This window comes from Equus caballus, chromosome 19 (genome assembly GCF_041296265.1).
Source record: "Equus caballus isolate H_3958 breed thoroughbred chromosome 19, TB-T2T, whole genome shotgun sequence".
Classification (NCBI taxonomy): domain Eukaryota; kingdom Metazoa; phylum Chordata; class Mammalia; order Perissodactyla; family Equidae; genus Equus; species Equus caballus.
This window is the reverse complement of record NC_091702.1, coordinates 49,545,238-50,121,953: the sequence shown is the minus strand read 5'-3', so window position 1 is coordinate 50,121,953 and position 576,716 is coordinate 49,545,238. Positions and strand designations below refer to the sequence as shown.

The following is a 576,716-nucleotide window of genomic DNA, read 5'->3' as shown; positions in this document are numbered from 1 at the left end:
AGGAGTCTAAGGAAAGATTTTTCCTTTTTTTTTTTTCTCTCCAAAGCCCCAGTACGTAGTTGTACATCCTAGTTATAAGTCCTTCTAGTTCTTCTATGCGGGACGCTGCCACAGCATGGCCTGTTGAGCAGCCCTAGGTCTGTGCCCAGGATCCAAATCAGCAAACCCCGGGCTGTTGAAGCTGAGTGTGTGGAAACTTAACCACCTGGCCACAGGGCTGGCCCTAGGAAAGATTTTTCTAATGGAAGAGAGAGCGAGAGTTGCAAATGGGGAGAGGGTAGCAATCTGCCTGCACTGTCTTCTGGCCCGGCTTTTCCTCTGAAAGGCTTCTTGCTGGAGGGGAAAAATAAATAAGCAGAAGCTGTAACATCTCTGTTTAAAAGAAGTATACCAGGCGTCGTTACCGATTTCCAATGCATAAGAGAAACCCAACAGAATAAACAGCAAAGTGGACCAGCCTCCATCTGGCCCAGAAGAGAAATGACAGAAGACTTGACCCAACAGTGCGGCAGGGCTTTTGAGAGCACATGGGACTCTGAGGGCAACTTCATGAACAATGCCAGGGGAACAGAGTCAGTGTACGGTGAGCAGCCTGGGGTCCTGCAGTTAAAATCCCAGATAGGTTGGCCTGGAGGAGAAACATTTGTGATCCTCAGAACACACAAGACCCTCCAGTGCTAGAAGCCATTTAGGGCCTGTCAGGGGTCATCCCAGCAAAAAGTAGGTTTCCAGGAGGACATCCTCTAAACCCTAACTTGCAGTGCATCTCTCTCTCTTTAAACAGCTTCAGAAAGGATTCCCCAACTTCCGTTAAACACTCATTAAAGTCTCCTGAAATCTATCAGAAAATTCTCCCTCTAACTAAAATTTCTCATGCTGCACCCCAAGCCCATTTACAAAGGGCCCTTTGGTTGCTCAAAAACAACTCTTTGCACTCTGCCTAATGCTAGAACTTTCTCCTTTCCCTAAAGGGTCTTCCATTTACCATTTATCTCTTATGCTTCCACATCCTTCAGTACAAAAGACAAAATGGTACCACTGGGTAAATATATTTTCCAGCTACAGGAATTGCAGGACCCAAAAGGCTCAGCGCGCCATCTGGAGTAGAAGTGGGAAGGGGGTGAGGTTAAGTGCTGTTATGAAAATCAAGTTTGAATCTGGAGTTGATGTTCCATTTTGGGTTAGCTAATTTAGGCTTATTTTAGTTTATTTGTTTAGCTGAGGCGTTTTAGAAAAATTAAAGACTGACTCACGATTACCTCAAGCAATGTTTTAACTGAGCAATCATAATTATAAACTCTAAAAATGACTCATTTGTGAATTTCCTGGAACTGCATTCTAAGAATTGTTTACTACGTAGAAGCATAGACTTTTAAGTTGGACTAGAGATTATTCTTTCATTCAGTGTCCTGCCATACGAAGGAATCTCTCTAACGACATCCACAGGAGACCAGAAACAGGTTGAACATGCTCAGGAATCAGGCAACCAATCCCATCCCAGGATAAATCTAATTGTTAAAAAAAACAAGTCTCTCTGATCTTGAGTTCAAACATGCTTCCTCAAAATTACTACCACTGGCTTTAGCTCACCCCAAATAATATTAGTACATATATACCCTCTGTATCCCGAGAGCTGGTCAATTTTTTTTTAAACAGCTGTCAAATCCCTCTTAAGATACTTCTTCAGGTGAAACATTCGTTATTGCTGCAATCATTTCTCATATTTCATGATTTCCAGACCCTTAACCATCTCCCAAACCATTTTCTGGACAGATATCTGGAACAAAACACAGAACTCCAAGACTATGGATATTAAATCTCAGCCAATGCAATCAAAACCGGCATCATTTGTGATGCCATCGATTTTCTATGCTTAGTCCCATTCTTTATTATCAGTATACATAAAGTCATCATAAAAAGTTACTTAGATATGAGAAAGTAATTTACGGAATAAAAAACAAGAATGACCAAGAATCGTACAAAAAGATGTGCAACCTCATCACTAAGCAGGAAAATGCAAATTAAAACAAAAATGAAATATTTCACACTGATCAGCTTGGCAAATTTTAAAAGTCTGATGATAGAAGTATTGGCAAGGATGTGCAGAAATGGGAACTCATACACTGCTAGTGGGAGTACAAACGGGTTTAACCATCTTGGAGAGAAATTTGGCAATATTTAGTAATGTTCAAGATGCACATACCTTACAACCCAGAATTTCCACTTCTACAGGGTTTATTACAGAAACTTGCACACAGGCTTACAAGAAGTTTTGTCCATGATGTAATCAGAACATTATTTGTAATAGCAAAAAAGGGGAGGTGGTGGAAGAAAATAAGTTCTCTGAATAGAAGAATAGTTAAGCGCATATAACTACGCAGGGGAATACTATATAGCATTTAAAATGAATAGAAAATGGACGAATCTTGAAAACACAATGTTGAATGAAAAAAGTAGAAGGATTTGTACATTATAATGTTATTTATATATTTTTAAAATACACCAAGCAATGTTAAGTGTTTCTTGTAGACAGTTATATGCATAATTGTCACCGACTAGTCACCCCAAGGAAATCAAGGGTGGGTTTGGATATTTTAACTGTTTTTCCAAATTGTTCATTTTCCTTTTGTTATGCTAAGGAAATGCAATCACCAACCTTCCTGAACCAGACCAAGCCTCACCATGAAAGTTACGCCTATGACCTTTGCTTTATTTTTAACACTAAGATCGCTCCAGGAGGAGCTTAGGCCTCATTACCATAACCTGCAGTGTATGTGGCAGCGTATTTTCCAACTGAGCCTGCGCAAGCGAATACCCACCTCTCCCATTTGAATATTCATTCCCCATCCAAAATAAATATTTCTGCTCCCTTTTGTTCAAGGACGCCATGACTCTGGAAATGATTCCTCATGGTCTCCTATTTGCAGGAAATACACTTTACTTTGTGAGACAACTGCTTCTGGTGGAGAGTCTGATTTAACTCGCCAGGAGGGAACTCACTTTGGTTTCAGTAACATAGTCAGAGTGTAAAAATATGGGTGGAAAAATACATCTGACTTCAGGTAATGTTTACCTCTGGAAAGAAGAAGGAAGCTGAACAAGATCAGAATGAAAAAGAAGGTCTTCAAATGTCTCTGTAACATTTTATATCCTTAAAAAAATACTAAAGTAAATATGGTAGAATATGAACATCGTTGAATGTGGATGGTACGAGGTTGTCTAATGTAGTCTATCTACTTTTCAGTATAACCGGTATATTGTTTCCAAATAATACATAAATTTGGAAACTACAAAAATGTATAGTCAATAAGTAAATAAATCTACAGTGTCATTACCCAAAAGATAATATTGTTGATATTTTGGGGTTTTTTCACTGAATTTTTTTACATTTTATTTTGAAACAATTTTAGGCTTTCAGAAGAGCTGCAAAAATAGCAGAAAGTGTTCATGTATGCCCTTTACCCAGCTTCCCCTAATGTTAACAACTTACATAATCTTCATGCAATTAATAGGGAAATTAACATTGGTACGATACCATCAATGAAGCTATAGAACTTATTTAAACTTTGCCAGTTTATTCTCTATTGCTCTTTGCCTATTCCAGGATACAATCCAGGATCCTACATTGCATTTAGTTGTGGTGTTTCCTTAGTCTCCTCCAATCTATGACAGTTCCTAATCTTTACTTGTCATCTTTCATGGCCTTAGCACTTTTAACCAGAATGCCTCTCAATTTGGGTTTGTCTAGTGTTTCCTAATGATTAGATTGAGATTATGCATTTTTGATAACACTGCCACAGAAGTGATGCTGTGTCCTTCTCAGTACATCAGGGGGACCCTGAGAGGTCTTGTTACCGGTGACGTTAATCTTGAACACTTAGTTAAGGTGGTTTCTGTTGAATTCCTGCACTGTAAAATTACTATTTTGCTCTTTGTAATTGATATATTGGGTGAGGTACTTTGAGACTCTGCTAATATCCTGTTTCCTCTCAAACTTTCACCCACTGATAGTAGCATCCATCAGTAGATTTTGCCTGCAACAATTATTACCGTGGTATTTGCCTCACGGTCATTTTCTCTCATCGTTCCTTCTATATTTGTTAATTGGAATTCTTCTGTAAGAAAGAGCTATCACTTCTCCCACACTTATTTACATATTCAATTACAGATACAGACGAGTATGACTCAATGATATTTATTTATTCTCTGGGTTATGATCCCATATTATCATTACTTATTCTGTTGGTCAAATTGTTCCAGCTTTGGCCATTGGGAGTTCCCTCAGGGCCCCTGTATCCTTTTGACATGCCCACCCATCACTTCTCAAACACTTCTGGTACCATAATGCTCATCTTGTATTTTCCCTGCCCCTGCACTGAAATCAAGCACTCATTTACCGAACCCTGGTTCCTTTTACTGAAAAATGGCATTTAGAAAACCAGGATCAAGGTTCTGGGAGTGCTCATGTCTTCAAAGTTTTGGGGGAGGCAGATTACTCTTAGACTCTCTCAGCAGACATAGCTTGGAAATATATGTGTGTAAAAGGACCTATGCATACATACACGCGTATGTTTATTTTTAGATCTGCTTTTATATATTTACACATATATGTAATATATATACTCATGTTTACGTATGTATAAATATACAGTCATGCACCGCATGGCAACATTTCAGTCAATAATGGACATAATATACAACAGTAGTCCATAAGACTAGTACCGTATGGCCTAGGTGTGTAGCAGGCTATACCATCTAGGTTTGTGTAAGTACACTCAATGATGTTCATACAAGGACAAAATCACCTAATGACATATTTCTCAGAATGTATCCACATCATTAAGCAATGCGTGACTGTGTGAATATATATACATATAAATTCATACTAAAACCTGCAATTCTAACACCACAATGTTTATTCTAGCCTTCCCCCTTTCCTTATTTCTAACTTCTTTCTCTACCACTAAGACACCTGGGTCTCATTATCTACAATATAGTCACTTATTTGTTTAGTGCTAGGACACGCATAAAATAGTTACAGAATTGCTGACACGTATCCCCGTGAGAAACAGATTTACTAACTAGAATACAGTAACTGTGCACAATTCTTTTTATATCTTATAGTATCTTTTTATCTATAGTCCTATAGTATCCAGTCAAAATACTATTTCCCAAAGTTACTTGGGTTAGTTATTTTCTTCCCATTCTAGTCACTGTGGTTGTTATCTGCTTGTAACATAGCTGGGTTCCTCAGTCACTGTATTTATTTTGGATTCCCCCCACACCCTGGTTGATTTAACTATTGGGCGGGTGGAGTGAAAATGTGAAACATTGCTATGGTGTGTCAAAGCTGCCTACTCAGGAGAGTGTTGCTTCCTCCTCATCCCTACGATCTCATTCCTATTAGCTCTTTCTTTTTGACCCATTTTCTACCTGGTCCCTGGAGGTAACCAATTTCTGGTTCATCCTTCATATATATATATATATATGTATATATTGCACAAATGCACAGATATCTGTATATCTTACATCTTCAGCTTCCTTATAAGAAGGGTAGTAAACTGGCTTGTTTTTGTTTTTGTCTTGTTTTGTTTTTACACCATGCTATGTGTACTTAACAGTGTGTTCTGGAAATAACCCCAAATCAGTTCATAGAGAATTTCTCTTTTCTTCCCTCCTTTGTTCTTTCCTCCCTCCCTGTCTCTTTCTTTCTGTCTTTCTTGTTTCACAGCTGTAGAGTACTCCATTGTGTGCATATTGTTGGAGTTCTGTGCATTTCTTCACAACTTTTGAGCAAGGCACTGACTGCCCTTTGTACAAGACTATCCTTTGAGGTATATATGCATGACCAACTGCCTTGGAAAATATAGGTAGCATCTCCCTCTGCACAAAGGGAAGGCAGGCTTACTGCATATTATAAAAGATCTGGGTTCCCTAATCTCAGCGTTCCTCTTCTGCACAGTCATTGCATGTGCAGGTGTTATCAGGCACTCTTTGCTCTGAGAGACTCAGGCAGCTGGTGCCAAAAAAAAAAAAAAAAGTATACCTTCACTACTATGTTTGCTCTAAGTAATAAACTGTGTGTCTTCTCTGACCCAAGAGCGTCATGTCTTCCAGATTCCATGCAACTGTAGCATGGCAGACTAACTTGTTACATGGCAGGCAGGCTAAAATCTCAAACCCTTCACAGTTCCTGACAGATGCGTCATAACTTACGTAATGACTATCCTATGTATGGGCATTTAGGTGCCATAGTTTCATGAATGCTAGCAGAAGGCACAAGATTCCCAGACCAGAGACAAAGGATTTTATTACTCAAGGCCCAGTAAGCAGCATGAGCTTCATGTTTGCATTGGTTCCGTCCACTCCCAAGGCCCGTGGGTGAGGTGTAAGGGCCCAGGTAGATCCTGCACACAGACTACATGTGTGTCACGTCTGAGAACCTGAGCACAAACCTAGGGAGCCTAGGAAGCACAAACCTTTTATATTGGGCTGCAAGTATTCCCATCAGCCAGTGTTTGAAAGTGCTTGTTTCCCCACAGTCTCACCAAAAGAATGTATTGTTATACTTTTTAAATTTTTACTAGTCTGATACATGGAGAAAGGTATCTCACTTTTGTTTTAATTTCTGTTTCTGAGTTTGAATGTTTTCATCTGATTGAGAGACATACATACATTTTTGTGTAAATTGTCTGTTCATGTCATTTTCCCATCTTTCTCCTGAGTTTTTGTTCCTTTGTCCCTCAAGTTTTCAAAGATCTTTACATATTAGGAATAGTAGCTTTGTGGTATAAGTTGTAGATATTCTTTCCTAGTTTTTCAGGGTTTTTTTGACTGTTTATAGTGTTTTTTTGCCGTGCAAAATTTTTTATGTCTCTGTAGTCAAATTTATTACTTTTTTACTTTCTCGCCTCTAGTTAGTTAGAAAGCTTTTTGTTATACTAAGATTAAAAAGGAATTTGCCATATATTCTTCTAGCACTTGTATTGTTTCAATTTTTGCATTTAGATCCCTAGGCCCTTTGGAGTTTATTCTTATGTACAGTGTGAGGTACAGGCCAAATTTTATCTTTTTCAAAATGGCTGCAAATAGTTCCAGCATCATTCATTTAAAAGTCCATCTTTCTCCCAGTGATGTGAGACGACATCTTTATCATATTCTAAATTTCCATATGTATGTGGGTCTAATTCTGTACTTTCTATTCATATACTGGCACCGTTAGTGCAGCTTTTAAACATGGTTGAGATCATAAGGTATAAACTATTTTGTATACCGATCTTTCGCTTGGTATTATAGCAGAATTATCCTGTAATATCTTTTAAAACACTTATTTAAAATCATTTTAAGAGATTTCTTGATGTTCTATGCTACAAATATAATTTAATTTACTTTAAAATCCTTCATTTTGAGGCATTTATATTACTTCAAATTTTCTGCCATTATAAATAGTACTGTAATGAAGAGACAATATTTGCTTTTTCACTAGACTTTTTGTGATAATTGTAGATTCATCTGCAGTTGTAAGGAATACAGAGCCAGTCCGTGTGCCTTTTACCCAGTTACCCCAGTTGCAATATCTTGCAGAGTTATAGTACAATATCACAACCAAGATGTTGACATTGATGCAGTCAAGAGATGAACATTTCCATCCCCACAAAGATCCCTCATGTTGTTCCTTTATGGCCACACACACTTCCCTCCTCCCTCCCTCCCCACACACAAGCTCCTTAATTCCTGGCAATTACTACTCTGTTCTCCATTTGTATAATTTTGTCACTTCAAGAATAAATGAATCACACAGCATGTAACATTTTGAGACTGGCTTTTCTCACAAAACATGATTTTCTGGAGATTCATCACAAGTGTTGGATGTATTCATAGTTTATTCCTTTTTATTGATAAGTAGTGTTCCATAGTATGGATGCGCCACAGTTTATTTAATCATTCATCACTGAAGTACATCTGGATTGTTTCCAATTTGGGGCTATTACAATACAGCTGCTATGAACATTGACGTACAGATTTTTTCGTGAACATACATTTTCATTTCCTTATCTTACATAAATGCCTAAAAGTACAATTGCTAGCTTGTATGGTAGCATCCTATTTTGTAAGAAACTGTCAAGTTGTTTTTCCAGAGTGGCTGTGCCGTTTCACATCCCACCAATAACGTACGAGCTATGTAGTTTCTTCACATCCTCACCAGCATTTGATGTTGTATTTGTTTTTCATTTTAGCCATTCTGATGCATGTGTGGTGGTGTTAATTGTGTTTTTAATTTGAATTTCCCTAACGACTTATGATGTTGATCATCTTTTCAGGTTTTCCTCACCAGCTGTAGATCCTCTTCTGTGGAATATCTGTTCATATTCTTTGCCTATTTTCAATTTGGATCATTTGATTTATTTTTTATGTTTTATTTTTTTAAGATTGGCTCCTGAGCTAACGTCTGTTATCAATCTTCTTTTCTTTTTCTTCTTCTTCTTCTTCTTCTCCCCAAAGTCCCCCAGTACCCAGTTATATATTCTAGATTTAGGTCCTTCTGGCTCTGCTATGTGGAATGCCGCCTCAGCGTGGCTTGATGAGTGGCGTCAGGTCTGCGCCCAGGATCCAAACTGGCAAAACTCTGGGCCCCCAGCGGAGTACGCAAACTTAACCACTTGGCCACGGGCTGGCCCCTAATCTGATTTTTTCAATGTCGAGACTTGAGAGTTCTTTATTTATTCTATGTAATAGTTCTTTGCTGAATATGTGATTTGTGAATGTTTTCTCCAAATCTCTACCTTGTGTTTCCAAATAGTTACTCCTCTGTTCCTATTTTTCTGAGATTTTTTGCCAATTTTTTTCTGCAACAATTGGTATGGTAAAATTATTTTCTTCTTTAGCTTTTGATATATTGAATTTCATTGACTATTTTTCAGTATTAAATCAGGCTTGCATTCTGGGAATAAACCCACTGTGATTATCCTTTTTATATATTGCTGAATTCAATTCGCTGATATTTTGCTGAAGATTTTTGCATCTATTCATGCAGGATATTGGTCAATAGTTGTTGGTTTTGTTTTTGTTTTGTATTTTATACTATCTTCTTCTGATTTTGGTGTCAGAGTAATATTAGCCTCATAAAATGAACTGAAAAGTGTTTCCTCCTGTTCTATTTTCTGGAAGAGAAGGTATACACAGTGTAGAATTGGTGTTATTTCACAATAGATGTAGATTATTCCAGCGAAACCATCTGGGCCTGGAGATTTCTCTTTTGAGAGTTTTTAAATTACAAATTCAATTTCCTTAATAGTTATAGGACTATTGAAATTACCTATTTCATGTTGAATGAGTTGTGGTAATTGGTGTTTTTCAAGGAACTGGTCCATTTCCTCTAAGCTGTCAAATTTATGTGTGCAGAGTTGTTCATAGCACTCCTTTCGTCCTTTTGATGTCTGCAGGGTCTGTAGTGACCTTCCCGATTTCTGCTCCTATTCCTGTTTCATTCCTGATATTGGTAATTTGTATCTTTTCTCTTTTTCATTTTTCGATCTTTCTAGAAGTTTGTCAATATCATTGATTTCTTTTAAATACCTAGCTTTTTGTTGCATTGATCTTCTCTACTGTTTTTCTGTTTTCAACATCATTGATTTCTGCTTTTACATTTATTTTCTTCCTTCTGCTTAATTTGGGCTTATTTTGTTCTTCTTTTTCTAGGTTCCTAACGTGGAAGCTTAGATTGCTGCTTTAAGACGTTTCTTCTTTTCTAACCTAAGCACTTAGTGGTATGAATTTCTCTCTGAACACTGCTCTAGCTGTGTCCCATAAACTTTGATGTAGTGTATTTTCATTGTCATGCAGTTCAGTGTATTTTTCTAATGGCCGTGAGACTTACTCTTAGACAAGTGGGTTATTTAGAAGTTTTTTGTTTCATTTCAAACTGTTTGGAGACATTTCAGTTATTTTTCTGCTATAGTCATGCCCCATAGAACAATGTTTTGTTCAACAGTGGACCAAATATATGACAGTGGTCCCATAAGATTATAATGGAGCTGAAAAGTTCCTATCACCTAGTGACATCGTAGCTATTGTAACATCATAGCACAATGCATTACTCGTGTGTTTGTGGTGATGCTGGTGTAAACAAACCTACTATGCTGCCAGCCGTATAAAAGTGCAGCACATGTGATTATGTACAGTACATAATACTTGATAATGATAATAAACAACTATGTTACTTGTTTATGTATTTACTATACTATACTTTTTATCATTATTTTAGAGTGTATTCTTTCTACTTACACACAAAAAGTTTACTGTACAACGGTATACTGTGTTACACCAGTGCACCCCCATACATTTTGTGTTTACCACATCACTTGATTGCATCATTTTCTCTTGTGCTTGATTTAATCTTGAGCTGTTTGGCTCATCATGGCCCCTAAGCATATAAAATCCACTTCTCATGTTGCCAGTAAGAGGCCACCTCAAGTGACTGACCTGGAAATGAAATTAAAAGTGATTAAGGACTATGAAGGTGGAAAATCAGCAAAGGTTATTGCTTGTTAGTCAGGCATGTCCCATTTTGCCATAGCTATGATCTGGAAGAACAAGAACAAAGTGGCAGAAGCTGTTAACAGATCTGCTTCATCGAAGACAATGAGCTTAACAAAAATTCGAGAAAGGCCTATATCAGACATGAAGAAACTTCCAATGACCTGGATTGAAGACCAGACACAGAGGCGTATCCCTCTCCCTCTCGGCACCATGACAGTCACGGCCAAAGCGAAAAGTTGCAATGTTTGTTTGCAATGTTGACAGAAAAGGTTGGACCCAACTACAATGTTGAATTTACTGCTAACTCTGCATGGTTTAAATGATTCAAGAATCGTTCTTCATCACATAATGTGAAAGTGAGTGGTGAGTCTGCCAGTGCTGATGTGAAGACAGCTAAAGGATTTTTGGAAACTCTAGATAAGCTGATTCTGGAAGAAAATTACTCGCCAGAGCAAATATTCAATATGGATGAAAACTCCCTATTCTGGAAATGGATGCCTGAAAGGACTTTCATCCATAAGAAGGCCAAGTCAACACCAGGTTTCAAGGCTTTTAAGGACATGATAACAGTCTTGCTTCGGGGCAATGTTGCAGGCAAAAATTGAAACCCTTTGTAATCTGGCACAGTGAGAACCCCAGGGCCTTCAGGCATATCAACAAGCACACACTGCCAGTGTAGTAATAAGAAGTCATGGATGACCCAGCTCCTCTTCCAAAATGCCCTTCTGAATTGCCATACCAGCAAAAGGGAGAAGTACTGTTTGGGGAACAACATACATTTCAAGATTTTGCTTATTGTCGGTAATGCTCCCAGACATATCCTTTTTGGTGATCTTCATCCCAATATCAAAGGGGTGTTTCTCCCTCCAAACACCACCTCTTGATCCAACCAATGGATCAAGGAGTTAGAGCAGCTTTTACAGCCTACTACCTGAAGAGGGCCTTTGCCCAGGCTATTCCTGCAATTGAGGAAGACACTGAGAAGACACTAATGCAATTCTAGAAGGATTACAACATCTATAACCGCATCAAGAATCTTGCTTGGTCTTGGAGTGATGACACCAAAGATTGTATGAATCGCATCTAGAAGAAGATGCTCAAGAAGTTCATCCATGACTTGAAAGGATTTTCCAAGGATGAGAATGCAAAAATCAACAAGGCTGTGACAGCAAACAACTTTAACCTGGGTGTGGATGAGGATGACATTGATGAGCTCCTAGGAGTGGTTCCTGAGGAAGTGGCTAATGAGGAGTTTTGGAACTGAAACAGGAATGCATAGCTGAAGAAGAGGCAAGAGAAAAGGAACCTGCAGAAGAAAAAGAACAACTCCTAAGAAAATTCACAGTGAAGGGTTTAGCAGAAGCTTGTGCAGACCTCAACAAGCTCCTTAAAAAGTCTGAAAAGATGGACCCTATCACTGAAAGGTTTTCATTAATAGACAAGAATGTTCATGGTGCATTATGGGCTTACAAGCAAATCTATGATGAAAAAAAGAAACAAAACAAGCAAACCACCATGGACATATTTCTGAAAAGAGTGACACCTTCCCAAGAAGAGCCTCAGGCAGGTCCTTCAGGAGCTATTCTAGAAGAAGGCATTGTTATCACAGAAGATGACAGCTCCACGCATGTTATTGCCCTTGAAGACCTTCCACTGGGACAAGATGTAGAGGTGGAAGACAGCAATACTGATGATCCTGACCCTGTGTAGGCCTAGGCTAATGTGTGTGTTTGTGTCTTAGTTTTTAACAAAAAAATTTAAACAGTATAAAAAATTAAAAGTTTTAAAAATAGAAAAAAATCTAAAGAATAAATCTTTTCTTTATATTCTTCTATAAATTAAGAAAAAAGCTAAAAAAGAACAAGAATATAAAGAAAGAAAATATTTTTGGACAGCTGTACAACGTGTTTGAGTTTTAAGCTAAGTGTTATCAGAAAAGAGTCAAAAAGCTAAAAAAAATAAAAACTTTATAAAGTGAAAAAGTTACAGTAAGCTGAAATTAATTTACTATTAAAGAAAGAAATTTTTTTATAAATTTAGTGCAGCCTAAGTGTGCAGTGTTGATAAAAAGTCTACAGTTGCGTACAGTAATGTCCTAGGCTTCACATTCACTCACCACTCACTCACTGACTCACCCAGAGCAACTTCCAGTCCTGCAAGCTCCATTCATGGTAAGTGCCCTATACTGGTGTACCATTTCTTATCTTTTATACCATATTTTTACTGTATCTTTTCTAAGTTTAGGTATCTTTAAATACACAAATACTCACCACTGTGTTACAACTGCCTGCAGTATTCAGTAGAGTAACATTCCGTGAAGGTTCATAGGCTAAAAGCAATAGGCTACAACATATAGTCTAGGTGTGTAGTAGGCTATGCCGTCTAGGTTTGTGTAAGTTCACTCTGTGATGTTCTTCCAGTGATGAAATCGCCTAACAACACATTTCTCAGAACATACCCCCCTCGTTAAGAGATGCATGACTGTGTTGATTTCTACTTTGATTCCACTGTGATCCCAGAACATACTCAGTTTGATCTTGGTTATTTAAAACATATTGAGGAGCTGGCCCCGTGGCCGAGTGGTTAAGTTCTCGCGCTCCGCTGCAGGCTGCCCAGTGTTTCATCGGTTCGAATTCTGGGCGCGGACATGGCACCACTCATCAAGCCACGCTGAGGCAGCGTCCCACATGCCACAACTAGAAGGACCCACAACTAAGAATGTACAACTATATACCGGGTGGCTTTGGGGAGAAAAAGGAAAAAAATAAAATCTTAAAAAAAAAAACCACACATATTGAAGCTTGTGTTATGGCCCAGGACGTGGTCTATCTTGATATGTTTCATGAACATTTGAAACGAATGTGTTTTCTACTGTTGTAGGATAAAATGCTTTAGCAATGTCAATTAGATCCTGCCAGTTAATGATATTGTTGAGTGTTCCAAATCTTTGCTGATTTTCTGTCTAGTTGTTCTATCAGTTGTTGAGAGAAGGGTGTGGAAGTCTCCAACTATAGTTGCAGATTTTTCTAGTTAGCCTTCATGATTGGAATTAGTCCCCTTATAAAAGAGACCCCAGAGAGCACGCTTGGCCCCCCCACCATGTGAAGTTACAGTGAGAAGACGGCCATCAATGGGAAAGAGAGCCCTCACCCAACACCAGATCTGCCATGCCATGATCCTGGACTTCCCAGCCTTCCGAATTTTGAGAAATAATGTTTGTTGTTTATAAGCCACCAAGTCTCCAGTATTTTGCTGCCACAGAACATGGAGGCAATGCGATTTCTGCGTACTTTGAGGGGTTGAAACAATAGCACCGACAAGGCCAAAGTGAATCATTCAGGGTCTAGTCAATGTCAACAGTGACAAGGTCCTGCGGAAAGTCCTCCCTGAAGACTGAGGAAACCCTTAGAACCTCACCACGGAGGATCCTGACATTCTGAGAGAATTTCATGCCCCTGGTGGGATCCAATGTAGGTCTACAGTGAAGACAATATTAAAACATGGAATCTTATAAATACAAGCAAAGGTAGCTTTAGGTTCATAGCTCTTCACTACCAAAAACATAAGATACTTGAGACCATGTCAGTCTGCTGCAAAGTATATTTTATACAGTAAAATTTAAGCTATTTGAAGCCTGCCCCATCAGATCTCTACTATGTGAACAGAGCAGTGAAATTTATCTGCTGCCTGCTAGACCACCAGGGTCAGGACCTAAGGTGCCTTTTAGATGACATAAGCCATGCATTGGAAAATAACAGATGTGCTCTGGAAAGAAAAAGAAGCTTAGAGTCCATAACCCTGTGATTTCCACAGGCCGACGATTCCTTGCTCTTGTCTCTCTCTTTCTGGGTTCTCCATGCCCACTTTACATTTATCAGTTAGCAACCCTCTATTCCTGCCTTCCTGCATTCCCCCAGATCATCCTTCCAGTCAAGCCTTCCCTGCTCTGTCGTAACAGTTCAAATCTCCTTCCCCACTGCCTTATCAGCCAAGATGACTCTGGTCTCAAGATGTGCTGACTTGGTCACTGGCTCCCTAAAAACTGGTATTTTTGAGCATCCAAATTTTCATATATGGGCCATGATGTATTATTACCCCTCAAAATAAACAACAGTTCAAACACATATGCTTGAGGAGAGGACTTATTTTATACAAACAGATGTGATAAGATAGAGAAATTAATGTGTGGGAATTCACAACTTTCCCCTTTGTCTACTTAGATTTTTCTGCCAGCCCCACTCTCTGTAAAGAAAGTGCCAAAGCTGCTTAAGAAGGTTATCATGAGAAATGCAATAAGGACAATAATTACAATTACGAGGGTAGTTGCATGCACAAACGATAAGAGGGAGGACTGAATAAACAAAGTGACATTATCAGGATAGGGTAGATGGAGATTTTGGAGTATTGAAGACTAAGAGGTTCCAAGTTTGGCAGATTTGAAAATAGGATAGATGGGCTGACCCAGGGCATGGTGGTTAAGTTCACATTCTCTGCTTCAGGAGCCCAGGTTCGCCGGCTCGGATCCGGGCATGGACCTACGCACTGCTTATCAAGCCATGCTGTGGCAGGCATCCCACATATAAAATAGAGGAAGACGGACACAGATTTTAGCTCAGGGCCAGTCTTCCTCAGCTAAAAAGAGGAGGGTTGTTGGTGGATGTTAGCTCAGAGCTAGTCTTCCAAAAAAAGAAAAGAGGAAAATAAGATAGAACAAAACATTTTAGTAGAAGTTGCCAAGAATCCTTAATGCTTAAGAAGGATATTGAATAAATATTGAAATCTACCTCTACATCTTGATTTTAAAAATGCAAAACTACTCTAAGACCAGAGCTACACTACCAGGATCACAACTTTATAAATACTGCATCTTCATTAAACCAACCATGTCTTCAGTGTTTGGGGGGTGGGGTTGGGGAGGAAGATGGTGAGACGGTATTTCTCTTAGGACAGAGCATTAGGGAGATCTACATGCCATCCCTACAAAATCATGAATTCCTTGAGATTAGAGAATCTGTCTTATTTTTTTTCTGGCTTTATTGAGATATAGTTGACATACAACAACGTGTAAGTCTAATGTGTACAACATGCTGATTTGATATACAAATGCAGAGAATCTGTTTTAGTGTTAACTACATTTTCAGCCTCTCATACAGTGTCTCAACGCCTGGCACACAGTGGGTGGTTCATGTCTGGTGAATGAATGACACATGAACTTACATGCTAGCTCCAAGCTAAATTTGCCTGAACGGTTTCAGAAAGTCGTATCAGTCCATTCTTTCTGGATGATAAAATCAACTCTACCAAGACAGAGGAAGAAGGGCACGGATGCTAGCTCAGGGCCAGTCTTCCTCAGTAAAAAGAGGAGGATTGGTGGCAGATGTTAGCTCAGGGCTAATCTTCCTCAAGAAAAAAAAAAGGTCAACTCTACCAAGACAGTTTTTCTGGGAGAAACCTGTAGCATGGGGGCTGGAAGGACTGCAATTCAACCATTGTCGTTCAGACTACACAAGGCATCTCCACATCCCTGATGCCCAGAGAAGGAAAGAAAGTGGATCCCCAGAAAGAAGCCAATTTCAAGATTTGAGAATAAAACAGGTTAAGACTTTTAAATAACAGGTTTATAATCATCCCAAGAAAACAGACTTCAGAATGGCCTAAGAAACTTTGCAGCGTCCAAAGATTAGACAGATGAAAGCCTGGCCCACAGGAGTGGAGCTGAATACAGTCAAAAGGCTTAAGGACAGAGACAGGGTGAACTTAGGCAGTTCATCTTCCCATAAATGTGATTTATTTTGATACACACCCAGGAGGAAAGTTTGTGTCTATTGCCTTATGATAATTCTCTAGTTCACTGCAGATATAATAATGAATAAGGTACCGTACTTCGCTAAGAGGAGTTACAGCATTATTTACACATAATTCAATATATTAAAAATCTGCAGGAAAATTGGTGCAAGGATAATTAAAGCCCATCATCCATTTAAAAGATCTTTATTTATACCTCCTCTTTCTAGGGTAAGGCTGGTTGTGCTGAACCATTATAGACAAACTGAGAGGGAGAGGTGGGGGGGGAGGGAAGGGAAGAGAGGATAGGAGAGGAGAAGGGCAGAACAGAGGGCATGGAAAGGGAGGAAGGAGGAGAGAAAGGATGAAGACACTCATTTCTGGCAACAACGTAAATTAAATTCTCTGAATAACTAATCTTGATAGAAGCAGCTAAAACACTGGATACAAAACATAGAAATTTATTTGTAAACACACTGGTAAAGTGGCACCAAAAGAATCCACAGAACCAAAAACCTGAAGTGAAATCAAGAATCCTGGAAAATAAGTAAGCACCAGAACTAGATTTTCCCTTGAAGGCTTCCCTTGGACCCCCAGGACCCTAAGGCTCAGCATCATCAGCTCCACAGTAGTGGGTGTGGGGAACGTGGGATAAAACCCCAAGGCCCCAAGAGCTGCCCCTCAGAGAGAGGGTGAACGAGAAATCAACCCTGCCACACAGAAGCGAGTAGCAGGGATTACCATGTCTCTCAAGTCTGGCCCTGGACAGAGGTGAAGAAACACTCCTGGATGATGTGTGACAACACGCTCGCCATCAAGAGGTTTTGGTCCATATTCACGTTATCTGAAAAACCTAACTCAGGGAATCTGATTTAAAGTAATCCCAGGTTGGTAGACACCCCAGGTGTCTGGGTGAACGAACTGCAATCCTCTCTGGAGGAATGCAATTTCAACCTGAGCTAAAAGAGTTTTTGCAGAAAAAGTTCCAAGACAAAGAAAAAGTTCACAGTTTAAAAAACACACACACACACAAAACACAAAAGGATAAAAAGGCTCCTTGACTGAAGACCAGCAGAAATAAGCAAGGGTCTGTCTACGAACACACCAACCAACACTTCATGTATCAGTCAGATACAGAACATAAATTACTTATATATATTAAGTTCTGAGAGAAACTTGAAAACATAAGCAGGAAAACAATCAATAAGACTTGAAAAATCCACAAAGTAAGGACAAATAGCAGATTAGAAACTTCCAAAGAGAGAATAATGTTATGACTCACGGTAAAAAAAGAGTTTCTTAAACAAGACAATAAAGGTATGAACCATAAAGAATAAAATAACAAAATCCATCCTCATAAAGCACGTCCTATATTGTCAGCACTTTATGCATATTATCTCACGGAATCCTCCCAATGAGCTGTTGAGACAGACACTATTGTTACACCATCTCACAGATGAGGAAACTGAGCACAAGGATATTAGGTAACTTGCCAAAGTCACATAGTAGCAAGCAGCAGTCCTGGAATCTGAGTCCACGAAGTCTGGCTCCAGAGTCTGTGCCCTTGTGTAAAGATACATAAACATGACTACATTAAAATTTTAAACTTTAATAGGCAGAGCACAGGATTTTTAGGGCAGTGAAACTACTCTGTATGATACAACAATGGTAGACACATGTAGTTATACATTTGTCCACACCCATAAAATGTACAGCACCAAGAGGGAAGTGTAATGTAAACGACAGACTTTGGGCAATTATGATGTGTCAGTGTAGGTTCATCAACTGTGACATATGCACCGTTCTGGTGCAGGATGGAGAGAGTGGGAGAGAGAGGCTGTGGTGGGGTGATAGGCGGTTGACAGTAACTCTCTGTACTTGCCACTCAATTTTGCTGTGAACCTAAAACTGCTCTTAAAAAAGTAAAATGAAAATATTTCATCACACATCATAAAGAAAACTAAAAGACAAACACAAACTGGGAGAAGATATTTCCAACATATTTAACCATCAATATATTGGCACCCCATGTCTACACTGAACTTCTCAAGCCAAAGCTGGCATTGAGCCATTTATGTTTTGCTAGTCATTTTCCAAATAATAGCCTAGCCACGTGGATTTTAGCACAAATTAACTTCCACAACTCCCCGCATTCAAGTTCAATTCCCCTCAGAATCCAAATTTACCTGCGATGGGGTTATTGTACATTCTGGCTATGACCAATACCCTTGGTCTTTGAAAACCCCTGTTCTCAAGTTTTCTTTAGAACTGATACACTGAAGAAATTTCTCAGAATCCTGGACAACTCTTTGGAGACACAAGGGACCCATAGCGATGTTTTAAAGATTGGACTCCAACTCAGCACTCACTAGCTCTGTGAACATGAGCAAGTTACTGAAACTCTCTGTGCCCCAACTTTCTTGCGTGTAAAATGAGACAGTTAGCAACCACTTGAAAGGAGAATCTCTGTCAGAATCGAGTCAGATGATGTAAGCAAAACAGCATATCCTGGGGGTTTCTCAAAAGGTTATACACATAGAGTTACCATGTGATTCAGCAATTCCATTGCTGGGTATATACCCAAGAGAATGAAAACACAGTCCCTACAAGACTTGTACACGAATGTTCATAGCAGTATTACACCTAACAGCCTCAAAGGAGAAAGAACCCAGATGTCCACCAAGTGACGAATGGGTAAACGAAATGTGCTTTATGTATACAATGGACATTCTCCTGCAGTAAAGGTGAACGGAGTAAATGAAGTATTTATTCATGCTACAACATGGATGAACCTTGAGAACACTATGCTCAGAGAAAAAAAGCCAAACACAAAAGGCTACATATCGTATGACTCCATTTATACGAAATGTTCAGAGTGAACAAATCCATGCAGACGGAAAACAGATGCATGGTTGCCAGGGACTCAGGGGAGGAAGAATGGAAAATGACTGCTAAAGCATACAGAGTTGATTTTGAGGTGATGAACTCTTCCAAAATTAGATATGAAGATGGGTGCACAATTCAGTGAATGTACTAAAATCCACTGAATTGTTGACCTTCAAAGTGTGACTTTTATGGTATGGAAATTATATTTCAATAAAGTGGGTTATTTTAAAAAGAATATACCCACAGTACTTGATACATGCTAAGTGCTCAGTAGCTATTATTATTTGGATTCTGTTTAGCAACCTGGATGTCTTCTAGCATCCTTAAATTGTTTTGACCAATTGAGAGATTTTTCAAATTAAAAAAAAGTGAAATCAGTTCCAAAAAGCTTTATGCAAGAAACAGCATATGAGGCCCAAGAGGAGGGCCCAACAAGCTCTGGGTGGGGAAATGAAGAGACAGGCGTGCTCTGCTCTGGGGAATTGGGGAGGACCCTGGGGTATGGTGAGCTCCAGAGCTATTGAGAACTCTAAGGACTGCCTTATGGGTACAAGCCGCAGGGGTCGGCCTCTGCAGGAATTATAACAGCAATAAATTAAAGTAGCATTCATTCTGCAGACAGGTGCCTGTCACACTCGATGCACCATCTCACTGAATCCTCACCACTCTCCTGTGAGTTTGGCTCTATTCTTATCCCCATTTTTCAGATGACGAAACTGAGGTAGAGCTACCGTCATCTCCAGAACCAATGGTCTTCACCGTTGTCATGCTGCCTCTCACACCATCTCTAGAATCAAGAAATTCTTCCCATATTTACTTAATAATCATCATAATAATAGACAACACATACAGTAGCACCCCCTTATCCACAGGGATACGTTCCAAGACCCCCAGTGGATGCCTGAAATCGTGGATAGTACTGAACCCTATATATACTGTTTCTTCCTATACGTACACACCTATGATAAAGTTTATAAATTAGGTACAGTAGGAGATTAACAACAATAATTAATAATAAAATCAAACAATTATAACAACATATTGTAATAAAAATTATGTGAATGTGGTCTCTCTCTCTCTCAGTTCAAACCTATTCCTGAATCTGTGTCCCCATCCCTCCCTTGCAGTGAATGGCTTGATGTCACTTGTTTCAGGGGACCCCTTGCTGAGGTCTTTGATGAGGCTCAATGCTTTCCGGAGCAACACACAGCCATCAGTCAGAAGACATCTTCTGTTCACATCTTCCACTCACAAATGTAATGCCTTTTCCATCATAACTAAGCACTTACCATGCACTGTGGCCGTAACTTTTGCAGTTTGAGGTACGACAGAGGACTAGCACAAATTTACTTCTCTTTCTTCACAATTTCACAGATAGAAGATTCATTTTTACCATAGATCTTGGCACCCTCAGCATACAATTTTTTTTCTTTCACTATTAAGTCAAGAATTTTCACCTTTTCACTTAAAGGAAGCACTTTGCTCTTTGGCATACCCAAATTGCCAGCGTCACTACTCCTGTGCTTTGGGGCCATTATTAAATAAAATAAAGTTTACTTGAACACAAGCACTGTGATACCATGACAGTCTATCTATAACCAAGAGGGCTACGAAGTGACTAACATATACAACGTGGATCAGCTGGACAAACGGATGGTTCACGGGGGCAGGGGGATTATGACACAGAGAGCTGGCTCTGGTGTGACATTTCATTATGCTGCTCAGAATGGCACCTAATTTAAAACTTATGAATTATTTCTGGAATTTTCCATTTAATATTTTCAGACCATGGTTGACCGCGGGTAACTGAAACCACAGAAAGTTAAATCTGGGAAAGGGAAAGCACGGATAATGAGGGGCTACTCTATAGGTTTACTATACTTGAGGCAGCGTTCTAGGTGTTTTACATATATTCATGCATTTAATTCTCACAACACTGAGATATAAAAACTATCATTGTCTCTATTTTCAGATGACACAAAGGAGGCACAGAGAAGTTAGATGATACACCCAAGGCCACACAGCAGGTAGGTGGCAGAGCTGTGATTTGAATCCATATAGTCCGGCTACTAGGGTCGCCTTCTTAATCACTCTGATGTATGGCTTCTCTAGCTGATGCATATAGTACTGGCGATGTACAAAAAACGTCTAAATTCTCAACACGCATTGTCCTAAATCTTCAGAACAACATTATGAAGCAGGTATTATTATGAAAAACGTATTATAAATAGAAGGAAATAAGTACAGAGTGTTAACTACCCTGTCCAAGTTCAATCAATGAACATGTTGCAAAGCCACGGCAATTTGATTTGTGTCAAGGCGACCTGGCCCAGGAGTCCAGGCTCTTAGCCGCTCCTCCATACCCACTCAGTAGTGAATGAAATTCCGGGAACTAGAGACAATGTTTATCATTATGCATTTAGAGATAAAGCTAAGACTGAAATACTCAGAAAAGTTTAAAGTGAAACAAAATAATATAAATAAGCAAAAAACAAAGTAACCTTTAACCGGTAAGGGTGTGGGATCATCAGACAACACCAGAGGATCCTGGAATGGGGTGGGGAGGGTATTTGATTCTCCCAACACCAGGCGTTGGTGAAATCCTGAGGTGTCCTCTGGATCCTCTGTAGAATACGGCCACTCTGCATTCAGTAAACTGGTCAGTCAAGTTCACTCAGAAATAGGCTAACCGTTCTCCCCTACTATGCAGTAGCCTCCCTTCCGCTGTGCCCCCAAAGTCAAATGATGCGAAATGTCTCCATCACCAGACGCAGAATCCAAGGCTGCCCAGCCTGCACCCCACACACTTGTACTGCTTTGAAAAGAGCCTACGAAACCCCCTCTCTGCTACTCCAGGACACCTCCCCAGCACAGGTGAGGGGCCTGAGGCCCACTTCCTTGCCTGGACACTCAGGAGCTGCTGTCGTTCCCCTTTTGTAGAGTTGGGGAAACAATCCACTTAGAGCCATTGCTCTGTTATCCAATAATCCAGCTCAAGACGAGCTGGGGCGCAGAGCTTCTGCCTCACCTCTCCTCGTTGCTGCCCATACTCGGGCTGTTTCTTCGCACCTCTGCTCCCAGAGCTGAACGCAATTGGAAGAAATACAGAAAAACACAGTATAGTGGGGTCCTTTTTAACACTGTAGTTACAAGTTTGGGGAGAAGGCTGACACTATTGATTACAGTTGTCTTTGTACTATCTGTGAATATCATCCAGGGCTCTGAAGAGCAGCCTTATTCCAACTTGCCAGTTCGCATCCATCTAAAATAAATTACCGATGGTACATTTGTCCACATGAGTTATCAGTTATACTCACGTGCATATATGTCCTAAAAATAAATATATAGTGTCAGAACCACACACATTCCCAGCAAGTGACAACAGATTTACACACCCAGATCAGCAACTTTGTGGAGAAGCCTTATCCTTCTCATCAATTCTTTTCTTGATGCCAGCAGAGATTCACAAGTAGCAGTCAGCAGCAGTACTATCAAAATGTATTTTTAAGCGCGTTGTGTTGTTTTGACAAACTAAACGGTTAATTAACATCCATCTAGCAAACAGATCTCTACTTACAGCTTGGAGTGAAAGAAACACACAGATCGCCATATCTGTTCCATAGTCACCATTACTGAGAAAGAATACTGCCTAATTAATTATAATTGATCACAAAGATTAGATTCATATTCCACTAGCGGGGCAGAAGAAGCCCAAACAGAGGAAATAAATCAGAAAACTATTCTCAGAATCCATAATGAACCAAGATGCTTTGGAGATAAACAGATTTGTTTTCATTGTAGTTTTTAAAAAATAATTTAAGAACATTTGGAGGCCTTTGGAGGGAGAATACAGAGTTGGGGAGGGGGAGAGCCAGACTCAGGCAAGCACTGACTCAAGTGAACACAGAAGTCCTCGTCTCCGACTCCATATAAAAGATCCATCAGGTTTTGTCAGGTCAGCAGTTAGGCACGGGGCATGTGTACGTCACGCTGCGGATGTGACCTTGACGGATACTTCCTGTTGATCATTGTCTCCTTGACCCAAAGACATGTCTTTGTAAGCTGGAAGACTCTCTCCCAGCTTTCTCTTCTCAGCTCTCAAAGTGAACATCTTCTTTTTCTTCCCAGCACCCATTTCCCCTCCCTCCGATTTATAGAGCTCCATCCTCCAGCCACAGACATATGTGAGTAAGACACTGGCCCACTCCTCAGCCCCACGGCAGTGTTTGAGCCAAGGAAAGGACTCGAGATCCACACTGGGCCCACCAAAGGCCTTCTGAAAGATTTTAAAAACCAGAGCTTGGAGAGAGAAACCCTGTCTTATACTCAACCCCCTTTCTTCTTTGGTTGTGAGGTTGTGAAGAATTAAATTCCGTGACTGATGCAGAGTGGAGACAAGGAGTGTGGCCCCAACTCCAGTCTGTAGGTCCTCAGCACTGCCCTGCTTCCTGAGCGTTCATTCAGTTTGTCTTTCCAGAGACCCATTTTTGCTTTAGCTAGTTCAAGCTGGGTTCTAAGATAGTCCCAACACTCTGCCCCCTAAGTTAGCTAAGTCCAGAAACTTCTCAGATAAAGCAGTGTCCACTATAGAAACAGTCTGATACAGGATTGCAGAAATTCTGGACCAGGTGAAAGCTTTTAACAAATTCTTGGCTTGGCTCCTGGAATGTCATCTCCTATACGGGCTACACTGAAGCTGCAGATCTTACGATCAGGATTGGGGGTGGAGAGAGCACGGGCGTTATAATGAAAAAGATCTGCCTATAAGTTGCGAGTCCCTGATCTTGACCAAGTGTCTAAACCTTTGTGAAGCATAGTTTCCCCATTCATAAAATTGGGATGAGAATCCCTCATTAGGGTTTCTGAGGATTAAATAAGATAATGCATGAAAAGTGAATAAATAACAGTGTCTGGAACATTATACATGGAATCCCAGCTTACGTGTGGTGCCACCGTTTGCCATTATTGCTGCTTTCCTCCTCTCTCTGAACAACTGACTACGATAACATAAACTGTCTTCCTTCCACAACAAGAGAACATGGCAAATGAGTAATTAGGAGCTAAAATCCTATCCTATCTATAAAATATTAAAATATGATTTCAGCTTAGAGCTTGTTGGACGTGACAGATGTACAAGAAATGTTCATGCATTTATTAATATAGTTGGTTGTATTAATAGTGACCTCACGAACTTAAAATAACTTGGGAAGGGCCCAGCTCAATTATGGGATACTTTACACTTTAATTAGTTTCAGACGTATTCAGTAACTGAAATAATTTTGAAAAGAATTGCCTGGGAGAATCTATGACATGATGCAGTGGCAAAAATGATTTATAATTGGTATATCAAAAGTTGGTACACAAAATATCAGGTTAATTCCTGTCATCTGTGATGGAACAGAAAGGGCCTTGACTTTGTGCCAGAAAAGTTGGCTTCTTCACATTTTTACCTATAAAATGGGAATTAAAACGCCTAAGACATGGGATTACTATGAAGCTTAGAATTCAACAAGTAAGAGTGAAGCTATAAACCCTATGAGGCAGGTTTATATACATCTGGCTTGTGGTAGTCTCCCGATGTCCAGCACAGCATCTTAGCAAGCTCTCAGTAAATACATAAATAGATTCATGAATGTGCAAGTACATAATACAGAGCTTATCACATCAATTATTGGGGTTTGGCATTTTAGAAGGGTGCTATGTGGCCTCTAGCTCTTGCTTGATCTTTTAAGTGTTCACACCAAACCTTTGGGGTCTTAGCTCACATTGGCTATCTTTATTGGGGTTCACCCATTGAAATGGGTTTATGGCAGCCTTATTTGTACCCCATGAGACTATCATTTTGGCCACATCTTTTTTTGGACCAGAGATGGTCATTTGACCCAAGAAGATTCAATCAGATTTTCCCAACTCAGAATTTGAAATAAGAATCAAGACAATCCAGCTCTATTCCCGTCAGTTGCTAGAAAAGTAACATGTCAATTGAGGAGCTTTGATGATTCATATTCCATCACATGGATCAGAGACTCAGGTCTCAGAGGGAAAAACAAACAGACTCTCAGAAAGAGACACATACTCCATTTCTAGTTCCAGGCCCTGGTTGAAATCTAACTGCTTCCCTACCCTTGGGATCCATGAGATGTTCCCCACACTCTTGTGAAAAACTGTCCGTTTGTGTTAGCTTGGAGGATAAGCCAAATAACTTTAATACAACAGGGAAGGCATAAGCAATCAGTAAGAAAAAATCTTACTGCAAAATAAATAAACAAATCAGAGGGAGTAAACAATCTTTGTCCCAGCTACATTTATTTTCTTGGGCTATGGATTTGGGCTGGAACTGAGCTTGGGTTAGTGAAAAAGAGTTAGACATGTGCTCATCATATGCATTTGAACAGCTCCAAACTTTTCTAGGACTAGCTGACCACAGTATAACACTTTCACTTATGTTGCCTGATTTTTTAAAGCATTTTATTTCATGGTACTACTTCTAACAGCTATTTTCGTTCCTTTTGTACAGAAGAGGGCACTGAGCCTCAGAGAAAAAAAGTGACTTATCCAAGATTTCATAGCCAGCTAGAAGAAATACAATACAACCCCAGCCTTTCTGCCTGTAAGTGCCATGCTCTTCCCATACCAAGCTCAAGGAAGGAGGGAAACCACATGGATATTCTGTACCTGAGGGCAGTAGATCTCAACCATTTCAGGATGGGGAAATGTTTTTGAAGTCAGAAGATTTTGAAGATCGGCACTTCAGAATATGCATACTTTTTATACACACTGACTGAAAAAAAAATCAATGAAAAAAATTGCAATAATGTCAAGAATGCTTTAAAATAAATTTTTATGTTATTAACCAACACAGCAAATTGAAAATGTTGTGTGTTTATGAAGGAAAGGTTAAAAAAGAGAGAGAGAAAGAATATATTTGCACAAGTACCCTATTTTTAATTTATTCTCAATATAGCGGTTGGTGCACTTAAGGATTCAGAATCCCTAGCATTAAACCAAGGTCTCCCAAGGGACCTTCGCCCTCAAGGAAGAAACCACTCCAGTGAGGAAAATGGTTTCTCATTTTAGACATTTCTGAGGAGGTTAATTTTAGACCCTTTAAAACTGGTTTCATTTAGTCAAAACTGTCTGGAGCTAGCTTCCCTTACCCATCTCATCCTCAGTAGGGAACTTCGATTCAGGACTTTCTAGGGAGGGGGACCTTGGGTTTAGGACAAAGAGTTTGGTCAGAAAAACAGAAGCCACTCAGGATATAATAAACAGGAACAGATTTCAAAAGTGAATTAGAGGCATACAAAATTTTCGTTAGTGCTGAAAGAGCAAAGGTCAAGGAGGCCACTGTGGCCTTTTGGAAAACCCAGAAGTGCGTGAATCACAGGGAAGTTGTCACCAGTGACGACAGCAGCACAATGTGGATGATCCCCAGGAGGACGCCCCCAGCACTGGCTAAACCCTGTGCCTGCCACTGTCGTGTTTATACGCAGGCCTACAACTGCAGCCAGAGAAGAATGGCTCCTCCTTCTCTTCCTCTTCTGAATTCATAGCAGTGTTTCTCACTGGCAGAATATAACCTGGAATTCTGCTGGGAAACGAAGCTGGGAAATGCAGTCCTCAGTCTTCTTTCCTGAGACTGTGTAAGGGGACAGGTTAATGCTGATTTGATAAGATAATCCAGTACAACATACCCCTTTTCTCAAGTCAAATCCATAAAATCCTTGACCCATATTTATCTTTTAACCAAACATTAGCAACAACTTCACGCGTCTACCTAATACGATGCACCTGCTTCTCATACAAATGTAGATGTGCTCATCCTCTCCTGCACAAGTGGGGACTCAAAGACTGTTCAGGAACTCTATCCATCTCTGGGTAGTGTTAATTCCTCTTTCAGTTTAGTCACAATCCTTTGATAGTGTAAACTAAAGATTAAATTATGAGGTTAACCACAACTAACATACCTTATATAAAACTCTATGGAAAAGAGAGAATACAAAGAAGAAATTGGTATATGATATGTATATATCAGTCACAAAGCCATGGTTAAAATTCCTTATTCTACCATCTAGTCCACGTTCCCTTTGTAATCAAACAGTCAGCATGTAAACCAGCCATACCCATTTATCTGCTGGGATGACCCAAATCTTCATTCCTGAAGGTGCCTATATTGGGTTTCTGTAGACTTCTGCTAACTTCTACCAGTGAATAGGGAATGGACACTAGTAAATTCCCTAGGCTCCAGACACTTGGCCTTATCTCCCTTATGTAATAGTAACCCTGATTCCCCTTCATAATCAGAATCAATCACCAACAATACAGTAAATCCCTTCTTTGTCTCTTGGTTCAGTAGGACAAGGAGTCCCTAAATGGTCAGATTGTTGTCTCAACTTCCAGTAAGAACTAATGTTGTATCCCCTGGTAAAAGGATACTCTATGTGGGAAGTAAGTCTTTTTAAACTAGCAGAGTCCAAAGTCAGGGAGCTAGGAAGCAAAAATTGGTTTTCGAGACCCATATATTATGGCAATGGGATAAACGGTACCATATATGTATTGTTAGTTTTGAGTATTTACTGTATCTTGCTTCTGAATGAATGAGGGACACAATCAGACCAGTGAGTCCCATCAATGCGACTCATTCCCTCACTTTCTTTTTATTTATTATTTTGGCTACAAAATAATATTCCTAGGTCAAAATAAAAATACTGTGTGTGATACCAAGACAGTGAATAATGCATTCAATAAGTCCACAGATGGTGGTGCTGGCAGAAACACTGTTGACAGGAAAGGCAGACCCATATCCATATTATGCATCTATTCCAGGGAGAGAAAAATTGCTGCCCCCTCAATGATGGAAGGAGTCCAATGTAATCAACTTGCCACCAAGTGGCTGGCTGGTCCTCCTGGGGAATGTTGCCATATTGGGAGCTCAGTTTTGGTCTCTGCTGTTGACATGTTGGCATGCTGGAGACTCAGCAATAGCAGCCAGATCAGCCTTGGTAAGGAGAAATCCATGTGGTTGAGCTCATGAATAACATCTATCCCCGTTAACATGGACACTTTACTGATGAGAAAGTTGTGGAGTAGCTGGGAAAAGAAGCTGACAGCCATCACAGAACAGGGCATCTAGTCCCTGTGATTAGTCTTCTCTGCAGTAGATGCCCTTTGGTGAGCAGTACCATGGGTAACAAATACCCTTAACTCTACGCCCATTCCAAAAGGTCCACCCACGTACCTCTTCCACAGAGTTCCCTGTCCTAAGCCTCTAATCTTGATCTTATGAAGTCCCTGATCATTCAGCCAAAGTTTTTACCACTGCCCAGTATAGATCTACACCTCTGGATATCTGTTAAAGTTCTTCCCACAGGAACGTTTTCCTTCCCTACTGTCTTCTAGGGCCGCCCCTGCAAAGCAGCAGCAATTCATTCCTGTCTGGTACCAGAATATCATGCAGAAGCATGTGTAAAGCAGAGGCCCCAGTTTTTTCCTTCTCTAGCCAAATGATCATAAACAGCTTCCAATGAGTCCATAGGTTCGAGATGAGGGGGAGGCAGCAATATGGAAGAAGTAGATCCCATGGAGCCCAAACCAGTTAAGCAACTTCCTTCTGCCCCCAGTACTTACTCAAATCCAGTCTCATATATACCATTTCCATTTGATTATGGTATGCTGCTGCACATGCCCAACTTCATGGCTTGGTTAATCAGTAACACTCAGGAGATGATGTGTGGTTCAGGTTGCATGGTCACATATGGTCCATTGGTCAGGGATTCAGTCTCTATCAGGCCTGGTGGCAAGCATGGAAATGTTTTCAACAGGATATGGCTTTACTTCATAACCATAAGGGTCTGCACTGTGGTTCTCTAATCAGAGCTTTCCTGGGATTCCAGACAACATTCCTACTACCTATCACAAATATTTCACTGGATCTGACTTCATAAGACTCCAGGCACAGAGCACCTTACACTACAGCCTGTATATGCTGCACAGCTATCTTTTGTTCTGGGCTCCACTCAAAACGGGTAGCCCATGGGTTATTTGGTAAATGGGTTAAAACATCACACTGAAACGTGGTGTTCAAAGAAGTCAACTGATGAAACACTTCTTTTTTAGTGATTAGGGATCCAAAATGCAGCAACTTATCTAGTTTAGAGGGGATAGCCTAACACCCCAGACCACTGAACTCCTATAAACTGCTCTAGAGTGACAAGCCCTGACATTTTATGGGGGATATTTCCACCCCCGTGCACATATGTGTTGATGAAGACATCTTGTATATTGCTACTCACCAGGGGCAATTGGTAGGATGTCAACAATGTAAAAGACCAGCATGATGGCCTGTGGGTTAGTGAGATGGTCACGGTTCCTGCAGACTCCATACAACAGAGAGTCTGAGAATTGGCAGATGTGAAGTAAAGGAAGGAAGGCATACTGCTGTCCCTGACAGGTGAAAGAAACAGCCTCTGGTGGTTTTTGTTAATCGCCATAGGGAAAAACAATCGACAGATCAATGGCTGCATCCAAGGTACTAGACACAAGGTCGATGTGAATACCAAAAAGGAGAATAGGGCCCAAGCCATAAACAGAATGGTTTAACATGGAGATAGCTGCTCTTGGAAAAAGACCATATCTAAAACAGTAGCCGAAACTGGAGTTACCACCTGATTAGGTTTAAAAGAATCCATTGTCCTTCTTCAAGGCTCAATTGTGTTCCATAGGGGATAAATATACATGTTAGATGGTGGTGACATGAGAGTCACATTTTTGCATCTTTCAGTGTTTTTATGGTAGCACTAAGTCCGCAACTTTCCAAGGGAACACAGCTTTTGGTTTACTATTTGTGTGGGAGAGACAGTTCTATGGGCTTCTCTTTGGTTCTTCCTATAGTAACTGCCCTAAGTCTACAATTAGAGAGCCTAAGCAGGGATTTTCTGGTAGCCAACTAGCCATTCAGGAGCTGGAGAAACTAACCACAGGGTGGGGCTGTGGATGGGCAGGACACACTGTGAAATTGATGAAAGTCAAAAATCCTGGTATCATCTGGCGTCATAAGTCCCTACTCTGACTGGCGGCCCACAGTAGTATAGTGGATCCCCAGAAGCAGCATCAAATCAGATTTCAAGTCTAGGAATTACCAAAAACTATGTTGCCGGTTTTTTTCACTTTCCAAGGACACAGAAGCCTTGGAAAATGGCTGCCTGAGTCTTTGGGGAAGGCTAGGAGGGCTCCTTACAATGCATAAACTTATGGCAGTGCTGTGGGGTTCTTCCTCAGAGGGAGACTTCCTCCCTTCCTTCAAGCATCTTCAGGTCTGTGAACTAGCGCCAGCCTGGAAATTATGTGAGAGGAATTTAATCACCATTTGCCATTTTTGTGACATAGACAGGCATTCTCTGTTCACTAGATGTAAGGTTTGTCAGTTATTCAGCTCAAATAAGACTCTAGTAGGCATCCCATCTACTTCAGTCCTGAGGATACCAGGATCAATCTATTCCCCTAAATCTCTGCATGCGAAATGGTTCTGATTCTTGCTCTGGCTCTGCTCTCACTACCATAACCACAAGTCTCTCGTCTTCGTAGTTAAGAATTACCATTTGTCCTCAGTCATTCTAGGATCCCAAATCTCCATTAATTTAAGGGAGCTCATTTCAATCACAGCATTTCCCAGCACCATTCTCAGCCCGTGGAGAACAACTGTTAAGAGCTTTTAAAAGATACTGGTGTTCCTCTCACTACTGCCTTGCTCCATGCCTCAGTAAAGAGAATGTTCTCTAGACGCTCCTAACAACAGTGAGTAAGGGGGTCATGTATGATAAACTTAACCCAACACTTCTGTCCTGCTAAACTTTAGATTCCTTCCTCTATATTTTACCCAGCAAAGTCTAGTGTCTCAACTTCACTTACCACAAGCCGCAATTGAGTCCACATTTATGTCCAAGAGTCAGAAATTGTTAGAGTCAGCTTCAGCTGTTTGAGATAAAACTCCAATCCATTTTGATAAATTCAGCCCAATCCAGTGCTACATTATTTCCTCTTTGGTATGAACTTTAAGAATCCATGGGTAAAATCTTCTTTTGGTGAATATGCTATCTCCTCCAAGTTTACATTGAGCCCTCTTATCCCTGGAGGCTGCTGAGAAGCAATGTTAATTGGGTCTGTAGGTAATGAGAGATGGCAGGGGTAAGCCTTAAGTTCAGTCAGCTTCTCCCAACTGCCTTAGCTCACTTTATTGCAGGGTCTTTGAGAGTGAGGAGATAAACCATCTGAGAGGTAGGAGGAGGGACTGCTTCTCCTGACAAGGGAGTTCAGGACGATTTGGGGTTCAACGTCCAAATATTCAACAGCATCCATGCAAGCGTCCCATTCTAATTTTAGGGATCCCAAGCCTTCATTCAGCTCCCCTATGCACTGAGAACCATCCGTCCCATAGTCCTACCATTAATTCTTTCCTTCATAACATTCTATTACAACAACTACTTTGTCTCCTAAAGCATTATACCAATAGACACAATTAGGGGCAAATATAAATGAAAATATAACTACTTTTTTACCATCACGCGCCATGGAATACTAACATTTCAATTTTCCCTGGTCATTTTGCATTTTAATTCTAACTAAATCAGATAATCAATCCCACATTCTATATTTGAGGTTCTGTCTCCCGGATCCTAAAGCTTTATCAAACAGGCTTTGGTCAGTGTGATGGCTAATTTTGTGTGTTAAATTGGAGGGTGTCTTGAATAAGATTAAAATTTAAATTGGCGAACTTTGAGTCAGCAGATTGCCCTCCATAACGTGGGAAGGCCTCATCCAATCAGTTGAAAGTCTGAATAAAACAAAAAGACCAGTGTCCCCAAGCAAGAGTCAATTCTCCAATAGATTACCTTCGACCTTTGTCTGTACCATCACCCCTCCTGGATCTTCACGTTGCCTGTCTTCAGAATGGAGCAGCACCAGTGGCTCTATTGGTCTCCAGCCCGCCAGTCCATACTGCAGATTTGGGATTCACCAGGCTCCACCATCACATGAGCTAATTCCTTATACTAAAACTCTTTCTCTCTTCCTCTCTCTATATAAACTCCTATTGGTTCTGTTTCCGTGGAGAACCCTGACTAATACAGTCAGGAAATCAGAAGCTACTCAGGCAGGAAGAGATTTAATATAGAAAATTAGAGGTTTACATAACTGTTGTAAAGGTTGGAGGATTCAAAGGTCAAGGAGGCTGGTGCTGGCTTTCAGAAAATCTAGAAGTGCAAGAACCATGGGGAAGTCCCTGCTGATGATCTCGGCTGCCTGCGGCACCATAAAGGTGGTTCTCAGAAGAATGCCCAGAAACCACTGACATGGCCCAGGGGCTGCCATCTGCTGAGGCCCATGCTCTGCCCACAACTGCCTCAGTAACGCATGACTTTTCTTTACCTTTGGCTTCGAATCTCAATCAAGCATCTCTCATTGGCTAAATCCAGCACAGAACCTGCTGCGAAGGGAATCTGGGAAACGTAGTTCCAAAGAATCATAATCATGGGATCTTGATGGGGAGGTGGACGTTGTTGCTGCTGTTCAGAAGCAGGCAGGGCTGTGGCTGAGCTGACAACAGAAACAGAGAGCCTGTGGTGTGCTTAGTGAAATTACAGGATCCCTGCAACTAAGCACAGCCCAGAACAGTTCCCAGAAAGTCATAGGAACGTAGAAAGTCAGAGCTAACAAGAGCTGAGCAGTCACGTGACCCGCTGCTCACTTGCAGATAAGGAACGAATGCCCAGAGAGGGGATGAAACTTTTCCAAGGTCACACTGTTAATTATTGGTGTAGTCAAGATTTGAACCCATTTAAGATTCTTTCCGCCTCTCAGTGGTTGCATTATGAGTTACTTTCTGAAACTTATGAAGGGCATAAGCTCTTCTCTCCCAAACACCACGCTCCTGGGATCACTATCCCTCATCCCAGCAAGCTGCATCCTACTCTCTCCACATAATACACCCTCCTACCCTGTGCACGTTGACAAACTGCACCCTAAAGACTAAAGCACCCGAGACGCTTTACTCTTAGTGGGGTTTATGAAAGATTCAGACACCCCAACAGATCTCCTTTTCCAGTTTTCCTTCCTTATTTCTTCTTTCTTCTACCCTTCACTTTATGACCTAGGTCGTTTGGTCACCAGAAAAGAACATTCTCTCTTCTAAGGTAAATCCTGCCTTCCATTTTCCTATACAAACAAATCACTGACTTGACAGCTGCCCTGGACTCTGCCCATAATATCGTCCCACACCAGGCTTTCCTTCTTCTTGGTCTACAACCACCCCAGTAAGCACCACAAGCCTTCCTCTGTCTTAAATCCTTTTTTTGTTCCCCTCACAAATCTGTTCCCATAGCTTCGCCATCCTGGCTTATTACCTCTGTCCAGATAAACATTAGCATAGCATATTATCACAGCTAAAACCCAATCATACTTCAATTTCTCTGGTTTTGGATTAGAATAACGTAATCCTTTTGGAGAGAAGAAATTTGGCAACATTTTGGTCCTTTGGTGATAAGAGTAGGATTGTGATTCTGCCAGGCCTACAGGAAGAACAAGACGGTTGTGTTAAATCCTCCTTTGCCAGGTACCTGTACCCACCAGCCCTTGGGAGGGTTCAAAGGCACCTAAGGGGCAGCAGGCAGATGGGAAACACAGTGCCGGCCAGGGCCTGATGCTTCAATGCAAGACCAGACCTCGAGGCCCAGCACCAGGGCCAAGCAAAGTCTCATACTTGGTCCCTGTATCCAAAGGCTAAGGCATTTTCTATCTTCTACCTGGATAGGGGGATGATACTGTCTCAACAGCATGTGTGCAGAGACCAAGAGAAATGGAAACGCCCCAGGAAAGGCTCAGACTCAATTTGGCAACCAGCTTCCTAGCAGGAGGTCATGGAAGACGGAACACAGTGCCTGGCTGAATCACTTAAACCCCGCCTACTGTCAAAAGCAGCTTAGATGTCTGGCCAGTCTGACTAGCTGCTCCTCTTTCTCAGGGCCAAGGGGGCGACACCAGGAAGAACTCTCACCTCTAGAGCACAGGTCAGGGGACAGGGTGAACTGGGCGTCCTGAGTTTGGTCTTTGCTAGATCCATCTCCCGTCTCTCTACTACATAACCACCATGTCTTCCCTTATGCCAGCCACCTGCCGGATTAAGGTGACTTGTCTGAACTCAGGATGAGTACAGAGTCCCTGCCAACACTTGTTCCTGACTCCTCTCCAGAACTTGTCCATTTCCCAATAGAACAAACACCAAAATAGATAAAATTTCACAACTTTCTAACTGACAGGAAGAAAAAAAGTCCCTGTTCAGCTTAAAATGGTTTTGCAGTAAGAGGCTCCAGAGAATTCTTGAAGAGATTGGCATTGGCCATGCGTAGGCCAGAATGTATGCTTTCCAATTATCTGACATCCTCTTCCAACACATCCAGGGCACTCTCTGCATCTCATTTGCATCAAATTCATTTTAGCACATTTTTGATTACTATTTTATTATTCCCTTTTCATTCCCAAACTTTCAATAACAGAGGTTTATTATCTTAAGTAATTCCTAGGCTTATAAGCAACCTTTAGTCCACTCTGTCCCCTCCAGCCCTACCCCCCTTCCTCCACTGCACACACATAAGTATTCCTCATTACCACTCCTATTACTGGTGTAAAGTATTTCATATAAAATCATCAAAACTTAGACAGAAGCTGTCAGTCATAGAAAGGTGATCCTTAAACTTGCTCAAAAAATATTCTTTTCTTTTCACACCCACCATTCGTGATATCAAGAGAATGAACTCTTTAATATAATCCTCAATAAAATAGTTTATGGTTTCCTGTATTGGTGGTGATCACCACCACAATAGTGAAACATGTCCTGACGGGTCAAAGGTAAAAACCAGAAAAAAATAAAAAGAGAAGGGGAGTAGAGAGAACTGGGTAGGGCAGGAGAGAAGAACATGGAACACAACCAAGCCAAAGAAGAACTGAGAGAGGCCATGTGATCCCTTCTCAGCATCCCCCAGGTTCATGTTCCAGAGTCAGCATGTTTATCTGCCTTCCAGTAGACTCACACACAGACAGAAAGTGGCAGGTAATATGTTCCTGGAGCTCACAGCATTCCCTATAGGAAAAGAGACCAAGTGACCCAGATGCAGTAAGGTGGACCCACGTCACCTGAATGGTCACAGCCATTCAAATTCTAGTTTCTGAGACCTCGCCAGGTATCCATGGCTTTGTGTTGTTCCCATCCCCAGCCCACATCTAGAATTTTGAAGTTTTTTAGTAACGTAACTCTCCCGTGCTCATTGACCTACATGGAATTTTCCACCATGTAGGGAGAACTCCCCACTGAGAGAGAATTACCGAGCTCAACACAGAGGTTAACAACCACAGGCCAAGGCTGATGGTTCCCGCTGCATCTTTCATGCTCAGACTCTAGAACGGAGACTAGAGGAGTGAGCAGATCTTAGGCTGTACCAGACAGGTGAAAAACAAGCTGCAAACTCTCCCCTGCTGGAGGAGGGGAGGCCTCTGGTCAAATCATAACAGCAGAGTTGATGCTGCTCTCAGGAGGAGGCTGGCCCCGCTAATCCCTCAGGAGAAAAGTGTCCATGTAGAAAGTCTCCAGCTTATTAGAGCTTCAGTTCTCTTATTAAATATTGAGCACATCAGATGGTTCTCTTTGGTGTGGAGGAGCAGAGTGCTTGTTCTTGGAGGAGGACGCTGTGTATCCTCCTGACAAGTCCAGTTGGCCATGCTAATTGCTGACAGATTTCTCACATACTGTTATTTCTTCATCTGTCCAGGAAGTACATGCTGCACCACAGGAGATGTGGGACGGAACTTTGTTGCTAGGAGTCTAAATGACAGTGGCAATTAATTATTCACACCATTAAAAGGAAGAAATTAATGAGCAGCCCAGCAATGGAACCTACTTCAGGAAGTGGAATAAGAGGAGGAAGAAACATAGAAATACATGGTCACTTAGTCCATCAATTGATCTTTAGGTGGGACCATGCTCTATGGCAGGACCAGAAAGAACATAGTCTCAGACCCTCATTCATAGATAGTGGAACTGAGAACTGGAAGGAGGAGGTAACTTGCCCAAGACACAAAGAAAGTGAGTGGCCCTGTGCTCTTACAACATGCTGTGTTCTAAGCATTTTATATCTATGTGCTCATTTAATCCTAACAATTCTGTAAAGAGGGTACCTTACAGTGAAGGCTGGCCGATTACCAGTTACTCCAATAGGGCCAGTAATGTCCTGCTCCTCTGGAAACTCACCTGAGAGAACCTTCCGTTACTTAAACTGCTACACATGTCTGCTTTTCCCTACACGCAGCTACCTAAACCAGCAGACGCCAGACTCAAAAGGAACCAATACAGATCAAGCCCACGCACATGGATTTTTAATATATCTATGAAGTATTGAAATTATGAGACAAGAGACAGAATCCAGTTAGATGAGAAACAAAGAGGGTAGCCTCCGTAATATGGTATAACATTCTAGATTTGTGTTTTTGTGGCCTCTGTTTCCTATTCTTGAATGTCTGCTGTGACCAAACTCAAAATAAATTTCCCTTTTCTTCAGCTCGCTCAAGTGAGTTACTGCTTCTTGCAATCAAAATTTCCCTGTCAAAACTAGCAGGCATATGCATATGTGTGTGCATGCATACATGCATGTCTGGGTGTGTGTGTTCATCCCACATACTGAACTAAAGCATGTCAGGTAAAAGAGGTTCTACTGAGCAGATAAGGAGAAGAAAAAAAGACTTGGCCTGATATAACTGAGGATGTGGAAGGAAAACATCTCTCCCATTTGGAGTCACAGGGTACCTTCTGATCCTGAAGCAATAACAACAATCATAAGCAATGTCAATTAATACTAAACTAACACCTGAGCTCTTTCTGGGTGCTTATTCTTAAGTATTTCATATGCATGTACTCATTTAATCCTAATAACTTGGTAACACATGTACTATTGCTGTTCCCATTTTAAATTGAAGAAACTAAGAGAGGCTGAGGGACTAGTTTGATGTCATCCAGTGAGTAAGTGGCAAAGTTAGGATTTGAACTCAGAGAGTATAGCTTTTTAGCCTCTGGTCTACGTGGTGATGGGCAATATAGTGCCTATGTTCTTCCTTCTCTTTAAGTGACCCTAAGGCCAACAAGGGGCTTTCAGAATTACGGAGGGAAAACCTGGTGGTATCAGCAAACAGGTCAGCCTCTCAGGCTACTAGGCAAGTGGAATGTTTAGACTAAAAATTTTGCAAATAAAATGATTGCTTCAATTGTCATCCTGTGTGATTTAAACCAACACCTCAGCAGTCAGGCAACGATGACTGCGTTTTGATCTTCACCTCAATGTTAAGACCTATAGATGAGCAATGTTCCATTTGACTTTATCAGCCACAAATGAGAAGCCACGCTCAGTCTTCATAGAGCCAACAAATATTGGTGGTTAGGGAGTTAGCAAACACTAGCAATATTTTGTATCACCAGTATGATCAAGTATTTAGTCTTATGAAATACAAGATTGAAAATAAAGCTTGGAATTTTTAAAGTCCATATACTGTTTTAATTGAGAAGAATTAAATTATGTTGTTTGTTTTCTAAGACAGGGACCCAGAATCAGCCTACAAACTCATCCTGCCATTCCAACCAATTCCCTACTCAGAACCAGCCCATAGCCATCTGTTTTACCTTCTCTTAACTCTTGAGCAGAAGAGAGTAACTCTTTCCCTTCTCACTGGCGTAAGGAGCCTGTCTGGATGAGAGAGGAGGGATGGCTGCAAAGAGCAGAGGATACAGAATACAAAACGAAAGAAGCACCACTGATCAGTTGTTGGAAAAAAAGCATCACAAGAGTCACAGGCAGAGCTGGATGGTCTCACAAAATATACACTGCCTACAGAGAAAAGATATTGTTTCAATGAAATCATCCCAGCCTGTCTTATGTCTGAAGACAGAAAAGAAAATATATACAATTTACCTGAGTTCAGGGTCTGAAGGAGCTGGCTCATGGGCTTGTTTCCTATGAAACCTGTTCAAAGGAATGACCTGATTCCCTGTTTATTAGGGATTGCCAAGCAGATAATTCAGTTTCAGCCCCCTGAATATCTAGCAATACTTTATAATCCAGGGGAGATGAAGGAGAGATGGCGTTAGGGAGCAGAGTAGAGGAAGGACCAAAAGCTTCTTTTTGTAAAACAATACACAACACATTGTCAGCATTTTCAACTTCAACAAGAAATACAAGAGAATAAAGAATTCGGAATCCTAGGGCCTACAAATCTCTTTCCTTTCCCTTCCTGTCCTTCATCCATTCCAAGGTGCTGTGAGAAACCAGGGCGCTTACTAAAGATTGTCCAGACCCTTAGAGTTTGCTTAGAGTCTACACTCATGAAAGCCTCTGGGCAGGGGAGAGAGAGAAGACAGAGCGTGCAGACAGATTCTGGAAAGGAGAACAAGTCAAAGTCAAGGAAGTTCAGCCATGTGACATAAACAAAGCATTGTCATTTACATAGCAAGGTTTTAGTGACTCCCAGGGACCTCATCTAAAAACACTTATTTAGCATGTCCAAAGTCCACTCATATCCCTCATTTTCCTCTAGGTTTACTCCCATCCATGGAACATATAGACATCTTACGTTTTCACAGTACTTTATGATTTACAAAACACTTGCCCATTCATTAGGTCTCTTGGTTCTCCAAGCAATCCTCCTGGTAGGCACCATGACAGATGGGAACTCTAAGTCTCACACAGACTGAGACTTTTGCCCAGATGTGATAGGAAGCTATCTGGCAATAATATCTGTCCATCCATTAACCCCCTCCCTTGTCTCCACTGTTTTGGCTGCCAGAATCTATCTAGCCCATTTTAAATAATTGAACACTACATTTCATCTGGGCAACTATTCCTCTTTTTCTCTCAATCCATGTGCTTCAAGCAAAGTGGACTCCATCCCAAGTGCTCTGACTCAGATCTGGCCTAGTGAGTATCATATGCCTTTGGGATGGGTGAACAACCCAACCAGGACTGACGAGATGGATTTGTATTTGGTTAGGTGTGCTGAAAGAAAGAGGTGATCTCTTTCCCACTAGACTTGAACCTCACAAGATAAAGGCCTGCTGCTTCTAACAGCTATCACATGGAACCTGATATTGGAATCAACTATGAAGGAGCAGAGAGCTGAGAGACGGAGGACAACCAGATCCAGAGGGCACTTTATGGGCCCCTGGATCAAAACACGTATGAAGAGTGACCCCTCATTTTTTCAGTTAAGTAAAACAACACATTTCTTAAGCTAGTTTGAATTGGATTTTCTCTCATTTGTCCTAACTGACACATTATCCAATATCTTAGATACGTCCCTCCCCAAAATATTCCTCAGGACAAAGAGGATGATCTTCCCAGAGAGAAGTTTAGGACATAAAAGGTCACAGCCAGAACTCTAACCCAAATATTCTACCACCAGGTATGGAGTTCTTTCTCTTGACATCATGGTGCTCACTGCTAGCCTTTGCTCATGCTATTTCCTTGGTCTGCAGAATCTCACTCTTCCTATCCTACCTAAATAAATTCACTCTTGCCCTACTGACTAACCTAAGCTCACGTTCTCTGAACTCCCATAGCTGACCCTGTACTTAATTGCATAGACATTTTTGTTCTTGCTCTTGTTTATAACTTTGGATACTTTATCTTTCTAAATAGACTCTAAGATATCAGAGGATGGAAACATATTCTTACACTATTTCTGTACTCCTCACAATGCCCTGAACAATATGTACATAGCACACATCATAAATACTCAATGTTTTTTACTGAATTGACAAAGGGAAGTACCAAGGCGATAGGGGATGACACAGCAGCCAGATGGCTAAATGATAAAGGAATGAAGAGATGATAAAGTTAATCCCTGGGGCGTACTTAATATTGGCTTTTTGATTCAATGTAAGCTTTAAGAATTTCTTCTAGAAAAGCAGTACATAGTTTAAAGGTGGCAATGTCTCCCATAGTGAGAACTGAGAAACCTATAGAATATAACAGAGTGCTAACCCCACAGTAGGCCTTCAATAAATTTTTATGAAATCTTATCAAGAATTGGGTCCCAATTCAAGTTATTACCCCATGGAATATTCCAAGAAAGCTTTCTCAAGGATAATAAGTAATCCAAAATATTTTTTCATGGCTTATTTTTTCATGTTTTATTCATGTGTTAACGAATAATAAAAATAGTAACAACTATTTTGTCAAATATCTACTATGTGCAAGACATTGCCAGACACGGAGAGATACTTTGCATATATCATATCCAATCCTTTAAAAAGCTGCAAAGTATGTATTATTACTCACTTTTTAAAAATAAAAAAAGAGAACCTTAAACAAGTTTAGTGGGAATTCTATTTGGAGAACCAGAAAACCAAATAAATCTCCCTGCCAAAAATCACATAGAAATATGGGCTAAAATAATACAAACATCTGTTAAAGAGCTGAGCCTATAACAAACCAAGAGACAATTCCAAGGACCAAAAACAAAGAGGGACCTGAATCCCCAGGAGCAGATGTCTGAGCTGCAGCCTCAGCAGTCTGGGAGTGGAGAGCATTCCTGGTTTCCATAACCCAAGTCCCTTGGACTTTATGCCGGGACAAAGCCAGGGGATAAAGTAAGGTACAGAGTTGGAATTAAGTCATATCACATAAAACCAGAAACCTCAATGGGCTGTAAATTCGGTGAAGGGGTGAACTAAGAAAACCTATCTACTAGCACAGGGAAATAACAGGAAAGGTTTTTTTTCCATGGCCTGGGCGCTGATAGAAATAAAGTTTACCCTAAGAACTTGTAACCAGGACAGTGTCTCTGTGAGTGTGTTGAGTGTCAATTTAACACTTTTAAGCTCTAGGAACCATAAAAATAGTCTCTGGCCTATTAATGCCCCTGGAGCACCTAGAAGAAAAATGAAACAAAACTTTCTAAAGGGACACGCCCTCAACTCAGGCCATCCAGGATTCAAATAGAAAGAGCATTGCCGAATTAAATTAGAATCCAAAATTATAAAACAAATAAAGCAAATCTCATCAGTAAACAAGAGTCAGCATATAAAACATATAGCATGGTTAGGCTCATAAGATCTTCAAATGATGGAACTATCAGGGAAACTGCAAAATTAATATTTTAAAAGGTTAGTTATAGGAAAAAATGAAAATTATAAGAAAGGAATAAGACATTATAAATGAATAACAAATGAGTTTGAAACTGAACAAAGTGGAACATTTATAAACAAAAATTTAGAGATTAAATGAAATAAAATAAAGACATAAAGTTTTTATTCCTGAAGCTTGAGGATGAGTTCCCAAGCATTCATTACATATTCTCTACATCTTTCGTGTGTCTAAACAAAATAGTCAATAAAAAAAGGAAAAAATTAAGTAAACTCAGTGAATGGGTTAAACGGATTAGATACACCTGAAGAAAGAACAATGAACGTGAAAGTATTTTTGAGAGAATTACCCAGAATTAAGTTTAGAGAACTAAAGAGATAACAAGTATAAGAATAGTGTTGAGGAGTAGGGATGACAGAATGAGAAGGCCCAACATATGTCTAATGCAATTTCCAGAAAGAGGAAACCGAGAAATGGTAAATGTATTAGCTGAAAAGACAACAGCAGAAGGTTTCCAAGTAGTGAAGAAAGACATAATTCGGGATGTACAACTATTTATGAGAATAAGTAAAAATAAATCTACACCTAGATACCCATGGTGATGTTCCACAATACCAAAGGGAAGATCTCCAAAGCATCCAGAGAGAAAACTCAGGTCACCTACAAACGAACAATAATATCTAATAATTAGACTAACAATGGATTTCTCAACACTAACAACAGAAACAAGAAGACAAAGTATCTTTTTTTTTTTTTAAAGATTTTATTTTTTCCTTTTTCTCCCCAAAGCCCCCGGTACATAGTTGTATATTCTTCGTTGTGGGTTCTTCTAGTTGTGGTATGTGGGATGCTGCCTCAGCGTGGTTTGATGAGCAGTGCCATGTCCGCGTCCAGGATTCGAACCAACGAAACACTGGGCCGCCTGCAGCGGAGTGCGTGAACTCAACCACTTGGCCACAGGGCCAGCCCCGAAGACAAAGTATCTTTGAAGAATTGAAAGAAAACAATGTTGAGCTTGAATTCTTTAGCAGTCTAGACCACCATCCATGAGTCAGTGAAATAAAGACCACTTCAGGCACATTAAGTCAGAGAGCTTTCCACTAACATACACTTGCTCAAAGAAGTAATACAGAATATGCTTTAGGAAGAATTCTTAACCCAAAAGAAATCACTGAAATGCACAGAAGAATGATGACCAAATAAAATTGTTAAAAATGTGGTTAATCTAGACAAGCATTAATTGCAAAACCAATAACATTGATAATTGCTGAGTATAAAACCAGACAAATCTTAAATATTGAAAAATAAAATGTAAAAAGAAAGAAGATAAATAGATTCTAAGATTCTTGTGTTATTCAGAAGAAGAATAGACTCTAAGTCAAACATACATGTTAAAATGTTAAGCGTGACCTTTAAAAAATGAAAGCAGAAGGGGGCTGGCCCCGTGGCCGAGTGGTTAAGTCCGCCCGCTCCACTGCAGGAGGCCCAGTGTTTCGTTGGTTCGAATCCTGGGCACAGACATGGCACCGCTCATCAAACCACGCTGAGGCAGCATCCACATGCCACAACTAGAAGGACCCACAACAAAGAATATACAACTATGTACCGGGGGGCTTTGGGGAGAAAAAGGAAAAAAATAAAATCCTAAAAAAAAAAAAAAAAAAATGAAAGCAGAAGCCATGAACTTCAAATAGTAGAAGAGGGAAAATGAATACAAATAGCAATCTATATAAGACAATTTAAAAAAAAGGAAAAAAACACAGAAAAAGCAGAGTCAAAAAAAGCACAAAATAAAATGACAGAAATAAAATCAATTATTTTATTAATTACAATAAATGCATGGTATACATGCTAGTTAAAAGACAGATCAAAATTAAAAATATCCAGTAATATGCTGTTTGTGTGAAGAAGTAATTCATAGAAAGCCAAACCAAAGACATATATTAACATATGAATAGATGCTCAACCTTAAAGTACTGAGGGAAACGAAAGTTAAATCAGTAACGGTGTCCCATTTCACAGCTAGCAGATTGGCAAAGCCTTATGATGATTACCAACTGTTGGGGAACAGAGGCAATTTTCTTACATGGTAGAAGTATCAATTGATACAATCACTTTGGAAAGATAACTGGCAAAGTCTAGTAAAGTTAGAAATATATGTACCTTCAATCTTGCAAAACTACTCCTAGCTAAATGTTACAAAGTATACATGGATTTATATTCAGAAACACCTATCACAGCCCAAATTTGCAAGAGTTAAAAACAATTACGAGCAGCAAATGTACATCATCAGGACCATCACCTTAAATTGCAAAAAAAAAGGTAAATGGGATACTGTGCAACTAGTGACATAAACAAATGAAGGAATGAATGAGAACTATGCGCATAAAGATAAATTTCAGAAACAATGTGAGCAACAAAGGCACATTGCAGCAAGACATTACAGTATGATATTCTTTATATGAAGCTTAAAAACCATATATTTTTATAGATTCATGGATATAAAGTATAAAAATTTGCAAAAAATGATAAATGCAAAGTCCAGGAAAGGAGGGAGGAAACAGGATCAGGGAGGGGTACACATTGTATTAAAAATGACCATGTTATTTATTTTTTATTATATGAAACAAAAATACGAAATGTTAAAATTAGACACAGTAGGTAGTATTTCCGTGGACTTCATTGTATCAGTCTTTGTATTTTTTTTTTTACAGCCGAAATAGCTCATAATTTAAAAAAATACATACAACATTAAACACACTCAATTTTTATTTTTAAAAAATTTTTTTCAAACTAACGTTTAAGCAGTGTGCCAGACCAGTGTTTCTCAAACTTTAATGGCATGTGAATCACCTGCAGGTCTTGTTAAAAGGCAGACTCTGATTGGCAGGTTTGGGGCAATGGCTAGGAATATGCATTTTATATAACCTCTCATGTGATGTTGACTGACTGGTCTATAGAATACATTTTGACAAGCAAGTTGGGAGATTATATTAGTCCCCAAAATATGTCGCTCATCTATGGGATGGATTATACTTTCCCCGCTCCATTGATGTCAGGCTTGGTCATGTATGTTGCTTTGGCCATGAAATGGGCAGAAGTGATGTGTGTTATTCCCTAAGAGAGCTTGAAGAGCCAGCATGTGACTTTCCATGATGTTTGCCTTCTGCAATAAAACTAGCAACGATCTAGATAGCTGTGTCTCAATCAGCCTGGGTTTGGGAATAAAGACACACAGAATAAACCCAAGCCCACTGCCTGGGGGAGGCAGCATGAGTGTGAAATAGAAAACCTTCATTGATGTAAACCACTGAGATGTGGGACTATTTGTTCCTGCAATATAGCCTAGTCTATTCAGATTAATGCAAGTTGTGTCATATGGTGTACGTGTATGGTACTGGGTTTAAAGAATCACCTTCCACCACTTATTCATTGCAGACTCTGGCCAAGATATTTAACTTTTCTGGACCTCAGCTACCTCATCCACAAAATGGAAATAAAATTTGCTTGCCTGAAGGTAGAAAACAATACAACAGCTCAGAAACAGTCTGCTTATGAATGAGCTAGGACTCAACAACCCCTTTCAAAAAGAAGAAAAGGAAGAGGACAGAGGGGAAGGGAGAAGAAAGATGAGCAGGAGGAGAAAGACAAGCTTAAATGACTTGTCCAAGGTCATTAACCTAGGCAGTTTCACTCCAAAATCTCGATTCTACTCTGCCAAGCTGATGAGGCCAAGCTAAATGGACCGATTTGTCAATTTGAATGGTTTTGTTCAGTTTGAAGAGCTGATCCTCGTCCTGACCCCTCTTCTGTTTATGAGTTGATTCATCCCCAACCTCCTTTCTTTCCACCCAGATTCACTCGCTCTTCACCCTTCCTAATCCCAGAAATCAGAAGTCAGTGCCATGGCTTTGGCAAGAGTCAGAATGAATAACACTACAAATTTTGACGGACAAAGGCAGATAGGACCCTCGGAGTCTTATAGTTTGTACCTGAAAATTTTCCCTGTCTTCACCAAGGAAATAATCTTACCATACCTTCAGCTTATTACTCAAAAATTAGTAATTATTTGTCAAGTGCTTTCTAAGAGCCCACAATTGTGCTTACAGCTGAATGATCTGGGAAGAGGAAGAAATTAGCCAGCAATGCAGATAATGTTGGATGGGAAAATACTGCACATGATGAAAAATTAGGAATGGAAAACAAAACCCTAAGGCTTTAAATAGACAAAGAAAAGGAGAGCTTGAACTTGAAAAAAAAAAAAAAAAAGAAACTGTATATAAACTAAGATATACTCATCTCAGGAAAAATTATTCCAAAGTACAAATATTCATTGGGAGTGAAAAACAGATAGCCTGAAAGGGACTAGGGAGTGATAGGTAAGAATAAATGTTGGCAATAAATATGAATAAGAGATGAAATCTCAATGTGCTACTCCAACAAAAGGGGCCATTTTTTTTTTATCACATAAGAAAAGAGACTGCATCCCAGAAAAAACAAATGATCATGTATCTTTAAAAAACTGATTAAACGGTACCAAGAATGTTGCACATTGCATTTGTAGCAGCTTGGGAACTATTAATAAATAAAAGAAGAACGTTGTTCTGAATAGGATGCTCTGAACGGCTAATGCGCATGCGCCTCAGAGTCAACTAACACTTATTCAGCGGACACGACGGGCCCAGCTGGGTCTTTGGTCCAAAGGTGTAGAGTTTCCAGTCTGGTTTGATTTCAATCCTGACTGGGATCAAAGGAAAGAATATGCATTAACTTTACTATTTTTACCTCCTGACAGGAGTGAAAAGCTTCCCAACAAGCACAAATTACATCCATGTTTTTCTAATTTATTTTTAATCTCAGGAGTTGGCTCACTCCAGCACACAAGCCACATCTGTAACAGCGGGCTTCATCTCCACTGCCTTTGTCAAGAGGGCTCAGAAATATAAACTGAGTGATTACAAGGAGAGCCCCTTTACTGTTAAATTCAACAGTATGGTGTGTTTGGAAGGCTGCCTAACAGCTCTTCCCCCGGTCTCTCTGCTGTTGTTAGAATTTGCTCTTTCAAATAGAAATGCTCCTCTGCCAAGGCCCTGCCTCTTCTCCCTGAATGCTATAGGGAAAGGTAAAAAGTTTCATTATGCCTCTAACCAATAGCACGGGGCCATTATAGTGGAAATTCTCCTCTCAGCCTCTACCCAAAGTGCAACATGGGATATTAGCCATTACTGTTCTCAATCTAAGACAATGAAGGGAGGTACCGTCAGAGCCTAATGGAGTCTCCATACAAATAAGGGGATAGTGGTACATCTGGGAATGAAAAGAGAGGAAAAAAAACTTGCACAGATACAAGATGGAGATGAAGTGGCTCTGTGCAGGAATGAGCGTGAAAGACAGCCTAGAAATCAGCATGGATCACAATTTGACCAAAAAATAGCCACATGGCACTAGAGTTTAAACAGCTCTAGAAACTAGGTCAGTTCTATGCTTAACAATAAATAGGAGTTAATATAGCTAATATTTGTTACACAGCAGGCATTGTACTAAGTGACTTGCAGACATTAATTCACGTAGTCTTTCTACCACAACCCGATTATGATCATTCCAATTTTAGAGAGGAGGAAAAGTGGCAGAGAGAGAGAAACACAGTAGTGGAGGGTGACAGGGCTAACACATTTGCAGAAGTGAGGTTTAGCTGCAGGCAGTCTGACGTGGAAGCATGGATGGACAATTGCATCCCGCTGCCCCAGGCACTTGAAAGCACAACGTGGGGGCCAAAAAGAAGAGCCACAAAGATGAAGGAAAGAAATTTTTGAAGCAAGAGGTATGAGGTTAATTTTAAGAAAGTCAGTTTATTTACGCTGGGAAAAAACAAATGAAGGAGTACTCCCTGGAGGAGGAAGGGAAGGAAGAAGGAATGAGATGCATTTTTATTCATCTGAAACCCTTGCATCCCAGCAATTTGCCGGAAACAGGCACAGGGGTTTTGACACAATTGCTTGGGCAGTTTTTTTTTTTTTTTTTTTTTAGGAAGATTAGCCCTGAGCTAACATCTGCTGCCAATCCTCCTCTTTTTGCTGAGGAAGACTGGCCCTGAGCTAACATCCGTACCCATCTTCCTCTACTTTATATGTGGGACGCCTACCACAGCATGCCATGCCAAGCGGTGCCATGTCCGCACCCAGAATCCGAACAGGCGAACCTGGGCAGCCAAAGTGGAACATGCGAACTTAACCGCTGCGCCACTGGGCCAGCCCTGGGCAGTTTAAATGAGTTGTTCCAATTGAAGGATTAACAGTTCAAGATAGGCTTGCACTTATTTGCATACGTTTAGTGATTGTGAAAAAAATAATAAATAAATCCATTTTTCCTACACGGTCTTATGATTTATAGGCAAAAGCATGTTTTTGGGAGAGCAGGGGGTGAGGGAATGTATGTTAGAAAAGTGAATAAAGTTAAGAACAAAAGGAGGGCTGGCCCGGTAGCACAGTGGTTAGGACTGTGCAGCAGTTAGCTCAGGGCTAATCTTCCTTAAAAAAAAAAAAGAAAAAAAGGGAATCCTGACTAGAAGCACATCTTGCTTTCACATGATTATCTTTTCTTTTTCCGAGTGTCTGTCCACTTCCCCAGCCTGGATCAGGACCTCAGTAGACATCGAAGACACCATGTGTATCAGGTGCTAAGTGAGGTGCTGGAGACACATGAATCCTCCCCATATGAGGCCACAGTCTCACAGTACAAAAAAGACAAATGTAGAAATAAGAGAAATAGAAGATAGAAATTAAAAATTCCAAAAAGCAGGAGAGGGAGAATCGGTTGCATTAATTTAGAGAGAAAGATTAAATCTGATTGGAGGGTTCTGAGGAGGTTTCAAGGGAAAGTGAGATTAGATTGGACCCTAGGTGGGATTTTGACAGAGAAAAGGCATTCTTGGGAAGAGGGCCAGCATGAGTGAAGGCATAGCAGTGGAAAAGGGGATGCATATTCGAGAAATACTGAGGGCCATAATTTGACCAGAACATAGGATGCTTATGTGGGAGAAGTGGCCAATATACTTGAAAAAGTAAGTGGAAACCATATTGTAGAAGATCTTAAAATTTTAACTTCATCCAATGTTGCCCCAGGATGGTGCTTTCAGATGTTATCTTGGTACCACACTCGGCAGCCAAGGGCCATTTCAGCTCCAAGCTTACCCAGGCCAGGGTCTGAAACCTCCTGGATCTGGAGCACTGGAACCCTACTCATCAGGAAAGATTAACAGACACCATTACCTCAGAGAAGAAGAGCTTTCCAAGTGTCTCCACTTCTGAAACTTACTGTAAAGAATTGAAATGATCCCAATGATAGTAGCCAGAGTCACGAGCTCAGAAAATTCCAGAACGGGAAGGCTCTTTGGAGGTCATCTGGCCCTACCTTCCTCATTGTATACAGGAAAAAAAAAAATATGTTAAGTCGCTTATCCCTAGTCAACCAAAGTGGCAACCGGAAGTAACATCTCCTGATTCTCAAGCCAATAGATGTCTGTTAGCAGTTAGAATGTATAAAGAGTTATCAATCTAAATTACAGATGCAATAAGACCACGCTGACTGCATCCTTTTTATCCACATCCTATAGCACTGTATTCTAGAACCCTGCATCATTCATTAATTGTTTCATTCAATCATCTTGGCTTCCCAAACAGACTGAAATTCTCGGAGGGCAGGCACTAGATCGTCTTCCTGCCTCCCCAGCTGCCTGGCATGGTGCTAGACGCAAGGTAGACTCCCAATAATTACCTGATGTGTTGGTCGATTACAAAGAACAGGAGAATTTTTGTACCCTTTGTGTTTAAATATATGATGTAGTATATCATCAGTGTTCTATTAGGAGGGGAAAATTATGAGCAGGATTTTTTTCTTTTCTTTAATGGCGGTAATTTAGATATATTAATGCTTTACTTTTAATGAAGTAAACGAGAACTAATATCCTCATCTACCGCCAGCAATTAGGGAAACCTGTGGTGATTCCTCTATCTGCAGATAAGAAAAACCGCTGTTGAATCGTTTCTCAGCAACAGCACCTCATCCTTGATTAATAGACGTTTCCTTTGCTGAATTAAGCAAGGAGTCTTCGCTGCCCCTTTCTACGTGTTCCCATTCTTTTCCTGTAGCGAAGCTGCAAGTGTAGAGGGAGTTCTTAATCTAGACTCTGGCACCTTGAACAAAGTGGAAGTCGTTTCCCCTTTAACACTCACAGAACAATGGCCTCTATGAGATTTCCCCAAAGTTGGAGAGAACTAAGGGAAAAATAGTTCAATTTTGTAAAACCCATCACATGAATTAGGTCACTGATGGGTAGTGGTCTAAACTTTTGCTACCACTTCTAAACCAATGTATGTTGAAAAGTCCTGTAGCTGAATACAGTGTTTTACAGAAATTTCGGAGCAAATGAATTATTAATAAATATTATCACTAATCATCATATTTACTACTATTATAATTGTATTCCATTTTTTTACAAATTTCTCAGGACACCTTCATGGTTAAGTATAGAAAAACAAACAAATGAACAAAAACATCCTAGTAGCTCCAGGATTTGAAAGTAGAATTTGCTGGGCTGTAAACCCAGTGAGTTATTTGTCATGCAGCTTAATTCTGTCATAAAATGCTAATCAGCCTTTCTGTCACTTTGCTCTTGCCCCATATCTTTTTACGAGAACATTAACATGGTTATTACAGAGCAGAGACTCTTATGGCTGCAAACATACTTACCATTTATGTATATTTTTGTCCAAAAAAAAATGTTGCCACGAAGAGCCCCAGACTCCTAGTTAACCATAATCCTAGTTTCTGGCATGGAGGGCTTGAGTCTGCCGTGCCATCTGGATTGTGGCATCAGGTAGCCTGGGCCGGGATCAGTTTCCTCTTGCTCAGACCATTGTGCAGAGGTCAAGCTATGAGGCCTTCCTCCCATCTTAGCTAGAGCAACTGAGGCTTCCTTTGTAGAGTTGATAAAAACACAGGTGGCTCCTTTTTTAACAATGGCAATACAAACCCTAGAAGAGAATTTCCCAAAGGCCTTCAGAGTTGGAATCTCTTCCCAGAAATCGAATCGCTGAGGAGCCCAGAAAGCCTCCTCCTAAACACGTGCAATTGACATTCCAAAGCCACTCATTAACGAAGGGCTGTAGGACTGAGTAATTCTTTCCAACACTGGGCCTTTACTAGGGCTGTCAGGCATCTTGTATCTCAGTAATGTGTCCTATGGCCCAGGAAGAAGCTATTATCCTGAAAAGACTTGTCTTATAACACAAATTATGGGCTTTGAACTTGGACGGTTCTGACTTGATCAGCTCCATCACTGACTCTGTCTGTAGCTCTTGTCAAATCGCTTGTCTTTTCTGAGCCTCTGAGTTTATTGTTGTTGCTTGTGAAGTTGTTGTAAAGATTAGAATAATGTCTGAAAACCACTTGGTATAGCATGGTGTTAACCATTATTGTTACCCTTATTACTACTCCTATTATTGACTTTCAAGTTTGGTGTTCAATTGCATTAACTGTATTCTAAGACAATTCCTGCTGTCCTTCGTCTAGATTTCCAAGCTGTCTTTGTTTATCTAAAACTTAATTCTCCTATTTTGTATGTTTTAATTTAGGCTGCCTCAGGTCCTCTTTGGAAGAAGAGTGGAAATTATAAGTAAATGTTTTCATTGTCTTCTCCAAAAAAGTAAAGCAAAGAGGGCCTCTCATATTCCTGATGCCTCAATTCTTGCTTTTTGACTTCACCCAGGGAGTGTCAGGGAAATCGGTCTTTTGAGTACTGTCCCCTCCTCCCCAGTTAGTCATGAGCCCAGAAATTGGCATATAAACTCTACTTTGCGTAACACCTAGACATCTGAAGCACTCATTCTCATGTTTATTTATTAAACATGGTAGCTCTGAACTTGGATGAAAATGGGCAAAATGAAGCAAGATTCATGAGTCATTCTTATGTTTAGTGAAATTATTCATATGACTGAAAATATTTTCACTTTCCATCTATGTATCTTTGGGACCATGCAGGTTTAACCTAAAGTATAATAATAATGATGATGGTAATAAACTGATACAGACAAGTCAAGAATTATCAGAATTGCCAAGCTGATCAGAGCAAGAGTTCACAACGGACAGGCCGGTCTCCTTTGTCATACTTCCTTTGCTGCCACTGGCCCCTCATGGGGACAGTTTAGGGGCATCCTAGTTGGGGAAGCCTAAAAGGAAGCTGGAGAAACACTGAGCTGCCCCTTGCAGGTGAGCACTCTGAGTGCTCCCTGTCTCTCCTGCTGGTGGCTAGGTGATGTCTAGGCAATCAGAAGTCGATTGTCATCAAGAAGAAAATTCCTGTCAAGAGTCACTTAAATTGTGTCACTCAGGAGGAAAAATCGATACCAACAATCTCACAGACATTGCTGATTTGAAGTGTCTCCCCATCCCCTCTCCACTCTTACTAAGTAGCTGTGTTACTGCCCTTAGATAGGTAGTAAAATAAAATGGAAAATGCAGTCCCACCACTGAGCCAGCAACACTCTCACCCCAAAGCCTGCTGGCTCATCACTCTCTCTAGTCAGAAAGAGCAGAAATGTTTCAGCATGTAAGTCTGAATGGATTTTATAATTTCTTTTTCTTATGTAAGTGAATTCTCTTCTATCCTCTATTCACTATCTCATTCTCCAAATGCAGACTGAGTTCCCCTTCTTTGCTCTGCTTTCTTTTCCTGAACAGTCATTAAGGGCTCACAAAACGTGATGCCTTGCCGATCGGAGCTGTGTTCTTTCCTGGTTCTGACCTGTGTTCAGCAGAGAGTGATTAGTATCAGTAATAATAATAGGACACAGATGCAGGCTGCTTAGCACGGACAGTCTGATAAATATCCAAGCAAGCAGATCTGATCTGGGCGAAGGAGCTGTTCTGTGTTGCTGCATATTCTGTTCTCATAAAGAACGACGTCCTTTGTAGGTCAACGTCTGCAGAATTTGCCGCCTCTAAGAATTACTCAACCTTTTCATGGGTATGGAAGAGAAGCTTGTTTTATTTGTTTGCTTTAACTTTTTGGTATGAGATCTACTGTTTATGGAATACTCTGAGAAAGCCCCAAATATGTAATATATTTAATACCTTCCTCCAGGAATGGCAGAAACATAACCTGGAATGGATGGTCATTCTGACCAACCCCGGTAGCTCTGAACTCAGATGAAAATGGGCAGAATAAAGCAGGATTCAATAAAGTAAAATAATAATACATTTCATGGTTGGTAAAGAAGCACTTGGAGTTTGGCTCAGTTCCTACCAAACTCACTGTCAATCTGCACAACAAACCAAATAAAACATATTTTTGTACAAATGTTCAAGGAAAAAATTCATTGGTGAAATTTTTAGAACAAATTTTAGCAAAGTCTCCAAAGAAATCTGAGGTCACTGGGTGCTCTGGCTGGTTACCTGACACCACCCTAGGGTGGAGGCGAGCAGAGTGCAAGGCACCCAAGAACCGATAGACACTGAAGTCATAGAGAACGAGACCCTGAATACCAAAAGACACCGAATCTAAACGCATTCTCTCTGCAAGGGAGTTCAGAAATTATCAAATCCAATCTCCCTCATTTTGCAGAAGAGGAAACTGGGGTTCCAATTGTTTGAGACTCTGACCTGAGAATACCCAAGTTAGTAGCTGAAATGCTCAGTAGCAGACCAGAACTCAGGCAGCGTGACCTCCAATCCAGGGCCTTCTCATCACGTTGCACTAACATCAAGTATCAGAGAAGCAGAAAAGGCTGGGAGAAGAGAATAGATGGCTCATGATGCCTCCAGAGATGCCACAATCAAATCCCTGTGATGCATTAGCAGCCAGTGTCTTCTTTCACAACAAGAAACAGGGCCAACTAGTGCATGCCTGTCCAGAAAGATGCTGCCAGGAGCCACAAGTCAAAACAAGGAAACACATTAAAGGACATCTTGACAAACCAACCCCAAAAAGTGAGCCTGCAGCATCACTCTTTGCAGGACTTTCTTCTTTCTTTTTTTCTTAAAGATCTATCTAGTTGTTGTTTTTTTTTAAATGATTTGGTGAGGAAGATTTGCCCTGAGCTAACATCTGTTGCCAATCTTCTCTCTTTTTTTTTCCTCCCAAAAGCCCCAGTACATAGTTGTATATCCTAGTTGTAAGTCCTTCTAGTTCTTCTGTGTGGGATGCCACCATAGCATAGCTTGAGGTGTGGTGCTAGGTCAGCACCCAGGATCTAAATGGGCAAACCCTGAGCCGCCAAAGCGCAGCGTGCGAACTTAACCACTGTGCCACGGGCTGGCCCCCTGTAGAAATTTCTTTTGCATTTAAAGGAATGCTGGCAAACAGTACTTTCTTTACCGCATATCTTTAATAGGTTAATTGATTGTTTATTTTAATGTGTTTGTTTATAATACAGTTCTTGAATTTATTAGTTCCATCCTTTTTATGTTTCTGACTTTATTAACTTTTGAATTTATTTCTTATTCCTTCTTTCTATTGCACTTATGAATTTTGAGCGATTTGGTTCTTTTTCTACTTTCACAGATGGCTAATTCATGTCTTTTTGTTCTTTCTTCTTTATTAATATGAATACTTAAGACCACACCCTTCTTTGGTGAGCTTAGATTTAGTTAGATCCCTCATATCTAATATGTAGTGTCTTCATGTCTTCAAAACTTTGTTTTCTAGTTTGGTAATTAATCTCTAGCGTTACTGTAAGATTCTGTGAATGTTGCCTACAGTCTTGGAAATTCTAGGAATCCTTCTTTCGGGTCTAACATAGTTCCACTTTTGCAGATGTTCCACAGCTCTGGGTAAGGAAGCATTTTCTCTGCTGCGGAGTACTGCTCACTATTGATTGGTGCAAACCCAACAGTTAAGTCTTCCTTGCTAATTATGTTTTCTAGGTCTTCTACATCTTTGCTTACTCATTTGTCTACTCAATTTGTCAATGGATTGAGAAAAAGTTATTAAAGTCTGCTTGTGCTAATGTGTTTCGGTCTATTTCTCCTTGATAGGTTTTGCTCTGTCTGTTTTGATGCTATGTTATTTAATTGAATGACTATTAAATCTTCATTAAGAATAGTGCCATCATGATTTTAACATGTCCTACAACACCAAGCAGAGGAGTTCAAGGTTGTTTCCATATAAATAAGAGAAAGCTAATAGTTGGACAATTAAGTGATGTAAAATGGAGAACTGAGCCTGACTTAGTGCTGGCTGTTTTGTAAAGCCATTCCCTAACTACCTGGCTGGTGACATTCCCTTCTACTGACACCTCAAAGCATTTGAACTGCACCTTTCTGGTGGCTCTTAAAATCCCCTGCCTTATGATAGTTTAAGAGCAAGTTTTAAAACTTATCATAAGGCTGGAAACTTCTTTATCTTTATAGTCCTTGTAGTACTTAGTATATACTTCATTGCTTTGAACCTAACAGATGTTTAATACAGAGATGATGAACTGAATTGACTTACCAAAATAACAGTTTCTGTAGCTTCTAAAACATGCTCCCTGACTACAGTGTTCTCCAGAGAAACAGAACCAATAGGAGATAGATATAGAGAGCGAGCTAGAGATATGGATAGATACTAGTATACAGTGTACCGTCCAAGAGGAGAGGTTTATTATAAGGAATTGGCTCACACAATTATGGAAGCTGAGAAGTCAGAAAGCTGGAGACCCAGGAGAGCTGACAGTATAGTTCCAGTCTGAATATGAATCTGAAGGCAGGAGAAGATCAATGTTCTAGCTCGAAGACAGTCAGGCAGAAAGAGCAAATTCTTCCTTACTCAGCCTTTTGTTCTATTCAGACCTTTAATGGATTGGATGAGGCCACACTGGGAAGGACAATATGCTTTATCCAGTCTACCAATTCAAATGTTAACCTCATGTAGAAACATCCTCACAGACACACCCAGAATAATGTTTAACCAAATATCAGGGCACCCGTGGCCCAGTCAAGTTGACATATAAAGTTAACCATCACACTCCCTAATGATACAGATGAAGACCTAGGTTGATATTTTGTCTATTATGATGCTAGATGCTGTGACTACTTCCCTAACATCCCTCTTTTCTTAATACTCTATTCTTAAACACAGGAGAGAAGGGAAACTCAACCACATAGGTCTAACATCACTTTTGACTTAAAATGCAAACGGTTTGGAGAATTTATTTATGTGGTATGTATACCACTATGGTAGAGTAGGGACCCTGGTTCTTTCTGGGCACATCAACAATCTGAGCTTTTGAAAATCATGATGAATTGACTGCTCCTTCTGGTGTTAGGTTCATAACAGTATTTTTCTTATATCTGGTCCTGATAGCTCTTGACTCCCTTCCTCTATTTTAGGGAAATGTGGTCTTTTAAAATATTTGAAAATATGTTTGTAGAACTTGGAGTAGTAAATTGAGTAAATGTCAGCCGTGGAACTCTACATTGAGGTCAAAGAACATGTGGAATGCTATTCTCCAGAAGAAGTGATGAAGGCACCACCATCCCTGCCCTCAAAGAGCTCATAATCTTGTGGGGACAGTCTCATGAATGGCTAACTAGAAAATATGATGGAACGAAACAAGTGCTAGCCTGGGGTACAAGGAATGTCTACAGAGGCTTCACAGAGGAACAACTCATTCTGCATGAGAAGAACAAAGAAGGACTTCAGATGGATGCGGTATTGGAGCGCTGAAAGGTGAGCGTAAGGGAAAAGACATTCTAGCTTGAGGGATGAATATGAGCAAAGGCCTCCAATGTGAGAGTGTAAGGCACATATCCGTTATCTCTGCAACACAGGACAAGGAGCTATTTGGTTTGATACAAAACTGGAAAGGCCATTTGGGGTGAGAGCAGGGAGGGTAGAGCCCAGTCCCTGAAGTGTCTGGAATATTTTCTGTAGGGAATGAAGAGATAATGAAAGGTTTTGGAATAGAGAATAACATGAAGTTGGCTATTCAGAGTCTCCTTATATGGTAGGAAGGAAACTCTAGGCCCTTGAAATTGTTTGGAGTGGATGAGAAAGGCAAGGGAAACAAGAGAGAAAGAAATTAAGAGTACCAATTAGATTGTGTATTAGTTTTCTATCAGTTTTCTATTTGCTGGAACAAAATACCACAACCTAACAGCTTATATTGACACATATTTATTATCTAACTTTCTACGGGTCAGGAGTCCAGGATCAGATGAGCCCTCTACTTAGGGTCTGACTACCCTGTAATCAAGGTGTTGGCAAGGATATGAGATCATCTGAGGCTTGATGAGTGAAGTATTTCCTTCCAAACTCACTCAGCTTGTTGGCAGAATTCAGTTTCTTGTGACTGTAGAATTGAAGGCTTCCATTTCTTGATGGCTATTGCCTGGAGGCCATTCTCAGCTCCTGAGGCTGCCCAGAGTTCTATGACACATGGGATTTTCCAACATGGCCACTTGTTTCCTCAAAGCCAGCAGAGGGGAGACAGTCTTCAATGTAATGTAATCTTATACATATCATCACCTTTGCTGTATTCTGTTTGTTGAACAAAGTCACAAGTCCTGCCCACAAACAAGGTGGATACTAAGAAGCAGGGATCATGGGGACCACCCTAAGAATCTGTCACCATATAATGCTACTGCAAGATTGTGTCCAAGAGATGATAAGACTTGAAATTGGGCAGAGGCAATGGAAATTAATGATGACTGACAGAAAACGGGACTAGATAGTCTATAGGCAGAGTCTGGGACACAAGTCTAAGACATATAGAAGTTGACAAACATGGACATGCTGAAGAGACGTGGGTCATTGGTTTATTGACCTTAAGAATCCCTGAGAAGCTTATTAAAGATGAAGATTCTCAGTAATCCTTCTAAATGTGATTCTGTGAAGACCAAGAAATCTGTATTTAAATAAGTATTCCCATTCCTACACTAGGAAATGCCAATGTGCTAGAAAGATGGGAAAAGAGAGAAGTTCATTTGAATTCAGCTCAGCAAATATTCGTTGAGCATGTGATGAGATACTGTGGAGTCAAAGATGGAAAGACAAACCTTCCTTGAATGAACCCATTGTCTAGTAGGAGAGACAGACAGATTGACAGAACATTAAAAGGAAGCACAGGGCAATGTGGTAGCCCCAGGAGGGTCAATGAGCTCAGTTTTACAGGGGAAGAAGCAATGGAAAGTCTACCCCCACGAAACAACCCCTAAAAGTAAGAATAGCTAATATAGACTGGGTCCTTAATATCTATCAGTTTAGAATAAACACCTCACTTCATCTTTATAATAATCCCCATTAGGTAGGTGCTATTATTTTCCCATTTTACAGATAAGTAAATGGAGACTTAAGGAAGCTAAGTAATTTGCAAAAGTCACTCAGCTAGTAAATGTGGAAACATGATAAATCTGAGCTCTGAACCCTTACACTATACAACCTAAAGAGAGTCTTGAAGCATCAGTAGAAACTTCCAAGGTAGATATGATAAAAGGGAGGGATGGAAGGAAAAACAGATACTGCAAGTGAGGTATACAGAAATTACTCTGTAAAACAATTTTTAAAAACAGTTTGAGTCTACTCAAAATGTATTTAACTTATTCCATCAGGAAAATTTATAGATTTTACATAAGAAACAATTTTGCCAGCTATAGTTAGAAACTCAAGGAATGCTAAAGGATCACTGGAGAGAGAGAGAAGGGAAAGACCTTTGATATGGATGCTCAGTCTAAACCAAGTAAAGTTTTGTTTTAACCACAGGGACATTGTTAGGGTGTGTTTCTCTTTAGTGGAAGAAGGACCAAGTAGATAAAATATTGGCCTTTAAAACAGCTAGAGGAAAGCCTTAGGTAAGAAATGCCTATTTTATTAACTCCAAAAGAATCCTTGACTACAGGAAGGACAAAGGACTCTCACTCTGGGAGTGAGGCCAGTGAGGCCACAATCCAATATAATAATCTTCTGGTTAAAACTTAAGCTAGAGAGAATATGCTGACCTATGTCTAATGTTTACAGTTTCTTCAAAACTTGCTCCAAATTATATTTTCAGGAAGTGGAGGAATAGGCAATCCATATCCATCCACATCTAGACAGTTTTTAAAATAGCATCATTGATATACAGAACAATGTCAAATGTCAAACGAATTATAAACTTTAATCATTCTCAGTCAGCTGGGCTGGGAATTCTTGGTGTCCAGGTCAGTGTTCCAAGACCTTGCATGACATGGTGGCAGCCACTAAAATGTCATGTGTAGCTTCTAGAAAAAAATTATTTGCTTTAGAGGCCAGCCCCATGGCCGAGTGGTTCACAGGTTCAGATCCCAGATGCAGACCCACTCCACTCATTGGCCATGCTGTGGAGGTATCCCACATACAACGTAGAGAAAGACTGGCGTGAATGTTAGCACAGGGCAAATATTCCTGAAGCAAAAAACAGAGGAAGATTGGCAATGGATGTTAGCTCAGGGCAAATCTTCCTCACCAAAAATAATAATAATAATAATTAGTTTTAGAACAGTATTTCTCAATAAATCTGTGGTTATGGGCAGTCTTTGGGTTTTTTTTATTTGTTTGTTTGTTTTTAGTGTTCAGTCCACTGCAAACCAGTATCTTGTCCTACTGCAAATGATCAATAGGTATCTTGCACTAAATGCGACTCCCCATGGACATAACGCAGCACCTGGAATGATTTAGCTCCTATTCAGTGAGATGAGGTCACTGATCATCTGCTTGGATTTCATGGCAACATCAAATTGCTATAAAATGTCTAAATACTCTTAATTTCTGCACTGATCTCATTAGAGACTGGAAAGAGTTCACGTACTGGCCCTGGTCTACGGATGTCACTTTGGAAAGCACTGTATAGAAGTGCCTTGATAGCCTGAATCACTTGCCGTGGCTGTGAATATGCCATGAGGTGAGACTAAGGAAGAAGAGGAGACCAATGAGTGGAGACAGAGCAAATCTCCTCTCTGGGCGGGGAAATGATGGCTGAATCAATACTTTCTGTCAGTGCAGCCAAGCAGAATGCCAGCTCCGTGAGAGGACAGCCCCTCTCCTAGGCCTCCCTTAAGCAAACACCAGCTCCAGCCTGCAGCAAACACACTCCAAGTGTCTGCAAACATAGGGTTCCAGGACCAAATCCACGAGGAGCTCCAACATATGTGAAATGATTTTAGGCTCACTGCCTTTTTCCCCAAGCTGGCCTGGCCTGCCCCCAAAAGGGAATCAGAAACCACTCAGCTGTACTGATGGGTTTGAAAGCACCTCAGGGAAACCCCTATTCTTCCCACAAAATCTCTCTAAGGGCTTCAGGAGAAAAATACATTCATTCAATCCTTCCGACAGTTTTTCTACATTTTATCGTTTCTGAAATTGGTGTGCATGTTATAACTGATGTGTATACTTAGTATGGCAGTGTTCCCCTTTTTTGCCCCCAACTGTGTTTAAATTGATATTTTACAGTTGATTGCATTTTAGAAATGGAGGAAATTAGGTATGTAATTCCCTTGTAAATCAAAAGCCTGTGATATTTTATTTTTCTTAGGCAACCTTGTTTTGGGGAAACATACAATAAGAAAATGGATGAGGGCACTGGTCAGCCCATTTGACAGATTTCAGTAATAGGAACAGAATAATAAAAACATATTTATTGGGGTCCTGCCATGTGCCAGGCATGTAAGAGTTTCACCTGTATTAACTCACGTAAACCTTATAATGACCTTCCGCAGTTGGTGCTCACCTTATAGATGAGGGAAATGAGGCACAGAGAGGTTCGGAAATGTTTCCCAAGATCATACAGCAAGGATGTGTTGGAGCCAGCCAAGGTTCAAACTGATGTTCATTGCTGACTGCCTGATAAAACCAGCTAATCAACCTGTCGGTAAAGCCAAGCTGAAGTTCATTACTTACTGTGGTAAGAAATTCCACTCCCTTGACAGTCAGTTCTTCTAGGAGGGATATTTATGAGGTTTGGGGGTCTGGTTGAAGGCAGGTATTTCAATGCAGGGGCCCGACCCAGATTGGGCCAAGTTCATGATATAGTAGTTTAGGAGTAGTTGACACAGCAAGGAAAGGGTTCCAAGAGAGTCTTAAGGAATAAATAGTGGCTTGATGAGTCTAGCAAAGTGATCTATTGTCCTGAAAGGGGATCATTTACTCTGATGAAGGATAGCTGAATCATCTTTTATTCACATAAATAGATTTGGGGGAAATTTCATAACAAAATAATAATTACTTACAACGTCATATTCCTGGGCACGAGTCTCCTGGAATGTCATTTTAATGCAGAGAGTGAGCTGTGTGGCTGCAGATGGTTTGTGTTCTCACTGGTGGTTGCCATCTGGATCGACTGAATTGTGTCTCCCCCAAAATCCACATGTTGAAGCCCTAACCCCAAGGTGACTGTATTTGGCTAGGGCCTTTAGGAGATAATTAAGGTTAAATGAGGTCATAAGAGTAGAGTCCCAATCAGATAGGATTGGTGGCCTTATAAGAAGAGGAAAAGAGAGACATCTCTCCTCTCTCCCTCTCTGACTCCATTTCTCTCCTGCTTCTTTTCTCCCTCCCTCCCTGCCTCCCGCCCTCCCCAGCTCTCTCCAGGTGCACAGAGGCCATGTGGTCGCACAGAGAGAAGGCAGCGATCTGCAAGCCAGGAAGAGAGATCCCACTCAACCATGCTAGCACCTTGATCTTTGACTTGAGCCCTCCAGAATTGTGAGAAAATAAATGTCTGTTGTTCAAGACATCCATGGTAGTTTGTTATGGTCACCCAAGCTAACTAATACCCCATCCATACTCATAAACATTCCTTTACGCGGGCTCTGCTTCCCTTAGTGAGTGGCTACAAGAATTCGATGAAATCATGCATGTGAACGTGCTTTGTAAGCTGTGGAGCACCGTACGAACGTTAGCTGATGACATTGTTAACAGCAGTAATCTCTACAGTTCCCGGTTTCTTGAAGCCTTAATACTTAGGCCAGAGCTTAATGACATGGTTGAGTAAAGCAACTGAGCCCAGCAGCTTCCTGAGACAAGACTCACCTTGAGTTAATCAGAAAGGAAGCTTGGCAAAGGGATCAAAGAACAACCTGGCACCAGGAAAATCCACAGTCTCTGTATTCCTGAGACAGTGAACACCCAGCTGTGAATTTATTGACTCTCCCTTAAGAAGTTCTAATGGAATAAATTTTGCCTTCTTGGTGCCTGCTAATTAGACAATTATTTAACTCTGTTTCTTTTTTTAATGACTCTCTGCTGTTGTTTGAAGACTTCTGTCTATTATTTGTAATAAAAACCTCTGTTGCATTTTTGCCTCATTATCCTTAACAAATAGTGCATTCCCCAGCCCCAGTCCCTGGTTCCCTGAGTTCTCCCTCCCCCAGCACCTCCCCAGTCTAGAGATCCCAGAGTTTCAAAGACCAGCTGTTATCATTTTGTTGACTGAGAGATTTTTAGAAACTTCTATCACAGGCACAAGGCTCCATGGGGGGCTGTTGAATTAAATATCAGCTCTTCAAACAGGAATTAGCTCCGAGAAAAAAGCAGCAGGAAGACAAGGGACAAATACAGGCAAGAGCATCAGTCCTCCCACTCGGTGATGGAGAAACTGGCCCCCTCTCCAGAACCCTGAGATTGGAATTCTGGGGCCGTGGCCACACTTGGCCATGACGAATCACATGTCTCTTTCTAGGGCTGGAGATCAAGCCCAGCCCAAGGTCACTCATTCTTTCATCAGAAGATGAGTATATTCAAAAGAAAGAATCCTTTTCACTGTCTCCTACAGTTACTCACCCTTACTGGAACATTCCAAAGGTTTTCTATTGAACTGTTATTTCTTCAGGGGGAGAAGTGGGAAAACAAGAAAGTAAAAGAATTATTTGCTCAGCCCCACTATGTGCCAGTATCTGCCTGCCATGGAGACACTACTTGCCTATCCTCGTGTTACAGTCGTGTATAGAGCATACTAGGATAGAGACTAGATCCTCTCTGCTCAAAGCACAGCCAGGGTTGGCTTCACGAGTGCGTGGCCTGTGCAGTCGCGTGGGACCCTTTGCTGGGGATGGCATGGTTTGGTGCTCTGCTGTCTTGAAATTCTTAATTTTATCTTTCAACTTGTATTTTGCAAATTAAATCCAATGGGACACGGAGCATGCACACAAGCAGAGGAGATGTCGGCAATGTGCACATTTACCAGTCCTTGATGCCCCTTCGCATATAGCAGTTGGGATGCCCGTAAGCACTGAATTCCGGTGGACCCATGATATGTGGGAGTCCCACAAGGCTCCAAGCAGAGTAAAGGAAGTATGTTAAGTCCACGACTGAGCTAGGGAGAGTGCTGGCAGGCCCACGAAACTGCACTTTCCTTTTGCACCAGAGTTCTCTTTAAACACAGAAAGAAGGAAATGGCATTCCAGGAAACACAAACTACCAAGGAACTCTTTCACATCTTTTCTTACTCACAGCATGTCCCTGTGTTAGCCAGCCACTTAGGCTGAAAATGATGACATGGAAGGAAAAGGAAAAATAGAAAAGAGGGCAACCCATAGTTTCTTTCCCTTCCAGTCCTTCTTTACTCATCAGTAACTGGAAGGAGAGAATGTCGTAGACTGTGAGTGTATCAAGAAGTGAAATAACAACAGTTGAGTTGGGTTTGTGCAGTCATACCACTATTCTGGTAAGAATAAAATACATGCGGATACAGGAGTAACAAGATACAAATTGCGTAATTTTGCTGAATCAATACATGAGTTAAACGCTCTGTTTTTATTTGCATTTAAAAATGACATTGCACAATTTAAAGATAAATGATCAATTTCATGCTAATAATTTAAAACTTTAGTTTTTCTTTACTTAACGCCCCATTAAATAACAAAACACACCATGACAAGCTGAAAATGAGACGCTGGAAGAAAAGACACAGCTTTATATTTCCGTGCCTTTAACAACGCTTGCTTCCTGCTTTTTGAACAAAGGGCCCCACGTTTTCATTTTGCGCTGGGCCCTGCAGTGCCCACCCTGCCTGCAGCATCAGTACGGCCAGGGAGCTTGTGAGAAATGCAGAATCCCAGGCCCCTCTTCAGATCTGCATTTGAACACGATCCCCAGGTGATTCACGTGCAGTCAGTCAAGTTTAAGAAGCCTCAGATTAGAGAAGCTGCTAAGGGATTCACAGGTGTCCCGTGGAGGAGGTGGGATCCGAACCCCAGCACCCTGACCGCAAAGTGAGGTGAAGACCCACTCCTCTCCACTGTGGGGCTGTGAAGTCAACGCATATCATCCCCAACTTACAGATGGAGAAACAGCTTAGAGAGGGCCATGGGCTGGCCCAAGGGAGTAAGTTGCCACCTAATAAGTGAAAAGACAGGAATTAGAAGCAAATCTGTCTCGTTCCAAATCTAAGCTGTTTTCACTTACACCAGCAGTTTTCAAATAAGAATGAGCATCAGAAATAACTGGAAGATTTTTTTAAATGCAGATTCCTTGGCCTCACCCCTGACACACCAAATCAAAATGTCTCGGTGGAGGCTTGAAAATCCGTATGTTTCAAAATAGCGGTTCTCAAGTGTGTCTGCACAACAGCACTACCTGGGGAGCTTTTTAAAAATCCCTCCGACCAGGACCAGGCCACAGCACAGGTCAATTAACTCAGCACCGCTGGGGCTGGGGCTCAGTCATCCAAATTTAAAAGCAGGTGAGAACTACCATGTTAAAATGCTCGCAGGAGATCCTGCTGTTCGCTCAGGTTTGGGAACCCTGCTTCACACTGAATGGGCGCCTGTTCACAAGGCTTCCCGCCGGGCTCCTGGGCACACAGGTTAGGAAGAAGCGACTAATGAGCAAACAAACAAAAATATGGGATTTCAGGAAACTAATTTTATTTCTAGAGCCAACCTAATCAACCAGCTCCGTATGTGAAAAAATTTGCAATTAGTCCTCAGAATCACTGGTGTGTGTTTTGTTAATAAAACTCGAAAACTTATCAAAGAATCATTAGCAGCCGAAGGCAAGAACTCTGCACTAAATATTTACGCCTGTTTCTAAATCAACATTTTTATCTTCAGGAACAATGGCATTCACTAGTGATTACTCTGGAACCCTTGTCAGGTGCCCATGCTAAGAGAGAGAGGCGCTGTCTGTAACAGTCAGGGAAGCCGGGGAGTCAGGGACGCAAGACCCCGCCCCCCCCCCACGTCTGCGGGAAGGAGGCTGTGGGGAGAAAGGGAGAGAATCAATGGTCTCTTAGGAGCTGTTGGCAGAGAATTTCAGGAGCTCAGGGTTAAAAGGTCCTCAGAGGTCAAAAATTAAAACTCTCTTTCAAAACCTGCCTACACATAGCATCTGGTCTGATGCAAGTTTCTCGGAGTTAATCTGGGGACCGCCACCTGTGTCTGAATCACCTGGGTGCTTGTTTCAACCGCAAGAACTTCTCATCTCAGCCCAAACCTCCCATATCAGTGTCACTTGGGGACGGTGCTTTTTAAAAACAAGTTTCCCAAGTGATTAGTATGCACATTAAAGTTTAAGAACAGCTATGATAGTTCCGTCAGATGGTTCTGTGCCAGAGTTAGTGGGAACGCCACCAATCTAGTGCCACCCTGGGGATGTTTTGGTGGTTAACTAGCTGCCTTTCCCCCATTGAACAACACATATCTTCACATCACCATCTTTCCTATCTACCCTAGAGTTAATTGGAGATTGTTCCACTCATGTTCTAGAATGTAGAAACCCAGCCATGAAAAGGACCTTACACATATGATCAAATGTGCCCAATACAGGGATCACATAAGTCAAGACTAGCTCCCCTTTCCTATGCTAACTAGATCCAATGGCCTATTTGTAAGGTTGCGCTGGCACACAATAGGTTCTTGGTATTGAACCAAAACCTGCTCCCCAAACCGCAGAACAGATGGTCCCACATCTGCCCTCAAGGGCTACGTACAACAAATCTTCCCTCTTCCACGGGACAGTCTTTAATCACCTACCAATATGCACCACATCCCTCTCAAACCTTTTGTTCTTCCAGCTAAACAATCCTATGTCCTTTAGCTTTTTCTTCTTATTAAATTCCCTTAAAATTATGTTTGTATGTGGTCTTACATAATATGTATTTTCAGTTCATGTAAATGGAACTGTGTAATATCTCACTCTGTTCCTTATTTTTTCAGCAAACACGAGGCTTTTAAGAGCTCTGCATGCTGCTGTGTGCACCTCTTAGTTTTTCTCCACACCTTCTCCCCACTTCTCTTGCACCCCAAGTCTTCCTGATATCCACTGTTTGACAGGCTCTCAGCTCTGGGACTGTAATTGGTTCGTGTCCCTGGGCAAGTCACTGAACCCCTCTGGACCTGTTTCCTCCTTCTCAAAATGTTTAGTTTACCACCAGCTCCTCAGTCAACTTCATGCTGGCTGATCTCTAAGGTTTATTTCAAATATCTGAGTCATGTACCCATGTACCCTTTCAACCGAGGCACCCAGACCCGAACATCATCTCCCCCATCATAAACACACAGGATACTGGAGATACATTCTAGGGGGTGTACGATCCTGGATCCTCACAATAGTTACCCATCAATAGGGCCTTTGGTTGTAATGACAATATCTCCTTTAAATCATTTACCACTGAAGGACATTTCCCTCCTTCTCAGGCTAAATAAAACTATGACATGCGAAATATTGTCTCCATGTGTTCCTTTTGCTTATAGAAATGCTTGTTGTGTTGTTAAAGGTAATCTTATTAAAAGAGACTCAAATATTCAAGATATACCTGAGAGATCAGCCAACACGAAGTTGCCTGAGCTGCTGGTGGTAAACTCTCAACATTTTCTGAAGGAGGAAACAGGTCCAGAGGGGTTCAGCGACTTGCCCCGGGACATGAGCCAATTACAGTCGCAGAGCTGAGTCAGAAGCCCCAGGTGTCCTTTCTCCGGGGCCAGCTTTTCCTCGCGTCCATGTGGGCCGTGCTCCCTGCAGCACAGCAGAGGGCTGTGATGCGGCTCCCACAGCTGCCTTCCCCTCCCCCGCCCTCCAGTTCTCTGAAAGCAGTGCACACAGAGCCAGTCTGTATCAGAGCTTCAGAGCTACAAAGCCTGCATTATTTAACACTGGCTTTAGCTATCTGGGATGGAGAATAAATAGCACTATAATAAAATCCATAAAATATACCAAATTGGATTTTTTTTCAGGGATGGCTCCAAGCACAAGTTGGTAATCAAAAGGTTTTCAGAAAGACTGGAAATAGTGTTTGCTGTGTTGAAATCTCCCTGAATCTTAAGAGCAACCCTGTTTCCCCATCACCCACTCACTGACTACTTTAGGCAGAGAGACATGTGTTAGCTACTGTAAGTCATGAGAAAGGAGGACGTTTTCAAAAGACCTAATAAAGATGCTTTCTCCCCAGGTCTTTACAAGCCATCCCCACCTTGGAGCGTGAAGGTCTCTAGCCCTTGTGTCTCCTAATATTCCCCCCAGGGCAGCAGCAGTCAAGGTGGTAGAAGAGGTGGCGGGTGCACTTGCCAGCAAGGTTAGGAAGCTGTCAGTGACCGTGAGTGGCGGTGATGTTTGCTGTCCCATTAGAGATATTTGGGTTTGCAGGGCTACTAATAATGAAGCCTCCCACTTCCTCTTCAGGACTTGACTGCAATTCAGATATGTCACCAGGTGATGCCTCTCTTAAAGCTTATAAGTCAGAGGAGCCCTGTTGCCCGTCAGCGTAGTCGAGTGAGATGTAGCAATGAGCACATGCCCCTCATTGGGATTTTCCTATGCACAGACCAAAAAGAAATCTTCCAGTTCAAGAAGCTTTTATGAGCATACCCCATTACATTTCTTCGAACTCAAGCTCCCAGTGAAATAACTAAAATGATATTATTCAAAGAATGAAATCATACCAGTGACAGCACATAAGAAAGAGAGTGATCAGGGCATCAGAAAGTTTGAGGAAATCCTAGAAGACAGAACGAAAGTGGGATGGGAGGGATATGACCATGCAAAACACCAGAGGTAAGACATGTTCCCAGGAGCAGTGGGAGACAAGCCAAGCAACCTGGCGTCAACAAATGACAAAGCGCAGAACAGGCTGAGAGGCCACCAGAGGTGTTCACTGCAGAACTCTTTTTAGATGAACCGAGCCGGTGCAGCACTGACTCCTCTTTCAGGCATGCAGAACACAAATGGCAGAACCTTTGCCTGCTGGATGAAGCTTTGCAACTACACCCCAACAAAAATGGGCAATTATCTCGATAAGGTCAACGTGTGGGTGTTTGGGGCAGAGAGCAAGAACAAAGTTCCATGCATTTCTGTTCTTCACATCAGACCTTAAAGAAAAGAAGAAGGAGGTGGAGGATAAGGAGGAGGAATAAAAAAAGAGGGAGCAGAGGAGGAAAGAGCCCTCCTGGAGCAAGCTCCATCTAAATTCAGCTGCTGTGGCAACCACAGACCGCATCCCTGCTTCGCCTCAAGGTGCCCGTCAGATGGCCCACCCACTCGCACACCTCCTTCCAAGAGAGAAGGTCCTATTGACAGACACCAGCCCAACCACAGAGGAAATCATATCAGGAATCTACACTAATTAATCTAGCCCTTCACTCATGTGTCAACCAATAACCAGGACTCTAGACATCTGAGTGAAACCTGGAGAGAAAGCAGCTCCACCACGGTTGATAAACCAAGGCACCGCCCCAGCAAGGAACGGGGAGCACATGTGGACTTTAAAGATCTCATGAGTGTGCTCGGAGATACCAGAAGGGTTTCTTTCTACAAAACAAGTCAGATCCAAAAGACAAAGCAAAAGGACTGAGAAACAGAAAACACGTAGGGAAAAGTCAAGTGATTTGGAGGAGAGAGTCAAGTCATCCAACAACTATTTAATAAAAGCTCCAGAATTAGAAAACAGATACAGTGGATGTGGGTAAATAAAATGTAATGAAACAAAATCTCCAAAGAGACCGACAAGAATCTTCAGATGAAAAGCTTCTACCAAGTGCCAAGTAGGATTCGCAATATAGGCTGATGAAATTTCAGAATTCCAAGACTAAAGAAAAAAATTTCTAAAAGTTTGCAGAGAGAAAATAATCACTTATAAAAGAAGGATCAGACAGCATTTTCAGGGTTTTATTTACCAACCACTTGTATGGCACTTACGACATCCCAGGCTGTTTTCTAGGCACTTTAAAAAGAATGACTCCTTTAGTGACTTCAAGTTTCATTCCTTTTCATCCACAAGCCTGGGTACTAGAACACAATCAAATAATATGTTCAAAGTGGTAAGAAAAATGATTTTTAAGCTCAGAATCCCATACATATTCAAAGCATCATTTGTGTGGGCAAAATAAAGGCATTTTTTGACATTTAGGATTTAGAAAATTCACATGGCCTGTGTGAAAAAAAATAAACTAGAAGCTATTCCAACAAAATTAAAAAGTGATACAAAAAGATAACATAAGCTATAAGAAGCCGTGGTAGCTGAATGTGACCTAGAAGAAATGAAGAGAGTTGAAAAGAAATTAAACAATGATCCAGTGGACCTTGACGCTGGGATGTTCTCTTTTGAGCATCGGTGATTTGGTGACATGAGCCGATACTGCCTTCTCTGTGACCGGGCACTAAGCTTGGTGTGACAATGGATAACGTATGCATAATCATAACACTGCAAGTGCTGTTTGAGGGTTTAATTTTTCTAATAAAACCTATATTCAAAGCAGGAAAATAATGTCATCACAAAATAAAACATAAATGCAAATGAAAAAATACCAATGTAACAAAAATTGAAGAGAGAAAAAGGGGAAGAGAGACTGGGAGAAAATATAAGTGAAATAAATACTTCATCCCTCATGTCAGGGAATCAAAAAATACCATCTAGAACTAATAAATCAAGAAAAGGAAGTGTTTATGATAATTTAAGGTTATGATAATGAGCAACAGAACAACTAAAAGTCAGAAACTTAAGTGGTTACCAGGAGCATATGGGAATTCTCTGTACTTTCTGTTCAATTATTCTGTAAACCTAAAACTACTCTAAAAAATAGGCTATTAATTACAAGAAAAAGTAGTTACTTGTGTGGAGTAGGTGGGTGGCCTTTCTGTGTGGTTTGAATATTTTCATTATTATTACTTTAATAATATGTTTAGAATAAGTATTAAATAACATATTGGAACAGGACGGAGAGTTCTTGACAAGAATATTTGATCCTAATTATGGTTATTTATATGTTTATCTTACCCCATAAACTCTTTGAAAGGTTATCTGTGTATTTCCTATAGTAACACAGTACTTTTATTCTTGTGATCAGTTAAGAAAGATATTTGTAAAAGTTGTGAAGAAGTATAGTACAAAGGCACAATTATTGATGTTTCTTACTATTTTCTACTTTCATCAGTCACTTCACGTGTGCAATATCTATTTAGGACAGATACTGGCTACGATCCAAGTTTGTCCTTGTGCCATCAGCTATGTCTGGCCCTTGTTTGCCCATGGCTCTCTGGCTCTTGATAGCTTTCCTAAACTTGCAGCCCTTACTGGGCCCTGTCTGGCAAGAGCTGTATCCTTCTGCACACCTGACTTCCCACTGCTTGTTCTGAAGTGCGTTGGTTTTGTGTTGTCTGGTCTCTGAAAGTCCTTCGTTGCTGCAGACAGACCAGCCATCCTACACTCCTCATCCCCAAACCTCAGTGCACTGCCGCCTTTCTTGATTCTGGAGCCCAACTCTGCAGCTGCCTTTCACCAAAGTCACGCCCATTTCTGAATCTGAGATGAAAAAAGAGAAAACTGGGAATAAAAGGGCAGAGAGTGGGAAATTAGGAGAGTATTTTTCAAGAGTGATTTGATGGAGAATGTCTACCTCCGGTGAGGTGATGCTGCCTCACAGATGCAGCTTAAACAGAACCCCTCAGAGAGTTTAATATGGTCTCTCTGTGGTTTGGTGGGCAGGGTAATGGTGAGCAACTCATGCCTGTGAAACCCTAAGAGTAAGAGAAGTTATAGTGAGCCTCTCATAATACGAGAACAAAAGGATTCTCCTCCAGGAACAACCAGCACTCCCAGTATTTGTGAGAGAAATACAATGTGAGTGCTTCTGGGGAGTCAGGAGAGGACCACTCCTGAGCCAGCATGGAGTTCTCACACATCCTGAACAAGAGAGCCCCTACAGGGGTTCAAGGGACCTCAGCCAAGAGAGGCTGGGCAGGTGGACAGCTGTAGGCCAGGGGTCTGAGCATCATAAGCTAGAGCAGGAATATAAGCACATTCAGATGTGTCAAGAAAACCTCAGGTGAAAGAACCCCTAAGATGGTGGGGGCAGGAGAAGCTATCCAGGCATTTCCAAAAAAACCTATCAGAATGGCTAATGGGAAAGAGTCAGTACAAGCCCTTGTCAAGCCCAGAAAGCATTGATGCCAGCTCATAGGAATATTTACCAAGCAGAAATTTTCCCCCAACCTGTGGTAGGCAGATTTCTTAGATGGCCTCCATGATTCCTGCCCCCTGCTGGCCATGCCTTTGTGTGACTCCCTCTCCTTGAGTGTGGACAAAACCTGTGACTTGTTTCTAACCAACAGAAGATGGCAAAAGTGAAGGGATTTTATAAATGTCCTTGAAATCCCTAATCAGCTGACTTCAGGTAATCAAAAGGGAGGCTATCCTGGGTTGGCCTGACCTAATCAGTTGAGCCCTTTAAAACAGCATCTAGAGGTCAGAGATGCTTTCTCCTGCTGGCCTTGAAGAAGCAAGCGACATAGTTCTACAGGTGCAAGGAAATGAATTCTGCCCTCACCCACACGAGCTTGGAAGAGGATCCCAAGCCTTAAATGAGATGACAGCCCAGCAGACAGCTAGACCACAGCCTTGTGAGACTCTGAGCAAAGGACCGAGGTGCGTCTGAACTCCTAACCCACAGGAACTGTGAGATCATGGATGGATGTCACGTTAAGCCGTTAACCTTATAGTAATTTGTTTCATAGCAAGAGAAAACTAACATACCACCCTACACATGCTATGACTCCATGAAGACTGAAACCAAGGTTAACAAGATGAGGGGAGTTAGGTTAAATTAGCAGGCAGGGAAAAGAAGGAAAAAAGCTGACCAGGCCTTCTGTCCCTTTGCAAGGGGTCAGCCTGCAGCAGGACTATCCTACTATGAACGCAGACCCAAATCTTACTACTGTAGCTGAGGGATCACAGGAGCTAGAGAGCAAGCTCCATCGCCACACCTAACCTTTAACTGGGAGAGCACTGGGGTCTTATCCTTATGTTAACCACTCTGTCCCCACACCTAGAACAGTGCCCCGCAGCTGGCTCATCTTCCATAAAGGTCCATCAAATGGATGAATGATGGATAATTCCTGTCAGCCCCACACGAGTTCCAAGATGACCCTGCAAGCAGAGCGCGTTGTCTAACAAGTGGACACCCAGCCCCATGCTCTTGCCCCTTTTGCCTGTCTTTCCCTAAGCCTGTTTTTTTCTACCTGCCTCAGTTTGTCTACCTCCATGTCAATGCCCCTCAAATTTCTCTGCCCCTCATCTCTCTGGCTGACCTTCCTTGGACTTCTCTACTGCTACTCTCGATTTTTCTTCCCTCTCCCTCTCTCTCTCACTCCCTGTTGTCCCTTTTCGTCATCTTTCCTTTCTCCCTTTGCACCTCTTCCTTCCAGCCCCTCAACGCACATGCCCACCCATTCCATCTGTCCCTCTCCCACCCATCACATTAGTGTGAACTACATTGTATTTATGATGTCTGTTGATTAAAGTTTTATGTTCCCTGTTCTTAATTAATTTATCATTCATCCTGCTCCCATATATTGTTGTTGTACATTTCAAACAATAGATATATTGCTGATAAAGCTATTTGTAACTCACTGTTCTGTAAACTGAATCATATTTCAAATGTACTAGAAGAACTTGCTAACAAAGGAATCCTATGATGAAAAATTAAACAATTCCCAATAACGCATATTTTTGTAAATCTAAAGTTTCAGATAATGGCCATGTAAAATAAAATGAATTCATTTTAATGTCATCTACTACAATCATTCTGCCAGAGTTTTGGTTGATCTCCTTTGGATAGATATTAGATCTCAAAAAGGTCTGTAGAAAGGACTAAATAATTCCCCTGGGAGGCTTTCTTAATGAAATGGAAGTGTTGGGAGAGGAAGAATGAGTGAGAAGATGCTCCAAGTCTGTAAATGTATAAAAGGTAAAAATACAAAGAGCGTCCATTCATTATACATATGCATGTTGAGTTACTATCATCTTCCATGCACTCTGTTACGTACTGAGGATAGAAACTTGATTAACACATAGTGCTTGCCCTCAAGGACTCACAGTCTAATAGGGGACAGAAACACATAAATAAATAATTTCAAAACAATGTGTGTTATAAATAAGAGTAGAATGTTTTTTTTTTTAAAAAAAGGCTCAGCAGTGGCACCAAGTGGGGAAAGCTTCACAAGAGCAGAGACAGTCTATTTCACTTGGCTATTTCATCACCAGTGCCTAGCACAGAGCCCACAACAAATATCTGCTGTTAAATTGTTGAGTGGTGCACGCTACTGTGGTGGGCGTTGGAAGGGGCAAATCAATAAAGGCTCCAATGGGGAGAAGATACATAAACTGGGTCTTCAAGGAGAATAGACATTCTGTAGTAAGATAAGGATGCAATCAGCATTCCAGGTAGAGGAAGCTGTGAGTTTAAGGTACAGAGGTGAGGATGAACACTGCCCATTCAAGAATTAAATTTCAAGCAAGCACATGCCATTCACAAATTCCTCTCTCATATTATCAAAAGGAAAGATCTCTGAATTTCTTTTATATTTAGTTTGCCATCTTGTTTTTTCTCCTTATGGCTTTGTCTGTTCTTACTATTGAGTTGCTTCCTATCTCCATTATACCTATTTGCCTTAATTGGGCCCTCTGTCTACTAATTCTTCCAATGGCCAGCCCTCTTCTTTGCATACTCCTAAGTTACTGTCTTATCACAATTGTTTGAGGTAGTTCCCTACCATGTGTATGTTAGGGCAAAAATGTACTACTCATTCTAAATACACCCTTGCTTGCCCCTGTGGGACCTGTTAGATATGGAATCCCTACTAGGTGGGTTTCCACAGGTAGCATGAACTTACATCTAGAATCCTCCAGGACAAGTTTTATTTGAAACATTCTTTTCTGTTGTTCCCTAAACCTTCAAAGTCCCTGAAGTTTGAATATTTCATCTCCGATCTATGTCTCCCAGTCTGATCTCACATCATGAAGCAGCACAAAATTCTTTTGTGAGACCATGTGTCACACACAATTTTTGTCAGAAAATCTGAAAACCAGATTCCCGGGTCTTTTCTCCCATGACAATATCTATGTCCTAAAATTTGCTGCAACAACTTCCCTACTCTAAGGGACTCTAGGAACAGGAGCTGCATGTTTGTAAGGGCTGTGCGGCCTATTGGCAGAAAGCTGGAGGTCATCAGCACTGCCCTTAGGAAGGGCAGGAGAGGTGATACAGGCACCGAGGCAGGACACACAGCACATGGGCTTTGCGGTCAGACAGGCCTAAACTCAAATCCCATCTCTACCACTTAGTAGCTAAGTAACAGCCCAGCACTGCAGCTGGTCTTGGCCCATCCCAGTGCTCTTCCTCCTCCACCTGGGGGGTGAAATGGAGACAGGAGGCCCTCTCCTAGCAGTTGGAGTTGTCACTCAGCAGTACCTAATGCAGTAATAGGATAGGTGCCTTTGGCCTTCCCCACCCCGAGGCCCCCTTCTGCCAACAGCCACACATGGTCCTAGAGCATCTTTGTTTGGAGGCAGGCCTATACTCTAACCCCTGTCTCCTGTGATTTGTCTCCCACTGACTCCCCCTGCTCCAGGGTCTGCAAGCAATAATACCCTAAAGTGTGCCTCTGATGCACACAGTCCCTGCACCATGCTCAGGGGTCTTTACCTGAGGGTCATGAGCTAGGGAGGGGCTCTTTGCAAACCCTGGATTTGCATCTTGGCTTCCCAATTCTCACGTCTCTCACTCCTCAGGAAGCATAACATTACATAAGTCTGTCCTGCATCGATGTGTCCAGCCCAGTTGAGGAAGGCACTCCTCTGGAGACATGTATCTGCAAGTGAGTGTCTTTTCCTAAACCACGCAGACGCTGGATATGCCAGCAGTGCCCCTTCTCCTGACCAAGTAAATGTTCTCCAGACAGCTACCTACACACTGCCCAGCTCAGCACGCCCACACCTGCTTAGAACCCTTCTCCTTCCCTTGCTTGCCCTCCCCTCCTCATCCCCACTGTCTTCTTGCCTGTCTTTCTCTTCACTTATTCTTCTCTCTTCTCTCCTTTCATCCCTTTCACATGCCTCGGTCATCTTATGGGACTATAAAGGCCATACATTTCAACCTGAGTTACACCAGATCCTCTTAATTCTCCAAAGCAGCCATCTGAAGCCGAAGCATAGGAAAGACCACACAGCAACGTGTGGGCAGTCATTTTCTAAGAGCTAAAATACACAACCAATTTACATGACTATTTGCATCTGTGTATAAATTATACATCAACATGTATCCTCCCAAGACAGTGAGTTACTAAAATAATTTTGCTACTTTCAAACTTGTCATTGCTCAATTTTTCCTCTCTCCCCCTTGCAACAACACCCACGCACATCTTTTCATTCCTCGGAAGAAAGGGAGAGAGGAAAAAGCGAAGAAGGAAGAAAGAGAAATAATAGGATAAGAGTGAAGTAGAGGAGAAAATGGAACAAAGGGAGGGGATAAAGATGACCAAAGAAAAATATCAATGAAATGAGAGATGTTTTTGAGTAATCAAATAAAGGATACCACTGTAATGAGCTTACAATGGTGATTAAAGAGAATCTAATCCACTCCCAAAATAAATATAAAAAGCAAAATAAATATACAATCAAATATATGCAACCTCTCCAAAATTTCCTACTTGTTTCAGATAAAAATTATTAGGGCTCAAATTCTATAGAAAGTTTCTTTAATAGGTAGCTTGGTGTGCATATATATAGATTCAGTCTTCCAACAGTTAGTGAATGTCATAAAATACTTCACCTACAACTGTTTTGTGCCCATGTTAAACTGGCTTTCTGTGTGGCGCTGAGAATGGGTCCAGCAAGACAGAGTGTGTGGTAGACAATGGTCATCCTACAAACCCACTGCATTGACAACTTGTCTCCTCGGTCCCATCCCATCACATCCCACCCCAACTCAGGTCTCCAGGCAGCCATGTGATGAAGTCACTTAGGACTCCTAGATCTGGGAGCAATCACCTTCTTTCTCCTAGGAATCTGGACTTGGGGTTCAGACATGCTGGGGAGTTTGAGCTCTTCGCTTGAACTCAGGAACTGAATTTGCCCTGAGGGAACAACCAACTTCAACCGGCAAGAAGCAGCACAAATAATGACTGCAGCCAGTGGGAAATGAAGGAGAGAGAGAGAGCCTGAAGTTTAAGCCCTGTCTATGCCTAGGTTCTGACAGGTTCCTAGCTCCAGGCTGCAGCAGTCCCATTTTCGCCCTTGGGAATCAAGACACCCATGTGTTCTTATAATAAACTCCCCTTTTCTCCTCTAGCCAGTTTTGGTGGGTTTCTGTTATGGGCACCAAACGAACCTTGAGTAAGACTATTTAATCCAATTAATCCAGAGGCATTTCCCATTCAATTGTGTTTTTCGAATAATTTTTTAACGTATGTGAAGTGCTTTCTGGCTGACAGGGTTTTTTTCTTTTTCTATTACATAAATTTCAATTCTTTAAGCTACAGCCAGTTTGTCTAAGGAGCTTTCCTTAACATTGTTATATTTTCAGCAATAAAAACATCAGATACTGTAGGGACACGTATCACTTTGTGTTGCACAAAAGATTATGACTTTGTGAATTACACATCTTGGAAAACAAAATACATTGAAGTTCAATAAAATTCTCACCCGTGGGTCTCACTTCTTCATTTCTGCCATCAAAATACCAATACCTCATTAAGTGTGAACAAACATTGGAAATGTGCTAATTCAGTTAATAAATGCATGGAAAGAGCAAAGGCACAAATAATGAAAAAGGCAGCAAGAAGGAGGCAATATAATAAAAGGCATAAATCTGATAAATTCTGCAGGGCAGGCTGTAGGCTTGATAAGTAATTTATTACAGTAGAAAAGAAAGTGGAGGGACCATGGCAAAGGATCAACAGAACTTAAAAGAGGAATCTGGGCCAGCCAGAACAGGGCCTGTTCTCTCTGCCGTACCTGGGTGCAGCACTCAGAAGTTAATATCAAAACCTCACTGTGTATCCTTTCAAGTTGGTTGTATAACCATAGGCCAAAGCTAACGTATGATAAAATGCACATCGTTCGTGTCACGTGATGTATAATCAATAATTCTCAACTAAATTTTTTATGTTCCGACAAAGAAATATATTGCAAGCTCATCCTAGCAACTTATATGATAATTCATGCAACGTTTATCCCTATGATAGGCACTATACATATGAATAAGAGACACAAGCCCTGCCTTTAGTCGCTACAGGTTTTAGCTCATCCTGTGTTCATGCTCTTTTCTCCACTCACTGCTACAAATAGAACTAAAGTTGGATTGAAAAACACAAAACCGTGACTATCATTATTAATATTCAATATCTACTGTGCGAGGAACTGTATTAGGTGCTTTCTATATATATTGAGTATAATTCTCTTTATAACTGTGCAAGGGAGGTATTCTCTATTTTACAGATAGGCAAACTGAGGTTCAAAGAAATTAAGTAATTTGCCCAAATAACACAGGAAGTAAACGAGGGAGCCAGGATTGAACCTGAGTCCCTCTTGCTCCAGAATCCATGTATTTCTATTTCATCTGGACTCCACATAAACTACACTAAACTGTCTCTGAAAAATGAAAAGAAAGTCATTCGCACAATCACTCGGTTGCTCATTCATTAATTTCTACTTATTTTTTATTGAGTATCTACTACCATGTTGCACAACTTCAGGGGGCGCCACTCACAATGTGTTCCACATTAATTTCTTCCTCCCAGCAGAACAACGTGACCAGTGCCCCAAAACTGCACAATAGACAGACTCAGTCTACCACTGGCCAAGGCATTCTGAACAATATGAAACTAAGGAAGAGAGTCTTCCAGAAGGAAGAATCTTGTTGTCGATTCTGGGGATAAAGAAAATCCTCATTAACCTTAAAACAAAAGAAAATATAATAACCCCTCAGGAAAGGTAAAAATACAGTGGACATTCCAGAGCAAGCATCCAATTTCCCAAAGGACTGCTTGAGGAGATTAATAAAAGAGCCCTTTGAATACCAGGAGCAATTTGCTGACTGCACAGGTGGCCTGACATGGCCCACTGCTGCCAAACACATTCAAAGACGCCACAAGGAAGCGAGGCAAATGGGGAAAGCTTTTCACATTTTTTAATCTTCTGTGTTGATTTATCTTCCTCTGTGCTATGAGTGGAAGCAAGTCAGTCTCCCGCCTCCTCCTGGTTTCATCTCCTCCCCCATTTCAACACACGCACACTACAATTTAAATTTATAATTCTGTGCTCCTCTTCATTCGGGTTTCAGTGACTCAATTTTAGGAAATGCAAATACGTGTTCTCTCGCTACCTGCCCCAGCTCAATAATCACCCATCAGTATACCGACAACGGATGAAATTAAAGGACATTTGAAAAGACCTATGGTTCTAAGAATAAACATCAGACAGTATTAAAAAGCAATAAATCCATATTTGGACACCAAGTAAACTTCTTTTCATGTTAATTCCTTGGCTCATGGATATCTGATAATGCACTTATGCCTATAAAGTTAAGTATATTTGGTCAGGGATCCAATATTGATATTTTTTTCCCATATCTAACATGAGCTATTGCTACAGTTTCATAAAAATATTAAATTGATGCTAATCACATGTTTATATTAATAACACACACACAACGCAAGTCCCCCACCCAGAGACGAACCGCCTCTGTTCTTCATTTCCCTCCTTCCACTGGCATCTAAGTCTTTACTGTTACCGAGGAAGGAAGATTAATTTTTTGCTCTAGTAGTCAGAAGATTAGAAGCATTAAAACAGATGCACCACAGTCATGTTTATTTGATTTTTTTTTTTTACCTAAAGACCAAAAGGAAGCAAATCTAACTGGTAGATACATGAAAAGGCTGCATTCTCAAATAGATTATTTTCTTGTTGCTGACTTTCCTCTCTTGCTCAACCCAGCACCTGATCTTTGCAAACATAGGTTTTGCTTTATAATGAATCTCAGGAAACCCTTCCTGCCACTTAGCCATCCAGGGAGCAGTCCTCTCTGGCATGACATGGCCCTTCACAGGTGGCTATGCCTGTCTAGAAGACATCAGAGATTCCCCAGTGGGAAGAAAAAACACAACACAGAAGGCATTAAAGTCAAATAAAGATTTAAGTGAAAGGTTGTTTTGGTTTTAGTTAGTTGAGGAAGGAGATCGGGGAAGACAGCAAAGAGAAGACAGGGACAAGACCTAGGAAAGGAGTGTCCTCTTCAGCACAAAGGGAAATGCAGGGAAGTGGTGCCTCAGAGCAAACCTGCCTCTTCCTCAGATTCCTGGGTTCCACCCAAAACTGCTGAATCAAAACCTCTGTGTACTGAGCCTAGGAATATGTATATTTCCAAAGTGCACCAAGATGATGGAGCTTATTCATGTCTGGAACCATGGCCTTAAAAGACACGCAAGCTCACACTGTGGTCCTCATAGAAGCCAGTCTCGGCATCGCTGATGCAGATCCTGGAGTGGGGACAAGCCACTGGGACTCCTGACACCCTATTTAAGGTGGGGAACTGAGGGGCAGAGGGTCAGCAGCTCTCAGTGAGCAAACCCTAACAAGAGATGGCTATAATTCAGACCTGAGTTCACAGCTTTGGAATTAAGTGGCAAAAACAGAAGTAGAAAGGAAAATATAGATGCGGAAGGTATTACACAGGAAATTTAAGGGAATGTGCTGGCTGGTTGAATACGAATTATGTTCAGACACAGTGATTCTAGATTTGGGTTTGTGTCCCAGAGCCTTTCTCTCCATCTCCATAACCACCACCCTTGTCCTTATCTGCACTATTGCACCAGCCTCAGGACCACTGTCCTAATGTCCATTTTTGCTCATTCTCTGCCATCCATTCTCTTCCCCACAGACCATGGTCATCTAAAAATACCAATCTGATCATGCTATTTTCCCTTACTTAGTATGCTGTATTAGATCTCACGATAAAAACCAAAATCCTTAACTTGGCCTCAAGGTCCTTCATGATCCAAGTCAGCCTCATCTCCTGCCCCCTCTCTCTTCGACATCACTTTTCTACCTGCCTTGTTTTCTCTGTTACTTTGATCTGCACAGTTTCCTCCCACTGCCACCCCCACCCTCAAGACTTTCAGGAATGCTGGTTTTTATGCCTGGAATGGCACTCTCCAGCCCTGACTCATCATTCAGATCTCAAGTCAAACACACTTTCCTTCCCTAGACTCCCTTCCTTTCTAGTCTAAGTCAGGTCCCTTGTTATACATTCTCACAGCTCCCTTTACTGCTCTTCTCATTCCTGGAGTAAGGTTTCGTGATTATATGATTAATGTTTAACTCTTCTACTAAGATGCAAACTCCACTAAGGCAGGAACCATATCTTTCAGTCCATAATCTACCCAGCACATAGAACAGTGTCTGAAATATGATAGATACTTGCATTTTCTGGGAAGAAGAGAAGAAAGCCAATTTACTTGGATGGCTGGGAGAATAAGAGTACCACTGAAGAAACAGAGAAACCAGGAAAAAAAATGAAGTGTTTGATTTCAAGTATTGACAATAGTATACAGCAGCAAATGCAGGTGGATTTATGTGAAGATAATAATAATAAAAATTACAATGACATTTGACTTTAACAGATAATTGATAATGTATGTTGTGGTCTAAGGCTGAAAATAAAGACTTGGAACATACGATATTTCAGTGGTAGTTAAATCCTGAAAATGTACACATAAACAGTATCAGAGGACCAAATATTGAGTCTCAAGGAATGCCCAGGGTAAGGGGGTAGGAGAACCAAGTGAGAGAAGGATGGACCAGTAGGACTTGAGCAACCAGGACAGCATAGTGAAGCAGAGAACACAAGGGAGTGACTTTCCAGATTTGAATGGTCAATGAAATCAAATGCTGTGGAGAAGACAAGGATGGTGAGGAAAGAACAGGCTACTGGTACTGGCACAAATTTGCTCCTTAAAGAGCTGAGCACATGGAGGATGGATAAGAGAATTGGGCAGGTAGATGAAAGCCCATTTTCAAACACCTCCCAGATGTACATCTGTAAATGTAACCTCAGCATCTTGAATAGGTCATTGTGCCCAGCAGTTTGGAGCATAAGGCTCTTGGGATCGCATAATAAAACACAGAGTCCCTTCCTCTGTTCTGCTCCCACACAGATGCTTGAGCTCTACTTTCACTTTGTTCAACAGCATCTGTCCTGAATATTTGCCAACCTAGCACACATGATGTGTTCAGGCATGGTTGTTCACCATGCTTTCCTATGGCCTTATGGATGGTGACATCTTGTTCTTATTGAGGAAATACTGAAGAAGACACCAATAGCGTAGGAGCCTTGCCCAAATCTTCCCCAGATTAGAACCAAAATTGGTTCAAATCTGAACCAATTATGTCACACATCTTCAGTGAATGTATACTGATCCTGATGGTGATGGTATGGCCTTTGATCTATCCTCAGTGTATCTATTTTTTATTTCACAGAGCAGAATTTGTTGTGTTATAAATATCTGTGAAACATTTCATTAAATGTGAATATAAAAACCCAAATAAATAGCAGCATTCTTTCTTGAGATGCCAGTTGGCAAAAATAAAGGGAGAGTAGTTTGGGGCAAACACTGGAAATGCCAGTTAATGGGGGTTTTTCCTGGTCCCTAATAACACAGACACTCTGTATAAAAGATGAACCAGATAAAGATCAAAGAAGTCACTGACTAAAGAGTTTCCATAAAAACCATAAGGTAATACTGGAAATCAACATAGCTACTCCGCCATTTAGCTCAGAACACAGAAAAACAAGAGCTAAAAAAAATGGAATTGATCAGTTTGCATCGAGAGGTCACAACTATAAAGTCATTTTCTTCCAGTATTGATTAACACATAGATGAAAATCTGAAAAAAGAGTTTTACCAAACTGTTTCTCCCCACCCACCACCATAACTCTCTTAGGTCCAGTTAACTTGGCAAATGTGCCCACCTCTGGACAAGTCCACCTATGGCCCTCCAGAACCAGTGACTTAAGCGGTCAATTATCAGACTGTTCACATGTGACCTTAGAGAACCATGACTAAGCCCAGGGAGAAGGTAGACAAGAGAAGGATGTTAAGTTCCTCCAACCCCTTGCTTTGACATCATCAGTCTTGCCTTCTCTGCCTTTCTGTCCACCCAAACAATAGATTTGCTCATTACAAGTAGCCTGAACATATGAAGAAGTTTTAATGGTTTTAATTGTCTACAAATTCATGCAGAGCCAGCAGTGTATCATCTAGAAATAGATGGCAGTCCTTCTCTCTCCCGAGTCTATTCAGACCACATCTGGCATTTGTAATCCACTCTAGGAGCCATACGTTATGAGGGATGAAGACAATCTGAAGTCTAAACCTCAAAACAATGTCACATGAAGACAGTTGAAGAACTGAGGCTAATCGGCTTAGAGAAGAGTTAAGATGGGGGTGGATGTAGGGTGGGGAGATAGGAAGGTAGCAATGCGTTGTTGACCTGTACTAATGTCCTTGGTTTTTCCATCTTCCCCACTAGACTATGAAGATCATGAGTACAATGACCATATTTTATTTGTGTTGGGCCCCAGGGTAGGTCTGGGCCTATAATAGGTATTCAATAAATATTTTGTTTAAAACAAAAAACAGTGAATGAATGATAACTGCCTTTAAATTTTCAAAAAACTGCCATGCGGAAAGATGAGATTTGTTCTTTGTCGTCCCAAATAACAATCAGGAGCAATGGGTAGAAAGTATAAGGAGAAAGCTTTTATGTCAATATAAGGAAGAACTTCCAACAGAGCTCTTCTTTAGAGAGAGTGAGCACTTCTTCCTTGAAAGTGTCTAACGAAGATCACCCAAGTTTTGGGCAGTGACAATGATGCACAGGAGATTTAAGCAGCAAGTGGGTTTACCTAGACCATGGCTCTCAATCCTGACTGCACAGTGAAATCACTCAGGGTTTAGTTTTTGTTTTTGTTTTTACACAGATGCCTAGACACAACCCCCAGAAACTTGGTTTCAATTGGTCTAGGGCATCAGTATTTGAAACCTTCCTCAGATGACTGTAACGTGCAACTGCAGTTGAGATGCACTAGTCTAGATGGAACTTTAAGATTCCTTCCAAGCTTAAGACTTTGTGATTCTACATCTGAAGAAATGGGAGTTCCACTCAAAACACTCCAATTTTGACGGATTGTCTACTTCATTAGACGTTCTCTAACACTGGTTAAATTAATGAGGCATTAAGGCAACATCCCCAAAAAAGGATAGAAAATTGGAGAGAAAGACAGAAAGGAGTGAGAAAGGGAGAGAGAGAGAGAGAGAGCATGCTATATTAAAGCACATATCTTAATTTGTAGTTTGCGAATTCTAAATAATTGAATTTGCACTTTATCAAAATTTCAGAGAGTGTAGGCTGTCCAAACATGCAAAGTTCTTCTCCTGAAGTTTCCTAATCTGGAACCATCAGCAGTTGGATCACCAGTAGGCGTGGATTTAATCAAAGACCTCAGAATTCTCAAATCTCAAAATGCCATTTGAGACCTTTCAGCCTGAGGACTGAAGTTGCAGAACGTGAAGGGGAGAGTGCATATGGTTGTTAGAATGCAAGTAGGTGACAATCAGATAATTTCTTATGCTGCTTTTCATCCTGAACTATTTTAGTAAAAGTCTGCTCTTTGGTAAATGAATAATTCACTTATATTTCAAATGCATTTTAAATGTGTCATATTTGAAAGCAGGGTAAGATATATTTAAATAATGTTATCACTTTTTAATAGGTTGAGAAGTGGTTTGGGGTATTGCTCTAGATAGAAGAAGCCAGTCACCAGCAAGCTTAGAAAAATGGAGAAGGGATGGGCACCAAGCCCTTCGCTTCAATCCAATAACTGGAGGCAAATTCTATTCGATAGTTTCTATGGTTTCAGTTTCCCTTAACTTGCCTTCCAAGATCCTGATTTTACTGGCTGAACCTCTTCAGTACTTAGCTGCCAATATTTATGCTTCCCACTGATTGACGACTCAATTGATCTACATTTACACCCTTAAAAAAGACCCTAATTCTGGAATAAATTTATTATATCACTAAAATATAAAGGTCTAAAAAGCACAAAGAGACAAATCCAGTTAATTTCCAACAAAGAAAGTTGGGGTGGGAAAGCACAAGGCCATATCCACAGTAAGTGTTCAAACATACTAGAATATAGTGACAGAAGGTCAGTTCTCAAGCAGAGATTTTCAAGTGAAAATCTCGTGAGGCAGCAATGTGGCTGGAAAATTAGAGACCAGTGTGGTCACCGACAACACATCCCAAGAGAAGAGGAGACTATGGGACATTAGCTCAGACGCATGTATGAAGAGCCATACAGTAAGAGCTTTGTAAGGACTCTGGCTGTTACTCTGAGTGAAATGTGGATCCATTCAAGGTTTTGAGCAGAGGAGCAACATAGCCTGACTTTGGTTTTTGAAGGGTCACTCTAGCTGCTACATTGAAACTCCACTGTAGGGGCCAGAGCAGAAGCAGGCAGACCACTGAGGAAGGATAACAATAAACCAGGTGAAAGAGAATGGTATCTGGGACCAGCATGACAGCAGGAGAGGTGATAGGATGCGGTCAGATTCTGGATATTCAAGTATTTTGAAGATAAAACCAATAAGCTATGTTGACGCACTGAGAGTAGGATAAGAGACAAAAAGATAAGGATGATTTCAAGGGTTTGGACCTAAGCAACTGAAAAGGAGGAGTTGCCCTTTACTGATAAGGAAAGACTAGGAGGAGCATATTTGGGGGCGAACAGAAGTTCAGTAGGAGATATATTAATTTTTCAACACGCCTATTACAAATTCAAGTGGAGAGTTGAGTAAGAACAAGATTATGTGCATTTCAAGCCCACGAGAGGGTTTCAACCAGAAATATAAATGTGGGAATCTTCAGCAGACAGACAATATTTAAATCGATGAGTCTGGATAGGCATGAGTGTAGACAGAATAAGAAAGACATTCGAGGACTGAGCCCTAGCGAACCCCATATTTAGAGGCCAATAAGATCAAGATGCAGCAGCCAAAGGGACTGAGATGGAGTGGCCACTGAAGTACGAGGAAACCAGAAGAGGGTGATGTCCTGGAAGCCCAGGGAAGAAATTGTTTCAAGTAAAAGAGTGTAACTCAACATGTCAAGTCCGGTGACACTGCAATTAGAATCTGAGCTGAGAAGTGACCTCTGTTTTCAGCAATGAGGAGGGAATTGGTGATCATTATAAAAGTAGTTTGGTTGGAGTGCAGGAGGTAAAAAGCCTGAAGTGGAGTGGATTCAAAACAGGAAAAGAGGAAGTAGAAAGAGCAGGTATAATAGACAATCCAAGTAGCCATCACTCACTGCAGGAGACAGTGAAGACTAAACAGTACATAGAAAATGGGCCCATATTCCTCCTCTCAGAGCAAGGAAAGAGCTGCTTATCTCTGTAATAAGGTGAGACATTTTTTAACTGCTCATTTTGTCAGCCTACCTGGCTTCTGAATCTCAAGTCACAGTATTCCCATTCAGTTTGATAAACGCGGGTGGCAGGCTTGGATTTCAGCTCCAACCGTCCTCATAGGCCGTAATACAAATCCACACCTCCAACGCCTCAGGCCTCCGCCCAATCAATAAATTGCAGTTAATGCCCTTAGGGAAAATGGTCTTTGATGAGACTGGGTGTTAGCAGCCAATCTGAGCCCATTAACTTCCACATCTGGAAACAGGTGAGCAAGTAAAATGAGGCTGATGGCTTCAATTTTGTTCTCATTTATCAGCATCACAATAACCCGACTCCACGACATACAATTCAGAGTGATTGGATGAATTTGCTGAGTAGAGGTCCTAGACCGAAATAATAAGGAGTCTGAAGGTCAGGATCCAGGATTACTGGTAGAGTTATTTCAAAGGACCAGGTTTAGAGACAGGGAACAAGAATAAAGAGCACAAGATAAGATGCTCAGAGGCTCAAACCCAGAAAAGCTATCAGGCTGATGGAATACAATCTCATTCACCACTCTCCTGTGACTTCTGACACTTAATTTCATTAAAAATACACATAACAACAGCGATTACACTAAACCTTACATTTCTATAGCTTAATCCCCTTCAAAATGATTTAAAGTCTATTTTTTTCATTTGAATCCTTTAGCAGGCAATAATATTCTCCATTTCATAGATGGAAAAGCTGAGCTTGGAGACGATGAGGTACACAGAACAGTAGTAAATGGCGATGGCCAATAAAGAGTGCACGTTGTGTCCATGAATAACACACTCCGCTAATGAGGGAAAGACTTGGCTATTTGAGTTTAACCAAATTTGGACAGTCTATGTAATGGGATGAAAAATGCTCTATCTGTTAATTAACAGCAGAATTCTTCTAAAGTACAAAACTGTCTGTGGTTAGGAAAATACTCTAATAAATAGCAGATCCTGGTTTGCCCACTGCAATCCCAATTTTTGCCTTGTCTTGGAGAAATTAACATCTCCCACTTTTATTTTCAAAGGTGTTCCAGTTCTTAGGACGCAGACACCCTATTGAGATATAGGCACCACAGCTAAGCTGCCTGAGAGGAGGCAGGAGGAGGGCAGGTGAGAGCCCGGCAAAGAGCAAGTTACCAGGAAATGAGGCAGCAAAGTGATGGCCAAACTGCTCTGCATTTGACGTAAACAGGAATGGAGAGGAGAGCCAGAAGGGAGAAGAGAGCTGAGTTTTGAAGAAACTAAGCAAATGATGTGTGGCTGGGGCACTGTGTGGGGTTAACAGCCAAAGCTCCAGTTGCACGTGACTTCAAGACTCTTAAGAACAAAGATATCTGATTTCCAATTTGAAATTCGTTTTATTCCTATGGTGTAAAATCTTGTCCTTCCCTCCCTTTCCCCGACTTCATTCAAGTCTACTATACATGTAAATACTTTGTGTAAGTAAGATTATTGTATCGAAATTCAGGAAACTTGAGTTTCACAGCCAGTGCTAAGATACCAGAACAAAGAAATACAGGAAGGACAAGTGATAATGCAAAACTGAAATATAGGGAAGCAGAAGTTTAGAGCCAGTTGACCATGAACAGGTAAGCCCTCCCCGGAATTCTCAAAATCCACAGGGCCAAGTATGGAGCTTTGGGACAACGTCCTGTAATTCTCATAAAGCAGGAACATTCAGCTCACATTTGGGTTGCATAAATAGTAAATGCAATAGGGATTAACAGTTTTTTGGTTAATCAGAAAAGTCAGTTAAAGCTCCTTAAATGTTTTATTCAAACTTAAACCTATAAATGTACTTTTATTCACCAACGTATTTATGTGGAGCCAAGGCTGCTGCTTCTAGCATGAGTCTGTTAATTGGAGTTCTCCATTGTCTTTCTTACATAAACCACATCCATAATGCAGCATCTAATTTCTTTAGATGAGACAAAACAATCTAAATGTAGAATTCTCTTAGACTTCTATGATATTTTTCTAATCTTTGGCAAGTGTTTTGCCCATCTCTAATTTGATAACAATTCTTCTTAGCAACTTGTTCTATCAAATCTTTCCAAAGAAGCTCAGCTTTCATAGAAACGCTTTCTTTTTGCATTAATGTCCCATCCACTTACATAATATTTAGTAAAATTATATAATTATGATAAGTACAGTTGGCATAAACAAGTTTACAACAAATGCAGCTGACTCTTGAGAGGTGGAGAAGTCATCCGTAGAAGCAGAAATGGTTGATACATTGGAGCATTTGGTTTGCCACGACGGCAGATAGCATCCCGTGTTTTATATTGGAAAGAGAGAGCTCTACTATTCCAAGGAGCTTAGTAAATGGAGGTCCATTTTAAAAGTTTCTATTGGTTTTATATATAATTTTCTTGAAGAGTTGAACAGCTTCCAACCAAAGCACATTGGAACTACTGCCATGCTCTGCTCCCTCCGGCAGCTGCATCATTCGGTGTGGTTCTCCCACGATCTCCATTCAGTGGGAAGAACCTGGCCCAGAGGCCAGAGAACGACCTCCCCTCCTGGGGAAAAATATCACTCCATTGCTAACTGGATAATCAGTTGGGTGGCAGGCTCTGACACAGGCTCAACCCTCAGTGAAGCCCCTTGAAAGAAGCCAAGCTGTACCAAAAGCCAGACAGAACAGCTCCAGGAGATTCTCCATGAGCAGTTGTAACATTTAGTGGTAATGACTAACTGCATGTATTCAGTGTAAATTAGGACTCTTCGGCTGGAAAGGGCAGAGAGCTAAATCTAAGAAGCAGTCACAGAAAGCAAATTTTCTCCTAATCAGAACAGCACAATCACGGTGAAGTGGAGCAGGTAAATGGAGCTACTGTGTATAATTAGGAGCTTTTTTTCTTTTCCTCTAAACTGTGAGAAAGGAAAGGTGGGCATCTGAGGAAAAGGAAGTTGAAAACTTCTAGAAGATGACTTCCTTGGTTAATTGAGGAGACAGGTTAAGCCTTGATAATTGTCTTGATAAAGAAGAGCTGAGGCCACCTGCAGCCTGAAGAAGTGCATGAATTTAAAGGGACTTCTGATGTCAGGAATTATAAAGTGATAGCATTCTTTCCTTAAAGTTATAGATTTTTTAAAGGATTGATATTAATCACTATAAGCAGTTAATAAGCAAGATTTCTAACTATACCTAGGTTTTGCATTTAAATTTACTTTTAAATAAAACTTTAATTTTTACTCTGCTTATACATATATTCTTCATAAATACAGTGTTTAATAAATACAAAGAGGGGAGAAAGAAATATTCTTCTACCCTCTAGGTTCTTCTGGTTGGTCCAAGAATTAAACTGACATGAGACAGAATAACAGGAGAAAAATCAAACAAATTTAATAACACATCTATGTGGAAGAAACCCAGGAAAACCAAGTAACTCTCCAAAATGGCCAAAGCCACCCCCTTAAATACCGTCTTTAGCTAATGACAAAGGAGGATGTTGGGGATAGTGGTTTGGGACTTCAAGCGGAGGAAGGCAATTCACATGGAGATAGAAAACCAAGTGTTTGGTAAACAAATGTTTGCCATGCCTTGCAGAGACAATGAGACATGGAGAGGACTTTGATCAAATGGGCCTTCTAGGTGCCTCCCTGTCTACCACACCTGGTTTATATTACACTATAGTCATCTACGGTGAGAGCTCCTTCCTGGAATAGGCCTTCTAGCTTAAATTCTTTTAGGCAGTTAGAGGGAAGGTCAAAGTTTCTTCCTGTGTCTTTTGTTCCTAAAAATAATCAAGCCAAAAGGACATATTTTGGGGTGGTAAATTCTGGACCCCCACATATGTTTAGTACACAAGGTTGTTGTTTTTGTTAGGAAGGCAAAATTGAGTAAAAGAAATGTACCATCGTCTTGGGGTCAACCTCACTGGTGGGCCACCAAGGAATCCACACCTGTGGCAGGTTAATTAATCAGAGATCTAGAGCTGTAGGGAAGCCAGGCAGCAAATGGAAAACTATAAAGTATTGGCAACTGGCTGAGGTGGAGGATGTAAAAAGGGACAAACTGAGCTGGATGTTTCACTTGTTTGTTTACTTATTTATTTGTTATTTATTCATTTTTCCATATATATATATATTTTTTTTTTGGCTAGGAAAGAGTCACCCTGTGGTAAGATCTGTTGCCAATCTTCCTCCTTTTTTTGCTCCCCAAAGCCCCAGTACATAGTTGTATATTCTAGTTGTAAGTCCTTCTAGTTCTTCTATGTGAGCCACTGCCAAAGCATGGCTACTGATAGACAAGTGGTGTGGTTCCACACTCAGGAAGCAAACCAGGGCCACTGAAGCAGAGCCTGCCGAACTTTAACCACTGGGCCATCAGGGCTAGCTGTTTTTATATCTTTATGTTTAAAAGATATAAAAAGGGGCCAATCCAGTGGCACAGTGGTTAAGTTCACGCACTCTGCTTTGGTGGCCCAGGGGTCACAGGTTTGGATCCTGGGCACAGACACAAACACCACTCATCAACCCACGGTGGTGTCCCACATATGAAAAATATAGAGGAAGATGGGCATGGACGTTAGCTCAGGGCCAATCTTCCTCATCAAAAAACAAAAAAAAAGATATAAAAAGAAGCAAAGAGATTAAATGGAAGTTGCTGTTCGCGGCTGCAGGAACAAATACCACACAAATTTTGTTTTATCTGGTGCCAACTTTGCTGCAGAAGGGAGACTTTGGTTCCAGCCTAGCTTTTGTGTTTTGAAGTGGGGAGACAGATGTGAGCAGAGTCTCCACACTGCCCTCCTTTCTCCTGTTCTCCCTCGGCTCAAATTCATGGCCAGGAGGCCTATGCTGAGCCGCCTGCGGGAAACTATCAACAGGAGCTGCTAATGGAAAACCTAATGACCTTTTAATGGGACAAGTAAAGCTAAGAGAGTTGTGCAGATAATATTTATAATAGAAGTAAAAGAAACTACGCACTAGGCTTAAGCAAGAGCTGGCCAGCCTGGGTACTGTTAAGCCCGGTAAAGAAAAAGCTGCAGCCCTCCTAGAGAAAGGACATTTATCACACCTCTGAATATTTCCACAGCATCCACTCCAACCACCAAACACTGAGTGTAATGAGACAACATTCACAACGCACCAGGATGCCTCGCAGGATACCTGTGTTAAGCAAGAGCAGTGGATGGACATTTTTCTTAATTGCATTTATGAAATGGCATTAACCCACAGGAAATAGACTGTGGCTCAGTCTCCAAGACCTGGCCTAAATCCACCTGAAACAGAACACACTGTCAATCAAATTCAAATATGGCCGTTGCAGCAGAAGAGCACGGTTGTACAAGTATTTCCCAAGCCCTGTTACAACATCTGGTTTTACCATAGTAACCCAAATTCATCTTTAGAGCTGGAAGATTTCCATGCCATCACTCTGGTAGTATTAACAAACCTGACAACTCTAGAACAATGATTCTCAAAGTGTGATCCCCAGACCAGCAGCATCAGCCTTACCTGGCACCTTGTTAGAAATGCACATTCTCAAGTCCCACTTGAAGCCGAGTTACAGAGAAAATCTGGGGGTGGAGCCCAGAATCGATGTTTTAACAAGCCTTCTGGGTGACCGTGACACACTCAAGTTTGAGATCCATCTGGAAGACTGGATCTCGAAGTGGCTGCACATTGGAATCTCCTAGGAAACACTTCCTACCTCCTCCCCCACCATCAGAGATTCTGATGTAACTGGCATCAGGTGCAGCCTAGGCGTTTGAGGCTTTTAAAACTCTCCAGGTGCTTCTAATGTGCATGAAAGTTTGAAAACCATTAGAATTTACTCAGGAAATGAGCGTGAACAGTCAACTTTTCCCACCTGGAGCAAAAAGCACATAGGAAGTCTCCAGGTATTCAGAGCCATCAATTACAAAGAATAAGGGGTAGTCTATTCTGATGGACTCAACAGTGTTTTTCCTTGATCATATTTCAATCAAAGAGAAAATAAAATTTCCCCCCAAAAATCTTAGGCTTGATTTATTTAAAGGTATATTTGAGATTTCCTGTTTTGTCCTTGCTGCTAGGGAACTCAGAGGCTAATTTTGTCCTTAGGAATTTTATCTTCCCTTTGTGAAGTACCTGATTCCTCTTCTTTCACACCGATTTGAAAGTCCTGTTGCCAGGCTTCTCGCACTGAACTGCATGTGTCCCTGGGCTATGAAGTGACACGTCATGGCATCCAGGAAGTCACAGGACAAAGGTGCCTCATATGTCTGGAGACCCCAATTTAACCAAAGTTAGGTCACTTAAAATGTCTTACTATTAGGATAAACGTAGGTATATTATAAATTGGAAGGCACCTTTTTGATCATTCTGGGTTTTTCCCCCAGGCCTCCTGAGAACAGCACCTGTTTATTCTCCTCTGCCATTAGGAGCACGTCACTAGGGGAATTGGAAAGGCAGTAACGTTGTCTATATGATCCTTATTGAAAACTACCTGAAATTATTTTGGAAAAAGGCATAATACAAACACATAAATGAAGGAACTTCCCTTAGGATCTCTTCTATGTATTTATTGAAAAACATTATTAGTATCTCCTCTCCTCCAAATACTGTTTATTCTCTGGATTCTATGGGACATCAATATTCCACAAAGAGAAAGGAGCTATTCCCCATTTGGTATGAGAGATATGTGAGGTCTCACTGTGGTGGACATGCAGAATGCCTTTGAAATAACCATAAAGTTACTCCCTTACCTTTGTTTTAATGAGAATGGACACTGGGACTGGCATTCCAGGTGAGGGCTTCCATCTCCTAGAGGACTGAAGCGGCGGGAGTGAGTTGGGTCTCAGGGGTAGGGGCACTAGAGAACCAGGCAGGAAGCAAAAAAGAGGTAAGTTGGTGAAACTGGGATTCCAAGCAGGAACTTGTAAAAACTTATAAGGCAAAAGCCTAAGAAAATAGGGCACTCTCACCCTCTCCCAGAAGAATGAGAGAATGATGGCAAAAGTCCCAATTAAGACTGCAAACTCAAGGAGAAACTGTCAGCATCTAACATAGAATTCCTGTGCCATATTTACACATTTATAACACCCAAAGGGTTTATAGCTCAGCCTTTCCGCTGTCCTCTAGGTGAAAAATAGAACTCTGCTCCTCAGAGCATTTAGAAAAAATGGCAACAAAATTCCCCATAGACTTGGTCCTGTCTCCCAGCTTTTCCATCTTCCTAACCAACTCTGAGCTTAGAGAATTGGCACTTTGGGGTGTATTTCTTGTAACTTTTGCACTAGGCACCGGCACACTGCACTGCATTTGGGGCTTCTCACTTCTGCTGTGTTCTATCCAGGGCAGACGGCAGCATAGAGAAAGTAGCACAGCATCCCTCGGGTTTGTCAATATTTTAGAGAAGTGCAATTTCTCTCCTTTTTTGTCAGAAAAATGTAAAATATAAAACTCCTAACTATGCTTAGTGTTAACTCTTGTAAGTAACAACACAAGCATATCCATTTCCCAGAAAGGTGAGGAGATGAGCCTCTCACATTCTAGAACACTGTATTCGCAGCCTCAGCATGTTCAAATTGTATCAGCGACCATCCAGGCCACGTCCCTGTTCTAAGAATAACGGAATAGGCGCACAAACAGGAAAGATGGCCTCTCGGGACCGCACAGCCGGTGAGACCAGAGGCCCAGTCTCCTGGTTTACTTCAGTGTTCCTCCCAACCCACCTCGCCACGCCCCTGCACTCCACCCAGCCCGGCAGGGCTGAGATCTGCTGCTCCATCAGCAAATGCTAAAGTAAACAGAATGGAACCTAATGGGAGGGGAATGAAGACGACGCTTGAGGAGTGTGGAGAACTCACTCGGACACGGGAGGCAACGAGCAGACTCGCAACAGCTCTTAGGCTCACAGGAAAGCCACAGAGACAGCCCACAGCAACGGGAACAGAGAGGGCCAAGTAGGACTGCACGGAAGGCTCCAGAGGAGGTCCTCAGAGCCCGGCCCGGGACAGAGATCCTCCTGTTCCTCTCCTGGTTTGATGTTCCTGGACAGGTGCAAGGTACAAAGTCTGACACAGGTGATCTCACACCCAGGGAGGTAGAAAGTACAACAGAAATTCTAGAAAATTGACCCCAGCTTCTGTGTCCTTATCTGTGAAATGGGTTCATTACCCTGCCCTGTAAAGAAATGAAGTGCGTCCTGTGAGCTTGTGTGTAAGTGACAAAGGAGGGGACACAGCACCAGTACTTCCAGGATCACAGTCACCACTACCCTGGGGCAAAATACCCAGGTCTTCAGGGAATTTCTGACACAGGGTCCCTAGGTTTAAAGACGGAGATAGCGTGTTGTGAAACCAGAACAAGCTTTGGAAACAAACAGCTGGGTTTCCACAGAGGCTGAGTGACCTTCAGAAATTCCCTAACTTCTCCAAACGTCCGTTTCCTACCACCTGTTAAGAAATCGGTAAATCGTGGCAGCGAATAAGCCAGCCCTGGGGGTTCAGTGGTTCCCCTCCGCAGCACAGGTTCGTTCCTAGTCGGGGAACCACACCACCCATCTGTCGGTTGTCATACTGTGGTGGCTATGTGATGCTGAAAGCTGTGCCACCGGTATTTCAAATACCAGCAGGGTCACCCTTGGTGGACAGGTTTCAGTATCACTTCCAGACTAAGACAGACTAGGAAGAAGGACCTAGCCACCCACTTCTGAAAAAATTGGTCATGAAAACCCTATGAATAGCAGCAGAGCATTGTCTGATAGAGTCCTGGAAGGGGAGAGGATGGTACAAAAAGACCGGGCAGGGTTCCACTCTGCTGTACAGAGTCGCTAGGAAGACAACACTAACAATAAACAGAAAATAATAATAACAGTAATAATAATAATTACATTAATGAAGCTCTCCCTGAAAAAGAGTCGGTCTCAGGGCCAGCACAAAATCTTTCTTCTAAATGTTCACCCACTCGCTTATAGCATGTCTAATCCCAGCTGGGCTTATCTGGATATAACTTTGTCTTGACAGTTTCTCCCTCTCTTCCTTTCTGATTGTCCAGGAGTGGAAAGCCAAACTCCACTCACAGTTTAATCTCCAAAGCAAGAATAGAAATACAACAACTAGAACAAAAGAAAAAGGAAAGAGAAAAAATATTCTGTCAAAACCATCAGTTTTAAAATTAACTACCTAACCAGAGAATCAAACATTCATTACATAATTTTTGGAAAGTTCTTAACAATAACTGGAAATGACTGCCTTTATTTTAACTTTCTTATTAGACTTACGAGAGATTAAATCTTCCAGCCAGCAAAAGATACATAGCTGGAAAACAGCAAAAGGTCTATTGGGTAGAAATGACAGTCACCAGTTACCTGATCTGGATCAAAAATATTAAACAAAGAAAACATACTCATTCTTCTGTCAGCTTTAAGACATTTAGAGTTCCCTCAAACTGGAACATGTCCCCCTGTGGTCTTGTAAAACTCGCTGAATTGGAGTAAAGTAATCTAAGCTGCAGCTTCCTCTTCAAGGATGCCACGTGAAATATACATATTAACAAGCAGGGTTTTCTTATTCTTATTCCTTCTCTCCATCTCTTTGCTCTGCTCCAAGCAGCAGCCGTGTCTTCGAGGTGTAATACAAAGCAGAGTTTACATATGCTTGCACCTGCCACCACCTCCCAACCGGAGGCCTCAGCCGCTGCCAGGGGAGCCCTCCCAGTTCCTCCAGCAGGGACTGAACTTCCTGAGCTGAGAAATTTGACGGAAGTATTCACATCTCTTTCCTCTAAGACAGTTCCTGGTAAATCATGCCCAGGTTAAACTGCTTGTATTTGAAAAAGAAAATAAACCAAAAAGGCATGTTTGTGGGTGTGCGTCTCTGTGCTTTGCTCTGTAAATTCCTCCTGAATAACTGATCAGACCAGGGACGAGCAGAGTCTGAGATCTGAAATGAGACAAGATGTGCGAATTCAAATTCACAGTTCCAGACACATCTTCAGAATTGGGAGTTCTGACACATCTTGCCGTTTCCACCCTGCAGACATTGGTGGCCTGCTGTAGACATGATTAAGGATTCGGTTCCTCCTGACCCCGTGCCATCCTTTGCAATGGGAACATGGATGGAGCCACAGAGCAGGATGACTGTGAGCTAAGGACAGAGACCTGGTGATAATTGTGCTGTCTTCTTCAGCTCTTAGAATTCTAGCTTCCTTTTTCCTTCCCGTCAGTGGGCACTGAGGTATGTCTCTCTAAATGCACAGCAGCCATCCAGGAAAGTATGACTCTGGACTTAATTCTATAGACTGTAATTGAGCAACCACTTTTGGATACCCTCCTATGGGGATGGAATTAGGCAAAACCCCCTACCTCCAGCACATACCAGTGCCTCATGAGTAGTGGACACCACGTACATAAAGTTTGTCCAATGAATGACTAAGTACTGGGCCTAGATTGTAAAAAAGAAGTTAATGTTAGAATTTATACCAGTAGATTTAAAGATTTAATAAAAAAGATCAATTTTGATCCCATTGCCAAAAGAAATATAGTTCATGGGAAATTACAAAGGGAAAAAAACAAAAAAGTCTAATTTGACCCCTAAAACAATGCCTGATGGGAAATAAAAAAGAGACGTGATGAGAGGCAGGAGGGGCCACATAACCGACGGGCTGGAACCTTGGAAATGGACAAACCCACCAGAGCGGAGCACACGATCCGTCAAGCTTCCAGAATTTGACAGCAGAAGTGTAGGGAGGTGGCTTGAGCTTTGTAAGTAAAAGTTTGCCATGGGCCACCAGCAGGCAAACAGGGGTCAGCCCTGGGAAAGTCAAGCCACAGCTAGAGATGGACTCGTGGGGTCTGGGGACCACAGACAGGACACCAGGAACCAGATAAGCACCCCATTTTTTAAGGCAGCAATAGTAGGAGAGCTTTCATTGCACAGCTGCTGAAAGAAAGCCTAGTGTTCCTTAAATCTCTCTCACCTAGAACCTCCCTTGGTCTCAGTTAGCACCTGAGACCAGAGTGGGCTGAGCCTACAACAGCATCCACAACAAACACCAATATGGCACTCCCTGTGCTGGGCACTGCTAATATAGTCACTAATTTAATCCTCTCACCAACGTTATGATGTAGGCACTACTGTTATCATTTTACAGAGGAGGAAATTGAGGCACAGAGCATGTAAATGTTTGTCCAGGGTCATGCAGCTAATAAGTGGCACTAGTAAGTGCCCAGCTGAAGCCAGACAGCCTGGCACCAGAGTGGGTGCTCTAAACACTGTATCCGCCGCTTGTTAGGCCCTGACTAGGGGTCTCTGAGGGAGCTGGTCAGGGAGCAACCTGTCCTTTCAAAGCAGGACCAAAGAAACCCATTACTTATATGGAGAGCCACACTTTGAACTATGCAGAATTAGAAAGCAGAGCACATAACCACAGACTCATACACAGGATGGCACGACCTCATAAGAATAATTCAGCAGGGCAAAAGCTCCAAAGGGCCTGAGGCTTGCTCATGCAGTGAATCAAAATTTACACACTGTGACTCAGATGTGCAGAAACGGAGTGTAATTCTCCGTGCTCTTGAGCTCCCATTTCCGTTTGCCTGCCCCTGCTGGGCTTCCAAGCCATCACCCGTGGCTTAACACAGTCTCCTTGGGAATGTTCAGTGCATTCAGGATCCATCCCTTTAGAGTCTACCCTGAGGGTGAACCTACAGACTCTCCTAGGTCTGGAAAGGGACTTCTGGCTGAGGAGTCCTGTCCCACTTACTCCTGGGCATGGGCCTCTTTAGCATATGGCTGTTTCAATTAAAATTGCATAAAATTAAAAATTCGGTTCCTCTGTCACACCAGTCGCATTTCAAGTGCTCCATCACCCCATGTGGCTAATGGCTACCATAACTGGATAGTACAGACATAGAACATTTCCATCACTGCAGAATATTCTATTGGGCAGCACTATATTTAATATATACACACTCACATATACATGTATGTGTGTATTCTTGTCTATTTTTAGCTTACTTTCTTCCAAAAATAATATACATACAATAAAATACATATATAACAAGACATTCAGAAATCGAATCAGAAGCTCCACATCTGTAGCACCACGTGCTGCCAACAGGTGGCGCTGGGAATTGGAACAAGTTATTGATCTCCTAAGCCTCCGTTTCCTTGTCTTTAAAATGGAGATAATAACACCACCAGTCCTACCACCCTCTCAGGTGTTTGTAATGATCATATGAGATAACATATTGGAAGTACTTTCAAATTTTTCAGAGAACACCAAAATTTAGCCATTGTTATTCCTATTCTAATAAAGAACGATGCTATAGACAACATTTGTGTCCCGCCAAAATTCATATGTTGAAATCTAACCTCCAATGTGATGAAGGTATTGGAGGTGGGGCCTTTGGGAGGTGGTTATGTCGTAAGGGTGGAGTCCTCCTGAATGGGATTAGTGCTCTTATAAAAGACCTCACAGAGTTCCCTCCACCATGTGGGGACACAGCAAGAACATGGCCATCTGTGAACCACGAAGGGAGCTCTCACCAGACACCAAATCTGCGAGTACCTTGATCTTGGACTTCCCAACCTCTGGAACTGTGAGAAATAAATTTATGTTTTGTTGGTTGGTTGGTTGGTTTGGTGAAGAAGATTGGCCCTGAGCTAACGTCTGTTGCCAATTCTCCTCTTTTTGCTTGAGGAAGATTGTCACAGAGCTAACATCTAGGCCCATCTTCCTCTGTTTTGTAAGTGGGATGCCACCACAGCATGGCTTGATGAGCGATGTGTAGGTCCATGCCTGGGATCCAAACTCACAAACCCCGGGCCACCGAAGTGGAGTGCATGAACTTAACCACTACGCCATCAGGTCAGCCACTAAATTTGTGTTATTTAAGCCCCTCAGTCTAGGTATTCTGTTATAGCAGCCCAAACTGACTAAGACAAATCATTGCTTTATTTAAAAACAAAAAAATGTAGCAGAACCCAGACTAATTATATCTCAGGTGCTAAAGGAATTTGCACCCGTATCTCAGAGTTACTCTGTTGGGAGGACGAAGTCATGAAGAATAGACAATGCATTAGAAGACTACAGAGGGAATAATTCTTAAGTTTTTTTAAAAATGAAAAAGAATAGTTCCAGGAAACTATAGACCAACACATCACTTATCAAGTCTTAGAAAATTTAGAGCAGACTTTAGATCAAAAGATTTTGAAATATTCACACCAAAATAAATTTGTTAGAGTTGCTTACCAAGCTGAATAACTTCAGGGATATTGCAAACATAGTATGCCTTGTTTTCAGCAAAATATTTAACGCTCCCCCAATATACTCCTGTGATTAGGATGGTGAAATGGGGACTAATGGGCAGTGTGATTTGGTATATTTGTGTCTGTTTGAAAAATTACCCCCAAATAGTGTTGATTATGTATTCAAAGTTAGCTTGAAAGAGGGGTCTGGAGAATGCTATCCTTGGAGCCGTTCTGTTGCACATTTTTGACAGCAATGGATGCTCTCAAGGAGATTCTTTGCATGTGAGAACAACATGGAACAATTCACCTAGGCTTCAACAGAAAAGCCTTTGGAGGTTTCTCTCTAGGAGGGGATGGCAGACAGGCAACTTCTACTCTCGGTAAGACCACACACACACACACGCACACACACACACACATTAATACTGGATATTTTGTCCGGCTAAACTAACTGCAACCATGCAAAAATAAATATCATTAACCCCACTTTAGAATCAAGGAAACTGAGACTGTGAGTGGTTAAATATAATAGTTAGAGTAGAGGAGTCAGCCCGTGGTACAGCGGGGATTCCCGCCCTGACCTTCCTAACTCCCAAGCTTCTAGTCTTCCTTCCACCCCACATCTGAACACCGGGCTGGTACTGTCTCCACTCTCAAAAACGCACTACTCTTTCTTTATCTTTTCTCTGCCTTCCTCTTCTCTCTCTTTCCCGCCTCCTTACCTTTTCTATGACCTGCTCTTTACCTTCTTCCCTGCCTGTGCTCTATGCCTGTTCATATCTAGGCAGGTTTTGCTCCACTAGGGTTCTTTTGTGTGTGTGAGGAAGATTGGCCCTGAGCTAACATCTGTTGCCAATCTTCCTCTTTTTGCTGAGGAAGATGGTCCCTGAGCTAACATCTGTGCCAGTCTTCCTCTATTTTTTTGTATGTGGGATGTTGCCACAGCATGGCTTGATGAGCAGTGTGTAGGTTCACGCCCAGGATCCAAACCCAGGAACCTCGGCCTGCCAAAGCGTAATGTGTGAACTTAACCACGATACCATGGAGGCAGGTCCATCCACTCGGGTTCTTAAGGAGAGGTCAGTGGCTGATCCCTGCCCTAGAAAATGATGCTCATGTTCCCCCCAAGGCAAAATTACTAGATATCCCAAACACAGTTAGGAATGACCCATATTTTACTGTTTGTTCCATTTTCAACTCCATTGGGACAAATAATCGTCCTATATTTTAAACTGGAACTAGGGGGTGGGGGTGTGATGTGTGTGTGTGAGTAGTGAGAGAGAGAAATAAAGAGAGCGAAAGAGGATATGCAATACCCTCACTTCCTGATTCTGTAGTTGAAAACTTCTAAGTCAATCATCTTTTGTCCAATGAGCATTTGAAAAGCATGACCTCCTTCACCTGACACACATGCACCCTCAGATTCCTAATAACCTCTATTTTTAATACTGACATCTGGAACCCCAATATTATCATTCAGATCTTACATTTTCATCTTCATAATATCTCTGTCTGATAGGAATAAAAAAGATTACCATTCCCATTTGAAAGAATCATCAAATCAGAGAATGTCAGTCATTACCTTTATAAGGAATTGTATTTCCAAGTCGCTAGATCTGGGATGCCCTGGCTTCCGGGCCAGCTCTCTCTAATCTCGCAGGGCTCCTTGACAGCATTGCTAGAAGGAACACCAGGTCTCCTCTCTTCTTATTCAGGTCTTTCTACAAAAATGCAAATTAATATCCTAAGGAGAGGGGCAGTATAAATAGAAATAATTTTTTCTCCCTTTAAGTGAAAAGGGAAAAAAAGAAAATGGACAAAATTTCTTACCACTTAAGTGCAGTTATAACCAGCTTCAGACATGGTTGGGGAAACTGTTATGTACAATCACACAGAGTCAAGGAAACTAAGAGCGGGCCTGAGGGGTCCTCCAGCCTGACCCCCAGCCCCAGGCACAGACTCGAGGGCATCCTTGATAATCACTCAAGTTCACTGAGCACTCGCTAAGTGGCACGCACTGTGCTTATGAGTTTTACACGTTTTCTCTAGGTTACTCAGTCTACAACACTCAGAGGCAACTATTGTTATCATCCCACTTTACAGATGAGAAAAAACTACATTATAACCTATCTTTAATCTTCGCAACAGTCCAAAGAGATTGCTGTTACCATTATTACCATTTTAGAGATGATAACCTGATGCTCAGAAAGGTCAGGGAACTTGCCCATGGGTTACACACGTTTCCCAATGTGTAGTGCAAAGCTCTTTCTACAGAGCAATACCCTAATACAGAAAACGCTGTCACACTCTTCCCACTTCACCATCCATCATAAAACATTTACAGTCAGAACCTGACGGACGGGGACATTCTGTGAATAAGTCCAAGACTGGGTCTTGTAGTATCCCACAGAAGAAAGGCCAGCATTGGTCCCTGAAGAAATCAAGAGTCAACAATTCAAAAGGTAGACACGAATTTGTCGCAAAAGCAAATTCAACCCTCCAAAAAAAAAGTAGTAATTTCATAGGAAGAGAATTTTTAAACGAGAAACAGAGAATTTACGGCTTAGGAAAGGTAAAGTTATGGCAATGGGTTGTAAATCCTAATCATAAATTAGGTCTGAAACAAGAGAATTTTTGATTCAGTCGGGAGTTAACCGTTTTCCTTGGATACACTAGCACCACCTTGTGGTGAAGAGGGGGCACTTATAAGGTCCTTTCTACTTCTCCGTTCTGATAAAGCATGCCTCCGCTCCGGAGGTGAAACAGCGTGGGATACAGGGCTTCAGAACTTCATTCACTAAGCGATGATAGTGATTTCACCCAAATATCCTGGTTCGTAGAAATTTTTCTTTTGTCCCAGAGAGGGCAAAATGCAAAACGAGGCTGGTCCTCGTATCTCCAAGGATATCTTCCTGCATATCATGAGTATCTTCATTAGTGAATGTTGATATCTCACGTTTGTATAGCACTTTCACACACACAATTTTTTTTTATTATCAAAACAATGCTGTGGGTTAGGCAAACTATATGTCCCATTTTATAGATAAGGAAATTGAGTTTCGTTTGTGTTAATTGTGAAGGTATTTGTGAGGTGTCCAGAGATAATGAAGAAGTTAACCAGCCTGCACAGGAACTGGGGATACTGTAAAGATGAGCAGGCTGAAAAGGGCAAAGTATGAGAACCAAAGGTCAGTCAAGCAAATGTCCCATTCACTTTTAAATGATTTCTAAAGAGTTGCTTTCTCAGCAAAGACGTGCCTTCCACAAATTCAAAAATGAATGGAACCACAGCAAGATGCCCCCTGAAATAGACAGCCACAACTGGGTGGACTGCAGGGCAGTCCCACACCATACCCATGTTCTGGTCCATCGCTGAAGTCCTTCCAGGCCAACATACCGAGCTACAAGGACATTTCTGCCAACCTGGCCTCATCACACTGCTATTGAAATAATTCTGTCATCTTAACCAGACCACGTCACCGCATCCCCAAGTTGTCCAAACCTTGTTCTTTCTTGCCCACAGAACAGCAGAGAAATTATTTTCATCTCTCTGCTTGGACTGAGCCAATGAACTTAATTAGCAGAGAAGAGTCCTATGTGTAATCTTCCCACTAGGCCTGTGGCTCTGCTCATGGGATGCATGATTTTGTCAGGTTTTTTTGGACTATGCTGTTAGTGGGAGCTGTGTCAGGGATGGGGTACCTGTCCCGTTTGGGAGGGTGGGGGCATTTTTGCGTGATGCCATGAGACATTTGGAGGGTCATACATCTGTTCAGCATTAATCTCATTGATCTCAATTGTCAATTCATCAAATCCATAACAAACATACTTACTACAAAAAAATGTGTGTTCATTAATCTTTGTCTGCATTTCTAATTATCTCTTATTGGCTATTTTTTGAAGGAAGAAGTGTAGAACTTGACAACGTGATTCTGAGTTCTATTTGGAAAAATAAGCACATAAGATTATCTTTGTTAAATACCTTCAAAGAATGAAAAACTCTCTCTTTGGGACATTATAGAGTTATTTCAAATATTTTTCCTTGATTGTCACTTGTCTTTTAATTTGATTATGAGGTTATTTGACGTAGATTACGAGAACTGGAGGATTTAGAAGAATTTTTGACCAAAGATCAGTATTCTTTTCTCCTTGTTTGGCCCCAAATTAATTAACAGGTTCTTTTTTAAATGCAGTGAGTGAAAGACCCAGATATCAATCAGACATTTTTTTCAACAAAGTCCCTTCATTTTCTATTCAAGATAACATTAAGAAATCATCAGATAGCACTTCTCCTTGAACTGTTTCAAAGCCCTGAGCCAAACTGGAGACACACACAGGCACACCCCACCACATGCACTGGCTCAGGTGCAACCATACAGGCAAGTTCCCAGGACATGACCTGGTCCCTCCGTTTCTCCCCTGAGACGTCACAGCCTCCTCTATTGTAATCCAAACATGATTGACAGTAATGGCATCCAATCGCAACTTTCCTTTTTTCACTGGGGCTCCAAGAGGTGGGCTTCCCATTCTCTAAAAAGATATCATGAAGCAGCAAACATGAATACATTTTGATGACATAATACAACATAAAGCTAAGGAACATCCTAAGCGTTCATTCTCTTTTCCATTTTTATAGTCACATATGTATTAAGTTGTAGGAACCACCAAAACCACACTGTTCACAGATGAAGCTGCATTTTCTCTGCACAGGCTAAGAACGCCAGGTCAAAATACAAGGAAAACACTGAGGAACGGAAGAAACATCAAAGGATATTTTTGACAGATTTGACTATGTTTTATCTATCAATAAAATAAAAATCAATAAGGAAAATATTAAAACACTATAGAAAAAGACACAAAGGATTATACAGTTCCAAGAAAAAATACGAATGGCTGCAAAAACCCTGGAGCCCACTACTAGTAGCTGCTTAAAATATATGTTAAATAAAAGTAGCTATAATAAATAAATATATAAATATAAAGAAAGATAAAGAAATGTAAATTATCTCTGCAATGAGACACTATTTGCTCTCTATCAAGCTGGCAAAGATTACAAACACTATAAAAACTCCCTACTGTCCTGTAGGACTTAGACCTTTTATATTTCTAATCCTCCTCCATTGTGAAAACACTAAGACAATATGCATCAAAAGTCTTAAAATGTTTATAGTTTTTGATCCAGTAGTTTCAATTCTAGATAACTACCCTAAGGAAATCATCAGAAATGCAGGCAAATTTATGTGCAAATATGTTTATTATAGCATTATTTATTATAGTAATAAATGGAATCAATAAAAATGCCCCACAATAGAAAACTGCTTAAATAAATTATAGGCCATGCAAACATGCATATTGTGGACTGTTACACAGCCATTAAAAATTACATTTACAAGGAATTTTGAATGACATGGGAAAATGCTTACAGTGCACTAAGTGAAAGAAATAGGCTATAAAGCTATTTAAATCTCACTGTTATTTTTTTAAGTGAGTTTGTATGCAGAGAAAAAGAAAGTACCAAAACGTGAACAATAGGTAAGATTACAAGTGATTTTTATTTCATTCTTTATAATAGTTCCTTGTTTTTGCCAAATTTTCCGTAATGAGTATTTATTACTTTAACAACGAGAAAATATTCATTTACAGTACCTTCCATAGCATGGCACTCAAGGCCCTAGAAAGAGTCTGTTCCGTCTACTCTCTCCACCCCTGATGCTTTCCTACACACATCAGGCATTTCCACACCTCCCTGGTTCTCTTGTTAAAGTTCCTACTGCTTGGAAGTCCCTACAAGAACTTGAAAGTCAGTTCTTCTAGGTGACATTCTCTAAAGCACCCAGTAAGCATTGGTTGTTCCCTCATCTTTGTTGTAAAACCACTTGACACTTGGTTGTAGGATGCCATTTACCAAATTAATTCTAATCATTTATGTCTCTGTCTCCCCTCTTGAACTTTGAACTTTTCAAAGGCCTTAGGTCTTAGAAATCTTTAAATCCCTGATACCTGGTACCATTCCTGGCACGCCATAAATATTAAATATTTGGATGAATGAATGATAAATGGAAGGCTGACTGGCTGGATGGATGGATGAATAGATGGACGGATGGATGGATGGAAACCTATAGGTTTTCAAAGTGTGCAAGAATCCAGAAACTAGACTAGAATCTAGTCATCTTCCAGTTGCTTCAATATTCGGATGTGTACACACTGCGGATGACAAACGAGAAGCACTACACTGAGCATTGCTAAGACAAGTTGAGCTATAATTAGCTTGTAATAGAACTGAAATTTTTCTAGTTGAAACAACAAATCTGTTATCCTGCTTTACAGTAAACGGCTTTCTACAAAGGATACCCGCATGCTATTTTATTATTAAAAACCATTCCAATAAAAGATATGCTGAAAAATTATTGCAATTCTACTAATTAAAAACTAATTAAGTCATTTGCTGAATAATACATGTACTCTCCTTGCATTATCTATGAGCATGCTCTTCACTTACAAATATTTGTCTCCATTTCATTAAAGTAATTAAACTGCTTCAGGAACGGTTATTTCTACAAGCATTTTATAGCCAACTCTCAATTTTCCATACCAATGGAGAAGCACAATTGAAATATTTAAAACTGAATAACAGATAGTACGAAACCCCCCTGCAGTTCTTCTCCTGCAGTTTAACAAACAACAAAAGCAACCAACTTGAGTCTGAGCTCGGTTCCCTTCTCTCACCCCACCCTGGTAGCTGTAACAGAAAATAATTGCACAGAAACAGTCCGATCATATTCATGTACATATGCCGCCTCCTTCTCACCCCCACCCCTCCCGTCCCCACCCCATCTCTTATGTATGGTGGGCAAAATGGAAGGGTGAGTGAGCCCACTCCACCAGGGAACAGGGGCCATCCCAAATCAATGACAAAACTAATTGCATTCTGTCTCTCCTACCACATCACCTGAGCATTGTCCCAGGCAATTATGACAATTCCTAGGAAGAAAATGCTGTGTAAAGCAAAAAATTCTTTGCACTAAGAATTATAATGGAGATTCTGAGTGAAGGTGTCAGTGTGTGCAAGACAGTGTGTCTGGCTGAGCCTTGTTTGCTGTTTTAAGGTAAGAGGAATTGTATGCAGGAAACATTTTCCTTTGTAGAATGGGAGGGACCATAATTACAAAGGGGCAGAGAGTAAATATAAGTTGGATGCATCTAATCACATATATTGAGAAACGTGACAAGAAAACATATATTGGAAACAGGTTGACAATCCATTTTCTGTAATAGGCACTTTGTCAGGATAAACAGAATTGAGTTCTTCTAACTTCCTCATGTCAGTTTTTGCCCTGAATGAAAGAGCTGCCTGTGGGAGGAGAGAAATGGTGCTGTGCAGAGAAAGCACCATCCAAGGAGGCAAAGAGTCATGCAGAGGGGACAGCCACGAGCAGATCGGGGAAGGAGGGAGGTGGTCAGAGTGCAGATGCTGTATGGTCCAGGAAGATTGGCTCCAGGGCCTGGGAGCTGCAGTTGTGATACAAAACAGATGATAGATAGATGAGGATGAAAATGGATGGATGGATGAATGGATGGACAGATGGATGGATGGATGGATGGATGGATGGATGGATAGATGGCTAGATGGATAGATAGATACACAGACAAATACATAGGTAGCTACATAGATTATGAAGCTGGATAGATAGATACATACATACATACAAACACAGATAGATACCCTAGATAGAAAAATGCATAGATAGATACATAGATAGAAATAAAGAATAATATTTGGTACCCATGTCTAGCAAATAATAAGTTTAGTGCACCTCATAGATGCACTAAACTCTTGAGGTCTTCATAGAAAATACATGGTCCCTCAGGTTGAAGACACATAAACAGGCTGTGAGGCAGGAGGCAGGGAAAGGAGCTTTTATTGTTGTTTTGTTTTCTTTTAAATACAGGCCTCAGAAGTGGTTCCCAAAATATGTTCAGAAGGCTTGAAACGGAATTTCATTCTGACCTCGTGTGTTATACGGCATCCCCTTTATTCTGGACTTTCCCCTGCTTTAAATTTTATTGGATTCTAATCGGAGGCCATCTGATGAAATGTTCTGAACCCAGATTAGAAGGGAGCATGCACTACAGCTGAACAAGAAGGAGGACAGTGGAATCACACAATGGAATATAAAATAGATTTTAACAGCACTAAAACTGCAGCAGGCAGAGGGGTCTCCTCGGGGCAGGAGAAGCGGGGACGTGCAGGAATGCACTCACCGCCTAGAAAAGAGAACTCCAGCAAGTTCCTCCCCAGGCTAAGGACAGGCCCCAGCTCATAGCCACTCACCTAGAGCCAGGATGTGCCCCATCCTGCCCAGGGCACAGCAGAAAGGAGAGGCAGAGTCTGGGCTGGCTTATACAAATAAAACTGAACAAAGTTATAAAAAACAAAAAGTCGGAACCCCAAAACCACCATAGGCAGACCCTTGACTTCTCCAAAATTCATTATGAGAGATGATGGAGGTCATCTAGAGCAGAGCTTCTCGAACTTTACCGTGCGAAGGAACCAAAGGGACTCTTACTAAAATGCAGATTGTGATTCAGAAGGTCTGGAGTGGGCCTGAGAATCTGCATTTCTAGCAAGCTCCAAAGTGATGCTGATGCTTTTTTCCAGGGACCACACTCTGAGTAGCGGGATGTAAAGCAGTGTTTTCCTCCCCTGCATCAGCATCATTCAGTACCCAGAGACAGCTCACACGCCTGGGCCCCACCCAGACTTGCATCTCTAGGGACAGCGCCTGGTAATTTGCATGTTTATCAAGCTGCCCTGCTGATTTTTACGCCTACTCTTCACATCCCGGACAATTTATTGATAATTTATAACATGGAGTCCTCTACATAAATGACCATAAGTCAGGAAGGTGAGCAAGTTGACTGGCAAAACTGGGAGTGCTGCGAGGAGGTGGGGAGTGGCTCTCGTCAAGGAGTTTAGCAATGAGTCTATGAACAGAACACCATGCAGGAAGCCTCTCCTTGGGGATCCAGTGCGTGCTTTAGGGCAGGCACACCTGCTAAGGGCTACACCCTCCTGCAGAGATTTTTTTTCAAACAAATCCCATTACACTGCCCCATTCCATGGAGTCAGTTCAGGTTTTCCCTCACACCCTCTGCCCACATCCAGTTACCAAGTCCTGTCGGCTCAGCCTCTAAGATCCATCCTCTCATCCAGCTCCTCCTCTCCATTTCCACGGCTACACCCTAGTCCTAGCCACTGTCTTCTCTCACCTGGACTAGAGCAACAGTCCCCTAGTGGGGTCCCAACTATTGCCTTTCTCCCTAACATTCATTCTCTATCCCACAGCTAGGCCAAAACTCCTTCGGGAGCTTCCCACTGCATTCAGGAAAAAATCCTCCCTGAAGCCTGACATGCTCTCCATGGGCTGATCCCTCATCCCTCGTGAACCTCATCTTTCTCTCTCTGTGCTCCAGCTGCACTGGCCTTCTTTATGTTTCTTAAGTACACCAAGCTCTTTCCCACCCCACAGTCTTCGCACACGCTCATTTTTTGTTGAACACTCTTTGCCAGACATAGCTAGACCTCACTCTTCCTTTAGGTCCAGGCTGAAATATCACCTTCTCAGAGAGAACCTCCTGGCCCACTTCACCTTGAGTAGGTCCCTCTCTGGCCCCTTGTTGTTTCTTTATAGCATGTGTTATAACTGGCAATTGTTTCACTTGTTGACTCATGCACTTTTCCTTCTCTTCCATTATACCACTGGTTCTCAAAGTGTGGTCCCTGGAAAAGCCGCACTACACCCGGAAACTCTGAGGGTTGGGCCCGGACTCTGTGTTTTAGCAAGTTCTCCTTGTGAACTGGCACATGCCAAAGTTTGAGAACCACTGCACCGGACTGTAACCACATGGGAGGGAAGACCAGGAGTCTTGTTTGCCATTGTTTGCCCAGCACTAGAATAGCACATAGAGTGGACATTTGGAAAAGTTTTTCTTAAGTGAATAGGTAAATAAATCCCATAAGGCCAAACAATTCCCATGTCCTAACCAGTATGCCATCCTGGAGCCGCCACTAGAATACTTGCAAAGCTCTATTTGAAAGAGAAATCTCAAATAAATTTATTTCCAATGAAGGAGTTCTAAGCTGGCTTTGGAGCAGACACCGGATTTTAGGGAGCAAGACAGAAGTTGGCACACCAGCAGTGGTCCAGCTGAGATGAGGATGATAGCAGGAACCATGGTGTTGGCAGTGGATCTGGAGAGAAGGAGGTAAACTGAAGGATCGATCTGAGAGGCTGAGCCAACAGGACTTGACAGCTGGTGGAGGTGGAGGGGTGTGAGGGAAAACGAGGGGTATAACAGGGATGCAGGGGGTGAAAATGGGGGCTCACAAGTATACTGATTTCCAACTAAAGGAAAGAGGACAATAAAAGATAGGAAGCAGACTGCCTTTGCCCAGGAGTGGTCAGTCTCATTGGGCCCTCTCCTTAACCCCTTCCACTTCTCCACCTCCCAGCAAACAAATGCAAGAAGTAGATATGCTAATATAGCCAAAGACGGACTGGCATATTTGGAAGAAATCATTTAGTGACACCACATGCTTATGTGACTGAGGATGCTGTAGGCCATACAGCAGAAGTGGCTTTTTCAGGTCACAAGACTGCTGGTGGCCCTCAGGACCAAGCCCCAGTCTCCCACCTCCTAGTCCCTTGAGATACTTCCTTCCATGGGTGCTCTGTGGGAAAAAGGAAACACTCCAGGGCCTGCCATGTTTGGGAATGCTGCAAGCAATATTCTCTGTAGAGAGTTTTAGTTCATGTTACATTAGGGCTGTGGAAAGTCTTCCGTGAGAGACACCTGTTTAACCCAGAATTTCTCAAACAGAGCTGACCAGAGAGTCCCATTGCCCCACAGAGCTTCATAACCCCTATTAGCACCCCAAGACCAGGCATAGTAAGCGTGTATTATAGGATGGAAAGGGATAAATTAATTCCAATTTAAAGGTTACATCTGAATTTTTCACATCCTCATAAAAGTCTTGGTGTCTTTGTCATATTTATCCACATTTTGAAACCTTTAAAGGGTTGCTTTAAGCAGCTGGCTGGGCTCCCTTTGAGGGCGTTGAGCTATCCCCAAGGGAAGATAACACGGGAAGCCCTGCTGGGCCGATCTCCACTTTAGGCGCTCCTGCATGCTTAGGACATGGGGCGTCCCAGGCCTGACCCCTGCACTGTGAGGTCCTGCACTGCCCAGCTGTGCTTTTCTAGTGTGAGGCCACAGCACACACGGAAAGGCCCCCTGGTGCTCTGGCAGGAAGAACTCCCTGGTATGGCCAAGAGGAAGTGATGAACAGGGATACACAGCCCAGGGGTGGTCAGGCCCAGGGATGACCAAGCATGGCTCTGCCCACCAGGAAGAAGGGAAGGGAGTGGGGACCAGCACTTGGGAGTCCCTTACCTAGGGGCCCTGGGGGCTTGGTCGGGCTTGAGGCTGACCTCAGGAACCCGGAGAAGGAGATCTCTCAGAAAAGTGGGATTCTGAATTAGGAGAAGTACACAAGCTTAGGAGCTTCCTAATGGAGACGGGCCTGGGCAGGACCCTGGGAGCCTGACAGAGCTGCATCATCCAGCTGTGAGGCAGGGAGCAGTGTGACAAGCTGGAATTCACACAGACCAAAGTCCACAGGAGCAAGTTTCACATGTGTTAGCTGCATGACATTGGACAAATGACTTAATTCCCCTGAGCCTTGGTTTCTGCGTATGTCAAAGAGACACAATAATTTCTGCCTCCCAGAATTACTGGGTGGTTTGAATCAGATAATGAGTGTGAAAGCACCAACAGATAATAGAAATGCGCCCAAATATAGATATGATTATAATAATTATGATAGGTGTTTATTGGGCAATGCACCAGGCACCGGGTTAAGTACTTCATAGACATTGGGTTGTCTGAGCCTTCCAGGAGCCCTCCAAGGTAGATACCAGTATACGCTTGATTTTACGGCTGAAGAAATTGAAGCCCGGGAAAACTAATTTCCCTGCCCAAGGCACACAGACAGAAGGCAGGGGAGCCAGCATCTGAATGCAGATAGTCTGAGTACAGAAAATCTTTCCTACTCTACAAACACTGATGCAGGAGAGTGGCAAAGAGGCACGTTAACAGTGAGCCAGCCACGCTCACAGGGAGGGTAGGCTGTGAATGCTGTGAGAGTCAACAGCCCCTCATGGGGTCAATTTAACAAGCATAATCCTTTGATTTCAATTTGCACACTCTGCCTGAGACAGAGAAAGAACTAGAAGCCTTGTCAAGGGATCCATTCTGTCCTCAGTAGGGATGGTAGAAGAGCCCAGTTAGGTGACGGTGGCCAGACAGATATGCGCCAGCACCAGAGATGGCTGGAGTATGCTCTGTGCTGACTTCCAGGACAGGAGCCTCCCTGCAGGCCCTCAGGCAAGCCCTACACACAGAGACAGAGTATGCAGTGCAGGCAAGGCCAGCGGTGGGTGGCCCTGGCCTCAGCCACATCGGGTGGTGATCGGCCACAGGCACCCCCATGGAAGCCCATCCAGCCGGGTTGCCGCAACAGCCCTTGGCAGTCCAGAGGCAAAGCTCTTGGGTGGAGAGTAAATCACAGGAAAGAGATTTTCCCAGTTAGAACTTGGTGGACAAACCTGGCCAGCCCTGAGTGATCTTTGAGTAAGCCGGTGGGGACTTTAAGGAGTGAGAGTTTCCGAGTAGGGTGGAAGTGACCTTTACATCACCTGCCTGCACCTGGCCACAGCAGGCAGTCCTCAAAGTTTTGTTGAACCAAAGAACAGGCAGCCTGAAGGATTCCAGTATTCTGTGCCACGGGAGCTGGGAGAGGAGCTCTGGAAAGGCTGACGTGACCCCCGGAGATGAATTACAGCCATGGGTGAGGTCAACGGGGTGAGCTGGGGGCCTTAAGTGGATTGGGGCTGTGGTGCAGGGACTGGGAGGGAGTGTTATGCCCCAGCCTCCAATCCCGTCTGGGTCATAACATTCAGCATAGAAAAGTTTATCTCAAGAGTGAAATGACGCATTAGCCAGTAACCTACAGAGCAGGCCCTAAAACCGAGCAATGCTGGCCCGGGACAAAATGCTGGCCAGTCTTACAGCCCTTGAGGAGGGAGGGTGGCGAGAGAGAGGAAAGGAAGGAAGGGGAGGAAGAAAAAGGAAGACGGGAGAAAAGGGAGGAAAGGAGAGAGAGAAGGAGGGAGGGAGGAAACGGGAGCTCCGAAGTTAAGGTCAAATACTAGTTGGAGAAATTTTACATCCAAGGCTGGCCCATAAGTGATAGGACCATTTCATTCTGTTGCTTGGGATTGAATAAAACCTATTGTTTTAAAATAATGCGTTCAGACTTTTGGGAAAGTCTGCTCTTCGCTGCAGCTTTAACTCTTGTAATAAAGGGAAAAAAGAGTTTAAAATTAAACACAAATGATAAAAACCTCAAAATTTTCAAGTCAAATTTCATTAACTGATAAAGGTCTACTCTGAGCCCTGGGCAAGGGCAGTGGAAGGGATTTGGTTAATTTGTAGGATTAACGGCATTGTGAATAATTGAGACCACATTACAGGGAGACTCTGTAGTTTGAATGACATTCCAAGGTGAGAAGACTGAACAGCTAAGAATCCTTATCCAAAAACACCAAGTTAACCTTTCAGACAGGAAAAATTCAAGCTACCGTGGCCTTGAACTTCAATGACTGATAAACAAGAAACAGACAATATAAATTGGTAATCTACCTGTTTATACATAGATTTATCTTTCCTTTGGTTAAGGAATCTGACCAGTGGAGTCTTGAATATTTTAAGGTGTTCTGTATAAGGTAATATGTTATCTTGACAGTTTATTAGCAACAAAGTCAAGAAGGTCACAACTGAAGACTCCTTCTATAATTTTATTTCCGCTCTGCTTACATCTTAATAAAAGGTGTCTCTTGCAACAGTAAACAGAAACCAATCTGCAATTGCAGGTGCCGAAAAGGTGCTTTCAAATATATTATAAGCAGGGAATGACATAAGCTTATTGGGATCAGCATTACTCAACACTCTTTGGACCTTGGCAAGATGTAAAATTATCTGTTTCTTCTCTTGGCTAAACAGAAAGTGAATAGCAAAGTCTATAGGATACAAAACTAAACCAATTGAGATGATGGTAGTTTTCTTATTGTTATTATTATTAATAATAATAATACCATATACAGTGCTTTATAGGTTTCTAATATTTTCCCACAGTTCATTGGTCAGAGCTGATTTGGTTGAAGGCATGTGTTAGGGGCAGGCTGGGGTCGAGTGTCCCATCCTCTCATTCCCTAACACCCATAGAGGTGGCTCTTCAGGCTCAACGGGACACGGACTTTGAATAACCACAGCCATAACTTGCCTGATTTTATCCGCAATGTTACTATCATGCGTATTGTTGTTGCCACTCTAACTTCCATTCCCCTTTCTCTTGGTAGCTGCCAAGATTTCCATTCTAGAATCCACACCCAGCCCACTGTAGTCCATGTACTTCAGCAGAAGGTCATACCACACCTGATTCTAGACATGGAGCATGTAGGAAAATAAGTCTTATCACAACCCAGGCTACAGTTATTGATTCAAGAGCAGGAATATGACACAATTGGGGCCAATGAGACTGTACATTGGAGTTTCCCAGGGATCTGTGAGAGAGATGCATCATTTCTCTTCCAAAAGACTTCCAGAGGGTTCCCGTATATATACACACCAAATGTGGACAAGAAAGCATATGGGTCTTGAGTTGAGACAGCAGTGGGAGTATTGTCATGCTTGATGACATTGTAGTCTGCTGAACCACACCAATCCTGAAGCCCACCTAGTATTAGACTTTAAATCATGTAAGCCACTAAATTTTCTCCATTACTTAAGCTGATTTGATTTGAATTTTCCATTACATGCAGCTATATCTCACCCTACCTGACATAGGTACTGTGTGAGGTGATTTAAAGTGTTCTACCTCCATTATAGAGATAAGAAGAACGAGGTTCTGAGATCTTATATGACACAAGAACACACAGCTGGTAAGTGATGAAACCAACTTTCAAATCCTCTGACTCCAACACCCGTGCTCTTTCTATTGCCACATGCCATCTCCACGATGCGGTTCTCAAAAGCCCCTTTTCAGATTTATGATTCCCACTAAGTTTGAATTTAAATATTCTAACATTATACAATTAAAATAAAAATTTGAGTGCCGGTTCAAAATATTTTTGCCTATTAAAGAGTAGCAGTGTTTTGTTTTTTTGATGGCAAAGAGCCACCACCCTCTTGTGACAGTAAACCCATCAAAGAGCTCCACTCATATCACCACGAATGATATCAGGCATGAGAACTGGCTGGCAAAAGTATGTGTAGATGGCTAGGTATGCTGTTCTATTGCACAGCCGTAAAATACATTAAAACACAAGCCACAGGTCAGTTGTTTAACACCAGTTAACAACGTTGTTTAGGCAGCATGGAACCATCAATAGAGCTTCTGCCTTCCAGAAGTTTGTTACTTCTGGGAGGAGAGAAGATAGTGATCCTTCCTCCCTCTACTATTTCTTCCCTCAACTACATTCCTCTCCCACTGCCCTCATGTGAGATTAATTCTATGTATGTATTTGCTAAATAATTGTGGGCGAATCAGGAATCCTTCTATAATCACAGGGGTAAGTACCCAATGTAGCCTAAAGATCAATCAATTATATGAAAGTGGGCCCAGGCAGGAGGGACAGAGAGAGAACAATCAGAAAAAAGACAAGTAATTTCTTCTCAGAAGAGATATCTTGAGTTACCAAAGAGTAAGCACAACTTGAACGAAAGGAGAAAAATTCAAACTGCCCAGAGACAAACAGACATCAGTTATTATCTTAAATTAACATTGTCTTTATTAAAACTAATTTCAGACTGATAGAAAGGAGTAGGAACAGGGCAGTGACAGCCTAAGAAGGGTTTATGCTCTTCCTCCCACTTGGAATATTGAATAGTCGCCTACCAAAATTTCTGCATAGGGAGATGGTTAAGAGTGGTGCTGAGGAGTTCTAGCTTCGAGACAGACCCGGATCCAAAGCCCGTTAAGAACATTTACTAAACACCTGACTGTATGAGTAAACTACTGAACCTATTTAAAGCTATTTCCACATTTACAAAATGGGTTCTTGTAAGGATTAAGATAATATACATAAAGTGTTTAAGATGTAGTATTCAGTATATTGAAGATACTATTATTAGTCACATGCCAATCATCCTTCAAAACTTTGCCCAGATTCCTACTGCAGACGAGGACTTCCCTGGCTTCCCATAGAGCCCCATGATTTGCCCTATAGCAACTCCTGGAGCAGCCATCACCAAGAGTCTCTCCTGAATGCTCTGGCCGCAGACTCCAGCGAGTTCTGCAACATTAACTCTTCCCCTTCCAGGACCAGTCCTTCTTAACTGGCTTTGCAGGCTCTCAGGAGGGCTAAGCATCGTGCCCCTACATCACTGCCCCATCTTCTGGGTGTCTGAGCACTCTCGGCTCGGTCTTGCCTGCTCTACGAGTATGTAACTTCCGGTGACCCAAACCAGAATTCTGGGGAAGGGGTGGCTCTTGATGGAACCATTGTGCAAGGCAGGATCCATGTGGTCCATTTTCACAGAAGAGCTGGGGAATGGAGAAAGTGAGAATGTTCAGGTTTCTTCCTATTTTCTTCAGACTATGAGTCTCAAGGGCTCCCCTGTTGGCCTGGTCTGAAAATCCTTACTACCGTGTTCCAGGTACAAGTTCAGGTAAGGTCTTGCCTCAGTTAAGACAGGAGGACCACAGAAGAAATTTAGATAGAGAGAATTTAATATGAAGAATTGTATAAAGTTATTATTGAAAGAATAAAAGAACAATAAGGTATCATGGAAGCAGCAAGTGAAAGAAACAGCTATGACCCTAGGGCTAGAGGAGCAAAAGGAAGAGTTTGTAATTATTAAAACTTAGAGAAGGAAAAAAAAAATCATACAGGAGGGACAGTCTTCTGAGAAGGGGGTGCCAGCTGACTGGTGCTGGTGTCTGAAGGGGATGCAATGAGACTGATTCTCTAGGTGCTGGAAAAACTACAAACCAAACTCAGCTGCTGCTACAGGAAGGACCTGCCGCTGCCAGTGTGAAAAGGCTTTACTTGGTAACTTTGAAAACGCAAAGAGAAAGGAAGAAATCCCTTCTGCCTCCTCCAGCCTTGCAGTCTCCCTGTTAGTGCCACCTACTGGCAAACCCTACTCAGGAACCAGCTGGCAAAGCATAAATGTGGTTGGCAGACTATCGCAAAACAAAGTATAGAAGGGTGGCTTTGGAGGCGAGAGACAATAGCTTAATGACTAGCAGAAGGCTCCTGTCCTCACCCCTTGACCAGAGATTTCCCACGCTGGGAAATCATTGGAGGTTCAGAGACGTCCACTATGGCCATTTCCACTTAAAGGACCCCCAGCCCTCAGCTCTAATAGTCCCTGAGAAAGGCAGGGATTTCCCAAGGATATGAAAGGCTTAAAGGACTGCCTAACACTGCCTCCGCCAGGTCTATCTCAGTTCCTAGGTTCCAAATCATGTTAAAAATGAGAGACTGAGAGGAATGGCCAAGTGCCTCATATCCACAAACGCCTAAAGACTGTCTACTAGGGCCATTACCACTGCTCCACCAGGTCCCTCAGAGGATATTTATTTATTTATTTATTTTAAAATTCTATTCACATTTTCCTAACTATTTTTATACAGAGTCAGCTTGGGCTTTTTAAAACTTCCACAAGAACGGAGAGTCTAGGATGACAGTAACCTGGTATATGTTCCCCCCTCCTCCTAAATCCACATGATCAGCAGCTCCTACCCCAGTTAGCTGCTGGAGATAATGGTCAGCTGAGCGCCAGAGAAGTCTTGGGCTCTAACCAAAATTTAATGAGAAGAGCCCATCAGAGACCTGAAGCCCACTGTCAAAGAGTTGGGGCAATGATTGGAGACCTTGAAGGAGCTTGGTCCCCAGAGAGATTCACTCATTAAGGGTGAGGTCAACATTGGCCCATTGTGAGAGGTCTCCCAGGTCCCCAGGAAGCTGAGACGTGCTGAACTATGAGGCTGAGATCTCACTGCCCCTCAGACGAGGAAAACGTGTGCAGTTCAGGGAGAGGGCAACTTTCTCCAGAGATTCCAGCCTGCTGTTTCCACTTCATCATCCCATGAGGGAGAGGTCACTTGACCTCTCACTACCCTCAGCACTGCTGCCTCCTTGGACACCCCAATAACCATATCTGAGTCTCGGTGACACACAAAAGAAAAGAACAACACATCTAATGGTTCGAGAGAAGACAAGACCAACAAAATGTGCACCAGGAAAGTGGTGCTCCTGGAGGAGACAGATAATAGCTGACCAAAAGCATATCAACAGCACTTCCTGAAGTTCAAGCACAGCTCACCAGCACACAGAACATCTCACAGAACTGGAAACCTTGATTTTCAAGCCAAATAGCTTAGAAAACTAATTGACAGAGAAGTGATAAACACTGAGGTCCAAATTAGTGCCCTGAGCTCTAATTAGAAGAATCATTTCAAAGTATAGGAAAGTAAATTATAATTATTTTTTCATAAAAGACTTGGAGGATAGACTCAAGAGAACTAAGATGCCAATAACAGGAGTTCTAGAAATCATCAATAGAATACAGGGACAAGAAGAAATAATTAAAATAAATAATAAAAGAGAACTTTGCTGAGATGAAGGAAAGTCCAAGTTTGCAGATTAAAAGTGTAGACTAACGTCTAGGCAAATTTGACTGAAAAAGATATACTCCTGAGCACATCATGTTAAAATTCACAAACTCCAAGAATAACAAAATGGTTAGGAGTTTCCAACAGAAAGAATAAGTCACCTACTAAGAACTGGTATAGAAATTTTTATTCATCACATTGGAAGCTAGAAAATGTTGTAGTGATTACCTATAAACGACTGAGAAGAAGGGATTGCAACCCAAGAATTCTATATGCAACCCTGACATTTAACTGTCAGGAGGAAAAAATTATTTGCATATATTCATGTCACCCATACCTCAACAGAAGAAAATGCTCAAGAAAGAACTCTAACCAAACTAATGAAATCAGAACCAAGAACGCAATTTATAACATAATGAAGAGGAGAGGAACGAGTCGTGAGCATACAGAGTGTGCGTGTGTGTGTGTGTGAGAGAGAGAGAGAAAGACAGAAACAGACAGAGACAGAAAGAAAACTATAAATAGATATACTGATAAACTGTGGGAATAAGTGATGCATGCACTAAGTAAGGATTATTAAAATAGGAGGGATAAACTTCCGTGAAAATTTTAGTAATATTCAAGAACTAAAAGTACTAAACTATTTCAGGAAAACTTTGAGGTTGGGGAAAGAGAAAACATAGCTGTCTTCCAAAAGTCTCATCTGGGTTGGGGCTGGGAGCTTATGAGATGGAAAAAGTGAAAGTATTCTCAAACTCTTATTTTGTTGAATTAACAGTGGGGGAAATAGAGGAAAGATACAGGGTCTTAACAAGGGAAATAGGCAAGATATTTTTAAATAAATAGTAGAGAAATACGTATATGAGTTTGAATAACAGAAAATGGAACAGGACAGTACAGTAGAACTTACAAATTAACAAGAGGAAACGAATGAATATCGACTTTAATAAATCAGCAAAAAAAAGAAAATGAAAAAGAATATTCATTTGGATTCTTTAAATATTGTCATTATTCTGTTTTATTTATCTATTGGCTTTTGGGCTATATATCTTTTGCTTTGTCTTGTCTTTGAGTGGTTGCTCTAAAGATTCAACATTAATGTGCAACCTCACCTTCTCAATCTACTTAGAGCTAATTTTGTTCCACTTCCTGTAAAACATAGAAGCCTTCCAACCACATAGGTCCTTCCACTGAACTTTATGTTATAATTGTCATTTGTATTGCATCTGCATACATTGAAAATCCCACAAGCTTTTGCTTTTTTCAATCATACATATTTTTAAAACCTTAAGAGAAAAAACAGTCTTTCTATTCACCCAGAGATTTACCATTTCTGTTGCTCTGCCTTTATTCCTGAAGACCCTCTCATCCTGAAAAATCTCCTTGGCATTTCTTATGGAGCAGTTCTGCTGATAATGAATTCTCTTAGCTTTCCTTCATCTTAGAAAAATATCTTTATTTTGTCTTCATTCCTGATGGATATTTTCACTTGACATAGAATATGTGGTTGATGGGCCATTTCTATCAGCAGTCAAAGTTGTTCCCCTCTCTTCCAGCCTCCATGGTTTGGGATGAGAAATCCACAGTCATTCTAATCATTGCTCCCCTGTAGGTAATGTATCACTTTCTCTAGCTGCCTTCAAGACTTTTTCTTTATCTTTAGTTTCACCGGTTTGACTATGATGTATCTAGGTGCAACTTTCTATGAGTTTGTCCTATTTAAGTTTCACAGAGCTTCCTGAATCTGTAAAGGTATGGATAGATTCCCCAGATTTGGGTAGTTTGGGCCATTATTTCTTAAAATGTGTTTTCTGCCTCAATATCTTTCTCCTCTCATGCTAGGACAACCATGACCTGTATGTTAGACCTTTTGATATTGTACCTTTTGTTTTTAAGGTTCTGTTAGCTTTTTCAGTCTTCTATGTCTTGGTTTCTCAGATGAAGTTATCTGGAAATTCACTGACTTGTTTCTCTGTCTTCTTCACTATGATATTGAGATGATACAGTGAACTTCTCTATTTCAGCTTATTATATTTTTTAGTTCTAAAATTCCCATTTGGTTCTGTTTTATAGTTTTTATTTCTCTGCAGAGAGCAGTTATTTTTCCATTCATTTTAAGTGTGTTTGCCTTGGCCTCACAGAACATAGTTATAATAGATGCTTATAGACCTTGTCTGAGTCATTCCAACATCTGGGCCATTTCAGGGTTGGCATTTATTTATTATCTTTTCTCTTGAGAATTGGTCACATTTTCCCAGTTCTTTGTATATCAAGTAACTAGAAGAGAATATTATGTCATATAGACTCTGGGTTTTATTATAATCCTCTGTGTTGGTGAGGATGTAGAACGACTGGAACTTGCATATACTGCTGACCAGAATGCAAAACAGTATAACCATTTTCAATAGCAGTGTGTTATAAAGTTAAATATACACATAACATATAACCCAGTCATTTTCCTCCTATATATTTATCCAAGAGAAATGAAAGCATATGTCCATACAAAGACTTCTACATGAATGTTCATAGCAGCTTTCTTCATAAGCTCCAAAAGCTAGAAAACAACCCATATATTCATCAACAGGTCATTGGATAAACAAATTGTGGTATAGTCATACAAAGGAATATAAAAGAAATGAACTATTGCTACACACGCAAAGTGGATGAATCTCAAAATCATTATGCCGTTTGAAAGAAGTTAGGCAAAAAAGAGTATACACTGTATGATTCCATTCGTATAAAATTCTAGAAGATTCAAACTAATTTATATTAACAAAAAGCAGAAGTGTTTGCCTAAAGCCAGGAGTAAAGAGGGGGATAGATTACAAAGAAACACAAGGACATTTTGTGGGTGAGAGGAATGCTTGTTATCTTGATTGAAGATATGATTTCACGAATCTAGATATATATCGAAGTGATCAAATAGCACAGTTTAAGTATGTGCAGTTAGTGTGTTTCAATTCTATCTTAATAAGCCATGTAAATAAAGAGGACTCAACTATGTAAGTGAATACAAAACAAAGCAAGAGAGGTGAAATAACACCAAGCATACCAGTCCTTGCACTGTGCCTGACTGAATTCTCTCATTAAAAGACAAAAGGCAAAAATCAGATTTGTTGAAAAAAAACTCTAAGCTTACGGGAAATACTTAAAGCGATAATGAAAGGCTGAAAATAAAGAAATATACAAAGAGATGCTAGGAAAATATAAATAAACAGACAGTTGAATGGAGCATTTTAAAATCAGACAAGGTCATAAAAACATCAAACAGGTCAAAGAGTATTTTGAAATAATAAGAATGCACTATTTATAAAGAGGATACCATGGTCACCAAATGACAGAGCAGATAAATATGGAAAGAAAAAAGTATTGGAAATGTAAACAGAACTTAATAAGTAAATAAACTTAAATATACTAGGAAGATTCAATATATTTCTTTCAGAAATGGGTAGACCTACTAGGCAAAACATAAGCAAATACCTAGAGGAGCTGAATAACGCAATCAAGCAACTGAATAATACAAGCAATGAGTGTACTAAATATTTGGAGAACTATATGGCTCTAAATAGAGAATATACATTTTTGTCTTATGTCTATGAAACATTTACAAAAAAATTGATCCTGTACTTAGCTTAAATAAAAATATATTCAAAAAAATCATTTACAGGCTACATTTTCCCTTATAATAAGTTAGAAACAAACGACAAAAGTGGCTCACTAAAGTAGCTGCCAGGACTTTTCCGAGGCTGAAATACCACCTGACATTGATAATGATGCAAGGTTAAACCTGTAGGAAGAAAATCTGGGATCAAATTCCAACTCTGCCAAGGACTACATGACATTGGGAGGTCACACAACCTCTCTGAGATTCCAGTCCTGTAAGATAGCAGTCAGCGACTACCCTCCCTAAAAATTTCATGAAAGCTGCTGCTAGTGACAAAGCCAATTGAGATGATGAAAATTAAAGCATTCTTCAAATTATAAAGTGCCATGCAAACGTAGGGTTTCTGTGAGAAAATATGTCTAAGTAGCAATCACCTAGACCCACAAAAAGACGGGACAAAAGGCTGTATATGTATGTCATTGGATAGTGGGGTCTACCTATACATGTATACAAAGATCTTTCTAAAAAAATCTAGAGAGGCCATTCACACTTGGAATTGTAGGAGCTATAGCAACTAACAATGATAACCTGTTACCAACTTACAACTAATGAGGAGGAAAAGTCCCTCAGACAGGAGCTACTTAAATATTTGATGACTAATAAATTAAATGTTAATTAAATACTTCAGCGATTTTCTTCCCTGACCAGCATATAATTAACATTTAATTTGTTATAAAATATTTAAAGTTATGAAATATCCTATGGCATCTAAAATGTCTCGATTGTCAAACCATCTTGGGACAATGTGTCAAGGGTACAAGAGGTTAGACTGGCATTCAAACCTCAAGAGACAGGACATAAAAAGTACCTTTTGTGACTTTCTCACATAAAGAAATTGAGAGTGAGATAAGAGGAATCTCATTTTCTAGTCAAATTTAGCAAAGGAATTTATAGCTACACGGTCCTGAGGAGCAAAGGATGAAATGGGAATGAGGTGCCCTTCCAAATCTAAACCCATAGTGACATGAATGTTGCAACCACTCAACGGTAAGTGGAAAACATGATTAAAAGTTGGTTAGGAAGATGGCACCATTCACTTTGGTCTCTTTGAACTTGAAATACATCTGGAAGAATGAGCATAAGGAGGAAGCAAATTGGACAGAACAGGTATCTAGTAAGACAAAAGGTGCCATGAAAGAGGTGTCCTGCTCCCAACTCCCCCTGTGAGGGTGTCTGAAAGTCCCAGATGGAAATGCATGTCCCCATTGGTTCGAAGGTGACCTTGCAAAGTATCTGGGCCTTGGTCTACAGCAAGGGAAGTAGGGGCTGGAAAGGGAGAGAGAGCCTTGGCAAGACATCTAGCTGGTAAGGAGAGAGGGATTTGGGGAATGAGCGTGCACATTCTATTTAAACTAGAACAATCAGTGACCAAGAAAAACAACTCCTTTTGTGAATCATCAGTAGAACTATGCAATGAACTGGACTTAGGGCAATCTCCTAAAAGAAGGCTCTCCTGACACACCTACAACATCAAAGGGAACAGGTAGGTTCCACTTCCAAAGATCATGACGGGGATGCAGCCTCTCCCCTTCCATCCCTTCAGTACCCTTCTTACATGCATGGCTTCAGTACAACCCCAGTTCAGAGATTCAGAATGCAACACATGTGCTATCAGAGGTGAGATAGATGTGGTATGCACACCAGGCACCAGACTTTGGCCTTCACAAGGACTGATTCCAAGAGCTTTCCACACCCCCTAAATCTCTGTTATAAGAAACATTGATGGTAGCCTACCCAAACTCTCTTACATATCCACCGTCTAGTGTTTAAAAGAGAGTCTAGCTCCAACCCCAGCTCCCCAGCCCCAAGGAATACATTCTGCGCAGTACAATATATGCCAATCATGGAAACCTCATTCTGCTTGTCAGTGATTTATCGAGGACTAAACAAGAACCTATTTCCTGCCAAAGAGATATGAGGAGAGGTCTCCTGGGACCTCTCCATGAAGAAAGAGAACCTGGAAAAGATAGTCCTCATAATCCTGTTTGTTGTGTCTATATGCAACTGTGGAACAGCAGCAGCCATCTCATCACCATGGGAGGACCAATCGTAAGGAAAAAGCGTCCCATTGAGGATGGAGTTCAGACAGAATGAAATAAGCTGACCACTCAAAGACATTAGTAAGTGACTGAATTAACCTACTCTGGGAATGCCCCACCTCCGGATTTCTCACACTGTGTCATTTTTTTGATAGCTCTCCCAATATGCAGCCTTCCTTTTATTGCTTCATTCCTTCTTTGCTATATATCTGCTCTTTTTAACTCATGTTAATTCCCTGGTACGCAATTCACAGATTCAGGGCTTCCAATTGGACAAACTCCAGCCTATTCACACTTAGTCCAGCTCAGTATACAAACGTTAGTACACAGCACCTACTGTGTGTTGGGTGCTAGGCTTTGTGCTGGCAGTAAAGTTCATACCAGCTCCATATACATGTTTTTAAAGTCTAGATTGCAATATGATTAGTGCTATTCCTTCCAGACAGCAGTACTCTGGACCGTTCTATAATTTTGGATACAGGAGACAGGAGGTATCCAACATTACGTGAACAATAGTGTCTACATAAGGAACTGACTTTCTCTGTGTGCTCTCAATTCCCACTCCATCCTCCACAAATTATTTCACTCACTTCCACCTGCAGGTCCAGAGGCAGCCACTCCAGGGAACAGATTTGACCTTAGTAAGAAGCATCTACACACTTCTGGGACCAAAGATGGCTTCAGTAAACAGCCTGATTTTGCAGCTGTTCTTATAAACCTTGGTTTTCTTGTTTGCTTTTCTCTACCTCTTCAGCCTCTACAGAACTACCAGTCCGAAGCCTTTCCCTGGTAGGTAGACCGCCTGCATTGCTTTGCTTTCCAGGAAATTGTGGCCCTAGGTTCTGGTTTGCCTGCCTGCTTGCTTACCTGCTTTTTGGCCTGGTTCTCACTCATGGCACCACCCTCCATGCCCCATCTTAATTACTCACCTGCCCCATAAGAAGAGCTGCCGTCCACACCTCAGTGTGTCAGACTTAGCTAGAGCTCTGAGAATTATGGGAGGGAGGGGGGGTGGGCGGGGGGGAGGGGCAATGCTTGCATAATACTGTGGAACACACTGCCCTGTGAATAGAAGCAAGGGAAGGTGACAAGTAATTTTCCATTGGGAAGGTGATGAAGCAATAAAAGAGAATTAGAAAGAGACCACGGCATGCGCATCAAATAAGAATACCTGCAGAAGTTCTTTGACATACGCAAAGCTATCAACACTAGATTGGAGAACGGTCAACAGAGTGAAAGGCTGAGAAAAAATGAAGTTTTTGGAAACCTCAGGTGATCTCTCACTTCAAAGCTCAAATTGACTAAGTCAGATGGGGTGCATCCCAGAGTAGAACTGATTTCAGAGGAGGAACTGTTGTTTTTGTTCATTTAACTGAACTACAAGTGACCCAGTAGAGGAGCCGAGAACAATGACTAGTGTTTACTGATACCAGACACTCCATGAGTAAACAACAGCATCATCGCTCGCATCCATCAGCGATTACATGAAACTCACATGAGGTTATGCAGAAGCATCAGGTTTGGGGATGGCTAAAACGTTGTTTACAACGTCAGAAAATGTCTTGGTGGAACAGCTTTCAGCCATGCCATTTAACTCTCTGGTGAGCCCACCACAGTGATAAAGCTCTTCACATCCCCGGACTGGCAGGGAACATCAGCATCACACGTAATTATCATCCTCAGAGAAAAAGAGTCCATTAACGATCTGGGCTGAAACCGGGTCTGAATACTAATGAAAGGGTGGCCTTCTAGGATATTAATTAGGGGTGACACTTTCAGGGCAAACTTGACTTTTCTCCGTAAGATTCCAGTTGAGACCATGCATTGGATGTGAGCAAAATGCAGATTAGAATAAGAAAGGAAAAGAAGGAACAGCGGAGAATTAAAAAATAATAATAATAAGGAACCATGAAGCAGATCAGGAAAGTTTGAATCCTAAAACCCCAAAATTCAAAAACTCAAAAAGTAATTCAGGTGCCTGTAACTCAGGCGTCAGCTGCCCTCTCCTTGTCATTTGAGATTTAATAAAACAGATTGCATCCTTTTTCCTGTGCTCGGTGGGCAGTCTAATCCTCTCTCCTAAGATTATCTGAGGATCTCTAGGGTTTACGTTCTCAAGGTTTTTCTAATTCTGAATTTCTCAATCCAGTGAAAGTGACCATTCACCCGCTTGTCTTGCCTATGGTTCTCTTGCCTCTCTCCTTGATACTCAAAACGTGGTCTCGAGATCAGAGGTATTGGTAACAACTAGATGCTTGTTAGTAATGCAGAATCTTGGGCCCTACCGTAGACCTACTGGATCAAAATCTGCGAGTTTAACAAGATCCCCAGTGATGTGCATGTATATTAAAGTTCGAGAAGCTCTGCTATACTCAACTCAGACATCGTAGATGTAGAACTCAGTCGCTCCTTGATTTCTCTCAAAGCATGGTAAGAATAACAGACTTGATTACAGATTTGGGGCAATGGAGGGGTTTGCACAGAAGTAATGCCTGTAGTCTATATTTGATTACTAGCGAACCCTGCACTGAAAAGTCTTCAGACCACCTTGACCTGTCACTCAACTACCTCTTTCACCGAAATCTCACATCTCAAGTCTGCTAGTTTTATTGTGCAGGGTAATTTAGTCCTCCATTCTCACCTAGCTCTGTACTCACTTTTGCATATATATATATTTTTAAAAACCTCATTTATGTCCTTTGATAAAACAATGGGTTCTCTCAACCTTTGGTACCCTCAAAACTTACAGAGACTTTGAAATTTCATGCTTTCCTTTCTTTCTTCCCCTCTTGCCTCTGTGAGTGGAAGGAAGCAGTATAGACGTCTATTTTTCCCCTGAAATGAAATATGTCACCCTTACCCTACTTGAAAGGCAGAAACTGCTATAGGCACTTTGGCTTTTGAAACCATTTTTTGTCATCCTGCAATGCCCAAGTCTCAAGTATTCATTGTAAGGCAGGAAAAGAATAACTTAGGTCATTCAAACCCACAGAGAGTAAACACCATATGGGAGCCACTATTTTCAAATGCTTTACCAGAACTACAGGCAGAGAATGAGAATTATTCTAAGTTCGAGTTGGTTTCTCTTTACTTAATTGGTCTTCTTTCATCAAGATCAGCTCCTATCTCAGACTCCAGACTTAGGAATTTAGCCAGGGCAAGCTATCCATTACCACCTTCCTTACCATGGTCATTGGCTTTACTTATGAGCCTTGGGCAATGTCTCTCTGAGATTGCCTAGGGTCCCTAACAGGATCTCGCTAAAAAATTCTTACCTGAGGCAGGGGTTGCCTCAGTTTTAATATCTTATTTTTGGTGCCTTAGGATCAGGTGACCAGGAACATAGGGTGTCATCAGACTTACTGAGAGTAGGGAGAAGGGAAGGAGCTTCGCCTGCCTCCACGTGAGATGGAAGGAAGAGAAGATTTCAGATGTGGAAGACTAAAAGCACAGGCTGCTGGGCAGCCTGCATGACTGATAATACCTCAGAGTAGTTTGTCTTACACTGTAGGTGGGCAGCAGCCTCTAGCAGATACTAATCAACTTCGATCTTTGGAAGAGTTGATGAAAATAGCCTTAGTTCAACTGAGCGTAACACATGTTCAGAACAACAAACGTTTTTTATCAGCACCTACTAGTGCCAGGCGTTATGTGGGGACCTGGGAAACCACAAATAAATGCAAAATAGTTCCCGCCTTCCAGGAGTATAGTCACAGAGCAAAGTTAACTTGAACATAATATGGTAAATCCTAAAATAGATATAAGCACAGGGCATCTCATACAAGTGCAGAAGATTTCTTCACCTGTCTTGGACGGTAAAGGAAGTCTTCAGGAGGAGGTATCACCTGAGAAGAGATCTTTTTATTCTACTGCAGTGGAGATTGATGTCCTATTTTCACCACACTTTCCACCACAAATATGCCTATGTTAGGTTTTCTAATATAACTCTCCTGGAAGCTTTGTAACAGAGTTGTTAAAACAGAGGAGCCTAGAGAAACCATGAGGCTGCAATGCGGAGATGGAGATCTATGGAAAACTGATGTTAGATCGTGAACTTCCGTCATAAAACAACCTGTAAGGTGATCACAAGACAGCAGTTCAAGGCAGAGTGACCTTATAATTTATTGTCCGAACTAAGATGCTTCTAAGAGTGAAGGAGGAGCACTATTAATAATTTCTAGGGAACGTAAGACTGAAAACAGAAAACTCCTAGAAGAAAACACAGGTGGTGAGCTCCTTGACATCAGTCTTGGCAATTTTTTGGATTTGACACCAAGAGCAAAGTCAACAAAAGTAAAAATAAACAAGTGGGACTACATCAAACTAAAAAGCTTCTGCACAGCAAAGGAAATCTTCAACAAAATGAAAAGACAACCTACCAAGTGGGAAAAATATTTGCAAATCATATATCTGATGAGGGGTTAATATCTGAAATACATAAAGAACTCATAGAACTCAATAGCAAAAAACACAAAAAAATCCGACTAAAAGATGGGCAGAGGATCCAAAGAGACATTTTTCCAAAGAAGACATGCAGATGGCCAACAGACACATGAAAAGATGCTCAACATCACTAATCATGAGGAAAATGCAAATCAAAAGCCCAATGGGATATCACCTCACACCTGTTAGAATGGCTGTCATCAAAAAGACAAGAAATAACAAGTGTTGGCAAGGATGTAGAGAAAAGGGAACCCTTGCGCACTGTTGGTGGGAATGTAAATTGGTGCAGCCACTATGGAAAACAGTATGAAGGTTTCTCAAAAAATTAAAAACAGAACTATCATGATCCAGCAATTCTACTTCTGGGTATTTATCTGAAGAAAACAAAAACACTAACTCAAAAAAATATCTGCACCCCCATGTTCACTGTAGCATGATTTACAATAGCCAAAACATGGAAACAACCTAAACGTCCATCGATGGATGAGTGGATAAAGAAAATGTGGTATATGTGGAGGAATAGAATAGTGTTAAATACAATGCTGATTTGATACATATTTTAAAATATTTATTTATAACAAGCCATTCAAATAACAGTGATAGTAGCCAACTTTTATTGAATAATGTTTCAGTCACAATTCCAAGTACTTCCCATTTATTGACAGTGTATTTTCACAATAACCTTAAATGCTGAATACTATTATAATCCTCATTTTGGACTTAAGAAATAGGTACAGAAATATGAGCTGTGAAGTTCTGGAGGATACAGGAAGCAATGCATCTGCCATTTTTGCAGTTCTGCCTCTTTCAAGGTAGATTTGAGCAGCTCTTTAAAGGTAATGCCACTTATTTAAAAAACATATGAGGAAGAATTTGAAATTACCCTAGAGAGTGTCTCAAGGGTTAAGAAAATAAAGAAAATTCTTCCAGATATGGTGAGAATTTTAAAGATCTCTTCATTTACATGATGTGGAGCTTGATACATTATTCAAAGCGCACACCTTAATTAATACAATAGTACAATGTAGTTCACCCAGAACTAATGAATGACAGAGGAAGCAACCTGGCTCCTACTTCTCAAAGAGAGAGAAGTTGGGGGAAATTTTCTAATAGAAAATCAGCTCTTGTGAGAAAAGCTCACAGGTCTCAGAGAGAGCCATATTGCTGAGAACCAAAGGCAAGTTCAGAGAGGGTTTCTAGGCCCTGGGACCCTAAAAAGATATCTACCACTCAGCAACTCAGATTGTAATTCAATAACCTGCTTCCGAGGCGTATCAAATTATTGTTAAAGCACATTCCAATAAACTAGAGCTCCTATTTGCCTCAGGATGAATGTTTTTAATTTTGAATGCTACTCTGAATTGTTTATCATGAAAATGTTTAATAATGCAATGTGGCTGCAATATAAGAGTGCACCAGAGAGGGGGCAGAGGCTGAATAATTGACTGAGAAAATCCTCTCAGCTAAAGACCAGCAGGCGCACGTGGGCCAGTAAAGGAAACTGTAGTTGGAGAGTGGAAGAAAATAGCCAGAGGAAGACAAGAATCAAACAGAGTGTCACACAGAGAAAAGGAACTGCGGGTCCTTTCTCTAAGTCCCTTATAGTAGGCCATGTGATGTCTGCACAGTCATGCATCTGTAACAAAGAGGATGCATTCTGAGAAATGCATGGTTAGGTGATTTTGTCATTGTGCGAACATCACAGAGTGTCCTTACACAAACCTAGATGGTATAGCCTACTACACATCTAGGCTATATGGTACTAATCTTATGGGACCACCGTGGTATATGCGGTCCATCTTGACCAAAACACTGTTATTCAGAGCACGACTACAGTAGGTTTCTATACTACCTAGGGGTCCAAACAACTAAACATATGCTTTTGTCAGTAGAGTTGGAGAAAGAGTGGGTTCCAGAAGGACTTGGATGATGCCCCTCACTGAGGCCCAGGAGGTACGCCCCGAGACTTGAGCCTCACAGAGGAATAAAGACATCACTATTGGCAACACAAGATATTTTGGATTCTATATGAAATTACTGTTGTCATGCATTGTTTCCAAATTAAATTTCTAATTAACTAATTCTTTGATAAGGAATCTCCTTAATTCTTAGAGTGCTGAAGGAGAGGAAATAAAGCAACAATATCCCTGGTCAATGAAATAAATTGCCTGAGACTTTTTTGTACAAGGGCTCTGAATCAAGTCGCAACACATTTATACTAAATGATGCATCAAATATTCTCCAGAAAATGTCCTAAATGGAGCCTGGATTTCCTGGCACCACCATCTAAGGATTTTTCCTCCTCATGAGACTAAATAGAACTAGTAGACTGTAATCACTATTTGTTAGAAACATGTGGCAGGGGGTCTCTGCACCCTTTCCAAACAGACTGCATATCTGCAACAGGGGAGAAAAGCGTGTAACATCTGCAGATTATTGCCAAGAGCCATATCATATATGTTCTCTCCTTTGATATGTGGGTTTCTGTAAGTAAAGTGGGAGAAGCTAAGCCTTTTGTAAGCCAAAGAAGACAAAATAAAATCATGACTAGATGTCATATGAGCCCACAGCTTCACCCAGGATAAAGTAATAAAAGGAATCAGCATGTGTAGACTTTGCTACAACAGTGGCACATTTTCACCAGGCAGCCTGGTAGAGGAGAAGGAAAGGCTGGGAATGGGGATGCTGTCTTTGCAAAAAGCCTTTGGAAAGAGCATCTCAGCATGACAGTGAGAAACCATGTTGGTTCTCTATGGGAATTAAGCAGCTGCACAGCACAAATCTATAATTCCAGGGAAGTGACAGCCTCGTTGCCACAAAGGGTAGAAGCTTTAGAGGCAAAGTCACTATTAATCCCTATGAGGTTTGCAGCAGAGGGTGTGCTGTCAGCAGCAACAACCCCAGGGACTGCTGGCTTGAATTCTCAGGCCATGGCCACATGAACTGGATTGCCTTTGCACTCTACAGGGACTCTAGAGACTGGTGATGCTTATTTCTCTCATCGTATTCTGTGAAGAATTGAATCCTGCCTCCGCTCATGGTATACCCAAACACAAGGACTAGGCAAGGGCACAGCTGTGGCATGAGATTTACGGTTGGGGCCTGAGGAGACAAAGAGAACTCAGGTCAGGACAGAGTCCCTCAAGAGTTGAGGGTCAACATAGTGACAAGCTCAGAGAGAAATGTGACAAATTGCCCAAACTTCAAAGGCAAAATGTGGTAGCTAAAATGGTTTAGAGAGTTGCTTTAGATATAAGGACAGACTTATAGTCAGTTCCATGGATGAGGGCTTCAGGATCCAACAGGATATGTTTGTTTGTTTATTTAACCTACAAAGTTTCCTCCTGAACATTATGCTAAGAAACAAGGACAAGAGAAAAAAGTACAAACTATACTTCTTCTGACCATGACAGTAACTAATACCAAACTAATATTCTTACAGTAATCAACTGTAAAATTGGACACAGCTATGAAGCAAATGTTTTCAGATGTTGGACAACAAGTAGCATATAAAAGAGAAGCAAATGAGATAAACCCTATGATCTCCCTGGCTTTCTGTATGAAAACATTTTGTGGGCCATAGTTACAGGAGGTAAACTCATGCAGAGCATAATGGGTTTACTACCTGGAGAGACAGAACTTGGAGATCAAGACCTCAAGGGGATGAAATTCGTGGACCCTCACACTAGGAAAAAACGAGTTTCACAGAGCGGGAGAGCAAGAAATCTGCAAGAGGATCTTAACACTTTGAATAAAGACTAAGTTGCATATGTACAGGATGAGAGCAGATGAAGCATAACAGATAATAGCTACTGGGATGAGATCTGTGCATGGAGTAGAGATTGCAGAGGTCATAGAGTACACAAAGAGACAAGGGTGTTCCACCCTGCCAATGTGAAGAAACCTCACTGCATGCTCCTCACTGCACACAAGAATCCAACTGAGACCTCAGAAAAGCCAACAATGAGCTAGCTGCCTTATCCTAGCCATAGAGCAAAGCCTACTACTGCTATATCCTAACAGAGCTTTAAAATATGCCTTGAAATTACCAACCTGATCCTCCATTAACTGCCTGACAGAATAAAACTGAACACTCTTTAAACAAAGACAACCAAAGCCAGGCTTTTTAAAATGTAGTATCTAGCAGCCTACCCTGTGGCTGAGTGGTTAAGTTTGCACACTTTGCTTCAACAGCCCAGGGTTTCACCAGTTCAGATCCTGGGCACAGCCCTGGCACCGCTCGTCAAGCCATGCTGAGGCAGCATCCCACAGAGCAGAACTAGAAGGACCTACAACTTGAATATACAATCATATACTAGGGAGCTTCGAGGAGAAGAAGAAAAAATATATATATTGGCAATAGATGTTAGCTCAGGGCCAATCTTAAAAAAATAAAATAAAATGTAGCATCTATAATGTCTACCACACGATCAAAAATTACCAAACATGAGAAGCAAGAAAATGTGATCCATAACCAAAAAAAGATCAATAGAAAAAGATCTAGAGATGACAAAGATGTTGCAATTAGCAAACAACTACTTTAAATAGCTAGTATAAATATGTTTAAGGATTTAAGAGAAAAGATAGATATAATGAACGAAGAGATAAGGAATCTCAAAAGATAAGTGGACTCTACATAAAAGAACCAAACAGACATTATATAATTTAAAACTGATAACTGAATGGAAGTGAAAAATGCTGTAGATGGAAATAACATCATACTGGGCATTGAAGAAAAAACATCAATGAACATAAAGACAGGGCAATGAAAAATATCAAAACTGAAGCATGGAGAGTGGGCTGGGAACAGGGGCCTGGAAAAATGAACAGAACCTCAGTGACAATTGGGTAATATCAAGCAGTCTATTAAAAATGTGGTTGGATTTCTAGCGGAAGAGGAGAGAGATAAGAGCAGTAAAAGAAAAAAAAAAATATATATATATATAAATATATTTGATAGAAAAAATAATGGCTGGAAATTTTCCAAATTTAATAAAAAATGTCAGCCCACAGATTGGAGAAACTCAACACACCACAATATGAATAAACCAAAGAAAACGACACATAAGGTCATCATAGTCAAATTTTTAGAAATCAGTGAGGAAAAGGAATGCAGCCAGATAAAAAAAGACCCCAAAATGGCAAGAATTGTCACTTGCTTCTCATGAGAAACAATACAAGCCTGAAGCTAACAAAACAACACATTCAAAATGCTGAAAGGAAAAATAAACATTATCCACCTAGAATTCTATACACAGTGAAGATATTCTTCGTAAGTGAGGTAAAATAAAGACATTTTCAGATAAACAAAAACTGAGATAACTCATCACTAACAGATGTTCCCAACAAGCAATTTTGAAAGTTCTTTGAGCTAAAGGAAAATTAGGAAAATTATAAATATTCATGAAAGATACTAAAGTAGATTTGAACAAATGGAAACATGTACCACATATTTCAATAAGAAGACTCAACGTCATAGAGATCTTAATTCTGAGTTAATTCATAAATTTAATTTATCCACAACAAAAATACCAATAGAATTGTTTTCTACAGCTATATGACTTAATTATGAAGTTCATTTGGAAGAAGAAACAAGAAAAAACAACCAGGAAAGATCCTGATAAGAGAAGAGCAAAGGAAGACAGGCTGGCTTATACGATATTAAAGCATACTATAATCCTTTAAAATCAAAATAGTATAATATTGATGAGTAGATAGAGTGGAAAGTCTGGAAATAGACCCAAGTGCACACAATAACTTGATATAGGAAAAAATGGCATCTCAAATCATAGGGAAAAAATGACTTTTTAATAAATGATGTTGAGATAAGCAGATAGCCCTTTGGAAAGTAAAATGAAATCAAATCTATCCTCACACTACCCACCAAGATAATTTCCAAATTGATTAGGGATTTAAACACTAAAAAAAAAAGAAATCATACAAACACTATAAGAAAAATAGATATATTCCTTTTAACTTGGAAAGAAGGAAAATCTTCCTACATGACTTACATTTCAGAAGCAAGAAAGAATAAAATTGCTCTATTTGACTACATAAAATGTAAAGAAAAGAGAAAAAGGGGGACAAACACCTCTTACATTAAAAAAAATTAAAACTAAAATATAAATGAACACACTGGAGAAAACGCAACTTACATCGTAAAAAGACTAGCCTCCATAAGTATATGAGAGCTCTTTAAAAAAAATTCCAGCACAATAACCCAATAAAATAAAGGGCAACAGACACCAACAAATAACTTCACAGATGAGGAAATGTTTCATAAACATAAGGAAAGATGCTTACCTCACTCCTAATGGGAGAAACACAAATGAAAACAACATGGATACACTATTTCTCACTTCTCTCCCAATAAAACCCATGAGTCTAATCACGTACACTTTGGAGAGGCTACAGCAAAACATTTGTTCTTCTTCTCATCTGGCAGATGGGCAAAATGGCAACCTCTAGTAAAATGATATTTGCATTTATCCAGCCCACATTTCTTTAACTTTAGTTGTGATATGATAAGTTTTATTTTTATTTCACAGGCTCCTATTTCACAGGCTCCTTTTATAATTCGGGTACAGTTGGAATCGGACTGTTCCATCACCCCCATAGTTGCCAGGTAGAGGCGATGGAATCTTGGTGTTTGACTTATCTGTTGAGACAGGACAGCGGGAAGGACACTTAGAACTCTGTTCGGTAAGTCCGGCCCAGAAGGGTTTCAAATGCTCACTGATCAGGGGTACATCCCTAAGCTTATCAAGGGCCAAGACTCCAGTGAGAAGTATCAAAACAAATATCTTGACTTTTCAAGCTCCTCCCATCTCCCCTGACAACTACGGAGTACAGGTTGTTCTGGTGATGGCAGGAGTTTAAGAAGGGAGAAGATTATACAGATATTTGATATCAGGGGTCAGCAAACTATGTATGGCCTGCAGGCCAAATCCAGCCAGCAGCCAGCCCCCTGTTTTGGTAAAAAGAGTTTTATTAGAATATAGCCATGCTCGTTCGTTTACATGTTGTTTATGGCTGCTTTCATGTGACAATGACAAAGTTGAGTGGTTGCAACAGAAATTGGTCCCAGAAGCCTAAAATATTTACTATCTGGCCCTTTACAAAAAAAAAATGTGCCAACCCCTGCTCTAAAGTAAAAATAGATTGGAACTTTGCCAAATTCTGGGACAGTTTAGTTCTGCAAACAGGTCCTGATGCATTGCTTCTCCTGTACCAAGAGATTAGCAAGTAGTAGGTTAACCAAGCCTCGGGGTTGCCGTGGTCACGAGGTAAGAGCAGAGCCCTCCAGCCTGCAGAATCCTGGGAAGCAAGGGTCTTCAGAGGCACCAACCACAATTCAGAGACCCAGCACTGCCTCCCACCCTCCTAACAAGTTGTCTAAGAGGCTCTTCGCCTTTAACCGTGGCGCTCACGCCCACAGATGGGCTGCCCTCCTGAAGAGTTTCTGCTGCCTCGGCTCCTATCCCAGCCTCGGACAAGGTGGCTGTGTACACCCACCACAGGCTGTGGCTGGTCTGGGGACACTGAGCTCTGTGAAATTGGCCTGGATGCTTTCTAAATGGCGTAGGCAAGACCTTCAGGGTATTTGAATTTAAATGGAAATTTGATTTTCATTAGTTTCATTGTCTCTCCTCTACTAGCTGCAAGAAGGCCCAGTTCTTCTGAGTGTGAGCCCCTGGTCCCCTTCTGCTTCTCCTCTTCCAACATCCCTGAGCTGTAAATACCCCGATTATGACTCTGCTCCGTTACATCCCTCACTGGCTTGAGGAGAGGCTGGTTGCAGCGTGCGCTTGGAACTAAGCACTTCTCAAAGTGTGTCTGCTTATGAGGACACAGCAGGAGGAGTCCTCCAGCCAGCTCCCTGCCAGCACTGCTGCACCGGGAGTGAATGTGAAGGAATCTCTGGTCCCCAGGCTCAATGCCTTCCATCTCAGGTGCAAGGACCAAGAGTCATATCTCCCCCCTACCTGTGCGTGGGAAACCACCATATAGCACAAAGTCTTTAGCAGTGGGATAAACCAGAAGGCCAGATAGTAAAGGTTCTCCACCACAGAAAGTCCCTCTGCGTTTATTATTTATTAGTACATCTGGAGTTGATCTGTGCGCGTGTGGCTCTCAGTCTCTCTCCCACTCCCCTCGGTCAACCCTCCCATGTCCATCAGCCCACATGGCTTGCTGTCTCCCTCTACACCACTATCATCCTATCACCATGTCTCCTAGATGTCAGAAGCATGAGAAAGGTGTGGGCAATTTAAAACATGAAACAAAGCCCCTGCCAGTGAAAAACACCAGAACTCAGTTCTGCCAGAGCTCCGCCCTTCTCCTGACAGAGTTCTTGAGTGGATCATTATGCTCAAGAGTCATTACAAGTTCACCTTTATGGTCACAGAGCAAATTTCATATATGATCTCCTCAGGGCTGGGTTTACTATTTCCTTCTTCTCTCTGTCACATGGCAGATGATGAGAGGAACTGAATGTCACTGATGAAGGCAGGCCTTGTTCCCCCCGCCATCCCTTCCCACCCCATCATCACCACATTGCTAGTCTCCCTCCATTCCCCCATGTGTCACTGCCCTTTCCCACACCAACCACACTGCTGAGGTGAGAGAGGACTTTCTCACCACAAATGTTCCCACATTCTAACTTGGTCCTTGTTAAAGATTGAATTGCGTCCCTCCAAAATCCCTGTGTTGAAGTCCTAATCCCCAAAGTGACTGTACTTTGAGATAGGGCTTCTAGGAGGTAATAAGGTTAAATGAGGTGATAAGAGTGGGATCCCAAACTGACAGGACTGGTGTCCTTAAAAGAAGAAGAAGAGACACCAGAACTCTCTCTCCCTCCACCATGTGAGGACACAGTGAGAAGGCAGCCATTTCTAAGTCAGGAAGAGAGGTCTCATCAGAAACCAGCCCTGTTGGCACCTTTATCTTGGGCTTCTTGCCTCCAGAACTGTCAAAAAATAAGTTTCTGTTGTTTAAGCCACCAAGACTATGGTATTTTGTTACAGCAGCTCAAGCTGACTAATACACTTCCAAACAGGATGGACTTGCCCTGTCACTTGCTTCTTGCACACTAAGTGTTATGTTTGCACCCTCTATCCTCAGTTTGTTACAGTCTCTTCTACAGGAAGTTGACAGAGGCCCCACTTGAGGCCAAGTCTGAGGCACCCAGGAGGAGCATCAAGTGTTGCACCTGAAACCATCCACCCGGCCCTGTTGCCCAGCCTCATCCAGAGTCTTAGCTGTGAGTTCCGTGATGCCTCCCCACTCTTTTCCTCAGAAGGCCCATTTAGTCACCACCCAAAAAGGGCCCCAGTCCTTGTCTTGACACGCTAGGAATCCTCCTTAGGAAAACAGCATTGGACTCTCCAGAATCCCCATTCCATAGTGATGGCTTTTCTCATTTAAAGGTTCTGTTCCTTGGTGTCTCTGTGCTTCTCACTCTATCTTACCTTATCTCTTTATTTTTAAAATATCCTTTTGTTCTTCTCTCTGCCTCATTCTTGAGGTCTGTCTTTGTCTCTTCCTCCTAATCATTCCATTTTCTGCTCCTTTCTTTTTTTTCACCTTTAATATTGAAGTATGCTTTTTAACCATTTTTAACTTAGTTAGTAAGATTTGTTCTCTAGTATTAATTTTATAAGTACATGAGTCAAATGTTACATGCCTCTTCTTGTATGAAAACAAATAAGCAAAGGAAAACCAAATTAATATAATTTCTCTAATCCTTGGCTGTTCTATTTTACTGGGTGCACCACTAACCAACATTTGTTGGTACCACAATGGGGCAGTGCAATTAAGCAGAAAATTTAACCCAAGTGGTTATAATACCAGGAGTCATAGGAGGTGGCCAAGGTATTTCTCCCGGAGTAAAGGAGGACCAGAATGCAGCAATTGCTTGCTTCTGACAGTTGGGAAGAGCTATGACAGGCAAAGAGCATGGAGAAAGATTCAACAGGCTTTCTGACTAATCAGGTTTCATATCTATGAATGGAGATTACACCCAACTAGAGGACCTTAAACGTTCATCCTGGTTCACATCTGTTTTGTGAAAGTCAAGACGTAGGAGAGGATGGTGAGATCACGGATGACTTCAAATCTTTGAATATGGTTGACCAGAAGGACCTGGCAATTAGGTTATAAACATGTTGACTTTGTGGTAGGGAACCACCAAAGAGAAATATCTAGCTAACATTTGTAAATTTGTGCCAGGTGCTCAGAAGAGAAATGAGGAAAAGAGATGTAATTTGGAGGTCACAGAAGCCACACACACGGCTAGCTTCATGTTCTGTGGTCTCCATCTTGATGATTCGTGCATGGCTCTGCTTGGCTCTCCTGTGTCTTCCTAACCTCCCAAGCTGGGATCCAACATGTGCCTTTCCTAACTCTTTCATTTGCAAGTGACAAAAACTCAATTCAAATTAGAATTAGTAAAAAAGGGAATTTATTGCCTACTATAACTAAAGAGTCTCGAGAAGTGCTAACCAGTAGAAATATAATGTGAGACATATAATTTTCAAGTTGTCAGTAGACACATTTAAAAAGTTAAAAGATGAAGGTGAAATTAATTTTAATAAAGTATTTTATTAATCCAATATATCTACAATTATTCAACTTTCAACATGTAACCAGAATGTTAAAATTATTAATGAGACATTTTACTTTTTTTTACACAGTAAGTCTTCACAATCTGGTGTGTATTTTACATTTCCAGGACATTTCAGTTTGGACTAGTCCATTCCAAGTCCTCACCAGCCACATGAGCTAGTGGCTACCATATTAGACAGCACAGGCCCAGAGCTAGACCTTGAGGTATGACTGGATCCAGGCATTCAAATAGTGTGGTTTGGGCTCTCTGCTCAGTTTTTCTTTTCTTTGCATATTGGGCTCATCCTCTCCAAAAAAGAGAGAATCTTCATTTGGTCAGGCAAGATGGCCCACAAGTAGTTCCAACTTATATTGTGCTTACAGCTCACAGTCACAGAGGAAAAGGCATCATTCTGAGCATTGATTGGTCCTGCTGATATCATGTAATCATCCATGAACCACTGAGCCGAGTGAATGGAGCCAACTCCAACCTAGATTGTCTTCAACAGCTCTGGTAAACAAGGCTCTGACTGCCCAAGCCTGGTCACATGCTCCTCTCTGGACCTGGGGGTTCCGTGAGGGGGCTGGTCAGCCTCACCTGAACCACACAGAATCAAGAAGGTGGGTTCCCAAAGCAAAGGATGTAGCAAAAATCACATATATCCATTTAACTGCCACTTGTGGGCTTAAACTGCCCCAGATCCTGGACTCTCCGTGCCATGGCAAGGGGAATTAGGAGTCAGTACTAATAGATATTAATAGCTGCTCATCTAGTCATGCCTTAACACCAGTTCCTCGTTTTCTACTTACACCATAATCGTTGTGTCAGGAATCTGGATTCCCACTCCTGGTCTGCAGGTCCTTTTAACCAGCTTCTCGACACCTGTGGCTGGATCTCTCCCATGCTAACCTGTGTGGGATTCTGCTGAGAACTTAATCAATCTTTTCCTCCATTCAGCCCTTGGACCTTGGATTTAACTTTGACCTTTTGCCTGTCCTTTCTTGCTTGAGGATTGGTGCCCCAGTCTGGAGCTCACATGTGCTCTGATGCTCAGGACCCGTACTCGCAAGCACAGCTCTTCCATGCAACTCTCATCGCCCGAGAAGCAACTTCAGTCCTCATGGCTCTCTCCCAACACTGAACTCCAACAACCACAGCAATGAGATCATAACCAGAAGAGACAGTATAATGTGGAAAACAAGAGCATAGATCCTGGAGCCAAACAGACACTGCATTCAACGCCAGCTCTGCCTCTCTGTGGCTCTGTGATGTTGAGCAAGTCACTTTCAACTTTCAATGCCTCAGTTTCCTCATCTTCAAAATGTGGATAAAATAAGACCTATTTCCCAGGCCTCTGTTGTAAATTAGATATGTAAATATATGCAAAATACTTAGAAGAGTCTCTATTAGCGTGTATCATGGAAGGTTTGATCAGGGAAGCAGAACCACTATGACTGATATGGAATAAGGGTTTTATTACAGGGATTAGACCTCACACAGTCATGGGGAAAGCTGGGTAAGTAAAGGTCTGCACGGGGAAAGCTGGAGGATCAGGAAAACATCACTAATCAGGAAGCACAAAGGGATCCGATGAAGAAGGCCACCGCTGAGGAAGCCTGCTGCCTCTGCATCTGCCGCTGGCCTGAAGTGCTGGGTCAGAAGAGCAGGCCGCTGGGGAAGAAGCACCGGACCAAAGCAGAGGGAAAGTGGAACTCACGACAGTACCTCAGGGCATTTAACCCACACACGTTTAACCCACACACGTTTAACCCACACATTGCCAGTGGCCGAAAAAGAAGTGGGTGTGCTCCACCCAGGGGTAGGTGCCTACCGGAACTGGGAGAACGTGAAGGAGATCTCGTGGGAGCAAGAGGAGCTGGAGGCTCAGGTGCTGCTTGACCCCAACAAAGTCAAAGCAGATGAGCGACAACAGCACGAGGAGCTGTGGCTCCGCGCCCTGCACCCAATCTCCCAACACAGGTGCTGCTGCTTCACTTCCGCCTTCCAAACTCGCATGAATTTCTCCTGTGGCCAACCCTAAGCCGGAACCATGCAGCAAAGGAATCCTGGGAGAGAAATTCCCGGCTTAGCTAAACTGTCACAGCATAAAACCACCACGAAGGGTTAGCTATTATTATTATTGCTGTTATTATTATTATTCCTGCCACCAATTTGTCATTATCACTTATTGTTTATATGACACTCCACGAGAGTAAGGTCCCTGAGGATGTTTTAGTACCACCACTTTATACACAGGTTACATACGTGTTCTTTAACCCACATAACAACCCAGTTGCGTAGGCAAGGTAGGTTTTACCACCCACAGAAAGGTTACAGAGCTGGTAAGTGACAGGGCTGCAGCTCAACCGCAGGTCTGATCGACTCCAAGGCCAGGGCGCCCCCACCATGCCCCGTTGTCTCTGACGCCACAGGGTGGCAGCACCGCGCACAGTGTGGGCACCCAGCGATATTTATTAACTTGCTTTCAGTTTCCAGGTGTACATCAATTAACCAAGAATGCGGCATTCTGTGGCACAGTGGAGCTGGTTTTCACGGGAGGTTTGTGGGATCAGTGTCCTTACTAAACCGTCACACCTCAGATGTCTACAGAAATCCGAAAATTGAATGTTGCAATCCGAAACTGCAGTTCCTACAATTTGCAGCAGGTGTCACTCTAGAGCTACTGAACAATCCATGTCTGAGATCTAAAAGTATCAAGAAAAACAGTGTAATGCATGTCACGTAATGCAGGACACTGCCTACATTTTAACCTAGACAAAACAATACACAATAAAGAGAGAGAAACCATTGCACCATTTCATGTGACATTGCAGATAACAGCTTTTTTAGCAGAGTATTTCTCCCCACCCTACCCTCTTGGCTGTCAATCAGGAAGTGTCTTTAGGACCACAGCTATGAGCTAAGTGCTGGAGAGTGGCAAAATGTTAGAGATTTTTCAAAAGCTGTCCTTGTGCTGTTATGTTTTACCATCTTCAAGTCCTTATAATTATCACTGAGAGTCGGGATCTTCTCGTTGCAATGCTACCCCTAACAGCACACCATCCTCCTCCTGCTTTCTTGGCTCCTTCGCAGAGTCAGCAGTCATCATGAACTTGATGTCCTTAGGTCTGGACGAGCTCTTTCCAGACCCATACAAGGCCCATACAAGATCATGTAAGATAATAATAACCATATATTTGTTTTACCCCTCGTACTTTTCAAAGTACTGGTACAGTGGGTAGGGCAGACTTAATTGTACTCATTTTAGAAAAGTGGAACTAGGCTGAAGAGGTTGTCAATTGGCCAAAGTTACACAGCTGCCAGCCAAGCGCTGTATCTTTTGCGTGCAAGTCCGGGAGAGAAAGCAAAGTCATATATACCTATTAGTGCAGCTTAGGCATGTTCCATCCTAGGTAGGTTTTGACTGAAAGAGGATAATCAGCCTCAATGGTCTCGATAGCCATCAAATCATGATCTCCATTTATCTAGAATGATAAAGCATGGAGCTTTCTGGTTAACTGAGAGTGCCGCACATTCCTATGATTTCACACTGCTGGGGTGGCTGATCTATACCAAGTTTTCTAGAATGTAAGTTTCTTTGAGGGGAGAAACTTTGTTTTGTTCACTGCTGCATCTCCAGCACCAAGAGCAGTCCCTGGCACACAGTGAGTGCTTAATAAATATTTGTTTTAAAAAATGATGAATGAAATCTTGAAAGAAGCGAAGGGGAAAGGAACAAAAGTGAAAATGTGTACACTGTGCCATTGCATAATTCAGCTTTCTAGGTTTGCCTGAGTCAGTTAATGTATGGAGGTCAATATCTTGCATTTTATATCTTAGTCTGTTCAATAAACAGAACTATAGACAAGAAAATGAGACATTTAGCAGTAGGCAATCCTGCCTTTCTCCTGAGCCCTGGTCATTTCCCCAGCATTCATAAATGCCAGTGTTCACAAACTTTCTTGAAATCAGAACCTTATATCCAAGGTCAAAGGTCCCCCCAAAGGTATGGATGTCTAAGTTTTGTCCATCAGAAATGGCTTCCTGAATGTTTTAGAAGGATGTTGTACAGTGAAAAAAACAAGTATGCTCCTCACTGACCCTATACTTGCATTGCATCCCATCCCATCCCATTATCAAATTGTTCCAGAAACCCAGGCCATAAGGAGGTTTAAACCCACTGCATCAGGCAGGGCCTGAGGCTGGAGAGCATTCTAGGGCCCAAGGCACAACTCAGGGAGGTTTTCTGATCACTTCTCTATTGGGAGGCAAGACTGGTTCCACAGCCTCTGCCTGGATGGCTCTAGGGTTTTAGTATTACCACCCACTCTCCTCAAACAAACTGGGTCCCCATTTCTGTTACTATTTATAAGTCATCTAACTATAAACCCTCAGGCCATCCCATTCCATGTAAGAGGAGTCTTTTTTTTTTCAGGTGTACATCATAATATATTTCAAATTCTGTGTAGATTCCATAATGTTCACTACCCAAAGACTAATTATAATCCATCACCACACATGTGTTAAGAGGCGTTTCTTGATATGGTACCCTCTTCATCCCCACTTCCCTGACTCTGCCTCAGTTTCTTAGCGTTTCTTACTGAGTTCTTGAAATAGCCTCCTAACTGGTTTCTGAAGCTTAGTTTCTCCTCCATTTTGTCTTTCTATAATAGAGGTCTCATCTTATCACTTGACTTTCAGCTTTCAAACTTTATGATGCTCCAGTTCCCAAAGAATAAGGACCAAAACTTAGCAAGGTGTGTAAAGCCCTTGAGCCCTGGCCCCGAGCTATCTTACTATATTCCTCTTCTTTTCCATCAACGCCCATGCACAGCTCCACCTGCTACTCCTCAACATTAACAGGCACTTCCAGCACCCCCGGCCCACTTCCTTTGATTATTCGGTTTCCTCTGCCTGGAATGTGGTTGCCTCACTATCACATGCCTGGGAGTGTTCATTACCCAGGGCCCAGTCCTAAAAAAATCACCTGTGTGGATCATTTGTTGCTGCTGGTGGTAGAACTTGCTATAATCTTTCTAGATAATAACTTGGCAAAAGATAACAGAAGTCTAAAAATTCATATCCTTTGACCAAATTATTTGCCATATATTTCTTTTCTAGAGAAACATACTCAAGAAATTACTCACAGAGAAATCCATTGCAGTATTATTTATAATAATAAAAAGTATAAGTAATCTAAATAACCTCCTGTTGGGGAATGCTTAAAATAGTAGCTTTTGAACTTTTTTGATTACTATATATATCCACATGCAAACACACATTTACACATCTGTATATATATAGATATAATCTGTAACCAAATCTTCAGGAGACAATACATATCTCTACTACATACAATGCATCCAATTTCAATTTTTTTAAGTGCTGACTATAACCCACTATTCCTACCTATTAATGGGTTTTGAGCCACACTTTGAAAAACACTAGATTAAAAGTACAGTAAGAGGATGATGGAATATTATTTAGCTACATAAATATTTCTTAAAATAACAATAAGAATATATTAACATAACTTTAGCAATAAAAAGAAAGGTAGCAATTATCTATACAGACTGATTTTAATATTTTTTAAGCATGTATGCATTGGGATGGTTCTCTGGGGTCATTGTTAAAAGACAAGCTGCTTCAGTGTGTCCACAATTTGCCTAGTATTTCTATGTCATCATTTTTTATAGGAAGCAGTACAGAAGAGCAAGAGCAAAAGACAGTCCATCCTGTGTGACCTTGGGTTAATTATAAAATGCACTCATTTCATTCAATAAACATTTATTAGCCATAAACATTATGTGTTCAGTACTCAAAATACAAAGGAACCCCAAATCTATCGTGGGAAAGCAGATCTTTAAATTAAGGCGTTGCTGTTTCAGGTAATGGACATAAGATGTATAATGGGGGCCCAAAGAGAGACAGAGAGTCCTCATTTCCACGGGGAGGTGATTCCTGGCCTGAGATTAAAGGTGAGTTCATCCCAAGAAATCAAGGAAGAAAAGAAGAGCATTCCAGATAGAAGGTTGGAACAGTGGGGTGCAGGAACAGGAGAGGTGGAACTGCAGGGTGAATTGGGGGTGTCAGACATTTGGTGTGACTGGAGCATAAGGTAAGGTAGGGATGGGGTGAGAAGTGAGGCTGGGGAGCTGAGCACTGGCAAGATCCTGGAGGGTCTTGTGCGCCATGCTGAGGAGCCTGGACGCTCTGGACCACTGATTCTTTTTTTTTTTTTTGAAGATTGGCCCTGAGCTAACATCTGTTGCCAATCGTTTTTTTTCTTTTCTTCTTCTTCTCCCCAAAACATAGGTGTATATTCCAGTCATGAGTGCCTCTGGTTGTGCCACGGGGGACGCTGCCTCACTGTGGTTTGATGAGCGGTGCTATGTCCGCGCCCAGGATCCGAACCAGCAAAACCCTGGGCGCGGAAGTGGAGTGCGTGAACTTAACCACTCGGCCATGGGGCCGGTCCCTGGGCCACTGATTCTTAATGAGAGTGCATATTATCGTCACCTGTGCAGACGCCTGGCCCACCCCCCAGTTGTACTGACTGGTTGGCCCTTCATGAGATCTACCATTTTTTATTTTTCACTCAACCTCTTTCTTTAGGCAGTGAGGGGCTATTTAAGGATTGCAATAACCAGAGGTGCACTATCACATTTCCAACCAGCAACAGTGTGGTGAATGGACTGGAAGTGGACAGACTGAAGGCAGGAAGCCCAGCTAAAGAGACCATCATCATAGTCCAAGTGAATAGGGAACAGGCTAAAGGAAAAGCAGTTGGGAAGGAGAAGAGAGAAAGGATATTGGCATGTCAAGTCCACAGCTTGGACTTATACGGAGGCAGTGGTGTGGCATAGGTGGGTTGCCGTACTGGGAGGTTTAGCTCTCGCATAGTCTCCTGCAGCCCTCCTAAATAAACAGGTGAAATAAAGACAGATAATTTGCTATGCTAACAGAACTATAGGAAAAATCCTCCACTGTCCCTCCCTCCATTTTGCCCACTTTCCAGTAGATTGCCACCTCTGAGCAGCTCCTCTGTCTGAAGCCACCACTAGTGTCTGGGGGCAGAGAGAGGGCACATGAAGGTGGAGGCAAATTAAGGACGACTGCCTTTCCCAACTTCTCAGGGAAAATAATACTTACCTCATGGGCTGGAAGTGAGAACAAATCAGATAATGTATGGACTGTGTCTGGCACATGGCGGGCTTTCGATAAATCACTTCCTTTTCCCCGTGCGGGAGTGAGTAAGGCCCAAGGCCCTCTCGCCTGACCAAAACTGTCTACCCAGCTCTATTTCTTCTCTGAAACATATTTATAAGTTTTCTAGTGCAAGACTAAAATGACAAGTTTTCACTTTCTTTTTCAGACAAGACAGGGGAATTTTTTTCATCATATAGAATAATTAAAGTCGGAGCTGGCTGAAAGATGTTCCCCCTTTTCAGCTGTGTTTCATCAACTGAGAAGAAATTCTCTTTCCTGATAATCCTCCCCAAAAGGTAACATTCTTTTCACTCTTATACTCAATTTAAAAAAAAGTGCTAGCAGCAACACATCTGAAGATTCCTTGTACCCATCTAAAAGTTAATTCCTCTTTAGTGCTTTGCAAGTAACCAAAAACACTACACTTAAAAAAAAACTATGCTGCCGAGGGTTCTATTAAAGCTGTTCTTTTTATAAAAGTGCGGTGACAAATCAATGCATTGTTAATGAAGAGTTTTCCTCTACAGGCCTCTAGAGTTATGTAGAGACTCCAGACTTGCTCATGACTTCTCGCTGGGGGAGGGGTAGGCTGGGAGCTTACACAATGGGGGCCTTCAGCTCCGCTGACTTCAGAAGAACCTAGCGATGAGGTCAGATGCCAGAACCAGCCTTTTCCCACTCCTTCCCGAATGGAAGCCCAGATTGTTGTGAATAGAACTAGGGAGAGGGGTGTACTGATCTTAATCACTCAAATCTTCCTCTTAATTTGAAAATGATCAAAAAAGCACCTATTCTTCTTCTTCTGGAAGCACAAACATCAGAAAACACTATATGGCAATTAAGAGCCAGGTTGCCTATATCTGAATCCTGGTCCCAGCTCCACTTCTGCAATGTAACCTTGGGCTACGTAATTGCTTGTGCCTCTTTCCTTATCTGTAAAAGGGGATAGTGATAGTACATACCTCATAGAGTTGTTGTGAGGATTAAAATGAGTTAATAGACGTAAAGTGCTTAGAAGAGTACCTGACACATAGTTTCTGGTCAATAGATGCTATTCAGCAGAGAACAATTCCAGGCTGGATTAACCCACGGAGCTGTTTGAAATGGGTCTGGTCTATAGCAGAGATTATAAGTACTGGGCCACATGCCAACTAAGGCATGTAAGTCTCCAGGTCGCTACAACCCGTCTGGCCCAATTCTCTCATTTACTAACCTCTCTAGGCATTTGAGGTTTTGATCTCTACACTAAAGACATTGGGACTCGGAAAATCCCAGCTCCTACCTACATCATAGTAATGGAGGGGCTCTGTGAGCTTGGAGGGGTAAGGATGGCCTTGCCTTCTTGATGACTGGAAAGAGGGGGGCGAGGAAGAGGAGCATTATGAGCTGGTTGTATATGAGACTCAGCTCTTCTGTAGTCTCTCTGTTGGAACTTTTTTCCATTTCTTATCAATTCAAACAAGTGCCCTAAAGTAAAAGAGTAACAGCTACAATTTATTAAGAACTATGTCATTTTACATGTATTATCTAATTGAATCTTCAGAACTGTGATGGAGGAATTATGATCGTCATTTTATAGGTGAAGAAAATGAGGCCGGGGCAGGCTAAAGAGGCCTAAAGTCAGTTAGGAAGCGATGGATCTGGGAAGGCAGCGCAGGGTCCGGGGTAAAGCAGTGCGTCCTTCCAGTTAAAATCCTCCAAATACACCACACGCCTTCAGGAACTGCTTTGTCCCCCTCAAAACTTCTCTCCCAAGAGAATCCCCTCAAATTCACTCTCCTCTCACAATGGCTCTGACTACCATGAGCTGAAGGTGGTGAGGGAAATAGTATCTTATGCAAATTGCAAATGCCCTGGGAAACTGATGAGAAAAAATTAAAAGGCTGTGAGATGCCCAATTATGTAGGAATTAAAGAGAAAGGCTCAAAAACCTTGACTGTGTGGAGAAAATTATTCTAATTCTCTAGAAGGTCAGAGATGGAAATTCTCTCCAATTATTAAAAAACACTTGGGCAAAGAATGACTGGGAGGAATTAAGAGTTCTGTCCATGCCGTGTCAAATTTGAGGCAGTGCCAAGACTTTTAATATTCATTAGCTATCTTAATAGAGGGGTGGTCTATGGCAACAGATGAGCAATACTCTTGGCTCTACAACTTACTAGCTTTGTGACCTTGAGTAAATTACTTAACCTCTCTACACCTCGGTCTCCTCATCTAGAAAATTAGCATAATACTAGGAAGCATGTTGTGAGGATTAAATGGGATACACACAAAGTGATTAGCATGCTGTCTGGCATATAGTAGGTGTGCCATAAGTGCTGATGTTTTCCCAACCTTCCCATTCTCCTGATTTAAAAGTGATGGTAATTAGAACACAGATGTGCTATTTTGGAATAAAATGTGGGAAAATGGGAAACAAGGGACTTTTTTGGCAGACAGACAATAATTACTGAGTCTTCTCCTTTCTCTTAAACAAAAGGAGTTTCCACGTGCTATTTTATGCAGCATCACCCAAACAGTAGCTCCCGTAAAACGAGCTGGAATACTGAGTAGGTGTAAACGACTTAGCTCTCACCTAGAATCTAAACCTCTGAACTACTACTACTAATGGCTAATATTGACTGTTTACTATGGCTGGACACTATGCTATTCGTTTGATGTGCATTAGTTCATTTAGTCCTCACAATCTCAAAGGTAGCTACTATTATCTCCATTTTGTAGATGAATTTGAGCCTTTGGGAATTTTGTAATTTGTCCAATATAATGGACAATTGCAACTAGTCCATATACGTATACATGGAAATATAATTCTGTCCAAGCCCCAAATGCAAAACTGCTGTAATCTGATGAACTTGGGGAGCAAGAGATGCATGGTATAGAAATATGACTTCGATGTAAATTATTTTAGGCTAAATGATCTAATCTAGTTATCTAACCTGCCAAAATTAATCAGATATCAACCGAACCCATTGTTAAATACACAGTAGGCACTTACACTTATTGTTTTGCCTAATAGTTTTGTCTCTATCGTTAATGTCTTATGATTAAGTAAGTCTTATGATTGTGCCCTGCCTTCACCTAAAATAGGGAAATAATACCTTACTCACAAGAGAGCTGTGAGGAAAAGCTATAAATAACCACATACACATAGAATTGACAAGTCACCTTTTCTCTAAATTGCATTTATCATCTCAACACTTCTTTGTAAAGTTGAGTATGTATTATTTTACTAAACATGTTAGATGACTTGTCTGAAAGAGGGCTCAAAGAAGGCCAAACAACTGGGACCCCAGGTCTCTCTTTCAGACATTGGTTCACTCAGACAGGAGCACGTATTGAGAAAAACAGCTGGCAGATTTCTCACTAGTTTGGCAAAATTGCTTAACCACTCTTAGCCTCAGTTTCCGGACTTATAAAATGTGAGTGATAACATCTTCCCCATAGGATTGTGAGGAGCTTAAATGAATTAATGCTTAAATGCATTTTAAAAAGTGCCTGCCATGTAGAAAGCACAAGTTATAGCTATTATTATTTTTATGTAAAACACTTTACAGCTACTTAAACATGGGATTCTTCCAAATCACTGCATTTAGTGTGTTATCCCCACAGCTTTTCCAAAGAATACTGCACCTCTAATATCACATCAAAGACCACCCAGGGAATTCATCCCCAACATCTAGAACAGTGTTTAGCACATAGTAAGGGATCAAATATGATTGTGGAATAATTCAGTTTATACTCCAGCAGGAAAGATGAATCATATATAGTAATACAGGAATATAATACAGATGTGACAATTCCCTTATAGGTCGTAAATGCTATAGCTTGTGAGAAGCTGTCACTTTGATGCCAAACCTCTTAATCTCAAGTTCATGTGCCCAACGCACAGTAAGCCAAACACTGAGACATCAGTACTTGGAGATGGAGAAAGGTTTATTTGAATTGGCCAAGATGAGAAGCTGGGAGCATGGGTTCACTCAAATCCACTTTCACAAGAGCAGAAAACAGGGGGTTTTATAGAGCTAAGAGGCTTGGCAGGCGAAGCTTTGGAGAAACAAAGGGGTCACTCCTTATAAGCCCCTGGGCAATCTGCTCTGGCTGCTGGGGGCCGGCCATCCAATGATCACAACCTCCCTGAAGGAGTTCTCTTTCTTCTACAAAGCCAACTCACAAATTCTCAAGATCCGAGTCACCCCTCAAGTTAAACAAGAAAACAGCAAAGTGACAAGATTCATCTATGTCTGTGCTGGGAACAAGGTCAAAAGGCAATCATGTTCTTATTGAACATCTACAGTAACCCCCAGGTACCTGGCTTCAACTTCTCACTAGACGGAAAAGGAGAGGATTTATGGAGGACAGAGCATAGGGATTTGACTTGTGGTACAAGAACATTTAGCTGGAGGTAGGTGGGAGGTGTACAAAAAAGTGAAAGAAAAAAAGAACTAGTCAGTTCAAGGTTAAGGTGAACAGGCCTGGAGCAAAGTTTGCATGCAGAGGAGTAGACATTGGGAATGGAAAGACAGTGGACCATTTGAGGAAGGAACTGAATGAAGCAAGCCAAGGAGTAAGAATTTTATTTAATGCACAATTGAGAATCCTGCAAATAGTAGAGTACTATAAGATTTGTTTAGGGGCTGGCCCCATGGCTGATTGGTTAAGTTTGCAGGCTCCGTTTCAGTGGCCCAAGTTCACTGGTTCAGATCCTGAGCACGGACCTACACACTGCTCATCACGCCATGCTGTGGCAGCATCCCACACAGAAGAACTAGAATGACCTACAACTAGGATACACAACTATATACTGGGGCTTTGAGGAGGGGGAAAAAAATCACTGAAAACAGATGTTACCTCAGAGCCAATCATCAAAAAAAAAAAAAAAAAAAAAGATTTAACTACTGATTATTTTAGAAACTAATGTTCCAGGATTTCTGGTTCCAGCCATAATGGGGTAGTCTCATTACAAGCCCCATTGTAGGATAGTTTTCCTTCTTACAATTAAAAAAAAAAAAAAAAAAACTGGACATAACACAACAAGCAAGCATAGGAAGACTGAACAGTGGAAAGAAGATGGATTTCCTAGGGACCTTGGTACTCCCCTAAGCCTGCACTCACACCTAGTATTAACAAGGTGGAAAGAAGTAGTGCAAGGCAGGGTAATAAGGCAGGGTAACTGACTCTCCACTTCCCCCTTGCCCTGGTCTCAGCAGGCCCAGTGGGGCCGTGAGCCTCCATCCCACCTACCATCAAGAAGGCAGAATGAGGTGGCACTCCACTTCCCTCCATCCCTTCCACTGGTGTCAGTGGGCAGCACAGAGGTGAGTTTCTACTCCCACCCTGCAGCAACAAGTGGTGTGAGTCAGCACTCTGCTCCTTACCTCCTGGGTCTCAGCTCAAGGCTAACGTTACACCCCCACTTGAAGCACAAGTTGCTGCCCACTTTCCCCAAGAAGGTGTAAGCAGAGCCAAGGGGGAGCCAGCCCTCTACTGCACCCATCTGCAAAGAGACCGTGTAAACAATCCACTTTTGCCGAGGTGCTATCAGTGGGGCCTGGTGGGAAACTACACATACAGACACCTCTGGCTCTTGTGATACACCTCAGCAAAGAGAAACAAAGGGAATGCCTGCTAAAAAAATGAATGCTAAAAAGAGGGTCCAGAATCTCATAATATCTGAAATGTCCAGGAGAAAATAAAAAATCACTAATCACCCCAAGAACCAGGAAAATCACAACTTGAATAAGACTATCAATAGATTAACATTAAGATGAATCAGATGTTGGAACTCTCTGACAAAATTTTTAAAGCAGCTATAATAAAAATCCATCAATAAGCAATTATGAATTTTCTTGAAACTACTAAAAAACTAGAAATCTCAGTAAAGAAAGAGGAATGAATAGTACAGCTACAACATGGATGAATCTAAAAAACATAACGTTAAGTGAAGTAAGCCAGTCATGAAATACACACACACATTGTATGATACCATTTATACAAAAGGTCCAGAGTAGGCAAATCTCTATGCAGAAAGTGGATTAGTGGTTGCCTGGGGCTGAAGGTGGTGTGGAATAAAGATCGACTGCTAGTGGGTACAGGTTTCTTTCTGGGGTGATAAAAATGTTCCAAAATTAGACTATGGTGGTGTTTGTGCAACTCTCTAAAACATACTAAAAACCACTGAACTGTACACTTTTTATGAGTGAAATTTATGGTGTGTAAATTACATCTCAATATAATTTAAGTTGAAATTTAAATTAATAATTAAATTTTGTTTAAAAAAGAATCAAATGTAAGTTGCCAAACTGAAAAATACAAGTAGCTGAAATAAAAAACTTGCTGGATGGACTCAACAGTATAGTGGAAACAAGAGAAGACAGGAATCAGTAAATCTGAGGACAGATCAATAGGATTTACCCTGAACAACAGAGAGAAAACAGACTGAAAAAATGAAGAGAGCCTCAGAAACCTGTGGGACAATAACAAAAGATCCATCATCAGAGTCCCAGGAAGCTTTGAGAAAGAGAGTGGGGCTGACAGAGTATTTTAAGAAATAATGGTTGAACACTTCCCAGATTTTTCAAGTGCTGAAAGAAAAGAACTGTCAACCATGAACACCATATCCAGTGAAGAATGAAAGGGAAATAAAGACATTCTCAGACAAAAGAAAACCAAATAGAATCTGTTGCTAGCAGACCTACCCTTACAAATCGGCTAAAGGGAGTTCTTCAAACAGAAAGGAAAAGATAAAAGAAGGAATCTTGGACCATCAGGAAGGAAGAAAGAAGAATAAAGAAGCAGAAATATAGGTGCATATAATGGACTTCTCCTCATGAATTTTATAAATCATATTTGATGATTGAAACAAAAATTATATATCATCTTATGATCAAGAAAAAGATATTTAAAAGTGGGGAAAGAAAAGGGATATATATGGAAATAAGTTTTCACACTTCACTGAAAGTGGTAAAACGTCAATACAAGTAGACTGTGATATGTTAAGTATGCTTACTGTAATACCTAGAATTAACATTAAAAACAATTATACAAAGTGATATATTCAAAAACACTATAAATAAATCAAAATTATTCAAGTAACTCACAAGAAAGTAAGAAAAGAGGAACAGATAATAAGAAACAGAGGGGGAAAAAAACCCAGAAAACAAAAAATTAAATAGATTTCAGCCCTATATATATCAATGATTACCTTAAATGTAAACGGTCTAAATATACGAATTAAAAGATAGATATTTGCAGAGTGGATGAAAAAATATGATGCAACAATATGCTGTCTACAAGAAATTCACTTCAAATATGATGACATAGGAACATTATAAGAGGATGGAAAAAAGTATACCACACAAACATTAATTTAAAAAATGTAGGAGTGGTAAATTAATCCCAGATAAAGTAGACTTTACAGAAAATTACTAGAGACAAAGAGGGACATTACACAATGATAAAAGGATCAATCCACCAGAAAGACATAAAGATTCTAAATATATGTGCACCAAAGAAAGAGCCTCAAAATACACGAAGCAAAAATTGGTAGAGCTGAAAGGGGAAACAGACAAATCTACAATAATAGTTGGGGACACCAACTAATAACTAATAGTTGAAACACCCCAGTTTCAGCAACTGATTACTAGATAGAAAATCAGTAAGGATTTAAAACTGACCAACACAAGCATCCAACAGGATCCAATTGACATATACAGAACATTCCACCCAACAACAGCAGAATAAACATTTTTTAAGAGCCCATGGAACATGTACCAACACAGACTATGTCCTAGGACATAAAAAAAACTTCAAAAAATCTAAAAGAACTAAAATAATACAATTATTTTTCTAATTTCAACCTAAAAATCATTAACAGAAAGACAACCAGAGAACTTCAATAACTTGGAAATTGACACATTTCTAAATAATCCACGAGTAAAGAGGAATTCTCATAGGAAATTTTAAAAACACACAGAATTGAGTTAAAATGAAAATACAACATGTCAAAATATGTGGATGCAGCTAAAGAAGTATTGGGGGCGGGGGGGGGGGGGGAAATTATAGCCCTAAATGCTGACTAAGAAAGAAGAAAGAGTTTCAATTCTTTGCTCCCATCTCAAGAAACTAGAAAAATGAGAGAAAAATAAACCCATAGCAAGCTGAAGGGATGAAATAATAAAGAGCAGAAATCAATAAAACTGAAAACAGAAAAACAGAAAAAAATCAATCAAAGAAAAATGTGTTTATTTGAAAAGAATCAAAAGTGACAAACTTCACACAAGATTGATAAAAATTAAAAAGACAGAAGACACAGATCACCAATGTCAGGAATGAAACAAGGGATATTGGTACACATCCTGCTCTCATTAGAAGAATAAGGGAAAAATACAAATAACCTTTACACTTACAAAATTGACAAGCTAGAAGAGAGGGATCAATTCCTCAAAACCCACAAACTATCAAAAGTCAATCAAGATGAAACAGATAACCTGAATAATACTATAACATTAAAGCAATTGAACTAATAATTTAAAAGCTGAAAAACAAATCTCAGGCACAGATGATTTTACGAGATAATTCTATGCACTTACAAATAAAAATACTCAACAAAATATTAGCAAATCAAATACAGCAATGTTAAAAAAAAATTATACACCATAACCAACTGCAATCTATTCCTGACATGCAAGGCTGGTTCAACATTTGAAAATCAGTCAGAATAACCCAGTCTATTAAAAGACTAAAGAAAAAAAATCATATGATTGTATCAATTGATGCAGAAAAAATATTTGACAAAATCCCACACATACACATGATAAGACACTCTCAGCAAATTAGAAATAGAGTGAAACTTCCTCAACTGATAAAAAGCATCTACAAAAACTTGCAACATCATACTAAATGGTAAAAGAATGAATGCTTTCCCCCAAGACTGGGAACAAGGGCCATCACACTCCCTACTTTTATTTAACATAGCACTACAAGTTCCAATCATTGACATAAGGCAAGAAAAACAAAAGGCATACAGATTGAAGACCAAGAAATAAAACTGTTCTCATTTGCAGATAACATGACTATGTATGTCGAAAATCCCAAGGAATCTACAAAAAACAAAACGAAACAAAAAACCAAACTCTGAAGAAGTGAGTTCAGCAAAGTTGCAGAATATAAAATCAATACAAAAAATTCAATCACATTTCTATTTACTAACAACAAATAGATAGAAACTAAAATTTAAAACACAGTAACATTTACAATTGCTTCAAAGAAAATTAAATAACTTAGGAATAAATCTAATAAAACATGTACAGGATCTGTATCCTGAAAATTACAAAATGCTGATGAAATAAATGAAAGAAGACCTAGACAAAAGGAGAGACAGGTCATGTTCATGGGTTGGAAGACTCAATATAGTAGAGGCCAGTCCTACCCAAATTGATTTATAGGGTTAATGCAATTCGTATTAAAACAGCAAGGTGTTTTACAGGCATAGACTGTCTTATTCTAAAATTGATATGAAAAGGCAGAGGACCTAGAATAGCTAAAATGATTTGAAAAAGAATGAAGCGGAAGGAATCACTCTACCAGACGTCAACGCTCGTTAAATGGCTACAGTGGTCAGCATACTTTGGGTGGAGGAAAAGACAGAGAGATCAGTGGAACAGCTACAGAACTCAGAAAGAGGTCAACACGAATACATCTAAATTATTGTTTTCAAAGGGCCAAAGCAATTCACCGGAGGAGGAAGAATAGACTTCAACAAATGGTGCAAGAGCAACTGCGCTCCTAGGCGTTTATCTCAAAGAAATGAAAACCTACATTCACATAAAGACTTGTAAGAAATGTTCACACTAGCTTTATTTTTAATAGCCCCAAACTATAAACAATTCAAATATCCTTCATATCGTTCAATGAGTAAATGGTTAAACAAACCATGGTAATCTGCACCATGGAATACCACTCAGCAACAAAGGAATGAACTATTGACACATGCAACAACTTGGATGGTTCTCAAGAAAGTTATGCTTGGTGAATAAAAGCCAAGCCTCAAATGTTACATACTGCATGATTCCATTCATACAGCATTCCTGAAATGACAAAACTGTAGAGCTGGAAAACAGATCAGGGATTAGGGACTTGGGAAGGAAGGAGGTGGCTGTGACTACAAAAGTGCATATAACTAAGTGCAAGCACACACGCACACACACGCATAAGTGCACTATAACTGCTGAAATCTGAATAAAGTTGATGGATTGTATCCATGTCAATTTGTGAAACCGTATAATAGTTACACAAGATGTTACCCTTCGGAAAAATTAGGTGAAGGGGATATGGGAATCTCTATTATTTCTTATAACTGCATGTAAATATATAATTATCTCAAAATAAAAAGTTAAAGGAATGAGTCAATATATATCAAGAGCCACAATCAATCAGGGTCATAACTTTCTGAACGGAAACTTCGCAAATCCAGTTGAGAAATCATCAGTCATTTATCTACTCAACACCCATATTAGGCACTGTGCTAGGTAATGAGATTCAGGGGTGAAAGTCATGGGCTTTGTCTTCATGAACTTTCAGACAGGAAATATGAAAACAGCTCAATGGATGAAAAGGACCATTAAATCTTCAGTCATACACGTGAGAATTGGACTCAAATTTCTAACAATAAGAGTAAGGTGAAATAATTTTGGAATATTATATGCTCACTATAGTCATTATGAATAGTATTTAACAGAATGGAAAATGCTTATAACATTAAGGGAAACATTAAATACAAAACCATAGAATATATAACTATGTACTGGGGGGCTTTGGGGAGAAAAAGGAGAAAAAAAGAGAAAAAAGAAGAAGATTGACGACAGATGTTACCTCAGGCACCAATCTTTTAAAAAAAAACCATATATTCATTAGTAATTAATAATTAAAGACAACTTGTTTTTATATGAATAAACTTTTATTGAAATTTAGATAATTAGAAAGAATAAAGAAATGCAAGATAAATGCTTTCTAAACAACATCTGATAGTATCAGCTTTTCTGTCATGGTATTTTCACTTTCTTTATAAAAAGTATAGACATTCATTTATTTAAATTTTTACAAAGTCAAGAACCATCAAATGGAAAAAATAAGTAATGCTAAAGTAAATTTAGTTTCTCATCAATATTGGAATGGTTGCAATGGTTAGGTTCTGAGCTTAGCCCTCTCAGAAAACGAATGTACGCTGCAGCTGTTGGGTTCCATTTATTCAAATAGGTCTGAAAATCGGGAGGCCTTCCCTGTGACAACTGTGATTACAGGAAAAGAGGGCAAAAAGGGAAAAAGTGGGAAGAGGGAGTGAGACGAATTGGGATAGAAAAGATACTCATCAAATCACAAGCTCAGTGTCGTAAATAATTTAGGAAACAAATTTGGGAAGAAATCATTCATGTGTTGCTCAAAGTGTGATTAAGGCGAATCAGCCACCAATGCAAGTATAGGCAGATCCACGCGGCACAAATAGAATGAGGAGTTTGTAAATTATCTGGTGAACTGCAAGGCCAGCCAAGCCAGGTAATTAATCACAAAAGGAGCCTCTTTACAGAGGTGTAAAACGCAATTGGGCGAAATTGCAACCCTGAGCTGTGATAAATACAGGGCAGACCCTCCCAGGAGCATATCTGAAGACATGCCTTTTGTCTCAGTCTTATCTCTTTTGCAAAATAATTATTTGGAAAAGAACAAAACAACTCCTGCCCTGCCTGTAACAACCTACTAACCTCGACTTGTCAAACAAGGAGAAAGTTATCTACCTCAGTACAAAAGGCAGCAGGTGCTGCCCTCATTAAGAAGAACCCACTGCGATAGCCAGGGAGGCCTGGACAGCCCAGCTCTGAGAGGCTGTCAGCAAGCGGACGCCCCTGAGACCTGCCTTCCTGCTCTCGTGCTGCCCACTCAACCCAGCTCTTCCGCGATGGGCCTCCTGCTGGGCTCTGTGAACACTCACAGCACATGGTGTCACCTTTGCTTTGCTAGCCCAATGCCTCTCATGTATGATTTTTAAAAACCATTAGTTTTCTTTAAAAAAAATTTTTTTCCAGGAAATAATGAACAGTAAACGTCACAGACCTGTAACAGACCCTAGAAAAACATAGACAGGCAAGAATCTGTCCGTATAGCAATATTCCAAATATGAAATTCATGGTTCTGGAGGAGATAAATAAATAAATAGGAACGGGCTTCTCAGAGAAGTTTCTTTTGTTTCCCCCTATTTCTTACTGAATTTTGTTTGTGCAAAAAGTTTTGATTCTATGATACAAGAGGCAGCCCTGTGGGGACCGATATTAACCATTTCTGCCATTAAGCCCTCTTCAAAGAGGGGACGGGGGAGGCAGAACGTATCCCAGGGCTGCTCATTACTTTTACTAAAGACGCCTATCTTTTTAAATCATTTCATTATTTAAATTCTGTCTGGCACTTTAGTCTCTTGAACAATTATTAAGTTAGGCATGAATTAAAGAACCAGCCCATCTGGACTGCAGTTTCAGCTTTAAGTGCTATTCTGCTCTCGCATCTTTTTCCTTGGCTTGGCACATCTTTGAGATCCAGCTTTTTGAATAGAATCCTGGGACAGCTGTGGTGGTGAAACAAGTCTTCATGGTGGAACATTCCAGTTCATTACACAACTCTTAGTGGCCAGGTAACAGCACTGCCTGCTTCTTTGCGCTTTTTACTGGTATCGCTACAAGGAAAGTGTTTCTTTCCGAGCGCACACCCACCCTCCCCTCCCCCTTGCATGGGGCAGTCCACTGATTCTTTCCTGAATGCTCCGTCCACTCACGTCCTATACCAGGGACCCGGCCCGACTCTGGGCTGGCACCATGACAGGAACAGCGCCAATTCGCTCCAGGGTTGCTTGGCTGACGGTGTAGGAGTGTGTGTGCTGAGGCCGCGGCTTCCTGCTGACTGAGCCATTGCTCCTGGATACGACCTGTGGTGGCGACCCTCTGTTGGCTGTCACTACCAGAGTCTTATGTGGAGCTGGGACCAGATGGTTCCCATTAGCATAGATGGATGGTATATTGGCATTGCCTGAGTGGAGGGAGAAAGACTGGCGCAAGTCACTGAAGTGGTTGAGTGACTCCGTGTTTCTGTGAACTTTCGGATTGCTGCTCCAGTACTGACTGTTGTAGGTGTTAGAAGAGGTCAACGTGTTGTTCTCTGAGGAGGATATCTCAGTGTGGAATGCTTTGGCAGAAGAAGAACATTTAGGTGGAAGATCATCCTCTCTGAAACGGAACAAAAATAAAATTGTTGTTAGGATTCACTTGAGGTTTACCCTCCCTCCTGCCCAGAACTCTTTCCTCTTAAGTTACGGCCAGTGTGTCTGCAAGATACAAACCCTCAGGACAGACCATATTATGCCGAAAGCAAACCCAGCAGTCCTGGTGCCTCAGCTTTGACATCCATTCCCTTTGAGACAATGCTCAGGAAAAATAGTTCCCTCAGCTTCTCAATCTCCAAGAGAAAAAAAGGTAATACCAAATCTCTCAAAGACCATGCCTTCCAATATAACTGAAAAAGAAAAGTATATATGTGTGCCTGTATATATATGTACATGTTTATGTATCTTTATATATGTGTGTGTCTGTGTGTGCGTGTAAATTTTTTTTTTCCCTCTAAATAGGAAAATAGTCCATGAAGAAATCCGCTGAGCCAGCTGCTGTAAGATAGCTGGGAAACCAAACCCCAGGTATGGGGAACTCCAGGAAATGGTTAGAGCTGCCTGACTTTCTTACACTTCGGGGTCTGAGATATCACTGTGGTGTGCTGATGAGAGGATTTCCTTGGTAATCTGATGCAGGGATGAAATCTAACCCCACAAAGTCCTAACCCTTAAGAATTACAAGAAGCTAGGAGAAGTCATTAATTTAATTTAACATGTTAACTAATTCATTTCACATTTCTTGAGCAGCAGGCATTCTACTAGATGTTTCATGTTAAAAAGACACAGCTCCTATAGCCAAGAAGATTATGGCCAAACGGGGGTGACAAAAATGCAAGAGCATCTGCAAGTCTGAAAGGCTCAACTTCTGTGAGGAGGTGATGCCTGGACTAGACCTGAATCAGATCAAGGAATTTACCGAAGGGTTGGATGAAAAGGGAAGGAAGAGGGTGGTGGCTTGTGCAAAGACCCTGAGGCATGAGAGAATACAAAACAGACTGGAACACAAAGGGATCAGGGAAGCGGGGAAAGATCCTGAAGGGCCGTGTATGTCATGCTAAGCAGACTGGAGTCATTAAAGCACTTTCAAAAGGATATAACGTGATGCAATCTGACACTGAGCTTGAACCCCCATATCTCGACAATTTGCCAAGAGTCACTTCTCTTTAAAGACCATTTGACACTGTTTTCTTAAGACGTTCATATTCTTGATGGAACTGTCTTTCACACCAAGCCATCCTGCTTTGGCCTCAGTGGACACAGGTACCGGTATGCTCTTACGGTGCTCCTTCTTGCTTTATGCTCTCATCCCTTATAAATGCCAATGTTAAACACAGGTTTTAAACTAACTTTTCTACTGTGGCAGCCACCTAACCCCACCTATCCTGGAGATGGGGAGGAGAGGGGAAATTCTTCCCTTGGGTCCTCCTAGTTAGGCACATGCTCGACCCTCCTCCCCTTTCATGATCCAGTAAATAAAACTGAGTAGCACCATGAGGAAAAATGATATAACAAGAAAATATTATTTGGCTGCTTTAACTGTCTTGAACATCACAGTCATAAGATTAGCAAAGAAATTGTAGCTGCCAAAATGAATAGAAATAGACATTAGTTATGCAAGACAAATTATCTGACACACAAACCTTATTTCATTGGGAATTTCTTCTTCCTCCTCCTCTTTATTTTTGCTTCTCCAGTAAAAGAATGCCCCTAAAATTAGTGCAATGCAAAAAATGATAATGACTGCACCAGTGCCAATGGCTCCAGCTATTAGTCCAATGCTTCTGGGCTGGGCTGCAAAATATATTTAAGGTAGATTTAAAGAACCAAAAGAGAAGCGAGAAAGAGAGAAATGGCATATACACATGCAACTTTATAAACTACCATAGAATCTTCTTAAAATGTACAAAATTGCCTAATGTAGTCCATCCATATAAAGCGAAACCTCAGTTAACTTTCTGTATCCCCAGTCGCTGGGACTAACACACAGTAGGTTCACAGACATTTACTGAAGGAATGAACCTTACATGGCTCAGTGTTTCAGGAGAGCAACACCTAGAGTGGAGCAGGAAAAGGATGCTCACCTGCCTGATTGGCCCAAAGGAACCCTGGCAATCGGTGGGATAACTTAGCACCTCCTCCCAGCCAGACCACTCCCGTCTGCAACGGGTATTCAAATAACCCAGAATTCTCCACTAAAGAGAAAACTTCTGCACTTCTTATTTATGACCTGGCCACCTAACAAATAAGGAGATGTAAGGGATACAGAGAAAATGCAAGGAGGTCTTGCCATGGCTATAAGATCCTCACAAATTTTTATAACATCTGTAGTACTATATAATCAAAACTGACTTGATTCTAAGGATCCTGAGGAGAAAGACATTTTGTCATAAAGAAGATGTCACATTGCTGAGGCTGGAAAGTATACTAATACATTTATAAAATATTTTCTTTTTTTTTTTTAAAGATTTTTTTATTTTTTTCCTTTTTCTCCCCAAAGTCCCCTGGTACATAGTTGTATATTCTTAGTTGTGGGTCCTTCTAGTTGTGGCATGTGGGACGCCGTCTCAGCGTGACTCCATGAGCAGTGCCATGTCCGCGCCCAGGATTCGAACCAACGAAACACTGGGCCGCCTGCAGCAGAGTGCGCGAACTTAACCGCTCGGCCACAGGGCCAGCCCCTAAAATATTTTCAATAACGATTAAAACCGAAAGAATTTCTATTTCATCTTTGAACAACCTAAAAACAATTCAGCAGAACTCTTCATTTCCTGGTTTGACAGAGACCTTGGCGTCTCAGACCCAGAGTGGACTCAGAATTTTACATACTTACGTGAAATAACCTGGAGATCCAAAAGACAGCTGCTAGTTCCAATGGCATTAGAAGCCACGCACTGGTACAAACCTGAGGACAGTGCGCTGATGTTGCGGATGGTGACTGTCCCCTGGACCTGATCTGTCACAAAAATAATAATCAAGTAAGGATTTAGGAGAAAAAATATGAAAACCAAAGAAATTAGCAGAAGATAAGACTATAAAAATAGACAAACACTGAAGAGCTATAATAGCTGTTTTTAAAAAAACTTTTTTGGTTCATGAATGCTAAAGACTAAAACCATGACATCACATTAAAGACTGGAGCTACAGAGGACTGTCCTAATTAAGGGCAATCTTACGCCTTAATCTGCAGATTAGTGAGAGGTCCTAAATGTTAGCAGCCTTCCCTGAGGAAACAGCGGCTAACGCCTATCCTAGAGAATTTACGATCAGTAACACCAAATTTTAATTCTGAGGAAAGGCAATAACATAAAGATGAGGTTAAACTTATTACAATAATGTTCACTTCACAGTTGATGGAAAAAGTATCCACTCTGTGCTCAAGGGTGCAGACTGTTACTCCCAACAACCATTATAACTGTCTGTGTAAGTCCAGATTTTCCAAGAAGCAGACACCAAGACAAGGTTTACCAGAGGAAATGCCAGTAAAGGAAGCAGAGAGGAAGCTGGAGAAGGCAGGCAGAGCCTCAGACTGCAGAGCAGGTCTGGCCCCTGTGAAGAGGAGCCGGAAGGAAGGAGGGATCAGTAGGGAGCATCTCAGACTGCAGCACAGTGTTATGGAGGGTCCCCACCAGGCTGATGGGGAGTCCTTGAGCCGACGTCACCTGTTAAAGGAGTCCCGCACCTTGCAGGAACCGGCCTGCATTAGTAGCCCCAGTGTGCCCAGTCACTGGTTGGGAGCTGCCCAGGTGAAGCAGTGGCGGATCTTGGAGGAAGCAGCTGGGGCTGTCAGTCAATTATGTTCCCCACAGCAGGAGATCTGAGCAGTACATTTGCAAGGCCACCACATCGATATTCCCAAGCAATGTTTCAGTAGTTCACATTTTAGTAATTCATCAACATTAGCATAGTTTGATTATTTATTCCTTATAAATAAAATGTACATAACTTATAGTAATCATAAAAATTAAAGTTAATAGTTATTACTATGTACCAAGCATTGGCTAAGCTTTTATATATATTATCTCAATCTTTACAATGACTCTATAAGGTTCTATTATCATTAATCCCATTGAATAGATAAGGAGACTGAGGCTTTTGATGAGCAGTAAGGTTACACAGCTAGTCATCAGATTTGGAATTGGATGGAAGGCTGTCCTCCCTCTAAGCTCTGGGCCTCACTGCCTCCCTTAGGCAGAACAAATTACATCCAACCACCTGAACCACTCAGAAGGGCTGCCAATCTAGGAGTCAGTGGAAACGCCTCCTGATGGCACATTTCCGGCACCAAGTCCGTGTATTTCTGGGGCCATACTTGGAGCTCTCTCTACCCTAGGCTCACTATTTTTACATGAAACTGAGACTTAGTTACCTCATCTGCTGGCAATCTTAATTTCTATCTAGATCAAAGGCAGCAGCAGAGAAGAGGTATCAGCAAAAGCAGACCTGACCACAGCAGGCATGCGTTCATTCATGAGGTCATTTAACCAATAAATATTTATTGAGCACCTTTCTGTGTATGAAGTGATTTCTGAGGATGGTGAGACCATGATGAACAAGACCAACCCAGGGGCTGGCCCCATGGCCGAGTGGTTAAGTTTGCCTGCTCTACTTTGGTGGCCCAGGGTTTTGCCAGTTTGGATCCTGGGCACGGACCTAGCAACACTCATCAAGCCGTGCTGAGGTGGCATCCCACAAAGCAGAACTAGGACCTACAACTAGAATATACAGCAATGTGCTGGGGGGCTTTGGGGAGAAGAAAAAAAAAAAAAGATTGGCAACAGATGTTAGCTCAGGGTCAATCTTTAAAAAAAAGAAAAGACCAACCCAGCCCCTTACCTGAATGAGACAAGTAGGCAAGAAATCACAATAAACGGGTTAATGCCAGCACTAGTGGATACAAGGTGCTGGGGTAAAGGAGGGGCATCTAATAAGGGTGTACGAATTCTGAAAGATGTCCAGACATCACCAGCCCTCCTGGTTATCTCTCTGCCTTTTGCCATAATATAGTGGATAGTGTTAATAAAGGACTGACTCATCAAACCCACACTGGAATTAACTTCAATAGACAGGTCAGGGACAGGAAATTTTTTTTTTGCTTTGTTTGTATTTTTTGATGAGAGCATAAAGGTCAAACCCATATTATATGGAGGTCTTACTTAACCAGAACACAGTGCTTGATGAATTTGGACATTTGCATTGTATTGCACACGCCCAAGTCAACATACCTGGTGGTTACTTGTTTCCACTTGTATATTCCTTTCCTTAAAACAAACAACTCTGTGGACGCCTTTCAGTGAATTCACTCAGACACTTGGGCCAGGCTGGGGGGAACTGTTTTCTCCTCCTCTGTGTCCTATTTGATTTCCCGGGCCTTCATCAAATCCCCTCCTATGCATCCCAGCACCCATATCCCCTAGAGCTGGCACTTACCCCACTTACCGCAATTTCTTGCCTACTTGTCTCATTAAGATAAGGGACTGGGTTTGTCTTGTTCATCATCATATTACCATCCTCAGAAATTATCCAGCACACAGAAAGGTGCTCAATGAAGAAATAAAGGCGCTACGTTCTCTTTAGTGCCTGCTGTGTACCACAAGCAGCGTACTAAGAGCTTTACTTATGTCAACAAATCTTCACGACAAGCTTAGTTTTATATTCCCTACTTTTCAAAGATGGAGAAGCTTTGCGATTTGTCCAAGATCACCCAGTACACAAGCAGCAGCAGTCTGCAAAATCAGGTCTATCCGCGTCCAAAGCTCATAATCACCATACACACATACGGCTTTCCAGTAAGGCACTGAAAACCACAATAGTCTACAGGGTGCATCTATGGGAAATTTCCTAACCATGTGATAGTCCAACGCTGTTAGTACTGAACTAAGCCATCAGCCTAACTCCATCTTCAATGCATGCCCTCATGTCATCACACGCGAAAACCATAATCTCTGGGCAACCAACCCCAGAATTCCACACACTGTGGAGGTGGTGCTTTCCTAAGCCCTGAAATTCTAGGAATTTGATCAGCTCACACAGAACCAGCAATTTTGTTAACATTTCCGTAGAGATAATTTGGGAAATTTTTAACAGCTGATCTAAGTGGCATTCTGGCATGTAGAAAGAGGTAAACTTTAAAGATTCTTGCTTTATAAAGTTATTTTTAAAAGGCGAAGTCACTGTTCTCCCCTTTGTCTCTATAGATGCAGACTCCTCAAGTAGACGGATGTAAAAACGTCTTCTGAACCGAGGCTGACGTACCATGCTAGACCTAACTCAGGATGTAATCAGGGAATGAGGCAGACGGCGTTGGCAAGAGGGGATTTACCAGAAGCAGAACAGGGCTGCCCATGTGGTCAAGGCCAAGTGGAGACGGGAGCATGCCTTCAGCAAGCCCCAGACTGTTCCCAACCACAAGCATGTGGCTCTTTCTGACACAAGATGGACTTAAGTCCTCAATCTGTCACTTCACTTGGCCTGCTCTGGCACAGAAGTAATTTGTTGAAATGAAGTTAGGGAATAAATGTTCTTTGGATCTTCTTTCTTTTAAAGAATAGGGAAAGTTCAACTGCGTGGAACTACAGTTTGGGAAGCACAAATGACATCACACCCCACCGTTTCAGTCCACAGCAACACTGCAGCCCACACAAGCTGTGCACTTGCACTAGAAAGTCCTTCCGAATCAGAGAGAAACACATATAAGTGTACACTCCACTTCCACCCTTTCTCCCAGATCCAAACCGCCTACAAGATGGTGCACTGGCTGAGAGCATATGTTCTAGACTCAGACAGCCTGAGTTGGAACCTGTTCTACCACCTACTAGCCATGCGTCTTGAATGTGTCACGTTCTCTTCATCTGTGTTTTAGTTTGCTCATGTGTGACATGGAGCTACCAACATGCCCCCGCCTTCTAGGTTACCGTGAGGATTAGATGACATAATGCGTGTAGCAAGCTCATGACAGTGCCTGGTGATGTGTCCATATGGGAATTCCTTCCTGGCATTGCTTTGGAAATTTGTCTTTTCCTGAATCATAAGAAAAACCAGTCAAGAAATTGGGAAAATGTCAAATGCCTCCAAATTCCCAATAGGTATTAATGCTCAGGATTTGAGGTTGAGAGATAGGAGTTCCTAAATCATAAATTATTATATATTTTTCGTATGATTTATTTATTTTTAAATAATAATGAGTGACCATAATAATAATAGTGAGTCATTTCTTATATAAAAGTTTCAGAAGTACTATGTGGAAAAAAATAATGAATGCATGATTTATTGTTATCTGAAGCAATATGACAAAATTATTTATGTCAATGATATGCAAAAAATGATTGCAACCTGATACATTTGATAATAAAAAATAGTAAAAAAGGGAACATCAACACAAAATAAATGCCAAATTAAAATCTATGTAAAAATTCAAAGATAACATCAGGAATTCTAAAATAAAATTTGAGAGGCCGGCTCCGTGGCTGAGTGGTTAAGTTCGCACGCTCCGCTGCGGCGGCCCAGGGTTCGGATCCTGGGCGTGGACATGGCACCGCTCATCAGGCCACGTTGAGGTGGCATCCTACATCCCACAACTAGAAGGACCTGCAACTAAGATATACAACTGTGTACAGGGGGGTTTGGGGAGATAAAGCAGAAAAAAATAAAATAAAATAAAATTTGAAAACACTATACAGCATTAAGTGAATTACCCAGTAGCCTTGATCTTTGTTTCATGCCAAATTTTCCAGACATAGGACATTTCATTTCATTTTTGTGTTGATGTTGGTTGAACTAAGATGTAGACGGAGAAGGGACAGGGGAGAGAACCCGTCCCCATTAAGAGAATGTCCAAAGCGCCTTCGAGGCAGATGTTAGGACAGACGTTGCTTCATATTAGCTCATTTCCTTTATTTAATGATGAACATATTTTGTCTGTTTGCCCTGATTTTGGTTTTGCCATTGAAACAGATACTACTTTTGCCAATTCAGATTTTAAATCCATTTCTGATTTCATGTCAGTGTATTCCACAGCAACCTTCCCATCTTCCTCTCTTTGCCTTTCTGCTGTTAAAGTATTTACAAAGAACTCAAGTCTATAGCAAATATTCAAACTCTGGAAAACACCAATGAACATTACTGGGCAATATTTGAATAATTTAATATTTGGATCCCCTGGTATTAACAATATTCTACAGAATCACACACCATGCATCAAAATTACCAAGCTAAGGACTTATTTTGCTTCTAAAACTTATTTCTTAGAATACCACCCATAGCATTTGTATAAAATATACTATAAAATATGTATAAAGAGATTAATATTTATTTGCAAGAATGACTCACCATTAGCAACAAAGAGTCATGAACACACACTCCCAACATGGCAACAGCTACGAGCAAGCCTGACTGATTGGCCTGTGACTGCTTCTCTCCTACACGCTTCTGTCCGGCTCCCAGAAATGTTGACTCTGAGTGCTCTTGTTTTTAACTTGACATCAACAGATTCTTTAGAATCAGTATATTTCTATGTTGATTATTAAGCTTTAATCCTCAAAGGAGAATGGTACTTAGTGCCTAAGAAATGTTACCTGTTACCATTATAATTATTTTAGTCACCATCCAGAAGTCCCAGAGGACTATTAACTCACTCACTACCTTCCTCAACCAAACCTCTAAGTATTCTTTCTCTAAGTTACTATAGTTACTGTTCATTCAATGGCCTAAGACAAGAATCTGAATGAACCTTCACACTTCGCTGGGTCCCAACATCTAATCAAGCCCCATGTCTTGTTGATTTTGCCTTCAGTCTCTCTTGAATCCACCCTGCCTCCTGTCCCTTCTCCATCCCCACCACAAGGGCCTTAGTTCAGGCCCTCATCATTTCTTGACGGAGCTGCTATCAAAGCCTCCCATCTATGACCCAGCTGCCAATCTCTCACCTTGATTGCTGAAGATGTTTCTAGAATGCACATGTGGATATCTTCTCTTGCTTCATAAATGCCACTGAATACCCACAGTCTCAAAGACAACATCCACACTCCTTGAATGTTATATAATGCCTTTCACAACCTGGACCTGAACTTGCCAACCTCCTTTCTGGCCAAATCCCCATGAATCTTTATGTCAGCTTTATAGATCTTCTCACTTAAAACTGTTACACTTTTACACTGGCAAGATTTTATTTACACATATGCTTCCCTCTATTGATAACACCCCCTTTTACCTGCTAAAACTGCTACTTCCTACTTTAAGATCGTTTTCTGCTCAGGAATCTCTTTCCCTATAAAGTTCTTCCTAGACTCTTCAGGGGGAATTAAAACTTCTATCTTTTTAGTTTTACAGCACAGTAAACATTTTTATAGCATTAAACCTGTAGTACTATAATTATCCCTTTATATCTGTCCTCCATTGACAGTGAGCTCTAGAATGGAGATGCGTCTCTTTATATTTATATTTCTCTACCTTCCCCAACAATCTACCCTGAGGTAATTGCACAGAATAAGGGTTGTGCCTGTGTGTTTGCACATACACACACACATACACACCTATCTAAAGAATGGACAAATGTATAACCAAGTGAACAGAGTTGTGATAATCACTGGTATTTAATTTTTTAAAGAAGGAGGAGTACTGAGCATTGCCTGGGACTTGTTTATGTCAGAAGGCAAAAAGCAAGGGGGGAAACCTGTCTTTAGTCAGAATAACATCTTGATGAAGACAAAATAAGCGCCTGTTTATTCAGCAACTTAAGTGGGTGAAAACTTTGTTACTCCCCATGAGAGAATTATGGAACCACTCTCACTGGGAGAGGACTCGGCAGTGGCAGTTCAAGGAGGAGAATCAAGGTCCCTGAGGCTTCCAAGCACGGCGGGCGAATGGGAGTGCTGTCTATCACCAGACCTTGGGCAAACCTGGAATCCTCTCTGGGTTTTCTCCCCTGTAGCTTGACAGTGTTGGACCGTGGTGATATTTAAGATACTCTCCTGCTCTACCTATGATGTCTGTACAAGGTAGTGCACAGAGTTCTCAAGCAAGCAGGAGAGTTTATCATCTCTCTTCACCGTATTAAATTATGAAAGGATGAGGACAACAGAGGAAGTCCCAGGAACCAAGAAGGAAAAATGCATAATTTATAAAGAACACTCAAATAATCAGTAAAAGGCATGGGGAGAGGGGAAGTTAAGAAAAATCTCGGTAAATAGAAAACAAAATAAATAAAATAAAATATTAGAAATTAATCTAAATATATCCATAATCATAACTAATGTAAATGGATTCAATCAATCAGAGGATAGAGGCTCTCAGATGGCAGATTGAAAACCAAACTAAATCCAGATACATGCTGCTTATAAGAGATAAACCTAAAATATAAAGCACAGAATCATGAAAGTAAAGGAACCATAAAATAGAAACATATTAACAAGAATCAACCAAAGGAAGCTACTATAGGAATTTTAATAAGTTAAAATAAGGCAAAAATGAATATTAAACATAGAGAATCACTGAGATGTAACAAACGTGCAAGTACCTAATGACATGGGCTCAAACAGATTTTTAAAAATTGGCATAAGTGCAAGAACAAATTGACAAATCCAGAGTCCTACTGTGTGATTTTTAAAAACACCTCTTTCATAAAATAATAGCTGACAGATAAAATATTGGTAAAGATATAGAATACTTGAATAATACAATTAACATGTTTCATATGAGAGATATATATTCCTATCTCCTAGTACCTGCAACTGGACACAATAGCTCTTACTACTCTCCGCCTCACTCACTCCACTCCAAACACGCTGGTCCCTTTGCTGTTTATCAAAAACACCAGGCGCGCTCCTGCCTCAGGGCGTTCATGTGGCTGTTCTCTCTGTCTGGAACGCTCTCCAGCCCTCAGAGTCACATGCTGCCTTCCTTCAGCATCTCTAAATCTTTGCTAGAGTATCTTCCTCTCCATGAGGCTTCCCCTAAGCATCTTGCAGCTCCTCAGGCCCCAACTAATCCATTTTATCCTGATCTATTTTCCCCCATAGAATTTATCGCCTTGTAACAAACTCTGCAATTTACTGATTCATTATGTCCGATCTCTACCCACTAGGATGTAAACTCTACAAAGAGAAAGACGTCTATCCTGTTGATGGATGTATCTCCAGCACCTAGAACAGTGTCTGGCACCCAGTAAGTGCCCAACAAGTATCTGGTGAATGAATGAATGAAGAAAAGAAATTAATACAGGTATATAAGAGGATAGATATGGTTTTATAAAGCTGGAATTAGCAGATCAAAAACATAAAAGAGGAAAAGCACAAACAAACAGAATTAGGAATGAAAAGGGGAACATAAATACAGTTTTAAAATTCACAAGAGAGGGGCCGGCCCAGTAGCACAGTGGTTAAGTGCACATGTTCCACTTCAGCACCCCCGGGGTTCCCTGGTTCAGATCCCGGGTGTGGACATGGCACCGCGTGGCACATCATGCTGTGGTTCGCATCCCACATATAAAGTAGAGGAAGATGGGCATGGATTTTAGCTCAGGGCCAGTCTTCCTCAGCAAAAAGAGAAGGATTGGCAGCAGTTAGGATTGTCAGCAGTTGGCTCAAGGCTAATCTTCCTCAAAAAATAAAATAAATAAAATAAAATTCACAAGGGAAAAACAATACTAATAATATAAACACCAATATTTATCAAGTGCTTATACATTCTAAACTTTTTACATTTAATCTTTATTCCACCCCTGTGAAGAAGTTACTGTTACTGTGTCTGTTTTACATATAGGTAAACTAAGGCACAAGGTCACACAGCCGATGATTCCTGGAGCCAAGATTCCAAACCACCTCCTCTGATTCCAGAACCTGCACTTGTAAATGCACTCTTCTGTTTTCATATAGAGAATACTAAGAACGAGTTGATGCCAATATGAACAAAGTCGGACAGAAGAGACATTTTCTAGAAAAATAGAAAAGATACAAAAAATCTAAACAAACCTACACCATCACAGAAACTGAATCAATAGTCAAAAATCTACCAATAAAACATAACAGCAAGGCAAAGCTTAATAGGTAAATTCTACAAAATCAGCAGATAATATCCATCTCATTCATACTGTTTCAGAGGATAGAAAAGGAGGAAAAGCTGCCCAACTCATTTTATAAGGCCATGTGCAGTCTGATACCAAACTGAACCAGGACAACAGAATACAAAAAAAAAAAAAAAGGTCATTCTCACTTATGATCACAGATGGAAAAATTCTATTAGAATATTAGCATACCAAATATAGTAATAAATTAAAAAATAATCACAATCAAATAGACTTTATTCCAGAAATGCAAGGATGTTTTAACATGAGAACATTTATTAATGTAATTCACTTACTGGCATTTTGGGCTGGATATTTCTTTGTTGTGGAGACTATCCTGGACATTGTAGGATGTTTAGCAGCATCCCTGGCCTTTACCCACTAGCTGCCAGTGGCACAGTCCTCCCAGCTGTGACAACCAACATTTCTCCAGACATCGCCAAACGAAATTGTCTCTGTTGAGCTCCACTGGTGTAGAGCCCGGCAAACTGTGTCTCATGCACTGTTTCCTCTTACCGGAACCTGGGCCAGTTGTACAGGCCTTAGAAGCACAGACCAAACTGCTACATTTGGCTTCAAAGAATATCAACCTTAAATATAGTTTTCATTTATCTTAGAATTCAAAATGGTTATATGCTAAGAGGACAACACTAAATTCACTTTATTATTCCTCCGTATGAAAATGGAGTGTACCTCATGGGATACTGGTTCTCCATTCACTGAAGTATCCACACATAAATTATATAAAGAAAATTTTTTAGTTACTTTTATTTTGACATAATTGTAAACTTACAGAAAAGTTGCAAGGATACTACACGGAACTCAATATTGTATATCATCTACTCAGATTCAACAGTTGTTTACATTTTTCCCTATTAGGTTTATCATTTTCTCAGTAAATATAAAAATATTTTTCTGAACTACTTAAGAGTGAGTTGAAGACATTATGCCTCTTACCGCTAAGTACTTAGTGACTATTTCCTAAGTACAAAGACATTCTTTACATAATCACAGCAAAATACCAAAGTCAAAAAATTTAACATTGATACAACAGTATTATCTAATCTACAGTTTAAACTCAGCTTTCACCAATTGTTCCAATAATGTCCTTTATGGTTCTTCTTCCCCTATCAAGATTCTAATCTAGGATTTTTTTTTTGTCTTTTCCCAATTTATTTGACCATGGACCCACTTTCCCCCTATATAACTGTGGATTCTTTTTCTATTTTTCTTTATTTCTTGAAATATATTTGACATACAACATTGTGTAAATTTAAGGTGTACAATATATTAATTTGATACATTTCTATACTGTAATATGATTCCCATACTGTAGTGACCTTCATTGAACGTAGTTGTTTTAACTCCTTAGTCTCATTCAATCCGGAACAGTTTTGTCTTCAGCTTGTTTGATGTTTCCTCATGATTAGATTCGGGTTACGTGTTTTTGACAGAATAGCACAGCAGTGATGTTGTATCCTTCTCAGTGCATATATCAGGAGGCATGGATATCACCTTGTCACTGGCAATGTTCACTTTAATCAGTTTGTTTCCAATAGTTCTCTGCACTATAAAGTTACCATTTTTTCCTTTGTAATTATTAAGTAATTTGTTGGACACACTTTGGGGCTATGTACATATCCTGTTCCTCATCAAACTTTTGTCCACTATTTTGACATGGATGATGATTTTATAACTCCATCATTCCTTCTACATACATTAGTCAGCATCCTACCATAAGAAAATGCTTTCCCTTCCCCCCCCCCGCCGACTTATTTATATCTATCAGTAGGGATTCAAGAGTTCTCATTTTACTCAACAGATTATGTATTTATTTTAATGTTCAGATTGTCCCAGATTTGTCCAGAAGGAGCTCCTTCAAGCTAGCCCCTATACTCAAGGACAATTCTAACCCCTAAATATTATGTCCCTGTCACTAATTGGACTTTCGGGTGCCCTCCCTGGTGCCAAATATTCTTTTAAGAGAATGCATCCTGAGTTTATATTAAGCAACTGCAAACATAATTAGAAAGTAAATCTTCTGAAAAGATCTAAGTTATTTTGAGATTATATGCTGTTTTGAGATCCACTTTATTAATGTAGCTATCAAGAGGTAAATTTAAATTAAAAATCTGACTCATTTAATGCATGTTATTATAATAAATAAAGTTATCCAAAGTAATTCTGATAAGTGATCCAGAGTTTGAAATATACAAGACAAACATTTTCATCTTTGGCATTCGAGTTCACGTTTATAGGCAATGTACCAAAGAATGTTCAAGTTGCAAAGAAGACACCAAACACTTTGACTGATATACAATTATTTAGAAATAAGGAAGTATGGAAGCCTCTTTCCACAGATATTGCTTCACTTACATACAAACAACCACTTTTAAATGTTCATTTGTAATTCTAAACTCAGCCTAATATTTCACAGAAATGTTATAAATAATAGAAATTTAATGCTGATACACAGGACTGTGGCAACGATATTGTTTAATCCCCCTATTTTACAAAGAGGCAACATAGGCCCAGCGAGGTGAACCGTCATCAAACTAGTTACTGGAAAATGTGGAATTTGAATATGGTTTTCAGGATTTCAAAACAATAGCTATTTTAAACACGCCACTTACAATGATGAGATTAACAAGTTAGACCACAAAAAAAGCTATTTAGCCCATAGTGTGGCTGAAACATTTAGCAATGAAAAATCAGTAGGGAACAAGAGTATTGCAGTAATCATTATTAGAATAACCCAAAAGTTACTATGCTGAAAAGAAGTTTTTTTAAATCATTAATTGGGGGCAGGTTAATTAAAAGATGATGGGAAGGGCTGTTAATATTCCTGTTGGGCTTCTTAAAGGAAATTTACAGGCTCTTAAGAAGCTGCTCGCCAAGGTTCTTTATTTCATCTAACTTCACCACATCAAAAGGGCTTTCCTTCTCTGTGACAGGCACATACCGTCAATATGATTCAGCTTCTCAGGCATAACTAAGGTTGTCTGGGACCTCTCCATTAACTGCCAGCTCTTTAAGTTAAGATACGTAAACCGGCCCTGAGACGGCTACAAGACACATTTTCTGTATCAGAGACAATGCAACACTCGAAGCTGCTAAATTTTATTTTCTTGACATAGAAGATTTTACAGACAATTCTCCCTCATTTTATTTCATAAATCTTCCTCAGTTTTTCAAGGGTGTTCCCTTTAATATCAAATTTAAATAGCTGGATTTACACCTAGAAAACCATCAATGATACTCACGCCTCCTCCATCTTCACCCATCTGGTGAGATTAACTCCTGGATCTCCCACGAACTACGGCCTTTTCCTGTTCCCTTTGCCATCTTCCTCCTCTAATCAGACCCCAGGCTGAGAATAGGATGATTAACCCCCTCATGACCATGCTGATGTTTCTCACACTAAAATAGGCAGCTGTGCCTCAAGGAGGAAGTGGATCCTCAGTTGTAAACGTCAAGGATTACCTTACAGTTACCAACACAAAGAAGCTACCCTTTAGCTACTTTAAATCTGCACTATCACGGAACAGAATTTCTGCATATAGTTACCACTGAAGGAGATACACTGCACAAAGGCAGCAATTAGAAGAGAAAGGAAATGTTTTATTCTCTTGAAAGCTGAAAACACAAAATGAGCCAGATGGCATTTTCGGCAGTTACAAATACAGTGTGTTATTTTTCAAAATCTATTAATTACTTTGTGAGTCTCAGAATCAGAATTTTCCATGATAACTAATTAAACGGGTAAAGCAACAGCGTACATACCCTGAGTGGCTGTTGGAGGTAGTTTGAGGGTATTGTCTAACTTCTCCCACAGGTAAGTTGGTCGAGGAATGCCTTCCTCTGAGCTACAGAGCAGGATGACATCGCTGCCGATGTCCTGGGATCCTTGGATTTGGCAGTGTGGGGCAGAAGGGGGAACTATAACAGGAAGCAGAAGCAACAAAATACACATTTACTGTAAGCCAAATGACGATGGAGGAGACATCAACCGTCAGTGCACTGGAACTCAAGATAACACTGTTTTTGGAACACAAACCAGGAGACTGCCCCACGGGTGAAGGCAGTGGACAGTTATGTACTCTTCACAGGGCATAGGTGCAAGGGCTACAACTTCAGTTGGCAGGGAGCAAATATGTAAGAGGGGCTACATGCTTTGATTATATTTTCAAGGTATCTTATGGTCTTGGTTTCACTCTGCTTCCTCTAAAGAAGAATTCTTAAGATTCTTCATGTCAACATATTGCCTTTAAAAACATTACTGAAAATACCCACATTCAAAGCAGCATTATTAACAATAGTTAAAAGGTGGAAGCAACCCAAGCATCCATAGACGGATATAGAGGAGATATTTCAAAGAAGAACAACCACTTACCCTGCCAGCTACTCTCTGGCTAAGACTACCTGTACAAAGTTCTTTGTTACTTTACAAACGAAAACCAGACAGACCCACTTTATACCAAATTCTGCTTTATGGTGGGGAAGTTAGAGTAAGGTTCAAGTACATCTACTACTTGAGAGTCATGCAGCGGACAATTTGTAATCATTAAGACCATTAAGGACACAAAGGACATGAAACAAAAAATTACTAAAAAGAACACTAAAGGAAGAAGATAGGGATTTGTAGTAAAAAAGCAGGCAAATAAAAACATAAACTAAGCCCATGAAACTAAGTCTCATCTTGGGGAATGTAGGCTGTAGAGTTTAAATCCGAGTGATGACGTACTTGTAATGCTAATGACTTCTCCACGAATGTGCTCAACCCTGCAAAACCAGTGGGAAATGAATACAGTATACAGAGGAGCCAGGAGAGAAAGCGGGTGGGGGAAGAGAGAGCAAGGTGAGGGTAAAGGCAGGAAGAGTAAAAAAAACTCAGAGAATCCTAACTGCTGTGATGGAGTAAACCAATCTCCTCAGTTTACCGCCTTTGACACTGCCGCTGTGGCACTACAGGGGAACCCAAAAAGCTCTTTGAAGGTAGCGTAAAATATAAGATGAATTAAAAGCTTTTCTTCTTCCTTTAGAAAATTAAAAAATAAAAAAAACTTGGATGATGTAGGAAGCTAGTTACCTAACTTGGGGTAGAGGCATTGGAATAATATTAAATTCCATTAGCACTCTGTATTCAGTCCTCAGAGTATTTTAAAGTCTATACAGTTTTAATATATTACAATGAATAGCGTTTCTAGGATAGAAGTCCCTGACCTGCTCCTTAGTTTTCTTATTCTGTTCGAAGACTGAGAGAACAAGGCACCAAGGCTGTAGCACATTCTCCCCCAGAGAAGGAAAAGGCAAGAGTCCCCAGCACTGGTATCCTCAAGCGACTCAGCAAGGGAAGGAAAAGAAAAGCGGGAGAATCTGACAAGGAGCTGGGAGCAGATTCTGAGACTTCAGCAGGATGGAGGACAATCAAGAGCGCCAGCCTTCTCTAAGTCCTTCTTCCGTCTCCCCCAGTGAACTGAGTTTAGCCGCTGCTACCAAAAGCATCCATTTAGAAGGCACTGTTTAATTTAGAGGCAGCAGAATTGAGAAATAAAACATGTTGAGAATGGATTTAATTTGAGACAGTCTAACCGCATGGGATAATGGAAAGAATACTGGTTTGAGTCAAGAGACCTAAATTTTAAGCTAAAGTTTATTTTTGTTTACTGTCTGTCTATGTAACCTTGTGAAAGGTCCTAAATCCATTTGGTCTCAGTATTAAGACCAAATTGATCATATAATTGAGAGTAAAAGGAGGTAATATCAAAATTATGCCAGGACAACGGGTATAAGCCGAGAACCGTAGTGAGCCTACCCAGCGTGACGCACACAGGAAGTAGCAGTACCTATCCTCACAGGGGATGATATTTCTGCTTCGTACTCATTTTAACAATTTTTTATTTATTTACTCTCAACAATCAGTCCTATCCTGTAGAAGCCTAAGAAAAATGATGAGGCCATTTTTGATGGTATTTTGTGCTACCTTTAGGAAAAATCATTTAAGAAATAAGCTTTAGAGAGCCACCTGAAATGGAGAAAGGGCTGGGGAGACTATGTGTAGGAAGCATGGAGAAGCAGAGTTGAGACAAGACAGAGAGGAGAGAAGACAGGGAAAGGACACACGCAGACTGAGAGCATGGAAGGACAGGCAGAAGGAAGCCGCTTGAGAGCAGATCCCTGAGCGCAGCCGAGGTGTGGGGAACATTTCCTGCCACTCACCCAAAACTGTGAGGCCGGTGACCCCAATGTTCCTGCCCCCTCTATCTGGAAGGTTGTTGACCAAACACTGGTAGGTGCCTGTATCTGAGAGTTGAGTGTTATTAATGAAGATGGAGACATTGGTGGCTGGCATGGTGCCTGTAAATCCCACCCGACCATGGAACCGGGGGGCACCGTCAAACATCTGTCCGCCCTGATACAGAATGACCTGCAAAAGAAAGCAAAATAAATCAATTGCCAGTGCACTCCTTCTAGACATACAACAGCAACTATCTGGTAGAGTGTAGACTGCACCAAATGTTGGAAAATTTGCTTTCTAATCTTACAGCTGTCATCAACTTTTCCCTATAGCACCCGTGCACAGGGATCTTGGGTCTAAATTCTTACATACTAAACTGGAATAACACTGTTTCCTTGCTTAGCTCATCAGAATATAAAAAATGTCTTTAATGCTATCCTACTATCACCCCATAAATATTTTATCAGTTCAAAAAATTAATTCCAAAATAAAAAGTTAAAAAATATTAGCACTGCAATTCTCATGCTTACTAGGTCACAAAATGGTAGATCACAGCTATAGACTGAATATAAATGAAAGTCAGAAGAGGGAAGAAGAGTTACAGGCCCATGACTGCAGTTCTTACGTCAATTTCTGTTATCAAAGTTAACCCTCCATGGGAGAGGACTCAGAATGGTGTTGCAAAAAGCCCTCTGGGTTGAGAGTGAGGGACCTGGTTCTATTCAAGCTCCTCCTGCAAGTGTTTGGGCAACTGTGGTCAAGTCTTTCTTTGCCAGTGACTTCTAAAATAATGAGGTTGAATAAAATGATCTCAAACGCTCAGTCCAGTTAGAAAACTTCCATGGCTTAAAGAAATAAAAGAAGCTTCTAAATATACCTATTTGAATTTCATATCAGAAAATTTAGCTTATCAAATATTTTTAGGAAGTAATAAGCTTATTGAAGCAGAAAACCTTCATAAGACAAATAGTTATCTTTGGGAATGGAGGTATAGTCATGATCACAATTCATTAATTTTCTGAGCATTATTTTCTGCAGTGGGTATTATAAATTACAGATCTTTTACCTATAATTGACACACATATTAGGTAGTGGCTTCTATTTTCACGTACTCTAATTTATTTGAGACTCTGAGGATGGCTAATATGCCTGGCTTTGTTTATTTTAAAATACTTATGAAATTAGCCAAATAAATCAAGTACTACTATCTAATGTTACTTCCTTAATATTATCATTATGTTTAAAAAGTACTCTCTCACCCACCTGTTTTAGTGCCAACCCCTTCCTGTTAAAAGATACTTTGCTTTTTCTGTCTTGGTATTTCCTGTCAGCAATGTCTTTTGATAAAATTCCAGGTTCCTACATAAAATTCTCAGAAGGATCCCCTTGACATTTGTCAATTCGAAAAGTCTTTTAAAAAGAGGACAGGCTCTTCTGATAGCTGACTAACAACACAGGAGTAGGACCTAAAACAGCACAGGCACACTGAGAGTGCCACCCTATTCTAGAAATCAAGTATGCACTCAGGATGCTTTCCTACCCACCTCCTCTGAACAGACTACTACTTCAGAGGTAGCGCAGGGTGAAGTGCAAGTACCTGTTCAGGCTGGTTGGCGTTGGAGAGAGGAATGACCATCCAAATGACATTGAGGTTAATGAGGGCCGCGCTGGTGGTGAAAGTACAGGGCAGGACCGCTGTCTGCCCCCGGGCCACCTGGATGCTCCCAGGGCTCTCTGAGACTTCCAGGGAAGCTGCCACACCTGCACAAGGAGGGAGAGGGGGTTTACGTGCTCGCCCTTCCCTGAGAGTCCAAATCCCTTCAGAAAAGGTTTGTGTGCTTTATATCGTCGTAATGTGAACAGACTGACACGACAGTCTTACTAAACAACTGCTGGGAAGGCACTGCATCAAAATAATTAAAACAGCTCATTCCTTTACCTCTCAGAAACTACAAATGAAAAATACTAGAGACTATTTACTCTATTTTGTAAGACGCTATCGGTATTTGGCCAGATTCAAATACAACGTGGGAGATTTCAACTGATAAGGTTTGAGGAAAGCTTGCAATGGTGATGAAGGATGAGAAATAAAGTGAATTTTCTTAAAAGCATCATTACAATACACACTTAAAATTGAATGCCTATATATAAATCTAACAAAATATGTTCAGGATCTATACACTGAAAACTACAAAACGCTGATGAAAGAAATCAAATAAGACTATTACTTAGTCTTATTGGGCAGATATGCAACATTCATAGATTGGAAGTTTTGATATCGTTAAGACACCAATTTTCCCCAAACTGATCTACACATTCAGAGCAATTCCAATAAAAATCCCAGCAGGCTTTTTATAGGCACTGACAAACTAATTCTAAAATGCACAGAAAGGCAAAAAACTAGAATAGCCAAAAGAATACTGAAAAAGAAGAACAGATGTGGTGAATTCACACTATCCGATTTCAAAACTTGCCGGAGAGCAATAGTAATCGATACAGCGTGGCACTAGCATAAAGATAGGCCACCAGGTAAATGGCACAGGTTTTAGACCTCCGAAATAAACCCGTATATTTATGGTCAAATGTTTTTCAACAAATGTACACCACCATTAAATGGAGGAAAGAATAGTCTTTTCAACAAACAGTGTTGGGACAATTTGATATTAATATGCAAAAAAAAAATTAACTCAGACCCTTACCTCACAGCATACACAAAACCAACTCAAAATGTATCATAGACCTAATGGTAAGACCTAAAACTATAACACTTCTGGAAATAAACATAGGGGAAAATCTTTGTGACCTTAGGTTAGTGAAAGAGGTCTTCGATATGTCACCAGGACCACAAATCATAAAAGAAAACAAATTAATAAATTAGACTTAATTAAAATGTAAAAAGCTTTGTGCTTCAAAAGATTTAATTAAGAAAATTAAAAGCCAAGGTAAAGACTGGGAAAAAAAAATATTTGTAAATCATATACCTGATAAAGGACTTGTATATGGAATATATAAAGAACTATTACAACTCAGTAATAAAAAGACAATCTAATTTTAAAATGGGTAAAAGATTGGAATAAATATTTCAACAAAGGCTAATAAGGATATGGAAAGATGTTCAACACCATTACTCATTAGGAAACTGCATATGAAAATCACAATAAGATACTATTATACATCCCCTAGAATGGCTATATAATCAAGACAATACCAAGTGTTGACAAAGATGCAGAGATACTGGAATCCTCCTTCACCGCTGGTAGGAATGGAACATGGTACAGCAAGTTTGGAAAATAGTTTCAGTTCCTTAAAAAGTTTAACATAAGCTTACCATACAACCCAGCAATTGCATTCCTAGAAAACTACCCAAGTAAAATGAAAATATATGTCCACATAAAGACTTGCCCATGAATGTTCATAGCAGCATTATTCATATCATACCTCCAAATGGAAATTATACAAATATCCATCAACCGATGACTGGATAAACAAAATGTGGGATACCCATATAATGAAATACTATTCAGAAATAAAAGGCAACAAACTAAGGATAAATGTTACAACACGGATGGGCCTCTCAAAACATTTTGCTAAGTGAAAGAAGCCAAATGCAAAAGACTAAATACTGCATTGTTCCATCTATAGGAAATGTTCAGAAAAGGCAAATCTATAGAGACAAGAAGCGAATCAGCGGTTGCATGGGGCTAGAGAGGAGGGAGGAGGGGTTGATGTAAATAGGTTCAATGGAACTTTTCAGGGTGATGGAAAACTTCCAAAATGGGATTGTTATGATGCCTACACAACCCTACAAATTTACTAAAAATAATTGAATTTTATACTTTAAATGGGTAAAATTTTTGGAATGTAAATTATACCTGAAGAACACTGTTAAAATTCAAAAAAGAAAACAGTGACTTAGCAGAGCCAACTCCTGGGAAGTCAAAACCAACTGTTATCTCTTCTGAAAAGCATGCCTGCCTGCCTGGGACTACAGAACAGCATGGGACTAACAGGAGATTAAAATAGGTCAGGGAGACCCAAGAAAGAAGGCATTCTAATCATAAAAAATACATTAAGTCCATGGCAGTATCTCAAACTGTTTTATTTTGAAGTGCTATTATCTTGATTCTCCCCCCCAAAAAAAGTGACACAGCAACATACCATAATGATGACAATTAGTTAAAAAAATAAACGTACATCACACCTTCCTTCTACAGAATCTCATGTTCTTCACATAGTCTGATGATGTTCTCAAAAGTAAGCTTGCAGGACAAAATGTTTAAGGAAATAAGCCATCTGTGATAGAACATAAAGCACTTGATAACATCAGGAAAAGTCTCTAAGTTAAATAACATTAGGAAAATTCTCTGAGTTTTAAAAGGGAAAGTTGAAAGAATCTCAGGCATTAACAGGAAAAAAGGGGGGTTATTTGATGATGGAACAGGCAATGAACAGGGGAATAAGCTACCTTGTAGGGTACAAGTGGGTTAGGAGAGTGTATGTGTTACAGTGATTTAATAAATGCCACTGGAGATGTTTTTAAGAATAGGTGTATAAGCCAAACAATGACAAAAGCTCCATCGCTTCATTCTTCGGGTAAAACTCTGAGGAAGAAGAGAAGGGAATATGCCCGCCTTGAACTACACAGGATCATGTACACCCTCAATTCACTAATTTCCAACTGAGCTCATACAAATTTTTAAAAGGAAAAAAATGCCCAATATAAACTAAGAATGAAACAGAAAGATGTAGACAGGAAAAACTATCAAAATCCGGCAGCATTTAAGTAAAGGAAGAGTAGACGCACAGGACAGGGTGGGAGCTGGGGAAACGGTGCAGGTCCGCGGGCAGCCCGTCAGCGTCTGGGGCGGTAGCCGCTATAGAAGACGGCCTTCCGTGACTTCACATCTTTACATAGAGTTAACTCGGAAATCTCAAGGATTGAGACAGCTGCAGAAGAAATATTCTAGTAAGCTGCTTTCAGAACGTGTAAAACTGTGGGTTTGAAGCTGGATAGGTCTAGTCTGAAATCTGGCTCTTTCATCTACTTAGCTTTGTGGCCCCTAATAAGTCAATTTCTGATTCTTCTGCTTCATCTGTAACGTAGGGCTAAAGACTACCATCACATCATCAAAAGGGTATGAGGAGGGCGGGACCAGAGGCTGATGGCTCTGTCACTAGTACCACTACTTTTGCTGGCTAACATTTAGAGCACGCTGACCATATAACGAGCCCACATTAAGCACTGTGTATATACACACACACACACCATATATATATATACCCCCCACACACACACTCTCTCTCATTTAATCCTATAAGGTGTCTGCTGACATTATCTCCATTTTACAGAAGAAATTATAAGCCCAGAGAGAATAAAAACTAGTTCAAGGTCACATAGCTTAAGGTCCCATGGGAAGTGGGAGGGTCTGGATTCTAATTCAGATAGGTTTATCTACAGAGAACAAACACTTACCTACCACACATAACTCAACACACAGAAATCATTCCACAAATGTCTATGATTAGTATCACTACTATATCATACAATCACAAAATTTAAAACTAGTATGGACTGTTACTCAAAGCCAGCAGACGGAAACTCTCTCAACTTCCTGCTTCCAAACCTACAACTCAGCTTCGATCTCCCTCATCCTCTTCTTCTTCAATCTTGTTAGATTAGAGGAGTTCCTCTAAGGCCAGCATCTCATCTGAGCATAATTTAAATCCCATCCTCTTGGCCTCCTTGGTAATCGTATCATTGACCGCTCCCTCTCTTGTAGCTTCCACCTCTCCTGCTGCACTGGAGCCTTCCTGGCAACATGTAAACATCCTCAGGTATTTCCACTTAAAAGAAAATTCCTTCCTCCTTCCATCTCACAGTCCCCTCCAGGGACTGCCCTCTCTCTGATACTTCACCACTCATCTTTTTGTCTATACTCACTCTCTGCATAGACTCTTCCATCACTCAGTCTTCAATCCACTCCTGCCCCTACTACGTCTTAAAAATAGTTCTCCCTAGGTTTCCCAGAGACCTTCTGGTAGCTTCATAATTCTTGTGACCATTCTTGGACTTTCAGTAGCATCTAACAGTGATGACCGTGCTCCCTCCTTCTTGAAACACATTTTTCCCTTAGCTTCAGTGATATAATTTACTTCTGGTTTTCCTCCTATATCTCTGGATACTTCTAGGCTTCTTTTACTGTTTCACCCTTCTCTACATGGCTATGAAATGTTGGCATCCCTCAGAGCTGCCTTCTCTTGTTCTTTCTTGTAAACTCTCTCCCTACAGATTCTCATCCAGTATTGTGGCGTCAATTCTCATATACATTCCAATCTCTTCCAAATGTCTCTGTCCAACCCAAATCTCTCCTCTGACATCCAACTCTCTCTGAGACATCTCCATGCAGCTACCTCAAAGGCTTCTCAAGTCAACTTGTCCAGGATCAAATTCTCTATCTTCCTCTCTGTGCCTGTCTTCCCTGTATATCTGTCTCCTTTCCAGTGTTCCCCGTGGTAGCAAATAGCTCAACCAGTCATCATCAGGTTGGACAAGTCAGAAATTTAGAAATCTTTCCTGATTCCTTCTACTCTTTAATCATCTCCCAAACCCAATCTGTGATCAAATCTGATCCATTTTACCAACTAAATTTTTCTTGACTTCTTGAATCAGAGCCTTTGCTCTGCCCTCTTTCTTCTGTTCCACATCCCAGTCCCTTCACTCAGCAACCTCCTATTCATCCTTCATGATAGCTCAAGCACTACCTTCTCACAGAAGAGCCTTTCCTGTCCCCTCAGCCTAGGTCAGGTCCATAAAGTAGTGTTCCTTTCATTCTCAACACTATCCACACTGGTAACCATACTTTCATGAGGGTGATTATTTAACATTTCTTCACCAGTATACTGTAAGGTCCACTAAGAACTCCATTAGTGTAAGCACTCAACAGAACTCAATAAATACATGTTGCTGGACTTATTTAATTCAATTCCTTCAAATTTCCACATGAAAATACTAGGGTCCAAAGAGATAGACTTGCCAAAAGTTAAGTTCTTCTGATTTCCAACAGAGTATGTTTTCTACTATACCAAACTCTTCCAGAGACCATATCTCAGAATACAAATGATGATGTTATTGCTTGTATTATGATTAGGGTGAAGGGAGCAATAAAAACTCAATTTCTTTGTAAATACATCTGTTCTACTCTCAGTCTCATGTGGGTAGAAACATTTAACATAAAAAGGCTGTTAGGCTCTTCAGTGACCAGAATTCTCTATGTAACAGAATCTTAAAAGGAAGTTTTCCAAGACTCTAAGACATCAGATATTAAGATATCAGATACCAAACTGAAGTTTAAGATAGACTACCCTAAAGGATTTGCACAAAAAAGGTGGCTGAAAACTGACTATATAACTTTAGAACAACGCAGGGAATAAGTGGGTCAGGAGTGAACATCAGTAAAGAGACTTCGTGGAGAGAATTTTTTATTAGAGCTCCGTGGTGTGTTATAAGTCCCATCCCATTCCAACCCGACAAAAGGGCCTACATTCCTGGAATGTGTCAGGGCAAAGGGCATCTGAGTGTTTCCAATGGACCAGATGTGAACAGACAAAGCGCTGGTGCAGGACCAGCTGAGATTCTGTCCAAGAGGGCCATCTGACAAGACCTCAGTGGAAGGAAGATGGAGGTAGATCTCTGGATTCCTAGAGAGTGGATCACTGGCATTCTGAGAACTACATACATATTTTTGTACATAAATTGAGATTTTCTTGTTTTTCTTTATTTTTAAACTCAGAGTGATCAGAAAAGTTGTGTAACCTGCTTAAGCTTTCATCTAGGACAAGAACTGGATCTTGAATAAATTTAAAGGGATGTGAAAAGGAAAACATAAGTTGCTTTGTGATTACGTCTCAGGATTCCTGTTTAACATACTGATTGAACTGAGTATAATTGAAAATTTCTTAGAAAGAGTAAGGAGAGAAATTGGTGTTTCTCAGATTTTAAATTATTAATATTTTCTATCTTATTAAATAAATAACTAAAAATCCTATTTCCTTTTAAAGTGTATTTCCATGTTTGAAATTCTAGACAGAAATTTAAACTTTAATGCTAAATATTGGATTAAAAATTCATTTAAAATATCTTACAATTTGCAATATTTACATGTAAAATGCATAATTTAAGAGCTGAATTGGGAGCAGTTTGCAGACTTGAATCTTTTCTTAGTACTTTCACCCAAGAAAAATTAAGACAATTCATGAATTTTGAATGACTCTTAGCAATTAAATAAGAAAGACATAAAGCACCTGGTCTTGTTTCCTCTGAGGAGTTCAAATCATAAATCACAGTTGTCTATACTCTTTCTTTAGGCCCCTCTTTCCCAAGATTTAAAGCAGGAAGAAATTCACATTCTCTCAGACAAAGAGGCACATGATAGAGAAAAAGAAGCTGGCAGCAGAGAATCCTTAAAAGCCTTAAGAGGGATCATCCACACCACAAAGCCAAGAGAACAGACAAAGGACATTTTAGAGAGATCTGCTAGACCCAAAGGACGGGAAACCTCCCCTGCAAATCCATCAGGCCAGAACGCCTGAGGTTCCGAACGAGGGCTGGCCCAGCCAATCCAACTGAGATTTCAAACTAAAGTGTTTGCTGATATCTGTGGAGCATGTGCTCACGTTTCAGGACAAGCCCAACTGCCAGAACATTGCCCTCTGGGGATACAGTCAGCAAAGCATCAAAAGGATCTCACGGCAGTTCGGGAGACTCACGTTCTCCTTTCACCCAAAATGTTAATAGCGGCAGTCACAAAAGGCTTACTGGCTTATACGATTTCATAAGTGCTGTTTCTTGTATATGAAAAACATAATATAAAATTCATTTAACCTATTCAAATTCAGTTTTGTAGTTCTATCAGACTGAAATAAATTTCAGAAAATAAAAATTCTACACTATACTTGTTTTCTGAAGGGAACTACAGAATGCCACAAGTCTCCATTGCAGTCATTTTTAAAACAAATCACTTTCTCTTCATACTTTAAGCAAATTTTAATTAGATAAAATACTCTATAATTTATATTATTATATATATTTTTAAAACTACCATCTGAACTAAAAAATAACGTTTGAGTCACTGACAATAAATTATATTTTGACCATCAATATGGTACTAAATTAAATGAAAAGTAAATATCTAGTTAATTTTTTCAATGTTGATGGCATTGTTATGCACTAGTCGCCCACATTAATCAATTTGCAGGATCACTGCCAAATCTCTACTTCACTCTACGCCATATTACATGACACACTTTCTTGTTGGTATACACAGGCAGACTACCATAAACTTACACATCCTTATCTTCTGGCTGAACCACTGACTACTCATACAGAGTGTATGGCCCATGGTATGCAGTATTTTATTTCCATGGTTATGGTTCCCCTTGAGATGTTATTTCAGTGCCTTCTCGCTGACTTCTCCTTTTCAACCACAAACAGTCCTCAGAGACCATACCAAGGGCAAACGGCATGCTGGGGACCTGAGTACAGAAATTATTTCCTCAGGTGCAGTTCCAAAGAGCAGGCCCAGAGACGAGATAGAGGTCCAGAGGGAGGATTAACGCCTTCTACCGAAACAACGCTCACTCTATCCATGGTCACCTTCCTTTGTCACTTTTCAAATGATCAAAAAGTACATACATCTGCATCCTCGACGCCTTCATGCCATGGCATGTCTATTACATGGGTGGCATTTGCTCAGGAGAAGCCACTAACACCTGGGGCAAACTTGATCAGAACCCTCTACAGCAAGTCTTTCATTACTAGCAGCCTCTCCTGATGTTACAGCTGGCTATGGGCACAGGCGCTCTATTCCATTTAGGAATCCCCTTCCAGGGCTGACCACAGTCTGGCAAGGTGACAGAGGATTTACAGACATATTTGGTTTGGCCTATATTATATGACCCGCTCAGAGTTTCTAAATACTTTGTATTACTTACAATTAAATAATACAAAACTCTAGATTACCAACTTATCTGGAAAAACTGAAAGAGCTGGTAACACTGTGCCTGCATTTCACGTGGCAATTAGTGCTACCTCTTTAGACAAAGTATGAGCTCTCCACATTGCCACAGTCTCCACCGTTCCCTATTGTTCCACAATACAGCCCATTTTACTGAGTAAGCTTAACTGCCTGACTCCTATGGACATCTGTGTTTGCAAAACCTTATGTAAAACTAAGTGAGTAATGTGATTTTAATTAGCTGTTTCAAGAAGCAAGCCACAAAAGTGGAACCAGGTTTGCCAGTGTTATGATGGACATGACACTCTGATTGCTACCATAGCCAGAATTCCCTTTGGAGAGAGCAGAATGAAGCAATTCCTTAAACGTGGGTCACCATGGTTTGGGACATGGGATCTCATTCACACTCTGGCCACAAGTGATTGCACCAGGAATCAGCACCTGAGCAAGACAGTCACCTATAGACTGGACAGTTGTTTACGAGGTAACTGTCACAAGATCTCTTCAAAAGATATGCCAAATACAATTGTGCCTGGCAAATCCAACAGGACCTTCCCTCTTGGTGGGGAGTTTGAGAAAGCAGCAGCACGTGAAGAGAGAAGAGCCAGGTCACTAACACAGGAAGAAAGAGTGACATTAAATGATGACAAAGGGGTCAGTTCGTCAAGAACACAATAGTCCTGTGTACGCACCTAACAACAGAGCTTCAGCGTACATGAAGGAAAAACTGATAGCACTAAAAGGAGGAAAAGAAAAAAACATTTATAGTGGGAAATTAAAATACTCTTCTGTTATTCATTCATAGAATAAATAGATAAAAATCAGTAAAAATATAGAAGACTTAACCAACACTACAGATGAACTTAACTGAGATTTTTAGGACACTCTCCCCAACATCATAGAATACACATTATTTTCCGTTTGCATGGAGCATTCACCAAATAGACTATATTCTGAGCTACAGACTAAACTTTAACAAATTTAAAAGAATTAAAATCATACAAAGAACATGAATTAAATAAAAACTCAATAATAGAAGGACATCTAGAAAATCATCAAATATTTATAAAAATCCACTTCAAATTATTCCTGGGTCAAGGGTGAAATTACAAGTAAAATCAGAAAATATTTTGAATTGCATCAAAATGAAAACACAACATATTGAAATTTATAGGAAGCAAGAAAGCACTACTTAGAAGAGAACTAATAGCACCTAAACACTCATTATAAAAGAAAGGTTTATAATAAACAACCTAAGCATCCACTTTAAGAAACTAGAAAAAGAAAAGCAAACAAAATCAAAACCAAGTCAAAAGAAGAAAAGTATAAAGAGTAGAATTCAATGAAAATGAAGACAGAAAAATAGAGTAAATCAATGAAATCAAAAGCTGGTTCTCTGAGGCCAATAAATCGATAAATCTCTAACCAAATTGATCAAGAATAAAAAAGAGAAAACACAGATATGAAAGAGGGAACATAACTACAGATCTTAGAGACATTCAAAGAATAATAAAGTGATATTATAAATAACTCTATGCTAATAAATTTGGTACAGATGAAATGGACAAATTCTCTGAAAGACACAAGTACCAAAACTCACTCTGAAAGATACAGATGGCCTGAATGGCCAGCCCATGTCCATTAAACAAAATGAATTTAATTTGCATTTCAAAATCCTCTCATGAAGATAACACCAGGTCCAAATGCCTTCAATAGCAAACTCTGTCAAACATTTAATGAAAAAATAATACCAATTCTCTATATAAACTTTCCCAGAAAAGAAAAAAAGAGGGAACACTCCCCACTCATTTTATGAATCTAGCAGTACACTGATAGCAAAATTCAACCAAGATAATCCAGCAAAGAAAATTACAGATTAGCATCTCCTGTAAATATAGACAGAAAGTCCTTAGCCAAGTATTAGCAAACTGAATCCAGCAATACAAAGAAAGGATAATTAATCATGACACAAGTGATGTTTATCCCAGGAATGCAAGGTTCACTTAATATTTGAAATCAATATAACTTACCATGTGAACATACCAAAAAATAAAAAATGTACATACTCTTTTCAATAGATACAGAAAAAGTGACAAAAATCAGTATCTATTCATTATAAAAATTCTCTTCAAAATGAAAGAGTAGTGAACTTCTACGAACTGGTAACAACCATCCACCAAAAACTAGCCAGCTAATGTCATCTTTAATGGTAAAAGACAACTTTTACTTAATGGTTTGTTTTCCTCCTATGATCAGAAACAAGGCATGGATGTCTGTTTTCACCATGTCTATTCAACACGAGGTGCTAGCCATTGCAATAAGGCAAGAATAAGAAACAAAAGGCACACAGATTGGAAAGGAAAAAGCAAAATTGTACTTATCTGTAGATCACACAATCATTTACATTAAAAATTATAATGAATCTGCAAAAAAGCAACTAATTCTAATTAGCCAATTAGTTTAGCAAAGTTGCAAAATCCAAGGTCAACATACAAATATCAACTATATTTCTACATAATACCAAGGAATATTTGGAAATTAAAATTTAAAAATAAAACCACTTATAATAGTATCAAAAACACTTAGGTATAATTTTAACAAAATATCTGTAAAATCTATACAATGAAAATTACAAAACTTTCCTGAGGGAAATTTAAGGACCTAAATAAATAGAGAAACCATTGCCATTAATCAAAAGACTTACTACTATTAAGGTGTCAAGTCTCCCCTAATTCATCTACTGATTTAATATAATCTTAATCAAAATTCCAGTAAGATGTTCTGTAGAAATAGACAAACTATTTCTAAAATGTATGTGTAAAAGTGAAGATTAAAATAGCCAAATTTTGAAAAGGAAAAAAAGTTTGAGGACTTCCAATATCTGATTTAAAAACTTACTATTAAGCTAGTGTCATCAAGACAGCATGGGATTTGCAGAAGGACAGACATACAGAGAGTTGAGAAATAGATCCACACATATATGGTCAATTGACTTCCAAAAAAGGTGTCAAGGCTGTTCAAGGGAAAAAGGATGCACTTTTCAAAAATTAATGCTGGAAAAGTTGAACCTTCATATGCAAAAATATTAACTTTACCCTTACCGTACACCTTATATAAAAGTTAACCTGAAATGGATCAAAAACTTAAATATAAGAGTAAAACTATAAAAATTTCTGGAAGGAAACATAGGGGACAGTCTCTATGACTCTGAGTTAGGAAAATATTTCTTAGGAAACAAAATGCATGAACTATTAAAAAATTGATAAGTGAGACTTTCAAAATTAACAATTTCTTGTTTTCAAAAGACACTATCAAGAAAATAAAAATACCAGCCATAGTTTGGGAGAAAATATTTTCAAAACGCATCAAAAACTTGTGTTTATAATACATAAACAACTCTTAAAATTCAGTAAGACAGACGACTCAATTTTTAAAATGCACCATAGATAACACACAAATGAGTAAAAAGAACACGAAAAGATGTTCAACTTCATTAATCAACAGGGAAATTAAAACCAAATTGACATACCACTACACATCAACTAGAATGAGTTAAATTAAAATGACTGACAATACCAAGTGTGGACAAGAATGCAGAGTAACTGGAACTCTCATACGCTTCTGTAGGGACTGCAAAGGGGTACGATCATTCGGTTTCTAAAAAAGTTAGATATACCCTTAATCATACTATCCAGAATTCCAGTCCTAGATACTTATCCAAGAGATGTAAAAACATACATACACAAAAACATCTATATGCAAATATTCATAGCACTTTTATTCACAATAGCCAAAAAACTAGAAACAATTCAAATGTCCAGCAGCTTGCAAACAGATAAAACAATCGTGGCACAGCCAAATAATGGAAACTTACTCATCAACAAAAAGAAACAACTACTGACAGATGCAACATGGAGGCATTATGCTAAATGAAAGAACCCAGAAACAAAAGACTATATGCAGGAGGCACCATTAAAAAAATCCTATATTGTGGAAAAGGCAAAACTATTGAAACAGAAAACACATCAGTGGTTACTCGGGGCTGAAACTGGGTTGGCGGGGGTTGGGGTGTGTGTGCGCAGAGAATCACTGCCCAGGAGCATGAATGAACTCTTTAGGGTGATGATAATATTCGACGTCACAATTGTGGTGGTGATTACAAGACTATAAATGTTTGTCAAAACTCAACAAACTAACCTAAAAAGGACAATTTTATTGTACGTAAATTATACCTCAATAAATCTGATTTTTTTTAGTTAAAAAAAAGGATGCTGGGAAGCTTGCAGAATCCCTGACATAGCTAGAGAAACAAGTTCAAGGCTAAACTTCTAGGAAAACGTCCAAAACGACGCTGTAGAACTGGCTTGATGAGAAAACTGCCGCAGCTGTCCCTGTCACCAGCCCCTAAATGCCAGAACCTTACTGCAACTACTAATGACGTCAGGTCTCCACCAGGCCCTTGACCCCACAACACCACCATCTCCAAATCCATACTCTGCTGCCATCCATGCTCGGCGCAGAGCCCGTTTCTCACGCTGCTCTCGTCCAAACCACGGTCTCACCTACGTGCATCTGACTGGAGAGCCCAAGCCCAAGGTGCAGAAGAGGCTAGAAATTTGCATTCTCATTTCTAACACTTGGAGGTGGACTCATAATGTGGGAATTTCTCCAAATATAGAAACACTATTCAAAATACGACGGCCAGAAGCGAACAGGACAAATGTTGACTACAGCAAACAGTCAGAGAAAACATTAAAAGTTCTTTCTCTTTCTTTTTCTTCTCCCCTATTTCTTCTAAGCCTATCTTTGTCTGTACTTCCTTACCTCATAGGCTTTTGCAAGGTAGAAAGCTGAAATTCCTGAAGACAATCTTCTTGTCTCTAGCGAAAGCCTGTGCTCACTGAGGAAACTATACTGGGGGAGAGAAGGTGAGAAGGACTCCCGAGAAGGGCATGGAAGCTGGCCAAGTTCCTGGAGAAGAAGGGACTTGTGCTCTGCCTTCCTCAGAGGCCAAGGGAAATACAGCACCTGAGAGGATGGCGGCCCATGGACACTCGGGCCCTGTCAGTGCAAGGTCCCTTGCGTTCTACAAGGCACAGACACCGCAGAGCGATAAGACTGCGAAGGACTCTGCAGGCTCAAACGTGGGGAACATCAGCAGTTACTCCACAGAAGACCAGAGGACTCCCTGGCACGTTGGCTCTGTAAGAGACCTTGCAGTGGGGGGAGCCAGCCCAACAAAAAGGTGATACTACATTTCCTGCCATACTAGTAAGAAGAGAGTCTCAGATTTGCATTTAGCTTGATTTAAAGAAAACAGATGAAGAGACATTTCTTGCAAACTTTGGTGGGTCCTAGGAATGATAAATATAATTTTAAAATAATCTTAATGCCCCAAGGATTATATGAAGGACTTTTCTTTTAACCTTGGCGCTTTCAAACTTCAAAACTCACTGTGTAGAGAGAGATCAGGATGTGGGGAGAAAAAACTGACAGTCTATGGGCTGTTTTTTCGGTGTTTCAGGATTGACTCTTCTTATAGGGGTAAGCCTGTAGCCAGATCAGAACTTGCAAGTGATTGGCCCTTTTCAAGAGAAAAAAAATCCAAATTCTTTGCTGTTTAGGTTTCTAAAGAACTTGAGAAGATCTAGGCTTCTAACCTAGACAATGACTAGGATGGGAAAAATGTACTTTTCTTTCCTGTCTTAGTTTTGCTTTGTTTTCTAAAGAAATTACAGAGCACTTTAGTTTATATTTTGGTAGGCCTTTCTCACATCGTGACCCTGTAGCTGAATGCCAGTATCAGTGTGGGTGGCAGATTGAAGATTCATACTGGGAAATACTAACTAGCGTTTCCAGATGGCAAAAGGCCAGGTAAATGGCCTTTACTGTTAAATATAACCATGTTCTCTCAACTTCACCACTTGGTTAAATACAGCCCCACTTGGCTCTAATGAGCGAGCTCCATTTGTTTAATGAAGCATTCATACGATAAAAGAGGCTAAATCAACAAATGGAGTTATTTATGAACAAATAAAGCCATCTGAAACCATCAAGAAGGATGCTATATTGTGAAACCAATTAAATTCTTTTTAAAAAATGGCTCAACTGAAATAATTTATTCTTGTTAACCAATAACATCGCCTCTTTCCAAACTAAGCACTATTTTTAAACATTTCCTTGATTTTTTGTCAGTACTAGTTTAGCTTTAACTAGTTTAAAGCATTCTTCAGTGTGCACAACAAGAAAAAATAAGAGATTTGAAATGTGGAAATAGGATCAATAAAATGAAAAGGCAACCTACTGAATCGGAGAAAATATCTGGAAATCATCTCTCTGATAGGGGGTAAATACCCAAAATATATAAAGAAATCATACAACTCAATAGCAAAAAAAAAAAAAAAACCAATCTAATTAAAAAATGGGCAGAGGATCTGAATAGACATTTTTCCAAAGAAGATATATAAAAGGCCAACAGGTACATGAAAAGCTGCTCAGCATCACTAATCATTCAGGAAATGCAAATCAAAACCACATGAGATACCACCTCACACCTGTTAGAAAGGCTGTCATCAAAAAGACAAGAGATAACAAGCGTTGGCTGGGATGTGGAGAAAAGGGAACCCTTGCGCACTGTTGGTGGCACTGTAAACTGGTGTGGCCACCATGGAAAACAGTGTGGAAGAGCCTCAAAAATTAAAAAGAGAACTAACATATGACCCAGCAATTCCGCTTCTGGAACTCTATCTGAAGGAAACAAAAACAATAGCCAAGATATGGAAACAACCTAAGTGTCCCTTGATGGATGAATGGATAAAGAAAACGTGGCATATACATAGAGTGGAACATTATTCAGCCATAAAAAAGAAGGAAATCTTGCAATTTGTGACAACGTGGAAGGACATTCAGAGCATTATGCTAACTGAAATAAGTCAGACGGAAAAAGATAAATGCCATATGATCTCACTTACATGTGGATCTAAAAAAACCCAAAAAATAAAAAACCAAGCTCACGGATACAGAGAGAACAGATTGGTGGTTGCCTAAGGTGGGGGTTGGGGGTGGATGAAAGGGGTGAAGGGGGTCATAAAGTACAAACTTCTAGCTATGAAATGAGTAAGTCATGGGGATGTAATGGATGTCACGGTAACTAGAGTTAATAATACCATAGATCTGAAAGTAGCTGGGAGAGTGGATCTTGAAAGCTCACCTCACAAGAAAAAAAATGTTTGTAATTATGTATGTGATGGATGTTAACCGACTTTCTGTGGTGATCATTTTGCAATATATACAAATAATCAAATCATTACACTGTATACCTGGAACAAATACAATGTCAATTGTACTTCAATTTAAAAAATGTGGAAATAGGGAGTTAATGGTTATCTATCCTGTTAGAAGCTCTTAGAAATCCAAGAAGGCAGACAGAAGCAAGATGGTGTCATAATTATGTACTGACACAATGTGTCCAAATACCTTCCCCGATCTTCAAGGCCCCCCTTCATCTGGCCTCTGCCTGTCTTTCTAGCCAGTCTTACAGCACTTTCTCCCACAGCGGACTTCTCCAGGTACAGGAATACACTGGGCTCTCCTGGATTTGTATGGTCTCTTTGCTTAGGTTGAAATACTCTCCTCTGGCACGCACGCGCACACACACACACCACACACACACACACACACCATCCTTCTAATTCCCACCTATCCTTCAGATCTTAAAATTTCCCTGATCCAGAACAGGTTACAATTCTCCCTTAAATGCTTCCCACAGCACCCTGTAATTCCTTGAAACTGTCCTAAGCCTCTAAATTCTCTTAGCATAGGTCTTTCTCACCAGATTCTAAGTAGCAACTACATGCCCAGGTCCCAGCACACACTGACCATAATACAGTGAATGTCCAATGTGTACTTGATAAGATTCATCCAGAACTATGCGCCAAGTACTCTTGTCGGCACTTTATACAGGCTTAGTAACAAACATGACTGGGAGGTGATAACAGCTATTAATCATATTTTACACATGAGGACACTGGGGCCAGAGATGTTAAAAAAACTTCCCAGACAGAACAGGAATCCAAATCAATGTCTGGTCTGATTCTAAGGGCTTCCCAAGCCCCCTCCATACGGCCTCCCAGAATAGTGAAAAGAGCACAGACTCAGAATGCAGGTGCGGCTCCTTCCTAGCTGTGTGACCTTGGGCACGTTACCAAAACTCTTGGAGCCTTAGTATTTTTGCCTTTTTAATAAAAGGGATAAAAATATCTACCACATGAGAAGTGTACATTAAAGGGCCTGAGATAAAGGAGGTTCTTAATAAATAATAACTGAATCTGATCTCAGGAAAAAAACCCAAAGCAGTAATAAGCAGAAAGAAAGTGGTACGTGTGTATTCACCTCCATTCATGTAACTGTCCCAGAGATGAAACTTCTCAAGAAAGTTATGGTCATACACTTATTTTGACACATACCCATAGCTCTGATTTCTTAATGATTAAGAGCTAGGTGAAGTTACGCTTCAGCATATGTTTCAGCAAAGAGAAAACTTTTTTTCGTCTATGAGTTTGTACATATTCACACCCTCCACTCCCTGAGTAAAAGGCCAAAAGACTAAGTACTTTCCCATGACAAAGCAGGAGAGAAATTCCAAAATAAAATGCGAAGTAAAAATATAAAAGAAACATTAGGAAACAAATAACCAGCAGGAAATAAGAGGATAAATGTAAATGAAACCAAAGAGAGTGCAGGAAGAATCAACAAGAAAAGAATGGGGACGATAATGGGGATAGAGGACCCTGTATTGTTGACAGCGTCTGATCCACCGATTAATGTTATTTCTAAGCAGATTAACCAAATCCCAACTGTTCTACATCAGGTCCTTTCTCTAAGCTTTTCCTCCCTCCTATCAGCAAATAAAGAATAAATAAAAATTTTAAACAGACAAATAGAAGAAAAAAAATCCCATCCACTGAAAACAGAAATGTCTCGAGTTGATTCACCTGAATGTGCCTATCCTGAAGTGATAAAGCTGAAAAGCAAAATAAAAAGAGGAGAATTTCTCTGTATAATTTTTCAAACAGAGCATCAAGCCATCCTCCCTTCAGCAACAGGTGGTGAGCATCACGTGAGTGGGAGGGCGTAAAGAGAGGGGGTGGGGGACTCTTATTTCTGTCCCAGATGCAGGAAGAACTTTAACCTTCTGACGCTTTTCCTTATCATAACCTTCTCCATAGCAACCACAGAACTGCAGTGGCAAGAAATAGATGAGAAGATAAAAAATACACATATTATGCTATATACACACATGCACTGATATATAAATCCTGCAAAACTGCTGAACACAGTAATGGTTTTATAAAAAATCTCATATTCCTCTTAAATCTCGTATGGCTGTGGAAGACTAACCACTAAAAGCCAGAATTAAGCTGGTATAGTATACTTGTTATTTTTCTGTAGCATTTATATTTGTAACATATTTATAGCACTATATAACAGATTTAATCTCTAAGATGAGCCTATTTTACTAAAAAAAAAAAAAACCTTTTGAGGTGTAACAGATATCCCAACGTTTGGTCCAGAAGAACAGGCTTTTTTACTTCCCCTCCTATTCCTAAATAACTAAGACTGTTAAAGCAGTCGCAGTGTAAGACTGTGATTTTGTGTCCGTTGCACATAATACTGCTGGTGAAAAGTTTAAAACTCGGAAGGGTCACCCCCCTGACTCCCAATAAGGAATTCTATGCCAGGTAAAAGCAGGAAAGAACTACACTAGTCACTTGTTGGGAACCACGTGCCCGTTTGCAGCCACTGGTCCCCTATTTTGGCTTAATTTTGACGTTCAGCTGCAGGATTAACAAATGCACAGAAAACATTCAATTTCAGCACGAAGAGGTCCTGCAACCAGGCAAGAACGGGGAAGCATGATTTCATCAGAAAAAGCACAACGCCCCCACAGCCCCACTATGTAGAAAGAAAAAACTCTTAGGGTTGAGATGGCCAAGACAACAATAGACGAATGAGTATTCCCCTTCAAGACCTCCTCTTTCGATCTCAGTGCTTCCATTCCTAACCTCCGGGTGCCCAGGGACCAGCTCCGAAGGTGCTAACTCCCTGTCAGGGCCTTCACTAGCAACCAGAAGGCCTCCCCGCTGGGGGACTGAGATGCTCACCTAGGTTCTCTCATTTATTACTGGCTCAGCGCTTATAGCTATCCGGTAATTTGAATGTCACAAGAAGATAAACTTTTGTGGCTCCCTTTATTAAACACAGGCAATGAAGGACACGGATACAACGGGTTAAGTGGAGGAAGCACGTGGAGAAAATACGTTGATGACAGGTATGTTACTAATAGTTTAATAAGAAAGAACGGACCTAATTCTTTTCGGGAATGGGAGGGGAACTGAGGCCAGAGCTCCGGTGTGTGTGTGGTGGGCGGGGGCGAGGGGGCAGGAGAGGAGGAGGAGGCAGGGGCTGGGGAGCACTGAGGAGTCACCCTCAGTGCTTCCACCCCGGCCCAGAGGCTCACATGGGCCCAGGCTGATGGAATTTTACACTGATTAATTCGGGCAGCCAACCAATGCTGGGCACAGGTAAGGGTGTGAACAGCAGAGACACAGCTTCGACCCCCACGGAACCCACAGCCTAGTGGAGATTCAGCTGTGAATCCATCAGATGCATGGTGATAAATGTTATGCAGAAGATGTGCACGTTTATTTCTCTTTTCTCAGGATGAGGTACTTTCGATGGTGAGGTTTGCTTATAATTTCTCTAATAAATATGGCTACCTCTGGAACCACTGGCCTGTTAACCAACTGCTGAGTTCTCAGGTGAAAGGACAATATAACACGGAACCAAGGCTAGCGAGTGGTCTGTGACTGACACACAAGGGCCCAGGGGGTGAAGTGCAGGGGGCAACTCCTCCCTGGAGTCCCGAGGCTCTGTGCTCTGAGGTGTGGAGTCTGTGGGCTCCCACTCTGCTGATCCAGCCCTTCCAGAGCTGCCTCAGGTCCAGAGAAAATTTCAGTTGAATTCTGATCAAACTGATCTTCAGAGGAAGCCTAGACAGGCTGGTGGTGGGATGCTTTCTCTGGCATGAGAAAAAAAATGATCGTGAACTGAAGACACCAAGCAGGACAGATAGAACTTTCTGCACAGATGCCACTTCTCTGCAAAAATTTAACTGCTCCCTGCGAGAGGCTGGCTGGTGGTGTGAAAGTGAAACCTACCCAGCTCCGCCGTAGTCACGGTGGGAAAAGCCGTGTACAATAACATCTGTGCTTCCACCAACGTTTGAGTTAAAGACGTCGAAAACTGTAAAGTGCTATCAGATCTAAGGTACCACAACTACTTATACAATATTAACAACACATTCTTTCCACATGATTTTTGAAGGTCTTCTCTACTTCTCTCCCCTCCCCAAACACCCTCCACCCCGTTGGAGACTAGAAGCAGTAGCAGCCCTAGACTCCGGCTACTTTTCCTTGCATAGCGCACACCATCTTATGTCCTGAACCCAAGAAGGCCACTCCCTCCCGCGCCCTAGGAGCTAGAGAGACAGTCTTATAACATTCCAATTTAATCTTTCAGACAATTCCATGGCTCTTCAAAGTTGTCTGTGGTTTTCGGAGTCAGCCAGACAAAAAGCAACCACGAGGTACAAAATGGCTTAATTAACAATCAGAGGAGCCTCCAACAAACGTACAATATGAGTACGATCTCAGAATTTGGAGATACAATCAATTACCCAGGTTGGATACCAACAAAGGAACAGTATTAATAAAGTTTTGTGACGAAAGTTGCTGTTGAGCTGAAGATTACGAGAACGGTAAGACTACCATATTATCTACAGTTTTCAAAGGGTTAAGCATTTTTTTTATGACACGAAAGGAGAAATGAGAGGTCACAGGTCCGTCCTTCTCAACCCAGTTTCCTAAAGAGGATGTGAGATATCCTCAGAGTAACAATCTGCTTCCCTCAACCCACTTCTCCCCTAGAAGCCGGACTCCAGTGGGGACCACCACTTCATCTTCTACAGAAGTGATCTATAAAGAGGAAAATGACATTGAGGCCAGAGGTCTAAACAATCCACAAATGGAGTAATCTACTCCTCAATTGTGAGGCATCTCCTATAGCCTTTATGATCACTCTAACACTACATCTCAAGATGTGTGTGCATGTGTTGGCGCGTGTGTGTATGCATAAAACACTAAGAATAAACAGACATGCCTGAGGAATGAGAGTTGAATCAGATAAGCAGCTCAATTTAAAATCCACTGATGGGGCTGGCCCAGTGGCATAGTGGTTAAGTTTGCACGCTCTGCCTCGGCAGCCCAGGGTTCATGGGTTTGGATTCCGGGTGTGGATCTACACACTACTGGTCAAGCCATGCTGTAGCAGCATCCCACAGGCAAAATGGAGGAAGATTGGCACAGACGTTAACTTAGGGCCAATCTTCCTCATCAAAAAAAATAATAATAAAATAAAATTCACTAGTTGTTCTACTTAATCATTCCCATCTTTCAATCATTTCCTATTTTTTAATTAGGAGCTGACAGGAGTAGCCTTCTTTAGATGCTCAGACACTGGTATCTAGTGGCAAGCGCTGTTAGACTGTATCTGTGCTGGCTCTGTAACTGAGATGGGAGTATGGTCTGAAAAAAACACAACTAACTCGGGCAATATACATGAGTTTTGACAAAAATAAAAGCGATACCCTCCAATGGTCAGGTGGTACATTTAGTGAGTTAGCTTTTAAACAAACAGTGGTCTAGCACTGTTTCGTTTCTCAGTTTAACAGACTAGAGCTTAAAGAAAAAAGCATTTAAACTATATAGAGTCTTTCAATCTTACTTTATTTGTAAGTTTTCATTTTCCAGTTGCATTTAGCTTAGGTACCTTGCAATCAGCGTTTCCACCTCCAGTGAGTTTCCTATTCCTAAGCGTATCAGTTACCCAACTGTGTTCAGAAATCAAGTCAGCACCCAGACGGCATCTCCATTGTTGCTCTCCTGCTCCACTTTCAGTAAACGTCTCTTTGCAAGTATTTATTTTGGATGGTTTTATGTCCCACCCTTCAGATTCCCTATAGAGCTTACAGATTCTTTCACTTTTTGTGTTAAAATAAAGGTTTATGGTAAATCTTAGACATCAGATGTCATTTTAGTGTTTGGGTTTTTTTATTATTATTTGAAGCTTTTCAGAATGTTGACAGTGACCTTATATATCATCTAATCCAATCCCTCTGTTTCATAAATGAAAAAAACTTACCCCCTTAACAGGGAAGTCATTGTCTGAAATCACAGTTAGTGTCCGTCTTTAATTCCCAGCTGACTATGATTTCCACTGTATTGGGTTTGTTGCTCCAAGGACAGAAACTCAAATATCCACGAACAAATCTCAAGTATTTATGAATAGGAAGTCTGAAATTTCTGCTTCTTTCTATCTTTGTCACTGTTACTTATTCCATTACTCACTTGGACATTTACCGAGTGGTGGATGATGGAGAGAAAGAAAATGACTCTGAAATTCATCCATTCGAATAATTTCTAGAACTTAATTGTTTTAAAGTTTTTGGATGAAAACAGGTTGAAATTATTGAGGAAAAATTGCAATTGGTGTTTTAAATAATTTCAATCATCTATGCTTCATGTCTCCTCACCTTCTAATATATTAGGCCATAATCCCCATGAAAACTCAATAAATGTTCTCTAAATTAGAAAATTAAACATTGGTGTTTCTGCATGAGCTCAAACTAAATACAAATAGAGTTTGTTTTCAAGATAGAGTTTTGAAAACTTACTCTGTCACAGGAAAATACTTAAAAGATATTTGACTACAACTATTGCCAGGATATCCTACTTAGGATAATCTGATTGCACTGCAGTAAAAAAAACCTCAAATATATTTTTAAAAAGTTAGTGAAATGTTGTGAGAATTTAATTAGATAAAAATGTAAAGCATAAAATATACAAGTCACGTACCATAGCTTGTATACATACACTATCCAACTGAAGCTGGTAACATTAAGTACAAGTTCTGCAGAAAACCTACAAGTAACTCAACCGCTATTTAATAATTAGAAATAAAAATATGATCATAGGTATAGTTCTAGATTACATAAAAGAAGCAAAGAATAATGTACTGTTAAGGCAAAGCATATCAATGAATAAGGCTGATGATATTATTGAAATGGTTAGGATAAGAAAGTTCCCACTAAATACTAATAAAAAGTATATTTTAATTTCTACTACAGCCACAAAAAAACTAAATGGTACCATACTATCCCTCCAATTGTGTATAAATAAGTAAAAAACTGAGCAAAATATATGAAGCAATTGTTTCCAGAAGCTGGAAAAGCAGCATACAGGACAGTAATGAGGTGGTCCCCATGATCATCCCAGCCTTCTGCCTTGAGCAAGTTCCAGACTTAGTGTAGACAGGTGGAAGCAAAGCAGAGCACAGCACATGCACTAAGCTGAGAAGCAGAGGTTCAACCTTGGGGCTACTGAGGTACATGGACTCTGTGGAGTAGCTTACCAGAGTAGGAGCTGTAAAAAGAAAGAGTTCCAGATAACTATACAGACTTCCCCTTAAGTCCTTGGCTGAAGACTTAGCTGCATATGCAAAAGGCATGATTCTATGCAGCTCAACAGAGAAGACTATTGGGAAGCTGAACAGAGATACTGCAAGTTGAGACACTGCAGAGGGTCACGGGCTCGGGGCCTACGAGAGCCTCTAATACCAGGAGATCTCAGTATTTAGTGGCAAAGCATGGAGCCAAGAGGGCAGTTCAGCGCACAAAACTTGTGCTGATTACGGGTGGGTGGTCCAGAGATTCAAGGAGGTTTGCTAAAGCCTCCGTAGTAAACGAGTCTTGGAGTGGGAAGAGGGGCACTAATGGGAGTGCCATTGTATTGCAATTTGGACAGATTCTAGAGCCTTTTGCTGTGGGGAGTCCCATTCAAGATGGGCTGTTTCACAAATAATGGCATAAACTGGCTTAAGGAAAATTCATTAATGACAAATATGTTGTCTCCAAAACCCAAAGAGATCTGAAAGATGTTGAGCCTATTTTAACATTTGTGGGTGCTGAACAGGCCATCAGCTATTTCTTGACAGTGTCAGGGATGGAGTGGGTCTCAGCTTACCAAACAATTTTCAGGAATTTAACAAAAGTAGTAGGGCCCTCCACTATGTGTGGGACAAGGGCTCATGTCCTTTGCAAGTATTAGTATCCTGAATGAGTGTGTTAAAGGACTCTCCCTGGAGGAGACTGTCATCAGTGTGATGTCATATTTGTGCTTCTGGAGAAAGCCGGATGTGGTTAAGATCTTACCTGCGAAGACTGTATAGAATAATAGGGCTATTAAGGTGCCACAAGGACAGCCAGGTAGAGGTGTACTGTGTCCCTTCAAAGATGAAGGCAAACTGCAGCTGAGAGGCTGCTGAAATAGGCTCTGAGCAGAACATATTAGCCAAATCTATGAGTGCACAGTACTATCCAGTAGCTGATTAGATGGAATCAGTAATTTCAATAATTCTGGGAATGGCGGCCTTAATGGGTAGGATCATGGCATAAAGGTTATGGTAATCCACTGTGAGGCACCATTCATTCTTTCTAAGTTCAGGAACAGGTCAAATTGTGCTGTTAAATGGAGAAATAGAAGGAATAATCACCTTTTCTCTGATGACTCTCATTGAGACAGGAATGGAAGTAGAGATTTGCTCAGGGAAAACAGATAATTCCCCAAGACACATATAATAAGAAACCATAGTGCATACACTGGCTCCCTCTGTATTCTATGCTTTCTCTGTTAAGGAGTAACACATGGACCCTATTATTAATGGCAATAGCCATATAATTCCATCTACTAACGTAAATAGCTCTATGGGATCTGATCTGTTGTATCCCCCCACCACCAGCTCATGCTTCCTCCAGTGAAGTTTTAACATCCTGAAAATTCTTCAAATCACCATTAAACAATTAAAAGTGTGCTATTTCCCATTATATGATGAAGCATTATTCCAGCAATAGCAAGTATTGATTGCCACCACAAGACACAGCATTGTTAGGACACAGTAAAAGAACTTCTAAGGCAATATGCATTTTATACATTTTATAGAGAATATGTAAAGGTTAAAGTTTCTCACTGACGTACTTTTCTTAATGGGGAAAAAATACACACATGCTAACACATATATACCAACTCAATTTTTCCTTCATGCCTAGAAAGGCACTAATAATGTATCCCGTGAAATTCAAGGGGGAAACCACCCTTTCCATTCCCCTATAGAATTTTCTCAAACTGGAGATTCTCCTAGCGCCAGAAGCCTACAGTCACCAAACAAAAAGCTGTTAAAAAAAAAAAAAACTTCAAAAACAAACTTAGAAGCTGCTGCTAGGGAGTGGATTACCAGCTGTGGTGTACAATCACACAGGAAACAACTCCCAACCCCACACTGCTGTGTACTGGTGTCTACTGCCTCAGGCCTGGCCATTTCACCGAGGGACACTTCAGTTGGTAGAGAGTAATGAGTGAGTATTTTTATAAACCACGACATCAAGTCTATCTGATAGAATTTTCTGTAATGATGGAAATGTCCTATATCTGCACTATCCAATATGGTAGCCACTAGCCACACGTGGCTGTTGAGCACCTGAACTGTAGCTGGTGTGACTGAGGAATTGAATTTTAGTTTTAATTAAATTTAAATATCCACATGTGGCTAATAGCTAGCATACTGGATAGCACAGTTTTAGCTTCTTAGTCTTTTTATACAGCTAAACTATTTATCATGTATGTATCCCCCATACCAGGGATTGCAAACTGGTGACCCATGGACAAAACTTGGCTGACAAATGAGTTTGGTTTGGTGATCATGGCAATTTTGCTTTTAGTGTAAATTAAATACTTCTAGACAGGGTACTCCCCCAGTTGGCCACTACATCTGACATTTCTTGAGTCTAAGTTCTTCACACATATTAGCCCAATCTTTACAACCTTTATGTTAGATAGGCACTATTATTATATGCTATTATCCCTATTTCACAAATAAGAAAAGTGTGACAGAGAGGGATTAATTTGTCAACTGACTGCTAATAAATGACGAAGCCAAATTTTGAATACAAGAAGTTTGATTCCAGAGTCCATCCATGTTCTTAACCACCATGATTTCCACTCCTCGCAGGCTAGCTTATTTCTTCTAATCACTGCTCGTTTCACAAGCAACATATTCCAAACATAATTTTTCAAAGCAATTACTAGTCCCCACTTCACCCTGTTCTAAGGAGTAAAAGTAACTTCTATTCTGAAATAACAGCCAATTGCTAGCAGAGGCTTCAGTGGAAAGTGCTTTGTTTGTAGGCTAAAGTAACGGACCAGCTGATTTTGCTACTGACTTGAGCGGGGGGTCACATAACCAGCATCCCTTTCTTTACCTCCAAGAAACCACATCACCCTCTGAATTTCCTCATCTTTCCTACTTTCTCTGGGCTGCTGAGCCTTTGACACATTTCCGATTTGGTTAGGAAGACATTAGCAAAATGAGCGAGCTTTACAGCAGCCGCACAGCCCTCCTGCTAAAATCAAAGGGGCTAAAATCCAAAAGTAGAAATTCAGAAGAAAAAAGAAATTCTAAACTTAACACTGCTTATTCTAGGATCACTTGTAAATCACCTCTTTCCTTGTATTTCTCAGAGTCACAGACATTACCGAAGAGCTCTCTATAATATTCACAGGAGATGGGACTTTTAAAAAATTCAAAGTCTCATTGAAGGAAGAGTTAAAGTTCACAATTAAACTTGCCAATGATGGATGCCATTGTTGTTCTTTTATAAAGAAAGAAGAGAAATAAATCAAAGTTAACAAATGGGGCAGTGAACCAGAATCCACAAACCACCACAATTACCATCACTGTGACCATCATTCATGCTTTAGAGAGAAAAGCAAGGGGGAACACAGGCATATTCTGTGACTAAGTTTGTAGTTTAATTTTTCCCTTTCCTTACTTTATCCCAATGTACTCAGAGATGACTTATTTGAGGACTCTGCCCAGGAATCTTGCAGTCATGCATTTCATTAGTCTCCAACTTTCCCTAGTCAGTAGAAAAAAACAAGGATGATGCTATAAGTAGCAAGATAAAGAAAATTATTACAAAGGGATACATGCATATTCACTATGGGAACATCAAGAAATATAAACACTGGATAGTTACAATTCATTCCAGTGCTTCTGCCACTGGAATGAATTCAAAAATGAAGGATTAGATTCAACAGCAGTGAGTAAAAAGCTGAGATAATGACAAGGTCAGCCAGTGACCTGAAGGATTAATAAGTATATTTTATAAGAGATGTTCTTCAACACTTTATCATCATCAAAGGCATTATAACAATAATAAAACAAAACAGAAGTACAGATGGACTGAGAACAGACATTTATTCAGGGCGAGTTTTGTCCTGAGCATTGAGTTAAGCATTGTGAGGAACACAAAAGCAGCAAATGAAATCCCCTACATTCATAGGAGTCATCATCCCATTTCATACTTGCCAAGTGCCAACTCCCCTCCTTCCTCCCAGCAGTAATTTTACTTCTGCTACAGAGGCACCTGCAAAATATGTGTGGGGAAGAGAAGGCCATTTTACCAAAAAATAAAGTTGGACAGGCAGATTCCACTCAAGACCGCACTTTGGAGGTACATTCAGATTAGGCAAAAAGTAAGGACAGGCTACCTGCCCTCCAACAGGTATGGGAGATTTTTCTTTCATTAAACAGGGAGTCAATTTTGATGTTCCTATCATGAAGGGAACAGGTCTCTGCATAGAGAAGATCCAAGCCCCTCAGTAAGATTCCTGATTCGAAATATATATGCTGCTGGACGCCAGCAAAGGAAGAGACTGACATGGCTTGACTCAAAAGGGAAAGACTGCAAACCATCTGAGTCTTGACAGGGAGAAGAATAATTAAACAGCAAGGAGGTAGGCCCATACTCCAGACAGAGGAAACAGCAACGAATTCCTCAGAGTAACACGTCAACAGTTACTCCTGATGGAACAATAGGTAAGGAATAACATCCCAGGATAACGTGACCCTGCCCAAGAAGCGACCAGCAAAGCCATTCTTAGCTGGTTGGCCCTGTTGAATTCACAGAAGAGTAACTGCTATGAGTATTGAGAGGCCTCCCCTCAAAGAGAACAGACAGACAAGAGGCGTCGCAAATTTTTAGGACAAGTTATGTATGGTCTGAGGAAGTCTTGATTAGATAGATGCAACAGCTGTGTGTGTATATGTATGTGTACATGTGTGTGCACCTGCACAAATGCAAGTGAGTGTTTTAATTGTTGCTGTTGTTAAGAAATGACAAATGTGTAGAATGCAAAGGTTATATCCACGTAATATAGCTTGGCCTCAGTCAAGGCTCCCAAAAGATCATTGAAATTAAAACTATTATCTAGTATATTGGAAACGTTGCTATTATCTGGCCCAGTAACACCATTTCAAGGAATGTATCCCAAGGAAACAATCAAAGATGCAAGACTGACAAAGAAATATGTATATTACAGGCTTACTTAAATGGTGAAATTTTTAAAAAGCCTAGATTTACAGCAATAGAGAAATTGTTCATCAACAAACTATTGTACAGACATTTTTTAATGTTTTTGAACATCAATATGAGACAGGAAAAATGATCATGGTATAACAATAGGTGACAAAAAGCAGGATATAAAATTCTATAAAAAGTACTGTATCGAATATGCAGACGTGCAATGTGTACTATAAGGCTGTGTAACAACGTATATTTACCCAAGAAAAAACTTAGCTTTTGCTGTTTGATTAATTTCTTATTCTTTAATAGCATTTGTTTCTCCTACTATAAAGTATACAGTTTATTTCAGACAAGTGAGGGGGAAAAAAAGAGAAAAAACCACCTGAATGTCACTACTCAGAGATGAATACTGTTGGTGTACATATTTCTGATCTTTTTCTCACGCATTTATTATACAACTCCTATTATCACACAGTGAGGCTATAGATCTATTTTTGGCAAGGGTTACTTTTTGTGGTAAAATATTATAAATTTATTTTTGCAACTTTCAGCTGTGCAAAGAAAATGCAGCCGTTCCTTTGTACAGCTGACTTAGGCATCTGTAGGAGCCCCATTCTAGTGGAAAGTGGGACGACAGGCTCGCTAATCAGCAATACTTCAATCTTTTCCAGTTTAAACAATCCTTCAGCTTAAATATTTATCTACTCAAAATCCGACTTGCCAAAACTGCTGGTTTCAACGGTCCCCTTCGGAGGACTCAGTGTCTTTAGCACTGTTTCAGAGTTCTACGCCACCCCTTCCTCAGCCCGGAAGGCTAAAGGAGACAACATACAAGGGGGCTCATAAGATCCTTCTGGCAGGGGGCGTAGAGGGCCTTGGTCCAGGTGATGCCCCTGGACATCACGCTGCTGTCAGCTACAGGATGGCGCTCTTCCTTGGACTGGTTCCTGCTGAAACGTGGCTGGTCCCGGGCTTTTGTGGAAAGACTTGCTGGCACTCACTCTGGGGCCTGGGGGCCCAGACAGCGGGCTCCGGTCATGACGCTCTGCACAGAGACCTCTTGACTCGAACGCCAGGCTTCCGCAGGACCCAGGCTCTTTCACACTCCCACACCATATTCATTTCTCAAGACTCACAGCTCTGCGCACCAGAAAAGGGGTGAATTTTACTGTATATAAGTTATACCTCAAAAAAAAAAAAAACCTACTTTTTTAAAGCAGCAAAGGGAAATTTGCCAAAAATGTTCACAATAGCAAAAAGAAAAATCTCAAAATTAATGAATTAACCATACAATGAAGGTCAGGAAAACAATAACAAAATAAATTCCAAAGAACACAGAGAAACGGAGTTTTAGAAAATGATTCTAAGGCTTCTGGCTTGAGGTAAACGTGTGAATGGTGGGATCCGGTGACACTCTGACCCCCAGGAGCGAGTCTGATGATGCTGAGGGGCTCTGTTTGCAGCCAATTTCAAAGTATTAATAAAGCTGACTAAAAGTCAGTTTGCTTCTTATTGTCACCAGGAACCAGCAATTCTAAATAATGTCACTGATAAGTTACTCCCTGAAAAAATGTGTTGTTCTAAGTTCTAAACAATTGCCACGGTTCCTGTTAATATAACTGTTAAATAACTGTTAATTACATTACTGTTGGTAATATAATATATATGTAAACTTCGAATTAGCACATTTTTATTACTTATCCTTTAATAAACACTGTATTTCACGTGGACGTTATTTCATAGAAATCGCTAATTTTATGGGATTTCCACGTATGTGATGATATGGCCTGGCCTCTGATACATGTCTGTCTGAAAGAACTGGAGCTCACTTCGGGCACAATTCCTGTCTCCAATCCACATACACCTCCAACTACGTAAGCCTGTGCTTGCAGAGCAGGGAGTAGATTCTAAGTAACAATGGTTAGCACAGTGACTGCAACAGAAGAAACACAACTTGAGTTATTTCCATTCTGTCCTTCTACCTGCAAATCATTCTCTGAACCTTGCAGAGTTCACTCTTGTGTTTCTTCACGTTTACCTCTCTTGTTTCAACTATTATATCGATATAATCACATTACTATAATTTACAAGTTTTCCTTTTTGTATACTAATGTTTATTTTGTTACTGGCACGATTATGTGTATGAGTACACAAATTTCAACACGGAAAACTTTCTGTCCATTATTATTCTTTCATTTCACGATTATTATTGAAAATAATTTTGTCATATAGAAAAGGAGGGTGTTAAAAAATAATCTATTGAGCAGGACCTAGCAGTCCAGGGGTTAAGTTCAGTGCACTCCACTTCGGTTCCCAGGCCTGGACCTACCACTTCTTGTCTGTCAGTGGCCATGCTGTGGTGTCATCCCATGTACAAAACAGAGGAAGACTGGCACAGATGTTAGCTCAGGGTGAATCTTCCTCAGAAAAAAAAAAAATCTATTCTGGTTATCAAGTACTCTGGGTAGGCCATAGATGGGATCATTTACTAAAATAGGAAATACAGCTGGAGGAAGTATTCAGGGGAAAATTATTTGGAGTTCAATTTTAGACACTGAGTTTAAAGGTTCTGGGGGACAAACAGATGAAAATGCCCAGTAGGTAGCTAGAAATACAAGCAAAGAGCAAGATTCAGAACTCACAGACCAACCGACAGGCCACTGCAGTCATGAAACTGAAAAAAAAATCATTCAAGTAAAAGATAAAAATAAAAGCCAGCCCTTCATGGCACCCCCACTCTGGGGTGGGCTGAGGAAGGAGAAGTATGGAAAGGGAACAAGAATGTATGACTGGAGGACTGAGCCAAGTACCTGGAGGAAAAGGAGTCATCACAGGCCTAAAAAGCTATAAAATCAGTTTGTATGTTTAAGTCAACTTATCATGAAACCTGAAAGCCAACCCCACTGGATTTGGCCATCAGGGGGTCTTTGGTGGTCTTTACAAAAGAAGTTCCCAAAGGGGAGTAGATCTGGCCATTTTGCTGAGACATAGGACTGCAGAATTAGAAGCCCGCATTCCCAACCCTGGGGGAGCCAGAGAGGGATGCCCTGGGCTTCGGTGACCTACAGAAGGGGTCCCTGAACCACACGCATCAGGACTGTCTGAGGAATTGATTAAAATGCTCATTCCAGGACCCTACTTCAGATATTCGAGTCAGTATCACAGGCGGCAGAAACTCAAGACTAGGTGTCTTTAATAAGCTCCCCAGGTAACTCCTAGGCATGCTAAAATCTGAGGATCACCAGACTACATGCTCTTCGCGGTCCATCCGACCTGACATGGGATAGTTCAATTGTTTGTCTCTCTGGAAACAGAGTGCTAAAGCAATGATCACTAAAATCCACCCAGAAGATAGAAAGTACTTGATAAACGTACAATAATCAGAAGTACTCAGGGCAGAAATAATACTTTTGCTTTTCATTTACATCAATCCATTTCAATTATGTGGTGCCACCATTCTGATGAGGGTTGAGAAGTGCTACAGCCGTGGGGGAGAGTTGCGTTCATGGGGAGCTAGGAGACCATGCAGATGGAGGTTGTGGGCCAGGGGAACCATGCAAAACCAGAATGAAAAAGGAAAAGTTCTGTTTGGTGGTCCCGGGGTGCTAAAGAGAAGTCATGCAACCTAAGAGCACCAGATTTCTAAATCGGATGCGCTCAAAAGATATTCTGCGTTATTATCTTTCTTTTGGTTTTGGGGGAAAAAAACAATATTTCTATTTATTTATATATAGAAATAGAGAGTCAATGTTTTTATCTATGTATAGAGACAGAGAATCAATGTTTTTCTCCTTAGGGAAACTGCAATTTTAATTAATATTCCCTAATTGGTATTGATTTTAATTGACCGATGACAGTCTTGTGATGGGCCTCTCTGCCAAGCTTCCTGGGTCAGGAGCACAATGAGCTCCATTATGCACAGAACCCTTTTGTTTTCAGTGGTCTCCAACTAGGCAATGCTGTTCAGGCTCAGAATATTGGAGCCAGAAAGATCCTGGAGATCCATCTAGTTCAGCCTTGTGCACATTGTTTTATAAAATCATTCCAACACCTCCCCATCCCTCGCCCCACAAAGTCTAAAGGATCTGTTCATTTCGCTTGAGTCCTTGTTATTTCCTCTTGCAGTATTCCATGCATTAGATGAGCTTGGGAAAGATGTCTTAGAGCGTCATGACATTCCGGGTTTGCAAATTTGCTTTGCAGACTTTTCAGTAAAATAGCAAGTAAGTGGAAAAGAAGTCAGAAAGTTGACAAGTTTTGTCCACGATTGTGTTTTAACCACAGCATCCCATAGGATAGTTAACATACACGTGGATAATGAGTGCAATTCAGAGGATGAGCTGACAAATGGGCAGAACTACAGAGGAGAGGAAGGGGTCAGGGTAGAAGACTTCCCAACCTGTCACAGGCTGAGAAGAGGGTTGAAAACATCAGCTTAAGGTAAGTATACACAGGACAGCAAATACACTTGCAGGGGAAGGGAGGAGGTGCGAATGGAAAGAAGGGAGGTCATTTTATACTTTTAATTATTAGTTTGTTTTTTCAGACTCTGAGCATATGGGCTCATTAATAGGTAATCTAACCTATTTTAACTCCAAATAAGAACACATCTAAGCCACCTCATGCAAATAAAAATTTTATCCAATTTATGAGGGCTTGTTGAAGAGAAGATTATACAAACTCATTCTCCTGTTTGAAACCCTTGTAGGACAGGTCTCCTTACAGTCCACTCAGATCTCTCATATTAGCGTGTGAAGCCTGCATCTGTTTTGTGCCCCAAATCCCATAGCTCATAGCTAGCCTCAGAAAATGGTAACAATAGTTTACACGGTTCAGGTTGGCAGTAAACTGTCCCTTGACTTTTTTCCCTTACCAACAAACCCAATTTGTCATAAATTTTATTATTTTTTTTTTTTACAATTTCCATGTACACTATGCACAAGGAACTCTTCCTCTTTTCAGAAAGGTTACGTGCCTTGCCCAGAGCTGGCAACAATTCAAGGGCTAGACCACAACCAGATCTTAGATTCAAATTCTGAATGTTTTTCCTGGTCACAGAATCATTTGAAAATCTGATGAAACTCATGGACCAATCCTCTTCCCAGAAAAGTGCACACATAAATATATTTTGGCGTACACTTTTAGAGAACGTCAACACCCCAAGTCAGGAGCCTCCAACATAGAGGAATCAGTGTATCTTCTTGGGGGCCATACTCAGAACCCAACAGGCGTCGCAAGGACCCCAAAGAGAGCTACTGGGCTCCATTCCTCAGCTACATTTGTGGGCTGAAAGGAGTGTAAGGAAGTAAAAGGAGGGAAAGGAAAGAGAAAAGAAAAGGAAAATCAACTATTTGATAAGTATCTGTGTCATAAATTACTAAATCAAAGAGCTCTTCTCTCTCCTAATTTCCATTTTATTGCTTCTTTTTTGGCTCAAAAATGAGTCGAGGTCAGTGATCATAGTAATCTTACACAAGATGTGCTTTTAAAAAAAAAAACAACAAAACACTTTCCTGTAGAAGTGATCATAATTCTTTAGGAAAAAAAGTTTGAAGTTATCAGAGATCATACATAAATGTGGCAGTGTTGTTTTCTAAATGTAACATGTCCATGTGTGTTGCATGGAAAATCCAAATGTTTACTACATAATTTTTTAAAAGATAGAAAGGATATGCCAAAATTTTAACAGATGTGACCTCTGGGTGCTAAAGCATTGTGGCTAATTTTAATTTTCTGCTTTATACTTTCCTATATCTACTAAAATTCCTGCAAAAATGTATATAATGTTTAGAATTAGGGAAGCATGTATTAAAATGTGTTTACTGCCTAGCCATGTGTCATTTCAGAGATGAAAGAAAGATGAAGGATGGCCAACTTGTTTTACACTCAGCAGCTGGGTGGATGAGTTCTGGGAGTGGAACAGCTCATAGTGTTCAGAAAAGACCAGACAAGAATATTAAGAAAGGGTAAGAAAAAACCCACAGGAAGGAGAGTAAAATAGAAAAGGAAGAAGAACTGCGTGGACAGAACCGCAGCAGCAGACCAAAGAAACGAGTGTGATACAAACATAACCAGAACCCATTTCGGGGCACAAAAATAGTCTCTTTTTATACAAAATGCATAGAGTAACACAGAATCAATATCAGGTGCCTCCCCTCTTGGCCAGTTTTACCTTACCACCCACTCGCCAGTCCTCATGTTCAGAGCTCACCACGTTTCCATCAAACGATGTCTACGTGCTGACTCTGACCGCTGGTTCCCAGCATCGTTCCATGGGACCTGCAGGCTCTCCTCCAACCATCCTGAGTCTGGTGGACTCACTCCCACATCATCAACCTGGGTAGCAGCCAAATCAGGATGATTCTTCCACCCCTGATCACGTGAGGTCCAGCAGGGTGGTGACACAGTGAGCTTCCTATCATGTGGTCCACTGAGTGCTGCAGGACCCTGTGTGTGACCACTGCTGCCACTGAATCAAAGCGTGTTCAGAAATGGCAGTGCAGATGCTTTTCAAACAACAAACAGTAATGATAAGAGATTCAGGTTCCACAGCTACTGGACTGTAAATTGCTGAAAGGCAGGGGCCAGGGATGTCCTGCCTACCATACCTCACCTTGCACGCATGTGTGCCCTACCATGCCTAACCTTGTACACATGTGTGCCCTACCACGCCTAACCTTGCACACATGTGTGCCCCAATACGATTTCATTCAATTCATTTGACAGTTAGGGTCCACTCAGCCCTATGTTGGGCACTGCCACATGTATTATCCTCACCAATGACCCTAATGAAGTAGGTATTGTCATCTCCATTTTACAGACGAGGAAACAGCTCAGAAAGGCTAAGTACTCAGTTCAAAATCACATGGTTAATTTGTGGCAAAGCAGGGGTGTTAACAGGACCCTCACTCCATGTTGCTTTTCCCTACACCTCAGATCCTTTACAAGCTTGACTGAGTTATTTGGTTTTTCGTAATTATATTCTTCACAGGTTAAAAGTCAGAAATTGTGTGGTCAGTCTACCAAAAGACCTCTAACCTTTCTGATTTCTTTCCAATTTCTTTATCAAGTATTTGACAATGTGCTTACTAGGGAGCAGAATTAAAAAGGCAACTTTCGCCTCCATGTTGCGTATCCCAATGACATATATAAGGATTTCCAGGCTCAGGCGAGCACAAAGGCAGCACTGAGACAGTGTATCAAAGATAATATACTTATCCAAATAAAAAGCAGCCAGTTTACATTAATAAGGGCCAGCTTTAGATTTAAATTTAAGATAGTCAAGTGAAAAACTTTTTGCCCCTTCCTTTTTTCGGTTTATCAGAAATTAAAATTTTAATTAGAAGTCTTATTTTTAGGATTTCAACTACTTGACCCAGTTAGGTTAACAAGAAAGCTTTTTTTTTTTTTAATTGCAGTAACATTGGATTATAACATTATATAGCTTTTGGATATACATCATAATATATTCCGAATTCTGTGTATATTATTCACGTTCACCCCCCAAAAACTAGTTATAGTCCATCCCCTCACATGTGAGCCTAGTCACCCCTTTTTCCCTCCCCCACCACGGTAACCACCAATCCATTCTCCGTTGCTATGTGTTTGATTGTCGTTGTTTCCAACTTGTACTTATGAGTGAGATCATATGGTATTTGACTTTCTCCCTCTGACTAATTTCACTCAGCATAATACCCTCAAGGTCCATCCATGTTGTCACAAATGGCCAGATTTCCATCGTTTCTTATGGCTGAGTAGTAGTCCATTGTGTATAAATACCACATCTTCTTTATCCATTCGTCCCTTGATGGGCACCTAGGTTGCTTCCAAGTCTTGGCTATTGTGTATAATGCTGCAATGAACATAATGGTGCAGATATCTTTATGTCTTTGGGTTATCAAGTTCTTTGGATAAACACCCAGCAGTGGGATAGCTGGATCATATGGTAGATCCATTCTTAATTTTCTGAGGAAACTCCATATTGCTTTCCATAGTGGCTGCACCAGTTTGCACTCCCCCACCAGCAGTGTACAAGGGTTCCCATCTCTCCACATCCTCTCCAACATTTGTTGTTTCCTGTCTTGTTAATTATAGCCATTCTGACTGGAGTGAGGTGATACCTCATTGTAGTTTTGATTTGCATTTCCCTGATAGCTAACGATGTTGAGCATCTGTTCATATGCCCATTGGCCATCCGTATTTCTTCTTTGGAGAAATCTCTGTTCAGATCTTTTGCCCATTTTTTAATTTGGTTGTTAGTTTTTTTGTTGTTGAGCTGTATGAGTTCTTCGTATATTTTGGATATTAATCCCTTATCTGATATATGGTTTGCAAATATCTTCTCCCAATTGTTAGATTGTCTTTTCGTTTTGTTGATGGTTTCCTTTGCTGTGCAGAAGCTTTTTAGTTTGATGTTGTCCCATTTGTTTATTTTTTCTTTTGTTTCCCTTGCCCGGTCAGACATGGTACTTGAAAATATGCTGCTAAGACCGATGTCAAAGAGCGTACTGCCTATGTTTTCTTCTAGAAGTTTCATGGTTTTGGGTCTTACATTCAAGTCTTTAATCCATTTTGAGTTGGTTTTTGTGCATGGTGTAAGGGAATGGTCTACTTTTATTCTTTTGCATGTGGCTGTCCAGTTTTCCCAACACCATTTATTGAAGAGACTCTCCTTTCTCCATTGTATGCTCTTGGCTCCCTTGTCAAATATTAGCTGTCCATAAATGGTGGGTTTATTTCTGGGCTCTCGATTCTGTTCCATTGATCTGTGTGTCTGTTTTTATGCCAGTACCATGCTGTTTTGGTCACTACGGCTTTGTAGAATATTTTGAAATCAGGGAGTGTGATACCCCCAGCTTTGTTCTTTTTTCTCAGGAATCCTTCGTCTATTCGGGGTCTTTTGTTGTTCCATATAAATTTTAGGATTCTTTGTTCTATTTCTGTGAAAAAGGTTGTTGGAACTTTGATAGGGATTGCATTGAATCTATATATTGCTTTAGGAAGTATGAACATTTTAACGATGTTAATTCTTCCAATCCAAGAGCATGGAATATCTTTCCATTTCTTTGTGTCTTCTTCAATTTCTTTCAACAATGTTTTATAGTTTTTGGTGTACAGATCTTTCACCTCTTTGGTTAAGTTTATTCCTAGGTATTTTATTCTTTTTGTTGCAATTGTAAATGGGAATGTATTCTTAATTTCTCTCTCTGCTACTTCATTGCTAGTATATAGAAATGCAACCAATTTTTGTACGTTGATTTTGTATCCCGCGACTTGACTGTATTCCTTTATTGTTTCTAAAAGTTTTTTAGTGGAATCTTTAGGGTTTTCTAGATATAAAATCATGTCTGCAAAGAGTGACAGTTTCACTTCTTCTTTTCCAATGTGGACCCCTTTTCTTTCTTTTTCTTGCCTGATTGCTCTGGCTAGGACTTCCAATACTATGTTAAATAAGAGTGCTGACAGTGGGCACCCTTGTCTGGTTCCTGTTCTTAAAGGGATAGCTTTCAGTTTTTCTCCATTGAGAATGATATTTGCTATGGGTTTCTCATATATGGCCTTTATTAGGTTGAGGTATTTTCCTTCTATACCCATTTTATTTAGATTTTTTATCATAAATGGATGCTGTATCTTGTCAAATGCTTTCTCTGAATCTATTGAGATGATCGTGTGATTTTTATTCTTCATTTTGTTAATGTGGTGTATCATGTTGATAGATTTGTGGATGTTGAACCATCCCTGCATCCCTGGAATGAAACCCACTTGATCATGATGTATGATCTTTTCAACATATTATTGAATTCGATTTGCTAGTATTTTGTTGAGGATTTTTGCATCGATGTTCATCAGTGATATTGGCCTGTAATTTTCTTTCTTTTTGTTGTCCTTGTCTGGTTTTGGTATCAGGATAATGTTGGCTTTGTAGAACGAGTTAGGAAGCTTCCCCTCCTCTTTGATTTTGGAAGAGTTTGAGAAGGATAGGTATTAAGTCTTCTTTGAACGTTTGGTAGAATTCACCAGGGAAGCCATCTGGTCCTGGGCTTTTACTTTTTGGGAGCTTTTTGATTGCTGTTTCGATCTCCTTACTGGTGATCAGTCCATTCAAATTTTCTACTTCTTCTCGGTTCAGTTTTGGAATGTTGTGTGTTTCTAAGAATTTATCCATTTCTTCTAGATTATCCAATTTGTTGGCGTATAGCTTTTCATAGTATCCTCTTATTTTTTTTTTGTATTTCTGAGGTGTCTGTTGTAATCTCTCCTCTTTCATTTCTGATTTTATTTATTTGAGCCTTCTCTCTTTTTCTCTTGGTGAGTCTAGCCAAGGGTTTGTCAATTTTGTTTATCTTTTCAAAGAACCAGCTCTTGGTTTCATTAATTTTTTCTATTGTTTTTTTAGTCTCTATTTCGTTTATTTCTGCTCTGATTTTTATTATTTCCTTCCTTCTGCTGATTTTGGGCTTCGTTGTTCTTTTCCCAGTACCTTTAGATGTGCTTTTAGATTGTCTATTTGGGATTTTTCTTCTTTGTTGAGGTAGGCCTGAATTGCTGTAAGTTTCCCTTTTAGAACCAGTTTTGCTGTATCCCACAGATTTTGGCGTGTCGTATTCTCATTTTCATTTGTCTCCAGGAATTTTTTGATTTCTCCTTTGATTCTTCATTGACCCAATCGTTGTTCGGTAGCATTTTGTTTAATCTCCACATTTTTGTGGGTTTTCTGGGTTTTTTTCTTTCTGTAGTTGATTTCTAGTTTCATACCTTTGTGGTGAGAAAAGATGCATGGTATTATTTCGATCTTCTTAAATTTAGTGAGACCTGTTTTGTGGCCTAATATGTGATCAAGCCTGGAGAATGTTCCATGGGCATTTGAAAAGAATGTGTAGTCTGTGGTTTTTGGATGGAATGTTCTGTATGTATCTACTAAGTCCACCTGGTCCAATGTGTCCTTTAAGGCCAGTGTTTCCTTATTGATCTTCTGTTTGGATGATCTATCCATTGGTGTAAGTGGAGTGTTAAAGTCCCCTACTATTATTGTGTTACTGCCTATTTCTCCTTTTATGTCTGTTGAAAATTGTTTTACATATTTAGGTGCTCCTATGTTGGGTGCATAGATATTTACAAGTGTTATATTTTCTTGTTGGATTGTTCCATCATTATGTAGTGCCCATCTTTGTCTCTTGTTACAGTTTTTGTTTTAAAGTCTATTTTGTCTGATATAAGTATTGCTACCCCTGCTTTCTTTTCTTTGCCATTTGCATGGAATATCTTTTCCCATCCTTTCACTTTCAGTTTGTGAGTGTCTTTAGGTCTGAAGTGTTTCTCTTGTATGCAGCACATACATAGGTCTTATTTTTTTATCCAATTGGCCGCCCTATGGCATTTGATTGGAACATTTAGTCCATTGACATTTAAAGTAGCTATTGATAAATATGTACTTATTGCCATTTTGTTACTTTTTTTTCTGGGTGTTTTAGTAGTTCTTCTCAGTTCCTTTCTTTTTCTCTTGCTCTCTTCCCTTGTGGTTTGATGGCTTTCTTTAGTAATATGTTTGATTTCTTTTGTCTTACTTTTTTTCTTGCTTGTTATAGGTTTCTGATTTGTGATTACCATGAGGATCCTATTTAATATACTATGCATATAACAGTCTATATTGAGTTGATAGACTCTTTAGCTTGACCTCTTTCTAAAAGCTCTACTTTTTCACTCCCCTCCTCCTACATTATGTTTTTCAAATCATATATAGTCTCTTGTTTAGTGTGTGTCTATCCATTACCCTCTTATCACTGAAATAGGTGATTTTAGTACATTTGTCTTTTCACCTTCATATTATCTTCACAGGTAGTGGATCTGCTGCCTTTACTATATTTTTACTTTACAAGTGATTTTATTGCCTGTTTTTTGTTGTTGTTTTGTTTTGTTGATTTTCTTTTATGTCTATTTGTGGTCATTGCTTTCCCACTTAAATAAGTCCCTTCAGCATTTCCTGTAGAACTGGTTTCTTGGCGATAAACTCCTTTAATTCTTGCTTGTCTAGGAAGCTCTTTGCTTTATCTCTCCTGTTCTGAATGACAACCTTGATGGATAAGAGTATTCTTGGCTGTAGATTTTCTCCTTTTAGCACTTTAAATACGTCGTGCCATTCTCTTCTTGCCTGTAGGGTCTCGGCTAAGAAGTCTGCTGATAGCCTGATGGGGTTCCTTTTATATGTCACTTGTAGTCTTTCTCTTGCTGCTTTTAGGATTCTCTCTGTCTTTAGTTTCGGACATTTTAATTCTAATATGTCTTGGTATGGGCCTCTTTGGGCTTATCTTGTTTGGAGCTCTCTGTGCTTCCTGAACTTGGATGTCTGTTTCCTTCCTCAGATTAGGAAAATTTTCATCTATTATTTCTACAAATAAATTTTCTGCCCCTTTGTCTCTCTCTTCTCCTTCTAGGACACCTATAATCCAAATGTTAGCATGCTTGGTATTGTCCCAGATTTCCCTTAGACTGTTCTCATTCTGTCTAATTCTTTTTTCTCTTTTCTGTTCTGCTTGGGTGATTTCCTCTAGTCTTTCGTCTAGCTTGTTGATCCATTCTTCTGCATCCTCTACTCTGCTATTGAGTCCCTCTAGTGAATTTCTCATTTCCAGTATTGTATTCTTCATTTTTGATTTTTTTTATATCTTCCAGTTCTTCACTGTTGTGCTCACTGTGTTCATCCATTCTTCTCCCCATATCTGTGAGCACCCGCATGATATTTTGTTTGAACTCTTTGTCGAGTAGGTTGCTTGGTTCTATTTCATTTAGTCCTTTTTCGGGGTTTTGTACTGTTCCCTTGTTTGGAAAGTATTCCTTTGCCTCCTCATTATGCCTCTTTCTCTGTGCTTATTTCTATGTATTAGGTAAGTTGGCTATGTCTCCCAATCTTGGAGAAGTGGCCTTATGTATGAGATGCCTTATGAGGCCCAGCAGTGTGCTTCCCTCTCGTCACCAGTCCATAAGAACCAGGAGTGACCCCTTTGTGGACTACTCGTGTCCTTCTGCTGCGGCAGGGCTGCTCCCACTGCAGGTACCCAGGGAGTCTAGTCTTTCCTTCCCTGGCCAGCTGTTTGTAAATCTGGTTTGGGGAGCCTCAGCACTGTTGGCTACAAAGTCTAACAGCACACTCCTATTACAGTTTTCCTCTTAATTGGGTTGGTACCCAGTGTAGCTGGTTGCTAGTCTCAGGGGCTTACAGTTGTGATAGGCCTCAGGCCTACAAGGCTGTTGTCAGACCTCTTAGGAGTGCAGGTGAGTGGGGCTGGCCCTAGACACAGGGCACTCAATTGTTTCAGGGTTTGGAAGGTGAGGCTGATCCTTTTTATGGCTATTTATGAAGCAGAGGTCTTCTGCCGCTGATAAGCCTCACCCCCAACAAGACCACATATACATCAACACAGTCCTGGTCTATGCACACTTCTCAACCCCCTGGAGCACACTCTGATGCCACACTGCAGGGGCCCCCACTTCTCCACCAATGCCCCCTACAGTTCACCTGGTCCTCACACAGGCCCCACCCCACCCCACAGAGGCAGACCCCCTTGCCTGCCTGTAGATGATCAAGGCACCCAGTCAATACAGGTTGAAAAGTAGCCTGAGGGCTTGCTATTAGGTGGGGCCAGTCCCTAGGGCAGGCTGCCTGCCCTGATTGAACTGGATTAAATTTGTGCTCCAGTGGGCGTGGCAGACCCCTGGGCTACCATGCCAAGGGATGAACCTCAATGGCACCCACCAGGGTCCGTGTCAGCGCGCCTGGGCCAGCTCAGAACATTGGCCCCCACCAACGTCTGAGTCTCCAGAGAGGTAGGTCCCTCCTCTCACCAAGATGCCCCCAGAACCCACCAGGTGAGTCTCTTTTCACCAAAGGACTGTCAGCCTTCTCTCTGGTGATTTTAGGTTGCTGCAATGAGTGAGTTTGTGCATGGGCCTTTTAAGACCCGGGTCTTTTCGGCTTTCGGCCGATAGCTTTTCTGGGGGTATCCTCGCTGCAGTAATAGCCAGCAAAGCCAGACAGTAAGACCCCCCCTCTCAGTTGGGCTGAGTCCGAAGGACGCTTACGGCAGTATCACCCCCGCTCTGGACCTCACTCCTCCAGGGAGGGCTGAGTACCTTAGGGTGGCTCCCGCCTGGCCAGCTGAGAAGCTCCGCTGCTCCCAAAGGTGGCTTTTTTCCTCTCTGGCAGGAATTTCTGCCTCTTCCGCCTTAGTCAGGACTGTCCCTTGTTGTGGGGGTTCTTTTTATCCAGTTTTCAGTTTTCTCTCCACGGTAATTTATCCAAAAATAGTTGTAACCTAATTGTGTTTGTGGGAGGAGATGAGTTCAGTCTGCTCACGCCACCATCTTGACAAGATCTCCCCCTTCCTATTCTTTACGTCCAGTTGATCTTTTCATCAACAAACACGCCACAGTTTAACCGAGCCAGCCCAGTCCTCCTCTGCCTGCATCTGGTTTCCATTCCCAGGACGTCTCTGGCCCGCGCAGGGCTCTGCCTGCACAGGAGGTGGGAACACAGCACCTCACAGAGGAGACAACTGCTCCCACCACCTGCAATTCCACCTAACAGATAAGCTGAGGGAGGGAACAGAACGGAAAAAACAAAGACGCACTTTGCAAAGTTAACTCAGGATTTTGAAGGAGGGCTGCAACTCAACCCTACTGCTATGTTCTCAGCAAGACCGCAGAAGTTCTAAAAGGCACCGAACATACAGGGTACCAAATCGACTGTTTCACGAATTAAGGCCAAAAACATAAAACTAAAAGACCAATTAATTTATATATATATATATGAAATCTGTCAAGTTAATAGCCAGGTACTCCATTCATTATTTTAAAGTAAAAGAGGAAAAAGTTTATAAAAGCCACTGATCATAGTACGATCTGTGTCAAATCTCTCCTCTAGTCTTTCTTTACGTTCTTGACTGAGTTAGATACAACTTTACAAGAATCTGCTGTTCCAGCAAATTGACTCTCCAAAAATACTTTCCACAGCTATTTGGCAATCATTAACCTCAGAATCATCTATTAAAAGTTAAAATAAGCATTTCTAAATGCAGCTCCCTTCCTCTCCTGCCACTCTCCCCCTCAGTCGCTGTGCCACACCGTCCAGCCTTGAGGTCCTCCCACGTACCCAACCGTTTCCAACTTCAAGGAAACAGCCTCTTCTTCAAGTCTTTCCCTAACTCCTATTTACCGTCCAGGTGTCAGCTTAGCTACCACTTCCTTAGAGAACCCTTATGAGAAAGGCGCCCCCACTGTGTCTTTCTCATAGTAAGCGGTGCTTCTCAGCACTGATTGAAACATGTTAAATAGATAAGCAAATGAACAAACAAGTGAATAAATATAGTTGTACTGCATTCTCTTTGTAGAAGCTTTTCTGTTCATTTTACTTTATTTTTACTATGCGTTGGCAAGCAGAGCCAGGCAACGATTGGCAAGGATTCCCCCCAAACTGAATGCATGTTCTTCCTTATTCTCACAATAAGGACACTCTCCAATAACTTTACCGTGACTCGGGCTATTACCAGGGTCATTACCAGTAAGAAAATGCTTGTGTGTGTGTGTGTGTGTGTGTGTGTGTGTGTCTGTGCATATACATATATATATATGGAGAGAGAGACAGAGCGAGCTTCCTAACAAAAAAGCACCACAGATAACATTGCCTTACAAGCAGAATATTACAAAACTCAAATTATTTGCAATGGGTCAATTGAGGATTTAAAAAATATTAGATGCACTATATATTTTTACACGTGGAAAAGGATACATGTTGAATAGGGCATCCCTAAAGAGGGGCATATGACCTACTTCTGCAAAATGGGTTTTGCCTTCTCCTGTGGGACTGGGGAAAGCTGATGCCCTGTCGGGGGAGGGTGGCGGGGGACAGGATAACATCCCTGTGCGCCTGCAGCCTCTCAGGTTTCTACTCCTTCCTTCCCCAGGTCTTCTGCCTGCCCCGGGCCTCCAGGGATTGTCACAGCCAGAGAAGCAACATGGGAAAAGAAGATCCAGCTGCCTGAAAACCTAATGGAAGAGGACCCTTCTATGAAGAGGCTCCCAATATTGAATAAAAAAGAGAGTACAGATGGGGCAGGAAGCCAGCTGAGTTTCTTTCAAGGAAATGAATGAAACACAGAACTAAAATCTGCAACAAAATTATGCTTTTGAGGTTGTGTCAAGAAGGGACTCTAATTAATGTTAGATAATTTTTCATAATTAAAAAAAATTAAACAAAGCAGAGCATTAGCTTTTCTTACCCCTCAATAACTTCAGGAGGTATTAAGTAAAGGTGCTAAACCTGTGCTGCCCATATTCCAAAGGGCTTCTTACCAAACTACACCATCGCGTCAAAAACGCCCAGAGTACTTATTTAGCTACCCGCTTTTAAGTGACACTTGAAAAACGAACACCATCACGCTTTCCAAAAATAGAGCTAATCAGCTTTGTTTTACTTGTCAGAGCAGGCACAGAGCATCCACCCACTGCTTGCTTCTTTAACTGCTAGAGTGGTAGAGGTATAGAAATAAATAGAGAATAAAACTGATACAGAGACAATTCATCTCACGCACACGATGCAAATAGCAATGGCTTCTACCCTACTGATTAATGAGTAATTTTTCATTATTTACTCTGTGCCCATCATGGGCTAGAATTCAAGAGAAAGCAAGAAAAATATGGGGTGCATGGCCCATACTTCTAAGAAGCTTATCATCTAGTTGAAGAAAAAAAAAACTACTGGCCATAGAACAAAAATGAAGGAACAAACAGCACTATGTAACTAAACACTAAATGGTAAGGTAATTTTTTTTAAACCAAGACCATTTTGAATTTGAAAATAAAGAAAGGTTTTTACAAGGCAGCACGATCTGGGCTGAACCCTGAAAATGGATAGGATTTAGACTGGCAAAAAAGAGGAGGGGGACAGTCCACGTCTGAAGGTGAGGAGGAGAGACAGAAGCAAAGAGCCAGCGGTTGGGTGGGAGGCTGAGAAGGCATCTGGCAGACGTGAGGCTGAGGAGACTGGCCGGTCTCCTGAGAGGCTCAGGCTGGAGACCAGTGAAAACACGGGGTGGAACCAGGCTCTGAAGAATCTGGATGTCCAGGCCGCATACTGCAAACAGCCATGAGAGACATCCCCACTGAAAGCACCAAGATTCGAGAGGCAGTGCCGGAAAGGAGCTAGTGTGACAGGTACCACTGCAAAGCACACACCCAGGTGGGCAAGGAACTGGAGTTGACATCTGTGTGACTGAACTGAATTTCCGCTTTGAGGCGCCCATTCTACTGAAGGACGAAAACTAAATTTCAGTCAGTTCAGGAAAACCTCAATCAAGTTCTGGGTTCCTCTTTCTCAAGGGCTGCTTCCAGAGGATCACAAAACGCTAGCCTGGGGTGGGGGTGCGGGGACAGGACGGGTGGAGGTCATCACTCGCCCTTACCCCTGCAAACATCGGAAGCTCTTTCAGCAGCTGGTCTCCCCAGAGCCTTCCCTCGTCCTCCTCCTCCCCGTCAAGCCTGCTCCTAGTCCGGTGCTCTGGGCTACATTCTACCCCTCTGGGCACACAGGCATCTCCTGGCTGCCCCCTAAGTTCTCCTTGCCATAACAATTGGCAAAGCTATCTCAGGTCCGTCTAACTAGAAGCCATCTCTACTCTTCTCCAGCTCCACTCCCTACTTTTCTGAGGACAGGAAGAACTGATTTGGAATCTTCCAGATCAATTCCCTTTACGCCTAGAACTTGACTCCTAAACTTGAAAAGTCAGGCACTTGACTCTTTTGTGGTATGGGATATGCTGGGTTTATCTTTTCCTTAAAAAATAAGCTGGATTGCCAAATTGGAAAAAAATTTTAAAAAGGGCAAGTACAATAGGAAACAATAGGGAGGGATACTGGTTAATGTCTCAAACGTTATCACATCAAACCAAGGAGGAGGAAAAGAAGACCTGAACCAGGGGATCTTGGGGAAAAGAGGATAAATAAGTAAGTTTATTGATATGAAAAGGAAAAGCTGGCAGGAATGCCTGACAGAAGCCGAGGATACCAACTAGGAGAGGAAATAAAATCACACCAGGGTTTCCAGCCTTTGAGATTAGGAAAGTGATGGCATTCTCAAAACAGAAGCCAGTTCAGAGTGGAAAGGTTCTGAATTTGGTTTTGAATTACATTCACACAGGCTCTTCTGGTTCAAGGTGACGATCGAAAATACCAGCAGAAGGATGCGAGACTTACTCTAGGAGTTGGGACTGCTCAGTTTTTCTCAATATATTCATTATTACAGTTTTCTGATAGTATCAGATTTCAAATAACTATACAGTTTAAAGAGAAAGCACAACTGATCTTTTACAAGTTTTCAAAATCTTCAACCACTACAATCTGCCTTTCCATTCACACTTCTCTACTAAATGGCCTCTTCTTTTGTAGGAATAGGTACAGAGGTTACTCGTTCTCTGAAAAAAAAATATTGAGCTGAAAAAGAGACCAAGAATAATGCTGTGGTGTCTCTGCAGGATTTGGGCGGCTGAAGCAGAATGGGTCACAATAAAGTTGACAAAATGAACACCAGTCCCAGCTGCTTGCACCCTACCAAGGCCTGGGGCGAACTCTGGCGGTCCTGGGACTGATAGATGTACCTGCTGCCACCTCACTCGCTCACTCTCGGCCCAGACAATAACCTGAAGAAACAAGGAAGAGTCCATTATAGCACTGAAGAGCAAAAGGCAATGGGATGACTGAAGCCTACGACAGGCACTCCTGGCATACGGTATCAACAGGGGCAGAGGGCAGAGAGATTTCACATCACAAACGATTAGGTCAGCGTCAGTCAGATTAGCACACTTCAGGGAGTGAAAATCCAGTAACAGAAAATAAATACCTAAAGGAAAACACTTTAGGGTTATGTGTGTATGTGAAAACTAGAACGTTAAAAATTCAGGATCATGCCAGGCCACGTGATTGATCTTAATTCGGAGATATATTTCCTCATTTCAATAACACTGATTATCCTAAAAAGAAGTGATTGTAGGGGCTAGCCTGGTGGCATAGTGGTTAAGTTCACATGCTCTGTTTGGTGGCCCGGGGTTCGCAGGTTTGGATCCTGGATGTGGACCAAGCACTGCTCGTCAAGCCACGCTGTGTCGGCATCCCACATAAAATAGAGGAAGATTGGCACAGATATCAGCTCAGGTACAATCTTCCTCAAGCAAAAAGATGAAGACTAGCAACAGATGTTAGCTCAGGGCCAATCTTCCTCACCAAATAAATAAATAAGTGACTGGAATAAAAATGGAAATTAAAAGATGTGAAAGTATAATTGGTGGATAAAAGAAACGTATTCCTTCCCCACTCACAAGCTTTTCAAGCCTTCCCTCGCACTTGAACATTTTAGTGTATAAACGAAGAATGAAGAATGGCAGGTTTAAGATAACATAGTCCCCAAATTATATTTAAATCTATTCAATAAGAAGATATTTAATCAAAACCACCTAAAACTCAAATTACTATTCCTGTACAGTGAAGACAAATATTAGAACACAAAGCACTTCTATCTTTAAGGAGAAACTCCCCAGTCCATGGGAACAGGAAGAGGGAATTCAGTGTCTGCTTTGTTTTAGGGTTTCTTCCCACTAAATTGTGATCTTGCCTTGAGACTTTTGGGGTTATGCCTATCCTTCTCTCCAGTCCCAAATGGCTAGGACTAAATGGCCCATTATTCCTGTAGAGTCTAGAAACAAGGATCTGAGTGCCTGACTCCTCATGGTCCTGTAATCTAAAAACCCAGGAAAAAGGCACAATCTCTTTAATTACATATTTGCTAAAATATAAGGTTTAAATGTATCCAGATCGAAAACAGTAAACTATATTTACTCTCATTCACATATCACATTACCCCCTTACCATTCTGTACTTTTTCTGTTTCCCTAACATACTATACATTATACTTATTATACTTAATGTTTACTGTCTGTCTCTCCCTGTTGAAATGGAGGGTCTGTGAGGACAAGGGTCTTCTTCTTCTTTTTTTTTTTTTTTTTTTGGTGAGGAAGATTAGCCCTGAGCTAACATCTGCCACCAATCCTCCTCATTTTGCTGAGGAAGATTGGCCCTGAGCTAACATCTGTGCCCATCTTCCTCTATTTTATATATGGGACGCCTGCCACAGCATGGCTTGACAAGCGGTGCATAGGTCCACACCCAGGATCTGAACTGGTGAACCCCAGGCCGCCAAGGCAGAGTGCACAAACTTAATTATTATACCACCAGGCCAGCCCCTCAAATTTTTTATATCAAAGAATATTCACTCAATAAATAGCTGCTGAATGGATGGATTTGCATAGTCTGTGAAAATCTCGACATCCTATAAACTTGTCATTTTGAAGCAACAAAATCCTTGTGCCAGAAACAAAATACAGGTCCAGGGCTGGACAGCTATATCCTGGTCATCCTGGGCAGATACCATTACTGAATCTGTAAAACCTATACCTTAATGCTTGGGAGGTATAATTCAAAGACAAATGGAACAATTTCAGATATGTAGACCAGGGTGTCACTGTCATCAACTAAAAGCAAATTAAAGAGTTCAGTAACCACTGGAGAACTAAAATATGGACACCTTTAATAAAAAATTAACACCTTCTTAAAGCAGACTTGGGAAGAGGCATAGGTCATGCCACAAATGAATAAAGAGCTGGGGTCAGTGACCTTCAGGTGATGCTAGGACCTAGGTAATGACGCACGACCCTGAGAAGGACATCACGATCTGCTCTCCCTGGCTGTTTCCACTGGGAATGTGGATACCAATTCCCTCCATTTTAATTTCTCCTTTTCTTTCTGCTCTTACTGCTCACTCTCAGTCTCTCATTCCCGTGCTTTGTTCTCCCTGCTGCTGTCTCACGCAGGACCTCTCTCCCAGGCATATGCTCCACCCGGCAGGAGCAGAACTTGTCACATGCAGAGAGACAAGCAGTCCTCTCCTGCCCACCAGCAAGTGCCAAGCTCAGCAGTGGCCTGGCATCCATAAATGAGTCCTGATCTGAATAGAGTAGAGCACGGACAGCCCCTAGAATTAACTGTTCCCTGTATACAGCACCGGGCACGCACCCAGAAGCTGAACACATTCAATGCCTCCAGCATAAATCCCCTCGAAACTGGAGAAAACGATTTTGTCTGTCAACTGCCTGAGCCTGGTGGAATTCAGCGATACCAGGGCCCTGACAGAAGATGAAACAAAGGAATGAAATAAAGACCCAACTCATTCCTTTAAGCAGGCTCGTCTGTCTGGGTTCCCAAAGAACTGGTGCCACACAATCCGACATTCGAAACAGGATGGGCCATCGCGATCTCTAAAGTTTCTTCCACTTCTAAAGGCCTGTGGTTCAATTACCACCAACTTTTCAGCATCCACTATATTATAGAAAAAATATGCTGAGCACTGTAAGGACTATTGATAAAAATATAAGAGACAACAGCTGTAGAAAATAATTAGGAGAGTGAAGGATTGAGTTGGACCTTGAAGGATTTAGGACTTAGATTGAGAATCAAGGGGGTTTTCAGACAAGAGCAATGGCATGCACAGAGAAGCAATAGCAGAGATGAACATGGCACACTGTTGAGACAGGAAAGACCCTAGACTACCTAAATAGGGCTCATGCACTAGAGCTACAGATGACAATGTGGGTCAGTCTCCCATCAGGGGACCTTGAATGCCAGGATAAGAAGTTTGGGCATTGTGGGCGAGGCTGAGCCTTTACAAAAAGCATCTGAATAAAAAAGAGACAGAGAAGTGATATTTCATTAAAATGTATCTGGTGGCCACAGGTAGGTTGAATTCGAGTAGAGAATGACTTTAGAAAGATCAGTTGGAAAAATAATGCAGTAGTTGACTTATTGGTAATGAGAATCACTACTAGTATATTGGCAATTGCAATGAACACAAGAGGGCAGAGAGGCAGACAGAACAGGAAGAACTGTCAGCCCTCAAGGGAAGCCCCTCCCGGGATGTGGACTGACACCCTCATCCCAAGTGGGTGTGTGGGGGGCATGGCAGTTCTATCCGAGGGGTCTCACAATGGGTCAGCACATCGTGGTGACGGTACCTAATCCCTTCTTCAATACCCAAACCACATTCGTGTGACTGGCCTCCGAAAAGAGAGGTTTGCGCATCTCTGATTAACGCCTTCTCCTTTAAACTCTCTTCCTCCTTTTCCCCATTCCTTCCTTCCACCCAGCTCAGTGTCAAAAGTCTGAGAGAGGTTTCCACCACAACCACCACACCACAGAGCCCAACTCCTCTCGTTCGTTTCACAATCTTTCTTCTCTATCACCTTTTGAGTTAACCTCATTAGAAACATATTTATCAAGATACCTCGTTACCATGGTGATAAGAAGGCAACATTACAGACAGGAGAAAAAATAGCCCTCTTCTTTTACTAGCTTAAAGATTTCTCACTTTCCATCAGTTTACCTAAAAGATTAGGCCATTAATCTCCAGTCTCCCAAAATAAGCCTGCAAATAGCTCAGCCCTCCTTCCGAGACCAATATATAGCCCAAGCCTCATCCTAATTGCTCTAATTACATGAAGAACATAATGGGATACAGCAGCAGATGGCTACAGATTAAATTTGACGGAGAAGAAATTCTCCTCTCTCTCTCACTGAAGAAAGTTTGCCTTGCAAAAGGAAAATTAAATCATTTTGTTCACAAAACCAAATATATGTTTTTAAAAATGCTATCCCACTTTTCAATCTTCTTCAATAGCACCTTTCCTTAAAAACAGAAAATTCACTCATTTCATGTAGGTTTCTGTTACTATATATAACAGAGATAAATTTGTACCCCTGCTGAACAAAAGCTGTGCTCATAGAAAGCTGTTTGTCAGGAGCTTACATAATACATCATATACTGCCACAAATGCGCTCTATAATCTCAAAGACATGCTCTACCAAATATAGAATTGGGGGGGTGTCTTTAATTTGGGCGTAACAACAAAAAGCCTCTATTCAAACCATCGTTAGCCCCAGCTTTTCACAAGGGATGGAGTGTTGACCTTCCAACCACTATATTAATACTCATTGTCTCTAACTCAAGGTCCAAAAACGAAGTCGATATCTTCCCCTTAAAAATAAGGTGGTTTTCTGGGGCTGGCACAGTGGCATATTGTTAAGTTCGCCAGCTCCACTTTGGCAGCCTGGGGTTCGCGGGTTCAGATCCTGGGTGCAGACCTACACACCACTCATCAAGCCATGCTGTGGCAGCATTCCACATACAAAATAGAGGAAGACTGGCACACATGTTAGCTCAGCGATGATCATCTTCAAGCAAAATAGGAAGATTGGCAACAGATGTTAGCTTAGGGCCAGTCTTCCTCACCAAAAAACAAAACAAAACAAAGAATGGTGCTCCTCAAACTTTAAAAAAAAAAAAAGTTTCTCTCAACTTCTTTTTTTTCTGGCTAGTGGTAACATCAGGCTCAAACCTTGGAGCTGTCTTTTCAAACTCCTCATGCTATTGTCTGTACTATCAAATAGTATCTTGCATAAAGAAAGTCTTGTATACAGGAAGCCGCAAAATCTCCATCACCTACCTCCCAATACCTCAAAGGAGACATCTACCACTGCTGCCATAATCTGGGCTCCAAGGAAGTCCCCGTACCCCTACACTGAGAGCAAGAAAGGGGGACAGAACCGCTACTGGTGAAACTAGAGACAGAAACAAACTTTTCCCTCTAGTCTGAAGATGGAGGAGATTCTGAAAGCTAGATATAGGCAACAGCCCTTCCCCAAAGTTGCGAGTCTCTCGCTTCATTTCTACAATCAGTTCTATCCAGATCATTAATGTGTCTCAAAGTTCCCACTGCCAGGGCAGTCCATGCTGGACCAGGAGGGATGTGAAAATCGTAGGAGAGTCCATACTTTTTTTTTCCTACAGTTGTAACACTCCAATGTCAGTATCAGAAATTTCTATTCTCTGTAGAAAAAAACAACAGTTACTGAATTTGCACAGCTGCTCTGATGTATCACTGCACAGCCCCTAACTGTTAAAAGAAAAATTAAGGAACGTTTGTCTTCATGCTCCTATTTCTCAAAAGCAGACATTTGGGTAACATGAAGTGAATATATGGGGTATGTGACCACCGCTCCAGTACTGTTAAGGGTCGAATATTCTTTCACATATCAATTTCTGTTAATAAATGAAGTCGGTCTGCTTAGACCTCTAAGTCAGTCACCTTAATACTTGACTTGTATTTTTGTTACACTTTATTCTGATATTTCTTTGTCCATCTTCATAATGACTCAATCTGAGAAACACATGAAGAATTAAATACTGAAAAGAGAAAAATGATACAGAAAACATTTTGAAATGCCCTATTTTCTTGAGTTAAGTGTTTAAAGGTAGCTGAAAACTTGTTTTCCAAGAATCAAATCCATTTCCCATTTTTTGTGGCATGTGGGGGAAGCAGAAAAACTATCAGGACAATAGTAGGCAACATTGTCACCTCAAGGATCATTTGACCCTGTTTACAGACGGCCCGTGCTTCACCCTTGGCCCCCATGTCATGTCCTCTCCCTTCTCACAAACCTAACTTGAGCTCTTATGTTCTCTCTTCCACTCCTTTTGATAAAGCCCACTCCCCAATATGGGAACTGATAAGCTCATTCACTAACAAAATTATCAATTAACATTCGCAGAACACAACGGTTTGAAGTTTAACAAGATATATAAAGCTTTATGACAAATAAATTTCTCTTAAAGGATATGGGACAAGGAAAAGAAGAGCAAAGATTTTTATCATCCAGACATGAATTTACACAAAAACTCTTTCCAAAAGAAAAATTAACGACCCTCTATTAACTCAGTTTGTTTCCCTGATAAAAGCCCCTTGTCTCACCTTCTTAATATCTTCATTGAAAAGCCTCTGCTGAAGATGACTCAACAGCTTCCTTCATTTGTTATTCAACCAACCCATAATAATAGCCATATTATATTAATCCACATAGGCGAGGTTATGCCTTGATAGCAAATTAACTCTGAAATTTCAGCAGCTTTACACAAAGTGTGTTTCTTGCTCTTTTGGGCACAATGTCCTCTATGGATCCAGAAGCTTTCTTCCAAATGGTGACTCATGGACCCACTCTAGTACATCTTGTGATTCTGTCATCTCAACACGTGGGTCTCCACCATCCACATGGCAGAGAGCTTCGGCTCATAAATGACACCTACCTATCACCTCCACTTATAGTCTATCAGTCAGAATAAGCACGTGGCCCCAACCTAAGTGCAAGGAAGGCAGGAAAACACAGCCTCGGCCTGGCTCTGAAGAGGGAAATAAAACAGGACTAGGTGAACACGTAGCCTTGTCTCTGTCACAGCAAGGTGCTGACTATATACCTAATTAACTACCATGCACCTGGAAGTCTTTATATATATTAACATCTTTAATATCCACGGCCACTCCATAAGATAGGTATTATAATTATTATCCCATTTTAAAAACAAGGAAACTGAGGTCCAAAGAAGTTAAGTAACTTACCTAAACTAGGAAGTGGCCTAGCTGGGATTCACATGCAAGCAATGGGCTCCAGAATATATTACATCATTTTGCTTCTCAAATGTGCAGAACATGGCGCTGGGCACTGTTGAGGATATCGGGCTTCAAATATCTGTAGGGCTGTCACATGAAAAAAGGATTTGGATGTGTTCTATAAGTCTTGAGAGGATAAAATAAGAGGTAGTAATGAGAGAAAAATTTAAGTGAAAAACAGACTCAGAGAGATTAAGTAAGTTGACGAGGATATTATGTACAGGCAGGATTTAAACCCAAAGCAATCTGGCCTCGGAGCCTAAGCAATCTTCCACTGCACCTCACTGCTAGTCAATTTAGAGAGTGCGGGTACAAATCTCTGTCTACAAATCACACGGGCAAGAAATGTCATTTCGATCTTTTCATTTTTTTCTGGGACTAAACTTAATTTTGGTTGTGAGCCCTATTTGGCTGGGAGGCAGAAACTTAATCTTTGCATTTTTGCTCTGAGGTCTTAGGGAGAAATCCACTCTCCTCTCGAAGAAGCTTCACCAAACCTTCCCAGGGGTTTCTTTTGAGCCCAATGCCAACCGCTAGGCCCTCTCGACTCCCTTTCGGACTGTCCTTCCTCAGCTAGTCTACAAAATCTTTTTTCCTGACTTTCCCAAATTTGGTTTTATAGACAGACCCAGACTTCAAATTTCTGAAATTCAAAAACCAGACACTTGCCTCTTCTCTGCATTCTGCTGAGGTGTCTCTTCCCTCCCCTGATAACTAGCAAAGGGAAACTGTCAGAGGGCAGCAGGAAGTACCAGAACGGAAAGCACACTGGTTAATACATCACTATATCACCTGTACGTAAAGGACGTCTTCTGACAATAAAGCTGCTGAGAATGAAATGAGCTGCATGAGGCAGCTGGTTCAAGAAGTATTCACGGAGCCAAATATAGAGGTTTAACGGGTCTATTTGGAAGGGGCAGGGACTGAATGGGCCAAGAATGTTTTATCTTAATGGATAGAAGAACAAAAGAAAGAAAAACAAAAAAACAGACAAACCTATCACGTCAAGGAAGCCAGAACAGAATGGCTGATTTTCTACCCATTTTCAACTGGAAGAGGGTAGGAAGGGACAGGTTACCATAAATCTCAATACTGACAAGAGGATAATTAAGGAAAATATGTACAGATCATAAAGGAATAGAATGAGAACACCTAAGAACAGGATTTCCTAAGATCCTCTGAAATGAGATGAAGTTTGTCCTCCTTGCTGAGAAAGAGGAGGGAATGGTAGGGAAAAGGTGAAGGTGTGGAAGATTATCCAAAAAATTCTGAGCTGCAAGAACTCTGTCACCGCCCCTCAGTGACACCCTGATTCTGCTCTAAACCCCCGGAGCCTCCAGGAGAGAGAAGGCAGGGCATGCCGAGCAAGAAGACAGAAAGCCGCTGGAGCCCAGACGTCAACATTCACCCGTTTTGCAGCCTAGGGAATACATCCTGACTTTTCTCATAATTTTCTCTCAACTTTTGTCTGAGAGCTAATGATAAAATAATAACAATAATAATAATAAATTACTTTGAAGTACCCCCAGAGACTTCAGAAGATATGCTGAGCCACATTAAAATGCAGCTTGGAGTTATGTAAAGTATCACATGAAAATTTAAGACCCTTCAACATTCAATCTTATTTAATTTCAAAGCAGTATTTCAAACCAGAAGGCACTAAGGGAATTGAGAGAGAAAAGGGAGATAACAATATTCTACCTCTATTAAGGGGAGAATTGAGGTGGGGGGTGGGTCTATTGAACATCTGTAATAACAGCTTCATTTGTGATACATTATAAATTTCTGTCCCTCTGTCACAATGCAAGGACAAAGGACCATTTCTTTGTTGTTTCCTACATTATTACTATCAGTTAAAATTAAGATGAAAAGCTACATTTCTGGCTCTGACCTCCCTTAAGCCCTAGGCGTATACATCGAATTGCTTGCTGGTTTTCCCTCCCCTTGGATCACATTCCACAAGCAGAACAAATTCAATTTGTCCAAAACTTTTCCCCAACTCTGATGTTCTTCTTTTATTCTCCATCCCAATGCACCCAAGACAAGAATCTAGGAGATTCATCCTGGACACACTTCATCCTTTAAGATGAAAGAATCACAGATTTTACCTCCTAAATTACTCAGTTGGTCTCCTCGTCTTTATCCCTTCCTCCACCTGCTCTATCAGTTCAGGCCACCGTCGTCTCTCCTCTGAACCCCCCGCACCAGCCTCCGGGCACATCTCTCCCCTTCTCATCCTGTCTCCTGACAAGCCATTCTGCGCACTAGCCCCAGAGGGATGCTTCTAAAGCGCAAATGTGCTCATGCCACACCCCACAACACAGCCTTACGATGATTAGACTCCATTCTCTGTGAGGTCTAAACCAAGTTTCTTAGCATGGCAAAAACGCTTCCATAAGTCAGCCATTAATAGCGTCACTTTCCACCAACGACCACATCACACAATCGCTCCAATTAAGCAACGTGAACAACTCGAAGTTGCAATCCCCATGCTGCTTTACACTTTTTTGTCTTTCCTGTGCCTGGAATGTCCTTTCCCTCTTCAACAAGCCACAGTTCAAAACTCCATTCCTTCAAGAACTCTTCCCTGGCTCTTTGCCGCCCCTTCTCCTCTCCCTTCAGGATGGAGTGCCCTCCTTCTCTACTTTCTCAGCACAGCAGCCCTGCCTCTCCAGCACCATCAAGCTCTAGGGAAATGTCTGTGTGTCTGCGTTACTCACTGGACTGTGACAGCTCACGGCTGTGGTCCTCTCCTCCACTCACAGTGCCCGGTGCCCAACGACATTTTCTTCATTAAGTGCCTCAATTTCTACTTGATGCTATTTGTAACATTTTCTTCTAGTTTTCAATACAGGTACAAGTGAGGGGTTTACGGTAAGTAAGATTTTGTATGCTCGATTTAACAGGAAAATGGCAAGGAGCCTTTACTGACATCTTCCCCAGGTCAGCAGAGCACCACGCCATCACTTTCACATGATATTTAATGTCTAAAACAGCCAGGTAAGTTAAGTAGTGGCAGTATCCTGTTTCTGCAGAGAAGGAAACACCAGCTCAGAGAGGATAATAAATTCTCCCAAGGTTATATAGCTGGGAAGTGGATACGTCAATATTGAACGACAGGGTCTATGCGAACTCAATAGTGCTTCTCACATAAGAGAGAGAACACAGAAATTAAATGGAAAGAAAAGGCAATACAAAGAATAAAAGAAGAGAAATTTTTCTACATTCTCCTCCATTCTCACAGTTTTCTCCACATTTCTCAGCAGAATAGGGGACTCCGGGTAATGGAGTCATTCTAAGATCGTGGCTGTTACTTACTACACCATGTCAATAAAAGTTCAGGTTAGCAGGTTCAATAAACTTAAGCATTAATTAGTGTCATTCCTCTAGATATCCATCTACTAAATTTCTAACCTTGCGAACCATCTCACAAACATGTGGACCAGGAAAACACGTGTAGAGGCTGTTCTAATCCATCACCATTACAAATACAGCTCAGAGAACTAACCTTCCTAACGGCACTTGCACATTTTGGTGTATGACAGATATTACAAAGACGCTCAAGGCTCTGCTCTGCAAACAGAACACACAATGGAACACCTACTGGGAAAAGCTGAGTGTGAGGGTTATTTCATGTGCTTGTCCCAGAGGATGAGGATTCCCCTCCTTCAGGAAAGGGGTGAGGACAAGCTACCTCTCACACCATACCCATACACCCTAGGTTTGGGACGTTCTGGGGCAAGCTGTGGGTACTGAGGACTATGGGCTCAGTATATGAGTCATGGCTGCAAGCTCAGGGGAAAGGACTAGAACAAGTCCAATGGCCCTGGACTTCCACTTCCACAAGTCCTGCCTGGTAACATGGCCTCATAAAACTACGTTTGGCCCACTCGGTGGAGGTAATCCAGCCCCAATAAAGATTGCATTGGCTGCTAAACAACATTTGGAGTTCATCACCCAGGAAACTAAAAGAGCTACAATTCAGGGACACCAGGCAGAGAGCCCAACAACAGCAGCCTTGAAAAAGACAAAGAAGAAAAAATGTAGCAGCAACTCACTGGACATGTGACTTGAGACTCTTGGCAGCCTGCCTTGCGGGGCTGGACAGCCTGTGGGCAGAGAATTCACATCGTCTTCTCTGCTGCCAGAGGCCAAGAAGGCCCAGACAGAGGAATACCAACTCAGATCCTTCATCAAGCTAATAATCAATGAGATCTCCCCGAGGGGAACAATGAATGAATAACCATGACTCTCATCTCTTTTACACACACATGTGACTTATCAGCATGACGCTAACTGGGCTGTACGACTTCTACAACCTGAAAGTTCTGTAATATATTAATTGGCTATCAAATATGCAACCAATGCAAGGTTTCTCACCTGGTAGGCAGATTGCTCAACAAAACTCTGAAGCAACAACAAAGAACAGAGTCCAGCTTAACAAGTCAACCAATATTAATGGGGCGTGAATTGAGACACTGGACAAAGAGCAGCTAATACAAAGATGGGTAAGATGTCTTTGAGGAAGCTACAGTCTACCGGGGAGGAAATGAAAGCACAGAGAACGTCAATATAATATGGTAGTCACATAGTATGCATATGACAGTGTATGAAGATCACCAGCCAGAGTCAAAAGACCGAAAGCAGGGTAAGCAAACATCAACCCCTGTGAGGACCAAAGGGAAGAGTTAAAAAAACAACCCTAGAAATCACCTTGTCTGGATTTTTTAATGAGGACACAAGTTAGAAAGGGGTATGACTTACCCAGAGTCATGCAGTCAATCAGCAGCAAAGCCTGGGCTAGAACTCAGATCTCCAGCACTTTCCACCATGGCAGAATACTGTCCCAAAATCACAGAAAATGGGGCAATTTCTAGGCTTCTGAAGCTGAGAGAATACAACCTTCAAAAGTAGGTGCAAAAGACACACTGACTAAGGAAATATGAACGGGGATGGAGGGAGGGGTGTGAGGGCTGGATGTCCTCAAGGATGGGAGACCCAGAAAACAGAATGGCATCTGCGTGTCAGGTCAATAACCAGAAAAATTCAGAGCATTTCTTTTGTAACTGGCAGCAACCATTCTCCTCACAGCAACTATTTGCTAAAAGGTTGCCTCGGTGGTATTACTAGTTCTATAGCCCTCCCCTGGCAGAGAGCTATTTTGTCGCCTGTGCTAAGAATGGGGCGATGTCTTGCATGCAAGATTTCTTAGAGACCACTGAAACGAAGGCATATTACAACATGATTGTGTCTACTTCGGACTGAGTTAGCGAGCCCTTTCCCCAGCAGAACTTTGCTATGGCAGAATGAAGTTCAAAGCCATACCCTCATAAACTAATAAAAAGCTCTACCCAAGTCACTTCGCAAACTGAAATGCAAATCAGTTGTGATTATAAGGTAATGAGAGCAATGCTACACTAATTCATTCAACAAACATTTACTGATTAATTCTGGGTCATGCACTATTTTACGACCTGATTTTCGGGGGGACAGGGGACAAAGGATGAGAAGCCAAAGGAAGGTAAGATAAATAAGACACAGTCCCTGTCTAGTAAGAAAAGCAAATAGACATGCAAATAACGGTAAAACTGTTTGATCAACGTTACAAAGCAGTGCTGCTCAAAATGTGGCCCAAGGACCAATGCCGCCGTGAATGGTTTATTGTTGGTCTACAAGAAATAGTTAACTTTAGAAATTGAGGGTAAACATTTAGAAACCTTTATAGCAATTTAATAGTAATTTTAGGTCTGTTGAATCTAATAATTTTAAAATGAGCTTTCTATTTTGTATTTTAGTGTATCTATTACACTTCATTTTTCCAGTATTTCACTTTTATTACATTTTACAAAATTACTGGTCCACAAACGGTTTGAGAAGCAATGCAATAAAGTGATATAACAGAAGTAATATATACTATACTACACTATATTATGCTATCCAGTAAGAGCACGGATGAGAAACGGCCTGGGAGATTTAAGAGACGCTCCAGAGAAGAGACAGCCTTTGAGCTGCAAGGATAAGTCGGAGACAGGCAGAAGCGCAAGGTACCACAGGTGGAGGAGCATCTGCAAAAGCTTGGGGGTCAGAAAAGGGGATGGGATGTTTACAGCATCAACTTTGAGGCACAGTAATAACAGTACAAGTGCAGAAAGTTAATCTACAAGGTGATTCTGAGAGACTTGCATGACTTTACGGTTTACGCTTCGGGCTTTACCCAAAACACAAGAGGGAACCACTGAATATTTTTATAATCAGAAGAAGGATGTGTTAATATTTTCATTAAAGTTATTCTGGCATCAGTGTGATAGATAGATTTGAAGGCGGGGAGAACAGACGGAGGGACAGAGACCAGTCATGAAAATACTGGAATAATCTAGGTGGGAAGTGAACAGAGCCTACCTTATGCCAAGGAAAACAGGCAGGAGAGATGGCTTAGGAAAATGTTTTAAGGGTAGGAATGTATAACATTCCCTACTTATCAATATGGATCAGAATCTGTAATCAGACAGTTGTTCACTTAATTCAATACGGGGCCTGTTTATATAAGAAGGGATCAGTTAAGTATAAGGATGGTGAGTGGGTTACTAAGAAGAGAGAGAATGGAATGAAATGCGAAATTCTAGAATGAAAATGTGGAAGTTCAGTAGATACAAATATGAAAAGAGTATTGCTGAGAGATAGGAGAGGTATGTGGGGCAAAATGTGAAATTCTAGAATACTGGGCTTTAACAATCTAAACAGATTCACATATATGTAAGTGGAGAAGAGGAATGGGTAAGGAGCTGTAGCCAGCACATTACTTTTCACCTTCTACATAGAGAGCAGTGGGACACAGACACTGTGGGAGATAAAAGGGGTGTGAGAATAGTCCTTTCACTACTAGCCCCAGGGCAACTCCGGGTCTCCTAGACGCCCTAGAAGTTAGCGATGTACCACAGCAGGCCTGAGGTACTTACTTCAACAAGTATCAAACCAAGACTCATTTTCAATCAGAGAAGCCTACGGGTTCTGGGAATCTCTAAAGGGCAGGTGGGTGTGTGTGTGTATAGTGTTGGTGGGCAGGGAGGGAGGGCTTCTTGGCTGCAAGAAATGAATAGTTCCCTGAAATGTCCCCAGGAAAAATTTGAGTCTCTCGAATGAAAAGTGTTGAGTCAACCAGCTCTTCTGGAATCACCCAGTCTCCAGGGGAAGGATAGCCCTCCCAAACCCAAGGAAACTCCACAGAGGTCAGGAGACATGCTTCTCCTTAGAATAGTGGCCACAGGCTAAGTGAGTCCCTGAAACTCAGTGCCTCTTGAGAGAAAGCAGCAGGGGTGGGGAAGGTAAGGCAAGCACATACCATTTTTCATGGAATATTTTGAAAAAAGTAAGTCTGTTAGATGGGGTCAGAAACAATTCAAATATTGTTCTATCATGGATATTTATACCCCTGTTAGCCACAGACACACAGGGAACACCACTTATCATAACAATACCGTTGTGGGACAGGTCCAATGCCCACATTGTGGTGGCCCGATTATGTTTTATCAGGCTCTCCTAATAAGTATCAGCTATATTTCAGGGCACATGATTTTACCAAAGTATATAATAGGCTTGGTTTCATAACAACTTCCACTGCAGCATTCTGGTCACAAACTGGGTCAAATAACCCCATTGGTATCTTTGTATCACAGCTGTATCTATACAAGTGAAATTCAGTAATTAACCTGTGAATTTAATTTAATTATTCAAGAAGTATACCAGATTCAGCATTAAAAAGTTTAATTTACCTAACACGTAATATGCTTTTAATCTAAGATCATCAACTGCCACTATGTCTTTTTAAAATGACATTGGATATAATATAAATGTTCACATACAAGAAAAGAGAACATAAAACTACCTCCTAAGATTATTAATTGCCATTTTATCATTAGAATGAACAAAGTCTCAATCAGGGCCTACCAATCTGTAAGACACTATTGGGAACCAACGGAAAACACAAAGATCGAATTATCCACGAGGGCTGGAAAAGATAGAGAACAGAATCGCTTACTACCAATCATGTATGGAGGTAAGCAGAGGAGAAGCTCTCCATTCAGAGGCTCCAAGATCCTCTGCAAGTCCCGTACAATGCACCAGCATGGAAAGTGATGAATAAGCTGCATTGATTATAGTGACTACGTCACGGCTGGCTGAACATTCAGTCCACAAACAGAAGGCTTCTTGTATTTGCTCGAATCAACCATAGGAAAGTTTTAGCAAAAAGACTGTTATATTCAAATGGAAATCAGTACTTTCCAGCAAGAATGGACAATTAGCAACTCCTTAAACTGGCACTAAGAGGAAGAGCAGGGAAATGTACCAGAAACGATCACAAACAACCTGTATTCCAAAATGTGAAATAAATAAGAAAGACTACTAGCATTTTGAAAAATTCATACAGCAGACATAAGTCTGGATGTTATGGGTCTCCCAGTTATCAACCCACACTGGTAGATTTCACCCAAACACGCCCCTTTACTAAATCTTTTATTACACACAAATGTAAACCGTAGTCTAAGATTCCAGCACATGGTTGATTTAGATGGTGTTCCTTGAACATTTAGTAATAAAGTGCAAAGCCTCTTTAATACATCCTTTGAATCTACATTTAAAAAGCCCGCATTCACCAAATTAACAGATTCTAACAAATACTTCTCCAAAACTGGCAGGACAAATAGTCACCATGCTCACCCCCATCTCCAAGCACACACTCAATTTTGCTCTATCTGTCCTATGGATCTGGCTTTCTAGTCTGATCCTGGGGCTATAACATGTCTACAGGCTCTCAAATAAGTTACAACGATGCCTTGGCCACCTTGGGATGGAAGAAAAATGTTCAAGGAAAAAAGAGGTCAAGGAATTGCACCAGAGTTAAGCAATGATTTCTTAGATATACCAAAAGCACAAGCAACAAAAGAAAAACTTGATAACTTAAACTTGATCAAAACTAAAAATGTTGGTGCTTCAGATGACACCACCAAGAAAGTGAACAGACAATCAACAGAATGAGAGAAAACAGTTGTAAATTATATGTCTGACAGGGGACTTGTCTCCAGCATCTACCAACAAAAAGACAAATAACCCAATTAAAAAATGGGCAAAGTGTGTGAATAAGACATTTCTCCACAGAAAACATACGACTGACCAATCAGCACATGAAAAGATGCTTAGTATTATTAGTTATTAGGAAGATGCAAAATCACAATGAGATACCACTTCAAACCCACTAGAATGGCTACAATAGAAACATAATAAGTGTTGGTGAGGATGTAGACAAATTGAGACCCTCATACACTGCTGGGGAAATGTACAGCCACTTTGGAAAATAGTTTGGCAGTTAAACAGAGAGTTACCCCAGGACCCAATAATTACTCCAGGGTGGAAAAGAAAAATGAAAATGTATGTCCACACAAAAACTTGTACATAAATATTCACACCAGTATTCATGATAGCCAAAAAGTGGAAACAATCCAAATGTCCACCAACTTATGACTGAATAAATAGAAATGTGTATATCCATACATGTAATATCATTCAGCAATAATAAAGAATGAAGTACTGATACATGCTAAAATGTGGATGAATCTCGAAAACACTATGCTAAGTGAAAGAAGCCAGTCACAAATGACCACATAATGTATGATCCCATCGGTATGAATTGACCAGAATAGGCAACTCTATAGGCACAGAAAGTAGATTAGAGGTTGCCCAGCACTAGGAGTGGGTGGGAAAGAGTGCGGAGAGACTGCTAGTGGGTATAAGTTTTCTTTCTGGAGTGATGAAAATGTTCTAAAATTAGATTATGGTGATGGTTACACAAATCTGTAAATATACTGAAAACCATCAACCTGTACGCTTTAAATGGGTAAATTTTATGCTGTGTAAATTATTATCTCAATAAAGTTGTTTTTTGTGTGTGTGCCAAAGTGCAAACCCTTACACATTTCTAAAAGCCGACCCTAAAGCTCCCTGATACCAGATGGAGCCAGGCCTATTTGAAGTAGAGCAATTATATTCGCATCCACCTGCGTCTATATCCCAGGCATTGCTCTAGAACTGGACTGGCTCTGGGGGCACCAAAGAACCAAACAGATGCATTCCAAACACTTGGAATGTCTAAGGATACCAAAGCCTAGCAGCACTGACTGCCAATTTTGGTTCCATTTGCTTCAACACTGACTGAAGCCACCATAGGCCAACGACTATGTTCAGACTATGAAGACAAAAGATAGAGTAGGCCCAATGCCCAAGGAGTTCACAGCCTGTTAGGTCTGAGATAGATATATATGCACATGATTCAAGTTCAGTGCTCTATGTGCAAACTACAGGGAAAAGTATGGGGGCAGAGAAATACAGAGAAAGGAGTAATGAATCTTGTCTGGAGATGACTCACACAGGTTTCACAGGAATGACAACGGCTTTAAAGGGTTGGTAGAGGGAAACGGTCTACAAAAAGAGATGGAGAAAGGAAAGCAAACCACAGTCAAGGCAATGAAAAGGTGGATGTAAAAGCAAAGAGGCTTAGGGGACCAAAAGAAATTTGGGAATCAAAAAGGTGAGACAAGAGGCCGGCCTAATGGCGTAGTGGTTAAGTTTGCACACTCTGCTTCAGCAGCCCAGGGTTCACGGTTTTGGATCCCAGGTGCAGACCTACACACTGCTAATCAAGCCATGCTGTGGAGGCATCCCACATACAAAACAGAGGAAGACTGGCAACAGATGTTAGCTCAGGGCCAATCTTCTTCACCCCAAAAAAAAGGAGGGGGATGAGACAAGACTGTTAGAAGATGAGTTAGGGTAATTAAGCCCGATCATGAAAGGTCTCGTGGATATGCTACAAATTTTAAACCTTATCCTAAAAGCAACAGTGAGCCATTGAAGGTTATTAAGTGGGTGAATGAAATAATCAGATTTATTTTAGAAATATCACCCTAGCCATCGTCTGCAGGATCAAGATTCACTAGGGCAAGAGTTCCCCAGCTTTTCTTTACCTATGTAATTATTTTCAATCTGCTTTCAAATGAAATTTTACACAGAAAGCCAAGATGTGAAAAACCAAATCTCTTCTGGTTGAAACAGAGGTGGAGGGCCTGGTGCCCTGTCTGGACAATGCTCCTTTAACCCCCACCACGGAAGAACCCTTGGTGCTCTGCAGAAGATGGTGTGGAAAACTCTGGACTAAAGAGAGGTAATAACGGAAGACTGGAGATTAATTAGGAAACGAGTGTAGTAATCCAGGCGAAAAATGATCAGTACCTAAAGTAGGCGTAAATGACGGAGAAAGGGGAGAAAAGGGTCCAGACAGCTCTAAAGAGATATAGAATCGACAAGACTTTATGACTGACTAGATGTAGAGAGTGAAGAAGAAGAAAGAATCAAGGATAACTTCCGGGCTTCTGGCCTAGGGAAGAGGAATGACTTCACTGATAAAAGGAAATGTACAAAGGACACTTGACTTTCGTAAAGATATTTCAACCTAAAAGTTCCCAAAACTGAACTCTTGCCCCTTCACTCTCAAACCTGTTTCCCAGTGCATGCGGGGTTTCATCATCTCAGAATATGGCACCAGACTGATGCTGGTACTTGAGCCAGAAACCTGGGAGTCACCTTTGACCTCTGTTCCCACCAGCCCCCACACTCAGTCCATTACCAAGTGCCAGTGAATTTCAAACTCTAATTTGGAAATTGTTTCACCTGTCCATCACTTCTCTCTATCACCACTGCCACCACTCTAGTTTACGCCATTATCATCCACTCCTTGATTTCTCCAATAGCCTCTCACTCAGTCTCCTTGCCCCACTATCCTTGGACTCACTTCAATCTATTCTAAACACAAGAATGATCTTTTTAAAGTGTAAAACCCTTCAAGATATTCCCATTGCCCTTGAAGTCTCAAGACAGGGAACATGTCTTGTTTTATTCACTCAGTGCCCAGGTCCAGTACATTACAAGAATGAAAGAGAAAAGATCAGCTTTGGAGTAAGATGGTGAGTCCAGCTACAGACGTTTGGGTTTGAGGTGTCTGTGTGACGTCCAAGTAGAGGCACCCCACTGGCAACCAGCAATATGGGCCTGGATCCTAAGTGACATTTGGCTTCACTATTTCAGGTCTAACATAAGAAGAGTTATCTATGGTAAACAGGACTAAGACTATTTTAGATAATCATGAACTAAGTTAATAAAGCTTGAAGCAAGCTCAGCTTCTTAGAAAAGATTAAAGTGTCTCTCTAATCTGAACTTTTGCAGCTCTGGGTCAGGTCTAGGTTAGCATTTCAAGGACAAAAGAAACCAGTGACCCAGCACCAGATTTGTGGTGGGATCTTTACAAGGATCAATTTGGTAGCAAAGCCTAGGATTTGACCACTACTTTCCAACTATTCTTGCAGCACCTCTGCCCCTTTGCTCCCTGATGTCCTCACCCATTTCCAAATGACTTCTCTATTAGTTAATCATAAATCATCCCCCACTCTCAGGCAGCACATCTGGGGTGGTGCCTGGAAGTCTGTATCCTGACAACCACACCAGGCAATTTCTCAGCCTGGGGACACCACTCAGCTAACAGTTTAGGGAACAGGTGCAAAAGTTATCTTCCTTCCTCTCTCCTACTGACCCTAGAGAGCTGCCTCAGGATGTGGCTGCTATTAGGATTTTCAGACAATAATAATTAAATTACGATTCACTGTGGGCTTCCTATGGTATTGTGCAAAGCATTTAATATAAAGTACTATACACGATAAACAAATGCTAAGAGCTTCCACAGAATTTCTAACAAGTAACAATTACTCTTCCAAATGCAGATTTGCATAAGAGACACTGATTATAATCTCCAATATCCTTTTTTCTCCTTAACTTTCCCCAGTATCAGTGTTTCTTAATTACTGTACACAAATCTTTCAAGTTCAGTAAGATGGTTACGGCATCTATCTTTATTTCAATTTTTAGGTCAACATATAAAATAATTGTTTACATATTTTAACTTTTTCGTGTGTGAGGAACATGGGCCCTGAGCTAACATGTGTTGCCAATCTTCCTCTTTTTGACTGAGGAAGACTGTCACTGAGCTAACATCCATACTACTCTTCCTCTATTTTATGTGGGACACCACCACAGCATGGCTTGATGAGAGGTGCTATGTCTGCACCTGGGATCCAAACCCGTGAACCCCAGGCCACCAAAGAGGAGCACGTGAACTTAATCACTACACCACTGGGCCAGCCTCTATTTTAACTTTTAAAAGAGAATGTTTTGAGAACCTCTGTCTACACATCCGGGCACAGTTAGCAACTGTAAGATGAGTCGGCTTATGACCTAGTCATTTGGTTTATTATTCAGTTGATCACAGGCAACAGCCTGGTGACTCTGACAGTCCTAAGGCTTTAAACTGATTCATGTTTGGTTGTATGTCATTTATTTTGTATCTATAAAAGCCCACTGGCTAAATACAGGAAACATAAGAATTATTGGAATATTAGTCAATAAAGAATACAAACATTAAATCCTACAACTTCAACTCAAGATGATCTTTGCCAACTTGGTATTACGTTATCTGATCAGATTTCTTATCTCTTACAACAAAATGTTTCCAATACTTCAAAATCAAATAAAAAAAAGAAAATTACAGGAAATATAGCATCAAAACTGTCTTTTCATTTATGAGGAATTAAGATTGTCTGCCCCCACAATGTGTTATTTGCCAGGAAAGTACTTACAAATAGCAGTTTAAAGTATTTTATTATTGTATTTAAAAAGAAAGCCCATAAAATAATTTCTTAAAAATAAGACAAAATACTAGACTTTCAACCATTAAGTGACAAAGAAAGCTTTTTATTTCTTCTTGATGCCTGGACACAACCTTAAATTTCAATCTGCACTTTAATCTATATTCATTCCCCAAAATACATCATTTTAAAATGTGACAAGTGCTGCTTTATTTTAGGTGACTAATTTAAAGTAAATTAAGCAATCTTATTACACATGCAAAATAATGTATGTATAAAGCTATTCATTTTAGCATTGTTCATAATAGTAAAGGATGGAGGGGCCAGCCCTGTGGCAGAGTGGTTAAGTTTGCGAGCTCCACTTCAGTGTCCCAGGGTTTTGCTGGTTCAGATCCTGGGTGTGGACATGGCACCACTCATCAAGCCACACTGAGGCGGCGTCCCACACAGCAGAACCAGAAGGACCCACAACTAGAATATACAACTACGTACTGTGGGGCTTTGTGGAGAAGAAGGAAAAAAAACAGATTGGCCACAGATGTTAGCTCAGATCTCAATGTTTAAGAAAAAAAAGAATGGAAATCATCCACGAATGGAAATCCATCAGAAGGGGGTACAAGTTATAGTACATCAACACACTGAAATTTTATGCAGGGATAAAAAAAGAATAAGGAAACATACAGGTATATAGTGTACTGCTACTTGTGTAGGAAATGGGGGTGGGTTATAAATGTATTTGATTATATATGCTTAAAATAACTCTAGAATATTTTTTCAAAAACTAACAACACTGGCTGCCTATGCAGGAGACAAATTGAAGGAATGCAGCCAAGGAAAACTTTTCAAAAGGTATTCTTTTATATTTTTTTGAAATTTGAGCCATGTGAATGTATAACCTATTCCAAGAAAGAAATGGTTAAAATAAATGACATTTTTAAAAAGTAAACCATGTATAAAATTATTTTAAAAGAAATGAATACTTTCAAAAATGTAGGACTCCACAAAACCAGGCACACAGATCAATGGAACAGAATTGAAAGAGCAGAAATAAAACCACATATCCACAGACAGCTAATCTTCGACAAAGGAGCCAAGAGCACACAAATTGAGAAAGGAACGTCTCTTCAGTAAATGGTGTTGGGAAAACTGGACAGCTACGTGCAAAAGTATGAAAGTAGGCCATTATCTTTTGCCATACATAAAAATTAACTCAAAATGGATTAAAGACTTGAAGTTAAGATGTGAAACCATAAAACTCCTAGAAGAAAATACAGGCAGTGCACTCTTTGATATCGGTCTTAGAAGCATCTTTTTGAATACTATGTCTACTCAGGCAAGGGAAACAAAAGAAAAAGTAAACAAACAGGACTACATCAGACTGACAAGCTTCTGCAAAGCAAAGGAAACCAAGAACAAAACAAAAAGACAACCCACCAAGTGGGAGAAAATATTTGCAAATCATATACCTGACAAAGGGTTAATCCCCAAAATACATAAAGAACTCATACAACTCAACCACCAAAAAAACAAACACCAGATCAAAAAATGGGCAGAGGATATGAATAGACATTTTTCCAAAGAAGACAGACAGATGGCCAACAGGCAAATGAAAAGATGTTCAACATCTCTAATCAATAGGGAAATGCAAACCAAAACTACAATGAAGGGGCTAGCCCCATGGCCAAGTGGTTAAAGTTCCATACGCTCCACTTTGGCGGGCAGGGTCCGTGGGTTCAGATCCCAGGTGTGGACCTACTCCACTCATCAGCCATGCTGTGGAGGCATCCTACATACAAAGTAGAGGAAGACTGGCAGAGATGTTAGCTCAGGGCTAAGCTTCCTCAAACAAAAAAAAATGAGGAGAGTTGACAATGGACGTTAGCTCAGGGTGAATCTTCCTCACAAAAAAAACCCCCAAAACTATAATGAGGTATCACCTTACACCTGTCAGAATGGTTTTAATTACCGCCCCCCCAAAAAATAACAAACGTTGGAGAGGATGTGGAGAAAAGGGAACCTTCATACACTGCTGATGGGAATGCAAACTGGTGCAGCCACTACGGAAAACAGTATAGATGTTTCCCAAAAAATTAAAAATAGAAATACCATATGACCCAGCTGTCCAACTACTGGGTATCTAGCCAAAGAACTTGAAATCAGCAATTCAAAGAGACTTATGCACCTCTATGTTCACTGCAGCATTATTCACAATAGCCAAGATGTGGAAGCAACCCAAATGCCCATCAAACTGATGATTGGATAAAGAAGATAAGGTGAATACACACACACACACAATGGAATACTACTCAGCCATAAAAAAAACACAAAGTGAAACACCATATGACTTAACTCATATGTAGAAGATAAACAAACACATGGACAAAAAGAACAGATTAGTGGTTACCAGAAGGGAAGGGGGTTGGAGGTAGGCATAAGGGGTAAAGGGGCACATATATATGTGACTGACAAATAGTTATGTAAACCTGAAATTTCACAGTTATAAACTATCAGGATCTCAATAAAATAAAATTTTAAAAAATGATTCCCCACAAAAAAAAATGTAGGACTCAATGACTAGGTTATATATAATTACAGAGATAAAACCATTTTGTAAAGGACCTATCACAATTACGTCTGTAATCGTAAAACCGCTCACGTGATTCTGTGTGCCCCCTTGAATCACATGGACCATAGCAATCTTAGAGTTAATTTCATCTCAAATCCTTTCCACGTTCCACCAATGGTTAAAACAGCAGCTACAATGGGCTCCTTCATTTCCTCAAGACTATAAGGAAAAGGCAATACAAACATAAGCTTCTTGACAAAACCCCATAAGAAGTGACGGAACAAAAATGTTTGGAAAATGTTCAATTCTTCTAATCGCACTGTGCATCACCTGCTAAATGAAAAAGTCAAAATGTTTCTTCATGTATAATGCTACATTAAATCATATATTAAATATAAACTTTATAACATAGTACTTAATAGTAGAATATTCATTCAAGAACAATTTTATTCTAATCACATTTTCTTTTACAGCCCCCAAATGACAGAATGTCTTCTAAAAATTAATTCATAAGGAGGTTCTTGAGAAATAGGGTCTCAGGTCAAAATAAGGTGAGCAGAAAGCAAGGCGCCTACAGTACCAGTGACAACTGACACCCAGAGTTGTTGGGGAACAAAAATCAGATATTTAAAAATATGAAAATGTTGGCTTTTTGATTCACCCTTCAACTGCAAATGGGTCTTCCCACTGAGCTCCCAGTAGACCCACTTAAAAGCTCCTCCAAAGATTCGTCTTCCTTAAACTCTTCTCCCAACCTACCCTTCCAACTCCTGGCAAACACCCCACTTGTCACCTTTCCTAGAAGAAACTGAAGGAATTCTGTCCCGACCACATGGGAGTGTCCACCCTTGTACCTATGCTTTCACCTGTCTCTCCCACCTCACAAGAAGTAGGCTGACTCCCTCCTTGCCTTAAATCATCTCTCCGCTTCCCCCAACATCTTGTTAGCGCGATCATCCGACCGCTTCACGTTTCAACTTCTCCCATTTGTTCCACCCCTTCCTTTGTGCCTCTAAAAAAGCAAAGATCTTCTGTTATTTTGACAAGTTTCTCTTGACCCAGCTGCCTCCTCTAACTATTGTGCTACTTCTCTCCTTTTCCTGGTCAAGCTGCCCAAGTACGGAAGCCACATCTATGACTGCTTCTTCCTTCCCTCAGGAAAGGGATGCTTCGGTTTCAAATCTTCTACTAAAATAGCCTTATCGAAGTTCCCTAATGTCCTCCTAATCATTGAATCAAAAGTGAAGGGGACCTTCAAGCTCATCCACCCCATTTAGCTTTTCGGGTGGAGAGGGAAGCTGAGACCTGTGAGAGATTAATTTGACCAACATTATACAGTGAACTGGTGTGGACTCTCGACAGCCTCCCATCCAGAAGAATACACACTTCTTGGTTAAAAAAAAAAGAACCAAGAAGACCAAGATGAACCCTACTCAAAACTATTTCAGGTATCTCCACAAAACAAAAGTGAAGAGCCACACTTATCATCTGAAATGAAGGTCAATACAAATACAGCCCATTTCAGTTGGCTTTGGAATGTGGCCTTGCACTTTATGAATTCCTAAACGTCGAAATCAAATAAAGTTCTGCTGTGAAATATGTTCAGGAAAGTGAATTTTCCTCTTCTTTTCCTCCACCCCAACCTCTGCCACGCACTTGTCTGTAGTACACAGTCTGAATCTGAGTGTGGAAAGGTCCTCCTAGAAACTGAAGGAGTAATCAGAGAAGGAGAAAGAGAAACAGGCAAAGAAGAAGCAAGGAGTTTCTAGGAGAAGGAAGCAGGCAACAGTGCTGAATGCTAATTGTACACACACTTCCCTGTGGAGACTTCTTTTCAGACATTTTTGGTCATCCTAAATCAGTCCCTGAAGGTTTCCTGAATTAGAGGTTACCTCTTTTACAAATAAACATGCCCATCTGAGCACGAAGAATATACTTTCTTTAGTCTACTTGTGCTCAGTCTCTCAGACTGCAAATTCCAGAGGCCAACCAACCGTCTTGGAGTAAAATATTTGAAATTCTACTACTGAAGCTTTCTCCCCATCCAACATCTTCTTCCATAATACCCTTTGAAACATCCATATAATTACCAAAAATAATAATAATAATAAATGAAGACTTTAAACAAAGAACCAATAGGCATTAACAGATTTAAAAAAAGAGGGGCCGGCCCCGTGGCCAAGTGGTCAAGTTTGCATGCTCCACTTTGGTGGCCCAGGGTTTCACTGGTTTGGATCCTGGTTACGGACCCACACACCACTCATCAAGCCACACCGAGGTGGCGTCTCACATAGCAGAGCCAGAAGGACCTACAACTGGAATATACAACTATGTACTGAGGGGCTTTGGGGAGAAGAAGAAAAAATAAAAAAGATTAATTTGAGCCAGCCCCAGGGACCTAGCAGTTCAGTTCGGCGTGCTTCACTTCCGCTGCCTAGGGTCCAATCCCAGGCATGGACCTACACTGCTCTGTTAGTGGCCATGCTGTGCTGGAGCCCACATACTGAAAAATACAGGAAGACTGGCATGGATGTTAGCTCAGGGTGAATCTTCCTCAGCCAAAAAAAAAAAAAGATTATTTCATTTACACTCTTAGCCTCTCCAGGTGTTTCCATTCCCAAATAATTGGGAAGTTTCATAGACTTTTTTGCTTTACTTTTAACTGTTTTGCCACATTGTTTTCAGCTACCCAACAAACTGAGGAAAGCAAAGTAGTACAAGAGATCTAAGATCTACCTTGAAATAAATGATACCTAGATTTCAAGTTAAACAGATAATTCAAAAAGTAAAATAATGTGGGTAAAATAATGTGGGGCCAGCCCCAGTGGCCTAGTGGTTAAGTTCAGCACGTCCTGCTTCGGCAGCCAGGGTTCAGTTCCCAGGCACAGACCTACACCACTCATCAGTCAGCGGCCATGCTGTGGCGGTGACTCACATACAGAAAGAGAAGGATCGGCAACAGATGTTAGCTCAGGGTGAATCTTCCTCAGCAAAAAAAAAAAAAAAAAGGTAAAAATAATATTTTACTGTGTAGGAAACACAAGATACTATTTTGATATGATTTTGAGTATTAATTTAATAAAATTAATAAGCAGAATGAGGAGTTGAGGAGGAAGAGTGAGGAGCAAACAAAAGGAGAGAGAAGACGGATGCGGACACTGAAGGGTGAGTAGAGGCAGTCTGAAGAGAAGTGTCATCTTATGGGCTGCCCTCTGGGGCTCTGTGGGCGTCAGCTTGTTTTCCTTTCCTTCAGACTCCTATTTCAGAGCCAGCTGGACACAGAGCCGGGGGACATCCCCGCACAGAGCACAGAGTGTGCCCAAGAATAGGGTGCCTCTGGCAAAGTGGCATGCGTGAGGTCAGAGACTCGGCTGGGATTCCCCAGCAGCCTTCTTTAAAAGGAATAAAAGAGAGAAACACATCAGGAAAGGGAAAGATGGGAGCCATTCCTATGTCGGCACATGGCAGGGTGCTGCTCTGAACTCCTCCCTACTCGAGCATGGGAGTCAAAACCAAGCCGCCTGGGCACGTTAAGTAAACATAACTTTAAACTCAAGGAACCAACAAGTCAGTCAGTCTACCTCCCTTCTTACAGGTTAAGTAGGTACTTGGGAAAAGAAATCACTGCAGGGTCTACTTGTGGTATGGAAGACAAGGCTTCCAGCAAATCAATCCTCCCAAAAATACCAACTATAATCTCTGGACGACATATAAAAGCAACTGCCTGAGGGCTCTGGCAGGTGCACAAAAGTTGACATGTTTGGAAGGGAAGTCTAAACTTGGAAGAAGTGAGCGGGTGGGGTGCGTTTCAAGGTCCACAGTGGTGGCAATGGTGCTAAAGCCCCATTAAAAAATCCATCCTCTTAACAACCAGAAGAACCAGGGAAAGGAGCTCAGGGACACCAGAGCTCCCAGACAGTGAGGGAAAACCCCAGAGAGGAATGAACCAGAGAAGGAGAGCATCAAATTCTGTAGAAAAACTCCGTCCACGTCTCTGGCAGACCCTTGAAGAAGGCATGCGTGGGACAAACCGATATTAGTCTAATCTGGAATATGAGCCACAACGCACCATGGCCATGGCATCTGGAGACTAAAACTCCAATAGAAAACCCAGCCACCTTTCTGGCAGAAAGAATCAGGGTCCAAAGAAACAAAGGTCACCAGAAAGTAAGACAGAGACCCTGAAAAGAAGAGAAGCAGAGAACCCAAAATTTTGCATAAATACTGCACAATTCCCTGGCTGACCCCGAACCACGTATGTACAGGGCAGACCCAAAACAGCCTGCATGAGGTGGGAGCCACCTCCCCCACCGGCCTGACAGAGTTCGTAGTTTGACCCTAACCTAGTTAAAGCCCTGTTTACAAGGGAAAAAAACCAACGAACCTCAGAGAAAGAAAACAGAAACAGAGTCTCCACAACATAACACTCACAATGTCAAGAATATAATCAAAAATTACTCCATATTAAAAAGGCTAAGAAAATTTGATCCATTCTCAAAGAAAAAGACAATCAACAGATGCTAGTCTCAATATGAAGCAGATCCTGGAATTAACAGACAAGGATTTTAAATTAGCTATAATAACTATGTTCAATAAAGAAAAAGAATGTACCCTGGTAATGAGTGAAAATTTAGGGAATCTCAGTAAAAAAGATAGGGAAAAAAGAACAAGATGAAAATTTTAGAACTGGAAAAAAACGTGGAGTTTAAAAACTCACTGGGTAAGCTTAACAGTAGAATAGAAAAAAAAGGAAAAAAAAATCAATGACCTTGAGGGCAGAGTAACAGAAATCATCCAAACTGAAGAAGAGAGAAATAAAAGATTTAAAAAACATAAATAGAATCTAAGGGATATGTGTACCAATTTCAAAATGTTAGGATACAACAATTCTATCCAAAGAAAGAGGAAAACAAATGGGGCAGAGAAAAATATTTGAAGAAATAATGACCAAAAACTCCCCAAATTTGGTCAATAGCATAAATTTATAGATTCAAGAAGCTCAGCAAAACCCAAACAGGATAAATTCAAAGAAAACTACACCTAGGAATGTCATAGTCAAATGTTTTAAAAAACTAAGAGGAAAATCTTAAAAACAGTCATAGAAAAAGAAACACACACACACAGGAGAAATGATTCCAATGACTGCAGACTCCTTATCCCACACCACAGAAGCCAGAAGACAGCTGAACAGCTTTAAAAAAACTACCAACCTAGAAATACTATATTCAGCAAAAATACCCTTGAAGAGCGAAAGAGAAACAAGGACACTTCCAGATAAAGGAACATAAGAAAATTTGTCATGAGCAGACCTGCACCATAAGACTTGTTAAAGAAAGTTCTTCAGGCTGAAGGGAAATTATACTAGAGGAAAACATGAAACTTCACGAATGAATGAAAAGCATCAGAAATAGTTATTATCCAGGTAAATATAAAATAATACCTTTCTCTTAATTTGTTTAAAATGAATATGACTATCTAACACATAAAGGGCCTTTTGGGTTTATAAAACGTAGATGTCAGACATATGACAACAGTCACATAAAGGACAGTGGCAGTTATGGTAAATGGACTTCTAGGTTTGCAAAGTTTCTCTATTTTGTGTCAAATGGTACAATATTAAATCTAAGTATACCAAGACAAGTTAAGAATGTATATTATAATCTCTGGAGCAATCACAAAACATAATAATGTAAAGAGGAATAGCTTACAAGACAACATAAAATTATCAGAATATATTAAAAAGCAAGATGCACCTATACGCTATCTACAAGAGATGTGTGTCACATATATAGACACAGATAGATTGAAAATAAATGGATGGGAAAAGATATACCACGCAAAAGGTAAGTATAAGAAAGAGTTACATTAGTATCATATAAATAGACTTAAAAACAAAAAGCATAACTAACGATATACAGAGGGACTATTCATAATGATAAAAGAGTTAATTCATCAGGAAGACATTACAATCATAAATGCATATGAACCTACTAACAGACTCTCAAAGCTCATGAACCAAAAGTTGACAGAACTAAAAGGAGACAATTCCACAATCATAAAAGATTTTAACATCCCTCTCTCGGCAACTGATAGAAACACTGGACAGAAAATTAATACTGAAAAAAGAGGATCAGAACAACACTATCAACCACCTTGTCCTCCCATAACTGCAGAATACACATTATTTTCAAGTACACATGGTACATTCACTGAGAGACTGCACGTGTTTTCTCATAAAACAAGTTCCAATCAATTTAAAAGGAATGATGTCACACGAGTAAGTTCTCTGATCAAAAAGGATAAACTTGAAATCAATAACAATAAGATATCCAGGGAAACTCCCAAGTGCTTGGAAATTAAATAAGATACTTTCAAGAAATCCATGGTGGCCATCCCCGTGGCAGAGTGGTTAAGTTTGCACGCTCCACTTTGGCGGCCCAGGGTTTCACCATTTTGCATCCTGGGTGTGGACCTAGCACCGCTCATCAAGCCGTGCTGAGGCGACGTCCCACACGGCATAACCAGAAGGACCTACAACTAGAATACATAACTGTGTACTGGGGGCTTTGGGAAGAAGGAAAAAAAAGATTGGCAACAGATGTTAGCTTAGGGCCAATCAAAAAAAAACCCAATGGATCAAAGAAGAAATCACCACGGAAATTAGAAAACATTTTGAACTGAATTCAAATGAAAAACACAACATATCAAAATGTGTGAGATGCAGGAAAAACAGTGTTAATAGGGAATATTACAGCTGTACATGCTTATGTTGGAGGAAAAAGGTCTAAAATCAGTGACTTAAGATTCCATCAAAAGAAGCCAGAAAAAGATGAACAAAGACAAATTAAACAGAAACAATAAAGATAAGAAGTAATTTATGGGGAAAAGAACATCTTTTAAAAAGTACTGGAACAACTGGATTTTGCATTTTAAAAAAATGAACATCTACTCTTACCTCACAACATATACAAAAATTAATTCAAAATGGATCATAGACCTAAATGTAAAAGCTAAAAATATAAATCTCCTAGAGAAAACATATGAGAAAATATCTGCAGCTTTTGGATAGGCATTTCTTAGATAAGACACAAAAAGTACAAATCATAAAAGAAAAAATTATAGTGGACTTTTCAACATTAAAAACATTTGCTCTTCAAAGCACACCATTAATAAAGTGAAAAGGCAACCCACAGAATGGTAGAAAATACTCACAAAACATATCTGACAAAGAAATGGTATCCAGAATATAGAATAACTCTTACAACTCAATAAGAAGACAAACAGCCCATTTTTTATAAATGGGCAAAAAGAGTTTGAACAAACACTCCACCAAAGAAATTATGTGAATGGCCACTACACTCATGCAAAGATGCCCAACATCACTAGTCATCAGGAAACACAAACCTACAACCACAAAAAATCACTACACACCCAATAGAATGGCTAAAAATTTTAAATATTGATGATACTAAGTCTTGGTGATGAAGTGAAACAATTAAAACTCTTAGACACCGATAGCGGTGGTGCAAAGAAAAATGGTACAACTACTTTGGAAAACAATTTGTCAGTATCTTAGAAAGTTAAACACCAACCATTCCACTCATAACTATTTACTCCCCCAAAATTGAAAATGTGTTCAAAGATTCATAGAACAATAGTCCCAAAACTGGAAAGAACTCAAATTTTTCTCAATAGGAGAATGGAAAAACAAGTTGTAGTACATCCGGATAAAGGGTTCCACTCAGCAAAAAAAGCAACAAACTACTGATATACACAGCAACATGGCTGAATCTCAAAATCATTATGCTGAGGGACCGGCCGGGTGGTGCAGCAGTTAAGTTCACATGGTTCACCAGTTCGGATCCTGGGTGCAGACCTATGCACTGCTTGTCAAGCCATGCTGAGGTGATGTCTCACATATAAAGTAGAGGAAGATGGGCACAGATGTTAGCTCAGGGCCAGTCTTCTTCAGCAAAAAAGAGGAAGATTGGCAGCAGATGTTAGCTTAGGGCTAATCTTCCTCAAAAAAAAAAATCATTATGCTGAGTGAAAGAAGCTAGAAACAAAAAGATTACATATTGTATCATTCCATTTACAAAAATTCTGTAAAACGCAAACTAACACCAAGTAGCAGCAAGCAGATCAGTGGCTGCCTGAGCCTGGGGGCAGAGGGAGGGATGGATGCAAAATGAGACAGGTCATCTTTAAGCAGCAGTAGAAATGTTCTGTATCTTCACTGACATGGCAAATTCATGGATATATACAACTGTCATCAAATTGTACACTTTAAATAGATGCAGAATTTTGTACTTAAACTGAACCTTATCAAATTGGATTTTTAAAAATCATCAGTGCCCACAGGAGGGCCCTTTGTGCTTGTGGTATGAGGAGTGGACTAGTCACAGGAAACTCACCATCTTACCACCTTCCACAAAATCATGGAGTCAGCAAAAGCTGTTATTACATCAACCAAACTAAAAAATAAATCATGTTTTATTTCCATACTAAAATTATCCCAAATAAATGGAACATTAATTTTGAAAAACTATTTCCATGTCGGGGGTGGGAAGGAAGCTATAGTTCAGAAGGGCTAACTTAGTTAACCTAATTCCTCTGGGGAGTGGAGGGTGAGAGGAGAGAGGAGGGGAGTAATGGTGCTGGCCCTCCCCCCGGGACAGTGGAGAGGATCCATTCCCAGCAAGGGTGAGATACAACTTCATTAAATTCAATCTCTGAAAAGAGCCTTGAGGCCAAGAGATTGTCAGAGAGTCTTTGGGACCTCTGAGAAATATGGAGAAACTGGCAAACCATCAGTGATTATTCTCTCAAGCAAATTCGAGAAAAGAGAAACTGCCAAGGTCTGCCATTCCCAGAATTATGACATTTCCCAGACCTTAATGAAACTCCCAAATAAGTGCTACACTATAATTTCACATGCTTTATTCAATGTATTCATAATTTATATCCCCTCCAAAAAGGTGGTTTAGTTTAGTTTGTGCTCAGATGGGTACCGTTTAGCTGAAATTCAATTTCGTCTTTTACCATGCTATCTAGAGTTCCAAGGTCTGGCCTGGTCGCCAACACTAGAAATAGAAAATAGATACAAATGGCCAGATTTGTCTCAATACAACATTAATAACTTTTCGATTATTCACATATATCCATATATGAATAAAGCTCCCATGAATTTAACACTTTTTTCCTTCTTACATTTCCCCTATTCGGAGAAGAAAATACTCTCTTTACAAGTCTTCATTTTTGGGGGGATGGGAGCTTTGAAGCAGTAATTATGCCAAGGTTTTTAAAGGTTCATTGAGAATACGTCTCTCTTGTTGGACTTTAAAGTTAGTTTATCAACATTTGCGAGAAATCTCACATGATCTTGAACTAGCACAACAGCCTCTTAATTGATGCCCCTGCCTCCCTCTCCACCCACCTCCAGTCCATCCTCTACACTGCTGCTGAAGTCAAACTGCTAACAGAGCAAAGCTGAGCAAGCCATTCCTCTTTCAGCCCTTGGAAGGCTTCCCACCGCTCACGAGATCAAGTCCAGATCCCCGGCGCTTGCCTGTCCTTCTGACCCCAACTCTAGCCTCTGCTCCCCTCGAACCCTACACCCTCTGGTCAGGCAGAGGTCTTGTAGCTCCCAGACTGTTTTATGCCTCTGTAACTCTGCTTATCTATTCTTTTTGCCCAGAAAGGCTGGATCTCTCATGCCTCCCCCTTCCACATTACCCGCTTGCTTCCTCAACTCTCACTCAGGCCCTGGACTCGCTGCTTCTGCCCTCATCTTGCACACCTGATCATTCCACTTCCTTTCGTGATGGGCTTATGGATCATTTTCTGCTTCCCCTCTTGTAACTTTGGAATAAAGGTAGTTCCATCAACATATTCATTTATATAAAATGTGATTCCCCACACCAATCACACTCCAATGGGAGGTGATGTGTATATTCAAATCTTCTCACTTTTTTGGATATTGCTTTTTTATGTCCTTAGATCACTGTTGATCTCCTCGCCTTAACTATAAGATACAGGAGAGAAATGCTGTATTCTAATAGGGGCAGAGTGGCCATAAAACACGTAGTTCCTACACAAGTGGCCCAACGAATTTTGTTAACTGAAAATATAAGACTGTATTAATTCTTTCGACAATGTTTATTAAACACCTACTATGTGCCAGACATTGTGTCAGATTCTAATGACACAACACAGTACAAAAATAATGTAGAGATAGAGATAATTTATAGAAACAAAGAACTTTATAACTGAGAGGCCCATGAGAGACCAAGTCCAGTCCCCCTACTTTATGGCAGAGGAAGCATCTTGCCCAAATTCCCCCAGCTGGTAAAATACAAGAGACTTCTCATCTAACATCTCTTCCCTATCCTTTTCCACCAGCTTGAAGGTATTTTGAGTAATAAGGCAGATTAAACACTATTTTGGTTTGGAGATACCATATAAATCTCAACATTTTAAAATAATATTAGTCTATGTGTGAAAAGAGGCTTGACACTACATTTTCAGAAAGGAGAGCAGTGACATAAACAAGTCTAAAGGGAACAAAATGACACAGACCCAGGAGTGGGAGCTGAGCTCCATCTAAGTCAGCAGATGACATCTATTTGCACTCGTTAGCACTGCCTGGCATGTGCTACACCACCCCCTCGGGTAATTTACATTTTTTTAAAGCATGTATTTCTAAATTTAGGAAGTTAGGATAATCAGGGTGGAAAAGCCCATCTGTTTGATGTTCACTCCAGCTGCTGCAGATTCTGAAATGAAATTTGAGTATTTTCTCATCTGTTTCATCTTACCCAGTCTGGAATACAACGACATCACAGAAGCATAAAGGAACTAAGGGCAGGTATCTGATACGTATTTTTATTTTTTTTTTTTGGTGAACATAACACCTCCACTGGGCCTAAAGAACCCTACCACAATTACACAAGCACATGGACTATTTACACACGTCTGTGCACACTCGTGGTATATGTACATTTTTCTTGTATAATATTTTTTTGGGGTGTTGGAGTGACAGAGGCAGAAAGACCCTAGGCAAAGACAATGTTTGACCCTAAAGAGGTTAAAATTAGTTTGAAAAAGACAGAAAAAGAAACTGAAATTTTGCTTAGCTGTTTATTTCCCTCATGTTATTGGAAAGAGCATTAACCTGGTTTCTGGTCCCAACCTTGCCACTTACATGCTGTGTAGTTTTGAAAAGATTACTTTACCTCGCTGAGTTTCTTATTATATAACAGCAAAGAATAGAGGCAGGAGGGGAAGGAGGAAAGAGCTGAGCAAAGAAGAAGATAGAAGGTGCTTCCCAGATCTCAATACTGGGACCGTAGACAGCTGCAGAGATTTTCACAAGAAAGCCACTCGAAGTGCAAGATGTTTTCCCCTTCTGGTTTGAAATTATCAACATTAGACTCAGAAGCAAACCAATCAATATTTATTCACATACCTCTAAAGTGTATGAGTCACATATACTGTATGCTTAATAAATATTTAGTAAATACTAAAACAGCTTAGAAGTACTTTAAAAATAAACACAATTCAAACAGAACAATTTTACATTTCTAAAGTACAAAAATCAGTTAAAAGAAAAAGAGACACAGACATTATCTAGGATGATGCTGATTACTGGCGATAAACATCAAATGTAATTGTTGACGAAGCCCCAAAAAGAGAAGCATAAAAGCTCATTTAGAGAAACAAACATTTTCGGGGCCCATAAACCTTTCCTGAGTATCTTCCCCACGTAAAGCACCGTGGTTTAAGCAATATTGAGCAATGACTGTCTCAGAGGAAATTGTGAAAGTTTTTATTACTGCTCTTAGCAATAGGAAATCACTTAATTAGAGATAAAAAGCATACTAACTAACAAGAGTCGGTTCCAATGTCTGTGTAACATCCAGCTCGCCTAACATAACCAACGGCAAGCGTTTCAGAGACGGGGGCCCAGCAGCACAGGCTGCAACCGCACGACCCTGCCACTTCACTAAGGAAACCATTAGGGACCTGGAGAACACAAACAAAATCAAAAGGTTGTGGAAGCTTTAAAAAGCATGTTTACTGTGACATAAGGGGACTTAGGTTCTTAACAGAATTTCTTTCTGTATCAGCTACATTGTTCTTAACCTGCCACTATTTCATAGATGAACCAACATTTTAAGAAGCAGGGACTTGAAAAAGAAATTTTAGTGCTATCTCATTTTTATTTACTGCCTTAGATGTTGTTAGTCTGGTTTTAGTCTATTTTTGCCTCTGCTATATCCCAGTGCCTAGCACAAAGCGGGAACTCATTAAACATTTAGTGAATAAAGGAAGAAACAGAAGTTTCATAATGTCGAGGGCTGAGGGAGAGGCAGAGGTACAGCTTACTCACTACGGCCCACGTGTTAGGGCATCTCTCCATCCAATCCAGCCACTCAGTGCGGGGTGTTGCTTGCCTGACCTTCCAGATGAGGAAAAAGATTCAGAGGTTAGACCGTACTCTGAGCAAAGAAGAGAAGAAAGCATGGGACTGGATGGTCTGCCTAGGTGAGCTGGGGTGCAGGTGCAGAACTCCTCCTGGAGAGAGACGGGGGACATAAGAGATGAGCGGTCTGAGCCCAGGCAGAGAGGCTGAGCCAGGAAGGTTAGCGACAGGATAGGAAACAGCAGGGGGAAAGAACAGGCGCACACACAGAAGTGTAACTGGCTGGACCAGAGCTGACCAGAGGCACAAAGGGTGCCCCGAAGGGCTGCGGGAGTCCCAGAAGAGGGGCAGGGGGTCGGGAGCTCTCAAGAGTGAGGGTGGAGGGGCCCCTGGAGCGAGGAAAGTGGGGAAACCAGGGCGGTGTGTGTCATGTGTTTAAAGTTTCTCAAAGGAACAACTGTCAGTACAAGCAAATAATGGCATGAACGTTTGTGACAAAGATGATGGTCATTTATGGTAATTTACTAGTCAAGCTGTCATTCCTAATTCTTTCTTAAGCCATCTTTAAAAATCTAAAGGGAAAAGCCAATTTTCACCAGAAGGAAGAGGACATTGTAAATACAGAATTATTGACTATGCAGGAAAATGTTTAGAATGCTGAAGCAAATAGTCAGTGTGTGCAGATTACATGCATAATAGAGCTTCAAATGAGTTACCATAGCTACAAAAAGATAATTAATTTTGAGGAAACAAAAGAAAAGAGATATCATTAGGGGCAGTTCTCAAAGAGTTGAAATAATAAACATGGCATCCAAATTTAACTCGCATTACTTCCTAACAGGAACCAGTGATGCTCCTTCCATGTGACCAAGTCCCGTGTCTTCCGCGCCCCTCCCTCCCCAATCTGGTGCGCCTGGCCTCCTCTGTGCTGGTCTAAGTCCTGCTCAGATCCTGCAGGACTCTTAGTGCACCCCTGTTCCCTAAACGCTCTTCAAACTCCAGTTGCACTTACAGCCTGAACTATACAATCATCACTTATTATTTATGAAACAAGCATTTATTGAGCACTGGTTGTGTACTAGGCACCGTGCAAAGGGTAAGCCAGGTAGGGGAGGGGGGTTGCACAAAGAAGTGAGTGTAGAGATTACAGGTAACAGGGCTGGCTACAGTCTGAACAAAGTTATACGGAGACAGGAAAGGAAAAGGCCACCTCAGGGAGACCACACGGGAGGTGACATCAACCTGCATCTGGAAGCACAAGTCTTATTTTCCAGGCTCAGAAAAAAGAGAAGGAAGGGGCATTTCAAGTTGATACAACAGTATTTTCTCGTTCTCTTTTTCCTGAAGCAGGAGGAAGGTAGGTGTGGAAACCAAAAGACATGAACTGTGACTTTATTTAACCTTTCTGAACATCAGTTTCCTTGATTATAAAATGGGAATAATGGAAGTGTGTGGTGACGATTAATTATATAACGTATACCGAGGACTAGCACCTAGGAAGCATTCAAAACCTGTTTCCTCCCTTCCCTCCTCGCCAGCCGTAAACTCCAGGCAGGCAGGAACGGAGTTTGGGACTTCTTCTCTGTCACCTGCAGTGTGGAACATAACTGCCAGGCACAATTTATTCTTGACTCATAATCTCCAAAAGAGATAAATATAATAAGTTTTTAATCATTCCCTTTTGAATTTAATAACATATAAATCTTGTACCATACCTACTTATCTGATATAAATAAAAATAAAATTTTAAACTCTATAATGGTGAGTGCTATACTACCCAACGGGCACACCAAACAAATACTTAAGGCACCAGCAAGGCAGGAACACAGAGAGAAAGGAGAGACAGAGGGAAGAAATCATTTTAAGGTCAATTCCTGATACTTCAGAACAAAGATTAAAATAGTCTTTTAGAAGGAAAAAACACAACTGTGTTGGAATCATCCTCACTCTACAGTTTAGTGTCTCATTTTGAGTTCCACAGGAAGGGGCCCCATAATCTTTCCTGCCTAGCATTTAAAGGCCTTTACAAGCTCTGCTCACCACTCATACAAATGTTTCCCACATTCCTCTCCAGGTGGATCCCAGAATGGAGACAAAACCACCAGAAGGCCCAACAGAGCTACAAAGAGGAAATGCAACCCACTGACTGACTGTCGGAGCCTGACGAGTACTAGGCACTTACATAGTATTGATCTTCCAGGCACTTAACTCCAGGTACCGAAATTCATTCTACTCTCCAACTGCACAATTGATTTCTTCACTTGGAAATAGGGCTCACACTCATCTATCTCACAGGTTGTCTTAAGGATTAATAAGTAAACATACTAAAATGCCTAGGCGATGCACGGCACGTGGTAGAGAGCCAACAATGGCAGCTACGATCTTAATGGAAATTGGACATCCAGACTGAAAACTCGTGACACTAAAAGAAGAAGAAATGTGTGTGACTTAGGGATCCAGAAGTGACGGCAGCAGAACTGAAGCGCGTCAGAGCTGGCACAGGAGGCAGGATGACTTGGCTTGCCACCCCTTGGCACATGTGGTCAGAGCCTATTCAACTCCAGTGTTCCAAGCTGTTTAACCACATTCAGTTCACTGTGGGCACCTCAGGATCGAAAAAGCCTGCCAAATCCAAGTATTTAAAAAAAACACTCCAAGTGATCAAGCGAATAAAGAGGATTTTCTTGAAAGAAAAGATCATTTATTGCGATTCAATAAACCACTGTAGTATGGTTCTCGCGGCTGCTTACACATTGGCTGCCGTGTTGGCACATCAGCTTAAATTAAAAACTAGGACAGAGCTCAAGGTTGGCGCATCTGGCCAGATGAGGACCCTGGACTCCGTGGGACTGGCCATGTGTCTCAACCAAATGTTTTCAAGAGGACAGCACTAAGTAAATTTACATTCCTTTGTTAATAAATAAGCATATGCAAAGAAGCAGAGTCTATTTTTCTCAAACTGATAGGATCTTCTTACTGTTTCTAACCCCTTCCCATCAACCCACCCCAAAACCAGATGGGTGGTGGGGACAAGGAGGGTAACGGAATTCAATCCAATCTGGTCATCCAAGGTTGAGCCAATAACGTGAACAGCCTCTTTAAGGAACCTTACAGATGTCTCTTATCAATGCCTCCAACAAATGCTCAGTCTTTCAGATTTCTTTCCCCTGGTCCTGTTTTTCTCAAGAGGGGATCTGACTGCATGAAGAAGAAAGTCCTCAAACTACCCCAAGGCAGAGGAGAAGAGAGGGGAGCCTCCTATCCACACAAAGTTCTCTGGGTCTGCACTGGCCTCTGCTGTAAGCATCTTCACCGGCTGCTCCCAGCCTGGTAACCAGTAAGGTCCTCTGTGGGGGTGGCCTTTCCGGTGGTGGTGCTGCTGCTGACTGGGGAATAATGCAGGGTATGTGCCAGTTTTCATCCTCGTACGTGGGCCTGGCCATTTGCCTCTGATCTTGAAATTCCTGCACACAGAGACTTCATTCTAACCTCAGGCCTCCATCAGTCCCCTCCCAAGGATACACAAGCACTACCAGGGCTCTCACACCCTTCAGGTGGGCCCTGAGGAACCAGGAGCACTGCCTCCGACTCCACCTGCTTTCTGCCACTGCCTCCATGCCATCCCCCTAGCACACACTGAAAACAGCACCTGCAGAGCTTGCAGACCCCAGGAACCAATACCACTAGGAAAATAGCATGGCTTGGTCAAAACAAGAATGAGAACTGAACGGGAGACAACGCTGATTAAACCATTAATGTAACACATTGTATCACAATGAGCTGAATCACATTTGTCTTTTAGACTAAACCATGGATCCCGAAGACTGGAGCCTACACTTTCCTCATCGTGCTATCCCCAGATGCCTAGAGCATAATAAACCCTCCATTTTGTTTTTGGGGTTTTCCCCCTTAAAAACTGCTGAATACAGAAGAAGGAAAGGTGTTTTGCCTCATGGGCTGAGAGGAAGACCAGACAGGCAGTGCAGAAGGCTATTAACTATCTGGCTACGTCATCTTCCGCCTGACACTCTAACTACTACGTCACCTGCTCTGTCCCCTCACATGATTCTGACCACAAGTGGGTTCCACAATTACTTCTTTTCTGATTCACATAAGTCTCCAAATTGTAACTGCTTACAATTCTAACTATAGTTACACATGTATTAAGTTCCTTATGACCAGGCACCACAGTGAATACTCTGTATGACCCACAGGGCCAAGTACAGGGACATACAGAAAGTAGATCTCTTAATTGTTTATTAGGAAATGAAAGAGAATACTGTAAAAAGTTGAGATACTCTCCCCATAAAAAAGAAAAATATCAAATGCATACAGCACTAAATTTTGCATAAAATTCCTGTGACTTCTCTGAAAACCATTTTTGGACCAAAGGTTAATAAAATTCCTTGTAAAAACAGATACATAGAACAATGGAACAGAACAGAGCCCAGAAATAAACCCAAGCATATATGGTCAATTAATTTACGACCAAGGAGCCAGGAATACACAATGGGGAAAGGACAGTCTCTTCAATAAATGGTGTGGGGAAAACTGAACAGCCACATGCAAAAGAATGACACTTGACCACTATCTTACACCATACCCAAAAATTACCTCAAAATGGATTAAAAACTTGAATGTAAACTTCACTGTAACCATAAAACTCCTAGAAGAAAACATAGAGGGTAAGCTCCTTGACACTGGTTTTAGCAATGATGTTTTGAATTTGACGCCAAAAAGCAAAGGCGAAAAAAGCAAAACTAAACAGGAAGGACTACATCAAACTAAAAAACTTTCGCATAGCAAAGGAAACCATCAACAAAACAAAAAGGCAACCTACTGAATGGGAGAAAACATTTGCAAATCATATATCTGATAAGGGGTTAATATCCAAATAGATAAAGAACTCATACAACTCAATAGCAAACAAACAAACAATCCAATTAAAAAATGGGGAGAGGATCTGAATAGACATTTTTCCAAAGAAGACATACAGAAGGCCAACAGGTACATGAAAAGGTGCTCAATATCACTAAACATCAGGAAAATGCAAATCAAAACCATAATGAGATATCACCTCAGATCTGTCAAGAATGGCTATTATCAAAAAAACAAGAGAAGTGGTGAAGATGTGTAGAAAAGGGAACCCTTGTACACTGTTGGTGGGAATGAAAATTGGCACAGTCACAATGGAAAACAGTATAAATATTCCTCAAAAAATTAAAAATAGAAGTACCATATGATCCAACAATTCCATTTCTGGGTATTTATCTGAAGAAAACAAAAACACTAACTTAAAAAGACATATGCACCCCCATGTTCATTGCAGCACTACTTACAATAGCCAAGATATGGAAACAACCTAAGTGTCCACCGACAGATGAATGGACAAAGAAAATGTGGTAAAGGTACACAATGGAATATTATTCAGCCATAAAAAAGAAGGAAATCTTGCCATTTGCAACAACATGGATAAAGCTCGAGGGCATTATGCTAAGCAAAATAAGTCAGACAGAGAAAGACAAATACTATATGACCTCTCCTATATGAGGAATCTAAAAAACAAACCAAAAAATCCAAAGAAAACCAAAATAACAAAAATCCAAGCTCATAGATACAGAGAACAGATTAGTAGTTGCCAGCGGCAGGAGGTGAGGGGTGGGTGAAATGGGTGAAGGGGGTCAAAAATAACTTCCAGTTATTAAATAAGTAAGTCATGGGGATGGAATGTACAGTATGGTGACTACTGTAAATAACACTGTATTGCATATTTGAAAGTTGCTAAGAGAATAAATCTTAAAAGTTCTCATCATAAGAAAAAAAAACTTTGTAACGATGTATGGTGACGGATGTTAATTAGATGCACTGTGGTGATCATTTTGAAATATATACAAATATTGAATTATATTGTACACCTGAAACTAATATAATGTTGTATATCAACTGTACCTCAAGAAAAAATAAAATGTTTACCACCTTAAAAAAAAATTCTTGTACAAAACAAATGTGAGGGGGTGGTGTTATGATGTAAAGTACTCAACAATATAAAACTCTCTTATACAACCAAAATGATTATTTTTAAAGTAAATACTATACAATGGTAAAATTAAGATCATGAGATTTAGAACTTAACCTCAGTTCCAGATGATGATGATATCAATGAAAGAGGAGGAGATGACAGTGACAAAGGAGGCAGTGGCAACAGTGAGAGATAATAGACCAAAAAAAAAAGAGAGAGAAGAAAATAATGCTGTAAACGAGAAATGAACACTACTGAAGAATAAAGTCAGATTTCACAGCGTTCTGTTTGGGTCCCTAGATACATCTTTGGGGAAATAAATCTCTATGGCCTGACTATTGTTAACAAGCATTTATTGATCACTTACCATGAGCAGGCACTGGAGGTAAAGGAAGTCTAAGACCACATCGAAGAACTTATTTAACCAAAAAGACTGGACATAAATGCAAATAGGTAAACCACCCCAAAACGTAAGTTTTAGTCCTTGACTCCCAACTCTCATCACACATACAGCAAATCAACTCCAGGTGGGCTGTGGGTCAAACTATAAAAAGTAAACAGTACAGGTTCTAGAAGATTACAGAGAATATCTTCGTGACATTGAGATAGGCAAAGAATTCTTAGCCAAGACACAAACAGCGCTTGTCAAAAAAGAAAAAACACTAAAACTGAGCTAATTAAAATTAAGAACTGTTCTTTAACAGATACTAAAATAAGAGAGTGAAAAGTCAAGTCACAGAGTAAAAGAACATTTCACAACACTTATAACCAATAAAGTGCCAGTAAAATAAAATAAAGTACCAATAAAACACTCCAACAGATATTTTTAAAACTCATACAAATCAGGGGGAAAAAAAGACACACAGACTCTCTGATTTTAAAAACTGGCAAAAACCCAAGGATTCTTGAACAGACAAATGAATAAACAAAATACAGTCTATACATACAATGAAATATTATTCAGCCATATAAAGGAATGAAGTTCTGAAACATTTCAGAATATGGATAAACGCTGAAAACATTATGCTAAGTGAAATAAGCCAGTCACAAAAGGACAACTATTGTATGATTCCACCTATATGAGCGACCTTGAATAGGCCACCTTATAGAGATAGAAAGAGATGAGATGTTACCAGGGGCTGGGGAAGGAGGAAGCGGGCTGTTATTCCTTAACATTTACGGAGTTTCTGGAAAAAGTTTTGGAAATAGATAGGGATGATGGCTGCAAAACATTGTGAATGTGCTTAATGTCACTGAATTGTACACTTAAAAATGGTTAAAATGGCTAATTTTATGTTGTATTTTACCACAATCTTAAAAATTAATAATGTTATCTACCAAAAACCATTGAATTGTATACTTTAAATGGGTGAATTATACGATACATGAATTATTTCTCAGTAAAGCCGTTAAAAAAATTGGCAAAAGTTGACCATATATAAATCAATGCTCCTCAGTGGAACAAATAAAGTATAACTTAGAGAAGAGAAGCAGGAATATGTTAGAAGATACAGGGAAGCTACTGTAAACTCAGTTCACATAAAGGAAAAGGCTGAGAAATTGTATTAGCCTGTTCAAAACTGGAGTCAATGAAATGCAAATTCAATCCGTGGTATAAAAGAATATGTTTTTTTATCATTTTTTGAGAATGAGAAATGTCTACGCTTTAGTAAAAAAAAAAAAAAACTTTAAAATTCACATCACTATCTCAATTTTATGTACAGAATTTCAACTTTTTGCCCAAAAAAAATCAGAGAATTGGATTGTGTATTACCTAATACAAGATAAAAGACTGCTGAAAAGAGAAAATTTAAAATTCGTCCATTCACTCAACAAATTAAGCACCTGCCATGTGCACTGCACAAGTGCTCACCTGGTGGAACTTTCGAGGAAGTGCAAGAGGACAGGGCATGGCAGTTGGGAGGTGCTACCAGAGAAGCAGCACAGTCAGTGCTTAGGAAACTCAAAGAGGAAAAGATCTTGCACAGAGCAGTCAGGCCAGGATGTCAGGCGGTCAGCCTCGGAGGAAACAGGCTTGTGCTGGGCCTGGAAGGGTAGGCAGTGCAGGTATCAGGAGAAAGAGGCGAGGTAATCCAGACCAACCAGAAAGGAGGGAAGTGGGAGCAGGAGAGCGGAAGAGGTAGATGGGACCAGAGTGTGAAAGAGGGGCGTGCAAACATGGTGGGTTGGCTGGGGAAGAGCGGAAGCCACAGAGGACAGTGAATGACACCCTAAAAACTGGAATTTATCCTTAAAGATTTCTGGAGTTCGCTGTTATTATTGTTGTTGAAGGAAGAGGGGAATACAATGACAGCAGCGTTTGACAGAAAGCAACCTGGCAGAGAGTCAAGGATGGATCAAAGTGAAAAAAGGTGAAGTAAAGACCAGCAGAAAACTGTTGGAATAATTTAAACTTAAAATAAGGATATAAATTAATGGAGGTGGTGAGGAAGGAAAGGACAGTATGAAGAACACTGAAAAGAAATATTGTCAAGATTCCGTGGTTTTCAGGTGTGAAAGAAATAGACTATTTTTGCAGAAGAACAGGCCATGGGATCATGCACTTGTACGGCGTGACACTGCCACGGTCTGCAGTTGACACAGTCTATGCAACATCAGAAGCTCGGGCCAGACACAAAATCAGTCTGCCCGAGATTTAAATATCTATATACCATTTATGCAAACTGCCATGGATAAAACTAAATCAATACATATGTGGGTTTACCTACTCAGCCAGCATATATGAAATAGAAGAGTAAGCAAAGGTTTTGTGAAGTTTAATCTGAATGTGGACAAGCTGAATTAGTCACTGGCCACACTTGGGATAAGTGCAATCAGAGGAGTGGGGAAAGGGTTCGGCCACCCTTTATTCAAGCCAAAGAGAAAGCTGGCAGCCCACTTCCACTATTTCAAGAGGATCTGAGCCGAGAATTCAGAGGAAGTGCTCAAGACTGCAAATTATTTTCACATTCGTGGTCTTCATCATCATCAGTTTATAGAATATTTGTTAGATGTTGAAGGAGTAAGCAGATCTGATCTATTTTAATGCAGGCAGATGGCTTGGTCGTGGAAATTGTGAAGAGCTTTACTGAGCGGCTTCCTCAGATCAAGGACATTATGGAATTAAAGGGCTCTAAGAGACCTTACTGGTCCAGATCCCTGTGCCTCGCGACATTACACTTTCTTATTAATTAGAGAGACAACTCAACCCCCTGAAATCGAAGCAACTGGGAGGGATCCGGGAACAGCATAATTAATTTGTCCAAAGAAGTACAAATGTTAAGATGGAAACTGTAAATACAGATTGATCAAAGGGCAACTAAAAACAACTCTGAAGGGCCAGCCCTGTGGTGTAGTGTTTAAGTCCAGCCACTCTGCTTTGGCAGCCTAGTGTTCACAGCTTCGGATCCCTGACTCAGACCTAGTGCCACATGTCAAGCCACACTGTGGCGGCCTCCCACATAAAATAGAGGAAGATTGGCAGAGATGTTAGCTTAGTGACAATCTTCCTCAAGAAAAAAAAAGAGGAAGATTGGCAACAGATGTTAGCTCAAGGCCAATCTTCCTCATAAAAAAAAAAACTCTGAGGACAATGAAATCACAAATTAGGAAAAATGAAAAGTCACAATTTCAAAAAATATTTTCATGAAAATGAATCATGCTTAAGTTTCTGTAACTATTTTGGAGTAAAAAAACTCAAGAACCTTCTTTATTAGTGTGGTTTAGCTTCAGGAAAAATTTAATGCCGTAAAAACAAACTACACTTACCAAAAGAACACAGTAGGTGGTGAGTTTATGAATCTCAGAATTATTTTGAAAGTTCTAACTGTGTGACTAACTCTGTTCATTTTGGAGACCACCTGGCTTTGTATAAAAACATCTTCTTCCATGAAAATGCAAAAAGCACCACTTGGAAACACCAGCAATGACACGAAACCTAGAGTCAGAATGAAGACATGCTCTAACCACGCCCTCCAAAGGCTTCACTTTGAGCATCGCCACATCCCTGACTCGAATTCACTGTTCATTAAAAGTTCACAGGCCTTGGGGCTGGCCCCCTGGCCGAGTGGTTAAGTTCGCGCGCTCCGCTGCAGGAGGCCCAGTGTTTCAACGGTTCGAATCCTGGGCGCGGACATGGCACTGCTCGTCAGACCACGCTGAGGCAGCGTCCCACATGCCACAACTAGAGGAACCCACAACGAAGAATACACAACTATGTACCGGGGGGCTTTGGGGAGAAAAAGGAAAAAATAAAATCTTTATAAAAAAAAAAAGTTCACAGGCCTTTCACTTCTAATCAATGACAACATTACGAAAATGTCTATATTCATCATGTGATCCAGGATAGATAAAATTTAGACACCTATGCATGGCTTAGACAAAGATAAGTCATTATGAGAGAAAAGCAGAGGAAGGTCACAGAAATCAACTTTAAGGACCAAAATACAGTGATTGTGGTAAAAAGATTTTTGTCATATTTATAGCCTGCTTATCACTGAACCTCTCCTGACACCTACAAGATCTGTCTGTGATACAAAGGATTTAAGAGAATAAACAGCCTGAGCCAAAGTGAAAAGAAGTCAATTTTAAAACAAAATTTAAAAATAAGATTCTTTATATTTGAAACCACATTTTATAATCTTCCTACAACAGATGACAATATGTAGTTCCTAGAATAGACATCACCATAAAGTCTCATGATATTGATGGGGGAGGGGTGGAGGAAGGTCAAGTCACTATTTTAGGAAAAGTTTTGTGAGTATGTTAAAACCAGCCATACATCAGCTCCAGCTTATTTGATTGCCAATATTCTCAATACTTGGAAGCCAAGTCAAACAATCACGAGATTACAGAGGAGATGACCTAACCCAACTCCCTCATTTCACAAAAGAAAGCAGGCCCGGAGAACCGCATGATGTGTCCCAGGTCACACCTCCATCCGTGCTCCCTCTCGGATGGAACTCTTACCTCCTGACTCAAGTTGGAGCTGATGGATCCTTGCAACGATAACTGTCACTAACCAAGCATTTTCTATACGCCAGGCACTATGCTAGACACTTTAGAGATGTGTCAATTTATTTAATTTAGTACTTCTCAACACACTGAGAAGGCCATCTCCACTCTACAAGAGAATCAAACTCTAGTTCAGGACATTAAAATAGTCCCAAAGTCACCGAGCAAATAAATAACAAGTCAGGTATTCAAACCCAATATGTCTGACTATCAAAATCCCCACAATGCTACAATCTGCGCCAAAATGCTAAATGTGTACATCCAAATAATTCTTACTTTGGGCAAGCCAGACTGCAGAGATATCTACACAAGTTTATAGGTTATATGTACAAAGATGTCCACTCCAACGTCATTAATATCAAAAAATCAGAAACAACATGTATGTCCAACATGGGGAAACAGCTAACTAAATTATGTACCAACATGCTATGAAATACTAAAGGGTCATTAAAAAGAATAAGGTAGATCCATGTAACAATGTGGCAAGATGCCCATATCAAATTGTTATGTTTTAAAAATAAGTTGTAGAACAATATTTATGGTATTATTTGTTTTTTTAAAAAAGCACCTGGGGGGCCGGCCCAGTGGCACCGCAGTTAAGTTCGCACATTTCACTTCTCGGCGGCCTGGGGTTCGCCAGTGCGGATCCTGGGTGTGGACATGGCACCACTTGGCAAAAGCCATGGTGTGGTAGGCATCCCACTTATAAAGTTGAGGAAGATGGGCACAGATGTTAGCTCAGGGCCAGTCTTCCTCAGCAAAAAGAGGAGGATTGGCAGTAGTTAGCTCAGGGCTAATCTTCCTCAAAAAAAAGCACATGAAAGAAATGGGTGAACTGGTTTTTTGTAGTTTAAATAAATTGAATTAAACTTTTTCACAGCCAGCCCTGATGGTCTACTGGTTAAGGTTCAGCACTCTCACTGCTTCGGGAGCCTGGGTTCGAGTCCGGTTCACGGAACCACACCACTCGTCTGTCAGCTGCCACGCTGTGGTGGTGGCTCACATAGAAGAACTAGAAGGATTTATAAGTAGAATATACAACCATGCACTGGGGCTTTGGAGAAAAGAAAGAAAATTTTTTTTAAGAAAATTATGCAGAAGAGACAAAAATGATTTAATATATAGCATCTCAGATAATGAATACAAGATACGGAGCATAAGAATATTCATAAATACAATACAGGAAAGGGAATCTGAAATGTTGGAAGACATGACTAGGCAGATTGAAAATGCATAATACCTCACGGAAAAAAACTGAAAAAAAACAAGCACATCAACACAAATTATGGTTAATCTATTGATAAAGGAAGACTTTTAACCTTCAGTTACAAAAAGTCAATCACTCTCAAGAGAGAAAAATTAAATCTAGACTGATGTCAGACTTCACCACAGCAACAGTCCATGCCAGAAGATATGGAGCAACTTCTAAAAATTCTAGGAAAAATATTTTCACTCAATAACATACGTAGACAATTCCCCTTCAATTTGGATGGAAATAGGCAAATACTGAAAAAATGAACTAATTCAGGGAATAAAGTAAGCACTAAAACAATTCTAAGTGATAGAAACCTACCTAGATTTATCAAGAAATAAGTCACAGGGGCCAGCCCAGGGGCCGAGTCGTTAAGTTCGTGCGCTCTGCTTAGGTGGCCCAGGGTATGGCCAGTTCAGATCCTGGGCACGGACCTAGCACCGCTCATCAAGCCATGCTGAGGCAGCGTCCCACACAGCACAACCAGAGACACTCACAACTAGAATATACAACTACGTACTGGGGGGCTTTGAGGAGAAGAAGAAAAAGAAGAAAAAAAAAGATTGGCAACATATGTCAGCTCAGGTGCCAATCTTCAAAAGAAATAAAAAATAAAAATAAATCATAATCACCAAACGTTAAAATGGATAAATCTGGGTGGTGTGGTTTAGAATACTATGTTGAAATATTATTTTCTCCTGCTTTATATTGTTTGAGTTTACTTAAAATAAATATGGATCATTTTCATAAAAATCATGCAGTCTGTACTTTTCAAGCACAAATAGTATGATTCCATTTAGGTAAAATTTTTCAACAGTCAAAATTAATGTATAGTTACAGAAATTAATTAACATTTGACTGAGTCCAAGAGTTGAGGAGTTAACTGCAAAGGCACATGGGGGAACTTTTTCATGAGGGAAATTTCTACATCTTGACTGTGTTCATGTTTCTACAGGTCCATAAATTTATCAAAACTCATATAACATAATACTGAAAATAGGAGCATCTTATAATTAAATTATACTTCATTAAAACAAAGTGCAATATGAGTAATTCATGAAAAACAATCTGGTGGCATGGTGATTGTTAGTCACATATAAATACACACACACACACACACACACACACACACACACACATACTTTCTACCTAGCAGCTATGATTATTTTCCTACTAAATGCAATCAGACAATAAAATTTAGGTAAAGAGGGTAAACAAAAGCTCCAAAAAATTTAAGTGACTGGTCCTCTGTGAGATCCATAAAGATCTTCATAAAAGAAAATAAAAATACATGTACATGCAGGCTTTGTTTATGATTAGAAAAAGGTCTGGAACAATGCACAGCAAAACCAGAGAATTCGGTGGGTGGAGGTTCGGGTATGAGTCAGTTCTCAAAGACTTCCAAATGGTTTGAATTTTTATGCCTAGGATATGTTACGTTTGTAATTTTAAAAGAATTATAATACAAAAATAGAGAATTTTAAATGAGTTTGTTATTTATTTTTCAATAGTACATGCATACTCCATTCAATGCCATCCCACATGGTATGGAATAATTGTGTGGCTATTTGTCTCTAAAACAATTTTCAAAAAAAAAGAATCTAACATTCCACTAAGTACACCAGACCCGTGAGGGTCTCCAAGACCCTTTCAGAAAATTGTGAGGTAAAACCTACTTTCTTAATAAGGGTCAAATGCTCTCTGCATTTCTGCCTGTGTTGACGTTTGCACTGATGGGGCAGAGCAGTGCTGGGTGAAACTTGGCGCCTTACACAAGTCAAGGCACTGGCACTCAACCCTATTCAGTCACTGTAGTGCTCACTGTCACGCACTCAGTCAAGAAAGAAAACCCAGTTTCACTAAAGAATGTCTTTGATGAAACAATACCAGTCATTTTATTAAATCTTGACCTTTTACAATATTCTGGGCAACAAAATGGGTAGGATGAAACAGAAGCCACTGATGCTGCATACCAGAGCAAAATGGTTGTCCCAAGGAAAAGCAACTGTTTGAGCTCAAAGCTGAGTGAACTGGTGGCCTTCTTCATGGATCGGCATTTTTACTTGAAAGAACAACTCACAGACACACTACAGTTATTCATACTTAGGTAATTGGCAGATGTGTTCTCAAAATTGAACAAAATAAGACTACAAAATCGAACAAAATAAGTTATTTCAGGGGAAATAACTGACAGCTATTTGTTGCCAATGATAAATTTGGAGGAAATATTAAAATTTTGGAAAACTTGTATCTGCCATCGTGAGTTTAGCATCTTCTCAATCCTTAAAGACTGTTCTGATGAAATCAATGGTGATATTAACAAATGTGGGGTTCTTTATATTATAAAATTTGATACATATGAACATTTGTAAGATCTCCATCAGTGAACCAATATTTTCCAAATTATCACTGTATAATGTTACCAATAAATCATGCATGAATAAGAGATCCATTCAATTTTCAAGATAAACCAATGGATTTTAATATAGCAGAGTAAGCAACGTTTATCCACATGGTTTCTGATTCTGCATCGCAACCACTTTAAGAAACTACCGAGTTCTGATGGGATATCAAAGAAGAATATCCAAAATTATTTGAAAATGCTATCAAAATACTCTTTCCTCTTCCAACTACAAATCTAAGACCAGATATTCTTCATATGTTTCAACCAAATCAAGACAACACATCATCATAAACTGGATGCAGAAGCAGACAAGGAAATCCAGCTGTCTTCTAATGAGCCAGACACTAAAGAGATTTCCAAAAATGTAAAACAGCACCACTCTCCTCGTTAATAATTTTTGGTTTTGGAAAAAATTCTTACTTGTCACAAAAATATATTACTTATGTCAACATATAATGTATTTATTATTTTTTTAAACTTTCTCATTTTTAACTTCTAATATGGCAAATATCGGTAGACATGTCCACATAAACAAGAGCTTTTTGTGATTCTCAATAATCTTTAAGCCCCTAGCAATCTTTAAGGCCAAAAGAACCTCTGTACTACACTGTTAACACATTCTTCACATGTTCTGCATACTGTCTTCAGTCTTGGCCAACAGGTGCTGGGAAGTTAACCTGGATTTACACACAGGCAAGGCTCACAACCGGACTGCACTACAAGCCTAAAATGCCAGCCTGATTTGAATGGGTTCTGCAACAAGTGGTGTTTGCTACACTTCAGCCTCTCTTTTTGCCACCTATTTTGTGTCCTGGCAAGTGACCTTGAACCATGGTGGGTAACAGAAGTCATATAACTCTGGTTATATAACCAGGGCTGGACCTGGTCCAAAGAAACAAAGATTAGGTATTACGATCAATGTTTGGTGTTACTTAAGGCATCTCTGAGCACATGGGTGAGGATGTGGCTATAGTTAGTAGCAGACTTCTGACATTTTGAGAGAGATAAACATCACGGCTGACTGAGAGGACGCTCCATAAGGGAATGAATCATAGCTGGAAGAGACTATGGCTGGAAATACACAGACTTCGGGAAAAACGAAGGGGAAGGGAGGGGAGGGCACCTGACAGTCTCCACAGAAGAAGTTACAATACCTGCACGTGCGGCTGATTCAGTTAATGCTCCTATTTCTAAAAAAGCAACTCCAGAACTTTATACACAATGTGGGGAAGGGGAAGTTGAGCTTAGACTATACAAGGTGTTATTTTAATTATCTCTGCTCTCGGCATACCAGTTCCAAGATACAGGCCCTCAGGTCTAAGAATGCCAGACATGGATGTGGCAATCTTCAAGGTTCTAAATAAATTCCCAAAAATCCAACACCATTCTTTATTGCACAAAGCAAAACCTTCAGAAATTCCTTAGGAAAATATGATTCAAAATGGAGAACTTCAAAGTTTTAGGATTAAAGATAAGCCAAGAATCAATTTTGAAAGGTCTATAAGTATTACATTTTTAAATAAACCTCCAAAGTCATGAAATTTGAAAAGACTATGAAAATAGATCTCTGTCACCTCTCTTTCACAAAATATAAACTAAAGTTTAAAGATCAATGATGCTGACACAGTCACACCAAATCACTATTTTTTTTTTTTTCTTGGCTCAGGAAGATTCCCCCTGAGCTAACATCCATGCCAACCTTCCTCTATTTTTTAGTATGTGGGCTGCCAGCACAGCATGGCTGCTAACAGAGCAGTATGGGTCCACACCCAGAAGCAAACTGGGGCCGCCAAAGCAGAGCACACTGAACTTAAACCACGAGGCCACCAGGGCTGGCCCTAAAGAAAATTTTAACAAAAATTCTCTTTTTCTTTAAAAGAGAGAAAAACATTCTTTTCACGTACTCTAAGCACACGGGATTACCACTTATATTAGTATCGCTCCCTCATTCATTCAGGATTACCTACCATGTACTCACTATGTACTGGGCATGGTACCATAGTCTTTTAAGGAAAATACACATACATACATATATATATACACAGAGAGAAAATTATATCATAAAGTTAACTTCATGGGACAAAGGGAAAATATTAGCATGGAACTATGTCCACATTCTCACATAGCCCCACCAACGCCCAGCTTCTAAGGCAATTTCTGGGTCTGCCTGCTTGGCCCTAGGGTTTTTATATGAACCCTCAAAACAAGCAGACCTAAATCTTTTGGAAAAGCCATGAATGGCTAGATTTATCTTAAAAGAACCTGATGCTACTAGCAGAAGAACATAACATCCTCCAAAATGGAAGAAGAGAATGAGGAGGAAAGAGGACAGCAAAGAATCACATTACTGAGAATACGGGAGTGAGAGAACAGAGATTTTCCACGAGCAACTGCTGTGAACAGGGAGACTGCGGGCAAAGGTGGGTCAAGGGGTTCTCGACAGTCATTTAAGTTTCCTCTGGTGTGATCTTCAACAGACTCTGGTAAAAACTTAAATTTCTCTCCAAATTTTTAAAATATTGGATGAATGAGTCTTTTCAGACTGGACGTACAAGCAGCCCCATTACATTAGAGTTACACTCACAATGTCACATTGTGTTATTACATAGTTGTGACCCTTGGTGAAAAACCAGCATTGAATTTCAAATCCTACAAACTATTACACTCTGACCTTCTATCCCAACCCTAAATCCTGATCCACTATGATTCATTGCCACTGACGTTAGTCTAACTCTCTGAAGATTCTTCCAAAGAACTCTACGTGGTACAAGAATTTCCTGAACTCAGTGCCTCTGGCTTCTCCACTTCTTTCCCGGCAATGCTCCTATAAAAGCGTGCCTCTAACCCTGTCAGTGTGTTCACCCTCTCAAGACCAAAATGCTTAACGAAGAGAGACCAGTAAGTAGACTTCTGGGATTTTTTTATTGCATAGACGTTTTGTTCACATTGGAAAATTTGTATTGGTTTAACCCTATTCTAGAAACAGAAAATTTTTAGTGATACTTATTACAATTTGATCTTCCTGTCAAATATGAGTGAGGCAGAGCCACACCATACAGCACCTCTGTAGCATCCGACAACGGTGAAGATGAACTGGTATCAGATCAACGGCTGAGTCTATTATCTGTGAAATTAGCAAACAGATTTCTCTCTGTGACTGACTTCACATTTCTACAACTTTAAAACTATCACAAATGCAAACTACTACTAACAATCTGTTAGGCGACAGGAAAGCAGGTACAGAGGAAATCGATTACCCAAACTTTAACAAAATGAAAAAAATCCTTCCACAGTTTAGTAAGATCAGCTTAACTAATAAGTAAACTAATTAACTTTCCACTTGAAGACCAAATGCAGCTCAAATCAGATGGTGTTTTGAACACCACCCAAGAGCTGACAACCTCCCTGATACCAGTTACTCTCAAATAATGATCAAGGCAGGATTTCCGAGCCTCCAGATGGTCTGAGGGCTGCCCTCAAACTCAAGGGTGAGACGTGTGAGTGCCAGGCAGCCTCGTCAAACAGAGGAGGGGACTTGAAGTGACTGGACCACCAGAAACCCAGCAATCCTCCCTCAAACTGCCTAAAATGGTAGAAATAAATCCGTATCACTGGTGCAGATAACAATAGATTCGGAATCCCTATTCTAAAGAAACTAGTTATAGAGGAGAATTTTAGTGGGAATGCCACAATTTTCCCAACTCCCTCCCAATTCTGCTTGTACCTCCCATCCCTTGTTCCGTATAACTCACTGCAAGTGAAGAATCTTGTGTACCAGCCACCACCTTGTTCGACACTAAATCACACGGCTGAAGTATGAAGATTCAAATGAGACTTTTCATTATAAATGCTTCCACTATCAAAGTGTGAAAACACATTTGAAAATGTGCCACATACTGTTACTGGGGGAAAGTCTACCCAGTGCATCATGACCCCAGGTCTGACAACAGTTCTAAGTCTAACATTTTAGAGGCACTTGGTGATTTAATATTTAAATTGCCTTCTGAATAGTCCATGTTGAATATACAGTGTAGGAAGCTTAATTTCTCTAAAATTCCCATCCAGTGGCTGACACCCCTCCTCTGGGTCAAACTACAGATTTTTTACTAAAAAGTGAATCCTTCCAAAAGAGCTGCATAATTAAAGTTAGAGATAAGAAATTGAAGTTTACAATAAATTTTTCATAATGCTAACACTGAGGCTCATAAGTCTTTTCATTTTCATTTCATTTGATGTGGTCTTTTCTTTCTTTTCTATTTTCTCAGATTCCAAAAAGTTATCTGCTATTTCAAGGAATCACAAGTAGTACAAGAAACACTTTAGATATATTTAACCCATTGGTAGAATTATATAAAAGTCAACTTTTCCATTCAAATTCCCTTTGAAGAGATTTAAAGAAAAATAAAAACAGAAATTTCTTGACATCCATTTTCTTTCGAAAATTGGAGACTCAATTTCCACCTTTGGTGCATTATCCCATTGTAGTGGCTCCTGCTACAATGATTATCTATCTAGCATCCATTTCCCTTCTCCTCCTTCATAATAGAAACAACTTTGTTCAGATATCCAGCCCTCCCCCTCATTCCACACTGGAAGTCCAAGGGATGGGCCCTAATTCACTCAAACCATCTTGGCTATTGTCTGGTTCGAGAACTTAATGTCATCAGGATGTGGTATTCTCCCCCAGATGGTTATGCTAGGCACAGGCAGGCACTCAATACCTGTTCACCCTCTCTCCCCTCCCCATCTTAAGGAAACCGAACAGTGGCCTTTCCATGGCCTACTAAATAAATCCCAAAGTGAGCATCCAAGGCTTTCACTATCTTTTTACGACCTTTCTAGCCCTTTCTCCTGTGCACACATCTCCTGCTCTAGCAAGCCAGAACCTTGACCTTTCAAAAACATGCCCCTGCACTTTCCACTTCATATCTTTCGTCCAGGCTGTTCCTTTAGCTTGGAAAACCCAACCACTGCCATCTCAGCCAATTCAAATTCTACTCAAAGCAGAGGAGATCAAAAGTAAACTTTTCCAAGAAGTCTTCCTTGATGTCACCATTAATAAACAGCACTCATCATATATTCCTTGTATCAAAAATTGCTTGTCCATGCTTCCAGCCTGACTGCAAACTCCTTCTTTAAGGGCTGTGGACATACTCTTGTGCATCTTTGTCTTCCACCATCACCCCTCCCCACCAGACACCCAGATGCAGAATGGAAGCTCAGTAAATATTTGCTGAACAAATGAACACATTTGTTCATTTTTGGAGGGTGAAAAGTGCCTCTACAGAATAGTTCAACATGAAGGCTGAAATGTCCTTGGAAGTCTTTACAAACATCCTAGGATGGCTTAGCAATAGTTCTGCTGAAGGAAAAGAAACAAATCAGATGACCTTGTAAGGCTGCTTCTGCGAATTACATTAACTCTTTAAAAGTACTGCCTAACAATTCAAAATAATAATAATTCAAATATATTCAAAATATTCAAAAATATTCAAATAATTCAATAATAATTCAAAAGCAAACTATATATAAATGTCATTTACAAAAAGAGAGTGGCATTTACTTTAACCTATGAAGATTAATCACATTATTTTTACCAAAAATTTCAGCAGTTCTTATAGTAAAATTTATAACATTTTCAGTTATGTCCAAGGTATTGTATAAAAAGCCCATTTGCTCCATCTTATTTCACACTTGAAGGAAGCAGGACAAAAATGTTGGCCCTCTCAAACCAGTAACCAGACAAAATAAATTTAGAAGCACATACTGACATCACTTAATTATTACCTACACATCATCACTAAAAATATACCTACTGAACTCCAGGAAAGTTAGCTGTAATTTTGATGATTTCCTTCACTGGCTTCTATGGAATAGGTATATGAAGTTTTGTATTCCTTTCTCCCCTACTAAATGAATTTGTACAATTTAAATTAGCTAAAATTAGGTTACTATAGGTAGGTTATCTATAGGTACATTATCAGCTCAATTAAGGTCACAAAACTATGGGAAACATACTGATATCTCCAGAAAGAACAAGGTTAACCACAATATTCCATAAACCACTGAACCTGCTTTTTAAATAAAACCCTTCAGAATAAATCTCAGCAAATCTCAACAATCAATTAAATGAGACAGAACTTGACTGCACAGGACAGTGCACTCACGAAAGAAAAGGGCACTGGATAAGATGAAAATCAGAGTTTAAATATGATGGCTATTCATAGAAAATCAAATGTAAGAAAGATTAGAGAGTAGAAAATTTTAAAATAGATTTTTTTAAAACCATTAAGAAAATTAAACATGCATTTATTCCTTTGTTCTAATATCGTTATATTCTATGTATTTTTGTAAGTCATTTCAAATCCTTTGGGGAAGAAGCTAGGGTGGAAAACGTTAAATGCTTGTTTTCGAGTATAGTGTAGCACGCTGTGCAGTTATTTTTAAAATAAAGATCACATTTATCAGTCAAACTTGCATATGCTTGTTAAACGTTATGGTAAAGCTACAATTTAAAGTTTTCTGCATTATTTTAAAGGCATCTCTAGTTTTCCTGCAGCCGCCTAGTAACGGAAATTGATTCTAAAAACTGTTTCTCACTGGACCCAGTAAGTAAGGGAGCTGATTATCTAAACAGGAGCACAGCGGGGTCAAAGTCAGGTTCGGGATCGGCGGGCCCCGAGCGGCGGGCGCAGTCCCCTCTCCGATCGGGGACACCTGAGCCGCGCGGGCGGCGGGGAAGGAGGCGCGGGCGGGCGCGCGAGCCCCGGCCCACAGCCACGATTGCGCCCCGGAGAAAGTTGGGCTCCTAGACGCGGCACAGGCGAAAAGGCTGCTGGCGGTCCCCAGACCGCTTCTCCCCGCGCCCGCCGGCCCAGCCTGGCCCAACGGCAGCGGACGGCTCGGGCTACTCACCGTGCAGAGAGAGGAGCAGCAAGGGCGCCAGCGGGGAGCCCCGAGAAGTCATCCCGGGGCCGCAGGGAGCGCGCCCGCCGCCCGCCCGGCTCCTCGTCGCGGCCGCGGAGGCGCGGGCCGGGCTCTCGGCGCTCTCGGGGCAGCCCGGTCCTCGCAGACCCGCCGGGGCTGGGACCGTGGGACGCGCAGACCCGGCAAGTGCGGCTCCCGCGGCGTCCCGCTCTGCGGAGGCCGAGCTGCCACCAGGCGCGTCCCGGGCTCGCCGGCCTCGCCCCGCAGCGCCCCGGCCACCGCGCGCTGCCCCCGGCCCCGCCGGCCCCCCGCGCCGCCCGGGGAGCCACTCCCCCAACTCTCGCCCTGCTCCTCGGGCGGCAGCCCGGCTCGGCTCGGCTCCGCGCCGCCCCCTCGGCCCGCTCGGTCTCCCCGGCAACCGCGGCTCCAGCGCGACGCCTGGCGGCCCGCCCGCGGAGGGAGCGCGGCGCGCAGCTGGCGCGGCCCGGCCACCTGTGCGCGGGGCCCCGGCGAGCGCCGGAAAGGGGCGGCCGGCCTGCTCGCCGCCCGGGGCCCCTCGGGGCCTCAACACTCCCGGGGCAGGAGGTGTCAGTCCCCATCCCCACCCGGCTCTAGGAGGGACTTTGCCACTTCCTTCCTCAGAACCAGCAACATTGTTTTCCGTTGCAGTTTCCAGATGATTTCTATTTGGCCATTTCACTTTCAGTCTTCTCTTCTGTAATCTAAATAATCTGAAAGAACCTGAGTCTGACAAAATTCATAATCAACGAGCCTTGTTCTATTCTATAGCTTCTTTCTTTCCTTCTTTTTTCTGACTACTCTTTCTTCCTTCAAAAGAGCGTAGGGGCGTACCACGCTCCTCACTCCCGGGTCCTATCAATGAGACGACTCCCTCTCTTGCTCCGTTAGTAAAACTTACGTCAACTTCTAACTTTTAAATTTTCCTGTTTTAAATGTTATCGCTTTCTTCAAGTAATTTCAAGTATTTGTTAACTAGTGAGGAGGTGATTTTATTGTGATGGTTGTTATTTTGGTTGGGTTTTTTTGTTTCTTCTTTGGTTGGGTGTGAAGAGGGAACTTCGTGGCATCTGAAATTATTTTACTTAAATATCTACCTGCATCTCTTATAAAACCTAATCATCTTTTTTTTTCCATTGAGGTTGCTGGTTCCTTACTGCCCACAGTCACTCTCTGCTTCAGCCTCCAACCTGAGCCTTCGAAATTTGAGAACATGTCTGCCCAGGGAATGTCAGACCATTCTGGTCAATTTCTACAGTAGCACACTGAGGCCATTCAGAAATTCTTAGCCCCATCTGGCAGATACAATGTGAGATACAGGCAACTCAGAAATGAAAATAGTATGCACAGGAGAAAGGCAAATAATGTAAAACAGCTATCCATTCGGACAAGGATTAAAAGATATACGTGAAAATGAAAATAGTATCAAGATGGTGGACTTATGGATGCACCTTTTATTTTTTGAAAATGTTGATGTTATAGTTTCAAGTAAAAAAACAAAGGAGAACCATTAACAAGTGTCAATCACCTTTAAGAAGACTACCCTAAAAAGATATAGTTTGCTTATCAGTTAGAGATGATTCAACTTTGCTCACTATTTCCAATTTGCTAGAATCCCTTACCAGATCTCTAATGGCAAGAAAAGAATGATATGACAGTGTATAGTCTTTGCTATTCATAACAGAAAGTTAAAATTTAAACTATGATTTCATAACTGGGCTCATTCTCATTCTTTTAAACTCAAAGGGTTTTTTTTCTCTGTCCAATTCAATTCCTTACTTTGCCCTGTACAAATTCCTGCATTCTAACCAGTCCTATGCAGGGCATAAGAGTAAGTAACATAAAGCTGTCAAATGGCAGGTGCTCCTCAGAGCAGGACTTTGCTTCACTATAATCCCAGACATAAATATAGAGATAGAATATTTATTCTTTAATTAAATAAATAACCTAATAATCTAGGCTGAAAAGCCCTTATAAAGCAAGTTACCTGAAATAATTCTTAGCACATCAATTCAGCATATATTTACTGAGTATCTACACTCTGTAAGGCACTGGGTTGAAGGTTAAACATAAAGTATAAGATATGATCCCCATCCTTAAATAACTTCCAGTTGTATATGGGATGTATCTGCACATCGTGAATCAGCAGAGCAAGAGAGCTCTCCTGCCTCTGTCACCATGGTGTACTTCCGCCTTGCCCAACAGGAGCTGGCGAGTTAGAAAGAGGTCAGAGTGCACAGAGTTTGGTGGAGCCGCCCTTTTCATAGAAAAGGGAGCGTGGCTTCTGAAGGGAGAGTGGGGGCGATCAGATTTCAGGAGGCAATCTGGCTGCCCAGAAGCGTGGAGGCAGATGGTAGATGGTGGACTCGAAGGAAGCTGACGGGGAGTACGGGAAACTCCAAGTGCTGTGAACAGAGGCTTCCAAAAGGACGCTCTCAGGAAACAAAGAAAAAATGGGCTTTTTAATTCATAGAGATAATACCACTGGCATGCATTTTTGAGTAAATTTTTTATTAGTATTGATGAGTTTCACCAGCTCTTTTATCCTAATCTGCCTTATGACCACGGTAGGATTTCTTTAAATCTCTGAAGTATTCTGGGTGCTAAAGCAACAGACATCATCTTATGTTTGTATAATACTTCATAAATTTCAAAGTGCTTTCACATATATCATCTGATTTGATCTTCACAGCAACCCCACAGGGTGTAAGGCAGGGATTACTCACATATTCACATTATTCACATAGTAAGATGTCCAGTCTCAAAAAAGGATCAAGGGATGCCTCAGGGATTGCAAATACCAATGGGCAGAACTGGAACCAAGGCCTTCTGTCATTCAAGCCATAGTTTTTTCGATCACACCACAAAGTCTTTTTCTTTTATCTCTTTATAGACCAACATCTAAAGAAATTTATATAAATCATAGTGTCTTAAAGCTGGCTGTGGGGATCACTGCAGTTGCCTCCCCAACATTTCTCCCACCTTCCCCTCATTACCATCCCCACCACCACCACTTCCACCCCACCCGCAACACGAGGGGAGCTATAGTTGGTCAATCTGACCAAGGGAGTCACTGGGACATGGAACCCTAGTGAGACTCTGCTATACTGTAATAATAATATTGGCTCAAAAATATTGATGACATGGGAATACATTCAACTTATAAATATCTAAATACGGATTATTCAAATTCACATTTTAATCCTACACCAGCTTCTCTGCTCCACCCATCAAAATGCTGGATCATCTCTTCCCAGAGTTACTCTGCATTCAACAATGGAAAATTAATTATATTATTTGCTCAGGAGAAAAATAATTATGAAAGAAAAACAATGGAGGGAATTATAAGGCTTTTCAAAGCTCAATATAAATCATTTTTAATGCGATATTTGAAATTATTAATACCACCTATCCCTCTGGATTCACGTATATAATTACAGATTAATTGCATTTAAGTTTTCAAGGATGTTTGTCTATGGAATGTTTTATAAGAAAAGCACTTTTAAAGTTAGAAAATACCTTTTTGAACTTTGAGCCAGTAACTCATTCTGTAACCTTTTTAACCCAGCTGCTTAGAACCACATAGAGTCTATTGGTCCTTTCAGAAGTGAAATTTGAGAGGAGTTCTTTCCCCTTCCCCTTTGTGAAGAGGCAATAAAGGGTCTAAAATAACAATAAAGGAGTGGAGAAGATAATAGTGGAATGCTTAGAGTAATTAACAAGCCAGTAAGTGTTCACTGCATGTTAAGACGTAAGTAGACCATTTAAGATTTTAACATCCTTCTCAAATTGTGGGTCAATTTATATCTAGATATATTAACAGCCTACTTTTCTTATATCCATTTCTGCCCATTCCTCTAGTAGCTGTTGCTAATTAGGATTTACGCAAAGGTCACAGCTTCTCCATCGCCCTCACTGAAGCCTAATCCCTGCCACTGTTGTGAATATCGCCTAAGCAAAGTTTCACGCCATCTTCATCCATTTGGGGAAAAGTTGGCTCTTTTCCTTGAAATCCTTTTATTATGAACACATTTTTTTTTAGGCAAAGTTATTCTCTGAGCACAGCCCATTGTGATAAAGTGCTACTGAATGCATTTTAATGGCAAATTTAAAATGGCACCACTATGTTTTTGTGTTTTTTGAGACCTGTAACATTTTACTTGTTAAAAATGAACAGTTTCAGATTAGATCTAAATGTAACTTTTCAAAAAAACACCAAAAAGTACAGAGTAGACTATGAGTTTTCCATAGAAGTTTAATTTAAAGTGTACTTAAGACTTTCATTTCTGACAACAAAGTTGATTAGAGACCTCGACTTACAAGAAATGTCAAATTATATTTTGTTAAATCTTAGATGAATTCATAAGCTCTCAATAAAATATGAAAAAGTCAAGCCAAAAGCTAGATGAAAGAAGACTCCTTCTATAATCTATTCTCAACACAGCATCCCAAAAGATCCTCTTGGGTAAGATCAGCTTACACCTTTGCCTGGGTCCTTCCAATGCCCTCCCATCTCACTCAGAGTGAAAGTAAAAGTCCTTTCTATAAACTACAAGGTTTGTGTTAAATTTCTATTATGCTATAAAAAATTACTACAAACTTAGTGGCATAAAACAACACAAACTTATTATCCTATAGTTCTGAGGTCAAAAATCCAAAATGGGTCTCATTGGGCTAAAATCAAGATGGCAGCAGGGCTCTGCTCCTTTCTGGAGAATCCATTTCCTTACCTTCTCCAGCTTCTAGAGTCCACCTGTTTTCCTTGGCTCATGGCCCCCTTCCTCCATCTTCAAAGCCATCAACATCAGGCCAAGTCATTCTCACATTGCCGTCTCTCTGACTGTCCTGCCTCCTTCTTACATTTAAAAAGCCTTGTGATTACAGTGAGCCCACGTGGATAATCCAGGATAATCTCCTCATCTCCAGGTCAGCTGAAGATTGACCTTAATTCCATCTGCAACCTTAATTCCCCTTTGCTGTATAAGGTAACATATTCTCAAATTCTAGGGATTAGGAAGCAGGCGTCTTTAAGCGGGGCCATTATTCTGTTTACCACAAGGCCCACCTTGATCTAGTCCATTATCTCTCTAACGGCTTCTTCCGTCCTCCCCCACTCCCACCCCACACTCACTCCGATCTTGCTACAATGACCTCCTCAATGTTCCTCCAACAAGGAGGAACATGTTTGCCTCAGGGCCACTGAAATTGTTCTTTTCCCAGAATTTTGCACAGCTCTCCTTTCAGTTCCAGTAGGTCTTTTCTCACATGTCACCTGAAGTGAGCCCTTAGCTTGACCATTCTATCCAAAATAAAAAGTTTAAAAGAGGGGCCGGCCCGGTGGCACAGCGTTTAAGTTCAAACTTTCTGCTTCTCGGTGGCCCGGGGTTCGCGGGTTCGGATCCCGGGTGCGGACATGGCACCGCCTGGCAAAAGCCATGCTGTGGCAGGCGTCCCATGTATAAAGTAGAGGAAGATGGGCATGGATGTTGGCTCGGGGCCAGTCTTCCTCAGCAAAACAAGGAGGATTGGCGGTAGTTAGCTCAGGGCTAATTGTCCTCAAAAAAAAAAAAAAGTTTAAAAGACATTTCAAAATCCCTTTCCCTGTGGTATTTTCCTCTTAGCAACCCATCACTAACATACTGTGTATTTTACTTAATATCTTGTTTGTCTATTGTCTGCTTCACCCAATGGAACCAAGGAGGACAGGGATTTTGATCTGTTTTATTTACTGCTGAAATCTCAGTGCCTTCGACAGTGCTTGTCATACAGTAGACACTGAATCAACATTTTGAATAGATGAATCAGTAAATAAAGCAAAATTTCACAAGATTGAAATCAGTCAGAACACATTCTCTGATCATGATATTAAGCTAGATACCAATAACAAGATAAATATACACACCTACACACACATTTGGATATCAAGAGAGGCACCTCTAAATAATTCAAAATCCAAGAGGAAATCATAAAGGAAACTAAGAAGTATTTAGAAGAAAACAATAATAAAAATATTTTACATCAAAATCTGTGAAATGCAACTGGAATATATACTTGGAGGGAAACTTAAAGCCTTAAATGCTTATATTTAAAAAAATAAAAGCTAAACACAAATGAATTAAGATAAAGTTTAAGAAATTTGACAAAGAAAATAAAATAAGTCCAAAGAAAGTAGAAGGAATAAGATAACAAACAGGTAAAATTAATAAAGTATTAAACAAACATATAATAGAGAGAAGATCAACATAGCCAAAAGTTAGTACCTTGAAAATTTTCATTAAATTAACCAAACTCTGGTGAAAATAATCAAAATTAAAAATGAGAGGAGCCGGCCCCTTGGCCGAGTGGCTAAGTTCGCGCACTGCACTTCAGCAGCCCAGGGTTTCACTGGTTCGGATCCTGGGCACCAACTGAGCGCTGCTGATCAAGCCATGCTGAGGTGGCGTCCCACATAGCACAACCAGAAGAACCTACAACTAGAATATACAGCTATGTACTGGGGAGCTTTGGGGAGAAGAAGAAGAAGGAAAAAAAATGGCAGAGAGCTCTCAAATAATATCAGAATAAAAAAGGAGACATCACTTACAGATGCTGAAGACATTAAAAAAGTAAGGAGCATAGTGAACAATTTTATGCCAATAAGTTGAAAACTTGGAAGACATGGACAAAGTCCTAGAAAAATATAACTTACAAACGCTTGCTCAAAAATAAACAGAGAACCCAGATAGTCCCATACAAGTAAGTTAATTGAAGCAATAGTTTAAAATCTTCCTACAAATAAAACTTCAGATCCAGACAATTTTATCAGCAATTTTTACCAAATGTTCAGAAAATTAAAAATTCCAGTCTTTTGCCAACTATTTAAGAATACTGAAAAAGAGGAAATGCTCAACTCATTGTACGATGCTAGCATTATATTGAATACCAAATATTGACAAAGATAATGGGAGAAAGGAAAATAGGCCAATTTTCATCATCTAGAGAAATGCAAACGAACACTAGCAAACCAAATCCAGTGATATCTAAAAAGGATAATGCATCACACCAACTGGATTTATTACAGAAATGTAAGATTGGTTTAACATCTGAAAATTAATCTTATTCACCAAATTAAGAGATTAAAGGAGGGGCCGGCTCCGTGGCCAAGTGGTTAAGTTCGAGCACTCTGCTGTGGCGGCCCAGGGTTCAAATCCTGGGCGCGGACATGGCACCGCTCATCAGGCCACGTTGAGGTGGCATCCCACATCCCACAACTGGAAGGACCTGCAACTAAGATATACAACTATGTACTTGGGGTGGGGGGGGGGGACCGGGGTTTGGGTAGATAAAGCAGGAAAAAAAAAAAAGGTTGGCAACAGTTGTTAGCTCAGGTGCCAATCTTTAAAAAAAAAAAAAAGAAGAGAAGACAAGGCTTTGAGAAAACTGATTGTCACTGTTGGAGAACAGTAAAAGCAGCATGAAGAACTATGAGGTAGGTGACTACTTTTAATGGCACTATACTGCTTAAAGAAAGAAGATAATGTGCTTAAATCCCTGAATTCTGGGCATAAGGCCTAGACTGAAACTCAGGTACTTTCAAAGAGTGTGCAAAAAGAACGTCATCTCTCAAAGATTCAGCGTTGAAATAGCTGTGGCCTCAAACTCAGTTTCAGAAATAAGGTCTGTAGCCTCTATGCCTTATTCTTTGCTTGTCATTTATATATTTAAATTTTCAACTAACTTTCTATTTCTTTCCTTTTCCTTTACCCCACTAGTTTATTTAGGGTGTGATGGTGGCAGGTAACTTTACCGGTAATCCACAGACTGAAGAATGTCAAGACACGAGAATATCAAGTAGAAGAATGGATATCACCTTTGGACTTAAATCTGGAAACCATAAGTAATAATAGACTTCAGTTGTCTCCTAATGTAGAAGAATTGAGCGGTTTTTCAGTTGTAAGAAAGATATATACATTATGTATTTTTTAAGTATAAATATAAGGAAAAAAGTATTGGTGGATGTTAGTCATCCAAAGGGCTTGACTGAGGAATTTTTTGATTGCTAAACCTGTTTTTGACTGCTAAGCACCAAGACCCTCTTCCAATGTTCAGAGAATTCCCCAAAGTTTGATTCTCAAAGGGAAGCAGAGTCCACCTTCCACTGCAGGTGCCCAAAGGGCTTCCTCACCTCCTAGCAACCAGAGTGCTGTCACATAACACAAGGCTTAGCCAGCTGGACAGGCTCACCTCTGCACTGTAAGTCTTGAGCAGGCATCACAAAAACGCAGGAATAAGGAAGGGATAAGGGACCAGGAAATGACAAAATATAAGAATAAGGAAGGAATGAGGAAGAATTCATTCCACTGTCCACTGACCAGAGGCAGTTGTGGTGATGGTGTCGGGTGTGGCTTCCAGTACCTGGTGCCAGCAGTGGTGGTGGTGAGCTGTCTGTGAGTCCTCACTGGACTGTTCCTATGGTGTCATTTTGGCTACCTTGACTCCTTTGGTTGCTGCTTGTTTTCTGATCATTTAGACTTCCCATCTTTTCTACATGCTACCCAACATCCTGGACCCTTTCTGCTCCAATGAACCACCATCAATTTCTGTTGCCTGCCACCAAAAACATTGTCTTTAGGATTAAAGTGTTCTGAGGGTCATTAACTTATGCTTCAAGTAGGGGGAGGAAGGTCTTACTTGATTAGACTCATCAGAGAAGATCTTAAAGCTGTGACATCTAACCTGGTAATCAACGGATGTGAAGGAATAAGCCATGAAAAGAACCAGAAATTTCAAAAAGATGGCCTCCAGTCTCGTAACATATATGATTAGTGTGTGGGTTGGAGCCAGTGTCGCATGTACATTTCAATTTAAATTCAGTCCATATTGATGGCATACTTACTAGGTTCCAGGCACCATGCTGTGTGCTTTAACGTACAAAGTCTCAGAGAAATCCTCACAATAACCATGTGAGGTAGGTAGTTTTACCCCATTATTCCAGATGAAGAAAACTGAGATCCAAAGAAGCTTTCAACTGCTTGGTCAAGATTACACAGCTCTTCAGTAAAACCCAAATAATAAAACCCAACTTTTCTTACTCCTAGGCCAGTATTCTTTCCTCTATATCCTGATACATCTATTTGAATTAGTAACCTGCCTGACAATTTGGAACTAGTAATATTTCTTCTACTTTTTAGTACTAAAGAATTGTTTGTTCAGATTTTAGCCTGTCTTCTGAATCTATTCATGAACACTCTTCCTTAAAAGATATAGACTTACACAATTAAATGGATACCACGCCCCCTTAAAAATTAATCTAAAATTTTATATTTAGTGAGCTTGAAAGACTAAATAATACCTGGAATTCTATGTGCTATTAATAATAAAATCAGTAATAACCCATTAAAAATTGGAACTCAAATTAAAAATAGTGAGCCATGCTATGTTTCTATGGTAACACAATGAAGAAAAAATTAGATGGTCTAAAAGATATTTTAATTACAATAAATTGGGTCACAGCTTTAATATCATTTTAGCAAAATCCATATATTTCTAGTCATTATTATTACCAAAATCCACATATTAATACCATGTATTCCTAAAGGAAGAATACCACAGTATTAGAACCTTCTTGTGCAATATTCCAGATATTCTCAGCCCTGCCTCTTCTTCCAGCCTCTGCTGCAGGCTTAGATCAGCTTCTCACAGGAATAACCTGTCAGTAACTTGCTTCACTGTGGCCTACCCCAAGGCCTACACTCTCCCTACTCAGGAGCCTCTCTGACCCTGCTGCCTGGGACACTGATAGGAAGGGAGTGGACTGACAGGTGCAACCTGGAAGCACAGGGATGTCAACACTTACGGGGCCACTCTCGACCCATGTAGGATGGGAGCCAGTGGATAATCCTACTTCCTTGCATTCTCCAAGTGGGCAGCTCTCAGTTCCTCGAGCTCCTCAGAAGGTCCCGCCATGATCAACAGTAACCAACAGACAACAAAGACATCCTTGACTGCTTTATTCTCCCTCCCCCTGCCATTGCTTTTTAAATAAACAAACTCTACATAAGCTTTTGACTCAGGATAAATTTTCATGGGAATCCAGGCTAAGAGACCTACCCTTAAGTAGATTTTATAGATCTGTGTATATAGTTCTTACCAAGATTCTATTATAGTTTTTTATTAGTCAGCTCTTTTCAAATTGCACATCAAAACAATGGAATAGTATGCTTCTTCTTGTCCTAGAGATTTTGGATGTGTGTCTCTGTGTGTCCTTCTCAATATCTAGAATCAAATAAAGCAAATACAAAGTATTGCTTTTGCATTTGAACTTCTAAGTGATAAAAGCTTTGCTCAATTTCAACTCTGCTATGTATTTTTAATAACCTTTGGAAAGTCACTTAACCTATCTATGCCTCAACTATCACCTTTATAAAAATGGATTATAATTTCTACTTCACAGGTTGTTATAAGCGTTCAATGAGGTAATATACGTGAAAATGCCTATTACAGGTCATCAGCCTGGCAAATAATGTTAGCTGCTGTTATTATTACCATAAATAGTAGATTATTGATTTTATTTGATAGTCTGCATCATGGGGATACAAATATCCATTTGGTGGACTTGGTATTTCCACCAAAAACCTTTTGTTGCATTGTATTTTACAGCCATAAGCAAATATTTGAACTCATTTAATGCTTGGAATCAAGATATCTCCATAGACTAAACTGAGCGGACCTCTATGTGGATCTTTGAAATGAGAGATTTCAAGGCATTATTGCTGTAACAAATACCTTTGCCTCACAGCCAACCCTGTCCTGTCCTTCCACACAGTCCATCAATTCCAGAAGCATAGAAAAATCCCACTATGATGTATTGAGTGCAACTGAACAATTAGATCATGTAAAATGCACAGTCCCATTATTGTGAGGTTAATAAAATGCCTGGGTTAATAAACTGGCTTGCTGAGCAGGAATTCCAGAGGTCCTGTTGCTGGATCCATATCTATTCCTGTCCTACCTGGTGGCACTTCAAACTAAAGCTTAGCTATTGATGGGAGTGTTTATGGGTCCTGTATTGGTTGGTACTTCCAGGGCAGCCTCTGTGATTCCAGGAATAGTGAGTTGGCACTTGTTTCATCAGCTTCATGCAATAATACTGGGCCATGATATACAGGGACACATCCCATGCTTCCTAAGACAGAACCACCTGCTCTTTAACCTTCTAATCTCACTCACTCCACCACATCCTCCCTTAGAAAGTACACACTTTAGCCTCCACCCCTTTATCCTGCCATATGAAAAAGGGGCTGAACACAGGACAGGAGTTGTCAATTGCATTATATACTAATTCTCATTATTGATGAGGCATATTACAATATTTGTTGAGAGTATACCATCCCCCGGGCTCTGTCCATGGTACTGGGGATACATTAAGTAGCAAAAATCGGAAGGTCTTTGCTATTATGAAACCTCCAGTTTAGTGGAAAAGGCAGAGGTTTATCACATAATCCTACAAACAAATGTAACAGTGGTATGCAGGAGAGAGATCGGGTGCTAAGGAGGCCTGTAACCAAGTTTAACGTAATTAAAAAGATCCGGGAAGAGTTCCCTGAAGAATTGACTCATTTACAAAGACTGAAGGCTGACCCAGCAAAAGAGAAGTAGATAATTTCTGGCACAGGCAATAGAATGTGTAATGAAGATATTTTGGAACAATTAAAACTATGCACTTTTAAATTCCCCTTTGTAAATAATGTTTTCCTGCAATTTTTACCTCATTTTAAGTCAAGCCATGAGTTTTGTTGTGCACAGAGAAGGACAAAACAGGCACCTAGACAAAAAAAGTAATTCTTCTGCTTTGAGAACAATGGTTACTTCTTTGAGTCCATGGCAAAGCTACTGTCTTGTAGCCAGGGTTCAAGACAGGGAAAATTTCTCCCTATTTTTTTTTTTGTTGTTGTTATTCTTGTCATTATTGTTTGTAGTTTTGTTTGTTTTTAATTCTAATAGCTCCTTTTTAAGTATCAAGAGACAAATCAGATGGATTCAAACAAAAAGATTCTATAGTGGTCATCCTGAAGACAAGTCAGAGAATATTATATAAACAAAGTTCCAACCCTAGCAAAAAGGGAAAGGGGAAATTTTCAAAGAGGAACCAAGGCAGAGAAAGAAAGAGAGGCAAGGAAGTCAATTCTGAGAGTCTTCACTTTCTTTGTAGTGTATAGCAGTTCAACGAGGCAGTCCTGCAATTTAGTGAATGTGTGTGGAAGAAAGTCTTGATGGGTAGGCCAGAAGTTGCTCTCCTAGAGCTGCACATACTTCATTATGGTGGTGCAGAAAGGACAGGTTAGAGTTATCATGTTCTTGGCTGAGGGAGGGCACTCTGAGATGCCAAGAAAACTGGTGCGCCCAAGGAACCCTGGAGTTGGAATGAAGTGACCACAATGCAGGACTACACCCAGGTCAGAAAGATGTTCTCCTATATTTTCTTCTAAAAGGTTTGTTGTTTTAGTTTTCACATTTGCGTCTGCAATCCACATGGATTTGATTTTTGTGTATGGTGTGAAGTAGGGACAGCCAGTTAACCTAGCACCATGTATTGAAAGTAAGGAAAAGCCTTTCCTTACTGCAGTTCAGCCTGCCGTGTAGCCTGCATAAATGAGATAACTGAGTATGTGTGGGGTTTTATGCCTCCCTTCTATTCTCATTGACAAATTTCTCAATCCTGGCCCAAATACTACACTATAGGCAGTATATATGTAGGTAGTATAGGTATATGATAGTCTTGTTATCTGATATCAGTTTTGTTCTTCTTAAGATCACCTTGGCTACTCTTGGTCCTTTGCATTTCCATGTGAATTTTAGAATCAGTACCTCAATTTCCATAATAAAATCTCCCAGGATTTTGATTGGGAATGTGTTGAAACTATAGATTAATTTAGGAAAAATGGTATCTTTACAATATTAGATCTCCCAATCCAAGAACATGTCATATCAATCAATGTATTTAGAGTTCTTTCATTTCTCACAATAATATTTAATAGTTTCTTGTCTATTTTTAGTTAAATTTATTCCTAAATATGTGATGTTCTTTGATGCTATTGTAAATGGCTTCACTTTTCAAATTTCATTTTCTCTTTGGTTATTGCTGGCATAAAGAAAAAAATTAATTCTTGTACATCTAACTTGTTTCCAACAATCTTACTAAATTGATTTATTAATTCTAATATTTTGTCTATAGATTCTTTGAATTGTCTGCATACACAATCATGTCATCTGAAAATAATGTTTATTTCTTCTTTTTCAATCCTTATTTGCTTCTTTCTTACTTTATTATACTTCCTAAGATCTCCAGAAAATTTTGAATGGAAGTGTTAGTAGCAGGCCGCCTTGTCTCATACCCAATATCAGAGAAAAAGTTTGTAATATTTCATAATTTATTATGATGTCTCCCATAGGTTTTTAATTAAGAAAATTCCATTTTATTCCAAGTTTGCCACAATTTTTTAAAAGTCACTAACATGTCTTAAGTTTTCTCAGATGCTCTCTCCGTATTTGTGGCAATAATCGTGGATTTTTTTATTTTTCTTGACAATGTGTAAATTACCTTAATTGGTTTTTTTTAATACTAAACTACCATTGTGTCTGTGAAATAAATCCCACTGGTCATGATATATTATCCCTTTTACATATAAATGGATTTTTTAAAACTTTATTAAGAATTTTTTCATCTATTTTCATGAGAGAGATTGGTCTGTAATTTTCTTTTCTTGTAATTTGCTTGTCAAGTTTTAGAGCTAAGGTTATGCTGACCTCATAAAAAGTAAGGAATTATTCCTTTTTTTCTATTTCACAAAAGAATTTGTGAAATATTCTTTTTATTTCTTCCATAAATATTTGTAAGAATTCACTTGTGCATCCATCAAACTGGGGATTTCCATTATGGAAAGTTGTTTTTTAATGGACAATCTTTTTAATAAACATAATACTACTCAGGTTTTCTATTTCTTCTCCTGTCAGCATTGGTTAGTTGTATTATTCAAAAATCTACACATTTCATCCAAATTTATTGGTATAAAATTGTTCACAAAAGTATCTTGGTATATTTTTGATTTCTGTCAAATCCATAGTCTCCTTTGTTATAACTTATGCAGGTAATTTGTGTCTCTCTTTTTCTACAATGGTAGAATGGGAATAGGATAGCAGTTACAGTCCACCTGGATTAAATAATCCGGGATGACCTCCTCAAGTCAAAATCCTAATTTAATTACATCTGCAAAGACTCTTTCTCCAAACAAGGCAACATTCATACATCTCAGGGATTAGGACACACACATATTTTGGGGAGGCAACACCATCCAGCCTATTACAACTTGGTTGCAACTGTTTTACCATGATGTGCCTAGCTGTAGTATTCTTCGTATTTACCGTGCTTGAAGTTTCTGTGTTCTTTAGTCTATGGCTAGATTTATTTTAAGAGTTTAAGAATATTCTCAGCTATCATACCTTAAAATACTGCTTCTGCCCCATTCTCTTCTCTCTTTCTGGGTCTCTAATATATTTTAGACCTTCAGAGTATGATTCACATGAAGGATGTGCTGGAGCCAGCTTGTACCAGCTTGCCAGAGTTGATTGTTAAATATTCAGGAATTTTGTGAGATGTCTGTTAAACCATCAATAACTTGAAATCAGCCGTGGTGACAGTATTTACACTATAGTAATCAGTTGTATTGCTACAAATCAAGACTTTCTTTTTTCAGAGTGCTAGATTACCAGAATACCACTGTACACATTTGCTACACTCTGTTTTGTTCTTTCCATCCTTTTGTCTCTCTATGCTTCAACTTGGATATTTTCTCTTGAACTGCCTTCTAGTTTACTAAGTCTATGTTTCGCTGTGTCCAATCTCATAAAGCCCATCTATCGAGTTCCTAATTTCAAATATTGTATTTCTTCATTTTTTAGTCCATTTCACTTTTTTTGTAGATTCCAAATCTCTAGTGAGATTTTCCATCACTTCACCTGTGTGGCTATGTTTTCTTTTAGTTTCTTAAACATATTAATCACAGTTATTTTAAGTTCCTTGTCTGCAGACTTCGATATCTGGACTACCTGCGGCCCCACATCAATTGTCTTCTTTTTCTCTCAATTATAGGTCTTATTTGACCTGCCTCATTGTATGTCTAGTAGTTTTTTATTGTATGCCAAACTCTGTGTATTAAAAAAAATACAAATGCTCCAAATAATGTTATCTTTCCCAAAGAGAGATCTTGTTCTCTACTAGCATATAGGATGAGAGACTGATTACCTCAATCCAGTTAAGTACTGAGCTAGGTTGGGGCTGAGTTCCAGTTTTAATAAGACTCAGGTCTACCCTTGGTTCGCCTCTTTTCATGAGACTGAAGGGTATTTCACTCTGCTTTTTAGAAGCTTTCAGCTTAGCTCCTTGGCCACCTGTGCAGCACCAAAACTTGGCTAATGTCCTGTGGGGAAATCAGACATGTATCTGAAGTCCTTCGAGTTTACTTTTTTCACTCCAGCCCTGCATGACCACTAAAAACTCTATACATTTCTCTTTTTCTCAGCAGAGTCCCTCTCCTTAGGCCAAGTCAGATCCTCAGCCCATGCCCAGAATTGGCAAATGACCCCAGGGAGAGAATAGTTGCTGTTCATCCACCCGCCTGAGACTGGCTCCTCCCTCTGTGGAATTGTAGTACCAGAAACTTGCTTTCACAGCTCTCTGATTCCTTTAGAAATAAATTTGTAATTTGCCTGGCTTTTGCAACAGGAACACCGGTCTGCCACTCTCTACTACATCCTGCCGATTAGTAGAAGTCCCAACACTTAGTTTTTTAGAATATCCTCAGATTTTAACAAGCAGCCAATCTTAAGCAACACCGACCTCATCAAAGAAACTATTACAAGATTAGGTCTGGGTTGAGGTACCTGTGATTCTCATGGTTTTCTCTCACCTCTACAAGATACATGACCCACATCCACTATGGCTTTCATGTTTCACAGAGAGGGCAAGGAACAAGTCCATGGAGCAGAAAAGTCACACCAGCCGTGGATCACGCACTCTGAAGAAGTATTTTCAGAAGTTCTAACCTTAAACTTCTGTTTCTACATCATTGACCTGAACTGTACCACTTATCCACTTCTATCTGTAAGGGAGGCTGGGAAATGGAATATTTGTTAACCCAAATACAATACTGCCCTCCCAAAATTGGGCTTCCCTTAGTAAGGAAAAAGGAGAGAATGGATGTGAGGTGGGCAGCTAGCAATCTCTGTTACAGTTCCATTCTTAGTGCTTCCTATATCTTCTTTCTTATCTAACTAATAAATTCCTCTCCATAATTGCACAAGTGAAAAATTACTACCTTATCAAAAGCCCAAAGAAAGTTCCGCTAGTTCCTATTTGCATGCAAGAAGCATGGCTTCCGTATCTGTCGTGATCGTTTATCAATGAGAAGGAAATAATTTGACTGGCAACGTGTTTCCACATCACTCAGTTCTTCTCTCAAATAAGAAATTGTCAGCAAATGACTTCCACTGATCTCTGAAGCCTAACCTTGGTCACAGATTTCTGCCAAACCTTCGCTTTTAAGGAATCAAGCTTTCAAAGCAACTTTTAAAAAATATGCTTTAAGTGGAACATATTGTTTTAAAATAGCTTGTACTAAATCATGTGATAAAAGGACAACAGTTTATTTATCTTAAAAAAGAAGAGATCATAAGTTGGGGTCTTTCTTAATTAGAGCATAAAAAGATGTATTTTATAGTGGCAATGATTAACTATTTTCTATCTCTTAGGTAAGAGAGCAAAGAGGCTTAGGTTTTAGCAGGTTGGGTTGGTAATTAAGACCACAAAAACTATGAGGGAGTGAAGTATATTACCATGGAAATTAATTGAGTTGACTTTAGGCATGTCAAAACAAAGAGCAGAAAAATTCCTTTTGGAAATGAATCTATTTAGAGGGTGAAAGAAAGACTAGACGACCATTGTAACTCTTGGAGATTATAAAGAATAGCTTAAAGACATCTGACAAATGCAGATATTGATTATGAAAAGGTCTAACTTCAGAGAATAACAGAACCCTCGGTACCTTCCATGAGTCTGCAGGCAGCAGCTTGAAGGTAGCTGATGTGAAAGAACTAGATATCATCGTGAACATTTTCACAGAAAGTACAAAATCAATCTCCATCGGCTCCTTTTGGTCCTCTCAGAGTAAACAAAGAGGATTAGGGATGCCAGGTGAAGCAAAGGGAGAAAAAGGAGGAGGGGAATCACATACTCGCCACCAATTAAAAAGGTGCTACTTTGTTAACAGTTGCTGTTTCAGGAGGAAATTTTTCACTTCTCTGATTCTGTTGTCATGGCAATGAAAATTGAGATCTATTTCTTCCCAGCTCTGAAATTCCATGTAGCGAGGATTCGCTGAAGTCGGAGACAACTCTGGAAGAGAAGGCACTGGGTAGGAGGAAGGAGCAATGGTGTGGCCCCTGCCAGGTGCTGGGGTCTCTGCAAGATCTCATTTAACCCTGACGGGAATACCGGGAAGGATCTTCAGTGTTTCAAGAGTGGCATCTGAAGTCCATAGAACTTAACCAAGAACACAGAAGTAAGCAGTGAAGTTGGAATTCGGGTGTTCCTGACTTTGGAGCACATGGTATATCCCCTATGTCACAGTTTTTCCAGACCAAAAAAGTAGATAGCATAACTTTTAACCCTAGGCCCTCAGCAAGAATTTCAAATATTTTTATTTTATTCTTTTGAAAATTGAAAGCAAAAACAAACTGAGCTTCAGAAAAGGATTATTTTTTTCTGGGAGCCAGCATATAGACTTGCTGGTATTTATACCTAGCATGAAATAATATATTACAATATTGTTCTAGTTACACGACTAATAACATATTTGGGATACTTAAGGGATGGGATTTGAACTGATAAAGCAAGCATACCTAAATAACACCTAACTAATGATATTTTATGCAGAATCAAAATTTTACTACCTTAAGATGATTTGAAAATTTTTCAAGTTGTTCCAGGGTGTCCTACCTGGACAGCTAAGAATCAGATCTTCTGATGTGTAGGCTGCATCTAAGTGCCGATCTTTAGAGTATATGTGAATTTTGCGTGCAGGAGTGGTTTTATTTTTTCTGTCTTTGGTTTTTTATTTGGTTTTGGGTTTTGGATTTTTTTATTTTTGCTGAGAGGAGATAGGGAGGAATAGAATAAAGACGAAAAAATCAGGGACAGTGACCAGGATGTATGCCATTTCTCTCACTTCTCATTTTTCATTTCTTTCATGACATATCTGTACTGATGGATGTGTTCAAGTTCCTCTGAGAGCAGTATTAGGGCAAAAGGCCAAAGGAAGTATATTTATGAAAGTCTGTCGGAGGCTCTGAACACAACAGAGCTAGCTTTTGTCCAGGTGGTCAAGTGCATACAGAATCAGAGAGACTACTCTCTCTGTCCCCGACCTCCACCCCAGAACACAGCTCTGGCATACGGCAGGTAGAAGGCAGCAGTGCCCAGCAGAACAGCATCCTCAAAAACAGCTCTTTGCCAGGGAAGAGGTGTCTCCTTTGTGGTTGTCAGTCACAGGGCTTATACAAGAGTGGAGGAGCATGGACAGAATTATTCATGGGCACATGTGAAACATCAGAATCATGGACGTTCCTTGAAACAACTGGGGGAAATTTTTGAGAGGGAGATGAGGTTCTGCGAGAACAGAAAGAGCTAAGAGGCAGGCTGGGCACAAATGTTACATGACCACAGTCATACTCATAACTTGGCAAAGCCTTGGCTGTCCAGGTTACATGTTTACCAGACAGAAAATATTCACACTAAGAAAGAAATTCTTTGAAGGAAATAATGATATATCTCTTTTGAGTTATAGCAGTTGCAAACTTCACATTATTTGTGATCGCTGCTTTTGACAAAGTGTGATCCCGCCATGGTTAAAAGTATCAAATAAGACAAAGAGACCCAGGAGGAGGTTCATAAATGAGGATATTCATTCGACTGAAGGGATATGGTATGTGGTTTCTGTATTTTACCAAAGGAATATTGTGTATCATGGGAATTGTAATCCAATTATCTGACACAAACTTCAATGTAAAAGTAGTGACATCGATTTATTTCGTTTCCTGTCAAAGCTAAGGAATTCGAGTTTTCTTTCTAGGGAATGTTATCTCTGATATTGCCTCTAATCCTCAAAAATCTCAAAACATGTAAGATTGGTTACAATAAATCATCACAGCCAGCACAGTAGCCCCCCTCTTTGTCTGCTGATTCAGAGGAGTCCAAAGTGGCCAAGTGGCCATCTCAACTTCAAGTTCAATGAAATAATTGTTGTGCCCCCCGATGGAAGCATTCCTCTCTTTGGAATGAAAGCTTCCAGCCCAGCGTAGCCTAAAGATGTGGGGATGGGAAGCAAAAATTTTGTGTGAAATTAGGGGAAACAGTGAGAGACACAGTGCCATTTTCCCCCCTTGATTCCTGGCTAGAGAAGAAACAGTACTATATATTATACACTGGATTTAGAACATATACTGCATCCTGGAGGATGCTGCAAAGTATTGCTATCTAGCTGGCATCATATCTAGTTATTCAGAAAGTCATTCTACCATTATATCAAGCCAGCTTCTTTGGAATAATGGAGAACATGATAAGACCAGTGAATTCCATGACCACGGGCCCATTGCTGCCCTTTACTTCTTGTGAAATGACTTCCTTGATCAGAAGTGATGCTATGTGGAATACCACAACAGTGGATAAGGCATTCTGTAAATCCACATAGGTTAGTTCTGGCAGAAGCATTGTGCACAGGGAAGGAAAATCCACATTGAGAATAAGTATAAATTTCATTAAGAACAAAGTGCTGCACTTTCCTTGATGAAAGTTGTTCAATGTAATCGACCTGCCACCAGGTAATCAGCTGGTCACTCCAGGGAATGGTACCATAACGGGGGTTCAATGTTGATCTCTGCTTCTAGCTATTTAGGCACTGAGCTGCGGCTACAGCTAGGCTGGCCTTGATGAGTGTCAGTCCATTTTGCTGAGCCCATGCATACCCTCCACCCCTGCCACCATAGCCACTTAGTTCATGAGCCCATTGGGCAATGATAGGAGTGACTGGGAGAAAGAGGCTGACTGGTAACCATAGAACAGGTCATCCTATCCACTTGATTATTAAAATACCCTTCTGCTGAGCTCACCCTTTGGTGAGAATTCACATGGGACACAAATGTCTTCACACTTTTTGCGTATTCAGAGAAGTCTATCCACATACCTCTTCCCCAGACTTCCTTGTCACCACTTTCCTAATCATGTTCCTTCTAAGTCCCTGACCACCCAGCCAAACCATTGGCCACAGCCTGTGAACTGGTTTACAGTCACATATCTGGCTGTTTCTCCTTTAAAGCAAAACAAACAACCAGGTGCACTGCTCGAAGGGCAACCCACTGGGAGGATTTCCCTTCACCATTTTCTGTCAGGGATGTCGCCGAGTAGAGCTGGGGTGCTGCAGTTGTCCACTTTTGGTGGGTGCCTGCATACTCTGCAGAAGCATCTGTAAACCAGCCTCAAGTTTTTTCTTGCTCAGTCAGCTGGTCATAGAGAACTCCCCATGAGGTTATAAGTACAGGCTGAGAGAGAGAGAAGGTACTACAGCAGGAGTAGAGGCCATGGACATTTTGACCACATCCTCATGCAATTTACTTGTGCCTTCAGGATGTACTTCATATATACTGGACTCAAGCCCAATTGCATATATACCATTAACCCTCTCAGACAGGGGTGGAAAGCTGTTTCCATTAGCAACGAAGCCTCTATTTAATTTAGGGGTCCATGTTCCCCCATCTTCACTGGAATCTACCCATATGTTCTTGATCCCATTCTATCCAAATAAAGACTCTAACTTTAACAGAATAGATGGCGCCAAGTTGGGAATTCGATTTGTGTTGTAATCAGCTACATGCAAGTGAAACTCTGGATTTGGTTTTCAGAAGTCTCAGACTGGTAGCTAAAGGGGATACGGATTTCTTTCAGGAAAGTTATAGAAGCTTTCAGGTCATTATGTGTAGCTTGAGCTGGGAATTTGAAGCCCTGAGCTCATCATTTTCTTTCCTTATTTTTTTCAGTGCAGTTAAAAACAGCCAACCAATCCCATTATATTCCTTATTTTGAATAAAATGTTCTAGGGTTGCTAACACTTGGTGACTAGAGCCTTGCTTTCTATATGTAGTTGATTACAGGTATCCAAATGTGGTAACTTTGCTAACACTTCTGTCACTTTGTGCCACTGAAAATAGGGTCATTAGTGCCTTTATATCTAATCAGAGATCACATTCCAGAAAACCCAAAAACAATTCAGAGAACTCATCTTTAAGATTCTGTTCCTCTGGAAACATCACTTTTGGTACCAACTTCTGCATCAGTCACAGTTCAACTGGAGAAGGAGAACCAGTAGGTTACACTTGCGTGTGTGCGCACACACACACACACACACACACACACAGGTCTAGATATAGGTCTATACGTAGATACAGATACAGACATAGACATAGGAGGATTTATTACATGGAACTGACTTACCCAATAGTGGGGGCTGACTAAGCAATTCTGAAGTCCACAGGCCAGGCACACAGCAATGGACATCATGAGCACAAGGAACTCATGGGCACAAGGTAAAACTTGTCATTCACAGTTAGGCATCTCTGAACTCAGCGAAGGCCTAAACCCTCATTTAAAAGTCTTCCAACCAATTAACTCAGGCCCACCCAGAATAATCTCCCTTTTGATTAATTTAAAGTCAATTTATTAGGGACTTGAATCGCATCTGCAAAATCACTTCTCAACAGTACCTGAATTAGTGTTTGTTTGAATAACTTGGAAAAGGTGTATGTTGCTACTATGCTCCAACTCTCACAAGAGAATATCCTTTGTAACCCATCCTAACCAAAAACATGGTAAAAATGGAATTATGGGGACTGCAGTTCGGCATAGCCAAGCTGAGATATCAAAAGCTACCACAGGAAGCTACTGAAGGAATTTAAGCTGGGAAGTAACACACTTGGGTTTTGTTTAAAGAATACTTCAGCAGCAAAGCAGAAAATTGAGTGGCAGCTGGACAGGAAGGCAAGAATCCCAGTTGGGTACTACAGTGATCCAGGCTAGACTTGGTGAAAGCCTGAACCGAGGCAGTGACAATAGAAGAGGAGAGGTGGTGATGGGGTAAGAGGAAATAAGAAGAGAGAGGATATAGATCTTAATGATTCATTGTGAGCGGTGACAGAGGAGTCACTTGCTGACTGAGTGAATGTTGGTACCAATCACAGAAATAAGGAGCATAGTATAAAAACCGGATTTGGGGAAAAGGTCAATGAACTTGGCTTTATATCTGTTTAAGTTCCTGTGAGTTATCCAAGTAAAATTATAGATGTGTGTACAAATTTGTAGTTTAGATAGGTGACAGCTGTAGGGTTGGGAGGCATGAGTATATATGTTTAGACTGAAGTCATGAGTGAAAATAAGATTATCTAGATCAAGAATAAAGAATGAGAAGCTGAGGAGAGGGCTTAGATCTCAATCCTATTGAGGCTGAGGTCGCAGCCTAGTTTCCTATGGATGCTGGACCACATTACCACACATTTAGTGGCTTAAACAATACAAATATGTTATCCTACAGTTCTAGAGGTCAGGAGTGCAAAATGGCTCTTACTGGGCTAAAATTCAGATGATATAGGGATAGTTTTCCAGCTTCTAGAGGCTGTCTGCACTCCCTGGCTTGTGGCGCTCTTTCTCCATCTTCAACAGCAAGTTGACTCTTCCTCATATTGTTATTCTTCTGCCTCCCTCTTCCACCTTTATAAGGACCCTTGTGATTATATTGAGCCCTCCCCAGATAATCCAGGAGAACTTCCTATTTTAAAGTCAGCTTATTAGCAACTTTAATTCCATGGGCAACCTTAATTCCCCTTTGCCATGTAACCTAACGTATTCACAGGTTCCAAAGATTAGGCCTTAGCTATCTTTGGGGGGCCATTATTCTGCCTACCACATCTTCCCAGCTCACTCACCTCATGTTCTTCCTACCTTCTTAGCTGTTTCTATTTTCTCTGTTGGCCCATCCTCCTCCTCTCAACTTTAAATATTAAATTGTCCTCTCTTTTCTGTCTCCAAGTGATTTTGTCCATTCCCATGGCTTTAAATACCATCTAAAAGCACTTCTGTTAGAATCTTCTTCTGTTCTTCACACACAGGTTTCTCCTTTGAGAGGCCTTCCCTACTCACTATATCTGTAATAGATCTCCCATCATTCACTGTCACTTCACACTATTTATTTATATTCCTTTATGGCACTAATCATCATTTGTAACTACTTCGTTGGTTTATTTATTTGTTTACTGAAGATCTCCCCCATTAGAAGTAAGCTCCAAGAAGGCAAAGGCCTTGTCAGTGTTATATTCCATTGTACTTACCCCAGTACCTGGGACAGTGCCTGGTGCAGAGTAGGCACTCAAAAAATGTGTAGAAGGAATCTATCAGTAAACGAAAGAATGAACAGATGAGAGAAAGAAGAAGATCCTTTAAAGGAGGCTATGATACAAAGATCAGAGAAGTAGAAAAAAAACCAGGAGAGAGTAATTTCACAGAAGTCACAGTTGGAGAAGAAGTGAAATGTCAAAAGATTAAATGGCATAAAAGTGTTAAGAAAGATCAAGAGAAAACAGAAATCCCATTAAATCCTAGTCGCTTGAACAAGAAATTCCAATATAGTAGAGACAAGCCAGACTGGAGTGGGCTAAGGAGTAAATGGGAAATTAGAAAGTAAAGAAACATAAGCTTTTCTTTCACATTTTTGGACTCTGAAGGATAATGAGGGAGGGACACCTTTCCAAAGGAGAAAGGAAGCAAGAAGTAGAAGCAGGATATAATTTGCAGGAGTCAGAGGAGGAAGCTAAGGAAATTCCAACCTGATCTTGATTTCCTCAGTTGAAAAAAGAGACAAGGTCAAATTCTTGGAGTGGGTGATGAGATACGAGGTGTGGTTTAGGAAGAGAAGTGAAAATCTGTAAAAGCTGTTGAGGGCATAATGGAAGTGGAGCCACCAACAATCCAAAGGCCCCAGTCATGATGAAGATGCTGGGTTTTCACTCACTGCCTTGTTCATAGTAAAGCTCAGCTTTGAGTAGAGCGGAGATGCCAATGACTCACAATCCCCATGGGAGAAAATGATACCCCCGCCCCTTTAGCTTCTGAGCTCTGCAAATCATAGTACTGTATGGAGGAGGTGAGGCCTAAGTCACAAGGAAAAGGAGTAATGCTCATAGTCTTCTGGTAATGCATTTAAACCAAGAGAAAATTGCTACCTGAGGCCTAAAGAGACTAAGGACACACAAAGGACCAATTACAATTACTTTGTCAAGAACATGGTCAGGGAAGCTATAGAGAAGAGGTAACAATGTGAGCTGGGCCTTGAGAAATAAGTTCCCCCAGACGGGTGAATTCAGTTCAAGTTGTTGTTCAAGGTCAGCATGATGCCACAGTCTAATGAGAAATCTGGTTACAACTGAGGCCACGGACAAGCCCTTATCTGAAAAGTCACACTCACATGGCAAAAGTTTTATTAGAAATCCAGAGTATCAAATTCAAATACATAAACTGACTAGTTCACCCCCATCAAAAGTTCAAAGCTAAGAATACAGAATTTACAAGCCATTTGCCATAGGCTAACTTGTCACTTGCCGTAGATTTGACTTGTCTGCATTAAAGAGCAAAGACAGCTGTAGACATTTCCCTATTTTAGAGAGGCTCCTGGTGTCCCCCAAGAAAACCTTCTGGTAAGAATTTGAACTGAGTTGGCTGGAGAGACTTGTTCTGATTTGTAGGAAAACCCTCAATGTGGGGCCTCAGCTTGAGGGGCTCACAGCCACTGAGAGTCACCCAGGGGTTCGAATTCATCATCGTGTCCTTTCAGAGTCCTCTGGGTCCGTTCCAGGCCCAGGAGATGCGGGAAAGGATAACCTCATCCTTCGTCAAGGCCAAATACTCAGAGGATTTTTAAGAGCCCAGGATACAGGCCTATCAGGATGGATCCTAGACCTTAGAAACATAGACCATTGCCAGGCTGCACAGAGCACCCCACTTGGCTGGTCTTCACAGGCACCCGAGCTGCAAAGACTTGCAGCAGGTGGTTTCAATCTGACAAGCTAAATCAGAATGGTAAAGGGGAGTCTAGTTAGGCACTTTTCTTGGTGCTTTACATATGACGTCATTGACTCCTCCCAATTCTGAGGTGTATATGATATTCCTATGTTAGAGAGAATGATCAGTTCCTCTCTCACTCCATTTTTGGGAGGCTATGGACCAGTTTAGGAGACTAGGTATTCGATCCAATCCCTCCCTCCTCCCCCAGTCAGCAAGCCAGAGTCACCACAAGTCAGGAAATAAAAATCTTTTTTAAAAATAACTTTATTGAGACACAATTCACCTATCACACAATTAATCCATTTAAAGTGTACAATTCAATGGTTTTTAGTATAGCCACAGAGTTGCACAATGATCTAATATTTAGAACATTTTCTTCACTCCACAAGAAACCCCACATGCATGAGCCATCTCTCCCCATTCCCCATCCTCCCAACCCCTTCCCATCCCTAGGCAAACACTAGTCTACTTTCTGTCTCTCTACATTTTCCTTTTCTGAACAGTTCATATATACGGAATCATATAATCTGTGGTCTTTTGTGACTGTTTTCTTTCACTTAATACAATTTTTTCCATGTTCATCCATGTTGTAGTTTGTATCAGAACTTCATTCCTTTTATGGATGAGTAGTACTCCATCGTATGGACAGACCACATTTTGTTTATCTGTTCATCAGTGGATGGACACGTGGGTTATTTCCACTTTGGGCTATTATGAATAACGCTGCTATGAACATTCATGTACAGGTTTTTGTATGGACATATATTTTCATTTCTCTTTGGTATATACCTGGTAGTAGAATTGCTGGCTCATATAGTAACTCTAGGTTTAACCTTTTAAGGAACTGTCAGACTATTTCTAAAGTGGCTATACCATTTTACATTCCCCCAGCAGTGTTTGAAGGTTCCAATTTCTCCACATCCTAACCAACACTTATTTTTATCTCTCTTTGATTACAGCTATCCTAGTAGATATGAAGTGGTATTTCATTGTGGTTTTGACTTGCATTTCCTTGATTCCTAATGATGTTGAGCATTTTTTTAATGTGTATTTGTATATCTTCTTTGGAGAAATGTCTATTCAAGTCCTTTGTCCATTTTTAAATTGGGTTGTTTGTCTTTTTGAGACTTTTTGTCTTGTTGAGTTGTAGGAGTTCTCATATATTCTGAATATTAGACTCTGATCAGATAAATTATTTCCAAATATTTTCTCCCATTCTGTGGGCTGTCCTTTCACTTTTTTGATAGTGTCCTTTGATGTACAAATATCTTTAGTTTTGATGTTGTCCAATTTATCTGCTTTTTCTTCGGTTGCCTGTGCTTTTGGTGTCATATTTAAGAAATCATTCTCTAATCCAAAGTCATGAAGATTTAGACCTACCTTTCTTTCTGAGAGTTTTAGCTTTTATATTTATGTCTTTGATCCATTTTGAGTTAATTTGTGTATACGGTGTAAGGTAAGGGTTCAACGTCATTCTTTTGCATATAAATATCCAGTTGTCCTAGCACCACTTTTTGAAAAGATCATTCTTTTCCCATTGAATATTCTGGCATCTTTGTCAAAAATAAATTGACCATATATGTATGGATTTATTTCCAGACTCTCAATTATATTCCATTGCATATATGGATCTCTTCTCATGCCAGAACTACACTGCCTCGATTCTTATATCTTTGAGTAAGTTCTGAAATCACTAAGTGTGAGTCTTCCAACTTTGTATAAGATTGCTTTAGTTATTCTGGGTCTCTGGGATTTCTATATGGATTTTAGGATCAGTTTGGCAACTTCTCCAAAAAAAAAAACAGCCGAAATTTTGACAGACAGTGTTGAGTCTCTAGATCAATTTGGGGCATACTGCCATCTTAATGACATTAAGTCTTTGATCCACAAATAGAGGATGTCCATTCATTTATTTGGATGCTCTTTGGGGCCAGCCCAGTGGTGCAGTGGTTAAGTTCGCATGTTCCGACTCTCAGCAGCCTGGGGTTTGCTGGTTCGGATCCCAGGTGCAGACATGGCACCGCTTGGCAAAAGCCATGCTGTGGTAGGCGTCCCACGTATAAAATAGAAGAAGATGGGCATGGGTGCTAGCTCAGGGCCAGTCTTCCTCAGCAAAAAGAGGAAGATTGGCAGTAGTTAGCTCAGGGCTAAGCTTCCTCAAAAAACAAAATAGATGCTCTTTAATTTCTTCAAGAAACACAAATTTTGAACAGGAATCATAAATAAGAGACTCTAGGAAAACACTCAGAGAAAGGAAAAGTTGCCTGAAAACTTTCCAATTTCCATAAAGTTTGGCTATATTTCACGTGTGTATGTTCCATGAGATTCCTTTGTTTCCTGACAGCAAATCTGCTATGCTTCATCTGCCTTGAATGGGTTTCTACTCCTTGTAGTCAAATGATCTTAGGCTAAGGCATTATCTATCAAGATTTTAATAAGACTTTGAAAAGTTGAGAAACTGTCTAAAAATCAAAGCACTAGTAAATGGCAGAGTTAAGATTTGAACTCAGGTCCAGCTGATTCTAAAGTGCATGTTTTTCCCATCACCATCCTTTCACAGTCCTTGTATTTAACTGTTTGCCAGCATACCTTTACCAGTTAAGCCAAATTGCAGACCTACTAATGACTTATCAAATTGCACATCTGCCTTCTTGAGTAATTTTTCTTAAATGCCATTTCTAATTTTACATTTGGCTCTCTAACTATGGTTATTCTTGTCTTTCAGCTATAACCCCTAGACGTCTTACTTTTTATGATTTTTCTATGCTTAGTGGTTGAAGTTTTGATTCTTCACACACTGAGGATTATGGGAGAAATTGCTGCTTTATTCTTGAATATTATGCTTCTATTAATATATCTCAACATCATGTTGGCTTTTAATAATAGCACAATTCTATGGTACCGCTCATCTTGCTCTCCCCAAAATTATGGACATTTGCAAACCACAGCTTTATACCAATCAATATGACAGCGTGGAAAAAAGCAAACACTATCCACACAATTTCAGCAGACAGATTTTCTTCTCTTCTTTCTTAATAACAGTGGGAAGGCTTCTCCAGTAACAAATAACAGTGAAGAGACAAAGCCCAGAGAGGAGGGGCAGAAGCTGGAGATGGTGTATTTTTAGCCATTTTGATTAAATTATGGAGATGTGAAGTTGATAATTTATTGAAGGGGAACAGGGAAGTCTATGTAAATGTTTGCAGATGAATAATTAATGTGACTTTCCGACATCACTAGGCCTTTAATTAAAGCCACTGTGAAACAAAGCAAGAAGCAGAGAGCACAATTATTACAGCAGCTAATTGTAACTTTCCTATCCTAAGCAACATTTGGGAGTCCATGATTAATCTGCCTCTTTAAGGGGAGAGAGACCATACCTAGGGTGACAGTTGTTTTTTATCCCAGTTTTAACTATTCCCTGCAGACCAAAAATCTATTAATATATTAATGAATTTCCTCCTACTAAAATTTTACCCGGGAAGTTATGGGTTTTATTTATTGGTTTTGCTTTTTCAAATGCTGCATTAATTCTCCTTTTAGGGCAATATATTGTTGCCTCTCAATAACTTAGAGAGTAAAATGAATACCCAATTTTTTTAAACATAAATCACTTAATATGTGGTTCCACCTGCTACTTACAGCATCGGATTGAGCATTTAACTGCCCAGGGGACAGTCCTCATCTCTTCCATATCTTGTTCTTTACTATCTCTTGCTTAACTCACTTTTCATCCTCATCGTCCCATTTTTCATCTGTTTTTATTTTGCTCATTTCTATTCTCCTCTTTCTCTTTTTCATGTCTATCTTTGTCTCTCTCTTTCTCCTCTGATTCTGCTTCTCCTCAGAATCTCATCCGTTACTTCTTTTCCCTCTACATTTTATTGCTGCTTGTTCCCATGAACTCTTTTTCCCAGTCTCTCTCTTCATGCTGGACTCCATCTCTGTGCTCATTATCATGCCCATAACACCAAGATGGAGACTGAGGATTCCCAAGAGCTGGGTAGATCCCTGCCAGCTCCCAAAGTGACTATCCTTTGGTAGAGTATTTTATATAGACTACGTGTGCACTAAATATATGAAAAGAACTATGCCATACAGTTCTTTTAAAAATCTGCTTTCTTTTTTTTTTAAAAAAGATTGGCACCTGAGCTAACAACTGTTGCCAATCTATTTTTTTTTTCCTTTCTGCTTCTTCTCCCCAAATTCCCGCAGTACATAGTTGTATATTTTAGTTGTGGGTCCCTCCAGTTGTGGCATGTGGGACGCTGCCTCAATGTGGCCTGATGAGTGGTGCCATGTCCGCACCCAGGATCCGAACCAGCGAAACCCTGGGCCGCCGCAGAGGAGTACGCAAACTTAACCACTCGGCCACGGGGCTGACCCCAAAAGTCTGCTTTCTAACAGACACTGGGTTTGGAGTCGAGAATTCTATTCCTGGTTTGTAATGTTTATAAACTATATGCCCTTGGGCAAATCACATTACCTCTGGGAGCCTCAATTTCCTCATTTATAAAAGGAGAGTTGTTTGGACTCACTCAAGTCCCTCTCAGTTTGATAACCCTGTTACTTATCCACACCCACTTGTGGAAGGAAGTAGGAAGATCCAGTTCTTAGTCCTTCATAGGCATTTGCTTGTTGGTGCAAATAAATCTATGTCTGGTGGAACTTTAGGCAGCAAGGGAAGATATTTGGGGGCAAGAAGCCTCCACTTACAATACACTGCTTGGTCTGTGCTGCTAAGACAAACACTGAAAATGGAGGATGGGGAAGAAAAAGAACAGAGTTTGAGGCCACAGTTCCCAGAACCTGAGATGTGGGAGCCTCCAAGGAGAGAGATTTTAAACCCTGATCTCCTGCTTCCTTGACATATAGAGTTCAGAGCAACTTCTTGCTTCCTCCCGTTTGCCCATATTCAGCACCAACCCTAGACAACTGAGTTTGACTATGTAAATGACTACCACCTGTAGTTACATGAGCTACTCACTATTTATTCAAATTCCTAATTAAAATTTAGCAGCTTCCCCAAAAGTAAAAACAATATAATGTTATAACAAAAATTAATAAGTAAGAAATAATGGCAAAGGAAAGATGAAGTGTGAGGTTAGGGTCACTTACTATAGGACAGCCATAAATTTGGCTCTGAGTTTCCTGGCAGACAATGCAAAGAGGAATATGATCAGTGATAAGATACAGCATCCTTAAAAGCTAAACAGAACAAAAGTTGAGGAGCAGCATAACTACCACAGGTACGAAGAACAGAGAGAAATTTCTTTCATGAGTACTCACATAGAAAATAGTATATAATCTATTACTTAGTATCCTCACTAGCATCCTTAAAGTTAATACAATAATATGTTTCATGGGGTTGTGTCTATTCTATCCTTCAACAGATAAATACTTTAATGCCAAAGTTCAATGCTTACCATTTATCCTTAAATTTCTTGCATCACAATAGTACTTTTGCTCATCATTAAATATTTCAGCTTAATTGATGTCACTGTAAGTTTCATGGAATACATCAACTTCTATTCATCCGCATTTAGTCTTCAGAGTTTGTATATTCAAATATTTATAACTAAAAAACTAAATTTTACTGAAATCCTAAGAGAAGGATCTGGGAGGAATGGGAAGCTTTCTTTGAAAATATTAACTTAGCAAGCTTCTGTGACCAAAACCGCACAGAAAAGCAGGATTTTTCAGAGATAAAACAAACAAAAAAGAAAACTATGCTGTCCTCTTATCCACAGGGAATTCGTGCCAAGAGCCCTAATGGAGGCCTGAAGCTGTGGAGAGTACTGAATCCTATATGAACTACGGTTTTCCCTATACATGCACGCCTATGAGAAAGTTAACTTCTAAGTTAGGCACAGTAAGAGATTAACAACACTAACTAATAATAAAATAGAATGATTGTAACAATGTATTGTAACAATATACTGATAACCGAGAGGGTGACTAAGTGACATCGGGCAGGCAGTGTATACAGCATGGATACACTGGACAAAAGGATAACTCACGTCCTGGGCAGGACTGAGCGGGATGGCTTGAGATTTCATCATGTGACTCAGAATGACATGCAATTTAAAACTTACGGATTGTTTATTTCTGGAACTTTCCATTTAATCTCCATGTTCAGACCATGGCTGACAGGTAACAGAAACCGCAGATAAGGGGGGACTACTATACACACACACACACACACACATAGACACACATATATATACATATATAATATCACAAAGATATACTTAAAATGTACCATAAAATGCTCTATCACACAATTCACACACTAAATGTCTTAACGTTTATACAAGAAAATGAAGATTGCTAAGCTACCTCTGCCTGCGAATCTCACCTATTTCACCATCAACCATTACCACGACACTTTTTTGTGCACTTCCCAGAGATGCCACCGCATCAGCTCCAGGTCAATGGAGTGAGCTCACACAGACCCAGACACTCTCCTGTGGAGAGCTCCCTGCAGAAGCTGTTGGCCGTTCACATATTTGGGTTTGTCAGGCCTTTTTTCTCCAGGGTGAAAATTACCCTGGTTGATCCCACCTCTTAGTAAAACTCAGGTCATCAAATGACTCTACCCACCTACATTTTGAGATGACAAATCATTAACAACCTTCAGCATGAATACTCAAAGCAAAGTCTTGTCCTCTACACTAATTTGGGGCTCAGTAGCAGTTTCTGTCTCCTTCTTCTACCTCCCAGAAACTTGACTAGTTTTTTTCATAAGGCTCTGATGGAGAATCCAAATTCCTTCTCTTCATCAGAGGTTGTTTCCACTATCATCTGAGGCAAAGATAGGTAAGGACAGATCCCTCATACCAGCAGCAAATTTACTGGTCTGTGAGCTCCTTCAGTGTAGGGTCTACAGCTTATTCAATGGTGCATCCCTCGCACCTAACTCACGAATAGCTCCCCAAGTAAGGGTTAACCTGAATTTAATAGGTAAGTAATTTACCAAGAGAAACAGAACAACCAAGGGTACTTATTCATCTCAGCTAATCAACATGATCGCTTCTGAGGGAGAAATCAAATTAAGATCAGTAGATAGCCCAGATAAAATAAGAGAAATGATCATAAGACATTTTATGGGATAGTTTCATAAAGCTGGAGTATCCTTGTAAATCGCCTTGTCAGGTATAAAATGTGGCAGGAATATACTGGACATGCTAATGATATTAACAAAGTTGATAAGAATTTTAATATGGATCCCAGGAAGATGGGGGTAATGGCAATATAATTCTTCCATTTTTTCCAAATCCTCACATAAAAACAAGAAGAGCAACTAGATAGTAAAGTCAAAAACCCATGGACAACATTCATTTCAAAATTGGATGACAAGGTATGCTTACAAACCACAAGATACAAACAGGTGCCAGCGAACCACTAACAGCCACAAAACTCGTATAGCATTGGTGTCCACTTGGTAGGAAAAATAAAGCAGCAATGAGCCAGCTTCTGACAGACTCGGGAACAGAACCCCTTTGTCAACTCAGGTCCTCCAGGAAGGAGACGCTGATATAAAGTTAGAAGGGCTAGGGAAGAGCAGAACAATGAGGAGAAGCTGCTAGAAGCGCAATCAAAATTGAGCAGAACAGTGAAAAGGAACAAGAATGTCCAGACCAAACTAGGGTAGGTAAACAAAGCCAGAAAACCCCAGAAAGCAAGTCGCCACATTTTAACATCACATATAAGAAGGAGTTCTGTGAAATTAAAAAAATCTTCTTGAAATCCACCCTCATTCTAAAAGTTCAGGAAATTTCATATAAGAATGACCTAAGGAAAAGTATCAAAGTCAAAACTCAAACAAAATTATTATTTAAAAACAACAATGAGAAGTGAATCTCTCTCTCTCACACACACACACACACACTCTTCAGATTATGTTTGATGCTCAGGTCTGAGAATGTGTAATCATTCTTTTTGCTGACACCCTCTCCTTCACATTAAAAACTATGAACTATTAAAGCTCTACTGCAAAGAGGAGATACACACTTAATTTTTCCAAGAATTCAGCCAATGAAGCAAGTAAATTTCTCAGGGTCAGAATCAACAAGAGAGCTAAAGTCTTCGAAAGGTAGCCTTGCCCCACTCAGTGTTACCTGACTTGGTGTATGTGACCTTCTTGTCAGCCTAGAAAATCCATGATCATTCTTCAAGTCTCACTTTACTTCTCTAAGGCAGAGTATAGTCAGTAATTATGAAGGGTCTGGGATTTTACCCTACTTACAAGCTAAGAAATTAGCTTACTATCATTTCATGTATGCTGGCAGAAGACATGAGATTCCTGGATCAGAGACAAAGAAATTTATTACTTACAACAAAGTAGTAACCACAGCTTCATGTTCATGCCAGTTCCTCGGGTCCTCCAAATCTCACAGGGGTGACACAGGTGGGTCTAGATGGTTGCCTACACACACAGTGGGTTGCATTACAGGAGAGGAACACTGAACTTGGAGATTCACTTTTATGGCCAGCAATAAGCAAGCCTATTCTTTGGGGGAGACATTACCTCATCCTCAAGATTGCTTGAGGCAAATCCAGCTCTGAGAAATCTTCCAGGTAAACAGAGGTCACGGCTTTGCATTCTTGGCATGTCCCGCAGGAGCATGCAGCGATGTTCAGAGCCCATGGAAGATCGCCTCTTACAAACATCTTTATTTTTTACTTAAATCATACTGTGTTCTAACTACTCATTTATACCATTTACATGTCTTTTTTCCAAGTATACTTTGAGCTCCTTAAGAATAGGGAATGTTGGTTTATTTTTTATCTCTAGCAACCACCTAGAACAATGTTTAGTACTTAATAGGGACTCACCAAATAAACAACAGATGTATTGAATAAAATCTGCCATGGTTATAGTGACTTATCTTTCAAACACTCTTCTTGGTGAGAGAGTACCTATTGGTGCGCACATTTGCCCTCGAGGCTTTCTTAACTCGCTTGCTCTTCATGCCCCAGGCTCTTGGGAATATATGTGGAAGTAGGACAAATAGCCATGACTTAAATGGAACATATATATGGCTTTATAACTTCTTAAAAGGAAATTAAATCATTATTGATGATAATGAAGTCCAGAAACTCCAAGGACTCTTCAAATGAAGAAAGCAACGAGACTACACTCCCTCACCCTGAGTGAGATTCTTCCTTCTCCTCGGGTCTTCCTTCATATTACTAATGTAACGTCTTATTTGTCTCTAGGTTGTAAAGTTGCACTACTTTACATTTAACTCTCTACCCAATCCGGTGCAAATGCATCTTTCCTTTATGCCCAGCAGCAGGGCTGGGAAAGACTGGACATTCATGCCTTTACTAAATGCCAAGGTTTATCAAAAGGGAAACAGAGAAAGTAACACAGGCCTTGATTGGCTTATACATTTCATCTCATGGGGCCTTAGGCAAGCAGGGTTGCTGTGGAGTTCCTGCTTTTTAATTCACTGAGCTTTCCGCCTTCTAATCCATACCATACCCTCTTCTGGACCAGGAGTCCCATATTTCTCAGGCATCATTTTGAAATATGGTCTGTTTTCTCACACTTTTTGGGCCAAGACTTGGCCATGCTGCCATCTCGGTGACTCTTCCACATCCCTCTTTCACTTTTAAGGGTGATTACATTGTACCTACCCTGTCTTAGTCAGCTCAGGCTGCTGTAACAAAATACCACAGACTGGGTGGCTTCAACAGCAGACATTGATTTTCTCACAGTCCTGGAGGCTGGAAGCCCAAGATCATGGTGCCAGCGTGGTTGAGCTTGTCGAGTTCTCATGAGAGCTGTCTTCCTGGCTGGCAGATGGCTGCCTTCTCACTGTGTGCTCACCTGGCCTTTCCTCCATGTGCGCTGGTGGAAGCAGAGAGATTTCTCTCTCTTCTTCTCCTTATAAGGGCACTAATCCCATCAGGAGGGCCCCACTCTCATGACCTAATCCAAACCCTATTACCTCCTAAAGTTCCCATCTCCAAATACTATCACATTAGGGGTTAAGGCTTCATCATAACAAGGGACAAATATAGGCCATAACACACCTGGATAATCCAGGATAATCTCCCATTTTAAAGTCAGCTGATTAGCACACTTAATTCCATCTGCAATCTTAATTCCCTTTGACATGTGACCTACCATACACAGGTTTGGGGATTGGGCTGTAGACACGTTTGGGGGCCCATTTCAGTCTACCGCAATGCCTCTCTCAAAATAATTAGTAAATAGCTTGCAGGAGCTAGAAAATATTAGGGAGGTATGCATCTCCACCACTTCTGATATCTCCTTCCCAGAAGGAACTCGCTAACGGGGATTACTGGTTTCTCTCTGCTCAGAGGAGGTGAAGTGATTTGGGAAGAATAAATGGGGCACACTTGGCTCAGAGCCTCATTTCTTCCTTTTGGGAGTGAGGCACTTAGAGGGAGCAATTCCTGCTCCTCCACGGACTCTGCCCCTGCTGAGAGCACACACTGGATGGAGGGTCGGGGTGAGGCTTACCTGAAGACTGGGCTTCCTTCCTGGGGGGTGAGTGGAGAAGGCCCCGAATTCAAGAGCTCAGTGTGAGCAAGCCCGCTAGCTAGCAGATCTAAAGCCAAATCCTCTGATTTGGCTTCTATCAGTAATAAAAGTGATATTTTAGCTCCCAATTCTTTTGTTTTATTTCTCAAACTGTTTAGAATCCAGGCAAGAAAGAAGAGTACCTTTACTGAGACGCCATCATAGACCTAAGAGGAAGCACTTAATTCATACGATGCTATTTATTTCCCTAGGATGTCTCATGTCTCCTTAAGTGATGTCTTTTTGAGAGCAGGGCTTATGAGGGAAACAGTATTCAGCATAGTGATGAAGAGTGAGGGGTTGTACCGAGCCTGCCTAGGTTCAAACACTGCCTCCGCCACTTAATGTTGTGTCATCGATGCTCAGCAAGGTACGCAACCTCTTTGTGCCTCCATTTCTGTAAGATAGGAACACTAACGCCCACTTCTTAGAGCTGTTGTGAGCAGTAAGATCATAGAAGTAAAGTACTTACAACAAAGCCTTGGTAACAGTGCGAAAGTAAGCATTCAGTGCATGGCGAATATTATGTCTTATACATATTTGTATCCTTTATTGTGTTTAATATAGGAATACTAAAAAAAATTTTTTTAATGAAACAGGGTTCTCTGCAACAGGGACTAAGTCTTATCCAGTTTTGCATTCCCAGGAAAAGTACAGTGCCTAGGACAGAACAGAGCTTAATATGTTTGCTGTGTGAATGAACGAAATGAGAAACGAAGCTGAAAACTAAGATAAGAAAGTTGTTCTGCCACATAACACAATTTGCTTTACTAAACTTAAGAGCTAACAACTAGGGCTTAATTTCTACCTGGCCAGAAAGTCAACAAAATATATGTTTTTTAAAATTGCATTTTGTCGAATTTTGCATTGGAAACTGTATTCCAAGGATAATCTCGAAGGATTTTACTGTTGCCTGATGTGATCATGAGTCGCTGCTGCCCTCTTGTGGAAGAACTCATGTAATGCAAGTAAGGGTGATGTCCCTCGGCCGCTAAGTGACTTACCTTCTTAAAAAATGAAATAAGTTTTCTACTCAAATATTTTTTCCAAATACTTTTATACATTTTCAAAAACTGTTTCAAAATTTGCATTAATATCTCAGATAACAAATATATTTGCATTCATAATCTAGTCCCTTTGGGAAATCAGTTATATTAAGTACAATGTTTCATTTTTTACAATCTGCACCAAGTGTAATAAATCGCAAAGTTAACAGATGTGAAAATTGAAACTAAGAAAAGTCACAAATAGAGAATATCATTTAGCAATATAACAAGTCTCTAGGGTACTTCTGTTGTGATGTTACTTAAATATTTGTGGTTAATCAGTCTGGTTTCTAACTTCAATTTTCAATCCAGTTTCAGATCACTGAAGTTCGCAGAGGACTCACAAAGAGTTCTCAACTTAAGCCAAAAATTTTTCAGAGCATCTAGAAGGTACAAAAGTTGGGAAAGAGAAGGTTGGGGAAGTATACTGAACAGTCATAACATAGACTATGAAAAAGACAAAATCTCTGCCTCTAAAGAGAAAGGCACATGGACACATACGCCACTAAATAAAATGGAAAGCTAATGGTCAGCATACCATTCTATTGGTACAAACTCAAAGACATGGGAGTAAAAGGAAGATTTCCTCCAGGAAAGCTAGGTGGTGAATGAATGGGCTCTTGAAGATGGATAAATCTTCAACAAAAATAAACAAGGGAAAAGTTACTTTAGATAGAGGGGCAAAGATTGAATTTTATAAAAGATGAGTAGTCAGGTCTGGCTGCAGTGGCAGGTGTATTCAGAAATGAAATCAGAAACAAAGGCTAGCTACAAATCATGGAGGCCTTGAATGCCATCCAAGGAATCTGGACTTTGATCTATCTGCCTTGAACGGTTACTGAAAAGTTTACAAGAGGTCATAATAAGATCCACCTTTAAATAAACGAAGAAGAGGGAAATCAAAAATCTGTAAGTTGATGCGCCAACTTATTTAAATTTTTAACAAAAATCTAAGTCACATGATGCCTCTGTCCTCAGGGTTTTCATTGGTAAAATAAAATGACAAAACCATGGTAAATCTCTAAGGTCCATTTTAGATTTAAATTTTATGATTCTTTAGTCCTGTAATGAGTTAAGAACATGTGTTTGAGCTGTCGTCCAGTAGGTACCTGATAATGCAGGTAATCTAGAGTTTATGGAAGATAAGGAAACTGTCCGCAAAGACGTGAGAACTGCAGTCCTGGAAAGGTAGAAAGGCGCGAGACGACAGACTTCTACAGAGAAAGATAAGGGGAGAAGCCTGTGGACAGACCTGTAGGGAATCTGAGCATCCCGTACTATCCAGGGACCCAAGCTTCTCTAGATGCCATCTTTGACACCTTCTTCCTCACTACCCATCAGCCAACTGACAATACTTCCACTCCCTCTACTGCTTTTCATCCCTATTGCCATTTCTCTAACTCGAGCCACTATCATCTCTTACATAAGGGACTCTTTTTAAGAAAAATAAGTTATTTTTTAAAGTAAAGGTACAAAAACACATGATACAAGATTTTTAAATTACCAGAAGGTATACAATAAATATTTCCCTCCTACCCCTGACCCCCAGTGACACGCTTCCTTAAAAAGAGGAAACTGGGGCCTGCCCTTGTGGCTGAGTGGTTAAGTTCACGCACTCCGCTTTGGCAGCCCGGGGTTTCTCCAGTTCAGGTACTGGGCGTGGACCTACACACTGCTCATCAGGCCATGCTGAGGTGGCGTCCCACACAGAGGAACTAGAATGGCCTGCAACTAGGATATGCAACTATGAACTGGGGCTTTGGAGACAAAAAAAAAAAAAGAAGAAGATTGGCAACAGATGTCAGCTCAGGGCCAATCTCCTCACCAAAATTTAAAAAAAAAAAAAAAAAGAGGAAACCAAGCTAACCAGTTTTGTGCGTCCTTCAAGAGATATTTCACACAGACACAAGCATATATGAGTATACGTTGGTTTTCTTTCCTCATTCTATTCACTCTGTTCTGTACCTTGTTTTGCCACTTAATCCATCTTGGAGATCATTCCACATAAACACAGAGCTCATTCTTTACAACAGCCTAATATTTTGCTTTTACAAATGATGTTGCAATGAATATCTTTTCATTCACTTAATTTCTCACATTTGCAAGTATATCATGGCCTTACTAAAAGTTTAAAATGTTTTAATCCTCTATTTCATTGCACAGTATCTATTATAGTCTCTATACTATTAGCAATGATTAAATTAGTATATTTCTATTTCCTTTCCACTCCCCTCCTCACTCTAATGCCTAATTTTCATGGATTATAAGGTTTTTCTTAGTACTTATCTTTAAAATTTTAAGTATATTTATACTTCTATTTCTTCATTGAGCAGCTTTCAGTAAATTTTGGCTTCCAGATATAAAAGGTACTTACACATTGTTTCTCCTGTTTCTCGTCTTTCGTCTGTTCTATCATTTCCACCTCGTCTGAGTTTATAAAATAGATTCCATTCTAACCATAACTCCCATTTTTATTTCCATTTTGACCCTACATTTACTCATAGTGGTGTCCCCCTGCCACTCCTTTTGTCATAGTTTCTCCATTCATCTACTGGTTGTTGAAGTGTTCCCTTTAGAATCTCCAAGAAAGCCATCTGCTATAAAGACTCATGGAAATTATATTCTCTGGGTTTTTGAATGTTCAAAGATATCTGTTGTCTTCAAACTAGAATGACGACTTGGCTGTGAATACATCTCTGAGTACATTTTCTTCCCTTGAGGAATTTTAAGCTTGTTCCACTGTTTTCTAGTATTGATTGTTGCTGTGGAGAAGTCCGAGCCAGCCTGTCCTTTTCCTCGGATGAAATTTGACCTTTTGACCTACTTGCACAAAAGAGTCTTAATCTTTGAGGTCCAGTCATTTTGTTAGCATATGATGTCAGTGCTGACCAGTTTGTGTCAAGTTTTCCTGGGATACAGCATGCCTTTTCCACAAATAGGGAATTTATATGTATTACTTCATTTATTTTCGTGGAAAACAATGAGGCAAGTACTATAATGGTCCTCATTTTAACTATGAGGAACCTGAAGGTGGTGAAGATTAAGAAATCGTTCAAGGTAACGGAGTTGGCGGATGCTGGCTCTGCAGCTAGACTCCAGCACTCCACAGGTCCTACAACGACAAACTGACAGGATGTTATGCCACATTTATGCCACTGCTCTTCACCCCTCAACTTCAGGTTACGTGCCTCACCTATGCGCCAACAGCTCTTTGTGCTTCTCCCATCATAGCTCTTAACACATTGCATTACAATCGCTTGTTTTCTTATCAGAGATCCCTTCTACAACATGAGATTCTTAAGGTTAACAGCTGTATCAGTCTTGTTTTCTATTGTATCCACCTTGCCTGACATATAGCTAGTGCTCAATAAACATTTTTTGAAATGAAAAATTATTTTTCTCTGAATTGAGAAATGGGAGACTTTTTTGAATGAGTAGGGGAATGTGGGAAGAGGTCAGTGTCGTGAGAAGCCCTTCCCTCAGCTGGGTCTTCAGAGATAATAACTGCTAATGGTCTTAAAACCTCATCAAGGCCAAGTCGCTCACCAGTACCAGAAAAGTAGTCCCACCAGAGCCAGAGTCCCGCCAGAGACATCTCCTCTTCGTCCCTGAGAGAGGTGAGGAAACAGAGAAGAGGAAGATTCTATGTTGTGATAACATTACAATAGATAAATTTCATATTTTAAAAATTTAAAAATAGTTGCTTTTAGAAAGACCTCTGTGCCTACATGATTTGAGTACAAAATATTGGAATGGTAACCATTTAATTAGACTACTTAGTCACATAGAAACCTTTACAAAAGAATGGATTACCTAAAGCCAAGCCAATTTAGATTTGTATGGGATCACCTGCAATTGTCCCAACATAGACCAGGGTAATAGGATGGATGCTACATCTTTGTCACAGCTGTCACCATCCAAGAGCTCTGACCTTCCTTTTTTCCTGTATTACTCTTTAGTAGGTCATCTGCATCAATTTCAACAAGTTATCAGAACAGTAACGCACTCATCCAGTCTTCTTTTCTCCTCGGCCATAATCAGTAAGGAGTTAAATGTTACAAGCTCTTTGCAGATTAGGAAACCACAGATACATGGAGTCTTTTCACTCAGAAGATGGCATTTACTGGTTTTCTTCAATAGAGGTCTATGCCTTTGTGATCTACGATTAGACAATGCTTTCCTAAATATGACACCAAAAGCACATTGCACAAAAGAAAAAAATTGGGGGCTGGCCCGGTGGCACAGCAGTTAAGTGCTCACATTCCACTTCAGCAGCCCGCAGCAGTCCACCAGTTCAAATCCCGGGTGTGGACATGGCACCACTTGGCAAGCCATGCTGTGGTAGGCGTCCCACATATAAAATAGAGGAAGATGGGCATGGATGTTAGCTCAGGGCCACTCTTCCTCAGCAAAAAGAGGAGGATTGGCAGATGTTAGCTCAGGGCTTGTCTCCCTCAAAAAAAAAAGGAAAGAAAAAAAATTGGACTTCATTAAAATTTAAACTTTTGTATTTCAAAGGACACCATCAATACAGTAAAAAGACAACACACAGGACATTTGCAAGTCATATACTTCATAAGGGATTTATATACAAAACATATAAAGAATTCTTATAACTCAAACAAACAAGTAACCCAACTAAAAATAGGCAAAGAGGGGCTGGCCCAGTGGTGTAGCGGTTAAGTTCACACCCTCTGCTTCAGTGGCCCAAGTTCACAGGTTCGGATCCCAGGTGCAGACCTACACCACAGCAACACTGTGGTGGTGACCCACATATAAAGTGGAGGAAGATTGGCACAGACGTTAGCTCAGGGCTAATCTTCCTCAGCAAAAACAAAAAGGCAAAGAATCTGAATAAACATTTCTCCAAAGAAGATATACAGATGGCCAAAAGATGCTCAAGATCATTAGCCATCAGGGAAATGCAAATAAAAACCACAAAGATATACTACTTTACACCCACCAATATGCATAAAATAATAAAGACATAATAACAATAGTTGACGAGTATGTGGAGAAATTGGAACCCTCATACACTGCTGGTGGGAATGTAAAACTGTGCAGCCATTTTGGAACAGTCTGGTGTTTCCTCAAAAGACTGCATAGAGACACAGAGAGCTATCATATGATGCAGCAATTCCACTCCTAGGTATACACCAGAGAGAAATTAAAATATATGTCCGCACAAAAACTTGTACAGAAATGTTCATGGCAGCATTATTCATAACAGCCAAGAAGTAGAAATAACTTAAATGTCCATCAACTGAGGAAGGGATAAACAAAATGTGGTATATACAAATAATGGAAATCATTTGGCAATTAAAAAAAAGTGCTGATACAGGCTACAACCTTGAAAACATTATGCTAAGTGAAAGAATCAAGACATAGGTTATATTGCATAATTCCATCTCTGTGAAATGTCCAGAATAGGCAAATCCATAGATACAGAAAACAGATCAGTGATTGCCCAGGGTTGGGGTGAAGTGAGGCAGCAGGTAGGGGCAGGAATGGGGAATGACTATTAATATGTACAGAATTTCTTTTTGGAGTGTTAAAAATGTCCTAAAATTAGATTGTAGTGATGGTTGCAAAACTCTGTGAATATATAAAAACCACTGAACTTACATACATTAAATGAGTGAATTTTTATGGTACGTGAAATATATAAAAAATAAAACTACTTTTAAAAATACACAATAAAGTATGTAAAACACTTAACCTTTTGCTTAACAATAAGAAATTCCCAGACACCAACCAAAAAGGACAAAGCAAAGCAAAAACAGAAGAAAGCCACCTCCGCTAGTCCAAACCACAGATGCCTAACCCGGCTTAAAGGTCGGCAAGAACGACACCCTGACCCAGGTCACAGTTGCTTTCACTTTGTTTACTCGTAAAGCAATAAATAAACAGGGTAAAGGATATAAATGAAAAAGGATGCAAGAGGCTCGACTTGGCTCCCCACTAAACTGTTTGCATGTCATGGATGCCCACCCAAAATTTAGTGGTCTTGGCAGTGCATACAGGGTTAGATATTGCAGGTCAGAGGAGCACAAACCTGTAAACTCACTGTCTTTTTTATTATAGCCTCGACACCCCCAAATGACTCACCATAGAACTGACAAACACAAGAGATGTTTCTTTAGAAAGGCTGTATAAAGAAACATTGAAAAAAAATCCTAGAAAGTATAACCAAATGCAACCAAGAAAGAAAGAGGACCCAATATTGAAAATTAAAAAGGAAATATAAGCATATATGGGGGAGATTGAAATAATATTGTAAGAAAATGCTTTACACTTAATAAATTTTAAATTTGAGAGAAAATGGAAGATTTTTCTAAGTGAAGTTGAATTATCAAAATTTTTTCAGGTAGAGAGAGAAAATGTAAGTAGACCAATAACTATAGAATAAATTGGAAAATGTATAAAAGATCTGTACACACACAACCACAACCCCTGCCCCCGCCAAGGAACCAGACCATGTGATTTTATAGATGAGTTTTAGCAAAGCTTGAAGAACAGATAGCTCAAATATAAACTATTCCAAGGCACAGAAAAAGACAGTAAGTTTCTTAAATTAGTTTATAAAGCTAGCATAATTCTGATACCAAAATGTGAGAAATAAAAGACAAGAAAAGGCAACAATAGACCAATCTCTCTGGTTAATAAAATACAAACATCCTAAATAAAATATTAGCAACTGATTCCAGAATTGTATTAAGAGAGCAATATAGGATGACCAAGTAAGGCTTATCCCAGGTATGGATAACTGATTTAACATTTAAAAATCTTCCTGATATAACTACATGAATAAATTAATGGAGATAATCCTCCAATTATTTCAGTAAATGCTACAAATTATCTGATAAAATTCAAAAGCCAATTAAAATCCTTTGTAAAACAAAATAGAAAGAAACTTCCTTACCACAGAAAAAGAGCATATATATATATATATTCTTTTATATATATATACATATCAGAAACCAAAATTAAGCATTGCACTTAAAGGGATATTCCCATTATATTCAGGAATAAAACCAAGACATCTATAATCTTCATAATTATTAAACATTGTTTGGCAGTCCTATTCAATATTAGAAAAGAAAATGAATAAGAGGTATAAATATCAAAACGGAAGAGGAAAACTTACCATTACCATTATCCATTAAGAAAAATCAAACTAATCTAAAAATCTATTTAATAAGAAAATAAAAAGATGGCGAGATAAAAGAGAAACAGAAATTATCTTTCCTACATATTAGCATTAGCCTTTTAGAAAATATATTAGGGAAAAAATCCAATTCACAACAATAAAACTCATAAATTACACAAGAATAACTTTTTAAAACAAATACATTCCACATGTAAGAAAAAAATTCCAAACATTACCAAGGACATGAAAGATGACTTTAATACATTTACATTAAAACTCATGACAACTACTATTACCTTGCTGAATGTTAGGCACTGGGCTAAATTCTGTATAAATATTATATCATTTACTCATCTCAACTAAGTTGAACAGTTATGTTTATCTTCACTTTCTAAGTAAAGACACTAAAGATCACAGAAGACAGGTCACTTGCCTAAGGCAACACAGGCTTTAAATGAGCTGAGGACAACATTCAAATCCAGTTTCGTCTGGCTAAAGGCCTGCGATCTTAGTCACTACATAATACTAAAGAGATTTATCATTAAAACGGGTGGAGGAACCAGTCACATAACTTAAATGATTAAGGGGCAGGAGAAAAGCGTGGGGAAATTGAAGGATGTGTGTCTTGCCTGAACGGGGCAACTGCTACTCACCAGGCATTTGCTGATATGTGGAACTGTGGGCTCAATATTGACAGATTTTCCAATTCTTCAAAGGAAACTGAAATCTAATGTGATGTGCACTGCTCCATTTTCAAAACTTAAGAGGGGGTGGGAAGTGACGTCAGTGAAAACGGAGGAGTAAGTAGACCCTGACCTTCCACAGAAACAATGAAAAAATAAGCAAAAACTATTAGTCAACTTTGTCAGAATTCTGGAAAATAAACAAAGGTTTACAGCAACCAAGTGAATGCTGAATCAAGAAAGAGACAACTGACAAACAGTAGGAAAGCACTGAAGTGTTGTTACTTGTCCTCGCTCCCCACTTCTCAACTCAGCAGTTTTGAAGATAGCAGCCCATATTCATATGGTGTGGGAGCATAACTCCTGGTTCCAGAGGGAGCAGAGCACACCTTCTTCTCAAAGAATTGTGTTTGTCTGTTTTGACTTGTCTGATGGCTACCTGAAGGACTGACGTAAGGTATCTAATGGATAAAATATCTAGAGAGAAGGTCAATAAGAAAATTCAGGATTTGAGCACCACTATAAACCAATAGACCTAACAGATATATAAAGAGCAGTCCATCCAACGATAGCAGATACACATTCTTTTCATGGAACATTCTCCAAGACAGACCACATATTAGGCCACAAAACAAGTCTTAATAAATTTTAAAAGATTAAAATCATAAAAAGTATCTTCTCTGAACATAGTGGAATGAAGCTAGGAATCAGCAACAGAAGGAAAACTGGAAAATTCACAAATATTTGGAAATTAAACAGCATACTTTTAAATAACCAATGGATCAAAGAAGAATCACAAGGGAAATGTGGTATCTTGAGATGGATGAAAATATCTTGGGATAGAAGAAAATGAAAACACAACATACCAAAACTTATGAGATGCAGCGAATGCAATGCCCAGAAGGAAATTTACAGCTGTAAATGCCTACATTAAAAAAGCAAAAAGATCTCAAATTAATAAACTAACTTTACACCTTAAAAAATTATAAGGAGAAAAGCACACTAAACCTAAATCCAGAAGATGGAAGGAAATTCTATTCTAAAGAATAGAGCAGAAATAAAGGAAATAGAGTACAGAAAAACAACAGGGAGAAGCAGCAAGACAAAAAGCTGGTTCCTGGAAAAGATGAAAAAAATTGACAAACCTTTAGCTAGACTGACAAAAAAAGAGATAAACAACAAATAAAGCCAGAAATGAAAGTGGGGACGTTACTACTAACTTTACAGAAGTAAAAAGGATTATAAGAGAATACTATGAACAACTACAGCAAAAAAAAATCTAGGTAACATAGACAAAATGGACAAATTCCTAGAAACACACATACTACCAAAATTACCAAAAAAAGAAGAGAGAGAAAATTTCCATATACCTGTAACACACAAAGAGATTGAATCGGTAATCAAAAACCTCCCAACAGAATAAAAAAAACTCAGAAACATATGACTTGACTCATGAATTCTACCAACCGTTTACCGAAAAATTAACACCAAACATTCTCAAATGCTTCCAAAGAAAGAATGAGAAGGGGACATTTTCTAACTCATTTTATAAGCCAGCATTACCCTGATATCAAAGCCAAAGACATCACAAGAAAAAAAAACTACAGACTAACATCTCTTATGAATTTAGATGCAAAGAGTCTCAACAAATTACTAGCTAACCAAATGCAGAAGCATATTAAAAGCATCACACTCCATGATCAAGCAGGATTTATTCTAGGAATGTAAGAGTCATTCACCATACAAAAATCAATTAATGTGATATACCACATTAATAGAATGAAGGAGGAAAAAAACACACAATCATTTCAACTGCTGCATAAAAAGCAATTTTAAAAATCCAATACCCTTTCAAGATAAAAGCACTCAGAAAACAAGGAACAGAAGGGCACTTCCTCAATCTGATAAAGGGCTCTGATGAAAAACCGATATGATACTGAATAGTAAAAGCCTTCCCCTTATGATCAGGAACAAGACAAGGACGCCCACTTTCACCACTTTATTCACCACTGTCCTGGAAGTTCTAGTAAGAGTAATTATGCAAGGAAAAGAAATAAAAGGCATCGAAATTGGAAAAGAAGAATAAAAGCACTCTTATTCACAGATAACATGATCTCAAATATAGAAAATCCTTGAAAATCCACAAAAAAAACTAAAAGCAATAATAAGCAAATTCAGAAAGTTGCAGGATACAAAATCAACTCACAAAAATCAGCTATATTTCTATTTCTAAATACTACCAATGAACAATCCAAAAAATGAAATTAAGAAACAATTTTATTTACAATAGCATCCCAAAGAATACAATACCTAGGAATAAATGAAACCAAAGAAGGGGTGTGAGTGTGTGGGTGAAAGACTTGTACACTGAGAACTACAAAACATTGCTGAAAGAAATTAAAGAAGACCCAAGTAAACGGACAAACGTCTCATGTTCATAAATTGGAAGACTTAGTATTCTTAAAATGGCAATACTAACTCAAAGCAATCTACAGATTCAATGCACTGTCTATCAAAATTCCAATGGGCTTTTCACAGAAATGGGAAAGCCTATTATAAAACTCACATGTGACTTCAAGGGGCCTTACATATTCAGGACACTATTGAAAAATAAAAAGAAAGTTGGAGAACTCATACTTCCCAACTTCAAAACTCACTATAAAACAACAGGAATAACACAGTGTGGTACTGGCACAAGACTAGACATATAGACCAACAGAATGGAACTGAGAATGTAGAAATAAACCCTCACATCTGTGGCTAGAATGAACTACGTTGTGTCCCCCTCAAATTCATATGTTGAGGCTCTAACCCCTGCTACCTCAGAGCATGACCGTATTTGCAGACAGGGCTAAGAGGTAATTAAGTGAAAATGAGGCTGTTAGAGCGGGTCCTAATCCAATCTGACTGGGGTCCTTATGAGAAGGCAGCCGTCTGCAAACCAGGGAGAGAGGCCTCAGGAGAAACCAACCTGCTGACACCTTGATCTTGGACTTTCAGCCTCCAGAACTGTGAGAAAATAAATCTATGTTGTTTTCAGCCCCCCAGTCTGTGGTATTTTGTATGGCAGCCCCACGAAACTAATATGATGGCCAACTGATTTTTAACAAGGGTGCCAAACCATTCAACCTAAAAAGAATAGTCTTTTCAACAAATGGTGCTGAGACAACTGGATATCCACATGCAAAAGATTGAAGGTGGACTCCTACCTCACCATACAAAAAGTTAACTCAAAACGTATCAAAAACAGAAATAAAAGAGCTAAAATTATAAAGCTCTTAGCAGGAAACATAGGTGTATCTTCAACACCTTGGATTAGATAACGGTTTCTTGAATGTGACACGAAAAGCACAAGCAATGTAAGAAAAAACAGATAAACTGGAGTTCATCAAAACTTAAAACTTTGTGCATCCAAGGACACTTTCAAAAAAGTGAAGACAGCATGGAAGAATATATTTACAACTCATATATCTGATAAGGGTCTAGAACCCAGAATATATAAAGAAATCTTATAACCTCTAAAAGACAAACAATTTAAAAATGGGAAAAGGGCTTGAATAGACATTTCTCAAAAGAAAATATAAAAATGACTCACAAGCACAGAAAAAGATGCTCAACATTAGTCATTAACCACAAAGAGATACCACTTCACACTCAGTATCATGGCTATAATACAAATAAGGGAAATAACAAGCAAGGATGTAGAGAAATTGGAACCCTCCTATATTGCTGGTGGGCATATAAAACAGCACAGCTGCTGTGGGAAACAGCCTGCCTGTTTCTCAAAAGTGAAACAGAATTGCCATGATTTAGCAATTGACTCTTAGGTGTATACCCCAAAGAATTGAATATAACAACTCAAATACTTGCATAGTAACATTCCTAGAAAAACTGTTCACAATAGCCAAAGGTGAAAACAACACAAATGTTCCTCATCAGAAGAATGAATAAACAAAGTGTAGTATATACACTACAGCGGAGTATTATTCAGCCATAAAAAGGAATAATATACTAATACATGCTACGACACAGATGAACCTCAAAAACATTATGCTAAGTGAAAAAATCCAGTGAGAAAAGACCACATATTGTATAATTCCATTTATATGAAATATCCAGAGGAGGTAAATCCATAAAAACAGAAGGCAGATTTGTGTTTCAAGGAACTGTGGGGAGAAGATAACCAGGAGTGACTGCTTAACGGGTTTGAGGTTTTCTTTAGGGCTGAGGAAATGTTTGGAACCTGCCAGACGTGGTGGTTGCACAACACTGTGAATGTACTAGATACAACTGAATTCTACACTTTAAAGTGGTTAATTTTATGTTACATGAATTTCACCTTAAGAAAAATATACCATTACCTCACCTGAAATGTATTCAATTATCAGAGTCCTCTCTATTCTCCAATGATATTAAAATAGCAACTAAGCATCAAATGTTTAAAAAAAAAAAACCTTACGGGAGCTGTTAGTTTCCTAGGCCTGCCATAACAAAATACCGCAGACCGCGTGGCTTAAAGCAACAGAAATTTATTTTCTCACAGTTCTGGAGGCTAGAAGTCCACGATCGAGGTGTCAGCAGGTTTGGTTTCTCCCGAGGCCTCTCTCCTTGGCTCACAGACGGCCATCTTCCAGCTGCGTCCTCTCACAGCTTTTCCCCTGTGCTGGTGCCTCCCTGGCGTATCTTTCTCTTCTTGAAAGGTCACCATCAGAATGGATTAGAGCCCCACCCTTATGACCTCTTGTAACCTTGGTGACCTCTTTAAAGGCCCTGCTCCAAATATAATCACCACGGCTTAGAGCTTCAACATATGACATTTGGGCGAACACAATTCAGGCCATAAGAGGCGCCAGTAAGACAACATCAGTGAGCCAGATTCACACGTCCTCTGCCTGCAAGTTTTTTCCTAAATTAATATTTAAATTTAAATAATTTCAATCAAAATCCAACAGGCTTTTTGTTGATGATACTGTTGGAACTGGACAAAAATTATCGTAAAGTTCACCTGGAATGACAAACACGTGAAGCATTCACAAATTATTTTTAAAGAAAACTAACAAAAGGGAATTTGCTCTATGAGATATTAATGTGCATTATAAAAGTATGACAATAAAAATACGATGGTACAGACACCAGAACAGATTATTTTTTCTTGATGAAACAGAACTAAAATGTCCAGAAATAGACTCAAGTATGTATTTGAGAGTGGTATATGCAAAAGCTGGTATTTTAAATAGATGGAAAAATAATTACTTTTTTTCAAAAGGAATGACGTTGTAATATCCAGCTAATGTTTTAAAAGTAAGACTAGATTAGATTCCTATCTCATATCATGTACCAAAATAAAATGCAGACAGATTAAATCTTTAAAGGTTTAAAAAGTATACACATGCACGCATACACAAGTGTGCTACATAAAAAAGTCCTACAAATCAATAAAAGACAATCCATGATAAAAATGGACAAAAGATGTGAACAGGCACTTCATAAAAAAGGATATCCAAGTGGCCAATAAGCACCTGTATAGGTGCTCACCACCATTAGTCATAAGGGAAACAGAAATAAAAACCCCAGGGCCAGCCCCGTGGTGCAGCGGTAGTTAAGTGCACACGTTCTGCTCTGGCAGCCCGGGGTTGGCCGGTTCGGATCCCGGGTGCAGACATGGCACTGCTTGGCAGGCCATGCTGTGGCAGGCATCCCATGTATAAAATAGAGGAAGATGGGCATGGATGTTAGCTCAGGGCCAGTCCTCCTCAGCAAAAAGAGGAAGATTGGCAGCAGATGTTCAGGGCTAATCTTCCTCAAAAAATAAATAAATTAATTAATTAATTAATTAAATAAATAAAAACCCCAATTGAGAACCAACACACCAGAATAGCCAACAGTAACAGTCAAGCATGTAAAGCAGCTTGAACTCTTTTATACATTGCTGGTGAGAGTGTAAACTGGTACTACCATTTTGGAAAACTGTCTGACAGTATTTCCTAGCATGAGCCTACGCTGTGATCCAGGAACCCCACGATCTGGTATATCCTAAAAGAAATGAACACTAATATCCACCAAAAGACATGTACAAGAAAGGATTTAATAGTTCCAAGATGTAACCAATCCAATGTCAATCAGGATCAGAATTGATAATAGTTTGTGGTAAAAATACAACAGAATGCCGCACAGCGGTGTAAAATAATTATCTACTCTAACATGTAAGAACATGGATGAGGGTCCGGCCCCGTGGCTGTGCAGTTGAGTTCGCATGCTCTGCTTCGGTGGCCCAGGGTTTCTCAGGTTCAGATCCTGGGTGCGGACATGGCACCACTCATCAAGCCATCTGAGGCAGCGTCCCACATGCCACAACTAGAAGGACCCACAACTAAAAACATACAACTATGTACCAGGGGGCTTTGGGGAGAAAAAAGAAAAATAAAATCTTTTTTTTTTTTAGGAAGATTAGCCCTGAGCTAACATCTGCTGCCAATCCTCCTCTTTTTGCTGAGGAAGACTGGCCCTGAGCTAACAACCATGCCCATCTTCCTCTACTTTATATGTGGGACGCCTGCCACAGCGTGGCCTGCCAAGCAGTGCCATGTCCGCACCCGGGATCCTAACCCACAAACCCCGGGCCACCGAAGTGGAACATGGACACTTAATTGCTGCACCACTGGGCCAGCCATAATAAAATCTTTAAAAAAAAAAAAAAAAAAGAACATGAATGAATTTCACAGATACATTGTTGAATAAAAGGGGCCAGAACAAGAGTCATATTTTGTGAGGTTCAAAAACCAGAAAAACTAAGCTGTGGAAACAGAAATCAGAACAGTATCTAACTTTTGGAGGGGTATTCCTGGGTGGGGACATGGGGAAACCTGCCAGGACCATTCTATCTTGATCTGGGCGGTGTATACATAGATATATTCGCATGGAAAAATTCATCAAGCTGCACACTTAAGTTTTAACTCTACGTAAGAAAAGAATACATACTGAAAAGTACTAAAATAATATATAGGTAGGGAACATTTATATAATCTTAAGAGACAGGAGAAGTCTTCTTAAGCATGAGCCCAAAGATAAAAACTACAGACAGAAAAATTTAACTTCATAAAAATAAAAATATAAAACTTCTATGTGGCAAACAAGCCAGAAAAATTTATTTGCAATTTACATAACAAAGAATTAAAAATTTTAATACAGAAGAAGCACTCACAAATCAATAAAAAAAAGACAAGGGCATATCTAGGATATTTACAAAAAAATACAAACAGCCATTAAACATGTAAAAAAAGAGTACAAATTAAAACAAGATACTATTTTTCACTCATGAGATAGGCAAAAATGAAAAATACATACAGAATTGGTGTCAGTTTGGGAAATAGCATTCTCATATATTACTGGCGGAGCTATAGATTGACTCAACTTCTCTGAAGGGCATTTTTAAATATAGTACTTTTAAAAGACCAAAATGAGAGCATTTCCTTAATCAAGCAATTCCACAACTAAAAATTTATCTTAAGGAAAAAATATTACAAGCTTGTAAAATGTTTGTACAATGATGGTCAATGCCAAAAGCAACAAAATAAATTTGCATAAGTGACCCCATACAAATTTTGAAATAGCTACTCTTTATGCAGCACATATGAGCTAATTTTATACATTATCTTCTTTAGTTGTCACAAGAGCTCTGAGTTATTATATTATTTCCATTTTCCTCTGCAGATGAGAAAATTGTTGGTCAGAGAAATAACGAGATGTGCCCAAGCTCAACAATTTAGAAAGTGGCAGATACAGAATTAAAACAAACTTGGTCTGACTTCAACAGCCAAGGTTCTTTAATTTAGATTACATTTATTGACAAGGAAAAACATATATCACAGTGTTAAATAAAAATGCAGTTTATAGAACAGCTGCACAGTTTGATTCCATTTTGTAAAATACACACATACCTATAGATATTAGACATATAGATTTGCATGGGGAAAATTCTAGAAGGATATACATCAAAATGTTAATAAAAGTTATAACTCATGTTTGGGAAATTTTTTTTCTTCACGCTTGTTTTTGTCATTTTTCTACAATGATTACATTTAACTTATAAATGGAAAAACAAATCTACAAAACCAATGTCCTTTGAAGTTGCAAATCATAGCCTATCGCTTATTTTACTCCAAACCCAGAGTCCATTTGCACCACACATTTTCAAATACATAAATAAGGCAGATCATTCATATATTTGTGCTCAACAAACATGTCTTGAGCACCTACTATGTTCTAGGTACTCTTACATAAATGATTCTACCTCAGTGTACCTGGATTCTGCTCCAACTCTGGTTCCTAACCCTCACCCTCCCTTCTGCTATAAGGCCATTGGACAGTGTGATTTTAGAAGCCCTTCTCACTGCATCTCCTCTCCTCCCTCCTGCCCTCCAGCCGTATATATCTAATTCAACAAGAAAACACCTTGAGGTTTGAGTTCCTACAGCCAAGACAGCCCCTCCCAGAAAGGATGGAAAACAGCTGCTCAGCTTGAGAGAGAGAAGAGGATGCTCCTGCATCAAGGAACTGCCAAGGGGTGTGTGAGGGTGGGGAGGAGGGCAAACTCTCCTCTCTATACTAATGGTGAGGAAAGATCCATATGACTTTGGTAACATGAGCGTTAGGAGGACTAAACTCTTCCTGGTACCAGTGAAAACAGCATCGGCACTGTTTGTAAAGGCAGGATCAAAAAATGGTTTAAAACAATTAAAAGAAAAAACACACCACCATACCAATTGGAGCCTAAAGAAGAATAACGTTTAGCAGGACCATTGAATAGCACAGAGCCCAGCACAGCCGACGAGGTGGGGATTTGACTTAACGACTGCAGTACCCTCTGTTCAGGCAGGGGCCCTCGTGTGGTGGGACGCGTGATCGATTATTGGCTAACTAACATTCTGTTGTCGATTAGAGGGGTGGTACCTGAACAAGCCGATTTCACACACACCGCTGTGAACCTCCGCAAGGAAACGAAGAGGGTGCCGCCCTAGAGCACCGATTCACCGGGCCCTGACGCCCAGCGTGTGGTCATCACCTCTCCCCTGTGCTCCCGTCCACACTGCGCGTCACCCGCCGCCGCACTCCAGGCTGCGCCCAGAGCGAGGCAGCCCTTCCCGGGGCATCAGCGGGCACCTCGTTCCCGGCCAGGCGGCCGCCCGCGCGCCCGGAAGAGACCGTGCGCTGAGGCCGGAACAAAGCCCGTGGGCATCATCGTCGCGCGCTCCCCGAAGGTCACCTAGACGACCCAGCCCCGCCCCACCCACAGCGTCTGGCAACCTAGACCACAGACCAGCCCGGAAGGAGGCAAAAAATGGAAGGGCCTCTAGAAGAGGATCCGGGGGAATCCTTGAGACCTGAAAGCACAGCCAAGTCCCCAAATGACAGCCACACAGGTGACCAGGAAGACAACTGGGAGAACCAGAACGAAGAGGAGGCAGATGACCAGACTACCCAAAGATTATCTCACCAGGCTGAACCCAGAATATTTGGCCAAACTGGCTACAAAGGAACTGAACACCTTGGGCGTAGAACATCTGATCAGGCTGACCTCGGAGCATCCAACTATGCTAACGTTGATGCTCATGGAGTGCCTGAGCAGGTTGACCGAAGAATGTCTGAAGGGACAGACAGCAAGGCATCTGGCCGAGCTGATTATGTAGAGACTGAACAGACTGACAGCCAGATGTCTGTTCCAGGTGAGCAAGGAACTTCTGAACAGATGGAACCAAGATTGTCCAGACAGACTGAAAGCAAAAGAGCCTCTGAACAGAGTGACCACAGAATGTCTGGCTGGGCCAACCAAAGCACCTCTGAACAGATTTACAGCAGATTGTCCGGCCTAGTTCAAGGAAAAATTCCTGCACAGATTGACCATACAATGCCTGCCCCGGTTGACCACAGAGCATCTATAAAGACTCACCACACAACGTTTGCCCAAGCTGTTCAGCTAGCAGAACAACAGGCTGCTGACCAAGCTGACAGCAGTGTTGATAACCTGACGGTTGACAGGGCTGACAACAGTGAATCTGACCAGGTTGACCACTTTATGAACGAGGGCGACAATGACACAGAAGCCAACCTATTTGACTATGGAGCACATGGCCAGTCTGACGACGAAATATTTACCCTATTTGGCCCCAGCAAGGAGAGCGAAGAGGCTGACTTCAGCATAGAACCCTGTACATTTGAGGCTAGCCAAACAGACCTCAGCAATTCCAAAATTTCAACTGAAACTGACACTGAAAATGTAACTGATACGCAAGTGTTCGACTCACTTGATGGCAGATTCATCAATAATTTCCAAGCAAAAGACCAAGCCCTTTCCCAAAGACTTCCCTCCATCTCATCCAAACCGGATTATGTCAGCAGACAGGAAACAACTCAAGCCATAGAAACCAAGCGTGTAGGTGAAAGGGATATTTGATACCCACTTCGGGGGTTGGAAGCCAAGCTAGGGGCCTGTGGTGGTGGTATGGGGGGTTGTGATATGTGTGACCTATAGATTTCAGGAAGGGCAAGAGAAGGGTGAGAAGTAAAGAAATTTGTTGCCTTCTCTGCTACCCTAAGGCCATTGAGGAAGGATCAAGGAACGAGGACTCAGGAGACCTGGGTTTCAAGTCCTAGTTCTGCTGCTGTCTCTGAGACACTAAGTCATTTCCCCTCCCTGGGCTTCTATCAAAGGAAAGGAATTTGGAGTGAATTGGAGGTGCCTGTGAAGGGAAAAGTATTTAAAGTAGATTGGAGATGCCTAGGTACCTCCCAGGACTTGAGATGCATTATATTGCCTGGAGGATCAGCCAGGTCTCTCAAAATAATGTGTCTTTTCTCCACCTCCTGGTGTTTGGATCCCATCAACACTGGATTCCACTGATAATAGCAACAAGAACGGCAGAATTCTTGGGGCTTTTCAATTTATTAAAGACTCTGTGGGGGGATATTTCCCTTTTAGGATGATGCTTCAGAATACCGGAAAGGAAAGCGTTCTCTTGTACACAGTCAAACTTACAGGAGGTGGTTCCCTCCTACAGTCTATGAAGATCCTTATCAAATTTCACTGCAATACGTGGAGAAGCACCACATTCTGCAAATATTCCAGGTAAATCTCTTAATCCCTTTCTTTATGAGTTTTACAGTAATTATAATGTAAAAAACAAATTTTTTTCAATAAGTATAAGAAAGAGCCTTTCATATGTGGAAGATAACAAATACATGGATAAAGAGAACAGATTAGTAGTTACCAGAGGGGAAGGGGGTTGGGGGGGGGTGAGCGAAAGGAATAAAGGGGCACATAGTATGGTGATGGATAAAAATTAGACTACTGGGGGTGAGCATGATGAAGTGTATTCAGGAATTGATAAAGAATAATGTACACCTGAAATTATACAATGTTACATACTATTATAATTCCAATAAAATTACTTGGGGGAAAAAAAGAGCCTTTGCTGTAAAAGGGATATAATCTCATTGAGCAGTAAGTGCGTTAGGATGTATTAACCAAAAGTAGTAAATGGTAAACACTAAATGGATGATATTTATCATGATATGAAGCCCTTCAGAAGGATTAGAGATCAAGTAGGTTGGTTGATAGGGAAAAATTTAGCTAAGGGTTAAAGTTTGAGCCAACTAGGAAGGAAGGACAAAATATTGGCAATTGAACAGGAGAGAAAAAGGCTTTCTAGGCAGGAATATAATACTTTCAAAAGGTGACAAACCTGTGGCCATCTAAGAAACCACATTCTGTAGGAGAAAAAAGAAGCAGTTAAAAGTTGCTTCTAATTCTTGAAATTACAAATCTTATTGACCTCAGGATATGGGGCTGGAACCTTCTTTAAAGTCTAGCATTCCTTGGCCAATACAGAATTCCAGGAGATTATCACTTTTATAAAATTTCTGTTGTTTGGCGAATTGTTTTTGTTTCCCCGACATGTTTATTTTTATGATAATATTACTACCCAGAAAATCATATATACATATATAATAACCTGTACTTGTGAAGAAACTTGGTGGGGAGAAAGGAGTAAAATAAGAATGGTGCACCTCAAATGAAAACTTCTGAACTGGAAAAGTTGAAGTCTAAAGAAGAAGAGTGTAGAGGAAAGAGCACAAATTTTGCCATCTGTTGGCGCAAGGCTCCAACCTAATGTCGCCACTTCTTATCTTTGCATGTGATTTGAGGAAAATTACTTAATTTCTGTGACTCTCAGTTTCCTCATATAAAATAGGTACAAGTGATATTTACTACCTTAATTCTGCTCCATGCCTTTTCCTTCTTAAAATGTCCTTTTGTGGGAGAGGGATAATGGCTGGATTTTCTAGCTTTAATCAAAGAACTACTAATTATTAAACTGACAGATGAAAGCTGTTGAAGAAAGTAGAATTCTAATCACTTTATAAATGATTTTCTTCATCTCTCAAGGAAAAACAATGCTTATGCATGCAATGTCGTTATAAGAGAAATTAGTTCTCAAATGTGTGTTCAGTAGAAACATATATGAAATACATAATTGGTGGGGGTGGGTTAAACAGACTTCAATATTTTATTTCTGAAAGCCCCATTGTTATTCCCTGCAAATGAGAATTCTGTTTACTTTATTATAATTTGGGGGGTTATTCAACAACAACAAAAGTTTGGAAGTGAATCTCTCACGTTTTATATATGCTTTCTCATTTATTATTACAAACACTGAATATCATTTTCACCATAAGGAAAGTTCTATGTAAAATCATATACTAGCGTTTAAAAAATTTTATTCAAAATACTTTCCTTTGACTTTTCTTCAAAGCCAATAATTTATTGATTTCTCAGTCTGGCAAGATCATAATTCTCAAAACAGTAACTTTCTGCAAAACTTTCTCACTACCTCTTTCATCTTGGAAACTAGAAAAATATCCATTGCTCCTTATTACTGAATTTTCATTTTTCCAAACTTTACCTTAATTTGCCTAATTTTATAAGTAGTAAGAAAGTAATTTGTCACTTTGTGGAGATCTGTGAATTTCTGTAAGCCACTGTGGTACACGTTAGGTTAGTACGGAAGATGCCTTCAGGTGTAACCTGACCACATCGCCAGCGCAACTCGGAACCATAATGTGGCGCCTTTCTCTCTCTCTCTCTCTCTCTCAGCAGATCACTGAAAACTTAGTCTATGAGAAACCAGAGGACCCCCTGAGATTTATGCTGAGCCAGGTATGGAGTAGGAGAGAAAGAACAACCTTTCTTATTCTGTTGATTGTAAAGTATAGCACACATACAGGTGTATAAGCCAAGCATGTACAGCTCAGTGAATTATCATGAAGTGAGCATACCTGTCGCTACCAGTCAAGTTAAAAAATTAAAACATCGCCAGCATCCTAGAAACCCCCTTCTTTTCCCTCACAGTCATTACTCTCCACAAAGGGACTATGATTCTGACATTTATGATAATGGCTTCCTCACTTTATAATTTTACCACTAAACATGAATCGTGAAACACTTTGTTAGGTTTGTCAGCTTTTTCAATTTCATATAAAGGATTTATTTCGCTCAAAATTATGTCTATCAGCAAAATTATGTCTTGCTCAAAATCCGTGCTGTTATGTGTGGCTGTAGTTCATTGTCATTGCTGTATAGTATTCACTGCATGAAAGGCCACAGTTTATGCATTCTATGATGAATGTGGACATTCAAGTTGTTTCCAGCTAGTACAATAATTTTCTTATGAGCTTTCATGTATATGTCTCTTGGTGCACATATATGTACATTTTCCTTGAGTACATACCCAGACAGTGATTGCTGGGTCATAAGATATGTGTTTGCTCAGCTCTAGTAGATTATTTCAAACAATTTTCCAAAGTGATTGTACCAGTTTACGCTCTCAGCAGTAGTGTATATTAGAGTTCCAGTTGTTTTACATCCTTCCCACTTATATCCAACAGTTAGTATTATCCGTCTTTTTAGCATTAGCGATTTTTTTTGGTGGATAATAATAAATCATTGCAGTTTCAATTTGCTTTTTCCTGATTCCTAAGGCAGTTGTATATCTTCTCATTTGTTTATTGGCCATTTGGAAATACTTCTTTTTCTATTGTATTGTTTGTCATTTTTTACTCCTCTGTAACAGTTTTCTGTATATTCTGGTTATCAGCTCTTTGTTGATTGTGTTTGTTGCAGGTATCTTTTTCCGCTTTCTCCTTTCCCTTTTTATCTCTTAAAGGCACCTTTTGATGAACAAAAATTCTTAATTTTGATGTCAAATTTAACAGTCTTTTTATTTCTCATTAGTACTTCTGGTGTCCTATTTTACAAGTCTCTCTTAGCCCAGGTTCCTCACCATAGTCCCCTGTATCATCTAGTAGAAGTTTGTCTGTCGGGTTTTTTCTTTTGCTTTTTAATTTTGTTTGTTGCCTTTTATATTATATCCAATCTATCTGGAATTGATTCTGTGTAGGGGGTGAGGTGGGGTCAAGTTCCATTTTCTTCCAGTTGACCAAGGACCTTATATTAAAAAAACTGTACCTTGCACACTGCCCTTTACTTGATTCCTACAGTGTATTTGTCTATCCTTGCTCAAACACAGACTGTCTTAAATAGTATGCCTTACAACAAGACCACATCCATGAGAGCAAGTCCTCATGTCTTATTCTTCTTTAAAAATATCTTGGGGGTCCGCCCCATGGCCAAGTGGTTAAGTTCATGTGCTCCGCTTCCTTAGCCCAGGATTTCGCCTGTTCGGATCGTGGGCACTGACCTAGCACCGCTCATCTAGCCATGCTGAGGTGACGTCCCACATGCCACAACTAGAAGGACCCACAACTAAAAAGTATACAACTATGTACTGGGGGGCTTTGGTGAGAAGAAGGAAAAATAAAAACTATATATATATATATATATATATATCTTGGGTGTTCTTAGGCCTGGGCGTTTATATATCAGTATTTAGAATTATGTGTCAAGTTGCACAAGCACACACACACATGTGCACACACAGGCACAAAAGCATACACTGGGGGGATTTTTATTGGGATTGCACTGTATCCGTAGATCAATTTGGGGAGAAGTGACAGCTTGAAACGGTGAGTATTTCCAATTCTTTATCCTCTCCATTTGTATAGGTCTTTAATTTCTCCCAGTACAGTTATTATTTGCATAAAGGTTTTACATATCTTTTGATGCACTCATCCATAGGTATTTTATAACTTTGATGCTATTGTAAATAGAAACTTTTAAAGTTTCACATTCTAATTGTTGGCATATAAACATACATCTAATTTTTATTAATTTTATATCCAGCCACTTTACTAGACTCAACTTATTAATTCTAATCATGTATTTGTAGATACTTTGTATTTGTAGATACATGTATTTGTAGATATATATTTATATATATAAAATATATATTCTACATGTACAATCATATCACTTGCAAGTAGTGACAGTTTTATTTGACCTTTCCAATCCTTATTCTTTTTTCCTCCCTTGTCATATCACATGTATTGTTTATCTTCTCTTTGCCCCTTCAGATCCACCTTCCTCTCTTCTCTACCCTACGCAGAAGCTAATCTGTTTGGACTAGATCAGTAGGCTCTCCTTCCTTCTGACTTCCAGTTGGTTTAAGGTGACGGGAAACGCTGAAGGAAGACTGGAAGGAGGAAGGAGGGTGAGATTAGGTTTATTTCCCTGTCCTCTTCCCTTATGATCTGCCTGTCTTGAGTTGTTTGGAAGTGACGCCTCCTCTCAAGGCATCTTACTTTACATGACTCTTTGCTTCTGAATTCCATAATGTTCCCTCCTCCTGACCTTAAGTCCTAAGGTTAGGTCAACTTTTGCTAGCTTTGGATTATTGCATTATCTCCTGTGACTCCCCTATGCCTCATTCTTTTTAAATGGCCTCTTTTTGAATTAACCCTCATTGAATTCTTCTATTTTAAATGTGCCCTCTGTTTCCTGGATCTCCAGTAGAATTAATGTTGAGTAGATGTAGCTACAGTGGTTCACCTTGCTGGCTCTTGATGTTTAAAAAAAAAAATTTTCCCATTTAACCATTAAGTATGATGTTTGCTGTGTTTTACAGAAACTATTAATCATGTTAAGGAAGTTCTCTTCTAGTCTGTTTTCTGAGGGTTTTTTTTTATTATGAATCATTAAATTTTATTGTTATTTTTCTATATCTATTGAAATGATTGTATAATTTTTCTCCCTTATTCTGGTAATGTGGTAAAATATCCTTATTTTTCATTTTAAAAACTTTTCAAGGGTACATACAGAAAATTGTGCAGATCAAAACTGTACAATTTGAGTAATTGTCACTACCTGAACAGACTCATGAAACCACCAGTTAAGAGAGAGAATGTTACAGGCTCCTCGGAATCTCATGTAGTACCTATTTCCAATCATTACCCTTTCTCCACCACAAAACAACCACTCTTCTGACTTCTAGATTAGTTTGGCTTTTTTAGATTTTATATAAATGGAGTCAGATAATCTGTACTATTTGGGGGCTGTCTTCTTTCGATTGACATTATGTTTGTGAGATTCCTTCATCTTGTGTGTATTATTCATTCCTTTTCATTTCTGTATTCTCTGTTCCGAATCAGACATTTGGTTGTTTCCGATTTTCAGTTGTTATGAATATCGCTGCAGTGAACATTCATGTGCTTTTCTCTTGGTGCATATGTGCGTGCATTTCTATTGGGTTCATACCTAGAAATGGAATTGCTAAGTCATAGGGTATTGACATAAGTTCAGCTTTAAAAGATGGCTGCGAAAAAGTTTTCCAAAGTATTTGGACCAGTTTACACTCCCACCTAAAGTGGCATTGTTGTAGTTTTCTTCATGTTTCTTGTGCTGTGGTACTTTGAATTTCTAGGAACTATGGGCTTACAGTTTTTATCATATTTGGAAATTTGTTAGTCGCTATTTCTTCAAACACTTTTATGTCCCAGCTCCCTCCTCTGGGAACTCCAATTACACATATACTGGGCCACTTGAAGTAGGCTCGCAACTCACTGATGCTCTGTTCATTTTTTTTAAATTCTTTTTTCCTTTCTATATATCATTTTGGATACTATCTGTTGTTATGTCTTCCAGTTTACTAATCTTTTCTTCTGCAACATCTAAATACCATTAATTATAAAGTGCCAATGTATTTTTCATTGAGTACATTATAATTTTTGTAGTTTTCATTCCTAGAAGTTTAGCTTGTGCTAGAATGTTGATATCTCTACTTTACTTTTTGAACATAGAGAATACACTTAAAATGCTTTTTTAAATCTTCTTCTTTATATGCTTGGTACTATTTTTTAATTGAGATATAATTGACATATTGTATTAGTTTTAGGTGTACACCTGGTAATTTTTGATTGGTGCAAGATGTTATGACTTTAACCTTGGTAGGTGCTGGAGTTTTTTGTATTCTTATAAGTATTCTTGAGCTTATTTTGGGACCCAGATAATTTACTCAGAAACAGTTTGATCCTTTCAGATTTTGCTTTTGAGATTGTTTTAGAGCGGAGCAGAGCAGTGTTCAGTCTACGGCTAATTATTCCCCACTACTGAGGCAAGACCCTTTGAGTACTTTCCCCAATGCCCAGGATTCATGAGGTTCTCCAGTTTAACTGGTGCTAATAGGCACTGTTCCTGGTTGGGTCTTTCCATGGCCGCAAGTAGTTTCCTCAGACCCATGCACTGATCTGTACACAGGGGGTTACTTGAAGGGCACCTGCTGCGGATTTCCAGAGTTCTTTCTCTGCAGTTCTCTCCTCTCCAGCACTCTGCCCTGTGAACAATAGCTGCCGTGGTTTCCCCAGGCTCTCGGGTCCATCTCTTCAGCTAGGGGTCTGCAGAGTTCCTCTTGGGTTCTCTTTATCTACACTGAGGCCAGGAAATATTCTGAAGAGAGTAAGCTGGAGCAATCATAAGGCTCATTTCATTTCTTTCCTGTTTCTCAGAGAGCACTGTCCTTTGTTGCCTGATATCCATTGCCTTAAAAGCAATTGTTTCTAGTCTGTTGTCTGTTTTTCAGCTGTTTCAGACAGCAAAAAACGTGGTCACCATTAGAAGAAACAGAAGCTCCAAAACTTTGTGTTTTAATGCTTTTCATCTGTTTTGAAAATTTTTCAGCCACTAGTTTTTCAAATGTGGTTTCTATCCCCTTTTTTCTCTCTTCTCCTTCAGGGAACAGAATATTTGCTGGGAGTTCCTTTTTGTTATTTACTTTTAAATGTTTCTCAATTATAGAACATTTCCAACATGCAAAAATAGAGAATAGTATTTTTAACCTCCGTGTGATCATTACTCCTATTTAATAACTATCATCACATAGCCTATCTTGTTTGATATATACCTTACCTGCCTTCTCCTCCCCAGACTATCTTGAAACAAATCCTAGTCATAATATAACTCTATTTGTAAATATTTGAGTATATATCTCTAAAACATAAGGACTTAAAAAAAAATCTAACCTCAATCCTGTTATGACCTAAAATATTCTCAGTGATCCCTTAATGTCAAATAACAAGTCAGTGATCATATCTCACCAACTGTCTACTTTTTGTTGTTTTAACTGGGATCAAAATAAGGTCCATACATTCTGACTGATCGATAAATGTCCTAGATCTATTATATAAAGATTCACCCTTCATTTCTCTCCCTCTCTTTATTTCTTATAATATTCTTTATTGAAGTAACCAGATCATTTGTTCTAAAGAGTTTCCCAGTCTGGATTTTGCTGATTACTTTCCAATGATGTCATTTAACATCTTCTTCTGAACCCTATATTTTCTACAAATTGCTAGTTATAGTTACATCTAGTGCTTTCTTTAAATTCAGGTTCAATTTTTTATCTTGGAAAAATTACTTCCTAGGTGCTCTGGTCTGTCTCCATCAGTTGGTGCATAATGATCCAGCCATTGATGATCTTTTGTTCTATAAGCAGTTACTGATGATCATCACCCGACCCATTAATTCATTAGGGATTGCAAACTGGTGATATTCTAATTTTATCCTTCTTTTTTTATTTATTAGCCATAATATATCTCATCAATGATTTGGTTACCCTAAGGCACAGATTACATAGGAAAACAGGACAAATGCTTAACTCTTTCTCTTTATTTACCAGTTTTCAGAACAAAAATTTTTCATTGAATTCTCTAAAGGTAATCAACCTTTTTATTATTATTACCAACTCATAGATTTAAATATATTTCATGCATTTCATCCTTGCAGTTATTATTCTTGTTGGTGCTCTAATCTTCCTGTTTGAGACCAATGGGAACTTTTTTAGGATGACTCCTAGCACTTTTAACATTCCTTGTAATCTTTGATCACTTCATTGCTTGGTGCTATAACAAAAGATGCTCCAGAAACAACTTATACTTTTCCTGCCCCAAATCTGAAAGCAGCCACTTCTTTTTGCCAAATCTTGCTTTTTCTTTTTTAATTTCAGCCTTTCTAGTGGGTGTGTAGTAATATCTTATTGTAGTTTTAATTTGCATATCCCTGATGAACAGAAATGTTGAACAGCTTTTCATGTACTTATTGGCCATTAATATACCTCCTTTTATGAAGTGTTTGTTCAAATCTTCCATCCATTTTTAAATTAGGGTTTTGTTTTACTATTGAGCTGTAAATGTTTTTTATATATTATGGTTATACCGGTCTGTTATCAGATAAATGTGTTGCAAATATTTTCCTTCATTGCCTAGCTTTCCTTTGATTTTTCTTTACAATGCTTTTCAAAGAGCACACATTTTTAGTTTTGGTAAAATATGATTCATCCACCTTTCCCTTTAGAGTTTTGAGTCGTATCTAAGAAATCTTTATCTAACCCAAGTTGCAAAGATATTCTCCTATGTTGTCTTCTAGGAGATTTATCATTTTCACTTTAAAATTTAGGTCTATGATCCATGTGTAGGTAACTTTTGTGTATAGTGTTGTATGAGTTTTCCTTGATGCTGTAACAACTATTATAAACTTAGTTGCTTAAATCGACACACGTTTCTTATCTTATAGTTCCGAACGTCAGAAGTCTGGTACAGGTCTCCCCATACTAAAATGAAGGTGTTGGCGGCTCTCTTCCTTTCTGGAGGCTCTAAGGGGAGAATCCGTGTCCTACTCATTGGGTTACTGGCAGAATTCAGTTCCCTGTGTTTGTAGGACCAAGGTCCCCATTACCTGCTGATTGTGAGCTGAGCCATTCCCAATTTCTACCAGCCGCTGCATTCTTTGGCTCAGGGTACCCTTTCATCATCTTCAAAGCCAACGATGGCCAGTCGAGTCCTTCTCATGTGAGTTGTGCTCTCTTAATCAGTCTAGCTAGAGATTAATCAATTTTGTGGATCTTTTCAAAGAACCAGCTTTTGGCTTTGTTGAGATTCTCTATTCTTTATCTTCAATTTCATTATTTTTTGCACTTATCTTTATTATCTCTTTTCCTCTTCCTAATTTTGGTTTATTTTTCTCTTTTTTCCTAGCTTCTTAAGGTGAAAGCTTAGATCATTGATTTTAGACCTTTCTTCTTTTCTCCTCTAGACATTTAAAGCTATATTTCCCTCCAGGCACTGCTTTAGTTGCATCTCACAAATTTTGATATGTTGTATTTTCATTATCATTCAATTCAAAATATTTTCTAATTTCTCTTGTGATTTTTTTCTTTGACCAGTTATTTATTTAGAAGTGTGTTGTTTAACTTCCAAATATTTGGGGGTTTTCTAGATATGTTATTGTTATTGATTTCCAGCTTAATTTTGTTGTGCTCTGTACAATTTCAATCTTTTTAAATTTACTGAAACTTTTTTATGGCCCAGTATAGGTTCCATCTTGGTTAATGTATCGTATTCACTTGGGAAAAAAAAATGTATTCTGCTGTTGTTGATGTAGTGTTTTATAAATATCAATTAGATCAAGGAAACTGATAATGTTCAAATCTTCCATGTTTTTCTGGGGGTTCTGGTTTAGTTCTATCAGTTGCTGAGAAAGAGGTGTTTAAATCTTCTACAATGATTGTGGAATTGGCTAGTCTCTCTTTAAGTCTGTTAATTTTCCCTTCGTGTATTCTAAAGCTCTGTTATTAGGCATATGCACATTTGTGATCATTATGTCTTCCTGTTTAATTGACTTTTTTATCATTATGAAATGTCCATCTTTATCCTTGGTAGTAGTCTTTGTTTTGAAGTCTGTATTCCCTGATATTAACATAGCCAGTCCAGCTTTCCTATCTTACAGTTTACTTGGTATGACTTTTTTCACATGTCCTGCAATGCCTAAAATATGTATTTTCCAGCTCTTTTCAGAAAAAGTTTGCTAACCCCTGTTTTAGACCATTAACATTTAACCTAATTATCAATATGGTTGAATATAGATGTCTCATTTTATTATTTATTTTCTGTTTGTCTCTGTTTCTCATTCTTCTGCCCCTGTTGTATTGCCTTCTTTTGGATTATTTGAATAATTTTAGTCTTCTACTTTATCTACTGGCTTTTTGGCTATACCGCTTATTATTTTTAGTGATTGCTCTAGGGATTACAATATATATCCCTAACCTTTCACAGTATAAAGTTAATATTTGTATTACATCACATAAAAAGGAAACCTTATAATCATATAGGTCCCTTGACTCCCATCCACTATCCTTTAGGTTAATCTCATCATAGGTATCACTTTCTACATATGTGAAAAGCCCCATAAGGCAACAATATAATTTTAGCTTTAAATAATCATGTATATTTTAAGGAACTTAGGAAAAAATAATCTTTTACGTTTACCCAAATAATTTCTATTTCTAATGTTCTTCATTCATTTGTGAATTTCCGAGTTTCCATCTGAAATTGTTTCCCTTCAACCTGAAAAACTTCTTTTACCATTTCTTGTATTGCAGGACTGCTGGCAATGAACACTTTTAGTTTTCCTTTATCTGAAAATCTATTACACTTTCATTCTTGTAGGACATTTTTTATGGATATAGGATTCTGAATTGACTTTTTCCCTAAGCTCTTAAAAAATGTGCTTTCACTACTCTCTACCCTTCACAGTATCTGATGAAAGGTCCACATTGTTGCTCCCCTATACATGGTATGTCACTTCTCTCTATCTGCCTTTATGATCTTCTCTTTTTCTTTAGTTTCCAGGGGTTTAATCATGATACTCATTGGACTTTACCTTTTTGGGGGTTAGCTTGGCTTCTTGAATCTGTAAATTTATGTCTTTCATTAAATTTGGGAAGTAGTCTGCCATAATTTCTTCAGATATTTTCCTGCCACATTTTCTCTCTCCCCCTCTTTTTGAGACTCAAATTAACCTTACACTAGCACCTTTTGATGTTATACCACTGATCCCTGAAGTTCTCTTCATAGTTTTCAAGTTTTCTTTCTCTCCAGATCAAATAACTCCTTGGCTCTAGTTTCAAGTTCGCTGACTCTTTCCTCTGTCATCTATATTTGGCTGTTAGCCCATCTGGTGAATTTTTATTTTTCAGTTCTAAAATTTCTATTTCTTTTTTTTTCTATATTTTCTGTTTATCTTCTGGCATTTCCTTTATTTTCTTTCACTTCTTTTCTTTACTTCATTGAGCATAGTTATAATAGCTGATTTAAAATGCTTGTCTGGTAATCTCAACATTGGGTCATCTTGGAGTTGCTATCTCTTGATTGTTTTTTCCATTTATTTTTTATATTTTTCTGTGGTAAGAACATTTAACATGAGAAGTACCCTCTTAACAAATTTTTAAGTGTATAATATGTTATTGTTGATTATAGGTACAGTGTTTTATAATATATCTCTAGAACTTATTCATCTTGCTTAACTGAAACTTTATACCCATTGATTAGTATCCCATTTCCCCCTCCCCCTAGCCCCTGGCAGCCACCATTCCATTCTTTGATTCTATGAATTTACACTTTAGATAACTCATATAAGTGGAATGATGCAGTATTTGTCTTTCCATGAGTGGCTTATTTCACTTAGCATAATATCCTCATTCATCCATGTTTTCACATATTGCAGAATTTCCTTCTTTTTTAAGGCTGAATAATATTCCACTGTATATATATACCACATTGTCTTTATCCATTCCTCTGTTGATTGACATTTAGGTTGTTTTCACATCTTGGTTGTTATGTATAGTCTGCAGTGAACATTGGAGTACTAATATCTCTTCAAGATCTTGATTTCAATTCTTTTGGATAAATAGAGCAATCTCAAAAGTGGGATTGCTGGACCATGTGTAGTTCTATTTTTAACTTTTTGAGGAACCTTCATACTGTTTTCCATAGTGGCTACACTATTTTTCATTTTCACCAACAGTGTGCACAGTTTCCAATTTCTCCACATCCTCGCCTACATTTGTACCTTTTTTTTTTTTATAATAGCCATCCCAACAGGTATGAGGTGATATCTCATTGTTGCTTTGATTTGCATTTCCCTGATTGTTAGTAGCATTGAGGATTTTTTCATTTATCTGCTGGCCATTTGTTTGTCTTCTCTGGAGAAATGTCTGTTCAAGTCCTTAGCCCATTTTTAAATTAAGCTATTGGGGTTTTTTACTATTGAGTTGAAGGAATTCCTTACATATTTTGGAGGTTAACCTCCTATCAAATATATGATTTGTTGGGGCCAGCCTGGTGGCACAGTGGTTGAGTTCACGCTTTGCTTCAGCAGCCCGGGGTTCTCAGGTTTGGATCCCAGGCATGGAACTAGCACCCCTTATCAAGCCATGCTGTGGTGGGACCTCACATAAAAGAGAGGAAGATGGGCACAGATGTTAGCTCAACAACAATCTTCCTCTAGCAAAAACAGGAAGATTGGTAATACGTGTTAGCTCAGGGCCAATCTTCCCCCCCCACACACACACACACACACACAAAATAATTATATATATATTTGTGATTCGCAAATATTTTCTCCCATACTGTAGGGACCTCTTTATTCTGTTGATTGTTTCATTTGCTGTGCAGAAGCTTTTTTGTTTGGTGTAGTCCCACTCATCTCTTTTTGTTTTTGTAGCCTGTGTATTTGGTGTCATATCTGTGAAATCATTGCCAAGACCAATGTCATGATATTTTTCCCATGTGTTATTTTCTAGAAATTTTACAGTTTCAGGTCTTATGTTTAAATATTCAATCCATTTTGTTGATTTTTGTGTGTGGCATAAGATTAAGGTCTAATTTTATTCTTTTGCGTGTAGATATCCAGTTTTTCCAGCACCATTTGTTGAAGAGACTATCCTTTCCCCCTTGTGTATTCTTGGCACCTGTGTTGAAGATCAATTGGCCATGTATGTATGAATTTATTTCTCGGCTCTGTATTCTGTTCCATTGGTCTATATGTCTGTCTTTATGCCAATACTGTACTGTTTTGATTACTGGAGTTTTGTAATATATTTTGAAAAAAGGAAGTGTGATGCCTCCATCTTTGTTCTTCTTTTTACTGCTTAATTTGGCTATTAGGGTCTTTTGTGGTTCTATATGAATTTTAGAGTTTTTTTTTTCTATTTCTGTTTTTAAAAAAGCGTGACATTGGGATTTTTATAGGGATTGCATTGAATCTGTAGATTGCTTTAGGTACTATGGACATTTGAACAATATTAATTCTTCCAAATCACGAACATGGGATATTTTTGCATTTATTTTCTTGTTTAATTTTTTTATCATATTTTATAGTTTTCAGTATACAAGTCTTTCACTTCCTTAGTTGTTTATTCCTAAATATTTTTTTTTTGGTGCTGTTGTAAATGGGATTGTTTTCCTAATTTCCTTTTCAGATAGTTTGTTGTTAATATATAGAAATGCAGCTGATTTTTGTATGTTGATTTTTGCATTCTACAACTTTACCTAATTCATTTCTTAGTTCTATCAGGGTTTGTTTGTTTTTTTGTAGAGTCTTTAAGGGCTTTCTATAAGATCATGTCATCTGCAAACAGGAAGAGTTTTACTTTTTCTTTTCCAATTTTGAACAACCTTTGGGTAGAAGAAGAAATCAAACAGGAAATTAGAAAATACCTCAAGACAAATGAAAATGAAAACACAACATGCCAAAATTTGTTGAATGTAGCAAAGGGAATTCTAAGAGGGAAGTTCATAGCAATAAACACTTACATTAAAAAAAAAAAAGAAAGATCTCAAATAAACAACCTAACTTTACATCTCAAGCAGCTAGAAAAAGAAGAACAGACAAAGCCCAAAGTTAGCAGAAGGAAGGAACTAACAAAGATTAGAGCTGAAATAAATGATATAGAAAATAGAGAAACAATAGAAATAATGAAACTAAGAGTTAGTTAGACAAAGGAGTTACACTTAGCTAGACTCAGGAAAAAGAGAGAAGAATCAAATAAATAAAATCAGAAGTGAAAGAAGAGACATTACAACTGGTGCTACAGAAATAAAATGGGTGATAAAAGAATACTATGAACAATTCATTATATGCCAACAAACTGTATAACCTAGAAGAAAATGGATAAATTCCTAGAAACATACAACCTACCAAAACTAACTCATGAAGAAAGAGAAATACTGAGTAGACCTAAAACTAGTATGGAGATTGAATCAGTAATCAAAAACCTCCCAACAAAGAAAAGCCCAGAACCAGATGGCTTCATGGTGAACTCAATTAAATATTTAGAGAAGAATTTACATCAGTCTTTCTCAAACTCTTCCAAAAAACTCTCGAGCAGGGAACACTTCCAATCTCATTTTGTGAGGCCAGCATTACCAATACCAAAACCAAAGACACAAGAAAAAGAAAACTACAGGCAAAGATCCCTGATGAACGTAGATGCAAAAATCCTCAACAAAATACTAGCAAAACAAATCCAACAGCACGTTAAAAGGATCATACCCCATGACCAAGTGGATTTATCCTTTGGATGCAAGGATCGTTCAACATATGGAAATCAGTTCAAGTGATACACAACATTAACAGAATAACGGGTAAAAATCATGTGATTGTCTCAATAGATCCAGAAAAAGCATTTGACAAAATTCAACACCCTTTGATGATAAAAACTCTCAGCAAACTAGGAATAGAAGGAAGTTACCTCAACATAAATAAAGGTCACATATGAAAAACCCACAACTAACATCATATTCAGTGTTGAAAACCTGGAAGTTTTTCCTCTAAGATCAGGAACAAGGCAAAAATGCCCACTCTGGCCTCTTCTGTTCTACATAGTACTGGAAGTGCTAGCCAGAACAATTAGTCAGGAAAGATATATAAAAGGCATCCAAACCAGAGAAGAAGGAGTAAAGGTCTTTTCCATTTAAAATGGATTGCATTTTCTAGGTTTTCTGTCAGTAGGAAAATTTTAGATTGTATTCTGGACAGTGTGAATATTATGTTGTGTAGACTGAGTTCTGTCATATTCCTCTGATGAATGTTGACGTTTTTGTTTTAGCTGGCAGTTCATGTGGTTATGTTCAAATTGTAAGCTCTCTCTTGCCTTCTGTGGTTGATGGGTCGTAGCTTGGGTCCATTCTTTAGGTCTTTGTTGCACTACTTTGAATCTGTCCTGTGAATGCATGCTTCAAGGGTCAGCCTGAGTCTTGTCCAGGGTTCATACACAGAACTGGGGAGTCTTCTTTCTTCTAGGATTCCCCCTCGCTCTTCAGCGTCTGGCCTTATTTGACCAGCTTCTTCCCCTGATTCCTCCATCCAGAAAGACAGTGGGCTTTCTATCAGAATTTTGGGCCTTCTTGAGCAGCCACACCTATGGCTGTGGCTGTGACTGTCATTGAGTCAAAGGTACAAAAAATGAGGAATTCGTTCCATGTTGATCACTTGCTCCAAGTTTAGACTTTCCTCCAAAACCTGCCTATCTTTGCATAGTCTCCAGAACCTTCAGGTAATTGTGGGGTTTTTGTTTTGTTTTGGTTTGGTTTTTCTTTTTTCAAGGGGGAAGGATTGTATTTTGTCCACAGTACATAGCTGTTATTTGTAGGATCTTGTGCATGTGTGAGGAAGATTGGCACTGAGCTAACATCTGTGCCAATCTTCCTCTGTTTCATGTGGGATGCCACCACAGCATGGCTTGACATTCAGTACTAGGTTTGCGCCTGGGATCCAAACCTGCAAACCCCAGGCCGCTGAAGTGGAGTGCTCAAACTTAACCACTACGCCACCAGGCTGGCCCCACAGGATTTATTTTTTTTAAGTGCTTACTCTTACATGTAGGAAGCAGATCTTCCTTTTTTATATATAATATACGCATTTAAAGTTTATCACATAAATATAAGTATGTGCTATTTTCACTCTGTTTAGTTTAAAATAGTTTATAATTTTCATTATGCTTTCTTCAACTTATGGGTTTGGGGACATTAGATTATTTATATAAATGATCAAATATTGGATTTTCTAGTTGCCTTTTGGTTAATGATTTCTAAGTCAATTGGACTTTGCTCATAGAACAAGACTTCAAGTCTTTGAAATATGTTGACTTGCTTTATGACGTAGCATATGGTTAATTGTTGTGAAGGAATTAATTGGAGTTGAAAAAGATTTGTTCTGCAATTATTGGGAAGTGTTGTAAATATATCCATTAGATCAGGTTTGCTAAACATGTTGTTCACGTTTTCCAATATGATTGTGAATTTGCCTGTCTCCTATAGTTCTGTCAATTTATGCTGTGTATATGCAGTTGGGGCTATGTTATTAGGTACACTGAATTTAGAATTCTTGTACCCTTCTTGTAAATTGAACTTTTTTCTCATGAAGAGGTAGAACGTGAACTCTAACTACTCTGTTCAATGTTGGTATTGCCATACCAGGTTTATTTTAGTCAATGCTTAAATGGTATATATTTTTCCATCCTTATCACTTTTAACTTTACTCTGCCCTTAAGTTTTAGATGTCTTTCTTACAGATAGCACCTATTATAATTTTTATCATTATTCAAATCTGACAGGCTTTTAATTAAAGCATTTAGTCCATTTATGTTTGATGTTATTAAAGATATGTTGTGTTTGAGTCTATTGTCCTACCATATGCTGTCTCTTTGTCCTATCTGTCGTTTCTTTTCCTCTCCTTTTTGCATTCTTTTATCACTCCATTTTTCTCTCTATTAGAAGTTATACTCTCTTAATTTTTAGAGGGATGGTTTTGCATTGAGGTGATTTTTAAAAATTAATAGACTTTATTTTTTAGAGTAGTTTTAGGTTTATAGAAAAATTGAGCATAAAGAACAATGAGTTCTCATTTACTCCCTTCTCCTTCCCCCGTTCCCCACCCCAGGTTTCCCCTATTATTAACATCTTACCTTAGTGTGGTGTGTTTTTTAAAGTTGATGAACCAATATTGACACATTATTATTAACAGAAGTCCATGGTTCATATTAGGGTTCTCTCTTTGTGTTGTACATTCTATAGGTTTTGACAAATGTATATGATGTGTATCTATAATTACAGTGTTGTACAGAATAGGGTCACTGCCCTAATGATCCTCTTAACATTTGTTAATGGTTCCCCTAGAGATTACAAAATGTATTCTTGACCTATCAATGTCTAAGTTATTGTACCAGGTCAGTACAAGGACTTCTGTATTTTAAATTTCTACATATTTTAACCCCACAAGATATGGTAATCCCACGTAGACCAAAACTGAAAGTGGAAAAAATTCTTTTTCATTCTCCTCAGGTACAGGAAATGATAAAAACCAGAGACAACCCTGAAACCTACAATGAATGAATCTCTCCTCAACATTGTTTACGACCATCAATATCAATACTCTGTTCAATTTGCCGCTCTGAAAAGTAGTTTTTGAATGGTCATTGGTAGTGACTCTGCCTAAATGTGTTCTTAATTTTTAAGTAAAAATCCATAGGGTATCTTTGTAAAATTCACATAATAGTTACAGATACCTCTGTCTAATCATACAAAAATATACACGTTATACTTATCCATGCATTGGTATGTCAATGCTCATTCCTCCAAAGCACTGAACAATAACAAGTTCACAAATCCCAAAGAGGATCAAGAAAAGAATATTAGCAATTTATGTGCACTTCTCTTAAAGCATACAAATCTATCATGTCTCCAAGCTGTCTATAAAATTTTTGATCAGAAAGCCTGTGGAAAATAATTTGTAACATCACTTTTTGTCTCTTTTATTGGAAGATGATTGTTGTAATATCTCTTATGTCTTAATACCTCCAACATGTTTCTACTATTTTCCTTTTGACCCTTCCTGTTATGTTCGGCCATTAGTAGACGTGATTTAATCTATTCCTACGGATGGCACTCTTCTCATTTTTAACCTACAGCAAAACTCAGACATGTTATACTACCCTTTACACACCTGTGGGAGAGGCCAAATGGCACTTCCTCATCACCTTTCGCCCCTGAAGTGTATCTACATCGGGTGGAATGTGTAACCAGTCAAACTGGTATTTAAAAGCAAAAAGCCTCAACGTGGTCCCTCTGGTATGAGAGGATCTGCCCAGCAGTCATGGCTGAGATGATCATCTGATGCTCTTTTCGTGAGCTGAACCTTTCATTTGATTTCCACTTGAACATTAAAGCAGACTTGATTGTTTATTTTGTTTCGCTGGTGACTTGATGCAAGTATGTGGTTGTATTACAATGAATTAAGCTTCCGTTTGAACAATCATGCATAAATCCTACTTTTTTTATACCTGAATTTCTTTTCTAATAATTATGTTAAAAAATCTCCTGCTTATATCTTCAAAGTTTGTTTAGTTTTTCTTCCAATTGTCCACAAAATGTGCATGTGCTCAGACTCAATAAACGTTCTCCACTCAGATAAGCAGCTTGTCCGTTGATCTTAGGCTGGGAAAATGAGGTGAAAGCTATAAATTTGCAGTGAACCTATGGGAAAAATTTGAGTGATGTGACTGTTACAATTAATCAGTTGTTTGAACAAAATAACCCAAAGATTGAAGGGACAACAATATTATTACTGATCAAAACCTTGGATGTTATCAGTAACATCTGAAATTAAGTACTGAAGTTAGTTCACTGGTTTTCAGCCCTAATACCAGAGAGCTTTTTATGTTTTTTAAGGCAGAACACCTCAAACCAGACCACACCAGCCACTTCAGCCCAACTCACTGGCTTTCTGTGTTGTGTTTCACAACTGTTACGTTGACCTTTTACAAGGAGAAGTAGACCAGAGAGGATGGGCTTGGTATGGTCCAGTGCTCCTGTCTGAACGTGTTTGACTGAATAGAGAAGTGAGAAAATGAAGACCAAGCCTGACTTTTAGCAACTCAGGCTCTCTACCAAAAGAACTGTCTAGTGTAGATCAGTGAGCTATAAGTATATTCAGTCCTTAGTCCCTAAATGGTAGGAAGTAGTCCCAAGCCAGGAGTAAACACTAAAGGTGAGAATCCAGGTGGGACTGGCTATTAATGAGAAGAGGAAGAAGAGTCCCAGAGATGGCCTTTTCAGAGGAAAACTGACAGAGGACATGGGCGGCCATGTAGGATAAAAACGTGGTGCGGAATAAGTGTCAATGTCAGAACAACCAGAAATCAAAAGATGTGCGCTCCCTTGATTCCCTTACAGGAACCCTCCAAGGATGCTTCTGAAGGAGGAGCTATACCTGTAGATATGGGGTGTGAGTGTCTCAGGTGTTGTTAACTGAGATAACATGTAAAAGCACTTAGAACAGTGCCTGGCACTGTCAGCTCTTATTATCTTAGTAGTTTTATTATCCACGGTATCAGTATTCGATTTTACCTGTGCAACCTGATGACCCTCCCTCACTGCGTTTCCCAGCCACTCTGATCTCCTCACAGTAATAGGAAAGTGAAGCTGCTCGAGCAGTTTTTCTGGGCCTGTCCCTTCCCCTCTTCCACTTAAAGATAAATGTGACATCATTTGTCATAGGGAAATGTAAATCAAAACCATGATGAGATACCACCTCACACCCACTAGGATGGCTAGAATCAAAAAGACAGACAATAATAAGTATTATTATTAACACTTATTAATAAGTGTTAATACACTTATTAATGTATTAGTAAGGATTAATTATTATTAGCTATAATTAAGGATGTGGAGATGTTAGAACACTTAAACACTGCTAGTGGGAACGTAAAATGGTGCAGCCGCTTTGGGAAACGGTTTGACAATTCTTCCAAAAGGAACGTTGTATTATCATATGATCCAGCAACCCGTACCTAGGTATATACTCAAGCAATTGAAAAGGTATGGCCATCCAACACCTTGTACATGAATGTTTGTAGCAGCATTCATAATAACCAAAAAATGTAAACAATGCAAATGTCCATCAAGTGATGAATAGATTTTTAAAATGTTATAGTCAATAGATGAGTGGATAAACAAAATGTGGTATATACATACATACCATGGAATATTATCCAGCCTTAAAAAGGAAGGAACTCTTGAGCCAGCCCTGATGGCCTGGTGGTTACAGTTCAGTGTGTTCTGCTTCTGGTTTGGTTCCTGGTTACGGAACTACACCACCCATATGTCAGTAGCCATGCTGTAGTGGCAGCTCACATAGAAGAACTAGAAGAACTTACATCTAGGATATACAGCCATGCACTGATGCTTTGGGGAGAAGAAAAGAAAGAGGAAGATTGGCTTTGAGATGGCTAACAGATGTTAGCCCAGGGTGGATCTTTCTCTAAAAGAATAAAGGAAGGAAATCCTGTCACATGCGACAACATGGGTGAACTGACGACAAATAAGCCAGTCACAAATATTGTGTGATTCCGCTTATATGAGATATCTAAAATAGGTAAAGTCATAAAAAGAGAAAGTAGAATGATGGTTATCAGGATCTAGAGGGAGGGAAAAGTGGTGACTTTTTTAATAGGTATAAAGTTTCAGTTTTGCAAGATAGAAAGTTCTGGAGATCTATTGCACAATAATGTGAATGTACTTAATGCTAATGAACTTTATGCTTAAAAGTGGTTAAAACAGGGAGTTCTCGTCAAGATGGCACCGTGAGCAGACATTGAACTCGCCTCCTCCCACAAACACAACCAGGTTACAACAATTTTAGGAAGAATCACCCTGGATTGAAAACTGAAAACTGGATAAAAAGAACCCCCACAATAAGGGACAGTCCTGACGAAAGCAGAAGAGGCAGTAACTCCGGCCAGAGAGGAAAAAAGCCACCTTTGGGAGCAGCAGAGCTTCTCAGCTGGCCAGGCGGGAGCCAACCTAAGGATATCCAGATAGCATCTCAAGACGCCTAAGAGTCTTGCACTACTATACATCAGAAGGCGGATGGACTTCCCCCCGGGAGGAGGTGGAAATAGGTGAAAACTCCCTGACCCCCGACCCCAGGACAGCCTAGTTCCTGTAGGAGGCTCTCTTCCAGAGGACTCCCCCATAGCATCGCCACACACCAAGGGCGGGAGTGTGCAGTCACCAGCGGAGCGACGGTGGAAACAGGTGACAACAGCCCTACTCAAGCCCCCCGCGATTACACCTAAGCCCAGGGGGAATCCCCAGGGTCCCGCACACACCGGCAGGGAAGGCCTCCGCTTGCCATTAGCCGGGAGGCCCTGCCCAGAATCAAGAACAAAGGGAAGCTCCCAGCGGGCGGATTCCCCGGCACAGCACCAGACCCCAAGCTGCTGCTGGGCCCATGGTCTCCGGCGCACAGGTCGGTGCAGGGGGTGTCCGGACTTCCTGTGGACGTGCTTGGGGACACAGTTGGAGGTCCAGTGCCAGGCTCTGCGGCCCGCGGGGAGGCTCCGGGGTGCAGCACCTCCCTGGCAGGGAAAGCCTCTGCTCGCCATTAGCAGGGAGGCCATGCCCAGAATCCAGGACAAAGGGAAGCTCCTGGCAGGCAGATTCCCTGGCACAGCACCAGACCGCAAGCTGCTGCTGGGCCCACGGTCTCCGGCACATGGGTCGGTGCAGGGGGCACCCAGACTTCCCGTGGACATGCTTGGGGACAGGGTTGGAGCTCCAGCGCCCAGCTCTGTGGCTCGGGGGGAGGCTCCAGGGTCCCACACCCCCCCAGCAGGGAAAGCACTTGCTCGCCATTAGCTGGGAGGCCCCACCCAGAATCCAGGACAAAGGGAAGCTCCTGGTTGGCAGATTCCCTGGCACTGCACCAGACCACCAGCTGCCGCTGGGCCCACGGTCTCTGGAGCATGGGTTGGTGCAGGGGGTGCCCGGACTTCCTGTGGACGTGCTTGGGGACTGGGTGGAGCTCCAACACCTGGCTCTGCGGCCCAGGGGGACGCTCCAGGGTCCCGCACCCCCCCCAGCAGGGAGGGCCTCTGCTCACCATTGGCAGGGAGGCCCCGCCCAGTGTTTGGAACACGAGGAAGCTCCCTAGAGCAGAATTCCCCACAAGGCAGCAGCTTACAAGCCACCACCAGGCCCACAGATTCTGGCCGTGTCCCAGAAGAGGCAAGGGGCTCCCAGAGATCCTGTGAGAGTGGAGTGGGGCAGAGTGGAGCTCCAGTGAAATGGCTACATAGCCCAGGGGGGAACTCCAGGTTCCTACAACAGCCTCAGTGAAAGCCTCTGCACAGCACTAGTGGAGAGGTCCCAACTGGTAATCCCAAGGCGGGAAGGCCCTGGGGCAAAAGTAGCACAGCTAGGTGAGCTAATGACAGACTGCAGAAGATACCCATAGCTCTACTATAGTGGACAAGTGTGATCTTGTGGGCTCTATTAGGGACAAAGTGGTGATTATAGGTGATCCTGCTCCTGGCTGCTGGTAAAGCCCACAACACTGCTGCAGACCACAAGGAGGGAGTGCATCTAAGTGGGCTGAAACAGTAGGCATCAGCAGCCTGAGACCCCCTTGCGATTGCCCCCACAACCAACAAGGGACCCCACAGGACCACTGTGAGTATGAGGAGGGGTCCAGGTCCAGTCAGTAACAGCTGACAGGGTTCCGGGTTGGTGCAGTCTAAACAGCTCCCCCCCCCCCCCCCACACCAGTCGCAACAAGTGGAAGCTGCGACTAAACTCTATCTCTATGCGGAGGCACAAATCCACGCCATCAAGCGGTATGAAAAAATATATTAAATCTCCAGAACAGAGGAAAATGATAAGCACCCAGAAAACAATCCCAAAGACAATGAAATCTATAAGCTAAATGACGATGATTTCAAAACTGCCATTATTAAAAAACTCAATGAGTTAAAAGAGAATTCAGATAGACAACTCAATGAGTTCAGGAGCTATGTCACAAAAGAGCTTGACACTATAAAGAAGAACCAATTAGAAATACTGGAGATGAAGAACACAATGGAGGAGATTAAGAAAAATCTGGACTCTCTGAACAGTAGGGTCGATAATATGGAGGACAGAATTAGCAATTTGGAGGATAGGAATATAGAAAAGCTGCAGACAGAGGAGGAGAGAGAACTAAGACTAAAAAGAAATGAAGAAACTCTCTGAGAATTATCCGACTCAATTAGGAGATGCAACATAAGGATTATAGGTATACCAGAGGGAGAAGAGAAGGAGAAGGGGGCAGAAGGCCTGTTCAAAGAAATAATAGCTGAGAACTTTCCAAACTTGGGAAGAGAGATGGAACTTCATGTGACAGAAGCCAATAGATCTCCAAACTTTATTAACGCAAGAAGACCAACCCCAAGGCATATAGTAGTGAAACTAGCAAAAGTCAACGACAAAGAGAAAATACTAAGGGCAGCCAGGCAGAAGAAAATAACTTACAAAGGAAACCCCATAAGGCTATCAGCAGATTTCTCAGGAGAGACCTTACAGGCTAGAAGAGATTGGAATGAAATATTCAAAACTCTGAAGGACAAAAACCTGCAGCCAAGAATACTCTACCCAGTGAAAATATCCTTCAAATACAATGGAGAAATAAAAACTTTCCAAGATAAACAAAAGTTAAGGGAGTTCATCGCCACAAAACCTCCTCTTCAAGAAATGCTCAGGAAGAACCTCATTCCTGAAAAATCGAAAAAAGGAAATGGGTTACAAAATCCAGAACAAAGGAGATAAGCAGAAGGAAAATAACACAAAGTAACAGCTCTCCATCAGGACAAAATGCAAAAGAACCAGAAAACAAGTGATAAAATGGCAACAGTAAGCCCCCACCTTTCAATAATCACTCTAAAAGTGAATGGATTGAACTCTCCAATCAAAAGGCACAGAGTGGCAGGATGGATCAAAGAACAAGATCCAACAATACGCTGCCTCCAGAAAACACACCTCAGCGCCAATGACAAACACAGACTCAAAGTGAAGGGATGGAAGACAATACTCCCAGCTAATAATGAACAAAAGAAAGCAGGTGTTCCCATACTTATATCAGACAAAGTAGACTTCAAAGCAAAACAGATAAAGAAAGACAAAGAGGGGCAGTATATAATGATAAAAGGGATGCTCCACCAAGATGACATAACCCTTATAAATATATACGCCCCTAACACAGGAGCACCAAAATTCGTAAAGAAACTATTAACAAAACTAAAAGGAGACATCAACAGCAATACAATAATAGTAGGGGACCTCAACACCCCATTAACACCAATGGACAGATCATCCAGACAGAAAATCAACAAGGAAATTATAGAATTAAATGAAAAATTAGATCAGATGGACCTAATAGATATATCTAGGACACTTCATCCAAAAACAGCAGGTTACACATTCTTCTCAAGCATGCATGGAACATTCTCAAGGATAGACCATATCTTGGGAAACAAAGCATGCATCAATAAGTTCAAGAGGGTTGAAATAATATCAAGCATCTTTTCTGATCATAATGCTATGAAACTAGAAATCAACTACAAGAATAAACCTGGGAAAGGGCCAAAAATGTGGAGACTAAACAACATGCTACTGAACAAACAATGGATTATTGAAGAAATTAAAGAAGAAATCAAACATTATCTGGAGACAAATGAAAATGAAAACACACCATACCAAATTATTTGGGATGCAGCAAAGGCAGTCCTAAGAGGGAAATTCATTGCAATACAGGCTCACCTCAATAAGCAAGAAAAATCTTACATAAACAACCTCAAACGAAACCTAATGGAATTAGAAAAAGAAGAACAAACAAAGCCCAAAGTCAGTAGAAGGAGGGAAATAATAAAAATTAGAGCAGAAATAAATGATATCAAATCAAAAAAGACAGTAGAAAGGATCAATGAAACAAAGAGTTGGTTCTTCGAAAAAATTAACAAAATCGACAAACAGCCAGACTCACTAAAAAAAAAAAGAGAAGTCTCAGATAAATAAAATTAGAAACGAGAGAGGAGAAATCACAACAGATACCGAAGAAATACAAAGGATCATAAGAGAATACTATGAAAAACTATATGCCAACAAATTGAACAACCTAGAAGAAATGGATAAATTCCTAGACTCATACAACCTCCCCAAACTGAATCAGGAAGAAATAGAGAATCTGAATAGACCAATCACAAGTAAAGAAATAGAAAGAGTAATCAAAAACCTCCCCAAAAATAAGAGTCCAGGACCAGACAGCTTCTCTGGAGAATTCTACCAAACATTCAAAGAAGATTTAATACCTATCCTTCTCAAACTATTCCAGAAAATAGAGGAAGATGGAGCACTCCCTAATACATTCTATGAAGCCAACATCACCCTGATCCCCAAACCTGACAAGGACAACACAAAGAAGGAAAACTATAGGCCAATATCATGGATGAACATAGATGCAAAAATCCTCAACAAAATTTTGGCAAACTGAATACAGCAATATATCAAAAAGATTATACACCATGATCAAGTGGGATTTATACCAGGGACACAGGGATGGTTCAACATCTACAAGTCAATCAACGTGATTCACTACATTAACAAAATGAGAAACAAAAACCACATGATCATCTCAATAGATGCAGAGAAAGCATTCGACAAGATCCGACATCGATTTATGATAAAAACCCTCAATAAAATAGGTATAGAAGGAAAGTACCTCAACATAATAAAGGCCATATATGACAAACCCACAGCCAACATCATACTCAACAGACAAAAACTGAAACCCATCCATCTCAGAACAGGAACAAGACAAGGGTGCCCACTTTCACCACTCTTATTCAAAATAGTACTGGAGGTTTTGGCCAGAGCAATTCAGCAGGAAAAAGAAATAAAAGAAATCCAAATAGGCAATGAAGAAGTAAACTCTCGCTGTTTGCAGATGCCATGATCTTATATATAGAAAACCCCAAAGAATCCGTAGAAAAACTATTAGAAACAATCAACAACTACAGCAAAGTTGCAGGGTATAAAATCAACATACATAAATTAGTAGCATTTCTATATGCTAACAATGAACTAACAGAAAAAGATCTCAAGAACTCAATCCCATTCACGATCACAACAAAAAGAATAAAATACCTTGGGATAAATTTAACCAAGGAAGTGAAAGATCTATACAACGAAAACTGCAAGACCTTCTTGAAAGAAATCGATGACGACATAAAGAGATGGAAAGACATTCCATGCACATGGATTGGAAGAATAAACATAGTTAAAATGTCCATACTACCTAAAGCAATCTACAGATTCAACGCTATCCCAATCAGAATTCCAATGTCATTCTTTACAGAAATTGAACAAAGAATCCTAAAATTCATATGTGGCAACAAAAGACCCCGAATTGCTAAAGCAATCCTGAGAAAGAAGAACAAAGCTGGAGGCATCACAATCCCTGACTTCAAAACATACTACAAAGCTACAGTAATCAAAACAGCATGGTACTGGTACAAAAACAGATGCACAGATCAATGGAACAGAATTGAAAGCCCAGAAATAAAACCACACATCTATGGACAGCTAATCTTTGACAAAGGAGCTGAGGGCCTACAATGGAGGAAAGAAAGTCTCTTCAACAGATGGTGCTGGGAAAACTGGACAGCCACATGTGAAAGAATGAAAATCAACCATTCTTTTTCACCATTTACTAAAATAAACTCAAAATGGATCAAAGACTAAAGATTAGGCCTGAAACAATAAGTCTTCTAGAAGAGAATATCGGCAGTACACTCTTTGACATCAGCTTCAAAACAATCTTTTCGGACACCATAACCCCTCACATGAGGGAAACAACAGAAAGAATAAACAAATGGGACTTCACCAGACTAAAGAGCTTCTTCAAGGCAAGGGAAAACAGGATTGAAACAAAAAAACAGCCCACTAATTGGGAAAAAATATTCACAAGTTATTTATCTGACAAAGGGTTAATCTCCATAATATACAAAGAACTCACTCAACTCAACAATAAAAAATCAAATAACCCAATTACAAAATGGGCAGGGGACATGAACAGACATTTCTCCAAAGAAGATATACGGATGGCCAATAGACACATGAAAAGATGCTCATCATCACTAATCATCAGGGAAATGCAAATCACAACTACACTAAGATATCACCTTACACCTGTTAGAATGGCAAAAATATCCAAAACCAAGAGTGACAAATGTTGGAGAGGCTGTGGAGAAAAGGGAACCCTCATACAGTGTTGGTGGGAATGCAAACTGGTGCAGCCACTATGGAAAACACTATGGAGATTCCTCAAAAAGTTAAGAATAGAAATACCTTATGACCCAGCCATCCCACTACTGGGTATCTATCCTAAGAACCTGAAATCAGCAATTCCAAAAGTTCCATGCACCCCTATGTTCATCGCAACATTATTCACAATAGCCAAGTCATGGAACCAACCTAAGTGCCCAGCAACTGATGATTGGATAAAGAAGATGTGGTATATATATATACAATGGAATACTACTCAGCCATAAAAATGGACAAAGTTGTCCCATTCACAACAGCATGGATAGACCTTGAGGGTATTATCTTGAGTGAAATAAGCCAGACAGAGAAAGACAAACTCTGTATGACTCCACTCATAGGTGGTAGATAACATATGGACAAAGAGAACTGATCGGTGGTTGCCAGTGGAAAGGGGGGTGGGGGGAGGGCACTAGGGGTGAAGTGGTGTACCTACAACCTGACTAATAATGATGTACAACTGTAATTTCACAAGGATGTTAACTTTCATAACCTTAATAAAAAAAATAATGAGATACCTAGGAATAAATTTTCATAAAAGATTTTTAAGACCTTAAAAACATGGTTAAAACGGTAAATGTGATATGTTTTTTACCACAATTTTAAAAAATTAAAAGTGAAAAAAAATGTGATAGATCCATACAATGGAGTATTATTTGATAATAAAAAGGTCTGAAGTACTGATACATGTCTATGACTTGGCTGAACCCTGAAAACATTCTGCTAAGTGAAGGAAGCCAGACACAAAAGGCCACATATTATATGATCCCATTATGGGAAATGTCCAGAATAGGCAAATCCACAGAGCTAGAAGGTAGATTAGTGGTTGCCAGGGGCAGGAGAGAGGGAGTGATGGGGAGTGAATGCAATGAGGATGAGGTTTTTTTGGGGGCGATGAAAATGTTCTGGAATTAGATAGTGGTAATGGTTGCACAACTCTTACTATTCTAAAATCCACGGAACTGTACACTTCAAAAGGGTGAATTTTGGGGCTGGCCCCGTGGCCGAGTGGTTAAGTTCGCGCGCTCCGCTGCAGGCAGCCCAGTGTTTCGTTGGTTCGAATCCTGGGTGTGGACATGGCACTGCTCATCAGACCACACTGAGGCAGTGGCCCACATGCCACAACTAGAAGGACCCACAACGAAGAAGATACAACTATGTACCGGGGGGCTTTGGGGAGAAAAAGGAAAAAATAAAATCTTTAAAAAAAAAAAAGGGTGAATTTTATGGTAAATGAATTATATGTCAATAAAGCTGTTTTTAAAAAGAATACATGTGGGGTTAATAATTTTAAGACCATTTTATGACAGAGATTGAAGGAGAATAGCTGTGAAACTCAGAAACAATAGAAACAGGAATACTGGGATAGGAACAGCTGGAATAGAAACAGGAATACTGGGATAGGAACAGCTGGAATAGAAACAGGAATACTGGGATAGGAACAGCTGGAATAGAAACAGGAATACTGGGATAGGAACAGCTGGAATAGAAACAGGAATACTGGGATAGGAACAGCTGGAATAGAAACAGGAATACTGGGATAGGAACAGCTGGAATAGAAACAGGAATACTGGAAGAGGAATAGCTGGAATAGAAACAGGAATACCTAGCCTTCCAGGAAAATTATCCTCCAATTTCCTCATTGTTTATAAATTACCTTGTTTTACAGTCTGGTCTTTTGTATATGCTGTATTTTTTTGAATTAGCCTCCTATGGTTTCGTGTGTGTGTGTGTGTGCTCTCGGCTTTATTGAGGTATAATAGACATAAAACATTGTGTAAGTTTAAGGTATACAACACAATGATTTGATATATGAATGTATTGTGAAATGATTTCCACAATAAAGCCTCCTATTATTTCTTGACTACCTTATTTCAGTTTTACTCACTCACTCTCCTCCACTTACCTTCTTTTTCTCATATGTAATCCACTTCTGTATTAACTCTACACAAACCCACCTTTTCTTGTGAATACAAATATAAATCTTGTGAGTGTATAAGCATAATTTTGTCTGTTGATGTTTTGTGCTCGCATATGTCTAGATATATTTTTGTGTATGGAGGTGTGGACAAGTATGGCTCAAGATATCAGTGTATCAATGCTTGAATTTCATGTCAATTATTTGGATGGGAACATTGTAAGGCTAAAACTTGACAGGAAGAATTGTGTTTTTATGAGTGGCAGACATCATTAGTGTGCCAGTGCCTTAGTAGGCGCTCCAAAGGCTATTTTTTTTTCTTGTCGTGCTGTAAGAATTTGCAACAAGCTGAGCCCAGGTAGAGAGTGGTAGCGTGGCCTAGCATTACAAAGAGGTAGGATTCCGATAGGCAGAGTTAAGTTGTATGCCTAATTCTGTGCTTTAATTTTTTTAAAAAAGAAAAAGCAGTCCTCCTCAAACTCCATTAAAATTACAGTGAAGAGTTACAAAAAGAAGTCCATTTTAATATTCAAAGCAGGAGGGAGAGAAACCAGAGATTTCTATGATTTCTGAAAACAGAAAGCAGATGGAATAGCAACGACAGATAAGCCAGGACCGAAGGACCCACGAGGGCGGCTAAGGGGAGGGAGATGTCTGTCCAGGCAGAGCCTCAGAGGGCCCAAGCTTGGCGTGGGCACGTACGGGGAGCAGGAGTGAGCTGTCAGCAACAAAGGACGACTCCTTTCCCGTGACATTTATGCTCCATTTTAGTCACCTACCGCCAGAACCACACCTTGTCATCACCAAAACTGCCCCACAATGAAATCACTCATATGGTCAAATTACACTTCCAGAGATGACCCTGAACCTGGAGAATTTTATAGGGAAGATTTGTGTCAAATTTTTATAATGAGAAAAAAATGAAGATAATTGTCCAGTCTCAAAATTGTCCAAACACAGATTGATCAAATAAATTATGATCTATACACACAATGAAATTCTATGCATTCAATTAATGTTGCTATAATTACTGTTTAATTATTTAGATGAGTATAATCGGATCTACCCTGCATCATATAACAACATACATATACATATGTAACTATATGCATATACATATAAAATAGAGAAAGAGACTAACAGACTGAAAGAAATAAAAGAATAGGAAAATATGAAATCTTGAGTTGGAAAGCCCTTTTTAAGCATAGTCCCAAAGGCAGAAATCATTAAGAAAAATATTTATATAATTGACATGAAATATTTTAAAATGTATGAAGAAAATTTGGCAAAAAGGCAAATGATTAAGTGAGAGTAATAGTTGCAATGACCATGGCAGGTCAGTATCCTAAATATGTAACAAGTTCCCACAAATCAATTTTGAAAACATAAACACCCCCAGTCAAAGAAGAGGGCCAAAACACAAATGGGAAACTTATTGAAGAAAACATGTAAATAGCCAAAGAAATGTAAATTGAAACAAAAACTAAATACCAATTAAATATTTTTATAGATCTTTTTTCTTTTTTTTAGGAAGATTAGCCCTGAGCTAACTACTGCCAATCCTCCTCTTTTTGCTGAGGAAGACTGGCCCTGAGCTAACATCCATGCCCATCTTCCTCTACTTTATATTTGGGACACCCACCACAGCATGGCTTTTGCCAAGCGACGCCATGTCTGCACCCAGGATCCGAACCGGCGAACCCCGGGCCGCCGAGAAGCAGAACGTGTGAACTTAACCTCTGTGCCACCGGGCCAGGCTGGCCCCTATAGATTTTTTTTTTTAAAGATGGTACCTAACTTGGCTGAAAGTGTAGAGAAATGGCACTTTCTGACCTCGTTGTGGGGAGTATGCATTTTACAGCCTCTCTGGAATGCAATGTGATCACAATCCAAAAACTTTAAAACAAACATGCCCTTTAGTCAGAAATTCTGATTCTAGGATTTTGTACTAAGGAAATAATGAAATGTGTTTAAAATTTCACCTACAAGAATATTTTCCACAGCATTACTTATAACATTGAAAAATTGAAATTCTGAATTTTCAACCTGAGGGATCTGGTTAAATACATAATAGCATATTCATATGATGGGCTACAACACGTCCATTAAAATTACGTTGCAGATAATCCCCTAGGAAAATGTCTGCACTGTACCATAAGGGGAAATACCTGGTTTAGAAGACTGTAAATAAAGGTGATCCCAATTCCGTGGGGGGAAATGCAAAGAAGAAAGATGGGAAGCGCCATGAGAGTAGAGATTTTGTCAGTTTCGTTTCTGCTGGAACTCTACCTGACACACAAAAGTACCTGACATAGTTCCTGAATGGATGATTCCACACCAAAACATTCACCAAGTTTATCACTAAGGAAGTATAGTGATTTTTATACTCTGCAATGGACACACGCTCATTTTGTCACCAGAATAGAATAATGAGCGTTGTTTTTAAAGCAGAGAATCATTTGGGGCAACACTTGAAGAAACGCACGTGCCTGTGTCTAAGTGGCTCGTTGGACACACAGTTTTGGCTCTCCTCAAGCATTTTTTACTGCAATGATTTTTTCCCCAGGACTGCATAGATCTAATTCACCCTAAACCTCCCAAATCAGAAATTCTTTCATTTGTTTGAAACGATTCTAGTGTCGGTGTGGCAGCAAGGGCAGAGGAAGAAAAGCAACAAAGAAGATAATAACAGACTGATTGTTTTTATGAAGGAAACGAAATTGATGCTATGAGAGAAAGTAACTGGAGGGGAGAGGACAGGGTGCTTTAGGTGGGGCCATCAGGAAAAGCTTCTCATAGGAACTGAGAGCTGAGCTGCACCTGAAGGGTGATGAGAAGTCAGGCCTGGGAACGGCCAGGAGAAATGAATTTCCGCTACTGGGAAGAGCAAATGCAAAAGCCCTGTGGTTGGATCACGCAGAGGGTGGAAGTAGTGCCGAGTGAACTTGGAAGAGGATATGTGGGTAGCTGGTCAGGCTTAGTAAAGAGTTTGGCTCCTGCGCTGAGTGAAAAGAGAAGCCACTGAGCTGCTTTAGGCAGAGGAACAACAAAGTCTGATTTATGTTCTTAAAAGTTCTCAGCACATTTCTTATTAAGAGTGTCGCTTTAAACTGCATCACAGAATCTTCCCCCAACATCTAAAAACAAAAACTTTAAAAACATCAAAAGTATACATACTTACCAAATATCCAATTAAGAGAGGCCACTACCTAATTCACTGTTCTTCAAATGCTGGTGGCCGGGGAAGTTTCCAGGAGAAAAGCAGAGGAACACAGCTGTATTTGTAAGATGACAAAGGCCTGGAATTCTCTCTACACCCCTTAAATCCAGACAGTGTTGCTCTATCTTTTTGAACTTCTAACCAGGAAGTAGAGGGAATGAGTAAAGGGTGCGGGGGTAAGGGGGCTGACTCTCGACAGAAGTGAAATTTCAGAGGTCAATTCAGAATTGAGAGCTGGATCCAAGTGCTGGTGTCTTCTAACATCATTGGTCAGGCCAGGGAGGAGACAGCAGTGGGGACTGAGAAGGAACAGCCAGAGGAGAAGCAGGAAGAGAATACAGTATTATGGAAGCCAGAAGAGGAAAGTAGCACAAGAAGGATGGGGTTGTCAGCTGTATCAGTTGCTGCTGCGTGACTGAGTAAAATTAAGACAAAGAAGTGTCCACTGGACTTGCCAAAACAGAGGTTGTTTGTAACTTGACAAGCAGTTTCAATGTCGTGGTAAGATTGAATTTCGTTGAAGATTTAGTGTCCAATAGATAAAAACAAACCAGTTAATCAGGAAAAAAAGACCAGAGATAATGGTTTCCCTTGGGACCTCTTAGACCCATCAAGTAAGATGGCACACAGCATCCTCAACAATATCTCTATGATAAACACAACAACAAGTTTCATAGACTTGCCCCCTAATATTGGACAGCAGAGAGATTGTAGAGGCTTTTCTTTGAGGGCTAGACTTGCTTTAAGAAGTCATCTTGTCATGGCCATAATCTAAAAATATGAACTAAGATAAGCATTTATCATCTACAGGAGCTGAAGGGAATATGAGAATATCAATTAACATTGAGCGAAAGGATTGCTGAGTAAAAGAGAGGACCCACGAAAGGTTAAAAAGCCTGAATTTGTACATTTCAGTAAAATTTATGAAGAGAGAAAAAGCAATGGTTGTAGGAAAAGCAATTTTCAATTGTGCGGATCTGGGCACCTAGGGCCCATTGTTTGTAGGTTTGGCGCAGTCGTTTTCAGTATAGAAGCTGAGCTCTGATAGTGACCTGCTCACTCCACAAGGAGCCTAGGTGCTCTGCAGACTTACTTGTGAGCCGGTTTGCAGACTACAGCCTCTTACATATCCGGGGAACAATATTCTATATTCTACTCTCTATTCACCTCGTTAACTAGTTAATAGAAAAAAATCACATTAGTAATTTAAAATTTTAAAAACCATTTTAAAAATTACACTGATTGTCTCACTATAGTCACAGTTAGCCTAGTAGTTAAGCGTGCAGCCTGTGAGGATGGACCAACCAGAGTCTTTACCTCTAAATAGCTCTGTAACCAGGGGCCAGTTAACCTCCCCAATCACCACCTCCCTCGTCTGTAAAACGGGTTAATAACAATGTGTGCTTCCCAGGGCTGTTGTGAAGAGTAATGTGACAGGGCCTGAGACTTTAGGAAGTACTGAAAATATGGCAGACAGCATGATGGTTTTAGAAGTCTTTCTTCCTGAAACCGGTGACTAGAGCAAAAAGCGTTATTACCCACATTCCTAATTTGAAGACCCTCCAGATGCGGGGCCAGTTGCTTTCCTGCCCAGTTTACACTACAGCTCCTTCCCTCCCCCATAAAAAAGTGGATTTGGAGTGAGGGGTCTGTTTAGGGAGTGCAATGTTTGTGAATGTTCCAGTGGTTCCTCGTCCCAAAGATGAGAGAGAGAAGCCCCAGAAAGGCTGGAAAGTGTGAGGGTGTGTATAGGACTGACATCTTGTAGCCCAGTTAGAAATCGCATTAGGCACCAAGCTTGTTAACTTGCCTTGGAACAACTACAGAGAAGGAAAAGCATTGGAGGGGATGGTGCAGTGGCCTAGCCAAGCAAAGGCGGCATGCGCAGCCCCTTTAGCTCCAGATTTCTAAGAGGTACTGAGGGTGGATCTGGCAATCCTGGAGTGTAGGTGAGATTGGAGGATACAGACTGGCTGCAAACCAATGAAGGGGCAGAGCACCCCCTGGTGCTTAGGGGAGCTGGTTGGGGTTCTGCGAGAACTCTCATCAGCCACATCTATACAGCACCCCCGTCTACGCTGAGGCTGCTCGCGGTGAGCCAGATGGTGGAGAGTGGTGATGATGACTAACAGAAAGGACAGCAGCCTCTCCCAGGTCACATCAGATGACGTCGCTTCACTCCAGAGGGGCGTATACAGGGAGTTGGGAGGGGGATTATTGGAGAGAAGACCTCCCTCCTTCTCCCTCAAACTCCCAAACCACTGGAGTCCCAAGTCTAAACTGTAGTGATAGGAAGAAAAATCTGGGTCTTTCCAACTGAACTGAGATTTTTAGTAATGAGAATTTACTGATGAGTTTTGGAATTGGGTTAAGATGTGGTTAAGGGAGCCACCTAGCCAGAGGGAAAGGAAAGATTAACAGAACACAGTTAGAAAGCGATTACTGGAAAATCAATCAATCATATTATACATTAAGGACCTGAAATTCCTCATGTGATCAGCTGCAGTTATTGTCTGAAAATTAATCTTCCTTTTCCTGGCTAGTCTCTTGTTTCTTGTTATTGGGTTTTGTGTTCATTTTACCTATTTTGAAAAGATTCGTGTTTATCTTCTCCCCACATCATTCTAGTAATAGAAAATAAAATGCCTAAGACATGAATGGAAACTCTGCTCGTTTGCTTCCTTAGTACTTTATCACAAAGATTTCCATATGTGGCACATGTTTTTAATAACTTGCATGTTTCTCTTTTTTATGATTGTGATATAGATCCTTTGTAAACAAAGAAACTACCAAAAAAATGGAAAAAATGTCATTCATATCACATCATCCAGCTATAACCCTGTTATTTATTTTATATTCGTCCTAACTCTTTAACTCACATATATATGTATATCCTTTTAAAAAAATTAAAATGTGTCAAATTATACAAACTCTTTTGTAATTTGCTTTTTTCATTTTTAGCACTTAGAAGAGTGCCTGACATATCATAAATTCTCAATAAATACTTGTTGAATAAATGAATGAATGTATTTCCATGTCATTAAATATTTTTCTGTGGCATCATTTTTCACAATTGCATAGAATTCCACTGTGTGAATTATGATGCTGTATCTAACCAGGCCCTGGAGAGCTGAGGAGGAAGAAGGCATGTGATGGACACAGATGCCCTGTGCAGGCCCCCGCAAGGTAGAACGTGCTGCCCGGCTGCTGAGGGTACTGGCAGCTCCAGCCCCATTGTCAGCCCCCTTCCGGGATTGCCTCAGCTACAGGGAGCTGCCTTCCCAGGGCGACCCATATCTAAGGCCTGACCGCAGAGGGGCCCACTGCAGAACAACTGAGGCAGGCCGTCTTCCTCAGAGTTTCCTGGGGCTAGAAGGAGGGAATTGCCCAAGGCTGTCTCCACTTCCTGGCAGCTCCACTTCTCCCTCTGCCCACACCTGTTTCTTCCGTCTCCTTCCCATGGATGTTGAATCCCTAATAAATGCACTGCCCACTAAACTCTGTCTCAGAGTCTGCTTCCTGAAGAGCCTCACCTGTGATAGAGCTGGTCCTGAACCATGAGGAACAACTGAGTCTATTGATTTAAGTACTCAGCAAATTCTAACAGTACGGCCGTCATCCATCGCTAACACCAGGCTAAATCAACTGTGGCGCACGCGCACCATGATATGCTACGCAGCCATTAAAAGAAATGTTGGTGCTGTACGTGCAAACACACTTACAAACACTCCCACTACAACCACCACAGCCAGAGGCATCTATCTGTAAGTCCTGGATAGTCCTTATTTTTTGAACCAAACAGCAACAAATAGTGAAATCATGAGGAAACGATCTTTCTAACAACTGTGAATTAGACACCAAACTCTGGCCTTCAAAATCTCTCTCCAGTTCTTCCTTCTATTTATTCAACTGATGGGTGAGACTTCTAATATTATTACCATGGAAATTTTATGCATTTTCTGAAATGTTTAGGGTAGAAGAAGCCCCTCCTCACCTGATTTTTATCTTAAAAAAAAAACTGTCCAAAATAAAAATTAAACCTCAAAAGAAATGTTGGTGCTGTGTGCGACACATGGCGACTCCAGAAGAAAGGCAGGAAGGGAAGGGTGGACCGGGACATCGTCAGATAAGTACTTGAGCCCTCTCTCTATGCCTGAATTTCTCCCAGTCTGTTTCCAGATCTCTTGCCCGTTTTTAGTCTTTGGACCCCCTCCAGTGTGAGCGTTACTTGGGCAATTACTTTCCCCGTAATGTAGCAGATGCAAGTTAACAGATACTGAAACTACACAAGACCTTAGACAGATAAACATGTACCAGCGTGACTTTGAGCAGTCAGGACAATAGAGAGGACTTTTAATGCACAAAAGCAGAACAAAGGATCAAATCACACTAATAAATCAAATCAGAACAAAAACGAAAGCCTCGAGTGTGTGTTCGAGGAAGCCCAGACGCAGAAGGAATCCAGAGGAGTGATGCGCTGAGCGGGGTCCCGGGCTTCCATCTGTCAGAATCACTCATTGCAGAGCAGCAGAAATCTACCAGCGGAGTTTCCTGTGACTTCCGGCCTCGGCGAGGCAGGTTCAGGCAGCCTCAGGCTCAGCCCATGGGAGAGGCCTCCCCCCAATCACAGACCCTTCCTGGTGCCAGAGCTTGGAAGAACTGCCGCAGGGTAGAAAAGGACCTCAGGGCAGCGCGGCTCGCAGAGCAGCCGGCCCGGTGCCAGGAGGAGGAGACGGCGCTGTGAGTAGATGGATGTCGCTGGGCAGGGAAGCCAACCGCACTCTCTATGGTGGGGTTGCTTTCCTGGGAGGGGTGCTAGGGGTCTGAAAGGGAAAGGAGAAGAAATGAATTTCCTGAGGCATAGTCTGTCATTTTTTGTACTTTAGAATATTGTGATTCTTTTACTTGAAACTGTACAAATTACTTTCTTAAACCCTCTGATATATTGTTCAGTTCTCAGAACTGAAATTAAAGTTCTACCGGGGGTGTTATTCCCCATCCCGATTCCAACCTCAAATTTCCTCACAGACCAGGAAAAATCCAAGAACCCTGGGAAAACCTGTATCTCCTGACTAAATCTGAGAGAGACTTCTGTGTGGATGCCCAGTTTCCTTGTGCAGTCAGAAAAGCAAAAGGAATTCTAAGGAAAGGGGTCATGTTCTTTCTTAATAATCAGTCTCTTAGCCTAGAAGAGAAAAAGTTCCCCGATGGCTTGTCAGAAACGGTTTGGTCCTGCCAACTCGTAATGGGATTTGTGAGGCAGTGAGTGTACTCACGTTTCTTCTCTGCAAACAGTTCTGCTTAATAAAATGTGTCAGTTGAAATAAGTCAACAAATTAGCTTTATCTACAAATGTTATTTTTACATAATTTATTTTTACTCTTTGCCAATTAGTTGATCCACCAGGATCCGAAGGTCCTAAATATATTTTTTGTTCTAATGACATTTCTACACATAATACAAATTTAGTTTCAAATAATGCTGGTATTATTTTATGTTTATAAGTTTAATGCCCCACTTATAACTAGCTTTGAAGATTTTTAAATTTTTATTAATTTTAATGTCTTCATTTAATTAAAGACAATGTTTATTGATCATTTCTTGCCTAAATAGAGTCGCTAAGCACCAGAAGAAAGAGCTCACTTAGATTTTATATATATACACGTTTCAGTTATATATATATATATATGTATATGTATGTATAACTTGAGTTATATAATTTTCAAAATTGTAAAGAAATAAGTTTTCTTTTGATTAACTCTTCTTGATCAGGAGAAAAATTTCTTATTTTGCTTTCTGCTACAACAGACTTTTATGCTCTCTGCTATAATAAGCTTAAAAATCAACTCACCTATTTTTTTTAACTACCTGGAAAGAAAAATAGACTTGTAAATCCAACAGAGACCTTAGATACCATCTAGTCAAGAAAAACAAATGAAACCTCAGAATTTCTTTTTGACCTTTCTGCTTACATTCTTACCCAGAGCAAACACTGACCAGTCCTAGAATATGCTGGAATCTGGGCCTCACTGCCATGCGAGGCTGTCCACGCCCCTGATGGGCCACTGCTCCCTAACTGAGGCAGACACCAAATTCAGGAGGAGGTATGCTGATCTCACCTCCCCAAGGAACCTCCATAGTCCTCCTGCCCTGGGTCCGGGCATCCTGCTGCCGTTGCCCACACTGGAGGTCCTTGCTTGGCTGAGAAGGCCTGAGCCATTGCTTGCATCTTGCTCCTTGACTTGGGGTGAGAACATCACAGCAGTGCTGTCCACTAGAACTCTCTGTGATGATGGAAATGTTCTATACATAACTGCTAACCACATGTGACTGTTGAGCACTTGGAATGTGCCTAGTACAACTAAAGAATGTATTATTTTATTTAATTGAATTAATTTGAATTTAAATAGCTACATGCAGCTACGAGTTACCATATTGGTCAGAGCGGGTGTAAAGCTTTAAAGCAAGAGAAACTAATGGAGGCTGAGAGCCATGGTATCACGGCCATGGGAACCAGCTCCTCTTTTCAGCGTTCCCAGGGACTCCTCCTACCCTAAATTTAAGCAGAGCAGGAATTGTCCTCATCTAAAATCTCCACACCCATCTTTATTCTCGCCTCTAAGTCACACAGGCGTCTATTCCTGTCCGGGGTTTCAGGGTCAGGCCTAAAGCAACAGCATATTGTGTTTGTTTCTTCCTCTCCTGTTTCTCCTTTTTTTTTCCCTTTTGTTAACCCAAATTTCTCTAGCATGAGCTAGAGTTTGAGGTGTGGTTTGTGTGTTCTCTGGTCCAACAAACTTGGGTGAGGAAGAGAGGCAATGAACTTGAAAAAAATGATCTCACACTTGGCGGGTGAGTCTCACGTCTTTTTCTTCTGCTTGGAAAGTTGGTTTGTTTAGTTAGCGATGGTTTTGAACCTTATTCAGTGTGTCTGGAAACATCAACACTACGGATTTGAATAATTTTTATAAGAAAACAAACTGAATGAAGGCACAAAAAAGAAAAAAAAGAAAACTCTAGCCTTTTAAAAAATCTACACTCCTCAGAGCAAAGGAACTTGCAGAGTGTTGAGCAATTGGAGTAAATCATCCTGATGCCAGGCCGCCGGGCAGTTCTCCACAGGGTGGGGCCCACGGGGGCCGTTCCTGCACATGGAAAACTTCGTGAGGTGAGCTGCACTTTCAGTCAGAGGCAATGCTGTTTCTGAAGCGACAGCCACTATTCTGCCCTGTGCCCTCTACCAATCCCACTTTTTAAAATTCACCCCGTTTGCTTCCTTTCCAGCCCTGCTAGGTTTAAAAAGAAAAAAAAAAATCCGTCTAACACACATGAGGGAGGCGATTTTTGGAATAACATGGGAAAGTTTCTGTAGACCCCATATTTGAAATAGCTGCTACATACTGGGGCCTAAAAGGGTAGGGAGGAAGGGAAGACGCCCCCTATCACCAGAAGTCAGTCTCCATCCACAGACAGACAGCCCCATGCCCCTAGATCACGAGTTAGGACGCCATCTGTCTAGGCTCTGCCCTCTCCTTGGGCCTCTTTCCCTCATGTGGTGTCTTTCCTCTCTCTCTGGAAATATAGGAAAGAATCTGAGAAAATCATTCCCAGTGAGGCATTGACATTGATGCCTCGTCAGACTCCATGTGCCTCTTTTATAGGTATTTGCACTCTAAATCAGGAGCAAAGGGGTCATTCTCTAGTCGTGGGATTTCAGAAATTGGGTGAGGAGTGAGGATGACTTTGAATGGAGGGCGAGGTGGAAGGCTCTCTCCTCGCCAGCTTTGTTTATGTGACTCCCCCAGTGGCTTAACTTGTAAGGGAAAGGCAGGCTCAAGGGCAGGGCATTCAGAGTTTCTCTTAATTTTAAAGAAAAGTAAAGAGAGGTGGTATCTCTCTACCTTAAAAAGAAGAATGCAGGGCACCCTGGTGGCATAGTGGTTGAGTTCGCACACTCCACTTTGGCAGCCTGGCGTTCACAGGTTCGGATCCTGGGCACAGACCTACACACCGCTCATCAAACCATGTTGTGGCAGCGTCCCACATATAAAGGAGAGGAACATTGGCAACAGATGTTAGCTCAGGGCCAATCTTCCTCACAAAAGGAAAAAGAAGAAGAAGAAGAATGCAACAAATTCAATAGAAGTCTGGCTTAAGGGTCAGGAGATCAGGACTCGAATCTTGACTCTGCAAATGATACCTAGATGATTTTGAACAAGTCACTTCCCCTCTTGGAGCCTTAGATCCCTCATCTGTACACTGAGGGCACTGACTACAAATCCTCCAAGTTGGCAGCCAGAGCTGACATCCTGTGATGCTGTGAATGGACACATGGCCAATAATGGCCTAGGATAAATGACACCTTAATTTCTCCCTCGTCACATACCTTCTTAGTTAGACCAAAACTACCGAGAGTGTAGTCATTGACTTCTAGATGTGTCACTCATCAATTAATTTGAAAGTTTATAATTTTGTTTCTTTAGTGCAGTTATTTGTCAAATTGACTTTTTAAATGCATGGCCATCTATTCCTTTGTGGATTCAGAATAACTTATTAAACAAACTTGGGTAAAGAAAAGAGGTAACAAAGTACCAGGCTAGATTGCCATGGCACAGGCGAGCAGGGAAGAAAAGCCACACACATGGACCCACCAAACAGGACACGGTTTGAGCTCCCTGGAGAGCTGTTTGCTCAGGGCAGAGAGGGAGGTGTGGAAGCAAGGATCTTTCTGGGCAAGGGTCGATGGGGAAAGAAGAGGTTTCAGCTGAACTTCAGAAGGTGGTAAGGAGTTCAGTGGGCAGAAATGAGAGCAGGGATTCCAGAGGCAGAGCCATCCGAAGCGCAAGGCCTCCTGGATGCATGATGAGGACGCTCCGAGGGTCGGAGGAAGGTAAGCAGCAGGTCCTTGGGAAGCTGGTGGGCTAAGGAGTTTGTGCCTTATCTCTGAAATTGCCCACCCTCTCTTCCATGTGCCAGAAGGAAAATGAAATGGTTGAGTCTGGACAAAGCCTGTAGATATAGGCAAGGGAAGTCATTGGTCTGTCTCCAAGAGCTCAAAGCCAGAAAGTTCCCAAATTCAAGTGCGACAGAGCAGTACGGGAGAAATCCGGATTTGAAGAGGTGGGTCGGCAGGAGAGAATGGGCGGACAAGTGGAGCCGTGAGGCGTTAGGAAGTAAGAAGGAGCCTGTGGCTGAGGCGGTTGGTGGGGCGGGAGCTCTCCAGGGTTCCCCTTTAAATGGAGGCAAGAGGGAGCCTTGAAGGGGTTGAAGCAGGGGAGTGATGGAAACTCAGAGCTGTGATTGAGGACGGTGGGTCTCAAGACTGATTAAGGGACTGACACCTCGAAGGCACGTTTATCTTTGTGGAACACTACAAAGTGTGGATATATTAAATTTAAAGTAAGTAGATCATTTTGACCTAAATTCGTACTATAAACTAGATTCCAGCTAGACAGGTGGTAGCAGATACCTAAGACTGAAGAAAAATCTGTGAGAGGAAAAGGCTTGAAATGACAAATTTTCATCATTAATTTTTCTTCAAATTAGGAAATGACGGCAATTACTCAATTTTGGCATCAAAGTATGTTGCCCCAGTAGGTAGACTCTCTGTGCTCTGTATGATCATTTGAGAATGTCTGCTTTAGAAAGTTCGCTCTGGCATCACTGTGTGGAAGGGAGACAGAAAGTGTTGACTTCATCTGAGCCAGCTGTTAGGGGCTGGCATCTGAACTGGAAGGAAAGGGTAAAATGGTCTCAGGAAGCATCAGAAAATGATCATTTATTTCCTCCTGTAAAAAATATAAATCAATCCAAATCAAGGGGTGTATTATTCAGGGTTCTCCACAGAAATGGAACCAATAAGATAGAGAGAGAGAGAAAGAGGTTCATTTTAAAGAATTGTCTCACGTGGTTGTGGAGGCTGGTGAGCCTGAAATCTGTAGGGCAGACCAGCAGCCTGAAAATTCGGTTAAGAAGTTGATGTTGCAGTCTTGAATCTGAAAGTGGCCACCTGGAAACTCCGACAGCGTTTCTATGCTGCAATCTTGAGGCAGAATTGCTGCTTCTTTAGGAAACGTCAGTCCTTGCTCTTACACCCTTCGATTGACTGGGTGAGGCCCACCACATTATGGAAGGTAATCTGCTTTACTCAAGGCTACTGATTTCAACGTTAATAACATCTAAAAGATATTTTCAAGCAATATCTAGACTGGTATTTGGCCAAACAACTGGGCACCATATTCTAGTCAAGTTGACACATAAAATTAACCTTCCCAGGGTCTCTGTTTCAATACTTCCTTATCAGGCAGGCAGACCAAAACTCAAGAAGTTATTAATTTCTTAAGGCACAGCTACTACCAGGCCCCAGAGAACACCATAGTTTATATTCTGGAAGTAGAGAAGGGTCCATTTGTCCCTCCCTTTTTTTCTCTCTCCGTGCCTATGCCCTTTGGAGAGGTCAAGAAATTCATAATTTTGTTTTAATAGCCATCAGTGTGGAAATTTATCAGAGTTTTTCTTCTTTTAACCTAAATAAGTTGATGAGTCTGTCCTTATGCATGGGCATTTAATAGCCTTCCAAGAGCCCTAGCTTAGCCAGGTCTGATTGTTTCCTCTTGCAGGAATCACGCTGCCCCCACCTTGAAGTGCCCCAGGAACACAGCCCTTCCTAACATTCCGCCAGCTGTCTAGAATGGAAGTAAACTCACTGGCCTCCGTTGCCCGGGGGTCTTTCCTAGAAGTTTTCCACTGAACGGGAGTCTTCTTGACGCAGAGACTGCGTGATATCAACTTACACATTTTGACTAGGATTTTCCAGCTTCACTCTTGAGTGTCTTCCAATGTCTTGGGTAACTGCCTCTGAGCTCAGTAATTTGCCTACATGTTTCATTTGTGTTAGCTCTAGAATGGTGGTTTCCAACCACTCTGGCTAGCCACATGGTTAGAAGTTTAGACCTGACGAGGGGAAGCTCTGGGAGGCCCAGGCTCCCCGCTCCTCTTTTGGCCAGATTTTGATCAGCTTTTGTATATTAGAGTTCCACGTTGAAATCATAGTTCCATGAGTCCTTTGAAAATGTGGCTCTGTTTTAAAACAAAATTAAATCACTAGCTTCAGGTGCCCTCACCACTCCCTAGTCTATTAGCTCTGGTCTGTCTGCTTCAGGAAACCGAGGCAAAAGTAAAGGAAATTAATGTTGGATGGGTAACTAATATTGTATCAGAACTTCACATATATTCTCGTTTAATTTTCACGGTAACTCTCAGCATGAGGATTACGATACCCATGTAGAGATGAAGCTGAACAGGATTAAGTAACACCCGAGGTCACAAAACTGCTGAATGGTGGAGCTAAGATTCAAACCCAAGTCAGTGGAAAGCCCCTGTTCTCTCTACTTCACCAAACTCTCTACTTGTTCTGCAATAAAGGTGTAGGCAGAAAATTCACTCATGCATTCACTCATTCATTCAAATAGACATTTTAAAATTTACTTTATCTGCTCTTTTGTTTAGCAAAATAATCTATTGCATGCCTACTATGTGTCAGGCACTGTGCCACTTTGGACCTAGAAAGACAAATAACACAGGGTCCCAGGGCTTCGTCCTGCTTTGGAGGACAATAAAGTGCAATAAAGTGCAGGAAGCCATTCATAGGTTGATAGCAGGAGGAAAGAATGCACAAAGGGAGCAGGATGGAGTCCCCTCTGAGTCCCTTCTGTGTCAAAGAGAAAGCAGCCCCAGCACAGAGGAGGACATCGAGGGCCATCCCTGCACCACCTCGCAATCCGGAGCAGAGGCCCCAGAGCTGGCTGAAGCAGGATGGCCGAGGCCCAGCGTTGGGTGTTAGCTGTTCAGGAATGCTGATGGAATGCACACAGGGCCCCTCCCTCGCGGACGTGCTGCTTGGTACCTGCCTCTCGCCACACCCCAAGCGCAACTGAGAAGCTTTCTTTCCTTCCCCAAAAAGATTTTTTTCCCCCATGAATCCTTCATGGGGAATAAAAATCGGCACAGACGGGTAAGGCTTCCTCCAGCAGAGCAACCGTTGAACAGGGAGCAGAGGGAAGGTGGGAGGGGCAGCTTCACCTCAACCTGGGAGCCTTTGGCTGTGGGACCAGTCACCATTACAACCTCCCTTCTATGGCCATAGCCCAGTAGGCCGCCCCTCCTGAGCATCCCCCTGGGAATTATTTGTCATTTCCTACATTTGTAAACAATCTGGGTGTTTGCCAACCACTCCTGCCTCTTTTATCTCAGTGATCACAACCACTCCATCAAACAAGTTGTGTTTTACCCATTTTGTAAGTGAGGAAGAAGACCTGGGTGGCATTGCCCAGGGTTATAGCATGAGGACTGAGCAAGACGGGGCTTTGAATCTGGGCGTTCTGACGCCGAGTCCAGTGTGCTCACCATTAGACCACAGCCACCGGACTACACTGTGAGGTGCCAGAAGCCCACCCTTGGCTCCCTAATGGCCACCCCTCTTGACATTTGCAGTCTTTTGGGGAGTACAACAAATGTTTTGGGTCTTCTAGACACCAACCTAGTCTAATTGCCAGTGGCCAAGGAGAGGCTGAGAGATGCAGACTCTCTGCCCGGGTGCACCTTCTAACAACTTCGGTCCCGAGGTGGGGGTGCGAGAGCTGCAGGTTTGGGATACATTTAGACAGATTTTCTGTGAAAACGTGTGGGTGCGGCCTGGGTTTGAGGAAAATGTGCCGCTATTCATGCAGTGTGAGGAGCTAAGGAGACAGGAACCTGGAGAAGTGAGTGCAAGAGGCTCGTGATTCCAGCCTTCACAAAAGCACGATCTTCTGAGCAGGAAGCTGTGTCTACCCTCCTGCTCCCAGGGCTGGCAAGGAAGCGAGGCAGCGGCTTCTGGTACTGAAAAGATTTGCTCTGCGGCAGGACTTTACAAATGGGAAAGGGTTAAGTAAACGATCTGGAGCCAGGCAGACCTGGGTTTTTTTTTTTTTCCTTTCTGCTTTTTCTCCCCAATCCCCCCAGTATATAGTTATGTATTTTAGTTGTGGGTGTGACCTGGGTTTGAATCTCAGCGTTTGCACTTTCTAGCAATGAGGCCTCGGGCAGGGTAATTAATCTTTTCAAGCCTCCTTGTCTTCGTCTGCAAAATGACAAGAAACCAGATTCTCCCCTGGACCCTCCGGAAGGAGGGCAGTTCTGCTGACACCTTGCTGTTAGCCCCATGAAACTCATTTCACACTGCTGGCCTCCAGAAGTGTAAGAGAATACGGTCATGTGGTTTGAAGCCACTAAGAATGTGGTAACTTGTTACAGCAGCCATAGGAAACGAATGCAGATTTTGGTAAAAATACCCATCTCTCAGTTGACAGGATGAACAGTAAGTGCCCAGCATGCACCGAGAACATTGCAAGTGCTCCTTAAATGACAGCTTTCCTCATCATTTCATTATTTTGGAAGAGAGGAGTGACTTTCTAAGTTGTTAAGTGCCACTGATGCCAGAGGCCTGAAGGAGAAGAGAGAATGTAGTGAGGCAGGAGAACAACCTAGTGGTCAGCGACTTCAGAGCTCCTTGCCCATCCACACATTCCTGCCCCTCCTAAATCCAGCCCCTGCCTCCCCAGGGCGGCCTCCCTGGCCTTTCTTACCACTGGCCTGTCTAGATTTCTCCAGTCCATGCATCTTGTTGCTCAAACCAAGCTCGTGTCTGCCTCCTTCCTTCTCTCTCCCACTCTTATCTCACTTCCCCACCCTCATGCTCACTCTTGCAGTTTTCCCACTGAAAATTCATTGGTCTCTTCCCCTCTTTGTAAATCTCTGTGTGGTGGAGTCATCTTTGGGAAAATATGCATGTTATGGGGCACAATTGGGTCATCGCTGGGGCCAAATTCCTTGTTCAGGGTCCCTTCAGCTCCTTTCTGCCCCCAGAAAGCCCCTCTTTGGTGCACAACCCTACTCTCCCCCTTTATTCTACTGGGCATGGTCATTTTTGCTTTGAATCCGTGTTGCTGTAATCACACTTTAAATTCCTTGAAAGAACGAATGGTCTTCTTTCTGTTCTTTAAGCCCAACTAATCACCACCAATAGGCCACCACCTGGCAAATGGGTTCGTAGTCAGTACCGGTTGGTGAATTTGGCCTCTCCAGATTTTTGCCCTTTGCTCTCTATACTTATGTTGTCTGAACTTCTACCTGTCACAGTGTATTTATTTGTGTTTCTAGTTCAGATGGTAACCCGACCGGTCAGGAGCAATGTCAGTGCATACCAGTAATGAACCTGACAAGGTGACTGATCTGGCTGCGTGAGGAAGGTTCCCCCTGGGTGGGGTCGGTGCATTAACTCCTTCAGGGCACCCGGGCTCCACTCAGTCTAGTGTGCGACACTCACTGGAAGGAATGAGTGACCTCTCTAAGCATGAAATGATATTTCCAAGCATAAAGAAATGAACGGGATTTCTAAGCAGGAACTACACATAGGGATCTGGTACCAATAGCCCAAATTCTTCTATTCATTCAGCAAACATTGATGGAGTACCCCTTATATGCCAATTCTGGGCCAAAAACACTCATAAATTTTAATTCCTTCAATTCCCATAGCTACCCAGGTGAACAAGTAAGGGAAATATTTAAAGATGTTTAAGATTACCTGGAGGTTGTTAGTGCTCACATTAGAATGTATCAATGAAGTTAAAATTAAGCAAGGTCTAGGTCAAATTAGAAGGCTTGCTTCCCACTGATCCCCTGCACAAACCAGGACTTCAGCCAAACTGATTCATTTGCTCTCCCCTGGGGACCTTGCTCGTCTAGCTCTCTACGCCTCGACTTTCCCTTTCCCTCGAATGTCCCCCGCCCCACCTTCCTCCCACACCCACTCTGCTCTAGTCGACTTAGCAAAACCACACAGATTCTGCAAGGCTTACATCTTCCCTCCTCGGAACTCCCACAGAGCCTAGGGTCTTCCTAGATGAATTAGAATGATTTAGGAACATAGCTTCGCTACTAGAGAATGAAATCCTAGAATACAACAATCTCCCTTACATATCTTTGTATATCTCACAGCACAAGTTGTACTATTTAATACATTTTTATTTATAGCATGAATGCACGAAGTGATTAATTAATAAGGCAGTAAGAGATGCGGATGGCTTTTCTCCAGGTATTTCACGTACAAAAGCCAAAGTAATTGGGGCTGGCCCAGTGGCCGAGTGGTTAAGTTCGCGCGCTCTGCTGCAGGCGGCCCAGTGTTTCGTTAGTTCGAATCCTGGGCGTGGACATGGCACTGCTCATCAGACCACGCTGAGGCAGCGTCCCACATGCCACAACTAGAAGAACCCACAACGAAGAATACACAACTATGTACCAGGGGGCTTTGGGGAGAAAAAGGAAAAAATAAAATCTTTAAAAAAAAAAAAAACAAAGCCAAAGTAATTGACCAAACACTTACCCTCGTATTCCTTCCAGAGAATCCTCAAAGAGGGAGACGCTTATTTTTGGTGGCATACAAAGCGCTAAACCTTGTAAATAATTCTGGCAGCCAGTGCGGGCTGGGAGAATGAGCTTGGTCTCTGGAGTCACATAGACCAAGGTCTCCAGCCTCCCGCTCACTGGTTGTATGACCCCAGAGAACTTAATTTACCTAAATTTAAGCTTCAGTTGCCTCATCTGCAAAATGAGCCTTCTCACCCTTTCTCTTTCTCTTCCTAATCGGGTAATGAGAATCAGATGTGTGCATGTAAAGTATCTAGTGGAGTGGCACATAGAAGAGAGTAAACATCAGTCCCTCTTTTCTCCCCAACTTGTGTGTCTGGGTACTTTTTTATTTGCCAACTGTTTTTGAAGATAAAATCTTCTGGAAATAATGCTTTTTAACAGCTGCCTAACAGTTCATGTGGGAACTGTCTGCCAACTCTGGCCATGGGATTACCCTTTGGGTTTCAGTTTTCCAGGACCAAACGTGTGAAGAGCTAGACCAAGGACCCTCGTGTGCTTTGGGGCTGCCCGAAGTGATCGCCACCTCAAGTGTGCCTGTGGTGACTGGCGGGGCCTCAGTCCATCACTCAGAAGTACAGTAGTCCCCCATATGGCAGTTTTGCTTTCCTTGGTTTCAGTTACTCCTGTTCAACCATGGTCCAAAAATACTAAATGGAAAAATCCAGAAATAAATAATTCATAAGTTTTATTTATTTAGTTTTTAAAGATTGGCATCTGAGCTAACATCTGTTGCCAATCTTCTTTTTTCTTCTTCTTCTCCCCAACACCCCACAGTACATAGTTGTATATTCTAGTTGTGAGTGCCTCTGGCTGTGCCATGTAGGATGCCGCCTCAGCGTGGCCTGATGAGTGGTGCCTTGTCCGCGCCTGGGATCCGAACCAGTGAAACCCCAGGCCGCCGAAGCTGAGTGTGTGAACTTAACCACTCGGCCACAGGGCCGGCCCCAATTCATAAGTTTTAAACACACACTGTTCTGAGTAGCGTGATGAAATCTCGTGCCATCTTGCTCCATCCTGCCCAGAATGTGACTTGTCCCTTTAACCAGGGTATCCAAACTGTATAGGGACCCGGCTGTTAGCCACGTAGCAGCCTCTCAGTATCAGATCCACTGTCGCGGTTTCGCAGTGCTTGTGTTCAACGAGCCCTTATTTTACTTAATAATGGCCTCTAAGTGCAAGTGTAGTGATGCTGGCAATTCGGATGCCAAAGAGAAGCCGTAAACTGCTTCCTTTAAGTGAAAAAGTGAAAGTTCTCATCTTAATAAGGGAAGAAAAAAATCGCATGCTGAGGTGGCTAAGATCTACAGTAGCTTTTACTACAGTATATTGTTAGAATTGTTTTATTTTATTAGTTATTGTTGTTAATCTCTTATTGTGCCTGATTTATAAATCAAAGTTTATCATAGGTATGTCTGTACAGGAAAAAACATAGTATATATAGTGTTCAGTACTCTCCATGGTTTCAGGCGTCCACTGGGGGTCTTGGAACGTATCTGCTCCAGATAAGGAGGGATGACTGTACGTGGTCTGTATACTCCGCATGCTAACGAACTCCTGAAAGTCACTGACTGTGGCCTGGCAGTCTTTACTTTTTTTTGTTCTTTATAAAATTACAGTGATTACTGAGCTTAGTGCCCAAAATGGTTTGGATGCTTTGGAACACAGGAAGGCAACACACAGCAGCGTGATTCGGTCATGTCAGGGGACTTCAGCAGAATTGTCACCTGCTCCTATTAAGTAGTAATGTTCTCCACTGTGTCTGCAGCTGCTGGGGGATCCTGAAGATGGCCAAGGACGACTCCACTGTTCGTTGCTTCCAGGGCCTGCTGATTTTTGGAAATGTGGTTATTGGTGTAAGTATTGAGTATTTTTCAGGACATTCTGCTTTTCCTGTAATCATGATTTTAGATCAATCAAAAGTGAAAGTTTAGAGGAAAATAATGATATAATTACTGGCTCCCTACATCTTTTCTTTATTTTAAGAAATGTGTTAGTAAAATATGCCAGCTAGAATTGAACTATATAAATAATCATATATAACTACGTAATATGTCAAAAGACCATGGTTAAAAAAAATAGATATTGCCCTCCCAACTTTAAAACAGGAGAATCTAAAAAGAGCCATGTCAACCACAGTCAGCGTCCACGCCCTCCCCACCACACACACGCTTCGTGTTTCTTTGCTATTTCACCTTGGTTTGACTTCCGTGGGACTCTGCTGTTAAGGCTGCTGGGGACAGATGTTTGCATCTTCCTGTTCTCCTCATACAGAAGCCAGCACCAGGATGTGAGAGTAGCCCCGAGGCCAAGGTGTATGGGCACAGTGTGGTGAGAAAGCACTTAGCAGTCAGGATCTCTGGCTCTTGACCCAGCTCTGCCTCTGACTCCATGTGACTTTGGACAAGTCACTGCCTTTCAGGGCCAAGATCCCTCATCTATAAAATACAGGGGGTGGGAAAGAGGACCACCAAGGTTCCTTCCAGCTCTAACATCTAGTGGCTCTCTGGCACTGATAAATATGACCACGGCCGGTTGAAATATTACAGTCCAGGAATTTGGGTGACGGGCAATGGGAGTGGGGTGGAAGATTATCTTCACACTGGAAGATGTTGTTTGAATGGCTCATGCCCCAAGGACTTTATAGATGGTCTGAAATTGTTTGGGTCTTTTCCCAAACAGCAATAAGACAGAGTGACATGTGGAAGGAGGCATGCAACCAATTAGCAGCTGGAAGGAGCTATGTGATTTCCTGGCTATGAAGAGTTTAAGTCAGTTGCTTAGAGCCTATGCAGAGGACAGAGTTAGTCTTTCTTCCTCACCCACTTCTCTACCCCCTTTCCCAAAGCTGCTCTCCTGGCCGCCAGCCTGACAGAACCCTTTCTGCTTCCAGATGTGCGGCATCGCCCTGACCGCAGAGTGCATCTTCTTTGTATCCGACCAACACAGCCTCTACCCGCTGCTTGAAGCCACCAACAATGACGACATCTATGGTGCAGCCTGGATCGGCATGTTTGTCGGCATCTGCCTCTTCTGCCTGTCCGTTCTAGGCATCGTGGGCATCATGAAGTCCAACAGGAAAATTCTTCTGGCGGTGAGACCTTAAAACTCTCTACAGCTGTCTCCTGGACCAATTTTGGTGGATTGTTTTTCTTCCCTAGCATCCTGCTTTGGCTTTCGCGGTGTAGGTGGGAGCAGAGAGTGCCAGCTGAGGAGTGAGGAGGGAAGGCTCTCCCTGCAGGGAAGCTTGTCCGTGTGGGGGCAAGGAAGCCCTCCATTATTGTAAGACCAGAAGATTCTAGTACAGAGGAGACACATGGGGCAGGGGGAACCCTGATTTTCCAGATCTTTGCTTCTCCCACTGGTGTCTGCATGTGCCCGAAAGGTCCAGCCAGGACCTACATAGGCCACAGGAGAGGCAGAGTGAGAACTTGATAATTAGATTTTTTTCTCTAGACAATCAGTAGTTTAAATATTATTTGACTATTATTCAGGCATTGATACATTAGGATATAAAATGCAAAATAGGTGTGAATTTTTAAGAGAAAGTGTGAGCCTTTTCAGACATTTTTGAGCCCAAAGCCGATGATTTTGTACAACCTGCACTTCTCATATGATGCATTCACTCTGATCTTCGGGGCCCCTGGGAAACCTAGATGCCCCCACTGCAGAGGACAGCTTCCTCTCCCGCCTGCCTGTGGAGGCTCTAACTCTGCACACCACAGAGGGGCTTCTGCCAAGCCACAGACGGCAAGGTTGCGCCCTGCCTTTGCAGATGGAAGCACGTTTGCAGCCGGCAGAGCTAAGAACCTTCATATTGGGTCTAGACCTCTACTCTGGCCCCAGCAGTTTCTCACACTGTGATGGGGCCCCACTCCCACTCCCCACCCTGAAATAACTCATCCCCAAATGCCACAGAACCTGAGTTCCACCTTTATGGAACGAGTCCAGCAACCTAAAGTGCTTGTTGATCTACTGTTCCTGTGATCTAACCTTGTCCTGCTACCCAGGGAATGCAGAACATTGACATTCTCTGCTTCCTTAGCGTGAGTTACTCCCGCCCCGACTCTTGCAGGGTGGGGAAATGAATGCAGGGAAAGGGAGAGGAGAGGCAGGCGTCCCTAGAGACGAGCTTCACCTGCATCGCAGTCTCACTTTGGGCCACCATGTGTGCCTGCAGCCAGGAGAACTCAGCTGAGAGGGAAGCTTCTTCACCGTGGCCCCAGAAAAGGAGCAGAGCACCCTCTAAGGGGCTGATGGAGAAACACCTGCACCCTGTGCCTCCTTTCTGGAGTGTCTCTAAGGGTCCTGAGCCTCCTTAAGGGGAGCCAGCAAAGCTCTTGACAAAGAACAAGGCAGCAACTAAGACAGGGGGAAATGTTATGAGGCCTCTGAAGATGCTCCTGCTGGTAAGGCGCCAAAGACTTTTTGTGGGCGGAGTGGTTAGGGCCACAGAGGGTCCTGCTCAGACAGCCTCCCCGCCCTGGGCGAGAACTGTCTCCCCTGCTCTCCCTCACTGACCGCAGAGCCCCTTCCCCAGAAGAATTCAAGGACCAAAAGCATAGGTGCAAGGCCGAGGAGGGCAAAGAGGGAGCCCTGGCAAACAGTCCCGTCCCAGATTCAGAGGCCATTGCTTGTTCAGATATTTTCCAGCCATAAACAGGGGCAGTGTGGTGTGGAAGCATCTTGTGCACACATGGGTGCATGCGCATGTCCACGTGCGTGCACACACACACACACACTACCACCACCAATAAAAACAACACACAGTGAGCTCTGTTTCACTCCCCTGACCTGATGTAACTGGACAGGTGGGGGATGAGAGAAGAATGCCAGTGAAGAGCTGTGCACCTGGAGGCTGTCTGTTCCTCCCTGATGAGACTGGACACCATCGGGGGGACAATGGGTATTAAGCACGATCCAGTTCATCGTTTTCTGACCTGTATAATTCTAAATTTTCAGTAAACCATAAAGAAAATTCCTCCTAAGGAAACGGGATTTATACGAGGCTCTACATAGTATCTGATGCACTAAGACCCTTGCCAGCCATTGAACAAACACACACACACACAAACACACACACACACACATATCAGTTCGTCTTTTTGGATTTGTTTTTCCCAGTTAAAATGGAAATGCAGAATACTGGACTGAGAAAGCTCTGTATTCAATGGTCGTTTGTTCTCTGGAAAAAGGAGAGAATTGAGCTGGTTACACCTAGCACCAAGTCTTGCTCCAAACAGCTGATAAATCAGGCTTTGTTGAATAACTACGTGAATGATTGAGTGGTTATATTTAGACTAATGTGCTGAAAAATAAATTAAAAAATCTCTCTTTGGAAGCAAATGCCATTCTCTTATTTCTCTTGTTTCCCTTCCAGTATTTCATTCTGATGTTTATCGTATATGGCTTTGAAGTGGCATCTTGTATCACGGCAGCAACACAACGAGACTTTGTGAGTATGGGCTCAAAAAGCACAGAGCAAAAATGAGCATCTGAATCATCACTATCATCATCATAGCAGCTGACATGTATTGAGACCTTACTCCATGCCAGGCACCCTAATGCGCACATTAATAATAAATACATAATTTTACTTCATCTTTATAGTAACCCTATGAAATAGGTATTATCACTATGGTCATTTTAGAGATTAAAAAAATGAATCTTTAAAAGGTAAAGTACTTTGTCCAAAGTTACACAGCTGGTGAGCGAAAGAGAAGAATCCTGAGTCCAGGCGGCGAGACTGCCAGCCGCAAGCTTCTAACTGCACGCTCCTCACCACCCTGCCAGGGCCACTGGCCCTCCAACAGCATGATCAATAGTCCAGCACATCGAAGACTCCTCCCAGTGCAGCATCCTGCTTTCTCTCCTTTCCTCCACTCCCTAGCCTAAGGCACCCTGCAAGGCCTGTCCACCCTGGTCTCGGTGGGGTGAGACCATTTCTTTGGAGATGGGGGACTTCAGCCAACCAGAGCGGCCTCACACCCACCCTACCCCTACTCGGTGCCTCTGAGCAGTTTTACCCCAGGAGACAATGTTCAGTGCCCCCAGCAACAGGCCGAGCAAATCACTTTCCTCCTTGGGGACTGACTGGTGAGCTAACTCTCCCTCTTTGCTGATCCTCCCACCACAGTTCACACCCAACCTCTTCCTGAAGCAGATGCTGGAGAGGTACCAAAACAGCAGCCCTCCAAACAACGACGACCAGTGGAAGAACAGTGGCGTCACCAGAACCTGGGACAGACTCATGCTGCAGGTAATGCCTGTGGTCTTGGGGAGATGGCACCTTGTACCTAAACCAGTATCCAGAGGTGTATGTATGGTTGGGAGTAAAGTCAAAGGGAGGGGACCACAGCCTCCAAGGGGGTTTCCTTCAAAAAGAGACTTGACATAGGCAAGTTCATCTATTCTTCTTATGGCAGGGGGTATGGGGTGTACACATGACTCAGTGGGACCCTTAGATCTTCTATATTTTATTTCAAGCCACGATGCTGATTAGCTTCCATTTATAGGGATAATGACATTGTCAAGAAATTTAGATTAGTCACCCACTCTGCCCCCTTGGAACTCAGACATCACTTACAGTAAATAAAAAACGCCTCCTCCGCCCCGCAGTGAACTCAAGTGGCAGTTTTTGTCTCTTTGACTCAGTTAGCACCTTTTCACACCTCCTATGGGCTAGTCCTGCTAAGGACCACGGGCTATGGCTTGATTTGGTCACCTGGTTTTCTCTGACTGGCAGTCATACCTTATATTCAAGTTTACCTCAAATACCATCAAAAGTCCACGTCTTTCAGAATATCCACTATCACCCCTACATTGCCATATGTATATACATTCTTTTCCCCTACATAAGCCCTGATCTGACCCAACTCTCACACTACCCCCTACACCCCTCCCCTCCCAAACACCACCGCTTCAGTCTGTCATCAGCAAATTCAGTTATAGTCTCCACCCCTTTTGGAACTCTCTCTTTACCCTCTATCTTCTATAATTTCCTTCCCTTCTTCTTCTTTTTTTTTTTTTTGAGGAAGATTAGCCCTGAACTAACATCTGCTGCCAATCCTCCTCTTTTTGCTGAGGAAGACTGGCCCTGAGCTAACATCTGTGCCCATCTTCCTCCACTTTATATGTGGGAGGCCTGCCACAGCATGGCCTGACAAGCAGTGCGTAGGTCCACACCCAGGATCCCAACCGGTAAACCCCGGGCCACCAAAGTGGAATATGAGAACTTAACTGCCGCACCACCAGGCCAGCCCCTTCTTTCTCTTATTCTAATATTTCCATTCCAATATATATTTTTTTTTTTACTCCATTTGGACCTCCAATTCATTGGCCCCTTTTTCACCTTCTATGACTTCTCTGACTAGGTCAAGTATGTTTTCCACTCTGTTAGCAAGATCTAAGCTCTTCAAATGAAACACGAGTGCTCACACCTTTGTTTGCTTATTGAAGTATAGTTGACATACAATATTGTGTTAGTTTCAATTGTACGACATAGTGATTTGATGTTTATTTACATTACCAAATGATCACCTGATAAGACTAATGACCATCTGTCATCAAAGTTGTTACAATATTGTTGACTGTATTCCCCATGCTGTGTATTATATCCCCTTGACCTATTTATTTGATGACTGGAAGCTTGTACCCCTTAATTCCCTTCGCCTATGTCAGCCTTCCCTCTAACCCCCTCCCCTCTGGGAACCCCCACTTTGAACGTTCACACATTTGAAATATCCACTTACCAATTTTCTAAACCCCAGTCTGAAATAAGCCTGGCTCAAACTTAACCATTTTCCCCCAAAACGCTCAGGTCAAAGTACAGGATGATTATTTCCTTTGGTGAGATATTTTCATAAGCCAGTGGCAAAATAGGACATGCTTTTAAGACAGTTGACTTATCATCAAATTTGCTTGGATATATTTCTTCTAAAAGTTGAGAGATGCCCATAGTTTTAATTTCTTCCCTTGAAACATTTTAGCAAAATTTATAAAAAGGAAGGAAAGTGATATGAATTGTTTTTTATCCTCTATCCTCAATTCTGTCCAGGCTGTAAGGATATTAGTTTTGTGTTCATTAATTTTCCTTTCCTATGTGGAGGCATAGCTTTGTGCCACCAGGTTTTGGTTATTTTTTTTCCAGTTTATTTTCTCCCATTACAAAAGTAGAAAGTTAAAAATATAGAAAAGTTGGGGCTGGGCCAGTGGCGCAGCAGTTAGGTTCACACGTTCCATCTCGGCAGCCCAGAGTTCGCCAGTTCGGATCCCGGGTGCAGACATGGCACCGCTTGGCAAGCCATGCTATGGCAGGTGTCCCACATATAAAGTAGAGGAAGATGGGCACGGATGTTAGCTCAGGGCCAGGCTTCCTCAACAAAAATAGGAGGGTTGGCAGCAGATGTTAGCTCAGGGCTAATCTTCCTCAAAAAAAAAAAAAAAAAAAAATATATATATATATAGAAAAGTAGAACAAGAAGAATCACTCATAATTTCTTCACCACTAAAAATTTTAATTTTCTGGTTCTCAACTTGCTCATATGTAATATTAGAATAATTATACCTCTCTCACATTTTTGTATCAAGATAGTAGTATTTATTAAGTATTAGTATTTATTAATGGGCCCGACAATGTACTAGACACGCTAAGTGTATTAACAATTTAATCCTCACAACAACTCTATGAGGTAGGTACTATATTTATCCTAGTTTTACTGTTAAGAAAAATGAGGCTTAGAGAATTTAACTTGTCAAAGGCTACAGAGCTCATTAATGGCTAGTAAAGTAATAAATGTAAAAGTATTTTGCAAACTCCGAGACATGTTATCAATATCTTCAGTTCTCATTTGGGGATTTTTAGTAAACACAAGATGTGGTACACTTTCCATATCTTCTTTCTCCATAAAACCTCAGTTGCTACATTGATGGCTCTAGTTCCGACTGTGGAAGAGAACTTTGTGTCTCTCCTCTGCTGACAGGACAATTGCTGTGGCGTAAACGGTCCATCCGACTGGCAGAAATACACGTCTGCCTTCCGGACTGAGAACAGTGATGCCGACTATCCCTGGCCTCGTCAGTGCTGTGTTATGAACAGTCTCAAAGAACCTCTCAACCTGGAGGCCTGCAAACTCGGAGTGCCCGGTTATTATCACAATCAGGTGAGTCCTCTCTCCTCCCAAGACCTGCCAGAAAGTTCCTCTACTCTTCATGAGGAAAATACTGGTTAACTGTAGGTCATAGTCTCTCGGTAAGAAATTCTGCATCTTTTTTCCTAAAATTCATGGTAACTATTTCCTTCTCTGTTAGTAAAATGTGAACGCTAACCTAGGGCTGATCGGGGAAACTTTACATTTTAATAAAATCAACAGAACATGAGAACGCAACAGCAAAATCCAACTTTGTTTAAATGAAAACTATTTGTACAAGGTGGAGAATTAGTATTTCAAAAACTATTTACATTAAACAAAGATTTGCTCTTTTTTGCAAACTGTACATTGGAAGGGATGATATACAAAGAGAACATTTTGCCAGTTCCAAAGCAATGGGAATTGCTGAGGGTAAATGCAGTAATTATATATCCACATTCCTTAGGCAGTGGTAATATAGGATGGTCTTAATAAAATATTAGATTGGTGATTTGGGTAGAAGGGAGTTTACATACAGATGGCTTTTGAAAAAGTGTTTCCAGCCTAATGAGGATGATGTGATGATCATGAAAACTAACATTCAGTGAATATTTACTAAAAGCCAGATACTGTTCCAAGATCCATACATATATCAACTCATTTAACGCTCAAAGGCAGGTGCCAGTATGATCCCTATTTCATGGATGAGGAATTGAAATATAGAGATGCTAATAAGTACCTTGCCCAAGGTCAATCAGCTAGTAAGTGGTTGAGTCAGGATTCAAATGCTAACAATCTGGCTCCAGATCCCAGACTCTAAGCCAAGAAAGAATTTGGTAATAGTTCCGAAAAGCCCTGCAGAGAATCCTCCTATACTTGTGGTCAGCCTCCGAAATGGTGTATACTGCTTCGTGAGTTTGTGTGCCAGTTCACTCAATAATTGAGAAATGTCAGACGCTTTAGTCTTGGAGTAAGTAATACAAACTGCACTTCAGAATGAAGGACACTGGACTGCTGACCATCCCGCCACACCTGGCATGGTGCCTGGGCTTGGATTGGTTGCATTAATCCAGAAAAGGATGTGAGAGTGACACAGATTATTTTGCAGAGTCTTTCAAAACAACCCTCATTTAGCTCTTCAGCAACATTGTTTTGGCATCATTTTAATCAGTTATATTCAGACTGCTATAAAATTAAATTCATTGCCTATAATCACAATATGCAATATAACGATCACTCTCAGGAGTAATAAAATGCTTTCAATATTTCAACACTGGAACTGGCCCATGCAGACATATCTTGATTGGACTGTAATTGCATACAAACTATGATCTCTTGGAAGGGGACAGAAAAGAATGTCTGCCCTCAGATAATCAGTTTATCTCTCAGCAACACTATTCTCACTGGCACATGTAACATTCCAGTAATGAGGGAGCTCCACATCTGTCTTGACAACCCTTCTAATGCCGTTTCTCACAGTTCTTTGGCCTCACTTTGTCCTTAACATTTCCACTTCCACTGCCCATCAGTGGCACCACAAGTACAACCTCATTATCACTCAACCCCACTCCCCAACCAGATTCCTGAATCCTGAACTCCCTCTCTCTGTCTGACTCTCTGTGCTCCTACTTTCTCAGTCTCACTCATTCTTCACCCTTGAATAATCTCTTATCTATTAATCCTTTCCACATCTCCCTACCCCAGTCCCCCAGATTCTTACACACCACCCTTCTCTCTGAGTCCTGCTAATTCTCCTAGAGCAATCCTTTTCTGCAAAGCAAAATATGCCACCACAGTACCTGATCTACTTTACTTGTACTATTGCAGTTGACACCTTGAACTATATTATAATTATTTACTCACAAGTCTATTTTTTCTATAAGTAAGTCTCCTTGAGGGCCATGCATTATTCAATTCTGTATCTTCAACACCTAGCATAATGCCTGGTACAAAGCAAGCATCAATTAATGTTTGGTAGGTGGGCAAATGGCTCTCTTTTTCACATCCATATTGTAGGTTTTCAAGATCTACATTGTACAAATGGAGGCTAATCAAATTAGAGAAGCCATCATAAGTGTGGAAATAATAGAAATCAACCAGAACCTCACATAGCATGTGAGATGCAAATATGGGCATTCTTACATCTCGGGCCATCTGCCCCAGAAATACTGTGTGCAAATTCTGATCTCTCCACCTCAAGAACATTATGATGGAATGAAGGAAGATCAAGTTCAGCACCACTTCACTTATGAAAAAGCACTAAATGAGAAAAGGTGAAAAAACTGGGCTTTGTCTGAGAGCTCTGCGAGGGCAAGAACCATTTCTACGTTGTCGTAGCTGCATGCCCAGCCCAGTCCTGGCACCTGGCATAGGCGGGCTCATGTACATATTTTTAGACAAATGACTACCTCCCAGGATGGTCAGGAGGCTCAAGTGAGTAATGGATGTAGGAGGGTTTGTGAACCGTCAAGTGTGTCACAGATGACACTTGTAATCATTACTTCTTATCACATTCCATTCATCCTATCAATGTCAGTTAGGTGCCTACTTTGTGCCAGACACATGTTCTAGGTTCTAGAGATTCAACAATGAGCAAGATAAATCTCCACCCTTGTAAAGCTTGCACCATAGTATGGGAGGCAGACAACAAAGTTACCAAACAGATACATGGTAAATTCCAGGTAGTGATAAATGCCATGAGCAGAAATAAAGCGGAGTAAATACATAAAGAATGATGGGGAAAGGGGGGCTGGCCCCGTGGCCAAGTGGTTAAGTTCGCGCGCCCCGCTGCAGGCGGCCCAGTGTTTCGTCGGTTCGAATCCTGGGCGCAGACATGGCACTGCTCGTCAGGCCACGCTGAGGCAGCGTCCCACATGCCACAACTAGAGGAACCCACAACGAAGAATACACAACTGTGTACCGGGGGGCTTTGGGGAAAAAAAGGAAAAAATAAAATCTTAAAAAAAAAAAAAAAAAGAATGATGGGGAAAGGGTATTTTTCTCTATGGTTGTCAGGAAAGGCTTTGTTGAGATGATTTTTGCACAGAGTTCTGAATTAAGTGAGGAAATGAGACCCTGGAAGATTGGGGAAGAGAGTTCTAAAGAAAGGAAGAAGCAAATGCAAAGGCCCTGAAATGGGAGCACTCGTAGCTTTTTGGAGGAACATCATGGAGATCAGTATGGCAAGACCAGAATGAGTGAAGGAGGAGCAGAAGGCAAGGATGGACCCAGATTTTGTAGGGCCTGAAGTTTATAAGATTTGTAGGGTTCCTCCTTAGGAAAAACAACAAAACAATACACATACAGCATTACGCACAGGACCTTGAAATGGTCTTGCAAGTAAGGAGTCCTGAAGCTTAAGCTCATTAGCTTTACAGTGAAACTCTGTTAGTGGAAGCTGGGGTCACAGAGAGAAGCAGGGCCATGTCAGACAGTACCTCACGGGCCATCGTGAGGACTTAAAATTCCATTTTAAGGGTGGTGGGAAGCCATTTTTTGGAGTAGCAATGTGAAGTGATCTGATTTATGTCTTATAAGCATCCCTCTGGCATTGTGTGGAAGCCAGCAGGAGAGGCCAAGAGTGGCCTCAGGCCTCTTGGAGATCAGGTGGGAGGCTAGAGTAGCAATCCTGGAGGGACGCCCTGGTGGACTGAGGTGGCTGCAGGAAGTACTAAACGTTTGGATTTGAGATATATTTTAAAAGTAGACCCAAAAGGTTTTGCTTAAGTATTTAATGTTGGATAAGAGAAAAACAGTTAAGGATAATTCTGAACTTTGCCATTTGAGTATCTAGGTGAATGGTGGTGCCTGTAACTTAGACGGAGAAGAGTAAATGGGAGAGAAGTCAGGGCAGATGTAGCAAAAGCAGAGCGTGTAAGTGGACTGACAAGGGACTGGGGCAGACCAGAAAGGACAGAACCTCAAGTGGCCACCTGTAGCACTGGGTGGGGCCTAAACTTCAACGTCAGCTCTCCAAGGACATTTTCCTCTGGACCTCAGTGGTTCCTGAAAACAGTCTGGGTGTGGCATTTCCTAGGCTTTCTTGTGACCCCAGGGCTCTAGGAGAGGTCACTCAAATGGCAGGTCCAGCCCTGCACATGCGTATCACTCCAGCCCTTTGCACAGTGAGTAGAACAGAGTGCACCCCGTATGAAAACTTACTGGACCACACATGAATGAATGAGTCGATGCATAAAAAATCAATCACTCTTTCGCACATACACTGTGGCTCTTCAAAGTCTCACTAGAATCCAGTAAATATATTGAAATATGATGTCAAATGAGAATTTAGAAAGCATGGCATAGGGGTTCCTTTAATAATTACAAAAAAAAAGCCTCTGGTTTTCATAGACTGGAAGCACTTTTATTTAAAAACAAACAAATCAAAAAGTAACTCCGCCCTCAAACAAATCACCAATAAAATCTTGGGGGAGAAAAAAATTCAAATTTTACTAAGAATACTTTACATTGTCTATGTATTCAATACAAAAAAAACCCATTATGCTAAAATAGCAGCACCTTTGTTAGTTAGACTGAATGATAAAGACACAAGTGAATGTGACATAGAGTAGTTGTTCAACAGGATTATTTCTATCCCCTTAGCAAAGCACTGGTAACACCTGGCTGTCCACAGGGATGTGGAAATAACCTGGTTATGTTAAACTAGACTTTGGACTGGCATTGATTCAAATAGCAATCAGCTTTCCCACCCATCTCTGACATCTTTTGTTCTGGTTCCTCTCCCACCGATGGGGAACCGCCCCCTCCTCCAGGGCTGCTATGAACTCATCTCTGGACCAATGAACCGACACGCCTGGGGGGTTGCCTGGTTTGGATTTGCCATTCTCTGCTGGACTGTGAGTATTTCCTGGCACCTATTTTACTTCCGAGAAGACGATGATAAGGAGAGACCTTGAGTTTGCCCCCTGGTGAGCCCAGCCACACTCAGACCTGAGGACTAGTCAGGAAGCTGCTGGCACTAGAGCAAGGACACTGGATTCCCTTGGGAGATGGGGAGTCAACTTCCCCTACCATGAGAAGGACATGCCCTAACCAGATCCTTCTTCTGGCCGACAGGGATGCACCTGCCTGTACTCCAGCTCTCCAGATCTCATTAATTTGGTCCAATTAGATATCAAAGACTGTCCTCTATCTAGCTGGCTCCTGCCTGACACTAACCTGCCTCGTCCCTTTCAAAGAGCTGCCTCCACCAGTCTCACCTTGTCCTTCTGCCCACCTTATCTGATGCATGTGCAGCAAGAGGGTAGGGTAGTGGTCTCAGCCCTGGCTGAGCATTAACACCTCCTGAGGGAGCTTGGGGGAAAAGAAGCATGCCTGGACCCCAACCTCTGAGATTTTGATTCAGTTGATCTGGGGGCAAGATCCAGACTTTTAAAAACATTTTTTCCAGATGATTCTAATTTCCTATCAGGATTAAGAACCATCGCATTCAGGAAGCAGTCCCCAACTTTTGGTTTCCGAACCCTCTAACATTCCCCAAAATTATTGAGGACTCCAAAAAGCTTTTGTGTATGGGGCTATATCTACTGATATTTATACCCTATGGGAAATTAACAGAGAATTATTTTAAGTACTTATTAATTCATTTAAAATAATAAACCAATCACAAGTTAACATTAACAATATATTTTTGTGGAAAAAGTGACTATTTTCCAAAGCAAAAAGATAGTGAGAAAAGTGGCCTTGCTTTACATTTTAAATCTCTTCAATGTCCAGCTTTAATATGAGACAGCTGGGTTCTCATATTTGCTTCTTCATTTAATCTGCTATAATAGTTGCTTAAGTTGAAGAATTTGAAGAAAATCTATCCTCACACTGATATGTACTTGAAAAACCAGGAATGTTTTGGTAGCTTTATTTAAAGATAATTGTGAATATTCTTTTTTGGTACCAAACAAAACTTGAAAAGTAGTAGTTTCTTAAAGATTAGTTGCAATATGGAATCTGAAACTATGTCAACAAAATATTCAGACTATTACACGTTAAAATACATTACTTTGGTTGGTTTTGCAGTTTGCATAAATCTTTTATCCATTCATGATTCTATAACATCATGCATTGGTTATATAGGGGAAATATTGGTTCACTGTGTTATGCATATCTTCCAAATGTTGGCTGATTTCTTTATGCAGTACCAAGACATCACATTTGATATTACCACATTGGAAAAGACCTCACGCATGGGGATGCTATCACGCGCATCACCACAGATGCACGTTCTCTGATTTTTCTTGACTGCTCAAATTTATCATCAGCAACAAATATTGTCAGTTGTTTTCCTTGAAGTGACAGACTCACTTTGTAAATTTTCAAGAAAATGTCCGCCAAACACCCAATCTGAATAACCAGAGCTTGTCTGTTAGTCATTTTTTCGGGTAAAAATTGCATTTCATGAAAAACTGGCTAGTTCAGGGCACAACTCAATCACACAAGTGCTTTTCCTCAAGACAACCATCACATTTCAGTAGGCAACAAAACCGCCTTATGCACACTTCCTTTCTGTAGTGCAGAGTAGTCAAAACACGTGTACTCAAGGTCAGCATCTAATAAAATTAGGAATTCTTGGGGGCCAGCCCTGTGGCCAAGTGGTTAAAGTTCCATGGCGGATCTGCAAGAGACCCCCGGTATTCCAGCCCCTTGTCTGAGTCAACCATCTCGAGTTCTGTGGCGCATTCTTTAGAAGCAGCTGTTCCAGGCCACAGGCATCTTTGGGAAAAGAGGGAGTCCCCTGGGAGGAGAGGTTCAATAGTAGAAGCAAGAAACTTGTATCCCCAAATGGTACATACTAGAAATAGGACTCCACTGGAAGGTAATTAGTCCTGATGGGAAGAAGAATTTCCCTAGGGGGCTGGTTTAGCACAGAGTTGAGAGAGGCAAGCCCAGCAGACTGGGAGTCTAGGTGCAGCAGACGGGGGCAGGGAGGGAGAACGAGCAAGCTGCTCTGAGTGGCAGGATGGATTCAGTATTACTTCTGCCCTGTGATGTTGCTTACGGCAAGATAACTCGTAAAAATCCAGTGTGACCTAAGCCTCAATGAACGTAACTTCATTTTTCCCCCCAGTATGAGATGTTTCTAAAACAATTCCTTATTTCTTTTTGGTTTGTTTTTCGTATTCTAGTTTTGGGTTCTCCTGGGTACCATGTTCTACTGGAGCAGAATTGAATATTAACCATAAAGTGTCATCACCACACCACCTTCCCCCCATGACTCCGGATTTGGTGCTGGAACCCCACTCTCCTAATATTCCACATTTGTGCTCCACGGGAACACGTGCATTCTTCCTCGAATTACCCAGTCGGTTGGTAGGGAGTTCCTTTAGGCTCTCAGGCTCCTGAAATTCTCACCACTAGTGTCTTCACCCTGGTCTAGGATTCTGCAACATTTTACAGACTGTAGGAAGGGAAGAATTTAGAAAGTCGCTAATAAGTCCTCCCATCTCTGGTTATTTTTAATTTGGGTGCGTAAAGACATTCACAGGAACCCCTGTTCTCACAGCAAGCCGCATCTGTACTTGGACAGCAAATCCGTGTTTCTCACTACTTTCCGTCAGCTGACGGCTGTCCAGGTGAGAAGGAAGGAAAAGGTTGCTGAAATACATCCATCTTCTTCGCCTTTGTCCCACGGTGGCCCCCACCTACAGAGACTCAAGTGATTCTCTAATGCCACCTCGGGATCCTTTTCTTCTCCAGGACAACACCCAATCTCGAGTTAACAATGGTTGAAATTTCCTCTCAGACATTGCCGAGTCAAAAGTGTTTAAGTAACCTCAATCTCTCATTAATTGAAAGTGTGTGGACTTTTTGGGACGAAGCAGGAGCCTGTTATATATTTTCCAGTCTCAACTTGAAAACTCTTTCAAACAGGAGCGAAGCAAGTCAACCACTAGAGGGGTGATTTGTGGTGATTTTTGTTTATTGTCAAAATATTTCTCTTCTGAGCTATGTTTCCATCTGTGGTCCTGAAGAAGGTTCTTCTAACTCAGCATCTGTTTGCCTAGTCTTATAAATAAAGAGGGCTTTTAATTATGTTCACTTTTCGTTTTCACTTATGTCATAATTGGTCATAAATGAGATTAACAAAATGGCTGTTCCGACAGAAGAGTTTACTCGGCTCACCGGTATTAAAGTTGAGATGGAAAATGCAATAGGGCGTGTTTCCTGCTGGGTACCGGGAACCCTGCCCTGCAGTTAAAGGGTTGGAGCTTCTAAGTTTACTTTTACTTTTCCCTCCTGCTGTACTCCGCCCAGAAGGGTGATGGAGCTGCTGCTCCTCAAATCCCCTTCCTCCTGCGATGGAAGCATCTCTGACTCCAACCGCTGAACTGTGTCCCCTATGAAGAAAATGGACCTGTCACTGCAGGGTCCTACTCCCAGCCAACTCAGTCACAGGGAATACCCCAGGCCCACGTCCCTGACCAGGTTCCCGTGAGCTAGGCTGAGCCCCAGGCAGGAAGGGACAGGGAGGAGCAGGGTGGGCAGGGTGGGCGGCATGCCTCTGCTGGGCACCAGGTGGTAAAGCGGGGACAGCAGCCTGATCCAATTCCCAGGATAGCACGTCCTGACACACAGCCAGCCTGCCCCTCCCCTGCCTCGCCTTGTCTCTCCAGGACAGAGCTTCGAGCTTCAGGTGTCACGATCAATGACTTCTGCGCTTGGCTGAGAAGGTTCTCTGGGGTCCACCAGAAGAGCGGAGAGGGAAGGAGCTTACTCTGGGCAGAGCTTTGAATGCCCTCTCTCCCATCTCCCTTGCCACACTCTCTCATGTCCTGGTGGCTTTTTCTTCCACTGCTAACTAGGTGTTCCAGTGCCCTGGTGCACTCCACTGGCTGAGGAAATCCTGCCCCAGACCCACTCCTGCCTTCCCCTCCAGGGCCTCGTGCTCCAAAATTCTCTCTACCTACAAAATTCCCTTCTTTGTGATTTGATCTCAATTAGGTTAAGGGAAAGCCTTTTGCAAACTAATTCACACTAAGGGGTGAGTGACAACTAGTCCTCACTCTTAATCGTCTCTGCAGATTTTTCCCTGATAACTGAAACTGATCTCTAGTTGGTGGAATCCAACGCAGCAGGGATGGGAGCAGGAAGGAGCTATTGTGGGGCATGGCCCACCTGCTGCTCCTTAAATCTTATCACCTGCCTTCTCTACCAAGAAGTAACTAGAAAGAGAATGGGCCTTCAGTTAGCCCCTGCCCCCTGCCCCCTGCCCAGCTAGTTTCCTACAGGGAGCCTCAGTCTCATCCTTCATAGAAAATGCAAATTCCACTGTAGATGTGGATCAGGCTCTGCTCTTCCCAAAACCAAATAAGGCCCTGAAGCCAGGTATCCACCATGTCCGGGCACCCAGTGGGGGAGGACACACCTTCCACTGAGACAGACCCAGGCCTGAGGAGTCCCCTGCAGAGTGTAGCCGTTGAGGACTCCTGCGCTTCCTGCTGCAAGGAGCTTCAGTTCTGGCTTCCCTCCCTCTCCACCCTCCCTGGAAGCCCAGCCTTCCCCTCTTTCTTCTGGCTTCTGGGACTGGAAGTAGGGCTCACAGTGAGACTAAGCCGCTGCTCAGGGGGAGGCCCAGGCCCAGCCTCACCAAAGCCACCTCCAGCCCCATCAGAGCAGGGAGGGGAAGGAGAGCAGGAGCCTGGCTCTGGGCTGCTGGCAGGTTGCTGGGCTCGAGACACGCCCAGACAAAACCATCTTGTGAAAACTTCCCACTGCTCCAACAGTTGGTCTGCCCGCTTATCGGGTGGGCAAAGAGCACTTATGACTTAACACCAAAAATATGTCAGGCGAACTCTGGGCTAGGTTTCACTGGATTGCAACACCAGATGGGTCATCACGCTCTCTGCTCTCTCCCTTGGCCGTTTCCTCCCCAGATTGCTACTCAGCCTCCTGGGAAGCTGTTTACCCTGAAGGTTGAAAGCCCACTGCTCCTATCGTCAGCCCTGTAGCTTTTTTTCCTACATCGGCTGTAATAAAAAGGAACTTCTATTCTAAGGAGCAGATCAAGTACTTTCTGGCTACCCATAAAGAAAAGGAGGAATAATAGTCATGTGAATTTGAAAACCTAATCTCCTCTCTTCCCCACCCCCACCCCCACCAATCTGATTGACAAGCCAGGCTGTGGTCGAGGAATTGAAAACTTCTGGTTCTCGTTTCTATTGATGGAACAATTTCCTTTCCCCTTCTGTAGGTAGTATTTCCTCTAGTTTCTCTTCCCTGCTTCACCTCACCCAAATCCTTATCGCCTCCTATACGCGAGACTGAATCAAAGAAGAAACCCAGAGGAGGCTAGCTGTAAGCAATTGAGTTTGCTTTCGTGTGTGACATCTTTATCCTAAGGCTCAAGTGGCCACGTGCAATGAGGAGATCCAAAGTCACCTTGGAAAAAGGCAGTTCCCAGACCTTCTCCAACCAACCCTTCCCTCAACCCCCAGCCAGCTCCCAACACACACACACACACACACACACACGCATGCGCGCACAGATGCACACGTGTGTGCGCGCACACACACCCCTTTGCAGGAGACAAATAGCCACATCCTGGGGTTAAAGACAACTGGTGCCATGAGACCCTACTTTCTAGTGGCCTCCACCCTGAGTTCCTCTTGGAAAAGAAAGGGCAGCCTGTGACCTTCAGAAGCTAGCCTGGCACTCACAACTAGGCCATGGTATTCCAGTAGACACAAACAATCTCATAGAACACCAGCCTCAGAGAAAGTCACTCTGAGACTAAGACAAAATGAGGGAAAGCAAGGCCACTTTAGAATTCTAAGCACACACAGAAACAAGGTCACTGTGCCACCCACAAAATGCCCCACACACCCTTTCTTGACTAAAATGAGCGACTGCTACATGTTTACCAATTACAGCTCTATTCTCCTGCCAGTCCCTCCCTGTGAACAAAATGTATTGATACACACAATCGTAGAATCGTCCCCACTTTTTGACAGTGTCCAATACAGAGCACACCCTGCTTCTTTCGACTCTCCCCAAATGACCCAACTCAAACCCAAACGCCATGGTATCTTCTAATTCCATTTTCCTGAGACACGTCACAGCTCCCCATGGTGTGTTCGTGCTCACTGCAGTGAGTCATAAGCCCAGTTTATTTATCTGCAGATGTGTTCCTGGGGGTCTTTGGTTGAAGGGCATACTATAACTGCCCATCCTTATTTCCTCTCTTTGTATATTTGTGAGTTTATTTGTCCGTCACCATGAAGTGGTTAAGAACATCAGCTTTGGAGTCCAATACCTGGCCCCAAATCCCAGCTATGCATGACTCTGGCAAGTCACTTCACCTCTCAGAAACTGCTTCTGGAAAACACATCCATGCTCACGTGAGACTGAGAGGGCTCAGTAAGATACACAAAGTGTGCATTAGAATGGCTAACAGCCTGTACGAGATACCAACAGGAAGTTATACCATAACTCTGGTCTGAAAAACTGTTTGGCCCATAATCCCAGGGAACATGCCAACTAATGTCATCTTACTTCAATTTATTGCAATAAGCTTGATGACCAAAGATACTGGTCCAAATTTACTGGCACTCAAACAATAGCTGTGAGTAATAGCTTTTTAGCAAAACTCCTACTCGATTGTGGAAGAATGTACTAGGGTCATCAAGATAAGGCATTTTAATGGATACATCTCAAGTTCTGGGTATAATTTCTAGAATCCTAGCTACAAATGAGATCTCTGCCCTTGCTGCCCTCACAGAGAAATCTCAAAATCTCCTGATAATGTAATATTATAGGGGAAAAAAACAAGATATAGGAGTCAAAAGAGACCTGGGTTCAAATCTTCTCTCTTCCTCTTACCAACTTTGGGAAGTGACTAACCCTGAATCTGTTTTCCCTTTGCTGTACATATATACCTATAGGGCTACTGGAAAGTTAAAGTGAAAAACACAGGGAAACATCAATATGGAACAAGCATTCAATTATCGTCATGCTCCACTATTTACCAACCTCTCCTTCAAGGTCCAGTGTTACACACACCCGCAACATACGTACGGAAGGTTCAAATTCATTTGAGGTTTCAACTCAACAGTTGTCATGGAACAATGGAGCCTTGCTCCCTGGGGCAGGGCCTCTCAGCCGCATCTTTGTGAATCCCTTTGAGATCTATCAACGCCTCTCGGCAGGTGTAAGATGGTCTTCAGTGTACTTAAAACCAATGAAGGTGGCACTAGCTTAAATATGTAAGGTACTAAGGGCCAGACCTTTTGAAAAAAGTGTTGGGGTGTGATTGGCAAAAAAGAACTTAGGAAATGTACCGGACCATGCTTTATCTTGTGGGACACGTTAATGGCTCTTGGCAGAGACTATGTATAGGACTTGTGGAAAGCAGAGGTTTCGAGTCTTTCACGTCTACGAAGAGTCCATTCACAGAGCCTTTGGGGCCCCCAGGAAACCTGTCTGACAGGGGCTCGAGTGGAAGTGAGGGAGCTAAGGACAGAAAAGCCAGGGAGGGAGTTTGGAAAAAAGATGAAAAGGACCAAATGAGAACGGAATGTGCTCATTGGTACCTAGAAGATCCCAAACTTCTCTAGGAGGTACGACAGGGATACAGATTCAGGAAAACTCCCTCAAAGAATGAGAGAAGCCCAGGTGAAGGCGTTATAGTGTAAAGGTCTTGAAGTCAGAAGAGCTGAGTTAGCACCCTGACTGTGCCATTTACTAGCTGTGGGACTTCTGGCAAGTCCCCCACCTCTTCGGAACCTCCACTCCTCATCTCCCCTACTTATCTCAAGAGTCCACTGGATCAATAAAGTGTGTGTAAAAACATCACAAACCCTAAGGCACTATAAAAATGAGTGGCAGTGTAAGCGAGAAAAAATCAATACAAACTTGAAAGTAGCACAGTCTTCATGTTAAGTATTTGTGATGCCCAAATAGACTGGACCCGTAGAATCCTTGGCAATATCTATATCTATAATACTCAAAGAGCATGGCCTCTTTGTGGGCATTGATAAGGAAAAACACACAGGGCAGGAACTGGGGGAAGCTCGGTTCCTTTGAGGCCAAACTCCCCTGCCCAGCTGTGGAGGGAGAGCAGGGTTATGGCGGCAATGGGCAAGGAGCAGCCACGTGCCTCCAGCCAGTCATGGCGCTGCAACGCCCAGTGCAGATAAAGTGGCACAGCAGGGAACTAAAGGCCTTCAACATTATCTCCCAGCTTGAGAAGTTTCATAACGATTTACTTAAATGACTGGCACATTACCTTGGTTGAAAAAATTATCTGAAGAATAGTAATAGGCATAGTATAGCGCTTTCTAACCTTCAAGAAAAATGCGGATGCCTTGTTAATAGCTGAAAACACACAGGGAGTTTCCACATGGTGCTCACTGTATTTTGTTTCCACCTAATGAGAAACTGAGTCCTCATATATAGATCCTCAAATTCCTTCACACACTATTCTCTTCCCTTACCCTCCCCAACCATGACCAGGGACCCACAGCCTCCAAACTGGGAACTCCTGGCATGGGCTGTTGGCAATTACAATAGTTCAGTCTGTATATGATTACAATTAAGAAATTAGGACTGGGGCTGGCTCCGTGGCCGAGTGGTTAAGTTCGTGCGCTCCGCTGCAGGTGGCCCAGTGTTTCGTTGGTTCGAATCCTGGGCGTGGACGTGGCACTGCTCATCAAACCACGCTGAGGCGGTGTCCCACATGCCACAACTAGAAGGACCCACAACGAAGAATATACAACTATGTACCGGTGGGCTTTGGGGAGAAAAAGAAAAAAATAATAAAAAAAAAAAAAGGAAAATTGGGACAGAAGGCTAGAGAAAGATTCTGCAGAAAAGAGGAAGAAGTACAAGCGGGGAAATATATGAAAATCATTTCTTTGCTAAATAAAGAAAAAACATAGCTTTTACTTGTCCCTACGGAGTTTAAGGTAAACTAGGCCAGCCCTAGGTAAACCTGTCATGTTTATAAAATCTATTTTCCTTTGTTTGTTTTTGAGGAAGATTAGCCCTGAGCTAACTGCTGCCAATCCTCCTCTTTTTGCTGAGGAAGACTGGCCTTGAGCTAACATCCATGCCTATCTTCCTCTACTTTATACGTGGGACGCCTACCACAGCATGGCATGCCAAGCAGTGCCATGTCCGCACCTGGGATCCGAACCGGCGAACCTCGGGCCACCAAAGCAGAATGTGCGCACTTAACTGCTGCACCACCAGGCTGGCCCCTCTATTTCCTTTCGAATTCTCCTTCTGCACTTGGGTGGTGACTGCTGTCTTTCTTGGGAATCCCCAAGCCCTTCTATTCCTTCCCTCTTCCTGTTTGGCAAGATTATTTCCTCTTATTGGATGGCACTCATTCACGTTAAAGTTTAACAATTAAAGCGTCACGTAACGATGGATTAAGAGATCCTGGAGCACAGTGGCATAACACTTGCTTAAGAACGTCCACATCTGTGTTATTTATGTGTCCATTCACCTATGCAAACAAAATACTCTTATTTCTGTTCTGACTCAGTATCCATCTCCTATCACCCTCCTCAGTCATCCACGTCCCTGCCCCCCACGCCAGGAAGCTCAGCCGTCCTGGTGGCTTCTCTCCCAAATCACTGCCACTGCCTGACTCAGCGCCATGGCCCGGACCTTCCTTCCAGATCAAAGGTTTCTGAAGCCCTGGGCCCCACTCCTTCCCATCCTATACCCAACCAGGTGCGCCCCGGGCAGCCCTGTGCGCCCATTATTGATCATGAGAAAGGAGCAGGCTCAAGAGGCTGAAGAGAACACAATGTGGCCCAGGAAACGAGATGCAGGGGCACCTGCCACAGGCCTGGAGCTGGCTGTACCAGGAGGATGTACACAGGAAGAACAGGAAAGAGGAACAGAGGGATGAAGGAGAGTGGGAGGGAGATGGCTTCGTCTCATTTGTTTTGTCTTTAAGCTGTTTAGGACTATGGATACTGAAATGAAGACATCTGCAGGCCTCGAGAAACAGTAAAAAAAACAAGACTGAACACCCAAAGCATTTTCGTATTTTACTACGGAGGTAATTTCAGTGTATTATTACATAATATGTAATTTGTAAACTGTTAATTCGTATCCTACACGTACAAAATCATTTTACAAAATTGCTTAAAAAACTAGTAGATAATGTGTTGTCTGCTGGGCTACTCCTGGAAGGCGTACCGGGCACGTGACACCCACTGCAGAGTAGCAGCAGCAGCAGCAGCCAGCACGACGGCGGCTGCCTCTCCATCTGACACTGTCGTCCCGCCACCCCTTCATCCCCAAGTTCACTGCACCTTGATTCTTCACCTTTCTCCCCACTTCTGTGGCCGTCTCCTCATCTGGGACCCACCTCTGTACAGATGACCACGCAGGATAAACGAGTAATAGAAATATATCTTCGTACCTTTCTCACTTGGATGAGAACAATTCTGGTTCTCTGGGACAGTCACCAATCTTACTCTCCGTGGCCTTTTTTATCCCATAATGTATCACTTCAAACTTAAATAAACCTCCCTCAATCAGAGTTCTCAAGTAGCCTTCATCATATCTTTTGAATAGTCCTTTTATACTTAGTCCTTCAAGTATCCATAACATTTAAGGCTCATGATCAAAACAACTAAGAATGCTGTCTTGCTACCATTGTTTTACATTCCTTATCACCAGGAGCTCTGCTAAGAAAATACAAAAAGGAAAAATTCAACTCAACAATTAGCTCCAACAAGTTCTTAATGTGTGCTACTAGGTGAAGTCTCTAGGCCAAAATTATTGCAATCAAATATTCTTCCAAACATCACCAGACAATCCAGGGTCATGGGCCAGACCAGAAATCCACTGTGATGTTGATATATAGAGGATTATAATCCACAGAGAGTAATTTATAAACACAACTGCTCAACCCATCTGTTCTCCAGACTCGTGACACCTGATGTAAGAGCTTCATCCTAGGGATAAGAAGAACATATGTGAATGATGAGACAGGAATTTAACATATATTTCCACTGCTTTTTGCCTTGCCACAAACTTTGGCAAAAGCACCTTTGTAAATTATTGCACCTGTTGGGTTTCCTACTGCAAAAAATGTTTATTTTCTCCATGTAAGGTAACGAACACCAATGACAGCCAGGTCTTCGTGTGTCAGACCCCATTGTAAAACCCTGAGGACCAATGATAGAGTCACTGCCACAGTGAGCCCCCAGACTACAGGACAGAGGAACGTACAAGTAACACTGATACAATGTGATACACGTCATCCACTGCTAACAGGCCCTTGGATAAGCTTCAGGGGATCTATGACCCCTCCAATGTTGTCGGGAAAATTCTGTCTGTAGGCAGGGAGGGTACATAGCTTTCAAGAGTCTCAAACAAAGTTAGCATGTGTGTAGAGAAGGAGTAATGGAGGGGGGACCTAACTTCATGAGGGAGGCTGGGGAAGGGTCATAGAGAAGGTAAATTTGACTGAGGCTTACAAGAGGAAAAATTCACTAAGTGAAGAAGGTGAGGGAAAGGGCACTCGGGAAGAGAGACCACCCTGTGCAAGACGCACGGACACGCCAAGAGCAGGAGGCATCGGAAGAAGTAACGGTGGCCTGGAGTCCGGGGACGTGGGGAGAGGAGTGGGTGGTGAACTGAACTGGTCTCTAGGAGCTTAGTGGTGAAAAGCAATACGTTTCAGACACAGTAACAACGTGGATGAAGATCAGAAACATAATGTTGAGCTAAATGAAGTCAGAGGAAAATAATACAGTATCACTTCATTTATACACAATGGAAAACACGCAAAACTAAACAATCTTGTATATAGGGATACAAACATATGGGAAAACAAGAAAACCAAGAACAGCAGAAATAATTATAATTATCACAATACTTATCACAAAAATTCAGGAAAGCGTTACCCCTTGGAGTCGGGGGAGGGTTTGAGAGTAGGGAGGGCCACACAGGTAACAGGCATAAAGTGGGCAGGGGACACACCAGTGTTCAGGGCATCAGGGATCTCCAAACTTTTCATACAATTTATAGGGTATTCTTTTATATCTATTTAATAATTTTTTTTTAAGATTTTATTTTTCCTTTTTCTCCCCAAAGCCCCCCAGCACATAGTTGTGCATTTTTAGTTGTGGGTCCTTCTAGTTGTGGCGTGTGGGATGCTGCCTCAACATGGCCTGATGAGCGGTGCCATGTCCGCGCCCAGGATCCAAAAGGGCAAAACTCCGGGCCACCGAAGCACAGTATGTGAACCTAACCACTCGGGAATGGGGCCGGCCCCATAATTATTACTATTATTTTTTTAATTTAAAGAGAAAAATGCACCCCTATGGACAAAGACTAAAAAGACACATGGAAAACAGAAATAGTTGTTTGTTAAAGTGGTAGACTCTAACAAAAGGACTAAAAGTCTTTTAATATTGTTTTAAAACACAGACTCTAACAAAGCCCTGTAATATTGGACTAAAAGTCTTTTGATATTGTTTTAAAATGTAGACTCTAACAAAAGGGCTAAAAGCCCTTTAATACTGTTTTAAATTTTAAGGGAAAAAACAGAACAAAGAGACGTAGATTCTTCAGTCACAGCCCCATAAAGAACTGGCTTCTCTGCCAGGACTTGTGGTGAAAGGGCTCCTGGGGCTGAAGGACAAGCTCGAGCAGCTCATCACACCAGAGCACAGGGAAAGAATCTCCCAAAACCACTGCAGTTACGTCACAGGATTGAGCAGTCAGCTTGAAGAAGATCCCATTTGCCAAAGATGAGACAATCTGAGCCTCAACAAAAACAGTGAGTACATCCTGAAGGATGCTAGCAAACATTAACTCAATATTTTGAAAAATGACAAATCAATGCTGATTCTTTCCCTTTATTCTGCCTTTTCTGTAAGAACCGTACTCTGGGGTACTCAAAGATGAAGAGGGAAAGTCCTTCCTTGTAGAGAAATCTATCTAATAAACACAGAAGGAATGACAGAATACCAGAATTCTGCAATCCCTAATTGAACAATAAATTTAGGCAAAGATTACCCACCAGTGGCTGCTAAAATTATTAGGTGAAAGACCGCTGGGGAATCTCACAATGAGTGGATGGAGCTGACAACACCTGAACCCACAGATCAATCCTGACATCACAAAGCACAGCCAGACCTCCTGTTGTGACACAGGAGGAGGTACACACACCATGGATGAAGTGTTGCCTCAAAACAGTACCGGAATCTGTTCAAGCCTCCAGACCCCCCAGGTTACAAGGAAACACAGAGGTCAGAGGCACATATGAAGTTATACCACCAGGATGTAACTGGCAAAATCCACAACACAGGAAATGCTATCCGACAAATGACCTGGTTTGTTCAACAGATAAATTGAAAGAGAAAAAGAAAAGGAAGGGAGGGGGCACCTACAGATTAAAAGAGATTTCAGAGAGATGGTCCAAATGCAATGTGTGGACCTTGTCTAGATCCTGATCTGAGTAAACCAAGTGTTTAAAAAAAAAAAAAAGCATTTATGATATAATCAGGGAAACGTGCACACTGACTGGATATTTGATGATATTAAGGAATATTGTTAATTTTATTTTAAGTAATGATAATGGTATTGTGGTTCTTTTTTTAACACTTCTTTTACTTTAAGGATATACATTTAGGATATACATTTACGCATGAAATGCTGTGATTTGCTTCTAAAGAATCCAGCACGGGAGGAGAAAAACATGGGAGAAAGATAAGAGACCATGAACTGATAACTGCCAAAGCTGGGGAGGAGGTACTTGAGGGTTCAATATACCATTCCCTCTCCTTTTATGTCTGCTTGAAAATTACCTTAATAAAAGGTTTTGAACAAAATAAAGTGGTTCATTGGACCAAATTCAGCATCGCCCTTATTGACAGAAGAGACTAAGTAGGCAGCTGGCCAGGCACACGAGTCCAGCACTTACCGCTCTATGTTCACCTCATTGCCTTGGTCTCTGGTATGGAAGATCATCGTGTATTTACCCACTTCAGGCATTGGCCGGATTATTTTCATTCTATGAAGCTGAACCCTATAAAAATAATAGAAGTGTTTAAAAAAATTCTCTCTCACTTATCTACCACTAGACACTTAAAGAGAATCATTTACAAAAATTTACAGACATGCACATACACACACACACACACATAGTCACACCTAGCTTGATTATTTGGGTATTAAGAAGAATAATTTTCCTATAATATTGGGCCTCAGGCAGTAAGTCCACAAAAGAATCATATTTAACATTTACTACTGGGGTACACAGGAGACGTGTCAATTTACAGTTTGTCATTTTTTTTTTTTTTTTAAAGATTTTATTTTTTTCCCTTTTTCTCCCCAAAGCACCCCCACCCAGTACATAGTTGTGTATTCTTCGTTGTGGGTTCCTCTAGTTGTGGCATGTGGGACGCTGCCTCAGCGTGGTCTGACGAGCAGTGCCATGTCCGCGCCCGGGATTCGAACCAACGAAACACTGGGCCGCCTGTAGCGGAGCGCGCGAACTTAACCACTCGGCCACGGGGCCAGCCCCCAGTTTGTCATTTTTTAAAAACAAGTGAGAAAATACATATTTTAAAACATCATGATGAATAGGAGAATCAAGTCTCTCAGGATCCCTAATTTACTTAGCGTTTCCTCCTTTGAACAAAGAGAGTAATGCTCGTTTAAGGTCACAAGCTTTAAAGCCCACGAACCTAGGTTCAAATCTAGACCTTGTTATTTACAAACTTGGTAATTCAGTTCATTATTCCAGGTCTCGGTTTCCCCATGTGTAAAATGGGAATGGTGTTACCGAGCTGTTCTGACAGCTCAAATGAGATCACCCACAAGGAACATGCTTTGCAAACTGAATGTAATATATAAGTGCAAATAAGAGTGCTGAGTAAATAAACATTTAGTAAATAAATCTCAACCAACTTTTATGTTCGTATCATTTGGCTTATCCACGGCATTAGTCAAGAACCACCCTGGAGGTCATGATGTTCTTATCAAAGGAAAGCAGAACTTGGGGCTCCCCTCTACCTTGCAGCTGAGGAGCAGCAGGAAAAAAGACAGTGAGGGTACATGATCAGTGCAAACTTCTACCAACCACCCGACCTGGGCAGAGAAATGGATTTGGGGAAGATGACAGACATTGTTTGCCTTGAGCCTGTGCTACTCTGGCCCTGAGATCTAGCAGACACCCTCTGTCCGCTTCCTAAGCCACGGCCACACAGGCTGCTGATGGGCTGGCTGAGAAGAGCTGCTGCCTGCCACCCTGGCCCTTCCCATGGAGCCTTTGGTCAGGGAACTCCGTTCCCTCCTGCCAGAAACATTCCAGAGACTCTCAGCCAAGACATGGGAACAAGACCAGCAGGGAGCCCTGGCTTCTTTATGCTGAAGCAATGGAAAATTTCTGGCAGCCACACATCTGTTCATCTCAGCTGAGAGATTTCCTTTCCCAAAGGCAACAGCAGGAGGAAACGGGTCTCCTAATGGCCAGAAAGAGCTTGTTATTACAAGTCTAAAGATATGGACCCCAGGCTCCTGAAAAATTACTTATTTCTGGGAGACAGGGATACCTATAACTATCTGGCCAGGAAACCCAAGTTCAGGGAAGGGAGCTGAGAGAGGAGGCCAGACATATTCCCTTTGAAGTCTCCAGAGCAGAAAGGAGTCCAGGAGGATCTGAGGGGACGGCCAGCAGCCTGGAGCCAGGCCAGCAGCTGCACCCCAGGGACGGAGCTGACTAACACATAAGGAGGGAAGCACATCTTGGCCTGCTTCAGGGTGTGCAGCTCCTCGAAGGCCACTGGCCCTCCTTGCTCTGGACACTGGGAACTGTGCCAGGATGCCCCGGCTCTGAGAGAAAGCACAGGCTTACGATAGGCCCTCTGGCTGCTTTCCTCCAATTGCGGTTTTGCAGATACCCTGCAGTCTGGGACTTTTCATTCACTGGTGAGACCCTGTCTCAGTACATAATACCCACTGACAAGTCCACAGAGACCTCTATCAACACTTCGGGACCCCAAACACCCACGAGCCAGGAAAAGACCACCCTCCATCATTTCAAAACTGCCAGTGGCAAAGAGCAATTTGGGCCATCCTGCCTTCCCTCCACCCACTGCCACCCTTTAAGCCCAAATCTGCAGCCTTGTGACCTGCTGGACTGGCAACTATAGGAACTAGCCATAAAGGTAGGTTTCCAGAGCCACCACTGACAGCAGAGCCCCGTGAAGGGGACCTGTCTCTGTTGTTCACCTGAGTCTGAGGTCATCGTCTTCGCCTCCCCATCCCCAGTAGTTGTTAGAGAATCCATTCACCTTGAAAAATTGTTCTCTGCTTAGGGCAGTAACACCCCCAAAATATCCGCTGTAACGTAACCTGGAGTAAAAGACAGGAGAGAAAAGGTAAGAACATTAGCACAAAGCCTTTCAGTTCTGCATGGGGACTTCAGAAGTCTCCTGTTTCAGGGCCGGCATTCTAGGAACACTGGGACGACCACACTCCTTCATCCATCCACTCTGCTTGGCATCCACCTCCCGATGGTCCTGGCCTTCCCTCTCTGGCCTTCTCTCTCTGGCCTTCTTTCCTCAGTCTAGACAAGTGCTCGCATCTGCTCACCAAGCAAAGTGCCACTCCCTGTATTGTTTCATGTTCGTGTGGAGAGGTCTACAGGGGTACCTGTAAATGTGCGCCATAACACCAGATCTGGATGACAGATTTCATCTCACATGCCAATCCAATGAATCGTAGTGGCTGCCAAGGGCAGTGGGTTAGGAAGGATTCTGAGGCTGCATCCAGGTTCGGCATGAATGAGTATGTTAATAAATATACTGTTCTTCTACTTTTACTTTTTTTTAGGGGGTAGGGTAGAGAGCAGGAGACAGCTCCTGCACACACTCTATATGCAAACCTCCACTTCTGTGCATGCAAATCTCCATTTCAGAGTTTGTTCCCTGAGGAACCAACACACCTCAATAGCCCTGAGCTTTCTGGCTTGGGCAACTACATAGATGATAGTGCCCTTCACAAAAATCAGGTCTACAGAACAATAATTAGGTTTTGAGAGGAAGACATTACATTATGTCTTGGATAAGGTGAATGTGAGATACCCCTGTGGCTTTTGAAGTGAGCAGAAGGATATACAGTCCAAGCTCAAAAGAGAGGAGAGGCCACAGATACAGCTCTGAAAATAAGCTGTCAAGAGGTGGTACCTGAAGGCAAAGTAGAAGGAGAAATTGCCAGAAGACAGTGTAGTAGGTGAGAAGAGTGCAGAAGGATGGAGCCGTGGGGATACCAACAAGAAAAAGGAGGAGAGAAGAGGTCAAGAGGTCAGAGCACACCCCCCATCCTGGAGGGCTCTTGGGGATTACTGGTGGACAAATGAGCAAACCGGAAAAATAAAGACATCCCTTGCATATGACACTGTAACAATTCAGAAATGCACGTGAAGGCAGCTTAACAACTTGGATGTTACTGAACAAAAGGATGTGAGATTTGGAGGATTTCTAACTTTAACGAACTTCAGTTCAAAGTGTTCCAAGACCAATTAAATATTTCTGCTCTCCCAGATAAGAAGAGAAACCAAAAAGAAAGATCAAGAAACATGTAGAGACTTGTCACCTAACAGGTGGCGTCCCCAAAGCCAATGTGTAGTTCAGCTGTGTTTCTATATCCTGAGTACAGCTGGGGACGACCCTCTTACCCATAACGGAAATAGATTTACTCGCATACCTCTCAACCTAAAATTCTGGAAAATGGTATTATTATAACGTAAAACAAAAGGAAATAAAGTGCTCAGGAGGCAGCTATTACTGACCAAGACACCCACTGCAGTGACTTGTTGCCATGGTTATGGGACTGTCTGACTGGGGAGGGATTCCTAAAGACCTGAAGACCTGGCAGTCACCTATTAAGTAACCACCGTCCACCGTGTGCAAGACAACTGCCTAACGCTGTCAGCTGTGGGCCCTGCCCTCAAAGGGCTCCCAGCCTAACAGAAGAGGCGAGTGTTAGCAGGTTCTGAGGAAGGAGATGCCGCCCATGGCAGGGGCAGCGCAGGGGCCTGGGAGGATTCAGTCAGGTAGAAAAATGGAGCAAGTCCTGGTGGCCAGAACCCCATGAGGAAAAGCAACGAAAGGAGAATGTGCAAGGTGTCTGAGGAGCATCTAGAGACAAGTTAGCTGGAGCAAGGAGGCTCAGGAGACCAGTTGAAAAGAAAGGTTAACGAACTCTCAGTTTCTCACTTGCCTCTTGGATGGCAAATGTCTACGTGTTTACTATCTTTGCTTTGGGTTTTTCTCCTCATCTGGAAGAGCATAAATATTTAATTGGCCCTAGAATAGTTTTATTTAGTTTTGAAGGGCTGTAAGGCCAAAAAGTAGGGAAAATTTGGATATAAAATAACAGTAGAGTCCTTGTAGAAAGCAGGCAGGTTCATCACTGACTGTGGGTTGGTGACAAGACCCGTAAGTCAGTGATAAATGATAAGATTTACTTCTGGCTTCATCAGAGTCTGAGACAGTTGGGGTAAATCACTTTAATGTCTTCCCTCTGCAGGTGTGTAAAGTGAAAACATCTCTTGCACTTATTATACTCACGGGGCTGTCATGACAGTGAATAAAGTGGGTGCTGACTGAAGCTCTGTGGCACAGTGACAGTTACTGGCAGGAAGCAGACACGTCACTGCCTGTGCCTGCACCTCCACCAACCAGAGGGATTTGGCCCCAAAAAACAGCAAAGGTCAGAAGTGGGGGGACGAAGACAACTCCTACATGACTTATGCACACCTCTCCCCAGCCACAGGAGACCAGGCTGTTTACATGATACATGAAAGAAAGCAGAAAAATACAAATGACAAACAAGGACCAGAGGAAAATTTAAATTAGAATAGAAGATTAAAATAGGAAATATAGTAAAACTCTGATCAGTACATAAGATTGTTTTCAGCTTCTAAAAGAAGACCATGCATTTGGCTCAGAGTGTCTTGCCTCCAGATCAAAAGAGGAGACACATTCAATCACCTGATTTATTAGGAAAACCTGCCAGCTCCTCAAGGAAGACAAAGGCTTTCTGATATCTAGTCATAAAAGAAATGTCTGGCCAGTTACAGTAGCAAGTTAAAAAACAGCAAGAGTCAGACAGGGGCTATTTCTAGAGTGAAGTAGCATCTGATGAAATCTGTGATTGTTGCACCAAACTTTTACTCAAAATCAATTCCCAACAGGAATGCCCAAGAACTCAGTTTCTCATGGTCCAGCTGAATACAAAGATTATATCTAGAATCCCAACAGAAGGCCTGTGCTTAAGACAATCCTGTGGGTCTACACTCCAAAAATAAACCAAAAAACCCAATCCTGTGTGGCTGTAATTTCTCACCACAGGTGTTTAGAAAGAACTGGGCAATGGGAAGTTATCATCTACGTCAAGGGTCTGAAGTACAGGTAGCTATGCTGCAGACAGTGCTATCTTATTAATTTCACACAGCAAGTGGACAGTTGACATGCTTCTGAAAATACTGAGGTGTCCAGACATGATACACTGCTTTCTTCAATGCAGACGTGGCTCAGAGAGGCCAGAAAGCAAAACCTCCAGATAATGCTCAAGACCAAGTTCCCCAGAGGACCAAACCCTGTGATTCTCTTCCAGACCCCTCCCTGCCCTCTGGCCCCACTGCCCCTGCCCTAACTCAGAGGCCTGGCATCTCTCCCCTCAGCTTCTCCCCTCCTGCCTTGCGCCACCCAACACACTAACGGCCGGCTGACCCGAGCTTTCTCCTGCCATTCTCCAGCTGTGACCACACGTCAAGAGCTCCTAGTCCCCTCCAGAGGACATGAGACTCCTTAGCAGACTGAACAAGGCCTGCATAATCTGGCCCCTGCCCACTCTCATCTCCTGTGTCTCCTCCCTCCACCATCTCAGACATTCCTTCTCGAGCACTAACGAACAAATGAACTCCCCCCAGAACTGTGTCACGCTCTCTCTTGCTTCCATGTCTTAGAATTCTGCCGGGAAGCTCCCAGTGATCCTAAAAGATGAAGGTGCCATGTTCCCTGGGGAACAGCTTTAAACCTTTGCCTAGGTGTTTCTTACAGACACTGTGCTCTCATCCATTGTAGCTTACTCTAGGTATTTGTTTGTACCCCACAGTTTACACAGGGATTGGGTTTAAAGTCAGTACCTGAGGCAAAAATCACCTGCAACGATACTCTTGGAAATCTCTTAAACAGCGCGAAGTAAGAACCTACACAATGAGAGCAAATGCAAACCGAGGCTGAGCGAGGTATCAACAGATTCAGGGCTTCCATCTCATGCTCACTCCCAGAGTAGACACTGGTGGAATCTCTTGCATCATTTTATGGTTGTATAGTTCTCTCCCCCCGCTCCCTCCCTCCCTCCTCCTCTCTCCCGATCATTACCAAATGCTTATAGTTGAATCTGCAGAAGTACAACATTGACACAGCTCCACCGCACCTGCCTCCCACACCAGCACGCAACTACTCGGTGGATACGCCCCTCCCCACGCTCCCTCAGAACTCCAAAAAGATGCCACAGTCTGGAAAGAGACATCAGTCTCACAAAAGAGGCCTAAAAGTTGACCTAAGGGGCACAGTGGTTGCCTCCTAGAGGGGAAGTCAGGGAGAGACAGGTAAGTGACCTGAGTTCTATGCAGTGTGGAAGCAAAAGTTTACAGAAGTTCCACCATAGGAACCGCCCTGCAGGTGAGGCCAAACATCGTTTGTGGTGCTTGGACTATTTCCCCTCTCCTGTTCTTTCCCTTTGTCTTTGTGATCCTTTGCCAAGGCTGTTGTAGTAATTTTCCTTTTCAGGAAAAAAATCTAATGTCTCTAATTTTTGTTTTGAACTTTAAAGTGATATGTCACGGACCATTTTTCCTATTTCTCATTTATGTAAGAACTCCGGACACTTCGTCCCGCACAGCCTTGATGAGAACAGGGCAAGCTTCCCCACCTATGCGAGCCCCAAGCAAAGCCGCCTTACCTGTACCCAGTGCTGTTCCTGCCAACCACCAGATGCTTGGGCTGATCCTCACACTTGTAAAGGTTCAGGTCATTCTCCGGCACCAGATCCACGTCGTGGAATATAAAGCAGTCCCAATTTTCATCCTTGAGAGCTTCTAGATAGCCCACATTCAAGAGTTTGGCTCGATTAAACTTTTTACTTCCAGCCTATAGATATGGAAATTAAAACTTGAAAAGCTCCTGAGACATGGTTTCTCACTGTACCCCCCTCTCCAGTTCAGATGCAGGAGCTGGAACTATTCTTGTTAATGGTGAGACTGTACTTGTGAAGCTCTGACAGAGTAGATGCAAGAACAATAAAAGACCTCTCGTATTTTTCTTTACACTTCACAATACTTATATTCCATAACTTAAAAACATGCCTTGAAACGGGGAGTTGTTGTTTAATGTATAGAGTTTCAGTTTTGCAAGGTGAAAAACTCCTAGAGATTGGTAGCACAATGACATGAACATACTTAACCCTACTGAACTGTACACTTAAAAATGACTCGACAGTAATTGAAACAAAAAAATAACCCACCAATTGGGAAAAAATATTTGCAAGTCATATATCCGACAAAGGGTTAATCTCCATACTATATAAAGAACTCACACAACTCAACAACAAAAAATCAAACAACCCGATCAAAAAACAGGCAGGGGACATGACGAGACATTTCTCCAAAGAAGATATATGGATGGCCAATAGGCATATGAAAAGATGCTCATCATCATTGATCATCAGGGAAATGCGAATCAAAACTACACTAAGATATCACCTTACACCCATTAGAACAGCAAAAATAACCAAAACAAAAAGTGACAAATGTTGGAGAGGTTGTGGAGAAAAATGAACCCTCACGCGCTGCTGGTGGGAATGCAAACTGGTGCAGCCGCTATGGAAAACAGTATGGAGACTTCTCAAAAAATTAAAAATAGAAACACCATATGACCCAGCCATCTCACTACTGGCTATCTATCCAAAGAACTTGAAATCAGCAATTCCAAAAGTCCCATGCACCCCTATGTTCATTGCAGCATTATTTACAATAGCCAAGATGTGGAAGCAACCTAAGTGCCCATCAATTGATGATTGTATAAAGAAGATACCGTGTGTATATATATATATATATATACACACACACAATGGAATACTACTCAGCCATAAAAAAGGATAAAATTGTCCCATTCACAACAACATGGATGGACCTTGAGGGTACTATGTTAAGTGAAATAAGCCAAACAGAGAAGGACAATCTCTGTATGACTCCACTCATATGTGGAAGTTAAACATGTAGATAAAGAGAACAGATTAGTGGCTACCAGGGGAAAGGGAGATGGGGGGTGGGCACAAAGGGTGAAGTGGTGCACCTACAATATGACTGACAAATAATAATGTACAACTGAAATTTCACAAGGTTGTAAACTATCATAATCTTAACAAAAACTAAAAAAAATAGAAAGTAAAAAAAATAAATAAACGACTCAATGGTAAATTTTATGTTATGTGTATTTTACCACAATTTAAAAAAAAAACCTGTAGTTTTAAAATACAAAGAAAAATAACTCAAAAGATTTTTGAAAACATGCATTTATTCCATGAAAACTACAAAACCTTTCCTGCATACTAGTCATGCCAATTAGTATATCACTGCTTCACTGTTCAACTCACAGCTGATCCCAATCTGACCCTATGTAACCAATTTATACTAAGCTTCCAAGAGATACAGCTTGCCAGAAAGGATCAAGAAATCTTGCCCCATAAACACAGAAGTCACTGCTATTATTTCTAAGCTACTTAAAAGTCTCTTGGAGGGGCTGGCCCTGTGGCTGGGTGGGTAAAGTTCCATGGGCCCCGCTTCGGCAGCCCAGGGTTCGCAGGTTCAGATTCCAAGTGTGGATCTACTCTACTCATCAGCCATGCTGTGGAGGCATATATACAAAATACATACAAAAGATAGAGGAAGACTGGCACGGATGTTAGCTCAGGGCTCATCTTCCTCAAGCGAAAAAAGAGGAGGACTGGCAACGGATTTTGGCTCCAGGTGAATCTTCCTCAGCAGAAAAAAAGTGTCTCTTGGAACCACAGTGAGAGAATCCTGTTATAACTCTTATTGGCAGAAGCTAATCCTCAGAGTGGCCTTACCGAGGGGATTTGTCACTGGGTAAGAAAAGAACACAATTTGACCAGTAAAGCTACAGTACAACAAAGATTTTACAGTATTAGTTTTTTCATGGCTGTTTGGATTAAACGCCTTAAGAAAAAATTCCAGTTTGATAAACAGTTTATCATAACAAAAGTACATGCAGTTCTCGAGTTACCACAGTACTCCTGAAAAGAATAACACAAAACAGACATATTTCTATTCATAAAAATATTATACATCAGGGGCTGCTGTCCTAAGAACTCAGAATCACTAACAATGTTAAAAATAATTATAAACCAATAGTAAAATTTTGTTTCAAATCCTTAAAAAGTGGGCATAAACGTACTATATATGCACACTGATTTTCAAGAGCCCCAGTTTATTATAAAATACACACCACAGAACTGCATCCTGTGGTTTCACAAAAGTTTTCCTAAAACAAGTATTATCAGTTATAACCAATATGAAGCATGACTTTTCTTGCATTCTTAGCATGTGTAAGCATTTGAGGGGGAATTATTTGGATGACCCGGGACAATTTTGAAAAGCTAGACATGGATATTTAAATTTACGCGCCTTATTTTTCCTTCAATAAACTTGAACACCAAATAGAGGCATCTTTCATCACCCACTCCACTTAGAGCTAAAGTTTGCAAAAGCAGCCTACACTTACACTTACTGTGTTCCCACTAAATCATGCTCCTGGAAGCCAAATAAGTGAATCCAGAAAATGGAAAGTAAACATAGTATGTTCTACGTAATAATAGCGGCAAAGCTAAAGGGAGAAAGGTGGAGACAGTCAGAACACTCCAGGGCTATAAACACACAGTCGTCTGTCTAGATCCCCACTGAATAGCCATGCTCAATGGCGATAAACAATTCCAACGTCTCATCTCGTAGTGTATGGCAAATGCAGAAGGAAGCAGAAGGGGAATCTCAGGGAATATTCTCCGGGCAGTCATCGGCTAACATTGAGGGGCTCACAAAAAAACAGGCTTCCCCCAGAGGTTCACTGAAGAGGCAGAAAAATCTCCCAGCACTTAGTCCCATTACTCCACACTCTAAGACAAGAATTTCCTTTCAAGGATAAAGAGGGAAGAGACCTCTCCTTTGAGGATAGTTTGATGCTCCTTTTACCCAAGACAGACAAATGGCCAAGTCCCTCAGAGAGAGGAGGACCTGGAGGGCAGAGCCCCACACTCACCTGGTGGATGACGTAGATGCCGTACTCCAGCTGCTGCCGCTGCAAGAAGGGATGCAGGTGTTCCAGCAGGTACATCAGGTGCTTCTCCCTGTTCCGGTGTGGAATGAGGATGGCCACCCGCTGCAGAGCCCGACACTCCTCGGGGTGATAGCGGCCTCTGCGCACGTTGGGGTTTTCTGCCTGCACTTCTTCCAGGGTGAGATCCGGTTTGAAAAAGAGCTTGTTCTGGCCTCCTACAATAAAAACAGGCCACAGGAAATAACAGCAGCTCTCTCATCAAGTGTTGACAGGCTCACAGTACAAGTGAAGCACTTAGAACACCGCCTGGCACACAGTGAGCACGACGCGAGTGTTAGCTTTTATTGTTATTACTTTAAAGCCTCATGTGGTCGTGAACTATAACCACAGGATCATGTGACACAGGTTACCGGCTGCAAAAGCAAGTAAGTGACGTTTCAGAGCATTCCCTTGTGGCTGGGTAACCAACTCCGGCCCCATGATTCATCCATAAGCAGGGGATGCATTCTGTCCCAGTGACCCTGGTAAAGAGCAGAGGTCAGGGCTACATGGAGTAATTACAGATTTGCTCTATCATCTCTTCCTTCTCAAAATTCCAAAGGAGGGTGAAGTCTCTTAAAAGTCAAGAGCATGGAATTAAGTCATGGACAAGGTCCCTTCCCCGCTCCTTCTCAAGCTCTTGGACGCTATCCTAGCTCCCTAAAAGTAAAACAGCAAAAGGCAGCAGGAGCTAGCCCCACTCCGTAACCCGGCAGTGACGGGCATGTGCAACACCGCAAGAATTCTACCACCACGCCATGGAGGCACAGCTCCCCATGGAGCATCTGCTCAGCGAGCGTGGATGCAACATGGCTGGATGAAACCCAAAGGCCATCCACAGTAACCAATCTCATCCAAGGCTTTAAAGGTCAGGCTGAGGCCACCGACCCTCCTCTTTGATCTGAATTAACAGGGAACACTGACTGGTGAGAGAGGAGGCAGAGGGCCTGTTAGGGAATTGAGCCAGGCTTTTTTTAATCTCCATGTACACTGGTCAGGGTGTAAATCTCAAGATGCTTGCAAGTTTCATGACCCCCTTCTGTGCAAAGCAGTCACAGGCCCTTCCTGTGAAGAAGTCACTGCACCTTGCTTGGTGTAACCATCCCCTACCCCGGCCTTGGCTGCTGAGACCAGGCGCCAGGGTCTGTGAAGTGGATGACAGACTCTGCTCAACGGCACCAAGGGCAAACAATTGCTTCAGCCACCTAGACAGAATAACTTGCCCACAAGAAAGGGCCTTTCCTGGAAACAGGCGAGACACAGAGCTGGCAGGCGGTAACACCCGGAAAACAAACAGTAAGAAAAGGAGTTATATGACAGTCAAGCTACTAGGCTGCTGCCAGCCTACAGAGCTGCGAGGACATGATGGCGTGGCTGGCTGAGATGGTTTCCTGTGTCGCCTGCTGACAAACCTCATCACCCAAGTGAGCCTGTCCATGCCTCTGTTCTCGGCCCCTGAAAGGGCCCCACGCAACAGGTCTCATATAAACTGGTCCCTCTGCTCACTTTCTCATTGTCACAACAATTCACGGGCCCTAACCTCCGAGTACCTGCTTCTACTTACTCCATCCATCTCCATCCCAACCCCATGACTCCTTCTCAAGTTCTGTTCCTCCTTGGGTCACTAATGCCCATCTGGCTTCATCACTACTTACGTCACCCTCTTAATCCAGGTGCTTGCTCGGGATGGTGTCACTGCCCATCTATTTTTATAAATGCATTTGTTGCTTACCTATGTTGTGAGGATTCTGAACGAGGGATAATACAGTCAGATTTGCATTTCAATAACCCATTTTCCTACCGCAACTTGTGTCATTTCTCAGAACAACTTCCCTCACACAATCAGGAATAACGTTCTGGCTTTTCCTCATCTGAGCGAAGAGAAGCAATATGTCGATGTGAACACAGCCCAGGAGTGCGATTCAGTTAGGAAGGAGGGCCTGCAGGTTTTTGTGCAGCTACGAGCAAGAAGCCCCCGCAGAGCCCCAGGCCACCCCACAGAGACTGACTGAGTGTATGCCGAGCGCCGCCTCTGCAGGACCAGCGAGGCGCACTCGACTCGGCAGAGCTGGAAAGGGTCGCCCTGCCCTCATCCTGCCTCCACGTGGTCTCCTGGGGGAGAGAGACACACATATAACAATATGCTGTGAACAGCACAGAAACAGAAACACAGGCAGGCAGAGTGGGCATAAGGTTAACTCTGGGCAGTCCCAGCAAGCTTTCTGGGAGAGAAGTAACCTAAGTTGCATTTTTGATAAATAAGCAGGAATCCACCAGGCAGACGCGGATTAAAGAAAGGCATTCTAGAAAGAGGGGACAACAGAAGGCTCAGAGGAGTGTCTGGAGATGTTCTGGGGAATCAGAGGTCTGCTAGAACCTACATGGGTTACAAATAATATCGCTGTGGAGTGTTTCCTCTGTAATTAATGTGTTCACTAAGCCCTATTTACTGTTAATTTAAATTGAAAGCCAAGGCATCAAAAGGGAACCAAAACATACAACATATTTAAGAAACAAACACTAAAGAAAACATTAAAAAACATACTCAGTCCTGTCCCTTGACTCCATACTTCTGGCCAAGAGGATGCCAACAGACATGACACGAGCGCAGGCTTGAATGTGCTTGCATTTCTCCCCTGGTGCTCTTGTGCCCTGCGGAGGCCAGGGGAAGAACATGCCCAGGCTAGCCCGTTGGCCCCAGGAGGAGGATGAGACACACATGGAGCAGAGCCACCAGCCTAGATCAACTGACTCCCAGCTCATCCTACAGACTTGTCAGCTAAATATATACCTACTGACATATGCTGCTGAGACTTTTGTGGCTGGATAATAAAATGACTGCATGTTCACGTAACAAAAGACTATACACCAGCAATATGGATACATCTCACAAAGATATTCTTGAAGAACAGAAGCCAGACACTAAAAAGTACATAGCATATGTTTCCAATTACGTAAAGTTCAAAAACAGGAGAAATCCAACGGATGGTGTTAGACTCTTGAAGTAAGGGTAGTGACTGAAAGAAGCATAGAAAGTTCTGGGGTTCTAGGAATATTCCATTTCCTAATTTACATACTGGTTACACAGGTATGTTCATTTTGTGAAACTTAGCTGTACAGTTCTGATTTTTGTACTTTTTTGTACATGTTATATTTAAATAAAAAGTTTACACAGCACTTGTAAAAAGAAAGAAAGAAAGACTTACTGAGGTATGGAGACATGGAAGGGCAGTTGTCAAGGTTTGCGGTTGTCGTGGATGCTTCATTGGTCAGAGTTTGTTTCTTCTCCAAAACGAGAGGGTTGTTGAAATTAGCCATGAAATCCTTTGCTTTAGGAATCTCTTGAAGAGCAGCTACAAAGTAGTTGCTGGTGGCCCACCCAACCACCATCAGGCATAAGGTAAGAAGCAACAGTAACCGGAATTTGTAAGAAAGGTGGAAAGTCACGCTGCAGCCCATGTCTTTTATTACGTGAGCGACAGCTATCTCTCGGCCTCACTGTAGGCAGGAAGCTTCAAGTTACACTCTTCCAATCTGATTGCAAACTTGAAGATGACTGAAGATGCAATGCCTGCTTTTGTTCAGTGGTTCTGCTCCAACAAACTCTAAAAGGCAATCAAAAAGACACATTGTTTCAGAGGGAAACCATATCCTGCAACTATTCACTTCAGCACCAACTGGAAACCCGTGCCCAACGGATCTAGACTAACAGTAATGGGAGTTCTCCAAGTAGGGTTTAGAGATCAGAAAATCAGAGATCTTAGAGGGAGAAAGTTCCGACCATCTCTACATCACAGGAGTTCTCTCTGGGTTATCACCTAGGCTGTCTGTCACCCAGGAAGAAAAGCCATTTCCAGATGTTGCAGAGGAGGAGAAGGTAAAGAAGAGACTAGAGATGCCTCCTCAGTTCTGAGCTGGGCACAGCGTAAACACAGTCCTAATGGTTCTCTTCTGTGGATGCCCCTTCCTGGCACAGCTTTCAGAGAAGGTTAACAACACATGAAATCTTGTTACAGAGCATATTTCCACACAAAGAGAAAATAAGGGAAAGGACAAAAGCTCTTCTTCTTTGTAAGAGCTAGGAAAACATGTTCCTCTCCAACAGGGAATGAAAAATCAAGGATTTTTCAGTTATAAATGTTACAGTCACACCGAGGCAGGGCACAGGCACACCCCCACACGTGGGGGAGAGGGTAAGCAACACAAGAGAATTCCAGTACTGGAGCTCAACAATCTGTAAGAGTAGCAGGCAGAATACAGCGCAGCGTTTAAGATCAGGGGTTTGGATTCAGACCGAAACTACAGCTCCACCACGTTATCAGCCATGAAACCTCAAGCCAGTCACTTAAGGGAGCCTTGGTGTCCGTCTCTGTAAAATGGGGATAATAGCAGTACCTGCAGAAAGAGCTTGTCGTGGGACTGGAGGACCTAACGTATTGGCAAAGTGTTAGCCTACCTCCTGATGCACCCGCCAAGTGGTGACCGTCATTGTTGTTATTGTTCTATCACTTCACATTAAGTGGCTCCAGACTAGGGATGGCCAACAGGCGGACACACTGGTAGGCTGCCAGAACCACCGCTCTATCGTCCCGTGTTTCTCACTGTCGGCTGATGAACGGCCACTCTGATTTCATACTTCAATAGCATGGGGTGGGGTAGTAGGAATTCACCTCCAAGAGGTGGCTATGCTCTTAGTTACTAAGAAAAATCCAGTTTCTGAGGCCACATAGCTGAGGACCCACCCTGGACCACGGTAAATGCACTAAAGTGATGAAGGCTACTTGGCAAGGCCCCCTGGGGCACAGTCAGCAATCCCGCCCACCCCCATCCTCGCCTCACTGCTAAAGCCAAGTCTCTCCTCCAATTCTCAATGTGTTATCAGAAGAGTGCAGAAAATGCCAGGGCAAGGAAAATCTCCACAGCCAAACACGTCCTCAACTAAAGGGGCAGAAGGGAGACCAGAATACTTTCTGTGCCAAGTAATAATGGAAACACGTATGATTAAATCTAAAGTAACAAAAAGAAAAACAAAATAAACTACGTAGGTACGTAGGTGTCTATGATTACCACTAAAACCACAGAAAAAAGAAAACTCTAGAAAGAAATATACCCCAAAACTAACAATAACTGTATTAGGAGTATGGGATTAACCAGGGGTGGTTTTTTTCTCTTTTCTTTTGTTTTTGGAATTTTGTAAGATATACCTCTGTTCTTTGCTAACGAAAAAATTGTTTTTTTAAATGAGACGTGAGGCTATCATAATTTACTGTCAAACAAAAACAAAACAATCCTAGCAGCTCTCAAGAGAGCCTCACACTTGCTGAAGGGTAACATTTCAAAAACGTAGCTCTAGGCTAGTCTGAGGGAAACCTGGAAAGCATTTCTCTCGAGACACAACATTATAAATGGAGGTTAGGTTCCTGGGCCAGGTCACAAAAGAGAAGATTTGACCCAGGAAGCAATTAAACAGTATGGCCTGCGTTTAGGATCCTGGGACGGTATTATGAGAAGTTGAGGCTGAAGGCAGTAATGACAGCTAATAAGAAGAGCGATTTATTTGTGCATCTACTCTGTGCCATGCACTGGGGTTAAATCACTTGTATTAACTTATTTAATTCTCATCTCGACCTTGTGAGGTAAGAATTATTAGTCTCCTCACTTTACAGAGGAGAAAATGAAAGTTGAGAGAGATTAAGCAGCTTGTCCAAGACCACACAAGTAAGAGGTCAGCTCCAAAGCCTGGGCTTCTGCCCCATCCTCTGCATGGACTGATCGGTCTTTCCTCCCCTTGGCACCTGCGGGCGCTCAAAGGAAACCCTTGAAATGGCAGAGCTCCCTTTGGGGGCCTTCCTCTTCTCTCCCACATCCTCCTGCCCCTTTCCTTGGAACTGTCTGTTCTCTTCCCTCCAGGTGACAGTAAGTCTTCAGGATCCTGGGGCCAATCAGACAACCTCTTATGGACTTACCTGCAGGAGGCTTCAATGATAGGACTAGCAATCGTTTTTGATAAAAGTCTCATTCTGAAAAATTCAGACTGGGAGCATTGCTTTTCTAAGAGCTGCCTTTGGAGGGGTAGTCCCCTGACAGGGAGACTCACCTGGCTGAAGGGACTTCTGAGAAATAGAAGTACTGCCGTGTTCGAAGCAAAAAGGACCGGAACGCATACACATCCGGCCCCCCGTTCTACAGAGGGAGGAAGTGTGGCGTAGGGAGCTTGTAAACCCTACCCAAGAATTAGCAAGCTGGTACTCACCACAGACTAACCCTGCTGAACATCAGCCCATGGAATTTGTCCGAAGAGAAGATATTTAATATAAAACCCAAGAGTCATTATGAATGACTGCTTAATAATTAGCCCTTCACTGCTATCCCCCGTTCTTAAGACTACATGGGATCCAGTTAGAAATAATCACTTCCTCCTTCCTCTAAGCCTTGGTGCTCCCCTCAAAGCTAACTGTACAGAGAGCCGGCATGAAGGCAGCCCAGGTGTGAAATCTCCTTGGTTCCAGCGAGTAAACATTGGAGGTGTGAAGGGTCTATAACACTCGTCCTACTGTTTCAAGAGAGCTCTCCTGCCCAGCCTGCTTATCAGTTATGTGACTGAAGGCAACCCCTCTCGACATGTTCCATTAGCTATAAAACAGTAAAATATATATATATTTATCTTACAACGTCACTCTAAGAACTTAATGAGATAATGGACCCAAATACACCGGGTACTATTCCCAGAAACATAATAAACATTTATTGACTGATTACCAACGTGATTCATGCACAAATTTTATCAGAATACTAACCAAGATAAGGTTATCTCTGGAATTGCACATTGAAATACAGATTATTGTTATTATCGATTTCTCTGTCACTTCCTACTTTTCATTCAATAAGTATATATTACTTTTGTAATTTAAAAAATAATGATTTTTTAATAAAGTTCTTTTTAGGGTAGGTTACTCCTGGCTGGGGTTTGGGAAAACGTCATCAGATTGGACTTATTTATAATAACATTGAAGTAACTGAGAGATTCTGAACTCTCCCTGAAGAAAAGTTTTCTTTTTCAATCACAGCTGTCTTGAAGTGACAGGAAATCATGACTGTAGAGGACAAATTCAGGTAATGTGAAGGAAGTTGCTTTAGGGCAAGACTCACCACCCTTTTCCCTTCTAGAAGTCTGTCCTAGAGTTAGTGCAAAATCATGATGTTTTCATAATTTTATTTTCCCTCCTCTCAATGCCACCAGTCTTTTCTGAGCACCTGCTATTTTCAGACATAGTGTTAGACCCTAAAGGGACATAAAGGGAATTAAAGTATAGTCCTGGCACTCAGAGTTTATTTCAGTCCTTTCCTAGATTTTAATGTCTGCAATTTGTTTTCAAATATACCAGCCTGCCTCCTCCAAAAGTGGGGTAAGAGATAAACAAGATTGGCAAAACATAGAGAAGTAGTGAAGCTGGGTGATCAGCACCTGAGGGTTGATTTTCTTTCTCTCTCTACTTTTGTGTACACTTGGAATTTTCCATAATAATAATTAAAAAAATATAGCATTGGAGACAAGCTATAACAGAAGGTAAATCAGCATGAATGCAAGTATCATTCTTGGAGAATCTCTACACATATACATTTTTGCATCACCACGTCGGGGTCGGGGGAGAACACCAGGTGTTACTCCATAATTATTTACTAAGCGCTAGACACCAGGGAGAAAGGGTGTGGTCTTCATTCAGCAGCCAAGAGCACCAAAATCAACATTCCAACATCTCTAAAGCCATCTGGTGATCTCGTACGGCATCTCACAGTGGGCATGATGTGGCCCCAGGCATGTGGTCCTACTCCCTTGGGCCTCCCTGGGGCAGCACCAGTAGAAAGGCTGGTATTTTGCTGCTCCTTTTACTCCTGCAGAGTTCCTGAGAGCTGACTGTTTGCACACATGTTGGCCTACCTTCCTTGGGCCTCTGGTATTCATTCTCCCAATTACAGCTCCTTTACCTGACTTCTAAGAGATCACTGCCCGGACTCTAAAGAACCAATGGTTCCCTGGGTGGGGGGCAAGGGTGGGACAGAAATGATGACAGCCACTTACATCTACAAGTCATTTAAACTCAAAGACTGAGCTCCTAGTGGCCAAAACTGGATGCATTTGAGCAAGAAAACAGTGATGGCATTGTATTTTAACCCAGTAAATAAAATGAATATCCATGAGTCCATACTGATATAAATGATCAAATAAATGGGAGAGAAAGGGCAGCTCTTTCTCAGAGTAAACATTCAATTAATAAGGAAGAAAGAGATGGAAAAAATTAGTGTTAGGCAAATATTACTGCAATAATTACTGCAGAGAAGATCCATCAATGAGTGCTAACATTAGTGGGTGAAAATGTGAGGATAAACAGAGTTTATAGTCTCAAAAGTATATACCCCAAGATAATTATTAGCTACAAACGAAAAGACAGTAACTTTCTAGCGGAGAAACCCAGCAGATATTGCCTTAACAAAGTGATCAAGGTGCATATCACCAGTAGTAAGACCTATCCACCTCAAGAAGCAGTGATGCATTGCACTGAGAAGGACACAATGCCACTTCTGTGATTGGTGTTCCTGCCAAAGACGCATAACTTCATTACAGGCATGAGAAAACATCAGATAAATTCATTCTACAAAATAACTAATCAGTACTCTTCAAAGAGGTCAAAATAATGAAAGACAAGGAAAAGCTGAGGAACTATTTTGGACTAGAGGAGACCTAAGAAATAACTAAATGCAGTGTAGAATCTTGAATAGAATACAGGAACAGGAAAAAAAATCATTAGCAGGAAAACTGATGAAATTCCCATAAAGTCTGTGGTTTAGTTAATAGCACTGATAACTGAACCATGGTTATGTAAGGGGCCAACATCTGAGGAAGCTGAGTGAATTCTCTGTACCATTTTTGCAACTTTTCTCTAAGTCTAAAGTTAATTAAAAATTTAAATTTAAAAAGTTGGAGACTGAATAAAACCAAAGCCAACATATGGGAATAAAACTAACAATTCTCAAAAAGAATCACTGTTTTTTGTATTCCTAGTGCTTCAAACTGACCTGACATAGAAGGTGCTGAATTTGATAAATAATGAATGACTTTCTAGGACATACTAGTTGAAATACATAAGGTCACATCATAATCCCGGGCTACTACCAAAAGGGATGAGATGGGGGAAAAAAGAAAGAAAAATAAAGATTAATAAAGACAGGAAAAAATTTAATGGGTATAAAATTCCATTTGGGGAAGAGATTAAAAATGGAAAAAGGCTCACCCCCGCCAGCTCCCTTTGCTTGATTAACATCAACACGTTCCTAACTGTAGGGGCCCCAACTCTAATCAACGGCATTTTCTCTTGGTCATGCCCACCCCATTCTGCCCCTCTTTCCTGACTCCAAGAGGAGCTGCTGTTTAGAGTGCCCCTTCCCCCCACCCCCACACCCACAGCACACTCTGGAGCAGGGTCCCTGCCTCTGGGCAAAAGGTGGTGCTATGTCACCCATCTTACAGCAAGAGCTGTCATGAAATCATCAGGAAACATGCAGTAAATTTCAATAGCAAAGGACAGGCATTGTTTTATATAGTCTATGTGACGCAGCATAACAGAACTCACAAGAATTTCTGATGGGGGATCTTAATGGAGGTTTGCTGTGTACTTACGTCATTTTCAGCTAGGCCAGGGAACCCTGCAGTAGGGTCAGTCGGGGTTCCCTTGCTGCAGTCATGAGGGGCACATCAATGAGAAGGTTTGACGAGGTCTGAGGTAACATAAAAAACAGGGGCTCTGAAGTCACCCACAGCTGAGTTCAAATCTCGTTACCAGATGTATGAATGGCTTTGGGCAAGTGACCTAAATTTCCGAGTGGGTTTTGCTATTTATTTAAAAAGCATTTTTCAAAGTGTGGTTCCAAGAGCACCAATATCAAACACAGATGGGCATCTGTTAAAGTTGCAGACTGGCCCTACTCCAGAGCTGACAGGTCAGAACGGCTGCGCCTGGGACTCAGGAAAATGAATTTTTAACAAGCTCCCCAGGTGACTCTTACACACATTAAAGTTTGAGAACCTCTGAAATAAGAGAGAGGACGTGGAATGCAACAGATCCTTCAGAAACCTTAATTTTCCTTCTGGTGAGGAAAAGCAATAAGAAGATATGTGAAAATGAGATTTTAAAAACGCATCTGAATGGCTTTTGATTCCATCATTTAGAATTTACTCTAAGGAAATAATCAGAGAGATCAATCATGATACTCAGACCAACATTACTGAAATAACCAAAAATTGAAAAAAATCAAAATGTTAACAATAGGGAGTTGATTTAATTAATTACAGTACCTCCATATGATGAACATATGCTTTCATTAAAATGGTATTTAAAAAACTTAACTACAGGGACCAGCCTGGTGGTGCAGCAGGCAAGTTCTCATGCTCCGCTTCAGCAGCCAGAGTTCACCAGTCCCGATACAGGGCGCAGACCTACCCGTCGCCTATCAAGCCATGCTGTGGGAGGTGTCCGACACATAAAGTAGAAGAAGATGGGCATGGATGTTAGCTCAGGGCCAGTCTTCCTCAGCAAAAAGAGGAGGATTGGTGGCAGATGTTAGCTCAGTGCTAATCTTCCTCAAAAAAACAAAAAAAACCCTTAACAACATACTCAACCATAAAAAAAGAATGAAATCTTGCCACTTGCAACAACATAGATGGACCTACAGGGTATTACACTAAGTGAAATAAGTCAGACAGAGAAAGACAGGTACCATATGATTCCACTTACATGTGGAATCTAAAAAACAAAACAAACGAGCAAACAAAGTAGAAACTGACTCATAGATACAGGAAACAAACTGGTGGTCACCAGAGTGGGGAGGGGTTGGGGGTTGGTCGGAATACGTGAAAGGGATTAAGAGGCACAATCTTCCACTTATAAAATTAATAAGTCATGAGGATGTCATGTACAGCGTACGGAATACAGTCAATAATACTGTAATAACTTTGTATGGTGACAGATGGTAACTAGACATATTGTAGTGATCATTTCCTAGTGGTACCCAAATATTGCATCACTATGATATACAACCTGAAGCTAATAGGATATTGTATGTCAATTATACTTCAAAAATAAACTTAAGTAGGGGATGGCCCGGTGGCTCAGCGGTTAAGTTCACACGTTCCGCTTCAGCAGCCCAGGGTTCGCTGGTTTGGATCCCAGGTGTGGACATGGCACCACTTGCAAACCATGCTGTGGCAGGCGTCCCAAATATAAAGTAGAGGAAGATGGGCACAGATGTTAGCTCAGGGCCAGTCTTCCTCAGCAAAAAGAGGAGGACTGGCAGCAGATGTTAGCTCAGGGCTAATCTTTCTCAAAAAATAAAAATAAAAAAAATAAATAGATAGATAACTATATGAGAAAGTGCTCACGATAGCTAAGTGAAAAAAACCCAGAATATAAAAATGTACGTAGAATACAATCCCAATTGTGCTATACATCTGTGGTGTGAATGTCTTTCACATATAAAATGCCACAAAGAATCACCAGTGGTTGTCTCCTAATTATAGGATTAGTGACATTTCATTTCTTTGGTATCTTCTAACTTTTCTAAAACGGGGCTTTTATGATCAGAAACAATGTCATTTCCTTTAAAATATATTAAAATTTAGAGTGGACACAATAAACAGGGATTATAACTTTTGATTACAGAAGCCTGGCAACAATTCATTGATATAACCTCTAAGGAATCTATTCTAAGGAGGCCCCAACGAGCCCAAATCTCAAAGAAAACCCTCAGAGGTGGTCAACGACATTCAACACCGAGAATCCTGTGGTCTCTATTTGAAATTCCTATTCCAGGCTCCACCCTCAGAGATTTTTATTTCAAAGGCCCAAGGTGAGGCCAAGGAATCCATATTTTCAACAGGAACGGAGGTGGGTTTGAGAAACCATTGTTCATTGATGGCTTTAAAAAAAAAAAATGAAAACCCCCACTGCCTTGGGTTGGATGTTCCCACTAAGAATAAAAGATCTTCAAAGAGAGAGTTCTCAAATCATTTGCACACATCTCTGGGGAAAAAAACACATTATCATTAGCTCAGTTTAAGACAGATAGTAAATACCTATCCTAACAAGTGGCATATAAAATATAATAACAGCTAGTTTTATCACACTCCCCGCCAAGATAATATAGTCAAACAGTTGAGTGCTTCTCTTTCACAGATGTTTTGAATCTCATCAAAGCACAGATCTTCTCTCTCAAAAATGCATACAGACGGGTACATGAAAATCTTTGCAATTTCATTGGGCTTAAAGGCCAGCCCTGTTCTAGAAGATAAAATTCCTAAAAGATAAACTATGGGCCAATCATTATCTCCTTACCCTAGAGACACATTCCAGCACTCCCACTCAGCCCAGGTGGCTAGGATAGCCCTCCACTCCACTTTTTAGGCCCAATTTCCCAGCCTGGACCCTGAATCCTATTCATCCCTATCCAAGATTCCTTGACTTTCTTGCATCCCCACTACGTTACTGTCCTTTCTCTAAAAAATTCAGGAATTAAAAAATAAAAACAACAAGCCTCTCCTCAACCCTCAAATTTCTATCTTCTTCCTCCTCCTTTTCATCACCAAACGGCTAGAGAGGTCGCCCTGTGCCCCGGCCGGCTCCCCGTCCACAGCCCTCACCCACCCTTGAACACTGTGCAACCTGGCGCACGCCCACTGCTCCCAAGGCTACCACCCCAAGGCCTTTTCTCAGTCCCAATCCTCCTGGACTTTTCTATCTTTTTCAAACTAGAGTTACGCCTCACCTAATGCAAGACCGAACACCGACAGACAACGATCGACAGATACCGGTTGGATGAGGAGCGGGACTACGGGTAGGTGTCTCTGAAATACCTTAAAAGCCAGGTGACTTTCACCATTCGTCGGCCCCTGCAGGGCCCAGCTGAGCGGTTTCCGAGTAGAAACCCTGTGGAAAGAGGGCTCCAAGGCAGAAGGGCTTTTTCACGTTGACGCGCCCGCGCGGAGAGCGCTGCTGGGGGGCGACCCCAACGCCGTGAGCGAGGCCTCGGGGGCGACCCCTGCAGCCCTGCCTACCTGGCCGCATCTCGCCCGGTTCCCCCGCCGGCGGCAGCGGGAGCGCCGCGGTGTTGCCCGCACCGAAGCCGTACGGTCCCTCCCTCCGGGCTCGGCCTCCGCAGGCCCCGCTCGCCCCGCCGCTCGAGCTGCGCCGCCCCGCGCGCGCTCGGCCCCGGCCCGGGCCCCGCCCCGGCCCGCCGCCCGGCGAGGTCCCCCCGGCGCCCGCCGCCGCCCCCCGCACGGACTCGGCGGCCCCAGGGCCCGGCGCACTCACCCGACGCGGCCGCGGCGAGGCGAGCAGCGCAGGGAGAAGGGGACACCCCTCCCGCCGCCCGGAGGAGGCTCCCGAGGGCCGGCCCCGCCCGCCCGCCCCGCGAGTGGCCGCGGCCGCGCGCCGGGGGCGGGTCTGCGCGTTCTCGCAAGCCTGGCGCTCCGCCCCCGCCCGGACGGACCCCTTACCCCGCCGGCGCTGGGAGGAGCCCGGAGAGGGAAGGACGGCTTACCCTCTAGGAGGTCAGCAAAGCCTTGTGCCAATACTGCGCCGGGTGCCGCGCGTCCCCCAAATCCCGCCCTCGTAAATGCTCACAAAAAGTTGAGAACAAGATACGAACCTTCCCATTTTATGGAGGAGGAAACTGAGGCTTTAGAGGTCACTAATCTTACCTTATATCCCCCTGACAGGTTTCAGCTTTCTCAGCTGCATAAGTACCAGATTAACTGGCTTTCCCATTTCTTAGGACTATTGAGAATATGAACTGAATAAATTGTGAGAAATCCTAATTTCTTCAAACATATTATTACAAAGCAATGGGAACCCGCTCTGTAGGACGGACCCCCTATTTAGTCCCATAGGATTCAAACAAATAGAAATTCACAATTTCAAAAGAAAATCACCAAGCACGGGAGGCCGCACAGAAATGACAGCAAAACTAACACCAACAGATTTAGATCCCCAAAAATATCAGATATTGGAATTGTCTGACACAGAATACGGAAGAGCTCGTTTTGAAATTTTTAAAGAAAAAAAAAGATGTCCCTAGAGGTTACTTACCAATTACAAAGGAGCTAGAGTACCTTTCGGTTGGAGAAGTCTGACAGATACCGCCTTAACCAAGTACTCAAAGTTAATTTCACCAGTAACACAAATTGATGTCGCACATGCGGTGATGCTCTGAGGACACGAGCTCACCTTTATGGTGTTCCTGCCAAAAAGACATAAAATCTTGAGGAAACACACAAACACAAATTAAGGGATGTTCTACAAAACAACTGGCCTGAGCACTTCAAAAATTTCAATGTCATGAAACACAAGGAAAGATAAGAAACTATTTCAGATTAAAGGAGACTAAGGAGATTTGACACCTAAATTCCTGGATTGGGAAAAAAATTACTACAAAGTGTATTATTGAGTAAATCGGAAATGAATTTGTACAGTGTGGTAGATTAAAAAAATAGCCTCAAATTCTTTGACCTTCCTCTCACTGAGAAATGGGGATATATTTCCCTTTCCTGGAAATTAGGGCTGGCCTGTGACTGCTTTGACAAATGGAGTAGAGTGGAAGGGAAGCTATGCCAATTCTGAGCCCAGCCTTTAACAGGCAGTTTCTGCTTCCCCTTCTGCTCTGCCATAACAAAATACCACAGAGTGGATGGCTTAAACAACAGAGCAGAGCATCTAAAAAACAACCAGACAAAATATATAAAATGAAAGTTTCCAAGATACTTCATATTGGGTAACAAAGGTCAGTGATCTCTGAGAGGAAACAAACAAGGTGAGTCCTACAACTGCCTCAGTTTACCACCTTGAGAGAGTCTACAAGCCACGGCAGGGGGAGGGAAAACTGAGACAGAGCCTGGCAGTCTCCCTGAATTGAAGAGGCAGACCCTACGGGTCAGGGGCACTAAAGCAGCTAGAGTTCACAGGACAGAATAACAGAGAAAAGACAGATGCACCAAGAGAGAATACTTGAGATCTACAGAAAATCCTCCTCAAGTATTCCTGATCAGTTCATGCATGTAAGGAAGGTGTCCTGGCCAGAGAAAGAACCATCTGTAAGGATTAGAGGGAACAGTTCCTGTCACTTATTCTGGACTGTGTCTCCCAGAATTGGTTCAAGAAGATTTATAGAGCTTAAAAAATATCTAGCACCCAGTAAGGTAAAATTCACTATGTCTGGCATCCAAACAAAGATTACCAGATACGCAAAGAGGCAGGAAAACACAACTGATAGGGAGAAGAATAATGAGTCAAAAGTGGCCCAGAACTGGCATAGATGTTAGAATTAACAGAGGAGAACATCAAGACAGCTATTATAACTATAGGCCATATATTCAAAAGGTTAGGGGCCAGCCTGGTGGCATAGTGGTTAAGTTCACACACTCCACTTCAGCAGCCCAGGCTTCACCAGTTTGGATCCTTGGTGTAGACCTACACACCACTCATCAAGCCGTGCTGTGGTGGCACCCCACATAGACGAACTAGAAGGACGTAGAACTAGGATATACAACTCTGTACTGGGGCTTTGGGGAGAAAAAAAAAGAGAAAGATTGACAACAGATGTTAGCTCGGGGTCAGTGTTCCTCACCAAAAAGAAAAGTTTTGAGTCAGCCCTGTGGCCGAGTGTTTGGGTTCATGCACTCCACTTCGGCAGCCCAGGCTTTCACTGATTTGAATCCTGGGTGCAGACCTGGCACCGCTCATCAGGCCATGCTGAGGTGGCGTCCCACACAGCAGAACTAGAAGGACCTACAACTAGAATATACAACTATGTACTGGGGGGCTTTGGGGAGAAGAAAAAAAGAAAAAGAAAAGAGGAAGATTGGCAACAGACATTAGCTCAGGGTCAATCTTTAGAAAAAAAAAGTTAGAGACATGAAAGATATGAAGAAAGGCCCAAAGTGAACTTCTAGAGATGAAAAATAAAATGCATGACAACAATAGTGTGTAGACCAGAAGGGGATAAAAGAAAGTATGCTATCGTAAGGTTCTTACACTACACATGAAGTGGTATAATATCAATTTAAGGTACACATGGTAGATAAATATGTATACTATAAACTCTGAAGCAATCATTAAAATAAAGAATTATAACTAATAAGGAAACAAAGGAGATCAAATCAAAAATGAAATTCAATTAGTTCAAAAGAAGGTAGAAAAACAGGAAAAGGGAAAAAATAGAAAACAAATGGGACAAGTAGAAAACAAATAGCAAGATGATATACTCAAACCTAACCACATTAATAATCATATTAAATGTAAATGGAACAAACTCACTGATTAAAAGGCAGAGATTGTCAGACTGGATAAAAAGCAAGACCCAACTATATGTTGCCTACAAAAAGCGCACTTTAAATATAAAAATAATACAACAAATAGGTTAAAAGTAAAAGGATGGAAAGAGATATACCATGCTACCACTAGTCAAAAGAAAACAAGATTAGCTACTTTAAAATCAGAAAAAAAAAATTTCAGAGCAAAGAATATTACAAGGGAAAAAGAAGGTAATTTTAACATTAAAAGGATAAAGGGATCAATTTATCAAGAGAAAAAAGTCCTAAACATTTGTGAACCTAATAACCATGCTTCAAAATATATGAAGTAAAAATTGACAGAACTGCCCAAAGAAATAGATAAATCCACAATTATAGTCAGAGATTTCAACACTCCTCTCTCAATAATTGCTAGACCAAGTATGCAAAAACACGGTAAAGATATAGAAGGTTTGAGCAACACTATTAACTACTTGACCTGATTGACATTTACAGAACACTCTACTCAACAATAGTAGAATGCACATTTTTCTCAAGTGCATAGAGAACTATTCTAGGTCATAAAAAAAGACTCACTAAAATTCAATAGGATTCAAGTCATACAAAGTATGTGGTCTGAACACAGAGGAATTAAATTAAATATCGATAACTGAAAGATCCTTGGAATATTCCCAACTATTTGAAAACTAAACAACACCCTTCTAAATAACTGGGAGATCAAAGAAGAAATCAAAAGAGAAATTGAAAAGTCTTTTGAACTGAATGAAAATGAAAACACAACATATCTTTGTAAATGTCATTAACACAGTACTTAAGGGAAAACTCACAGCACTAAATGTCTATATTAGAAAAGGAGAAAGATCTCAAATCAATCTCAGCTTCTACCTTACAAAACTAGAAAAGGAAGAGCAAAGTTAAATATACAGTAAGCAGAAGTCAGGAAGTAATAAACATCAAGGCAGGAATCAATGAAATAGAAAAGAAGAAAACAATAGAGGGAATCAAATTTTTAAAAAGACTGGTTCTCTGACAAGATCAATAATATGGATTAAGCTTTAGCTAGACTAATCAGGAAAAAAGATAAAAGATACAAATTACCAATATCAGGAATTAGAGGGGTGACATTACCACAGATTCTTCAGATATTAAAAGAACAATGAGATTATTGTGAATAATTTTATGTCAAAAAATTTCACAACTTAGAGAAAATGGACAAATTCCTTGAAAGACATAAATTACCACAACTCACTCAAGAAGAAATAGATAACCTAAATAGCCCTATATCTGCTAAAGAAATTGAAATTGTAGTTAAAAGCCTTCCCACACAGAAAACTCCAGGCTTAGATAGCTAGTGAGAATTCACTAGGCAGAGGAAATAATACTTACATAAAATGTACAGCTAACATATTCAGTGGTAGAAGACTGAGTGCTTTCCCACTAAGATCAGGAAAAAGACGGGAATGTCTTCTCTCACCACTTCTATTCAACTGTATGTAGATACAAAATCTCTAAGTGTAATTTTAACAATCAAATTCAACAATATAAGAAAAGATAATTCATCATGACCAAGTGGGATTCATCCCAGGAATGAAGAGTTGGTTTAACATTCAAATATCAATCAACATAATTCATCATATTAGCAAACAAAAAAGAAAAACCATATGAAATCATATTTCTAAAAAAGAAATAAAAGGAATCTAGATTGGAAGGAAAAAATAAAAACTGTCATTAGTCATAGATGACATGATTATAGAAATACTAATGGAATACACAAAAATGCTACTAAAACTAATAAATGAATTTAATGAGGTTGCAAGATACAAGATCAATATACAAAAATGAATTGAATTTCTATATATTAGCAATGAAGAATTGAAAATTAAAAATTTAAAATACCACTCACAATAGCATTAAAAACTATGAAAGACTTAGAGATAAATCTGACAAAGGATGTGAAAGGTCTTACACTGAAAATGACAAAACATTGCTGAGAGAAATTCAAGAGACATAAGTGAATAGAGAGATATACTTTGTTTATGAGTCAGAAGACTCAATATTGTCAAAATGTCAATTCCCCTCAAATTGATCTGTAGATTCATTGCATTTCCAGTCAAAATCCTAGCAGGTTGCTTTTCTTCAGAAATTGGCAAACTGGTTATAAAAATCATATGTAAATGCAAAAGACCTAGAATTCCTAAAAATAACCTTGAAAAAGAAAAACATTACCTGATTTCAAGAATTATTATATAGTTACCGTAAGTAAAACAGTGTGGTATAGGCATAAAGATAGACAAATAGATGAAAGAAACATAATAAAGATTCCAGAAATGAAGCCATGCATATGGATTTTTGACAAAGGCACAAATACAATGTAGTAGAGAAAGGATGGCCTTTTCAATAAATAGTGCTTGAACAACTAGATATTCCTTTAAAATACACACACCTCACCTCACACCATGGACAAAAATTAATTCAAAATGAACCATAGACCTAAATGTAAAACCTAAATCTATAAAATGTCTCCCCTAAAGACTGCAGTTGCAACCACAGGAGGATCCATAAGAGAAGGAACAGGGGAGGGGACGCTCATTCGCGGAATCACCAAGGACTCCCTAGGGCCCTTGAAGCCTAGAGGGAAGCTCTCTAACGGGGTGAGAGCTTTCGTGGGGCTTGACCTCATCAAGCCAAGACCCCAGGAGACCAGATAGTGAGAGCTGATCAAGAAAGCCCAGAGAGCACACAGGAGAAAGTGCCCCGTGCCCCCCCCCATCTGCCCCCAGCCTCTCCACTGCCTGGGATCTCAGCTGAAGGTGGAGGGCTCAGAATATGCAACTCTCAACCCCCACCTAGTGGCGATAGGCAGTAACTGCAACCAAATAATATCAGAATGCGAAAAATCCAACCTACCTCCTCTAACATCAGACACTACGTCAAATTTCCAGACCAGAGAGAAAATGACAAACACCCAGAATTCAGGCCTGAGGACACAGAAATATGTAAGCTAAATGACAATGAATTCAAAATAGCTCATCAAAAAACTCAACAAGGTAAAAGAGAACCTAGAGAAATAATTCAACAAGTTCAGGAGCTACTTCACAAAAACGATTGACACTATAAAGAAGAATCAATCAGAAATATTAGAGGTGAAAGACACAATGGAAGAGATAAAACAAAATACAGATTCCCTGAACGCCCGAGTGGACATCTTAGAGGAGCATATTAGCATAATTGAAGATAGACATGTTGAAATGCTCCAGACAAAGAAGGAGCAAGAACTAAGACTAAAAAGAAATGGAGAAAGTCTCCAAGAAATATCTGACTCAATGAGGAAATGCAACATATGAATTATAGGTATTCAAGAAAGAGAAGAGAAGGAGAAAGTGTGCTCAAAGAAGTAATAGCAGAGACCTCCCCAAATCTAGGGAAAGAGAAGGAAATCTGTGTGGAAGAGGCTTCCAGATCTCCTAGAGTTGTCAATATAGAAAGACCTATTGCAAGGCATATAGTAGTAAAACTGGCAAAAATGAATGACAAAGAAAGAATACTAAGTGCAGCAACACAGAAGAACATAACCTACAAAGGAACCCCTATCAGGCTTTCAGTGGATTTCTCTGCAGGAACTGTACAAGCTAGGAGAGAATGGAATGACATATTCAAATCTTTAAAAGACAAAAATATTCAGCCAAGAATACTCTATCCAGCAAAAATATCCTTCAGCTATGAGGGAGAAATTAAAACTCCCAGACAAACAAAATCTAAGGGACTTTGTAGCCACAAGACCACCCCCCTCCACAAGAAATCCTCAAGAAGGCCCTCATACGTGAAAAAAAAAAGTGGGAGAAAGGAGTCACAAAACACCGAGTAAGGAGACAAACAGATAGACAGAATCAGAATAGGATAGCAAATATTCAACTCTAGCATTAGACTAAAGGGAAGGAAAACACCAAAAATAAAGATAATCCTGTCATTTTAACCACAAACTTACAACACAAGTTGGAATAAGATATGAGAAAAACAACTTAGGAGGGGAGGAGGAAAGGGACTGAATCAGTTTAGACTAAGGAAATAAGAGGCCATCAGAAAATGGACTACCTTATACACGAGATTCTGAATATAAACCTCATGGTAACCACTAAACAAAAAGCAGAACAGAGACACAAAGAATAAATAAGGAGAAAATAAAGAAACATATCATAAAAAACTACCTAATTCAAGGGGTAGACCAAAACACACAGGATGAGAAACAAAGGAAATGCAGGAAAACCAGAAAACGAGTGATAAAATGACAACTTTAAGCCCTCATACATCAATAATCACCCTCAATGTAAAGGGATTGAATCTCCAGTAAAAAAAAGACACAGAGTGGTGAGATGGGTTAAAGAATAAGACCCAACAATTTTCTGCCTCCAGGAAACACATCTTAGCTCCAATGACAAACACAGGCTCAGAATGAAGGGGTGGAAGACGATACTCCAAGCTAAACAAAAGAAAGCAGGTGTCACAATACTTATATCAAAGTAGACTTCAAGATAAGACAGGTAAAGCGAGAAAAAGAGGGGTGGTATGTAATGATCAAAGGGACACTGCATCAAGAAGAAATAATGCTTATAAATATCTATGCACACAACACAGGAGCACCAAAGTTCATAAAGCAAATATTAACAAACCTAAAAGAAGATGTTAATAATAACACAATAATAGTAGGGAACCTCAACACTCAACTCACATCAATGGGTAGATCATCCAGACAGAAAATCAACAAGGAAACTGTGGAATTAAATGAAAAACTAGACCAGTTGGACTTACTAGACATATATAGAACACTCCATCCAAAAACAGCAGAATACACATTCTTCTCAAGTGAGCACAGAACATTCTCAAGGATAGACCTTATGTTGGGAAACAAGGCAAGCCTCTATAAATTTAAGAAGATTGAAATAACAAGCAGCTTTTTCAATCATAATGCTATAAAGCTAGAAATTTATTACAAGAAAAAAGCTGAGAAAGGGATAAAGATGTGGAAACTAAACAAAATGCTATTGAACAAGCAATGGATCATTGAAGAAATTAAAGGAGAAATCAAAAAATATCTGGAGACAAATGAAAATGATATCATACCATACCAACTCATAAGGGATGCAGCAAAAGCCGTATTAAGAGAGAAATTCATCGCAGTACAGGCATATCTTAACAAACAAGAAAAATGCCAAATAAGCAATCTCAAATTACACCTAACTGAATTAGAAAAAGAAGAAAAAACAAAGCCTAAAATCAGCAGAAGGAGAGAAATAATAAAAATCAGAGTAGAAATAAATGCTATTGAAACAAAAAAGGCTGTAGAAAGGATCAAGGAAACAAAGAGCTGGTTCTTTCAGAAGATAAATGAAATTGACAAACCCCTAGCCAGACTTACAAAGAAAAAAGAGACAAAGCTCAGATAAACAAAATCAGGAATGGAAGAGGAGAAATAACAGACTCCACAGAAATACAATGGATTATAAGAAAATACTAGAAAAACTACATGCCAACAAAATGGATTATCTAGAGGAAATGGATAAATTCTTAGAGTGTTACAGCCTCCCAAAGCTGAATCAAGAAGAAACAGACAATCTGAATAGACCAATCACAAGGAAAGAGATCAAAACAGTAATCAAAAACATCCCAAAGAATAAAAGCCCAGGACCAGATGGCTTTCCCAGGGAATTCTACCAAACTTTCAGAGAGGATTTAATACCTATCCTTCTCAAGCTATTCCAAAAAAATAGGGAGGATGGAACACTTCCTAACACATTCTACGAGGCCAACGTCACTCTGATACCAAAGCCTGACAAGGACAGCACGAAAAAGGAAAACTACAGGAAAATATTGCTGATGAACATAGATACAAAAATCCTCAACAAAATATTGGCAACCCAAATTCAGTAATACATCAAAAAGATCATACATCATGATCAAGTGGGATTCATACCAGGGACACAGGGATGGTTCAACATCTGCAAATCAATCAACATGATACACCACATCAACAAATTGAGGAATAAAAACCACATGATCATCTCAATAGATGCAGGGAAAGCATTTGACAAGATCCACAGCCATTTATGATTAAAAAAAAAAACTCTTAACAAAATGGGCATAGAAGGAAATTACCTCAACATAATAAAGGCCATATATGACAAACCCACAGCCAACATCATAGTCAATGGACAAAAACTAAATGTCATCCCCCTGACAACAGGAACAAGACAAGGATACCCACTCTCACCACTCTTACTCAACATAGTGCTGGAAGTTTTGGCCAGAGCAATTAGGCAAGAGAAAGGAATAAAAGGAATCCAAATAGGGAGTGAAAAAGTGAAACTCTCGCTGTTTGCAGATGACATGATCTTATATATGGAAAACCCCAAAGAAATCATCGGAAAACTAATAGAAATAATTAACAACTACAGTAAAGTTGCAGGGTACAAAATCAACTTAAAAAAATCAGTTGCTTTTCTATACTCCAATAACGAACTTACACAAAGAAAATTCAAGAATACAATTCCATTTGCAATCACAACTAAAAGAATAAAGTGCCTAGGAATATGGGGCCGGCCCGGTGGCACAGCGGTTAAATTCCCACGTTCCACTTCTCAGCGGCTGGGGGTTCGCTGGTTCGAATCCTGGGTGCAGACACAGTACTGCTTGGCACGCCATGCTGTGGTAGGCATCCCGCATATAAAGTAGAGGAAGATGGGCACAGATGTTAGCTCAGGGCCAGGCTTCCTCAGCAAAAACAGGAGGACTGGCAGTAGTTAGCTCAGAGCTAATCTTCCTCAAAAAAAAAAAAAAGTACCTAGGGATAAATTTAACCAAGGAGGTGAAGGACTTATACAATGAAAACTATAAGGGATTACTAAAAGAAATTGGTAATGACGTAAAGAGATGGAAAGAGATTCCATGCTCACGGATTGGAAGAATAAATATAGTTAAAATGTCCACACTACCCAAAGCAATCTACAGATTCAGTGCAATCCCAATGAGAATCCCAATAGCATTCTTCACAGAAATAGAGCAAAGAATCCTAAAACTCACATGAGGCAACCAAAGACCCCAAATTGCTAAGGCAATCCTGAGAAAAAAGAACAAAGCTGGTGGTAACACAATCCCTGACTTCAAAATGTACTACAAAGCCAAAGTGATCAAAACAGTGTGGTACTGGTACAAAAAAAGGTACACAGATCAACAGAACAGAACTGAAAAACCAGAAATAAAACCACACATCTACAGACAGCTAATCTTCGACAAATGTGCCAAGAGCATACAATGGAGAAAAGATAGTCTCTTCAATAAATGATGTTGGGAAAACTGGACAGCCACGTGCAAAAGAATGAAGGTAGATCATTATCTCATGCTGTACACAAAAATAAACTCAAAATGGATCAAAGACTTGAAGATAAGTCCTGAAACCATAAAACTCCTGGAAGACAATATAGGTAGTACACTCTTTGACATCGAACTAAAAAGGATCTTTTCAAATATCACGTCTTCTCAGACAAGGGAAACAAAATAAAAAATAAACAAGTGGGAGTTCATCAGACTAAAGAGCTTCTGCAAGGCAATAGAAACTAGAATCAAAATACAGAGACAACCCACCAAGTGGGAGAAAATATTTGCAAATCATATATCTGACAAGGAGTTAATCTCCATAATATATAAGGAACTCACACAACTGAACAATAAAAAAACAAACAACCTGGTCAAAAAATGGGCAAAGGATATGAACAGACATTTTTCTAAAGAAGATATACAGATGGCCAATAAACACATGAAAAGATGTTCATCACTTATCATCAGGGAAATGCAAATCGAAACTACACTAAAATACCACCTTATGCCTGTTAAAATGGCTATAATCACTAAGACTAAAAATAACAAATATTGGAGAGGGTGTGGAGAAAAGGGAACCCTCATACACTGCTGGTAGGAATGCAAACTGGTGCAGCCACTATGGAAAAGAGTATGGAGATTCCTCAAAAAACTAAAAATAGAACTACCATTTGACCCAGCTATCCCACTACTGGGTATCTACCCAAACAATTTGAAATCAACAATCCAAAGTAGGCTATGCACCCCTGTGTTCATTGCAGCACTATTCACAATAGCCAAGACATGGAAGCAACCCAAGTGCACATCCACTGATAAAAGGATAAAGAAGATGTGGTATTTGTATACAATGGAATACCACTCAGCCATAAAAAAGACAAATTCATCCCATTTGCAATATCATGGATGGACCTGGAGGGAATTATGCTAAGTGAAATAAGCCAGACTGAGAAAGACAAACACAAGATGATTTCACTCATATGTGGAATATAAACTAACACACAGACAAGAACAACAGTTCAGTGGTTCCCAGGGGAAGGAGGGTATGGGGTGGGTACAGGGGGTGAAGGGGAGCACTTATATGGTGACAGACAAGAAATAATGTACAACTGCAATCTCACATGGATGTAAACTATTACGAACTCAATAAAAAAATTTTTTAAAAAAGGGAAAAAATAAGTAAATATAAAGTGCTTACAAAAAATTGTATTCACATGTCTGTGGGATAACAGGTAATCTTTTACACAGCTACTGAGAGTGTGAATTAGTATGACTTCCATTGAAGATAATTTGGCAATATTACCAAACTTTAAAAAATGCACATTTCCCTGACCCAGCAATTCTTCCGTAGATATTTATTCTACAGATATTCAAGCATATGTGTCTACAAGGATATTCAGTGAAGCATCATTTGTCTTAGCAAAATCAGGAACTAACCACTTGTCACCAACAGGATCCAGTTAAGTAAATTATGGCAAATCCACATAATGGAACACTATGCCAATTAAAAAGGAAGGGAACAGTCATGGAGCTAGAGATAGAGACAGAAGAATCTCCAGGGCATATTGTTAAATAAAAAAAGAAAATAGGTTCTACACGATGTTCTACCATCTGTGTGGAGAAAAAGAAGAATATGCTTGAATGCCTGTAATGTATAAATATCTCAAAAAGGATACATAAAGACTACTGAGTGGTTGCTTCTGCAAAGAACGGAATGGCTGGGGCTGGCCCCGTGGCTGAGTGGTTAAGTTTGCACGCTCCGCTGCAGGCGGCCCAGTGTTTCGTTGGTTCGAATTCTGGGTGCGGACATGGCACTGCTCATCAGGCCACGCTGAGGCGGTGTCCCACATGCCACAACTAGAAGGACCCACAATGAAGAATACACAACTATATACTGGGGGGCTTTGGGGAGAAAAGGGAAAAGTAAAATCTTTAAAAAAGAAAAAAAAAAAAAGAACGGAATGGCTGAGGGACAAGTGTGAAAGGGAGACCAACTTTTTGCTGTATATTTGTTAGTCCCTTTTTAAGCATATAGTGGGTGTGGTTATGACCTCTTCACAAACAAATAAAATTAAAAATCATGTAATTAAGATCTGGAAGTCCTTATTGATGTAGTGAGAAAAGTATATGTCAATTTAAAAAAAGCAATTGTAAACTTCAAGTGAAACCAAAAACACTGTTAAAAAAAAACAAAAGGTAGCATGAAATTTGAAGCAAACTATAGTGTGAGATGATTTGAGTAAGTTATGCAGTGTGAAAGAAGAATCCAGTTTGCCTTCATGCTCGTTTCATTCTCCTTTGACTAGACCAGGATTAGAAATATTGGATTAGGAGCCGCCGGCCCAGTGGAGCAGCAGTTAAGTCCGAGCATTCGGCTGCGGCAGCCCGGGGTCCACTGGTTGGGATCCCAGGTGTGGACTTGGCACTGCTTGTCTAGCCATGCTGTGATAAGCGTCCCACATATAAAGTTGAGGAAGATGGGCACAGATGTTAGCTCAGGGCTGATCTTTCTCAAAAAAATAAAAAATAAAAAAAAGAAATATTGGATTCGTTTATCTTCTGCGTTAATCCCTCTGTAGTCTGTAGCAAATGACATTTGCATAAGCATAAACTGCAAGTCAAAAGTAATTTATAATAATAACCAAAAGAAGAATGGGAAATAAAAACAAGGCACACAAAGGGAGAAAGAAATGGAGAGAGAGTCTCAATGAGCTGTATTTCTCATCATTCATAGCATGGGGTTAGCAGACCCTGAAAGAAATAGCTAAATCAAGAAATAGTGGTATAAGCACAGAGCTTATCATTACAGTGCTAACTAGCAAAAGAATTAAAAACTCTGGAAGGTGGTTACCTTTGGGTGGTAGAGGTGAGGGAGAGGTTTGAGAAATGAAGCAGGAAATTTATTTCTGTTTCCACTTAATACCATTCTATATTTTTTTAAAGCACATGTTTTGCTTTTATAATAGGTATTCCTTGTACGATTTTATCATTTTAATTTTGTTTAGTTTTAAATTTAAGGCACATGAGGAAAACATAATGCATCCATTTTTAAAGTTTTATGGTCTCAACATCTATGTTTTCCAGATAAAGCTAAGCCACTTCACAGCCTGTAAGGTCATATTTTTCCAAAGAAACACTAAGCCACATCCAAAAGTAAGAGAAAGGCAATTTAAATCTTTCCTGCAGTGTCGTGAAAACATCAAAGGGGGATTCCACTCATAATACATAGCAAAGCTTCTTAAAATCTTCTTTCCCCCCTCCTCTCTCAATATCTCACACCATATGGTAGCTGCTCCCGACTCTCTTGTCTTCAAACTTCCACAAAGCACATCCCACGCTGACTCCAGTTCCCTTTCCTCTCCGCTGCCCTCCCTTTCCTCTCTGGGCCTATCCTCTTCTCAGGCTCTACCCCTTCAATGTCAACCAAGCTTCCCCGACGTCCATTCCGTCCCCTACCACAAGGGTCTTTCTTCTTAATCTGGGGGAATGGCATTATTGTCATGTTATTTCTTAAAGAAAACTAAATTCTAATTTCCAAAAAATCTACCCCCAACAAACATGTGAGACCTATCCTGCTGGAATTTAGTGACAAAGCTGTAAGTTTCTCTACTGTGAGCATCCTAAAGACAGGAGATGGGTTTTATTCATCTTTGTATTTGGGGGAGCCAACCCCGTGCTTCACACCCCAAACGCACATTTTTCTGTTGAATTATTATTTGGAACTCAGCTTTTATGGGAAAGAGTGGGGGAGAAGAAGAGGAAGGAAACGTGTTTACTTAGCACATACTATGGAGCAGGCTCTATGCCTGTTTGGAGGCGGTATTTCTTTCTACCTTCTTTTCTAGATCAGTAATTCTCAAATGGGAGCACAAAAAGCAGATGGGGGGGCCAGCCAGGTGGCACAGTGGTTAAGTTCACACGCTCAGCTTCGGTGGCCCAGGGTTCGCGGGTTCGGATCCCAGGTTCGGATCCCAGGTGGGGACCTACACACCGCTTGTCAAGCCATACTGTGGCAGGCATCCCACAAATAAAGTAGAGGAAAATGCGCATGGGTGTTAGCTCAGAGCTACTCTTCTTCAGCGGAAAAAGGAGGATTGGCAGCAGATGTTAGCTTAGGGCTAATCTTCCTCAAAAGAAAAAAGAAAAAAGAAATAGAAAAGCAGATGTGGAGGAGCACATGCAGTTTGAAAGAACCCTCGTGTGATGCTGTTATTCCCGACTTTGTGAACAAGCTCACACATCATAAAACATCCTCATACCCCTGACACATATAAACTAAGACACTTTTGCAGTGATGTATCAAAATACCGTTTGGCCTTTAACTGTGGAGGATGGGGGAGAAAGATTAAGAACCATCGATGGAAACTGTGTGTGTGTATGTGCGTCGTATGTGTATCTACAACGCATACACACTCAAAGATGCCCACTAGATGGCAAACCCACATCTCAAATGTTACCGATTACTACGATGCCCCATCTGGGCATTTTAATAATTCAAGCCAAATTCCTGTAAGGCCAAGATATCATATACAGTTTAAGATGTATGCAGATAACTTTGTGATGATGGTCTTACAAATAATTTCTAGGGATAGAGGCTAAAGTAATAGCTGCAACCGTTTCTAGAATCTACTATGACTTATTTTCCATGCAAAATATAATGTTCATGCAGATAAATTAAATTCCCTCACTAGACCATCTGATTTCATATGTAGGCTTCAAAACAAATTAATTGTGGGACTAAAGCAGGTGACAAGGCCAGGATTTGACCCCAAGTAGTTGAACTCCAGAGCCAGGCATTAACTTGGATGCATCGCCACCTCTCAGTAGGGTCAGATGGAAGGAGCCGAGAAGGAATGCTAGTGCCCTTCCCCCGAGTGACGCCGCCTCCCTCGGTCCCTCCCCTGAACCCCACATCACTGAAAGACTTACCTGACACTGCCCTGCTCAAAATTTTCCAGTGGCTCCCCACTACAGGATCAACTGTGGACCAGCAGAAGCTAGATATGCCACCAATCTCTCCCACACCCAACAACATTCACTTGCTTTCCATTCCCTGAGCAAGTCCTGGGCTCACACACCTGTGTGTCTCTAGAAACACTATCCTTGCTATCCTGAAAATCCTCTCCCCTATTATCTGCAAGAGCAACTAGTCACTCATTAAATCTCCACCATGATCACCTCCTCTAAGATGCCCTCTCTGACTTTGCCAGCCAATCGGGCACTCCAATTTCAATGCTCCCATCATGCCATTTATCTCATGATATGGCAATTGCCAGCGTGCCTGGCTCTCTTGCCACTAGAGTGAATCCTCCCTGAGGGCATGGATGGTGTCCTTTCAACTTTGTGTCCTCAGCACCAAACCCATACTGTGCCGTATAGAGGACGCACAGTAATTTGACTGACTGAATAAATGAATAAATGTTGAGTGTAAACAGTCAGACTTCACAGACTCTCTTAAAAATTCTAGCCTTCAGGTCCTGGGGTATAGAAGGGAGATAATTCCTACACCAAACCCCTTGCAGAAGTGTGGGAGGGATGGAAAAGCAGGGGGCCTGAGCTAGAGAGGCTATTATAGTGGCCCTACAGAGCTTCCTTTCTCTGTTCCAAAAACAGTCCTTCAGAACATTAAAGTGTGAGGAAAGGAGTCCTGTTTCCCACCCCCAAACCCCCATATCCCACTGTCCTCTATGCTCAGGTGAGTCCCTGACTATTTCTGTAACTATTTTCCTTGACCTCCATTGGAGCTCCTTGCTGAAATGAGCATTCATTATATAAAATAGCCTAACATCAGTGCCAGCTAGAGACACAGATATTTCCCATGGCCTCCACCAAGAGACTTCTTCTGAGATTCCTTAGACTGTTACTGATTTGATTATTAGAGCGGCAGTTTCCAGTAGGGCTGGGAGCTAGCTCTGCTCCGTGACTATGTCGGCTGCGTTAGTTTGCTAGGGCTGCTGTAACAAAGTGCCAAAAGTTGGGTGGCTTAAACGACAGAAATTTAATATCTCACAGTCCTGGAGGCTCGAAGTCAAGATCCAGGTGTCGGCAGGGTTGCTTTCTTCTAAGGGCTGTGAGGCAGAATCTGTTCATGCCTTTCTTCTAGCTTCTCGTGGTTCCCTGGCAATCCTTGTCATTCCCTGGCTTGCAGAAGCATCACTCCCATCTCTGCCCTTATCTTCACTTGGCGTTCTCCCTGTGTGCGTGTCTGTGACCAGATTTCCACCTTTTATAAGGACACCAGTCATATTGGATCAGGGACCCATTCTACTCCAGTTTGGCCACATCTGAACTTAATTAATTACATCGCAACCACCCTATTTCGAAAGAAAGGTCACATTCTGAGGTGCTAGGGGTTCGAACCTCAATATATGAATTTTGGAGGGGCAAAATTCGACTCATAACATTGGCCATATTTTCTAAAGCAAAAATCAGGACACGTTCTTTGGCACATGGTTTGACAATGGGGCAGAATGTTTGAAATCAGGACTATCTGGGAAATATGGGGGTTTAGGGAGGATCATTTTAAAGAGTAAATCCAGGCATGTGCATGTTAATCTGAAAGGTTTTGAAACATCCCTAGGTAGATACCTAATTGAAGAAGTTCTTCTAAATACCTATAATTAGAGCAGAAATCTGTGGCTGCTTTAAACAATCAGGTCCCATGAAATCAGAGAGGACTTCCTGTGAAATCAAATCAATGTGCAATGGATAGATGAAAGATGACAGATAATAGACAGATAGATATATAGATAGATGGAGACATAGATAGATAGATAGATAGATAGATAGATACAGATACGCACACATCTTTTAAAAAGTGCACAAGTAAAGGAGATTTTTGTGCATTTAACTAGCTCCTTTTTACGATCAGTATGTAGAATTAAATACTTGTGTATTGAGACTTGAAAAAAGCAGAATGTTTCCTGAAATAGATAAAAGATTTTTCAAGTGTGATTTTTATTACAGACTGGTACCATTTCCCCACTACCATCAACCCCACAGCCTCCTAAACATACATTCAGAAGGTATAATGAAAAACAACAGGGATATATTATCCAACTTACAAACATTCACAATTTTAGGAGTATAATTATCTATTGAGGGTAACATGTGAGTAACCTATTATAACTCCTGTCCTCAAACTAATTTCCGCATACTGTGTCCCCAAGATAGAAATGAAAATAGGTCTGAGGACACCAGAGATGTAAGAAAAGTGTGAGCCACAATCAGAACTGCTTCCCAAATAGCCCACAAAAGGCGATATGTCGTCCCTGTTAGAAAGCTGTTTAATAAGAGGTAGTTTTACCCTTTCTGAGCATTTTTCCAGGTTCTAAGAACTTAAATGTAAAGTAAGTCATCTCAAACCATGTTGGAACCAGGAAAAATATAAATAAATGAATGAAAATAAAATAAACTTAAAGCCTTATAAATGTATTTTATGTGGGAGAAAGGACCAGGATGAGAAAATGGGAAAAAGACCCCAAGAAACTGGATAATGATGGAGGAAACAGAAGAATTCCTCCGTGAGAAGATAATAAAACTCACTCTCGTTTATGTTTTGAGCACTGACCTAAGGCTAGGCAAAGTGCTGGGCATTTTCCTTAGCTTATTTAATCCTTACAATAACCCTATGAGGTAGTTATTATCCCCTCGATTTAACAGATGGGGGAACTGAGGCTGAGAGGCTAAGCAATTTGTCCAGCAAAGGCCATGGGGAGATAAGTGGCAGGAGCAGGCATGGAACCCAAGTCAGCCCCATCCCAGCGCCTGTGTGCCCAGAGCTGGTGCAGGGCCTGTGGGGCACTGAAACTTCCATCAAGTGCCTCTTCAACATCTGCATCTGAGAGAGGGCTGCGGAGGAACACCAGGCACGTTGAGGAAGCCTGGAATGGAGGGGAGGAGAGTGTGGAGGGCATCAAGGCCTAACAACAAGTGTGTATTGGGAAAACAATTTTGTTCAAGCAGTCTATTAATAGGGATGTTTTTCCTCAGCACGCCCTTCCCCCATCTCCTCCCTTTTGTGTTAAAAGGCGCCTGGCAGATTGGTAAAGGGTTACAGGCAATGCACAGGAAACTCTGGAACACAATGAACGGGGCGGGACAGATCCCCACCCACCTAAGAAAATCACTTGCTCCAGGATTCCGAGACCTTGGGGGAGACAGATGGAGCTCAGAACTGTTTCTGCTCCTTTTGTCGTCTTTCTCCCAGCCAGAAAGAAGGGAACATGCCCAAAGAGGTGCAGAACAGAGTAAAACCAGAAGCCAAGGAGGAACAGAGGCAACAAACAAAAGATTATTGAAATCAAATAGCCAAGTCTTCCTCTATCCTGAGGACTCCCATATTATATGAGAAATCCAGGTTTTTCCACCCAAAGTTTTGGGACCTCCAAAGATCCAGAGCAAGGAGGGAGAGAAGTGACCCCAAACCCAGCTGCTGAGAGGGACCCCAGAACCTACTGCTGGGTCCTCAGGACAGACCCAGCCAGGCCTCTGGGGGCTGCTGCTTATAGGAAGGCCCCCAGCATCTTTCCTTCTGAACCATGGGGCAGAACAGAGGCCGCCAGCAAATGGATCCAAATTCAGACTTGGAGGCTAAGGTCAGACCCTGTGCAGATTCAGACACTGGTATAATAGTGATTCAAGCCACAGCGTTTGGCTCTCCCCCTGGCCTTGTGAGGTCTCTTCCCTACATGTGACTCTAGGAAGGAAGTGTCCTGCTGCTGTTTGGCAGCGTCTAGTGCCCGTGGTGGAGCAGGACAAGGGGGTCTTGTGCTGCCTGGTTTGTTCATGGTTTTTGAAATACTGAAGACTCATTTAGCTCTAAACTGTGCATTACAGGTCAAATGTCTTTACGGTTTTTAAAACACTCGCCGAACACGAAAGATCTCCATCTCTTGTTTTCGAACAACATTCAGTGTAAAGAAATTACAGTATAGCTAAAACATTGGTGGGGAGAAACTTGTTTCTCAAATATTTTCAAACAGTATGTGCAGATGTCCCTTCTAATCTCTAGTCCTAACCCCTCAACTTCCACCCGGTCCTGCATTTTGCACCATCACAGGACATTTCCTCTTAAAAGCTCTGAGATGGGCCTTGATGTATCGAGAAATACGTTTTATCATTCTCCAAAAAACAGGGGGTTTTTTTTGTTTTTTTTTCTCAAAGATTGGCACCTGGGCTAACAACTGTTGCCAGTCTTTTTTTTTTTTCTGCTTTTATCTCCCCAAACCCCGCCTGTACACAGTTGTATGTCTTAGTTGCATGTCCTTCTAGCTGTGGGATGTGGGACACCGCCTCAACGTGGCCTGACGAACAGTGCCATGTCCGCGCCCAGGATCCGAACCCTGGGCCGCTGCAGCGGAGCGCGCGAACTTAACCACTCGGCCACGGAGCCGGCTCCCCAAAAAATAGTTTTTACCCCTGCCAGCCGCCAGTGTTATAAACTGGAGTCATCTTGGACTCCACTCTCTCCTATATCTAGTCTTTTAAATAAAAATCTGAGATTCTGAATTAGCAGGTGGGGGCACCGATCAATGCAATTTTATTATAAACAGTTAGTAAGACTTCATTTTTTATAATCAAGTCTTCGTCTTTCTTTTTCACTCTTCCCTCGCCTTCCACCCTTTTTACCCCAAAATGCCTAGTTGATGGGAGGCAGCTGAATAACTGGGGAAGTGAGGCCATAAAGCAGTTTCCCAATCCTTTTTTTTTTCGCCCTGAGTAACAGGAACTAAAATATACAATGCTACAGAGACAGACAGACAGAGAATGTCAAGTATAATAATATCTATGTCTGTTCTTCAACTTCTAGCTGAGAGTGGAACCTTTAAAGCTCTCCTCCTTCTCCATTGTTGTTACAGTTATCTTTCTTATCACCCCACCTCCTTGCTCTCAGAAGCCCATTTAGAAGCAAAACTGGCTTCCATGGTTGCAGAGGTGGTGTAGCAATGGGACATCAGCTGGCATGACTCAGGACATACTGCTGGCAGGCTATACCATATCCCTGCTTCTAGGGCTGGGAGACTGATTCTGGTTCTCGTTCCTTCTATCCCATCAAGTTGACCTCTCCTCCAATTGCTCTGTTTGATTAGAGATCGGTAATGTGGCCCTCCCCCCAACCACAACCATACTAAGTATGCTTATCCAGTCTCATCTGGACACTTAGAAGCAATGATTTGCAGGATACCTAAATCTGGGAACCCCAGCACAGGGAAATGCCATAATGGAGCTGGGATACATAACTTTCCAGAGGCCCTTTTGCTCTGGCCATACTCATCCTCTACTGGTTTCAGAGACTCAGGGCACTGGTGGCTGGGCTCAGGGTGGGCACAAGTCATCTCTCATAGAAGAGCCTCACCCAGTATATGCGTCTGCTAGAGCCGCCATAACAAAATACCATAGACTGGGTGACTCAAACATCAGAAATTTATTTTCTCACAGTGCTGGAGGCTGGACATCCAAGATCAAGGTGTTGTAGGTTTGGTTTCTCCTGAGGCCTCTCCTTAGCTTGCAGACGGCCGCCTTCTCGCTGTGTCCTCACTGGCCTTTTTTCTGCGTGTGCACATCCCTGGTGTCTCTCTGTGTCCTAATCTCCCCTTCTCACAAGGACACCAGTCAGACTGGATTAGGGCCCACTCTAATAGCCTCATTTAACTTAATCATCTCTTTAAAGGCCTCACCCCCAAATACAGTCATATTCTGAAATATAGCCATATTCTGAAGTACTGGTTAGGCCTCCAACATATGAACTGGGGAGGGGCACAATTCAGCCCATAACACCCAACAAGCAGAGACAAGACTAGCATCTTTAAACTGGGAAGGAGGAGAGGACAGGGAGAGAGAAAATGTACTGATCAGGAGGATGAGCTAACACTCTTGTATCCAGAATGTAGAATTCAGAACATGTTGCCCACAGTCCAAGGACAAGGAGCCACATCAGAGGATTTAATTCCTCGGGCTCCAGGCGAGGAGGGAGCACTCTAACATTGCTGATCGCTAACTCTAGTTTTACGGACAAACCAAGTAAAAGAAAAGCCTAGATCACAGGTGACATTAAAGTCTCCCAATGCCCTCTCTCTGTCTTCTGTATCTATTTCTGGTGGAGAAGATCACTACCATCCTGGGTGAGCGAAGGAGGCAGACGGTACACTTTGATAGGCATCAGTCTTAAACAGCTGCAGATAAGATGAATCATAGGCATGTGAGTGAAAGGCTTTTTGCACCATGATAATCTGCTAACGGCATAATTTATATTATCACCAAATAGCTTAATTGGTCCTCCTGGTAACATTCCTACACTAGCTCCATATAACCTTGCTTCCTGGGAAATCTGCAGCCCAACGGAAACACTCTTTGGAACCCAAATCTGATTTTCTTCCACAGACCCAGAAAAAGGTACACATCTTAAAGTAAGCAAAGAGAAAGAGAAAAATGGGAAGAAAAAGAGAAAAGTAGTGGAAGGAAAGAGAAAGAAAAATAGAAAAAGAATGTCTAGAACGAGGGCTAGATTCAAGTTTGGCACCTAGCACGATAAGAGGGGACGGGGAACAAATGGGGAGGGGACAGCTTTCCAGCTTCCTGGGTCAGGTTGTCACCGTGTGTCATTATCTGACTTGATAAATTGTGAGTTCTTCCCACTACAAGTTGTAGGTAATTGAGAGTGATCAAATAGACACAAAGAGGCCCCATATACGCAGTTCAAACGTTTGTTCAATCAGCCCAGACATCACAGCTGCCCTGCCAGGTGCTCAGTCCTACCTCATCCCTGAACCCTAAAAAACTGGAACCCAACTTATCCTGAAGCAGGGACCAAAAGGCCTCAGACTGTCCCAGGTTAAAAATTCTACAATTGTGGAGTCCCTTTGGGGAATCCTCAGTAAAACACAGAGGAATCTTAGGAGTGTGTCAAGGACGCTAGCTTTAATGGGTCACCTAGGCAGCCCTGTTTTGTGACAACCTACTCCTGCTGGGTTTGATGGTAATTATGGGGATCTGGTACGTAGCTAATGTTACACTGTGAACTGTTTTGATAATTGCTTGTAAATTACTGTTTCCATACTTAACTGGTGGACTGTCCTGTGAGACAGACCACATTTAATAAAAATTTTATGTAATTAAAATTAATTCATATTCAAATAAGGCCTGTTGATTATTTAATATTATTGTGCCAATATAAATTTCCCAATTTTAATAATTGTACTCTGGTTATATAAGATATTAATATTTGGGAACGATGGGTATTGGGGAATTCGACTATTTTTTGCAAATTTTTTATAAGCTGAAATCACTTCAAAATGAAAAGTTAAAAGCATGTCTTTAAAGATTTAAAAAGGTAATTCACAGGGCTTGACAATTTATCCACAATTTGTGCCCTGGGGGCCCGGACCTAGAAAAAAAAACACCCCTTCAGCCTTTCTCCTTTGCTGCCAAAGTGATGAAATCCACCCTAGGTCAGATGAAATAAGGAATATGAAAGTCCTTGCTACAGAAAACTCCTAAACAAGTGTTAATAGTAATAATTATAGTCTCATGTGGAGATGCTGCTCTGTAAATAAAGGGAGGAACAAGCTATTATACTAAATACCTTGCAAATGTTCTCCAAGAAGCTTACAAAATGCTTAGAAATTGCTGTCCTGACAGTAGGAAACAGGGAGTCACTGAGCAAAGCAGGCATATAACAGCAGCAACCCCTCCGGAAGACTCCTCAGGCCTTTAGTACATAGGATGGAAGAAGTGGAAAGAGACAGGACTCAGCAAACCCCACTAGGAGTCATTCTAAAAACTGAGTGAAGATTCTCACTGAATGGGCCTGGAAAGGAAGGAATCCAGAGGAGGGGCATTCTGAAGGACTCATCGGTCTGGGCAGGACTAGCCTGGAGGTGGGGGCGGAAGGAGAGAAATGAGTCAGTGGTTACTTGAAGACGTCTCGCCAAGATGACCGGGCAATGCTGGTGTCACTGAGAGGCAGATGGAACATGGAAGGAAGGAGGCACCACATACAGAGCATGGGCTGAGAACTCAAGTGGCCCCAGAGGCCAGGCGGGTGCCAAGGTGGGAAGACAGGCAGTTGGGGCTTCGAAACTGGAAGACTCATCTCTCTAAAGCGGGCGCCTCCGCTGGGGCTATCGCAACCTGACCTCAGCAGTCCTTGCCATTTGGGAACGCACTTTCGGTGTTACCAGATCTTCCATTTTTATAAGAGAAGCTGGAAATCCAGATCTCTTACGTGAAATCTTTTAACTCTTTAACGTTGGCAATTAATTTTTAAAAAATTTAAAGCACGGTGTGTGCCAAACCAAACATATCTGTGGGCCAGATTCAGCAGGCAGCCCATCAACTGTGACCTCTGACAAAGAGAGAATGTCCAGGGTCAAAGTTCATACACTGTCACGGTGATACATAGGAGATATAATGAATGTAAAGAGAGTCGATAACTAAAATCCCGCACACAAAGCTTTTGACAGCAATCTGAGCTGAATGAACGTCCCTACCCTTCAAGCCTATATATGGATTTGAATGTATACAGGATGTTTAATCTAAGCTTCAAATGGTTAAATCACAAGAATCTGAGTGCTCACTGTGTGCTGAGTACACAGAAGTCAAGGAATTCCAAATCTAACCGGAGAAGAAAAACCATACCTTCCGGAAAACTTGAGACAAATTGTGAGACAACCTGGCAGATTGTTTTCTCCACATTATGCTGGAATATTGGAGTCACCTTATATCCTGGATCCCCCCCCCCAAATCACTTCCACTTAGCAAACTTGGCAATAAGGGGTGTGTGTGTGTGTGTGTGTGTGTGTGTGTGTGTGTGTGTGTGAACTTGACTGTGTAACCAGAAATCTGATTTCCTGGGCGGTGGTTACAATGCGGCAGCCTCTGTGCTTCGCTGGGCGCCGAGGGGAGGTGGTGGGGTCGGGGGTACCTGGGAGAGGAGGATGGGAGGGGCGGGCGGGAACCGGCTCCATGTCAGGTTTCTCCGCTGGAATCCCAGTCTCTGTTTCTGTCATTGAAGTGTTTGTGTAGGAGAAGGCAGGCACCGAAATAGAAAGTGTCAAGGAGAGGATGACAGTGAGGATAAAAGCAAGGCAGGACTTTTTCTGAACCCCACCTCGCGCCCTCCATCCAGAAAGCCAGCGCGCCTCCTCCGGCCGCCTTCAAAGCGCCGTCGGCGGGGCAGGAAGCGGGCGCTCGGCGCGGGTCCTCCTCGGAGAGCGGCGATTTCCTCCCGAGCCGCCCGGTTCTCTCGGGAGGCGCAGAGCAGCTCTCGGCAGAGCGCGTTCTCGCCCCCACCCCGCGCTCCTCAACCCACCCACCTACTTCCTCCGGCTCCATACACACACGAGCTCAGAGCTGCCAAAAATTTCCACCCTCCGCCCCCCTCCCTAGCGAACTTCCTTCCAGCATTTCCTGAGCTGGATGATCCTAGGATTTGTAAGACAGGAAAAAAAGGAAGGCGTGAGGGCGGGCGGGAGAGACAGGATGCTTGTTTTTCGTTGTACCCAAGCCGTCTGAAGGCACGGCCGCGGGCGCAGGGAGCAGGACCCGCCGCAGCCCCAGGGCTGTCTCCTCGCCCCCGGCCGCTGCCCGCTTCCCCCGCTCGCGTCCTCGCCGGGGCATCTAGAAAGGCGGAAAGAAGAGCTCGCCCTCCCTCTGAAGCGGAGGAAAACACCCGAAGACACCGCAGGAGCCTGTGAAAGTCCCTGGGACTCCGAGTGAGGAAGTGACACTCCCAAGCTCGCCGGCCAGCGGCTGCCAGCTCTGCACGGCCTCCGGCACCGCGGCCCTGGAGGCGCGCGCCGTGGACTTGAGGCTCCGCGCCGCGCGGGGTCCCTGCGCCCTGCCCCGGGCCCCGGCTCTTCTGGACGCCCATGCGGCCCCCCAGCGCCGCGCCGCAGCCAGTGAGCTAAGCCCGGAGACCATCTTCGGCGCGGTGCCAAGCAGAGGGGAGGGGGAGACGGAGGGGCAACCTCTTTGGGACTAACTCATGAAGAACAAGGGTGCCAAGCAGAAGCTGAAACGAAAGGGAGCCGCCAGTGCCTTTGGCTGTGACCTGACCGAATATCTGGAAAGCTCAGGACAGGATGGTAAAGTGCCTTCGCCTTTTCTTCCCCTTCTTTTTGTTTGAGGGAGAGATGGACTCTCCTGGGGTGTGTGAGATTCAGTTCACAAGTTAATGTATTCCAGGCCTGTGCGCTTATTGTACTTTTTTTTCCCCTAAAGAACGCATATGATTCTTACGGTGCACAGCGCTGCCACCCGACGTGCGGAGGTTGTGTCAGTCCTTCCGTTTGTCTCACACAAGCCGTTACTGGGCGGCGCTGTTACAAGTTTAACCGGCTACCTCTGGGGGGTGGGGGTGGGAGCTGGAGAGGTCCTGGTCTTCGCTTCTGGATATCGGAGGGGAGGGATGAGGGCTGGACATGTGGGAGGGTGATGGCTTCTCCGGGTACGTAGTTATGACCGCCTTAGGTGTCCCTCCTGGGCTCTCCAATTTCATCCGCTCACATCTTTTTTTATTAATGTGCTGGAAGGCAGGGGGTGCGGTGGATCCTGGCTGGGGGAGTGGTTGCGCAAACATTTTCTGAATTTCTGAACCGATGCCAAATATATAGTACCTCCCTCCCTCCCCTTCCCAACCTCCGGACCCTCTACCTCCTCTCGGCTTTCAGATTCGCATTTGGTGTCAGACAAGAAGAGTGTTGCAAAAAGGTCAAAGGGCCTCGATTTTAAAATAGTGTAGGGTATGTCAAAGAAAGGGAGAGCGGCTCTGTTTTCAAGGTCAGATGCGGGGGCGGGGGGGGGGGTGAGAAGGGATCCTGCAGAGTAGAAACAATTTAAACATTAATGGGGGGACGGGGAAAGAAAATCTAGAACACAATAACAGCATTTGAGGTTAGAAGTTTTTAATCATAGGAAAGTTGGGGAAATTGAGCATTAAATGACTCCTTTTGTAAGGTTGACTGGCCCTGCGCTTACCCGTGACAAAAAAAGCCTTGTCTTCAGAAACTTCAGTGAGAGAGAAAATAGTCCACTATATGGGCCGTGTGTTTATACATAGACACAACGAAGGGGCAAACTGAAGAGCTGTTTAACTATGCAGAATAATTCTGCCTCCAGGAAAATCATCTCAAAAACTATTTGATTAGCTCCTATCGAATGTGCATTTCAAAAACAGGGCAATGCTTTTGTTTCAGTTCCGGTTTTTTTAAGGACTCAGCACCACCTAGTAATTTGCAGTGGTGTGATATTCCTGCGGTATGCTGGAGGTCAGAGTCTGCTGTGTCATTAGGACAAACGGCTCAGTATTTTCGAGCTTGGGGGACCACAGGTTTCAAAACTGCCTTTTTTGAAATTGAGGCATAACTGAGTCGGTTCGTTTAATCCTCTCCGACAATCTGTAGAGGTAGGTTTGAAATAAAATCGCTTGGAATGAGTTTTCTGGAATGTGAGAGAACTCCGAGTGTGCATCTGAACTACTACCCTCAGAGGTGCACAATGTGATGTTTGCCTCCACCTGTTTTTGCAGGGGCCTTCAGGCTGAAGTCCAGGTTCACCAGGAATGCTCCTGGGATGCCACCTTCCGCCATGTGGGTGTCAGTCTGGGCCCTCCCTCCAAAGCTGCCAGAGTTGCATAGGGGTGGTTGCCAGTCCTGCCCCATTCTTGCAATGTCATAGATCATCAGATGAGCAAGAATCCCAAGCTTCCCTGAAGACACTTCAAAGGCAGCCTTAGACAGCTCTTCTTTCACCTGCTTTATATTTTGGGCTTCCATCTATGTTTCATTTGGAAAAAAAGGGAAGGGAGCTACTGCTTAAAGAAAATTGAAAACCAGTACCCATTGCTCCTAGCCCTGGGGAGGAGGCGAGGAGGCCGGGAGAGGTAAATTGACCTGCCTAAGGCCATGCAGTCAATCAGGAAGGATGCAGAGGGCCGTGGCCTACTCGGCTCCTCTCCCCTCCCTGGCTTCCTTTTCTAGGTCAACATTCTCATCTAATGATTTTTTCCCCCTAAATTGAAAGCAGACAGCCCTGCCACAGAATCAGCAAACTTTCAAGACTGACATACCTGAAGAGAGTTCAGCTTTGAAACGAAAGTAAACTGATCCATTTAATGATCCCTACACCATTATTATGCTGCGTGGGAATTAGGCATGCATAATAAGCAACATATATAAATGAGAGTAATTAGAATTTCTTTCTTACCACATCTAAAACTAGTTAGGTAGTTGTCTCTTATTTTCGTCATAGTGTAGCATTAATCCACAAAGTCACTGCTAATGGTTTTCTCTAAAACAATGTGTCCTCCTCATGGACTTTCTGAAACATGCGTTAGTTAATAGACAAGCCCTGGCCTCTGCTCCCAGGGAGGAAAAGTTGACCTGGGCACTGCCCCTTTGCCCACCACCTTGGAAGTTCAGCCCGGAATCCTGAGGGTGACAAGTCAGCATGGTACTAGGAGCCAGAAGGCTGGGGAGGGCTTCTCAAGAATACATCACAGTTGCTGAACTTTGAAGGTCAAGGGTAGAGTGATGGACCTAGGTACAGACAGAGAAAAATGGCTTCAGATCTGGGAGCACAGGGGCAGAAGGGAAGAGCAGAGATGTAGAGAAGCTGGGAGAGCCCTGTGCTTGGGCAGGGAGGGGAAGCCCCAAGCTTGGCGGGGGGACAAAGCTGGTGACAATTAGCTGTGCTCAGGCCATCTGAACATGTGGAAGCTACACCCCTGGGGCTGAGCACAGAGGACGAACGTCATCTACTTCTGTAATTTGCTGTGGCCCAGCCCTGCTCCCTTCAGTCAAACAAATCTGATGGGCCAGGGTGTGCAGGTGACAAATAGGTGTTCAGCTTAGAGCAGATGTTGCGCAGGGTGAGTTGTCATCCTTCATCTTTAGGAAGCTGATGAAAGACAGAAAACCTTTCCCTTAAGCACGCGCATACACACACACGCAAATCGTGTATACAGTTTCTGTGGGCATCCACGTAGATTCCAAGTTCAGACCCTGCTGTTGATCATCCCCAGCTGCATATAGGCCTAATGTGAGGGACCAGCTTTCCCCTTCGCTTCTTTGACCACTGTTCCCCAGCCTGGTGAGAACACCCAAAAATGGCATGAAGCTGCTGCTGGCCGACTTGGCCAGTGCCTCTCCTTTCACTTTTCCCCTCCAGCACAGTGGCTGCTGCCCCAACCCCCAGCTCTCCCCTGGGAGCCAGACAACTTTCTCTTCCTGTCTGGAATAGAGGGATCAGATCATCCCTTCCTCGCTGCTGATGCTGAAGATAGTACCATTTTTTTCCCTTCAGTTTGACCACTGAATATGAAGGCCCTTGCTTGGAGCTGTGTAATAAAAACCACGTCATTTTGTTGCTGCAGTTGGGAGGCCCTGGGTGAAGCCCTGTGAGGCCAGAGTGTATCCATGAGCATTTCCTACCTCTCCCCTCTGAGCCAAGTGGTCTGGGGCTTCCCACGGTGCTGGGAGATGCTGGGGCCAGGAGTCCAGGGACGAGTAAGAGAGCCTCATCGGGAAGGCTGTCTTCCGTCTCTGTGCTGGCCTCGCTTGAAGGGCTGAGGACTTTCTCACCCTTCCGAACAATCTTTGTCATTTTACTCACTCCCTGGTAAAAAGTGATATTGTTCTGGCCCAGTGGTTCACCGCGATGGTTGCTCATTAGAACCACCTGAGGAGCTTTAAAATAAAAAATTGGTGCCCAGGCCCCCACTCAGACCAATTAAATCAGACTCTCTTAGGGCCCAGGCATGAGTATGTTCTAAATGATTCTGAGATGCAGGCAGAGGTGAGAACTGCTGCTTGCGGTGCAGGGGTTTACAGCCACTTTCCACCTGGATAAGCAGCCTTGGCCGCTCAGAATGCACCTTCTGAATGTTTGATAAGAACTGGGAGCCTTTTTATTCCTGAAGATTTTTTTCTAGTTTTTACCAAGTTGAAAAAGAAAAAAATACATGTATTTGATTTGAGGGATGACAAAAGGTTCATAACAAATAAGTACGTAAATGCCCATTACAAAATATAATTTTAAGTTTGATGAGAGTAAAATAACCCCAGTATTTCAAGGAACAAGGATGAGGTAATGGGAACTTTTAGATGTAGCCGTTCTACATTTCCGAGGCTAAATTGTTCTCTCAGTTTGCTTATTCATTTATTTAACAAATATGTATTAAGGCACTATGGAGGTACTGTGGGAGAGAAAGAAGGGTGCACCCCAGACTCAAGAAATTTACAGGCTAAGGGATGTGAACAGATTTTCAGAAACCAATGGCTCAGTTAAGCTTTGAAGTTAGCTGCCATCTGGAGAGAAAATTGAAAGAGAAAATGGGAAAGCTTTTATCTACAATCAAATAGACAAGATACCCAAACACAAACAAAGTCTTAGCAAGGAAGGTAAATATTTTTCTGTTCAAGATAAGATTTCACATTGCACGGAGAGCCAGGGCAGGGGTGTTCTCTTTGTTTTAATTGTTTCCTTCCCAGCATCTTGCCTGGCACATCATTATCACACCTTCCCTGGCTAACTCTTCATCCTTTGGCTCTCAGCTGCTTCCAGAAACCATCCTCCCAAGTCATTAGGAGTTCTGGAGCCTTACTACCTGAGCTAGAATCCCAGCTTTGCCTGTTTCCAGTTGAGTGACCCTGGAGCAAGTTACTTACCCCCCGGGCCTCAGTTTCCTCATTTGTGAAATGGGAACGATAAGACCGATGTGAAGATAAATGAGTTAGTATGGGCAAAGCACTTAGCAGAGGGCATGCGTATGGTGAGCTATACACGTAGCTATTATAGAACCCCTTGGACTGGCCCTAGCATAACCACATATCATCCATGACTGAAAGAATGGGGACTCCAGTGAAATGGGTAAATGATATGGTCAGATGGGTTAATTACCAAGAGGGATGGGAAGCAGATTGGTTGCCACACTGAATGGAGAGGCCAGTTCATGTGGGGGTTTCCCAGAGCCAGTGGGCAGTGGGGCATCAGTGTGTAGTGGTGGAAGCACAAAATGTCAGTCTGAAACTGAAAGGCTCTCAGAATGATCTGAGAAAGATACCCAGCCCCTCCTGGACTCGCAGGGAACTGAAAGAAGGCAGGTCCCGAAAGTGGAGTTTGTGGAGACAGAACAGCAACCTCGTGGACTTGAAGCTGGAGGGGCACACACAAATCTGGGCTCCCAGAGTGAAACGGGAAGAACCCAAAGAGGAGAATTAAGGCTTTAAACCTGGAGCAAATTGACTGATAACATGAGGCTGAACTGTAACCTACTCTGTATAGTCTGGAGATGACAAACAACCCACGCAGAGAATAGAAACAGCTACTTCCACCTGCCTACAGCCCTCCCTCCTGCCCACTCTCCAGACCTCTGCTGAGAGCCCCTTGACCACAGGCATAGCCTCGCGCTTCCTCCACCCGTACCCACCCCCACTGGCAGCCGCTCAGATGTCTTCCAGCCTCAGGAGGCCCAGGCATTGGGCTGCCGATGATGCCCACTCCCCTGTCGCCATCTGCTGGGGCCAGAGGGAGCTGGAGGCCTGGCCTTATGCTGGGGCAGAGGGAAATATGTTGAAACGAGGGTTACGTTTTCCCACAGACGGTGCTGTAAGTGATGAACGAGCTCCCCAGTGCTATTAGAACTGTGGTTTTCCATGCGTTCTTTTTATTTTCCCCTTTAATCCATTAGGCATCTGGGGTCTAGCCTGGAAACCTTTTCTGTGGGAGTGGGGAGCAGGGGCGACACATTCTGAACTCCAGGAGCTGATTGACTAAGGCAGTTCTGAAGCCCTTGCTGGGGACTGTTTGTCCCCGGGCATCACCTCATTGCAGAAAGTTTCCTGGGATTTTGTGGCTTGGGTGTGGCTGTGCAACCGTGGCTGGAAGAAGGGGCGGGGCTGAAAGACCCAGGACTCAGGCTGGCATGAGAAGCGCTTTCCGATCCTTTTCCATTAGACGTTGTAGCTAAATGTTTCTGGACAAAGTAGTAATAGACCCTTCTGGTTGGGGCTACGTGGTGCTCATTCCCTCCAGACAGACTGATCCAGCTGGGCTGCTGGCCCGCAGGCTCTGGGTCTCAGGACTCCACTTCCTCTGTGTGCTTCCTTCACGCCAGTCTTGAGGCCCCGGAACGTGGAGCGACTCGCTTGTTTGGTTTTTTGTTTTGTTCTGTTTTTCACTCACTGCTCACCATGGATTTAAGCCAATGTGGCATTTTCCCACTTATCCCCACCCTCCAAATTAATTTTCTTTTTGCTAATGAGTGCGCGTCCCACCCAATTTTCTGAGCTATTTTTCTCTATGCCCCAAAACAAATGCCATGCTTGAGTTTGACTGGTCTTCCTGTCCCTCCCTCAAAGGGCTGGCCTCAAGTCCTGATGGAGGGGGCCCAGCCTGATGGAAACTCAGGAGTCCAGAGAGCGCCCTCTGTCCCTCTTACCTTCCCCCCAGGACACAATTTTAGCTACGGCTTGAAAGAAGGAGCCCCTGCAGGGAACACGCTGACTGCAATCCAGAGGAGAATAGATTGTACTAGATTTTTTCTAAGAGTGACTTTTGATGGAGAAAGATGAGAACCCTAGGCTGCTGGCTGGCTAAAGAGAGAAGGGAGAAGAAGAGGTCTCCTGGAGGGAGAGAAGGGACCCAGAAATGAAGGCTGAGTCCCAAATCAGACCTGCTGGTGGTTTTTATTAGTGGTTAGACTTACTATCTACATTGATTGCTTACTGCGTGCCAGCCACTTTACACACAAAGTAATATTTTCAACATCTGTAAGATTTGGGCATTTTTACAGTTTATAGAGGAGAACACTGAGATGGAGGAAGTTAAATCACTTGCCAAGATTATGGACAGAGGAAGGGCAGGATTTAAATGCAGGCTGTCTGCCTCCCAAGGTCACTGTCTTAGGCTCGAACACAATCTCCCAGAACAACATATTTCATAATTTGGCATTTACATTACAGTTTTGTCAAAAAAAAACCCCAAACCTGCAGAAAATAGCCTTTTCTCCCTTTGCTTTGTTCTTCCCCCAGCCTAGATCATTAATAGTAATAACAATTAATATTTGCATGGCTCTTTACCTTCTACAAGGCGCTTTTCACACACACATATTCTAAACCCGCCAGCTTTCAAGTCCAACCAGACTCCATTTTTTCCTCCCAGGCCCCTCCCTGCCCACTGCAGCCACAATCCTTCTTCCCTCTTGGAACCCACTGCCTTAGAGTCAGAGGCACTCAATTTGGTCTTCATTCTGCCTGTTATTCTGTTTTCTAACTGGCTTTGTGGATGCAAGTCTATGGTGAGCTCCCCGAAGGCAGCATCCGACAGCTCACGTAGGCATGGGAGCTCCTCTGCCCCTCAGGCTGAGCCCCGAGGCCAGCACACAGCAGTAGGTTGATGGGCCCCATTTCCTGCTCAGGAAGGCCAGTGTTAGAGCCCATCTAGGAAACCCAGGATCCAGGACGTTGCCAGTATGCTGGACTATCAGGAATCCAAGATTGTTTAAAGGTTCCCCACAAGGGTTCGTAACTACTCCCAGAAAGAAACTGATGCAGACTTTGCACAGGATGCCCCAGAAACACTGCCTCTTGCTAGGGCCTCACCAGTCACTCCTTGGTATGAACCACATTCTTGGCGGGGCCCCAGAACCAACTGGGTTTCTGGGATCGAGTCTCAGGCACTCTTTGTTCTAGTTCAAGCTTGGCTGATGCATACCAGGCCCTGGGACCACGCCCATGCCCTCATGCTGGCCCAGAATGCCTTTGGGGGCCCCCTCCTAACCACCCCCAGAGGGAGAGGGGCGAATGTCATCCCTGTAAAAAAAGCAATTTATACCAGCTTTTACTGTTACAGACACCAGAAAACAGTTTGACATATAAATTAGGATTCTGGCAAACTACAAATAAATCTATAGCCTCCATGAAAAGCAACCGAGCTAATTTGTGTAATTATGCATATTTCTGTCCTTTGCTCTTTTCATGTTTTTTTCAGAAACCATCTTGTATGGGGCTTTCAATTCAATGCGACAAGTATTTAATGGGATTCTAATATGCTAGACATTATTGGGTTTACAAAGATGCTCTCAAGTTGTTCTCAGCCTAGTGGGGTTGTAAGATGGGAAAACAACAAAAAGAAGTACAAAGAAGAATGAAATGAGGGCTCTGGAGGGTGTGCAAGCAGCGGGTGTTAACATCTGATGAAGCCAAGTGAAAGAGAACCATCAAACTGAGTGGGTAGTTCCAAAGGGGAAAATCAGTAAGACGAGAAGCAAACATCATCTGACTGTGAGGAATGAGGGAGATATGGGACCATGGGGTGGCTGGTTTTTGCAGAGAGGAAACCACATGGTTTTGCCTGACACTTGTACATGGTCACAAAGGTACCTCTTGTACCCTGGGGGAGAAGACGCTTAAACCCTTCTTAAACTATAAGTCACTCTCAACTTATAGTGGCCAGGCTTGGTGATTGGGGGACCTTGGCCGGGGGGACAGAAGCTGTCTTGAGTGGAAAGAGAGTGAACCTACCCTCAGGAGAAGGCAGAACAGCTGATAATAAGAAGAGTGGCAATTGGTTTGGCTGTGTCTGTGCCCTGCCTAAGGGCAGGGGAGTGGGGCATTCTGTTAAAAGATACAACTTTTTAAAATGATATGATCTGACCCCCCTAATTATGTTTCTTGATTAAAACTAGCTGTATGGCATGAATGTGCAACCTCTACCTCTCCACGCAGTGTATGCAAAGTTCTGTTTTGTCCCCATTTTATATATGAAGACCAACTCAGAGAGGTTAAGTAACTTGCTTAATGTCACCCAGCCAGGAAGTGGGAGAAGAGGCCTCAAACCATGTCTGTCTGAAATTAAATTCCCCTTCCATGGCTTTGTCTCCTCTGGACCCAAACAGCCATAGCTTTGCTGGCCGTAAATCAGGGTCTGAGAGGCAGAGCTCCATTCTACCATGCATCACCAAGGTGATAACTTCAGTAGGATTTAGACTTTCATAAAACTTCTGGCAATGGAGTTTCCATCCCCAGTTTTTTAAAGTCAAACATTTAGGTTCCAAATGGCAGGATTCTAAGCAGAGAGCATGCCCTGTTACCATAAGTAGCCCCTTCCACCACTTCTTTCCCATCTGTTTCCTGCATGCTGAGCATTATTGGGAAATGATGATGTCAACTCTTCCATATAAATCTACACCTCCCTGCTTACCCCTCCCCTACAATGCATATTTTTGTTCCTCTTTCTGGCTTTTGTCTTGCTGTTCTGTTCTTTAAGGACTCACGCTTTTGGCGTCAATTGTTGGCTCTCTTTTTAATAAGTTTTAGCTATTTCAGCTTCATTGTGGCCTTCAAAGTGCACATGGGCTTTTTTGGGTCCATATTTGGAAAATCCTTTGTTTGCCTAATAGCTAGAACATGGGCCTGGTGTTAATGGAGAGGAGCCATTTTGCTTTCTGGAAAAGCAGAGCTAGATGGAGGGCTGCGAATTGGGCTCAGTGCTGCAAACACAAACCCTCTGGGGGCCTTCAGGGGCTGCAGTAAAGCTGTGTGGACCCCGAGCACAGAGCCTGCAGCTGAAGGTCAGGAAAATAGACCCGTCGAGCGATCTGTTTTCCCTCATGCCAAGCCTGACTTTCAAATGGGATATGGTTTCCTCAGTTCCCCTTTCTTTACTGCCCCCAAAGACAATTTAGTTTCAGAAAGGAAAGAGGGGCGGTCCTGTTGGGGGACTGTATGTGTTTTGAATTCTGGATCCAAGAATTCTTGGCTTGTCTTTTTGAGCCTTGGGTAGTGATACTCAAACTTTACTGGGCATAAGAACGACTAAGTATGTCGTTTTTGCTTTTAGATTTAACTTAAAGTTTAATTTCAAAAAGATATTCTTTAAATTTAGTACACTATTGGAAATACTCTTTAGGTTCTATTTTGACTCCTTGAAATGAAATGGACATCTAATCAAAGTTTCAAATGGGCATTTGCCTGGGTCCTGTAACATCAGGGTCTGTGAAGCACATGCGATTCCGCTGAAGGAGCCTACAGCTTACAGGGCTGCAAGCTGTAAAGTGCATGCCATGTTCTAAGGTCCGTCCCTCAGAGATTGTGCTTGTGTATGTCTGAGGTGGGGCCCAGGAATCCACATTTTTTAAGATGACCTCCAGCTGATTCTGATGTCTTTGGCCTACTGCTCTCACTTTGAGAAACATTGACTTCACCCTTAGAAAGCAGCAGCTAAGTGAAGCCACATGATTTTTATTTCCTTCATTATACTTTTTATATTGTCCTAATTTCTAATAGTCAACGTGTATTTTTACTGTTTAAATTAGAAAAAAATCTTTTAAAATTACTATGGAAATGGCATGTCTTGAGTTTTTCATAAAGCCCTTTTGTTTCAATCCTTATTTTAAAAAAAATCTTCATAAAGTCTGTTAGTTTGCTTTCCTGCCTTAATAGATGCAGTTTAGTGAAATCAATTAACCTTCTTGGAGAACAGTGTAGTAAGGTGGTCAGCACGGGGTTTGCTTGCTAATAGTCTGCCTTGGTTCAAATCCCAGCTCTACCACAGGCTAGCTTTGTGACCATAGACAAGCTCCCAAACCTCTCTGTGCCTCAGTTTCCTCATCTATAAAGTGGAGATTATGACAATAATAGTACCTATCGCATAGGGTCATTATAAGGCTTAAATGAACCAGTGAACTGCCTGGAATCTAGTAAACCCTCCATGAGTGTTAACTAGGGTTATTATTTCTTTGGTGATTGGAAATCTTACCCTGTTTCAGCCTCATTACTCAGAATGTGGTTCCTGAGTAATGCTCCAGATGAGGAAGTTGAGAGAGCTGAGAACAGATATTCCAAGGCTCCCCCAGATCCCAAGGGGCTTCTTCTTTTTTAAAAAAATTCTCCTGCATATACACAATCACTTATTTTCTTTGGTTGAGTGCCTTTAAATGCTAGTTTTAAGATTCTTATCTTTTGATAAATATTTCTGGGGTGAGACTGTGGCAGACTTTCTAGATTTTACATTTCTTTAGTAATCAGAAAAAGAAAATAACCTAAAAACAAAACTGAAAAGAAAAAAAATGAGAGTTATGGCAATAATATAGTGACAGCCATCCAACCTTCTAGTTTCCATCTGTATTTCAGGAGAGGTATAAATCTGGAAAATGAGCCTGTTTCCATCATTGATGGAACAACATAAGGCCTGGGTTTTAGCTGGCCCCTATGGCATTTCACATGGACTGATTTCTCTCCTCCACAATCACAGCTTGACGGTTGATTGAATAGGTAGATTTGGCTCAATCTTAGGCTGTGTGAACAGACTCTTAGGCTGCAGAGCATAAGGTTCGAGCGATCCACGCTGCACTCTTCGTGGGTTAAATCAACTAGGGAGTCTGTGTTCATTCCAGTGCTCCATTTGAAGATGGACGCTTGTAACAGAAGTAGTTTTAGGAAGGCAACCAGGATAGTAAAGTCTAGACTTTCATTACCTCTCAGCTCTGACAACTGCCCCAGTTTCCTAAAGTGTCTCCTCCCTTGAGTAGAAAGAAAATGAGCCCGTTGGGGACTGGGACCATTCTCTGTGCATCTGTGTGTTAGGTGTCTGCAGGGCTGGTTCCTTTCTGGAAGCTCTCTGGGAGAATCCATCTCCTTGCCTTTTCCAGCTTCTAGAGGCTGTCCTCATTCCTTGGCCTCATTCTTTCCTCCCTCTGCTCCATCTTCACATGGGCTTCTCTCTGATCTCCTGCATCTCTCTTATAAAGACCCTGTGATTACGTCAGATAATCCAAGATAATCACTTCATCTCAAGATCTTTAGCTTGATGACATCTGCAAAAATCCCTTTATCCATATAAGGCAACATTGACAGACTCTAGGAATAAAGATATGGACATCTTTGCGGCATCGTTACTCAACCTACCACAATCTGTTTTCCCCATAGCGCATGGTTGGCTCAATAGATATTAATAACGTGAATGAAGGGACTAGGGTGGTGATTATGAGAGGGGAGGAATGAAGGTCATCAACATTTACTAAGCATTTACCATGCACCAGGCACTAGGTCAGCTGGGACACAGGGATGAATAGGCATTGTCCGTCTCAGTGGGGGCTCACAGTCCCAGGAGGGAGACGGACACATCCTCAACTGATTCCCACAGCAACCACAATAGGAAGTGGATGACATTAATTCTGACTCAGAGGAGCTGGATCTTCTAAGATGAGTGGAATCTGAGTAGTCTCCCCCTCAAGGGAAGATATTCCAGACATAAGCAAAAATGCAGAGGCATAAAACAGTGTGGCAGCATCAACATTCTCAAAAGAAGAACAGAGAGTAGGGTGAGGCATGAGGCACCCACCTGCCCGGACTATGTTTATAGGAACAGTCTGCTTATTAAATCACTGTTCTAAATCTTCCAGGGAAGCAAGAGTGATGAAGACGAATGTAGCACTTCAAATTCCAGGTTGCTAAAGAAAGAGGAATCTCGAGCCACATTTAAAGCTACTATGTCCTTTTTGCTGTTTTTGTTGTTGTTGTTAAGAGAAAATTGTACCCCAGTTCTAGGAATTAACTTCCTCCAGGTAGAGGGAGAATGAAGTGCCCAAAGCAGCCGTAACCCAGTTTGAGAGTTTATTCCATCTATTTATAATCTTAGGAAATTTCATTTCTCTCTGTCTTGTGGATGATAAGTAGAGCAATGTTTAATATTTCAAATCCAAGTTTTATTTGAGGTGAAAATTCTGTAACATTCCTTCCCACCTGCCTCCTGGTCACACTCTCCTATTCCACCCTGTCTCTTTCTCCCAGCTTTCTCTTGATCTTGTCATTCCTCCAATTTGAGGAACCCCAGGGCAGATATCAGATCCGTGGTTCTCACCAGTTCTACTCCCAGGTGCTATGTTGAGCTTGGCCCTGTATGCTCCCATTCCGCTATGGGATGGCCATCCCCACCTTGGAACAGTGTCCTCCCCTGTCCTTCTTGGTCTCTGTCTCCAAGGACACCTCAGGGTCTCTTGGAGGTGGGCCTTCCTGTCCAGTGCCCGCCTTGCCCCTGCCAGATTCCGGAACTTTAAGAACTAAAAATACTTCAGCCTTTGCTTCTCCTGCTGGCAGGCACTCAAACTGATTTAGTCCCTTGTGACTGAAAAGCAGAGGCCTGGAAGGGAGCAAGACTGGCTCATGGTCAGCCACTGCCTGAGTGGCTCGTCCCTGACTTGTGTTCACTCGGGACAATGGCCATCTCCATTACCCGCTCACCGCAATAGCTCCTCTGGCAACGCTCTGCCATCCCTCGACCCCTGCGTGGAATAGCAGGAGTCAGGAAAGAATGCAGGATGCGATTTCAATGAGGAATGAACACCTGCCACAGGTGCAAGCCCTCCTCTTCTCTTGTAAAATGATAAAAGTAATTGTCAAAAAAACTCAAACAACGTGGAGATTTATAAAGTACAAAGTCCCTTCCCACGTCCTTGTAGTCTCATTCGTCAGTGAACACTCTGGGCTGGATTCATCTAGACCACTTCGGTCCGGTGGCCCTTTCTGCAACCAGGGAAACGTGCTCTCTATCTCCACTGTCCAGTAGGGCAGCCACTAGCCACATATGGCTGTTAGCACTTGAATGTGGCTAGTGCTGCTGAGGACTCACACTTTAAATTTTGGTTAATTTTAATTTACATAGCTACATGTGGCTAATGACTGCTGGACAGAACAGCACGGAGACCTTTCTCTGTGTGTATACTAAAAAATACACACATTGAATGATTTTCTTTGTTTTCGTCCCACAAAGATAAGGTTACAACATACATATGTTCTGAAATATGCTGTTTTAAATAACAGTAGATCTTGGAGAACTATCCATTTTTGTAATTATAGCTCAATCTCATTCCTTTTAATCACTGCATGGGATTCTGCTGGATGGATGGTTTTTTAAGTCTAATTTTATTTTTCAAATCAGGTATCACATTCCTGTGGTTCAAAATGTGAAAGACTCTAAAGGGTACAGCAAAAAAATTCACTCCTCTCCATGTCCTCAGCCTCTCTGTTCCTCAGGCCAGAAGCAACTATTGTTAATTTCCCTGGAAATCTTTCCATAGATATTCTGTGGATATACAAGCAAATGTACGTACTTTTTATACAATACCATAATTTATTTAACCATTTCTTTGTATAGAAATCTTTCCCCTTTTACAAGTTCCTATAAGGCTTCTCTTATTGTGTAAATACTGATCAGTTGTTTTAGTATTTATTGATATGTTGTATGAACCATACATCATTTTCATTGACAATTTCTATTATCTATAACTTATTGAATATTAATACTGCTTCCCTTTGCCTATGATGAGGGAAGAATTTGCTAGTCCTCATACTTCTAGTTATGCTTTAAATTTGTTCTCCATTATTCCTGAGGGATATTGGCTGTCGATCCATATTCTGTCAGCTGGGGTCTAGGCCCCGGGTTAAGGCTGAAGCTGGGAGCGGAGAAACGGTTAGAAGCTATTTGGCCCACGTGCTGGCATATCCACAGCATCTTGATCACAGTGCTCTGGTCATCTGAGCCAACCTGGCACAGACCACAGAGACCCAGGGAGAGTGGCAAAAGCAGGTGACACGGAGGTGGCAGCCTAAACAGGAAAAGTATCCTGAAGTTGAACATCTGTACTTTTGCAGAAACTTTAGCCAGAGTATATCTTAAAGTGGGACTGGAAGTCAGTTATACTCATAGATTCTTACACTGGGCAAAAGGAGAATGTCTTGATAAGAACTTGTCACAATGTCACTCACTAAACCCTCCATTGGTTTCCCAATGCCCTCCAGACAAACATCAACTCTACAAATACCAACAAAGTTTACCAGCCCATCTCGCTCAGACATCTGCGTCCTCTGCAGCCTCAATGGACACCACCTCCCGACCTGAGCATCACCCCCAGATACACTGTACTGCTCGCAGTTCCTCGAAAGTGCCGTGTTCCTCTCACCTCCGAGTGTTTGCACATGCTCCTCCCTCTGTGTAGAACACTCTCCCCATCTCTCTTTTTAGCTCCACCTCAGGTCTTGCCAACTCCAGCCCGTCTTTCAGGTCTCAGCTTGGATGGCTCATCCCCCAGGATGCCTCCCTGATCCCTCTGTGGAGGGGTTAGGTGTCCCTCCACTGTGCTCACATTCGACCTCGTACTTCCCCAACACTGCTCTGATCAAACTGAATGCGCCATTCTCACCAACCCCCGCCCAATCTCTGCCTCATTCTAGACTCCAGATGACCCTGGCTCAATTTGCAGATCAGGAACCGGGTCTCCTGGTTCATCATTTTATCGCAGCACTTAGCATAATGCTCACAAATGTGTGTGGAAGGAGTGGGTGGATCCAGGGAGAGGCAATGCTGTCTTGGGTCTACGTGGTGGTGGGGTGGGGAGGGGAGGCTGTGCTGCATGAATATTGTGCACATATGTATGCATCTGTCATGCGTCTGTGCATATCCAATGTGGAGACTGTGGAGGCAGAGGAGGAATCCACTGGTGGAGCTTAGGGTGAGTCTTCACTTGGCAAATAGTCATCTGGTCTTAAGCAAATCATCACATTCTGAATCTCAATGCCCTCATCCAAAAGACAGGAATGAGAATTAGATGAGACAATAGATGTACAAAAGTGCTTTTAAAATGGAAAACGGATACCGTAATTATCCTGCAATTTAGACACTGTGCTCAGGAAGGGCTGAATGGCCCCAGAGGCTGTATTTACTGATATGCTGTGAATTTGATGCCTCCTTGTAGACGTCACCCACTGCCATATTGGAAGGAAATCAGGATTGCCGTTTCCCTAACGTAACCCTCCCACACACCCTCCGGCGGCCCCCAGCCCCACCAGCCTCAGCCATCGGCGACCAGCACAGGTTCTTCAGAGAGGCCTTTCAGCACGTCAGGCAGGTGCATAGCTGGGGCTCGCGGGGCAGCCCCTTCCACTCAGTGCCAGGATCATCCTGTGCCAAGGCAAACACAGAGATAAGTGAACAAGAAGCTAAAGTGTCATTTTAGAGCTGAAAGAATCTTAGAAAATCGCCATCCAAACCTCTCATTTCACACACGGAGAACCTGGGACCCTGGAGTACAGTAATTTGCTTGAGAAGATGCAGCTGGCCCAGTGGCATTTTCTGGCTGCTTGTTGGTGTTGGCCAGAAATAACAGGTCAGTGTGTTTCTCAGAACCATCCAGTATCAGGGTTCCCTGAGGGGGGAGAAGAGGCTCCGATGACGGTGGCTTTAGGAGAGAAGGAGGATTCATAAGACCCCCTCACAGCTTGAGGAAAACATCCTTTATTATACCCCTGGTTAAAAGGACAACATATATTTACTGGTATAGAAAGATGGCCAAGCATATTTAAGTAAAAATGTTTACAGCATGTACGGTATAATTCCATTTTGGAAACTATATATGTAAGAAAGTCTAGAGGAATATACTCAGAACGTTAACAATGGCTTTCTCTGAATGGATGCTTTTCTCTTTCTTCTGCAGACTTTGCAGTGTTGCTGTGTTGTCGGAATATTTTTTTTAATGATGAACATTTATAATGTTTATACCCTGAAAAAACAGTAAGATATTTTCATTTTCTAAAAGCATACAGATTCCCTCAATTATTCCAACTTTCTTTACTGTGATTTGGTTTTCATCAAAAAACGTCTGTCACGTGCAACTTGCTCTCCTGAGTGAGGTCTCCATCTATTCAGAGGCTAGACGCAATTGTGAATTCCTATAAAAAACGATGAAATTGCCATTTCTTTACAGAGTTGTCCCCTCAGAACTCAAACTGCTCACTCTTGGATGAACTTGCCAAATTCAGGTTCTGATTTTGCCAAAGAGAAGATGAAGACCCCGACCTGTGATGATTCAGAGGCCCAGCTTCCCCCTGCACACACCCGTTGAGCCCCTCCCTCAGTCATCTGCTGGACCCACAGTCCTTGTGGCCACTGCTTGGGGTTCAGGGTAAAGAATTCTTTGGCAGTGCATCCTTGAATCTCCCGCATGGGGAGAGAGAGAGCTTCAGTTTGAGGTTGTGCAAAAGCATGGCTAGCTGGCTGCTCTGGCCGCCGGCTGACATTCGTAACAGACTTGCATGATACCAACAGAGAGGGTGAGACAAGTTTCTTTTTGGTTTGTAAAAGTGAGGTCCAAGTTAATAGAAGGATGGAAAACCTGCCAAGACTAGACGGGGGAGTGGGGAGGTGAGAGGGGGGTGGGAATAACTAACCCTTAGATGGCACTTTACAAAGTCCTTTCACCAGATCGTCTCATTTGTCCGTCACAATCCTGTGAATTAGACGAAGCAGGTAATTAATACACCTGCTGTATAATGAGGACACTGATGTTCCCCAAGGACGCAGAACCAATAACGCCAAATCTGTGGCCTTTACTTACTACTCACTAGCATGCAAGATTTATGTACATAGCATGCATGTTTAAAGGTCTGGATCAGGAATCAGAAAACCTACGTATTTGTCATCTGACCTGTGAGGTTCCCTTCGTCTTTCTTAGCCTTAACTTCCTCATCTGTAAAATGGAGATAATAATACCTGACCAGCTGGTCTCATGGGGTGGGGATTTGGCAAGATAATGGACACAAAAATAGCGTGCTTGGAAAATAGCAAATTGCTAAAGGAATGTCAAGTGTGATTAATTTCCTAGTGCGGTACTCAGGGATGTGTGTTTGAGAAAAACTTTCTGTAAATGGAACTGTTATTTTAGGACTGGATAAACTGAATACAGCCCACAACAACCCAACCACCCAGCCAGTTCCCCAGGAACCCAGTCTTCTCTCTTCACACCTCCTGTCCTGCCTGGGGTAGATTCCCAGCTTTGGAGATAAGCAGTCAGGTTTCCAGGAGAGAGAGACATCCCTGACCAGCTGCCTCTTTTCTCTGAACCCCCTGGGTTGGAGTGGGCTGGAATTAGGGGCCCTTCCTGAATTAGTTTCTTGGGGGCCTGTACCTTAATCCTAAGAAATTGGGCTTGCCTGCTTACTTTGAGGGATATTTAAGTACAAATAACCTTCAATCTGTGCTGTGCTTTTCCAATAGCAGGGGCCACTAGAGAGGCCTGGAGGGAGGGCTCTGGGGTCCCCTCCTGCGTAAGCCAGAGCACTCTGCTTTCTCCAGTGGTATTTGTTTTACACTTTGGGGTGAAATTTATCTGAACAAAACACTCCATGCTTAGAAACAATAAGTCTGAAAAGCACGGCTGCTTAAATCTGCAAATCAGCAACATTTCTTTTCTGTCTGAGGGTCACCCACCCAGCCAACCATTTATCTCCCATGCCCCCTCCTGACCTCACAGATTCCTCCTGTCTGAGATCTGCTGCCCTTAGGTTGGCCCTGGAACCGTTCCTCTGGGCAGTCCAGGTGTTGGGTTGTGTTTTGTTTTGTTTGGGGATAAGACATTTCACAAAGAGCCTGCAGAATACACACAAAGTCAGTTCCTTGGCAAGAAAATAGTCAGCGCCCATACGTAATGTGCTGTTTTATGTTTTATATGATATGTGAAGTTTCCATTTTCAATAAAAACACTAAAGAAAGAAGGCAGAGATGAAGGGCTGGCATTCATTGCCACTCCTCTAGGTTTCTATGAATAGTTCTTAGCCTTCTTGCCATCGTGAATGTAGTTTCTATGTGAACACTAGCAACATAGAATAATTTCTGGCACTAAAGATATATCCCAATTAGTGTGAGAGGAAAGGGAAGAAAGAAGAAAAGAGAGGAAGGAGGGTAGGAAGGAAGAATGGAATTGGAAGCTGGTACAGAAAAGTAACTTTAGTAATTTTGAAGCGGCCGACCTGCCTGTTGCTAATGCTGTTTTGTGTGACATGCAGTAAGAAGTATCAGTGTCCTTATCTGTAATATGAGGATAAAAATATTTGCTTTATAGACCTCACAGGAATGTTGCGAGGATCAGCTGAAACTGTGAATAGGAAAAGGACTTGTAGATTTCAGTTGAAGTCATTGTTGTTCCCCCAGCTGAAGACTCTGTCATCATTTTTTTTTTTTTTCCACTGTTCTTTGAACAGATGGTTTGAGGGGATTAGGATCTTTCTCTCTTTCAGTTTAATTTTGGAGCTTTGAAACTAAACCCAGCTGTTTCTACAGAGTTTTCAAATGCTAGGTCTCAATGGCTTTTTACCGGGTAGAATTCAGAATCTGTATAAATTCTCTCCATTGGAACTCTTGAATAACAACTCTTGTAATAAGAATAATTTAAAGATAGCCCTATTGACAGAAGGGTTATCCTCTAATCTTTTTAAAAAATATCATCTAATAATTTGAATTTTGCCTAAATGAAACTTTTTCACTGTGCAAATGTAGGTCAGCTTGATTTGTCTTGAACCTCACATTATTTAGAAAAATGAGATATTTTACCTACTGATCAACTAATTTAATCCAGTTTCACAGAGCCCAAAGAAATGATAGTTCCCTCTTTTCTTGGCGAAGGTAGCAAATTTCCAAATGATACAGATTATTTACATATTTTACCTAGACTTCCTAAGACAGCTAGAACTTTTTTATTCTTGCGTACTCCTAATTGAATACTCTAGAATCAGTCTCTCACTTATGATTATTTTGAGTTAAACATTCAAATCTCTGTCTGAAAATTAAAAAACTAAGCTCAGCTAGTGTGGAATGTAGTAATAATTCATTGAGCAAATAATTCTGGGAAAAAACTTGAGAAGTGGTGAAAACAAGCTTAAACTACATTCCAGTGTTAGATGGACATCCATCTCTTGGTCCAACGATCTGCCCATTTTTTTTTTTACATACAGGTCACATTGCTCCAAAAAAAATGCCTTTTCAAAATAAGCAATGCTGCTGATCTATTCTATCTTGGGACTCATTGTTAAAAATTCTTCCCTTCTGCTGCCTTCTTTTGGGCAATACCAAACAAACATTAACAACTGTGGAACAGATGTTCTAACTGGAGAAGATTCCAAAGCTGGGCTCAAACGTATCCCCAGCCAGAACAAGACATCGACCACAGAGATTAATCTTCTGGTATGGGTGTTATGAGATAAAAGCACCTTCTGGATTTCATCACATATTTTTGTAAAACAGTCTCTAGAGGGTTTCTTTTTTTTTTTTAAGGACAGGGTCAGAAAGTTCTTCCATTTGTGAGCCCAAGTATCATACAAATGCTCATGTTTGGTGTTTAGATTTTAAGCAAAGTAAACAGAAATGCTTTCTGTTCCACTATTGTAATTTTTAAATAAGATGATTTCTCTGCCACCTTCTTTGATTTTGATGGAAGGTATTAAGAAATCACTGCACCTTGTAGCATAAGGCTTTTTAAGAAGATAACATTAACATTTTGCTGCATTCCATGAGTTGCAGGATATCAAGCAAGACAGTTCCCACCTTCCATCTAGGCACCAACACAAAATCATATGCAACCCAAACATCCTGCTCCCTATTTCTTTTTTTTTTTTCCCAAAGATTTTATTTTTCCTTTTTCTCCCCAAAGCCCCCTGGTACATAGTTGTGTATTTTCAGTTGTGGGTCCTTCTAGTTGTGGCATGTGGGACGCCACCCCAACATGGCCTGATGAGCGGTGCCGTGTCTGGGCACAGGATCCGAACTGGTGAAACCCTGGGCTGCCCAACCTTGGGGCCGGCACCCCTGCTCCCTATTTCTTACCAACAAGTATTTGTAGAAATCTTAACATTGTCCTAGTGCTGGAACATCCTTTTTCCTGGCTCTAGGTAGCCTTTAATTTTAAAAGTCTGAAAAGAATCATGAGTAGTTCCTCCTGCTCCCCCTGTAATGTATTCCAGTGATTGGAAAACAGAGTGATGAAGTTGGGGAGACTGGAGAGTGATGATATTGGGGAGACTGGAGAGTGATGATATTGGGGAGACTAGAGTGGAGAGACTGGTTGTCAGAGGAAGGCAGTGGATCCACAAAGCTCCAGGGTCAGCCCTCAACCTAGTGGGTCCTCCCACCTGATTCCCAGGGGAAAGTGTACAGCTTTCAATAGGAGGGGGAAGGAAAGTAAGAAAACGTCCACACAGGGTGACATCAGCAAGAGAGGTGAGCTCAGCAAGGGATCTCCCCTGGCAGGGGGAGAATCAAGAGAGGGGAATTGGGAGGACCCAAGACCTCCTTAAGCTCATACAGAGAGCTCTCTATGTACGGTTTGGTAAATTCCACGCCCACCACTCAAAGAATCCTAGATTTCCCTCCCAGAACAAGAGCTTTGCCTTCTACCAAAACATAAGTTCTCAACGTAGTTTATGCTCCATCAATTGTTTTCATACAGCATCTAGTGTTAGATTACTTGAAGGATACTGCTGTATTCTTCATTCGACCAGATCCTCACACAAGACAGGACAATCCTCAAACCAAAGGAAACCTACTTTTATTAATTGGTGTATATTTTCTGCTGCTCCATGAGGACCTCCAGGAACACACAGCATGTAGACACGAGGCTTTCTTGATTTTCTCCCTTTCCCTCCCTATAGAAAAGGAACGGGCCCCAAATAAGGGGCCACTTCCTTGTTCGGCATTTTCCAACCCATAAACGTCATGTGCTTGGGTTGAGATACAAAATACTGGTATCAGCAACCTTGGGCCATACATGAACATGTTAACTTCCTTTTGCACATCTAATCTTCATGATTAGAAAATATTCTCCCTATAAGTATATTTATTGTAAAAGAAACTTTTCATGATGCCATTACCTTAGCCTTTGCTCCCTTATGTCCTTTCCTAAGTGATTATGTTTATAATGGATTCTTTCCTTTGCTATTCAATCTTCTTCCCTTCAACCCATGAATCAGATCAGTCCTGCAATCAGCATCAATCAGTAACAATCTCATCATTTCCTTTCTGTGTATTCTAAAACTCAGATATTTTTCCCTCCTCTGGCTCACTTCCCTTTCATGAGTGTCTTGGACATAGAGAAATTGCCCCATCCCCTTTAACTTCCACATACCCTTTTAAATTATGGAAAATCTTTCAATTAATGGAAAAATTGCTCAAGTCCCTCTAACATTCTTTCACCCAGGCCTGGTGACTTTCTGTTCAGTAGTGATTTCATATATATATATATATATATATATGCATATATTATGAATATATTAATAAATATTCATAAAATATATATTACATATATGTCAAGTTTTTGCAATAAATGTTTTAATATTTTAATCAATAATACATGCTTATCCTCATTGTAGAGAAATTGGAAAACATACAAATGTTTCAGAAAGAAAAAAATACTTGGGTTAATTCTACCAGTCAAAGATGCAATTTCCTTCTAGTGTTTTTTTCTATGTATATTTTCCACATAATTATGATTATATTGTATATATAATGTTGTGTCTTGCTTTCTCACTTAACATTATAACCTAAGTCTTTATTCAAGTTATCAGCCCTACACTTAACATCATTTTAAGGCCCTGTAACATTGTTATCATATAAATGCAACAGTTTATTTATTCCCCCCATTATTGGACATTTAGATTGTTTATGATTTTTAAAAATATTATAAATAAGGCCACAGTAAATATTTTGAGGCATATGGCTCTTTTGTTATGTTTCTTTGGAATAGATTCCCGGAAGTCAAATTACTGCATTGAGAGGTGTATTATTAGTCAAGACTTTTTTGGTTGAGAGTAAAGGAACTCAAACTGCATTAAAAAAAAAGTGAGGGTGGAGTGCTTATTGATTCATAGGTGCAAACCGTGGCAAATTCGGGAGGGGAGAGGCTTTGCTTTAGGGATCTGGGACCTGAGACTGGAATTTTAACTCTCTGATTTTTCCTTATCGCTAGCATGGGGTAATAGCATTTATCTTACAGAGATAAATGCAAATAGAGATAATGCAATTAAAGTGCCTAACCCACAGGGACAACCCTGCACCATCTTATGTCTTTTTTAGAGGCAAGATTTGTTGATGAACCACCCTCGCCTGGTGGTTGAGCTTTTCCCCCTTTACCCATCATGGCGTCTCTTCCTGTTGGGCCAGCTTGTCATCCGGACGGGTTTGTCTTGACGTCTCCCTCGTGCCGTCCACGCAGCTACCCGCCAGCTTCTCCACCCCACACCCCCATCTTTGTTTCCACTCCCACCGCTCTGCCCGACCATCTCCCTCCCCAGCCTCCCACCAGAGTGCCGAGAGGCCGGCGGCGTGGAGAACAAAGGACTCTCTGATGGAGACAAGGCTAGCCTGGAGGACAGGCTGAGCCGGGGATGGGCGGGGGCTCCTCTCCAGCGGGGCCCTCACTTCGCTGCGTTTCCCTCTTCGCTCAGGGCCCGGCGGTGCTCGGCCTGCTCCTGTCATTTGCTGGCTGACCTGGGTGAGGGCAGACCCTGCGCCCGGCTCCGTGTCGGGGGTGGAGGAGGAGAAGGGCTCACGCCAAACCAAACCGCCCCTGCGGCGGGTCCAGCGATGCCTTCCCCTTCGCTCTGCCCACTGCCTGCCTCCACTCCTCCTCAACACCCACCCCAGCCCTGCCCCTGCACCCCCGCGGCCCTCGCAGCAGGGGACACCGAGGACCCTCGCTAACGGGCTCTTGGCCCCGTGCGCGCTGGCTGCGCTCTGTCCCCTCGGACGCATCTTCAGCGCCAGCAATGTCCAGGCCACGTTCCCTGGGATCCCTCTCAAAAGAAACTGTGCCGCCTGCTTCTGCTCCGCGCCTGGCTTCCTCTAGGCCCTCCGCCCACGGGTTTCTGATCCCTCTCTGAGCGGCGGGAACCCGACGCCCTGCGGCCGCGGGGAAAGCCCTGCGCCCCCGCGCGCCTCCGCCGCTTCCCGGAACGCCGCGGCCGCCCTGAGTCACTGCGGGGCCCGGCACGGGCAGCCCGCCGTCGTCGCGCCCTCGCGCAGCCCTCCCGGGAGTGGGGACCCCCGGGGCAACCCGAGGTGGACCTGACGCCCGGTGGACCGGGCTCCTGGGGGGGGGAGGGGGGCGGTCCTCACACCCCAGGGCGAAGGTTGCAGACCGCCGGGCAGGGAGCAAGAACAGAGGGAGGGGGCGCCCCTGAACATCAAACGGGGGTTTTGTTTGTTTTTAACCACATCCAGGAAGAAGGGGAACCTGTCTGGTAACAGGAAAGGAAGAAAGAGAGAGAACTTTAGGAACTTGTTTCAGTTGCCTCATGTGACATACTATCAATGGAGAGAGCAAGCCCATGGGAAGCCCCCGCGGGGGCTGGTGCAAGGCCTGGCCTCGCCATCGGGGCGGGGGCTGGGCCCTGGATCTCACCAGCTGGATGGTCTTGGGCAGGGCCTCTGAGCTTCAGGTTCTCAGGCAAAATGGAGCTAATGTTTAACAGAAAATGTTTACGTCCTTTTTGTGGCGCACATCGTTACTTTCAAAGGGAGGGATCAGTTTCATCGTGAAAGTCTTCAACTACAGAGAGAGAGAGTTCCTTTTTCTTCCCTCCTTGCATCTTAGTTACATTCTAGTTTATGTTCCAGCTGTTGATACTGTTTCCAGGTTTCCTCTCCTTCATCCTGGCCCTTCGCTCCAGGGAATGAGGAGGTGGGTCCCCCAAGACCCGCGAGAGAGTGCATTTATGAATGAAAAAGAAAGGTTACACCGGGGACCCTTTGCCACTGTGAGCTTTTTTCCTTCAGGCCTATCTGTGGGCTCCTGCCATCCCTGCTTTATAACAAAGGGTGAAGTTCCCTTCAGATCGTACTGGTAGGGCTCTGTACCTGCATGTAATCCCAGGCCAAATTATTATTGGAGAGCTTTCCTTTCTTCTTTCTTTCCCCCATTTTAGAATATACCATCCTCTTCAGCCGCCACTCATCTCCACAACGCTAAACGTTCTCAAATTGCTTCGAGTCCTCCTAGCTGTCTAGAATAGTGGCTCACAAATGCAGAGCGGTAGGAAAAGTACAGACCATGTATTTATCTGTACACATCATCACAATTTTAAGATTACAACTGGCCTTTCTTGAACAGTCCGTTATTCTGAGATTATGTTCTTTATAACTTTATTTTGAATTGTCCATTCTATTATGAGATGATGATATTCTTATTGTTGTTAGTTGAGGTCCTCTCTCAGAAGAATAAAAAATTAGTAATCCTATGTGAGTCCCCCACAATCTCTTAAAATTGATTTATGAAACCCAAAAATCCTGGGTGCCATTGCTCTATTCAACATCTGGTTCACAGCTAGGTGCTAGGGCCTTCTTGTTGCCTTTCCCAAGGACATTTGTATCTATTCAAAGAAACTGCCAGAATGAGAACCTTGAAGAATTTCTCAGGAGAGATGTGGGGGAAATATGCTTGGGCAGAGGGGTGTTTCTGTGCTGCCAGCATCCAGCAAATGGTCCAGAGGAAGGCAGCGTGGTTGTATCTGTTCTTAACTTCTGCTGTTCAGCATTTGGGGTGACTCTTAATGGACTACTCCTTTTAGTAAAACAGCCTGTTTTGAAGGAACCAGGGTCTCTGGGTCTTTCAGTTTGCAGATTAGCAGAATGGCTAAATGAAAATGCCATGCTTTTCCTTAAAAAGTAAAAATCAGGTCACGTGGGTAAGCAATAAGCAGTAGTCCTTTTAATAGTGGCATAGTGTCGTCTTACAGTGGGGCGTCTTAAATTAATCCTCGTTGGTTACTATTTACTGGATGCTTATAGGGTATTTGTTGCTAATCAAAATATCCTCAAGGCACAGACACACTACCTTCTGGTAACCGATGATGCAGCGAGGTATAACCTACTAGTGTCAATATGGACCCTACAGAGGCATATTCATTTCTTTTGGATGCTAAGATAAAATTTCGCTTAAAATTCTTGCTTAGATTTGGGAAGTAGGGGAAAGGCAGATTTTGAAGTTTGAAATGAGTGTCCTAGGACTACTGGATAAGAAGCCATGCCAGCTCTCATGCACATTAATACCCTACTATTTTAAAAACACTTTCACATATGACCTCTGTTGATCTTGCCCAAGACCCCGTGACTCCACGAGGCAGACTGGAGAGACATCATTGTTCCCCCTCTTCAGAGAAGGTATTTAAGTGGCTTGCCCAAGGCGGCTTACCATAAGGCCACACTGCTAGGAGGGAAGTCTGCTCAGAGTCTGCCTGTTGCTGCTGCCCTGCTGCCCCCTCCCTGCTGTCAGGCTTCACTCCATGAAGGCCTCCATGAGGCGGAGTGCAGGGTCCTTGAGCCAGGGCACGAAGGATGGAGGGGAAGTGGCTTCTCCTTGTGCCACAGGCCTAAGAATCCAACTCAGGAAAAAAATGACGAGGCCTGAGGGCAGGCTGTTGACCACTAGGGAAAAACAGTGGGGAGAGGAATTTGAGGGAGATGAGAGAGGAGCTACCAGGAATTCCCAAACTTTGCTGCATATTAGAATCATCTGGGAAGTTTTAAAAAATCTCAATACCCAGCTCTCACCCCATACTGATTAAATCAGAATCTGAAGGTGGAGCTAGGCATTGGGACTTTTAGAAGCCTCCCAGGGTTTTCAGGGTGTGGCTACATTTGAAGATGAGTGGCTTAGAGGTCCTCAAACTTTAGTTGTACGGGAATCACCTGTGGATCTTGTGGATGCGGGTTCTGATTCAGTAGGCCAAGGGTGGGGCCGGCCATGGTTTAGACTCAGAAGAAGGAACCCTTGGGTGCTGGGTGGTCAGGAAGAGCACCACGAAGGAGGAGGACAGTTTTGGGCTGGGCTGGAGGGTTGCGTCGGATCTAATGCCGAGGAGGCGTGGGAAGAGCATTCTGGCCTGTATGGTGGACAGACAACATGCAAGGTGTAGTTTGGGGAACGATGGCTGCTCCAGGATAACTAAAGAGGAGAAGTTTTCCAGTGATCTCGTCTACCCAGACTAGCACTTGGCAGTCGACTGCCTGTTGTTTTGGTGCAGATGTGCTCTTTCCTCTTCAAGATCCTGTGTGCGGAGGCCTGTGGTTTACTTCTTTCTCACACACAATGCTAAGCGCTCGCAGGTGTTCCGAACATGACTGAGGGTTTGCATTTGCCCCTGCTATTCCCTCTGCCTGGAATGTTCTTCTGAAAGAAACTTACCCTGCTCACTCGCTTGCTTCCTTTGTGACTTTAAACTCAACTGTCACCTTCTTAGTGGAGCTCCTACTATTTAAACAAAATGCAGGGGCCGGCCTGGTGGCACAGCCGTTAAGCTCGCACACTCTGCTTCGGCAGCTGGTTCATATCCCAGGTGTGGACCTACACACTGCTTGTCAAGCCATGCTGTGGCAGGTGTCCCACAGATAAAGTAGAGGAAGATGGGCACGGATGTTAGCTCAGGGCTGATCTTCCTCAAAAAAACAAAAACAAAAACAAAAAACCCCCACAAAATGTAAAGGAATTTGACCATCCTATTTAAATTGAAACATCCTCTTTCTTTCCCACACCCCTCCCACACACTTATTCCTGCTTTATTCTTATCTTTAGTATGTGTCACCATCTAATACATATTTTGATTATCTTATATATAGGTACTTTTTAGTCTTGCTTACTGTCTGTCTCCTCCATTTGAAAGGCAGCTTCACAGAGCAGAGAATTTTTTTTTCAGGAAGATTAGCCCTAAGCTAACATCTGCTGCCAATCCTCCTCTTTTTGCTGAGGAAGACTGGCCCTGAGCTAACATCCATGCCCATCTTCCTCTACTTTATACGTGGGACGCCTACCACAGCATGGCTTGGTAAGCAGTGCCATGTCTGCACCCGGGATCCGAACTGGTGAACCCTGGGCTGCTGAAGCAGAGCGTATGAACCTAACTGCTGCGCCACCAGGCTGGCCCCAGGGCAGAGAATTTTGTGTTATTCACTGCTGTTTCCCCAGTGCCTAGAACAATATTGGACATGCCACAAATACTTACTGAATGAGTGAATGAATGAACTGAGTTGAATGCATATACAGTGCTGTTGTCAACACAAGTAAATTCAACATTCAGGGGCAGGAGAAACCAAAGGAATCCATCTTGCTACTGTTCCATTTTAGAAGAGGAAATGATGACAGCATTTGGTCATTAGGTAGGAAAATTTGGAATAACATGTTCATAAAGATAAATTGCCCTCCCTAATGGACAAGAGATTTGCTTTAAATGTCCCATATTAGAAATCTAGGATAAACGTTTGACTGATCAAAAAGATCAAGTATCTAAAAAAAAATTTCAAGGAAACCTCATAAAACCATCAATGATTAACATAATATTGAAGTATTTTTAAATAGAATTGATTGAAGTGAAAGGAAACAGTAAAATCCACCAAGTATAACAGATTAAATGCAAATTAGATATTAGGAGGGAGAAATGTAGACTCTGAGAGGACATTTATGATGGTAAACTTCCTGGTGAGTTGTAGGACTTAAGGGTTGGAAGGGATTTTAAAGGTCCTAGAGTCCTGATGCTTAACTCTCCTTTGTCACCTGAACACCAAGTCCTGTCTCTATCTGGATATCTCCAGTGATGGGAAACTCACTACCTCACAAAGCAGACTATTCCTTCTGTGAACACTTCCACGTATGGAAAGCCCTTCCTTCGCTGAGCAGTTAGCAACATCCTTGTACTACTGTTATAAGTACGTAGAACTGTTCCTTACCATCACCCTGGAGAATTGCATTCTTCTTCTCGACAGCATTTCAAACTTTGAAGATAGCTATTCTATCCCTTCTCCTCCCCACCCACCCTAACTCCTACATGTTGCCAGAAACTCCAACTCTTCTTCAAGCCAAATAACCTCGGTTCCTCAGTTTTTCTGCACAGGACATTGTTGAGGGCCCACTTGCCTTCAAGGTCAGATTCTTCTGAACATGGCACAGTTTGCCTGTGCTGTGCCGCTCTTAAACCATGTTCCCAAGAACACAGGGACATGATGTTCCGAGTGTCGACTAGGTGGTACAGAGTGGTGTTCTCCTCCCTCTTTCTAGACGCTGTACTTCTGGTAATGGGGCCTGAGCTGTTTCAGCGTCCTTGTCAGCCACATCACACTTTGGACATGGTGTGCTTCCTGTCCGCTATAATCAGCAGTACAATGAGCTGTGCGCTCAGAGATGAAAAAGTGATCCTCAAGGGGCTGGCCCCGTGGCTGAGCGGTTAAGTTCGCGCGCTCCGCTGCAGGCGGCCCAGTGTTTCGTTGGTTCGAATCCTGGGCGCGGACATGGCACTGCTCGTCAGACCACGCTGAGGCAGCGTCCCACATGCCACAACTAGAAGAACCCACAACGAAGAATACACAACTATGTACCGGGGGGCTTTGGGGAGAAAAAGGAAAAAATAAAATCTTTAAAAAAAAAAAAAAGTGATCCTCAAAATTGAATGCACATTATATGGCAATAAAACATTTCTAAGATATTTAAAAATGGAATGCAGGGTCTGCTTACTGCTTCCTTATCTGTATTTGTTGTTATAGGAGACAAGCTTCGGGGTCAGGCAGACCTTGACTTGAAAGCCACCTCTCCGCCTTCCTAGTTGTGCAGCCAGAACCTCAGAACCTCTCTGTTCTCATTTATGAAAGGGGATAATAGTACCCACTGTTTAGGATTGTTGGGCAGAGGAAATAATAAGTAGATGTCTGGCATATAGTAGATGCTTTAAATAGTCATTATTATTATTCCAAGGAATAGCTAGTGGACAATTAAATCGCCTGTGGTGGGATTTCATGATGTAGTCACATAGCCACCTCGTGTACCTTGGAAGGAACCTAGAAGTCCTATGGCAAGGAAGTCTGTCTGAGAAAACGAGTGAGTCCGGTGTGCAGAGTCCCCAAAGGCTACCTTGAGCTAAAAACTTTGGGGGTCCTTGCCTTTTCACTGCCTTTTAGATCGTGGTACCAGATGGTCACCAAGCTCATCATTCTCTGCTGCTTCCTCTCGGGAGCCACCTGTCGACACAGCCTGCATCGAGTCACCTAGGGTTGCCTGATGGTGCCGTTGCAGTACCAGAACCACAAGCACGTGCCACATAAACACTACAGGCTCCTGCGTAAAGTCCTTGCCGCCTGAGTGAGTGGGAGCAGCTAAAATGAAACGTTCAAGAGGCGGTGAGGGGAGCTGGAAAACCTGGAGTGCTTCTTGCAGTGGATCCATCCTGGCTGGCTCTTTTCTCTGTGGGCCTGCAGTGCTTCTGCTCCCTCTTTCCAATTCTTTCCCTCCTTCCTTGCCAGGCCCAGAACCCAACCATCCACACCCTCCTTCTAAGGAGTCTCTAGGGACAAACAAAGACCCCTCACAGGGCCTTCCCACCCCTCTCCAGCCGTATCCAAGGTTACAGTGGGGAACTTGGAAACAGGACTTGGCCCTAAGACAGAGGATGCCCTGCGCGCCCGCTCACAGAGCTCACGCTCATTCCACAGTGGCCAGTGAAAGGACAGACTGTTCCGTGCCTGAACCATGAGCAGATGGAGAGGCCGGTCCACAGTGTCCTCACTGCAGGGTTAGCCGCCTTATTGTGTGGGTCCTCACTGGTGCTGAGAAACGGGTAAATGAAGACCCTGTCCCAGTAAACAGACAGAGACACTGAGGAAGTTGCACTGGAGAAGAGAATGAGGCTGTGTCTAAGCAGAGCAGTTTTTCCACTATCATCAGCAACCCGGCCAGTTGCTTCATAAAACCAACTAGTGTGGTAGATATTTCCATTCAATTGACTGATTGTCTGAGCTGATCTAATCCCCCCAGTTAGGACTGTAGTCAGACCCTTCAGGAAAAGGGCAGACCGGGCTCAAAGGCAAGAGCCACACAGTGGGGAAATGTAGGAGATGGGGTTTGTGTCTTTTCCTATTTGCATCTTCATATCCATAGTGGATCAGAACAGCAATGATAGGGAACCCAGGTCTGCACAGGGGTGGAGCATGGCATGGCTAGTTCTGCTCTTTCCAAGCAGGGTGATGCCAGCAGCCTGCTGGCATTTTAGGAGCAACCAGCCCTCTGCGTTCCGTGTCAGCGGTGTGACTGTTCCTCGACCCAGTGCGAGCACCCAGTGGTCTGCGTTGCAGCAGCCAAAAATGGGGCAGGATGTGCCTTTCTTTGCTTGGATAAAAACCAGGGCTCCCGGCCGCCAATGGCTTTGCCTGTTTTTAGAATTGTTTTGTGGTTGACACAGCGGGTATTTTCTCTCTGCCAACACGTTGTAAATTCTAGCCCTAGAATCAAGAAGCCTGGGTTCTAGGCCTAACCTTCTGACAACACTAAAGCAAGTTACCTCGCCTCTTGGAATCCCAGTTTCTTCATCTGTCAGGTGAGGAACATGGATAAGGTCTGGAAGCGTCTGTCAGATAGGGCATCTGTGGCTTTGTGGGGAAGGGCCTTGCCTTCTTTATCTCTTTATCTTTCACCCCACAGCACTTAGGAGAAGCCTTTACTAAATGAACTTTGAAATGCTTTTAAATAGATGGTTGTGTATACACGACATGCATAGAAACAGGCCTATGCTGCCTATGTGCAATATATTCATAATGTGTGCGCCTTTGAAAGCGTCAAAAATAATCTCTGCTGTCAAACCCTCGCCTCACCAGGGCGCTTTGAAGCTGCCCTGCTTATCAATGGCGCCTTCAGATCCGCCACACTGTACATTCCTCAGGAGGTGGCAGGGCTGGTGGTGGGAGTGAGGTTGTTTATAATTTTTCAGATTAAAATGTCACTGGGTGCTCCTCTGAAACTGCTGATGTGTCTCAAATGTTCACTTCTGAGGGTCTGCCTTGGTCAGATGATTTCAAGGGCTGCTTGGCTAGAATCTTAGGGTCCCCGAATCTCCTTTGGCCCCGGGGTTCTCACGCTGAATAATTGAACATTGTGTGAGCGCTGAATCATGTTTCTGTAGCGCTCCATGCTTGAAATGAGACAAATGATGTAATTTACACGGTTGTATTTGGAGGAAAAAGAGGCTCAAAATCAGCCCTTTAATCCCTTTCCTTCTATGTATGTGTACAGTATTTCTGCACAAATCTGTTCTGAACTTTAGAACAATTTGAGAGAAAAAGAATAAAAGTGGAAGGAGTTAAGGAAAGTGATAGTAGCTATTTTTAGACTTTAAATTAGGAAATACTTTAACTTTTGGACAAAGCAGTAATAAATAGCACTCTGACTCCAGGCTGGAGTTTGAGCAGGGGAGGAGGGGTCAGCGAGGGTGCCACACAGTGCCTGGGAACCCTAGCAAATGTTTGTTAATTGAAGACTGGAATGAACACCGTCAAAAGCATCTGCATCTAACGACAAAAGGAAAACAGCTCTAACATAGTCATAACTTCCTCTGGCTTTAAGATGTCTTCAGGCATAATCACCCTGATACTATTTTGAAGAATCTGAGATTTATAAAATGTGATTAGATAAAGGACCAAAAATTCCAAGAGGATTATAAAAATCAGGGTCTGTTAAGGGTTAATTGACTCAGAAGGGCCCTCAGTGGGCAGCTGGTCTCAGCCCAGCCCAGGGCAGGACTCCTGGCCCCTGGGGTTGCCTGCAGTGACATTCCCGGGACGGGAAGACCTCCGCTTGACTCCGAGTCCTTCCTGCTATTGAGCGCAACAGCGCTTCTGTCACTGCTGTCTCTGGGTCCTGATTTGCTTTCTAGAGCCACAAAGAATATGTCCTCACCTACTTTTACATGGAAATCCTTCAACTACTTGAGAACAGTTTTCACTTTGTCCTAAGACTTCTCTTCTCCAGGTTAACCCCCAGCTCCTTCAACTACTCTCCAAAGAAGGTCGTGTTCAGGCCCTTTGACCTCTTCTTCGCCCTCCTCTGGGTCCCCTGTATTTGAAGATGAGTCTCCACAAGCTGTACCCAGAGCTCCAGATGTGGCCTAACTGGAGCAGAAGGCACAGGGATCTCACACACACACACACAGACACACAGACACACACACACACGCGCAAGTTCCAGACCCTGTGCTTCCATACAGAGGTCTGGGCCGGGTTAGCTTTTTTGGTGGCCTTGTCTCACCGCTCGCCCACAATGGCTAGTTATAGCAGTTGTCATGGTCTTTGTCCCCGACTTCCTGGCAGTGCAAGGTGGAGGTCGAGGTGCTTTCCTAGTGACAATGAGAACCTCCATTTACTCATCCCCTCCTCTGGGCCAGGCGCTATACTTCAGTGTGGTAGATGTTATTTAATTCAGTCCTTATAGCCACTTGCACTTCACCGTCTAGGTGGGGGCACCGAGGCTGCATGAGGGTAAATGACTTGCCTCAAGTCACAGAGAAGCAGTGACGGCCGGCTTGGAAGGGAGCCTGGGCAGATTCCAGAGCCCACACTTCTCTGTAACAGTATGCTGCCTTGATCAAAGGTGCTGTTTGTTCCATTTGTTGGAGATACTGGACCAAAACAGCCCAACTCAGCATTCTGGTTTGAACCAGGAGGAAAAGATTGTCCTTCCTTCTTCCAAAGGGGACTCCGAATTTCCATTACTATCAGTATTCCCTTATGGGCCTATCCTCCTTGTATGGATCCCAACCTTTTGGGGAGATATTTATATTTTCTAACTGTTGTGTGTTTCTGGAGGGAGGTGAGGTTAGCAACTCCCACTAACGTTAAATTAAAGGATCTTGTAAAAGAGCTTTTCTTTAGTGTTTGAAATTGTCCTGATTCTAATATGCTAGAACTGGATCATTACATTTATTCCAGGTAGATTTCTTTTTAAATACAATGTTATTTTTTCTGAGCTTTTTTTTCTCAATACAAATGATAAATGTTCGTTTTAGAAAATACTGCTACGTTGTTACTAAATTGGAGCTCCCCTAGCTTATATCTGGTGGCCCTGCAGTGTTTGTAATGCTTCCATGGCCACACTCTGTCTTTACCTTCACAGCAATTATTATTGTCTTTGCACCACCCCTTCATTAGTAGGGTTTTTGATCATTACGTCTCATCTATGACAAGTGTTTATGACAGCTACTTTGTGAGAAGTTATGTACTTAGGTAAAATAAAACCTCCGTTTATTGAACGTGGCACATTAACGCAAGCAGGTGGAGGCAACATTGCCGCAGGAGGTTTAAATGGCACTGGCTGCATTACGGTTGGTCCTTCTTATCGCCCACGGTCTTCTCAGAGTCACTGATCAACCCTGGCACATGAGCAGCATCGTGGAGGGTGCAGTCTGGATGTGCCCTAGATGGTACCTCACCCCTTTTGAAGATGAGGAAGGATGGAGCCAGATACCTTGGGGGGTTGATGCCCAGGCACCCCTCCCACGCACAGTGAGACCCATCGCCCTTCCGGCACCTTGCTGACCTCCCTTACTGATGTCCCTGTTGCCTCGTCTCCTGGCTCACCCTGACCTCCTGTTTGGCTTGTCGTCTTGGCGCCCTCTCCAGCCCCCACCCTGCCCTTGTGGCCTGGCTCTTTGGCAGTGCTCCTGGCTGACCAGACAGTTGCGTGACTGTTGGTTCCTTTGGCTGGTCTCCCTAATTCCTGCAAGCTCTTTTCCTGGCTTCAGACCCTCACGGGAACCCAGACTCTGCTTCTGGAAACATCCAAACAGTAGCTCTTAGCTCCCTGGCATGATGCTCTTGACAAAGGCCACATTTTCCTATGATTAGAGAGCTCTGACCTTGGGGCTGTGTGATCCCCTGAAGTCACAATTCCTGGGCCCTGCCAGCCAGCCATCTGCAGGTTGGGTGACCATATCGTTTATCATCCATCTTGGGCACCTTTAGAGTAGAAGGGGGTGATATTAATAATTTCACCTGCACAATATGATAAACAAGGGCCCTTCCTGGCCAAGGGGGATATATTCTGGGTGGTAGTCAGCCTGACACCCCTCCCCCGGAAATGACATTACATACACATTTACTGCCTGCATTATTCATTTAATTCTTACAATAATCCTATATGTATAATATTGCTTCCATTTAACTGAAAAGGAAACTGAAGCTTAAAAAGGTTAAGTAATTTTCTTGAGGTCACATCTAATAAGTGGTAGGCCCAGGCCTGACTCCAAAGCCTTTGTTTTTAATCCTCCCTTTGGGTTCGACCAGTGTAATATTAGACTCAATAAAAATGAAATCTTCGATGGAGAGAGGATAGAGACAGCCCCCAAATTAAAAAAGAGTATGTGCCAGAGGAACTCTTGTATACTGATTACTTAGAATTTGAAATGCATTTTCCCATGGGAAAAAAAGCCTAAAATGGTGGTTAGACTCCAAGACCAACCAACAAAAGTCTATGCAGACTGTAATTTCATCGTGGTTTACTCCTCTATGTAATACTGAAGTGGAATAGGAAGCAGAAACCATAGGTTTCTATCATAGTTCTTTCACTTATTGGCTGTGTGACTTGGGGCAAGTCACTTAACCTCTCTGTGCCTCAGTTTTATATCAGAATTGAGAAAATGTCCAACTTCTAAAAATTCTAAGTATCGCAGAAATAATGTACATAAAAGTCCTTTAAAAATAGCACTTGTGATGCTCTAGGAGCCGACCACATTTATGACGTTGCCAGGAGGAAAGTCAGGTTTCCAAGAACCCTAATCCTGACTCTGAGAGTGGAGACAAAATACTCCTCCTCTGGGTGCAGTGGGGTCATGGGAGGATGGGTGACAGGCCCGTGTAGGCCTGGGTGTCTCTGGGGAAGTGTGTCTTCCTCGGGTGGAGTTGGTAGCATGGCGAATGTGGGAAGATGGAGACGGGAGGAGAAGGCTGTGCAGGGAGGAGAGCACACAGGCTCCCACAGGGATTTGGGGCTCAGCCAGGAGAAGGGGGTAGATGGCAGCCACGCTGCAGTGGGGACCTGGACTCTGGGGAGCAGGTGTTTGGGCCGTGGCTGGAGGGTGAAGTAACCTCAGGGCCAGTGTCTCCACCACCGAGGGAATCGGGGCTCTTACTGCTTTGTGGGTTGGAAAGATCAACAGATGTTTCTGTCTGTAGGCTGCTCATAGTTCATCAGTGCAGGGTGTTCTGTGCTGGTCAAGTGCACAGGGCATCTAGATCCTCAGGTTGAGTGGGTTTAAAACAATGATTTCAGAATAAAGTGTCGACGGAAGAATCACTTAACTATAGAGAAGATTTTATTTCGTTTTTAATGGCTCTCAATTCACCCCAAAACAAGAGTGACACCTCCGTTTTTTTATTTAACATTTCTTTTAAGTCCCAAGTTAGACTTTTCTGTGCACATAAGCGATTTATATCAGTCAGTCACCAGGTGCGCCATGGTGTAGATACACACTGACCGTATCAACAGTGATGCGCAGAGATGCAGCTGTGGGAGAGGGCCACCCGCATGCCCGAAATAAAGAGTACAGTGTCTGCAGAGAAGTTAAAAACGACAGTGAAGCCAAGTGAGAGTGGGGCTGCGTTTCTTAATCCGTCTGCACCAGTAATTCTAACTGGGGATAAATGGTGATGAAATATCCCTCCTCCAAAAGTCTTTTGTTGGTCTAAGTTCTAAACAATTGCTACATTTATTGTTAATTTTTTAAAAAGCAGTTTTAGTGAGATATAATCCACATACCATACAATTCATTCATTTAAAGTGTGCAAATCAGTAGTTTTTAGTATATTCACAGAGTTGTGCAGTCACCACCACAATCCATTTTAGAACATTTTCACACCCTGCAAAGAAGCTCTGTGGTCATTAGCAATCACCTCCCATTCTCCCACCTCCCTACTCACTCCTCCAGTCAGAGGCCACCATTAATCTACTTTCTGTCTTTATAGATTTGCCTATTCTGGACATTTCGTATGAATAGAATCATACAATATCTGGCTTTCTGTAGCTGGCTTCTTGCACTTAACAAAATGTTTTCAGGGTCCATCCATGTCATAGCATGTATCAATACTTCATTCCTTTTTATTGCCAAATAATATTCCACTGTATGGATATACCACAGTTTATTGGACATTTGGATTGCCTCCACTTTTTGACTATTATGAATAATGCTGCTATGAACATTCGTGTACAAGTTTTTGTGCCGATGTGTGTTTTCCTTTCTCTTGAGGATATATACCTAAGAGTGGAATAGCTGGATCCTATGGCAACTCCACGTTCAACATTTTGAGAGACTGTGAGTTTTAAGAATATATACACAAATATATTTAGTACATTTTTATTACTTTTTCTTCAATAAACATTGTATTCAGCATAAATGTTGACTTGGAGACACCCTACTTGTACAGCCAACCCCCAACCCACTTGGACCCAGCTACAAGTGTTCATTTTAATGTTCCATTCATACTGGTTTGAATAGTTTGAGCTCATTTCAGGTATAGTTTGTGTCTCCGGCCCCTGTGGTACTACATATTCCTGCATTTAAACAGAATGTGAAATAAACAATAGAGCAGTGCTTACAAATGGGAAAACAGAATTTAAGTCATTATGTGACCAATTGAGGCTTTTATATGTGGCTAAAACTTAAAATAGTGAAATAGTGTAAACTGTAAGGTACAATATTTTTGTTTCATAAGTGCAAATTTTAGTTCATACCTGAAATATTTTAACTGAATTTGAGTATCTTTAACATGATATTTTGCTTTTCCTTTTCAAGTAAGTTGATTTAAAACTAAAGAACAAAATAAGAAAATAACAATTATCACTGTTACTAGTTTATTATATGCTTATACTGAAAATAATTCTGTTATATAAAAGAAGATAGTGTCAAAAATGATCTGTTCTGGATGTCAGATATGCGAGGCACGCCACTGTGTGTGAACATGTGCAAGATGACCAGGTTACTTAGGGAATGTTTCTTGCATGGAATAAGATTGAACTGGTGGGAAAAATGGAAACAGATTACTTTGGCAGTGTGGAAGGAATTCTCGGCTAAGTTATAGGAATAGGGAAAGGTCCAGAGTCATGAATTACCCGGGTATATCAAGAATGAATGAGAAGTAGAAGCTTGGGGAGTTTGAAGAAGAAGGTAAACCTGGGCCTTGGTCTGGAATAGAAACCCATCTGAGGCTCCCAAACAGGAAGTTTGTGGAGGGGGCCTTGTGGTTCATTACTTCAGCAGCGATATGCAGGATGAGTAGGGACAGCCGAAGACTGCAATCCAAAGGCAAGTTATAAGGTTGGTCAAGTAACTCAGACATGAGCTAATGACATTCTCCTTCAGGTGACAGTTACAGGAATGGAGAAGGAACAGATCAAAAAGATCTTATAAACTCAATATAGGAAAGATGTAATTTCCCCCTAAATTGACCCATAGGTTTAATGCAACTCCTATCGAAACCCCAGCAAGGTTTTTTTGGAGGTATAGACAAGCTTATTCTAAAACTTATATGGAAAGGCACAGGCCCTAAAGTAGCTAGAGCAATCTTGAAAAAGAAGAAGAAAGTGGCAGAATCACTCTACCCAAGGTCTAGGACATAGCTACAGTGTAAAGGCGGTGTGGGAATGAAAGACGGATAGACACATAGACCAACGGAACAGAATAGAGAACCCAATAAGAGCCCCAGACATGTACACACAACTTATTTTTGACAAAGCTGCAAAAGCAACGCAATGGAGGAAGGATAGCCTTTTCAAAAAATGTTGCTGGAACAATTGAATATCCACAGGCCAAAAAATGAACTTCAACCTAAACTTTACATGAAAGTTAATTTAAAATGGATCATGGACTTAAATATAAAATGCAAAACTATAAAACTTTTAGCAAAAATTTCTAAAAATCTTTAGGATCTGGGACTAGATAAAGAGTTCTTAAACTTGACATCAAAAGTATGATCCATAAAAGGAAAACTTGATAAATTGGACCTCATCAAAATTAAAAACTTTTGTGCTGTAAAAGACCCTGGTTAACAGATAAAAAGGTAAGCTACAGAGGGGGCAAAATATTTGCAAACCACATACCTGACAAAGGACTAGTGTAAAGAATATATAAAGAACTTCCAAACCTCAGCAGTAAAAAAAAGCAAAGAATCCAATTAGAAAATGGGCCAAAGACATGAGCAGACATTTCATTGAAGAGGATGGACAGATGGATAAGCACATGAGAGGATGTTCACCATGATTAGCCACTAGGAAAATGCAAATTAAAACCACAATGAGTTACATGTTGTGTAGTCATTTCTAGTTTTGCTGAGCCACACACTTAACGGCACACATTGAGGATCTGGTGTGTGGAAATTAATAATGTAGCCAGCAAAAGAGCTTAGCTGACCTCAGTGGCCATCTCTTAAGGTGACTTGTTCTCTTCTCATTTTATAATATAAATTAAGTGCTCTAGGTGTATTCCCTAATTTGGAAAGCGACAAAGGTTTCCGGAGGTATCTCTCCCAAAAGCTGTATATAATTCCAGCAGGATTTAGTGACTAATTAAATATAGGAGTAATACCAGTGCCTATGAAAATTGGCACCATTTGACCCCATCAGCAGTTAAATAGCAGCAGCTTTGTGGGGTGGACAGAGCCTGGGCCACTTACAGGCTGTGTGATGTGACAAGGGACCTCTTTGTTTGAGACTCAGTTTCCTCCTCTGGATATGAGAATGATAATTCTTACCTTACAGGATGGGTTATGAGGTTCAGGTCAAAACCCACAGATGTGAGATGCCCAGCCCAGTTCTCAGTGTGGGTGTGGGTATTGTTTCCACAACAAGCCATGGCTGCAGTCTCCAGGAGGAATTTAAGGGACTGTCTTTCTGGAGCAGTTTAATTTTGTTGACCATATGGCAAGAATATCTGAGACAATCCCATATTTATTATTCTGCTTTGCTTTTCTCTTAAGTATGCTAATGCTTGTCCAAGCGCATATCTTGATTGAAAAACCCATCACCAATATTATGTAACAACCAGAAATCTGTGCACAGGACATTCCTGCTGCCTCTCAGAGGCCTCCCAGATGTCCTCTCACTTTCTGACCCAAGACTTAGGAGTTCTTGGCACTCCTGGAATGTTGATCTAAACCATACCAGACTGCAGATCACAGCTTGTACCCAACCTGGTCCCCACCACTGTTTTCTTAAGATGGTGATCATTGTACTTTTTCATAATCATTGTTACATTCCTCAAAGTAAAGTCCCCTGTGTTTCACAGCCTGATGTCCTGTGACTCAACATGTGTGTATGTGTGTGTGTAACAGAATGTGTGCTGTGACTGTATGTGCTTTGAAAAAGCAGTTCGATCCTAGGCCAGCAGCTTCAAGGATTTTTCTGTTAGTAAGCCCTGCATCTTCATCCAGCTCTAGCAATGCTCTGCTAAAAACAGACTGAGGTCATTCATGTGTAAATGGAAACACACCAAGAAAAAAATTAATACCAAATGTACATCAAGATCAAAAGAAAAAATAAATTTCTCAATGGAATACTCAGAGCTTTGCAGAGACCATTGGTTACTGCTGGTTCACATAAAACTGAAGGTCAGAGCATGTTTCAGTCAAGTTCTTAAAAAGGCAGGGACCAGCCAGAGGCTATGATTTGAGAATCCCACAAGGATGATTTCTCAAACAGCTAGCTGAATCTGAATTACACAGGGAATATGTTCCCCCCAAACACCATAGTAAATGCAAAATACAACTAGCAGCATCAAGGTCTATGGAACTCAGGACCTACAACCAAGACATTTTTATTTAAAAACAAATACGCAAAATATTGTAAGGAAATTAGTAGCCATGAAATATGTGTCACAAACTATACTTTGATGAATTTTCAAAATCAAAAATATATAGACACCTCATGAGAAATCATTCTTTGAAGAGCATTGTCCGGTGAGCGTCTACAGAGGTAAGTACAGCTCCTCAGGTCAAGATACATTCATTGATGCATTCAATCATGCATTCATTCAGGAAATAGTGATTGAGCACCTAGTAGAGGCCAGGGTGAAAAGGAGCAGAGTAGTAGGCTGGTTAAGAGTGGGATTCAGAGTCAGAGACTCAACTTAATTGCTGGCTCCACCACTTGCAAACTGGATGATGTTCAGCAAGGGAGTAAACCTCTCTCAGCCCCTGATTTCTCATCTGTAGAAGGAGCATAGTTACACTTGCCTTGCTGGGTTGTGTCGACTGAATGAAATCATATATATGAGATATTTAGCCCAGTGCCTGGCACTCAGTAAATGTTCTAAGGAAAAAGGAGGTGCATGGGGAGGTGTACCCCCAAAGTTTATACTTCCTAAACTCAGAGATACACTGGTATCTTGCTCCCTCCTTTTCTAAAAGAGTACTGCAAAGATGCCCTCACCCATTCACACATTCATACAATCAAGAGTATTCTCGGTAGCCAAGGAGAAGGGCCACCAGGAGGTGGGAACATGCAGAGGTAGGCTTAGAAGTCAAAGAAGCCCTGGGAAGAGAAACCCTATTAGGTATCAAGACCAGCTTCATCCTTGCTCTCCTTTTCTCCCAGAGACCAGGTGAGGAAAGAGCTTGCCCTTATCTCTACAGGGAGGGGAGCCCACTGACACTTCTGCACAACCAGATGTCTCTGACCCAGTGAGATTTCTGGCTCCCTGAAGCATCCTCACCTGCTGTTGCCCCGCCCTTTCTCAGCTCTCCTCATGTTGAAGGGATTTGTGAGTGGTTTCCCATGGACAGGCCCAGGGTTGGCCAATAGGGTGAATAGGAGTCAGGGAAGATATGTGGGTGTGGTTTGGTGAGGATGAGGCTTTAAGGGAACCCTGCCATGGGGCAGGGGGCAGTGAAGAGTGGGAGATGGACTCACATTTAGCAAATGAAAATACAAGACACTCTACTAAATTTGAATTTCAGGTAAACAACAGATCATGTTTTAATGTATGTCCCATGCAAAAGTGGAGACATACATATACTAAAAACTCTTCATTGTTTATTGCTTATCTGAAATTCAAATTTAAATGGGTGTTCTGTATTTTCTCTGGCAACTCTACTTAGAGAGAGAATTCAGAGGTCATCCTCCATTTTCCTGTGCTGCTTTCTGAGACCAGAGAAGAAGCAGCCTCTCTGAACAGTCCACCAACTGCTTTTCTGCATGTGCTCCCTACCGTGGCTAACTCCATGGCCACACGTGGCAGAGTCTCCATGGTGCAGGGCATGGGGCTGGGTGCCAGGGATACAGAGAGGAGTAAAACCTCCCCAACATAAGGACTTGCTCTGGAGGAGCAAAGTCCAGTGGGACAATAATCACAATAAAAATAATGATGACAATTGTCAATATTTATTGGGAGCTTATTGAGATATTGTTCCAAGCACTTTGTAGATTATTTTATTTAAATCTCAGCACTACCCTATGAGGTAGATTTTGTTACCAACTCCAGTTTATAAATAAGGAATCTGAACAAGTAAGGTAACCATATAATTTTTTACCCAAATTGGGAAACATTTTTAAGTGAAAGGGATTACCATCAGAAATTATACAGAACAACAGGCGTAAACTGGAACAGACGCAGGACCCCAGGGTTATAGCATTGACTTATAGGAAACATGCGCCGGTCTCACTGGCAGAAAGTGGCAGTGGGAGGATTTGAACCCAGGCAGAATGGCTCCAGAACTTCTCTCCTTAACCAGGAACAGTAAAGGAGGAGATTAATTTAGACGGATTCCCTCCTGGTGGACTCAGATCCCTGAAGATGGGGCCTCTTGTTTTGCTTTCCTTTGGGTCCTTGGCATCTAGCACCCAGCACCCAAGCATAGAGTGGATGTCAAAAATACTTAATTGACAAATGAATCTGGGAAGCTTTCACGGAGAGGGTGGGAGGTGAGCACAGTTTGAATAATGGAGAGGACTTTCTCTTCCTTGATCTGTCACTCACCCCGGATGCTTGAGGGAAGATAAGCGAGGGAGGGCCCCTAAGTGAGCAAAGCAAGTGATGCCAAACCAAAATGTGGGGATGGGACAAGGTGAAGTCTGCACCTGAGACTAAGTCATGAAGGGCTCTGTCGGCCCTCGCCCACCTCTTTTACGTGGACACCCAGGTGCCCACCGCCTGCCTTCTCCAGTCTCTCTCAGATTCTGTGGATTGAGAATCACTCACATCGCCTGGGTCCTGACCAGTCGACTATCCTCGGCTGGGTCCTTGGCACCAGGGCTGCTCTGTCTCCCGAATAGAGCTGAGCCTCCCAGTAAGCCCCCCGGAGTCCCCTCAGCCAGCTCAGGCTTGCTTTCTTCTGTGTTCCCCGGAACCCCCAGCCCGAGGCCACATCCACTCAGCTGCTCTGAGAGTGCCCTCAGAGCCTGCTACTTCCATCTCATCTCTCTTCAGGGAATTTAAGTCATTGCAAGCCTACACCCTCTAAACAGGAATCTTGAAGACTTTAAAACAATAAACAAACTCCTCCCCCTTGCTGAGGATCAGCTACTTACTTTTTAAGAAGAGAAAGCAAATTTGTAGAAGGGGAGAGCCGGCCTCTGGCCGCTGACTCCCTTTCCTCTCTCTCCAGAAAGATATCATTAAACCCAACTGACTCCTGCCAGACAGCTGCAGAAGGAACTAGAAAGGGCTCTCCTGACATTTTTGTTCTACCCACAATTTAACTGCATGTAATTGAAGGAACCAGACTGTAAGCTGAGATCGTGGGCAGTGTCTTAGAAGTATAAGATACTTCTTTGAATCCCAAAAGTCTGGCACAGTGTTTTACACGTGGGGATCCAAGAAACAGACTTAATTTGGTTTGACTGCTCAGGGTCCGCCTGAGCTTAAATACCCTAAATTACTTCTGACACCAAAGTATCCGTTAGTCTGGGGCAGAGAGAGGCCTACCAGGTACTTAACCCCTAATCCTCAAAATTGGAAAGAAAGGGAATCCTAACCATTTTTCAACACTCCTGGTGTCTTCTCAGTCTCCCTCCAACTCTAGGGCTTTATCACTGTTGAGCTGGGTGACCTTGGATAAGTCCCCAAGCTTCCTGGAGCCTCAGTTTCCTGGCACTAAATCAAGCGGTTCAACAAGGTGATCTCAAGGTTCCTTCCAACTCTGACATCCCGAAATCCCAGGATTCGGGTTCAGCAATCAGCGGAGAACAGGAATGGAGCATAGAGTAGATCCTTGGGGATAGGGATAGGGTGGGGGGAAGGAGAAAATAAATATGGAGTGGGGAAGGACAAAAGCACTGGAGACAAAAGTGCATTTTGTATCTAATCTGGTCCTTGCTAAGACGATGTCATCTTGCCACATCCTACATGGGGTCCAGTAGAGGCCCACGCCTCTGGCCCGGCCTTTCCTTTCACCCATTCATCCAGGTATGCACGCTGCCTGGTTCCACGTGCTGCTTGAGGACAATTACTAGAGTGTAAACTGAGGTCATGGGTAGCATCTTATGAGTTGAGTAAGACAGACATAGCTCCTCATGGAATTTACGGAATAGAAAAAAGTAGATGTTGAAAGACACAAAAACAAAAACCACTCAGTTAAGTGTGAATTGTGTACCAGTTGCTCTAAAATGATGTAACAAGTACTCCCTCCTTGGGCATCATGGACGGCTTCCCGAGGAAGTGCCCTGGAGGTGAGTCACCCAGGGCCTGGATTATTTCCCAGAAGGCTCTCTGCCTCTAGCTACTCCTCACTATAATTGATCCTGACAGATCTTTTAAAACACCAATTTTTGACCATCATTTCCTTCATGGGAGCTTTACAGTGTGGCCTCCTTGTGTGCAAGCTTGGGTCGAGACTCAGTCTGGGAGCCTTTTCTAGGCTGTTACTCCAAGGACGGGCTGGGAGGCACCCCAGAGGCACCCATGACCCCATCCGTTTGCCCCAGAAAAGGGATCAGAACCCGAGCCTTACCGTGTAAAAGCTGCCCATCCCTGGGCTCCCTTTGGATCAGATCTGACCGCCGACATTTCCTACCATAAACAGCAAGCCGCAGAAAATTCCAATTCTGAAGCTAAGGAAAACATGGAGAGAATAAAAGTTAGAAATTAAAAGCAAAATGATCTCTTTGATATCTAGCTTTTTAAACCCTAGAAATAAGGGTATCTGAGGGGTACCTAGCATTTTCTTTACCAGTTATCTATGTCCTTTATATATTATTTATGAATGCCTCCTCCTCAGAAGGTGCTGAGACATTTGACAGTCATCCTGGGTGCCGTCTTCCTCATTTAGCCTTGGTCCTAAATACAGCTGGTGAAAATGACTTCTGAAGACAGAGCTGAGGGCAGTGGGGTAACAGCTGTGAGTGAGCAGAGGGGAGCAGGTTTGGGGAATTGCAGTATCTGGCCTCTGAAAAAATGCTGGTTCTTCAGAGGAGACATTCCGAGAACACTAAGTAATTTTTGAGCTGCAAAACCTCAGGACAAAAGCTTGAATATCATCATCGCTTGGAGTTTTAACAAACCACGGATCACTACTAATTTCAGCTGATTTTACGTAAAGAAACCTTCCCTGCGAAGGTAAGGGCGAAGCCTCTGCAGGAGCATATCTTTTTGTTGGGATGTGTCAGAGATTCAGAGAGAAAATCGGGGACGGGGGAGTGTTAGTCTCCAAAATACTCTACATCATATCCCTCGGCTTTCTTCCCAGGGATCGTGAAAGAGAAACTCATAGAAAGTAGGATATCTTGGTTTGCATCATAAAATAGTGTCCAGAGTTCTAGGCAATACGGCAGAGCCCTGTGTCCTGTTTGGGGGGATTTGTTGGATTTGAGGTTCAGGAAAGGTTCTAGAGAGACCTCTCTCAGCTGGGTTCTGAAGGATGTGTGAATATCTGTTGAGGGGTGTGTGCATTTCCGTCAGAAGAAGGAGAGGGCAAAGCCATGAGGGGTCTTCGGGGAACTGTGGGGAGTTGACGTGACTAGAGAGGGTCCTGTTGGAGGGATCACAGAGAACCCAGCCTGCCCCGCTATGACCTTGGACTTCTCTGGGGACAAACACAATCAGATCTGTGTTTTTGAAAGCTCCTTCTGGCAGCTGGCAGGGACACAGAATGAGGAGACTCCGAGGCCTCAAAGTGGGAACAACGTCATCGCTCTGCCACCTCCCCAACCCCTTCAGGTTCAATGGCTCCATGAGCTCCTCTCAAATTCTTTTAACAAACTTTTCCAAGAGAATCTCTTTCAGAGTTTCTCCAAGGGTGGCCCTGAGAATTTAGAGGGGACTCTCCTGGAGTCTGCACTTTTGTTAAGCTGCCGAGAGCCTCTTTTGCACACCAATGTATGAGAACCTCCCCTCCGAGAGGCTGGTTTCCAGGCGGGCCTCCCTGCCTCCATTTCAACCATGGGGAATGGCCATCTCTTCAAGCCCTGGGTCCCATGGTAAATTCTCTGTATGTAGATGCATAGTCTTGAAGCATGAAGATCAAAGAGGCTTGAAGTGCTAATAAAGGGGGATGAAGTTGGTGATTTTTCTTCTTTTGCTCATCTGTATTTTAAAAATTTTCTACTTGCAGTGCTTGTATAATAAGAAAAAAAAGTTAAATAAAATAAATTTAACGAGGACCCAGCATTTGCCAGCACTGAACCAGCTCATGGAAGAAATGAGTTGCCCCAAAAAGGGTTACATACAGCAGGGAAGTGCCGTTGTTTTCAGCAGGAAAGAGAGTCCTTGTAACAACAGGAAGCGCTGGGAGGCCACGGTACCCAGGCTTCCAAGCAAAGCGGTTCTGGAAACAATGGCTGCCTGTGGCTCGGGAATATTGGGCAGGAAATGAAAGGTTGCTGGGAGGGGGGTGGTGTGCAGCGAGGAGCTGATAAGCGCTACCTGGCTGGTCTTCGCATAGACTTAGCCGGGCCGAGGATGAAGTTGTTTTTTCTAAATGCTCCTCATCTTTCATCAACAAAATTGATTTTAGAAAAACACAGAAATGAAAAGAACCCATGGTGCCATAGGTCTGGAAACCATTAGGAAGCTGAGCCTCCTGGGAAACAAGAAGGTACAATAAGCAGAGAAGGTATTTCTCACTCTCAGGGTATGGTCACATCGGTGGGGGGGACCTTCAGATGAACTCAGCGCCATTTTAAACTAAGTCCTTGGAGGACTCCAGGCTCCCTAATAATAAAAATAGCATTGAAGTTCATAGGAGTCCAGCCATACCAAAGGAGGTATGTCTAAACCTTCTGAGATTGAAGTTTATATTTATTTAGCATAAATTTCCGTTCATATGAGTGGGGCGAGTTGGCGAGTCATTAGCTGTACAGATGAGAAACAAGAACAAAACAAACGAAAAATATCACTAACATTTTGCCCTAGAAGACCTAGATGTACACCGGAACCAGCAGGAGTGAGGACCTGAGCATTTTCAGGTAGAAGTCAAGTTTGCCTTCTTACTTTCTAGCCCAGCTTCATCCAGGAAGTTCACGGGTCATGGGATGTGAGACATGGAGGGAACATTAGCAATCATCCAGGTATAGAAATTACTCCTGGTGCAAATGAAAGTCTGAGCCCGGGAGTGGCTGTTTCTCCCTCGAGGATGCACAGCTGGTTCAGGTTGCTTTGACTAATGTGTACCCAGGGCCTAGGACCTGTGAGACACCTGGGGGAATTCAAAGAGGAGGAGAGTTACTCTCCTTAGAGGTCTGAAATCTAGTCCCTGGAGGTCAGGACTAGAACCCGGGCTTCTAAACTCCTTGTCTTAAATCCTTCTACCTCATCAAGTTGCTCTTAGACATGAAATCACTTCTGCTTTCTACTACTTTCTGGTCTTCCTCATGTGGTCTGTGCCTCAGTTTCCCTAGTGTGGAGGTTATATTTATAAAATGTGCTGGAAAGTACATGAACTTTGAATTCAGAGAGACTCATAATTGTACCCCAGCTTTGCCACTAGCTGTTTGATCTTGGACAAGTCATCCAACCACACCAAAGCTTAGTTTCCAATCTACAAAATGGGAATAGTAGTGCCTGCACCTCAGAATTGTGAGAATTAAATAAAATAATGATCGTTAAGCATGGGACTCCACATTGCATTTGGTTAGTGCATCTCATGGCCACCCAGTAGGCAGGAAAAAAACACAGTGGCCTGGACACACTCAGATGAGAAAAAAAACTTACATTGTCCTCATTCTTCAGATGATTGGTGTTACTGGAGCATACAGTTCAAGAAGCAGGTTTATTTTCTCTGTTTATTCTCATTAACCTACTCAGCTCCCATCCCTTCTCCCCCTGGGACCCCCTCTGGGGGTGTACGTGACCATCCTCTTTTTCCATCACCAAGGAAGTGCCTCCGTTGGTGGCATCCCAAGGAGCAGGTGGCAGGAAAGAAAGGAGCTGCTAGCCCAGGAAATAAAATCTTGACTGGGTGATTCAAGCTGACTGGGGTCTTTATGCAGTTAAATTGAGCATTTAAATGATTTCTTGGCAATGAAAAGGAAATTGATGCTCCCAACTTGGGCCTGGGAGTATGCTGGCGCTGACTGAAGGATCTTTCCATCAGCCGTGAGCAGCCCCATGGAGTGAGTGATGTCTGCCCCACAAATCCCCTGAGAGCAAAGTCAGACAGTAGGAAGGACGAGCCAAAAAAAGTCTTCATAAATTGTACAAAGCCTAGCAGCCTCTGTTTTCAGCAACGGGACAAAATCCTTCTGCTCAGTTCCTGTGCACAAGGTGAACGGGGCCAGCTCTCAGCCCAAGGTCACGTGGGGGCTCCTGGGAGGTTTGTTTTCTGTGGAGCCTTGTGACACCCCACCCTTTCTCTCTACTCAGCACTGCCCTTCCTCACGGCCACAACCACCCCCCTCCCCCAAACCCAAAACACACCCCCAGAGGCCCCGTGACAGTCCCCCCTAGGCTATTTCCACTTGCTCATTAAGTCGCTGATGATCCGAGATACTTCACCGCCCTCAACCAAACTTTCATCCCCGAGTCAGAAAGGCACTAACCTTTCCTAGGGAAATTTCAGGCGCCAGCTGGAAAAGAGTGAGCCTTCTCTGAAGTTCTCTCCACTGACCTTAAAGGGGCACCTCATTTTTTTCTTTTTGGAGTGATATGTTTGTGACAAGTATTTTCCTTTACATCATTCCTTCCCCCACCCCCCAGCTTTCTCAAACGCCTGTTCCCCTGAAGAGGAGAATTCCAGGGTTAGCCCGGATGACGCAGCTGAAGGTCTAGTCCTAGAGCTGCCTGGATTGGACATTATTCTATAGGCAATGGGGAGCAATTGAATGTTTTGGAGTAGGGGAGCTTTTATCATTGAGGTATTGTTTTAGAAAGACTTTTCTGACGGTGGAGATCAAAATAGAATGCAATCTTCTGAGGCCGTCATGAAAAACTCCCCCAATTTATCTGACCACTTCTCTTCCACCAGACTGGTCTAGCCAGCATTCCTGGAATGCACCACATTATTTCTTGTTTTCCCACCTTGTTTATACCATTCCTTTCTCTGGCCCCACCAGAAAGTAGATGACATTTACTGTTTATTATACACCAGGTGCATAACTAAGCTTTCTGCACGTATCCTAGCATCCACTGCATCACATCGTACCTGTCATATCTCATCAGAGCATCTCAAATCGCCCTGTGAACCAGCGTCAGAGTCCTTACCGCAGAGCCTTGCTTTGTCCTCTTTAACCACTTCTCTCACGTGGTGAGGCCTCGGGGTGAGGCTTCTGCCTCAGCCCTCTCTGACATGGTCCCTCCCGTACAGTCGGCTCTATAAATGCACCCAATTTCCTGTTCTTGTCAACACCCGAAAGCTCGGCCTGATTTCGCCCCCGCCGTTGTGTAATCTTTTTAGAACTTTTATCACATTCTTTGTGCCTCTCTAGGACCCTTAACATATTTTGCCTGAGATTTTCACACTGGCCAAGTTCCTTCATACCTCCGAGCTTGGGTTTCCTCGTTTCTAAACAGGGATAAACATCTCTCTCGTAAGGTGGTGGTGAGCACTGCACTGGGCACAAATAATGGATGGAAGGGTGGAGCTCAGGGGCCAGCACATAGTAGATGCACAGGAATTGTCCATTCCCTTCTTGATCTTGTTCACCCTTTTGTCCCCTGGGGATATACAGGCCCTCAGTACCTCTGCTGTGGTGGGAGGAGAATGGTTGTCATGCGGAAGCAGTGAGTGTACGGATAGCAAAGACCTAGGGGCCCAGCTGGGACGCCCCAGGGTCTGGACCAGAGGGAGACCTGGACACTTCTACAGGAAAGAGCTGACTGGACGTGGTGTCTGACACCCCAAAAGTGAGGAGGGAAGGGGACCCCAGGATGCGCTCTGCCATCAGGAGCCTCGCCCAGCAGTGGGGCAGAGCTGGTCCTCGGCCACACCAGGCCAGCAGGTTAGGCAAATGCTTCAGTTTAATGAGGAGTAATGCCCTCAGCGGGGCCACTGGAAAGGACCTCAGCAAACATGTAGAAATTGCTCCACTGACTTCAGAAAGCCCTCTGGCTTCTTTAATGAAACTTGTTTTTCGAAAAGCTATTTCATTTATTTTCTACCGTGTAGAAGTAACTACTATTAACATTTCAGCATGTGTCACTTTTTCTCATTTACCGTATTGGGAAGGTGGTGTGAAAGGGAGACGGTCACTCTTTACTCCTTATATTTGTGTATCTTCTTAATTTGTTTTCTTTTTTATTCTTTTTTTCCAGTTTTATTGAGATATAAATGACATACATCACTGTGTAAGTTTAAGATGTACAACTTAATGGTTTGATTTACGTATATTGTGAAATGATTAACACTGTAAGTTTAGTTAGCATCCATCATCTCATATAGATACAATAAAAAGAGAAAGCAAAAAAAGGGTTTTCCTTGTGATGAGAACTCAGGATTTACTCTCCTTTTTTTTCTTTTGAGGAAGATTAGCCCTGAGTTAACGTCTGCTGCCAATCTTCCTCTTTTTTGCTGAGGAAGACTGGCTCTGAGCTAACATCTGTGCCCATCTTCCTCTATATATGTATGTTTTTTAATATGTGGGACACCTGCCACAGCATGGCTTGACAAGCTGTGTGTAGGTCCACACCCAGGATCCAAACTGGCAAACCCCAGGCCAACAAAGCGGAACACGTGAACTTAACTGCTGAGCCACTGGGCTGGCCCCTGGATTTACCCTCTTACCAATGTTCTCATCTATCACACAGCAGTGTTAATTGTAGTCAGCATGCTGTACGTTACATCCCTAGTACTTATTTATCTTGTAACTAGAAGTTTTTGACAAGCTTTTGACAACCTTTCTTCAATTCCCCCACCTCTGGTAACCACAGTCTGATCTCTTTCTCTATAAGTTTGGGTTTTTTTTTTTTTTTAAGATTCCACATATAAGTGAGATCACACAGTATTTGTCTTTCTGTGTCTGACTTATTTCACCTAGCATAAGGCCCTCTAGCTTCATCCATGTTGCAGAAAATGGCAGGATTTCCTTGTTTTTTTATGGCTGAATAATATTCCACTGTGTATATATATACCACAACTTCTTATCCATTCATCAGTCCATGGACACTTAGGTTGTTTCCCTGTCTTGGCTGTTAGGAATACGTTGCTATCAAAGGTAAGGTGCAGGTATCTTTTTGAGTTAGTGATTTCATCTCCTTTGGATATATTCCCAGAAGTGGAATTGCTGGATCATATGGTAGCTCTATTTTTAATTTTTTAAGGATCCTCCATACTGTTTTCCATAGTGGCTGCCCCAGTTTACAATCCCACCAATCATGTGCAAGGTTTCCCTTATCTCCACATTCTCACAACACTTATTATTTCTTGGCTTTTTGATGACAGCCATTCTAACAGGTGTGCCGTGATATTTCTGTGTGGTTTTCATTTGCATTTCCCTGATGATTAGTGATGTTGAGCATCTTTCCATGTACCTGTTGGCATTTGGTATATCTTCTTTGGAGAAATGTCTATTCAGGTCTTTTGCCCATTTTTTAATTGGATTATTTGGTTTTTTGCTATTGAGTTCTGTGAGTTCTCTGTGTATTTTGGATATTAACCCATTATCAGATATATATATGACTTGCAAATGTTTTTTTCTACTCCTTAGATTGCCTTTTCACTTTGTTGATGGTTTCTTTTGCTACGCAGAAGCTTTTTGGTTTGATGTAGTCCCACTTGTTTATTTTTTATTTTATTGCTTGTGCTTTAGGTGTTATATGCAAAAAATCATTACCAAGACCAATGGCAAAGAACTTTTTCCTATGTTTTCTTCTAGGAGTTTCATGGTTTCAGATCTTACATTTAAGTCTTTAATCCATTTCAAGGAAATTTAATCCATTTCTATTTCATAATTTTTGTGAGCGGTGTAGATATGAGTCTAGTTTCGTTCTTGTACATGTGAATACCCAATTTCCCCAGCACTATTTATCGAAGAGACTGTCTTTTCTCCACTGAGTAGTCTTGGCTCCCTTGTCAAATATTAGTTACAATATATGCTTATTTCTGTGCTCTCGATTCTGTTCCATTGATCTATTTGTCTGTTTTTATGCGAGCACCGTTCTGTTTTGATTACTATAGCTTTATAGTATAGCTCTAAATTGGGGAGTGTTTTTCAACATATATTGCTTTTGTAACTTTTTCCAAAGGTATTTAAAAATAGATACAAACCACTAGGTGTCGAGCACTTAACAGCCGTCACCACCATAAGGGAGAGGCTGCAGTGGTGGAGTTTCAGGCATTTCGTAGTCAAAGCCGAAGAATCAGTCAGCTCTCCCCAAATGGTGTCTCTGTACTCGGCCACCAACACATGCGACGTGCCCTCCTCATGGGCAGGGTTTGAGTCCAGTAGGTGTAGCTTGGGGCTTTTGCTAGTCCTTCTCAACTGTGGGCTCAGGAAAAAAGCAAGGGCTTTGGAGTCAGACAAATCTGGGTTTGGATCCCAACTCTGGCATTTACTAGCTGTTTGATGCTGGGCAAGTTACCTAACCTCTCTGAGAACAACTTTGACGTTTTCAAAATGGAGATAATTTTACCTGTCCCATGGGTTGACTGTTATTATAGAATGGAGAATGCTGTTTAAAAAAAAACGCAGTGCCTGACATGTAATAAGTGTTTTCTTCTGTGAGGGACCCAGATATCAATGGAGCATGGAAAACCCATCTGGAGAAAAATGACCCATCACTATTCAGCAAAACATTTTGAGTGCTTGTGTTTTCAAGGCTCTTCTAGATGAATGAGACACAGCACTGTCCTCGTTGGCCCCAAGGAGCTCACAGCTTAGTGACAGAGATAATGTAGGTACAGGCAACACCTGGCCCCTAGTGCTGGATAAGAGCAGGCTTGCAATAAATATTTGTTGAATTGAATTTTTAATGAAAATTTTTTGGAAAAGGCAATATATTCTTACAGTTTAAAATTCAAAAGTATAAAAGAATATACAATGAGAAGTCTTTCTCTTACTCATAGCCCTAGCCCCAGCCTCCAGTTCCTTTTCCTGTAGGCAACTAAATTTATCACTATGTGCATCCTTCCATAAATATTTAATGCACATACAAATGAATTGCATATCTATTCTTTTATTCTCTCTCTTTTTTAAATGCTAGCATACCATTTAGATGCTAGCATACCATTATGCTTGTCTGCACTTTATTCTTTTTAGTTAACAATATATCTTGGAGACCACTCTATATCAGTCATGAAAGTTTCGTCATTCTTTTTAATGACTATATAGTATTCCATTATTTGTATAAGCAGCCTCCTATTGATGGATAATCTTGTGTTACTACAAAACTTGCTGCAATGAATAACCTTGCACATATGGAAATGTTCTGGAATTGGGGTAACGAAAACGTTCTGAAATGTGATAGTCACTTAACTCTATAAATATACTAAAAGCCACTTAATTGTATGCGTTAAAAGGGTGAATTTTACAGCATTTGAATTACTTCTCAATTTTTAAAAAGGTTAAAATTTAAATAAATAAATAAACTTTTCTCCAAGGAGGATAGGCCAAAGCCTGAAAATATCTAACAAGTTTTTTCCTTAGGAAATTAGAAAGCAGTTAATTTTTTTTAAAGAACAGAGAACATTATATTTTTAAAAATAAATGCCACAAATTTTCAAAATTGTCTTCCATTCCATGAGAAGAAGTTAAAAGACGGGGAGGAGAAAGAAGAATCAGAGGGATAACTGGGCAGACAGCGACCTCTAGGCAAGCCGAGCCTCACAGACTAGGGACGGAAGAGACGGGGCTGCAGCACAGAGCGAGGATGGGACAGAAATAAAGAGCAGGAGCTGGCAGAGAGAGAGGCTACGGGAGCCACTGAGCCAGCTTTAGCTCCTGGGGTGAAAGCTAGGAAGTTCTCTGCTGACAATCAAGAATAAAGAGAAAGTAACTGAAATCTTCACTTTATCACTCGAAAAAATGCCGAAGCGCAGGCTCGTTCACTGCACAGCAGAGCTTCTTAAATCCCCGCTCTCCCCCTGTGCACAGCGGCAGATTCTCCAAGGATTTCTTCCCACGCAGCCGCTTGTCTCCCTCACTCTTCTGCCCTCCTCCCACAAGTATCAATTCTTCTTCACCCACCAGTGGCCCTTGGTCCTTTCTGTCACCTCAGTCGAGATGATGAATGTATCCATGACGCCCAAGTTTCCTCAGCCCCTTCACAATTCCTACCTCCTGCCACTTCCCTGCTTTCTCTCTCATTTTCTAGAGTTTTATATAAATGGAAGCATACGGTATGTATTCTTTTATAGTCTGGCTTCTATCACCCATCTGCTGTATCAATCCTTTTTATTGCTGAGTAGTACTCCATTGTGTGTATATACCACCAGACTTGACTTTGAAGGTGAGGGATGCAGGACCCAGAGAGAAGATGAACTCCCACCAGTCCAGGACCTTAACAATATCCAGAATAGGGAGCCGGGAGTGCCATATTTCCCTAAAACACCAGTGCAATTTGCACTATGAAGGAATGGGGCTGCCAAGATCACATGACTCACCAAATAAAATTGTGCTTGTTCCAATCTGTATCTCCAGATCTGATCAGCTCCCGGCCGCACAGGGCACTGGGGAATCTTAGCCGATTTATTACTCCTGGGGGGACTCAGAGAAATGATTCGGCTGCCGGCCTTTTGGTACTAAACCCTTGAAGAGGTTAGGAATTGAGGAAAGAAGGGGCCCACACTATTTATAATATAAAATGTCTCTTAGTTGTACCAGGTGGGATCAAACGAGATAAAGGATTTTGCAGTGTTTGGTAAACTATAAGGCAGAAATCAAAACCAAGGTGTTTTTTTCCATCAGAAACCACCTCAAGATTTATTTTGTGCTCAGATTAAAATTTAATGTTTAAGATCGCTGATCCAGGAAAAGCAAAACAAAAAGGGACTCGGAGAACCATCAGTGAAACAATTCAAAGGAGTTCTAATATTACATCGTAATCAGCAGCTGTGTGTACTTCTGTGGGAGGAGACAAAGTTCTTTGGTCCATGATAAACCCCACAGAACCAGCTCTGTGACCTCGACCCCCAACATCGCTCCTTCCCATGCCTAAATTGACAATGGACGCTTTCTTTCCATCCATAACTTCTCAGCTATTTTGTATCAGGCTTCCACACTCTCCAGAATCCTAGGGTGTCCCCAATTTGGTTGGACCCCCGGGACGACAGTCTAAAGAATTCTGAGACTTTGAGACTTAAACTCTTAGTAGCCCCAGCACCACCACCCACCAGTATTCCCTCCAGACTCTTGCTACACTAAGTTTGGGCTGCAGATTGGCAGTATCTACATCACCTGGGAATTGGTTAGAGATGCCAGTTTGACACTGGGCCAGCTGTGGAATCTGCATGTTAACAAGATCCCGGTGATTTGTCTGCACTGAGGTATGAGAAGCCCTGGTCTGGACTAGGGGTTCTTCAGCTGCATCGTGCATCAGAATCACCTGGAGGCGGCTGCTGCTGCTGGACCTGCTCTGGGGACCACAGTCTGGGAACCACTGCTCTTGCTCTAGAGCTCAAGGATTACAGAGATTAAGTGGATCCTTTCCCATTTAGTACTGAGAAGGTGGAGAATTCCTACGTCCTCCAACTCAGCCCCAGATGAGAATCCAGGAAAGCTAACACTCCTCCGGGACCGGGACCCTGGCCTCCTCCCTTGGGTTGTTTTAGTCTTGCCTCCTGTTTAAACAGAGCCATAGACGAGAGGTTCTAGGGCCTCTGTACCAAAGCCAGAGTAAATTTATGGCAGAGGCTCCATCCGGGAATGTGTTTTCCCCACCTTTAAAACAAATAGAGCCTGAGGTGCTGCAGCTGAGAGCTATGGTACTGGGAGGTCCCTATCTGGGAACGGGAAAGGACAGGTTGGTGACCCTGCACTGCCCCTTTTGTGGAGTGCTCTTTATAAAGGCACTTTCAGTCGAGGCTTTTGTCTTTGAGTCCTCCTAGTGAGTGCTCTGAGCTCTTTTTTTTAAATTGAGGTATAACTGACATATAACATTATATTAGTTTCAGATGTACAACATAATGATTCAATATTTGTAAACTCTGTGAAATGATCACCACAATAAGTCTGGTTACCATCTGTCACCTTGCAAAGTTACAAAATGTTTTTTCTTATAATGAGAACTTTCAAGATTTACTCTCAGCTATTTTCAAATATGCAATACAATGTTATTGACTATAATTGGCATGCTGAACATTACACCCCCGTGACTTATTTATTTTATAACTGGAAATTAGGACAAAATCTTGACTCCCTTCACCCATTTCGTACACCCCCCCAACTCCTCTCCCCTCTGGCAACCACCAATCTGTTCTATTTCTATGAGTTTTGTTTTTGTTTTCTTTTTTAGATTTCACATTCAAGTGAAATCATACAGTATTTTTCTTTCTCTGTCTGACTTATTTCACTTAGCATAATACCCTAAAGTCCATCCATGTTGTTGCAAATGGCAAGATTTCATTCTTTTTTATGGTTCAGTAGTATTCCATTGTATATATATACCACATCTTCTTTATCCATCCATCCATCAATGGACACTTAGGTTGTTTCCACATCTTGGTGATTATAAAGCTGCAGTGAACATACAGGTGCATATATCTTTTTGAATTAGTGTTTTTGTTTTCTTCAAATACATACCCAGAAATGGAATTGCTGGATCATATGGTAGTTCTATTTTTAATTTTGGAGGAACCTCCATACTGTTTTCCATAGTGGCTGCACCAATTTACATTCCCACCAACAGTGCCTGAGTGTTCCATTTTCTCCACATCCTCACCAACACTTGTTATTTCTTGTCTTTTTGACAATAGCCATTCTAACAGGTGTGAGGTCATAGCTCATTGTGGTTTTGATTTGCATTTCCCTGATGATTAGTGATGTTGAGCATCTTTTCATGTATGTATTGGCCGTCTGTAAGTCTTCTTAGGAAAAATGTCTATTCAGATCCTCTGCCCATTTTTTAATCAGATTTTCTTTTTATTGTTGAGTTGTATGAGTTCTTTATATATTTTGGTTATTAACCCCTTATCAGATATATGATTTGCAAATATTTTCTCCCATTTCACAGGTTGCCTTTTCATTTTGTTGATGGTTTCCTTTGCTGGGCGGAAGCTTTTTAGTTTGCTATAGTCTGTTGTTTATTTTTGCTTTTGTTACCTTTGCTTTTGGAGTCAGATCCAAAAAGTCATCACCGAGACCAATTTCAAGGAGCTTACTGCCTATGTTTCCTTCTAGGAGTTTATGGTTTCAGATCTTACATTCAAATCTTTACTCCATTTTGAGTTAATTTTGGGGTATGGTGTAAGATAGTGGTCTGGTTTCATTCTTTTTTTTTTTTTTTTTTTTAAGGAAGATTAGCCCTTAGCTAACATCCACTGCCAAGCCTCCTCTTTTTGCTGAGGAAGATTGGCCCTGAGCTAACATCTGTGCTGATCTTCTTTTATTTTATATGTGGGTCGCTGCCACATCATGGCCACCAATGAGTGGTGTAGGTCCATGCCTGGAAACTGAACCTAGGCTGCCAAAGCAGAGTGCACCAAACTTAACCACTAAGCCGTGGGGCTGGCCCTGTATTTTATTCTTTTTGATGCCACTGTAAATTGGATTGTTTTCTTAATTTCTCTTTCTCATAGTTTATTGTTAGTGTATAAAAATGCAATCGTTTTTTGTATATTGATTTTGTACCCTGCAACTTTACTGAATTCATTTATTAGTTCTAACAGTTTTTTGGTGGTCTTTAGGGTTTTCTATAAATAAAATCATGTCATCTGCAAATAATGATAGTTTTACTTCTTCCCTTCCAATTTAGATGCCTTTTATTTCTTTTTCTTGTCTGGTGGTTCTGACTAGGACTTCAAATACTAAGTTCAATAAAAGTGCTAAGAGTGGGTATTCTTGTCTTGTTTCTGATCTTAGAGGAAAAGCTTTCAACTTTTCACCATGGAGTATGATGTTAGCTGTAGGCTTGTCATATATGGCCTGTATTATGTTGAGGTGCGTTCCCTCTGTGACCACTTTGTTGAGAGTTTCTATAAATGGATGTTGAATTTTGTCAAGTGCTTTTTCTGCCTCTATTGAGATGATCATATGATTTTTGTCCTTTATTTTGTTATGCTCAGGACTCTTAAATCCACTTGTGCCCTGCACGGCACAACACTCATATGCCTCAGGACAGACACACATTGCGGAACACACCAAGGCCAAGCACAGCTCTAGGACTGCTAAGTGATATTCGTACACTCTTGGATCCTGCTGCCTTTGTGTTATGAAGAGACACCTAAATGCATAAAAAAAGAGACCTCAGGCTAGCAAAATTACTTTCAAATAGAAACATTTAACCAAAGAAGGACACAAAAGCCATTTGGAATAGTAGAGATGAGTGTTGACTGGTAAGAGGTTGGTCAACTCTACCCCCACCGCCCATTGAATGGAAGGAGGCAAACTGTTTTCACCAAGATTGTGTCTCACAAATTATAAATTTACATCATAGATAAGCTTCAAATAGAAGCAATGATTGTCATTGTAGAATGCCTATTATATGCCAGGTCTGTGCTAAATGCTTGCAGGTATTACTTCAGTCCTAGCTAGGAGGTTAATATCACTGTTATCCTCATTTTACAGATGTGGAAACTGAGAAACAGAATTATTACTTATTTTGCCCAAGGTTACAAAGGCAGTTTGGCGTCCAAACCTGTACTTTCAACCATAGACCACTGTGGCAGGTTACAGAACAAGAGGTTGGTGTGGTGGGGAAAGAGTTGACCATTATAACATGCAACAGGGATTATAAAACAAAACAAAAGAATTTTAAGCGATAGGACTCTATTTGTTTGCTGGTAACTTATTTATTTAGAGGCATGAGGATGGGAGACAAAAATCTCACCAAGAACACGATTTTATAAAACAGATCAAAGTATAGCTCTTCCAATTGAAGCCAGGCAGAGGCTCTGGACCCCTGCCCACTCTCACAGCCCCTCCTCCACCACACCCTGCTCCCACCCTGTATTCACTCAAAGGGCGTGATTTCACCTCTGTGGTCTCTGGCCTCAATATTTCCCATCCAAGTCCACTCCTTGCCCTCTTCTCACTTAGGATAACTGAGAAGGCTCCCAGTTCCGGTAATGAGGCACAGGGCAAACATGAATGTGTCTTGGAGGGAAACGGCTCTGGGAGTGCATGGCCTTTGAGAGATGGGTGGGATGCTTTAAGCATGATGAATTTTGTTGACCGCCTAAAATTACAGTTAGTAACTAAAGGAAATGGTGGAGGGGAATTTGTTTAGAGAGTATCATAATAGAGAATCCAGGGAGAATGTTGAATCTGAACACCTGATGTCTACCCAGGTAAAGGTCCAGTCCAGCTTGGAACTGTGTGTAGGCATAAGCATGTGCATTAAGCATTAATGGATTGGCATTAGTCTAATCTAAGGCATTAGTGGATAGGGTATCTTTTGGGGGAGTGAGCACAGTGCTAAGCCAAGCAGTAGTTCATGGCGTTCCCACACCACATCCACGCCTGAAGACTTCAGTGCCCGAGGCTCGGGTTCCATACCAAACGACCATTCACAGCAGCGCTCTCACCGAAGGACCTCAGCTGGATCTGCCCAGGCACTAAAGTGGCATGTAACTTGCCACTCTCTCCATGCCATCCAGAAGGCCTGTGGCTGTCACTCTGGGTCCCTGAGTCGGCTGGGTGGACCAGGGTTAGCCCTAAGGGGAGAACAGCATAGCCAGACTCGTCCCCCAGGCACTGAACTTCCGGAGCAGTAGGAACCCAAGAGGCCGTCTTGCTCCCCTTTACATGGTGCATTATATCGGTGACTGGTTTGCCCCATTTGGTGGTGGTGGTAGAGGCAGGTGTTTCTCACTTTTAAAAGACACTTTAACAGTCTTTAAATCACCTTTAAAATTCTGGCAGATTTTTTTCCAGTCTTTTTTTCTTTGCCTTTTTTTTTTTTTTTTTTACATAGCTGAATTGACAGTATATATTTGATTTTGGGTCTTGTTTTTCTTTTACCTACCTATATCATAAGCATTTTCCCATGTGTTAATGACTTTGCATAAGGAACAAGTAATCTCGAGTGAGGCAGGTAAGTTTACCTGCGCCTGCTGTCTTCGTGTGTAGAAGAGGCAAGTGTTCTCTAATTTTAGCAGCAACAGTCACGTAGAAGGTTTTTTAAAACACAGCTTGCTCGGCCCTACCTCCAGAATTTCTGATTCAGTAGGTCTGGAGCGGGGCCTGGGCATTTGTATTCCCAACAACTTCCCAGGAGATGCTGATGCTGTCATCAGGAAACCACATTTGGAGAACCAGTGAAATGAGGAGATTGAGTTGTGGGATTTCCAAGGTCACTGGTGGTTTCAAAATCTGTTTTTGCATATTTTAAAAATTCTTTAAAAAAACTCTGAAAACACATGAGTTTCTAAACTTTAACAAAACTATATACTTTTTAAATACAAAAGAACATCATCTAGCATTTACAAGTAATTGTTTCCACTCGTAACTCATATGCGTTCCATACTTATTTTTCTTTGAAGTTACCTTGATTTTTAAAAGGGTATCTTTAAAGGACAGTCAGATTTATATCTAATGCTTTATTGTTTTTTCTTTTCCTTTACATAGTTCCATATGTATTGAAGAGCTGTGCAGAATTTATAGAGACTCACGGCATCGTGGATGGAATTTATCGGCTTTCGGGAGTTACCTCGAACATACAACGGCTAAGGTAAGAAAAGAATCACCCCCAAAAGAATTCTCCCATGATCTTTCCTCCGGCCACACCTCTGTCCGCAGGTGTTGGGAGTATTAAAAACCAGCAGGGACTGAGGGAGGGGTGGCCGGGCTGAAGATCAAGTGCTGATGTTTTCAGATGCCTAACTGTTCTTACTCTAATCAGGAAGTTCCCTAGTCTGATGTCATTCTTTCCAACAAAAGCTCCTGAGGGCTTTTCATCTGTTTCTTTGTCTTGCACCAGGTTTATCCTGCTTAGGTGGGTTTGATTTAACTCAAATGATTTAAATTACAAGTTAGGAAAACACGATTTATTATCATTTACTTGCCTACCCAAAGCTCAGTCAGATCCGTGTTAGTAGTGTTTGGACCGTGGAGATGGGTGTGAGTTTTTTTTCCTTGGTGCACACCCAACATTTGATATTTCATCTGGTGGAAAAATCAGAAGTCTGCATGATGGTGCATTTCTCTGATGCTGGAATTTTAAAAACTATTGATAGATGAACTATTTCTAATTTTGTGGATTTATCCTAAACATTTGGAAGAAATTTCTATCATGTTGAATTAAGAGGATAATAACCTTCACACAAAACACAGATATTTGTATGTGTGTTTTATATATGCTATATATAAAATAAAGGAGTGTATACAGTGTAGATATGGAGTATATATGTTATATAGATACATATACTGTTCTATGACTGAAACCATAGTTTTATCTATTCTGCATATTGTTCTTTAAAACCAAAAAGAACATATTTTATTACGTGTTATTTTTATATATTTATTATATGTTCTTCAGTTATAACTGAAGACTTTTAAAACAATAAAAACATTATTGTTGTTAATATGTAAAACTTAACAGATTGTGCAAGTAATTCCTTTTTTGTCTTCTCCTTTCCGTCTATTTGGTTTTCTGCCCCTGCTGCTCAAATCTCAATTGTAATGAAATTATACCAAAGGAGGGGCCGGCGCCGTGGCCAAGTGGTTAAGTTCACATGCTCCGCTTTAGCAGCCCAGGGTTTTGCAGGTTTGGATCCCGGGCATGGACCTAGCACTGCTCATCAAGCAGCGCTAAGGTGGTGTCCCACATAGCACAACCAGACTAGAATATACAACTATGTACTGGGGAGAAGCAAAAAAAAGGAAGATTGGCAACAGATGTTAGCTCAGGGCCAATCCTTAAAAAAAAGAAAGGAATTGTACCAAAAGAATAAAACATCCTTTTTACTCCTGGAGAAGTGATGGCTGTTAAAAAATAATTGGTTTATTGCAGCCATAGATTTTAACGGATCTATGTGCTTACACAATTTCATTAATTTTACTGGTTTTTAGAGTTTCAACAGCAAATACGTTTTAATGGTTTCCTCTTAGCTCTGAAACATACTACACAGTACCTGGAATCGTGAAAGGACACTTGAGCCATGGCCAATTCTTTTTCATTTAAGGACTGACCTTAGCCTTGACAAAGGAAATTTTGGGCTAAATAAATGAATAAGCTCTAGATTGTTCTTGTTCTGCCTTTTTAAAAAAAACATATGCCTATGAATTTATGAGGCCATTGCGTGGTTTTCTTTTCAAGGCCCCACTCAGTTCCTTTGGGGTTCTCACAGCCTCAGGGGTTTCCCTCCCCTTTATTAAAGGTGCAGAACCAGACTAAAGCGAATGGGCAGTGAGCTGTTTTGAAATACTGGCCCTGCCAGTCCTGTTGACTTTGTCGCTATTTGGTTGACCAAGTGAATACTCTCAGGAAGCCTAACTTCTCTTCTATATGAAAACTCAGATTTGTCATTTTTTTAAAACAGATTTTTAACTCATTAGAATGTATTATTTGAAGCAGGAGTATTCATGTAACCTTGTTAGGAAATGTTTTTTAATTAGAAATGAGGCCTGGAATCTGATGGTGTTCCCAGACACTCCGCTATAGATTGTTTAAGAAGATATTATAAGGCTCATCTATCCTGTGGGAGTCACTATCGGGCAGCCTAGAAGTTTCCATTCAGCATCAGAGATAGTAAAGTTCTCAAACCTCGGGTCTGACTCTCCAGATGAAACCAGTCTGCTGACATGAATATATGGAGATGAGTGATAACAGTCTGACTCACCCTGGTTTCAGTCTCTCCAAGAAAGAGAAGTTCCTTTAGAACAATATTTTGGAAAAACTGAAATCTCAACAGGCTTTTTGGGCAAACTGTCTTCATATTTCCCCATTGTTCATAACCGAGACTGCACACACAATGCCGTGAGAAATCCGTTTGTAAATAGACGTTATGTCTTTCTAATCACAGCTGCTTTTGCAGGGAAGATCCAGACCTGAAGTGGAAGTCTTTCTGTGGCTTCCTTGTGCCTAGAGCAGAAGGTCTTTTTGAATCTTTTTGTTAAAAATACAGTCAGATCAGCGGTTTAGGGTCTTTTCACCCCTGAGCAGCCAAGCAGCTGCTGACGTGCAACACACACTCCTGGGATTGTTATGTCTCTGTCTGTGTTGTTTCAGGCAAGAGTTTGGCTCAGATCAATGTCCAGATCTGACAAGAGAAGTGTACCTCCAGGACATCCACTGTGTGGGCTCCCTCTGCAAGCTCTACTTCAGGGAGCTGCCCAACCCCCTCCTGACTTATGAGCTCTATGAGAAATTCACGGTGAGTGTTTGGATTTCCATGATGGGTACTGGGTGGGATGCTTGGACGGGCCAAGGAGAGTTTCAGTACTAAAATAATAATGATAATACTCCAGAGAGTTGATAGTATCTTAGCGTGGTGATGGAGGTAGGATGGTATGGTGAGGAAAGTACACGAGTGGGACCATTTGCTAAACTTTTCCTTTCATAAGTTTTCAGAATCATGTTTGTTTGTTTTAAGAGCTGGGCTAAGTCATCTCCATCTTTATTTAATCAAAGGTGCCTCATTGTATAGGGAGGAAACTAAAAACCAGAGAGGTGAGGTGACTGGCTTCAGCTCACACAGCAAGACAGGAACTTGAGACTCCAGATGCTACACCCAGTGCTAGTTCATTTTTCTCAGGCTATTCCTTCTGTGTTTCTTTTGGGGGTTGGAGAAAGAGGTGGGTGGGCAGAGAAGGAAGAGAGGAAAAACAGAAGTTAAGAGAGAGGTCAGAGAGCTGGGAAGAGAAAAGAATCTTGGAAAGACACCCAAGAGGGAGTGCAGGATAGACCAATGAGTTGGGTTGGTGAAGGATTAATGAACAAGAGCCAAACACCTAAATAGCAGCTGCATGGCCACCAAATAAGGCACCCATAGGAAAAGTAGAAGGAGAATAAATGCTTTAAGGGTGTCTGTAGAGATAGCATTCACAATAGGGCTTGAACATTTGGCTGCATGAGTGGAGGTGGAGAGTAGGTGGAGAGTTGGGTTTAACCAAGGTTGAGGTTCAGCTAGCCAAAGAGGAATGAGGGAGATAAGGATGTATGCAAAAGTGACAGAAATAATTGACTGTGGAAGTTTATATGGACAAGAAAGGAAACGAGGGTGTAAGGCAGGCGAGCAATAGTAAAAAAGTAGATCCATGAAGTATTCACCCCAGGGAGGTCAACCGAGTGTTGGAGTGGGGTGGGCAGAGGGGATTTTTGAAGTTAAGATCATGACGGAGTTGCAGTTATTGGTAGGGACCAGATCTAGGCTCTAACCATGGGAAGGAGTCTTTCTCTTATTTTGACCATATAAAAGGTTCTTCAGTTTGAAATGATATAGGGATAAGTGAATGCTACTTTGAAAGAATTAGGTTTGGGGCTGGCCTGGTAGCATAGAGGTTAAGTTCGCATGCTCCACTTTGGTGGCCCAGAGTTTGCCAGTTTGGATCCCGGGCTCAGACCTACACATCACTTATCAAGCCATGCTGTGGCAGCATCCCACATATAAAGTAGAGGAAGATGGGCACAGATGTCAGCTCAGGGTCAATCTTCCTCAGCAAAAAGAGGAGGATTGGCAGTAGATGTTAGCTCAAGGCTAAATCTTCCTTAAAAAAAAAATTGGACTTGGCCATTAAAAATATACTTAAGAGTTTTCAGTGAAACAGGGAAACACTCATAATGATAACTGGAAAAAACTGATACACAATTGTGTAAGACATGATTAAAAAGAAAGACATTCAAAAGACTAACAGCCATTTATTTCAATGATGTGATTATAGATAATTTTCCCTGCTTCTTCATACTTTAACTTACAAAATCTTACTCACTAAAAATACATTAATTTTTAATGAAAAAATTAGGCCAAAATTTAGGCATAAATGTTGCCCACAAGAGAAGCCAACATATACCAGCTGACGTGGAGGTGTCAGTGGTTAGGGGACCCCTCCCCTTGAGATAGACAGCAGCGGGCAGATGAGTCTCCACTCCGAGAGGTTAAGTCATAAATAATGGCAGCCTCTGGCCGTGGAACCACAGAGGCATCTTTCCCAGGAACCAGGAGGAAAGGCCTCACGTTGGCCTGCCAGATTGTAATCACTATCACCATATATGAGTATTTCCTCATTTTAAAGGTAATCAGACTCAATAAAAGACAATTTGGAAAATGGAGGAAAGTAGAAAGAAACCCTTGGTCTCTCCTCTTAAAGACCAAAGACAACTACAGTTAACATGTGGGTATTTCCTCTGGTCTTTTATTCTTTGCATAGTGTTTTTGTTGCATTTTGTGTTTCCAAATAACGATAAAATTTTATTTCAAAAGCTAAAGCAATACAGAAAAGTATAATGGAGAAAATATACGTTCACCTGAAATTTCACACCCCAGCATATTTGCTATTAACGTTTTAGGAGACATCCTTCCAGAATTCTGCCTCTCTTTCTTTCTCAAACTCTCCCTCAATCTTTCTTTCTCCCCACTTTCACCCTCCAATCCTTTTTGTTACTGTTTTGGTACATTTTTAATTCAACAAAGTGACCATTTTTCCATGTTGAAAAATAGAGAGAGACGCTGTGTTTACAGAATATTCTCGCATAGGTGCCATAGTTTCTGAAGCCAGTGTCCTACTGATGCACTTTTAGACTTTTTGTTTCTCAACACTTGCTTTTCATAAACAACATTGTAATAAACATTTGTGGACATGTATCTTTATACTTTTGTCTGTTTATATCCTTAGGAAAAAAATTACAGAAGTCGATTTACTGAGTAAAGAGTTCTTTAAAATTTTGTTACATATTGCCAAATTGTCCTCCAGAGAGACAAGAATTCTCTTTTCCCTGCAGCCTCACCAACACTGGGTATTTTCAATTGGTTAAATTATTTGCCAATTTGAATCAACCAAAAATATATCTTCTTGTTTAATCTGTGCATCAGACTGTAGTGTTTGTTTTCTGTGTAGTTGTAATCCTCTTGTGAATACAGTAGTATCATCTTTGAATATGGTAGAATAGAATATCATCACAGTAAAGAATTGAATGAGTGTAATTTATTTTAACTAAATTTCAGTCTATTAGGGGTAGATAGGAATTCTTATCTAGAAACTTGAGAAATATAGTTTCTTCATAGATCTTGTTTAGAGTCTCAGAACAAAACCCCTATTTATCTCTCCCCTCTCCTGATATCTGACTTTGCTGGTCATTCTGTTCTCCCACAGCAACAGAGAACTACCAAAGGGATATTACTGTCAACTTGTCATCAAATTGCAAGGAAAGCTAACATTGTGTTCACACACAGTTTATTAACACTAATAAATAAAATAAGAATGTTTTGTTGTAACAACTGACTTGTACATAGGTAGACCTCATGAAGTTAACTATGATGGAGAATTTATCCTTGAACAGATTTCTTTGATCACAATAATGAATTATGATAATATAAGCAAACCTTCCTCAGGGACATGGAAACCGCTCTGTTACAATGTCACACATTCTTATAGTGATTATTTAAACCCACCTGCACAGCTGAAGTAAAATACTATCTCAATGGAATAATAGCAGAGTTAGCCAAATATTATTGGAATAAGATTAATAATGGTAATAGCTGTCATTTATTGAGTGCTTACTACATGGTAAACTTCTTACAAATATTATTTCATTTAATACTCAAAATAAGCCTAGTAGGTTTTATTGTTTTTCTTACAGATGAGTAAGTCGAGGCTCAGAGAGACTCTTGCCTGGGGTTGTACAGCCAGTAAATAGAAGTAAAGAATTAAAATTCTGTCTCAGAACTACCACACTATTTTCAAATAGAGTTAACAGCTCTTTAATAGGCTCAGGTATTAAATAAAGTAATATCAGATAAAGAGCACATGCCAAACTAGGGGAGGAACAAGTCAATAAACAGTGTTAGGAAAAGTGGCTAATTATTGGGAGGTGGGAGAGAGTCAAGTTACATCCTTACCATCCAGCGGATTTCAGGATGGAGAATGGCTTTCTGACAATAAAAGCAAAGGAAAGAAAATCACCAAAGACAAATTTAACAAACTGAACTACATATAAATTGTTTTTTCTATATGAAAAAATACATTAACGGGCTGGCCCGGTAGCCTGTTGGTTAAGTTCTCATGCTCCTCTTCAGCGGCCTGGGGTTCACAGGTTTGGATCCCGGGCACAGACCTAGCACTGCTCATCAAGGCACACTGTGGCAGCATTCCACATAAAATAGAGGAAGACTGGCACAGATGTGACCTCAGTGACAATCTTCCTCAGGCAAAAAAAGAAGATTGGCAACAGATGTTAGCTTAGGGCCACTCTTCCTCAGGCACAAAAAAAAAATTAACAAAATTAAAAGGCAAATGACCAACTACAGAAAACATTAACAATAAAGATGACAGGCGATTAATACTCTTTAATTATTTAGAACTCCTACCTATCAATAAAAGAACAAAAACACACAACACTCTGCGAAACAAATGAACAAAGAACTTCAATAGACATTTCACAGGAGAAATATAATTATTTAAAAATTATAAATGTATTAGAATAATATATTTCCATATTAAAGAAGCAATTTTTTAATGTTACTATTTCATGCTGATGAGCTTATGGTGAGACTGGCTCTTCCATAGTTTTCTGTTGGAAGTATAAATTGGCTGGACATCCAGGGTCATTTGAAATTACTATCAAGAGTCCTAAATGCTCATATTCTTTAACACAGTTTCTCTCTTCTTAAGATTTCATGCTTAGATAATAATCAAATGTGCACACAAATGATTGATTTACAAGTATTGCATTGCAATGTTATCATTAACATCAAAATTTTAGGAGTATCTATGTGTCTAACAAGGAGTGGGTTAAATAAATGACAAATCTGTTGTTTTCAATCCTGTGTAGCCATGAAGAGTCACATTTCTGAAGAGTATTTACTAGCCACAATATAAAGTTAAATGGAAAAAAGTATATGCAGCCACATAGGAAATGCTGCCGGTGTGCATATGTGGCACTGGGAAGCCTGGGCAGATGGCTTCTTTCATCCCTCACGTGTGAGGAGGTTAATAGTGGTTGTGGCTGGGTGGTGGGATAGCAGGTGATATTTATTTCCTTCAGATTTCATTCTTTTTTTTTTGAGGAAGATTAGCCCTGAGCTAACTGCTGCCAATCCTCCTCTTTTTGCTGAGGAAGACTGGCCCTGAGCTGACATCCGTGCCCATCTTCCTCTCCTTTATATGTGGGACGCCTACCACAGCATGGCGTGCCAAGTGGTGCCGTGTCCTCACCCAGGATCCGAACCGGCAAACCTCGGGCTGCTGAAGCGGAACGTGCGCACTTAACCACTGCACCACCAGGCCGGCCCTAAGATTTCATATTTTAATTTCGAGTACATGCAATAGTTTCACGTGGCTGCTGTAGCAAATTACTACAAACTTGGTAGCTTAAACAACAGAAATTTATTCTCTCGCGGTTCTAGAGTCCTGAAGTCTGAAATCACTTTCACTGGGCTGAAATCAAGTTTCAGCAGGGCCGTGCTCCTTCCAGAGGCTGTAGGGGAGAGGCTGTTTCTTACCTCTTCCAGCTTCTGGTGACTGTGGGCGTTCCTTGGCTTGTGGCCGCATCCCTCCCATCTCCGCCTCTGGGGTCACATTGCCTTCTCCTCTTCTGTCTGTGTCAAATGTCCCTCTGCTCCCTCGTTTAAGGAAACCTGTGACCACATTTAAGGCTCCCTGGGATCATCCAGGATAATCTCCTCATCTCAAAGCCCTTAATTTAATCACATCTGCAAAGACTGTTTTTCCAAATAAGGTGACATTTACAGGTGCCTGGGATTGGGACCTGATATCTTTGGGAGCAATTATTCAACCTACTATAGTATATTTTATTTTTGGCCGAAAAATTCATTTTAGGAAAGATTCCATTTTGGTCAGATGGATTCAGCTAAAACTGTTACACCCAAGATAGAGAAAAGTTGCTGATATGGGATTTTTAGAGAAGGCAGTTCAGAGAGGTATTAAATTTTATATTGAAATAATTTCTTTGTGTATCAGTCTCCCTCATTAAATGATAAGCTTCCTGAGGACAGGAACTGTGCTTATTTTATTCATTATCATGTTACCTTTCCCTGCTCTCCAGCTGCTGGAAAATGTGTGACTGTTACCTAGTAAAGGTCTGCTGACAGGTTTGTTGACCCACCACATCATGTGAAATGTCACTTGGGGTGGATTGCTAGTGAATGGCAACAGGCTGGCTGGGAGCTCAAGATGACTGCAAAGAGGGGCAGCGGCCGACTGTCCTGGTTTGCCAGATAATCCCTCAGTTTTAACACCGAAAGGCCTGTGTCCTGGGAAACCCGTCAGTCTCAGGCAAACCAGGATGATTGGTGACGCTGTGAGGAGCCCAGGGATGAAGGGAGTTGCCACAGTGATGCTGTTGTTGCCCACAATGGGGGAATGCTCCAGTGGTACTGTCCTGGACGTGTGGCCAGCATGTGGCTGCTTGGCCTTTTCAAGCAGAAAGCAAAACATGGACTCATTCACTTACTCACTTCATTCAACAAACGTCTATTGGGCACTGTGTTAGGAAAATTCAGCCTTTCCCTCCATTGTTGTCTCCCTTGTTACTCACACAGAGGACCATACTCAACACACGTCTGACACCAGATGTGGGGGGTTTTTCCCACATCAAGCAATTCTCTGCAATGACAACTGGGTGTCCTGGAATTTAACTCAATTCCGACACCCTCTACCTGGAGATAGCATCATATGGAACAGGTTAAGGGCTCAATCCCATGGGAATGCTCCCCACCCCACTTCAGAGGCTGATCGCAAGCAGTAGATGCCCAGGTTACCCACAACTTCTGTCCCAGTTGGCTACACATCAGAGGTTCCCATGACCTCCTACTCCTTTGGGTTCAATTAATTTCCTTGAGCGGCTCACAGAGCTCAGGGAAACACTTACTTAGACTTACAAGTTAACGGCCACATGAAGAGATACCAGATAGCCAGATAGGGCGAAGTCTGGGAGGGTCCTAAGCGCAGGAGCTTCGTCCCCGTGGAGTTGGAGTTTGTCACCCTCCCAGTGTGGATGTGTTCATCCACCTGGAAGCTGTCTGAACCCCATCCTTTTGGGATTTCTATGGAGGCTTCATCATGTAGGCATGATCAATCATCAAATCCATTTCCAGCCCTCCTCCTTTCTCAATAGAATGGGGATGGGGCTGAAAATTCCAGGCTTCTAGTTAGGACTTCACCAGCCCTGGTGGTCTAGTGGTTAAGATTCGGTGCTGTCTCCGCCATGGCCTGGGTTTGTTTCCTGGTCAGGGGACCACACCGCCCGTCTGTCACACTGCAGCGGCTGCGAGGAGTCACGGTCGACTCCACAGCACTAACAACAATCATGACTTGGTCTTTCTGGGGACCAGCCTTCTTCCAGGAGCCCACCCTGAGTTGCTTCATTAGAACAAAGACACTTCTATGACCCAGGAAATTACAAGGGTTTCGGGAGCCCTGTTGTGCCAGGAAGTAGGGGCAGAGACTAATGTCTATTTTCTCTTAGTTCAAGCACCTACTATGTAGACCTGGCAGGCACCATTTTAGGTGCTGGAGATTTGATGTGAGCAAGCCAGATAAAATCCTTGCTCTCATGAAACTTACATTTTAATGAAGGAGATAGATAATAAACAAATTTAAAGCACAGCTCTATAATGAGAACTGTTGATAAGTACCATGAAGAAAATTAATGCAGGGTACAGGGAAGAAGATGGAAACTGCTATTTTTAGTAGGATAATCAGAGGCCTCTCTCTGTGAGGTAATATTTGAACAGAGACAAGGATGAAACAAGGGAAAAAGTTGTGCAAGTATCTGGGGGAAGAGGGTGCCAAGAAGAACCAGCAGGTGCAAAGGCCCTGGTGGAGGACATGCCGAGCTTGCTTGAAGGACCATGTGGAGACCAGCGTGGTCGGTGTTGAGCAAGCAAGGAGGAAAATGATGGGAGATGGGGAATTGGCAGATGGGTCAGGTCCCATAGCCGTGCTTGATTCTGCGGGTGTGACAGAGACCAATAGGTATAAAGACTGAAAGGACACACGGTTGCCTCTGGAGGCTGAGAGTATGCCGTTGGAAGGAAGACTAACTTTCTCCTATGTATTCCTTGGAATGCTTTGCATTTTAAAAATCATGTGCAAGAATTACTTTTTAATCTAATAGCTTAACATAATAAAAATGGATTTATAATAATTTTTAAATAATTAATACAAAATAAAGGGCAAAACCTGAGTTGCCGCTGGGTGCAGTTGGAAAGGAGAGCCACGGTTGTTTGTCCACCCTGGGGACAGGGCTGCCGGGACAGCAGGACTTGAGGCGCAGAGGTGGCAGTGGTGTTTGTGCAAGAGAGAAAACAAGAGCAAGGAGCCCAGCAGAGGCGAGGAGAGTCTAGCCTTCACCAGTCCTCAAAGCGGGAAGCTGGGCTTATCGATACTGATCGGAGGAGAACAGAGAGTCACAGATTCATCCTGGATCTTTTATGATTTAACCGTTAGCCAGATTGGCTTGGCTAATGTTGAGTGAAATTCTCTTTCAGGCAAAAAATCGGGATGGGCAAAGTTTTAACTCCCCTCCCCCAATTGTGTAATGATGAGTTCTTCCATCCTAATGCGGGAAGGTAAAGAGAGCTAAAAATAAGTTTGCAGTGACCAGAGCCCTCCAGGAGAAAAACGAGGATCTAGAGAGCTCCTGAATAGGATTGGGGTGCAATGGGGAGAGGCTGTGAATAATGAAATAAATGCCAATCCCAAATGGGGCCTGCAGGCATCGGGAGTGAGACCTCCCTGCCTCTCAGAACAAGATGACTAACAGCTTCCAAAATATTAGAGGAACTTTCCATGAGGGCTGTTAAATTAACCTACACCTTTATTCCCCGGACACATTTTTAGAAAGGGCTCGGGTGTGTGGGTGGGGTGTCCTGCCAAGCTTGGCAAAGATCCTCCTCGTTTTTTGCGGAGAGAGGAGAGGCCTCCCACCCCTCCGCCTTTGCAGGATAGAATGTGGGAGGGTCCACACGGCATTCGGCGGCCCCTCCTTCCCCTGGAGCTTCTCTCCCTTTGCTCCCCTGCTGGGGCTGTCTCTGCCTTGGGAGTCAGGGTCCTCTCCAAAATCTGTTTTCTAGACACAGCTCCCAGGAAGAGAGCAGACGTGTCAGGGTGCTTACTCCAGGCCCCATTCTTGTCCCCACCCCCTTTATCTCCAAAAGTGAGGATGGCAGCAGAGATCTCACTTGGGCTGACTATTCTCAGGCTTCAAACCCACCAGAAGACTGGGACCCTCTGAGTCCCGCCCTTCTCCCCACTTCTGCTTAGGAAACAAAATCTCAAGTTTTCCCACGTAGAGAATTTTGCTTGTCTCTAAAAACGGTTGAGTTCTGTGTGTTTTACTTCAAATAATAAAAAAGGCAAAAAAGAAAAGGAAAAAAAAAAATTTGGTATGATGTCCACTTAGGGAAAGAGAATAAATGTAGTCATTTAACCAATCCAGAGGGAGCGCCTGCTGGGTGCCAGGCACTGTTCCAGGCCCTGGGACTCACCCCATCCCTGCACTTACAGAGCTTACATCTAGCGAGGGAGACAGACAATAAGCTATAAACCTAATAAACAAGTACACTACCTAGTGTAAGGAATGGTGGTGAACGCTGCGGAAAAAATAGAGACAAGTGAGGGAGGTTGGGAGGTCCAGGACAGGGTGGCATCTTGGAGTTCTCCTCAAAGTTAGAATAGAACAGACACAGCATGTGTGGCCTAAAATAGGGCCTGGCACCCAGGAGGTGCCCAGTAAAGTTAACTTCCTTCCACTCAAAAAAGTACCTAAAAGTTCTCATAACTCAGAGTTGAATTTTAGCCTTTACACATGAGCAAGAAACAGCAGCTAAAGACCAAACAGAGGTGAACAATACAAGAAAACCACACCACAGCCAGGATCTCATTTTTGGTTGTATTGTAGGGGGCAGTATTTATCAAGTTAAAGAATCTATTTTCTGATTATACTTTTCATTGTATACAAATGTAAAGCACGTTTCCAGCACCTGGAGGAAAGATAAGACTGTACCTCACGTATGCCTCTGAATTCAGGAGCCTAAGGCTGGCACTGAGCACAGGAACCCCTTTTAAAGTGTTTCTTGGTCTGGGTGGGATTACATGGGTATATGCATATGAAAGAACTCATGCAGCTGTAGCTTAAGATTTGTATGTTTAAATTATATCTCAGTAAAAAAGAAAGATGTAGGGGCCGGCCCTGTGGCCTAGTGGTTAAGTTCAGCACACTCCACTTTGGCGGCCCAGGTTCATGGGTTTGGATCCCAGGTGCAGACCTACACCATTCATCAGCCATGCTATGGCAGTGACCCATATATAAAGTAGAGGAAGATTGGCACAGATGTTAGCTCAGGGCTTATCTTCCTCAGAAAAAAAAAAAGAAGAAGAAGAAAGATGTGATTACCATTGACCTTGAACTTGAGTACCACTGGCAGTTCTTGAGCACTCAGTCCCTGCACTGGGAGGGGTCCTTGAGCCTGGGCACAGGCAGGACAGATTCTCAGGACAGGGGCACAGGGGAATCTGCCCAGGGACACCCGCATTGTGCAGAAACCCCAGGCAAGCCTGTGATCACACTGCCTTTACTGATGTCCCTGTCACTCCTTGAGAGCCTTGAACTGGGTGGGGGAACAAAATACCCACACAGGAAACAACCAGAGAGCAAGTCCGGGCAAGGCCACCGGGTCTCAGGGACAAAGCTCTTATCCTGCTGAGCAGGCACGTCTTCCCTGCTTCCCGGCATCTGTGACAGGCAGCCACTGAGGAGCAAGGTCACGGCGTAGTCTCAGGCTGTGTGAGGAGTGGTTGTCTGTGCCCAAGAAGGCTGCTGGCTGAGTAAACATGGACATGGAACCACCCTGTCATCTCCATCTGTCTCGCTCTGTCTCTGTCTCTTTCTCTCTCCCCATGTGAGTCTCTGTGACTCTCTCTGCCACATAGACACACCCAAGATTCTACACCTTCTTTGCCGGATACCCAACAACCATCTGAGGATGTAGAGACCCAAACGATCCCAAGGTCCATGTGCCCACATTGTTAGACACTTACCGTCTGAACCCTCAGAGATTTTAGCTGTTTTTACTAGGAAAGCATGCCTCTTGGAAGGGTGGTCTTTGCTTGGGAGGCTGGAGTACCAGGGGCCTAAGTACGCCCAGCAGACACAGGTGGGTGTCCACCCCTCAGCCACTCACTGGGCTCCTTCCTGTTCTTCTCCGCAGGAGGCGGTGTCGCATTGCCCAGAAGAAGGCCAACTGGCCCGAATCCAAAATGTTATCCAGGAGCTTCCCCCATCCCATTATAGGTAAGAATCCTCGGTAAAAGAAATCCACGGTTTTCAATGTGACGTAACACCAAAGCGGCCGGCTGGTGTCATAAAAGGGAACCAGTTCAGTGGACAGTGGCTTTCCTGGGGCAATTTGAGGTGGGTGAACAGGTCACTTTTATCAGAGTGAGTTGGTGCCTGACCAGGGACATTGGCAAGGAGAGGCAGCCCACGTCTAGGTCACTCGCAGGGCACCCCTCAGAGTCCCACAGAAAGTCGTTCCTATCACACAAGCCAGCCTCACAGTGACATCCTAGGGTCTTACCCAGATTCATAGCATATCCAAATCTGTGGAGACCAAGATGGCTTTGAAAAAGAGTTTGCCTGTAACTATTGAGGGACTGGCTGACTGATGTCTCTATTTGCTCATCAGTACCATACCTTCCGTCATCCCATCCTTTCATTTCATTCTCACAATGTAGCCCCTAATTTTACCACCTTTCCCAGTGTTCCCTATGCCTGCCCATCTTTCGCAAGGGGCAGATGTTGATGAAGTCTAAGAGAGCACTTTTTAGCAATAATAGATGTTATTCATCCATGAAATGAGCTCCCTAACAAGTACCACGTTACCTGTAGCTGGAAGAACCATAAAGAGAGCCAGGATAAGAGCTGGTTTCAAGATCATGGAGGCCATTCTGCCCTGGGTGCAAGGAGAAACAGGGAGTCACTAAGAAACCAGGCTCTGTGGCGCTGTGATTCCCTGCTTCTGTTTCTGGCTGGTGCCCAAGGGCCTCAGCTGACTTCTGACCAGACCGTCTCCCTTCCCCACCCAGGGCCAGCATGCCCAGGGCCAAGAAAATTACTTCCATCAATCTTGATATCTTCCTGATACTCCTCCAAAATTCATAAGATAGAAATATTTAGAGTCTCTTAGAGCCAAACTTAGAAATTATCTCCAGATGTCAGGCGTCACACAGGCACGGAAGTTTCTTACTTTGTCAAAAAAAAAATGAACCATTACAGGACCTTGGAATACCTGATTCGACACCTGGCCCACATTGCCTCCTTCAGCAGCAAGACCAACATGCATGCCAGGAACCTGGCCCTGGTGTGGGCACCAAACCTTCTCAGGTAACCGCCATACCCTCACCTTCTCACCACCCAGTGGGCTCAAAGCAGGCCACTAATTGAAACAGAGACTGGATTCTTCAAAATCGAAGCCCCTTGAAGACGAACCTGTAGCTAAGTGGTCATTTGTAGCACATATGAATTAAAGGTGATTTTAACAGGCTAAGCTCTTTGCCTGCTAACCTGGAAACTCTGGGTTCCAAAGGCATTTTCTGGCTACAACTGGGATGTGGCTGAAGTTATGGATCTGTATGTTGTAATTTCTTGAAAAGGCCTTTCTTGTCTTTGGGGTTCATTGGCTTTTGTTGGTTTTGGTGGCATCACAGCTGACTATAACCTGAATGAGCTGCTTCATATGGTTTGATAAATGGTGACCTGCCCCGTAGAACAATTGGGTGGTGGTAGAAAGAGCTCCTATGAAGGAAAAAAATCATTTCCTATATCTTCACTAATATAGTGTTTATAGTCTTACAATGGGTAATACCAGGTAACTGTTCTCAAGTTGTTCAGTTTGTTGGGCTTCACAGTCTTTGGAGAGTCCCTTTAGTTAGTCTGAAATAGTTAAAATATTCTACAGATTAATAAGCCGTATACCTCTAGGAGGTGGGGCTTATACAAAAGACCCACTCACTCCCCCGTACACTTCAAGTTGTAGGGCAGACTCGCTCACCGAATGTGTTTCTTCTGCAATTTAGGTCCAAAGAAATCGAAGCCACTGGTTGCAATGGAGACGCAGCCTTCCTGGCAGTCCGGGTCCAGCAGGTGGTGATTGAGTTCATATTGAATCATGTGGACCAAATCTTTAACAATGGTGCACCCAGCTCTCTGGAGAATGACGGTAACGGCTCCTCCTGGCATACACCCCACCAGCCCAGCCTTTCTCGTCTTAGTGATGGGGCACAAGCATAAGTCAGGGTTGGCTTGGTTCTAGCTCTGAGTGTAGGCTGCGTGCGTGCGCTGGTTACTGTGTGTGTCATTGTCTAGAGATCAATGCATGTAGACATCCGTGTGTGTGCAGCAAAGGTGTGATGTGTTTACTTGTGGCTATAGTATGTTTCTGCTCACTTGCATACATGGCCTATTCCATGAATGTGGCGTGGTGAGTAATGTTTTACTGGTGAGTTCTTAAACTCTTGGAGGTGTTATCTAGAGGCACTGGCAACATTCCTCCCTTTAACTATTAGATTTCATCTTTACTTTCAGCATGATATTTCAAAAGACCTTTGTGCCTTCATCCTCAAGCCTTAAGTGAAGGAGTTAAGGGCAGCCTGTTTGTACTCACAGGTGTATTCAGAATGCATTCTCTTCAAAAGCATTTCTTGAGTGCTTACTTTGTTCTGCCCTGCACCAGGCATGAGGAATACAAAAATGAGTGTGTGTTTGTGGGCATGTGTGTGCAGAGACTAGTTAGCGTTGAATCTCACTGTGCCATATTGGGAGAAAGATAGAGCTGTTTTAGCCTGGATGTTATGGGATGCAAAATATGGCATTTCAGTCCTGTAGCTTTTATAATGGCATAATGAACCCTAGGAGTGAATTGGTTAATGCTGCTTGAACTCATATGAGGCAAATATGTAAAAACCAGAAATCCAGTTGATTAAGAATTCTTGCCTGGTGACCACAATTTGTGTGAGTGGTTTTCCAACATTAGAGCACATCAAAACCACCTGGAGCGCTTGTCAGAACACACATTCCTGGGCCTCATCCCCAGAGTTTCTGATTCAGCAGGTCTGGAGTGCTGCTGAGAATTCGTATTTCTAACAAGTTTCTAGGTGAGGCTGCTGGTGCTGGTCAGGGTCCACACCTGGAGAACCAGTTGTGTATGAGAACCATATCTGCAAAACATTTGTGCTAGCTGATCAAAGCATTCTTTTCCAGTTCAGCTAATAATTTGGAAAAACCAAGTATAATCATCAGAGATAATTAATTGCAATTAGCATCAAATTTGATTTCTGGTATAATTGTTCCCACCCTTACCCTGTCTTCTATGTGGTTTATGACCTTTTTTTAAAATTTTTTTTATTGAGATAAAATTTATATAACATAAAATTCAGCATTTGAATCATTTTAAAGGGTACTATTCAGTGGTTTTTAATATAATCACAGAATTGTGCAACCATCACCACTATCTAATTCCAGAACACTTTCATCACTCCAAAAGAAAACTCCATACTCAATAAGCAGTCATTCCACATTTTCCCCTCCCCACAGATCCTGGCAACTGCTAATCTATTGTCTATCTCTATAGGTTTGCCTTTCTGGACATTTTGTATACGTGGGATCATACAATATGTGGGTTTTTGTAATTGACTGCTTTCACTTAGCATGTTTTCAAGGTTCATCGATACTGAGCATGTATCAGTACTTCATTCCTTTTTGTGACTGAATAGTATTCTATTGTGTAGATAGACCACATTTTGTTTATCCATTCATCAGTTGATGGCCATTTGGTTTTTTTCTCCTTTTTGGTTATTATGAATAATGCTGCTGTGAGCATTCATGTTAAGTTTTTGTGTGAACATATGTTTTCAGTTCTCTTGGTTGTGTACCTAGGAGTGGCTGATCTTTCTTTTATCTTTATTTTAACTCTTCTACTATAGATGTATATTTTGTTCTAAGCTACATAAATGCTTTGTGAAAGTAAGTAAGAAGTAATATGCATTCATTCATTCATCCTTTTGAGTCAGCTGATAAGTTAGTGGGGACTTATTCTATGCCAGGAACTCTTGCAGGCATTCCACACACATCATCTCATTGGCTTATCACAACCACCATGAAGAACCAGAGAACCAGAAAGCTTAGTAACTGCCCAAAGCCACACAGCTAGTAACTGGTGGCACTGAACATTGAACTTAAAGCTTTCAGCCCATGCTCTTTCCTTAACTCCGTGCTGCCTCTGTGAGGAAAAAATAGGAAAATAGGCAGATAAGGCGTTCTGGAGAATTATTACCTTTTGGGAAATGTCCTTCTAGACAGCAAATCCCATGCATGACTGTTAGTGTTAAGGTTCTTCCTAATTCCAACCTGGGGATGCCAGTTCTCTTTATGACCATTGCCTTAATCATCTTTCGTCCTGCACATTGAAATCCGATTTACTCTTTAGCCTTTAACTCTTGATTGCCTCCAATACTTATTTTTCAGTTATTTCATTTAAAGCTTCTTGTTATGAATTCATATTGACTTTGGTAAGGTACCACACCTAATGTTTACACAAAATAGAATAAGTCAGACCCTCTGGAATTTGAGATTTGGAAATAGGGTTCTATTTCAAACTGGAAAGATTTTAGAAGTCATAGAACCCAATACATTTAACTGATAAATGAGAGCAATGAGGCCAGAGGGATTGTGATATACCCAAGACTCATGAAAACATAAATATGTATCGAGCACCCCCTGGGTGCCAGGCCCTGTTCTTGACACTGGGGCAGTGCCAGTGCACAAAACAGCAAAGACCCTGCCCTGCATAGAGCTATGCTCTGCTTGAGAAGACCGGCAATAAACAAGTGTACAAGTAAATACATTATCCCTTCAAAGAATAAATGCCCTGAAGAAAATACAGCAGGGTAACATGATGGCCAGTGACTTGGGGGTGTTATCTTGGTACAGAGTGGCCATGGTCTCTGAGGATGTGATCTTTGAACTGAGACCTGAATGACAAGAGGAACCAGTCATGTGAGGATCTGGGGACAATGTTCCAAACCCAGAGAACAGGGAGTGTAAACGCTCTGAGGCAGAAAGGGCTCATAGTGTTGCAGAACGTCAGCCAGTGTGGTCTCCAAAGTGGGTGCCCCACCCTAGTGGGTGCCAAAGACCAAAATACCCAAGTATGGGTGTTGGAAGAAACTATGAGAATTTCTTTTTCATCTATTTTTATTGTATGCTTTGTAATTTCTATGATTTTGCATGTTTTCGATTACACATAATACAAGCATAGTGGTATATATGTATAATTTACAAATATATGTGTGTATATAATGAGAGTATACATTAAAAAACTTGTCCTGTATATTTTTGTAGACTACTGGGTGATTGGGTGAGAAGGAGAAGGAAAGCAGATGGAAGGTCCTGGTCGGTCATGCTGGGAGTTTGTTCTCCGTGCCATGGGAAAGCATTGGAGGATTTTGAGCAGGGAGCACAGGATCTCAGCATTCTGGCTGCTGAAAGGCAGCAAGGCTGGAAGCAGGGAGACCAGTTAAGGAGCTATGGAAAGACCTCAAGAAATGGGGTGGGAAACCATGGCAGCCTGGACTACATGTCAGCAGTGGAAAGGGGAAAGTGGCTGGATACAGGATATATATTGGAGGGAGAATTACAAGACTGGCTTATGGGCCAGATGTGGGGGGAGGGGGTGCATCAAAGAGAGGAAAGAATGAAAAATAACTACTTCAGGTTTTGGCTTAATGCAACTGGGTGATCCGTGGTGCCATTTACCAACTTGGAGAAGACGGGAGGAGGTACTAGAGGTGAGGAGCAGAAATCACAAGCTTTGTTATGAAATGTAAAGTTAGAGATGCCTATTAAACACCTAAGCAGAGACGCTGAGTAGGCCTACGGGAGCCTGGAACTCAGGGGAGAGGCGGGTGCTAACCCAAGGCCTCAGACTGTGCAGTCTGTGTTCTGCCCACTGTTCCAGTTGCTTCCAGAGTGATTTAATTTTTTAAGTAAATAAATAATCAACAAAACCATAAATAATCTAGACTCTATGAACAAACGCTGAGAATAAATTAAATTTAAATATTTTAACTTCCTGTGGATTAAGTCGGAAAACTTGGGTTAAAGTCAGAAACTGTACTGAGAAGTTTTCTGGACTGCAAATTTACTGGATGGCATCCTGCTGAAGGACGGCGACGCTGTCCTCCCTGGAAACACCCAGTGTTACCTACTGTCTCCATTTTCTACAACGCCCCTTTTTCAGTAGTTTTATTTCCCTCTGAAATAAGAGACAGGGTCACACTCTGCAAAGAGAAATAGTGCCCTCAAGGTGCTTTTGAAAATTAGGTGAGTTCTGTACCAAAAATGACTTCTTAGTCTTAGTTGACCCCGGTTATCCTTGAGGCTTTTCACACCTTCTGAAGTTACAGAAAACTGGCAAGGTTGCCGCAAGACTAACTAGAGGCAAACTTAGGCCTCTTTTTTTTCACTTAGATCAGGATTTCTCAGCCTTGGCACTATTGACATTTGTGCTGGATAATTCTTGTTGTGGGGCTGTCCTGTGCTTTGTAGGATGTTATCAGCATCCTTGGCCTCTACCCATGAGGTGCCAGGAGCACTCCCACACACACTTAGGACAACTCAAACTGTTTCCACAAATTGCCAAATGTCCCTGGCTGGAGCAAGGGGGTATGAAATCACCCCAAGTTGAGAACCACTGACTCAGAGAAAAGAGATAACCCTGGACACCAGCAATCTGCCATCATCACTTCTATTTCTCAAAAAAAAACCATATAAGGAAGAGGTTAGCTTGCATGCACTTGAAGATGACTGGGTAGTGAGTCAAACGCCACTTATCTTTTAGGGAATAGTATAGGCTGTAAAATGTCTTTCTGTTGCAGAGATATAAGCCCAGGTGATGGAGGGAAAGTACAGGCTCCAACCTTAAATTGCCTTGAGCCTGTGGTCCCCAGCTGCAGAGAGGGGGATAGTCTCCTGCTTTCCCCTAGCTGAGTTAGGCTCCCTCCGTGGCTGGACATTCAGTCCCACCTGGCCAAAGCACTAGGCAGTTCCCAGGGGCAAAGACCCACTGCTGCTGCTCTGGCCCACAGTGAGTGCTCAGTAAATGTTTGTCATTGAATGAATGAATGAATGAATGATCCCTCTCTGAAAAGGCCAGAACTACAGATTACCTCCTGAAGCCCTTGTGTGCCTTCAGCTAGTCTAGCCAGAAGGGTTGTCAGTTTCCTGTGGGCAGCCTCTGCCCTAGACCCTACCAGGCCCAAGAGAAGCCCCCCTGTCAGTAGGTCAGGAATGGAGGGTCTGTGGATGGGGAATCTGGCTGGGCCCAGCACATAGGCCTCCTCCCAGGAGGTCTGTGAGCTTTTCTCTTTTTTTATAGAAAACCGGCCCATCATGAAGAGCCAGACCTTGCCAGCCCTCTCTCCACCCATGAAGTTGGTGAGCCTGGAGGAAGCTCAGGCTCGGAGCCTGGCTACTAATCATCCCGCTCGGAAGGAAAGGAGAGAGAATAGCCTGCCTGAGATTGTCCCTCCCATGGGCACCCTCTTCCACACCGTCCTTGAGTTACCAGACAACAAGCAAGTGGCATTCTTTTGAATTCTGGGAGATGTTTGGGTGGAGGGAGACAGAGGAGGAAGGTGTGCAGTCTCAGGGCCATGATGGCAGCATGGGTTGGGGGTGTCATCTGCGCTGGGGTGTAGGGAAACATTCCAGAAGAGAAGGGAGCTGTCTCCACAACTGTCTCTCACCAGCAGCTGATGCCTTCACTCACTGCCCCAGAGTTAGCAAGATCCCCGATCCTGTAGAGGAGAGCCCGAGAACCGTGGTGGGGGTGGAGTCATAGGGGTCAAGAGTCATGACTGAAATCCTTCACTTCTTAGTTTAGACAAAACAGGCTGGACATTTTCCAAAGGAAGTTTGCTAAAAACAAAAACTCGACCCTGTCACCCCCATCCTCCACCTCCACAGAGCATTACAACAGCCCTATATAGAGATGAAAGGAGGACAAGTTGACAGAGAGTGCCACTCTGGACTGACAGCTGTGGGCTGCACTTGGGGACATGCATCCCTGGCTTCCATTCCCCACCTCATACCTGTCAGAGCCCTCCCTCTCCTCCAAAAGCAAGCAAAACATCATTTTCATTCATAGGAGATTTTCTTTCCTTATTCCTCCCTCTCACTTGTTCTGTGTAACCCTGGTCTCCACACGCCCCTCCTCCCCCCTCCCCCTCACACCTGTGTCAAAGGAGGCAGTGACTGAAGCAGGAAACCTAAATTCTAGGCAGACAGTAGGTGGAGGAGCTGCAAGGCAATCTTTTTGCTGGAGATGGTCATCCTCACTGTTTGGTTCCGGAGAAGAGGTATGAAAGCAGACACCTCAGACCTCTTGTCAGTTCGCTTCCCAGGATGGCAGGGCTGTTTCCCTTTGAGGGGGAGAAAGACCACTGCCACATTGCACAACTGTAGGAGGCAGCTGTCACACTGCATGTTATGGGAATAGCACACCTGGAACTCACCTGGCAAGAAGCCCTCCGTTTCCTGGAGTGCAGGGATGGTGCTCTCTCAAGACTGAGCCCCACTGCTCCTCCCCCTAAACCCCTGGAGAGTTAGTCTCCCACCTACGGGTCAGGAAGAAGTGAATCTCAGAAGGACCTCTGCCTTCAACCACACCTGGGTATGTGACCCTGTAAAATATACCCAAAGTCAAGTGCTTGATAAAACCAGGCCAAATCCAGAAAACACCACCACGCACTGCACGTCTCTCTCTGACTGATCGTAAAATACGCTGGGCTTGAGAACTGGATGTCCAAGAGAATACTGCAGAGAAAAGGTCCCTTGTGGAACCCACAAGTTGCAGGGTTTCTTCCTGGAACTTTATGAAGTCCAATAGCTGGGCCGAGCCAGAGCAGGGCAAGGCGCCTGTGGTGACCCCTGGTGGCGCCAGGCTCTCTGGACCCAGTCTAGCACTCTCCTTCCCCTGCCCCCTACTGAGGCATCAGGGAAGTGGGAGACAAAGCCGGAGACACACTCACTGCCCTCTGCATTTCTCTGCAGCGACCGCTGACCGCAGGGCAGCCTGCCACCCTCCCAGGCCAGACCCTTTTCCAAGTTGCTTTCTCATCCACCCTCTTTCCAGCCTGTGAAAGTCTTCAGCAGCCCTTTCCTCACCTGTGGATATGCCAGCAGTGTGGCCACAGTGCAGGGAGAATAACAAGACTGAGGCCTATGGTCTTGAGTGTTTACTCCCATAAAAAAGAAGTATCTTTGAAAACTCAGGACTGAGTGCTTGCCAGAATTCCTACCAGAATTCCCAGAACTGTGTGGTTGCTCATGACCTCTGAGTCCCCCACCCATCCCTGCCTCTGTTTGCCCCACCCCTGCCTCTAACAGCACGCCTTCGCCCCTTCCTCTGGGGATTGTGGTCCTTTGCTCTGGTGTGGAGACCAGGGTTACACAGAACAAGTGAGAGGGAGGAATAAGGAAAGAAAGCCTAGCTTGGTCGCCTCAGGCATCCCTAGACAGTGTGAGAGGCAGGCCCAACTTGAATATTAGAGAGGTGTTTCCTGAAATGTCAGAGCCATTCATAGCTAAGAACATGACTGGGGTAGTCCTTGTCAATTTAAATGTCCCGCTGAAGTGACTAGTTACTAAACTAACCTTTTATGGCTTGGCTCGTTCAGAAGAAAGCTCTCCAGTAAATCGAAGAAGTGGAAATCAATCTTTAACCTGGGCCGTTCCGGATCCGACTCCAAGTCAAAGCTGAGTAGGAATGGGAGCGTGTTCGTGAGAGGACAGAGGCTCTCAGGTGAGACTCAGCAAGCAGTTATGTTTATGAGATGGATACTTTTTCCTAATTCTGCTTCTTAAGTCTTTCGTTTTGTCGACGAAAATAATCCATAACCAATTTGTAAATGAAAATTTGGGTGAGTTTATTCTGAGCTTAAATCTGAGGATTATAACCCAGGAGAGTCTTTCCACAAAGGAACAGAGCACTACAAAGAAGTGGGGGTATACAGGGTGGTTATATACCCTCAGAGAGTATGTTTCACATATGATTGAAATGTCCCTTTTACAATAGTCACGAGGCTGCTCTGTCAGCACAGTGACTGATGGAAACAGCAGCTAGGCCTGCTGTCTCAGTGAACCCTGCGGGGTGGCAGGTCCGTTGCCTCAAGCTGGGCAGTCACAGATGAGCGCTGCAATCTAAAGAAAGTTCCCAGCCTAAAGAAAGATGCTTAATTTTTAAGGAGATGCCAACGTTGGGAGGGGGAGGGAAGTTGCACCTTTATCTCAAAATGTCTAAGCAGATATACAATGCATGCTCAATGGCCACAGTCAGGCCCTTTTGGAAAAACAAAGTCAGGCCGAATTAGGTTTATACCAAATGGCTTCCTCATATACGCCAATATATCCTATTGCTTGCCATTTTTATTTGTCAGTTTGATCACATCAAGCTACCTAACCCTGAAACAGAAACTTATAAATTAACTAGGGAGTCTTTTCTTTCTTTTAGATAATTTTAGATTTGCAAAAATGGTACATGGAGAACCCATATACCCTTTACGTAATTTCCCCAAATGTTAACATATTACATAACCATAATACAAAGATCAAAGCCAGAATATTAGTATCAATATAATACTATTAAATAATTCACCATCTTCATTCATATTTGGCCAATTGTCCCACTAACGTCTTTTTTCTGGTCCAGGAACCCACATTGCATTCAGTTGTCATGCATCCTTAATCTCCTCCTGTCTAAGACAAGTCCTCAGTCTTTCTGACCTTGACACTTTGGAAGAGTACTGGCCATTTACTTTGTAGACGATACCTCAGTTTGTGTTTGTCTGATGTTTTCTCATGATTAGACTGAGGTTATGAATGTTGTGTCTGTCTCAGTGTGTCCTATCAGGAGACACATGGTGTCAACATCTTATGGCTGGTGATGTCAACTTTGACCACTTGGTTAAGCTGTCTACAAGGTTTTGTCCCTGTAAAGTTACTATCTTTTCCTTTGCAATTAGTAAGTATCTTGTGGGAGATATTTTGAGACTATGCAAATATCCTGTTACTTAGCATACTTTCATCCATGACCTTTAGCATCCGTCAGTGGTTCTTGCCTGCAACAGTTATGATTGTGGTGTTTGCCAAATGGTCATTGTCTATTTCCATCCTTCCTTCTACATTTATTCATTGAACTCTACCGTAGGACGCTCTGACCCCTCTCCCCCAGGGTCAGGTCATGATTCTCACGTGGGGATGCTGCCCTGTGGGAATTCTATCTGAGTCGTGAATAGGAATTGATGCAGGAGGAACTGAGGGAACCACTATACAGTGAGGAACATAACCAATCCAGCTGAATATTATGTCAGAAAGAGAAGATTCAAAAGAAATTTGCCATAATGACCTTTAGTGTTATAGATTGAAGGTATGATTTTTAAAAATGGAGGCAATAGTTGTGAAAACAAGTTGAAAAAGGTAAATGTACAAATGCAGTGAGGAAACCTTCACTGGTGGATCCTAGCTGGGGGGGGGGGGGGGGGCAGGGGGGAAGGACCACAAAAGATAATTTGGGGGACAAATACATTGAATATTAGAATTGTAGATTTTCATCATGTGCAAGTGGTTCTTAGGAGATAGTGCTAAAGTTGAAGTATTTAAGGCGAGGTGTCAAAATATTGAAATGCACTTGCAGATGATTCACCAGAATATAGGCAAGCAGATATAGATAAAGATATATGGCAAAATATATATATTTTAATAAAATAAAAGATGTAGATAAAGATAAAATATACGGCAAAATGTCAATTTAGGTGGTAGGTTTAGAGGTCTTCAACTTTTCTGACTATTTGAAATTTTTAATAATAAAGATTTGGAGGGGGAGAGTAATGCCTTTAGGGAAAATAAGACATAAATATTTTTAAGGACATTCCTCGAACCCAGTGATAATTGTATGCCAAGGATCATAAAGTGCAGATGTTAGAAATCTTCGAGTTTCCCTATTAGAGTCATGAGTAACGAGGGTGTAGCTGTTACGATGATTCAGCTTGTAAATAATAGCAAATCCAACTCAATCAAGTCCTGGAGGAGAAAGAACGTCATTTCTGGCAGCTTGTTCCTGAGAGCAAAGATCCTTCTTTCCCAGAAGCCCTCATTCCACTCCCCCGCTGTCTCAGTTGCCTTCACTGAGTCACAAGGGTCAATCTTTATGGCTAAGGGAGTGCCCTGTGCTGATTGGCTTAGGCCTGGGTTCCTGAACCAATCACTGGCATGAGGAATGGGATTACAGCCAGACGCACTCAAGAAATGCAAGGACTCCGTGAGAAGGAGAAAGGGAAATAGATTCTGGGTAGGCATCTGCAATATTCATTATAGGGGGAACCATGTCTTTCACAAAATGCAAAGATAGCTCAGGTGAAGAGGGGAAGTTGCCTTAGGCATGGTAGATCAGATATAAATCAGAAATTAGGATTCTCAAAGGAGCATTTCAGGGGAGGAGTACCTGGCAAGAAACTCCTGATCTAATAAGAGATTTGCTTAAGCACATCAAAGAGAGAATTTCAGTTATAGAATCAGGGATACAATGAAAGAGGTTCACCAAGTAACGAAAAATCAAAAACAATAGAACAAAACAAACAAGGAAAAAATGAAACAAATGATTTGCCTTGATCTGGACTTAGGAAGATTTCCACCCCCGTGTGCTTTTCAAAAAGAGGAAGTCCAAGGTGCCGGATCAAACGGTGGTACATTCACAGAAGGCACAGGATGTCCTGGCCAGGGCTTCTCTGCACAGCTGCACCTCAGAATCACCCACAGGGTGTGGTTCACACCCACAGCAACTTGCCTGAGGTCTGTGGTGAAGTCAGGGTGTTGGTAGCGTTTAAAAAGCTCCCAGGTGATTCTGATATGCATCCAGGATTGAAGGCCACTGGTCTGATACCTCATGAACAAACTAATCAGAGATAGATCACCAAATTAGCTGAATTTTGAGGAGATGCAGGGATGAAATTAAAGAGCCATCAGTGTCAATACAAGGGGCTCTCTGTGACCTTGACTATTGCCTGAGTGGCCACTTTTCACCAGAGGAATGTTTCTGGAACCCTAGAAACTAAAGACTTGGTGGGGAGTTGTGGGGGGGCTGCTTTATGGTCATGATCCCCCAGCGTGGTCTCTGCAAGTGGCGCATGGGCTCACTATCTGTTGAAATATGCATGTGAAAAAAGTGAATCAGTGGATTAACATATTTAAATAATTTTTTAAATCTTGATAAAAGCTCCATAATTAAGAGCATTTAAAAAATTGATTCACCATGAATAATATTGGAGATTTTTGGGGGGAGCAGGGCAGGTAAAAGGGTGTTTGTTTAATCATATTTAGGAAATGGAACAGAAATGGAAAATAAATGATAAGAAAAACTGGGATATTGACTGAAGGAAGACACATAAACTTTGGAGTCTCCCGGGCACCAGTGTACTGGAATTTGTATATCATCAAACAGGGAGAGTCCAGGGAACCCTCCAAAGTGAACTCCTTTGAGCAGGAAAATCCCAAAGCCATAGGGATAATCTAAGAGAAGGGCCTCAAGGACCCCAGGGCTGCCAGAAAACTGGTGAATGCACCTGCATGAGGCCAGGCCAAGGTCCCAGACAGAAAAATATAATCTAAGTGTAGTCATGGGCCAAGGAGCCCTGTGCACTTAGTTACTATCCAGTAAAAGGGCCAGAGAATCCTTGGGGATTGTTCCCAAAAGCCACAGCTCTGATGTGCTGCTGTGGCCACCAAGGCAACACGGAACTGCATGGTCATAAAGTGGGTCCCACATGACAGGTGAACACTGATGGCCCTGCAGACAGAACTGTTTCCCATCCTCCACGACACTCAGGGTCACCTGGTCACTGCCCCTAAAGGCTGACACACGAAAACCAGAAGAAGTCCAGAAACACAGCCCCTAGAAAATAGAGGCAAATCTCGTCTCAGACACATGAATGAAGGGGCGCTGGCCAGGCCGTTTTAGGACAATAAGTCAGTTTGTAAACTTGTGGACATAGCAGATCTTGAAAGGACAAGAATTCTGGCCCACTGCTGGAAGGAAGGAGGTGGAAGGCCATCTCTGCCCTTGGAGGGTTTGAGTGAAGATGGCTGTGTCCTCCCACAGCACTGTGGGCCCCAGTGGGAGAGAGGCCCTGAGCTGGGGAGGCCAAGGGGCTAATTCAGAGCCTCTCAGAAGGAGAAGACTTTGGAGCAAGAGGGAAAAAGGGGGAACTTTCAAAGAGGGGAAAACAAGTGTGAGTTAGAGCCCTATTTGGTGTAGGGCCAACTCTGAGTGTTTCTTCTAGAACCATCTCCTGGCTTCCCCTTTGTGGCTGAGCCCTGGCCTTTACTAGGTAACACTGACAACGACAGGAGAGATAGTAACTTTTTATTGAGCATTTATTCTGTTCTAGGTTAGTACAACCTAACTACTTTATGTGCATTACACATTGAATCCTCACAACAGCTCTATCTTGCCTCATTTTACATACGAGAAAACTGAAGTTTAGAAAAGATAAGCTGCTTATCTGAAACCACACAGCCCACAGGTGGCAGAGATGGGATTCAAAGCCACGTCTGTCCGAATCCAGAGTTACCTGAAAGGCTACCGGTCCTAGGGCTCCCGCTTGGCTTCCAAACTGCCTTCTCTCCCCACCCAGCAAGCTTGACTTGAAGGAACTACCTTCCAGCCAATTCAGCAAACTGATAAGACATGATGTTCGTGAAAGTGCCTCCTCCTGTGCTTGGAATACTAAACCACATTCTTCCAAAAACCTGCTCAGGTGGCTTCCAAAGATGCATAGAGTACACCAGGCACATCGTAGGCGCACAAAAAAGCCTGGGCTACTTGGGATCTGCTCCAGCCTGAGGGTGGCGGGTGAGACCAAGTGGGGAGCAACCAGTCCGCAGACCTAGGAGCAGAGCTGCACATGGGGAGCAAGGTGTCTTCACCTCTCCTGGGCCCTCTCACAGGTTGTACCAAATACCTGGGTGCTGACAGATGTGGCTGCAGCAAGAATCCTGCTCTCCCCCTGCCAAATAGGCAGGGCTGCCTGGAGCCTCATGGGTTCCACCCCCTTGGATCAATCTTTGAATCCTTTATGTACATTAAAATTGGGTTCAGGACTCCTCATTTGCTGATAGCTATTTGGCAAAATGGTAATTTACCTTTATCTGTAAAATGTTAATAAAACTTTGATCTACAACTGCCGTGTTTTTATAAGGTCAGTCCCATTAAGAAAGTAGGAACAATCTAAGAGCGGAGTAGGGGAATGTTTTCCAAAGGGGAAAATGATAAATACTTTCCGAAAGAAAGTTCTCGTGTACTTACAGGCTGAGCTATTGTTCTGACTGCTTCCTCTTCAGGTGCATTCATCAGGGTTATTTTTTCTTTTGTCTTTAGTGGAAAAGGCTACTATCCGCCCAGCTAAAAGCATGGACTCGCTGTGCTCAGTGCCTGTGGAAGGTGAGATTTTTACATTCGGACTCGGAACCTGGAGCCTGGAGCTCCCACACCAGAGTGGCCTTCGTAAGCTGCTGGGCCTGCTCGTCTCCAGTCACCTCACGCCCAATCCCCCAGTCCCGACAATCCCCCAGTCCCAAATCCCTTCCTGACCCTTCCTGACCCCAAGGGGTTCACAGAGGCCTCGCGTGACCCTCCTCTACTCTGCCTGCCACACAGTGAGGCCTCAGGAGGTGCCCTCTCTCTCCAGCCTTCCTCTAACTGCAGCTGGAGATGACAGACAGCATTTCACATTCAAACCTGAACCCAGGCAAAGCTCAACACCTTTTGATGAGTGAACTGGTTTTTTTTTTTTAGGTTAGTTTTTTTTTTTAGTTTTTTAGTTTAAATAAATCGGAATTTTAAAAAAATGCGTCAACACCTAAAAGCCAAGGCAGAGGAGGCTTCCCCCTGGGGAATTAAGAAAAGTCAAGCTCTGGTTACTCAGAGTTTTGCTCAGAGTTTTGTGCCTAGATGCTTCTTTGTCTTGAATTTGCTTGTTTCCATAGGCATTAGCTTCATCATGCTTGCAAAGTCAGGATTTTGAGTTTGTAGATTCATTCATTCATTCATTCATTCACTCATAAACATTGATGGGCACCAGCTCCACGTCAGGCACATGTGAAGGATGACATCCCTTGTTGGAGTAGATGTGCACATACAGTTGCATGTCAGGTGACACTGTCACCAAAGTGTCACCCCCCTACGTTGGTTCTTAAAGCTCCACCTGGAAGTGCTGACCTGTACCTGCCTGTCCCTCTTGCTTCTGTTTTTGTGAAGTGGCTAAAATGCACGGTGGCAAGTCAGAAGGCACAGGGCTTCCCCAGCAGCAGACTGTTCAACCTCCCCCACATTTATCCCATGACTTCCCAACCTCTTTAATAGAAGACATTTTTCTCAAACAACTTCCAAAAATTAATTCTAAACTTGTAAAATATTCAGTGAGGTCTTTTTAAGCTGACTCGATCCTTTTAGCATTTTCCCACCTTTATATTCCTCCATTTGCTTTGGTTTTGAAACCTCTCGGGGGAGTTCTTGCCCGGTTTTAGGGAATTTAATATTTCAAAATCCCAGTCACCGTGTCTGTGGGCGTTGGGGGGGTTAGCCCACCTTTCTGGGTCTCAGTTTCTTCACGTGTTAAAGGACATTATTAGGCTTCCCCCACCGAGTGGTCATAAGAATTTTAAACCCAGGGCCGGCCCTGTGGCCAAGTGGTTAAGTTCGTGTGCTCCGCTGCGGCAGCCCAGGGTTTCGCTGGTTCGGATCCTGGGAGCGGACCATGGCACCGCTCATCAGGCCACGTTGAGGCAGTGTCCCACATGCCACAACTAGAAGGACCCACAACTAAAAAAATATACAACTATGTACCAGGGGGCTTTGGGGAGAAAAAGGAAAAATAAAATCTTAAAAAAAAAAATAAAGAATTTAAAATCCATTGCTGCCTAAGATGTCCAGCATAGCACTTGCTGTCTAGTTGGGAATTATTTCCAGGTCCCTGGCAACTCACTTGTCATCTCCCAGCTGATTTATTTCCCATAGAGATTTTTCTTTGCTTTGCTTTCACTTCTAAGTCAGTCAGGAACTCGCTGCTCACAGCTGTGCTTTCTAACATTTAGTTAATTTGCTTTTCTAGTTTCTCATCCTCTGAAGGAGGAAGCCTGGGAAAAGGCAGAGAGGTCTCACTGAGAAGAGCCTTCATTTCCTTGCTGGGAAATCAAACCCCTGTTTGGGTCCATCTGCCAGAGAAGACTTAAAACAATAAGTTTTAAAGTTTTAAAATAAAGCAAGATTCTGTTAATTTGCCCTTTCTCTTGTCTTCATTTTGAGCAAGCATCATTCTAGCATCTCCCACCAATCTTTTAATTTTTTCGTGATCTACATTTAATGCTCGGTGGATGGCTGCTCTGTGTGGCAATCTTAGCAGTGGCCTTTTGATGGAAACTGCTCCACCTGCAAAGTTTAAAAGGGATCCATATGACACGACGGCAGATGGTACTCTCGGGGCATCATGACAAAATTCTGTGCACATGAGAAGATGCTTCCTCTTGTCAACCACATGTTGTATACCTGTCGTTCTTAGGGTGGCTGTGCCCTTATTAGCATGCTGTGCCTTTCCAGTACTCAAGTATTGTGAGCCTGCCCTTATGGAGGGCGCTGTGCAGTCGTGTGTGTGCCCAGCCTGCTGACCATGTGTTTGCTTTTCATTAGGGAAAGAAACCAAAGGAAATTTCAATCGAACAGTCACCACCGGTGGATTTTTCATTCCAGCAGCGAAAATGCACTCGACCAGCACGGGCAGCTCCTGTGACCTCAGCAAACAGGAGGGTGAATGGGGCCAGGAGGGTATGCCGGCAGGGGCGGAGGGGGGCTTTGACGTGAGCGGTGACCGGAGCCAACTCCAGGGCGCTCAGGCCCGGCCGCCCCCTGAGCAGCTGAAGGTGTTCCGGCCCATCGAGGATCCCGAGGGCGAGCAGACGGCCCCCAAGATGCTAGGCATGTTCTACACCTCGAACGACAGCCCCAGCAAGTCCGTCTTCACCAGCAGCCTCTTCCAGATGGAGCCCTCGCCCCGGCACCAGCGCAAGGCCCTGAACATCTCCGAGCCCTTTGCCGTGTCCGTGCCTCTCCGTGTGTCAGCTGTCATCAGCACCAACAGCACCCCATGCAGGACACCCCCCAAGGAGCTGCAGTCTCTTTCCAGCCTGGAAGAGTTTTCTTTCCAGGGGTCAGAGAGTGGAGGTTGGCCTGAAGAGGAGAAGCCACCGGGAGCTGAGACTTCTACAGGTAAAGGAAGAGAGAGGGTCTTTTTCCTTTGCAAGAGATAAAAACGAGGTTTAAATGTGCTTTAACAGAGTTTGCAAGACAATGTAGTGAAGGGGTGAAGAGCGTGGGCTCTGGAGTCAGACGGCCTGGGTACAAGCCCAGGCTCAGCCGTTTTGCTGTACAATCTTCAGCACGTTAACATAACCTCTCTGTGCCTCAGCTTCTTGATCTGCGAAATGGGAACAGTGTTGCTAACCGTACCTTCTTCATGAGTTTGTCATGAGTATTAAATTAGTTAATACTAATACTAATATAAAGCTCTTAGAACATTGTCTAATACATAGTAAGTACTCAAAGAATGTTACCTTACGATTATTATTATTTTATTCACTCACACAATGAGAAGGCAGGAGGGAAAACTCACAGAGCGGAATGCAGAGCTGGAACTGGGTGTTCAACTTTTCCAGATTCAATCTCTTTCCACACATCCAACCCACATTTCTACATCATATCTGCAGAGAACATGGCTGGCAACCCAAGCAATGAGAAAGAGCATCTTTCTCCCAATGTCCTTCTATCAAACACAGGGAAGATTCTGATTGGGCCTGCTCGGGTCACATGCCTAGTCTTGGACCAATCACTGTTGCGGGGCTAATAGAGTTGGTTCTAGGACCGGCCAAGCTTGAGTCCCTGGGCCATCTTTGGAGCCGGGAGGGGTTCTGTGATCAACAGCCAAACATGAGCCACATAAAACGGAGGTAGTGAGAACCTCAAGGCAAGGATGACTGAGAGACAAATTGACAAATGCTCATTGTGATTTAAGAATATTTCTATTTCAGTTAATATTAGCTAACTTTTTTGGAGCACCTCTTCTGGTGTCAGGCACTGTCCTGAGTGCTGAGCCTGTGTTATCTCATTTCTCCTCACAGCCACCTCAGGAGGTGGAGGTAGTTACTCTCATCCCCATTTGCTTAGAGAGGCATCAGTTAACTGGCCCAAATCCTCATAGCAAGGAAGTGGGAAAACCAGGATTTTATTCCAGACGAAAAAATCCATGCTTTTAAGCATTCCGTGCTCCCTTACACGTTTGCTCCAGGCTGTGGAGTTACAAAGATTGTTAAGACGTGGTCCCCTCCCCCGGCGAGCTCACAAACCAGGAAAGGAAACTGAAACTCTTTGCTGAAGTGCAGCCCAGGGTCAGCCCGTGGCAGTAGCTGGAGAGTCTCCTGGGCTTTCTGAACGAGGGAGAGCCTAGGTCCCTGAAGTATCATGGGAGAGGTTTCAGAAAGGACCGCAAGGGCATCAAGACGAGGCAGTCCCCTCAGGAGGATTCCAGGAAGGCTTCTCAGAAGAGGTGACATTTGGGCTGGGGCTTCATGAATATGTAGGCTTTCTCCGTGAAGAAAAGATGGGAAAGGACATCCTAGGCTGCGAGGCAGCTAAGTATTGTGGGAAGTGTGTATGTTTTGGACCCCAACTGGGCTGATTCAGACCCCAGCTTCACTACTTTTTGGCAGCGTGACGGTGGGCACTTGGTTGATATCTCTGAGCCTGTTTTCCATCTGCAAAGCAAGGATGGTTCCTATCTCAATGGCCTGGGTGAGGGCTGAATGGGAGAATGTTCATAAAATGGCTACTCATGGTGTGGCTCACAGAAGATGCTCAACAAATATTTGTCCTTTTCTCTTCCCCCTTGCCTTGAGGTTGGGGGCACAAGATGAGCAAAATCTCAGGGGCGTCAAGTGACGCCCTGTCTGGAGATTGTGCTCTGGGCTGGTGTAGGGGGAGCAGGATGAGGGCCAGGAGAGTTACTGAAGCCTTTGAGGATGAAAGTGTTTTCAGAGGTTTTTATATGATTAGTTATCCTCTCCAAAAGACAGTGTCTGCGGGGCCCAAGGGGTCTTTCGAAGACAGCCTGTCTTTTTTTCCCCTCTCTCCTTCCTTGTCTCTGTAACTAAGAACACCCAGGCTATATTAAATTGGTCTGGGAAAGACGCTAGTGGAGACACCAGCTGCCTCCTTGCTTGTGCCTAGTGGCAGTCAGGGCAGAACAAGGGACCTTGTAGGAGGCAGCTATGGAGATGTAGGACTGAGGACCAGAAGGAGATGCCCAAAGGTTCAGGGCCAGTAAGGCCCTCACCCTTCTCTCTTATGGGGTTAGGTTAACTTAAGTTTCTTACGTCCTTCCATAATTATTCCAAATGGAGAACTTCACCTTCCTTAATAAAATACTTTTTTGTGTAGTAGGAGTGGGTAAGAAAAATTAAAGATGATTTTTCAGGTTACCTAATTAAAATTTCTAGTCACTCTGGTCAAACCAGTTCTTCCACTTTTGGCCAATCTAGCTGAAATTCCAATGTGACCCAAAAAGTAAGAGATAGCAAGTAAGTATTGCACTTTAACTAAAGTGTTCACAATTAGATCATTAATAGCTCCAAATTAAAAAAAAAAGGATTATTCAATTAATCATCATAACTGATTATCTGACTTTTGCCTAATTCAAGACTATGTCTTGCTAACCTCAATCCTTGGGGTGAGGGGGAAAAGAACCACAAACTGGATCGTTCTGAAAGTGAAGGAAGAGCTTATGGGCTGGCTTAACAGTTACAACTAACACTCTCTGCTTCCTCTTCTAGAAATTCTTATTAAAGGGAGGTCAGAGTAACCATATAGCTTTAAGGAAACCTGATCAATGAAAACACAGAATTACTCTAAGATATCTTAGGAGTTACTGAAGAATTTACAAAGGAATTCTTTTAAATAGTTATATTTTAGTGCATCTGAAATATGAGTTACCTACACAAATTTGTTTTGCCCTATTATCTTTTTAACCAGGAGCAGCCTATCTCATAAACCCGCTATTCTATTAGTTAAGGTAGAAACCAAGCTGCTGTAACATAGAGAACCAAAAACACAGTGGCTCAGACAAGATGGAAGTTGATTTCTGTCTTATCTATCAAAGGTAGGTGGCTGTGCTCTGGGAGTTCCTCTGGGGTCCCAGGGTTCTTCAGCCATCCCAGAGGTGTTGTCCCTGCCCACACAGTCAAAGTGGGCTCAACACCCCCACACTCACATTCCCACCTGTGGGAAGGGAATCAGGAGAGGCAGCCAAGCAGCTTCCACTTAAGAATGGACCCAGAAGTTGCACCCGTCACTTCCACTTCCATCCCACCTGCCAAAACTGACATGGCCACATCTACCTTCAATGGAGGCTGAGAAATATTGTCACTAGCTAGACAGCCATGTGCCCCCCTAAAACCTGGGGGTGGGGGGCCAGTTTCTATTTATAACTAAAGAAGAAGAGAATGGATATTAGGGGACAATTAGCAGTCTCTGCCCCGTGGTCACCCACTTTGTGCATCATGTGGCCTGTCCTGGGAACCTGCCAGTGCCCTTCCTTTGTGAGCTATAGAGATTCTTTTATAGCTTAGAAGTATCCTTCAAATCTGTCAATCAGCAAAAATGTATTGGACTCATAGGCTCTTAGCAGATAATTTCTTGGAATAGATATGCCTCTGGCCTGAGGAACTTAACCCAGGGTTGGAAGCCCCATACATGTGAAAAGAAAATGGTAGGCTTATGACTTGGCACCACATGGATGATAACAGTGAGTGCTGCAGGAGATGGAGGAAGGAGAGAGTGGTCAGGGAAGGCTCCAAAGAGGAGGAGTTAGGTTTCTGGTTTGAAGAATGGATTAGGTTCAAATCACAGGGAGGACCAGAACAGAGAGGTATAAGGCCTGGCAGGAGGAGGAGGAGAAGATGTGGCTGAGTCAGAGTGAGCAGGGCTTTGAGCAGGAGAGTGAGTGATGCGAACAGCTCACATTTGGCACAGGCCCTTCCTCCATGCCTCATTTTAAGAGTCCATATTCATGGTCATAGTCAATGGAAGGAAGACACTGAGCTCTACGAAAAGAGACACTGGCAAACACGTTCAACTAAGAGATCTTCGTAGAATGCTAAAAATATATTTTTGAAAAATACTGATGCATTAGGCTTTTACCCAAAAGTTTCACTTCCAAGAATTTATCCTAAATAAATAGCATCACAAGTACAAAATGTATATGCATATCACGGCATTATTTGTAATAGCGAAATACTGGAAACAACCCAAATATCCATCTTTGGGAGATCAGTTTAATAAGTAGGGTGCATCCACACAATTGAGTCCCATGGAGTCTGTAGCTTTGTGAGCCCTACACCACATTTCCTCAAGCTCCTGAGCATCTGCAGGGGATGGTTTCTGTGCACACCGAAGGCATCCTATCTCAGGTGTCTGCCTTGTGTTTCTGGTTTTCTGCCTCAGGGCTTTTTCTAAAGGGAGGATCTCACCCAGCCCTTGCTCTGGATGGTCCAGAAGTACAGAGAATTAACTGGGGCAGTTCTCAACCAATAGGACATGGGAATTGGTGGCTTAGTGACCCAGCCTCCCACCCTTTGGAGGAATAACTGTGGGGCACATTCCTCATGGTTCCCCAGAGGGCCACCAGGGATTGAGTCCTGGTTGCTCACTGTGGTAACCAGCTCAATAACATATTCTTTATTGACTTTTCGTCCATCACTGTCTCACCTCCTCACTCCTACTTCATGGAACCACCTTCCAAATAAGCTACCTGCTGACAGGACCTTGGCTCAGGCTCTGCTTTGAGGAGAACCCAAATGAGGCCACATCCTAAAGAACAATGAATCTCATATATAATATGGCATAAATTTCAAGATATATTCTTAAGTGAAAAAATGCAAAGCATGGAACAGTATACAGTATATACTATATTTTGTGTAGTAAAGGTGGGAAATAAAGTACATACAGTAAAGGTATCTGCTTATGTATGCAAAAATGAATTATGGCAGAATAAATCTGTATGAGCCAGTATATTAGTATAAAAATGGTTATCCCCAAGGGAGGTGGAGGTGTGGAAAAGAGTGGAAGCAACAGGGATGAAAGCAAAATTTTTCTAAAAATACCTTTTTATATAGTTTTAACTTTTGAACTCTGTAGATGTTTTACATATTCAATAATTAAATTAAATTTCAAACATAAGCCTGCTAAGTAGTGGGCAGAGGAAAGTGGCACGATTGTCAATGCTGAGGCGTTATTAGTTCAGATGTCAGGATGCTGTCTGACTGAGTTTCAAGGCTGGCATTGTGCTGAGACACCTTGAGTTAAGTCACCAGCATAACCCGTGGCAATGAGCAGAGTTTGTTCTTAACCAATAAACCTTGAGCTTGTACCCTATGTCAGACACTAATAGGCTTTTGCCTCCACCATCTACTTTATCCTCACGACAGCCCCGCAGTGTACTGTTATGCCGTTGTGCCAAGATTACAAGATTCACTGAGAAACTAGAATTTGAACTCAGATTTCTTTAATTCCAATGTAAATAATAATAACGTTACCAAGGATCTGCTAGGTACCCAGCACTGTCCTAGGTACTTAGTCTTTATTTTACACAGTGAAAACAGCCTTATACACTGAAATAGGACCTTCATCATGCAACACAGTAGAGGCCAAACTTGAGGTCTGCCTCCCTGTCCCCTGCCTTGGTAGATGTTCAAGATCAGAGCTTAATCATTTTAGATGTATCCAAATTGATGTGCAGATAACCCCTGGGAAGAGTCACACAGGAAGCTGTCAATCACAATCATAATACATCTTTGTAGCTTGGTGTAAATAATAGATTTCTCTGACCTTAGGCAACAAGCCTGACTTCTCAGGGTCTGAGTTTACTAATCTCTGAAGTGAAAGATTGGATTAGAGCAGGATTTCTCAACCTCGGCATTATTGACATTTTGGGCTGGGTGGTTCTTTGTTGTGGGGGCTCTCCTATCTTCTGTAGGATATTTAGCAGCATCTTTGGCTTCTACCCACTAGATGCCAGTAGCCACTCCCCCTACACAGCTGTGACAACCAAAACTGTCTCCAGACATTGCCAAATGTCCCCTGGGGAGGGGAGGAGCAAGATGGTGTCCAGTTAAGAAGCACTAGACTAGATGATCCTTGAGGTCGCTGCCATCCCTGACAGTCCGTGACTCTGGCATCTGAGGACAGGACATTGCTAGGAGGAAAGGGTAAAGAATGTGGCAGGGCAGTGAGCTGTGGGAACTCCCTCCATCCTCGTGAAGCAGGGCTGGTACAGGACAGTGAGTGTGCTGGGAATGGCCTCTCTTGAAAGGAAGTCTCCTTCCACTGATAACTCTCATCCTCATTGCAGCTTCTGGAGCTAAGAAGGCGGCTCTTGAGGATGCCAAGCCAGGACCTGAAGCAGTGAGGACAGTGGAATGCAGCAAAGGCCCTTCCCTGGAGCCAGGTGCCCAACTGGAGGAGAAGAAAATCTCGGAAGTCGCCCTGGGCTCTCAACATTCAAGTGAATTAGAGAAGAGGCTGGATCGAGGGAAGGCAGTGGAGGAGAGTCAAGAGGCTGGCCAGGTGGAGTCCAGTGCTCTGCAGGAGAGCCCCAGGGCCAGAGCCGAAGCAGTGTTTCTCCATGAGATGGTAAGGGGGACTCCCTGCCTGGTCCATCTAGTAGAGTCCTCTTTTTCTCAAGAGCTCGTGGTACAGCTTAAAGTAGATTTATTTACTTATTTTGGGAGGAAGAACTTGTTTCTACCAAAGGGACTTGAGGAGATAACCTCCTAATCAGGTCTGGGATTTTCTGCAGTGGACTTTTCAGAGGTCCTATGGTGATGGGAAGGAACCATCCCGTTCAGATTCACTAGGTCAGACTCAACCCTATTTCTGACCACAAGTCACCATAAACCAGTAACATGTCTTTGGAATGTAATGACATTCAATCCTGGAAGCAACACAAAACCTACTTGTCATATCCTGGTCCCAAATATGATGACCATTCTTGGGTACAGCTCTCTTCTTCCAGACATCCTAGATGGGTAGTTGTCTATGCTTGTCTGTAAAAATATTGTGAAAGATTTCTGGGACCCATTTCTTCCTCCGATGGCTTCTGGAGAAGTTAAAACATGATGTGAGAGCTTACTAAACGTCTTTCACTTTTTAGAGGTGAATTTTCCAAGGTTTTATGGGATGTCCTAGCATAAGATGAAGGTGTAAGGAGGTTTTCCAGGAACATCCAGGGAGGAGTCCTGCATTTGGGAGGCAGCTCTGTGACCTGGAGGAGTGTGCTAAAGGGGAAAAGGAAACTCTTTGCCTTTAACTTGCTTCCAGGAGCTTGGTTTCTGGGGGATGCACAAAAGGCCCATATACTAAGAGTTAGGGCAGTGCATGGCACCACAGTGGCCTCAGGAGGGCTTAATAAGGATTCTTGTAAGACATGTTTGCATTTGTAGAAGGAGAAGGATACAGAGATTATTATGGGTATTGAATTCTGGTAGGGATCAAGTCTAAACTGCTTTGAGAAGCAGACACAGTTAGTGCTGGAAGGAGCACCAGGTGGATTCATGGGAACAAGTAAAGGCATCAATTCATTCATTCATTTAAAAACATGTATTAAACACCTACTTTGTGGGAGGCCCTCTGCTGAGCACTGGGATGGCTGCAGAGTGCCAGATGCTCACTGTCCCTGCCTTCTTGGAGCTGACAGCTTGGTGGGTGAAAGATCACTAAGTAAGTGATTTCTAGAGTGATAAGGAAGTATGGAGTTCTGTGGGAGCATATAACAGGGAGGAGGGGAGTCACAATGGTGAGAGAAGGCTTCTCTGAAGAACAGACAGACTGAGAGCTTAGCTAGAAGAAAGGGGGAGGGGGAAGAATAGGAAAGGAGATACTTCCAGGCAGAAAAAGTAAGCATACCATGAATTTGAGGTGGGAAAAAGCACAAAACATTCAAGGAAGGAGAAGAGAGCTGGCGAACGGGCACGTGGACTAGAGAAAGTGAGGCCCAGAGGGAAGCAGGAGCCACGTCAGACAGGCCTGCTTGGAAGGGAGTTGGAGACTAACCTAAGGGCAATGGAAACTCTTTTGATCTGTTCAGAATTTTATCTTTTAAATGTCACTCTATTCTGTGAGGAGAAGGGCAGGAGAAGGGGTGAGGATATCAATTAGGAGGCTAGCATGTGGCAGACCAGGGGAGAAAAGATGGTGGTTTAGACTGGGGGCAGGAGGCAGGGGAGGTGGAAATGGAAGGATCTAAGAGCTATTTAGAAGGTGGAGTGAACAGGACCCAGTAAAAGATTGAATAGCCAGTGAGGAAGAAGGAAGTGTCAAGGACACCCCATAGGTTTCTGATCTGAGCGAAAGATGCACTATGGTCCCCTTACTGAGATGGCAGAGAGTGGGGTGCAGGGGAGTGTAGATGTTCATTTATTCATTGAAATTTATTGATTTCTTAGGCAAAGATCAATAATGTAGGTGCTGAGGAGAGTAAAGAGATGAGTAAAAGGCTGCCCTTGGCCTGAAGGAGGGCAGAGTCTAGTAGACAAAATAGACACGTACACAAATCAGTGCAATACAATGGAATCAGATCTCAAAAATATCGCTGCCTTCTGACCAAGGAATCTTACACCTGGAGAGTTATCTGAAGGAAATAACTCAAAAGAAAACACTGAATTCATTTCAGTTCAACGGACCCTTCATTGAGCAACCGCTCACAGTACGCCAGGTACCATTTGGCCTCGAGGAATCAAAGATGAGGGAACACAGTCCCTGACCTCGGGGAGCTCACAGTCCATTGGGAAAGATAAGACAAGCGTCAAATTAACTAATATGAACGACATATGATCAGAGCCAGGTGAGAAGTGATGTCAGGTTGGCAGCAGGTCAGACTTCTCAGAAAGTCTTTCACCCTCACTGGCCGGAGAGGCCTCCCCAAACTGCTTCTCCTTGGGACAAAAAATGATAGGCACTGAAATCTGTTTCCCTGGCCCCAATCAGAACTCCCTTTGTCCCTTTCCTGACTGAAGCTTTGGGCTTTGTGTCCGGAAAGGGAAGAGTCGAGAACAACAAAGAGAAGCTGGACTTTCGGGAAAACAAGGACAGCAAACAAGGTGCAGGAAGAGGCACCCCATCTCATTCATGGTGGTTATCTGTAGGTGGTAGAAATATAAGATTTTGTTGTTTTTGTATTCTACTTTCTTTTAATGCATGTTAATTTTCTTTCCATGTGAAATATGTATTTCCTTGGGGGAAAAAAATCTCTATTTATTTGGAAAGTAGGTTTCAGGGCAAGTTAACATTTTCATTCCACTGGGAGAATCTGAGTCTTGTGTGCCAACTGGTAAAGCTGAGGTTAAATGAGACCAGGGGTCGGTTTGTTTTATAAGGCAACAGTGCAGAGGGATTAAGAGTTCATGTTCTGGTGTAGACAGAGCTGGATTTCAATCCCGGTCTGCTGCTGTGTGACTTAGGTAAATTGTTTAATCTATGTGAACATAAGTCTCCTGCTCTCTAAAATGGGAGTAATTATGGCGGTAGTTATCTTTTAGGGAAAATTAAACACGAAAGTACAGTAAAAGCATGTAACGGGACATGGTAAGCCCTGAATAAACATCCACGGTTATTATTCATGCTGTGTCCTTTATTTGCTGAGGTGGCGCAGCCTGGCAATGCGCCAGTCTCTTCAGTCTCACTGGGAAAGAGTGCGGATGTCAGCACCGACAGCCTTTGGTTCTAAAATAACCAGTTTCTTGATGTTTTTCAGGATGAAGATGATCTGGCCAACGCCCTGATCTGGCCGGAGATTCAACAGGAACTGAAAATTATTGAATCTGAGGAGGAACTCTCCTCGTTGCCACCGCCTGCCCTAAAGATCAGCCCCACTCAGCCAATTCTGGAGTTCAGTCCGGCGCCCTGTGCTTCCTTGGAGCCTCCTGGGAGCTCGTCTTGTGGCTCGGCCCCAGCTCCAGTCTCCGCCCCCCTGGAGGAGTGGACTAGGGATCCAACCAATCAGAGCACACCGGGGGCCTCCACAGCAGCCAATAGAGAAAAATCCGAAGCAAGCCGCAGCCTGCCTGGATCTGAGCCCGAGAAGGGCCAGCGGCCAGACCCCAGCAGCCTAGCTCCTCTGGAAATAGTGCCGTTTGAGGCGGCTTCTCCACAAGCGAGGGTGGAGGTGGGAGGTCCAGGGAATCCGTCTCCTGTGCTCCCGCCTGCTCCTCCCCCCCCAACCCCAATGGAGGAGGCGCCTCGAGTCCAGCTGTTGGAGGGCGGCCCTGAGAGAGAAGACTCATCCAGGAATTTGAAGACAAATGCAGATACAGACCAGCTGAAGTCCAAAGGCAGCCCCGGGATCCCCAGTCTCTGTCAGGAAGACGAGGCTGCTCCAGGACAAAGGGAAAAGCAAAATTCAAAGGATGCTGCTCCTGAGGGGAAAGGCTCTGGTTTTCCAAGCCCCACAAGGGAGGTTGAGATCTCCCCACAAGGAGAGGTGGATGTAGCCCATTCAGTACAGGAGCCCTCGGACTGTGACGAAGACGACACTGTGACAGACAATGCGCAGCATGGCCTGGAGATGGTGGAACCCTGGGAGGAGCCCCAGTGGGTGACGAGTCCTCTTCATTCCCCTACCCTGAAAGATGTGCAAGAGGCCCAGATGCAGGGCTCCCAGGGCCTGCGACTGGAGAAGAGGCTTTCCCACAGGCCCAGCCTTCGCCAGAGCCATTCTCTAGATAGCAAAACCACAGTTAAGAGCCAGTGGACTCTCGAGGGTCCCTCCTCCAGCAGCTGTGCTAACCTTGAAGCAGAGGGGAATTCTGACCCTCTGCAGCACCTGTCACCCAGGAGAGAGATTACTGGATGGGATGAGAAAGCCCTGAGTTCCTTCAGAGAGTTGTCTTGCCCGAAAGGGACAGAGGCTCTTCCCAACCAGAAGGGACCAGGTGGTTTGCAGCCCAAACCAGCAGAAACCAGCCCTGTCAGCCTAGCAGAGGGAAAGGAACAGGGGACACCCCTGGAGCACTGCAACCCTCAGATTGAGCAAGGCAGTGTTTCTGGGCCGCAGAGCAGCCAGGAGAATTCACCTAGCGTGCAGGACAGCACCTCACCTGGAGAGCATCCCCCGAAGCTACCGCTAAAGACCACTGAGTGCGGGCCCCCAAAAGGGAAAAATAGGCCTTCTTCCCTCAACTTGGACTCTGCCATTCCCATCACTGACCTCTTCCGGTTTGAGAATGTGGCCTCATCTGGTTCACCTGGAATGCAGCTCTCTGAGCCAGGAGACCCGAAGTTCACGTGGATGACCTCATCTCACTGTAAAGTAGACCCCTGGAGGGTTTGCTCCCAGGACCCTCAGGACCCGGACATTGTTGCTCACGCCCTGACAGGCCGCCGAAACTCAGCTCCCGTGAGTGTGTCAGCTGTGAGAACCTCCTTCATGGTCAAAATGTGCCAGGCCAGGGCAGTCCCAGTCATCCCACCCAAGATTCAGTACACACAGATCCCACAGCCCCTGCCCTCTCAGAGCTCAGGGGAGAATGGGACTCAGCCTCTGGAAAGGAGCCAAGAGGAACCCAACTCAACTGGTGGGACCTCTCAGAAAACTGCCAAAGGTGATTCTCTCTCCTTGGAAAGCCCAAAGGAAGAGAAACCAAAGCAAGATACAGGAGCCATTGAGTCCTTGGCAGTGGATGCCACTGCATCTCGCATGTGTGAGGGACCCACCCTTTCTCCAGAACCAGGTTTAGCTAACCTGCTCTCCACCCAGGATGCAGTAGTGCAATGCAGAAAGCGCACATCAGAGACAGAGCCATCGGGGGACAACCTGCTTTCTTCAAAAATAGAGCGACCATCAGGGGGTTCTAAGCCTTTCCACAGGTCAAGGCCAGGAAGACCTCAGAGCCTAATCTTATTCAGTCCTCCTTTCCCCATTATGGACCACCCGCCCCCATCATCCGCAGTGACAGATTCCAAGGTCCTGCTGTCCCCTATTAGAAGTCCCACCCAGACAGTTTCTCCTGGCCTTCTTTGTGGGGAGTTGGCAGAAAACACGTGGATCACACCAGAAGGGGTTACACTTAGGAATAAAATGACCATCCCTAAGAATGGCCAGAGACTAGAGACCTCAACCAGCTGTTTTTACCAGCCCCAGCGGAGATCAGTGATTCTGGATGGAAGAAGTGGGAGGCAAATAGAATGACATCAGTTCACCTGCTGGTGTCTGAGAAAATGTCGTGATTCATCTGGAAGTTACTATTGGGACAACTTGCCATTGTTCCAGGCACAGGTTATCCAAGTTTGGGCTTAGTTTGGCCTCTTCTTTTTCTTCGGCCTTCTGACCATTTATTAATTAGTCCATTTGCCAGAAGAGAGGTCAAGAGAAGGACCAAGAGATGAAGTTTAAATAAGTCTCTATGAGCAGGCAGGGAAAGGTCAGGTGAGGGAAGAGGATGAAATGCTGGCCTCCAATGAGGTTTGGGACCTGTGAGTTGCGTTACTCCCCACTGCCATTATCTGTGACCATTGAGAGCTGGGTGTGATTATGCCTTTTGAAAGAAAGAGAAATCCTTTGCCCGTGTTGGAAAACGTTGCTATTGAGGTTTGAAGGCCTCCTATTTACTTCATGCTTTTTAATGCTCTTTAAAGCATGTGTTCTTTTAGACAAGTTTTCTGATAAGCTTTGTAAAAGTGTACTATCCAGAATAGAAGCAGATTTGGAAATGCAAACTAACGTACACTTAGATATCCAAGTGGGTGAATTCACCCACTCTCTTTCCCTGCAATCCCTGCAGATCTGTCCAAGGTGGCTCCATACGCCAGCACAGAAAGTCAGAATCTATACTAAAGAGCAAACTTGGAGACTGGCATGGTCCAAGAAGACTTTCTGGCTCTGGCTTCTATTAATTTGGGACTCCAACTGCCACTATCCTGCCCTCTGATTTATAAATCCAGTAGCTGGGGAGGGTGGGAGCTGAGCTGAGGGTTACCTCAATGAAATGTGCTGAATCTTCATTTAGGTATGCAAGAGTGAGGGGATCTGCTTTCTTCCCGATATCAGAGTCCAAAAACAGGATGTCTTCTTAGAGAAAAGCCTCACATATAGGCAGAACTACACTCCAAACTTAATGTGTTTAAATTGGTGGAGCATTAGCAGAAAACACCTGTAGCTCAGCTTCACACTCCGTCCATACTAGGCTGGGACCAGCAGTGCAGGAGAGGGTAAGCCGGGAGCCCCAGGAGGACAAGGCCGAGTCCTAGCAGGGTAGCCATCATTACTGCTTGGTGACAGCTGCCCTTCTTGAAAATGTATTTCATTTTAGCCAGTGGGAGCCTTCCTTTCTCCCTCTCCTTCCATTGCTCAAGAGCAGATTCAAGGGACCCCTCTGCTTTCCATGGTCCCCCTCATCCACTACCCACCCCAGGCACTGAAACTTGCTCTTCCCCTGTCTATACGCAAGCAGAAGCAATAAACGAATCTGATTCTATTTGTTATTTAGAAGTTCAAATGGGCCATTCCTTTTCAGCTGGAGAGAGGAAGGAGAACGAATCTAACCTGCTGGCAGATTTTTGGTGCTATCCCAAAGAGGGCTTCACAAGAGCCCTTCTCAAGGCAAAACCCTTCAGGGTATCAAGACTTTCAGACCTTCTAAGACAACTATCTTGTTTCAGATACAAAGAAAAATAGGATCTTTTTTTAGCCCTAGGCACCTCTTCTCAGGTTCAAGTCTGGCTGAATTCTGTCCAGAAGCTCAGTCATTGCAGAAATTTCTCTAAGGGCTAGCAGTACCTCTGGACAGACCTCACAGCCAAGGCTGGTGCTGGGCTGGGTAGGGGCTGAACTGAAGTTACCTCCTCCAGTGAGAAATGGGACGCTGATGCCCTGCAACAGATACATAGTCCTCTCTCTCTTCTTCCCTGATAAGCCTTACAAGCAATTTTGAAATCTTGTCCTACACCTTTGAAGCCAGTGTCTATGGCAGAGATAACTGGCAGGCCAGCTGATGAGTTCTGCTTTCAGAGGGCACTGCGATGTGTGAGCAAGGGGAGCAGTGAATAGGCCTTTGGTCAGTGTTTTTGCATTCTCACTGGGAATAAGACATTGTACCAAGAGCCAATGAGATGTCAACCTGTAAGAAAAGTCCTAAGGTATGGCAATTTTCCCTTCTAGGCAAGCAAGGTGAAGAAATATATTGGTGACGGATGAGGAAGGCCATGTTCAGGAGATTTGAAAAGTACATTCCTGCCTTATCAGAAAATGTGGCAGACAGGCTTTGTGTCAATCTCAGTGCACTGTGGTGTCTACGCTCTGATAAGGACCACGTTCCAGTTAGAATGTGAGAGGGCGAAGGAACTGCACTTTGCTTTACCATCAGAACTCTGAGCCAAGTAATGAAATATTTAAACTATTTTATGATTATTTTAGATTTTTGTTTGTAACACTTAGAGGATATATTTTTATTTGGGGATAGCCTGAGAAGCCACCATTTACATATTAACAAGTGAGTTCAATTTGAGGCGCCTATGTAGATTTATTAAATGGCTGCCATGTTCCTTAGACTCCGGCATCTTTCATTTGTAGCATCCTCTTCAGGCGTGTGGGTGTGTGGATATCATTATGAGACACAATGATAACTGTCTGGAAATATTCTCTACTCTGAGCTTTCCTCGTCAGTCAATCCAGAAGGCCTTAGAAGCTGGCTCACCTGCTCAGTAAGTGTCTGGCTGCTAAAGTGTGGATCTCTCCTTTGACTATTTCCCAGCCTATCAACTGTCACAAACATTCATAAACTTCCTGTGGACCGGGGCTAGCCTGGCACTGATGAAATTCCATTCTATGTTAAAGAAAACTATTTTTCCCCTGAAATTGTTCCCCAAAATGACCTGAGATTACCGATTTGGTCACCCACTTGGGCCTGAAAAATGAATGCCCTGAGAATGGCTGGATGGGAATCAGATCGCCTGCTTCCATCCAGAGGGACGGAATGGGTGCTGCTGGTTTTTGGAGGATCTACTTGGTGCCCTAGAAAGGGCTGCAAAATCAAATTCTCAAAGGGCACCTTCAAATCAACTATTAGTCCCCTAAATGGGGGTGGCTGACTTACAATGTTGACTTTGAAGTGAAATGCATGCATGTTCTAATGTTTTCCTTCAGTGCTAATGACTGCTTAAGAAGATAATGACCTATACATATTGGCAAAATGGCCCTCCCAGGCCAACTTTTTTTTCCTTCTTTTTTGCAAAATGGACCAGATAGAGGGAATTTGGTTTTTATTCTCTGCTTCACATAGACTATGAAGAGACCTGACCAAGAACCCCATTAGGATGGTTACCCTAATCTAAGCTCTAAAATTCAAAATGTTGGCCAAGTCAAAATTGTGGATTCTGGGGAACTTAAAAATATAAACATCAACATCCTCAACAAGTAATATTTATCAAGAGCTTAGTAATATTGCACTGGGTACCTTAGAACTCTTAAACCCTTGAAGAGTCTAATGAAAAAGAGGAAATAGATGGTAGCAAGTCAAACAGCAAATCAAACAACTGTTATAAACAGTTGTTTACAACAACCAGGAGCAGGATTTAGAACCATTTAGTTACAATTTGGAGAGAATTTGACTTGACTTGCAAACACAATTGCAAGTCCAGCAGAAGGTACTAGGGAGACACTCAGGCATTGAGAATTTTGCTTTGATCATTTAAAAAATTAGAGAATGGTAACTAAAAACAAATGTTTCTGAGGTTTTCTGTGGTCTTAATTGGTTTGGTTGTGAAGTCCTGTTGGATCTCTGCTAATGAGCTGGGCAATATCAGCGTTCCATACTCCTTGAGAGGGGGTTTGAGACTTCCATCATCACAAAATGGGTTGACTCCTATTGATGATAAAGTCATAGGTCCAAGATAAACTGTTATTTTTATGTCTAATGTTTAGCATATAATAATCACATTTGAGTAAAATTGGGTGGGAGATTCATTTGTCTACTGGGGCCTTGTGTTCTTGCCTGAAGAGGTGCTGGAGAATGTAAGATTCATTTGTCTGGGATTGGAATGGAGAGGTTAAGGGCAGGTCCAATTCTCACCAGGATGGGGATTAGGGCCACATTCCACCATGGCCTGTCCTATCTGATGACAACATGAATCTGGGAGTTAAATGTTGCCAGGAGTATGATTTTACACACTTCCAGCAGGAGGGTCAGCTCAAAACATGGAATGACAAAGAATGCATGGCCTCCTTGGTCAACACCTTTTCTAGTAAAGTCAGGCCAGAAGAGGGAGCAAGCACCCTTCCAAGCATGGAGAGGAATGGGAGATGGTAGAAGGGTGATTGCCTGAGTTCAGTGTCAGTCCAGATAGTATAAAATCGGGGACCACCACTGATTGACCAGCACACAGTAGATGATTTAGTAGCCTTGAGGTTCATGAGCAATGCAGGGATCACTTCTCTATGAGGATGAAGGAGGACGTAGCTAAATATAAGAAACCCACGAAGTACAGAGCCATGTGCTTTACCGGATGAATCACGAAGCTTTGCAATAACTTAATGCTATAGTACTTCCTGGCTAATAATTCTGCAAGGTAAAGCACTTTTTCAAAGGAGTCTGTTAGAAAGCCACATGATTTCAGCTGTTTGTTGAGCTCGAGTATGTTTCCAAAGATATAATCAAAATCTTTTTCTATTGATTAAAAAAATATAAATATTAAACTTATCCATAGAGACATTTAAGTGTAATTAAAACAGATTGTTATGCTTTAAAAATGTACTCTAATAAATGACATAAAATATAATGCTTATGATGGCACTATGAACTAGAGGAGGACATGGGGTCATCAAAATCAATAATAGGAAAAGTGGATTATATGCATCAGGCTCATTGTTCTGGTCTGTTCTGTTTGATGTCATTTTTTATTACTTCAAGGTTTGGTCTCACAGCAAAAGTCCTGATGATTTCTTTCAGTAAATTTTTCTGGTTTTTGTTATTTTACATCGTAATAATTGTCAAATATTTGCAACTTCACTCTTACTGTTGCAATCATACATGTCACCCAAGATACCCAGTATAAATCAATGGATATTGTAATGAAAAATGAGAAGGAAAAAAAGCTATTCCTTCTCAAAACTCTGCATCTTAACAAGTTATGTGGGCCCACTTACAACAGATGTGAACTCAGTTTTTCTATTACTTGAAGCAATCAAAGGGGACTATTCTCTCATTTGAGTGATTATGCTAATAACGCTCTGGTGGAAAAGAAAAGCGAAAGTTTGCTCTCCTGGCATATGTTGTCACAAAAATGGGGACAGGTGTTCAGTGGGTCAAAATGACAGACCCTTAGAAAAACAATCATGCGACCCAGGCTCACAACCTGATGATAGTTGCAGTGAAAAATATCATTGCCAAGGGGATACAAATGCTAGCATTTTGGCAACCATATTCCACTTAGAACTTTACACTACTCAGGCCTGCTCTGTCACCCTTCACTACCGCCCTAAATGTCTTTTTCTCCTATATACTCCCAGATCCCCTCTCTCCTCTGTCTCTCTCTCCTGAATCTCATGCCCACTGCCCCCAACTGGCAACACACAGTTCCCCTCACTCCTAATCTTTCCCACAGCTCCTCTGGAGTCCTTCTCTCCTTACAGTCTCTTCACTGAATGCTGTTTCCACTTCCTGGACGTCAATAAAACTTGACACTCCCTTGAGGACACTTCTTTCCCTGCACAAAAGGTTGCACGTTTTTTTCCATGTTACAGACTACAAAGAGCCAAGAAGATGTTCTCCAGTTTCCCACTTCCGCTTCTGCACCATTGTGTCTTCCCATCTCATACAAAAATCTCTTATTACCAAAATATATGGCATCCAGCTATTTTAACTTTTACCATTCTTTGTGGCCACGATGTAGTCAATGTCCCAGACTTCCCAGTTTTGGCACCAAGCTGTTTCCTCTCTAACTCATGTCCCACCATCATTCTGGATGACTTCAGTGTTTCTGAGGAACACCCATCCGACACCCTTGCCACAATTGCTTACAGCTTTTACCTTTACTCAATTTTGGCCATTTGCTTCCAGGGTTACACATCAGGCTGTTCCACAACCCAGAACTCTGTGATCCTAAACTCCCATATTCCATTCTCAGAACTTCTCCTTTCCTTACTCCCTTATTCCTTCTACTTGCTCAGATTACTAATGCCTGGCCCACCCATACTCCTTCTGACAGAGGATACCCCCACCAGACTTCATTCTTCCTTCCCTGGTCTTTCCAGACCCCAAGATGCATCATCTCAACTGTTCTCACCAGCACCATTACCTCTCTTGTTCACTAGTCCTTTAGCCATATCTGCTGGGCAAATCTCCAAACCAGGACTCTTTCCATCCATCTACTCTACCCTTCTACTGCGTCTACTGAGTTAGACCAGAGAAAATCATAAAGCCATGGTAGTGAGAGTCTTGGAAATTTATGGTTTACCACCTCAGCAGTGGCCTCATTCCCAAAGTTTACAAAGGCCATTCCATTATTCTAAGACTCCTCCTAGATGCCTCCTCACACCCTAAAATGATAATTGCTTCTTACTTGACCACGAGTTTATGCTATCAGATGTGTTTCTTCCACTTCCTGCTGCTACTTTCCTTTATCCATCTGTGTGTATCTAACCTCCCTTCTAACTCAGAGGAAATGCTAGTCTTCTTCCCAAAGGCTCCCAAGAACCCTTCTTCTTTCCAGTTCACTACTTCTTCATTCCAATTCACTACTCTGGACCAACTGCAACTGACCTCCGCCCCCCTTGCTCCATTAAAATTTCTTACTAAAGTTACAATGATCTAATAACCAAATTCAACAGTCAATTCTCAGTCTCTTGAATATTTGATACTGTTGATCATTCCTTTCTTGAAACTCTAGTTCACCTCATCTCTTGGAATTCTATTTTCTTAGTCTTGTTCATTTGAAAACTTCCTCTTCCTCTACGCTTAAATGTTGTTATTCACCAGAATTCTGTCCTTCTTTCTCTTTTCACTCCACGTGTCCCTACATTATCTTATTCATGCACATGACTTTTTCTATCACCCACACAGTGGTGACACCCCACCCCTCCTCCCATTTTCTATTTGCATGTACTTTTTAAAATGGTTGGCTGTCTTGCTTTAAATCTCCTTGACATTCTCCAAACCTCTTCTACACATTGCTACCAAAGTTGTCTAAGCTAGGGTAGTGGGTCTCCTCAAAATCACCTGGAGAGTGTGTTAAAACAGACTTCTGGGCTCCATCCAGAGTTTCTGACTCAGTCAGTTTGGGGTAGGGCTTGAAATTTTCCATTTCTAACAAGTTCCCAGTTAGGTGATGCTGATGCTGCTGGTCCAGAGATTACACTTTGAGAACCCTTGACTTGCGAGCCCTTTGGGTCATAAGTCCTCAGCTTAAAATCCTTTATTAGCTGTCTTCTGTCTACAAGTTTCCAGACTTCTGTCTGCTTAAGAATTACTTGAAGTGCTTGTGAAAGGTCCACACTATTGGGTTTCAACCTCAAGATTGATTTAGTAGTTCTGATTGTCCAAAGATCGCCCCTTTGAGACCTACAGGATAATAAAAATCCAAACCCCTTAGTGTGGATTTCAAGTCCCTCTGGGATCCATTCCTTGCACAGCTCTCCAGCATTACTGAACTAGTTATTTAAAAGCCTAGTGCAAATCCTTGCCTCGAGTTTTTGTATATCCTGTTCCCACTCCATGAACCCTCCCCCCATCTATGTGGTAAACTCCTAGTCCTCCTTTAAAATGCATCATGTGTGTTCTGCTGCCGTGAAGCCTTCCCTGACACTGTAGCTTCTAAGCAAAGTTGATCACTCTCTTTTCTGCATCACCTCCGCATCTTGTATATACTTCCTTTACTCAACACCTTTGTGTCACAATTATTGATTTACTTCTCTGCCTTCTATTAATGAACTCTGAACATCACTCTTTTTGGCCCCCAGCAGTGTCTGGCACATAATAATTGCTCAATAAATTGAAATGGGGGGAGGAGCCGTGGTAGAGGTGATTGATTGAGAAGGAGGGGAGGGAAAGCAGCTTAGGGAACATAACATGGAATCAGAGTAAATAGGATACTGAGGAATATTTCCATCATGCTCATGCCCATGAACTACCCTCCTCTACTCGGACACTTTTACCCACTTTAAGCCACCCAGACAACTGGTCAAGCATCTTCTTTCCTTTTCCAGTATCCCAAGTTCACTTGACTGATCTTTTGCTATACCATTTTTTCCACAATTTAATTTCCTAACATATACACCATTTAATTTCCTAACATATAAAAATTACCCAAAAAGGCCATTTTTTAATGTGTATACATCTCCTACTATCACTAAACAAAGATGGCGTCCTTTCTTTTACATGATCTGTAAGTAATAGAATATACAAGTAACTAGTAATTTTTCTCTCCCCCATCTGAACGTGGACCTTCCACAAAGGACAGCTGAAAAAGGTAGGAACATGTTGAACTGAAGGGTTTTATCTCCCTGATGGTGTCCTATCTGGAAGGAGAGGGGGCACCTGGCAGTTCCATTAGCCAAAATTAATTTTTATTTATTTCTTATATTCACTCATTTGTTTAGCCAGCTTGGCATCTGGTCCTCCTGTGCTACTCCTTTAAGATTTGGCCAAGACAGGTCAAACCAGAAGGGGGAATCAAGCCAACTTACAAGACTAGTCTATAATCCCTAATCAGTTATCTGGGCTACTTTTCAATGACAGAACCAACTTGGGGCCATTTTGATGAGACACCTTTGTGCCCAGGCCACCCATTGTGCTCTCAGCTATCAAGTAATCTCATCAAAATGGTTATTAGTCAAAAGAAGCATATCTTCAAGATCCTAAGGAAAGAATATTGAGATGGCAGCTTTCCCACTCTCCCTGTCTCCAAGAACCACCATATTTGGACCGAATGACTTTACAAAAAACAAGCAATAAACTGGTTCTCTCGCGATTTTCCAAATACCAAAATTGTTCCCACCTCAGTGGACTGTCCTTGCTGTTACTGTAACAGGAATTCTCCCCAAAGCTATTTATATGGGTCAGTCTTGCTTCATCTGGTCTTTGCTCAAAAATCATCTCCTCAAAGATGCCTTCTAGCAATGCCATTCCTAGCACTTTCTATTTCCTTGCCCTGATTTATTTTCCCTTTACATTTATTACTACTGCTAGGAGACACTGTATTATATATAAATTTATTTATGGCACATTTTGCACCTCTCACCCCCTACACTGTAAGCTCTATGATGGTAGGGCCTGTGCATTTCTTATTCACTGCTATATCCCCAATGCTAATA

General features: G+C 41.7%; 5 protein-coding genes across 32 annotated transcripts; 3 read left to right on the top strand and 2 right to left on the bottom strand.

Moving 5' to 3' along the window:
* Positions 1–155,951: 155,951 nt before the first annotated feature.
* IGSF11 (immunoglobulin superfamily member 11) lies at positions 155,952–335,878 on the bottom strand. 16 transcript variants are annotated; one of them, XM_070243758.1, is made up of 9 exons: positions 335,599–335,733; positions 322,363–322,424; positions 231,605–231,742; positions 178,111–178,274; positions 176,495–176,702; positions 174,059–174,214; positions 161,051–161,173; positions 159,861–160,011; positions 155,952–158,281 (listed from the first exon to the last, which is right to left on the bottom strand). In XM_070243758.1, exons 4-9 carry the CDS (start codon positions 178,147–178,149, stop codon positions 157,837–157,839), a joined length of 1,122 nt encoding a protein of 373 aa, XP_070099859.1. In that variant the 5' UTR covers positions 178,150–178,274; positions 231,605–231,742; positions 322,363–322,424; positions 335,599–335,733; the 3' UTR covers positions 155,952–157,836. The 16 variants fall into 16 exon arrangements, with proteins under 16 accessions (XP_070099859.1, XP_070099860.1, XP_070099862.1 ...); XM_070243759.1 differs by having other exon boundaries at positions 322,369–322,424; XM_070243761.1 differs by lacking the exon at positions 335,599–335,733 and adding an exon at positions 331,191–331,317.
* Positions 335,709–356,398, top strand: TEX55 (testis expressed 55). Of its 6 annotated transcripts, none has more exons than XR_002801845.2 (5): positions 335,737–337,078; positions 337,625–337,771; positions 339,800–339,862; positions 350,832–350,921; positions 355,270–356,398. XR_002801845.2 is itself a non-coding variant. In XM_005601964.4 (4 exons), the coding sequence occupies exons 1-4, from the start codon at positions 335,987–335,989 to the stop codon at positions 355,318–355,320; spliced, it is 1,353 nt and encodes a 450-aa protein (XP_005602021.2). In that variant the 5' UTR covers positions 335,709–335,986; the 3' UTR covers positions 355,321–356,398. The 6 variants fall into 6 exon arrangements, 3 of the variants coding, with proteins under 3 accessions (XP_005602021.2, XP_005602022.2, XP_023479486.2); XR_002801846.2 differs by having other exon boundaries at positions 335,828–337,078; positions 339,803–339,862; positions 355,270–356,395; XM_005601964.4 differs by lacking the exon at positions 350,832–350,921 and having other exon boundaries at positions 335,709–337,078.
* Positions 356,399–374,624: 18,226 nt separating this feature from the next.
* On the top strand, positions 374,625–402,897 carry UPK1B (uroplakin 1B). The gene is made up of 8 exons (XM_001500783.7): positions 374,625–374,996; positions 387,490–387,577; positions 388,615–388,815; positions 391,102–391,176; positions 391,858–391,980; positions 394,703–394,882; positions 399,622–399,705; positions 401,989–402,897. The coding sequence occupies exons 1-8, from the start codon at positions 374,860–374,862 to the stop codon at positions 402,037–402,039; spliced, it is 939 nt and encodes a 312-aa protein (XP_001500833.5). The 5' UTR covers positions 374,625–374,859; the 3' UTR covers positions 402,040–402,897.
* A 6,953-nt stretch (positions 402,898–409,850) lies between these two features.
* On the bottom strand, positions 409,851–463,359 carry B4GALT4 (beta-1,4-galactosyltransferase 4). Of its 7 annotated transcripts, XM_070243747.1 has the most exons (9): positions 437,601–437,715; positions 437,144–437,216; positions 433,916–434,013; positions 427,446–427,844; positions 424,183–424,415; positions 420,812–420,999; positions 416,069–416,191; positions 413,757–413,861; positions 409,851–410,778 (listed from the first exon to the last, which is right to left on the bottom strand). In XM_070243747.1, the coding sequence occupies exons 4-9, from the start codon at positions 427,696–427,698 to the stop codon at positions 410,646–410,648; spliced, it is 1,035 nt and encodes a 344-aa protein (XP_070099848.1). In that variant the 5' UTR covers positions 427,699–427,844; positions 433,916–434,013; positions 437,144–437,216; positions 437,601–437,715; the 3' UTR covers positions 409,851–410,645. The 7 variants fall into 7 exon arrangements, with proteins under 7 accessions (XP_070099848.1, XP_070099850.1, XP_070099849.1 ...); XM_070243749.1 differs by lacking the exon at positions 433,916–434,013 and having other exon boundaries at positions 437,601–437,717; XM_070243748.1 differs by lacking the exon at positions 437,144–437,216 and having other exon boundaries at positions 437,601–437,634.
* Positions 461,963–572,382, top strand: ARHGAP31 (Rho GTPase activating protein 31). 2 transcript variants are annotated; one of them, XM_001502618.6, is made up of 12 exons: positions 461,963–463,047; positions 523,659–523,761; positions 526,261–526,405; positions 537,419–537,501; positions 538,486–538,593; positions 539,286–539,428; positions 544,643–544,841; positions 546,945–547,069; positions 552,698–552,760; positions 555,005–555,580; positions 561,771–562,051; positions 565,170–572,382. In XM_001502618.6, the coding sequence occupies exons 1-12, from the start codon at positions 462,948–462,950 to the stop codon at positions 567,600–567,602; spliced, it is 4,359 nt and encodes a 1,452-aa protein (XP_001502668.4). In that variant the 5' UTR covers positions 461,963–462,947; the 3' UTR covers positions 567,603–572,382. The 2 variants fall into 2 exon arrangements, with proteins under 2 accessions (XP_001502668.4, XP_070099845.1); XM_070243744.1 differs by lacking the exon at positions 461,963–463,047 and adding an exon at positions 518,401–518,419.
* Positions 572,383–576,716: the final 4,334 nt, after the last annotated feature.

Excerpts from the sequence above, each read along its gene's own strand:
- IGSF11 (XM_014732874.3), bottom strand. The coding sequence starts at position 282,042 with ATGACTTCTCGGGGCTCCCCGCTGGCGCCCTTGCTGCTCCTCTCTCTG. Across the intron at positions 176,703-178,110 it reads ACGCCAACCAGCCTGAACAG|GTCATTCTGTATCAGGGCGG; the intron begins GTACTTGCACTT and ends TTTCTTTTGCAG. Across the intron at positions 158,282-159,860 it reads GAAATTCCCAATGAAATAAG|AGAGGATGATCTTCCACCTA; the intron begins GTTTGTGTGTCA and ends GTTCCGTTTCAG.
- TEX55 (XM_005601964.4), top strand. The coding sequence starts at position 335,987 with ATGGAAGGGCCTCTAGAAGAGGATCCGGGGGAATCCTTGAGACCTGAA. Across the intron at positions 337,079-337,624 it reads AAGCCATAGAAACCAAGCGT|GATGATGCTTCAGAATACCG; the intron begins GTAGGTGAAAGG and ends TTTCCCTTTTAG. Across the intron at positions 339,863-355,269 it reads TGAGATTTATGCTGAGCCAG|GTACAGGAAATGATAAAAAC; the intron begins GTATGGAGTAGG and ends CATTCTCCTCAG.
- UPK1B (XM_001500783.7), top strand. The coding sequence starts at position 374,860 with ATGGGAGAGGCCTCCCCCCAATCACAGACCCTTCCTGGTGCCAGAGCT. Across the intron at positions 391,981-394,702 it reads GGGACAGACTCATGCTGCAG|GACAATTGCTGTGGCGTAAA; the intron begins GTAATGCCTGTG and ends CTCTGCTGACAG. Across the intron at positions 394,883-399,621 it reads CCGGTTATTATCACAATCAG|GGCTGCTATGAACTCATCTC; the intron begins GTGAGTCCTCTC and ends CCCCTCCTCCAG.
- B4GALT4 (XM_070243751.1), bottom strand. The coding sequence starts at position 427,698 with ATGGGCTGCAGCGTGACTTTCCACCTTTCTTACAAATTCCGGTTACTG. Across the intron at positions 416,192-420,811 it reads AGGAACAGCACTGGGTACAG|GTTACGTTACAGCGGATATT; the intron begins GTAAGGCGGCTT and ends CTTTTACTCCAG. Across the intron at positions 410,779-413,756 it reads AATGAGGTGAACATAGAGCG|GATGAAGCTCTTACATCAGG; the intron begins GTAAGTGCTGGA and ends TCTTATCCCTAG.
- ARHGAP31 (XM_001502618.6), top strand. The coding sequence starts at position 462,948 with ATGAAGAACAAGGGTGCCAAGCAGAAGCTGAAACGAAAGGGAGCCGCC. Across the intron at positions 539,429-544,642 it reads CAGCTCTCTGGAGAATGACG|AAAACCGGCCCATCATGAAG; the intron begins GTAACGGCTCCT and ends CTTTTTTTATAG. Across the intron at positions 562,052-565,169 it reads CAGTGTTTCTCCATGAGATG|GATGAAGATGATCTGGCCAA; the intron begins GTAAGGGGGACT and ends GATGTTTTTCAG.